Source organism: Erpetoichthys calabaricus, chromosome 3, assembly GCF_900747795.2.
Source record: "Erpetoichthys calabaricus chromosome 3, fErpCal1.3, whole genome shotgun sequence".
Lineage (NCBI taxonomy): Eukaryota > Metazoa > Chordata > Cladistia > Polypteriformes > Polypteridae > Erpetoichthys > Erpetoichthys calabaricus.
The window spans coordinates 230,066,365-230,624,160 of NC_041396.2; the positions used below are offsets into that span (position 1 = coordinate 230,066,365).

Sequence of the window (557,796 nt, forward strand, 5' to 3'; positions counted from 1 at the left end):
GTTATTGCTGCTGTTGAACACAGTATTTTATAGTATATGCGAGAGTGGTCCACTTTTGTGGCCTGAGAAATGTGCCACGTTGGGAAGGTAAATCCATAGCAATGGAAGACTTTACGCCCTGTCAAGAAGGACTGCAGTAGCTATAGGCTTTGAACCATTTCCTGCTTTAATTGAACTTTCTGGTATTTTCCCCAATGTGTACCTTTCATTATATCAGTCCAGAAGTTATCTTAAGGATTTTATTCATTTTTATACAAAAAACATGTGCAAGTTCTTCTGGTTTTGCTTCATTACATTTTTCTGTCAAACTCATCTGAATTACAGTATCTTGGTTATTTGAGGGTTTACTTGCTAATGAATACACAAGTAAAAGTGGCACACAAGTTGCTGCATCTCTTTAGCATTCTGTAATATGCACATCATATGGTCTTTGTTAATTGCCTCACTTTTAATAACATTTACAAAATAAACTCTAAAGGAGCAAAGTAAGTTTATAATAGTGGGCATAAATGCATGCCTGAAAAACCCTCACAAGGAATTCTCATAATTCTAAAAAGTAATCATTAAATTCAATGGGGGTTGGGGGGGGGGAAGTGCCATATACATTCCTGAACCCCAAATATGACATTTTCCCTAAAATTACATTAAATTTTATTAAAGTGAGCTAGGATGTTGTACCGTGTTAGCCATTATGAATGTAGAGAAAAGCCAAACAAAATGCCACCTTTTATTGGCTAACTAAAAAGATTACAATATGAAAGCTTTCGAGGCAACTCAGGCCCCTTCTTCAGGCAAGATGTAATCTTGTAGTAATATGACCAAATTAGAGCAATTAAGGATGTCCAGGCTAGAAAAGAATTCTGTCTTGAAATGTTTGCAAGATACAAATGCTTTCTAACACCAGTTTGATCTCTGAATACTTGAAATAGGTCAACTCACAGAGCATTAGGAGACCATCAGTCTAACATGAGGAAAACATTTTCAAACTTTAGGTTGAAACAAGTTTAGCACAACATTGTGAAAGCACCTCATGCTATATACAGCGCTTTGTTTCATGTCTATAAAATGTTTAAAAGAACATACATTGTTAAAATATGCACTGCCATTCTCATACCGTTGTCTTAGAAGTACCAGCTACAAGTTGAAGTACTGAAATATGTAAAATTCTCACCTTTTCTCTGGAGAGAGTTTTACTATCTGTAAACTGGATTGGATTACCCAATTAATACACTTGATGCTGTCCAAAGATTTTCTTCCACTGATGATAGTCTGTTTTCCTGACAATGCTCTCTCATATTTTCCTCCAATTCCTTAATTTGTTTAGTTCCCATGAGACTGTGCCCAATTATAACATTAATAAGAAGAAGTAATTTAAATCAGCATGAACCTACAAAAAAAAATTGTGGGAGTAACATTTACCATTTTTTCTTTTATAAAATAAATTGGTCCAAATCTGTCCTTTTTTGAATAGCCTTTGTCATCAGTCCTCTCTTGCTCCATTCATCCACCTGAACAGTTTATTTAAAAATCTGGCATATCTAAGTGTAGGACCCCAAGGTCTCCAAAAGGTTTCGCTCATCACTTTCTTTCCAATTTCAATTGGCTGCTAAAATAAATATTGCTATTTGCTTTAACTGTGTCAGCAGCATGTTCTTCTATACCTATTCTATCTAAGAAGTCATTTAACTTTATATTTTGTTTTCTGGTAACAGATTACATATAAGAAGTCGTATTTCTTTTAACTCGATATCATCCATGACTTGTGGCACCTTGGAGGCAGTTGTCAACTTATGTTGGCTGTAAACATTGACAAAAGTCACTTTAGCTCGACTCTTTGCTAGAAGGGAAGTTAGCTTAGTTGATTTGATCTCAATTCCCTGCAGTTCAGTGAGTAACGAACAGAAAACAGCTAAAAACTGCATCAATATCTGGCAAGAGAGTGAAGGGAATGTGCAAAGCAAAATACTCCATGGTCAGCATTAGGCATATTACAGCTGAATCGGACTCTGACTTGTCAGACTCCAATTTTGATGCAAGTGATCTGGAGATTGAAAAGGGAAGCAAGCTACTGGCATCAGCTAATAGGTACCCAGCTGTTCATGGTGCTAAACTCTTTCATGTAACCGATGTACCTACAGCCTAATTTACCTGAGAGGACTATCCAGACATTGATCTGTGGGAAGCACACTGGCTACCGGAGTTCACAAAACAATGTGGCTTTCAAGTGAACACTAAGGATTACCAGCCACTCGACTACTTCAAACTGTTCCATCTAGAAAGTGTCTTCAACTTATAACTGATGAGGCAAACAGGTATGCTAAACAATTTTTTGATTCCTCAACTGAGCTTACACCACATTTTCATTTCTCAAAAAAGAACCCCACAACCAAAGATGAAATGAAGGGCTCCATGGCATTGCAGATTGAGATGGGACTGGACTGGTGCTATATCTTTAGGGAGTACTGGTCTACACTTACTCTGTCTTCTGGTGGTGCTGGACAAGTTATGCCATGTGACAGGTATGAGTTTCTGCAAAGTTTCATTCACTTTAGCCACAATGAAAAGCACATCCCAAGGGGTGAACCAGGATATAACCCCTATATAAAATTCAACCTCTACTGGACCAACGTACAAACAAGTTTATCACAGGCCTTGATCTGTCTGTGGACAAGACAATGATCAAGTACAAGGGGTGTCTGTTTTTCCGACAGTATATGCCAGACGAACTGATAAAGTACAGAATAAAGGATATTATGTTTGCAGAAGCAAACACAAGTTACTGTCTAAAAATGATGTAACTGACAAAATACTCCTTTCCTTGAAGTTGATCTGGATTTACTTGATGGGTGTGTACAAACACATGGGTAATGTAGTGTACATGGATAACTTCTACTCATCTCCAGAATTATTCATTGCATTATAAAAAACAAGGGAATTAGGGTATGTAGCACAGTTTGGGTAAACAGGAGACATATGTTGCTGCAACTGAAGCCAGACAAACTGAAAATCAAACGTGGCGATGATCCAGTTTTTATGCAGGCAGAAAACTTGGTGGCAGTGGCATGGGACGACATGAAAGTTATCTGTCTGACAACAGTGCACACAAATAACACCAGTGAAAAAATAATTTGTGAAAGGGGAAAGCCAGAAGGCAGGAAGCAGATGAGACAAAGGAATGTAATTCCAAAATGTCAGTTGATTGAATGGATCAGATGCTGGGGTCATACACCTACGGTCACAAATCCACAAAATGGTACCACACTGTGCATCATTGTGAGCATGAGGTTGCACTGACAAACAGCTTCATACTGTACAAGCAGGCAAACAGTGATAGCTCAGTGAATGCTGCAGATTAACTCAAGAAGGTGGTCGATAGCAGTGTCCACCGTAAAACGGGGAAGGCCATCAAAAAGAACACTTCTAGACAGGCTAATCGAGCACCATGTTTCTGCACAAGAGGTACAAACTAGAATGCGTGTATGCAATAACAGATGCCTGAAACAGCAGCACCAGTGTAACACATACTGCAAGTAGTGTAACAGGACATACCATACCTTGCAGGACTATGCCATGTAATAGGTACGTGAAATCACATAGTGTAGAGGCTCATGAAAGATTAAGCACAGTGACATTTATCATAAATACATAATTTTGTTGATATATGTGTGAATTGCTTTGTGTACTTTTCAGAAAACTGAGTTTTTAGGAAACAATATACAGCGCTGGGCTAAAGCAAAAAAATAAATAAATAAATAATTATCCCTCAGAGTGATAATGATTAACTATTTTGGAACTTAACATAATACTTATCACATAGGTGTGTTTCTGGACCATACCATTTATCTGTATGCTGACTGGCGTGTTTGAAATGCCTTGCAGTCACTATATGAAAATTAACCTAGCTGATTAAACAATGGTTTCTGTAGATTTCTTTAGCCTGCCTTGCCGCATTACGAGCTGCATGTGGGACCATTTGGTGGCACAAGACTTTTACTTATTATTTTCTGCAAAAGTTGCATCTACTGTAAGAATTCCTTGGGTGTGGAAAATAGATGTATTGGGGTGATTAATAATCTTTCAGTTATTCTCCAATCAACTAGAAGGTTTATAAATGCTGGTAACATTCATTTAAAAATCATTTGTAAGGAAACTTTATAAATTCCATTTAATTCAGTTCAGTATAGGTTCAGTTCTTTAGGGTATAGGAGGGAAACTGGAGTACCCATAAAAAAAATAAAAAAAACACACCACAAAAACACACAGAGAATCTGCAGATTACATGCAGGCACTGTCCATACTAGAACTGAAGCCCAGGACTTTACAAATTAATAGGACACCTTTCTCTATTCATAAGTGTCATGCATTTTTCTATAAACATGACACTAAAACTGAAACTTCCTAAGCACTGAATAGTAAAAGTAGCAGATATCTTGTTTTGCAGTCTTCTTTATAAAAGGTCTTCAAAATCCATAAACAGCAAATACAATAAATACCATTGACCTAAGACTTCTGTTTATGTGAGCCCTTCTTCAACTTTTGCCCTCGCATGAGATTTAAATTAAATGCAATTTCTTGCCCTGTAGATACTGTGAAATTCAATTGACCTTGAATTACTGCTTAAGTGAGAACACTTGAAGATACATGCAGACCAGACTTCTCTCAGATTTCTGCCACACCGTTTAGGCTGTTTTTTGACACTAATATATTTGCTTTCCTGTTAATAAATTAAAATAAGAAAAAAAAAAAAAAAAAATTTATCAAGAGTATTTATTTAATCATGTAACAACAACACAGATAGTATACAATGACCAGTGATTGCTTATTTGTGTTAATATACCTTTTTTTTTTTAAAGAAATTAAAGTCTTGATTAAACCTCCATATATCCATACTTTAAACTAAGCAGCTCAAAGTAATAGTCATGCCATCCTGCACTCAGATACACTAAGTACATGAAAACATCATACATGAAAGAGATTAGTCCATCGGAGAGACTGCACCAGCTTATGAGGTAATGCTCAAGTCTCCAGTCAATATACTACAAAAGACAGCACTATTCTCACTAGGGTGGTACCGCACTTCACGCTTGTATCAGGGAATGCAAGAGCAGACTTCGCACAATGCTGTCAATCACAAGTCACATTATTTCTAACAATGCTACTTGCTGCCCACACAGGAGAAACTGGACTGGAAAATAAGTGTACTAATGATATTTACTCAAATTCATTTTCTGTTCTTGAGACAGTTGCTTTGCAAATACGAATCAGTGGCTTACAGTATATGATTAGTGCATAACAGGAGTAAAACTGTTTTATGTAATGAATGCAGTTTTTCTGGGTGAAAACTGTCTCCTTTGTGCAGTAAAAACAGGCTTTGCAGTAAGGTGTCATTCACTTTAATTGTAGTCCGAAACAGTCAGTCACTGGAGAAGAATGGCTGGATTCAGTCCAGATATGCAACTGATTTTTATTCAACTCTTTCATTTTCTGATGAAAACCAATGTATTCCAAAGACACTGTAGCAGAAGCTTAACACTTCTTCATGCAGCTTACTTTGTATCAAGGTAGACAAGTATTTAATTCGGAGAGATTGTTAGCTTGTGAATACTAGAATTCAGAGAGTGCATGTGCTTCTGTCCAAGACAAACAGGTATGGATAATAGTGACAGTGCATTAGACGCACCTTCAAAAGATTACAGTGCTAAATATCTGTATCTACTAACAAGAAGCATTTACTGGCATTCAAAAAATAAAAATGGGTTAAGAGTCAATAAGCAATGAATATTAATATGAACATAGTGTGCTGTAAAGAATCCAAATTAATATAAATTTGGATACATTGCAGCACAACACAAAGAAAGTAAGAGCAATAGGGATGAGTTTAGTTTTTAGAAATCAGATATTCGAAACTGTGGACAGACAAACAATTTATAAACTTAATGTTACTTCTTTCATATAATATTTATGACAGATCAGAACAGAGGATTCAAATTAACACTTTGCAATGAAAACGTGTTTCTTTCAAAACGCACAAATTGCATAAAATTGAAAAAGGAACATATTTAAGAGGATACAATATGCAGATACCTCTTGATCAGTCAAATCAGCTTAGTGGAAGTGTCCGGTCAACATCCATTATCCAACCCGCTATATCCTAACTACAGGGTCACGGGAGTCTGCTGGAGCCAATCCCAGCCAACACAGGGTACAAGGCAGGAAACAAACCCCGAGCAGGGCGCCAGCCCACCACAGGGCACGCACACAACACCCACACACCAAGCACACACTAGGGACAATTTAGAATCGCCAATGCACCTAACCTGCATGTCTTTGGACTGTGGGAGGAAACAGGAGCACCCGGAGGAAACCCATGCAGACACGGGAAGAACATGCAAACTCCACGCAGGGAGGACCTGGAAAGCGAACCCGGGTCTCCTAACTGCGAGGCAGCAGCGCCACCGTGCCGCCCCCTGGTCAACATTCTCCAGTGAAAAGGGGCTAAACAACAAGCACATACTGCATTGCCCGGACCTTTGAGAAGTGTGAAACTAACCACAAAAGCAATGTATTTGAAGAGATACTACAGGAGGCCAAATTTATTATGTTGGGATGAAGAATATGAAATACAATTGGAGCCCATCTAAAAAGAAGCAGGCACAAAGCAAAAACTGCACCACTGAAAGGCCACATTTGTGTACACACCTATCCATAATGACTCACTCATACCAAGACAATTTAAAGTTACCAAAGAAACTGGCCTTCATATGTTTTTGCAAAGAATCCTGGGAGTAAAATTCAAACAAACATAGGAAGAACACCAAGATTGAATTTGAAGTACTTCACCACTGTCATACTTAAGAATGTATTACATTTAATTTAAGCATTCAACAATAAAATATACAATTATGCAATTATAGCAATTTAAGTCTGAGATTTTTCAGATTAAGAAGACATGTGTTTCAAAATAAGGTACATCTACTTGTTACCATATGCAAGTAAAACTTTCACTCTACTCTGTACATGTAACAATAATAACCCAATAAACCCTTTAATGTACAGGTCAGCATCATATAGCATTTGAAGAAAGCCTCTATACAGAAGCAATGAGAATTTAAATTTAACCTTTCAGCATTTTTCTTTGTTCCAAGGGACTAAGGATATTCTATTAAGTGAAAAGGTAAGCACATTCCTAGTTTAATCATAATCTACAATAGTTTAATACTTGTACATAAACACAACATATCTTCATCTATCTGTTTTTCACAGTTTGTTCTGCCTTCCAACACAAAGAGTCAAGGAACTCCGAATTTCTTATCTCATGATTTCCAGGAGAGGACAGAACATCTTGAATGATGGTGAGCAAGGGATTCTGACACACCCAATAAGTGGGGAACTTTTTCTCCCATTCAAGTGACCACAGGTCCCTATTGAGTTGTTTTTTGTCCAGACAGGAGGAGTCCAATAAAGGAAGAACTCTGTTTCCGTAGCTGAAGGAGATAGGCCAACACAGGGTGCCCACACCCAGAAACTAGGGGAGAAACAAAATTATATTCATTGCTAAGGAGAACTGAACTGGGCATAATAATAACTCAGTAAAAGAACACATCGACTTTATATAAAAAAAAAAAAAAAAAAAAAAAAAAAAAGAAGGCATCTCCATCATTTGAGATCAGTCCTATATGGTCAAACCTACTAGGCAAACCTTTTCTGGGCCTTTAATAAAACAACCCCACAAACAATTGAAAAACCTGGGGCCAAGTGTATAATGCCATGCATAGAATTCACACTAAAACATGCCATATGGACAAAACTGGAAATGTGCAGACATACAAAAAAACCTACATGCATAAATCTGTACATACACCAAGTTCCGCGCACTTTCCCTTTATAAATCCCAAAAGAATGTGAAATTTAATGCATGTGCATGTGCCTACAGACCCACCACGAATCCTCCAAGAATTTCACATATTTTAAATTTGCAGATCAATATAAATATCATTTTCTGCTCTGTGTTTGGTGTAAAAAAAAAAAACAAAAAAAAACACACACAATGGAAAAGGCACATAGATAGTACAGCCCTTAAATTCCTTAGTTTATTGGCAACATCTTACAGCATCCACTGTTGCATTTTGTGACTCCTGAACAGTCAGCACACAGCCAGATGGCCTCCCAGTGGTTTCTGACACAGTGATGTGTGCGCAGTCAGCGCCTGAAGATGTCCTAGGTACAGCAGCATCATCACTGCCTAACCATTGCATGGGGGTCAGTTTATGTAATATTGTCGGTCTGCATTCACAGAAATTCATCTTTTTTTTGATATTGACCACAGTTTAAATGAATTGGTTAAAAAATAAATGCTGCATCCGATAACCTGCTTTTACATTCTTTTAATTACATTCAAACAAAGTTGTAATGCTGTCCAGTCTGGCTGATCATTTGGTGGGTCAGGGTCAGGTTCATCATAGCGCATCTGTTCAGGTACATGCTTGCACACTGCAACACTTTCTATGCACTATAGAGCAGCACATTAATAGAGTGGAAATGCTTTCTATTTACATAAGCAAATTCATTCTCTGAAGGTGCCATATAGTGCAGCGACGGCACCGGGCACCACAACGAACCAACTCTCTGCTCTTTACTTTGAGATGACTCGCTACCCTTAAAAGGACTACTTGCCTTTTGCCACACTAGTTGGAAAAAGCACCTGTGACTGTGCAGAGCTGCTGTTTTTATGAGTTTTCCAGCTATATATGAAATAATGTAAGCTCATTCTTTTGGCGATTCATCCCTGGCTGATGCAACTTATCTGGTGTTATTGCGATAGCAATGCGGGTGCAGTTGACCACTCCAAATTCATTTGGAAAACCGGAAGTTGCTGAGAATTGCACTTTTATGTTTGCCAGTTCAACCATAGTGTAAGGAAATCTTATATATCTGGATGACAAGTGGATAATACCATCCTATACAGCTGGCATGGTGAGACTCCATGATGATTGTGAAATACCAGATCGTTCAGCAAGTTAAAGTTGAAAAGCTCCCGTGGCGAAAAACCCGAGAGTGGACAGAATTTGCAAAGGAACAGGTAAATCACAACTCCTCAAAGTCTACCTTTGTAAAACCGGCATCAGTTCAGCACACAGCTCTAAGAGTACGGCTGTTGGAAATCAAAAATCTGACTTCGAAGCCAGCTGTCATCATCTGTAAATATGCACTCTCTTCTAATTCTTCCATTTGCGATGTCTTCTAACATTAAAGCAGCCATGGTAGCTGGAATAGTTTGGCCATTCCAGGTACCATTATATTGTTGCAGAATCATTACAATCAAGTAAATTAAATTTGTAAATGATACGCAATTCATTTCGATGTATTTGATAAAACCCACATCATAGATGTGAATCTAAAAAATGAGAAGCAGACTTCAGGAACAATAGCACTGCTTTGATGCAGTTTGCAAAACCAAGCAGAAAAGTGCGTACATAAGGGGGGACCTTGCCATGAAAATGTGAATGACTTTACGTTTAGTTTTTCTACATCTTGAAATGTGTGAAAATGGATGAATGCAACATTTTTGTGCATACGCACCATTTATACAGGAGGCCCCTGGTATCTTGGCATTTACAACATGTATGCAGTATATGTATACGGGCTGTCTTTATAAAAAAAAAAAAAAAAAAAAAAAGTAACCCAGTCTTACTGTCAATGTAATTAAGCAGTTTTATTGGCAATAGGAAAATATCGTATTAGAGTAACATTGTTATGTTATTATTATTATTGGAGAATCTTAGTAAAGAATCTCACTGAACATTTAAATGGTCGTGCTTCCAGCAGTGATGCAAAGTTCTGCTCATCTAACATGTTCATGCTGAAATAAACTTTGTGACACAGCTGTCTGTTGTGATAATTAATGCATCAACATAAGAGGGCTTCTTTGCACACAATATGCAATGCCAGCAGCAACCTCTGTGGTACAGACAGAACCGCTTTTACCAATTGCTGAATTGTGCATTTCACAGAAGCTCTCACAGCAGGATATTGTCCCATATATTCCTTAGATGTCAACTTCAGGGAACCTGCCTGAACATACAGCACCAAAATTGAAACACACAATTCCAGAGAATACAGAATGTCTTTTCTCCAAAAAACACGCAAATAACAGAACTAAAATGCCCTGAACAGAGACTTCCACTAGCTTCACCTCTTTAATGTGCGACTTTTATATGCATACATACACATAGAATGCCTAAACTAGAAAGTTCACATAATTGCATTCAAATTTCTATTAAAAATGACAGAAATGTGTATTATGGCAGGATACTGAATGCACCTACAGAAATACTGATCTTTTAAAATGTATGCTTTTGGCTTACTAATAAACTGAAGTAAACCAAATCAAATATAACCTTGCAAAGTCAAATTAAAGAATTTTTTTTCAGTACTGGCTACTTTTATGAGCCAACCATAAAATACAAGTAAAATTCCATTACAACGAACTGCCAGGAACCTAAAAAAATATTTAGTTGTAATGAAATTCTGTATTTGTCACTATATAGTGCTTTCTTTAACTTCCCTACAGGCGTTTGCAATCATTTTAATAGCTTCTTTCGCATTAATTTTAATCTTCTCCTGTCTACAAGTTATGCTGACGAGAATTTTTCTCAGCATTTCCTTACGGTAATACACTTTCAGGGTGCAAATGATTCCCAAATCCAAAGGCTGAAGCACTGATGTGCAATTGGGTGGGAGGAATTCAACGCGAACATTATCTAAATGTAGAAGCATGTTGTGGGCAGCAGAGTTACCAATCAGAAGCTGAATCATCCTTTTCTTCTTCATATTGTGAGGTTTCTGAACTCTTTTGGGATCCCCCCACCCAACGGGAACGTCACACTGAAGTGCGTCCCAAAGTGAGATTGCCGCGTCTGTTTGTCTGTTGCCGGGGTAGGGCAACCGCAGGCTCACAGCATTGCAGTGAGGTGCCACAGAAGTGAATCCTAAAAGATTAGGGTTGTGCTATAAGTCCCTGTCTTGCACCCCAAAACACAAAGGTTAGTCTCAGTAATTTAGCAAAACCAGCTTTATTCAGCTTGAAACAGGAACAGTGAGATTTATTGTAGCGTGATCTGCCACTCTCCTATAAAACAGACACAGCAGTCAGGCAGGGTCGTGGCCAGGTTATACTGTGCCCTGCATTTACAATGTTCCTTGCATCACCCATCAAGTTTGCTTTGGCGGAGAGATGCAGCAGAGCTGTGAGCCTGTTGTTGCCTCGGCAACAGATAAACAGTCTTCCACAGACGCGGTGGTTGCACTTCAGGACACTCTTCGGCGTGTTGTCCAGTTGGGGGAGGTTCCAAGAGAGAGTTTAGAAACCTCACATTTTCTTGAATGAGTGGTGCATTAATAGGAATGTTTCTCGAACGAGCATTACTTAACCACATAAAAACGGCTTTTTCAACGTCTTCAAATGCAGCAGTTCGCATACATTTGCAACCCAAGATTTTTCTTCTTTTTTTGCTAGGCCTTTCAAGAAAGTGAACAATGTCAATGGCGAAATTCCGAATCCACTGGTAACATCTTTTTTCTTTTTGCCACAATCGAGGGCTTTTTTTTTCTAATATGAACTGTTATTTTTTCATGTCTGCCGTTTCTATAGGAGGGTGACAAGGAGTTAAATTCCAATGGATGTTTTTCAAATGTTGACGAGCAATAAGCAAAAGGTAACACTGAAAACAAACATAGCAAAAAAAAAAAAAAAAAGCAGTAAGAGGAAAGTTCGAAGAAATTAAAAAAAAACAAAAAAAATTAACAATGCTTCTGTTTGTGGATCGTTGTGCACAACTGACCTGCGACCAAAGAAATAACTACTCTGTGGCTGATTCATTCAGGCATTTCAAGGTCTTTTGGGCACTTCGTTGTAATGAAAGTATCTGCTGAATGTATTTCGTAGTAACGAGATTTCTATAGACTCGTGTTACATGGGGAAACTGTCGGGACCATAAAAATACTTTGTTGTAATGAAAATTTTGCTGTAAAGATATTCATTGTAATGGAATTTTACCTGTAATTAAAAAAAAAAAAAGTAAATTGAGATCCTAAGGACGCAGATTTGTTTCATTTACAGCACTGCAACTACTAAAGCCAAAGGAGAAAAAAAAAAAAAGATTTCTGTAGAAAGAAATGTGATGAACTGCAGGAACATGACAGGAATAAATGCACAACCTTTAACAGAAAAAAATGAACTCAAGAAAGCACAGAGTACAAGCAAGCCTAATGAAGGGCAGTACACTGTTGACAAGTGAAGAAGAGGTGAAGAAGAGGATGAAGATAGGAATATAAAACCTTGGAAGCTGAATTACTAAGCATGGGGATTGTTTAAAGGAGATAAAAAGAAGAACAGATACAGTAAACCAAATGAGCACTTCTGGGACTCCAAAGTATTCCTGATAAGGAATTGAGCATTGACCTTAAGAATTGAGAACATACATCTTCCCATTGTTAGATTATGGTAGCGAACAGGGATTCTGTGCTCAAGTTTAGGTCCGATACCAATCACCTATTTCAGGGTTGCTCTAATATTGGTACACAGATCATTTCAGAGTTTGGGTGTTTTGTAGGTAAATGTTTTCTACAGAAGATTAATGAAACTGAAGCATGTTTCATTCCAAAACAGTCTGACCAGAAAGGTTAATAGTAAGGTGAAGGTTCTTAAGACCAAAATCAGAAAGAGTTGTCTGGAAATAGCCGAGGTCAAAACATACAAATACAAAAAGATCATCAACCACATCCAAAGGAATATACAGACTCCAAGTCAGAACAAATGTTGGTTAAAGAAAATAAAGGACAAACACCCAAAAAGCTTGAGAAATTAAATATTCTTTCACAGGAAAGGGGGTCTTTTCTTTATTGAAACAAAGTTCAGGCAACTATAGAGCATGCACCCTGGCATTTAATAAAATAGCAACCAAAACCACAATAACATCACACTTATACACACAGGACACATCACCAAAATAGCACAGTGACTGTGTATTACAGTGCAACAGCAAAAAAGTAAATTCAAAAGGAGCAAAACATCATGATCTCTGCTTAAATTTTGACAACCTCTGAATTTTAGGGAGGCCTGCAGTCCGAGATGGCAATGTATGTGCTGTAGCAGAGCCAATCATTTTTCTTATATATGGGTGAGCTAAGCCGTTTACAACCTTAGATGTAAGAACAATTATTTTAAGTCTGCTCTTAACATGCTCCTAAAAATTGGTGGGTTGAATGCCCAACCTCAACGATTCAGCCTGATTATTTTCTTTTGAGACTATGTGCAGTTTCCCTTTGCCCCGCAAATGACCTTTCCTTGGTGTATAATAATTTAACTACATTCCTTGTATAATATTTTAACTAGCATGGTATAAGTGAATGTGGCTCTGTAATGGAATGGCTTCCCATAAACAGATGTTATCTGCACAGCTGTAACAGAAAAAAGCAGATTCAAAAATTGGTAGACAAATTAGAGAAAAAAAACAAAAAAAAAAACACTACTTGTGGCTTTCACACATTTATAAGTATTTGATATTAATTGAAATAAACATATATAAAACTCTCAAACATTAAGACTTTAGTAGTTTATGCATTTTAATAATGTGGTTTTCCATTTCCTCTTCCTTATACCAATAATTAACACTCAGGAAACTGAAGCTTATGCATTCATTTTATGGGAACAGAACACTGTGTAATTTACTTGTTGTAGACTTACCCGTAACACATAGTACATTGAAAGCAATAATGCAGAGTTTAACAATAAAGAAAATAAATAACTGGCAATAAAAGAAAAACAAAGCACTTAAGCAAAGTTTAATTACAAGGGAAAATTAGAGAAATGTAGTTTGAAAAGCCTGAAATGGAAGAGAGGAAAAGGACTCTGATAGTTAGATGGATTGTAGTACTAGGGTGTTATACCGCGTTAGGCATTATGGATATAGTGAGACATCAAACAAAAATGACACCTTTTATTGGCCAATAAAAGGTGTAATTTTGCTTGACTTCGATAGACGGATAGACAGATACTTTATTAATCCCAAGGGGAAATTCTTAAATGGTAAAAACTAAGATTAACTTTTAAAGTTTTACTTTGAGGAAACTTCAATAACACAAGGGGAAATCAAAGATTAAGCTGAGAAAAGACAAATTCAGGACAGTAAAAACAGCTGGTAACTGTTTCAGGATCAGAGCAGCAAAAAATATATTTAATGAACAAAGCGGAATTCTAATTTAGGTTCATGCCATTTTTTCTGTCACAGTTTTTCTTTATGTTATGCATTCTTTATCTCTATTCATTATTCTGGTGGTTATTCTACAAACAACAAAGCAGAAAATCTCTCCATCTATGAACTTCCTGAGCCCATAATCCAGATTCATGGCCAATGAAAACTGGAGCCAATTCTCAGAACTTCAACCCTGTTGGCACAACCATATGAGAGTATGCCCAATACAGGGGCCAACACACACCCTAAATTTACTTGAAATACCTATTTGAGTTATGAATTAAATGAGAATATATGGAAAATTCCCAGTTGTAGAAATAAACACTATGTACTCTGCACAGACAGTGACCAAATGGAAACTGAGCACAACTGGTTGAGATCAAGTGTTATCTCTATCCATTCTGTAAATGACATGTTGTGCATTGCCTCCTCTTTAGTTCACAATTGTCTAATGCTGTATAGATATTAAAAAAAAAAAATCATAAACCCCACACTCTCACTTAGAGGATCTGTTCAAAACTTTTATAAAACCTGGCAGGATCTAATCAATAACATTTTAGAATAAGAATTTATATTGGGGAGAAAGACTCCTTTCTCTCTTTACTACTCTCAGAAGATTTACTCTGGCTGTTGGCCTTCCTCTTTTTCATAGGTGTGGGTTGAATTGAACTTAGTTTTGCTACGTTCTACAGAATGTTACATGCTATTAATAAATTCAATAAAAGATTAAAAAAAAAAAAAACTACTACAAAAACCAACATGAAGAAACAAATAGAAATTTCAGCCAGCTAACACTGATCTCACCACTGTTTGACAGAATGTACATGGAACTGATGCATTATAATTTTTGTAATAAATTACTTTTTTCAAAATATTTAAATGGTTAGGTTTTTACTGTTGGTTCTTATTTAACAATAAATACAAAGACAGAAAGCACAACAAAGCTTGTCTGATGGGATTCACTTTCACTTTTAATTGTGTAACTTCAATTTTTATCAAATATTCTTTTGTATAAAAATGTTCATTTTGAGATAAATATCACTATGGGGTGCTATTTGGGACAAATGCTGCATACAGACTTGTTTAAACATGGCTACACATTAACACATGGTTGCCTTCAAAGCATGATCCCTGGCTGGTTCTTCAGCCCCAATTGAACACCCTGCTGTTTTCTATCATGACACAGCAGTGCAGATAATAGTAGTCACTATGTATCAGTATTGAAGGCTACTACTGTACCTGTGTAACTACACTTGAGTCTACATGTTTATGCAACATTTTCTGGCTAACTTAAAACTTAACACACAAACTCCAGTAAACAGTATTAATTACACTAACTGACCATCCTACAGTGACTACTTGACAAAAATTTGAGTCTCAGCTTAGAAAGAGCGGACAATTCACAGGAAAGCTCATGGCTAGAAAACTGCAATCATAAAAAAACTTAAGGAAGTGTGTGACTGGAATTCTGAATAAACAGAATCTCAGAAAAGCCAATTATAAAAATATGACTATGATTTAAGAAAATCAAAGATGAAGTGTTATGGTGCCGTGAATAATGATTTCACTTCATTGTGACTACATTCCAATCCAGGATTTCTGGTGGAGTACATTCTTCTGTTAGCTGAACTGGTAGCTCCATGCTAGCCTAGTGTGGACGTGCCGATAACTGCAGAATAGTGTAAACAAGCGTATCACTATAGGAAAGGACATGGTCTGGGGGTAATAAACACTCTTTAACCTTGAGCAAAGAAGGCTTCAAGAGGACATAATCCATAATGTTTAAAACTCAAAGAAAACAGAAAAAACTGATCTACCAAAAGTGACTCAGTTAAACAGGGAGCCATGGATAAAAATGACACCAATGCAATTAAGAAGGGCACTTAAGACTGAGGCCAGGAGGAACTTATTAACACAATGTGTCAAAAAAATCTGACAAACCAGCAAATTACAAAAATATAGTGGAAACCTTGACAATTTTAAAAAAGTGTGAGCATGACATACAGGCACAACTTCAATTAAGACTTGGCTAACTCAGTGAATCTTAAAATCTCTGTCTAGGCAGGGGATCCCTTATAGCTACAGGTTTTAATTCCATCCAGTTTCACAATCAGTAAATCATTTTACATTGAACTCACTTAATTAGCTAGTCATCTTTTCTCTTGTTTAAATCTGTATTCAGAAAAGCACAGCAGTGTGACTTTCCTTTACAAGACTAGGGGGCTTCGCCCCTTGCTCGCTTTGCTTGCCAACCCCTGTGTTCGGTTAATCGGATATACAATTTAAAAATTTTTTTTTCTTTGGAATTGTTTCAATTTCATTATTTGCACTTTTACTTTAAAGCTTCATTAAAAACAATATTTTTTGGAGACATTGTGACAAAACAACATATACTGCCCGTGAGTGAATATTGTATCGGTTTCTCTAATAAGTAATCCAACTTTTTCTAATGTTTGTCCCTGTGATTTATTGATCGTTATAGCAAAAGCTATTCTCACGGTAAACTGTAAACATTTTAATACGAATGGCATATCACAATGTCCTTTGGTGTGTAATGTTATTTGCGGAATATATACATTACCTTTCTTTTTGCCTGTTAAAATTTGCATTGCTTCTCCATGATCATCAATATACACCTGACCAAATTGTGTATTCTTTGAAATTCAACTTGTCGTTGCTTTAACTGTTCTGGGACCACAGATTCTCATAGCGTATGGTCAATTATTGTGTAAATTCACGTTTTGTGCATTGAATGATGCAAATGTGAAAAGGCTTTGTTGTCTACTCTGTCTTTTACTTCTGACCTCGATTCGTCCTGCTATTTTTTCAATTACACCTGGTTCTGATGATTAATCACCTTTTGTTTGCGGTAATGCGATCTTTTCTATTTTCTTTGATACTGCAGCGACTGACATGATGAAGTGTCGCAAAAGTTTTACTTAAACAATCGCTGACTTCCTAACCCCAAACACAACTTTCTAGCAACCTCTCCAACCCCTCCTCCCCCGGGTCTCGCCCCCCCTTACCGCATCAATCAATCCCCCACTATCAGTCTTCTGTGCCGTGGTTCAGCCTCCCTCAATCGGACCGAACAGTCACTTAAAACCAAAATGGTCTCAACCTGGCTGGGACGCTACAATACTTTCGAATTTTACTGCTTTCATATTCTGTACCTTTCTCTGCATGTGTATCGTGCCATAGTTTGTTTGAGCCTTTCGAATTCCACTGCTTTCATAATCTCTTATCTGCCTTTTTTTTTTCTCTTCAACGCCTTTGGGTCTCTATTCTCCGTATTGTTCTTATACGCTTTATATGTGCTGAGAGCACAGGATGTGTGTACTACGTGCTTTTACACTACTGAGTGTTTTTTGATGGGTGTGCTCTTATATGATATCTTTGTAAGTAGGGCGTGTCTTGCAAGAATCTCATGTTCCACGTCCCCACGAGATGGCCTTGGGACAATCTCTTGGCACCAAGTCTCACATTTACGGTCCACGCGAGACGCTCCGCGGCAAGTCTCTTTTGTCTCACGGGTCTTTAAAATGTCTTCCGAGAAGATCACATATCGCTACTTTGATTTTGCTTTCCAGGATTTTTAGTTATTTATTTATTTTTTTTATATAATAGACAGATAGTTAGGCATATTTTTATTTTGCTATAGCTTTAAATTCTTAATGCTCTTATATTGTTTTTATAATAATTGCCTTATTTTTCTGTGTAGTTTGTTCTATTAAATGCATCCTAAAAACAACAACAAGCAGAGCAGAGAGCTGGGCAAACACCGAATACTGAAAGGCTCCAACTACTTCAATATTAGGCCCACCAAAATACTCAGCAGTAAATAATGAATTAAATAACCAGAACACCTGAAACAGCAGAATTAAAATCATAACAGTAAAAACCTTAAAAATCAAGTTTAAAAAAAAAAAAAACACAAAAATCATCCTAATGTAACATACATACTGTAAATGCTTAGTATAGTGTAATAATAAAATAAAAAAATTAACACTATCAAACTTAGTTCCCCTTAGTTTACAAAACTAACTAATAAAAAAACTACAGAAAAAGGATTGTTAATTTATTGGGAATTCCTATTTCAGAAAAAAAATAGGTGTCCCTTTTTGATAGCAAAAGAAAAAAAACATTCAATAACAAAAAATAATAAATGAGTATATAGTATATATTACAGTTGGGAGAGATCATGGAGTACAGACACTGTGGCTCTAGACTGAGAGAAGACACTTTAGCTAGTTGGTCAGTGCATGTGGTGACAATGTTGTTTAGGCCAGGCCAACCTGGTAGGAGACCACAGGGTAGATCCAGGGCATACTGGGGGTACTCATTTCACTCACTTTTATGAGAAAGCTGTGGGAACTTCCCAGGAGGAGCTGAAGGCTTTTGCTGTGGAAAAGGAAGTCTGGTTGTGCTCAGCCTATTACCACAATGACTGTCACCAGAACAAAGCATTACATAAATATAAGACAAGATGAAGGAGAAAAATAAAAAATCTACTACCCTTGAAAAGAAAGCTAAAATCTAATAATGCAAAAGTGTATGTTTTAATTTAAGCTGTAACAGTTTACTGGAAGAAGCAAAATGTTTTATTTGAGTGAGTGAGTGGTAGCAGCAGTTGCATGATGCTGATAGCACACAAACATAGAAAAGAATCTCTACACATGGAACTACTGCTAATCAAAATTATCCTCCAGCCATTAAGAAACTTTGACGCTCACAACATAAATGTGAACAAAGCAGTTAGTCACATGCTTGAGATCCCTCTCTCCACTGTAGGTTCCTGTGGGACTTCTCCTACCCCAAAGCCAATCTCATTGCACTGGTGCCCTTGGCAATCGCTTCTTAACCAGGCAACCTCTCACAATACATATGCTAACAAGATTCTGTATTTCTGTACCTGCACTGAGATATCACTCACTTAAGAGGACTAGAGAGAACTGTTATATAAAATGCAACTTATTTGTTTCATTTCAAAACAGGTTTTCCATTTTTAATATACACATCACACTGATGTCAGAATGAAGCATTCAGATTTTACAGCCATTGTCAGATCACCATGTCAGGTTACAAAAAGGTTAAAAATAAAACAAACTGCTTCAAGGTCACTTTAAAATTTGTTAAGTTGATTAACTGTTGAAATGAAAATAAAGCTCTGGTTATTCGTCGCAGAAAGTACTTGGCAACCATTATAGTGCACAGCATAATAAGGAGAAATTTCCCGTCTTGACTTGTAACTATTGTGTAAAGTATAACAAATTCTTGAATTCCAATTTAGGGTCAATTACAGCACAAGGACAAGGCTTTCATTTTCTTTATAAACTTTATTCCTTTACATAATTAATACCCAAAGCCTATCCTGGCAGCAAAAGATTTAATGTAGGAAGTAATGCTTAGTATATAGTCAATCCAGCCAAAAGAATAACCTATTTAGAAAGAAGCATTCAGGGTAGCACCAGGGTGAAGTTGTTTGGTTGCTGTCTAACAGATATACTGTAACATTATACTGGAAGTTCCAGTCCCATAGTCAGGTGCTCTTAATTTAGAGTTTGCATACAATCTGTAGATTTTCTTCCAGACACTCTGGTTTTCCTCTAACATGCCCAAGTATGTACAGGTTAACTGGTGATTAGAAGTTACCCATAGAGTTACCCATTCAGGGATAATTTCTGCCTTGTGTCTAAAGCAGACCCTGCTCATTCTGACCCTAATATGGACTAAAGGAATCTGGCAATGTTATAAAATGCATGTTTTCGGACTGAGGTCTAAAAATCAGACTTCACAGAGGAAATCCATATGAATAGGGAGAGCAAATCCACTTACCCAGTTCAGGATGTCATATGGTATCTTAAATAAATAATTCATTATCACTTGTTAGTATGGATATGAACTATGAATAAGTTTTAAGTGATAAAAAGGACAGCATCAAAATGGTAAAGATAATATATAGTGATACAATACAATAACCTCTATGTTTGGAGTAACAGAAGACTGGACTTTGAAGATATTGTAAAATTTAAGACAACATCCTCTAACGATAGAAATAATTACAGTTCAAATACATATACAGTGACAAGAAAAAGTACCTCCTTTTTCAATGTGTATGTTTTTAGACTTCAGGATGTAACTAACAATCATCATCATTATTATTAAGTGCTGAATGTTCCAGACCAAACTGCCAAATGTTCTACTTCTATATAGATGTGGTAGCATTTCTTGATGAATCAGGTGCACTTAATTAACAGTGCTCGACTCTCATCACATTCCTAACTGACATGAAGGACTATAGATTTTTCACATATGGATTATATGCTATGTGCACAAAAAAAAAAACACAACACTATTCTGAATTGTCCATCCATCCATCCATTATCCAACCCGCTAATTGTGTTTAATCCAATTCAGGGTGATTGGGAACTTAAGCCTATCCCAGCACCATCAGGTGTGAGGCAGGAACCAGTCCATCATAGATCCCATTCTTGCACACACCCACTCTCGGAGGCCCATTCACTCCTAGGCCCTTGACCAAAATTCTCCTAAACCACTTGTAAAGTTACTTGCTATTGCTTTCAATGTCACTATTTACACTTAAGCATTTTAGCAGCTAGCACTTCGCAAAGTCTTGCATGCAGCATTTTTCAAATGTTTTAGGGCAAACACTTGTTCTTTTGAAATCAATGGTAATGCCCCCAATACAATGGTAAAAGACATCAACCCCCCCCCCCCCCCTTACCCCTTTGTTCATTAAATTGATTTGATGGATGAACAAACCCAAATACTACAAATCTGTTACTAACAATTTTTAACCGTCCAGATTGTAAGTGAGAAAGATCTACCTGTTTTTTGAAAGTGAGCCTAGAAGGTGACGATGTCCTCTGTCCACTATATTAAAAGAAGGCCATCAGAAAATATTTTCACATGCTATGGGAATTTTCAGAGTTGCCACTTATAACAAACATCCCATCTTCCCACCTCTATCTTGTTACATGAATTTTGGCTCAATGGTTTGTGAAAATCTCAAGGTCACTACAGATTTGCTGGTCAATCCAGACAAAAAGATTAGCTTTAGTATAAAGCAAAGTAAATGTTTAATCTTGTATCATATCTCTCCAAACACAAAGTCACCTCATAATACTGCCATTTCTGATAAACATTTTTAAAATTTATGTATTGAAATGAAGGCAGTGTCCTAGTTCAAAACCCATGCCAAATTTTTGCTTGTGTAGAATAAGAAAGTTCACAATTTCTGGTTTACCTCCTTCATTCACTAAAAACATGCAAGTTTGGTTGATTATCAATTACAAATTAGTCCAGTTCAAGTGTGTGTGCGCATATGTTCCTGTGATGGGCTAGCACCCTGTCTTAGGCTATTTCCTGATATAGGCAAAGTGCTGCCAGGATAGGCTCCAGCCACCTATAACATTAATTTAGATTAAGCAGGTTTGAGAATGCAAGTAAGACCTACTATCACACAAAGTAAAACACTGCTAACTCATGCTTCAAGCTTTCTGTAATCAACTCCCATGCCTGGGAGTAATGTGCTTTGGATGATGAGCTATCCAGGAGTTGTGAGGCTCCAGGACTCTATGTAGGTTGAAGATGGAGGTCAGCAACATAAGAGTACCCCAGGGAACTATCCTCTTATTCTCTAAAACCTCTGCATCACCAATTCTAAGTAAAACATCAGTTTATGCCATCTATAGAATTCCTCTGAAGACAAAACTATTATAGGATACACTTACAAATGGGATGAGAAAAGATAAAGAAAGTTGCTGGAGGACATTGTCATGTGGTGGATGGGAAACTGGCTGCAACTAATATTAGGATAAGAAGGAGATTAGGATAGATTTGATCTCTGTGGTGTCAGGGAGCCCTTGATATCAGTTTCCAAAAAGCAGGGAGGAGGTCGAGGAGATACAGACTTATAAATACCTGGGTGGACAACACAAACATGCTGTACAAAAAAAATAAATAAATAAACAGAGCATGCTCTTCCTTCTGAGGAAACACAGTTTAATGTGTGTGACAGGCTGCTGGTGGTGTTCTGACAGTTTGTAATAGCCAGTGTAGTGTTCTATGTTCTGCATTACTGGAGGAGAAACACTTAAACACAAATGACTGAATAAACTGATCAGGAAGACAAAAAGCATTATGTGACTGTCACTGCAGCCATTGGTGGAAAAAAATAATCATGGTACAATTAAAGGCCATCATGGCTAATGCTACCCATCTTCTCCATGATGTACTAACATGGATCACATTAAGACACAAGTCCATTCCACCATGGTGTGCTAAGAGGCACAAGTACAACTTTTTTATACCTATAGTACAGCACCACCTTCCTTAGTGGCCTCGCCAGTAATATTAATAAATATACTGGAACAGGAACAATATTTATTTACATTATTTTATCATTACTCTTATATTGTGTGTATTTTTCTGCATCTTTTACCTACGTAATAACTTTTGCATGTGACACAAGTGAATTTCCCATGAGGGCCAATGAAGTACTATTAATCGTGAATATTACAAATTGAGAATCACATAAAGATGGAGCCTCAGAGAAAAGTCAGGACCCAAACCCAGACAAAGCACTAATCCATCACACAGCACACAAACATTGCCAATTCAGAATAACTGGTCAACCTAACCTGCTTGTCTTTGCAATGTCTGGGGAAAACCCACATGGATTCAGAGCAAACATGTAAATTCTACATTTAGGCAGGAATTAAAAGCTGTAGGAACTGCTGAACTACTATGCAACCCTCATTTTTTTTACCCCCCCCCCCAATTAGTGTGTGTCAAGTCATGTTTTGTGATGACTCATGAACACCATGCTATGGATAAACCACTGTGCCATCTGAAATGCTGAACTGTATTTTAAATGAAATTAAATTGTGCTTTATGTGACCTGAAAAATAAAAATTCGGACTCTTCAGCCATTCCAGCTTCCATTGATCAATACGCCTATTGATCACATTTGACAATTGTGCCTTTTGCCCAAATAACATTACCATATAAACACACTAATTTGTTTAGTTTTTCCTTTTTTTTACCCAGGAACATTATAGATTATAAAATATTTTAAAAAACACTGAACTGATTTGAGGAAAAAAAGAAAAAAAAAACTCTAATAACAGATGAGTACAAGTGATTATTTTATTTAGAAAAATCCATCTGTCCCTTAACTTGTGTGTGTCCTGGCCTGTACACAAGGTGTGGAGTATTTGTAGGGTTTTAGTACTCATACTACAAACTTCCAAAGTTTTAAACTAGATGAGGGAAAGTACAGTACTACTGAGCTCCACACTTAAATACCCCGAGTGTGAATGAATTTTCCTGGATTTTTTATTTATTTTTTTAATCTGGGGTCAAACATGAGGCGTTTTACGTAACAGATTGGATAAACAACTGATTTAAATGATTTATTCAACACCTGATTCAAGAGTTCTGAAGACTTGAATACTACTTCAGCTACAGCCCGAGATTAGACCAGTCCCGAATATTCCATGTTGTATAGATCTGACAGAAAAGGATAAACCGACATTTCAGTAATTTGTTTATTTAATCTAAACTCGCATTTCCGCAAAAATAAACACCACCAAATCACAGGGAAATAAAGAACTGACGTACCTGCGATGTCCCAGAGCTGCAGGCGCACCAGAGTTTTGCTGTCCCAGTGGATGACTTTGAGGGCGAAGTCAACCCCGATCGTCGCTCTGTAGTGCTGAGAGAAGAGCTGGTGGACATACCGCTTAATGAGGCTGGTTTTCCCCACTCCTAACTCGCCGATCACCAAAACTTTAAACAAGTACTCTCGACACTCCGCGCCCGACATGACTTTTAAACTTTTAATAAAAGTTTCTCCTTCAGAGGAGATCTGAACTGGAAACGTATGTAGATTTTGTGGAGATCTGTCCTCCTCCCCGTGCTCTTCACACCACAGTCGCTGGCTCACTCACTTTCTCCAGGGTTGTCAACTCGCGCTTCGCTTACTCGCAGACACAGCTCAAGCACAACACACGCTACCACCTGACAGATCACAGGACCCGGAAACTCCGTAGCCGGCCTCCCGCGTGCGGGCATTTCTCAAGTTTGCTTTTATGTTTTGCAGGCAGGATACTTGCGCTTTTAAGGGTGAGTAGGGCGGAAAGATATTCCACTGTGCAGGTCAAGAATTATCCCGTTAGATGAACAGCCTAACACCTTATTTTAGTGCTACGAAAGGAAGATAAATGGATTTGTTTATTTTAACCTTAAGGTGAAGAGCTTAGCGAGACTATCACTGATGCGTAACGCCTATTCATTAGCCTACAACCCAGCGTATAACTAAGTGCATAACGAGGTGTAATGGGCTCTTTCATGATTTAACAGCAGAGTGCATTTGTGCGCCCATCAAATCGAAGGCTATTCTCCAGCCCCTTAGACGCTCCAGTGACCAAGCAACAAGGTTGCCAGGTGTCTTGACGTTAAGATCTTTTATTCAGTCAAGTTTACGTCTGGAATTATTTCCTTAGTTGCATCCATATTGCCAACAAAAAAGCCCGAAGATTAAAAATTTCACGAAAGTTAGACACCTTTATTTAAAAATAAGCTGTTGATAGCACATTTGCTCCTGGAAATTCAGTAAAATACTAATTGTGTTGCCTGGCTTTACCCGGTTGACAAAATGGAAACGTAAAAAGTAATTACAAATTAAGTATAAGAAAAGTTTATTACCCTTAAGTGTTGAATTTGATGTATACTATTGTTAATATTTGAAAGACTCTTTGTATAGGATACTTTTTCTTAATTCAGGTGCAAAGAACCCATTTTTCAATAAGTAAGTTCAGAGACCAGTATTAGCAGGGACAGACTCCAATCCCGCGACCCTGGCCTACATTAAGCAGGATAGAAAATGACATGACAGTATGAATTCTCCTGTGGCTTCTTGTCTTGCAATGACTAAAATAATGATGAAATGCATGATTAAAGAATAAGTTAAATGCCATGGATGGGATTTAACCCCATATTTCTTGGTTGGAAGGAGAGGGTGCTAATCATTATCCTACCATCACAACCAATGGGGTGTGCTGAAAGATCACTCTGCACAATTTCTTGCCACTTACTTTAACACCAAGTCATCCCTGCCAGAGAGTGGCAGGGCTGTTTTAACACCATCACAGGTCTCCTGGCAAAGTAGTGCACTCAGGCCCCTGTTTGACAGCAAAACAGAAACATACATAGACATAAGAAACATCGTGGGCTCCAGTGCCCCTACGTTAAGACAGCCCTGAGTGGACAAGGCCAAAAGTTGTGTCGGAAGTATCTGATGGTAAGAAGTAGCAGTGTGCCTTTAAAGCCATGGCTATGCATGAACAGCAAAAAAACAGATTATGTTTTATAGATTATAGGGATTGGCACCCCTTTAGATACAGTAAATGGCAGATGAGCTCTGGTGGGAGGAATTTGTGTAAGGAATTCTAATTTTTTTTTTGTAAAGTGACGATATTAAGACCATAATTCTTGTGCGTGTTGGGGTGATGGACAGTGCAGTTGTTGTTTGTTAAAATATTTCTACTAGTATATTTCTTAAGATTCTGTGAAAGCTAAAATTCCCCTTAGGTGGTATGGTTGAGATGTGGATAGCGCCACTGCTTTATGGACCCAGCGTCCTGGATTCAAATTTCAGTCACTGGTTGGGTGGAGTTTGCATGTTTTCCATGTGTCTGCATGGGTTTACTCATTTTCCTCCCAAATATCAAACACGTGCAGATTTGATTGATTTATGATTGCATTTTTATCTCCAATTGTTGCCCTTATGATGGACTGGTGCCCCATCTACGGTTCTTTCCTGCCTTGCACTTGCTGCTGCTGGGACAGAGTCCTAACCGCTGCACCCCAAATTTAATTAAGATAGTTTGAAAATATGGAGCAGTACCAATTATATGGGGCTGCACAGTGGTCTGATGCTTAGGGCCACTGCTTCATACAGGTAGTTCCAGATGGCTGGGATGAAATTCTTTGCTGGTCCGTGGCCTTACTAAAATTGTACATTTTGCTCAAGTTTTCATTTGGATTTCTTCACATACAGTACCTTGACTTTCACACCTTAAAGGAGTGCTTCACCCAAAAAATTTCTTATATGTTACATAACCCATGTGGTTCATAATGATGGTACAGAAAAAATTGTTTTATGCAGGATAGAGGAAAAAAAAAAAAAAAGTTAATAGCAATAGTGCCTAATGCTGTACGATGGTATACAATATGAAGACATCCATAGAAAGAAAAAAAAACAATCTCACATTACTTGTGTTGCATAAGCCACATGTTCTTTATCCAGTCATATGCCCAAAATGCATGCTTTTTGCTAAAATATTGTTTAAAAAAAAATCAATATTTTGACAAAAATCAACACACATACTAAACAAGAAATTAAAGTCACATGGGATTAACTTTTTGAACTGAAGACAGGGCCCTTTACCAGCAAATGAGGGAGAGAGGCAGATCTTTTTATGTGCCACAACAGGGAGGCGTGTGTGGTAGTGCAGTGCAATGGGGAGGTGAGGGGAAGGTTTTATTGATTATTTGCTTCAGCACCAATACTGAGCTTCAAATGCTATTATTAATACAGTACTAAAGTTGAAATGATAGTACTGATACAACAATAGGGGAAAAATAACCATTAAAATATTTTTTAGTGGTGTATTCCTTTAAAGACATGAATGCTCATGACTATAATTGTGATCGAGTTGGATTGAAAGACTGTTAATGTTTAACATTAAGCAGAATAGTCATGGTTAAAGCAAGGGTCTATTGCACATATAGTAAGTTCAACAATTAGTACCAAAAATCATATTGTTGTGGTAGGAGTCCCTGACATGGAAAAAGGCTTGGGGCCTCTAAATGCTCCACAAAAGGCATACCCCAATAAGGCTTAATCCCAACTGCAATGACCTGCCTCAGGCTGTGCAGGCCCAAAAAGGGATTTTAGCCACAAGAATAAATTCATTTGTCTCAAAGTCTACAAAAAGCCCCACAAAAAAGGATGACAATTAACTCTCTGCTTGTACAAAAATAGAGCAACAGAATTTTTATAAAAACATTATTGAGAAAATAGAAAAATACAAGACAAATCCTCAAAAGACCAAAAATAGGCAAAAAGGAGTTACCTAAACGGCAGTCCTACAGCAAAGAAAATCCCAACACAAAATCTGTAAATCATAATCGTTTAACCAGTGCATATAAAGATTAAGAAAATCCACGAAATAAAGGTCAATACTTACAAAATGACTCCAATGACCACAATACTCAAATGCTTGCTCTCACTTCTTACAGGAATAAATAGCCAGGAGATGGAGGCTGCAACCGTGACATCATGGTAGCCCTGCCTCCTGGGGCTCCACCCATAAAACACAGGGAATTGAGACACATTTAAGGGGACAGAACACAAAGTATAAGTGAAACCAACAGAAATACCATAAAACATGAAAAATAACTGAAAATTATTGTTTATTAAAAATAACAATAATACATACAATTCATATACATTCAAACTGATACGTAACACACATGTCTCAACCAAACCAAAATTCTAAACCAGAATTGCTGCCTAAAGGAAATTAAGTTTTGTTTGAGCGCATGTCTTTAGCAAGTTTAAAGGGTCATTATTGTCATCTGTACAGAGTGCAGTAAAATTCCTATACTTGCATGTGCTAATTAAAACGCAACACTCTCCTGTGCCATAATGCGTGGGTCTTTCCAAAGTTAATAACAAAGTTCAGATGCTTCTTTAATGTGAATGTCCTTCTTCTATGTTTTGGCTGCCAAAATGGTGCCAGTCACCTGGCAAGTGCATCATAGTGTCTAGTGACAGACAAAACTGCTGTGGCCATATAATTTATGAACACAAATGTGAAAAAATATTAAACACCTCAAAAAAATATTGTTCAGATATTCCAGCAAAACCAGGTAAAAATGACTTTAACAAAGTCCTAAGAATTGTTTATTCCCACAGCGTGAGTGAGAGTAATTGTGCCCTGCAAATGACTTGCGCCACACCCAGGGCTGGTTCCTAACTGACAGAATAGGCACTGGTTCCCCATAGCTCTAAAACTGGATTAATGAGTTTAGTACATGAATGGATGCGTTCTTTTAGGAATGTAAAGTCAAAATTGAATATTTTCATACTGTATGTGAAGTACAGCAAGCACAATGAATTGTTACCATTACAATTTAGTTCTTCTTTTTCCCTAATGTGAATGGTAATTTCAGTGGTGGATCCAAAGTCAGCATTGGAGAAGGGAAGATTTTGTTGACATGCTTCTTACCTTCTAAAATGCAGTACAGTATTTTGAACAAAACACAGTCTCTGTGTAAGAGACCTCAAGTGAGTTTCCAAGGGATGCCACTTTCTCACTGTTGAAAGTCTACAAAGCCATTTGGGCTAATGGAGTTCTTCATTAATTTACCTGGTTGTGAGTTTTATTTTTTGCAGGTATGTGTGGAAAGCAAAACAACAAAAATAACTTGAGTTCATATGGTTGGGGGGTGGTGAACCTGAAACAGAGAAGTAGCAGTCCATCACAACTTAACAAAAACAACAATATTTATTTATATAGAACATTTTCATACAAATGATGTAGCTCAAAGTGCTTTACAGGATGAAGAAAGAGAAAAAAGACAAAATCTAAAAATAAAATTAGGGAACACTAATTAACATAGACTAAAAGTAAGGTCTGATGGCCATGGAGGACAGAAAAAACAAAAAGAAAACTGGAGAAAAAAAAATCTGCAGGGGTTCCAGGCCACGAGACCACCCAGCCCCCTCTAGGCATTCTACCTAACATAAATGACCTCAATCAGTCCTCATTGTATTCAGGGTTCTCATGGAAGAATTTGATGATGATGGTCACATGTACTTCTGGCCTTTAATCCATCAATGTAAGGACATCACGGTGCTTTGATTAGGTGGTGGTGGCGCAGATCGCCACCATAGAACACCAGAAAAAGAACAGAAGAGAAGGTAGGGGTTAGTACAGACCATAAATAATCATGATAGTTAATTGAATATACAGAGCATCAGGATTAAACTAAAATGAAGCTATGAGAAAGCCATGTTAAAGTATTGTGTTTTTAGCAGTGTTTTAAAGTGCTCCACTGTATTAGCCTGGTGAATTCCTACACCTACCATGTTGCCACTTTGGACCCCACAGCACCAAGTGCCCCGATGCAACTGCCCAACCTGCATTGGCTATGGCTAGACCAGTTGAACCACTCCTTTGAGCTGTTGTATCCATGTATCCAACTGGTTTTCAAGTACCTATTTAATAGAACAGGCTGCAGAAAGCTAATTTTGACATATTTCATTTTCCCAACCAGCCAGTCAATGTCAATCTCTTCCATTTTAAAATGATTCATATCTCAGTTTGAGTTCTAGATTAGGTGGCACACTTTAGTATTGTCAGGCATCACTAATTATTATTAATCGGCTTTCCATTATTCGACTCTTGAACTCCTTTTCAAGTATCAAAATTATTTTATCACATACAACATTAATTTGTATTTACTTCACACATATTATATGAATTTGGCCAGCCTGCATTTTACAGGAATCCAACTATTATTACTAATTTCACATCTTTAACCTTTTCAGTTGTGTTTCATTTACATTGTTGTCAATTCTCACTTCCTTTCTTGAATTTTCTTTATAGTTCTCAGATGTACTTTTTACAACTGAAGCAAATTATCACCAAGAGATTGATCATGAAAACTGCTTTCAGATGATGTCTAACATAAGATAAAGATTGCATGATATGAATTGTTAAGTAGTATCATTGGTGCCAACGTCAGGCAATAATGCCTGGCAATATTTGTTCTCATTGTTTTCATTATTTATCTATTATATATTCTTCTAGCAGTTTAAACATGTACAGTTAAAACAACTATTTGACAAAAAGATATATTCTATATTACATCATTATCATAGAACAAACATTTTACTATTACAACAATTTAAGAATATTTTTGGTGCAAGTATATCTGGTATATATCATCTATTGATTGGCTTACTACAATCCACTTTGCAAAAGTGCATTAAACTTAAGTATCACAACAAATTTTTCTACCAAATGAGTTCTAATTCATATTTGACCTCACCTCATGACTACTTTGGGATCTGTACAATATTATAGTTCTTTAAAACTGTCCTACATTCTAACAAAGCTGCTGATTTCAACATCCCAGATAACTTGTCACCATAGTATACCTGCCAGACAGCTGAGATCATGTAACACTGGCCATTCTAAAGAACTTTTATATGTATGTGTTTGGACAAATATTTATTTTACCCATTTACTTTCTCTTAATTTTTGTTCATGAAATTGAGTAAGTGGATATATTCAGATCACACTTTAAAGTCAAAGTTTTTAAGTCTTCTATTTTAATAAACTATACTTGTAACTATTGTATAATACCATGTAGATGATCCTTACCAATACTAGCTGTATTGATCATAATTGTACAATCTGCTCTGTTAACTCATCTTTATTTTATAGACTTATAATACATTTTCAAGTACTGTCTGGTTAATCACTGTAGTTTTTTTTTGTACTCATATTTTGTCTTTTCTCTCTATAGAAAAGTTGCAGAAGTTCATTATTCTTCTGGTTCATCAATGTTTAAGTATTCGCCTAAATAATCCAAGCATTGTCTCATCATTCAGTCACCAGTGAGTGCATTGGCATTGTAATTAACATAAGAGAACTTAAATAAAACAACTGAAATATTCTAATTATTCAATAAGGGAAATATGAACAATTATCTATTAACTCTTCAAAACTATATTTAATATGTGACGTTTACATGTATTAGTCTATAATTTTAAAGCATGGATTAAACATGACAATAGAAACATTCCTAATGGATTTTAGTCCATGCTGACTTGATAGTATCATGCAGTTGCTGTAGATTTTACGGCCATGTGCTGCAGACCTCTGTAGTACTCTGAAGGATTAAAATCTGGAGACTGTGCAGAACGTATTCATGAAATTAGTTTGAGATGATCTGTGCTTTGTGAAATGGTGCAATATTCTGCAGGAAGTATCCATCTGAATGCTTAAGTATGGCCTGGTATTCTGATAATGTTCAGTTGGCATTGAGAGGCCTAATGTATATCAAGAAAACATTCACCACAACTTAACAAAGCAGTAATTATGACATTAAAAGTCATTAACGAAATATTTAAAAACCAAAGTAAGTCCAATAAAGTTGTTAGCAGAATACAAAAACTAGGCTCTTATTATCAGTGCTCTGCCATCGTTCATACATCTTTTATAACAAGACAACACACATCACATACAGTTAATAATAATAATAATAATTCATTACATTTATATAGCGCTTTTCTCAGTACTCAAAGCGCAGTTGTTCATATGGACCTACACGTACCAACAACAACATATTTGCTGCCATGCAACATAATCCAAGGAAATAGTGGTGCTCTTTCAAAATATTTAAAATAAAATGGTGCTAAACTGATGTTACAAAACAATGTTATTATCATAAAAATCATTATTCAATAATATATTATGCTTTCAAAAAATTAAAAAACTAAATTTGCTGTTTTAAACTAATTATAAAAGCTACAGTATAGTACCACTATCCTGTGCAGTTGGCATAGGGCAGTATGTATTCATGGATTCATGCTTTAACTCACAATTCTGACATTACTATCTGCACATTGCAGCAGAAATCAAGACTTGTCAGACAAGGTGTCTTTTTCCATGTTCAGTTGTCCAGTTTTATGATCACATGCCCTCTGCAGCTTCATCCTCCTGTTCATAGCTGACCGAAGTGGAACAATAACATGAACAGTATGGCAAGGCCATTAAAATAGTAAGGTTAAGGGTAAGAGGAGAAAATAAAATGCACACAAGTTAACAGATTAAAATGTCACTGAAGTGGCTTCAGTAAATATAAAGGGGGAGAGAAGGAGAGCAGGCTATATCTAATCTATTCTTCTAATCCTTATAACTATAAATATCAACGCAACAATAGGCTATATGGCAATAACTCATGGGGAATTTTGAAATTAAGATTAAAACTGCCTCACTACCAGTTAAGACTATAAAATGACATTAAAATCTCAGAATCAATGTCTCCATGATGGGACAGTTAACTTTGTGAGCTGGAATGTTAAAGGCATGAGGATCCGTACAGAATTTTTTCAAAACCTGGCAAGATCTAATCAATAATATTTTAGAATAAGAGAAATAATTATTACCTCATTTATTTCCCTTCTCCATTTTTTTTATTTACCTATATATATTTCTTCCTTTCTTTTGTTTATTTTTGCCCTATTAAAAAGCCTTAAGCAATTCTCTTTTGTCTAAGCTCTCCTTCTCAAGGGTGGGGTCTGATTTGTCTTCAATTCTTTTTTGTTATAAATTAATCTATATGTATGGAATGATTACAATAAAATTAATAAATAAATAAAAATAATTGGCACTTTTTTGTTTTATACATTATCATGTATTTATTTAAATAAACAGTTCTGTAAAATGAAGATGCTTTCAAAAACTAATTCTAAATACTGTATCAAATAATTTACTATAAAGAGCAGTAAACAGTAAAAAAAAACTCAAATCAATATTTGGTGAGACTATCCTTTGCCTTTAAAAGTTCTCTTTGATCAACTTCTGTTCTCATGAATCAACTTATTGTGCATGTTTTTTTAAGAAAATCAGTTGGTACTTTGTTCCAACACATGGTTCATACACAAGCATCTTGAAGAACTTTCCACATTTCTTGTTCAGACTTTAATAGTGTCTCTTTTTTATGTCTCTACATGTAATCCTACACCTCCTTGAAGTTTTAAAGGTAAGAACTCTGTGGAGGCCTTATTATCTGCTGCAGTACTCGTCATTCCTCCTTATGCCATAAGACAGTTCTTTATGACACTGGCTGTGTATTTTGGAAGACAAAAAATAAACATCTAAGACAACATTTATATAAAAAGTCTAGGGTGCATAAGACTTTTGCATGGTGCTGTATGCACAGCTGTATTCAACATTTTCATATTATAAAGGATGGTGGCTTTCTGGTTATGTCAACTGATTTGTCTCTTCATTGACCTGGGTTTCATTCCTTGCCCAGCCAGGCAAATAACAGATGTTGTGCAAATAACAGATATGCTTCCCATGTCCACATGAGTTTTTCCTGATGTACTTTACTTTCATTTTTAAATTCCAAAGATATTCATTTCAGATTAATTGGACAACTCTGAACTGGCCCAGTAACTGTGGGAGTATGATTGTCAGTGGACTGAGAGTGTGTGATGGTCTGATAACCAGTCTGGGATTGTGTCAAACAATCTGTACTTTCATCAAGCTTTTTACACTTCAACCCTACACCAGCCCACCAAGCCCCACTCTTCAAAGTAATCCAATTATATGTACACTTTCAGACCTCCAAGAGGAATGCACCCTGTCCAAAACCATATTCTTCAGTGCACAGCAAGGAGTAGCAGCAGTTCTTTTCTTCCACTTCAACCACTGGTTTGAGCATATCAGCTGTCCAATGATAATATTTATTGCAGAAATAAGAGTTTAAATCTTTTGCATGTCATTGACACAATATATCTTTTCCAAGAACCCTAATTCCACATCAGTGTTAGGTTAGATTTAGTTTACAGTTGATTCATTGAAGAGTGATTCAAAGCTTGTTTGCATTCCATGTGAGGTTTTCATATTCTTGTTAGTTCTGCAAGGGTCTTCTTTGTGTTTCTCCTTTCAAAGTATCTTAGATTAAATGACTGAGTAATTTTCCTCTGATGATGATTCCTTGTGGGAATTGAAAGCCTAGGAATAAAAAAACTATTTTAAGATACACAATTCATTTGCATTCTTTGTGGATTTCCAGCTACAAATATATATATATATATATATATATATATATATATATATATATATATATATATATATATATATATATATATATATATATATATATATATATGCGCATGTACAAGTCTGGTCACAATATGATATTTGGGTGGTTACTACAAGGTAAGGCGCGTGGTTGGCCAGCCAGCCAGCAGACATCTGCCACGTCCTCTCAGTTGTGAGAAGCAGATCACAGGCATGTTATATATTAACAGCAGTATAGTATTTTATTGTTTGGCAGGTACTATATATATATATATATATATATATATATATTATTTATTGTGCTTTGAAATAAAAATTTTCAATTTGCCATATCACTTATTTCTACCCACAAGAAAAGTTAGAATGGAATAAATAAAGTAAATAATTCTGTATAGCAGCTACCAGTTGTGCTGTCAAATATGCCCAGCCATGACCTAATGTTGATCTTCATGTCTGTTTTGGATATTGACTTAACAGTTAAAGGTTGCTTGTGATGACAGTTATTTCTGTTGTTTACAAAAGTGATTTTAACAATCAACAGTTCAAGATTTACTTGCATTTGAAAAGTTGATTAAAATGAAGAGACTGAGTTGAAAATAGCCTTTAATTGTTTAGGAGTGAAAAATGCACCTGATGGAACAACTGTGAATGTTGAATACTCAATATTCTATATGAACACTCCTTTCTTTGTTTCTTCCTGATCATTAGGCAATAACAAAAAGCAATGTGGGAGTGATTACTAAAGAGGAAGTAAATGATGAACAGGATACAAAAGAAAATCGAGTGATAGGGTTACAGCAGTGGAAGATTTCCTATGTTCTCCATAAGGGGATTCCTGGGGGGGCTACAAACAAATAGGATTTGGATGCTAGAACGGACAGAAAAGTCAGCCTTATGCAGCCTTAGCTTATGTTAATTTTTGTCCACCTTGATTGGCTTTGCTTTCACCCTCCCCCCTCCTGCCCCCTGTATAAACTTTCTTTAATGGTGTTATACTGTATCTTTGGTAGAGTAACAGGTACTATTGTAATCTTTCGGGTTTTTTTTTTTATCAGCTTTTGTAAATTTTATGGCATATTTGCATGTGAATTTGAATAGAGGCTTCAATTTTTTTGAATAACATATAATTAGGTGTTATTTGTGGATTTTTATTAATGATTACATGGTGCTCGTTTCATTATTAGTTGTCAGTTATGTTTTTGCATGTCTCTTATGTAAAATTGGTTTCTTTTTATAATAAAATATATGCGTGTTCCTATATGTATTAACTGCAAAATTAGTGGAATTCTATACTTTTCTGTTAATAGATTGGTTTTCCTTCCTTATCTATCTATCTATCTATCTATCTATCTATCTATCTATCTATCTATCTATCTATCTATCTATCTATCTATCTATCTATCTATCTATCTATCTATCTATCTATCTATCTATCTATCTATCTATCTATCTATCTATCTATCTATCTAATAAAACACTATGTTCTATGTGTCCAGGAGTAAAAGCGCATGTGAGTGTTGCCTTCAAAGATGGAAAGTGGACCGAAAATGAGAAAGGCTGCTCAAAAATAATGACAGAGTCTGAGAGGGGAACATGCTCAAGAAAGGGAGCACTGATGAAGAGAGGTTCAGACACACGGGAATATAGAGGAAAGGCACAAAAAGTACATGTAGGGTAAGAGCAAATATTTTTAAATCATTCTAATACCTGTTACATTTTCTACTTTTTTGTGTGTTGATGTTCCATTTCATTCTGTATTATGGATTGGCTATTAGTAAGCAGGTTAATTTTTATATCTTGTGAATTTCATGGTAGTTTGTTCGTAATATTCTAAAATAACATATCCCATGCCCCAGGGTGAAGTGTCCCAATTTACTCATCACATCAATTGAGGTATAACTACTGTATATAGATGAATAAGGGCATTGGCACCAAATCCAACCAATAGACCCACAACTGTTGTAAACAATCAAAAAAACAATCATGTAAGAAAATGTCTACACCTGGGTGTCGGATCACACAAGGTCTCCTTTATGTCCAGTCCCAGGTTTCAGATGCCAGGGCACATACAGTGTGACTATTTGAAGGAGCAGATATTGCTGCTGCAGAAGTGTAAACTGCCAGATTCATATCAGAACCATCTTGTTCCCTTTCTCAAACATTTTTCAATCCAATTTGTGCAATGCAAAATGTTAACTGATAGAAAATGCTTTGCTATGTTTGGGGTTTTTCTGCATTACATTATGATGAAATATGGAATTAATTTATTAATTTTCTTTTATGAAATTTCTGGTGGTTTGAGCCTGTCCCAGCTGTTGTGTAATGAAGACTCATACGTAACAACATTGGTGTGAACCCTCCAAAATATAGCCACTAAACAGCCCAGGAGTTTCGCTGGCCAGCCCAGAAAAGCCTCACCCTTGAACAGCTTGCCCCACATTGCCAGCTTCAGCATAGCTAGGCCCAAAGTGGTGAAAACTGATTTAACAGCTCAAAAGATAAATAAAGTCAGACAAGGGGATGGGTGAACAAAAGGACAAACAAATAATGTTTATAAATAAAAAGCTTATTGAAAAAAATAGAAAATTAGGCAAAAATTTTCAAATGAACAAAAGAGGTAAAAATTAGCTGTCTAAATGACAATGCTACAGGAAGTAAATCCAAATTACATAATCCAAGAGCAAAAATCCAAAGCCAGAACAGAATCAGCTTTGGATGAGGTATGGCATTATGGTTAAGCTAATAGTATTGTTTCTATGACAGAGGCCTTTTTGTTTATTTTCATATGCAAATCATTACATATACCATATCTTCTGATTTACTTAATACAGTATTTCCTTAATGATCCTTTTTTCAGTGAATTGTCCAAACTACCACCTTATTTGTGGGTATATAGTTTGCTATATAATGGACCTACTCCTTTGACATTCACAGTCATGTCAGTTCAATTCATTATTAAATACCCTTTTATGTATCATGTGCTCTCTATTTCTGGAATCATCTGAGTGTCATTTTGCTTTGGCTTACCACAGCATAAATGGACTGTTTCAAGACTTTTTTTATAATATATTCCATAGTTTATCACATCCATCATGTATTTAATCAGGGAAGAATTGTAATGCACGTCATATGAATTTGAGCATAGAGTATGTATTTGTATTTTTTTAGTTATTCAGTTGTAACACACATTACAAATTTGACTTATTCAAATCAACAGTAGAAGAATTCACTTAGACCATAGCCTTGTGTATCGTCTGCATCCATATTTTCTCTTTATAAGTGTATTTTTTATAGTTTCAGTCTTTGTTTCTGTTCCATCACTGCATATGTAATGTGGCACTGACTACTTCCATGACTGGAAACTTCCACCAGCGTTCCAAAATGCCTACAAGGAGGAAACGTATCGCAATAAAACAGATTAATCAACCCAGGCTATCTTACTGGGCTTAACTACAGAGGATTTACACTACTTGTTGACAGGAAGGGGACTTTTGTACACTTACTTACATCAGTTTACACCTGTAATCCCCTGAATACACATCTTTTCTTCATGACCTCGGGCCTCTCTTCCTTCCAACAGCAGAATTATTGCCACCAACTATACGTCTTTTGTTTTCTTCTGCTAATGAAAATCAGTAGTTCAACAGAATTACACTTTAGAACATATTGGAACATTGAAGAGGTGAAAAGAAGGTGTTTCTTTTTTTTCTAAAATTAAAGTTTCTATTATGATTTTTGTTCTAAGCTGTTGTGGTGGACAGCTGGCGTTTCAGTCTGGCCGGGACATTCCTCAACCAAAAGAAAGAGCCTTTTTAGGGCAATACATCCCCCGGGATGCTAGATGGCAGCTCCCCTGGACGGAAATGGTTCCCCGGATTCCCACAGGGCAGCATGGGACATGGAGTCCGGTTCTTCGGCCCTGTTGGGTACCATGGGTGCCACCAGGGGAGCTCACCAAAATCCAGGGGACTATTAAGGTAACGTTAACCCAGAAGTACTTAAGAGTCATGAGGACGGAAACCTGCAGTACTTCCGGGATACCTGAAGAAGGTGTTTGACCCGGAGACGGAAAACTTCCGGGTCATGGACTATAAAAGGATTATGGGAAACCCCAGCAGATGGAGCCGGAGTTGGGAGGGAGTGTGACAGAGCAACTGGGTGGAGAGGAGAATTGTATTGGTGTTACTTGTGTTATTGATTATTTATTGTGTATAGTGGAGGTGGAGGTGCTTTGTGCACATTATTATATTAATAAATTCATTATTGGGACTTTTTACCTGGTGTTTTGGCGTATTTTCTGCAGGTTTGGAGGTGCAACAGCACCCCCTACTCTCACACTGTTTAACTGCTCAGATTTAAAGTGAAGAACACTGGTCAAAATATTCCCAGTGTTTACTATAATTCTTTATACAGTATTTCTATGTTTATCCCATCAAGCTCCAGTAGCTGCAGCTTAAAAGGGTAATTCATCTCACCCTACCCATAATGGCTAGTTCAGGTCAGCAGACATATCTTATAGCAGATACCCTTGAGGTATATTTGGGATCTTTGTAGTCATAGTGCCTATAATTGAAAGATGGGTAAGCAGAGAGCTATAGAGGAAGGGTAAGACTTTCTCATAGGATGACACCTAGCAAATACACAATATCAGATTTCATTTTCACAGAATTTTATTTGTTCTGCATGTATGTCATGGCTTCCCTTGTAATCAGCTATTAAGTACACTTACCAAAGTGTGTAGTTGGTGGTGGGGTGTGTTGTAATTTTAATGCTGATATAAATCCCATTCTAGCTACTCTGTTATAGGTTTCAATTACTTGTGGTCCATTCAGTAGAAGGAATGTGGTTTTAACCAAAACCAGACATCTAGAGCTATATTTTTACAGTTAAAAGTTAGACCTGCTGCTGGCTCCGGGCCTGGTCACTGTCTGCATGAATGGCTTCTATTCTGATTCCATAGTTTCTCTCCAACATCCCAACGATGCTTGTTAGGTTAAATAACTACTCTAAGTTGGTGAGCGGGTATGGATGTGTATGTATACAGTGTGCCCTGTCATGGACTTTTGTGCAGTGGTGGTTTGGTGGATTTTTTCATTACTCTAAAAACTGATGAAAGTGTTCTATTTATTTACAAGTTTTTGAATCTAAAGTTAAAAAATATTAACTTTCCACCTGTCAAAAACAAATATACTTAGAAGTTAAGGCCCAAAAACAAGCTGAATGAGAAAGCACATTTGACAAACTCACTGCTTCATTTGGGGAAGTGGAAAGTGGCATAGATTAAATAAGAAGGAAATGTTTATTCTTTAAAACCTCTTAGATTTGGTTTTCATCCTGGTGTGCTAGGTTTCAGTCCCCTCTTAACAAGTTTCATTCAAAACCTCGGGTCTGTTTCACTTCTCAACTCAAATCAATTATTTAACTTTGCTCAGGGCAGGGACAGCAAAGCTTCAGTATAATATGCGATGTGACCTTGAGCCAATAAATAAATAAAGACTTTGGAGGACTTTATAAACACCTTAGAAGATGTTTTCAAACTCATACAGTAATGAGAAGTGTCATTTGGCACTAGCTGTCCTGAACACCTGAGGTCCCCAGAGGTTTCATTGAAAATTTATTTGTATTGACACTTGGAAAAAAAACATTTCCATTGCAAGCATGGACTGTAAATTTGAATAAAATCTAAAATATTATTGTCTCAGATTTTTCAAATAGCCAACATTTTCATTCCTTTGTTGTTAGGTAATATTGGCAGGTTAACATAAACTTAATTTAAACAAAATATTCTTATTAAACCAGCTTGCAGCACTTAATATATTTAAAAATTTCAAACATTTATTTTCTCTGCTTATTTTAAGGATTTTGTGGCTCTAGGACAAACATATTTTTTCTGTAAACATATAGCAACAATTCATAAAGTAAATTGACATATATAAGAACTTCCTTTTAATATAAAAAAAGCGAAACACTACTCAATTTATTACTTTTATTCTAATAAATATAGTAAGTAATGTTTTAAAAATTATTATGCTGAACAGGCCTGTTTGTCTTTATTACAGTAATAGAGACTGTTCTATAGACAGGGATTTAGAAAAAAGGAGAACTCTCCAGCTAATCATATGAGATGTGTCAGTGGAGCTCAGACCATGTGATACTTGGTAAGAAGTTGCTCTAATTGAGTCACAATTACTTCAAAAACTAATGGACCTGCATGTTGCCATTGAGCTTTCTGCTACAAAGTCTAAAAATTATCGTCTAGAGAAAATTTAAATAAATGAAAAGAAAAAAGACTCATGAGTTGGTTAAAGGGCACAAGTCATTCCAAGTTGCTAAAATGCTTGGAATCTCTTTAATTCAAACATTAATACATATGACACAGAGTAGAAAAAAACAACTTTATATACAGAAAGGGGGAAAAAAATGAACAACAAGATATCCCTGTATCTCAGTGTTTCCCAAAAGCGGTCCTGGGGACCCCCTGTGGCTGCAGGTTTTTGTTCCAACTGGATTCCTAATCAGTGACAACACCTGATAGCACTGATTCTCATTTATTTAGCTGGTATTTTTTATTTTATTTTATTTAACATTCAGAAAAACATAGCAGCAGGATTTTTACATTTATAAGACATTTAGAAATATTTCTGCTTTTGCTATAGATTTAAATGCTTAACTCTCTTTTGTTGATTTCATTATACTTTGCCCTTTCTCTGTGCAGTTTTCCCCCCTTTATTGTATCTTAATAATGACAATTTAAAAAGAGCAGATCAGACACCCAGGCAAACAACACTGAATAATCAAAGGCTGCAACTACTTTAGAGTCAGACACACTAATTAGTAAATAATAGATTAATTAAACAATTAGAAGACCTAGAAAAGTAGAATGAAAATCAAGATGAAAATACTGTTACAAAGAAAAAAAATACATTATTCCTATATAACTGCTTGGTACATTTTAATAGTTTTCTTTTTAGTAAACTTAGTTTTCTAATTTCTATATTGTTCCCTAAACACAGAACTTGGGAAATATCAGTTCACTTAATTAGCCCAGGAGTTCAATTAAAAACAGAAGCTGGTTGGAAAAAAAACTGCAGCCACAGGGGTTCCCCAGGACTGAGTTTGGGAAACACTGCTCTCTATCTCATCCAGCTAACACTTGGCTTTTATAGATTTTTGCTGCTCTTATTTTACTTGAACAGAGTACAGTGGAATTTTGACTTGCATATGCTAACATGTAGCATGTTGTCTGACGTAACAGATCATAACTCTTCCTATACTTAAGGATTTGCCTCAAATTGCCCAGTGAGACTTAATTCACTATACACGGTTAACACTAGAATCCCTGAAGCCTACGAAAAAAGTCATAATGTTGGGCCACCTTAAATTCCTTCACACCTCTTCATCAGCATGTTTGTTTTGCAAATGTGTCAATCAGCACAAGCAGCAAGCAGCCTGCTATCCCAATCCCCCCACCGACGAAGCTGAAGTGAGATGCTAAATTCTCAGAGCTCAAGTCTGTTTATCTGGGTATGTGGTGCCTTGAATTGTATAGTGTAAGTAATATATCATTATTTGGAATACATACATTTCATGTGTGTTCCGTGTCTACAACGATCCATATAAATGTAGGATGACAGGAAATGCGAAGCAAGAAATGTTGAGCACATAACTAAAAGAGAAACTTTTTTCATGTTATAGCAATAATTGTCAAAATATTGACATGAAATGTATAATGTGTAAAGACTGAAGTCCAAATATCAAATGAATACTTTATTCAAGAATATAACCAAAGAAAAAGAAATTATTCAATTTACATGTTGCTTTCAGTGTATAAGGAGGTTGTTCTAACTCCCCTTAAGTGCTTTCTTACGTGATTGATTGGTCCTATAGGCTGCACGTGACTATGCTTATGGGCTGGAATGGCATCAAACTATATTGGTGCAATACCAATGTTGGACTCAGCACTGGGTTGTAAATTACCAAGGCACAGTAAGTGTACATTTCAGGACTGTTTAGCCATTTAATTGCTTGGTTTCCTTATTACATATTTGAGTTAGTTCAATCAGCAAATTGATTTCTAGACTTTTTTGCAAATGATTTGCCTATAAGTTACTCTCAGATTCTGTTTACTGCTGCTGGCCGGTTATCAAGCTCTGAAACTTGAGTATCTAAGAGATGATAAAATGAATACAGGGCCACTTTCAGTAAATTCAGAACCTTGGATCTCTTTAATTTTTAAGCAATTGTCCCAGCAAGATATCTTTTTATATAGCTTCAGAAACTTAGACCTTTTTTGCTTATGTATTTTTTTTAATTAAAACTTAAAAGCACAAGAAATATTCTGGCAAGAAAAGTGATTCAGCCCAACCTAGGTCATCAATCACTGATCATCCAATGCTTAAAGTAAATTTGGAATTCACAATCACAGCCCAAATTACTACCATCCACTACAATAATTGGTAACATTTATATTTTCTCTGTGTAAAGAAGTTCATTTTATTAATATCTGCATGAAATGTATCCTTGAACTTCTAAAATGTGTATCCACATGTTCTTGTTGTAGCTGCTCATCTATTATAATAATTCCCTTCAAAATTGTCAACACTTTTATCAAACCATCTCTTAATTTTTAATTTCTCATAATGAAAAGATTTTACTCCTTTAGTCTTTTCTCTTAGTTCTTTCCCTGTAGTCCCAAAATCTGTTTAGTATTTCTAGCACAAGTCTAGCACTGATATAGTATGTCTTTTTTCATAATGTAGAGACCAGCGTGACCTCTCTTCATTTCCTTCCACAGTATGCTATGGGACCCAGGATCCTCCTTGTCTTTTTTATTAGATCTATACACTGTCTGATTGTGGATAGTAACAAACCTTTTTCATATGGTGTACCTTTAAGTTTCAGTTCCTTCTATTCCAACCTCTCTATCTTAGATATTTCCAAAGGCATATTCAGGTCTCCACTGCTTTGTCTTCAAACCAACCATTAAAGAAGCTGTTGTGTTTTATGACTATTGCAAAACAGGCTGTTTCAGATAGGACCATACCTTCAGAGAATTACCCCTGTCCTGAATATTTATGATCTGAGTTTAGACCAAATACACATATGATCAGCTCCTTTTGTTTGTAAAGAAATCTGTGCAAGTATTTATCAAGTGCATCAGAACAGGAAAATGGTCTTAACTGACAGAAAAAATTCAGAGCTACACAAATTTGTTCCTACTTTTAGGAGTAGGAGTAAAAGAATTTTAACAATTTTACTAATTTAGTAAACTACACTTAACTTCAACCAGGATTTTGAGAGCTTGTGAGCTACCCTAACTCACCTGGAGCTGTTAGAAGGCATGCAGACAGTAATTGGCTGAAAGGTGGAATGTCTTGAAAACACTGAAAACCAATAAACTCATAAAAAGATATTGATTTGACATAGGTGGAATATTATTTGTAACAAATGTTGAACATTACATGAACAATCTACCTTCACAGAGAAACCATGTGCTGTTAGCTGAAAGGAAAGTGTTGGTAGCATTACTCGGCTTTTACATAAAGATCAGTGTCCCAAGTGTATACATTTGTGAGTGAAGCAATATTGCAGTATCAACACACAGGTGGTCATGGATGCAAACTGTATTGTAGCAGCTAGAGCAAGCAAATAACCCTGAGGATAAGCAGGGCTGGATTGGTGAGTGACTACGTAATATCATACTCTGAGCTTTTGCATTCCACAAACTCCTGGAACATTCACGTTACTCTTTACAAGCCCAGATAGGTTCAAGGAGGCAGATGAAGACTCCTGGTGTGCTAGATAAATAGAGCCTCACAGAAGATACAAGGTGATCATGAAGAGGAACATGACATGCGACTCAGGAAGATCACCAGAAACAATGGAAGAGTGAACACAATTTAAAGCCATGGCTAGTTTCAATAACTGTTACTTTATGAGTTGCTTCCCATGACCATAACAACAGATGGTGATTTTTATGATATTATCGCAGTGGATCAGTCATTGTTAAGTAAATGTACATATTATCGGGCTTAACTCTCTCTTGGTCTGTTTCTTGTTATTTCCATCTTGGTGCTCATTACAGTTGTCACACACGTGCGATTAGGAGGCAGCTAAAGGGCTTAAGTAACAGTAATACTATGCCGGACCAGGGGGTGGCGGAGTGTGCTGACTGCCTCACTCAGTCTCTTGCAGTCCATTCTTGGGAAATCCCACCAGTTTCCGGTGCCACAGATGACGTCACTTCTGGTTTTGGGGTCCACGGATGATGTTACTTCCGGTTCCGGTTTGGATGACCTCCTTTCCTCTCCCAACCCTTATAACCGCCATCTTACCTCCACTTAATCAGTTCTGTTTTGGACTTTGTTTTGTAAACATCTCAACCTTTTTCAAACCTTTTGCAGCAAGGAACATATTATACGGGTGGCTGCCCCAAACCTTTGTGACTGTCTGGAGTCAATTTTGTTACACAGTATTAAACTTAACCAGTAATGCACTTGATTTTTATTTTTCTTACTCTTTTTCTGTACGTTTAGCATTCGCTTGCTCAGAGGTTGATGCACTAGCTACTTTTTGAGCAGCTCTTGTTTTCTCCACTCTAGTGGCCCACTTCTTCTCTTCTTCTGTCAGCATCTTTTCACGTTAAAACTGATAAAGTCAGTGTTTGTGTTGCAATTACTTAGTACATTTTCCTTAATTTTTCACTTAAGCTGGCACCTAAGTGTTCAATCTGCCTCAACAAAGATTTAAAATATGAAGAGGCAGAGGAAGTGACAGCAAAGGTGGTAGGGATGAGAACAGCGCCCGTATATATGCACCACATGGCTGCCCTGCTGCCCGCTGCCAAGAGTTGATTCTACAATAAAATAAACTAAAAATAAAAAGAGTAATAAAAATCATCACCCTGAAAATGGACAGTAGAGGTCATGTAGTATATTTGTACCAAATTTCAGGTCAATAGGTCAAATAGTTTGCAAGCTACAGGTGATTTAAAATCCTGGACAGACAAACGGATAGCCACGGTATCTTATCTTATTATATATAAATATGTTGTTGTGATCAAGTGGCAGCAATTACGTTCAGCATAAAGCAATATCCTACCTTATTATGTTATTTGTCTTCTTATTCTCTTATTACTTTGAATATTATTACTATTATTATTTTTACTGTGAAGTCTTGCTATCAGAAAACTACAAAACGTCATCATGAGTGGCAATTTAGGGCAAGGGGTGCTATAGTATCATTGACGTCATTTATTCTCAGACATGATCTCGTACTTCTTGTTAGGACTAGGAGTAGGATGCTTCATAACTACTTTTCATGTTCTACTCTGAGGTAGGACAAATTCTTATTCTAGGCAGGCTTTTAGTGCAATTCCTAGGAGTAATCCAGATGTAATAAATTTCACATTTTTCATCATCCAAAAAATGTATTAAAGTAACTGTCTTAAAATAGCCACAAGGCCTCAACTTTTGGCTTTGTTTTGTTATCTTTTCATGTTTTATATACTTGAGAAGCTGCTTTACAATGAGGTTTTGTCCTATATTATAAGGATTACAAGTGACATCAAGGGCCTTTTGAACCAGAAGAAAATGGCTTTTAAAGGCGGTGATCAGCATGAGCTCAAGCACGTGCAGAAGGAACTTAGAGTCCAGCTCAGGGCAGTGAAGGAGCAGTACAGGAGAAAGCTGGAGCAGAAGTTGCAGAATAACAGCATGAAGGAAGTGTGGGATGGGATGAAGATCATCACTGGCTGCAGCTCGAAGTGGGGTGCCACCATCAAGAGAGTCGTGAAGAGAGCAAACCAAATGAACAAATTCTTTAACAGGTTTGACCACCCTAACCCACTCTGACTCTCACCTCGGAATACTGCACCCTCCACCCATCCTTCTGCTGATACCAGCATAGGAGAGACATCCCCACCCACAATTACAACAGCGCAGGTGAGCAGAGAGCTGAGGAGACTTTGTGCCAGCAAAGCAGCAGGTTCAGATGGAGTATCACCACGACTGCTGAAGGTCTGTGCATCGGAGCTGGGAGGTCCTCTACAGCGCATCTTCAACCTGAGCCTGGAACAGGGGAGAGTCCCGAGGCTTTGGAAAACATCTTGCATCACCCCAGTCCCAAAGGTATCACGTCCTAGTGAGCTGAATGACTTCCGGCCTGTTGCTCTGACATCACATGTGATGAAGACCATGGAGAGGCTGCTGCTTCACCACCTGAGGCCACAGGTCCACCACACCCTCGACCCTCTGCAGTTTGCATATCACGAGAAGGTGGGAGTGGAGGATGCCATCATCTATATGCTACACCAGTCCCTCTCCCACTAGACTTCTCTAGCACCTTCAACACAATCCAACCTCTGCTCCTTAGGGACCAGCTGACAGAGATGGGAGTAGATTCATACCTGGTGGCATGGATCGTGGACTATCTTAAAGACAGACCTCAGTATGTGCGTCTTGGGAACTGAAGGTCTGACATTGTGGTCAGCAACTCAGGAGCGCCACAGGGGACTGTACTTTCTCTGGTCCTGTTCAGCCTATATACATCGGACTTCCAATACAACTCGGAGTCCTGCCACGTGCAAAAGTTCGCTGACGACACTGCTATCATGGGCTGCATCAGGAGTGGGCAGGAGGAGGATTATAGGGACCTAATCAATGACTTTGTTAAATGATGTGACTCAAACCACCTACACCTGAACACCAGCAAAACCAAGGAGCTGGTGGTGGATTTTAGGAGACCCAGACCCCTCATGGACCCCGTGATCATCAGAGGTGACTGTGTGCAGAGGGTGCAGACCTATAAATACCTGGGAGTGCAGCTGGATGATAAACTGGACCGGACTGCCAATACTGATGCTCTGTGTAAGAAAGGACAGAGCCGGTTATACTTCCGTAGAAGGCTGGCGTCCTTCAACATCTGCAATAAGATGCTGCAGATGTTCTATCAGACAGTTGTGGCGAGCGCCCTCTTCTATGTGGTGGTGTGCTGGGGAGGCAGCATTAAGAAGAAGGATGCCTCACGACTGGACAAACTGGTGAGGAAGGCAGGTTCTATTGTAGGCATGGAGCTGGACAGTTTAACATCTGTGGCAGAGTGACGGGCACTAAGCAGGCTCCTATCAATTATGGAGAATCCACTGCATCCACTAAACAGTGTCATCTCCAGACAGAAGAGCAGCTTCAGCGACAGACTGCTGTCACTGTCCTGCTCCAGTGACAGACTGAGAAGATCATTCCTCCCCCAAACTATGCGACTCTTCAGTTCCACCCGGGGGGGTAAACATTAACATTATACATAGTTATTGTCTGTTTTTACCTGCATTTTTATTACTCTTTAATTTAATATTGTTTTTTGTATCAGTATGCTGCTGCTGAAGTATGTGAATTTCCCCTTGGGATTAATAAAGTATCTATCTATCTATCTATCTATCTATCTATCTATCTATCTATCTATCTATCTATCTATCTATCTATCTATCTATCTATCTATCTATCTATCTATCTATCTATCTATCTATCTATCTATCTATCTATCTATATTGCAGTGTAGGTGTGGGGTGTTTAGTAGTCAATGTGTTTTTACAGTATGTGATTTTTTTTGGAATGTTATTCATGTATTTTTTAATTGTAATTTTCCCTTGTTATAATATAATTTAAAATTTAAGGAATTTTAAAAAGTGACAGTCTCAGTTATGCAGCTCGCTAATTTGCATGGCCTGGAATCTTTGTGGTTGAGATCATGTGTTTCACTAACTTTACAGTGAACTCTCAAATGTCATGTAGCGTTTATTTGAAAGAATTTCAGCAGTCTTAGCACTGTCATAAACTTAGATCCAATTTTGTATATCTTATGGACTTCCCTCAGTCCTTCATATATTATTGATGTAAATTTATCTACTATTTGATGACCTTGTCATGCAAAAGGTTTTTATAATGAATAAGTCCAGTTTATATCTGGAAATGCTATTTTCTTTTATTGTTGCAACAAAAGTGAAACTGGCATACTTTGATATGATGATGCTCCTTCAAACTTTTACTGTTTTAATTTACAGTATTCAAATGATTAATATACAGTTCAAGGTATTTAAATGGAATTTTAATTTCAACTTTATCATCTATGCATGTTTAAGGATTACTAACACCTCTTTAAACTCTATCATAATAGTGCAAAGATTGTGAATTATTATTCTTTATCATCATTAGAAATGCAGAGGAATTTCAATGACAAGACTAGTCAGAGTTAGCAGTCCTGGCTCTAGGGCCCTCATGTTTTTAATTTGAAGCATCTAGGATGATAATTACTGCTTACTTAATTAGACTGTCTATTTCTGCACTCAGTCTCAGGATTTAAAAAGTCTCGATAGAGTGTGTGGTTTGTTTCAAATGGACCACATGATTCTGCATCCCAGCTGGCATGCTGAGTTGCTTCCTTTTTCCTTCCTGATAGAATAAAGAGTAACTTTTTAAATGGTTCCAAATTACACTGGTATGGAACTACTAAATATAATACATTCTTATTTGCAGTTCTGACTACAGAAAGAAATTTAATCAATTGTGGTAAAATATAATGCAGTATACACTGTAAAATAAACCAAGGGTGCCTAAAAGAATATAGAAGACATTTGCAAACACAACATTTTAACAATTCAGTCTTCATTAGATTGAGACTATAGTAGATTTCAGTAAGGGCAGTGATGGGGTAGAAGAATAGACTGAGTGTGAAAAGTGACCTTGTAAGGAGATGAAAAGGAAGTGTGGCCACCTGAGGTTGTCCCAGAGCCCTGAACAAAATAAAAAGTTGTTTAATATATAATTATTTCCTTACAGCATTGAATGAGTCCAGCACAATAATAAAGCACAATTGATCATGTTCTGTCTCCTTCCACCACTCCTTCACGAATATCATCCACCTCCTCCCGCTTCTGAATCTCTAGTGCAGATGAGGTGGTGTCTTTATGCAAACACCTGAGTAAAAGGGGGTCAAAGCATTGCAGTTTGGAAGCACTTCCAGGGCAGATGTAAGTCCCCCAAAGTAGGGGCATTGTTCTCCTACAGCTCCAGCTCCCCCTGGCAGCACTCTCAGCAGAGCTGCCTCTGAGGACTACAGCACCCAAAATTCCCTCGGGGTTACAAGTACGACTTCCAGCAGAGGGATGCTGCCACACTGTGTACAAAGGGAATATATGTCTCTGGGTAGCAGCCTCCCTCTGTCCTTGCATTATGGCTTCCTGACCAGGAAAGGTACCAGAAACCATCATCCACATCTTTCTTAATGGCTCCCCAGTAGGGTAGGGAATTAACTTTAATCCCTGTTGACATGCCAATCTATCCCATCTGACACATAGGGTTAGAAAAAGTGGTTCAAAGTGCTGTTAACTTGTTTTAGTTAGCAGCAGATTTCCAAGGCTTTGTTTTGTGAGTCAACAGGAGAACCGAAAATGTTGATTTAGTATAGTCAGCACACAGAAATTGTGAATAAGATTTCAGTGCATTATTAGGATTAAACCAGATTCAAAAAACACACAAGTCAAAAACAACAATGCTTTCCCCTGTTTATTTTTTGTTTCTTTGTTGTATTAGAGCTAGTTTCTCAGAAAAAGGCATTTATATTTTAATCAAAGTTTCAATGAATAGTTAGATGTCCCACCATCTTACATGCCATTGTGGCGGATGGCCGGATTCTATGCCAGGCCAGGACGCCCCTTCACTATATGCTCAGGGGGAGCAGCCATGGACTGTGCAATACCTCCCCCTGGACGCTAGATGGCAGCCCCCCTGGGTTGGAGCGGTGCCTCGGTTTCCCGCAGGGCTCCATGGGAATTGGAGTTGGGTGCAGCCCTGTTAGGTCTCTCAGGCACCGCCAGGGGGTGCTGCAGCTGGGACTCCTGAGCTCTTATGGGCAGTGTATTTGCCACATCCGGAAGTAAAGGCCGGAACTCGGCAGTCAACCACCTGGAGCACTTCTGGGTATACTATAAAAGGGGCCAGCAGCCACCACTCAATGGCCAGAGTCAGGAGGCAGGAAGAGAAGAAGAACAAAGCTTGTCGGAGGAGTGGTGGAGCAAAAGAGGACTGTGTATGTTGGTGTTTTTGTCTGCTTTGGGACTGTGTTGTGCCTGTGGGACATGGGGAAGACATGCCCCACAGGTGAAGAAAAATAAAAGTTTCTTGTTTTTTATACGTGCCTCCGGTGTGAGTCTGTGTCAGGTCAGGCGCCTATATAGCGCCTTTGTTACACCATACTAATGCTCTATGCATGTGTGCATCCTATTGCATGGTAGAATCACTAATTGTATTTGTGGAAAAAGTTAGTAGAAGTAAAAAAAATGGCACAAAATGACAATGTGATATCACAAGATTAATGAAAAAACATCCATCCATCCATTATCCAACCCGTTATATCCTAACTACAGGGTCACGGGGGTCTGCTGGAGCCAATCCCAGCCAACACAGGGCACAAGGCAGGAAACAAACCCCAGGCAGGGCACCAGCCCACCACAGAATGAAAAAATATTCAAAATAAAAATTAATAACATAATTAACAAAAATGTCAAACATTTAAAACTTAAAGCATTCCTAGCAGCTATGGCATCAAGAACTGTTACTGAAGTGGACTTGGAGAGGTCTTTGGTCCTGACTGCTCTGACATGGTCTTTGAAACAATTTACAAGCTGCCTGTCTGTTTTGCTTATGTAAATTGAAGGACACTCGTAACAAGATATGTAGTAAAATAAAGAGATGATAAGCAAGTGGTCCACTGATATTAAAATGTCTATGCAGATTTGATCTAGTAGTGTATACACTACCATGTGTGCAATGTGCTATTACAAAATGGCCATACATTTTGAGTTCTTTACAAAGACACATTGCATTAAAAGAATGAATACAAGAAATCAGGAAACAAAATTTAAATGCTGTTTGCTCAAGACGTACAACAGTAAAAATGAATTAATATACAAAATAGACATTCACTGTGAAACATGAGTAATTCCTAATCCACACTTTGGCTGATTCATTTTTTGGTTGAAAGTACTCCATGTCAGTGTATCAGAGAGTAAATGTGCAGTGTTGTTCATAATGACAGTTCATTCTTCATTCTTTCCTCTGCTACGACCTCCAGGGGGCCCAGAGTGCGTCCCATAACTGCACCTGCCTTTTTAGTTAGCTTGTTGAGTCGGTGGGCCTCTTTTGAAATGATTTGCTGGTGCAGCACACTATACCATAGAAAATCATTGGGATTTGTAACTGAAATTAAAAGTGGTTCATTCCTTCAGGTTAGAGTAATAGATTTAAAGATCAAGAAAGTCCTTTCATGAAACACATGTGTGTTAAATCAAGGCTTAATATGGCTTATTATGATTACTGTACCTCCTCAAAGGATGTGAGTTGTTGTTTAGAGTACTGGACATGCTCACCTCCCAATAGCCACTGGTCTCTGTGACAAGCATCAGGACAGACTGGCATGGCCATTCTGCAGTATGGACCAGTACAAGTTTGATTCTAACCTGATGTGGCTGGGATAAGTTCTGGCCTGTGCATTTCTATAATGGGATTAAAGGGTTGGTACTGAATACTAGGTGATTATGAAGAACACTTTTTAAAACACTATATTAGTGACACTTAGATGCTGGGTAATGCCCAAAATGTATATTCTGTATTACTGCACTTAAAAATGCACACTAAAATATAAGGGATGACTGTCATAAAACAGTTCTAAAAATAAATGTACTTAAAACCACTCCAATTTACTACTAATGTTAAAGAGTAACACTTTCATATTGTTATAGTGCAGGTTTGTGTGGTAATCATTAGCACATATCCATTAAATGGTTTTTGAACCCAAGGAGCTGGTGCCTGTTATAGCAGCATTAGACACAATACAGGAAACATCCCTGAACAGGACACTACTCCATCACAGAGTACACTAGCACACATACATATGTTTAAAGGGATAGTTTAGTGTCATCAAGTAGCGAAACATATACATCTTTGTGCATGTAGGGAGAACCCGCAGACACCATACAGACAATGTCAGTGCCAAGATTTCACAATAGCATTCTGGAGCCAAAAGCACTAACTACAGTGCCACCTTATCATTGTAAATGTTATGTTAATACAGAACAAATGAATGTATATAGCACTTTGCTACATTGAAAGTCTTTCACATATATTTTTAGAGACCTAGCAGAGACACATTAAGTGACCACCTCTGGGCCACCCAGTGTATAGGGGAGGGAGTGTGTCAGGGTCTTAGTGATTTAGATTCAGTGCCATACCCAGTAAATCATATTGCCTGTTAAGTTTTTGAAAATGCTAAGTATGTAAATTATGTCAAACAAATATACTATGAGCAGTCATTTTCTTTAGATTCAGTTTCACATTCTCATTTTTGTTAGGCGACAGACATCCTGTAAATGTATATTAAACAGAGAAACATTGTATAGAATTACAATAAGGCATCAGTGTCCATTAAAGAAAGAAGGTTATTTTTAAAGTACAAAGTGACATGTGACTGACGCAGATTGTATCGTCTTAACTTTCCTCATGCTATATATGTCAGTGAATGCTTCTAAAACCTTTTAGAAATACTTTGTGTTCTTAATGAATTTAAAAGAACACCTTGGAATATTGCAATTTTCTTTACATTTATCGTGTCATATGAGTTGTTTGATTGTTTAAGAGCCTTACAATTCCAACAGACCAAAGTCAAGTGTACTGTAGTAAATATTAATACTAATAATGGCAAGCCTGGAATTGTTTTATACACATAATGATGGAAGTAAGCATTTTCTTAACATTTAGTGAAATTTGCAGAATTCACATTTTATGTCTCTTTTTTTTCCCAGCTTTTATTTATTAACACTTCCAACAGATTGTTTTACTAGATCTGTCCCTTCTTTAAAATATATGATGTTGAATTTGTGTAAAAGTGTGTTGAGAAAGAAATCAGTTTTTAATTTGATTTATTTTTATTAAACACACTAACACGTATGAAGTGCTGTATACAATAATTACAAAAATAGTACAAAAAACTGTGGTGGGCTGGTGCCCTGCCCAGAGTTTATTTCCTGCCTTGCGCCCTGTGTTGGCTGGGATTGGCTCCAGCAGACCCCCGTGACCCTGTAGTTAGGATATAGTGGGTTGGACAATGGATGAATGGATGGATAGTACAAAAAAATGAAATTCAACATAAACCAAAATTTGCTGCACAATAAGCATCATGCAATATACAGTATTTATATATACGGAGAGAGAGTTTCCTTCTGAAAATGATAAATGCATTGACTAATGATGACAGTTTAATTCAGATATAAGATGTTTGAAAACAGATCCATCTTTTATGATGATGCTTCCACCCTATGGCAGACCAAGTGCCACTATAGTCACTGAGAAAGAAAGTGGAAGAGCCTTAGAATAATAAATCAAAAACAATTATTACAGTTAATTAAGAATCAATGTCATAGAGTGTAATATGACAGAGCCTCACCAGAAGCTCTAATGGGCATCCCTACTTGTTCCACATACGTTTTATACCTTATTTTACTTATTAAACGACTATTCACAGCCTGTGTTAATATGTGAGATGGGCAGCTGGCTCATGCAGATTCCTTCCAGCCTTGTGCCAGTAATGTTGAGTTAAGCTCTGGCCTCCATGATCTATATTATAATATTCATTAATTGCTCATCAAGCTTCAAAACTAAATTCCTTATACTTGCAGAACAAAGCCAAATGATTCCAAAATGATTGTTTATATAGGAAATTTAAATATAGAGAATCTTGCCAAAGAATAAAGCCGTTCCACAAAGTGATATAGTCAGCACTGAAAACGGTAAGGGATTGGTAAATTAATGTAGAAATTGAAAATTATTAACCATCAACATTACCTGTGAACAATGAAGACTTTCATTCAAAAAGGATCCAACATTCTGTTCATCATTTTTACAAACTGCACAAGGAAATAAATATTTTAAGTTGTACATCTCCTCTTGTAGATTTAACCATAAAATCATTAGACTGAAGTAGAAGCGATTTTACCAAATGAAACATTCTCTCTTCCCATTGTTCTCCTGATGAAAGAACATGTTTTAGGCTGAGATGAATCACATAAAAGGTGTCCACTGGTTTAGAATTTAACCCCAGGCAGCTCCTTCCAGGATATTTAAATTGTTCTCAGATTTCTCTTTGGATTTCCAGATTGAAAGGGTAAACTCTGAGACATCACTGTTGGTCGTCATGGCTCCAGAAGCTGAATCGCAAATGTAAATCTGGATTCAGCATAAAAGATCAAAGACGGTAACTTGCTGCCCTGTGGTTTTTCTGTGATCTGGTAGCAAAACACAGCTGAACTCATTTGTCTATTGACTTCATCTTGGTTTTGGGTAATCGTTTTTGTTAGAGACATACTTTACATCATTTATATCATTTGAATAGTGTTTATACAGTAAAGCCAAGCAAAATGACACCTTTTATTGGCTAACTAAAAAGATTACAATATGCAAGCTTTCGAGGCAACTCAGGCCCCTTCTTCAGGCAATGACCACAGATAAAGATGGAGATGAAGAATGACCAGTAAATCGAAATCTTCATTTAACAATTTGCAATGTCTGCAAAACTGCTTCTGCTGCACCAATTCATCGACCAGCCTTACAATTACCTCTTCCACAACTCATTAACAAGATCCTGAGTTACATGAACTACTCCACTTGGGGCAAATGCTCACCCATTACCTGCAGGGATGAAGCAACTGTTTTCCAGGAAAGGACCAATCTCAGAATTGGAGGTGCTTATTTTTAAATAGACTGCATCATACTCAGATATGAACCACTCCATGTAAGATAACCATCCGGGGTTTGTTTCTGCCTTGGAGCAAAAGAATTGTCTGCAACTTAACATCAGCAAAACCAAGGAACTGGTTATTGACTTTCACCACAAAAAAGAGTCTCTTCACCCCTCTTCACTATTCAAGGAATGGATGTGGAGGTGGTGCACTGTTTTAAGTACTTGGACGTCCACATCAATGACAAGTTGGACTGGTCTCGTAACAAAGAGGAGCTGTATAAGAAAGCGCAGAGCAGACTCTTTTATTTCTTAGAAGGCCGCACTGCTTTAACATGCATAGTGACACTCTTCATATGTTCTACAACTCTGTGATGGCCAGTGCGATTTATCTACACTGTGGTGTGCTGCACACTCTAGACCCTCTGGAGGTTGTAGTGGAGGACAGAATGAAGAAAAAATGGAGGGCCTTTATAAACAATACTGCACAACTTCTCTGTCACACACTAACACTGAGGACTTTTAGTAAACAAATTGTTCAACAGAAGTGTTTCAAGGAATGCAACTGTGGCTCCTTTATACCTACAATGCCTGCTCTCTTATCTTTCGCCAAGTCAGAAGTTTTTTCTTCTTTTTTATATAGTATTGCTTGTTCTTCTTTTTAGTAAAAGGCAAAACAAATTTGTCAAGATGGCAGGGTTACAAATATACCAACAGACTGTTTTAACGATTATTTTTAACAGAGGTTATCGAAACATTTTCTCTATTTTATGCATATTTATGCACACCTAACATTTTTATCACACTTGGCCTTTCCTTCCTTTCTGTTATTAAGAGTCTATTTTTCTATAATTCTGTCATATATGAATCCTAATATTTCATCCATCTTTTTTTGATTTATATGTATATATATCTTCTGAATTCACACTTAATTTCTACTCAACTCAGTTTAAAAGTTAAATAACTCCTTGATGTCTGGTGATTAAAAATTATATGTTCCTTCATTGCGTATGATCATTACCTTAGTATTTGTGCACATACAATCATAGAATATAATTTATTGGCATTTGAATACTTTGTCTTCTTGTTTCTGGACAGCTAGTTTGGTTCAGACATAAGAAAAAGGTGACACATTTTTAATTAAGTACAAAATATTTATTTTTGCAACATTAGTAAGATAATCTGGACAACAAGATTGAGGGTTTTTGATTCAGAACATGGAATATATTAAAACAATTGCATTTAAATATAAATTATTAATAACTTGATTGTGTAAGACACTATATAAGTCTATAAACTAAAATGAATAATGAATAAATTCATAACATTGATACCAAAGATCGATCATTATTATATATTATGCTTTAGACAATTGCATTCTAATGACTAAATTACTAAGTTCTGTATCAAGTAAATCCTAACACTTTTTATTATCGGATTACATTATTAAATCCAAGGATCTAATTGTTACACTTTTATCACCAGAAGCGACTACAAACTGATATACTTTAAACCTATAGCTTTTAATGAGTCAACCTGCTTGGATTCCATACTGACATCTAAATTTTCACAAAACATTTTAAACAAGTTCAAGAATATTAATATTTCACATTGTCAAATATGTAAGCTCTTACATTTTACAAATGCGGCATCTTTGTATGAAAAAAATACTAAATTTTTAAATAATACAAACTTTTTCAAAGTTCAAAATGATTTACTAGTACATAAAAATATCAGAAACAGTAAAGAATGAGTGACACCTCACACATATGCATGTTAATCAATTCATCACACCTGGCATTTCACAAAACATTTTTTTCCACTTCTTGAATTCAAGGCATTATGTAAAAGACTGTGTCAAAGTTGAAGAGTGGAGGAAAGATGTCAGGTAAAGAAAATCTTCATTAGACAGCAGGGTCTAATCTTTAGTAACATTTGGATTTTTTTCTGTAGTTTGCAAAGCTAGCTATTTAGCTGGACAATTAATGATAATAAAGTGAATAAACCACCTGCAAGGAGCTCAGTTAATAAATACAGCATATACAGTATATCCTTTATATAAAGTATGTATACAACGTAAGGTCACATTTATTGTTCCCCTGGATGTTTGGTTGCATTTCCTGACTTATGATAGCTGAGTGTTAAAAACACATGGAATTATGAAGCCACATTAAAAGTTCGGAAGATCTCCTGTAAAACTCCAAGATAATTAAAAGTCCTAGTCTTGACACCACTGTGTTTAGTAGATCCCCTAGCATGATGTTGTAACACGGGCCAGAATACGTTCATATTTATCCATATGGCAGCCTCAGCAAAGCGTGCTGTGCTGTTTACCTCTGAACACGTTACTGAAAAATTATTTTCACTTCACAACAGTAGTCTTTCCTTTATATGCATATTTTTTTTTGTTTTTAAATACTGAATAGAAAAAATAAAATACTGTACAAGCCTTTATAGTTTTCCTTGTGCTTTCTCAGTTGTCTGCTTGTTATACGAGTTTTCCATCAGTCTTTTTTTTGTTTTTTTTTTCTAAAAAAGTAAAAAGGCAGCATCTCCTGAAATCCTTAGTCATACTAAACATTCGAAATGTCTGCTTTTGATATTTACCCTTTTTTATTTGCATTGGCCAGCTTATCTCAGAAACCATGTTTCTGATGCGACCTGTGTTTTATTCAGCCCTCTTATAATTTTGCATATGCAGTGTTACAGAGTAGAAGAACTTTGTTTATAGTCCCTTAGAATGACTGAGGCATATGTCACATTGGGTGGTGTGCACAACACAGACTCTGACACCGGAGAGCTGGGAACAGAGCTGCCAGAGCATACTGAATCTCTGAAGGGGGAAGGTGGAGTTAAAGCTGGAGAGTCCTCCAGGGTCAATTTACTTTGAACCAGTTCCTCCTCTTCCTGGATGCCCGTGTTGTCATACATGTAGCTGTGTATGAGATGCAATCGCTCACTCTCCACCTCCACCGTTGGAGAAGCAGGATCTTCACTAAAGGTGCTCATCTGAAGAGGAAGACCCTGCTGTTGCATGAGATGGGGTTGGTAAATGGGGCTTATGCCATTGCCTGGGCTTGGGAGATTAATGATGGAGTTGATGTCAGGGATGCTTGTGCTAAACTTAGTGACAACACCCTGGAGTTGCTCCATAACCTGCTGGGGCAGAATACTTTTCTCTATAAGCTCTGGTGTATATAACCGATGATCTTCTACTTCCTTTGGTGACTCCATGTTGGGTAATAGCCTGTGCACCATCATGGATGGACTGTTAGGCCTGTTGTACCTCCCGTGGTCCGTCTCATCTTCTTCAGCTACGTTATACAAGGTTTTGGTGCTGATGTCTGAGAAGTTGAGGCTCTTGTTCTGGTAGGTTTTAGTGAGGGGTTTTATCACAGCTGTCTGATTCGTGCCCGCCTCTTGTCTTTTCACGTGGACTGACAGCCGGTGCCACATGTGTTGACCCTTCGGCGGCTGCCTTGCACCTGGTTCAGACCATGACACAGACTTTCCATTAGAACTATGAACAAAATAAAGATGACCGTTATTTCACAGGAACTACAGGTAAGGAGGCAGCACAGCAAGTCATTAAATATAAAAGTTTTATATGTGAGCTCTCGCACAGTATGTTGATGAAATGTAACACAGTTAAAAATAATTATCTAAAAGAATTATCTTATGAATGCATTGGTTTGTTATTGTTATCATATTGCTTTGATTTTTGCATTCATGTGTATTGCTTGAAATTTGAAAAAAAAATTGTTTGTGAACAACTGTGATAACAATAACTTTGATTCCAAAAATAAATGAAATGCTCATGGCCTCATGAAATGTTAACAAATATAACAAATTTCAGATTTGGCCCTAAGAAAGGTTTACTTTTTGTACAATTATTTTGTAAAGGATTGAGAAAAAAAGTTGGTGTATAGATCTGTGATGGGTAATCAGTGTTTTAGGGAAGGATGAAAGTGGGAACGAGAACAATGTACAGTAGCAATGTTACTTTCATTACCTTTTTTTTAACTTCTTGGTATAGTTTAAAGCATCTAGCAATTTTTAGGTTTGGCCTTATTGCTTCTGCTGTGACACTACTTACTTTGTAATAGTGCATACTCATATTTCCTGATCTACTCCTTAAACATTTGTAAGCTTCATACTTACATTAGGGATTCTTCCTTTTCTCCTTTCCTCATCCCCTGAAAAACGTCAGGAGGTCTTCTTCACAGGCTGAGAAATGCAAGGTTACCGGCTGACCTTAACCTTTATCAGACAGTGACAATACCTTCTGTTGTGAAACGTAATCTCAAAAGGTCTGCTTATCCTATCATGAGGCTCAACTACATTGTTCACTTCAAGTAATAATAGCCATTCAGACTTCACAAATCGGATATGTCTCTAGGCATTTCTGCACCCACTGTCTCAGGCAGAATGAGCATCTCTGCTTCTAATTACCACAATTCATTTCTTTTCCTTTCTTTGCTAGCAGTGAATGAACTCAGTTTAGTTATCATTTTGTGCTGTTTAAGTCATCGGCTCCCTATGAAGCAACATATACCTTGCAATTGACATTACTAAAGTTTTTACAAAATATTCTAAAAATATCATTGTATTCATTTTATGAATATAATTTGAATTATCCAATGTTTTTTTGCTAGTATCAGTTGTCTTCTGGATAGGTCAGGTCATGTTGAGTATCATGCACTGGTATAGCACATTGCCACACCCAGCACACGACAAAACAGCTCAGGATCCTGGTTGGCAACCCCCCAGGCAGACACGTGGTCCAATCCCACCCTTCGAAAATGACCATCTGTCTGCCAAAGCCAGGTGTAACATGGGCATCCCCTTGGTCTGGTTCAGCCGCTCGGGCCCTCAACAAAGAGGATCCTGTGAGCGGGATTATTCTCGGGGAATCGCGCCACACGTTTATTCTAAATTGGAAGTGAATGAGTGGACCCTGTGGTTCTTGCTGCCTCCCACCTAATGTTTGAGTATGTTATGCTATTGGAAATCAATAGAATATTAAAAATACATTATGCTTTAAATTTGCATTGTACAAATAAGCCATTATAACTGTCTGGGGATGCATATAGTATCCTTGGTTGTGGGGTGGATTAGGGACGCTGCTTGTAGATTGTATGCTGTCCCATCTTCCAATAGGGGATGAAAGATCTTCTATCGCTCTCCTCTATGTGAAGCTAATTTGTGTTCTTGTAATCCAAAGGCCACAGATTCATGGCTCAGGAGCAATGCTAAGCCATTGGGTCCACAGAGTGAATTCTTGTGCTGAGACAGCCACATGTAAACTTCAAGTAAATAAAATTAGTCAGACTGTGCTGTCACCTTCTCATAAGACTTACAATTCCTCCTTTACCAATATGTCTGTCTACAAAAGTAATGTTCAGAAATTATACTTTAAAAGAAAATTAATTAGGACATTATACAGAGGTATCTTTAGCCAAACAAAACTGAGTTAGCATTGTGAGGAATTTACTGGGATTTGCTCGTTAACTCATGCTGGGATAATCTGGTGACTACATCAATTTCATTCACACATAACATTTCCTGATAAATAGCAAGGATCCTTAAAGGTGCACAAATGATCTGCAAATAAAGGCATCACCATGTCTGAAAGAAAACAGGTTGATGAGTAGCCAATTCAAATAAAAGTTAGCTTTTTAAAATGTATTAATTGCTCAATATACAAAAATCCATAAGACATATTTGTTAAAGTAACAATATTATGGATGGGAAACTGAAAAACACCATAGCTAAAAGATCTGAAGATGTACAATTTTCTATTCTGTTTTTAAAGGTTTCACAAACATAATATTCCACCAAATGTGCTGTATATCATTAGCTTTACATTTTAGCTGCAGTTTATTGCTTACTGATCCAACTTCTCCTTTTTCTAGTGAGAAACTGTGTCTGTGAAGTGGATGGTACACAGTTGCATCTGGTAATAACCAAGCTCAGCAATTTCTGCCTTGGATTGGATGGATGCTACTTTCCTGATATCAGAATCCATTCAAGTTGTTCAAATACGTCACCTCATTAAGCAGACATCTGTAAACTATGATGCTAGTCCATTAAAAGTGGCACCCTAACTCAGATCTGTTCCTGCCTTGCAGCCACTGCTGACAAGATATCCTCTGACACCAACAACTCTTGGGTAGATAGGTAGACAACAGATAGATGGATCGTATCGCGAATGCGCATCTGTGGATCACCCACTGGGCTCATCTGAAGCAGTTCTACCACCCTGAGTTGAGGGAGGGTGCTTGAGCTGACCTTCTCCTTTTTTCTTTCTTCCACAGCACAGAGAAGACAGCCAGTGATGGCAATTGACTCCACCCTTTCCAATTGCCTGCCACTGCAAGAAGGAGGTGGTCACTTGTGAACAGACAGCATCATAGAGCTTCCTATCACTTGAACAGAACGACGATATTATAGCTAGAAGGCTTTTCTCATTTTGCTATTTGAAGTGGCATGCATAGCAGTCTTTTTTTGCTATTTTGTGACCGAATTAAATGGAGATGACCGGGTTGGTGCTCCAACATTTATCTGGTAAACATGAATCAATGTCAGCATGATTGCTGTGGCATTTTATGTGCTTGATCAGATGATTGTCTTGTTTTGCTCACACATAAGCAGTCTTGGCCCTGGACCTGAGAAATTAATGGGCAAACTTTCCTGAGATAGTTGTTTTACACAATATCAATAATTACCAGTAAATTCTTGATCTCAGCAGCATGTATGAAAGGTGGTTGGGTTTCTGTATAAATAACAAACATGAATCGATGCACATTTTTCTCCTTTAACAGCTATACAATTAAAAACTCTTAAATGTATCTTAGTAAAAACTTTGCATACTTGTTTCCAAGTTTGGTTAAATGATGCACAGTTGTTTTTCAAACTTTTCTACTGGTTATTTGTCTATAGATTGTTAGAAGGAAATTAACATTTATGTTGTGATTTACTTTAATCTATATACCAAATAAACAATTCCCTTGTGCTCTTAAACCATGGCAGAAGCCCATCCTTACATTCTTTCTAGCACTCTCCAAGAGTGTTGATCTGAATTTAAAAAAAAAAAAACCTCCAAGGGAGGTCTAGTCTGAATATTATGTTTGCTATTAATTTCATTTTGACAGCTGGATAATATATAAATAAATGCTTTTGAAAATGTATGCCTATATCTAATTTATGAATTTAAAATATATATAAAATAGCTTCAGATGGTGAATGTTAAATTGTGTTATGCTAATGAAATACTTTAACTAAATTTTAGTTTTTGGGATATCATCCGTCTCAGACAAGAAGAGAATCTATTAGTGTATGTTTTAGAATTTTTATGGATGTGTTTTTATTGTGTATCTGTAAGCAAAAGGCACTGTGATTATCTTTAATCGGTGCTACTTACAGGCCAACATTATTATGCTTTATTACATTCAGTCCTTACTAAACAAAATGATGATTGATTTATACCCACTTATTCGTTGTGTGTTTCCATAGTTTCAGATGAAAGACTGCAGCATTTCTGTCACTAGAATTGCAGAATCAGACTTCATGCTTGTGACTGATGTCTAAGAACACAAGTTATATTATCCTGTCAATATTAACTTTGTTAAAACACAAGAAAAAAACCTAAATGTAATTTGAGCAGGTTTATTACTCTCATTCGGGAACCTGCTAAATTATCCCTCACTTGAAAATAAACTTTACTTTGAAACTTTATTGATTTTCTTTGCACTTCAACATGAAAAATATGTGGGTGGTAGAAATGCAATTTTGTTTGCATTTTTCTTATATATACAGTATCTCACAAAAGTGTGTACACCCCTCACATTTTTGTAAATATTTTATTATATTTTTTCATGGGACAACACTGAAGATTTGACACTTTGATACAATTTAAAGTAGTCAGTGTACAGCTTGTATAACAGTGTAAATTTGCTGTCCCCTCAAAATAACTCAACACACAGCCATTAATGTCTTAACCGCTGGCAGCAAAAGTGAGTACACCCCTAAGTGAAAAGTGTCCATATTGTGCCCAAAGTGTCAATATTTTGTGTGGCCACCATTATTTCCCAGCACTGCCTTAACTCTCTTGGGCATGGAGTTCACTAGAGCTTCACAGGTTGCCACTGGAATCCTCTTCCCCTCCTCCATGACGACATCACGGAGTTGGTGGATATTAGAGACCTTGTGCTCCTCCACCTTCCGTTTGAGGATGCCCCACAGATGCTCAATAGGGTTTAGATCTGGAGACATGCTTGGCCAGTCCAGCACCTTTACCCTCAGATTCTTTAGCAAGGCAGTGGTCTTCTTGGAGGTGTGTTTGGGGTCGTTATCATGTTGGAATACTTGCCTGCTGCCCAGTTTCCGAAGGGAGGGGATCATGCTCTGCTTCAGTATGTCACAGTACATATTGGCATTCATGGTTCCCTCAATGAACTGTAGCTCCCCAGTGCCGGCAGCACTCATGCAGCCCCAAATCATGACACTTCCACCACCATGCTTGACTGTAGGCAAGACACACTTGTCTTTGTACTCCTGACCTGGTTGCCGCCACACACGCTTGACACCATCTGAACCAAATAAGTTTATCTTGATCTCATCAGACCACAGGACATGGTTCCAGTAATCCATGTCCTTACTCTGCTTGTCTTCAGCAAACTGTTTGCGGGCTTTCTTGTGCATCATCTTTAGAAGAGGCTTCCTTCTGGGATGTCAGCCATGCAGACCAATTTGATGCAGTGTGCGGTGTATGGTCTGAGCACTGACAGGCTGACCCCCCACCCATTTAACCTCTGCAGCAATGCTGGCAGCACTCATACATCTATTTTCAAAAGACAAGCTCTGGATGTGACGCTGAGCACTTGCACTCAACTTCTTTGGTCGACCATGGTGAGGCCTGTTCTGAGTGGAACCTGTCCTGTTAAACCACTGTATGGTATTGGCCACCGTGCTGCAGCTCAGTTTCAGGGTGTTGGCAATCTTCTTATAGCCTAGGTCATCTTTATGTAGAGCAACAATTCTTTTTTTCAGATCCTCAGAGAGTTCTTTGCCATGTGGTGCCATGTTGAACTTCCAGTGACCAGTATGAGAGAGTGAGAGAGTAATAACACTAAATTTAACACACCTGCTCCCCATTCACACCTGAGACCTTGTAACACTAACGAGTCACATGACACCGGGGAGGGAAAATGGCTAATTGGACACAATTTGGACATTTTCACTTAGGGGTGTACTCACTTTTGTTGCCAGCGGTTTTACACTGTTATACAAGCTGTACATTGACTACTTTACATTGTATCAAAGTGTCATATCTTCAGTGTTATCCCATGAAAGGATATAATAAAATATTTACAAAAATGTGCGGGATGTACTCACTTTTGTGACATGTTGTATATTATGAAGCCAATATTCTTGGATTTATAATAATGATTTGTTAAAGGATGAATGCATGACTGGGCAATAAAGAACCTAAAGTTCACAATGAAACATTTTGAAGTCTTCATTTTTTTATTAGCTCCTTACAAAAATGGTTGTCCTATTGTACTTGTTCTGAAGGGTAGCTTCAATTTTAAGAAAGATCTTACTGTACTTGAAAATAATTGGAATTGTCTAGAAACAGCTTCAGTGTAACATTTATACCATTACTGAAAATACATTAACCTTCAAAAATAGAAAATTAATAAAAGAACCAACTGCAGTCAGAAGGAAAATCTAGTATTTGGTATTCCGTGTTTGGTGCGACAGCAATAAATGATGAGCAGAGATATGTGGACTGCAAAAGAATACCTCTCTATCAGCTTATTCTGGAACATACAGAAATATTCTGTGACTGTCCTTGGAGCTATAAATCGTGAAATGTATGCTATGAACACTTTATATTGATACATTAATAATACAATTAATTGTTTCATTCAGATGCTTCTCCTTGTACTCTGTTTTTCCTACCAGAGACATGCTTTTAGATTAATTGGCACCTTTAAATTTGCCTGGGATAGCTGAATGTGTGTTGTTTAATTTATTTAGTTTAGTTTATATTTGTATAGCACCCTTCACTGTGTACAGGCACACAGCTCTGTAAAAAGTTCATAAGTAGATACTTTACAACATATTAATTACATAATGAGTACACATGAAGACACAGAATTGTTTAAACAGAGAAGAAAACAAAGTGGTTTGAAACTTATTGGCATAAATGGAGTACAGCAATAGCTGTCCTTTACTTAACTATTGAACTATAGATAGCTGATTAAGGAGGAGAGGAAAACAAAAGCCTCAGGTCAGCAGCATCTTTAGAGAAAGTAAACTTCTGAAGCATCCATGGTTAGTTATAACAAACAAAGACACAGTCACAGTCCTGGAGACCCATCTTGGAATAGATAGATAGATAGATAGATAGATAGATAGATAGATAGATAGATAGATAGATAGATAGATAGATAGATAGATAGATAGATAGATAGATAGATAGATAGATAGATAGATAGATAGATAGATAGATAGATAGATAGATAATGTGTGAGATAGTGTGTGTGAGTGTGCCATGTATTGCACCCATTGTTGCCTTGTATCTGTTGGTGCTCATGTACCCCTGCACTGAGAGAGCTGGGTGGGCAGATATAGGAAATGTACAGAGATCACCCTCACAGGTACATTCAGTTTCTCTGTCCTGACTCAGTGTATAATGGAGGAAAGAGTAGAGTCTCTGTGGCATGGCTGCAATGACTTTAATTCTGCATCTCAAAAGTTGGGTACACTTCCAGCACACACGCATGCTTCATGTTAAAATATTTCAGAAAAAAGTATCTTCTGTGGCATTTTCTTTCACCACCTTTAAAAACAATAAAATAAACAGCACTTTATTATTCTTCTACTATGTTGATCTGTTAAGAAAAAAATGATTTTAGGGTAAATAACGAACTGTTATTTGTTTTATTGCAATTTCGTTTGACTTGGGCTAAGCACAAACAGTAGTAACCTTATCAGTTTGGTTTATCCTGAGATCTGCTTTGCCTTTTGATAAATATTAGCCCTACTGCATATTCTACTGGAATTATATTTTAGTTATTTCAGAGATTGTGGTATTTGACTGCAATACAAGGTGTGATAAAAAAAATACGGTGAATGTTTAAATAATAAAAAAAATCATTACAGTAAAGGACACATTGCCATTTATCCCCCTCAAAATACTTCCCATCGATTCGAACAATCATATCCCGTTGTTCTTGCCACTTTCTGAAGCAGTTCTGGAAGTCTTTCTTCTGAGGTTTTGTTTTGCAGACGTGCTGGCCTCTCTTGTGTTATTAGCGGCTAAGCACATTTTCTGTTTCCTCGGAGGCGGAGCTCTTACCCTGACTCCACATCTCAGTTTCAGGCCAGACAGACAGACACACACACTTCCACGCGTAGACGTCTATATATAAGATGCTTATTTCTGAGAAGTGCTCTTATAGTTTCAACTAGTAACGTACCCACTTGCAGTTTCACATGGAATCTTGTATCATGTTGTGCTACTTGCAGTTTCAGGTGGGAAAGCACCCCTCACCCTCCACACTCTTCAATCGAATGTCACTGAATGACACCACGGTGACTTTCACAATGGACTGCTCTTCGATTGAATGTGTTTGTACCACTCAGAGCCACCACTACTTGCAGTTTCACATGTGGACCTCCAATCTTTCCCCACTGAAATGAATGTTACCGTTCCAATCCACTGTTTTGAGTTTGCTGGTTTTCAACTTGCATGCCAAAAATGTGCTGTTTAGGATGATTTAGACACTCTATATTGGCTCCATGTGAATGGTTTAGATGTATGTGTATGTATGAATAGCTCTGGAGGCCTCCGTCCAGGGCTGTTTCTTGCAGTGTGCCTAGAAGCTGCCAGGAAAAGCATCACTTTTACTTCGTGACCTAGAACTGGAAGAGAAGGGGGGGGATGTGTAACTTGCAGCACGAAAACCCCAATCTATTGTGCAAAATGTAAGGATTTTCTGTGTCTAGCGATAGAATTTGTTTCAAGGATTGGCCTAAAAAATAATTTTGAAAATATAGGTTTGGATGAGTACATAATTATACGTACATAGTTACAAATTGTTTACTCGTATACAATTTACATACAAAAGTGTAAAAGAATAAAAATGTAACTGCAATTGCAATACTTGTTGTGAGAGATCGTTTAGGTGCTAGAGACTAAATGTTTCCAAAAATGGGGACAACTTGTGTCAAAGGGTACAATTTTGCTTTGCTATGGGATATGACATCTAAACATGGTACAATGATAGTTGACAGATTAAGGCACAGAAGAAAATTGATTTCAGGCTTGTACATCATAAACCATGCTAGTTATATACTGTAAAATGCAGTTTTTGAAGAAAAACATCTAATTTCTTATGCTTTATTTAGTTGATATTGTGTGAAAGAAAGTTTTTTTTTTCAAATAAATATTTTGTGTTATACTCACTACTCTTCAGCCATTTGCAGCTCCTTTATTACATAAGCAGTAACAAGAAGTCAAGCAAAATGACAGCCTTTATTGGCTAACTAAAAAGATTTAAAAAATGCAAGCTTTCAAGGCAACTCAGGCCCCTTCAGGCAAGATGTAATCGAAAGCATGCATATTGTAATCTTTTTAGTTAGCCAATAAAAGGTGTCACTTTGCTTGACTTCTCATTTCATCTATAATGGCTAACAAGGGTACACCACCCTAGTACTATAAGCAGTAATGAGAACTCAAGCACAATGACACCAATTTATTGGCTAACTGAACAAATTTTAATATGCGAGCTTTCAAGGCAGCTTAGGCCCCATCTTCAGGCAACTTCCTTGACTTCTCATTGCATCGATTAAGGCTAACATGGTACAAGACCCTACTACTACTTATATAACCAGTATAATAGCCACTTATTTTGGGTATGTAATTTTGCTACATTAATGCCAAAAAACCCTTAAGACATCAGGGCTTAAAGTTCTGGGTATTAAGTAACTAATGGTCAGGGCTGAGGTATCAACATTTTTGAGACGAAGATGACTGATGAAATGTAAGGCATACACAATTGTGTCATATGATCCACAGGAACTCCCCCAAGCAACCTGCATTCTGAGGAATTGATCACATGTACTTCAGTCACACTCAATCCTTTCACGTCAAAGATTATTGATGTGTAGAATGGAAATCTCAGTATTTTATGAACAGTAAAATAATTATTTAATTTACACTAGGATAAAAAATCTTTTTTTTGGCTATGTCTAACATCCTTAGTTTGTAATGATGAGTATTTTCTGTATGATGGCTATAGCTTATGCAGGGTATTTTGCACTTTAGGTGGAAATTCTCCAAGCTGCGTTTTTCCATTACTTCTTTGCAGACAGCTAGAATCTGGCAGCATCAGTTGACAGCTCATTGTGGAGCACAATCACACACATAGCCACATTCACTCTTAGCAGACTAATATACAGTAGAGTCACAACTTCTCAAACATGCACTCTTTTAAGGTTTGTTGAAAGAATCTATTTATTTCCGAACCTATTTTTCCAGTACAGAGTTGCAGGGAGCCATAGTACACACTGAAATTATCAGTATTAAAGCAAAAGCTAAGACTAGAGAGGACGACAGTCCACAACAGTGCACACTTAATTTTTATAGTTATGAAGCAGCTCATCCTTGCAGCATTAAAATATACAGTTATTATGGATATAGTTGAAATGTATGTGCACGGAGACAAGCTGAGTTATGTTAATTGACTAGGAAAAGAGAACTGCTGTATGCTGTGGTTCTAAGGTTATAGAGGCTAGAAAATTCAGTTTTGGACTTATTTTTTGTTCATCTGTTTATTTTGACACTAGCTGTACTACTTGTCTAAGGCAGGTTGAACTGGCAGCAATCAACAAATTCAGCTTATTCAATGTTAGTGTTTGCAGTGTAGCATCTATTTAAATGTATTTGGTAAGTCATGTAGTAATAAAATGCATTACATTTTTTAATCCAATAGATGGCACATCACAAATATATGCACTTTCTTTCTGTTACACTGTGGGAATACTTGATAAACTGCATAAAACTGCTTAGTCCACAGAAGCTACTAAAATGTTTAATCAATTACTGTAACATAAAAGGGAAAAAATGTAACACCCTGGTACTGCTCTTCAGCTGCCCATTTCATTAAAGAACTACTTGATCCCACTCCTTCCAGTCAGGGAATGTGTGCCAGCTGCATGCCTCAGCTTTAAATAGATAACATGGGTTCTGCTTTCCCAGCGATGGAACCTGTGCTTAGCCAGTTAGACCCATGGCCCCTCTCTGCCTCACTCCTACTCTGTTACACCTGGACAATTTAATTTTAGAGGAACCCCATGTGACCCCACTGTGCTATTCTTTCACAATCAGTGTGGGTCTATCTTTGACAGAATTTCTGTGGGACTTTCTCCATCTTTTGCACTTTGGTCAGCGGCTGTTGTATGTAAAGTGCTTTATAAATAAAGTTGACTTGACTTGACTTGACTTTTGAACAATTCGGTAGTGCTTGTGATATTGACAACCTCCTGTCACCTGGATACCATTTCGTATCTACACACACAAACGCATGAACACACAAACTTAGATTTATTATATTTTTAGGAACTAACACTACATAAAGATACAGATTATGTATATATATGCAGTATATATATATATATATATATATATATATACAGAAATACACACACATAGAAACACTGGTGGTACAGTGGTGCAGTAGTTGGCAGCTCATAGATGCGCCATCCTGGGTTTGAACCCTACACTCAGATTTTGTCTGTGTGTGTGGGCTGTTAGCACAATTTTCCTGTCTCTGTGTGTGTTTCTTCTCTGGATACTCCAGTTTATCACTGTCCTGCAACTGAGTGGTCTCCTGTCCAGGGTTGTATGAAGCAGATACGAGAACAGCAAGTTATGTTACATATGCACATGATCTCATTTGATTTTTTGATTCCCTGAGAGGAAACTGCCTTTTCGCATGACCTTTGGTGGTCAGAGCGCAGGGTCTGCCATTATACAGAGTACCTGGAGCAATTTTCAGTTTAAGGGTCTTGCTCAAGGGCCCAATGGAGTAGGATCCCTTCTGGCAGTAATAGGATTTGAACCGGCAACCTTCCAGACACCAGTGCAAATCCTTAGCCTCAGAGCTACCACTCATCTCATAACCCTGTAATGAAAAAAAAAAATCAGAAAATGGGTGAATGGATGTTCATTTTATGTATGTCTGTATTTATTTATTTATTTGTTACTGGGTGCCAAGGCTCAAATTGGATTGAGCATCTTTGAAAACTGAATGTTGCGTGATGATTTATAAACTTGTTGACTTACTGATTAATTTATACATTTGGTTTATAAGTTTCCGCATAGTAATAATATATAAATGTAAATCTTCATTACATTTAAGGTATTATATTCAGATTTCATTGTAATTCAATGTGTTTTGCACAATTTCTTCAACAGGTCGGAGTAAACAGCAACATGCCCACTTCAGCAGACTCCCACTGGAGCTACTGCACTTTAATTTACTGCACATTTTTACTTTCAACTCCCCTTCTCCTCCCTAAGGCACAGTGAAGAATTATTTCATGTGAATGCCATATGTCCAGCATGTCTATAAGGATAAAATCACAGTGAAAACCCAAATCCTCTCCATTGTGTTCATATAGCAGATTCTGTCAGATATGCTCCTTGGGGACTGCCTTTGTTGCTTTCCCTTTTCAGACATACTAGCCTGCATCACTTTATTAACAGTATTTAATGCAGTCTACTTTTTGTTATGCCAAATTCTTGATTGTTTTGCAAAATTCATTAAATTATTGTGAAAAGCATAATATAAAATGAGTATTATATCACACCAGAAATAAAGAAATAAAATCTGTTTCTTTGTAGGGCGGGACGGTGGCACAGTGGTAGCGCTGCTGCCACGCAGTTAGGAGACCTGGGTTTGCTTCCCGGGTGCTCCCTGCATGGAGTTTGCATGTTCTCCCCGTGTCTGTGTGGGTTTCCTCCAGGCCCTCCGGTTTCCTCTCACAGTCCAAAGACATGCAGGTTAGGTGGATCGGCGATTCTAAATTGGCCCTAGTGTGTGCTTGGTGTGTGGGTGTGTTTGTGTGTGTCCTGCGGTGGGTTGGCACCCTGCCCGGGATTGGTTCCTGCCTTGTGCCCTGTGTTGGCTGGGCTTGGCTCCAGCAGACCCCCGTGACCCTGTGTTCGGATTCAGCGGGTTGGAAAATGGATGGATGGATGTTTCTCTGTATGTATTGCCATGTAGTCTCTTCTGACTCTTCTTCCAGTTGAGATTCTAATACATCCATCCATTTACAGTAATGCAGTTGTTAACGTCATGGAGAATAAGATGCTAATTAAAATTTAAATTTTTTTCTTTGTTCATTCAATACATTTGCTAGTTGGTTTGCTGTACTAACTAAATTTTCCACTTTGATTTATTCCCAATATGCTGGAACACTGTTCAAATTGTAAATTCCCAGTCCCAGGTTAATTTTATGAATATTAATCTCTAAATAGGAATCATTTTTATTTTAGATTCCTTTACTATTCAGACATGTGAATACACATGCTTGACTCCATTACAATTTAACAGTTAATTCCATTACAGCACAGCATACATTCTGTAGAGGTGTTTGCATTGAAGTTCCCTGCGCACAGGCACAATGATTTAAAACACAAATCCTTTCTAAAGCTTGTGCCAAAATGTCTCAGTTTCTAACTTTCATGTCATATGTGATAATGTTGCAATTGCGGTTCATGGGTGACATAATTGTAGTATTTCCTCTTATTTTGCATGAATCACTGCGTTGACATCTTCTCTACTAAATGTTGGCAGGTTAGCTTGCTGAATGAATAATTTCTGAGAGTGCTGCATTTTTGATACCGCTGTAGATGTCTGCTATAAAAGACTCTGAAAGCTTTTATTATAATGTGGCTTTATTCCTCACACTGTATTTACGCAGTTGAGGACATCCTCTGAATGAAAACAGTCTATTGCTCAGCAGTGAATGATTATAAACAAAAAGAAACAGTGAAATCAGCACTTTACGAACATCCAAAATAAAAAACATACAAATGCACTTTTTGTTTAAATAAGAATCTCAAAATGTACAGAGCTGCGCTTTCTATAAACAGTGTCAGTTGTTAAAAACAAAGACTGATTTGGTGAAAGTGAGAATTAATTATGTGAAGCCATCTGTTTAAGACCTGATCATGTAATGAATTAAATCCTTCCTGTATGCGCTGCCTTTTCCTTTTGTGGAATTATTTCAAACAAGCGCTTATTTACTTTGGTATTATTATCATCCAGCATTCCATAAATAAATATATTGTTCTATATTTGAAAGTGTTCTGAAGACATTTGACTTACTGACTTCAATACTAGGTGTATGAAATTAATTTATATTATCCTTCTCTTAAGGACATTTATACAGCAAAATGTGTTGCTTCTCCTTCCAGTTATTTCTTAACTGTAGGTTAACTCCCTGACTTAAATATGAATACATAAGAATGCATTAGAAATTTGACAAACAAGAGGAGACCATTCAGTCCATCAAGCCCATTTGTTTAGCTGATAGCTAAGCTGTCCCAATATCTCATCCTGATTCTTCTTAAAGGTTGCCAAGGTTTCTGCATCAACTACATGTCTCGATAGTTTGTTCCAGAGTCTCACAATCCTTTGTGCTTCCCAGCTTCAGCTTTAAATGCACTTCCCCTTAATTCCAATTGAAGTCCTCAAGTCTGTGATTCACCCTTAAACTGAGAGCTGAGAGAATGTTGCTAGACCTTCTTTATCAAACGTAGACTAAAGTAGACCACAACTAAAGGTTCTTTACTTTCTGCACTGCTCTTTTGACTTAATCAACCTATGTATCCATCAATGTAATGTCAAACTTGCTTGATTCAGGTTCAGAGCATATCCCAGCAGCCCTAAGCACTTAGTCAGGAACTAACCTTTAATGGTCCATACCAACTTATGAACCATTTCTGGGTTGGTATGGCCTTAAAAGCAAGCATTGCCATGCCTGTCATGTGCAATTGTGCTCTAGCTATTTTTATTGTAGCTTTTGTGTTGTTCCTGCACTTCCGTGATGATTATTGTTTCAGGATATTAACATTTTGTGTATTTTTGATTGGCTGTGTCCACGTCATTGTTGCTACTACGTGACACCCTAAAGTTTTGATGCATGACGTCATTACGCCAAGCCTATCTGAGCTGGCAGCACTCTTTACCAATCGTCCAAGTTTTTGAATTTGTGAAAGTCCTTACTGCGCATTAGCTAGTGATTCAACATCTTTTCAGAGTGTGAGGATTTTAGCATATGTTTCAGTTAATGGTTTGGATTTGTCACTTTGGAATCATTGAATTGTCTGGCTCTTGACATCTGCTATTCTCAAACTCACAAGTTTTTGAGTTTTCTACCATGGTAGTACAGTTGTCAGCTGAGCCCATTAAGCAGGCTCCTGACCTTGCCTTGCTGTCGCTCTTCCAACCATAGTGGTATTCTCTATACAGTCTAAGCTGTGAAGTATGAAGAGGAGATTGGTCTGTTTTTGGCGATGACAAGGCAGTGAGAAGTGGGCGTCTACACCAGAAGCAATGGGTGTACAGTATGTCAGGCACCACTCAAAGGCGTGAGACAAGTCCATCATGAGGCATACCCACATACTCATTCTTACTTTCTAACATTGAACCACTTTAGCTAATAGTACGTCTGTGAGGAATAAAGTTAATCGGTGTTTCCACTCCCCTCTAACGGGGCTTTCTTTCTGACAATGAACTCTGGGTCAGCTACTTCATCAACCATTCCTTCCAGTTTTTATGACATGAAAAGACCGCACAGACTTGTGCCAAGAAAGTGATGGGAATCATTTTCTATGAATGTAACAGTAAACAGTTGGATAATAAATAGGACAAAATATTAGAGAACAGCAAAAAGAATTAATAACAGCATCCCAAGAAAATCAAAGCTGCTTGGAAAATGATGGAAGGTTACTCTATGGAACATTCAAGGTGGATTAGCATTTAGCATGTTACAGGAGACTAAGAGTTGCAGCAGGCTAGAAGATTTTAGCAGGAAACTGAAGAAAAGGCTCAGGAGTGCAGTGGAGCCAGAGAAAAATTGTATTATTGATTGCTTGCTTGCTTTAAATTAAGTTTTGTGCCCTTTTTATACATATGACCTTTGAAATTCCCAGATTAACCATTCCAGGAATTTGCAGATATATCAGGGAAGCTGCCACCTTGGCTTACCTGGCTTTGTTCACTCAAACATATGACAAGGGACTTTACTAGTAAGTTCTAGCTACTGGTAAAAAGTGGTAATTTATGGGGCGTAAAGCACAATTTTTTAGACTGAGTATAAATACAGTTTGATTAATTAGTGGATGAATTGCAAAGTGACTGGTACTGATGCCTCTCTGTTCCAATGATCTGTTGAATGTTCTCCCTGTACTCACATACTGTTTCTTTTTTTTTTTATAGTATTCCTAAAATTAATAATGTAATTGGCAGACGTTATATTTGACCAGGCTGAGTTACTACACGAATAAGTGTTCTGTAATGGACTGACATGTCATTTATGTTGGTTGCTAGTTAGTCATATTTTGGATTCCTCAACCCTGTAAAGGATAAAGCAGATTAAGGAAATGTATCTGTGATTTTCTTTGGCAATATTGTTACTTGTTATTTTGAAGCATTTTATCAAATGAGATACATATATGTGAAATAACTGTTTCTGAAATGTAGAATGTCTGATCTCTATAAACATGAATGTGTCCGACAAGGAAAGTCTAAAAGATTCAAAAAATGTTGCACAATGACTAAAATGTATGAATCAAAACTTGCAGAGAAATGTGGCACCTGACATAGGGAGTACAGATTTTCTTCCTAAAGAGAACACGCTTGGACCATCTTGTCCATTTATTATTAATTGTTCTTCAGGGCTATTTTATTTACCATGCAAAGTGCATTCTGAAATGTTATGGATTACTGATTATTGTTAAGGTTAACAAGGAATTCAAATATGAATCTCATTACTACATCTATCCATCCACAGCATATCCAGAATCATTTGAGAATGGGTACGATGCAGGATCTGAACCTTTCATCCAAAATGAGATTAGAAAGACTCACGCCTGTCAGAATTTGTTTTGAAGGGTTGATGTTGTTACACGAAAATGGTAAAGGAACATATGTCAGAAAAATCGAGATGGAAAGAAGCGAAGTGAGAGTTGTAAAGATGCTGTTTTTCTAGAAGTCTGCCATTTGGCAGAATACTATTTGACAGATTGCCTTCTATTAATATAAATCACTCATTTTAGCAGCATTTGAGATACACAGAATTGCAGGGTTTCTCCTGCTGCCTTTATCTGCATCATGGATTCTCAACCTTGTGCTTGCCATTTTCCACCCAACTCAATCTTTTAATTATAGGTCACTGTTCAACTAATGGAGTCTGTTACTCAAGTCAGAAGGGCCCTTTTGTCTATGTATGGAGTTTGATGAGGAAAAAGCCTGCATTACTAGGGAGGAACCTAAGAAGGAAATATGGGACAGCAATATTAATATTAGCTAGCTTCGTAGATAAGAACTTATATGAGAAGTGTACTGTATTTCAGTACAATCAGAAGTGTATTTCAATACACTTTGAGAATACTTAATTTTTTAGAGAGATAAAATATCCACATATTCTCAAAGTTCAGCTGTTTTAGGGACATGAATTGTCCATAATCCATAAAAGAAAATACTTTAGACACCCCACCTATAATAAATCAACACATAACAGATAAATCATTTTAACTAGTTGACAAAAGTAAAGTTAGGAAAGTCAATTTATGGAATAAATTATTTCCTTCCATTCTGTTTACATTTCCCTGACAGCAATAATTGAATTTCCAGAGCAGCCGAATGCTTGGCAAACTCATTGCTCTGCTTCTTGCCCGCTTCTACTGGCACACATGAGTATATGAAAGACCTGTACAGAATACACTGCTTTTTAGTACACAACTTTCAGGATTACAGTACTATGAATGTTTCTGAATAAACAATGAGCTCATTACAGAATTGAAATGAATCTTTTTCATTGTTGTCACTACCCCAGATTTAAAGGATAAGTTTGATATTTTTCAAGCTGAAATTACTTAATCACTATCATGCTGTACATTATTTTTCCGCATGTTCCTGCAGTGTAAATGGAGTCTATGGGGCACCAGTATAAATATGGAAAAAAGCCTTAAAACTAACCAGGTATTTTGACTTAGAAGCACCAAACATTTTGTTTTCAGAAAAAATGTCTTGCATATTTTTGAGGTTCATGTTTGACATATTCTTGCCACTGTTTTTCCTGAGATAAGGATACATACCTGCTCACTTCTCTGTTCACTTTAATAGTCAGGTAGGGAGTTTTCACAGAAAAGAGAAAGTAAAATAGCATGAAACCTTGCATATGTCTGAATCTGTTTAGTGTGACATTACCTTTCTTACTAAAATCCTTCAAAAACGAGCTTGTCTTGAATGGGAAAATAATATTAAAAATCAGGTTTTTACTTTTCCTTCAACACCCTTATTGTAATCGCAATGCCTTCAGGATACAGCTTGTACCTCTTAGGCAAGCCATTAATGGCCTAATTCAAGACTGACAAAAAGATGATCTATGGGTTTGTAGAGATCACTTTTTTAAGGACAACTACATTCATCCTAACAGGAAAACAAAGTGTTCGTGATCGGCCATTTCTGAAGCCTACTGTAGTTCAAAAAAAGTTACGTACGAGAGTCCTTGCAGTAGCTGAAAGTGATAAAGGGTGAAAAATAGAGTCTTATAGTATTAGCAATGAAAATGATTTTTGCTAGCAAACTGAATACCATATAGATGACTAGCACTAATGTAGGATGACACAGTGGGAAGCGTTTAGCATTGTTTCTTTGTGGATATAATATCCTGAGTTTAAATTTTGTGTGTATGGATTGTGCACCTCCTACATTGTCCTCCTTCATCCCCAAACATAAGTCAGGCGAAATTGCACTAAATTGCAATTTAGTGGGAGTGTGGATAGGTGTGCCTGTGCAAGTGGTTATAAAAAAAGAGGCTCAGTGTTTAAATGGTGAAAGAAATGTTATTCAAACCAATCAAATCACTCTCAAAACAACAATGGCAATTACATCTTTCACAATATGTTATAGGCATCCACACCCCAGGGAAGTTAAAGTTTGCTGTAGAGGGAGACGGTCAAGGAGGTGAAGAGCAAGGCTAGATTTGACACAAAAATGACACGGATAACCAGTTTTACAATATGTGTGCAGTCTCAAGACTAGATCAATACTTTCATTATTATTTTGACAAATGTACACTTTGTAAGTTTTAAGGCTTTTGTTTTCATGTTTGGACTGGTGACCCACAGATATTTTAAACCTCAAGAGGAGGCACAATTTTCTTAAAATTCGCAAATTTATATATGTGATGAGTGTGGAAAACTAACTTTGAGCTGGAAAATACCAGGTTTACGCATTAAGGACTAACATTTCTAAATAGCACTGTTGCATGGGGAGCACAATTTTATGTGTAACACATTTTGAAACATATCGTACAGTAAATTAATAAATAAGATAATTACTGGTAATTTGGTGCTCAATATTGCAGATCTAGAATTCATTACCAAATTGTGTTGTATCTTATATGAAATACATCAAATCCATGAACCTTTTTTTTTTCTCATTCTCGTCCTTAATTATTCCTCGGTCGAATGATTACCTGCAGTGTTGTGCAAAGGGTGCCTGAATATTTGCTTTCACAAAGAACTGAGCTCCACATGTCCTCTGTGCATCAGCGACACTGTGTTCTGATTATTATTTTTAACTTCATGGGAATATACCAGCTGACAAAGTTGCTTCACATTTACATATTCAGTAAAACTAGCAGGGGTCATTTTAAGAGCCTGAAAAAACACTGCATGAAACTACAGGAATAAAAAGAACAACGATGCAAACTGAGTAACTAGAAATTGTCTTAACGACAGATGGGAACAAAATGCTTTGTACTCTTTGCTTTGTGTTTTTCTTCTAACCATTAAATGTAGTTCACTTAATGGAAAGAGAAAAAAAAAATCAGTATGCTGTGAAGTTAAAGGTAGCACACACGAAAGAGCTGCACAATTAGTTAGTGCTATATTGCAAATTTTAAGGTGTCGATAAATAATTTTACACTAGGCAGATGGGGTCATTTTAAACCTTATCATTACAAAATGGAGGAATCTTTACAAGTTAAACAAGAACTTCTTCAAAATGCAAGAAAAAGCCTCTGATCAGTTGGACTCCACTTCTAATCCTGGCTGATGCTCTTTCTATATGGAGCATACAGCTTTCTCAGTTTCTATGTACATTCAAGGTTTTCTTTCCAGACTCCAAAAGTGTGTTGTAAAGCCGATTGGCAACTCTAATTTTAGTGTGTACATATGCAAGCGTGTAATAGTGCCCTGCAGTGGACTGCCATCCCATTCCTCCAGTTTTCTTCCAGATTAGGCCAATAGGTGTCTCTAAATTGGACTGTATGAATGAGTTGTGCCCGTGTCCTGCAATGCTTTTACTCCCAGTGATGCTGATATTGGTAGTTACTCTTTCTGACCTTGAACTGGAAGGGAGTATTAAAAAATGTAGGAGTGGAAAAAACAAATGTTTGGTTTTGATTGTTATAAGGCAGGATATGCTACATCTCCGATAGAACAACAACAACAACATTTATTTATATAGCACATTTTCATACAAAAAGTAGCTCAAAGTGCTTTACATAATATAGATAGATAGATAGATAGATAGATAGATAGATAGATAGATAGATAGATAGATAGATAGATAGATAGATAGATAGATAGATAGATAGATAGATAGATAGATAGATAGATAGATAGCACACAAATACATGCTTTATTTTGTACCCAGGGATAAATTTGGCTTCTTATAGGTGTAACAAATCCCCTTTCTTGGACTAACTATAGGACGACCTACTAATATTAACAATTGTTTCTAAAATTCCTTTGCTTACATTTTCTTTATCTTGATAAGGTAAGTTAAAACCATGAAAAGGAACAAAACCTATGTCAATGGTGCAGGCTGGGGTGGTGATAGTGTATTGTGGTGGAGAATATTTTGTTCACATTAGGAGTGTAATGTTGTGGAGAATATTTTCTTCACATTAGGCCTTATAACACCATCTGAATGCTTGAATTCCATAATACCTGTTGTGATGAGGTATTGTGATATTTCTCTGAGCGTAATTTGCATATTCTTCCTAAACATATATTGCTCTTCCTCCAGTTGTTTTCATTCTATCTACCCAAGAATGTTATGCTTAGATTGAATGAATTGGCACTGTGAATGCATGCATGAGTGGGTCCTGCAATGGACTGGCATATTGTCCAAGGCTGTTTTCTACCATGTACCCAGTGCCACTCAGGTAGGCTTGGACTTTACCTACTATGAATTGGATTAAGCAGGTTTGAAAATAGTATCAGGTATGAAGAATAAATAGTGATGAAGATCCACAAGATCCACCTTTCACCCACATTCTTATGTAAATGGTTCAGTGTTTGAATCATGTTGTCTGCCATCTGTTTATTATCTACTATACCCAGCTTAAAAAGAAATGATTTATCTTGTGTTTAGAAAGTTGTTGTTGATGCTTAAACTATAACAGCTCAAATTCAACTCATTTAGTTGTCACCTTTTGTAATATGAATGCCATTGTAGACAGCACTGCCGTTTCTGCTTTATAGCAACCAAATTGTAAATTTCAGACCAAAAAGCTTATGCGGCATATTCTTTTTTGAGTGTCTTTTTCCCTCTAGCTATTCTCCTTTTTCCTCTGATACCCCTCAACCATAAAGAAGCTGGTGTGAGTGTGTGTGCATGAGTATGCCCCTACAACTGACTGATGCTCCATCCAAGATTGGCTGTCCTGAGCTCTGACAACTGCTCCATGGAATAAGCATGGGAAACAAATTAATTTTATTTGGAAATTAAGAATTAAATGAATGTTCAGTAAATACGTAAAAATGTATGTATGCATTTAATATGTTCATAAATCTATATTTATTGAACCCAGCTAATCCATTTTAAAAATGAATGCCATTGTAGATTGCACTGCTGTGCTGTACATTTCAACCCATAAATTAATTCATTTATGTTTTGGGTTATAGGGAGTTGAGCCCATTCCAATTAGGAACGATATATCCCTTGTAAGGGTGCTAGCCCATTGCAAATCACACTCAAACTCAGTCAGTGTGGCACAGTGGTTAAGACTTTGGACTTCAAACCCTGAGGTTGTGGCTTTAAATCCTGCCAGTGACCCTAAGCAAGTCACTTCAATTATCCGTGCTCCAACTGGAAAAAGAAAGAAATGTAACCAATTGTATCTCAAGTACAATGCTTTGGATAAAGGCATTGACCAAATAAATAAATGTAACTCAGTAACATTGGAATGTGGAATGAAATCGGAAATATCCATGGTAGAATCACACAGATATGAGGAGGACAAACTCTTCCAAGTCTGTCTAGGTTGGAAGCAGCAATGCAAATTACTGTGCCACTCTATGCATCTTCTTTATTAAGTAATGTGCCAATACTACAAGCACTAAATAGAAAAATGTGCTAGTGAATATATCTAACAGCTTAAATTGAAGGAAATTAAATTTTGAAAGAAAATTGTCTGTATATTGTCATTAGAAAGAGAAAACATCTCTCTATATATAAAATCCACAAGAGAATTACTTAATTGATTTAGATTGGGTTTTTTCTTATAATTCACTTGAACGTTCAGGTTGATTTTGCGACTTCTCTAATTGTGCTAGTTATCATAGTTTACTTGTGGTACCAATTTATTTGCGCGAATCTGAGAGACACGCAGAGGGCTGAGGGGAGTTAGGCAGGGCCCTCCTCACTCACGCACCAGCCTCGGGGCGTTCTGTACCTCCGCTTAGCTAGCAAACGAGAGAACTACTTAATGGATTTAGATCAGGTTTTTTTCTATAATTTGTTTGAACATTCTGCATGATTTTGTGACTTCTCTCATCGCGCTAAGAATCATAGTTCGCTTGCAAGAGCGATATGTTCATGCTAATCTGAGACAGAGGCTGCGGTCCGATGGGAGGGAGAAGCGTGACTTCAGGAGTATGGAGCCAGGCAGAGCCATCCTTGCTGTCCTGTTTCACTACTACGCGGGCAGAGCCGTGGGGGATGGCTAGTCATGTATAAGACAGAAACAAAAAGGACAAAAGAACTGTTCTCAGATGTTTTCTGAAGCTTAACACTCCTTGGAAGCTTCTGCTATGGCATCAACTACACATTAAGCGTTTACTTTCTTCAGGTGGCCAGTTTTTGGTTACTCAAATTAGCTTTTGGAAAGGGTCCTCCTTTCTTTCTTTAAAGTGTTCTATCAAAGATTGCTCTACCTCTTCAAATGCAGGAAAGAGGGAATTCACTTTTAAGGAATTTGAAAAATCTGAATGCCTCAGAGCTTATACTGCATGCCCCATGGAGAAACAAGGACATATCTATGAATGTTGTCAGGAAGACTTTGGAGGCCAAAAACAACTCTGGGGGTCCAAGTGAAATGCAAGGAATCTGTTCCTTTTGATCAAGTGACTCCAAGACTGAATCTAAAAGGAAGACAGGGGAAGATGTTAGGTAGTTCACTGTTGGTCACCAATAGTAGCAGAACTCAGTTCCTTTAATTAAATATATGGGTGGGTCTGTGGCTAAAAGATCTGGGCTAGTAACTGGAAGCTTGCTGGTCCTGGTCCTGGCAGTGACAGAAGGAACGCTACTCTGCTGGGCCCTTGAGCAAGGCCCCTAACCTGCAATTGGTCTAGGGGTGCTGTACAAACGGCTGACCCTGTGCTCTGACACTAAAAAACTCTCTGGAGAGTAAGTTGGGGTCTACAAAAACTGACAAATTCCTAATACAAGAAATATTATATTGAAGGATTTAAAAAAATCACTAAAGTCATAAGAGACTTTTTTGTTTTTGACAACTGCCAATTGATTTAATGCCTTTTTGTGAGACTAACAAACTTTATTTTCTCTTAAAAGACAGTATTTCAGTTTGAAACAAGTGTACCATATTATGAAAAATGGCAGGAATAAGGGAGAACATTTCTTTCTTAGAGTAAAAATATAAATACCAGCATTGATAGAATTGTGAATGCTGTGCCAGGTAACATGTCATGGCTGGTAGATAGACCTGTTACAGAATTCACAGGCCTACCTGGGCCTTGTTCCCAGCCAGCACCTGTTTATTTCTCAATCTTTTCTTGGAAACTCTTTCAGATGGTTAACTCTAATTTAACCAAATTTGATCTTCATAAATGAGATTGTTAAAAATTTATGAAAGAAATAGCTGTTACAAAAAATATTAGACACCCCAATCATTACTTGAATTCTCATTGCATTGTTACTAAAGCTTCATTACAAGGAAAAGCTTCGTGAATTTAGATGGAAATGACTCTCTAAAAATGACAAAACAATAGAAGGAAATGACTCTCTAAAAATGACGAAATAAGCCAAAAAAAAAAGGAACTAGGCATGATTATGAATCATGTTGTTTCATTTAGAAATAACATGTAAAAGGTACTTGTCCGGGAGCTGTGTTCAAGTTGGACATTTTAACAGAAAATTATTAGAAGAAATGCATATGATGTGCTTGATAAAGAGAAAATTAAATCCAACATCTATTTCTGTTTAGACATAAATAATGTGCAATTTTTCACACTTTGTTGTTGTTGCAACTACTGCAGGATTTATGATTTTTATTTCAGTATGAGAGGGCTATTTGGTAAATTTTAAAGTGCATTCCAAGGGGGCCATGTAATTTGTAAGGGAAGATTTGTTTTAATTCAGAATGCTTAGTAATGCATTCTGGAATAACAATGCAGGCTATGTTATTCCTGCGATATCTGTATCACAGTAATATTGAGTGATTACAATTTAAAAAATATTAAATTTAGATTTCTTAGTATCAGTAATCAATTGTTGAATTTACTGAGAAAGCAATAATGTTATGCACTAAGGTACAATATTTAAAATTTTCAGTTGCAAAACTGTGTCATCAATAAATGCAGCACTTTCATCAAATGGTGTATTCTACAATAACATTATGATCTATCAGTATGACACAAATTAAACACGGTGGACTGCTGTTCAAAATAAATCCAAATCTTATATTTTTCATTTTGGGTCTTTTTTTCTTGTGAGCTGTGTTGTAATATTAATGAAATATTCATGTTTTCTTAAACTGTGTGGCATTCAGTCAAAATTGCTTGCAAAATTGTGATTTGTTCTTGTATTTATTTTCTGTATTTAAAAATGTAACTCTATCACAGCAGCTTGAATAAACTGCATTGAAAGTGAGTAATTAATCAGAGCCAGTGTTACATTATAAAAATCCTGTCGATCAATGTTGAGTCCATATGATTGCTTTCTACTGTATTCCCTGGTAAATTTATCATATTTGTTCATGTAATTCATATAAGGTTTTCCTGTCAGTCATATGATTAATAAAATATTTATTTGCTATGATACCTTCTACTCCATATTAACCTTCTGGGAAATTATACCACTTCAAAGAAAAGAAAGAAAAATAAGAAAACAGAGACACTCACGAAATTCGTGTCTGTTTTTTTTTCATCTTGTGTTAAGAATGTGTAGTTATGGTCTCCTATTTGTTCAAAGCACATAACATGCAAGGTCATAGATACTAAAGGCAAGCAGATGCGCTGTAACAGATGCTAGGAGGTGAAGGTGCAGTAAATTTTTACTTATGTAAAGAATTAAACTGTAGTCTGTTTGTATGAAAGGTGCATACAGTATATGTTGCTTGGTATTTCCCTGGGTCAAAATGGGGCACACTTTAGCAGTATTGTTCAGATGATAAAATGTTGATTTCATGACACCACAAATGTGTGACTTAAAATTCATGGCATTGTCAATAATGACCCTTGCTACTAGACATGTGACGTCCATGCTGCAACAGCATATGCCTCCGCTTTCATGATTTAAATATGTTTATCTTTATTTAACTGAAGACAGTTTTTGACATCCACATATTAATAAGAAAATAAAATTTGTGAAGGACACTGGAGGTGCAGGACTTGAGAGTTCAAAGCCGTTTGTTTCGCGGGCGATCTGATGAAATATCTTGGAAACGTACATCTAGCCAGACATGCAGTGTAGACTGGATTAACTAAAAGGCACGGAGGAGGTTAGCAGCTATTAGGGTGTATATCACCCATTTTAAAAAAGCATGAATGTTGCCAAAAAATATTAAAATCTTCTTATATAATACGCTACCGTGGCTGTTCATTTGTCTGTCCAAGATTTTAAATCACCTGTAGCTCGCAAACCATTTGACCTATTGACCTGAAATTTGGTACATATATACTACGTGACGTCTACTATCTGCTTTCGGGGTGATGATTGACCTCCAAGGTTATTCCTCTTTTTTTTTATTTTATTTTATTGTAGAATCAACTCTCTGCAGTGGCCAGCAGGGTGCCATGCGACGCATGCATACGGGCGCTGTTCTCATCCCTACCACCTTCTCTGTCACTTTTCCCTTCCTCTTCATATCTTAAATCATTCTTGAGGCAGATTGAAAACTTAAGTGCCATCTTAAGTGAAAAATTAAGGAAGACATACTAAGTAATTGTAACACAAACATTGACTTAATGAGTTTTAACGCGAAAACATGGCAATGAAAGTAGAGAAGAAGTGTGCCGCTAGGGAGGAGAAAAGAAGAGCTGCTCAGGAAGCAGCAAGCGCATCAACCTCAGAGCAAAGAAATGCTAAACGTACAGAGAAAGAGGATGAAAACTATAAGTCAAGTGTATTCACTACATGTTATCGTGCAGTGCGCCGTTACTGGTTGTCAATAAAAGGCGTTACATTGGGTGAGATTTCCAAGTCTCTGATTGATGACAGGTTGTGTCATTTATACTAATATGGATATAGACAACAACTTTTTGGAAATAGGGTCACTATCCCAAAATCCGGGGGAGCATTACAGGGAATGGAGACTGGGGGGATTGATCCCTGGGAGGAGGCTACCCACTGTGCAAATGGCAGCAAGCCCAGCACCGAGTGCTAAAGTGTGAATCTTTGGAATTTTGAGCATTCTCCTAGGTACAGTCAGTGAAGGTGAAGACTGCAAAGGGTGACTATTTAACAGCTTGACTGGAAATACGCGACAGAATTCAATCATTGTTAGAATCTTTGATGTTGGTGATTCTGTTACCTCTTTTTAAAATAATTCCCAAAAAAAGATCTAACAGTGTGATGGTGCTTCTATATTTGTGTATTTTATATGAACTGTTTCCCTAGTATGGCAATGAAGGACAATTAAATAAAGCAGAACTAGCACCAGTTAAATTCCATTATAACATGCAAATAAAATTGTTTACTCCCCCTGTCTCATGCCAATCTAAAATATCACTTCATGGGGCACACATTAACAGGCAATTAAGCTGATTGGAAAATAAAATACATCAATTGGGATACATTGCAGCATTATTAGTCACTGATGGTGATTCAGCCACAATACACACAAATTTCATTTGCTCTGAGGCTAGGGATATGCACTGGCAATCAGAAGGTTGCCGGTTCAAATCCCATAAATGCCAAAAGGGACTCTGCTCTGTTAGGCACTTCAGCAAGGCTCTTAACCTGCAATTGCTGAGCGCTTTGAGTAGTGAGAAAAGCGCTATATAAATGCAAAGAATTATTATTATTACTTTAGCTATAAAATTTGTAATGAACCTACAGAGTTGGGAAATACAGTACTCATAATAAACTTCTTTTCTCACTTTGCATTACAATGTATTGTTTTCTTGATGCAATATCTACTTGGCTACAACCTTAAGTACATTTCTGCAGCAGCGTATAAAGTATGTACTGTACACTTTAGAGATTGGCTGCAAGAAGAGTGCATCATGGAGACCCGGAGATGCAGTTTCAGCTGGGACATACTCTGATTGTAGCCATTACCCAATTAAGTGCCCACCACAAGGTGCCTTTTAGCTGACTGAGAAACATCACACTCCAAGAATCTGCTGACACCTATGTCTGTCTTGTCACGTACAATTTTGAAGGGTTTTCAGAGGTGTTTATTTATAATTATTTATTAACAGATTATAATGACATATTCTGAAGACCCCACCTTGCAACATCCATCCATCGATTATCCAACCCGCTATATCCTAACTACAGGGTCACGGGGGTCTGCTGGAGCCAATCCCAGCCAACACAGGGCGCAAGGCAGGAAACAAACCCCAGGCAGGGCGCCAGCCCACCACAGGGCGTGCACACACACACCAAGCACACACTAGGGACAATTTAGAATCGGCAATGCACCTAACCTGCATATGTTTGAACTGTGGGAGGAAACCAGAGATACCCGGAGGAAACTCACGCAGACACGGGGAGAACATGCAAACTCCATGCAGGGTCTCCTAACTACGAGTCAGCAGAGCTACCCACTGTGCCATCATGCCGCTCACCTTGCAACATTCCTTCTTGAATCTCATGTTTTTTTACAATAATAAAAACTCATTTTATTGGGAAGGATTACTTGTAATTTAGCTAGGTGAAATTTGTTTTCCCTTCTGCTCTCCAAAAATATGGTGCCACAGAATGAATTAGTAGTTTTTTTGTAAATGTATAGAAGCTCTAACACTTACAATTTAATGCTTTAATTGAGTTTGCTTTTAAGTAACAAGTAATAAACCTTAATGTATTCTAACAAAAAGTGATCTCTGAATTTAATTAACTTTGCAATCTGTGAAAACCTGAGATGTGCAATACCAGTCAATTGAAAGCAGATTTATTGAGAGAAGTAACATTATGTAATTAATAAACTATATATTTAATGATTGCATACCTTATATTAAACTTAAAATAAAATAAAAATTCAGGCTTGTCTGTTTAAGTACAAAAAAAATTACCATGTAGTATATGCTTCATCTAACACCATATTCATCTGCCATGGGAAAAATAGCAAATGCAAATTTCAGAGGGCAAAAAGTTTTTGTTTTGATTGCCCTTTGAAGTTGTGTACTACCCAATGGGACATTTCAGAGGAGGTCAGCGTTACCTAAACACTGCAGGTAGCGTGGTGTAGTGGTTAAGGCTTTGGACTTCAAACCCTGAGGTTTTGGGTTCAAATCCTGCTACTGACATTGTGTGACCATGAGCAAGTCACTTCACCTGTCTGTGCTCCGCTTGAAAAAACAAAAGACATGTAACCAATTGTGTCTCAAATGTTGTAAGTCACTTTGGATAAATGTGTTAGCAAAATAAATAAATGTTAGTTATTCAAGTTGTGCCGTAAAGGTGACCTTTCACCTCTTTTAATAATATAATTCAAAATAGTAACGATAAGACAGCAATGACATTTTTGTGGTTGATTACAATTTGGAGTAATGCAATTATTGCAAATGTTTGTTCGTTTATTTTTTATTTTCACAAACTTCATTTCTTTGTGTGATTCATGTAGCAAATCAACAGTGACCACCCACGTCTCAATAAACATCAACCAGGTGTTCACGTAAATGCAAAGAATTGGGAAGGTGAGGTGTCACAACCGCTAACTCCAAACATTCTCTTTGCATATGAATTGAGCATACCCATCTGTCTCCTTTTTTTAAACTCTTTGTGTTTGCCTACAGTGCTGCACATTCAGGGTTGTGACTGAGACCAATTTTTAATGGGGGAACCACATTCCACCATATACTAGATGACTCAAAAACATACAGACAGGAAAAGGCCATTAACTCTCTTGGTTAATACCTCAGTTACCCCTCTTTCTTATTCAGGGACTTTTTAAAAACCTTTGGAGTTCCTGCTTCAACTACATGACTCTGTAATTTTTCAAAATTCCCATGACCCTTTGTGTTAAGAATAGATTTCTGGATTGTATTTTGAATGCATTTGTCCTTAACATCCTCTCATATCAATTTTGTGTTTCATCATTTATTTGAAATAATTTTTCTCGTCAACCTTATCAATGTTTTTTTACAAATGTGAAGGCCTCCATGCAGCCCTCTCTATTCAGGGGTAAAATGGTTGACTCCTGTTAGTCTGTTAATTGTGGCATTCGCTTGGTTCCTCTATTCTGCAAGTCTTCTAAAGTTGCTACGTCTATTTTGTAGCATGGTGAGCAGATATGGACACAGTAATTAAGAAGTTGCCTCAGCAGAACATTAGAAAGTGTGCATAGCTCTCCTGGATTTATTTTGAAAGGCTTTCATAATATAACCTAACATTTCATTTACTTTTCTAATTACTTCTTCACATTGCCCAGTCAATGAGAATGATGTAAACTTCTAATTTCTTATCAGAGGTTGCTCTAATTAGTATTCCTTTCATACATTTTGTAGGATTTTGAGATTCCCTCCATTAAAGTGCATTTTTTGCCCAGTTTTGAAAATTTCTTTTTTGAGTGACCTTTGCTACCATTTATCCCGGCCAATACCCCCAGGCCGCCAGGTGGAGCCTTCCCTGCAGCATGGAGGTGCCCCGAATGCCAGCAGGGAATTATGGAGATTGGAGTTTTCCTTTACAGCCCTGCTGGATACTACGGGGGCTGCTAGAAGGCGCTGCAGGGAGGAACATCGATTATTTGCCCTACGCCCCAGAAGTACGTCCGAGTCACATGGACAATAGGAATGACGTGCTTCCGGGGTGAAGAAAAAGGATTTTTATCTGATCATGGACTATAAAGGACTATGGGAAATCCCAGATGAACGAGCTGAATTGGGAGGCAGGGTGTCTGGGAGTGGAGGATTGATAGTTTATTTGTGATTATCGATTTATATTGGAGTATTGTGGAGTGGTGGTGCTTGGTGCACACTATTATTATAATAAATAATCATTATTTGGACTTTTATCTGGTGTCTGACATCTGGTCTGAGGGTTCAAGAGTGCCCTAAAACTGTCACAATGTATACATTTGTGATGTGCTAGGAAATTAGATTACCTATCAAAATCTCACATGGACATGAAAAGAATGTGCACAGTTCACACAGTCAGTTACCCAGCTGGCAATTTAAAAGTTAGGTCCAAGGCCCATGAATCACTGCTGTCAGCTGCACTCCCTAATCATTGTTATTGAAACCTCGTATACCGATTTGAAAAACAGAGATCTACAACTTCAGCAGGTATAATGTGGCAATCCAACATGAGACTTTGCTCTTCTCCCTTGAATTCACATTGCTGCAAGTGTAACTGTATTGGAGTGCTGGACTTGAGCCCTAGGCCTTTAAACCCAAATGTTAATGAATGAGGATACAAATCATATCCAAAACTGACCTCCAGATATGAAGCATTCCACTTTTTCCATCACGTACAGGGATGTGTGCACTTCTACCATATTCATCAAATCAAAGTTTATAGACATGTATAGACATTTGCCAGCAAGCCAATATTTCCATATGATTGTTACAATGAACTTTGAATGTTCTCACAGTCAAGAAATTGAAAAAAAAAGTAGTCTTTGTCAACAATCAATTCACAGAGCAGAGTGTGTGATAACACCTCTTTGTTTCTTATATTGTATGTGAAAACTGACTACAAAATAAAAAGTTTTTTTATCTCCTCTCTTATGGTGCCTTTTCCCCGTAATATGTAACTGTAAGCTACTTTATTGTATAGAATGCATTGTAAAGCCTCACTTCTACAATAATTGCAGTCCATTTATAATGTTTTATATACAATATTCAATATATGCATATGAGTGGGAGTCACTAAATGATGTGCATTTACATTTTTGCAATCTGTTTATACCTTTAATCTCACATTGCACATTGGACAAGATAAAGATGAATTTTGCTCCTGACAATCTGTCCAACTGTACACTGGGAAAACAGGTTATAATCGAGCACTGTAGGTAATAGGACTGTGTTTGAGTTCTGCTCAGTACAATCATCCAGAACATACAATTAGAAAAAGATTCACGCTTAAGGATATCATAATTTTAAGCTGATTTACTTTGACCAGCAGCAAAACCTCATAAAATCACAGGAACACCTAAATATCTGCAAATTATACAAATAGCTGTTTGAAATAAACACCCCGCACCATATGTTTGCTTTCAGAATTTTTTCACAGATAAAATTGCTGCTTAAGAAATGCAGTAAGTTGAAGAGATAGCATTCCATGGCACCATTCAGATGCTGACTGTTTGTCTGGAAGCACTTTGTCATCCCAGCTCTCTGTCAGTACTGCCAGACAATTTTACAAGGGTTGATATTATTGTATTTCCTCAAGACTAAGATCACCTAAAGACAATAGTAGTAAAATTGTAAATGCAGACATAAGGCTTTACACCACCTTTCTTGAAGCAACCTTCAACTTAAACCTGTCACTCAGTGAGCGTGTAGTGGTCAAACCAATGTTTTTTTGAAAACTGAACAGCACACCTGAAAAATGGGAGAATGCAGAAATAGACAGAGACAAATAAAAATGAAAGAGTGGTCAGTATATACATACATAAGTATACATATCCAGCATAATGAAACAAGAAAGCATCCACTTTTTGAAAACTTCTGACTCATTGGGCCTCATTTATCAATGGCTCATATGAATTTGCATATTTTAATCCTAAAAGTCCTACCACAAACAAGTGATGTCAAATTGACGCAAGCTACGTTTAAATGGAACTTAGTGCTACACTTCCATGTATGTTAATAAAAAAACAAATGCTGTTAATGAAGATTCTTGTGCACATATTTTACAATTAGCATGAAGCAACAACCCCTATGTGCTGTGAAGGACAGGATTCTCATTTGTCAAACTGCAGGAACACTGTAAACGAAAAAGAAAAAATATTTAAGGCATTAATGGAAACACTCATAACTGTAGTGACTGTTTATCAGCATTAGTTGAGGTGTATTACGTAACAATGGATTTTCCAATCAACACATTTCTGACCAATGGGATGAAGCAGGAATTAACAGAGGTATGAGCAAATCTTAAATATGCAGAAGGCATAATTATTTGTACCAAACTGTACCTCTTGAAACTCAAGTGACATGCTGATTTCTGGGTTGAAGGTCTCATTGGACATTTTTAATGTTATAAGCCTCCAATTTTCCTAATAGTTGCCTATCCAAACACAGAGCGGTGATATGTTGAATGTTGGCCAGCCATGCAAGTAAGAAAAAAATTCCCCACATTCTCAACACATGGCAATACATTGCCGCAAGTGTAACTGTATTGGAGTGGTGGACTTGAGCCCTAGGCCTTTAAACCCAAATGTTAGTGAATGAGGATATAAATCATATACAAAATTGACCTCCAGATATGAAGCATTCCACTTTTTCCATCATGCACAGGGATTTGTGCTCTTCTCCCATAATCTTTAAATCAATGTAAGTAAGTAAGTAAGTTTAAATAATGCAAGTAAGAAGGAATTTCCCTACATTCCCAACACATGGCAATACACTTGAAGAATCAAATAAAAGGATACATGCAATGAGACCACCACCTGCCCCAACAATGAATCATCATGTCACCCATGAAGTACCTGGATTTTAAAATAGATGTAAAGAAGACTGAGCCTTACAGTAAATGATAAGAGAGATAAGATATGAGATCAGCGTGTCTCACCCAGCTAGCAGCTGATAGATGGCATCAGAAGTAAGCTGTAAATTTAATATGTGAGCAGTGTCTTGAGTATTTTAAGGACATTCACATTTTAATGTGAATATTTATTTTTTGTAAACCACATTTGTTAACAGTACCATGTTATTAGCTGTATAAAGTTAAAAGAAGCTGCTGTTAATTGTGTATTCTGTTATGGATATCTGAGTGTGTGTAACAGCTGAATATCATCACAGTGTAGCCAAAAACATCACAATGGCCAGAACTTGTACTGGTTTTGAGATGGTATGATGGAGTGATTTCTAACTCCTGAGTTGATAAACATTTTCCATGTCTTTTTTGTGAGCTAGACAAACAAATGTAATATTAGAAAGTGTTTCAGAAGGCATGTATTACTTCAGTCTTTAGTACTGATTCAGAATGTGAAATGAGGGATGGAGCCTGTGTCAAAACAGCTTGGCAAGGGTGACTGTGTTTGGACTTACAGCTTATAAGTCATCCATCACAGGAAGGCCATAAAATGCCTAAACAAAGCAACTAGGAGATGAGTTGTACCTGAGTGCTTTCATCAGTAACTGGTTTGGAAGGGACAGAAGAACTAATACTATTGGTCTAAAGTATGGCTGCTTATGATTGTTTTAGAATCAGAGGCCATTCTGCACTAACGACGCCCCATTGGTTTCAATTTTCAGGTAAGAATGGTGTAAAGTTGGTCACCTTGCCTTTACCTCTATCTCTCACCATCTGGCCATGAAGCGATGACCTTGATGAAGACAACTCAATCTTGGCAGCCATAGTGAGACAGGCATTTGGCCTGTTTCAAAATTCCATTAAAAGGCCATGTGGTAGCAAAGCAAGCTAGACTGAAGATAAGCCGAGAGCCGCCAATGGACGCAAGAGGCACTATTACTTAGGCTGTAAGGGTATGGTTTGGCAGTATTCACAATGTATTCTGTTTCCTTAATTTATTTCATCATTTTATCAATAATACATAATTAAATGTGTAACCTAACTCCTGCCTTTTTCTTTACTCTGTCTAATTGCCTGAGGTTACTGATGAAGAAGGGAAAGGGGGACGGTGAATGCTAAATTACCTGGTCACAGAGTGGTGGGTGTACGGGATTTTAGATATTTTATTAAGTTCTACACAACAAAGAATATAAAAGGGGAAAATAGGGTCACCATAAGACGCTACACGATAAAACAGATTGCATGTGCTTTAGTTCATGAATCTTCCTTGGCAGCCGAATGACCTTTTATAAGCCACTTGACACAAATTACAAATAGTTTAATAAGATCCCCAGAATCACCTAGTATATACAAGAATTTCCATTGTTCTCAGTTATTTACTCTTTGCTCGTAATTGCTATCAACAAAAATAATCAAAACCTTAATTCACAAAGAATAAATTAAGAAAATGAATTATAAAGGAAGTACTGCAGTGTACAGTGCCGACACTTCACAGATATAACATACTGGGTTCAAATCATGCACCTGGTTGGTGTCCATGTGGACTGTGCACTCATTGTATCTCCAAGTGTTTTTTTTCCTTGTGTTCCAGGTTTCTTCCCAAAGATGTGCAGGTTAGATTTACTGCTAATTCTAAATTAACCCTGATGGACTGGCACCCTGTCCATGGCTGTTTCCAGACTTGTGATCCTGAAGTGGATTAAGCTGTTTTGAGGATGGTATGTTAATTACAGTGAAATATAGCCATACAATTGGGAAATCATTAATGATTTATTTCAATTAAAATGTAATTTTAATTTTATAGTCATTATTACTGTAAATGTAGGCTACAATTAGAATTTTGAAATAGATTTTCAGATTATTTTGCATCATTTTCCACAATGGTACAGTAAGAAAAAGTCTCCGCGATCTAAGAAGATATGACACTGAAGAAAATTATTACCAGCTTACATTGAATGCACTGTTTTGTAGTAATTATCTGTTGATGGAGGTATACTATTGCTGTTCCTAGTCTAATGGAGACGTGCAAGTAAGGATATAATTGTACTGGACATCTTGGTTTTGTTCTTTTTTTAAACTTTATGTGCACTTCCCCATGTTTACTTTTGCATGCTTTTGGATTAATTAGGGGTTTGTGTTATGCAAAAATCTGATTATATCATTTTTACTTTTAGTGTCATTTTGATTAAGTTGATATTTTTTCAAGTTAAATCATGAAACCATTTAGTTTTTTTATGGGCGATGTCATTCTGTGAACATTTTGTATGCAGTGGATACTGAGTTGCAATGTAAGACTGATTGTAAGTCTGCAATGCATGATGTAATTGACCTTGTACCTTCATGTCATCACAAATTGTGGATATTTTGACAAAATTTTAGGTGTGCTTTTAGTTACTGCTCTCTTGTTCAATTCTTCTAAGCTTCCATATTTTTGATTTTGATTCTTGTCTACAGTTTTGGGTTTGGTATTTTGACTGTTTGACTTTTAGCCCGACTTTTGACTTACATTTTATCTACTGGTCCCTTCTTTTCCTACCTTTGTGTGATACCAAAATGGTTCTCTGGCAGAACACTGTGCACAGTTGAAAATAATCCTGAGCTTTAACTAGATATATGTTTTCTAAAGTAGTAATATTATTTAAAATGTTACTAATAAAAATATTTGCTTGAAAATGTTACATACCAATTGGATTTGGGTAGGAATGACAAATGAGGCCCACTGAGACTGATTCATGTTTTTTTGAAGAAACTAAAGAAACTCGACAGTGGAAGTTATGAAGATGACATTCTTTGATGGTTAAAAAAGAGGGGGTTTGGGGACAGTGGTAGTCTTTCTGATTTTTTTTTTGTTTTGTTTTTTTTAAGTTTTAAGTTTATTCTATTACTTACTTGGTATTTCCAGCTGGATTTTTCTTCCTCCTGAACATATTTAGTAAACTGTTGGTCCGACAGGCCACTTTCCCATCACCTACATGCATGCGTACGACATCAGATGTGGTGAAAGCACTTCGCACGTTCCTTTCAGGCTTGGCAATGATAATATATATCTTGGGTGTGAACATGCATCCCAGAGCAACTGTCACACTTAGGCTCACGGAAAAGCAAGTGGTTATAATTTTATAGTTGCTTCCAAAGTATATTGGTATGAAGGCCAGCCATATAATGCACGTGGTGTACATAGTGAAGGCAATATACTTTGCTTCATTAAAGTTAGCTGGAACATTCCTCGTCTTAAAGGCATAGTAAGTGCAACTCATTATTAAAAGCCCATTGAATCCTAAGGGCGCCACTACCCCTAGGTTGCTTGTGTTGCAGATTAAGAAGACCTCTTTTATACTAGGATAAGCCAAGACAGTCATAGGAGGCTCCATAATGATAAGAGTTACTTCCAGAGTGAGCTGAAGGCTGACTAAGATTGAAGCAATGACAACTTGAGCCCAAGCACTCATAAATCGTGGCTTCCTTGTGCAGATCTTCTTCTTGCTGCCAGCAAGGATGCGAGCAATTCTGTTGGTCTTCGTCATCAAAGCTGAATAACACATGGATAATGAAAGTCCTACTAAAAGTCGCTGAAGGTAGCAGGATGCCACGGTGGGCTTAGCAATTAGTGTAAAGGGGCAGATGTAACCGAGGAATATCCCTGCCAAGATGATATAGCAGAGCTCACGGCTGGAAGACTTGACCACTGGGGTGTCTCTATAGAGTACAAAAATGAAGGTAACAAACATGGTGACTAAAATTCCCAAACACGAGAAAACCACTGCTACTATAGACTCTACATTGCTCCACTCAAGGTACTTCACTGGGATTCGGTCACAACCTACAAAAAAGGAAGAGAAATAAAAAAATAGTATTAGAAAAGATAAAAACATTTTTTTAATTGGGATGCCAGTTAATGGTGTTCTAGATCATCTCATCTCAGCAAAGTTAGAATTATTAATTGGACACAGAAACTGAGACAATTAATATGCTGACACAGAAAGGAGGAAATTCAGAGATCAACATAAAGTTCTCTACCAAAAATACATTGTAAAATTAACTTCCTTGGATCTGAAAACCCACAAAAAGATATATAAATGCATAAAGATCACAAAAATTAAATAAGCATGGCAATTATAAATAATTTTTATTAATAAATTTGTTTAGGTTTCTTAGAGGCATTTTTTTTTCTACATGGTTCCCTTCACTCCTTTTTGCATGTTTATAGCAAGATCATAAAACTGCTATTGACTCTCCTGCTGTGGCCCTTGGTGCCAATTCTACACCACACTGCCAAGCTATTTTTTCTGTCAATAAAATAGGACAGCAGAGTGACTCTTGTGCATGTAACTACTATACTGTAAAATTCTCCGCACCTGTTTTGGGAGACCTAGATCATCAAAACTATGATGTCATCTGTTGTAACTGACCATGAACCACCCACAGGTTTATTTTCTACAGAAATGTTGACTGGAGCTTTTGTTATCCTCTACTCCGTTGTCAGCTTGCTGTGTGTCAGTTATTACATATGTTAATGTGAGTCTATATTGTCACACTATGTTTAAGATAAGCATTGAGATTTATTTTATGTTATTCAATTTGATTCACTGATTTGATCAATATGGTGTTTATAGCTAAATGTATAAGATTACTGAAGAGCACAGTACACAAAAAGATTGAACTGAATCATTAGCCTTACCTATGCACGTTCTCTCCACATCCACAATAAGAAAAAGGCCTTCCCAATTAAAAACATACATAAAAATTTCTGGCCATGTAGGCATTTGTTCCTATTGTGCATATAAATTTATACAAAGTAAATCTGTGCAATGATAAATGAAAATTTCTTTGGTCACGCAAGTCCTCTTAATATTTAGTTTAAATTTTTGATAATACTACACACTGACACAAATTGCATAGTTTATTTAAATAAAGCAGTGACTTGAAACAGTCATATAAACCATACCCTAATTATGTCAAGAAGGATTGTGGAAAATAGATGGAAGGATGGGGTCAGAGACAAAATGAAAATTGTTGTGGCCTTGTGATGTAGAGGAGAGTGCTGGAGTACTAGCCCTTGCCAACAACAACATTAGTCACTCCATGGGCACCAAAAGGACACCTGTGAATGAAACATTAAAGTTCCATTAGGTATTAATTACATATGATATTTGGGACTGCGGTGCCAGTTGGCTTTACATGTCCTCCCACAGGTCATGAAATGAAGTGTGGCTGAATTGATGTCTTGAGTGTGTGTGAGACTCATCTTGAATAATGGCAACAGCCAGTCATTTTACTCTTCTACTTTTAGGGGCAAGGCTTTCTGCAAATAACAATGACCTATGTCTCAGGTTGAGACATAATTAAGGATATTCCTAGGGCTTAACTGGTAGTACGAGAAAATTAAAGCTGATTGATGTTCTGGGATGGACAAATCTGATAAACCATGTTAAACTTAAACTTAAATAGGTGGACATTGGTGTATAGGGAAGAAGTTTATCAATCAATGGCTGAATCAAGGTATCACCGTGGAGCACACTAAGAGGGCAAAAACACAAAATACAGGAGAGATAGAGAATAAGAATCAAGGATAACATGAGTTCAGATCTTTATTACCATTTTTAATACTGCCTTGATTACTAATAACCAGGAGGTGTAGAAGTGAAGGTAATAGACTGATATGGAACTATAAACAAAAGGCCTAGTTGTTAAACAGAGTAACCATTATTACTGTGAGAGCCACGACCTCTGCTCCTGTTGTTTATTTTTTTGGAAGTTGTTGGTAGAAAGAATGTCAAAACACAGAATAGGCAACTAGGAATGCCTCTCATAAAAAGGTATTATTTTTGTAAAGTTCAGGTAAACTTTGTTCAAGGGTTGATTATCCCCCGATACTGCTTATAGATCATCACTGGTTCTGAGATCCTGGAAGAGTTTAGCTGAAAAAATTCAATTTAGATCACAATATGCTTAATAATTATAGAACTCAAACTATTTTTTGTTTGTGAAGCACTTGTAACCTCTGTCTAATTTTAAATACTACGATCTATAGTCTGGCTATAGTACTACTCACAGTACGGAAACAGCCTTCTCTGGTATTGTTAATGACATTATGTATCTTCCAGTCCAGTTTTTAAGCAGTTATATTTCAGCCTTTATTTTGACATTATTGACCACACAATTCTATCTCATAGACTTGATTTACAGTAGAGTTGGTTGGACTATTAGGCATTAGTCATTCATAGTTAAAACTTAAGGCATTGAGTTTAATACCATTTTAGTAGGCACAGAAAAAATCAGAAGTTACATAAGGTGTCTCTCAGGCTGTTAGGGATATATTTAAAAAATCAGTGCTGTTTTATGTTGTTTAATTTATTGTGTTCATAAGATTTATTTATAAATGCTATGGAAACTCCAGACTCACCGGTACTAGAAAACCCCCATATAAGATATGCCGTTAAACACGTTTTGGTGTCTAATTATGTAAGACATCGAGCTACTTGGGGATGCACCCTAATTTTGGTCCTCTAGACCGAAAAAATACTTTTGGACCATTTTTTGATCAGGAAATTACACCTTTATGATAAAGAGTAAACTAACAGGTCCCTCAACAAAAATGATCAGAAGGGCCCGAAGCTGGGCATGCCACATCAAACCCAGGGGTCACCCCCTAATGGGATATGCGAGGTGAAAGCTACCCCTTTTTGCAAAATATCGGTTATATAGGCAAGTGAAGTGTTCTTCCATGCTATTTCAAAGTCATTGATTAAGAATATGATTTTTTTTCATGTTTGATCGTTTACTTGATATTTCGCCCTCTATGGACTTCTATTAGAGGGTGACAAAATGACATATTTCTATTACAAACGATAATATTTAGGCTTAAAACATTTACATTGAAGCATACATTTTACTATTTCAAATTTTTGCCACATCTATTCCTGTTAATTATTTACTTCCACCTAATGCAGTAAAACATTACATTTCTTTTGAAAACCCCAAATTAGGGAGGCTTATGCCAAGTCAGACATTTTATATACTATTAATTGTGTAAGCCTGTGCTGTAAGCCCGTGCCATAAAAAGGGTCCTAGAAACTATTGAAACCATCCATCCATCCATCCATTTTCCATCCTGCTGAATCCGAACACAGGGTCACGGGGGTCTGCTGGAGCCAATCCCAGCCAACACAGGGCACAAGGCAGGAACCAATCCCGGGCAGGGTGTGTGCTCATCTCACTTGTGTAATAGTGGCTAAGTGAGTTTCTTTCTTTTCTTGGCGGTTTCTCTTTGGCGACAGAGTCGCTTTCTTTGAGCGTCATGCTGTAGCCTCGAACTTCTGGGCCAGACAGACACACAAACTTCCATGTGTAGACGTTTATATATAAGATTGTTCATTTTCTGGCAAATATTATTGTTATTTTAGTGATGTCATTGCATTGTCAATTTGTATATTTATTTTTTTACATTTTGTCTCCTGATTTCATAGATGACTCAGAGTTTGGTGTCTGGTTGCTGCAGTGCAGAATTGCTGCACATGCCATGTGGGCCATAACATGTTTAAATCCATACTGTATATGATGGCCATTGTTACTGTGCTGATGCCCAAATATTACAATAAAAATTGGACTAAAAGAAAACATTGCTTGGAAAAGATCTGATGTCTGGTAAGTTTTTGTTTTGGTTCTTTGACTTAACATTTCTGCTTGCACTAATTCTTTTGTTAGTCCTAAAACCAAAACACTAATAAAAATCAATTCAAGCACATTAAGCCTCAGTCCTGGGACCATTTCTGTTTTCTTTCTGTTGCCAAACTTTAGCAGATATTACTTGAAAATGTAATTTTCAGTTGCAGTTATATGTGGCTAATGCTTAGTTGTATTTAACAAAGAATGTCTTAATGAGTCTGAATTTTTTATTTAATTATTTTAGTGATAACTACTTGTCTTTAAACACAGAAAAAGAAATTTAATTATTTGGTAGAGACACTTTAGACATGATACCTATCTTTGACATAAACTTACCATACCAGCGTTTTTTAAAAAAAGATACATAAAAGTTAATGCATTTATGTATTTATATTGAATTAACTACTGTAATGTTTTATTTATAGGCTGCTTGAATCTTGCTGTTTACAACATTAATTTATCACAAGCAACATTACTATACACGTGTCCTGTTTTTAAGTATTACATTGGCCTCCACATAAACTTTTTATAAAAAAAAATCTTAAAATGTTTTAGGCTCCACTTACTTAGCAGAACATATTAGTACATGCTTTCAAGGTACACGTTATCACAAGATACCAGTCTTTCACAAATTTCAAGGATACATAACATAATTCAGGCGGTCAAATCTTTATTTCATTATCCCAGAGGGGTCAAACAATCTGCTTCCTGTTAGTCTCAGATTTTAAATCATAGCTGAAGACTCACTTATTTGAAAGAGCCCACTCTTCTTATAGATTCTCATTAGGCTTTTCATATTGCAGCAACTTTTAAAATGTAGTTCTTTTGAGTGGAGGGCTAACATCCGGTCACTTCACTGTAGCAGACCTCTCAGTGCATCTCTCTGTGATCCTTGGAATCATTGCCATCTGTTTGCGACCTTCTCTTATTCTGGTTTTCCTACTCCACATCTTGCTGTGGCACTTAGTGCTGGGATTCTTCTTTAACCAAAATACTGACCATGGAATGTGATGCAAGAATGAGTTAGAACCTTAGAATTCAAATGTTTTTAAACATCCAAACTGAACTTTATATTGTACTACAGCTATGGATATCTGCATTTGGAGAATGATGTTGGAAAATGCCTGCTAATCATCCTGAGGTTCAGAAATGCTGTTAACTGTTTTGTCCCCTTTTCTGCATTGTCCACTGCTGATATCTTTTGTTAGTGGGATCTCTGTTAGCATTATGTTTCTACCCAACTTATTAATTTAGCTTAATATACTACATTTTAGCTTGGATACAACACTGTAAGTTAGTATTTTATGGTAATGCATTTTTTGCTGTATTGTAACGGCAGGGTTCATGACAATAGAGGCAGGAGCAGCGGCCGCAGTGATTGCATCTCAGCAGGTGTAAATGCAAAATGGTCTACACTGGTCAAACCGTTATGCAGATTTGCTGCCTGTTTCTGTTGCTGTCAGTGTATTTCACGATTAAGTTAGTGATCCTCAGTGTTTCACCATGTGGTCTTTTTTAACATAGTTAGCTAAAAATCCATAACAAATGAGCTTTCTTCCATCAGATTACCATCTGCTGGCACGGCACATCACTACATTATCTTTGTTGATTTGCATAAGCATTCAGAGCTTTCAAAGTCCTTGCATGTGTTTTTCTTATTATGTATTTTATCTTTATTATGATGGTGGTAACACTGCACCACTCTATTTATGACTCTGTGCATGGTCACGGCCACAACGTATTGATTCATCATTCATCACCTATTTAAGATGACAACACGCTACATTTGATATCTAAATGTTGAATCATCTTACAAATAGCTAACCACAAATGTTGGCAGTAGTTAAGGGAAACAAACACTAGTATGATGACATTTGTCATAAGTATTTTGACTAGGATTTTGGTTTACAGCTCCTGTTTTATGATACATAGTTTTCTTGGTTTGTTTCTGCTATCTTGACCACAATCTGAAGATGTTGTGCAAGTAAGTAATAAACCTTCCTCACTAATTTAACTAATTATTAAAATGTTCATAACAACCCTTAGCACGTCTTCTTAAACAATGTTTTTTTTTTCCAATTTCCTATTGTATCACTACAATATTGCTTCTTGTAGTGTGTAAAACTGTGTTCATGCCTGGTGCTGCCAGCCTGTTTCCAACTGAGGGGCTGCATCAATTGGCCTTGCAGTGTTTTCTATGGTTGGGTGTATGAACGTGTAACCTGAACTTTCCAATTTGAGTGATGGGCTTGAAGGTCATTGCCTATTTTAAAATTAGGCCCATCTATTATTGCTTATCATTTGCACTTCAGTTTGAGGTTTCCACTGTAGTAGTCATGCAGCAATGTAAAGAGATATGATAATTCTTATAATCTCTCTGATCTTACTTGGAATGGTGCATGGCTCAAAAAGGACTTAAGAGAAGAGCACCTGTCAGTTCTGCACCTCAACCTGGCACCTAACTCTTTGAAATTCAATTGCATAACTGACAGCCTGCTCTTAATTATGATATTTGTCCCAATGTGGTCAATGACATTGGAATCCACCCTACCTATGGCAAAGAACCTACCATTTTCCAGGGAGGTTTGTGAACCCGGAAGGTAACACACCGTAAAAGACTCTCTGTCTCTAGAGCAAACTTGTGTCAAAATCTCCTATAGATTGAATGCCCCCACTATTATTACTATTCTTTTTCTGGGGACATGTTTTGAGGTGACCCAGCAAGGCATCTGATATTATCACTTCAGAGTTATCAAAGTAACCATCCAGCTCAGCAAGGTCCTGAAAACTGTACAAAACCTCATATTCTGGGGTTTGGTGGCCCCGGACAGTGTGCATGTCATGCTCCGCTACATTGCACATATGTCTGACTGTGACCCACCAGTTCCTTCCTCCCTGATCTCAAGTCTCGTCACACATCATTTTGGAGGTACATACTATCACCCTAAAGGACACCTGGGCAAGTTATGACAGTTATTCACTGCCACACAGGCTAGTCACCTCCTCCTCCTCAAGTTCAGTGACCCTCAGCTTGATCTACTGGATCAGCTGACATCTGCATATGTAGAACTTGAATTGTATTGGCATCATAATTAAAATATGTTTGGGTGACAGTTAAGCTATGTAAAAATCAAACATAAATTAGTTATAAGTTTAACTAACTACACAGCACCTGTTTGATACCTAGTGGACTTCTCTAAGCCACTGTATGCACTGTTGAACATGCTCACACTACTGAACTCATTCTACCATCTGCTGCTGACACACTTGAAGCTGCCTGCTGAAGGTACTTTTATCTCCTAGTACACTTTCCCTTAAGCCTGTCTATTTCCCTAAAAAAACTGTCTCTTCACTGCACTCAACACAGCCATGCATTACATAACTGCTTAAATGCTCTTCTTTCAAAATGCCTTCTTCTCAGCGCCAGTGCTCATTGGCTTGCTGGTGTTGTACCTGGGTTAACTAGTACTCTTTTGCCACTTACTTATTTAGTACTAGCTGAAATACCCAGCGTTGCTCAGGGGGGAAAATAAAGTTTGTTTTTTTTAATTGCTTGAGAAAAATATAATTAAAATAAGCACAACTTTAAAAGTAAAAATAAATTAACAAACAATGAAGACTCATTAATGTGCTTGTCTTGCGGTCTTGTATGTATGTCATCATCCAGTTGATGCTCGTAACCGGCAAACTCTATTTAATTTCAAAAGCAAGAGGGGTGCAGTGGTGCTCAAACATAAAGAATGCTGGCAGTCACCTCCTTTTCGCCCTCTTGTGAGTGTCAACTGGATGATAACATGCATACAAGACCATAAGTAAGATCACCCCTGGCCCTACCCAGAAGGGCATGGGTTAGGGTTGATTTCACCCTACAGTATTTTTCGTCGACCAATGAGAAACGTGCACCAAGTTTCATGAAAATCGCTCCAGCCGTTCGGAAATGATGCTGGAACATACATACTGTGAAGGACAGCCGGGTCCCATGCCCGGCAGGGACGCCCCTGCTGCATCTGTTCCGGGGGAGCCACCATGGGCAGCTCAGTACCTCCCCCGGGACGCTTGGTGGCAGCCTCCCTTGTGGACGATGATTCCCCAACCTGGCGCAAGGCTCCATGGGAGATGGAGTCCTCCACAGCCTGGTTGGGGGCTTGGATGGCCGCCAGGGGGAGCTGCATGGACTTTCCAACCCAGCTGGTCGACTCGTCAGCCCCACCCGGAAGGTCAATTAGGGCCAGGTAATCAAGCACCTGGAACGCTTCCGGGTGGGGTATAAAAAAGGCCAGCCACCACCACTCGAGAGAGCCAGAGTCGGGAGGAGGAGGACTAAGCCTGAGGAGGAGTGGTGGTGCTGAGGTGGAGAGAAGAAGTGAGGGTTGTTGTGTTTGAAGTGCTTTGGGACTGTGTTGGGCCTGTGGGACACGGGGAAGGCGTGCCCCACGGCTGAAGAAGAAATAAAGTGCATTTTATTTAAGTACATGCCTCTGCCTGAGTCTGTGCCGGGTCGGGCGCTATATATCGCCTTTTACAATACATACACACATACATTGACTTTTATATACATATACATTAACACATACAAATACAAAACTGGCATATTATTGACTTATTAATTATTATCCTACTGCTGAGCTGTGCCTGCCACTAATGCCACTTTGTGGTTTGTCCTTTTTCACTTCAAAGCCATTTCATTGTAAACTTGAGGTGTTGATGATTTAATTCAGACAGCTAATAACCAAAAGATTTTTCTGAGCAGCTAGGAGGTTAGATAGATAGATAGATAGATGATAGATAGATACTTTATTAATCCCAGGGGGAAATTCACATGCTCCAGCAGCAAAAAATATTAAATTAAAGAGTAATAAAAAATGCAGGTAAAAAACAGACAATAACTTGAATAATGTTCAACGTTTACCCCCTCTGGTGGAATTGAAGAGTCGCATAGTTTGGGGGAGGAATGATCTTCTCAGTCTGTCAGTGGAGCAGGACAGTGACAGCAGTCTGTCGCTGAAACTGCTCCTCTGTCTGGAGATGACACTGTTTAATGGATGTAGTGGATTCTCCATAATTGATAGGAGCCTGCTGAGTGCCCGTTGCTCTGCTACGGATGTCAAACCGTCCAGCTCTATGCCAACAATAGAGCCTGCCTTCCTCACCAGTTTGTCCAGGCGTGAGGCATCCTTCTTCTTAATGCTGCCTCCCCAGCACACCACTGCGTAGAAGAGGGCACTCGCCACAACCATCTGATAGAACATCTGCAGCATCTTACTGCAGATGTTGAAGGATGCCAGTCTTCTAAGGAAGTACAGGCGGCTCTGTCCTTTCTTGCACAGAGAATCAGTATTGGCAGTCCAGTCCAATTTATCGTCCAGCTGCACTCCCAGGTATTTATAGGTCTGCACCCTCTGCACACAGTCACCTCTGATGATCACGGGGTCCATGAGGGACTTCATGGTTATGAATCTCTTACCCTTTTTTAATAACGTTTAAGTCTATACAGCTATATTTTGTTAGGTGATGATGAAGTCGGAGGTTATCACAATGACCTGATGGCAATCAAGTCAGACCAGGCACCAGCTTCCCATTGTTTAATTGATGTTTTTGCTACGGAGAAGTTCATGAACTTGCATGTTTTGCTAATTATTAGTAAAAAAGGGATGGACACTACTAGTTAGGTAAGTTCATGTAAACGTTAAGGAAGTTGGACAAGATATAGGAAAATTCTTTTCACGCCAAAAATGCCACTGGACCAGATAAAGGCGGAGTGGTGGCTCTGAGGTTAAGGACCTGCGCTGGTATCCCGAAGGTCGCCGATTTGAATCCCCGTCACTGCCAAAAGAGATCCTACTCTGCTGGGCCCTTGAGCAAGGCCCTTAAACTTCAATTGCTCAAGGGGCGCTGTACAATGGATGACCCTGCGCTCTGACCCTAAGGGGTATGCGAAAACTAACAAATTCCTAATATAAGAAATTGTATAAGGCGAAATAAAGAACAAAAAAAAAAAGGCACTATATAGGCTATATGAGAGCTGCTTGTTTCTCATCAGTGATCTAACCTGCTATTCTTTATGATTTTGTTTATTGTTATAATTTGCATATTTGAAAAGATTCTAATTTATTTATTTGAAAAAGTTGCTTACATAGACAATATAGTATCAATTGGTCAATAAAGAGTATTTTCCCTTAAGGTAATTTTTTTGTGAAACTTTTTTAGCTAAAAAATCCACCTTTTCTCTTTCTTTACTATTGTTCATTAACTTATCGATTCTTTTTTTTTTATCCTTTTAAGGATCATAAAGGGAACAGCCAAAATGAGCTCCACAAGCATTTGGACATTTACTTTATTTGTTAGACATTTGTCAACTCTATGTGTGAGCACACTGTAACTGGAGGAACTCCAGTAGCTGTGCTGCTTAGCTGAATGATAACAGAAGAATTGGCCTGATAACACTAGTAGATTTATTTGTACAAAGCTTAACTTTTGTTTCTAAGACTCAGAATGTTTATTCTGCTGATAAACTTGACTCTTTAAGATTCTTTCCTTCTATCATAACTCTGTGTTGTATAGGTATTACTAGGTCTACATTTTATCTTACTTAAAAAGAAATTTAAGTAGAGTTCAATTCATGAATAATTCATAATTACACCTCCAAGCTTATGGCTTTGAGTTGTTGAGACTCTGATTCAAGGTGCTGTCTATCGAAAGAGTTTCACAGTATTTTTTCATATTTAATAACTTCCTATCAACGTATGCGTTCATGAAAGGTGTTCATGTGTGTGTTTGTGCTGAAGTGCAACGCCATCATTGCACTGAGCTGTAAGAAATCCCAGCGTGACGCACATGACCACAAAATTATTGCACTAACAAAAGCATGTCTCAGTGCAACAGTACAATTAGAGACATACTCGGAGGGATCAAAGAGAAAAAATCGAAATACCAGGGTACAAAGAGTGAGGCTGCTTTTTACAAAAACGTGACTGACATGTGTAATGTACCTAACCCTTTTCCAAGAAGTCATTAATTAATAAATATCTCATTCATAATGTTTTAAGTCAGCAGGGATACAAGTAGAGAATGTAGTGGCTTGTAATGAGCCATATCCTTGTGTGGCCTTGGAACGTGAGATAAAGTGGAAAAGACACCAAAAGAAATTTCACGCCTCATCAGGAATCATCAACAGAAAAAAGCATAGTGCTCAAAAAGAAACAGTGAGCAAATCAACATGTCACACAATTTTGATATTCACTCATTTAGGAAGAACTATTTGGGTGTGTATCGAATATTATCAGTTACATATTGTCTGATAGGCTTGTAGTATCTGGAGGACAGAAACTGCAGTTCTGAGGAAGAAATGTGAACCTATTTAATTTCCATTTAACTAAATTCAATGTGTTGTAACACTGCTAATTATGATACAAATTCATTTACAAACCCCAGGAACTTTACAAACTTGCATATATAGTAGAGGTAAAAAAATGTACAAAAAATTCAGAGAAATACAAAACGCAACACTCAATAGCTAAACATTATGCATACAAGTCACATGCTAATACTGCGTCTAGGTTTTAGTGCCACATTTGTCACAATCTACTCTAGCAGGCTCAGGTCCAAGGTAGAAGCCAACCCCGAAAGGGATGGCATTTGATTGTAGATCACACTTGTGCACACCTGCAGACTTGCACATGGCCAATGCAGGGTCATTATTTAATCGGCAGGCCTTTCAGAGGTGGCAGGAAAAACCGGAGAACAACCCATGCAGTCATGAAGAGAATCACCAAAAGCAGGGATTCAAAACCAGTCTCCAGGAAAAGTGAGGCACAAGTGCTAATTACAAAGATAATCAGCAGGCATATTTATAAAATAAATACATATATCTTTATAGTAATACATATTTCAGGTCTTTCTTTTAAATCATTCACAGACATCCAAAGTACACAATAACTTTTTCAAAAGTCATTTTGTCAAACACAGGGACTTCTCACAGATGTGTCTTATCACTAATACTATAGGCACTATACACGTGTCCTGAGAGAGAACAATGACCACTGTTCCATTATCATGTATAATGATGAGACCATGCTGATAGGACACTTATCTGTGGAGCATAAAAGCCATAACTTAAATCAAGAAGACTGTTCATTAAATTGATGCAATAAGAACTACTGTATCTTACTCTAAATGTCAAAAACACTTGACTTTTAGACACAGAAATCTGCTTGTTGACCCATCATTGTTCTGGGGGGGACATAGAGATGACTGAATATAAAAACTTTGGAGCTCTCACAGGTAAATTATCTTAATAGAAAGATAAATACAAAAAACATTTACAGTAAATTAAATCAGTGCTTATTTCTCCTCCGTAAACTCAGACTATTTAAAGTGGATAAGGACCTCATGTTGTCCTTTTATCGCAGTGTTATCCAGTCTGTCATCACTTTCAGCTTCATTGCCTGGTTTAGTAGTCTGACAAACCAAAATGTAAAAAAAGTTCTAGGAGATTAGTCAACATGTAGCTAAATTATTGGGGATGATGTAAATTATTTAGTAAGTGTGTCTCTAAGGGCAATATCAAAAAATTGTAAATCATCACAATTACTGATTGATGCCCTTTACAAGCAGAACCCAACTGCTTGAAGTAATTAGCAAAGAATCTGTTCTTCAAATGATGCAAATATTTTAGAATTTCCGTGGTCTGGAACCTCTGCAGATTTTATTTTTTTCTCCAGCCGTCTGGACTTTTTTTTTTTTCTGTCCTCCCTGGCCATCGAACCTTACTCTTATTCTATGTTGACTAATGTTGTCTTATTTTAATTTCTTACTTTGTCTTTTATTTTTATTTTCTTCATTATGTAAAGCACTTTGAGCTACTTTTTTGTATGAAAATGTGCTATATAAATAAATGTTGTTGTTGAGTACACAGTCACAGGTTACATAGGAAGTTCTCTTATTTTTGATGTTTTGTTGCTTTTTGTATTGATTGTTAATGTTTAATAAAAGGTATATTTAAAACTCTAAACTCTTCTTTCTTTCTTTCTTTCTTTCTTTCTTTCTTTCTTTCTTTCTTTCTTTCTTTCTTTCTTTCTTTCTTTCTTTCTTTCTAAATTTCCCTCTTGGGACAAATAAAATGCTATCCAGCTTGTAAAACAGCAAATAGTTCTATTTTGGCCTATTTTATATAACATTATTTTCCATTATAAATTGCCTATTAGCTACTCTAGTGTTATCCAACAAACATGTAAACACCTCTTTAAGACCATGAAGCAATAATAAGTAATAAAGACAAAAACATAATCCATGACAGTTTTTACATTTTAAAAAGAAGAAGATTAAACAAAAGGAAAAAGAAACTGACAGTCACTATAGAACTGCTAATTAACCTAACAGTGAACTGATCTGAACATTTAGAGAAAACCTAGGTAAAAAGTGCAAAGTGAGAAGGAAATACACTTACCTGTCAGTTCTTCATTGGGCCAGTAGCCCAGTTCACAAGCCTTACAGGTGAATTCATCGTGGACAAATTCATTTTCTTTACATGGGGTGCAAATCCAGCAGCAACTCACTTCTCCTTTCCGGATAACCTAAACAAAAGTAAGCAGTTAACAGAAAATATGTGAAGAGGATCAAAAAGTCTCAGATTACATTATGAATGGATTATAGCATACAAAGATTCAATAAAGAAAGGACTTCCGACTTTTTCTATGATAACTACCAATAGAATTATGTAAAACATATGAAATGAGATGGTAAGGCAACAATGCAATAATATAATTTCAATATACTCTAACTTGAAACATCAACAAACTTTATTATCAGTTTTTCCAGAGCCTCGTTTAGTGCTACATATTCAATTAGCCCTTATGCTGGCACAGTAAATGGAAGAAAGGACTGGCTTTTTTATTTAGACATAGATCACAAAATGAAACTAACTCTTAAGCCAGAAATGAATGAGGGGCAAAATTGGAGGAGACTTTTGATAAAGCAAAAACTCCAAAACACAAAACAGTAACCAAAGTTGAAAGACAAGCACAAGTCAGCCAGAAGTCCTTTTGTGTCACCATTTTTTATACTGGAATTGGGTCGCAACTGATAATGGTGGAAACTCAAAATGTTGTTGCCCTTTGTGAAAGCAGTAAGTAAAATGAGGGCTTAGAAATATACACTATGCATGAAAAAAAAACAAAAAAAACAAAACAGAACACACTTGAAAGGATGGAAAAGGAAGGTAGAAGACTTCAACATACAGCATTAGTTCTTTGATGTTATGGAAGAATCATATGATACCATTAGCATGCTTAACACTGGGAAAGCCAACCCCAGGAGGAGTTAGCAATGATCACACTTTAACAACTGGTTTTCCTTATGTCTTCAGGCTTCAAGTTTTTGGTTCGATTTATTTATTTAATTTGTTTCAATCCTTATTGACAAATGGCAAACTGCGGTAACCATCTGTCTTGATATCTCTCTTTTTTTTAAGTGCTATCACATTATATTCTGTGCTCTATAATTCATGCTCATAACAAAACTAAGATTGAACTGAGTTTTTCTTGATAATACTGCTACGTTGTTATTAATAACACTAACCATATCTTTATATATAATACGCTACGGTGGCTTTTCGTTTGTCTGTCCAGGATTTTAAATCACCTGTAGCTCGCAAACCGTTTGACCTATTGACTTGAAATTTGGTACACATATACTACGTGACGTCTACTATCCGCTTTCAGGGTGATGAATGACCTCCAAGGTTTATTCCTTTTTTAATTTTTATTTTATTTTATTGTAGAATCAACTCTGTGCAGCGGTCAGCAGGGCGGCAGTGTAGCGCATGTGGACGGGCACTGTTCTCATCCCTACCACCTTTGCTGTCACTTTCCCACCTCTTCATATCTTAAATCATTCTTTGAAGCATATTGAAGACTTAAGTGCCAGCTTAAAACATACTAAGTAATTGCAACACAAACACTGACTTAATCACTTTTAATGTGAAAAGATGCCAATGAAAGAAGAGAAGAAGCGGGCTGCTAAGGTGGAGAAAAGAAGAGCTGCTCAGGAAGCAGCAAGCGCATCAACCTCTGAGGAAACGAATGCTAAATGTACAGAGAAAGAGCATGAAAACTATGAATGCTCAAGACAAGTTTATTCACTGCATGTTATGGTGCAGTGCACTGTTACTGGTTCAGAATAACATAAGCACTCAAATAAGAGTACTGGACACTCTTCTGGCTTCACAGAGAAACAGTTCTGGATGAGGACATCAGTCCCACGGCATTCAGACACATTTAAAATAGTCACTGTACAATCAGCAGTCAACCTGTAGATCTTTGCAATTTAAAAAAAAATGGAATACTCAGAGAAGATACCCTGAGAAGATCATCACAATTCTTATCTTTGCTGGTGTGAAGTTACTGTACTAAACAATCAAGAAACTGGTTATTGACTTCTCAAAACACTGCAGCAAAGAGCCTTTATGCCTGGTCACTGTTCAGGGAGTGGATATGGAGGTACTGCACTGCTGCAAGTATTTGGGGGTCCCATCAATGACACTGGTATCATAAAACAGAGGAAATATATAAACAAAGGCAAAGCTTGCTTAGGTGATTGCAGCTCTTTAATGTGGATAGTGACAATAAGCAGGCACGGCTAAGGGATGTGCTCTAAACCCACTGGAAGTCTTGGTGAAGGAGAAAATGAAATCAAAACTGATAGCCATTATGAACTACGCTGCACATTCTCTCTCTGATACACTAACAGTGAGGACTTTCAGCCAGCAAAGTATTCAGCAGAAGCGTGTCATAAATGCTACTGGGGCTCCTTTATGTCAATAGTGTTACACCTTTATAATGCTGCACTGTGCCTGTTTTTTTTATCTTTGGTCAAGTCAGTTTTTCCTTTCCTTTCTTCTTTTTAGTAATTCTGATGTGTTTTTCTTTTGTGAATTAATTATTATGAAACAATGGCAGAGTACACAGTCATAGGTTACATAGGATGTTCTCTTATATTTGATGTTTTGTTGTTTTTTGTTTTGAGTGTTAATGTTTAATAAAAGGTATATTTAAAAATCTAAACTCTTCTTTCTTTCTTTCTTTCTTTCTTTCTTTCTTTCTTTCTTTCTTTCTCTTCTGTAAAAATCAAAATTTCCCTCTTGGGATAAATAAAGTGCTATGTAGACTGTAAAACAGCAAATAGTTCGACTTTTGGCCTATTGTATATAACATTATTTTCCATTATAAATTGCCCATTAGCTACTCTAGTGTTGTACAAGAAAAGTGCAAACACCTCTTTAGGACTTCTGAGAGCAAACAGAAAACCACAGCAGTAGCACTAGGTACATTAGAGTATGTCTCTTTCATCAACAAGAATCCAGAAGGATTTGACTCTAGAAGTGTTTTCACATCTGTTTCATTTGTACCAGTTATTGGAACTCTCATAGTCTGGTTTGTTTAGATAGATGTGAACAAGCAAATCACACTCAGATATGGACCAAATGAACTGGACTGGGACCCTTTAGAAACGACAGACTCTGCATAGCACCAAGCTAAACCTGGAGCAGTTCATGTGAACTATGAATGTGATGTGACATGGGACTGATCAAACTACAGGAAAAAATGTGCAATATAGATAGTGGAAGTCATTTAACAAATCAAAGCAAAATTCAATTTGATTTGTTAAATTTGTCTTGACTGTATGGAATGTTATCTGTTTTTAATTAAAATCAATAAAAATAATATTAAAAAAAAGATAGTGGTAGCCATACTAAAGCATTGCTGTTAGTAATTAGGCATAATGAATTGAGGGTTAGCATGGAGCAGTGTTGAGTTATGATGCCTCCTTGATATTTGAGCTAACCATGATAGCATATACTACTCAAAAAAATAAATAAATCAAATTTTAGTAAAAAATACTGAAAAAAATTTAAAGATAACATGTCTATTGTCCAAAGGAAATTGAAGCACATCACTATATGCCCTCAGGAGATCTTAACATCTTTTGTCTCTGTCACAGGTGGCTGGGTGCGGTCAGCAATCAGCCGCCTATTTAAGGAGCCGCCTCCCTGCAATCAAGGCTAGAGTCGGGTGAGGAGGAAGACGAGGTCGGTGCAGAGGAGGTGAGGAGAGGCCTGACGTGAGAGAGAAGAGAGAGAGAGAGAGAGAGAGAGAGAGAGAAAGAGAAGAGGCTAGTGAGAGCCTGGACATTGGGAGACTGTGGTGTTTGGTGGCGGTGCACATTAGTGACTTTGTATATAGTAGTGTTGTGAATAAACGTGGTGATGAGTGAATCGGTGTCCGCCTGTGTGTGTCCGGGCCGTCATATTTCACATTCCCAAATGGAACATATCTTTTCTTTAGCATGCAAAGGTGCACATGATTTTCATGTACTCTTCTACTTAACAGATAACAAGCATTCTGCTCACAGAGGTGTACTTGGTAGACAAGCCGGCAGCAGTGCACAAATGCAGATGTTGCTGACCTTCCAAGATTATTTTTTTCCCAGGGGGAAAAAATATTTCTGATGACTGAAAGTATTTCATGACACACCTACAGGGTGTTTGTTGTGTTTAAGCTTGTTTGGAAGTTTCTTGTGTGCAACACAATTAACCTAACTGGAGACTGAAACAAAGTAAACCGATTTGGCACAAAACAAATGCATTATGAGCATGAAAACACCTTAAGACAGGAGTCCTCATGGGTTCTATTCAATAAGGGCGCACACAAAAAGGCGACCTTCAAAAGGGCGACCTCAATTGGGCGCGGAGAATAAAAGCGCACATAAATAAAAGCGATCTTCAAAAGGGCGACCTCAATTGAGCGCCGAATAAAGGCGTGCGCAAATAAAGGAGCGCTTCAAAAGGATGACCTTCGGAGCGAATTAAATTGTCCTTGATTATGCTAATAGACCGCATCTCGAATATCTACGTGGCATTGCACATAATCTACAGCTTCAAGTGTAACTTGCTTTCACCTTTTTATACATTCAGTCATTGCCTTAACCTAATTTTCTGTAATTTTGAAAACAACGAAATATAGAGAGCTTTAGAAATAGTTCGTTAGAAGTTCATGCATTAATTAATTGGATGTTTTAATATTCCTGCTTTCACCTTTTTATACGTTCAATCATTGCCTTTATCTAATAAATTTTCTGTAATAATTTTGTTGCGTTTGCCTTTATTTGCTGCACCCAATTGACGTCACCCTTTTGAAGCATTCCTTTATTTATGCGTGCAGTTATTCGGCGCTCAATTGAGGTCGTCCTTTTGAAGCTCGCCTTTATTTACGTGCGCCTTTATTCGGCGCTCAATTGAGATCGCCCTTTTGAAGATCGCTTTTATTTATGTGCGCTTTTATTCGCCACGCCCAATTGAGGTCGCCCTTTTGAAGGTCGCCTTTATGTGCGCGCCCTTATTGACGGATACCGTCCTCATGAGCCCTCCTGGATGGCCAGAGTGACTGAAGGTTTTTGTTCCAACTCAGATTGCTTAATAGAACCAAATTATTTCTATTGAACAATTTATTGACAAAGCTACTTTTTTGTGCTTTATTGTAGTTAAAACTATTGTGAACATTTATGAGATTTTTTTCGGAACATCTGTCTCCATTCTTTTTAACGTTTTCTTGTTTTCTTAACCAGCTGCCAATTAACCATGAGGTGCAAATATCAAAGGAGTAAGCGCCTCACCATCTAAGTTGACTCCACTGGCATGTGTGTGCGCACTATGCGGTATCTATTCTATCCATCCATCCATCCATTTTCCAACCCGCTGAATCCAAACACAGGGTCACGGGGGTCTGCTGGAGCCAATCCCAGCCAACACAGGGCACAAGGCAGGAACCAATCCTGGGCAGGGTGCCAACCCACTGCAGGACACACACAAACACACCCACACACCAAGCACACACTAGGGCCAATTTAGAATCACCAATCCACCTAACCTGCATGTCTTTGGACTGTGGGAGGAAACCGGAGCGCCCGGAGGAAACCCACACAGACATGGGGAGAACATGCAAACTCCACTCAGGGAGGACCCGGGAAGCGAACCCAGGTCTCCCAACTGTGAGGCAGCAGCGCTACCCACTGCACCACCGTGCCGCCCCGGTATCTATTCTAATAAAACATTTTGAAAGAAATAAATGAGAAAAAAGTGAAGAACTGAGTATCACTAATCTGCTCTGGGCCAAAAATAATTTGGATGATGTTCTCACAATAGAAATTTCTACAATATGTGTAGTGACCTGACAAGCCATTAAATTAAATACAATCTGTAACCAAAAATAATTAGCTTCTAATTGTAAAATTTCTCTGGAACAAAAACCTTCAGCCACTGCAATCCTCTGCAACTGAACTTGAGGGCCCCGCTAAAAGAAATGCCTCAGAGGACCCATCATATCTGTAGGGAGCATTTAACTGCTCTTAAGATTTTGCCTGAGAGACTTCTTGGGACACTGCAGGAGAAGAGTAAAGCACATAGTCAAGTCAAGAGCATGGATTTTATAAGAAGATCCTTATCTTTACAGAATAATATATTGTATTACATACCTAGGATGTAAACATCATACCCGGTGTCAAGTCTATTGGCTTACTGATATCCTTGTATCAGTCAGTATAGTGACGAGAATAACAGTAATATATTGAATAAGGTTGGGACATTTACAGTTTGTACATTACAGTGGGCATATTGCTGCATATCCCTAACAAATCAAAGCATTTTCAGTTTTCACTCCAAGCAGCATCATAGTATATTAGAACAAAATAAAAACACATCCTTAGCTAATGTGGATTTTCTAAGTACTGTATAACTTAACATGCTATGGGCACCTATCCCTTTGCTATTGAAACAAATTAATCTAAATAATGTAACAAATTAAAATATATTGTATGTGTCTCACTCCTCACAAGTAATACACTTGCTACATGATGACGTGATGAGGGTTCCTCCAAGTACAATGACGGCACAGCCCCATCAGATGCGTTGAGAAGCAGTTAATCAGCTATACCTTAAAGGCCTAATTTTGCCATAAGACTGGTGTCCTGTCCAGGGTATGTTCCTGCCTTGTGCCCTATGCTAGCTGGGATAACCTCCAGCCCCCCACGATCCTGGTCTGGATTAAGCATGTTAGCAAAAGACATAACATGACAGTCACACACATCTACAATTTAAACTGAAGCAGCAAAGAATTGCTTTAGCTTAACAAAAATAGAAAATTTACTTATAGTGGTTTATTGCATGCAGTCTTTAAATTGGCAAGGCTAAAAAAACCTGTCATTGCACATTAGGTGCAGTATAATAAAATTTGAAAACATGTTTGCATTTCACAAGGATATTAGAAGCCATGTAAAATCAAATTGAATGGTGAATGCTGTTACAGGAGGGGGTGTCCTCTGCACCCAGAATAACTCAAAGAGGTCAAATATATACGAGTTGTTGTACTGAAAATAAACTGGTGACATATGAAAGTGTCATTTCATTAGTGCTGGTTATAATTTACATGCGGTAGAGATTAAACTCCCTAGACTAGAAAAGGAAACCTAAAGATAAGCAGGAACTGATCAATCAGACACATGTTTCTACAGGGGCAAAACAACAAATGGTGTCACTAGTGCTTAATTTTACAACTTGAAACTTTTGACAGAAAAGCTTTCCTTTTTTCTAAATCATATCTTTCAAATAAAGGTCAGATGAAGCGGTTCTGCAACCGCTTTCCCTTAGAGAAGAGGGTGTATCACATATCATAAGCTGACACATGAACAGTGACAAAAAACGCAGACTGACATCATGTATAAAGTGACAAAAAATAAGTGTGCAATAAATACAATTACGTGTCAAGAAAAGAAAATGTAGGAAAAAAATTCCAAAATGATCCAAAAATGAATTTATCTCACAGGTGACAAAAAACAAACAAGGAGGGATACACAAAAAAGAGAGCACAAAGTTTAAAATAGGGAGACAAAGACGCAAAACCACGCTACACTCTGGACCTACCAGCATAGGTTTTGACTGTGTAGAAGATGCCCGGATCACAGACAGACATCTGGACATACAGACTCAGAAATCCCAAAAGCACACACGTTTATTATTCTCTTCTTTTAGCACACAGCACAATTTACCAGTCCACTGACTCAGTCCTTTTCCCTTTCCTCTCCTTTTCTTCTGCCGCCTCCACTCCTCTCTCGCAAGCTCTGTCCTCTTCCTCCCAACTACGGCTCCCCGAGTGGACTGAGGTGGCCTCCTTTATACTGCATCTGGAAGTACTCCATGTGCTCCCTGATCAACTTCCAGCAGTACTTCCAGGTGTGGTGGAAGTGCTGCGTGGGAATCCAGCTCCAATTCTGGCAGCACTTCCGGGTGTGGTGGAAGTGCTGCATGTCAAGGCTCCAGAGCTGTCCAGGCGCTCCCTGTCATTGGCCATGGGCCCCAGCAGGGTTGAGCTTCTAAGCACCAAGCCCGTGGCCCTGATGCAACCCAGGGGGGCTGCCCTCTCATGTCCCGGGGGGAGGTACTGCTGTTGACATGTCCTCTCCCCCAGTCCTCTCCTCAAAAGGGCGTCCTGACTGGGAAAGACCCTTGGCTGTCTGCTGTCCATCCACTGGGGTGGCCCACCTCAAAACACTACCAGGCTTTCCCTTCCCACCTCTCGTTCTTCTTTACCTGTCTGATTACTTTTTGCTTTAATTTGACCTCATTATGCTGCCCCTGCATATTTGCTCAAACTCTCCTCCTGACTCTGCACCCAGTCAGTAATAGCGGCCATCTCCAGATTACCCAGGGGCTATGCCACTTTTGCTACAGAGACACCATACTCAAACAGTCTCCTCCTTTTTGCTGTCTCAATCACTCCCTGGGCATTCATTAGTCAGAGAACCTCCATGTTGTCCACTTATAACAACATACAGTCACATATGTTTCACCCGCAAACCACCCAGAGATTGGAGTTTGCAACTTTTGCAGTCTAAGGAGGGAATTGGGGATATTCAGCTAGTGCTGTCAGCATTTAGGACATGTGCAGGGCCTGCCGCCCCTCCAAACTGCCCCTGCCTTCTCATAGTGGCATATACTATTTCCCTACTCATGTGGGTCTTTCTTTCTTTCTTTCTTTCTTTCTTTCTTTCTTTCTTTCTTTCTTTCTTTCTTTCTTTCTTTCTTTCTTTCTTTCTTCTGCTGAGGTCTTCTGCTTAGGTTTGCCTGCCGTGTGTCATCCTGGTGATTATATCATCACAAACAGCCTCTTGCCAGCTGACTACACCTTCCCAAATTCTTATATAAGTTTTTAGTTTCAGCCTTAACCTGCAATTGCTCCATCCTGGGTATGACGTTAATCTGCATCCAGCCCTGCATGTAGGCCCTCCAACTTGCAGGGAAAAACCTGGGGGTTGGTGGCAGAATTTGCACTTCAGCCACCATAAAAAAAACCACACACTGGTTCCATTCCATCTGAACTTGTGTGATGCTGAGGTGTCACCTGTTGCATGGCTGCACTCGGGTCCTAACCCGGGGTCCTGAGTTGGTTTGTGATGTGGTGGGTGCAGCAATGCACTGTATCAGCGTGTGCTCCTAACCTCCTCCTCCTCCTACTCCTCCTTGCTCAGGTATATGTTCAAAGTGTACATTCCAGCCTTGCCAAATAATCATTAAGAGCTGTCAACACAGACTTGAAGATACCTATTTACTATTCAGACAGCAAGTTAAAGACATCAATAACAAGATTACTCAAGTAGTAATGGTGTGCAGTTGGATAATTTACCTTTATCTGCCCTTTAGAGCAGGGATCGCTGCATACTGAACGGACAATCCCACTTCTGTTCATCTGAATCCTGTAGTCGTCAATATTCAAAATGCCTTCATGCCAGAATCCAACATTCACATAATCGTATCGCCCACTTTCCACACTCTGAAGATTCATGATGTCATATCTGCCACAACAAGGGAAGAGATTTCTGGATACTGTGAGTGTAAGGACACATTCACGTAAACAATGCAAATGTTCTATTTCAGATTTATGTTATCAAGATACCCACTTAATAGAGAAACCAACTCTGGCATCCAAGGCTACCAGATTGCCTAGGTGCAGACAAGCCCACAAAAAATCTGGTATAGTAACTGGTGCTGAACAAGTGGGAATAAAAACAAGAGGAAAGGTGTCATAGACACAGAGAAACCATCTGTTCAGCTGTGGCAACGTAAACTGCTCAAAAGAGGCAGCAAAAATAAAGTAAGCAAAGGTACACAAGACAGCCTACTGTTTTTTGACCTAAATACGGTTATGAGTTGATTTTTCAAAAAAGCCATAGAGAGCAGTGGGACAACAACTGCTGCTAAGATTTCATGTAGCAAATCTTTTTTTTTTATTAAAAAATCTTTAAGTGGGGTACATGATTGGTACTAACTTAGGTGGGGTAGAAAAAGCACTGGCCCAGGTGGTGATGCTTCTTAAGCATAGTTGTACCTGAATATTCACCTTAATTCTATTTATATTTTACTGCATGCAGAAAAAAAAGAGAAAACAAAGTCTTTTACCTGCCTGGGCTGTCTCCATTTTCATCAAACCAGATTTCCTCCCCAGAAATTCCGATAAATGAAGTCTTCAAAAGGAACTCCAGCAGTTTGCTGCCATCAATTGGAGTCATAGCTTCACACAGGCCTATGTGACCTGGACATAGGCTTCGGTGCATGTCATGCAGCCCGTGTGCCATGGCATATATGGCATTTATAACAAAACCCATTTTACTGTCTTGGACATAGTTTTCTTCCAAGGTTTCATTTCCTGGAACATACAAAAAAAATGAAAGCATGAAGAATGAGCTTCTTTCAAATTATTCCATAAATTAAATATATAAATTGCAAGCCAAAGCATATAGAAGGAAAACAAAAGTAAAATGTTGTAGCCACTATGGATTGTGAAAGGCACCATATAGCACCCAACCCGGCACAGACTGATGCAGAGGCGCATACTTAAATACACAGACTTTTATTTTTCTTCAGCCGTGGGGCATGACTTCCCCGTGTCCCACAGGCCCAACACAGTCCCAAAACACTCACAATAATCACAACAATCCTTCTGGCACCACCACTCCTCCTCAGGCTTAGTCCTCCTCCTCCCGACTCTGGCTCTCGAGTGGTGATGGCTGGCCCTTTTTATAACCCATCCGGAAGCATTCCACGGGCCTCATGTATAAACGGTGCGTACGCACAGAAATGTTGCGTACTCCCGTTTCCAAGCTCAAATCGCGATGTATAAAACCTAAACTTGGCGTAAAGCCACGCACATTTCCACGGTAACTCATACCTTGGCGTACGCAATTTTTCCACTCGGTTTTGCAGACTGGCGGCACCCAGCGTCAAAGCAGTGCTACTGTTCCTGTGTGGTCACCCTTTCTTTCTTAGATCCACATTCCTGACGCTGCTTTATAAATACACTGAAACTAACTGCATATTGTTTATTAGTGTAATGCATCTGATTGTAATTAACCTGCAACAATATAATGGTCCAGGGAATAGCCATAGTATTCCAAATACCATAACTGCTTTAGCGTTGTAATTCTCACTGCATCTTCTTCTTCTTTCAGCTGCTCCCGTTAAGGGTTGCCAAAGCAGATCATCTTTTTCCATATTACTCTCGCTGCACCACTCGGAGTATTTATATCACTGTATCTGAGTGGGGAATCACAGCAGCAGCTGATCGGAAAGAGAAATATCGGTATACAGCATGAAGCAGACGCTGCCTGAGCCACGGCAAAACACTTTATAGAGACTTCCCAGTACGGACTTCGCGGTTTAGAAAAGGTTTCATCCCAAGAACTATAAACGCACTCAATCAGTCCATCAAGTGCTCCTTGTAGAACTGTTTACTTATAAGTACAATTACCTCACTGTAAACTTGCACTACAGTTATAATATTGCACAACCTGCGCCACTTTATAAAGCGCATATTTACATATGATGACGGTATTCATTTTTAAGATGAAATGCAGCAAAATATGTTGATTTTATTATACAGATAAAACTTTAACTTCATTTAAATAATCTGTATTGTTAATAATTAAACATGTGAGGACATGGTGCCGCAGTGCTAGCTAGTTCAGGGATTGTTCCTGCATTGCATTGTATTCTTGCGCTGACGCGACACTGGAAAGATAGACGGATAGAATAATTAAACATGTACTACGAAGATATTTCGATGTTCCTTAAAAGTTTTGAAGAATCGGCGTTCTAAGCTTACAGATGGCTTAATGTCTATTACAGAGCTGATTGTGTGGCGATTATGCATTTGGAGAAAGAAAAGTAAGGACAGGAATTGGAGGTTAGTACATTTGAAAGAGACAGTACTTCTGTAATAAATTATTTCATCGAAGGTCGCACATGGCGCAGCAAGACTCTTGCGTGAGATATGAACAATCACTGCGCCACCGTGTTCCCATGTTTAATAACATGCTTTCATTCCTATCATCATGAAAATGATATCACGTATACATTTCAGTATTTTAATTATTCAGAGAGCTGTAATATCACGAATGTAATGGATTATGTGTCCTGTCGGAGAAAGAGAAAGAACGGAAGCACGTAGTAATTCACACACAGAGCACAAAGAAGATCAAATACAGAACAAAGCATTTAACGTGCTACTTGAGAAACTAGTAAAATAAACGATTTTAAGATGAAGTTTATGATGTTTTACTTTAATGGCAAAATAAACTACGTGATTAAAGTGGAAATTTTGAGATTAAAGTTGACATATCGTGCTTTTTTCCCACTGTGTGCCTATTTGTTTTGTTTGTACCCTAATAAGCTTTCATATGACACTCAGACGGTGAGCTACGACTCGCCTTTTCACGGCGACTTTGATATGTGATTTCTTTTTTATTTCGGGCACTGTGCGACTTTGTGAACTTGGATCTTTCGAGTTTCTCCGACACTCTGTCACTCGATCAACTTTCTTTTGTTGATTATACCACAGTTTAAACCAACAAATAGTACGTTTTTCCTTTGCCTCCACTTGGTATTCGCTGAAATTCTTAGATTTTCCCCTGTGCTTTTCCCATTGTCTTTTCATAGAAGGCTATTTATATTGATTTGCATATTCAAAGAGGCGTAATTCTGGGAGGAGTTGGGGCGGGACAGAAGGCGCGTGCACGCCTGATAAGCTGATCGGGATTTATGTAGTGGAAGAACGTGAAAGTTTGCGTGCGCACAGATTCCTGCATCTGGATTTTTCTGTGCGTACGCACAATCCCGCTTTTGTGCTTACGCCATGTTATAGTGTGAGTTCTATGCACGGCGTTATACATGAGGCCCCAGGTGCTTGACCACCTGGTCCTAATTGCACTTCCGGGTGGGGTTGTAGAATCGTCCAGCCGGGCTGTTGGAAGGAGACAGCCCCCCCTAGCGGCCACCCCAGGCCCCAACCAAGCTGTGGAGGACTCCATCTCCCATGGAGCCCTGCGGGAGGTTGGGGAATCAGCGTCGGCCAGGGAGGCTGCCACCAAGCACCCCGGGGGAGGTATTGAGCTGTCCATGGCTGCTCGATGGGAACGTACACAGCAGGGGCGTCCCGGCCGGGCATGGGACCCGGCCGTTTGTCACAGGATCCATTTTACTGCCTTGATCCCTGTATTCTCATGGTGGCTCATCCGCTTTCTCAGCTTTCTTCTCAGTCTCTCACACTATCATATGCTCTACCTCTCTTCATCCCACCATTCAAATGACTGTTCCTATCCCTCCATCCACCTATCCTTCAACAGATTGCCATAATTAAGTTCAGGCCCAAATCATTAGACACAAGGATGGATTGAGTTCTAGTTCATGAGAGGGCATCCTTGCACACCCAACCCACACTCACTTATAGAATGATATCTTAGACTGGCCAATTTACTTAACATGCACATCTTTTTAAAAGGGTCCTGAGTGTTTCAGTTTTCTTACACATCCATAGTTAGCACAGAAAATGAGGTCAATACATTTTCAGTTGATAGTAATTAGTATTAGATCATTAAAAACCAAGTAAAGCATAACTGTAGGTTAGCTTAAAAAACAATAAACATCATAAGGGCCCAAGGGACAAAATAGAATGAACTAAGAGAAAGTTAAGAATTCCTTTGCATGTCAAAGGATAAATTTGGTATTTTTTTAAGTCAATGTTACTTCTTCACAATCATGGTATATATTTATTTGCCACCTGAAATAGTTTTTTTAAAGTGAAGCATTTTATACCTTCTCTGTTTTTTTCACTTTAAAATAAAGTTGTAGATTACCAGGGTCCAAAGGTGAAAGAAAAAACCTTAAAACTTACAAAATATGCCCACTTTGAAGTTGCAAAGTCTGAAATTTAAAATGCTTCTGTATTTATGATAGCAGAAGAAAACTAGAAACAGTTATTTTAATCAGAGATTCTTGGACAAATTTTCTCAATGTAAGGATACGTTTTTTGCTCGAATGACTCCTTGTAGCAGAAGTCATGGGTGGAGTTATGACAACTGAATGCCAAACCAAGGGCCAGTGAAATTACATTACATTGTTGTTATTTAACTTAGCTAAAGCAGTGTACTGAATACATTATAAAAGTATCATTGGGATCTGTACCCATTACAATAATTTTGTTAGTGAACTGATTACACTGCATTTTACTTTTAATGAAAGCCTTAGATTTTTGAATGAGCCAATTCACCTTTTCAGAAAATGAAAAGGGCAGAGTGAGTGATAGAGCAGATTGAAGCACCATAAACAAATTATTTATTTTTTTTAGTGCATGAGGAGTCACTCTTGTTGACAATATGCTAACAAAAGAACTGACCACAATGTTTTTGAGCCAAGAAGTTCACTGATACTGATGTTAATCAATCTATAAATACATGGGGAGAACATGCAGACTCCACGTACAACCTGACAATGTTTTCCTGTCAATCCTGCCCACCGTGCCTATGTTAAAATATCTGATTTACTAATCTTTAACATATGCAATGTGAGGTGAATTGGCACTGCTAATGTAGCCCTAGTGTGTGTGTCTGTGTGTGCGAGTGTGTGTGAATGAGTGTGAGTGAGTTCATCCTCTGATGGGATAGCACCCTGTCCAGTGTTGTTCATGCCTTGTGCCCTAAGATTGCTGGGATAGGCCCCATATGCCCAACACTGTTCCCTGGATAAGAGCTTAAGAAAATGGAAAGATTATTTTAATTATTATTACTGTTATTGTGCTGATAGCAGAAAAATATCTGTATAAATTAATGGATGGACGATATTGAGGACAACAATTATGATGGTGATGTTATTATTATCAGAACAATAGAACCTTATTATTAAGCATTAGTTCTTCCTGCTTTGCACCCTATGCTTGCTGGGATAAGCTCCAACTGCCCCATGACCCTGTTCTGGATAACCAGGTTAGGAAGATGGATTATTATTATTATTATTATTATTGTTGTTGCTATTATTCATATAAATAATAATAATATTTTGCCTGTAGCAGAGAAAAATGCATGAATAGATTCATGAATAGAAGATATTAAGGTCAGTAATAATATCTATTATTATTATTATAGGTAGACACAGTGCACTGCTGTCTCACAGGAGAATGTGGGTTGTGTCCCCAGTGTTCCCTGTGTGGGATCTGCATGTTCTCCAAAGATGTTCTGGTTTCCATCCACAGTCCAAACACATGTATTTTAGGTGGACTGGCATTGCTAAAGTGGCCTGTGTGTGTGTTTACCTTGAGCACACGCGTGCTTCAACAATCCAGTGGCAGCATGCAGTGTCTTTGAGAAGTAAAGAAATAAGCTTCTGTATAGTGAAAGAATACAAGTGATGATGAGTGAAAAAAACAGTGTGACTATATTTATTCAATGATTATTGCCTCATTGTCCACAGAAATGAGACAGCAATTCACATTTGGGTATCAATATTCAATGTAAGTAACGGCGCTTGGTGATGTCTTTCCGAGGTGACTTTCAAGGGGCTGGAAATGCTGAAGAGATAGACAAACTAAGAAAAATTTGGCACACAGCCACATTTTTAAAATGATCAAATCTCACAACATTTTTTTTTCATCTTAAAATGACATGGATACGCCGTTTTGTATTATGTGTGTAATCTTAAGTCATGGATCAATACTCTCTAACATTTTTGGCTTGACAAATAGACATATTTGGAAAGTTTTAGGACTTTATATCACATTAGGACTCCATTACCCTTTACCTCCTTTATAAATTGAAAGACCAGTTATTTTTTTAAATTTATAAAATATGCTGCACTTTAGAATGCAATTTCTTGTGACAAATATACTGTATATCATGATTATGATGAAAAAACTTAAAAAAAAATACTGAACTTCTCCTTTAAATGTCATCCTGACCAGATAAAATCCATTAAAAGAATGGACTGAGTCAGCAAATTTAATTAATTTAGGAAAGCTGCTCCCAAAGTTTGGGTGCAGTACAGCTGAATACACCTGTGACCCACAGAGTGCAGGTTAGTTTGGGACAAGACTTGATTGTCTCTAACAGTGGGTTACCTGGACTGCTGTGCTGCAGGAGGTTAATACTGTGGTCTGGCACAAAGCCATACAAAGATTTATAGGTTAGAAACTAGATTTTGTAATCAGTCCTAAAAGAGACAGGGGGCCACCGAAGGCAAATTAGAACAGGTGTTCTGTACTCAGTGCTGCTGGTTTCAGTGAGGACTTTTGTAGCAGTTTTTGAATCAGCTGGAGTTGTGACAATTGCTTAGAAGGGGCATCTTCAAATACAGAGTTACATAAGTCAATCTGAGATGAGATGTTCTCAGCATCAGAAAAGTGGGGGAATAAGAGGACATGGCATATATTGCAGATGTGGAATATGAAACTTTCCTAATGAGATTTTGGAGAGTTGAATCTGAAACAAAAGAAAATAAAAATGACACCAAAATTCTATGCAGAGAACTAATGTAGGAGTATTACCTAAAGTGACTTTTATTTTGTTTCAGTTTATTTTAATGAGTTGTGTTCCATCCAATTTCCAGTATGAGCCAGGAGATCTCTGATAAACATCCACTAACAACACTAAAACAGATCTGAGTATTATTCTCATATAAATGGCATACCACCTCAAACTTAATGCCTATTTATACTTTGCGCGTCTGTGATACTACAGGGGCCTATGAGGGTCCATGTGACTTAAATTTCATCAGCAGTCATGTGATTTAAACGTGTGTATCTCCAATTATGTGTCTCCAGATTTCTATGTCCATTTGGTCCTTTGTACATCAACTGTGCATGTGCTAAACAGTGTAAGTGCCACAGAGGATAGACGAGCATCCTGACCAGGAGAGGGTATGGTTTCTTACCTGGACGGTGCCAGACCTGAAATGGATGTGAATGGATGTGGATGGACAGATATCCACATCAGGAAAGAAGATTCCTTACCCGGCCAGAAAGCCCCAGGCAGATTGACAGGCGTTCTGACCAGATATATTTGTAGTACCTTCCCTGATCAGGATGAATGAGTAGGACAGGGGAGGACTGTCTCTGGGGAATGTTTATTCCCCCCAGATGCTAGATGGAAGAAGTCCTGGATATTGGTGCCCAGTTAGAAACAAACAGGATATGCTAGGAATTGTAGTCCTGGGGTCCATAGGTGCCTCAAGAGGGCTCTGCATGGAGAGACACTCCCTGTTATTCAGGACTTCCGTATGACCTGGAAGTGCTTTCAATGGGCCAGAGTCCTAGCACCGGAAATACTCTTGGGTCCTTAATAAAAAGGACTGCACTGTCTTGTCCAGTCAAGTCGGAGCTTGGCCTTGTGTTTACAAGGTCTGTAATAAATACTCTTTATTTGAACCTGGGACTGTGCTGGTGTGTTTTGTGGTTTGCGGCTCTGTGGTTTTCTCTAGAGTTGACAACGGAAGAACATGGATATGTTCGAAGGAAATGCCAGTGCACAGGTGTGGAATTATTCTGCATAAGTGCAGCACTGTACACACACAACTGTTCTATAAACCGAAAAGGGTGGACACCCACTGACTGCGACCACAGCCGCAGCTGTCTGCATCCATTCAGTTTTGGGGCATAAACATTCCTTTATCTATACTAATTAATAAAAGGCAAAGCCCTCACTGACTGACTGACTGACTGACTGACTCATCACTAATTCTCCAACTTCCCGTGTAGGTGGAAGGCTGAAATTTGGCAGGCTCATTCCTTACAGCTTACTTACAAAAGTTAAGCAGGTTTCATTTCGAAATTCTACGTGTAATGGTCATAACTGGAACCTGTTTTTTGTCCATATACTCTAATGGAGGAGGTGGAGTCACGTATCGCGTCATCACACCTCCTACGTAATCACTTGAACTAAAAACAAGAAAGAGATTTACAGCACGAGTCAAACGCGGGAACGAAGGTAAATGACGTTAATTTTTGAGTGTCTTTTAATACTGTGTAAGCATACATATTAAAACGTGCAATTAAACGTGTGCATTTATGGGGTGATTTCTCAGGCATAAAAGCTCGCCTTTTATCAAACGCGAGAACAAAGGTAAATGACGTTAATTTTTGAGTGTCTTTTAAAACTGTGTAAGCATGCATATTAACACATGTGCAATTAAACGTGTGCATTTACGGGGTCATTTCTCAGGCTTAAAAGCTCGCCTTTTATTAAAAAGGTAAATGCTAACTGTTTTCATTCTGAAGGGCACAAACCACGTTGGATTTTGTAATGATAGTTGATTAGTAAGGTCTATTAAGGGATACGTACAGAATGATTAGTAATGCCTGTGAATGCCGATGCAAGTAGGAGAATGGGCGTGAACTAAAGAACGATTAGTAACTTGTACAGTAAATATCTCTAAAGTCTGTCTATTAAAAAGTTATTATATCTTTCAATCGTGTGTATTGATTAAACTACGAACCTAACAAGATCACTACATGGTGTCAAAAGTGGCGGATTGCAAGAGGAATGTGAAGAAGAGGTTCAGCTTTTGAACGAGTCGCGTGTCTGTTAGTAACCCGAAAACGTGATCAGAAAGCGCTAAGACGTTCTAGCAAAAGAGAAAAACAAATATGTTAGGATTACAGCCCCCACCAAATCTCCAGTTAAAGGGAAATGTAGCTGAAAATTGAAAAAGATTTAAACAGAGATTTGAGTTGTATCTTGCTGCGATTGAAGCAGATAGGAAAAGTGAAAAAATTAAAGCGTCTATGCTTCTACATGTAATTGGTGAAGAGGCGCTAGAGGTGTATAACAATTTTCAGTTTGAAGAAGATGGAGACAATATGACATTGAACAAAATAGTTGAAAAATTCGAAACGTATTGCAACCCAAAGCGCAATGTGACGTTTGAGCGGCACAAGTTTTTTTTACGTTTCCAGAAAAGCGGAGAGACAATAGACCAGTATGTGACGGAATTGCGTAAGGTAAATGCTAACTGTTTTCATTCTGAAGGGCACAAACCATGTTGGATTTTGTAATGATAGTTGATTAGTAAGGTCTATTAAGGGATACTTACAGAATGATTAGTAATGCATGTGAATGCCGATGCAAGTAGGAGAATGGGCGTGAACTAAAGAACGATTAGTAACTTGTACAGTAAATGTCTCTAAAGTCTGTCTATTAAAAAGTTATTATATCTTTCAATCCTGTGTATTGATTAAACTACGAACCTAACAAGATCACTACATGGTGTCAGAAGTGGCGGATTGCAAGAGGAATGTGAAGAAGAGGTTCAGCTTTTGAACGAGTCGCGTGTCTGTTAGTAACCCGAAAACGTGATCAGAAAGCGCTAAGACGTTCTAGCAAAAGAGAAAAACAAATATGTTAGGATTACAGCCCCCACCAAATCTCCAGTTAAAGGGAAATGTAGTTGAAAATTGGAAAAGATTTAAACAGAGATTCGAGTTGTATCTTGCTGCGATTGAAGCAGATAGGAAAAGTGAAAAAATGAAAGCGTCTATGCTTCTACATGTAATTGGTGAAGAGGCGCTAGAGGTGTATAACAATTTTCAGTTTGAAGAAGATGGAGACAATATGAAATTGAACAAAATAGTTGAAAAATTCGAAACGTATTGCAACCCAAAGCGCAATGTGACGTTTGAGCGGCACAAGTTTTTTTACATGTTTCCAGAAAATCGGAGAAACAATAGAGCAGTATGTGACGGAATTGCGTAATAGGAGCTGTTCTAAGAAGAAACCGTCAAGACATCAAAGGACCAATAACCTCTAATCAGAACACTAACACCAGAGAAACAAATATTAACGAGAAAACAAGTATAAATCAGGAAAGAACATCTCAACTGCAAACACAATTAACCAGAATATCAAAATGTCAAGTAAAACCACCAGAACGACTCATTGAGACATGTTGAGGATTAAAGGAACATTTTCAATTAAGAAATGCTGAATTCCTTTAACAGTTGTGCTTTTTATACATAGTTTGAATGCTGGATGTATGCCTGAAATGTTCTGGATAGTTCAGTAGTTTGAAGTGATCAAGAATTAAACGTGTGCATTTACAGAGTGATTTCTCAGGCTTAAAAGCTCGCTTTTTATTAAAAAGGTAAATGCTAACTGTTTTCATTCTGAAGGGCACAAACCACGTTAGATTTCAGCCGTTAAAACGCGCAAAAAATGTCGGTACACCAGATAAATAAGCGCAACATATTATCAGTTGTATTGTATGCTTACAATACATATAGAAATGTGTTAATCGTTAACTAATAGTTTCAGATGGTGTTTTTCGACTCGCACTTTGATTTAAACGATTGCATGTCTTGGTGGGTTTGCATAGCTTATTGTCAATATCTTTACACCTCTTTTTAAGACTTATTGACTGAAACGGGCTTTCATGAAAAAACTTAGGGCTTTGCTACAAGATACACCCTCCACAAGTTAAGGAAGTAAAAATAAAAGTAATATATTTCTGTTTTATTTAAACCTTTTAAGTTCGTATGCATAGCCCCATTTGGTTGTTTAAGTTTTTTTTTTTCTTCAGTAATATTTAATCTCCTTAAAGAAAAACAACATATGCATTTTACTTTTTTTGTATCTCTTTAGTAATATTTTAGTGTAAAAGGATAACGAGTATTTAAACCTTTTATGTTACTTTATAAAGTTATTTTACACAATGTTGAAAAATTAATAAGAAAGCTACATATTTTGGCAGCTGCTGCTTTAATTTTCAATGAAATGAAAAAAGCTCTCCAAGAGAAAACCTCAATGAAGAAGAAACAGTTTGCACTATCTAAAAAGGAGAAACCCTCATTTATAAAGGTTTGCTGCAGATGACTTGACTGAAAATAAATGAATAGTTCCTATGTGTATAATACATATTTATCTATTTGACTTATGCCTTTATTCCAGCAACTTGCAACATCTGAGGTACAATTTGTTACATTACTTTGATTTTTTGCAGCGCAGGCAGGTGAAGTGACTTCCTCAGGGTCACACAGTGGTGTCAGTACCAGGATTTGAACTGACAAGCTCCGGGTTTGCTGAAATATTACTGAAGAATGAAAAAAAACGAAAATGGGCAAATGGGGCTATGCATACAAATGTCCATCCATCCATTATCCAACCCGCTATATCCTAAATACATGAGCCAATCCCTGCCAACACAGGGCACAAGGCAGGAAACAAACCCCGGGCAAGGTGCCAGCCCACCACAGGGCACACACATCCACACACACCCACACACCAGAGACAATTTAGAATCGCCAATGCACCTAACCTGCATGTCTTTGGACTGTGGGAGGAAACCAAAGATATGTGTATATGTAGATATGTATATATATGTATATATGTATATGTTTACATAACCTCTTTAACATACTACTTCTCCGCTGCGAAGCGCGGGAATTTTGCTAGTAAATAATATGGCCAAAGGAAGAACGTAGTTGGACTGCTGCAATGACTCACTCCTCTTTCCTGTTTTCTTTTTGTTTTACATTTTTATTTATTTTTTTGTTGTTCTTTACTATTTCATGTTCCTTTCCTTAGTTATGTTTTGCATTTTTAATTTATCTGCAATCCCTGACCCTTTCATGTTTTGTGTTTGCTGGAGTGGGACTTAAAACTGAATTAATGTCCTCAGATGCTGTGGTCATTAAGGCTGCAGTTATTGTAGATAAGAATAATTTAAAGACACCTGTTGCCACCACCTCTTTGCTGTGACATTTGTTGTTAGCCACAAGTGCTCTTCACCTCCTCACTGTCCTTGTGTAAGGTTCTCATTTCTTTTTTGGATTATTTCCAATTTCATCTTCCAGGTCCAGTATCAAGATGTATTTAGGTGTGATCACATATAATATGAAATGCACCTACTGTGGTCATCATGTTTGTCTGTCTGCATGAAATAACTAGGCTCCCAGTACATACTGCTGCAGATGGAGATGGCAGGTGTTTAAATGGAAATACGTAGATTGGAAGATGAAATCTAGTCAATATAAACAGGCAAGAGTTGAAACCACAAAGTTAAAATGCACTATCATTAATGCCAAACAAAAAATATCATAAAGTCAAAAGACAAAGATTAAACTCTTCTACCAGGAAACATTAATCAAAAATAATCACACACTACGTTTTGAAGAAGTTTATGCGTAATATCAGATACCAGGAAATGAACTGCACCTTCCTTTAAACTTGCCTCAGAACTCCCAAGCAACAGGTCACTATTTTATGGCAATGAATTCACACAATGGCTGTATCCATGCAAAAACAAATTGAGATCAGAAAAAAAAAACACTAATAATTTAATTATTTTAATTTTCAATCAGAATTAGAATCTGGGAGTTTCAAAACCCTAAACGGTAAGAAAAGTAACCAGAAAAACAGCATAAAAGTCACAAAAAATATAAAGAAATCCACATTACAACACAATGGGCTGATTTTGTTGAAATTCTTCGAGGAACTTTGTCAAGAGAGTTTCATTTTCATGGACTTATCTTTGAAATTTCAAATTCTTCCATTGAAAAGCAGTGGCAAATTTTTCAACTCATTTTCGAACATTCTGTTCAACTTCAGTGGTTTAGTTTACCATTTCAAATATACTGTACCTTGGGAGAAGTTACTTCCACTTGTATATATTTTTATATTTTTCTCTTTTACTCTTTTGACAACCAGTCCTGATGGTGGCTTTTGTTTAATATGCTGTCTTCAGGCCAATAGCCAACAAGTTAACAATACCACATCAAGCAAGGCAAACATTTTCATAACTTGACTTGGAGTCTGCTGTTGATGAATGCTATTTCAGCCATCTCAAGCTTATTTGGGCTCTGATTTTAACTACATTATACAGTATTGTACAAAGTTATTAGGAAACTTTTTTATTTACTCTAATAGCTAATGTAATTATATTCTGCTATCACCGTTACAGAAATTTTAATACACAAAAAATTGTAATGACAAATTCTTTGATGAAGCAACTAGAAAATGTACAAATACTCCAACTTTCTAAACAGTCAACTAAGTCTCTGAAGGCATATGATGAGAGAGGTCTGTGGCGAAGCACAATATTAAATAAATTAACTAATATAGGCATGTTGGCTTTGGAGTGATGTGGTTTGTGTCGGGCAGTGTGTCTCAGCAGCTCCGGGATGTTAATTGGGGTGATCGACTGATCATACATTCATATGTAGACATGCACAGTTCAGTCGATTGCCTCATTAATTCCCTGGGGTCTGTCTTAAGCATACCTACATTCCTATCCATATATAAAATGGAGTTTGCGGAAAGAAAAGGGAAAGTGATCGAAAAGAAATGAATGGAGGTAAAAATGGAAGATACAGAGAGAGCGAGTGGCAGGATCGGGATAGCCAGTGCTACAAGGAATGGAGGCAGGTGGTCGAGAGTGAGCCCCAGAGAGGGATGCGTGTGGCATGCACTTGATGGGGCTGAAGTAGGGGCACTCCTATTGAGCAACACTGGACCATTAAGGCGGCCTGTTATGCTGTGTCTCCTGCAGATGCCAAAGGACTGGCAGCAGGAGACCCGAGCCAGGTATTAATGGTTGACTGCACATGTCAGTGGGTGTCTCCTCTTCCTGCAAGGCCTGGATGAGATTTAGATTCTAGAAGGAAACATTGGGGCTCATGTTTTTAAAGGAACTGTCTCTGGATTTTAACCTCTTTTTATTGAATCTGTTTATTAATGACTTTTTAACCTTCACATGCACATTGGTTTTATGGATTACTTATTCATTTATGGAAGTAGAACACTTTGATTTGGACATTTTGTTTTGTAAATAAAGTATTGAAGCATTTTTCACCACTGTATGACTGCATGTTTCCTCATTAACCCGGCTCATCCTCGGTTTTGTCATTGACAGATCCTGGTTGAAGCTGCCAGGGGCCTTGAAGCCAACCCAGTTCTGTTACAAGGCACCCAAAAGTTACACCAGACATACATTTCCTTACCTGTTTGTTTTAGTGATTTGTGGAATTTTGTCTTTTTTTGAAGTTAATTGATTTTTATTTAGAATTTTGAAATTTTGAATTCTGCATATTTTGAAATTCTTTACTAAATTAATACATTCATTTACATATTAAAGTTTTCGCTATAAATAGTAACAGACAAGAAATGATTCTTGAAGAACTCCTTGTACAACTACCACTAAACTGGAACCTAATACTGCCAAGAGTGACAAAGACTTGCCCGTCAGTTATGAAGGATTTAAGCCACTGGGGAACGGTGCCAGAGATGCTCAGCATGCTCTCCATTTAGGACAGCAGAATATTGTGATTGACTAATGTCAAACAGAATTAAAACACTGATTGATCCCAAGTTTGCTGCTCTGAGAAAATTGTTATTTACTCGGAGCAGAGTAGTTTCACAGTTATACTGTGCCCTGAAGCTGGACTGAAATCCATTGCGTCATTAGAAGGTATGTAAATACTGAGTTGGAATGACACAACACACTAAAGAACTTTAGATAGAAAAGGTAACTGAGAGATAGGGCAGAAATTCTTCAGAGTATCCGTCTTAAGACCAAAAGTTTTAAATGGTGGGATGAGAGAAGCAATTTCTACATCATTTGTTACAGAGCTGGTATCTATAGATGTATTTATTATTGTTATGATCACTAGAACTACTACTATATATAAAAGCTAAATCTGATCAGTGTCATTAGAATGGAAACCAGCACACACGGTAGGCTTAATTTTACAAAAAAGGCCATTGATGGAGCAAATCAGCAAAGATTTGGTAAAAGAACTTGGCAAAGAGGGAGGGCAGGGAGGAAAAAGAAAATGACGAACTAACATTAGCAGAATTATTTCGGTTTTTAATGTCACAGCTGCAATAGAACATAGGACAGAGAATAGTCATTGTTATCATGGTGATATTGCATGTTGTGACCAAAGCCATGCCTCTGTTGCATATTTTGAACAGACATAATTACAGTCTTCCAGCATAAATGCACTTTGCACAAAGCACAGAACAGACATAAGTAATCACATAGTGACAAACTGAGTCAAGGAAATTCTAAAGTGATTTTATCTTTGTACTCTGAAATAAAAATATATTCAGTATGACATTTAATCGCAAGAACCGCACAGTGGTGCAGTGGCTAGTACACTGCAGGAGACAGAGTTTGAATATTGGCTTGGTCAGTTTCTGCCTGGAGTTTTTAAGTTATCGCTGTGGCTATGTGGCTTTTTCCTGGGGGCTGCAGTTTCATTTCATGACCTAAAGATGAACTCAGGAATGTGGAGGTCTGCTTAAATGTCCATTTTGATAAACTGAAATAAAAAATAGATATAAATATAAGAGAAAACCTAAAATAAGTGCCTTGTACCATTACATTACTTGAACCAATGTATTTAACAATTACTCATGAATTTTAAGCTACAAATACAGAAGCACTGAACCGCAAGAGTAAAGAAAAATGCTTTGGCTTTTAATATCATACAGTGTGTGCAACATAATATCTCATATACAGTCTTAAAAATACTGGTTTTTGATAGCACTTTATGGTCCTTTACTAAGTTGTTTGGTTCCATGTAGAACTGCTGCTCAACAAAACACCATTTAATTATAACAAGGGTTAACAGCATATGAAGTTGGTTCTTGGTATTTGAAAAACTTCCTAATATGTACAAAAATTGGAAATCTTTATTGTATGGTAAGGGTCCTAGCAGGACAATGCAGTAAGTCACCTACATACGAACCTTCAAGTTATGAACTTTCAAAGATGCAAAGCATGTCCAATAAATAAAAAAACTTAAACAAGTGAAAAATAAAAAATTGTACCATAACTTGAAATTTCGTGGCAGCATGTTAGTTAGTTAGCATGTCTGCTACTAGACGGAGCGCAAAACCCACGCCATTATTGCTTACATTCTCAGTCACGTGCGTGCGACCTCTACAAGTGGTTGTGCTTTTGTCTGTATCTCTGTTTACGCTGAGTTAACACACTTTATTTCAAGTCCTAAGCGTCTGGAATTAAGTGTAAAAGCGGCAGTGATTTACAGCTAAGAAGCACCAGGCGATAACGATGGAAACAAAAGTGGAAATAATTGAGAGAGTAGAGAGAGATGAAAAGATGGTCGATGTCACTCGTTAATATAACATGAACCGTTCAACCATCGGCACGATTATAAAGAGCAATAACAAGCTCATGGAACATATTTTTTGCTATGTATGGCAGCTTGCTAGCTGTAAGCTAGTCTACCTGAGAACAGCTGACGGAAAACATGAAAAAAAAAGAATTTGTTTGTTGTTAAAATGCACTTGAAAAAAATACAAAAATACTGTGCAGAATTGCACAAGAAAGAAGGAGGTGAGCCCATATTTCTAAAAATTGATCAGTTTTATTGTCATTTCAAAGTAATCCAAATGGGAGGTCTCTCTTCAGCACTCTTAGAAACCCCAGCATGCAAGCAGTGACGCTGTCTTCACCTTGCAGTTGTTTCCTTCTCAGATTAAAAGAGTAGATAGACTTCATGTACAAGTAAGAAAAAGACGATTAAAAACACGGCCAAGTCAGCAGCCGGTTTTAAGTGTTCCTCACAATGTTCCTGCGTTACGTGGCGAGCCTGTGAACTTGCAGTTACACCTGTGGCAGACAAGCAATACCTGCCTGTGTTAACAGAGTTTCAGTGCACAGTGCAGTTGGGTGGTTGTCGTGGTCTGAAATATCTCACATTAAAAATATTAACTTTTACAATTTAAAAGCTATTTGTTACTGTACATACAACACAAGTAACATGTTTTTGAGGGAGAGGGGTATGCTGGGACTGCATATGTAGATAGATAGATAGATAGATAGATAGATAGATAGATAGATAGATAGATAGATAGATAGATAGATAGATAGATAGATAGATAGATACTTTATTAATCCCAATGGGAAATTCACATTTTCCAGCAGCACCATACTGATACAATAAATAATATTAAATTAACGAATGATAATAATGCAGGTGAAAAAAAGACAATAACTTTGTATAATGTTAAATGTTAACGTTTACCCCCCCGGGTGGAATTGAAGAGTCGCATAGTTTGGGGGAGGAACGATCTCCTCAATCTGTCAGTGGATCAGGACAGTGACAGCAGTCTGTCGCTGAAGCTGCTCTTCTGTCTGGAGATGATACTATTAAGTGGATGCAGTGGATTCTCCATAATTGATAGAGCCTGCAGAGCGCCCTTCGCTCTGCCACAGATGTTAAACTGTCCAGCTCCATGCCAACAATAGAGCCTGCCTTCCTCACCAGTTTGTCCAGGCGTGAGGCGTCTTTCCTCTTAATGCTGCCTCCCCAGCACACCACCGCGTAGAAGAGGGCACTCGCCACAACTGTCTGATAGATGTAGGCTCATTCGCTAGCGGTAAGCGAGTCTACTATACCGAGATATAAATAAAAAATAACTTTCAGTTGTTTGTTGTTAAAATACACTAGAAATCTATAACAAAAAATGCAAATATCAACTTTTAAAAGAACTTTCTTATGTACAAATAGCTGTACATGTACATGTTTTCTATAGGAGTTGAAGGTTGCATTGTTTTCACTGGGTGCCTAGGCTAACTTTTCTGGACTTACGAACAAATTGGATTTGCAAACTTGTTTGTATGTAGGGACCTTATTGTAACAAATTAAGAAAATCTGAACTTAGCATCTTTAATTGTATGCAGCAATGGGCCTTTGCCATTTCACAAAAGTGTTACCATCTATTCACGGTTATTTACTGTACAGAATCAGAATATCTTTATTGTCATTGTAACAAATACAACAAAATTAGGTGCAGTCCCTACAGTGTCAAAATATAAATAAAATATAATTTAAAAAGGATAAGAAAGGATAAGAAGAAATAAGGTAGAACACAAACATTCAATATAAGACCTTAATTGCACATGAACCCTATTGCACAAGATGGCATCTATTATACTGCTGCATTGGAGGTGATTAGGTGGCAATTCAGTGCCCTAATAGCAACAGGGTAGAAACTGTTATTCAGTCTATTAGTCTTTGTTTTGATGCTCCTATGTCTTTTGCCTGATGGCAACAGTTGGAACATGTCATGAGCGGGGTGTGAGGAGTCTTTTAAGATGTTTCTGCTTTCCTGAGGCAGCGAGAGCTGTGCAGTTCATCCAGAGAAGGTAAAGAGCAGCCGATGATCTACGCAGCTTGTTATGGATCTAAATAAATAAAGATTCTTTCAGAAACCTTTATGTGCAATGGGTCTAATGTGAATCAAAACCAGTATTGCTGTGGAGAACCACTATAGCACCTTTATTTTTAAGAATATATATGACATAATAATATGGGAAGTGCAGTTCAGAGTTAGTAGATCATGACTGTCCAAGGATTAGGATGCTTCATTTCTGTGTCACTTCCATCCTAAATGACACATTAGGGAAGTGTTAAAATGTATGGGTGTTCATAGGAGACCGAGCTGTTACATGCCCAGTGTGTTAAATGAGAGCTTCATGAGTCTCTCATTGTTTCAATGAAGCATTTTGTAGAGAGAACTTCTCCTGCAGAATTCCAAGATGTTCCCAGGCCAGGTTACATATATAATCCCTACACAGTGTCTTGGATCCACCTCTGATCATCACCAGAACAGGGAACGTGCCTAGTGGCAACCTTAACATCTTACCCAATCCGCCTACGCTGGCTCCTCCTGATCTGGAAAAACAGCAGTTCTACTCTGAAGTTCTCCCATATTACTGAATTTCTGAGTAAGATTGTAAGGGCATGAGGTAGAAATGAAGCTTCTGCACAGTGTTAGCACTGTCTTTGGTCTTTTTCTCATTTTCTTTTGAATGTTCAAATGTATTCAAAACAAATGCTTCCTTGAAAACAATAAATTTACGGCAAGAGTTAAAGATGTTTTCCTTGTATGGTTCTTTACAGATTGTAAAAATGAAAATGTTGATTATGAAATGTCATAGTTAATATTTCTGTATTTCTTATATTAAACACAGTAACTTGACTTAAAATGAAAATACTTGCAATATTCAGATTTGGGTAAAAATGTGCATGGATATTTATATAATAGAGGTGTACAGCAAATAGAATCCATGTTATCTTCCCTTTCAACTTCAAATAATAGAAATGTTCATTTATTTGTTGAAATACAATACACTTCCCCATGATATTGATTTTGACAGCATTCTTTCTGTTTTACCACACTTGAGAATGCTATGTTATGTTACTCACTCCTATGTTTTGTGCAAAAATTGGTATTGATCAGTTAACAGCTTCAATTATGTCTGCTTGTCCTGAAGAAAATGTGCAATTTTATGATGCCATACATTTTCAATGGCTAAACTATGAACTTTATGGATTATGCAAGGGCATGTTAATTTTAAAGGGAATGGTTGTTTTATGGTTCCATTGCTTTTCTTATTCATCTTTCTGCTGTTATATATGTGCTGTCTGGAGATGTGACAGAAAATTGTACTGCCATTAAGGGACATAAAATAAAAAGAACACAGCAAGAGGTGGGGTAAACAGCAGGATGTACGTATAAGACATCTGTCTATTTCTTCTACAGCCATCACGTCTCTGACTCAGAAAAAGAATTTTAATCCTGGCCAGGCACTGCCTACCTACTAAAAAGATCCCCAAATGTAATTCTTCAGTTTTAATATTCTTATTTTATGGTTCTTTTTATAATCCATTCTTATTCAGTTTACTCCATTTGCATATCGACATTCATCTTATTTAAAATTATTGCATTATAAAAATTGCATTGTCTCAGATTTATTGTATTTTTCATGAATTTTTTTTTTTTTAAACGAGGAGTCGCTGATAAGCCAACACCTGTGCTGTAAAATCTGCCATTGAAATGTTTAGTATTGCATTCTCTGTTCTTAAGATTGTGTGTCTACTCCATTCACACAGTCAGTGTAGCGCCTCTTGCAGGAACTCGTTTCATAGGAACACGGTGTTCCCTTACCCACTTCTTCCCCTTTTTTTTCATTACATTTTTTCCAACATCAAAATAAATGGGAATACCCCTAGAACCCCAGCCCTTTCTGATGGGTTCTTTTTTGCTTCTTTTACAATAATTATTATTGTATTGTATTGTATTATTACAAGGTGCAACTCAAACCACCTACACCTGAAAACCAGCAAAACCAAGGAGCTGGTGGTGGATTTTAGGAGGCCCAGACCCCTCATGGAACCCGTGATCATCAGAGGTAACTGTGTGCAGATGGTGCAGACCTATAAATATCTGGGAGTGCAGCTGGATGATAAATTGGACTGGACTGTCAATACTGATTCTCTGTGCAAGAGAGGACAGAGCCGACTATACTTCCTTAGAAGACTGGCGTCCTTCAACATCTGCAATAAGATGCTGCAGATGTTCTATCAGATGGTTGTGGCGAGTGCCCTCTTCTATGCAGTGGTGTGCTGGGGAGGCACCATAAAGAAGAAGGATGCCTCACGCCTGGACAAACTGGTGAGGAAGGCAGGCTCTATTGTAGGCATGGAGCTGGACAGTTTGACATCCGTGGCAGAGCGACGGGCGCTCAGCAGGCTCCTATCAATTATGGAGAATCCACTGCATCCACTAAACAGTGTCATCTCCAGACAGAGGAGCAGCTTCAGCGACAGACTGCTGTCACTGTCCTGCTCCACTGACAGACTGAGGAGATCGTTCCTCCCCCACACTATGCGACTCTTCAATTCCACCCGGGGGGGAAGGGGGGTAAACGTTAACATTATTCAAAGTTATTGTCTGTTTTTACCTACATTTTTATTACTCTTTAATTTAATCAAGTTACAGGTGGTGGTAAACAATGGAGGTTGATATATGTGGAATCTTGGCTATCTACAGTGATAAAAATGCAGGTATAACAGACAATAATTATACAAAGTTATTGTCTGTCTGTTATACCTGCATTTTGTATCACTGTTTAATTTAATATTGTTTTTTATCAATATGCTGCTGCTGGAGTATGTGAATTTCCCCTTGGAATTAATAAAGTATCTATCTATCTATCTATCTAATTATTTTATTCAATGGTTTAAACAATTATGTAGAACTTTTCCTATAGACAATACAATACGCACAGTTAAACCAGGAAGTGAACCTCAGGTGTCCTAACTGCGAGGCAGCAGCGCTACCCACTGTGCCACCGTGCCGCCCAGAGATGCAAACATGGTAAAATAAAATTAAACAACACAGAAACAAAGACTGCAAGTCTATGCTTTGAACACAATGTTAAAGGGTGATTTAAATCAAGGATAATCATCTCAAAACAAGATAGATAGATAGATAGATAGATAGATAGATAGATAGATAGATAGATAGATAGATAGATAGATAGATAGATACTTTATTAATCCCACAGGGAAATTCACATACTCCAGCAGCAGCATATTGATAAAAAACAATATTAAATTAAACAGTGATACAAAATGCAGGTATAACAGACAGACAACAACTTTGTATAATTATTGTCTGTTATACCTGCATTTTTATCACTGTAGATAGCCAAGATTCCACATATATCAACCTCCATTGTTTACCACGACCTGTAACTTGATTTATCAGACTCTAGATTTGCTTCTAGCACACTACAAATGATGTCTGTAGATGTTCTCTCACTTGAAAAACATTGTGCATTGATTGGATGGCGAAACTGCATATGTACAGTAGACAAGGAGACAGTGAACAGGAATTATGGGTAAATGATTAAACATAATAACTATACCTCAGCTCTGTTGAGTTTTGTGACCATATGTAGGCCAGTTAGTTTATTTCAGTGAATTACATTTATTGTATATGTTTATGGGGCTGCGGTGATAAAATTAGGATTATGCTGTTACCATCATCATAAGCTACCTGATAGACCAGGCATGTCAAACACGCGGCCCCCGGGCCGCATGCGGCCCACAACAGAAATCTGTGCGGCCCGCATGACAGATCCTAGTTAGCACTAAACTTGCACAAAATGATTACTATCGTTTGTGATTGAATCATTCTGCATCTTCGGCGTTACTTATTGACTTTTCTTACTTCTGCCTTCTGACAAAAGCGCGTTTCCCATGGCATTACGGTACCGGAAACGTCATCCGCTAGTATAGCCACAAGCCTTGTCCAACGTTAATGAGCCGCAATGTCGCAACTGAAGTGCCATACTGCTGCAGCCTGGCAGCAGGGGCGGCCTTAGGCATGTGCAAACTGAGTACATGCACAGGGCCGCCACGCCAATATATATTGAATATAAAACAGAAAGAGAAAATAACGACACAGCTGACGGCAATGTGGCCGAAAAATATTGTGTTTCTTGTTAATTAGTACACTGTATTTACTAATGTCGCTCGAGTCGGAGCAGTAAGCTGTATGTAGTATTATAACGTTCTGCCGTGATGAGAATATCATGGGCCGCCAATTAGTTTTCAAGTTACGGACACACGTATATAGAAGCGTGTCATGAGCACGAAGAGGCTATGCAGTGTCCGCAATGGACGTGGCCATCCGCCGTGCATAAGATACCATATTGGCATTGGCGGGCGAAGGGGCCATCAATTCTTTCTCTGCCCAGGGCCACCACGAGCCTAGAGCCGGCCCTGGCAGGCTACACTATTGGCTGGGCTGCTGAGACTGGCCACTGGGCAGAACTGACCATCACGAGTAGTAATAGCCTGCATATTTTCACGTTTTTTTGCTCTAGTTTTATGTAATTTTGTGCTAGTATTGTAACAAACAGTTAGTGCAGACTACAGCTGAAGATCAGAAGTGGACGCGAGAAGTTGGTGAGTTGTTTATTAACAAATGTTTGTGATTTTGAGTTTGTAAAATTAATGTAGGTCAGGGGACTTTTTGCATATCGGCTTATTTTACAATATAAACTTTGAAGTAAACTTAGTAAAAGTAAAATTTGATTTTTGGAGGATTTGTTTTCCAACTTGAATTACTGAGCAATGAATTCAGTGAGCGTTTTCGTGATTTCAGTTCACACAAACAGGGCATTGCGCTGTTCTCTTACAACGTTGAGAATGCACCTGAGAATATCCAAATGGAGTTGATTGAAGTGCAGTCAGATTCTAATCTGAAGGCAAAATACAATGAAGTTGGTGTTGCCAGGCTTATATGCTTACCTGCCACCCTCGTATGTGCAGATCCGTAAGTTGGCATCGAGAGTACTGTCTATGTTCTGAAGCACATACCTTTATGAGCAATTGTTTTCGTTAATGAAAGCTACCAAAACCCCACATCGCTCAAGACTTACCGTCAAGCACCTTTCATCCCTCATAAAAGTTGCAGCTGCACAAGATTTCAAGCCTGATATTGATGAACTGGTTACTAACAAGAGATGCCAAGTGTCGGGACAAAAGAAATAGATCTCACACTGTAAAACTCCTACAGTATATAAGCAATGAATATAATATAATGAATATAATATAATAATATAAGGACCTAGCTAAGAGGCTAAGACTCTAATTGTACGCAGTTGTACAGAGATTGTATGGAAATAAATTGCTTTTCTTTAAACTTTAAGTGTTACATTTTTTAAAGTTTTCAGTATGTTACAGTGCGGCCTGCTGATGCACGTATGGCAGTCGAAGCAGCCCACCAATGGTAGTGAGTTTGACATGCCTGCTATAAGTGATTCTGTAGCCAGAATGGAGCTGTCAAAAGATCTTGTTGGGTTAAACAGAGATCACTTAGTTAGTGGGGAATCTTACTTTGAACTACCCAATTATTTGATAAACAGGCATCTTAATAAATATGGACAGCTTTTAAAGAGTGGGGGACTTTAGTTTGTTATGGGTAGGTGCTGAGCTGAGATTGGTTTAGGCGGTGAACCTTATGACCCAAAAAGGTTAGGCTCAGCAAATAAATACATAAATAATAAAATAAATAAAAGAACTTTGAAGTGGTGCTCACATTAAACTATTTGGGTTATTTTTAAGATTTAGATTTTTTAAACCTAAAGAGCAAATACAGGCCTATCAAGAGCAATACCTAAGTGACTTGACCATATGATCAGAGATTCCTCAATTGGGTCCTGCGGTAGCAATGGTGATATCAAAAGAATGTCCTTAATAGACATGAGATTCAATGGAAATACAAAAAGAATATATCTTAAATGAGTAACAAACCAACGATATTTCTCACTATGATCAAATTCATTATGAAAAGTGGGTCATTAGGAGTAATGACATCAGCTACCAGAATGTCACAAGGGTTTAGGATTCAATTTATCACAAACACATCCATTTAAATTCTTGTTCCTAATGATCTAGTTTTGTAACATTATAGAATTACAGTTAATACAATATCGTAAAATATGCCTAAGGTTTATTTATTGAGAGAGGTCAGAAAAACAAGTGGTTTCAAATTCAGAAAAGCAAGAAAATGCAAAAAAGGCACAAATATGTGAAATAAAATTGTAAGGATGATTTTTTTTATAAATGTAATTGCAATTTCTAAACTTAGATGGAGGAACACAGAATGTACGAAAGACTGCACATTTGAAAATTTTCATTAACTCAGGTTATTTACTTTCAAATAGGACACCATCAACCCAAGATAGAGAAATGAAAAAAATGTAAGGCTTTCAAATATATTTTGATTAAAGATGTTTGAAAATGTTTATTTAATTTGAGGAAACACATGGATGATTTGATGGTTAAAGATCGGAATGATAGAAACAGACTGAAATTAACTTTGTGGAATTATAGAATTAATTCCATGATATGGAAGGTATTGGATTTCACAATTTAAATAATGCCAGGCAATTTTAAATATAGAGGGTCAGGCATGGAATTTTTTTGAGATAATAATATGAAAAAACATTGAATGTAATATTCTAGATAGTTTATTTATCACAAATTGGTCCATATCGCAGCACACTATATTATTCTGCATAACGATATGCTAGAGTACATTTTATAGACTATAACTTAATAGTAAAACGGTTGTACCATCAAAACTGATCATCATGCTCATACACATGGAATGCTGTGCCACCTTCTGAAACTGGATTTTAGACTTTCTAACTGTCAAACCCCAGCATATCTGAAATAGCTGCAACACATCCTCCACTCTCATCCTCAAAATGGGCATCCCACAAGGTACTGTGCTGAGCGCCTGCTGTATTTCTTGGTCACCCATGACTGCATGGCTAGCACAGCTCTAACACCAACATTACATTTACTGATGACAGCAACAACCACACTGGTGTAAACACAATCGATAATAACATGGCTTACTTATGTCAGAGGGGGACACTTTTACATTTTTTTTTTGTGCACTGGGTGGCTGCATTAGGCACCCACTGTTGGGACTGGGGAGTGAGAAGTTAAAAGGCTGTCTGTACTTATTAATGGTATTTGCTGTCCTGCAAGGGAATCACTGCTTTGAAGTCTGGCCTTGGTAGAATGTCTGTATTTACCTGGCTTGGAAATATTGGTTCCTAATCAGCATATCTGTACTTATTAATGTTTGGTAACCATACATTTTGTTAACTTGTGTTTTTATTAATTGTTAAACCCAGACAATTTAGATGTGCCATTGATTAAACTGTTTGTCCAGGACTGACAACAGAGGGGTGAAGTAAATATAAACTGCTGGCCAGCAGAAGGCAGGAGGGAGAGTCCACAGGAAACGCTGCCAAGACACTCGGACAGGGCACAGGGGCTCGCAGGCAGACAAGGGTACCTGGCTGGCACAACGTGAGGCACAAGGACGGCAACACTTCCAGGGAGGAAGAGACAGCTCCACAAAGAGACGCCGGATGTGGGTTCAGCGAGAGAGGGAATCTGCATGAAAGGACCCAGTAAAGCTGACAGACGAGAAATGAGGCGTGCCTAGGTCCCAGCAACACAAGGAGCCCAGAGTGGAAGAAAAAGGGACAACGAAGAGACGCTGACAAGGAGTCGACAATTTGACACAGCTTCTGCCAGGGAACAGAGGGCATCCATGAACAATTAAGTGTTGGGGTAACACAGTGCCCAAACTGGACTCTGCACCACTAAAGGTTGTATCCTACAATTCTTGTTTTTACGGACTTTTAGAGTGTGGACTTTGTATTTTCCTTTTTAAAAAAAGGAAATTAATTCCTGATATGTTTAGGTTCTGTTATGTTCGTTTATCTTTTTAATGTACCTTATATTGTCTTGTACAATAGAACTTACTGTTGCTTTTTTCTAAATTACTGTTGTGTCTTTCATTGTGTGTTTACTCACCGCCCAATTTAAAGAAACCTGTGTGCTGTTATTGGTAAATTTCAGGAGTTCCCAGTCTCTTAATAAAACTGGGTGGCGTAGTCGGATATTTTAATGGTGTCTAAGTTAGATTACCTATAAGTGTGACCAGACACCTGTGACACTTACAGTGAAGAGCTTTCCCTTCTGCCAAGTCAGCACAGTTTACCTTAATATCTGCAAAATCAAGAAGTTGATCATAGGTTCCTGGAAGCAGAAGGAAGACCACACTCTCATCTACTTTGAAGTAGATGAGAAGTAAAAATTAAAGTAGAAATTAATGATGTCCTAACACGGGCAGGAAACATCTGAATTACCTTAATGTTGCCTTATTAATGCCTTTACTAAGATGTCTGAAGGATGTCCAGATGTTTCCATCATCTATTGATGCACAGCAGACTCCATAATTACTGGCTACATAGCACCTGCTCAGGCACTGCAAACTACTACAGGGAATGGAGAAGTTAGAATATTACCGGAAACACAGTGACGTGCTATTCAAGATAAATATAATAGTATTATTAAAGATACCAGCCTTCCTACTCATCCTTGCCCATTCTTGCTGATGGTACAGGGCCATTATCAAATCAATGCCTCCCTAGATTCAGGTGCATTGTTTAAAGGTCATAATGACACTCAGTGGTCATTTTCTAACATACTGGTCACATTGACAACTGCATTTAACTGACCTTGCTGCTTGCTTTGCTCCCATTGCGCTCCGATGGTGGTTGTGCGCACCTGATGAATATTCCTTCTTGAATGTATTGTTTGCCACCGTGATTATTGTTTGATGTTGCATTTATTGTTTACTGTTGCTTATGGTGTGCTGTTAGATTGATATATTTTCTCACCTGACACACTACTTCAACTGCTAGTACTACAAGAGAAAATCAAAAGGCACTGAGTTCACATGACATTAAACTGGAATAGTGATCCAAAAAAAGCATCTAAGAAGTCAGATTATTAATCCATCCTAATACAAAATTTATGTTGCAATTATTAGTGGCTTGAAGGTCTTCACAAGTCTTGCGGCATGAAGTAGGGAACTGAAAAACAGGGTCAAAGGGAAGCTGAGGCCAGATCAATAACATCAGCATTTTTGTAAATTAGAAGAACCTGTAATAATTAAGGCAAATCCAAAAAATACCACAGAAATTGAAACACCAAGCATTAGGCTAGTACATTTAACAAAAGTAAGAATTAAAAAGATGCAAAATAAAAGAATCATGCTATTCTGAACCTGATCTATTCCAAAAAAAGGACAAATCTGCTTTACCTTGAAAAAGCTCAAAATGCCTGACTTAGACAGCCAGATGTCCTTCCCATCCAATAAGCCTAATTACAAGACCCACACTGGTAGGACAATGGAATGAAACAACAATATATACCATTGAAAAGAAAATGACTACAGTTAGGTGAAGAAGGTGGTCTTCTCTTCCGGTTTGATGAGTTTACATTTCCATTAAATTTTAACCATGACTATGTTGCAGCTTGGGTGGCACAGTGGCGCAGTGGGTAGCGCTGCTGCCTCGTAGTTGGGAGATCTGGGGACCTGGGTTCGCTTCCCGGGTCCTCCCTGCGTGGAGTTTGCATGTTCTCCCCGTGTCTGCGTGGGTTTCCTCCGGGAGCTCCGGTTTCCTCCCACAGTCCAAAGACATGCTGGTTAGGTGGATTGGCAATTCTAAATTGGCCCTAGAGGGTGTGTTTGTGTGTGTCCTGCGGTGGGTTGGCACCATGTCCGGGATTGGTTCTCGCCTTGTGCCCTGTGTTGGCTGGGATTGGCTCCAGCAGACCCCCGTGACCCTGTGTTCGGATTCAGCGGGTTGGAAAATGGATGGATGTTGCAGCTTCAATTCATTCTGAGGTAAACCTTTTTCTGTTTTACTTTGGAGTAAAACTAGTAGTAGCATTAATAGTTATAATATTGTCACATGTACAGAGTACAGTGAAATGTTTCCTCTCATGCCCAACTGACATACAACATTGTTGCTACTCTCCAATGCATTGATAAAAAGTAATGTATTAAAGCACAGAGGAGATTCCCAGGCCGGTTACACCGAAGGTGAATGGACTACAAACTGTGCAAAGCTTCTGATCATGGCAAAAGCTAGATATTGAAGTTAAAACAATCCTCAAGGGCAGAAACATAAGGCCACAGTTCAGTACATGGCTTCTCACACAAATAGGTGTTGGAAAATACGAAAATGGAGAAAAGAGAAAGCAAAGAAGTAAATGGCTGACTCAAGAGTAAAACTGACCACTGTAAAAGTTAGACGGGAACCTTGAATGTAAGGTAGGAGTATCCCAGAAAAGTATACCAAACTCTCTACAAAGACCAGATGTTAAGTTGACTTAAGGATAAAAATAAACAGGTCCAAGCATTGAAATGGTACCTTTCCACTAAACCCACAAACCATCTAAAATAATAAGCTGTCAGCTTGTTTCCTGGGGCCTCATGTATAAACAGTGCATAAGCACAAAATATTGCGTACTTCTGTTTCCATGCTCAAATCGCGATGTATAAAACCTAAACTTGGTGTAAAGCCACACACATTTTCACAGTAGCTCAAACCCTGGCGTATGCAAGTTCTCCACTCGGTTTTTGAAAACTGGCGGCACCCAGCGTCAAAGCAGTGCTTTTGTTCCAGTGTGGTTTCCCTTTCTTTTTTAGTTTCACATCCCTGACGCGGCTTTATCATATACACTGAAATTAACCGCATATTGTTTATTAGTTTAAGGCATCTGATTGTAATTAACCTGTAACAATATAATGGTTCACAGAATAGCCAATTTATTCCAAATACCATAGCTGCTTTAGCGTTGTTACTCTCACTGCACCTTCTTCTTCTTTCAGCTGCTCCTGTTAGGGGTTGCCACAGTGGATCATCTTTTTCCATATTAATCTCACTGCACCACTTGGAGTATTTATATCACTGTATCTGAGTGTGGAATCACAGCTCTACAGAAGCTGATCAGAAAGAGAATTATTGGTATACAGCATCTAGCACACGCTGCCTCAGCCATGTTGTCTATTTGAACTGCTAACATACAGCAAACGCTTCAGAGCCTTTCCTGTACGGACCTCATGGTTCAGAAACAGTTTCATCCCAAGAACTATAAACGCAATCAAGTGCTCCTTATAGAACTGTTTGTACAATTACCTCACTGTGAACTTGCGATACAGTTATAATATTGTACAACCTGAGCCACTTTATAAAGCGTGTATTTATATATTATGACAATATCATTTTTAAGATGAAATGCAGCAAAATGTTTATTATATTATACAGATAAAACTTTAACTTCATTTAAATGATCTATATTGTTATAATTAAACATGTGAGGACATGGTGTCGCAGCTCTAGCAAGGAGCTGGTGCTCCATTCTTGGATTGTTCCTGCCTTGCGCTGTATTCTTGCTGTGGCTGGCGCGACACTGGAAGGATAGATGGATAAAATAATTAAACATGTACTATGAAGATATTTCAATGTTCCTTAAAAGTTTTGAAGAATCGGCGTTCTAACCTTACAGACCTGGCTTGACATCTATTACAGAGCTGATTGCGTGGCGAATTGGGAAAAGGAAGGACATGAATTGAGGGTTAATACGTATGAAAGAGATAGTACTGCTGCAATAAATTATTTCATCAAAGGTCGCGCACAGGGTGGGGCAGGAACAATTGCTGGACAGGGCGACGGCTTGTTACTATCACTGCGCCGCCGTGTTCCCATTTTTAATACATGCTTTAATTCCTATCATCATGAAAATGATATCAAGTATACATCTCAGTATTTTAATTATTCAGAGCTGTAATATCACAAATGTAATGGATTCTGTGTCCAGTCAGAGGAAGAGAAAGCCCGTTTAAGAAGCACATAGTGATTCACATACATAGAGCACATAGAAGAACAAATACAAAACAAAGCATTTAACGTGCTACTTTAGTTACAATGAGATTTGAGAAACTAGTAAATTAAACGATTTTAAGATTAAGTTTATGATGTTCTACTTTAATGACAAAATAAACTATGTGATTAAAGTGGAAATTTCGAGATTAAAGTTGACATTTCAAGCTTTTTTCCCCACTGTGTCCCTATTTTTTTTTTCTTTTCTCTGTACCCTAATAAGCTTTCATATGACACTTAGATGGTGGGCTACGACTCGCCTTTTCACGGCGACTTTGATATCTGACTTCTTTTTTATTTTGGGCACTGTGCCACTTGTCACTTGATCAACTTTTGTTGTTTGTACCTTTTGTTGTTTATATCACTGTTTAAACCAACAAATGGTACATTTTTCCTTGCCTCCACTTGGTATTCGCTGAAATTCTTCTATTTCCCCCCGTGCTTTTGCCATTGCCTTTTCACAGAACGCTGAGCTTAAGAGCTATTTATACTCATTTGCATATTCAAAGAGGCATAATTCTGGGAGGAGTCGGGGAGTGGCAGCAAGCGTGTGCATGTGTGTTAGTTTTCACATTGACCAGGATTTATGGAGCGGGAGAACGTGGAAGTTGGTGAACACACAGATTTATGCATCTGGATTTTTTTTGTGCGTATGAACATTTCCGCTTTTGTCTGTATGCCATGTTTTAGTGTGAATTCTATGCACGGCGTTATGCATGAGGCCCCAGGTGTTTTTCATTACATGCAAGTATACTAAAGCAGACATTATTTGAACATTAATTACGTGATGTATACACACTGGATGTTTCACACCCACATGGAAGATGCATGAAACATATTTTAATTGCTACTTTTTAGTCTTTCATTATTATTATTGGGCGGCACGGTGGCGCAGTGGGTAGCGCTGCTGCCTCGCAGTTGGGAGATCTGGGGACCTGGGTTCGATTCCCGGATCCTCCCTGCGTGGAGTTTGCATGCTCTCCCCGTGTCTGCGTGGGTTTCCTCCGGGCGCTCCGGTTTCCTCCCACATTCCAAAGACATGTAGGTTAGGTGGATTGGCGATTCTAAATTGGCCCTAGTGTGTGCTTGGTGTGTGGGTGTGTTTGTGTGTGTCCTGCGGTGGGTTGGCACCCTGCCCAGGATTGTTTCCTGCCTTGTGCCCTGTGTTGGCTGGGATTGGCTCCAGCAGACCCCCGTGACCCTGTGTTCGGATTCAGCGGGTTGGAAAATGGATGGATGGATGGATTATTATTATTCCATCCATCCTTTAATTGTTCTTACCTGCTTATCAAAGGCAAGGTCAAGGTTACAGGGCAACTAGAGCTTATCCTAGCAATCATCTGACATAAGACAGGAACCTTCTCCGGACAGGGCACTTCACTATATTACACTGCACAGGAAATTATTTGTGTAATGAAAAGATTTAAAATCCAAAGAACCAGGTTTTAATTTTTAGGAACAGGGGAAATTCAATTGCAACATAAAGGGCAGTTCAACTGAATAGTCAAAGAGCAGAGCAGGTGAGTTTTCCACAAATGTAAACTCCTAGCAACTGTGATGGATGACGCGCCTGGGGAAATGTTCTGACCAGGATGGGACGAGGTTCAATCCTTAGAGACACAAGAAGAAAGGCAAAGGAACATTCAACCTCAGCCAGGAGGTAGAAAATAGATGCCTCTACAGAAGTGGATTTACTGGAGGTGGACTGAAGCTCTTTACCGAGTTGGGAGGCCAGTATAATGGAAAGAGAGGGGGAGGCAATCAACTCAGACTGTCTCCTCCCCCAGTAAGTTAGATTACAACATCCCTGGGCTTTAGTACCCAAATGTACACCCACAGGTGTATGCTGGGAACCATAGTGCCATGGAGCAGCTTGATTACAAGCGCAAGAAGGTGTGCGAATGAATATGAAAAATATGAATAATGTTGCATCAATGCCACAATGTTTTCCGAAATGTACGATACAGGTCATAAAATGAGTTATTCCAAATAGCATATACAGTATACCTATGTCTCTGTTTTTTTGTTAGTGAGGCTTTGACATCATGGACCGTAAGGTGCATACTAATTCAGCGTGAGCAGGAACACTCAATAAAACTGAATGAAAAAAATTCAAGTGACAGTGAGATACAAAGAAGGCAGATTCATCAGCGTTTGTGTGTCAGCTTTTATCCCTCCAGATCAGAGAATTTCCAGTTCCATTGTCTGAAAACACCACTCACATCTACAGTTATTCCCAGTTTCAGATAAAAAGTAACCGCGTCAGATCTGGGGCAGGGCGTGGGTGTTGTATCATGATCATGACTGAGAGAATAAAAGTGAAAAAAAAAAAACGCTAACTTTTACAAGTACTATAAATTTACACCGGCTGTTACAGGCACAAATCAAATGTATGTTTTATTGTATGATATTAACAATAAGAGCAGCTCACTACTCAAAACGGTAAATTTGCTGGGGAGCTGGTTTCGAACTCACGACCTCTGGATTATAAGTCGGCACTTCTAACGACACCACCATGGAAGCTGTTTTCTGAAAGTGTTTATTTGATATTTGGACATCAGCCTTCACATATGATACAGTTCATGTCTACATTTTGTCATTTATTACTAAAACATCCATCCATCCATTTTCCAACCCGCTGAATCCAAACACAGGGTCACGGGGGTCTGCTGGAGCCAATCCCAGCCAACACAGGGCACAAGGCAGGAAACAATCCCAGGCAGGGTGCCAACCCACCGCAGGACACACACAAACACACCCACACACCAAGCACACACTAGGGCCAATTTAGAATCGCCAATCCACCTAACCTGCATGTCTTTGGAATGTGGGAGGAAACCGGAGCGCCTGGAGGAAACCCACGCAGACACGGGGAGAACATGCAAACTCCACGCAGGGAGGACCCGGGAATCGAACCCAGGTCCCCAGATCTCCCAACTGCGAGGCAGCAGCGCTACCCACTGCGCCACCGTGCTGCCTATTACTAAAACATGAAAAATGTTTCTGTTTTAACAATTTTTTGCATAGATTGTTGTAGACACAAAACACACATCAAATTATTTCCCCTTACAATTCTGGGTAGTCACTCCCAGATAATCAATCAAGGCAGGAACTGGGAGAACTTCTTGCCCGTTCTGAGGTGGTGGGGGGATGGTATAGCATGCTGCTTGCTGCTTATCTGCACATTTAGAAGACAAAAGACCCTGAATGAGAGGTGCGAAGGGATTTAAAGTGGGATGGATTTACAAGTTTTTTTGTAGGCTCTGGTAATTCTAGTGTTATGGTAAAATGCGTAATAAACGGACTGTAATTGAACCTGTGACTGTGTCTGGGATTTGAGGGTTCGGTGGTGTCTCCTAGTTGTTACATAATCAAAGCCAAAATGCTAAATCTAAATTCAACATCACAGTACTTTTCCAAGGTCAAAACCAAACAAAATCCAACACTAGTTTGATTGTTCCCAAAATGTTTTTAAAAAGAAGGTTGCGGATCTCTACTTCTGTGTAGGAAAACGTCAGGCATAAGTGATTGTGTGCCACCATCTTTTATAGGAGAAGTGTGATGATCACAAACCATGTGATTAGCCATGAGATTATTGCAACAAATGTCTCCCGAGAGAAACAAAATGGGTTGAAAGAGGTCACTCAAAATTATTAAGCAGGGATTAATATTGACTGCTTTCTACAGTGATGAGCACACGCAAACCACCTTAGAAATATCCAGTCAGTTACAGATGAAAGAGAGTGGAAGGCAAATAAACTTAACATATGAAGTTGTGACAACTAATGAGTCATGAGAGAGTGACACAAGGTGGGATCATTCATTTAGTTATGGGTGAGTCAGCCCTGCACCAAGGACAATTTGACTATTAGATAAAAACTCATATAATCTTCAAAGATTAGTACTAAGAAAATAAGATTATTACAATGTATTATTGTATATACCAGGTATATTCAAGTTAAAAAGATAGATAAAGAGCTGGGTCATTTAAAATAACCAGAAGGCTATGGAGTGTCACTGCTTTGTACTAATAATTTTTTAAACATAATCATAGTATAATGTTATGTGTTTGCTTTTGGGAGAATTTTTCATTTAGTTCAGTTAACTTTCATGTACGTTACTGGCAGAATTAAATGTATTTTGGTACTGTTTTGGCAACCCAAGTACTTTTTCTAGTATTATCTTTTCATTCTAAATGACAGACCCTAGCCAGTTTAAATGGCAGTTGCACAAAAGCACTAAATACTACAGTGTAAGCAAAATAATAGTTCATAGAAAAATAGTCAAAAGGATTCCCATTAATGTGGTGTTTTGCAGTTATTTTCAGCCATACAACAACACAAGGCTAAAACTAAAAAAAAAAAAAAAAAAAAGGTTGTTTGCAATAGCTCCAAAGCTCAGTCATACTTGAAAAATAAATAAAAGAAGAATGGAAGCAGTATAAGATTATGAATAGTCAAACATTCTATAAATCAGTTATATTTAAACTGAGTAGATGCTAAAATAAGAGAACCAGCCTTTACAATCCATTGCTAGCTTGTTGAATGTGTGAGTAAGACAGGTCAGGAGAACATAAGGGCGCTGCATGAGATGCTCAACTCTGAGACTGTTACACTAGCTGCTTTTGATCAAGATCATTGTGGAAAAGCCAGATTCAGACAGGCAGATGACTGTGAACATTGTCAACAAAAAAAGAGCAAACCTGTGGTTCTTAAACTTCAAGCTCAATGTTTTCGAATCTCGTTTTTAAGATGTTGTGAGCCCTGGGTATGTGTCATGTCTAACTGAAATTTGGCCGAGTTAATTTCAGGCAGAAATTTTGAGTTCAACTGAAAATGGATCTTTGTCAAACAGAAGTAGCTTATTAGAATCTTGAAGTCTTCAAAATGTCCACATTTTCAGCCAATATTTCTCAAAAAATACACTTTTCTACAAAACGTGTCACAAAGTTTTTGAAAAGGCAGTTTTTGACTACATTTTAGTTGGGCAAAAACTAACGAAAAAGTTTGATTTTCACTTTCAGCATTGTGCTGTTTATTGCTAATTCTTACATGGAGCCATTGTTGCTTGTTTCCTACGCAGCATGGTAAATGTGTTTCTGTTAGATGTTGCTGCTATATTTCAGCTTTCATTCTTAATGTCTATGTCACCGGTAGTTATTAAATGTCCTATCACAGATTAAAATTTTTTTTTCTGTTTATTAAACGTCACAACAAATTATGGGAGTTAAACTTTACTCAAAGGATTGACTTGGTCAGTGGACTGCCTGTTGAGTATTGCTAATATAAAAACTTCAAATTCAAAGTGTTTATGGTGTTGAATATGTGCAATATACAGTATGTACATTTTTAGTGTATCAAAGGTAGAATATTTTTAGGCATCGTAAGGCATACATTTGTGAAACATAAAGTACATGGAACCTCCATTTCCATCCTAAAGCAAAGCCAGAGTGGAGCTATATTTAAAAAGGAGATTGATATGGAATAATCGTTAACTTCATAGCGGACTTTCAAATATATTGATTTTTGTTTTTTTACTATTATTTTAAATTAAGTACAAATTCATATACTTGGTTACTTGCCCTTGTTTATAATAATAAACATTTGCAGAATTATGGCATACAGTAATCCCTCACTTACCGCGGGAGATAGGTTCCAAGGCCGACCGCAATAACTTAATTTCCGCGAAGTAGGGACACCATATTTATTTAATTATTTAACGTGTATTTGGACGTTTTTAAACCCTCCCTGTATTGTTTACAACCCACCCTTTACTCTATTAATAACAGGGACAACTGCTATGCAATATGATATCGGTAGATAAGTTTACACTTACTGTATAGCGAAGTACACGTAGCTATATATGACGTGATGATGGTGATGAATATGCTGCGCAGTAAAAATGATGACGATGAAGGTGATAATCCCCTGAATGCAGTAGCAAGAGCACGTTAATGCTGAATGAGTGAGATGAGACTTCCTGGTTAATGCAGCACTCCGTCGCTGAGCCAATCAGCAGCACACAGGAACTTAACTGCGTGCTCTGATTGGGTAGCTTCTCAGCCATCCGCCAATAGCATCTCTTGTATGAAATCAACTGGGCAAACCAACTGAGGAAGCAAATACCAGAAGTAAAAAGACCCATTGTCCGCAGAAACCCGCGAAGCAGCGAAAAATCCACGTTATATATTTAGATATGCTTACATATAAAATCCGCGAAGTCGTGAATCCGCGAAAAGTGAACCGCGAAGTAGCGAGGGATTACTGTAATGCATTTCTTAAATGAATGAAATATTTTGATTTGCTGAATTGATTAAAGAGGTTCAAGAACGTTAAGGTATTGTTCCACAAGTAAGGGGGGTGATTATAAGATTGACCATCAAATTTATGCAGGCACAGCAGTTTTGCAGATGCCACAAAGGATAGTTGTGTTGAAGTTGGAGTTAAGTTTTTAAATGAAGCTTTCAATTTACCAGTCAGTCAAACTTCTCTTTCTCACCTATGTGTTTATGCTTTGTGCAGTTATTGAAGGAATTTTGAGTAGAAACAGCTAAATGGTGAATTCTGGGTAGGGTTGCTGAGCTCACTCTCCATGCAAAAGGACCTTAGAATAGTAAATATGGCTTCAAATCTTGTGAAGCCAGTGTGGGTGGTACAAGCTTGTAATTTGAACGCTCCCTTGGTGTCTCACACAGCATTTTTATATGGTATGATTTTTTTGGGAGAAGCATTGTGGCAGACTAGGATATGCTGCAGGGAATAACATGTCTAAGCTGAACTGGACATTCATGAATAAGTGTGGGTTGCCTGGTCACCCCAACTGAGTGTATTGCTACTACAAATCTCATCAGAATAAGCGAACTGAAAATTACGATTATGGCGATGATGTTGATAGTCAACCAAATCTTATTATGCTGTTAATTTGATTTTTCCCCCTAGGCCACACTTAACCTAAAATTATAGGCAGTCATCCATTCCAAGTTTTCATATTTTTTACCTATGCTTTGAGTTCATTGAGTTCTGTTTCTAGTTTTTTTTTTAAATATGAGAATCTACATACAAATTGGCTAATTTGTGGCATTGTTTTAACCTTCTATTTTTATCTAAACTTACCTTTTGACACAGTTATCTGTCACTCAGGATTTATCACTAAGCTTGTGTTACCATTTAGTAGTCTTACTCTCAGAAGTTAGCTAACTTTGAATAGAATATTTAACAACACAACAAGTGGAAAGGTGATTTTTAGCACTCTCAAACGGTTAACTGATGCACTTTGATGCCAATTATCACATAAGATGGGTTTAGATTCTTTGATGTTATTGTGGGATTCTTGAAGAACTGTTTAGTCATTTTTGATTAGCATGTAGGCAGAATTTAGTGAGATGGCCTACTCTTGGTAGATTGCCAATGAACTTCATTTTTTATGTTTGTAGATAATCTGTCATGATATTAAATAACTGACTATAACAACTGTTGAACAAGATAAATACAGTGCTTCACTTGCTTTTACACATGATCTAATCAGTATTTAGTGATCTATTTTTAGATTACATTAATTATTTCCTCTAAACAATATACAGATTTAAAGAAAGTACAGGGATGAATAAAAAAAAAGAAACTGAATGAGCAAGGCAACAAAAAACACTGATCCAAAACAAATAATTCATACAAACAAAAGGTATAGAAATTTGGTTCTCTATGATCCATAACATCACAATAGGAACTTCCATGAAAGTTTCTCCTGTCTTGTGTAGCAAAAATTGATTTTGTTTGTGCAGTCTGCAATAATACATTTAAATTAATGACTAAAAAGTAACTTCATCCAATAAAAGTGGGATGAAACTATTAACGTATGCCTGAGGCAATCCTCAGCTAAATTACAATACTTAATTACTGTACTTAGTTCATACTAAAAATATTTAACACATTTGATTATTATTGGGTAATCCATATAGTCACATTTTACTCATTAAACATCATTTACACCTATTTAACACTAAAATTATCAGAGCCTACGAGAAAACTCGTAAATCCGGCCCACCTTAAATCTGTTCGCACCTCTCCGTCAGTTTCTTTTGTCCTGTAAATGTGCCGATTAAGACAAGCAGCAAGCAGCCTGCTATTCCATCCCCCCACCGTCGCAGAATGTGCACAAAGTTCTCCCAGCTCATGCCTTGATTGATTATCTGGGAGTGAAGTGCTGGAGTTTTAGAGTTGTAAAAATAGATTGTTATTTGGAACACATGCATTTCATGTGTGTTCCGTTTCTACAGTAATCTGTGTTAACACATTGTTAAAACAGAAACTTTTTCATATTTTGTAATAAGTGTTACAAAATGCAGGCATAAAATATATAATGTGTGAAGCCTGAAGTCCAAAGATCAAATAAACACTTTCACAAAAGGTTCAAGGACAATACAACAGCTTTTGTGGCGTAGCGGTAAGATTTGTTGATTTGTAACCAAGAGTCCCTGGTTCGATCCCCACTGCCTCCTATATTTGCTGTTTTCAGTAGTGAGCTGCTCTGATTGTTAATATTATACAGTGCACACATTCATTTGGTTTGTGTCTGTAACAGCCGCTGTACATTTACATTTGTACCGTTTTTTTTCACTTTTATTCTCTCAGTCACGACCATGATGCACACTACCGCAACCCACTGACGCTGTTACTTTTTATCTGAAATTGGGAATAACCGTAGATGTGAGTGGTGTTTTGAGGCAGTGGAACATGTTGCTGTATGCTGCTGTTTCTTTTGTACTCCAGGTCATGCAGAGGAAAGAATAGTACAGAGGTCAGTTCAGCACTATATGCAATCATCAGATTCAAATGTTAACAGTTTACACACATGCAAGAACCGTCCTTCCTACAGTTACAACATGTGCTACCGGTTAGTGATTACTACCGCAAGATGTTATGCGAATGAATATGAATAATATGAATAATGTTGCGTCCATGCCACGATGTTTTCCGAAATGTTCTATACAGGTCATAAAATGAGTTATTCCAAATATCATATATACCTATGTCTTTTATCCACCACATCTACAGTTACTCCCAGTTTCAGATAAAAAGTAGCAGCGTCGGATCCCTGAGTTGGGTTTCTGGGGAGTGTGCGGTAGTGTGCATCATGGTCGTGACTGAGAGAACTTTTACAAGTCCTATAAATGTACAGCAGCTGTAACAGACACAAACCAAATGTATGTGTGTACTGTATAATATTAACAATAAGAGCAGCTCACTACTGAAAACGGCAAATATAGGAGGCAGTGGGGATCGAACCAAGGACTCTTGATTACAAGTCAGCAAATCTTACCGTTACGCCACAGAAGCTGTTGTATCATCCTTGAACCTTTTGTGAAAGTGTTTATTTGATCTTTGGACTTCAGGCTTCACACATATAGTTTATGCCTATATTTTGTAACATTTATTACTAAAATATGAAAACGTTTCTGTTTTAACAATGTGTTTACACAGATTACTGTAGAAACGGAACACACATGAAATGCATGTATTCCAAATAACGATCTATTATTTCCACTCTAAAACTCCAGCACTTCACTCCCAGATAATCAATCAAGGCATGACCTGGGAGAACTTTGTGCACATTCTGCGACAGTGGGAGGATGGAATAGCAGGCTGCTTGCTGCTTGTCTTAATCGGCACATTTACAGAACAAATGACACTGACGGAGAGGTGCGAACGGATTTAAGGTGGACCGGATTTACAAGTTTTCTCGTAGGCTCTGGTAATTCTAGTGTTAATCCCTTTTTTTTGTCCATTACACAGAAACAAGCAAAAACAAATATCCAGCTTTTTATTCACCATATGCATTTATTTCAATTCTCTTTAAGTCCTAGTGCTACCATCTGTTTTATATGGGAAATGAAACCAAACAACGTTTCAGGAAATGAATCCACTTCATTTGCATGCACTATATAAAAGGCTCTGGCATGAGGAATACTTGTCTTTTCTGACTACTAACATTTAATTATTTATTTATGGGTCTGATGTGTAATACCCAAGTACCATATGATTAAAAGCCCATTGAGGCTTTGTGTGATTTTGGGCTGTATAAAAAAAAAGTGTCTTTACTTTTGTTAGCCAAATTATATTAAATTAATAAATAAAATGCTACTGAATTTGACACAGTGTTAGTGCTATGGACCTTGATATATAAAATATCAGCTGCCTGCTGGTTCATGAAAATGCCCCATCGATGTTGACTGTTCTGACTGTACAAAGGTAGTAGCAGTATGGAAAAAGAAATTAAATCAGGAGATTGGCAATGTAAAAAAAAAATCTAAGGTTAAAACCAGCAAAGGAAGAATCAAGTGACAGAGCCCTTTATGTAAGTCAAAAATCATGGTCAAAGGCAGAGAAAAAAAAGTTTAGAATCATAATTCAAATAAAATAACGGTATGATTTTTAGGGTGTATCCACAAACCTGGACAAACTAGGAAGTGCCCAGTTACAACCTTTATGCCTAGGACCCTTTAATGTCACACATCAAACACTTCCTGTTGAGCTTGCTTAACAACTGCCTAGAACAAGGACAACAAAGAGTATAAAATGTTGGTACCATTGATAAAAATAAAATGGTGCAGCAGAAGAAAGTAATTCATTTTTAACATACAAAATGCATAATCCAAAAATAAGTATACTATTTCTTGACCTGTAAAACCCCAAAATGATATTTTAGAGGCCAAAGGCACATGTGCTTTTTAATGATAACAAAAAAGAGCCATGAAAGTCAAAATGATCTTTCAAACAAATCCTAAACACTGAACCAAAAATCAAACTCCTTGAGCAAAAGCGAAGTCTTTTACTACCAGAAATACACCAAAAGAAAAAATGCACTGAAATCTCCCAAATTCAGATCTCAGATAATTAAGGGAGTGACATTTAAATTGTTGCTTCTAATGCATTCTGGGTAAAATTAACATGAAAACTGCAACGCTGAATCCCACAAAATGACGGTGCCCAATAAGACTTCTCAAAATAATGATAAAAATTTTTGCTTTTACTAGGAGGACCTAAATGCAAAATTAACATCAGAAACTAATTCCCTGAAGAAAAAAGGAAGATGTATACTTTATTGTAACAAGAAGCAGAAAAAAACAAATTAAAAACAAAAGCCTGATCATGATATTAAATAAGTGACCATGTAAAGAAATAAAAATGAAACTACTAGCAATGAGTTAGAATTTCTTACCTGTACATATTTTACGATAGTTGTGATTTTCCTGGGGGTGTCCTGGAATACGACACTGAAACCGGTATTGCCAAAATTCAGAAAACCATGGATTACGTGTGTTAGTATCAAGCCGTAACTTTAGGAAGTAGTTATCAAAAGACATGACCTCCGCAGACTGCAGCTTCATGGTGATTCCTCCTAGTGCTTCCATCTCATATCCTTCTATGACTTCATCACGGTCAGCCCAGCCATCACTGCAAGAAAAAAATAAAGAGTTTTTGAAATAGCCAGCATGAATATTCAACATGCAAATTCAAATCACTCCACACAGTGTATGTTTGTCAGTTTTTGAGTATGAGCTATGATGATTTTTGAATAATTTGGTTGTGAGCTAAACTAGAAAATGTGGAAAAAACTGAATTAATTTTAATTGCATTTTTTGGTAGTAAATGTATTTTTTATGGTATTCTTTAATGGATTGCATTTTTCTGTTCATTAAAATAAACATTGTCAGTCGAAGAAAGCTGTACTAATCCCGGTTGAGAAGGGGGCGCTGTCGCTAACTGCCTCCTCTCCTGTTTCCACAGCCTAGAAAACATGCCCAGTGAGGGCAACAAAGTCCAGCAGTAACCTCTGAAAGCTGCTTCTAGTTCCAGGGACATAAAAAGCTGAACCCCAGAAAGGCATCATCATTCTGGAGACGACCACGGAAGAAATAATTGATTTACTTGATTTTGCTTTAAATTAATTGGTTTCCATTCTAGTTCTTTCAATCCTGAGTTGTTTTTGGGTTCAGAAATAAACAGTTTTACACTCTTTTGCCTGCCTCCGCGCTGCCAGTTACAGCATATACTGCAAAGTGATAAAATTAAAAAATGCCTTAATTTAAGTTTAAATTACCTAATACATACATAAATATATAAATTACCTATTTCATATTATTTACTCTGAAAGGGAAAGAAACAGTCTTTTACTGTTTATTTTGTTTTATTTTTTTTCAACTCACAAAAACGCCCTGTAATGGTTTGAATGGATAGACAAAAATGAACTGAACAGGTTTTTTGAATCTGTTTCTTATCATATTTATGTTAAAAATGCACTGGCGAGGGATTAGGTGTATGTTTTTTGCATTACAACAACAACATTTATTTATATAGCACATTTTCATACAAAAAAAGTAGCTCAAAGTGTTTTACATAATGAATAAAAGAAAAATAAAAGACAAAATAAGAAATTTAAAATAAGACAGCATTAGTTAACATAGAAAAAGAGTAAGGTCTGATAGCTGGGGGGGGACAGAAAAAACAAAACAAAAAAAAAAAAACTCCAGGTGGCTGGAGAAAAAAAATAAAATCTGCAGGGGTTCCAGGCCACAAGACCGCCCAGTCCCCTGTGGGCATTCTACCTAACATAAATGAAATAGTCCTCTTTGTAGTTAGGATTCTCATGGAAGGACTTGATGATGATTACTAATTATTTCAATCATTTTTTGAAACTGATGATCCCATTTTAGGGTAAAAAAGCAAGAACTTAAACCCAGTCCGTCATAGGGCATGCTTACAACATACTCACACAAACTAATGCTGGGAAAATTCAGAGTCACCAGTATATTTAAGTGATTGTATTTGGAAAGTAGAAAGAATAGTAGGTATAAAGTTCATGTCAACAAATGAGAAAGCATACATATGCTGATAACGGAACTCAAGAAACTAGAATTGTGATATCAACAGGACTAACAACAGCACCATTGTGCACTCCCTCCTTGATGATATAATTTTTCTTAAATTCTGATTCAAGGGGTGGACACATAATCAAGAAGTTTGTTGATTATTACTTACACATTTTACCACCCTGTGACAACTGTGTTGGAGAGGCTGTGAATGAAGCACACAGCCAAGGAACATGTAAACAAAGAAGAAAGGAATAGACTATTCATCACTGCTCAAACAGAAAGAATGTGGTGCTAATCTTTTAATTTCCCTGTTTCTTACTTTAACATATTATTGCTCCCCTGAGAAGAGAACTAAAATGTATAAACATACATATAGGAACATTAAAAAGCTGCAAGCCCAAATAACCTCTTCATGTAAGGCATGTATTTTCAAAGAATTATCAGCATCATGCACATATAATAAACAAAACAACAGTAGCACCAAAATAATGAAAATTAAGTCAATAAAAATACATATTTACAAACCCCTTCAATAATTATGTAAAAATAATGAATACTGTTTCATAATAAGTAAAATGTCCCTTTGAATTTTGTATCACCACTTATCACAAACTGGTTTTCATTTTCTACTACCTTCAGTTTCCAATCTGATTGCCAAGCCTGCTGTGGATGTAGCTTAGCTGATAATGTATTGTGTGTGGGGGGTTAAAATAAATGGTAAAGAGCAGGAATCACAGACATCAAGTAGACAGTAAATTCATCCATTTGGGACTTTAAGTAAAGCACATCTGCGAGGGAGAGCTCAGCTCCTGGACAGAGTGCCAACAAATACAGCTGGCAGGACGAACAATGCAAATTGGCTGGATTCCGCTGGGCAAGCAGATTCAGAAGATGACAGTGTATGGCTTATCGAGGAAGAGACAGCTGCAGTTACCACAGTGGTAGAGCTGTTAACATCTACAGAATACACCAAGCGAGTACTATAGCTGGCCACGGGGAAGAGTCTGCCTCCCTCAGCTATTATGTTCTTTTCTAGGTGGTGTTTTTCTTTTGTTTCCTGTTTATGACATTTGAGGGCCCAAAGAGCATAATTCTGTAGCTAAATGATCACTGAAAAAAACAAGGATAAAGGCTATGGACTCATTATAAAACATGGAAGACATCCACTGACTAGTCAAAGGCAGCAATACTGTTAGAGAAGGATTTCCAGTCTCATCCTCAACATAATTAGTCCTCCTGGTTCTGTTTTAGATGTTTTTTTTAGAATAGTTGTCAGTGCCATGGAGATTGGACTGGCATCCCATCTTGGATGGAAGGTGAGTCTTTACCCAGCCAGGAGGTCATAATGAAAGAACTGTATGATGGAAATAACAACCCAGTCAGGGTGGTTTACACTTCTTATCTCATTCAGGGTGAAAAGATAATGGATGGACTCCTGGAGACACTCTATGAAGAGCAAGTCATCCCTCAGCACGAGAGGTGGCAGTGTACTTCTGGATTGCTCCCAGTATGGATACCCGCAGGTAAACCTGGGCCTTGTAGTTCAGAACATGCAGCCCTTTTGGAGCCTAGAATGGACTTTCCTGTTTGGTGCAGCTTCCATTTGGCCTGGCAGTGCTTCTGTCATGGAAGCAGTTTTGGGTCCAGCATCAAATGAAGCCATCTCACCTCACTCGGTGAGTCAAACTCAGAAGGAAGAGGACAACACTCACTGTGGAGGAGTGGAGGGAAACTGAAACAACCTATTTGTTATAATTACACCTTGCTGGACTGATAAAAGCCTACTTTGGTATTGCTATCAAATAAAAATCACTTTATTTAAAAATGGAACTATGTTTGCTAGAGTTGGGCCTGGTGTTTGGGTCTCTGGGGCACCTCCTTGTGATCATATGTACTTCTTTTTAATGTTTATTGAGAATTTATTTTTAATAGTTTCAGTAAATTTTGTCCTTTTGATTTTCTGTCCTTTATGGTTAGCAATAAAGTCTCCTGTTTTGAGGATGTTATTGATCAAACTACAATATTCCAGGTCTTGTGTTAAATTAAGTTGGTGAAAGTGCAGAGAGGGTGGAATTATGGAGTACCTCATTGTAAGATATGCACCACTCTTTCTTGAACCTCTGTTTAACCCTTGGAACATAATAAAGAAAGGTAGCTAAGGTGAGAAGAACTGATGAGTATAGACACATCTGACCTGACTGGATACCTCAGCAATTCAGCAGGACATGCAGGGGTGCTGTGAAGAGGTTGAATGTACCAATATTTGGGAGACAAAAAATAAGTCAAGCAAAAATATATAAAGAGTCAATTGTACCTTATAGTAGTATAATGACTAGCGTACAGTGTCTAATGCTACATAAATGGTTGATGGCCTACAGCTCGATATTTATACTTGATGATCTCTAGAACTGAGGGCAGCCCCAGGACTGTAATGGACAGGTGGCCCTGCCTCTTGGGGAGACACCCACAAAACACACGGAACATGGAAGAACAAGCAGGGAACCCTAATTCTAATTATTTTAAAATCAATGAAACTACATCTAGTTCACATGCTTCAGTGTTAGCAAAGTGAAATAAGATCTGATTTCCACTTCTGGCCTGACTCATGTGCCTATAAAATGTTATTTTTACCGCCATTACAAGTAAAAATACCTTTGTCAATATTGGTGTTTAGAACTAAAGCACCAGATAGTAGATTAGTTTATAGTTTCTTAAACAATGAGTCATGGCACAAAAAGAGTCATTGGTTGCCTCCTTCTGGGCTATGCAGTGTCATAACTCACTGTTGTATTCAATGTGAGAGGGTAACATACGGTTTGCAAAGTGCCTCCTAATGGGTCGCTGTGGGCAGATTAAGCATTCGACAATCTGAAGCCCAGCAGCAATTCTCCAAGTCCCCAACCCCCCACTTCCAATCTGACGATCTGATGGTTGTCATGGACTAAGACACTAAGATGGGCAAGAGTGAGTTGCAAGAAAAGCTTTAAGAAACACTGCATTAGTCTATTTTTTGTAATTGCATTTTAGATTGCAGAGTAACTGCTTTTAAAAACAAATTAGTTTTAATTATTATAATAAAACTATTGATGATAAATAGTAGTAAAAATTTGGATTTGCTTCTAATACCCAGATCTTTACATACAGTGCATCCGGAAAGTATTCACAGCGCATCACTTTTTCCACATTTTGTTATGTTACAGCCTTATTCCAAAATGGATTAAATTCATTTTTTTCCTAAGAATTCTGCACACAACACCCCATAATGACAATGTGAGAAAAGTTTACTTGAGGTTTTTGCAAATTTATTAAACATAAAAAAACTGAGAAATCACATGTACATAAGTATTCACAGCCTTTGCTCAATACTTTGTCGATGCACCTTTGGCAGCAATTACAGTCTCAAGTCTTTTTGAATATGATGCCACAAGCTTGGCACACCTATCCTTGGCCAGTTTCGCCCATTCCTCTTTGCAGCACCTCTCAAGCTCCATCAGGTTGGATGGGAACCGTCGGTGCAAAGCCATTTTAAGATCTCTCCAGAGATGTTCAATTGGATTCAAGTCTGGGCTCTGACTGGGCCACTCAAGGACATTCACAGAGTTGTCCTGAAGCCACTCCTTTGATATCTTGGCTGTGTGCTTAGGGTCGTTGTCCTGCTGAAAGATGAACCGTCGCCCCAGTCTGAGGTCAAGAGCGCTCTGGAGCAGGTTTTCATCCAGGATGTCTCTGTACATTGCTGCAGTCATCTTTCCCTTTATCTAGTCTCCCAGTTCCTACTGCTGAAAAACATCCCCACAGCATGATGCTGCCACCACCATACTTCACTGTAGGGATGGTGCCAGGTTTCCTCCAAACGTGACGCCTGGCATTCACACCAAAGAGTTCAATCTTTGTCTCATCAGACCAGAGAATTTTCTCTTTCTCATGGTCTGAGAGTCCTTCAGGTGCCTTTTGGCAAACTCCAGGCGGGCTGCCATGTGCCTTTTACTAAGGAGTGGCTTCCGTCTGGCCACTCTACCATACAGGCCTGATTGGTGGATTGCTGCAGAGATGGTTGTCCTTCTGGAAGGTTCTCCACAGAGGACCTCTGGAGCTCTGACAGAGTGACCATCGGGTTCTCGGTCACCTCCCTGACTAAGGCCCTTCTCCCCCGATTGCTCAGTTTAGATGGCCGGCCAGCTCTAGGAAGAGTCCTGGTGGTTTCGAACTTCTTCCACTTATGGATGATGGAGGCCATTGTGCTCATTGGGACCTTCAAAGCAGAAATTTTTCTGTAACCTTCCCCAGATTTGTGCCTCAAGACAATCCTGTCTCGGAGGTCTACAGACAATTCCTTTGACTTCATGCTTGGTTTGTGCTCTGACATGAACTGTCAACTGTGGGACCTTATATAGACAGGTGTGTGCCTTTCTAAATCATGTCCAATCAACTGAATTTACCACAGGTGGACTCCAATTAAGCTGCAGAAACATCTCAAGGATGATCAGGGGAAACATGATGCACCTGAGCTCAATTTTGAGCTTCATGGCAAAGGCTGTGAATACTTATGTACATGTGCTTTCTCAATTTTGTAATTTTTAATAAAGTTGCAAAAATCTCAAGTAAACTTTTTTCACGTTGTCATTATGGGGTGTTGTGTGTAGAATTCTGAGGAAAAAAATGAATTTAATCCATTTTGGAATAAGGCTGTAACATAACAAAATGTGGAAAAAGTGATGCGCTGTGAATACTTTCCGGATGCACTGTATCTGCATACTTGACCCATATAAGGAATAAAATGATTGACAGATGTCTTTTAATTTAATTAAAAAACAGCAACTAAGTGAAGAACAATTGGAGATGTTTAAACAAAATAAAAGTTTGTTATAGTATTTGCTAATTAGTGATCATGCCAAATTCTTAAAACAAAACCTACAATTAAAGAATTCATACTGCTTAGTGACATGATTACATTTTGATAATAAAAAAACTATTGACAATGCTCATCAATTCCTCTTACTTAAAGTATATTTGTAGGTTTACTTTTATTCAGTTATAGTCTCATTTGTTTATTTGTCTGTCAGTTCTACAGTATTTGTTACTGGAATACTTGTACACACCACAGTATTAAGTTTTGTGTTATGCCATTTGTTGGAATACATTTTGTTAGTTATGTACCAATTAGAAAGCACTGCATTCTAACAGGACATGCTTCATAAATATTAGCACCACTTCAGAGGTTGCTAAAGAAAATCCAGATACTACTGTTTATTTGTTAGTTTATTAATATTGTAATTTTGCCATTAATAAGTTATAGTTGAGTTTTTTGTGTTTGTAACTTACTGTAATTGTACATGAAAGTGAAATAAATAGACAAACAAGGAACAACGAAAAATCCATGGTTGGATTTCAGGCAGGAGTGCTTTCTAGATTCTCAAATTTTAGTATAGTCCTTAACAAGGTGTTGTGTTAAGGTTCCGTATACAGTGTTCATCAGTTACATACAAACACTATGTCTTTTATAAATCCTACTACAACAAAGCTCAGAAATTGATGCAAACCTCCACAACAAACAAAAAAATAGACCTATACTCTGAAAAAACCTGGGGCCTCATGTATAAATGGTGCGCATGCACAAGAATGTTGCGATATCCGTTTTCACGCTCACATCACGATGTATAAAACCTAAACTTGGCATAAAGCCACACACATTTTCACGCCAGCTAAATGCTTGCTGTATGCAAGTTCTCCTTTTGGTTTTGCAAAGCGGCACCACAGTGTCAAAGTAGTGCTTTTCTTCCAGTGTGGTTTCCCTTTCTTTTTTAGATCCACATCCCTGATGTGGCTTTATCAAATACACTGAAATTAACCGCATATTGTTTATTAGTTTAAGGCATCTGATTGTAATTAACCTGTAACAATATAATGGTCCTCGGAATGGCCAAACTATTCCAAATACCATAGCTGCTTTAGTGTTGTTACTCTCAAGTATTTATCCCACTGTATCTGAGTGTGGAATCACAGCTCTACAGCAGCTGAATATTTTGCCTTTCAATTTATTATATAACTACTGTAGTATAATATTAGTATAACATTTTTGTTGTAATTTTGGACTTGCCTAGTCCATTACAATATAAACAAACACAAATGCTTAAAATAAGTAAACAAATAAACACTTGTTAAACCCTTAAAAACATAAATCACACAAGAAAAAGTGCAGAAACAATTAACAACAAAAACATGAAAAGTACAAAAAAGAAAAAAATAAAACAGTACAAAACCCAGGGACAAAGACACAGTTTAATTCTGAAATGCTCATTGAAAAATAAAGATACAAAATAGTGATGTGACCATGAAAAAAAAAATATCAAAAATAAAGATGACAATTAATAACTTTCAGGAAACTAAACAAAGTTAATCAAAATGATTCTAATGAATTTACAACAATCCTGAGGGTTTATCCTCAATACACTCTTAATCTTAAAGCACGTGGGTATGTTACTTATTATTTAATCATTGATAATCGAGCGCCAAAAACAAGTTGTTTGTCCAGGAGATACAGAGTGATCCATTCTGATGGGACTGATAAAAATTAATTATGTTCACCTTATCACTGATATCTAACAGATACCTATACAAATATTTTTACAAGACTGACTTCTTAAAATGTGAGGATGTCTTATGTGTGCTTTGAAGATCCAATGGGAAATGTGATAGTGAAGAGATAAATAGATTGATAGATAGATAGATCTTTATTTGTCCCTAAGGGGATCAAAAAAGAGCTGAGCTATTAAAGACTCTTTTATTTCATCTTACAGCTGTAACTCCTGAGGTCCGTACTCCTTTTATCTCCAATCTAAATTTAAAGTAGTTAACAATAATAGGTAAAGGAAACAAGGCCAGAACAAAAAGGTAAAGAACAATGGAGCTAGGGTTGAGGCTCCAATGACAACATAGTATCATGGGGCCAGATGTAATTCTTAAATGAGCATGCACATCTGGGGACAACTCTTTAAAATGTTTGCAATGAATATCAACAAAATCCACCATTGCAATGGCTCTGGGCTTCTTCCTAAAACACCCACTCACAATTTCTCACATCCGTGCACTTTAAACTGCTGGGGTATTAGTCAGAGAGAAAAAGAAACCGAACAGAAGACTTGATGCTGAGAGAAAATAGAAAGCTAGAATTGCTGTCACCCATTCTGGATCTCAGGGGCACAGATAACTGAAGCTTAATGATTAATTTGTACATTGTAATAATAAGCACAGTGACAGAAGAGACAGACAGACAGACACCCACACCCATAGAGACACTGCAGTTACATGGCTCCACACACTTGAGAAGTGCTTCTGGCTGCTACAATATCTTTCTGTCATTTTGGCTATTGTACTACTATAAGGCATAACAACATAGAATAGAGTTTAGATAAGCATTGTGTTCTGTGTATATACTACATGTTAAAATGCTGCAGCCACATTCCGGCATGGCATGTTTGCATTTCCAATTTAGACCGTAATACTACCTTACTTTACTAATTTGGTACATGTGCCATTAGAAGATTGATGCCAAGGAGCCTTGCCTGTGCTTCTGCTGTTGTAATTGGGATGATTTGTTGATTTGAGTGTTTTGAGCACTGAAATCTGCATCTCCTGTGGCTCTTAACAGTAGTTCTTTTTACGTCATTTGATGGAGTGTGACACACCATTTATTTCGAATGTATATTTTATAATTAATGTTTTCACGGATTAAGCTGCCATTTCTTTCAACTTTACATCAATACTACATCAACTTCAGCACTTTCATCGTAACAATAGAAAGCACATCCAGCACCTGTAACAAAGTATCATTCACTTTTACCACTAGTTCATTGATGTCTTTGAATGCCAAAGTATAATCTGATGTTACAAAAACGTTTTTCCTTTGCAACAGGTTATATTTATTTTTAACACATGTACTCTCTGTACACATAATGCACATTTATATGTTTAAAAAGGGACCTTTCGGGAGACTTTTTAATAATTGCGTAATTGCTCTCTGTCAGACAAGGTGAACCAAAGCACCATTCAGCTGTACTGAAATGGTGTGGTTATTTTAAAATAGCAAAAACAGCCCCAAATAACCTTGAAGAAATACCCACTAGAAGGGTAAAGCTGTCAAAACCCAGCTAGCAATAAGTGTCACACACGTGCACTTGGGAGGCAGCTAAAGGGCTTGAATGAGGGCAATTCCATGCCGGACCAGGGGAGGGCGGAGTGCATTAACCCTTTCCCTTTTTCTCCTGCAGATCCGTCACAGGAAATCCCGCCTGGCTCCGATGACGTCACTCCCAGTTCCGGCACAGACAACATCACTTCCGGCCCCAATGACATCACTTCCAGTTCCAGCCCCGATGACCTCATTTCCTCTGACTAACTATAAAACCACCATTTTGTCATCTATACCTCAGTTCCATCTTGAACTCAGTTAAAATTTGTTTTCTTTGCCTGAACAGGAGCAAACTAGAATATACAGGGTGGCTACCCCAAATCTTTTTTGGCTCTCTCGTCCCTTTTGTTCTGATAAGGGCAAGTTACAGAATCATTATGAATAAAATTTTTATTATCCAAAATTACTCAGTAACAAAAGGGCTGTGTGAAGCATAAAGACAAAAAGGAGTTGCGCACAAAGCAATCCAAGATAAACAAAGTCCCAGTATGATTTCAAAAGGGAGTGGTCAAAAAACAGAGTAAGAAGGTCAAAATCCAGCAAATCACAATAGTAAAAAAAGGAAAGAAAAGCAAAGGGAAACTCATTGGACCACTATTGCATGCGAATGAACCACATGGAACTGTGGGAAAACCTCACCTTTATAGGACTAAGGGCAGTTCCTGGTGGTGATGTGCAGGTGGTCCCACCTCTTGAGGAACCACCCACAAAAAACATGTAACAATACAAAAGGTACAAAGATACACATAAACTAAGTAAATAACAGAAACAAAAGAATCAAGATTGAACAAAACAGACAGTAAACTAGAATTTGAACCCCAGCCAGGGGAGGAACACTGGCTAATACTTAACACTTTGCAGTTCAAAAATCACCATCTCTAATTTAAGGGTCCCCTTCATGAGATGGTAGATTGGTTTAAAAATAAGACACTTGGTAAGCTGTCTACTTGTTCCCACACAGTTTTAAGCAAAATTCACTGATGGTTGGCTCAGCGAAACTAACGAGGACATAACACTTCTCTGCAAAGACACTAGTCAGACATACAAGATCAGCTAGAAGGTCACAGGATTATAATTTGCTTGATACTTTGTCGAGTGCTGCAGAAATGAATGAAAAAAATCCAGTGGTTCTCAAACTTTTTTTTCTTCTTGTGACCCAATAATGTCTTTTTTGTCACAACTCTTGGCAGCACAAAATGGTTTGCAACCCATACTTTAAGAACCTTTGCAGTATAGTATCAATTTCAAAAAACAAGAACACTTCAACAAAAGATCTCTCTCTACCAGTTTTATATATACCTGCAAATATTTTGATGCAACAGGCTTTGGTCTGTTATTTTGTTTTTTTTTGTGCTGCAGTACCATAATCTATGTGAAACTGTGGTCTCAAAGGGGTTCCCTGCTAAAAAAGTGTGCAACAGCAGGTGTTGAGAGTCCGCTACTCTCCTTACCAGAATTCGGCGTTGGTTCTTTTTGGCTTGCGGGCGACCTCGGTAGCATAGCAGACTGAGTCCTTGATGTGTGGAAAGGCACACAGAGATGGTCACCCCAGTTTGTGGATTATTTGCCAATTGTATTTTATTTCTTTTATAATACAACGGTGGAGATACAGCACTGAGCTACCCAAGAACACTTCTTTTTTTCTCTCTCTTTGTTTTCTACTCCACCCACCAAATTTCTCCGCCCTTAAATAATCCATCAATGAACTTTAATAAAACTTCTTGACATGAACTCCTGCTTACAAGTATTACATATAAAAAAAACACTACAATGCAGCAAAGTTTTATACTTCAAAATGTTTTATACTTTCCTGATGAAAATTAACACAAAACCTTATATGACGGTATATTATTTATTTATTTATTTTTATTTTTTTTTTTTAATTTTATTTATTGTAGTCATTCCATACATATAGATCAATTTTTACAAAAAATAAGATTGAAAGCAAATCAAATTCCACCCCTGATTATTTATTTTTAGTATATTGTATTTATGTTCTGTACCTCACTGAATCTAGCACGAGTCTCCCCTGAGAAGCTGTAGAATTAGATTACAAAAACAGCACAAATGAAGAAATAAACAGTATATTATTAAAAGTGCTGAGCACACCGATTGCAAATGAACATGGTGAATGCAAAATGTTAATTTTTAAAGTGTAATTCTGGATTTTCATTAGAATTAGTACATTCTGTTCAATTTTAGACAGTATTAACATAATTTCCAGTCTCCTTTTGATTGGAGAAGATGAACATGGGTCATCTCAGGCAATGGAGTATTTGTATATGTTGAGTGGAAATGACTGAAGTTACAGCTTCCTCCATACCTGATATAATGTAAAATGATTTTGCAGCAGGTAAAGTCTTGAGTGAGTGAGCATATGTTTGCTTCAAAAATACTTGATTCCAAAGAGAAACTAAAATGATTGTGCTATTCTCTGAGCTTGGTAAATTAGTGTTGAGTGGTTACAAATATCTGGCTCATATGTTTAAAGATCTTTTAAGTGAAATATGTAATGATTTCATATCATGAGCAGTAAATATCCTATACCTTTTACTTAACTAGATAATATATTTGCTGATAAAAAACAGAGGCTGGTAATTGTTTTTCTACTTTGTAGAGCTTTATTCATGTAATTTGAAAGCATGAGTATAGTAGTCGCTTTCTGAAGTGCGTTAAGTATGCTATAATGTACCATAATCGGTTCCTCAGTAACCATCCAAGAATAGTTTTGCTGAATTTACTTTATCCATTACATGACTAGAGACGTCAGAGGTGGTTACATATTGGAAACCACCCATGGACATCACCACATTGCGCGAAGAAACAGTCAAACACAGCAGCTGTATTTCATTGTAGGTTTTAAACCAGGGTTTTAAAGTCCAGTCCTGCATTTCTTGCGGCGTTAAGTTAGAAACCAATTTTTGCCGTTTATTACCGTCTTATCTTAATGTAAGTGGTGACATCTATCTTATGTAGTGAAAGAGACAAGTCGAAACAGTCAACAGGCTTGTCCTTATTGAGAAAGAACATTTAATGCATTCAGAGTTTTGTTTTCCTTGTGGCTAAATTACATTTTTTCCTCTTGAACAGCCCAATTGATGATAAACTCAGAGGTGTAAAGGACATGCGGATGGATAACATATTGTCATTTTTTACAAATTTATTCAAGTGTTCATTAATTGTCAATCTGTAAACAATCAATTTAGAAAACTGAAAAAGAAATTTGAAAGCAAGGAAAAAAAGTTAATTAGAATTGATGTCAACAATAACTAAATCTTATGCAAAGTAAAAATTAAATGTACTGAATTCACAACATGAGCTAAAAAAAAGGTTCAACTAATGAAGTATAAACTTGAGACAGTATTTGAAGAGTCTCAAACAAATCTTATGCTTCATATGCACCTATGGAAATAATAATAAATTATTACTATGTCATTAACATTTATGTATTTTGCAGGATGTTGCACCAAGATATTGTTCATAATATGTGACTGAGTAGAACGAATTTTAAACAATCATGGTTGAAATTCTTAATTCACCACAGGACTTAAATTTCCTTTTCTACCTTTAGACTACCAGTAGAAAATGCATTTGCTTCCTTATAGATGTATATACAACTTTCAGCAGCATGACAAAATAAGGCCACTTTTGAACCACTTTACATGCAAAACAATCCACAGGCCTTAGCATTATTATGTAAAGTTAATCTGCACAGCAGCAAAATCGCAGAATAAAACTGATGTCTTTGCTTGAAACAGCTTGTTAAATCTGGCAGTGTGGTTACTGATGTGCTAGAGTGAGAGTGACCAGGGCAGTCTCATATATCAGCCCAGGCATTAGGAATTGTGATTTATTCTTGAAACATCATTACAATGATTAGTTGGAATCAACTTCTGAATGCAATGACTTATGCAGCCATTGCATTGTTGTGCAGAGCTCCTTGATTTACTCACAAATCACATCAGTTATGGTTAAGACAGATGCAAGTTGTGACCAATTAGATCATATACCTGTGTCAGTGAGTGAGCTGGCCATATAGCTAACTTTAGCCATATATACACAAACTAAAATATCTCCAGATAAAGCCTTAGGAAAGAAGGAGCAGCCCAGTGTTTATAGCTATCAAGGAACATTTTAAATTTTGCTTTTATAAATAAATCTGCAGTGATGCTGTGAATAACCTTGCTGAGTATGTGGTTAATGGTTTGTGACCTGTGATGTGGTCTGCTTCCTATTTGTCACTGTTAGTTCTGAGGTGCATAATGTGCACAGTTTCCTAGCAGTGAAACCCATTGTTATTGGATAAAGGGATTTATCTCAAGCTCAAGCTTCATTTCTTTTTATTTAATATTTTTTGTCTTGTAAATATTATTTTGTATTTCTGTTTCTGTTTTTGTTTTAGTTTTTTCTTTAAGTTGAGTTTTATTGATTTATTGTGGCCATTATAATGGAATTTGTGTATTTCTAAGTTCTTTGTTATACAGTGATCCCTCGCTATATCGCGCTTCGCCTTTCGCGGCTTCACTCCATCGCGGATTTTATATGTAAGCATATTTAAATATATATCGCAGATTTTTTGCTGGTTCACGGATTTCTGCGGACAATGGGTCTTTTAATTTCTGGTACATGCTTCCTCAGTTGGTTTGCCCAGTTGATTTCATACAAGGGACGCTATTGGCAGATGGCTGAGAAGCTAGATTGCTTACTTTTCTCTCTCTCTTGCGCTGACTATCTGTGATCCTGACGTATGGGGATTGAGCAGGGGGGCTGTTCACACACCTAGACGATACGGATGCTCGTCTAAAAATGCTGAAAGATTATCTTCACGTTGCTATCTTTTGTGCAGCTGCTTCCTGAAACGACATGCTGCACGATGCTTCGCATACTTAAAAGCTCGAAGGGCACGTATTGATTTTTGACTGAAAAACAAACTCTGTCTCTCTCTATCTCTCTCTCTCTGCCCCTGACGGAGGGGGTGTGAGCTGCCGCCTTCAACAGCTTTGTGCCGCGGTGCTTCGCATACTTAAAAGCCAAACAGCCCTATTGATTTGTTTGCTAGAGATTGTAGAGTGATCCTTGCTGGTTCCTGCCTTTCTCCTAATGCTGCTTGCATCCCTAATATCATTCCCTGACAACTGTGCAATCATACCTGACAAACATTGCTGAAAACAGAAACCAGTATACAAAATATAATGAAAATAATCAATAGAATTAATTCTTCATTAAAAAAAACTAGAAGATAGAGTAATAAGCCTAGAAAGGTAATGCAAGGTGTATTTAGAAGATGGCAACAATCCTTAAAGTAAAACTCATTTTGGTGGACACCTTCTCAATATTGAGTAAGCCTGGCTGTTTAAACATTCATGGATTGACATGGGATGAGAGGAAGGCAGACCACTAATGAAAGGGCTTTCCTGGTTGACTTAGACATGGGATGAGAGGAAGGCAGACCACTAATGAAAGAGCATTCCAGGTTGACTTAACTAGGCAGATTTTAATGGAGTGGTTATGTCCTTCAGCTTGAATAACCCTTTACTTCAAACGGGAACACATATTACTTTCATTAAAGAAAAAGACTTCTCAACAGTGTCCATCAAGCTCTTAATTAGAATCCTTTGTTAATATGAAGGACATTAATATCAGTAAAATACTATATTTATGTCAAAGAGATTACTGACTAAATTGATATGTTAAGAAAGGCTTTGAAGGCTTCTCAAAGTATTTCATAACTGCCTTATTAAATCTTTCTTAGAGAAAGCAAAGACAATTATTTCTGCCTAATCTATTTATACTACTTCTTCTGTCCCAGTTTAAGTTGCTATTTTTAAATTTCACCTCCTAGTCTAAAAAGACAGAAGATCAGCCTGAAGCCTTTCTTGTTCTGAAAGTCTCAGTAGGTTTACCTTAGCTACTCTTCAATAAGTCAGTTGGCTTATGCTGTATTGTCAGTTTCTCTGCAGTATTCACTACGGTGTAATTTGTGAACGGATATAATTCCAGTGCTGTGCAAAGCTGAGATTGGTTCTGGCACTATACCGTAACTTTGCATGAATAAATCTTTAAACTATTAAGAGTGAGCCTAAATCCGTGAGATGCTATGCCAATAAAAGGACTTGCGACAGTTAAATTTTAATTTACAAAAAAGTAGTTTGGCAATGGTTGACATGAAATATTTAAGCCTTATTGATTAAGATTTTGTCGTCTGTGAACTCTGCCAGCATGCTGTTGAGCAAAACAAATGAAATGGGCAACTGCTTTTGCTTTGGGACCCCCAGGTGCAGATAGGAATACAAATGAAAAAATATGGAAATATCTGACATCTTCTAAAGTACAAGTCAGAAATAAAAGATAAAGAAGAGAAAATGTACTGTCACTGTCTTAAAAACTTGTAAGTTGGGCTTTCAGTAGATTAGATAGATTAGATGTTACTAAAGACAAAAGGCAACGCATAAAAGACCACAGTAGAATAATCTAAAAATATATTCAGTTGTGTCCAGTCTACTGTCAGGTTTAATAGCTGCTTGAACGTGTTTCCTTGTTTGTTTATATATTTTTCCATTTACTTTTTTTATCTTTCTTTTTCTCTAATTGAAATTATTTTATTGTCTCCTAGGACTTAAAAATGGCTGCAGTATCATGGTACCATTGTAACGGTTGTGATGCTTGCACAAATTAAGAGACAAGAGAAAAGATATACTGATGTCTGACATAACATTAGTCATTAAAGGGGCTTGGAAACAACACAAAATGGATGCTATCCAAGCAACCTTAAACTTCAAGTTCAGGTTTATTGACATGTGTGCTGGACTTTGTCACATGGTGTTTAATTTACAAGTTTTACACTGACAAACTAGATCAGATTTCACGGATGCTATGGGACAGCAGTCTTCCAGTTAGGATGTAACATATATAGGTAAATCAATAGCAAATGGGGAACCAAAATCTTTGTCTGAGAATGATGAGCACAGCAAGAGATATGGTTGCCACGCAGTGAGGCAGTAAACAGGACTCAAGCTGTGGTGTCACTCGCTGCTCACATGTTTTTTTAATACTCACCACCAGAAATTATGTAACAGAGATCCTTTACTTAACAAGGAGTGACACTAGAACACTAGGGGACAACACTTCAGAATACACTGTTCTTGTTTATTTCCACTCATAAATAGTTTATTTTTTTAACTATGGAGCACAGACTCATGTCTGATGATACAAAGCATTGTGTATTGTGATTTGTTTTAGATGCGGTGCATCTCTCCTGGGGAAGCGATTCGGTTTGTTCCTTATGCAAGTACATGGCAGCTGTCAGTACATTCGCTTGGAAGTATCAGATATTACTAATGTGTATGTTGTGGTGTAAATAAACTACAGTGTGCTACAACTATCTAAATAAAAGGCCATTCTTAGATTGCGTTATGGTTCAATATTAGTTCTCCGCTCTACACTTAGGCTCCTCTACAACACGAACACAGCTGTTTGCTAAACTAACTTCATGTCTCTGGAGAATATAAAAATGCGAAGTTCTGCTAAAACCCATTACAGAGCCATCTAAGCCGTTTCATTTATTCATTATGACCCACTTTTGTCATTTCTCAGAAGTAAATAAGGCCCATGCTGAAGGCCTACTTTCTCAGTTTCACTCAGTTTCTCACTGCTTAGACTGTACCTTCCTATTAAGGTTATGGCTCATGTCTTCAACTTACAAGCTTAGGAAGGGAATTTAGAATTAGTGGTAACAGTCATTTATCAAACTGAAGGAAGCTTCATTCAGGTACGTGTAAGGTGGACTCTAGATTGAGGTAAGGTCTAATACTGTATCAGAAATTCACTGAATTTTTCAGCTTTTATAAAGTGAACATTTTGGAAGTTTGCTAAAAAAACAAAACTGGTAAGGTATAAAAAGAACAATGAATGTAGTAGCATGACAGAAGAATTAAATATTTTATTAAAGCTCAGAATGTGCTTTATAGCTTTTAGTAAAGTTTACACTATTTGGAAGAAATCTAAAACAGCTTTAAATGAATATTTCACTCAGAAATGATATTTTTTAATTTGTTACCTGTCCCATGTGGGTTGTACTGATATCCAGAAAAAATCACGTTTTACTGGAGAACAAATATAACAAACCAAGTTTTCTGATAGAATGAGCATCTATGAAGACTAATTTTGGACCAAAGGAAACAATTTAAAAAGGTCCATGAAAACAATCTCACGTTACTCATGTCACATACTGTAATGTCAAGTCATTCAGTTGTATGCTCACAACATGCAAAATGCATGCATGTTTTTCCTTGAATATCACTAAATAAATACATCTGGAAAAATAAGATAGATGCACGCAGAAGAAACATGTTTACATTGGAACAAGCTTCTGCATTTATTTTAAAATATTTTACCATATGTTGCAGTCATGCTTGCCCCTTTTTCTGATAGCCAATAGCATGCTGCCTGACAAAACCTGTGTGGCACAAAGAGTTAACAGGTACGGTGAGTTCAGCTACAATCTCAGCCCTTTTTCTCTTTTTTTCATTCTGTCATGGTAAGTAAAACATGAGACTTCTCACAGGAGAGCTTCTCTTCTGTTCATGTAGTCCAAAACACCTATGTTCCATACTCCCCATCGCTGTATCTTCTTATATAATATGCTGCTGTGGCTGTCTGTTTGTCTGTACAGGATTTTAAATCACCTGTAACTCGCAAACTGTTTGACCTGAAATTTGGTACACATACTGTATATGACGTAGACATGACGTCTACTGTCTGCTTTTGGGGTGATGATTGACCATGAAGGTTATTCCTCTTTTCATTTTTATTTTATTGTAGAATCAACTCTCGCCAGCGGCCAGCAGGGCGGCTGTGCAGCGCATGTGTACGGGCGCCGTTCTCATTCCTTACCACCTTCACCATACCTCTTCATATCTTAAATCATTCTTGAGGCAGATTGAAGACTTAAGTGCCAGCTTAAGTGAAAAATTAAGGAAAATGTACTAAGTAATTGCAACACAAACACTGATTTAATCACTTTTAGTGTGAAAAGATGTCAACGAAAGAAGAGAAGAAGCAGGCCGCTATGGTGGAGAAAAGAAGAGCTGCTCAGGAAGCAGCAAGCACATCAACCTCTGAGCAAACAAATGCTAAACATACAGAGAAAGAGGATGAAAACTAGGAATGCTCAAATCAAGTGTATTCACTGCACGTTACTGTACAGTGCGCCATTACTGGTTTTAAATATTGTACTTACTGAAGAGCATTCATTGGTTGTCACATCTCATGCACACAAGCCCACTTGTAAGACTAAAGACAAAATTAAACCCATATGATTGTATTAGAGCGATTTGCAACTTGTTGGAGTGAGCTGCTGGGAATGTCAAATTATGCGATCAGCTTCATGGGAGTGCCACAGACTGCCAGCGACTTGCCGAGATTATGTAACAAAGGCTATGACTGAAAATTGCTATTTAATGTGGCATAGTCTTAAAGGATAAATTCAGTATTTTTCAAGTCAGTTATTTCCTCATAAACATGTCACACACGTGCACAAAGGGGACAGTTTAAGGGCTCTGGTGGCAGTAATCCATCCCAACTTCAACGGCTTGGTACTTTATGATAACCCATTCTCTTTCTCTTCCTCTGCAGACCAAAAAGATTTTCCACCACTGACGTCACGTCCGGTGTACATCCACCTGGACCTGCCTGTTCCTGATGGAACTAATCTTAACCGGAAGAGCCCCCATCTTTGGTAGTCCTGTCTAAAATGTTGCAACTTAATGCTTTATCCATGTTTTATTTCTCTTTTATTGAGACTTTAATTATACGGGGTTTGCCTATGGGTGCCTCCAAACTTCTCATTGTCTTTGTGCTGTTATTACACATGGTATATATGCGTTTGTGAAACTGTGTTCTAAAGTTAAGCATTTACTATAACTTTTAAAAAATGCAAAACCACTCATGTCATTTTGTAATGGAACCTAATGCGGTACAACGTGCCACCAGAAAAATAAACAGGTGTGAAGATGTTCTATTTGCCCATTGGTCTGAAGTATGGCTGTTTGGAACTAACTTGTATCAGAAGCCCTTAAGTACTATAACGCCCTATTGGCTCTAGGGGTTGGACAGAAAATCTATTAATTTGCTCACTCCCTCTCTCTCTCTTACCAAACTGATGCATGAACTGAAAAGGACAACAGAATGAAGAGGACAGCTTGGCAGCCATATTGAGACAGGCATGCGGCCTGTTCTGAAGAAAGCTGACCACAAAATGATGCCCTAACTAGAGACATTTTAAGTAACTAACAAGTCTGTGTGCCGCCTGAAACTACACATCACCATTTATCAGGTTGTATGGTTACCAATATTCAAATGTACTTTGCATATTGTTATTTTCTGTGGTAGGCTGGCACCCTGCCCGGGATTGGTTCCTGCCTTGTGCCCTGTGTTGGCTGGGATTGGCTCCAGCAGACCCCCGTGACCCTGTGTTCGGATTTAGTGGGTTGGAAAATGGATGGATGGATGGATATTGTTATTATTTATGAATATTACCAATGATACATTGTTTAAATTGTAACTTAACTCCTGCTTGTCTTTTACTACACCTAATTGCCTGAGGTTATAAATGTAGAAGGGAAAGTGGGGAGAAGTTATATACTATAATACCCTGTAAACAGTGGTAAGTCTGGGAGATTTGAGGTATTCTGACAAAGGCTACATATTAATAATAATGCAATAGGGGAAACTAGAGTAAAATATTACTCTACCAAGACAAAACATCTTTGAAGCAGCAAAAAATTCAGTAAAAGAAAATATGGCTTTCGTGTTTCCAGCGCATATCTGGAAATATTCATTTTATCACATACAGTATTTCTGGTACTATTTCACTCAGGGAAAGGATTCATTTACTATTCATTTGTGTCAAGGCAGTAGCCTTCATAGGAGCAGTTCTCACACAGATATGGACGTAAATTAACATGATACCAAGGATGTGGCATGAACAGTTTACTCTGATTTTCACCCAGAGGGGTGAAAGGTTGCTGTGGAAGAAGTCAAGCACTGAGCTAGCATCTACAGCTGGTCTTCTTTTAAAATGGCAGAATCTATTAATATTAGTGTTTTTTGTTTGAAAACTACACATATAAGCAATTTTACAATATGTGTGTAATCACAAAACATGAATCAAAGCTCACCAACTTTCTTGACTTGAAAAGGGAATGTATTCGTTAAGTTTTAAGGCTTTTGTTTTCCAACCATCCCATGCTCCATAAAGTTCTATTATAAAATGCCAGAACTGGCTATGTATATTTTAAAATTTATAGAAAGTGCTGAACTTTAGAACACAATTTTGTGGGGCAAATACATATATACTATGCTTGTGAGGAAATAAATTTAACTTGAAAAATGTCAAACCTATCCTTTAAGGGGGCTGCAGCTGGCCATTACCTACAGTATATATTACAACCATCTTGTATATTCCCCTCAATTGTCTGGTGTGGGGTGGCACGGTGGCGCAGTGGGTAGTGCTGCTGCCTCGCAGTTGGGAGACCTGGGGACCTGGGTTCGCTTCCCAGGTCCTCCCTGCGTGGAGTTTGCATGTTCTCCCCGTGTCTGCGTGGATTTCCTCTGGGCGCTCCGGTTTCCTCCCACAGTCCAAAGACATGCAGGTTAGGTGGATTGGTGATTCTAAATTGGCCCTAGTGTGTGCTTGGTGTGTGGGTGTGTTTGTGTGTGTCCTGCGGTGGGTTGGCACCCTGCCCGGGATTGGTTCCTGCCTTGTGCCCTGTGTTGGCTGGGATTGGCTCCAGCAGACCCCCGTGACCCTGTATTCGGATTCAGCGGGTTGGAAAATGGATGGATGGATGTCTGGTGTGGGATAGGGTTGCATCACATAAAGTCATGTCTCACAAAAAAAGCACCCAGTCTTGTGTAGATTTTTCAAGAATACTCATTCAATCACTCAAAACCATGTTGTACGATGTCTTAACATGTAATGAGATCAAGATTAAAATTTTAAATGCCAAATATATTGGTCTAAAGCCAACATAAGCTCACAACTCAAAGAACGCAGTACCTTCTGTCAAACATGGTGGGGGGCAGCACCATACTTCAGGGCTGACTCTTGCCAGTGAAGAGGAAGGCTCTGGACTGTATAAAGGGCATAAACAATGGCTAGAATTACCAAGATATTTTGGAGGAACAAAATGTCTGATGCCTATCAGACAGTTAAAATTAAAGAATAACTTCACATTTCAGCATAGTATTTATCTGAACCAACTCAAGCAAGACATGCCTTAATAACAGAAGATCAAATATCTTTTGTATAATCCCATCAAAATCTATGGACCTACTTTCTGTTGAGAAGAGATAACCTTCCATTTTCACTGAGTTTGGACTCCTAGAATCAAAGCAATGGTGGATGGAAGGACAGGGGGAGATAACTTATACAGAGCTTTATCACTCCCAGGATGCTAGATGGCAGCGAGCCAAGGCTCAGATTCCCACATGGGTGCCCGCAGAGCATGTAGGCTATTGTAGTCTCGAAGAACCCAATAGGGGAAGTAGCAGGATTGTGGAGTCCCTACCTCGTGGGATTTCTGCCTCACCTGTAAGTGTTTGCAGGTCACGTAGGCAGAAGAGCGGAAGCACTTCCACGGCGGCTAAAATAAAAAGAGCTGCCCACCTCACATCAGAGAGCCAGGGTTGGGAGGAGGTGGACAAAGCTTGTGAGGAGGTGTAGAGGAGACAGCGACCAAGAGACAACAAAGTGTTGCCTAATTGTGCGTGTGCATACTTGTGGATGTGGTTGGAAACACTTTGGGGAAGAGTTTCCTATAATAAAGACACATTGGCTTTTGCCTTGTGTCTTAAGCCTATTTGTGTTGGGTACTTGGGGATATGGAGCACCCCCTACTGTCCACACCATTTTGTTTTCTTTCAAATATTCTTTCCTACAGAGTTGCTTCCCACTTTGCATGCAGTGCTGCCGACCTGCTCCTCACAACCCCGAACTGGATGAGTGGACTAGAAGATGGATACATGGATGCACAAATTGCTGGATTCAAAATCTCATTAAGGTGAAAAAATGTCTGACATGATTTTTCTTCATTTCAACCCTTACAACAACAAAGATGAGTAGACTTTGGATATCTTGTTCCATTTATTCATGTATAGACCTTGTTCCATTTATTCATATATTTAAATGTAAAGCATGATGTAGCTTGGAAAGTAGGGCATGCATATCAATTACAGCTATTTAATGACCTTATTTGCTTTTGAAATCCCAGTATAACAGACCTGAATTATAGTAAAAAATATTTGGAGTAAGTTCACTGTAGTTTTTGCAAACACGTGAAATCTACAATAAACAGTCTAAGTAAGACTTTGGTTTACACGTTGAAGCACCAATATTGGCATCTACTATAACAATATTTATAAAATTCATGAGAAGCAAAAGAAAGTTTTTATCCTAAGTAAGAGATTATATTTCAGTTTTGTCTTTTTAATAATACTTTAGAAAACCTAAATAAATATTTAAACTAAACTAAAAGTTCATTTTCTATGTCTTGAATGATTCTTGAAATTAGCATTGCCTAATACAGAATGATGGTGGAAGGAATTCATATAAATCAATAGTAAGCTTATACTGTACATCATTGCAGTGTACATCATCAGTCGCCAAGACTATGACAGACATCTGGTTCTTTGCTTTGTCAGTGCTTTGACACTTTGAACTAACTGGAGGTTTGATGAGATCTGAATAATAATTTTGTGATGCCAATATATTACTAAGTTAATTCAAAATACTTCCAGTTAATTTCCAGTATGCACTATCAAGAACAAGCCACCTGTTACCTTTGCTTATTGCTTCTCTTCTCATACAGTAAGCGGAGGGCTGATAACAACATCAAGTGTGTTTGAATTGACATCTCAAGATGGATAGTTAGCCGACTTGTGCGACTTTGCTTTGCTTTTATTATAATGGACACCAATTTTTTAAAGTCACAGGATGTTCATGAGTGCGTCCTGCAATAGACTGATTCCACATCTTGGTCATGAAGCAAGAGGGTTCAAAAAGTTTTATTTGTGATCAAATCTTTATTGATAATCAACAATAAGAATTGAAAGGACATGAGTCAATCACAAAACAATAATTAGGTAGTAGCAAGAAGAAAGCAGAAAATAGAAAAATCTGTTTCAACAGTCATTAACAATAACAATAAATTAACCATCCCAGGGGTATTTTGAACCTAGAAATGTTCAAAATTTAAGGACTGAAAAAAAAATGTGTTTTTTTTGGAGTAAAACTGTTTTTTTAAAATGTACAGTTCATAGTTTTATGATTTCTACCATAATGATATAATTTTTTTTTTTTTTAAAGTACATGCTAAATGGTACATATTTTAGGTTTAGTTACATTAATATTAATTAGTTACATTTATATGGCACTCTTCTAAAGTGCTTTACACAGACAGTGGGGAGCCACTTCAGCCACCGCCAATGTGCAGCATCCACCTGGATGATACGATGGCAGCCATTCATGTGTCAGAACACTCAGCACACATTAGCTATTAGGTGGTGAAGGGGTGAGAGAAGATGGCCAATCAGAGAAAGGGGGTGATTAGGGGACCAGAATGACCAGGTCGTAATGGCCAATTTAACCAGGACATTGGGATACACCCTACTTTCCAATTAGTCCCAGGGATCTTTCATGACAGCAGAGAGTTAGGATCTCAGTTTTATATCACATCCAATTTTTACTGTTCAGTGACCCCATCACTGCACTGCAGCATTTGGATCCACATACAGACCACAAGGTAAGTGCCTCCTCATGGCATCACCAACCCTTCTTTCAGAAGCATCCCCAGCTTTCCTGTTTCGTGTCCCATCCAAGTGCTGGCCAGGCAGAAACAAGCCTAGTTTCAGGCAGATTACCAGTCCTGAATTGCAGGAGGTATGGCAGAATATGTGTTTTTATTAAATTTTCTTGATGTTGCTTCTCCCAAATGACTCTTATTTATGCATGTAATGGGTATTGCCAGAATAGGGAAGGAAAGATTCCACAGAAGAAAAAGGGACTGGGTTGCCCCTTTTAATCTGCTGCCAGTTCAAACAAAACAAGCACTCAATGGCAGGTCAAGAGAAGCAAAATAAACATAACAAGAGAGTAGCCTTCATGGCTTAATGTATACAATTGTTCTTCTTGAGCAGATCTAATACTGGAGGATCTCTGTCCAGCGGTTTGCTTGGTCTGAAAATGAGATGCTACCTTCTAAAGAGGCCCAAGCTTTATAGAGTTCAGACAGGAAGGAATGGGGCCATTTGACCTCACTGGGCTTCTTCTCAGCCCATTGGAGGGAAAAGTAGACCACGCAGTTACTGGGGCAGTACAACATACCTTAGATGAGCCAAGGTGATCCTCTGATGCGCATGTGTGACAGGGTTTTGTGGTAGAAAATCTTGGTGTTTGGTCATTTAAATGCTAAGGGTCTACATCTTTAAGTCTTAATCCCAGAGTGCTTTGGATTTGGGAAAAAAACAGTGCTGCTTTGAAACAGAGAAGGAAGCAGCATGTTTGGTTTTGGAATGCCGAGGAGTAAGGTGGAATTGGCCAGTGATGAGGAGATCTGATCTTAAATAGAAGTTCAAACGAAAAGAGGAAACATATTTTATATTTATATTTATATTTTTTCAGCAAAATATGTCCAAATTTGGAGATTTGGCATGCCACTCTGATTTATCGGTAGGATCAAACTGTTCACTTGTTCTCTGGAAAGTTATTCTCAGAATCACTTTATTCAAAACTTTTCTACCAACTTTAACAACTTTTTAACTGCATTTGATTACTGGAATACATAGTTATTTTTGTTTTTATTTTTTGTTAGTTGATTTTTATATACAGTACTAGCTGTGTAAGCCCATGCTGTAAAAAGCCCTGGGTCTTAGAAACTATTGAAATCGTCAGAAAAAAAACTGAAATGTAGAGATGTCAGGTACTTGAAAGGAACTACTCTGGGCATCTCTCCTAGGAGGATTAGTTTTGCTGACGTGCTCAGCTTTGCTTGTGCAGTAGCGGCGGGAGGAAAAGTAAAAGGGATACCGTTTTGTCGATGTTAGCGTCTAAGCGACTTTGTCTTTCTTCTGATGTTTCATTTTGCTGACATGCTGGCCTCGCTTGTGTTATTAATGGCTAAGCAAGTTTTCTGTTTCCTCTGAGGCAGAGCCCTTACCCCGACTCTACCTCTCACTTCTGGGCCGGACAGACACACACACTTCCACACGTAGACGTTTATATATAAGATATGCATGTGGGTGCGGGTAGATGGGAAAACAACAATGGAGAAACTGTATAGTGAGTGATGTTGAAATATGGGGGTGGTAGGTGGTTGTAAACACATACTGTATATGTTTGCATTGATTTCATTTTTTTCTTTTTTTTTTGTTCATTCTACAATATACGTTTATGATGTATGCTTTGTTTAATGTGACTAAGAGTGATTTTTGTGGGTTAGTGGAATTTGGAAGGTTTAAGACGGGCTTAACATTGACTTTCTGAACCTGATTCAAATAAAATTAATGGTAGCTTGCATTAATAAAGAAGGTTGCATGAATCTGGACTCCGCATTCCATGTTAGGGCTGCATACATAATCAGTTTATTTTAATACAGAGTAATGGGGTGCAACATTGAGCATAAGACAGAAGCCAACCCTTGTTGGGACGCCAGCCCGTTAGAGTGCACACTCACTAACACTACCTGGGCTGAGATTTGAACTCAGTCCAGTCAAGCTAATCACCACAGTTCTTCTACAATGTTATTTTTTATTATAATTTCTTCATAAAAAAGCAACAGCTTAATAATGACTGAAAATGTGTTGTTCATTCGTATTCCCTGTTTTAATTTTCTTGGATTTGTCCAATTATGAATAAATGAACACCTTTTTAACTTCTTCTTTTATACAACTTCATACTACAGTGCAATATGTGCACCATGGTAGGAAAGGTGTGTGTAAAATTTGGAAACTAATTCACCACAGTAAGACATTTTTAATTTGTTGTATTCTTAACCATATTTGCAATAACAGACATTTGAAATACAATTTACAACAATTTGATAAAGGCAGGAAGTAGTCATGGGTGGGCTGCCAGTTCATTGCAGGGCACAGTCACACACCCACCCACACTAACTCCTACCTGGGTAATTTAGAATTGGAATATAAAAGTCTGCTTATTATAAGGCATACCTGTTTGCTTTTAATTCTAATGACATTTTATGATATTTTATGAGTAGTAGGTACGGTTTTTTAGAACTGCAGTTTTTTTGTCTTGTGATTTCCAGAAGAATGCATATATGTGTCTGTTGCTGTTCTAATAGACAATAGCATCATTAAGAAATTGATCACTTAAAATAATCATAAATTGAATTGCTAGTTAAAATTTCATATAACATCAAAAATCCTTTGATTATGCAATTGAGTATCTCTCTATGAACTCTATTAATTCACGGTGACATTAAGATTACTTTACATTCGGAGAGGTGAGGTGAATCTTCCTTGAATGGTGCTGTAAGCCAAGACAATCATTTGAAAACAGAGCTTCAGTTTTCTTCACCATTATTTATTTACAAAGGTTTTTTTTAGTCCAAAGTCAACATTGGTTACACTGTAACAGGTAGAAGACAAGTTTATAATGAGCTGGGTTGCATATGTGGAAATTTATTATGATGATTTCATATTTCTACATATATGTGGTTAAACGCTAACCTGAAATAAAGACAATTCAGAAGTCAGCTCTGCCAGCCTCTGTAATTATTGCTATAGAAACCCTTTATTTTTTTCAGTATGCGATTTAGAGCTTTGTGCCTCTCACATTTTTTTTGTGATTAAATGCTAATTTGAAAATCATTTACCATTTAAAGAACCAGATGTACTTCTAACACAGCAATATAATAACTTTACAGCAGTCGAATAGTGAAATTTTACCATAGTCAAATATTTTCTAGGCAAAACCAGGCACACATTGTAGTTTCTATTAGGATTTAAGTACTATTAATTTTTGGTATGTGTTTATTTCTACCTTTTTTTATGTGACATCATCCACAGTTTATTAAATATAAATAACAACAATTAACAATAAAAAAAACAATAGTCACGATAGATAAAATAAGTCACAAGAAGACAATGATAATGACAAATATGACAATAAAAGTACCATCCCAATCACCCATAGGATTTTTTTTCCTGTAAAAAATTTAAAAAAAAGAAAAACATGGAAAAAAGCAAAACCTCGGAGGGGAGGTGCAGCCCGACGTCACACCCTGTTGAGTTAAATTTTAAGTATAATGAAGAAAAGAGAGACCACAGGCCATCTGCTTACACAGAATTTGCACCAGAGCATGCCATTCTGTAATATATGAAACAGATGATCCATTGATCACTGCCGCTATGACCTCCAGAAGAGGAAGATTAAAAAATGAAGCTTGCCAAGAAGTGAAAGAAATAGCGAGAGGCTAGAGATGCCTTTGCAGTTATTCTGCCCAGACAAAACAGCCGACACAGGATTGAGGAGAGGTGGAAAGACAAGAGGTCCACTACGTGAAAATCTGGGGAGTTAAAGGGATATTAATGTGAAAGATATTTGAGAGAAATTTAGCAATAGACAATTAGAAAACTGAGAATTGGAGGGCATTCTCAAAACATATGCAAAAAAGTACTTGGGGTGCTCACCTGGCAGATATAAAAACTATATAAAATAAGTGCAGTGAACTACCCTAAATCAAATGTTTTGAAGATTGAAGATGAATATAAAATACTAGCTGTGCAAGCCCGTGCTGTAAAAAGCCTGGGCTTCTAGAAACTTTTGAAATCGTCAGAAAAAAAACTGAAATGCCATTCAGCGGCTAAGCGAGTTTCTCTCTCCTCTGAGATTTCGTTTTGCCGATGTGCTTGCCTCGCTTGTGTATTAGTGGCTCAGCGAGTTTGTCTTTCGTCGGGGTTTCACTTTGGCAACAGAGTCGCTTTCTTTCAACTTCATGCTGTAGCCTCGTACTTCTTTCTTCTTACAGCTCTTTAACTTGGGGCCTCCTTGCCGGCTCTTTGAGCTTTATGCTGTAGACTCAAACTTCAGGGCCGGACAGACAGACACACACACTTCCTCACATTTACATACTGAATAAGATTACTAAAAACTGATTCAGAGAGAATGGGGATGTTGAGGGGAAGGTCCATATGCTAATAATATTACACTTTATTTATATAGCACCTTTCCCATGCTCAAAGCGCTTATGAAACTTTGCACATTCGAGCATATGGAGGGATGAGAGTGGATGGAAGGGAAAAGCTGAAGATGATGGGAAACAGAACAAGTTTTGAAAACAGACCTTAGTAGTAAGTAAAATGGAAAAGAGAGTGATGGAAATCCAAACTCCGACCTCAGGGATTGGAAAGTCCAGAGCCCTGTGCCATTAAAAATGTTCCCAATAGTTGAAATGACTAGGGAAGCCAAAGACATAAATTAAATGAGGGAAACATCTAACCATGAAGCACGGCTGTTGAAGTGTGCCAGCAATATAGTAGTTTTTCAACCATGCACCATAATGTCAACATAAAGGATATTAAAGATCCCAAATTGTTATCGTGTGATTTTTAGTTTAGGTGCTGTAAAGAGGAAGAGAGAGAAAGATCTAAGAGCAGCTATGCTATATTAAATGGCAAATCACTAAGGGGGATTAAAAGGAGGGTTCCAAACCAGGCACAGAACAATTCCACTCTACAATTTGTCACAAAGTAGAGTAGAAAAATTAACAGAGGGTCTGTTTACATTTCATAAGAATTTAGAGATCAAGGATCTCTAGGATGTGTGGCACCCGGCTGGGGTTCATTCCCGGCCAGGAGGCCCAGGAGGACCCGAGGAGGGCTTGTGCCTCCTCCAGAACACGAGGGGGCGTCCGCCCAGGTTGCTTTGGGGGCCACGGGTACAGAGCATGAAAGCTCTATCCTGTAGGGGCCCGTGGTCACCGCCAGGGGGCGTCCCGATGCCTTGGGAGCCATGGACCTCAGCACTTCCGCCAGACCCGGAAGTGCTGGGGGGAAGAGGATTGGGGACACCCGGAGGACTTCTGGATACACCGCCGGAGCTTCCGCCACACAGGGGTGTGGCTACAGAAGCTCCTCAGGATGCACCTGGAGTCCATCCGGGGGGTGTATAAAAGGGGGCCGCCTCCCTCCTGTCAATGGCAAGAGTCGGGAGGAGTAGGACGAAGCTCGGAGGAGAGGAGTGGAGGTGGACCTGAGAGACTGAAGGCATTGTGTTGTGTGGCCAAGGACTGAAGGGGAGATTGGTGCTGAGGCACTGGGTTGTGCTCAGGATAAGTGTAAATAAACGTGTGGTGGACTTTAAAATGCTCTCCGTCTGTCTGTGTCCGGGTCATATTCCACAATGGTGCCCAACGTGGGGCCCTTCGTCTGTTCCAAGACGGGGACCCCAAAACAAATATTTTGTGGACGGCCCGGAGCAGCAGCAGAACCCACACACGCGCTGCGGGAGCGGCGCATGCACAACTCCACGGGAGCGATTCTCCCCAGGGACCACCAGCGGTCCGCAGAAAGGCTCTGATCCCCAGATGCAGAGGAGCGATAGCGGGCGTTGCTGGAGTGCACTGAGCTCCGACCGACGCGCTGTCGGAAGCGGCGGCCAGGACGGCATCGCGGATAGGAAGGCCCCATTACAACAGTTATGGCTGACTGACGGGAGCCGGGAGGTAAGTGCCCTGCCTAACGGTGATCAGCCCTGCGGGGTCATACTCACCTCTTCTGTTGCAGGCAGGGACTGCCCAATTCCGTATCCGTGGCAGAGGCGTGCCGGTCAACGGGCTGTCGGCAGTGCGAAGGCGGCAGTCGGGAAGGCTGATGAGAAAATAGCACTGCAACTCCAAGAGCCAGAATGCTGACGCACCAGGCGGAGAAGAGCCAAAATGGCGGCGGATCAGAAGTCCCTCCCCGGGACGGGCTCGGGATTGGGCGGTGTGTCTTGCGTGTCCGCCGATGATTCCATGGAGGCAGGCCCAAGGAATGTCCATCCCGGGCCGAGGAAGGACCCGACGGGGCCTGTGGAAAGGTCCCTCAGAGAGCAGCCGGCGGATATGCCTGACGAAAAGGTAAGGCAACCGCCGACTGACGATCTGTGCTTGCTAGCAGCTCTGCGTGAGTTGGAGGAGTGCCTCCAGCCCGCTAAGTCGCTTTTCCAGGTGGTGCACGTCCTCCGTAGAGGATTGAAGGTGCTGGAGGCGAAGGCAGCCACATCCGTGATGACGCTGCGACAGTGGGCGGATCGGCGCGGCACTGGAGGCTTCAGCCAGAGGGACGCGGCGGGGAAGGTAGCTGAGACCGTCCCCGTAAAGAAAAAGGGAGATCCCACCGCAGGGGCCCGTGACATTTGTGATCGGAACCATGTCGGTGGGTCTCCAACAGCAGATGCAGCGGTGCAGGCTGTTCGCGAGGAGAGGGAAGCAACAGCGAGAGGGCAGACAGGACAGGGGCTGATGAGTGCCCTGGGTCCTAGAGCCCCAAGCCTGCGACAGTCTCCCGTCGGTCTTGGTGGACGCAGCCAGGAATGGGTCTGTGCATTTGCCATGTGCAGACTCAAACCACCATGGCATCCAAGAGTGAGAGAAGGAATCGAAGAGAGAATGCCGGTTCCTCAGATAGGAAGGGGCGTGCAGCTGGGTGCGCACGTCCAGAGAAGGGCCACTCCCCAAAGTCAGCAGAGATGGCAGGAATGCAGGCGGACCCGTCAGTGTCGTCACCTGGAGGGACATGGAACCCATGGAGGGGGTGCTGAATAGGCAAGTTCCGGGGTCCTCGTCAAAGGGGGGGGCGCTGCCAGTGCGTGGCACGAGGGACGCCAGGGAAGGGTGTCCAGGCAGCAGCTCTGCCCCCTTGTTTCTGTATGTTGCAGGACTGGACCCGGGGCGAGCAGTAGGACCTGCTTCGTGGGAAGCCATCCCTCATCGGACGGACCGCCTGGCAGGACGACACTTCGCTGGCGATGGTGCAGCCCCACAAACGGCGGAGGCTACGAAGGTGCGAGTGGCGCAGAACAGAGGGGCGCGAAGACCTCGGAGAGGGTGCCGAAGAAGAGGGTTCCAGGGTGCCGGATTGGACCCTGGACATATAGTAGGACCCACTTCGGGGTTGAACCACCCTAACGGGGTTTGTCGCTCGGACCAACGGGTCTTCGCTGGCGATGGGGCACTGTGGCACCCGGCTGGGGTTCATGCCCGGCCGGGAGGCCCAGGAGGACCGGAGGAGGGCTTGTACCTCCTCCAGAACACGAGGGGGCGTCCGCCCTGGTTGCTTTGAGGGCCACGGGTACAGAGCATGGAAGCCGTACCTTGTAGGGGCCCGTGGTTACCGCCAGGGAGCGTCCAGATGCCTTGGGAGCCCTGGACCTCAGCACTTCCGCCACACACAGAAGTGCTGGGGGGAAGAGGATTGGGGACACCCGGAGGACTTCCGGATACACCGCCAGAGCTTCCGCCACACAGGGGTGTGGCTACAGAAGCTCCTAAGGATGCACCTGGAGTCCATCCGAGGTATATAAAGGGGGCCGCCTCCCTCCAGTCAATGGCAAGAGTCAGGTGGAGTAGGACGAAGCTCGGAGGAGAGGAGTGGGGGTGGACCTGAGAGACTGAAGGCATTGTGTTGTGTGGCCAAGGACTGAAGGGGAGATTGGTGCCGAGGCACTGGGTTGTGCTCACAATAAGTGTAAATAGTAGTGTATAATAAACGTGTGGTGGACTTTAAAATGCTCTCTGTCTGTCTGTGTCCGGGTCATATTCCACAGATGCTTTAGCAATAAACAAAATAAAATAAAACAACAAAACAACTCCTTTAAAAGCTTTAAGTATGAGAATACACTTCTACAATAAAGGTGAATACTTCGCAACTTAACCAAAAATACTGCTAATTATAACCTTAATGTAACTGAACTCAAGGAAGTTCGGCTGAAAAATGAATCATGTAAATGGGTAATTGGGTTTAATACCAGAGAAAAAAAGTACAATCCAATCCATAAATAAGGGAATGAAGAGAAAAATATGAATAAATACAAAAGCATGAAGAAAAAAACTAAAGCCAAGGACAGACCCTCTGCTAAACTCTCGTGATGGACACTGTTACAGAAAGTACAAGAAGTTACAGAGCTAAGCATAGAGCTAAGCAAGTACTGAGTTAAGCATATGAATAGTTATATGAATTAAATATTTCAGTTTTTGTTTTTGAATACATTTGCAAAACTTTCTCAAAACATGTTTTCACTTTGTCCTTATGGGTTATTGAGTGTAGACTGATGGGCAGAAATAGCAAATTTGTTCATTTAAATTTAAATCTATAGCACAATAAATTTTGCCGAAAATGAAAAGGTCTGAATACTTTCTCAATCCCCTGTGTATCCAAAGTGGCAGAAAACGTCACAAAGCTAAAAAAACAATTCACTGGCATTTATGTAGCACAAATTTGGAGGAGTGTAAAGTTTGTTGTCAAGGAATGTTGGACACATCAACCAGTATGAGGCTCTCAGGCAGGATTCTGGAAGGGTTTTAAGTTAGCTTAGATGAGTTGGTGTCTGACAGGGGGTCAGTCTGATGAGGATTAGATTTCATAAGAAACAAGTGCTAGCCTTTGAAGTGTCAGATGGCTCCAGACTAAAACTGATCTTAAATTGGAAAAAAAAGTAGTCATGTTGTTATGGCTTCCTCTGGGAGGCATGACAAACCATGCAAAATTAAGTTAAAACGTCTGCACACATGGCTAATTATTCTGTTCAGAGGAGCACACTAAGATGACTTGCTCGTTCATGCCTTCTTTTACTTGAAAATGGTGGGATGAGTGAATGAACAAATACTGTGAAACATTTTATGCAATGAGATGTAGAAAACTACTGCCAGCGTTAGATCAGTTACATTTTTTCCAATCATATAAAAGAAATGTAACATTTTTAGCCAAATAATTTAATGATGCATAGTTTACTGTACAGATAAACATATAGATTCATAATGTACTATGATAAAATAAATACTGATTTAGCCATGCCATTAAATGCTCTGACTAAAAATGAGAGTTTAAGGAAGGGTTTGGAATTTCTTTTTATTCTGCTAATGAGCAGACCAACATGCTGCTCTTTGCTCGGTTAAAATTCTCTTGGATGTGATTATGCAACTGCAACAAACTGTACAAGAGGGCAAAATGTAACATTCTTGAGGCATTAGCAGAAGCTCTTTCATTGCTTCAGCCGCCTGACAGGGAAGAAGGCATTGTTGCCATAGCAGTGGCAGAAAGAGCAAAAAGAGTTTTGGACGTTATTTTTTTTTTATTTACTTTTTTAGATCAAAATATACCCCCTGTATATTTTAAACTTTTAATTTCAACTACAGCAGGCAATTCGCTTTTCTAACAGTCATTGACTGCCCATCCCTACCTTCCTTATGAACACATCTATCACAATGAGCACTGAGCTCCTGTCTGTCTCCTGGGGTGGCTCACCACTCATCCACCTGCATGTATCATGCCACAAACCCCTTCCATCTCTCCATCTACTGCCTCTCCATCCACCTCCATGCACAATTATTCCATGGGCCTGGGTTGACTTAAAACCTTAATTCTAAATTAATTTCAACCTTATTCCAGAGTAACATTTGGGTTTCTGTTATGGCTTTACAACTGCACACGGCACCCCAGTGTTGAGCTCCTTTTGTGCACCCCTGTCCCTTCCATTAACCAAGTCAGTGTCCAACTCAAACGTCTGTTGTCTGGGAAGTGCAACAAAGTCTCATGCATCTTGCTCTGTAGTGGACACCATTTCCTCCTCTGCCTCACTCTCTTAAAACTCCAGGGGATCAGCCATTTCATATGAATGATCTGGAAGAAACACTGAATTTTCTACTCGCAGCCACCTGATCTTTAATTTTTTAAGTAACTCTATCTGTTGCTCTCACAGTACCCTCCAGAAAATCCATCAAGACAGAAGTCAATTGGCTGCTGGGGTCCTTGCAATCACCAATATAATATTAGCTTAGAACAGCCAGACCATCATGATGGCAATCGTTCTATAATGGAAGGAGCACCATTGGTACTGCTGACCTGTCCTGAATGAAATGTACTGTCATCCCAGCTCTCACCAATTTTATGTTTATATGCGTTTTGTTATTAATTTTTCTTGGACTTTGAATATTTATATTAGAGTATTAGTATTTTTTACAATTTTCTGAATCATGTAGTTTTTAGTTTTACCTCATTTTATGATTTTTTTAAATTAAAAACTAGGGGGCTCCGTCCCGTGCTCGTTTCGCTCGGCCACGCCGGGTTTGGTTTAGCAGATATACAATTTAAAGAAATTGTTAGTTTCATGGTAATTGTTACATATACGCTATATAAATATAATGAATTATTATTATTATTATATACATTATTTTCACTTTTACTTTAAAACTTTTGTAAAAACAATACTTGTCCTTTTTTTCCGGCCCCGGGCATGGTTAAATCTCTTTCTCATAGGGCGTATAACGTTGCTCGCATTGTGAAGGGGGGGGGGGGGCAGCTGAACACATGCTAAGGAGATGCTGTCGGATCAGCTGCTGTCTTTGTGTTGCTGGCGAGCTGTGTGTTCTGTTTGTCGCACTGCGCGTCGATCATTTAAAAGTCTGTACAGCAGCTGTCCTTTTGCCACTTCGCATCTCTGCTGCTCGCATTGTGATATAGGGTGGCTGAACGCATGCAAGGAGAAGTGGTCGGATCATCTGCTGGGTTTCTGCTGCTGGCGAGCCGAGTGTTTTGCTTGTCGCTTGTCGTTGTTTTAAGAGGTGGGAGCAAGTTAAAGTGTCTCTCGTGGGACTTCGAATTGTCTTCTGAGAAGATCACATCTCATATCCCTAGTCTTCCTCCCAAAGATTTTTTTTTATAATAGATGATATTTTCTTGCCCCAGTTTTTCTATCGATTGTTAAGGTGTGTTTTCCAGTTGTCACCATGTCACCTGGGTTTCATAAAGTGTATGATGTCATCAGGCCTAATGGCATAAAATGGCAGTGGTCTGGCATGATATGATATATTAGTTAGCTAATGGTGGGGGCATACTAAATTACAATCACACTTCTAAAGGGTTACCAGATATTTTTGGTGAGTATTAATGCTGTCTTGTTCCCATAATATATCCCACTGATAGGATTAGAAATGAGTGCATTAGAGGGTCAGCTCAAGTTGGATGAGATTGCGTTGGTTTGGACATGTGCAGAGGAGAGATGCCGAGTATATTGGGAGAAGGATGCTAAGGATAGAGCAGCCAGGCAAGAGAAAAAGAGGAAGGCCTAAGAGAAGGTTTATGGATGTGAGAGGACATGCAGGTGATGGGTGTAACAGAACAAGATGCAGAGGACAGAAAGATATGGAAGAAGATGATCCGCTGTGGCGACCCCTAACGGGAGCAGCCAAAAGAAGAAGAAGAAGATTAATGGTGTCTTGTTGCACATTAAAAAAAATTTCTAACCAAAAAATGATTGCTTTTTTATTTGTTGCTTATTTGTTTCTTACTTACCCCTTTGTTTGAATTGATGGCTTAGAAAAACCCTTTTAATCTCATGCTTTCATTGTGAACGTAAATCACAAAATTATTGATAAAAAGGGGTTCAATGGCAATCCAGCTTGAACAACAGCAAACAATATCAAAATATTTATAACAGACATCTCATATTACTTGTATTACATAATCCAAATGTTAAGTATCCAGTGTAAAATGATTCAGCCAACACAGGAAAAGAGGTTTGGGGGCAGCCGCCCCTATTCTTGAAATTGGCTGGCAAATTGTTGCAAAAAGGTGGTTCATATTGAAACAGCTCAGTCCATAACAGGAGAAAAAGCCGTATAGAAAACATGGTGGTTATATATGTGGCAGACAGGAAATGATGTCATCAGGCAGGAACCGGAAGTGACATCCTCAGGGCCGGAACCAGAAGTGACGCCTTGATGCCGGACCCAAGTGGAATTTCCCGTGATCGGTCAGCCAATGGAAAAGAGCAAGGATTAATGCACTCTGCCATCCCCTGGTTTGGCGAGGAATTACTGTCTTTTGAGCCTTTTAGCTGTCTCCCATGCGTACGTTACACATTACTTTAACATGGCCTTCTCATAACTTCACTGTAATTTAATCCTGATACTCTGTATATCCAATTCATTATAATAACCATTCATGGTGGCTCTAAAATCTGTACTAACCCCTACTCTCTCTTCTGTTTCCTTTTCCGGTGTCCATCTACTCTAAGTACCATGATGTTCCAAAAATGATGGATGGATTAAAAGCCAGAAGTCTGTATGACCATCAGCATCAAGTGACTCTGTGAGAACCCTAACTACAAAGAGGACTATTTCATTTATGTTAGGTAGAATGCCCAGAGGGGACTGGGCAGTCTTGTGGCCTGGAACCCCTACAGATTTTATTTTTTTCTCCAGCTTTCTGGAGTTTTTTTTTTTTGTTTTTTCTGTCCACCCTGGCCATCGGACCTTACTCCTTTTCTATGTTAACTAATGCTGCCTTATTTTAATTTCTTATTTTGTCTTTTATTTTTCTTTTCTTCATTATGTAAAGCACTTTGAGCTACTTTTTGTATGAAAATGTGCTATGTAAATAAATGTTGTTGTTGTTGTACGTGTGAGACACCACTCATATGCTCACAAAGTCCCAAACACATGTATTTTAGCTAAAATATTGTTAAAATAAACAATATTCAGAAAATGCTCTCATTCCCAAGAGAGATGCACGTTCAAGCAGTATTTTGAATTGAAGACCCCCCCCTCTCGCCTTATCCATTGGTCAGGAGTTCTGCCCAGTACCAGTTCATGTATTGGCTATCAAGGCACTTCACATGATGTGAACATTACACCATCCAGACTGTGAGAGGATAACAGTCAGATATTACAAGTTAAAGAAAAGTGAGTGAAGACATTATCAGGTGGAAAGTATGCCTCATACTTACACATATTTGAGATGCTTCAACAAGCAGGAGGTGAGTTCACTGGTGGTACAGAATCACAACCTGCTGAAGAAAAGCTCACAAATGCGGCAATTTGTGGCTTGATGGCCAACAGATGAAGGGAGAAATAAAGGGCCTGCAGTTCAAAAGCTCAAGCCCATTTGCTCAGGCTTCTCACTCACGCATAAGAGGAATTTCATGGAGGGGGTTTATTTAACAATATTTGAGACAAAATACATGATGTAAGCTTATGACTTGATATAAAACATTTGGATTATGTGACATGAGTAATTTGAGATTTTTTTATGGATATTATTTGCAGTTAATAATTCTTTGCATTCATATAGTGCTTTTCTCACTACTCAAAGCGCTTAGCAATTGCAGGTTAAGGGCCTTGCTCAAGGGCCCATCAGAGCAGAGTCCCTTTTGGCATTTTTTGCCATTTTTGGTAGTTGTGTAAGCTGGGTCTCCATTGAAGTCCATTGTACTGGGAGTTTTGTTATCTCCGATCTCCATGAAACTGAGAGATTAAAAGTTTTTCTTGGTTGTCACTACAAACAATGTGGGGTAAGCAACAGATCAAATAATTAGAGTTTTGGTGGATTATTCCTTCATATCTTTTGAATCTTTTTGTCATGACTGTAGCCATTAAATTTTAAGATTATTTTATGCTTTTAGTGTTTTTACTCAATGAGGGTTTTTCATATCTACTGATTTACCAGAACAGTCAGAAAGACTGCAGTCATCTTTAATCAGACTCCATATTTTTTGATTTTGGGGCAATGACAGTATCTTGATCATGACATGTCATTTTTAACTTGAAGTATTTTTCCAAGAGGATTCAGAATTGGATGGATGGCTTGTGAGTGTGCAAGTGTGCATTTCATTTTTTTAATAGGTAATAGTAATATTAATCTCAATAACAGATAAAATAAAATAAATTCAGAAACAGCCTGAGGAGAATCTGAATGATCTGTTAGCAAGTGAGTCCAGCAAATGGCTCTTTTTCCTGCAGCAGCTTTGAAAACTGAAACTACCTCAGGATATTTGGTGCAATTATACACTGCCATCATCCAATCCATTTTATCTTCATCTATAACAGTGTGCTTTGGTGCAGCGTGATGGTGCGGCTTGGCTCCATGCTCCAACTCCTGTTTGGGAGTCTCTTGGACGCGCCATCGTTGATACCGTAACTGAGGACACAAATTCCAGACAAGGGGTAGCTGCAAAGGCATTAGTGCTTTTATTAAAAACAATCCAAAAACAAATCAAAGTGTTCAAATAATAAGTGCAGTGAAATCCTTTTCATAAAATAAATAATCCATAAAAATAGTGTAAAGGTGAAGGTTAAAACCTCAATAAATATATTCCATTAAAAACAATGAGGCTACAATCCAGAGACAGTCAACAAAAATAGGAGACCCAGTGCTGCCCTTTTAAACCTGGCGCCTCCTCCACTTATCCTGTTTAGACCTCACAGGTGGAGATGTCCACCCATACATGTAATCCACAATCACATCCTGGCTCGGGTCCCCATTGCTAGGCCTTTGTCAATCCTGGGGCACTGCACCAAGCCGCATATGTCTCCCAACGCCTGTCCCTCGGCGTCTGTGGGAGATACCGCTCTTACTCCCTGGCAGTCGGTCAGTAGGAGTGTCCTTTCTTCAGCCTCAGGCCCCTGGCAACTCTGAAGCTCACTCCTGACCACCTACCTCATGCTCCTTAGTGTACAGGCAGTCTCGCTCACTCGCTCGCTGTCTCTCTCCCATCTCTGTCTCTCTCTTCTTCTCTTCATTTAACCTCCATCTATCCATCGTCTTTTTGTTCCTCTTGCTGGCAAGTCTATTTTCTTTCCCCCCTCCTTCTGCACAGGCTCCTTTACAACTGTCCTCTCTAACTGGCTGCAAGTGTGACAAGCCACTTCCTCTGAGGCATAATATAGGTGCCCAACCGATCCTCCTGCGACACATACATGTCTAATAACCTAATTAGCCACAGAGGGAAGTGTGACTGTACACACCCGCACCTGATTGGAGCCCCACTCACGATTATTTATTTAAAACTCGTTACACCATGAACCACCTTTTGCCAAAATCAGGGAACATCTGCAGTGTATTGCCAGTGATCATTGGCTGCAAACTCCTGCCTAATTAGAACTTGTACCAGGCCAGACTAATTAGACGGGCACATAAGATCATAATGGGTCCCTCACACCCCGGCTGTAACCTCTTCTGTAGCATTCCTCATAATAGGGGTTTTCAAGTAATAAAAACTAGGATAACAAGGCACTAAAAGATGTTTTTTTCCTCCAAGAGTGGTAGTGGTAGTGGTCATTAATCAGTGCTCTCTATAAGCTACCTCACAACCGCAGTTTGGTTTTTTTTTTTGCCTTTCAATATTGTACTTTGGTAATTTTGTTGCTGGACTGGGTTTTGCACTGTACTGTTTTTGTACAGTTTTACACATTATTTATTGTTCTTATTATATTTAATTATGTTCTGTTTATGTCTGGGTGTTACAGTATTTTCACCAAGACGTACTTAGGATTTTTCTGGCATATTTGTGTTTGTTTGTCTTTATGTATGCACCTTACATACCGAGTAAAACTCCTTGTACATGTTTGTGCTTGGTGAATAAACTGATTCTGATTCTGAACTGCTATATGATGTATATGAGGCTGTCGATAGCTGCTTGTTATCTAAATGTTGACTAAGCAGAGCCTCAAAGCACATTTATTTAATCTATTCACTTTACACAGTCATTTCAATCAATAGAGCACTTTGTTTGCACACACCGAGGAAGTTTCAGAATTGTGGTCATCTTCACAGCATACTGCATGCCACCTGCCATAACTACAATAATAAATATCAATTTATTGAGAATGACCTACCATAGCACTTTAAATCCTTTCTCCATGCACAGTAATAAAAGCTTTTAAGCTTTTGATCTTGAAGAACTTTTTAAAATTGTATACCTCAATCTGCAAATTTACCCTGAAGATACAAAAGATTTTTAAAGAGAAATTAAAGTTTCCAAGAGACAGTTTTCATTGCCAAACATGTCTAGTCTGCCTATAGGTAAAGCCACTCTTACCTGTCACATCTCTGGTATTTCACCTGACCTTCATCCTTTACCTTGAAGGTGGTCCACATGTAGGCTCGATGCAATTTTTTTAAACTCCGCTTGACCAAGCTTTGTTGGTCAGTCAGCCACCAGGTACTCGCTGGAAACCCCTCTCCTAGTCTTGGCTCCAGGCATATATCCCGGTATTCCAATTCCAGGTGATGTTCTGTTTTAGTTAGTATGTAATTTGGACTTGGAAAAATCTAATGAGTTTGTTATCATGTAGACGGTGTTCCAAGTCTTTGGGGTGACTTTCATTCTAATTGTGGAGTGAGAGTTATTGTTGCCATACTTAGTATTAAATCAAGAACACTCAATGTTGGTGTTTATGTCAAGGGTGTGTCTTCTCTCCTATCCTCTTCATGATTTTTATGGACAGGATATCAAGGTGCAGACACAGTTTAGAAAGTGTTCAGTTTCAGAACCTAAAGGTTCCATTTCTGCTGTTAACTATTTTGGCTGTGTTCTTTGGTGTGAACTGTAGCAGTTTGCAGTTGTGGTAAAAACTGGCACCTTTTAATCTGACATCATGGTCTTCATATGGAATAGTGTGGCTTATTCATAGGTAAGGGTAAAATTACACATTTTATTGGCTAACTAAAAAGATTACAATATGCAAGCTTTCGAGGCAACTCAGGCCCCTCCTTCAGGCGAGATGTAATTACATCTTAATTACATGCAATTACATCTTGCCTGAAGAAGGGGCCCGGGTTGCCTCGAAGGCTTGCATATTGTAATCTTTTTAGTTAGCCAATAAAAGGTGTCATTTTGCTTGACTTCTCATTACGTCCATAATGGTTAACATGGTACAACACCCTAGTACTGAAGGTAAGGGTAAAGAATGAGTACCTGCCTAAAGTAAAGGAGTTCAGATACCTCCAGATCTTGTTCTCAAGAGATGCGGAAGTGATTGTGAGATTGTACAATGAACCAGTGCAGCACCAGTTGTGTGAATTGTGGTGAAGAAGCTATGTCTGTGGACAAAGCCACCAAATTTAACATTTCGTCTATATTCCAATCCTCACTTATGGTCATGAGCTGACTAATGGATAATGACTTGAAAGCATGAGATCATTAGTACAGATGAGATGCTAGGCTCACTCTCTGTGGCAGGTTGAGAAGCTTGACAATATGGGAGGACCTTGGAGTAGAACTGCAGCTTATCTGGATTAATAGAAGCCACGTAGAGTAATTTCTGAATGAACTGTAGTTCAGTTCCCTATAGACACCTCCCATGGGGAGAAGCTGAGAGGCAGGCCCAGGACATGTTGGTGGAGTTACTGTACATCTGGGGACTGTCCTGGAAGCAAATGGGTAATCCATAAGAACAAGAACTTCAGGGCTCATTTAATGGTAATTCCCCCCTGAGTCCATGGGTTGGCACTGTTGCATAATGCCTCTCCTTTCCTCACTTCTGCTGACCTGACAACCCGTGACAGGAAGACAAGTGACATCACTTCCGGGTTCCAGCACCCTGAGCTTGCCTCTTCAGCCTTGTATGCCTCTTCACCGGCTCCATCTCCATCTTTCTTTTAGTCTAATAAAAGACTTTCATCTGTCAAAACATTATTCGAAACACATCTTAAATCATGTTTGTTCTTTTCCTTTGTAATTATATGGGATTTGCATAAGGGTGCCTTAAACCTTTATCTGTGTTCTGTTCTTTATTTACAATAGACAGAACAATTCGATGTTAATTAACAAATGAATGAATGAAATACTTTACATTGATGCTAAAATGTCACTGTTGCATCCCCTCATGGACAGTTGTTTAATACTTGGCTAGCAAAGCAGGTGATGCTACAGCTTCACAGTGCTTGAGACACATTTTGAGTTGTCTTCTATGTGGAGTTTGGGTGTTCTCCTTAAGTCTGTGAAGGTGTCCTCCATGAAACACTTCACCATAAATGCTTTCAAGTGTTTCTGACTTTACATTTTCCTTCTGTTTGTGTGTGGCCATGGTACATTAAAGACTCATCTCTTGAAAGCTGTTGACTTGAGCCCGATAGTGCAGATTGACTCCGGCGCCCTGCAAATAAGGATCAAGCAGGATAGAATAAAGACTGATATTGCTTGAAATTTCTAAAAATGACAAAGCTCTCCTTTTCATTTTCTTTTCACTGTGATTGTTTTGAAAATAAAGCAGAGGATGATTTACATGAAGATTACATTTGCAACCCATGGCAGCATCAGTGACTAAACTTAAATAACAAGTTAAATACCAAAATGCTAAGAGTGGGAGGTGTCCAGTTGGTACATAATAACAGCTCTCTCCTCTCCTCCCCACAAAGTGACACAAAAGTGAGAACATGTATCACCTGAGCAGCTGTTCTTTCTAAAATCTAAAATGCCAGGGCAGTACAGCCTAAGAATTAACACATTTATGATTGTCAACAACAACCCAGAAATGGCTACACAATAGTATTTAGAACTGTGGTGAAAATCTCTTAAAGACAGATTCTAGAGATGAGACATGGCATATCACTAAGGCAATAATGACAGGTTGTGAAACGCAACACCAACAAAACTACCGACTCTTACATAACTTGTCAAAGGCCGATGTGTGGGAAGCACACTGCTGAAACACAGAAGCCAAATCTGCGTGAACTGCAAAACATATACATGTTATTTTAAATGTCCTTAGATTTTCAGAGAAAGAAACCAAAAAGAACAAAAATACAGTTCACAATAAACTGGAAAAGAAGTCCTGTTGATTATCAAAGCTGTTGTTTCAAAGGATGGTACCAAAAAATTTCTGTCAACTTCATAAAACAAATCATAATATAGAGTCTTGGGAGATGACCTAAAACTGTAAATGACCTTGTTCACAAAAAGCTTAAAGTGGATCTTGTTATTCAAAGAGGTATGACATGTTAATGGGCAACAGAATGGCAAATCAGTTAATGCAGCTGTCTTTACTGTCTGTTCTATTTCAGCTTGTCCATGCTGTCTTTACATACACATGGATTTAAACCTGTGGCAGATGGCCGGGGCCCTTGCCTGGCCGCAACGCCTCTTCAATATTTAGTATGGTCCGGGGGAACAAGCAGGGACTGAACAGTACCTCCCATGGGGGGCTGGATGGCAGTGGTGGGCCGTCAGGGCCTGCAAGGCCTTCTCTGCTGGCCTAAAAAAATATCTCAATCACAAACTGATGTTAATTATATTTTGTCCATGAATACTTATAAATAATTCCAAATAGTCTGTCCGCTTCCTTTCATTGCTTTTCCGATGGTTGTGCTGCTTCCAGACATGTATTTTCGTATTAAAGCATTTAACCAATCACATTTCAGCCATCATTTGTTGCCAGGCAGGGTCAAAGTCAATGAAGTCTGCCCGGAGGCCTTCACAATCCGTTCTGCAGGCCCTCTAACACAAAATAAATGTTGATTAAACTGTTGCTTCAACCAATCAGATTTTGAGTTGGTTTTCACTAGGGCCCTCTAGCAGGCGTACGGCAATGTCACCGTATTCAGACCCGTTGATTGGATAGGATGGTGTAAGTATGCCATGGATGATTTTGCAGGAAAATCTCCCACTGATCTCTTTGACTTCCTTCATGAGAAAAATCTGAATGAGAGCATGGGGCAGCTGTACACATTGGTATGTTTGGCGGTGACCATTCCTGTGTCCACTGCTTCTGTTGAGCGGACATTTTCAGCCCTAAAGTGAATTAAAACTTATGCCAGAAATACGACAGGGCAGGTTCGACTTTCAGCATTAGCTTCGATGGCGATAGAAAGGACTTCATGATGGAACTGAAGTGCACGGATAATCTGTACGACAGAGTAATTGAACTGTTTTTGAGGAAAGAGAGGAGGATGGATTTGTTTACAAATAATCCGAATTTTTGGTGAGTAAAAGGTTGCGATTTTCCTAAATAATATTGCAAGTTTATGAGTTATTATTGATGTTTATGTGTGTCGCAGCTGTAGCTGCAGTAGAAAGGAACTTGTTCACCCCTGGTTTGTCTATTCAATAAAGGCATTTATTGTGGCTACAGGAGTTATCTATCTGCGATGCAACGGCTCTTTATACTGTATTTCTGCATATTAAGATGGTTTTTATAACCATAAATTAGTTGATTCAGACGGCGCACTACTGAAGGCCTAGGTGTGAAATGCAAGGTCCGCCACTGCTGGATGGTAGCCCCCTGGGTGGCAGTGGTGCCTCGGATTCCTGCAGGGCTCAATGGGAGATGGAGTTCTCTACAACCCTGTTGGGCTCTGCGGGTGGCACCAGGGGGTGCTGCAGTGGTTCCTGAGCCCGTGTGGGCAGCTCTTCCACCACACCTGGAAATGCAACCGGAAATAGGTCGTCAAACACCTGGAGCACTTCCGGGTGGACTATAAGAGAAGACAGCAGCCACCACTCTGGGGAGCCAGAGTCAGGAGGAGGGAGACAAAGCTTGCCGGAGAGGAGTGGTGGAGAAAAAGAGAGAGAAGAATTGTGCGGTACTACGCTTGTGGCACTGCATTGTGCCTATGAGAAATGGGGAAGGCATTGCCCACAGGCGAAGAAAAAGAAAATAAAAACATTTATTTGTTTTACCAGTGTGCCTCCTGCATCTGTCTGTGTCATGTTGAGCATTGATATAGTGCCTTTTGTCACACACCGTTTGTTCTGATTTAAAAAATATATCTGTACTTATGACATTCTGTTAAAGGGTCTGCAAATCTAAACTGAATATAGCAAGTCTACTAAATAAATAAACAATTTATTAATATACAAATGTGTAACAAAATATAAGAAAACAGCAACATAACACATGTTTAGGAATCCTTCCATTTTCCTTCCATATTCTTACTATACTGTATTTATGTTCAGCCCCGCCTCTGTCTATGTGCTGTTTATAGGTTCTTCTCTTGTGCATGTGGGTATTTCTCCAGGCCCTCTGGTTTCCTCCCACATTTCAATCCTTTTCAAGTTAAATTAATGGGTTTGTCTAAATTGGTGCTATGTGACAACAGGTGTGGGTGTGTGTGAGTGTATCCGATGATAGACAGCCATCACATCCAGGTGATTGTCAGATAGGCTACCATGAACATGAATGTAGCCAGTTTAAAATGGATGGACGTAAAATATTTGCTGTCTGTATTACTCTACTATTAGTTATTAAAGACCAATCCGCCTGTGCATGTATGTTTTGCTGATGACATCGTGTTATGTAGCACCAGAAAACAGGAAGTGGAGAGTACATTGGAAAAATGTGGAAAATAGAGGATTTAAAACAAACAGGAAGAAGACAGAATATATGAGGTTTAATGATGATCAGAATTCAGAAGTTAAACTGCAGGGAGAGCTACTGAAAAGCGTGGAGAAATTGAAAAATCTAGGATCAGTGGTAACCTAAGTTGGAAAATTAGATGCAGAGAAAACCCATAGAATGCAATGTGGATGGAACAATTGAAAGAAGGTATCAGGAGTATTGTGTGATCAAAGAATTAAGGCACAGGGGAAAGGCAAGGTTTTTAAGGCAGTTGTAAGACAAGCAATTATGTATGGAGCTGAGACAAGGGCAGCAAAGGGAGCTCAGAAGATGAAGTTACATTACATGTGGCAGAAATGAGAATGTTGAGATGGATGAGTGGAGTTACAGGATGGCACAAGAAAATAGACAATCAGAGGTAGAACAAAAGTGGAAGAGATATCTGAGAAAGTACAAGAAGGTAGGTTGAAGTGGCATTGACATATGATGAGGAGAGACAATGAATATGTGAGCAAGTACAGGGGAAGAGAAAGCAAGGGAGGCCAAAGTGGAGGTGGATGGATAAAGTAAAAGAAGATCTGAAGGAAAAGGGTCTGACTGAGGACATGCAGGACAGAGCTGTTGGGAGAAGGTTGATCAAGCATGATGAAGAGGAAAAAGATTTGCCTGACAGCTTTACCCACGGCAACTTTCAACATCTGATATACAATTAGTTTCATTTTTTTTTCCAATTGAGTCACAGGCAGGTGTAATGAATTTGCTCATGGTCACAGAGAGTCAGTAGATGGATTTGAACCCATAGTCTCTGCGTTTGTGAGAGAGTGGCTGCCAGTTCCAGGATCCACTATGTTGGTGTCACATACGTGTGCATGGGAGACAACTTAAGGGCTCGCCTAAATGTAATTTCACCCCAGGTGGACGGTTGGCACTATCACATGATGCCTCTCCTGTTCTTTTTCCATCAGACCAGAAGATTGATTGACAATACAAGGAAGCCTGACTTCACTTCCAGTCCGTACACCATAAACCTGCTCTGACTGGAATGGCTTAAAACCACCACTATAGTTGACAGGAGTCACGTCTGAGAAGACACTCATTACTTTGACATTCTTGTTAAAGTCTTTTTTTATTCGGTTATAGGGGGTTCGCCTTTAGGTGGCCTAACACTTGTCTTGTGTGTTCTATTTAAACTGGGTTTGAATCCTAGTGCTGATCTCTGGCTTTGTGGAGTTGTGACATTCTTCTTGGCTTTTTTTCCAGTTTCTCCAGCATCCCAAAGACATATGTCTTGATAAGCTTCCTGGTGGCTCTGTGTGGGTGTGTGTGCTTGAGTGAGATCTGTGTTGGGATCATGCCACCCTGGGACCTGATGCTGCTCTGACAGGCTCCATCACTACACAGCAATGAAATTAATGCAATGTATTGTGTTGCAATTTTTGAAGTAAGTTAGTTATTTGAACTGAACATTTGCTATTCTACACAAAACAAACACTTTAGTACTGGCCATTGAATTTCTTAAGTTTTTCATTGTTATAGGTGTAAATGTATTCTGCTAAATGTATTACCAATGTTTTATTCTCTGTGCATATTTAAAACACTTTTGTGTGAAAAAAATAAAGCTAATTTAATTTAGCTTGTTAATTCAGTGGAAAGTGATATTAAAACCAAACTAGAATTTATGACTTTCCTTAAAACTTTACGCTGACTAGCAAATTCTGTTTTCAATCGATCAAGTTGTACATTATAAGTGCAAAAAAATGAAATAGTTTCTACCTATGTGACCTGAGCCCACATTAATGTTTTTCCACCTACAGTAGAAACAAATTGCTTGTGTGTGTGTATGTGTGTGTGTGTGTACCCATCATGCATCCCTGCACAGTGTCTGTGGTTGCTACGCTAGATTTCACTGCTTTCACAAACCCAATGTGCCAATTAAATAAATAAAGAGAAAAACAAGCACTTTCCTGCAGGAGTTAGCAGCACATAATGTGTCTGAACTGTGGGAGGAAATCGAAATCCCCGAGGGAATTCATACAAACACAAATAGAACATACAAACTCCACAGGGCTGAAGATTAAATTCTCTTCATTGAAGGAGAATCCAACTGGCAAAATGCACTATCAGGATGACATAGGATGGCTGAACATCTTGCAGGACACCTCCATGCATAAAAGAGGAATAAAGAGAAATTGAGACAAAGGGTTTCATAATGGCAGCAGCAGGAAGGCTGACATTATGGGACAGCATATAATGTGTCTGTAGTAGGGCAATAGGGAGAGGCACTGGCACAACTTATAAAAACATGACCTGGGTGGATGCACATCATGTTTCCTCAGGACATTTGAAGGAAAGTGACCTGCATTTAATAGGTAAGGGAACTCCTTCCTCTCACCAGAAAGACTGAGGCCAGGGAATTGAAAGCCAAAGATAGCAACATCTCCTAAAAGGAATGCGTGGGACAGAAAGAGAATGTACAGCCATTTCAAAAGCTTAGAGGTCAGGTGAGTTAAAGCCTGGTGTTCCTTGGCAGGAAGTGACTCAAGGATTAAGTAGGGTATGAAGCCAACACACAGCCATAGACTTACTATGTTTAGAGGTGAGCAGACATGAGCAATCAGCTGGCAAGAAGAGAGGCCAGTATTTGAAAAAAGAGAGACTGAAAGAAAGGGAAAGTAGGACGAATGGGAGATGAAATGAGTGTTTCAGTACTGGGAAGGTGGGCAAGTGGATAAGACACCCTACCAAAAACATAACTACATTCAGCTATACAAGAAGGACAACAGTAGGTGTTGGCTATTTATATTGAATTATTGTTTGCTCCCTGTGCTCATCCCTTCCTGTAGCATTTTTCTTACCTTTTTGACTCCTATTTCTGGAAGGCCATTTCAAACGCTTCGTCCAACCATATTATTGCAATGCCAAGTCTTAAAAAGTCAAACCAAGTGTCATGATCTGGCTTTTTTAAAATTTTTGGCAGCTATTTCTTGCTCTGTAAAAATTGTTTTGGAGGTTTTAGAGGCCTAAGAAATGCAGTGGTTTAGTTTGTTTTTTATTGTTAAAAACACTGTTCTCCTGTAGTGCCATTTTGTTTTTGTCATGCTCTCCACCATTTTGAGACCTTTCTTGATGACAGCCATTATACTGTTGCTAGGCAGGACAACTGAGAATGTGTGTGCGACTCATGACATTGTTATTACAACGGTTTAAAGGTCAACGTCATACACTTTCTGGTTTTCTAAGGTTAGTGTGTGATCAAACAAAACCCTAGTGTTATGTCTAAGTGTTACTAGTTGATCGCTGGTTTTAACTTCCATTCTGCTGTTTCTCTACGACTTACATTTCATTTTAGTTCTAACTTTATGAATTGTTTGGATGTTGACTTGCTTGCTATTCTTTTAAGCTAAGAATTTTGTTTCAAGTAATGGCTTTGCCTACTCTACCTTTGTCTTCCTATTATCAACACCTGCCTGACAATCTCACTTTGCCGGCTAATTCCATTTCTGTGCAACTGCTGCCACCCTGTACAGTCAATACATGAAGAAGACATTTTTTAAAGGGATGGACTGAGAAATGAAGAATGATGAGGGGAAAAAGAGAAGAGGCTGACAACAATACTGTCTGACCATTGAAAGCATCCCAAAATCGTCCTCAAAAAATTTAAAGCCAAAAGGGTCTTAGAACTAACTGAAGCAGAGACCATTTTCTATACTTAAAAAATCGGGATTGGTCTCCCCTAGCCTTTCTCATATCCTCAGATATGGGGATGGATATTTGAGGAGTAAACCACAAAACTATTTTTATATTATGTACATTAAAGAACTGTCAATAATAAGTCAAATCTAATTAATAATATATTGGACAATTATTATAAAAGTAAAGTTGAATAATCCTGACTCTGTAGCTGCATGAATAAAAGTTAAAGTATCACTTCCGGTTAGCGTAAATAGTCCAAAAGTTGAAAGAAATCTACGTTTTGTATCTAATACTTGTATGCAAAATTTGGTTGACCTAAGTGGAAGCATACTCAACTTATCGTGTTTACACACACACACAGACATAATTCCAAAAATGGTGTTTTCGGACTCAGGGTGGTCTAAAACGTCCAGATTCATCAAAATCTCGACATCATATTTTTGGATGATTACCATAGTTTCCCTATAATTTGTACACGAGAGAGTAAAAAAGTCTTGTTTGAATTTGTTTGAGTAAAATTTACTCAAAGTCGGATACCGAAAGTAGTGTGTCACCGTTTTAAATACCACCGACATGTGATCAATGGTGTCAATGCTTGCAGCAATATGTCAAAATGTACCCACAAGACAACAAAAATGGTGTCATCATAAGGTCAATAAAATAACAAAATGAATCATAAACATCAAATATGAACCCAAATGTTCATAAAATATGATTTTACCAGTTTTAAATCCATGATTATGACAGTTATAAACAACAGATTATATTGTCAAACAGTAATGTTGGCTAAGAGCCTAAACGTAAGACACAAGGTATTAAATGAACAAACAAGTTAAAGAATAAACTCAAGATGATCTGCTGGTCCCCACTCCTCATCTACATGTAGAGCAGGCCTGATTTTGTGCTTTCCCGGCCTCTGTCTATTAGCTGGATGGCTTTCTGTCTTTCTTACCTCCTCATAACACAAAACTGCACTCCTCATCTTTCTCTCTTTCTCTTCCTCTCTGCCCATGACCCTTCACCCTAAATTTATACTTACTTGGTCCTACATTTCAGATCTCACATTGATGCATAGCAGTCCCTAAAATAGCTATACACTTGATCCCTAGTGTTTTTTTTTTTGGCAGTAAGAGTCCATAATAACTATTAAGCTTCTCTATCTCTGCCCTATGTCAGATTCCTCTGAAGCCAGAGGAGGCGTTTGCTGGTTTCTTCACATTCCATCACGCCTTCTTGCTCTTCCTTCTTGATCATCATCTGCAGTGCCAGGGCAGAGTGCTTTTTTCTGACATCTTCAACCTATGTATATGGAAATGTGCTCATGAAATGAAAGTGTGGGCCCTATAGAGCCCTGGTTCTTCCCAAGCTCTTGAATTAATGAGTAGATAAATACTGTATGTTTAATTTATAAGGAAATACAAGCACAAAGTATTATTAAAAACTGAGCTAAATGGACTCGTCCCAAAGAGGAATTTGTCATTTTAATGCAAGCATGCTGTGCACAAAGTGCATGAAGAAATTCACTAACAAGTGTTCTTTGTGCCACCCACAGTGACAGGAAGTCAGCTTGGCAACGTCAGGCATCTCTAAATTGAGGACCCATTTACACACCATGGTGTCATTTTACAGTACAATGAAGATTACTAATGAAAAACTGACTTTAATTAATGTGTGCCCATATGCATACCAGATGTTATCCAGCATGATCAACTAACCTGAAGGATAGAAAACGCTCTTCAAGAACAGCCGTGATCACAAAGCGTGCATATTGGTGTGCATCAGGGGTCCTCGGATTGTGGCTGATGATTTTTGATTTAATCAGTTTTATCACTTGAACGGTAAGGGACTTATATTTTAAAACGATATGCTCATATTTCTTGTATTCCAGGTTTAGTGTTTTAAAGAGGAAAACGGCCAAACAATGTTGCTTTTCATTTTCTAAGATATGTGATAAAGATTTGTATGGTTTATTCAAACAAATGGATTGGCACTCCTAAAAAGCCACAATGTACAGACATGCTACTGCATCCCTTACAGAACACAATGCCCAGTCTGAGAAGCACTTCATAGAAAGTCATAAAACACAGGTAAGGGCAGAACCTAAGGTGAACAAGGTGAACTTGAGAGATATACAGTAGCTATTACTGTATAATTAGCTTTGCAGAAAATTGAGTAATAAAATGTGATATATAGGTGTACACTCTAGGTTTGGCTCACAGTGGCAGCACGAGATCCCAAAGGAGCTCTCCTGATGATTTGGAGGGGGGAGTGCATTCTGAGTGGTAACATTTAGGGATGTTTGGGCTGTTAAAACAGATATAGGGTCATGAGTGTGATGAAATTTGGGAGTGCTTACGGGTGCTGTACTAAGAATGCTTCAGATCTCTTGGGTATCTAATGACCCAACAATCTGAATGTTAGTCTTCCATTCAAATTTAATTGACCCTGCAGGGCAATCAGCAGGAGGATAAAGAGTGCAAGATCAGATTAAGACCCCCACAGGACCCTGGGTGTCTTAGTTCCATAATAGAGAGTTGATCATGCTTAACAATGCAGCACATGGACACCTGGTTGTTTAATGCAGCATGGCATTTCTCACTATTAATGTTGGCACATTCCCCCTCATGGATACTTGATGTTTTCATTGAGCAAGGAGGGAAGGGGGGTTTTGCTAAAAAGTTCCCTTGCTGTCATGAAATGTCCTGATGGCAGATCCACCAATGAATGAGATGTTTTTCACTAAGGCTTGGAGGAGATAACTGCCTAATTATTAATAGAGTTACATACAGTGTGCTGTTGTTGGCTGGCACCCTGCCCGGGGTTTGTTTCCTGCCTTGTGCCCTGTGTTGGCTGGGATTGACTCCAGCAGACTCCCGTGACCCTGCGTTAGGATATAGCAGGTTGGATAATGGATGGATGGACATACAGTGTGATGGGCAAGCAAAGTCATTTGACAGTCAGGGCACGATTCTGCTTGTAAAGTAAGTCTCATAAGTTGTCTATAAAGTCTTTAGTGCCTTTTTTCAACATAAAATAAAATAAGCATAGAAAGAGTGGATATCAGTACTGCTTAACAGATCCAGTATCAAAGGTTCAAGGTCCACTCCCCACTGCTCTCTAGGTAGAATTCACCCATTCTCTTTGTGTCTACAGGTTTTCCTTTGGGTTGTCCAGTTTTCCTCCCACATCCCAAAGACATGTGTTAGATTAAATTGAGATTGCATGTTGGCCCCTTGCATTTATGAGTGGGCTCTGTGATGGGCCAGTACACCATCTTGGGTTGGTGCCTGCAATGTATCTAAAGCGACCAGTTGGGAAATGGATGCATGATGTCCATCAGACATTAGAAATTTCAGTTAAAAGCTGTCCTGAATAATTAGTTTAGATGGTAGTAGAAATATGCAGTCAGAGCACCAGAGTGCAGAAGAAGGTTTGCAGCCCATGTGTTTTAAACACCAACAGACTGCATGTTATATAAAATAAAAGGCTGAAAGTGAATCTAGTCCAGACAGTGTTGACAGTATTTTAACAGACTCCCTCTGTGCTGTTGGTTAGCACTCTCAGAGACTCGATCCTCTGTGTCAATTCAGACTTCAGTTGATAGCAATTAAGGGACGCAATGGGTGAGAGACATATCCCAGGCCAGAACAGAAATGACTTAGGCACATAAGGCACATAAGGAGCCTTGCACAATTTAGAACCGCTAGTTACACAACTAGCATGTTTTGGGAATGAGAGGGAGAGAAAAAAGGCAAGGAAAAATGCTTATGAAGAAACAGGGAAGATGTGCAAACGTGAAGCAGGCAGCCACTGGAGTAATAAATTCATTGGTGTTAAAGTAGTACATTTTATGGTAAAGAACATATACCTCTGTTTTTCATTTTCTTAATCCAAAAACACTGCGCTCAAAAATACTATACACCAAATGCCAAACATATCATTTTCTGTTATGTTATATTTTCTAATATGACTGTAGTCCCTTGTAAAATGGTAACATCTAAAGAACTGCTGAAGTGACGAGCCTTGCAATACGAATATTACTCCAGCGGTTTCACAATGGATTTACAGTATGCTAATCTCATGTCTATTTTATACCACCCAGCCCTCTTTAACAGGCTCATGAGGACATGTGAAGAATGAAAAGAGCTTACAAGCCTCTCAGTAGTGACGTTGGCCTTTCATGTTAGAAGACACATCTCGTGATTTTAGGCTGAAGTCGAGACTGTGAAAACATTCATTTGTAATTTATAATGTAGTTCAAAAAAATAGATGCAAACACACATTGACGTGAATGTGTGTCTGACTTAGTGACTGTGTGTCTGTTCTTGCTGTTCCTGACTTCACCGTGATGCTTTATGATACAAATATATCCTAGTGTCTTCTGGCCTATACAGAATCAGTTGAAACCCCTACTTCATATATCAGATATAACCTACTGTATTCTAAACGTGTTCCATAATCCATCATTTATTTCATCTACCTTATTCCAATTCATGATCGTGGTGGGCCAAGTCTATCCAGGCATCACTGGGCGCAAGGCAGTAACCACCATGGTTTAGGCCCATTCACACATACACCCGCACATATGCTCACATACAATTGATGGCTAATTTACAGATGTCAATTAAAACTAAATTGTACATCTTTGGAGCTGTGGCAGGAGAACCAGAGTACCCAGATGAAAATTCACACAGACACAAGGAAAATGTACAAAATGCAGATGAGCAGTGACCAGGCACAAGATTCAAAACTAGGTTGGTGGTCCACAAAGTATCAGCACTGTGCCCCCTTAAACCTTTATGTGTTAAGTAAAATTACAATCTCATCACCCTCAGATTTATTGATCATGGTAACATCTTTACAAGAAAGTAGGCCATCCCCTGTCTTTTAATCTTCTAATGGCTCTTTAGTGTTCTCCAGACCTGAGAGAAGAGTTTCTTTAACAGCACAGACTTGGTGCCCAGTATGGATTTAATTTTTTTTTTTTTTTTCACTTTTTCAATCTTATAATTTGTATAGCCCTCTTCTCTGAGTGCAGGAACAAAGAGCTGTAAAAAAAATTCAAGTAAACTTTACAAATTACTAATTAACATACCTGTAGTGCATAAACATAAAGACACAGAATTGTTTAAACACAAAGTAAATCAAAAAGAAGGTCCAAGCTGATTAACATAAATGAACCTAATAATATCTGTTTACTAAAAAAGAGTCACTAGGCTGAATTAAAAGCAAGTATACTCTTTGACAGAACACATAACAGAAAACATTGCAAGCTCACTTCCCAAGCTGCAACCTTTTGTCATTTGTCCTGGTCACTCTTTGCCTTTCCCTTGACACACATAGAGGGCATACAATCAGCAGTTGGCTCAGCATTACTATATCAACATGTGGCTAATTCTCATTGTAGGGAAATATGTGTGATGTGAGAAAAAGAACTGATTAATGTTAATAAATCAGTTAATTAATGATTAGTTTTGGTATGTTATGTTAAAATATGAATTTAGAATATGTGTAATGTTTGGTATAATGAAAATGTCTCCACTTTTGCTTATAGAAATATTTACAAACGTGCAATACATCTTTCCTTCAGATCCTGATAAAGTCTTAGGGAAAAATGTTCTTTTAATAATAATAAAATACAACAGAGACAATTTCTTATAAATGGTATCGGTGTATGATGTCATATATATTATGATGTTTTTGAAAAGTGCAGAGCATGGATGTAAATGCGTTAAATAGTAAATGTTAAATAATAATAATAATGATAAAACTTGAGTGAGTATAAATGTGTTAAGGACCAATATAAGTATTAACTTTAAGTGTATTCTACAGTATGTGAAAGTTTAAAGTGAGTCTGAGGATATGTTTCGTTAAAGACAATGTGTTAAAATATGTGGTGCTGTTTGAAATGATGATGATAAATACTGTATGTATGTTTAGAATTGAAAGTAAAATGAATATAATTAGGCGGCACGGTGGCGCAGTGGGTAGCGCTGCTGCCTCGCAGTTAGGAGACCCGGGTTTCCTTTCCGTGTCCTCCCAGCATGGAGTTTGCATGTTCTTTGCCTTGTGCCCTGTGTTGGCTGGGATTGGCTCCAGCAGACCCCCGTGACCCTGTAGTTAGGATATAGCAGGTTGGATGATGGATGGATGGATGGATGGATGAATATAATTAGCTCCAACAAAAGGTCTCCAGATTTATTATAAATGCGTGGACCATATTCCTCTGAGTAGTGGCCAGACTCAAATGGAGGGAGGATCTTATAAATTTATAATGTCAATGTCAATGTCAATTTATTTATATAGCACATTTAAAACAACATAGGAATGCTGTGGCCAAGGTGCTTTACAATAAAAGAATAAAAAAACATACAATTAACATAAATAGAAATAAAATAAATTAACATAAATAAAATAAATAATAAATAGAAGTAAGATTACATAATCACAATGAGGAAACCATCAGTATTACTGAAGGTCACGGAAAGCAAATGAATTGAAATGAGTCTTTAATCTTGTTTTGAACAGTTCAGTTGTAGACGACTCCTTTATGTGATGAGGTAAAGAGTTCCACAGGCGAGGAGCAGCAGCTGCAAAAGCCCTGTCCCCCTTAGTTTTACACTTGGTATGAGGGACAACAAGAGACAACTGACAGAAGATCTAAGCACTCTAGATGGCTGGTGTAAAGCACACAATTCAGATAAATAGGCAGGAGCAAGCCCATGTAAAGATTTAAAAACTAGCAACAAGGTTTGCAAAAGACAGAGAAAGAGCTGAAAAGTCCAAGACCAATTTGGGCTTTAGCTGATAGACCCACTATAAGCACCTCTGTTTTGTTTTGATTCAGAGCAAGAAAATTATTAGCCATCCAGGATCTTAGTTCAAAAAGACAGTTGTACAGGTGATTCATTGCAGAGTTGCAGACGGGAATATAAACCTGTGTATCATCAGCATAGCAGTGAAAAGAAATGTTAAATTTCCTAAAAACAGCTCCAATAGGGTGAAGGTGTATAGAGAATATAATAGGACCCAAAATGGATCACTGAGGAACACCACATTTAAGAGGAGCAGTAGACGAAAAAGAGGAATTTAAAGTCATTGAAAGTGTCTACCAGTTAAATATGACCTGAACCAGTTAAGAGCAGCCTCTTTAAGCCCAACAAGATGTTCAAGCCGCAACAGCAATATCTCATGGTCAATAGTGTCAAAGGCAGTGGACAGGTCAAGGGGGACAAGGACTGCAGTGAGTCAGTAATAATAGAGATGTCATTGAATACTTTCAGGAGGGCCATCTCAACACTATAATAACGCCTAAAGCCAGATTGGTAGATCTCAAATAAATTATTGGAGTTAAGGTGATCAACCAATTGATTATAAATAATTCTTTCTAATATTTTAGCCAGAAATGGCAATTGGGAAATCGGGCAAAAATTGGCTAAAACTCCAGGATCTAATTCTGCCTTTTCTAGACAGGGATGCACCACAGCATGTTTAAAAAATGAGGGCACAACCCCCTCACTAATAGAACCATTGATAATGGCTAGTAAAGGTGGACCCAAAACATCAAAGGCTTCCACTAAGAGGCGTGGTGGTACAATATCAAGAGGACTGAGAGTAGGTTTAAGGGTGTCAATAATACTTTCTAACTGTGAAAGAGAGACAAGATCAAAAGATTCCAAGACAATGCCGTGATTAACAGTAGGAAGTTCATAGCCAGTTGGAACAATACCACAGCAGACTGTATCAATTTTACTAACAAAGAATGAAAGAAACTGCTCACATGAAAGAACAGTACTATTTAATCCCGTCACAGAATGAGGGTGAATGGCCGCATTAATTGAATTAAATAAGACCCTAGGATTCTTAGAATGACAGGATACTAAATCAGCGAAGAAATCATGTTTAGCTTTCTTAACTGCAACCTGGAAGTTGAATAGAGATGTCCTAAAAATCTGTTTAGAAACAATCAGTCTATCTTTTTTCAAATGCTGTTCCGCAGTTCAACAGGCGTGGCGTAGTGGTCACGTAGTTTCATTTAGTCCAGGGAGCAGGTCTTCCCTTATTACAGCATATCTTGAGCGGAGCAATTGAGTCTAAAACCATTTTACAAGAAGAATTAAATTTTAAAACAGAATCATCGATACCATCATATTGAACATGTACATCAAGACTAGACAATATGATTTTAAAATTGGATATAATAGAAGAATTTAAAAAGCGAGAACAGCGTGGAGCACAACTAGTAGTAGGAACATCAATAGTAATATTCAAATCCATCATTATAGAAAAGAGATCAGTAAAAGAAACATCGTACAAATCAATATTATTAACTGAAATATCACATGTAAGAACGAGATCAAGGGTGTGACCGATAGAGTGAGTTGGCGTATTAATATGCTGGATAAAATGAAATGAGTCCAATAGTGATAAAAAGTCATTAACCAAAGGTTTCGATTGACAACAAACGTGTATGTTAAAATCACCAACAATAAATACTTTGTCAAGGGAGAGGGTGATATCAGCCAGTAGATCAGAGTATTCAGAAATGAAGATATCATTAATTACAGGAGGTCTATAAACCACAGCAAACAACAAAGAAGGGTGATCTGCACACTTCTAAAAGTTGTAGTTCGAAGCTACTAAACAGACTCCTTGTAAGGCTCCGACACAAGTACATACTTTTAAAAACAGTGGCAATGCCCCCACCACGACAAGTCAGCCGAGGAGAGTTTAAAAATGAATAACCTGATGGTACCAAGTCAGTAAAACATGAAGTGTCATAATTATAAATTTAAAGTAAATTTAAAGTAAAAGGAGAAATAGTCTCTAAAACAATAAGAAGTTGATGAACGCTGGCTTCCAGTCCAGTTAGTGTTCCATACTAAGGTATGCTGTACAAAAGGGGGGTTTAACTAACAAAAAAAAAGTTATGGGTAAAAGAAATCAATTGTGGTGGGCGGCCGCAGCCATTACCTAACCAGGATGTCCGCCAGATGGATGAGCAAGGGAGTGGACCTCTATGGGACACCACCTTCCCCAGGACACTAGAGGGCAGCCCTGCAGGGAATGCCAGGAGTTGGAGTTTGGCACAGCCCTGTTGGGTTCCCTGGGGGCCACCAGGGGGAGCTGCAGAACCCTACCTTGGGCTTTCACCACACCTGGGAGTGAGTCCAGATCTGCCTAACGAGCCACCTGGAACACTCCCAGGAACAGCATAAAAGGAGCCGCCTCAATTCACTCCAGGAGCCAGAGTCAGGAGGAGGAAGATGAAGCTTGCTAGAGAGAGAGTGGAGGCAGAAGGACTGAGAGTGACCCAAGGGAGAAGGAAGGGACTGTGTCTCGTATACATTGGTGCTGTACTGTGCTGTGCTCAGAGGAGTGAGGAAAAAGCACTTCCCCAGCTCTGAATAAAAGGATGTTGTGTGCTGCACTTGTGTCTCTGCCTGTCTGTGTTGGGTTAGGGCAGCTGTATGCACCCTGGGCTATCACACAATGTTATTAAGATTACATAAAATTTTATCTTAGTCTAAACTACTGTCTCAGTATGCAATGGTATGATGCACTGACTACCCTGAAGGCATTTACATACAAATAGATTTTGAATTATAAGACATTGTATACAATGTGATATATTGATTTCTTTTCCCATACCCCTTTTGTGTTATAAGTAATTTACATATTTTAAATATGAAATAGAATGGTACGTTAATATTTGCTAACAGAGCTGATGGAAGATTTAGTTTTACTTTCTATAATTGATGTTCTTATGAAACATTAGCTTAAAGAAACATAGCTGGGATAGGTATAATGAAACAGTTTAGCTTTAAAATGAAATGTTGACAGATGTTAACAGGTGTATTTTAAGATGCATTCTGCTGATTTAAATCACCTTTGAAATAATTAAGGTACTTTACGTAGGAAAAAATAAAATAAGACATATAAATTTCTTTTGTGAACTAATAAAGGTAATGTTTATTGGATGAGAAGGAAATCAAATAGCTACTTTAACACAGGGAAATATGACACTAAGCAAATAGTTGGTTACAATGTTTAATCATTATACTTAGAAGTTATGAAGTTATGAGACACATATGAGATTTATAAATGAAAACATGTAATGCCAATATCACACACATGATTGAACATAGTTACAACAAATAAAAAACTAGATCAACCTTAGAGTTTTAATGGGACTTTAACAAGTCCCAAAGTGGGGGAGGTGGGGTCAGTTTATCTTGGAACATATACGCAATTTTACAATACCAAGTCTTTAAGGATGATGTTCAGTGTTGTGTGGAGTTGCATGTTGTTATTCTGGGTTCAAGTGGAGGACTCTTCTTGTAATGGAGTGCACTCTTTGCCTTTTCTTACATGGTCCTTTGTTTATTTTGTGCTGTGATGCTGCCTTTGTCAGCTCACTGTTAGGCTCTTTCTGCAGCTTCATAGGGAAATCATTACACTTGCTAGCATTAAAGTATAGATGCTGAAGTTCTCTTCTTGAAGTAATGCTGCTTTATAGTCTTAGACAGGGTTCAGATACTGGCACAGAGATTGGCTTGGCAGAGTGGATCTAAAAACTAGTTAAGGACATGCATCTCATGCTTCAGGCAGCATTCTTCTTCTGAATGGGGTTCAGAATAATGTTTTATGTCTCCTTATTCATTTTTGATTCTTTTTATGTTGATTATGTGCATCTTTTCTTATTTCTAATTTTGTCTTTGTATAATGGCTGCCTTTATTATGTTCCATGTGTTTTGCGCGTGGTCTTCTAAGAGGCAGGGCCACCTGCCAATAATCGCCAGGAATTTCCCTCTACCCTGTAAATCTTGAAATTGTAAATACACTAGGGATTTAGACAGTGTAATTGCGCCCGACCCGACACAGACTTGACACGGGAAGCACGTATAAAATAAAAGACCTTTATTTTTCTTCAGCTGGAGGGCATGTCTTCCCCATAATCCCTCCAGCCACAACACAGTCCCAAGCACAAATATACCTCAACAGCACTGTCCTCTCTTCCACCACCACTCCTCCACAAGCTTAGTCCTCCTCCTCCCGATTCTGACCGCTGAGTGGTGGTTGCTGGCCACCTTTTATCAGGCACCCGGAAGTGCTCCAGGTGGTTGATTGCTGATACCCGCCTGCACTTCCGGGTAAGGTGAAACCAGTGCCCAAAAGGGGCCAGCCGCTCCTGTTGCAGCACATAGAGCTGCACAGAACTCCAACCCCCATGGAGCCCTGGGGGAGTCCGAGGCACCGCTGCAACCTAGGGATGCTGCCATCTAGCATCCAGGGGGAGATACTGGGCTTCCCACCCTTGTCCCCCTGGCAGATATGGTGAAGGGGCGTCCTGGCCAGGCATGGACCCCGGCCATCTGTCACAACAGTTAGTTGTGTTTTGCCAAAGCCTTTTGTATCTTTTTGTAATTTTGTCCCTCTTGCTGTTTTTTTGACTGCTATAGAAGAAATCTTTTATTTTATAAAGATTAGACGCTTGCCTTTATTACTAGCTGAGGTTTGACAGTGATATTCCCTTCTACTTTACATAACTGGAAGAATTCAGAACTACATGCTTTGGAGCTTTTTAGTGCTTGGCACTCCTAGTTCACGACAGCTCAACTCCAAGGCTGTAGGAAGTGCAGCGACCAGGCCAAAGAAAGTTTGTGAGTGGATTACTTCACACCCCAAAGACAGCTTTCACCTCTCCAAAGTGAACAGATTGTCAGCTTTTAGCTCTACACAAAAAGACAGAAGAAATGAATGCAGCTAGTTTTGAAGGAAGGTGTAACCTCTGGTGATTGGATCAAAGTCACTCCCAGTTACTTATTCATGGCCTGCTTATAGGTGCCTTATTTTACTAGCCTTTTTTTTTATGAAGTAATCTCTGCAGAAGTGTCAGCTCCACTCTGATTTACACCTTTGTTATCAGATGAAGCACCGGGCCGACCAAAGTTTCAGTAGAGCTGCTGTTCAGCCACTCAGTTTAGTGTTCACATGGGAATTCCAGTTGAAGAGCTGAATATGTTGTCTTAACAGGGCTTGTGTGCCATTTAAAGTCCAGTGAAATGGGCAATACCTGCTTGGTCCTAAACCATCCACAGACATCTCCTATTGGTATTGTGGAAGTAACCCCCGAGGAAGACAGGAATAGTTCCATCAATCAGTCTTTATTCAGTCACAGATGAGTACATGGATTCCACATTGCAAGGCAAAAGAGCAAAGATTCCTCTGTTTCAGTCGGCTTTTAATATTCATTTTCCTCCCTCCACCTTACAGTATTTATGAAACAGCATCTAAGCATTTCATCCTATATTATGCAAATCGGCCGTTTCTTTTTTTGTGTACGTCTCAAGAGGGGCCCCAAAGAAGGAAAAGTCATCTTTCCTGTTTCTAATGGACGCATGCTAAATGAAAAAGTTTTCCTAGGTCAGCTTACTGCACCCTGTCTTATGACAGACGCCCGTATGAATAACCTGCTGTTAAAACAAAACAGCTTTTAACCCTTAGTAGCTTGCAAGCAGTTAAATTTTCTTTCACAGTATTCACTGTGAATACACACCTCACAATACCAAAAATGTCTGTTGTATTTAGATTTGTTTAAAAAGATTGCAAGGCTATGTAAATTGAAATATTATGGTAAGGTCCACTGGCCTCCAGAGTAGTTAGTGACTGGGCAAAACCATGAGCATCAGTGAGGACATTCACTCTGAAGACTAGCTACAGTTCACATGACCTGGAATGTTAGGAAGAAAACTGGGAAATGACATAGGAAAAAAAAGAGTGAAAGAAAGAGAGAGACTGAAGAAGAACCAAGAAGCCAGCGCACTTCACTGGATCTGCTGAATATCTTCCTTTAAGAGTATCATGGTCTCTCATACTACACTGTGAGCATTACTCTCATCTGTCGGCAAAATGAAGAGGGGACCAGTGGTTCCTCTGTACTTTGGTAGTCACCAGGGGCCTCATGTATAACACCATGCATAGAATTCACACTACGACAGCATACGGACAAAAACAGAAATGTGCCTACACACAAAAAATCCAGATTCATAAAGCAATGGTATATGCAAGAAAAGGAAGGTAATGCATGGAGCGATACAGCGTGGCGGAGACATTTAAAAGTTCAAGTTCAGAAAGTCACACAGTTCCCAAAATAAAAAGAAGCGGTCAGGTATCAAAGACAAAGTTAAAAGGCGAGCCGCAGTCCACAGTCCATTTATTCTGTTTCAGACAATATTAGAAATGCTGTCTCCCGATAGCGACACTCCATGCGGTGATTGTGCTGCTATGCCTAGAACATCTTCAGATGCTGGCTGCACACACACCTCTGCCTCAGAAACTGCTGGCCAACCATCTGGCTGTGTGCTGACGGACTGTTCTGGAATCACAAAATGCAATAGTGGATACTGTAAGAGATGTGGCCAATGAACTAAGGAATGTAAGGGCTGTACTATGTGATACTGAACACAATTTAAATTAATTGGTTAAAAAATAATGCTGCAACTGATTACCTGTTTTTACATTCTGCTAATGTAATTATAATTATAATTATAATTCAAACGAAGTTGTAACTCTGTCCGATTTGGCTGATCATTTGGTGGGTCAGGGTTAGGTACATCATACCACATTTCTTCAGGTACGGGCAAGCCCCGACACACTTTCTGTGGACTATAGAGCCACACATTAATAGAGTAGAAATGCATTCTATTTACATAAGCAAATTCATTCTCTGAAGACACCTTTATAGTGTGGCATCGGTGCTGAGTGACACAATGGACAGATTCCCTTCTCTTTACATGGCTATTTGAGGAGACTTGCTATCTTTAAAAGAGCTGCTTGCACTTTGCCCACACTAGTTGGAGAAAGCATCTGCGACTGTACAGAGCTGCCATTTTTATAGGTTCTCCAGCTATTTATGACATAATGCCAGCTCATTCTTTTGGTGATTCATCCCTGGCTGATGTAACTTGTCCAGCGTTGTTGCAATAACAATTTGTGTGTTTCTAATCGCTCTGATTACATTTGAAAAACCTGACATTGCTGCGAATTGTTCTTTGATATTTCTCAGTTCAACCACAGTGTAAGGATATCTTATATATATGAATGACAAGCGGATAATACCAACCTGTACAGATCGGCATGGCATGACTTGATGATGTTTGTGAAATACCCGATCGGTCAGCAAGTCCACGTTGAAAAGCTCCTGTGACTAAAAACCAGAGAGTGGACAGAACTTGCAAAGGAGCAGGTAGAGCACAATTCCTCAAAGTCTGCCTTTGTAAGGCCGGCGCCAGTTCAGCACACAGCTCCAAGAAGATAGCTGTTGGAAATTGAAATTGACTTAGAAGCCAGTCATCATCATCATCATCTATAAATACACACTCTCTTCTATTTCTTCCATTTGAGATGTCTTTTAGCAATGCTAAAGCAGGTAGAGGGCTACTGTGAAAATGTGAGTGGCTTTACGCAAAGTTTAGCTTTATTACATCTCAAAGTGTGTGAGGAAACGGGCGTACACAACACCATTTATACATGAGGCCCCAGATGTTTAACACTTCAGCTGGCATAGTTGGCACCCCTTTTTCAGTTACAGCCAAAATTCAAATATTTGAAGACAAGAGTAGTGAAAGTGGAACAACATTGCAAATTCCACCCAGGCAGGAGACCAAGTACTTGTTCTTGTACAAACCTCTCACTCCTGATTTTAAGCATATTGAACAGGTCTGTGTGAGAGCAAGGAGAGAACTGACTTGGTACATTATGTGGTATTATAACTGACCAAGAGAAGAAAACAGCAAACAAACCTTAAAGACCACTCAAAGACAGATGGGCAACACTCTTTACATTGATTTTCACCAACCCAATAATGGTCCCAGGATGTAAAACAAAAAAGTGGGACTAATAGTAGTGGTTTGGAATAACACAAACACTCATGTCTCTTCTGTTTTAAAGTGATAACAATTGGTTGTTAAGTTTTCAATTCCAAGCCACAAACAGAGGGATCAGATCTCAAAATCCCCAAAACTTAAATGAATCTGTTTCAGTCAGTGGAAACTTTTTTTTAACCCTTTTATCTCTTCATTTTCTGAAATGGCTTTTCTCCTTATAGGGTTTTTGAAAGTTAGAATTTATCCTGAAGGCATCAGGCAGTGGAACCAACCCAGAATAGAGCAAAGCTTCATGCAGGCACCCTCACTGACTCACAGCATGTCAGAGCAGAGTCACAGTTCAATCAAACCCTTCTGTGTTTTGGGATGTGGGAATAAACTGGATAGAAAGGAAACAAAACACAAGTGGGCTAGTATATGATTGTTGTCTCCAAGAAAAGCAGCTGATAACAGGCTATAAGTTGGCACATTGTGTTTTGCCTCATCAATGACATTAATTACACATTTTTCTTTCCTGAAATGCCAGCAATAAAGTGCTGGCTTTTCAACCTTCATTTAACTACTGACACTTACTGGGCATGTGTCACAGGAAAGAGCAGTCCATCTTATTATTTAGGTGCCATGGAAATGAACAACAAGAACAACACCATTTATTTATATACCACATTTTTATACATGAAAGGAGCTTAAGTGCTTTACAACAATTACAGCTAAGTCAAGAGAGTTACAACAAAGAAAGTGAAAAATTAAAGTACAATCATTTATAAAATGCATTCTGCCTGCACTCTGAGATTGCAGGGAAACAAGTGTGACTTTGAAATAAATGTACACTGTATATAATATGTTCAACTCTGAGCTTCAAAGGACAGAGGGAATGCTTTATAGAGTATAAAGATGGGTGGTCATTAAGGTGGAAAGCATGGCATTGGACAGGAACATGACACAGCAGAGAGAAACAGTGCAATTATTAGCTGGAGTGCCAATGTGAGAAAATGGACATTACCTGTTAAATTGAATGGGGCCACAGAATGGGCAACCGGATGGATCATCAGTGTAATGAAGAACTGAGACAGAGAGAGAGGTATGAGCTGAAAAAAAAACAGGTAATTTCCTCCCAGAATGCACATGCCAGACATGTTTGATCCTCTACGTACACTGCCTTTAAAAGTATTCAACTCCTTGGACATTTTTACATTTTATTGATATACAATATTGAATCACCATGGATTTAATTTGGTAACCCTGCTTTTGCAATGTCAATGTCAAGTCAGAACTTCCCTTGAGTACCTTCCAGCCTTGAACCTTTCACAACCCTTATTGAATCATGTGTCTTAGTTAGTTTCTGGACTTATATTTGTAAATCATTTAGAACACTTTGCAGAGATATGTTTTCATTCTGGTAATAGTGAATCTTTTTCTGTTGATCAACGTCAAAAAAGAAAAATTAAATCCACTGTTTTTTTAATGTTATATGATAATAAAAAGTGGAAACATCCAAGGGAGTCAATGTTTTTTACAGGCACTTTATTTTGGGATTGAGACCACAGAAGGCTGGCAAGTCGTCAGAATACCTATAACCAGTCTAAACCTTACAGGCTGTACAGCATATTGTCAAAATGGAGTGGGACTGTGTTAGTTTTTTAAAGGAGACAGCACTGAAGCTGCCTAAGAAACCTGACCCAGTAAAGTGCTGTGAAAGGCCAGAGGCTGCAAAGACACTAGCTTTTTACTTGGTAATGCCATTGCAAAACCAGGGCTGGCTCTGAGCCTGTGAAGTGATATTAAAGCATGACCAGATGGAATAACTGAGCTTAGTGTTGAAAATATAATTGGCTTCAAGGGCTCAATGGAGGTAGGAAGATGCTAGAGTCGAGAGAATTGAGAGACAGAGAGAGTGTTCTTTTTGGGAATTGGTGTAATGAACACCCAAGGAGAGCAGCTATACCAAATAATTTTATTTTATTAGCTGAAGAAAAGGATGCAGAGATGAATTAAGCAAAGGGTTCTCACATGTAGTAAAACCTAAATGTATTAAATCATAGCAGTCACCAATAAGGATTCAATACACTTGGTAGGAGACAACAGGACAAGCAATCCCTAAAAAAACGGTGAAAGTGTCAGGGTGAAGTTGAAGCTCCACTCAAAGCTACCTTTCAATTTTCTGCTTCCTTCATTAAACTTCTTTTATTTATTAATTGTTTTTTCCTTAAGGATTCATTCAGAGTTGAGCGTCCCTCATCTACAATCTTTTCCTCATGAGTTCCTACCATTTTATTTGGCTGTTGCTTTTGCTTCTGGGTTTTGTTTAGGATTGAAGTTTTGGATGCTGTAAGATTTTTATTCTTTCCATTATTGTGTTTATTATTATTTTTAGAGATTAGATTTTGGCAGACCTCTGGATTTAATATTTAGTCATTTAAAGTTTAGGTATTCATTTCTTTTAGTTTTTCTTTCTCATTTGTCTCAAATAATCTATTTTTTATTAAATGTTTACTTCTTTATTGTATATATTTTTTATTATTTATTTGCTGTGGCATCTTTGGCATGAAAATTCTTTAAGGGCCACAATGACCTTGCATAATGCTGACACAGAAGGCAGTTTTCTTTTTACTTTTAGAGGGGCCAGAAAATGAAACATAATCGTGAGTCAACCGTAATTCATATTTCAAAGAATTCATCTTATCTTTCTTCAAAACACAAATCAGAAGAATTTTTGTAAAAACTCTTTCAAAGGTTCAAACCATACTGAATTCATTACAAAGTATGCACCAAACAAACAAATCACGGATAACCCAAAGAAATCCTCAGGAATGACCTTTATGCTGTCAATGATGCAATGCATTGCTCATGCTAAGATAGTTTCAATAGCAAAAACTACAACAAATGGCGGCGGCCAGAAAACAGAGTCAAGAAAGATGTGAAAACATATTAATGTCTTGTAACACGAATCGAAAAAATATTTGCAGAGTAGGTATGAAGTCACATTGAAAACCCCAATATAAAGGTAAAAGAAACAGCTGACTGACTGTTACATCTGGGAGAGTGACTCTCTAAAGGTGCCTGTGGACTGTCACTAGGGATGGAGCTATTCTGAAAAGCTGACTATAAAAGAAGTATTTAAGTGTGTTTACATTTGTTTGTGTGTATGTGTGAGTGAGAGAGACAGATAATCAAGCATCAACAGCTCTTACAAGTCCTACTCCTCTGCTTAAATCCACTAGCCTGTAGATGTGGCTGCAGTCCGAGACTTGATAAAGATCCTGGCTTGGATCGGCTCACAGAGTTGAAGAAAGAGTGCAGATGGTGTTGCCTCTGATGCCAAGTGAGCAGCAGAGAAGCCAAATGGAAGGAGCCATGGAAAATCAGAATGGCAACAGCAGTGTTGGAGAGAAGCAGAGAAGGAGATGGCCACCCGTAAACCTCATGTAAGAGAGTGAGGGAAAGATACTGTATTTCACAATAAATAAGCGTGCTAGCAGTGATGAGAATAAGACCATAAAAAAAAAATCACACAAAATGAAAATTTGTCAAACAGTGTAATCAACAAAAGGATAGATGGAGATATCAACATCAAACACTCAACACCAAATGATTGTTCATGAAATTTCCAGTTTTTGTTCAAAGGGCAAAATACTAACTGTATTGTAGATACAATTGTAGTTGTGTTGCAAACCTAAACGGGGCTGATTTCAATGGAACTATATTGAAGTTACATTATGGATTGATTGTTTGTGCTGTTCTTATGCTGCAGGGAGGACATCAGCTCCACAGAATACCCCTCAGTCCGTCTCCCACCTGTTTGAAGCTTCATTCTTCCAATCTCCGGGGATTATAGCTCTAAAAATTTGGCAAAATGGCATTAGTGACTGAGGCACACCAGTGTAGCCAAGTCTATTTGTTATTTTGTTTCTAATTCCATTTTCATCCTGTCAATAAACATGGTAATATGTTTTAAGCCCCTAGCCCTTCTTCATTTCTGTTTTATTTTTACAGGTTATACTGTATGCTTTCTCTCTGACTTACTGACTAAAGGGATGTAGAGTTAAATATCTACTGTTGTGTCACTCCTCTTCCACAGATTATAGTCAATTTCCCAAAACTCTTATTACTCTGGTCCAGTGCTTCATCAAAACAAAATGTTGAAATTTGAATGAAATTTTCAGACGAGCACAAAAATTACATCAAGCCCTTCAAGACAGAAAAGGCATCCTTGTAGAGCTGAAGGCACTAAAGACTAGTCTCTTTCAACAATCAGTAAATTGCAGCCTGGAGAGCTCTCTTTTACACTTAAATAGGGACAATGTGAGTAAAATAAAAAATAAATAAAAAAAAAGGAATTCATAATGCTTTTAAAAAGGTTTGTCAAATCAAAATGCCAACAATTTAATTGTGGGCTCTTACAGTAATTGCAGTAGTCTGTTACATTGATAAATAGCCATGTTGCTCCTACAACAACAGAATAAACTTTAGTGATTCTATCGTTAAATTACACTTCATAAAAACATTTTACAGATGAACTGAAAGTGAACATGAATTTGAACTTGTATTTTTTCCCAGAAAATCAATGAATGACATACTGTATTTAGCTCCTTATGTAAGCTTTAGTAAATAATTTATAAAAGGCACAATCCAATACCAAAACCAAAGGTCAAATTCTGTTAGTTGGGATTTCACACGGTTTTATTCAGGCAGCCTGCACACTACCCAAAATACAATCAAACCCTGTACGTGCTATATTTAATTGTTCTTTCTTATTACATTTCACACTCCTTTCCTCCACATTCCATGTTTGTTTCCAAATCTCAGGTTGCTCATCTTGTTCCTTACCCCAGCTAATTCTTGCGCCTTTGTCATTCCTGTTGAGGTCAGGGTAGGAATAGGTTTGCTATTGGGTAAAATGAGTGATAGTACCTGCAATTTTCTTATTTGTTCCAGTAATAAGGGGACTGCTATAGGTTGCCAGAAATAACCCAACAAAAGTAATGAATGTGAAAAAGTGTGTATTTAGGTTTGTGAAACCAGTAAAAATCTCACAGTTACCTGCAATGCAAGGCCAACTCTTTTCAGGTTCAGTAAGGTCTGTTGAAAATTACATCCTGATCATTTGCCTGAGACATCTTGATCTTGCTCTGTTCTGTATGAATACATTCAGTTTAATTCTGTTTGCCATTCATAGAGACATTTCAAGAGAATCTCACCTATTTAAAGCTGACAAACTATTTAATGCATCTTTCCATCTGCTCCCAACTCTACTGAATTCAGAACCCCTTTTGAAATGGATGCCCAAGTAAAGCCAAAGGCCAAGTATCATTAAGCCAATGTAACACACAGAGAGCACCATGGCACATATCACTGCTGTGCACATTATACTTGTCATTTGACTGAAAACAGAAGCTAGCAAACTTGGTGGTGTGCATTTTGGCAGCCCTTTAGAAGGAACAAAGCCAGATTACTCTAAAACAAGAAAATGAAAAAGCTCACAGGTGCACTATTGTTGAGAAGACAGTTGGCACAGTGATAATAAAAATATTCAAGAAAGACACTTCATTGGGATTAGCAGCATTCGACACCATTTTGTGTTGTTTAGTGCTTCTGGAAAAATGCATACCATATGTGATTTTTTTTTCAGTATAAATAATTCATTGATAATTCAATTCTTTTTTGCCATTTTTCTTGTGAAAGAAAAACCATTCCATTATGAGGTGTTTTTTTAATAACTGTTCATCTGCTCTTCCAGAAGAGTCATGCTGTTTGCCAGGCTTAAAGGTTTTGCCATGTTAATAAAAAGCAATCATTTTCTTTACTTAGCTCAGCTGCTATATTTCTTCAAGCAGAGCTTTTCTCCTGATAAAGCCATCTATATGTGGTTCTATTTATAGGCATTCAAATACAGTAGCATCCCGTGGTGAGAAAAACATGGCTGTAAGAGTTTTCGATGTCCCTGTGTGGCAGGATGGTGAGGTATCTGTATCTAATTATGATGGGATTTTGGTAGATCTCTCAGTCTGATATTCATAAAAATACACATTTGACTACATAAAGATATCGGCTGTTTTTGTTAGATATAATTATTTTAGTCCATTGTAACTTCTGTGATTGTTATTCATTTGGTATTGTTCAAATAAATAAGCCATGTTAACTAGAATAATTAATGAAATTGTGATTTTGATCAATTTTCTCAACCAAACTGGTTGCACCTTTTAACAAAAATCTTTGTGTACTGTTTAGAACTGCAGCTAATTTAACAAATGGGAATTCAGATCTACAGTGCAAAATACCAACAGACATTAGCAGTACAGACTTTATAACCGTCTTTAATGAGAAAATAAAAAATATAAGATCCCAGATCTCAGCATCACAGGGCAAACCTCATAGTAGCCTGACAAACCTGTCTTGCCTTGCATTCTACAGTTTAGAAATTTTAACCCTGTAATAGAACAGGAAGTCTTAACTTTAATTTCTAAAATTAAGCCTACTTCTTGTTCACTAGATCCAGTGCTAGAAAAACTAGTAAAATGTGCAACGGATGTTCTTGCAGTGCCAATTCTTAACATTATTATTTGTTCATTATTGCATGGCACAGTACCTGATGCACAAAAAGTGTCAGTCATAAAACCATTACTTAAAAAGTCAGATGTAGACCCACACATACTTAATAATTATAGAAAAAGTAGTCGCCAATCAGCTCCAGTCACACCTTACGCATCACAATTTATTTGAGAAATTCTAGTCTGGCTTCTGCACTGGTCATAGCACAGAAATGGCACTAACGTGGGTTGTAAATGACATTCTGATATCCTCTGATGAAGGAAACTCCACTGTAATTATGTTGTTAGACTTAAGCGCAGCATTTGACGCCATTGACCATTCTATTTTACTGCACAGGCTAGAAAATGATGTTGGGTTCACAGATAATGTTCTTGCCTGGTTTAGTTCTTATTTATCAAATCGATTCCAGTACATGAAGAAATGTGCCGACAGTACTCAATCATTATACACAGAAGTGAGAAATGCTGTGCCGTGAGGTTCAGTACTGGGACCTTTACCGTTTTCACCTTACATGCTTCCACTGGGATCCATCATCAGAAAACATAATGTTAATTTTCACTTATACACATATGATACCCAGTTATAGCTTTCTTTTAGACTAAATAAAGTTTCTCCAATGTCTTTAATTAGTTGTGTTATTGAATTAAAGGAGTGGATGGATGAGAACTGCTTGTCTTTAAACACCATTAAAATAGAGATGATAATTATTGGAGGGAATGAGGCTGATCACAACAATATTTTGACATTATTTAACTCAGTTGGAATCACCATTAATTCTACTAAATCAGCCCGCAATCTAGGAGTTATCTTTGACTCTACTGTATCATTTAAAGCACACATTACAAAATTGTCCTGAATGTTTCTTCAATCTTAAAATTGTTGGGAAATTAAGGTATTTTCTAAATATGTGGGATACTGAGAAATTAATTCATGCATTTATTTCTAGTAGGATTGACTACTGCAATACGTTGTTCACTGGATGTTCAAACTGTTCTTTATACAGCTTCTAGTTAATCCAAAATGCTGCTGCAATGAATTATTACAAGAACAAGAAAATACGAACACATAACTCCAGTTCTTAAGTTCTTGGCTCCCAGTTAAGTTTAGGGCAGATTTCAAAATCTTACTTTTAACATATAAAGCCTTAAATGGTCGAGGTCCGGCTTACTTGTCTGAACTTAACATGACTTACAAACCAGAGCGCACATTAAGATCTCAAGAATTCGGTCTGCTTATGATTTCAAGGATTAATAAAATAACAGTGGGAGGTCGAGCTTTTAGTTACAGGGCCCCTAAACTGTGGAATGGTCTGCCTGCTACTATAAGAGATAACCCTTCGGTCTCAAATCCTGGCTGAAGACTCACTGCTTCAGTTTAGCATACCCAGACTAGAGCTGCTGATTAACTGTACAGACTGCATCTCTGTTGTTAGTCATTAGCACTAAAACATAAGTAATATGATAGTTATAATTTGCTATTAAACCTTACCTATTTTGTTTCTCTTCTCAGTAGTCAAATGTGGCACATTGGTGCCATTGCCCTACTGCCAAGTTGTTTGCCTGCCTTAGGAATGGAGGAGCACTGCAGTTGTCGGGTAGAAGGGTCCTTTTATCAGACTGGCTGGCCCAGCACTAACTCAGCTGTGGAATGGCTAATACGGGGTAGGCAGCTTGATGGCCAAGATCTCCAGGACTGTGAACAAATCGGAATCATATTATGTGGTATTATCTTATGTTATATTTTGCTCTGTACTTATAATATTACTATTGTACTATTGTACTGAGGATTACTTGTGTTCTGTGTATTGTATTGTATTTACCACCTTTTTTGACACCCACTGCATGCCCAACATACCTGGAAAAGGGTTTCTCTCTGAATTGCCTTTCCCAAGGTTTCTTCCATTTTTTCCCTACAAAGTTTTTTTTTTTTTGGGAGTTTTTTCTTGTCTTCTTAGAGAGTCAAGGCTGGGGTGCTGTCAAAAGGCAGGACCTGCTAAAGCCCATTGTGGCACTTCTTGTGTGATTTTGGGCTATACAAAAATAAATTGTATTGTATTGTATTGCAAATATATAAAAGTAAAATCTGCAAGATTCATATCACCATCATGCATTGTGGGCATGTTTTTCTTTCTAATGTGATTCTTTAACATTGTGAGATGATGCGTCTGATTTACTGGGCTTAAAGGTGTCCTCTGTTGGATTGTGGCCAAAGTAATTGAAGTGTGCCATATTGCGATTCATTGTTTCACTGAAAAAAAAATCTTTTCCTTTACATCACAGAAGAACATTTCAAAGCCTCTCCTTTACTCCACTATGAAACATCCACTGGTTGTGCTGACGGTCTTACTCTCGTCCCCATTATTTCTATCCTTGTACAACCTAAGTCACCTTTTGCTTAATCAATTATAAATTTATGGCTTTCTAAACAATTCTTCTTCTTTTAAATACAGTTGCTATTTACCTTTTGTTGTGCTTGCAACTATTCACTTAATTTCCTGTGGAGTGCTCTCAAAGTGATTTGCTAACAAGCATCTTATTTAAATGTTCATTGACGTATTCAGCAGAAGTAGAATGCAGCAGAGATGGAAGTCTTTCTTAAGGGATCAGCCATGTTGGATTTTGATGATTAATAATCAATAAGACACCCAACAAAGAGTATGCCATAATAATGTAGGATTTGAAAAATACATTTTTAACTTGGTTAATTAATTATCAGTTTAGCCTTCGGCAATATCGGTAATTAATCTAATAATTTGGTAAGGCTCTTACTTTATTTACCTTATCTTTTTCTGTTGTAGAAGGTGGGTCTCTGGATTTTAGTTTAATATCAAGGTAAGTAAAGATCACCCATTTCCAAAAACATAATAACAGAATTTATTAATAAACACAAGGATTATAAAAGTATGATAAATGCATATATATATATATATATATATATATATATATATATATATATATATATATACTAATAAAAGGCAAAGCCCTCACTGACTCACTGACTGACTGACTGACTGACTCATCACTAATTCTCCAACTTCCTGTGTAGGTGGAAGGCTGAAATTTGGCAGGCTCATTCCTTACAGCTTACTTACAAAAGTTAGGCATGTTTCATTTCGAAATTCTACGCGTAATGGTCATAACTGGAACCTGTTTGACTGACTCACTCATCACTAATTCTCCAACTTCCCGTGTAGGTAGAAGGCTGAAATTTGGCAGGCTCATTCCTTACAGCTTACTTACAAAAGTTAGGCATGTTTCATTTCGAAATTCTACGCGTAATGGTCATAACTGGAACCTGTTTTTTGTCCATATACTCTAATGGAGGAGGCAGAGTCACGTATTGCGTCATCACGTATTACGCCTCCTACGTAATCACGTGAACTGAAAACGAGGAAGAGATTTACAGCACAAATCAAACGCGGGAATGAAGGTAAATGACGTTAATTGTTGACTGTCTTTTAATACTGTGTAATTGTTGAGTGTCTTTTAATACTGTGTAAGCATACATATTAACACATGTGCAATTAAACGTGTGCATTTACGGGGTGATTTCTCAGGCTTAAAAGCTCGCCTTTTATTAAAAAGGTAAATGCAAACTCTTTTCATTCTGAAGGGCACAAACCACGTTAGATTTCAGCCGTTAAACGCGCAAAAATGTCAGTACACCAGATAAATAAGCGCAACATATTATCAGTTGTATTGTATGCTTACAATACATATAGAAATGTGTTAATCGTTAACTAATATTATGGGATGGTGTTTTTCGACTCGCGCCTTGATTTAAACGATTGCATGTCTTGGTGGGTTTGCGTAGCTTATTGTCAATATCTTTACACCTCTTTTTAAGACTTAATTTAAAAAGGTTTTCTTTTCTTCTTAATTAAAATTTAAAAGCAATACTTCACCACTGCGAAGCCCCTCTAGCGCTGACGTCCGAGGTTCGATTACCGTAAGCGAGTGCAGTGAGTGTGTACGCCTGATGAGCCAAGAATAAGGGGGAAAGACGTGTCACGTACTCTTTGCATTATTTGACAGTAAACTATTTTCATCCATTCTATGATCTGCTTCTCACAACTGAAGGCACCGTGTTTGATGTTACCTGACTTGCTGGCCAACCATATTTGTTACCTGGTAGGTAACCAGCCACTCACTTCACTCCCTTACGGGAATCGAACCTCGGACGTCAGCGCTAGAGGCGAAGCCCCTAAAATTGCGCCACGGCGTGTGGTTCGTTTATTTGACAGCATGTAGATCGGGGTAATTACATTCACGGCATTCGTAGTCTGGTTCACAATCTGATTGTATGGGTGGTTACCTACCAGGTAACGCTTATGGTTAGCCAGCAAGTCAGCTCGAAGTGATCACTCGAGTGAAGGCAGCTTCACAAAAAAACAGATCCTTAACAAACTGTTATTGGTATATTTTCCCTCAATTTTAAAAGGTTTTCTTTTCTTCTTAATAAAAATTTAAAAGCAGTACTTTGCCGGTGCGAAGCGCGGGGATTTGAGCGACTGACGCATACAGACATATTCATGAGTGCAGGTACTTCAGAAAGAAAGCACCGTGTAAACCTAAACTTTAAATTAAGTTCATAGACCTACAAAAGGTTGCCATTGATTTGAGGCAAGATTGCTTTTCTCATGTACAACTATACGTTGCATTCTTAACAGTAAGCTTGCACAGCTTGGTCATATTACAACCTGAGTGCTGAACTGACAACGTCGTATACAAACAGAACTATAACAATTGTAATAAACAAACAAAAAAAAAAAAAGCGAAGAACCCTTGGATTTAATAAAAAGGCTCCTTCCTTGGCGAAGCAAGGAAAAAGGAAGACCTTATATGGCGTTCGTTTATAAAACAGCGGAAAAGCTGTGTTAAGGCTGCTTCACAAAAAACAGATCCTTAACAAATTGCTATTGGGATATTTTCCCTCAATTTAAAAAGCTTTTCTTCTTAATAAAAATTTAAAAGCAGTACTTCGCGGGGATTTTATATATATATATATATATATATATATATATATATATATATATATATATATATATATATATATATATATTTATGTATATATGTATATATACATATAGATATAGATATATATATATATATATATATATATATATATATATAGATGTATATAGAGATATAAATATATATAGATATACATATATAGATATAGATATATATATATATATGTATGTATGTCTATATATATATATATATATATATATATGTAAGCTTATAAGTACTGCCTTACTTCTCTTTAAGAAAGGAAGATGTAATGATACTTGATTTAAACAATTCCATGTCTTGGTGGGTTTGCGTAGCTTATTGTCAATATCTTTACACCTGTTTTTAAGATTTATCTAAAAAGGAGAAACCCTCATTTATAGAGGTTTGCTGCAGATGACTTGACTGAAAATAAATTAATACTTCCTATGTGTATAATACATATTTATCTATTTTACTTATGCCTTTATTCCAGCAACTTGCAACATCTGAGGTACAATTTGTTACATTACTTTTGTTTTTTGCAGCACAGGCAGGTGAAGTGACTTCCTCAGGGTCACACAGTGGTGTCAGTACCAGGATTTGAACTAACAAGCTCCGGGTTTGCTGAAATATTACTGAAGAAAGAAAAAAAACGAAAACGGGCAAATGGGGCTATGCATACAAATGTCCATCCATCCATTATCCAACCCACTATATCCTAAATACAGGAGCCAATAAGTAGATATGTATATATACAGTATATATATATATATATATATATATATATATATATATATATATATGTGTGAATGTATGTATGTATGTATATATGTATGTCTATATTTATATGTATATATATATATGTAGATATGTAAATTTGTATATGTATATATATATATGTATATGTGGATGTGTATATGTATATACAGTAATCCCTCCTCCATCGCGGGGGTTGCGTTCCAGAGCCACCCGCGAAATAAGAAAATTCGCGAAGTAGAAGCCATATGTTTATATGGTTATTTTTATATTGTCATGCTTGGGTCACAGATTTGCGTAGAAACACAGGAGGTTGTAGAGAGACAGGAACGTTATTCAAACACTGCAAACAAACATTTGTCTCTTTTTCAAAAGTTTAAACTGTGCTCCATGACAAGACAGAGATGACAGTTCCGTCTCACAATAAAAAGAATGCAAACATATCTTCCGCTTCAAAGGAGTGCGCGTCAGGAGCAAAGCCTGTCAGAAAGAGATAGGAAAGCAAACAAATCAATAGGGCTATTTGGCTTTTAAGTATGTGAAGCACCGCGCCACAAAGCTCACAGCTCACACCCCCTCCGTCAGGAGCAGAGAAAGAAAGAGAGAGACAGAGAAAAACAAACAATCGAAAATCAATACGTGCCCTTCGTGCTTTTAAGTATGCGAAGCACCGTGCAGCATGTCACTTCAGGAAGCAGCTGCACAGAAGGTAGCAACGTGAAGATAATCTTTCAGCATTTTTAGACGAGCGTCCATATAGTCTAGGTGTGAGAACAGCCCCCCTGCTCAATCCCCCTTCGTCAGGATCAGATAAAGTCAGCGCAAGAGAGAGAGAGAGAGAGAAAAGTAAGTTGGGTAGCTTCTCAGCCATCTGCCAATAGCGTCCCTTGTATGAAATCAACTGGGCAAACCAACTGAGGAAGCATGTACCAGAAATTAAAAGACCCATTGTCCGCAGAAATCCGTGAACCAGCAAAAAATCCGCGATACATATTTAAATATGCTTACATATAAAATCCGCGATGGAGTGAAGCCGCGAAAGGCGAAGCGCGATATAGCAAGGGATTACTGTATATGTATATGTAGATATGTGTATATGTAGATATGTATATATATGTATATATGTTTATGTATATATATATGTTTACATAACCTCTTTAACACAATACTTCTCCGCTGCGAAGCGCGGGTATTTTGCTAGTATATATATATATATATATATATATGTTGACATATAAGACTGGATACAGAGAAACTACACAGACAAAACATAAAACATATAGATTGGCTGTTTATTTGTATTTAGAATTCTGCTTTACCTTGGCACAAATGAATAATTTAAGATACCAGCTCTTTATGGGTGTCTGATGTCATGTGGAGTTGTTGCTTTGTTGCTGCTCTGTGTTCAAGTGGAGGATTCTTCCTGCAATGGAGAGCACTCTTTCTCTTTGCTGCCTGATCCTTGTCAGAGTGGTGCTGCTGCTTCCTCGGCTTGCCTTCTACTGTCTTTTCCCATTTAATAAGGAAAAAAGTATTACTCATTCTGGCCCAAGAGTTTAGATCCTGACGTTCCCTTCTTGAAGTCATGGCTCCTCAGCCTTGTCAGCCTTGACTATTGGCAAACAGCCTTGGCTTGACAGGCTGGGTATCAACTTCAGGCCCACAAAGAGAAGGGAATTTCACCTTTAGAACTCTTCATGGAGAGGGAAGCTCATACCTTCTTAGTTTCAGAGACCAGGTTTCAGAAGGTTATTTTCATATTTCTCCCTGAGAGAATCCCCAGGGAGTTCAGTGAGTGTCCAGTGACTATCCCGGAGACAGAGCTTCTTCAAGATAATGCAGAGAGTTTTAAGGGAAAGTTGAACATTCCCTTCTGAATGGATTAAAGTCATTTCCAGTTATAAAATGAGTGTTTTCTAATAGGCCAGTTCTTCTTTAAATCTTAGTTGTCATTCCTTGAATTATTCCTCATTGTTCTTTTGTTCTTCTGGTTCAAGAGGTCTGCAGAGGGGTCTCTGGAGAGATGTCAGTGCAACTCTGATTTACAGCTTTGTTATTAGATAAAACCCAGGTAGATCCTGCCACAAGCTGGAGTTCATTCACTTAGTTGGAATGCAAGTGGAGGAAGGCACAGTTGGATGCTATCATTGCTGTTAAATCAGAATTTTTATCAGGCCTGGGGTGTCACTAAGGCCTTGCAGAACAGGCAGTGCCCACTTTGTCAGAAGAGTTGTTTATAGGATTTTTATTTTTCCTTAATCTTTCAACCCATTATAAGACACGGTTAAACCCATCAGTCATAAAATGAGGCAATATTTGATGTCATGTATCATTTTCTGCTACTTAGTTTCTTTAAGTTTTCCTTGTAGTTTCTTGCAGCCTGAGCACGATGTCTCTCTAATGAAGATCTTCCATTTGTTTTGTTGAAGTTCCGAAACTTCACTTTGCTTGCCCCAGAGGTCTTTTAGAATTGTGCTGACATCACATGCCACACCCGTGCACATTTCATTACCTTTCAACACACCAAGGCTATGGACACAAATTGGCAACAGCTATGATTTTGCTCATGGATAATGCCAGCACTTAAAACCTGAACACAGAATGGTGACCCGATCACAAAGAAAAGAGTGAAAAATCAAAATAAAAGGAAATTAAAATTAACTGCATTCAAAGGCATCAAAAATATATAGAGATTTAAATCTACATATTTTATGTTAATGGGTGGTACAGTGAGACAGTGATTACAACTGCTGTCTCACAAGTCCAGGTTTTAATTTTCAGACTGCTCACTTTTGAAGTTTGCACACTCTTCTCACATCAACATGAATGTCTTTTGAGGACTTCCGTTTTCGACCGTATCCTGAAGATATGCAGTCAACGTTAATAGGTGGCCAGCACAATCCTCATCCCAGGTTGTTTCCTGGGTTGTACCTGATGCTACTTTGACTGCATCCAACCTTCAAATGAATAAGGTGAGTTCATAAAACTGAAGGCTGAGTGAATTTATATTAGATATTAAATTCATTATTTCGAATGTATTATTCAAATTTTTGTATTTTAGGTACAACACACCACAGTATTTTCATTTTCCTATGTATTTAATCCCTTTATTTTCTGTGCTAGCTGTGAACAGGATAGCAATATGTCACTGAGCATCCCAAGCACAGGCTCAAGGACATTTAGCAATCTAGCAGCACATCTAAAGGACCAAGTATGGTGAACAGTTGTTCAGCTTGTAACTTAAGGTTGGGGTCTAAAGAAGATGTGAAACACTACCCACTACATCTCTGTTATCAATTGTTTCTTTTCTGACAGCATATAAAGGATATATACACTTATAAAAAGTGAAACTTTTCTGCAAACGAATCCTTAAAATCGTTTGTTTTACACTTCCACCAATACAACCCATTAAACTCATTTCATGTTCTCTAGGAGTGGAAGCTGAGCTCATGATAGGAGCTAAATAGTCCTGCTCAGAAACAGATAATGATATTTTCAGTGGCAGGAATCACAAAAGATGAAGTAATTAGATTTTCAGTGTTACTTTAAGAAGGAACGATATTTACATGTACTGAGTTGTGAAAAGCAGAATGGCCATAACGAGTATAATGAATAAAATGACAGCAATGTATACCTTTAGGATACTAATATAACATAACAGTCTCAAAAGGGCTTAATCCAATTTAGGGTCACAGGGGGCCAGAGCCTCTCCTGGCAGTACTTAGGCATACAGCAGGAAACAACCTTGGACAGGCCATCAGCCTATTGACAATTTCACTCGTGCTGACCCATTCTGGCACCGCCAATTAACCTAAATAGGACAAGTAGGAAGAAAACACACCCATATACAAGAAGAATGTGCTAACTCTACACGGGCAACATCCAGGCATGGGGCTGAAACCCAGAGCTGTGAATGCATAAAGCAGCAGTGCTAACCATTGCGCTACTGTGCAACATTAGGGAAGAAGTGGCGTCAAAGAAATGAACAATAATGGAAGGATATGTTGGCAGGAATTTTAATGGCCAAGTATTTCCCTCAGAAACAGAAAGAGATCTTTCTTAACCTGCCATGTAAAACATCAAGGATGAATGAAGTCCATTAAAATATTTATGGTGTATAATTCTGAGATGTTTATAAATGGCCATGGAGAAATATAGAATCCTCTGGAGTTACGTGTTAAGACAGAAAGGCACTATGACATAGCATCTTAGGTGCTTCACCTTAAACCTTCATTTCTATCTTGAATTTATTTTTATAATTGTATTTTTTTACTATTTGTACAACACTATCAGATACACTTTCTATGAAAATTTGATATGTAAATAAATGTTGTTTAGGTTAATTACAAGTTGCTGGTTTTATTCCCACCTCTGTGCACTTTATGAGTGCACGGAAGTCACCTAACCTGCACGGAAAACGCTGCAGCACAAAGTGTTAGGCTATAGCCATGGTTTGTTTTAGGTCTCTTTTCTTTATATGTAATTTCGGTCATCTTTTCAATATTAGATTGCAATAATAAAGGGCTCAACACACAAAATGCAAGTAACATAAGACACAGAAAAAGAAATGTATGAGAGAAGCAATGTGCATAATATTATTTAAAAAAACATATTCAAAAAAACAAAATTGCAAAATAATATTGAAAATAAGGTAATAGACAGCAAATTTTCCAATTAATTACTAACATTGACAAAAGTGAAATACAAAAATAAATTTACTGATGAAAATCAATTGAGTTTCTCAGCAGCACTCGCCTACAAAGTTGTATTATGGATTTGTAACTGTAAAGTGCCTTTGGGCCAACAGCACAGAACATTAAAACACCAGGAGACCCTGAGAGAAGGCCAGTCAGCACCAAACATTTGTCCATCCTATTCATTTACATTCTCCAAAATAACAAATTGAGATTTGATGGTCCATAAAAATTGCTAATGAAGCCAAAACAAACAGCAAACACTTTTGTGAGTACTACTCTAGTAAAAAGATAATTGAAGAGAATTTAAGGACCCTGCCTGACGAAGGGGAATGAGTTGCCTCAGAAGCTTGCATATTCTAATCAGTTCAGTTAGCCAATTAAAGGTGCCATTGTGCTTGACTTCGCATTGCATCAAGTATTTGTAAATTAAGAAATAAATGGAATGCCCCTTTCCAAAAGTAAACACAAGCTCTAAGTTCCCAGATTTTAAAATGGAAGAGTCAGCTGCGTTTCAAGCCTTCAAAATATTGAAGACTGATAAAACCCCAGGACTTTATTAGATTTTACCACTTGTATTGAAAGAAATAAAGGATGTCAACTATAAACACTTATTAGGCATAGTTCAGCAGTCACTTCAGAAAGGAGAAGTACCTGAGGACTGGAAAGTTGCAAATGTGACAGTCTTGAAGAAGTGAGACAAATCAGAGCCTGCTAATTACAGACTAATACACCTTATGTCTGTGCCATGAAATAAATTGGACAAGTATCTATATAGAAATTGCATACTAAATAACAGCCAGCAAGGGTTTATGAGAGGAAAATCTTGCCAAACTAATCTTTAAGATTGCAAAAACAAAGCATCCTCTTTAATAAAACCCCTGTGTGCGTCCAGTGTCCGTGTGTGTGTCTTCTGGTGAAGTACGCATGCGCGGGGCACGGTGCGGTGCTTCAAAGGTCACCTGACGCGTCACACAAGGCAGAGAGGGCGGGACCTATAAAATATCTCTTGGCGGATCCAATCGGATTTCGGTAAATGAGGTAAGACCTAAAACATAAAACACGAAAAAATCCAACCGGGTACTGAGACGCGGAGACCAGCTTCCCCAAAGAGGTGGGATTACTGTTTATTGTTGTGCAAGTGTTCACTCTGAGGATGTCAGATTTGTGATTAAGAAGCTTGGCCCAGTAAAGTGTAAAGTGTCAGTCGTTGAAGGGGTTTTTCTAAATATACGAATTTTCATGATATTACAATACGATGACTTTTAAAAGTAGATTTATTTTCGCGTACATTACATGAGTTGCTGGGGAGAATCTGCTGATTGCCCACTGTTGTGACAGAAAATTAAACGCATATTACGGACAGCAAAGACAGTATTACTGTCAGAGAAAATTACAGGCATTTTACGGAAAAAATTTAATGAGGTAAAAGGTCTTTTGACATTTAATATAGACTGTTCCTACTAATGTTTATGGACTACTGTTCTAGCGCCTGTTATTGTAATGGGCTTAATGTCTAGTTTGATATAATTATACTTTAAAAAAGCCTTTAGTACAGACCCACAATGATGATTAATTTTAAAACTAGACGCTGTAGTCATCAGAGGTAACCTCCAAAACTGGATCTCAAATTGAATAACAGACAGGAGAAAAAGATAAGAGGGGAATGAAGTTAGGTCATCAGTGGAGTCTGTCAGGGATCTGTGCTGAGATCCTTACTTTTTCTAATAGATTTCAGTATAGTTAGTAAACTTGTGAAATCTGAAGATGATACTAAAACTGAACTAATGGCAGACACTGAGGAGGCAACAAAAACAATTCAGAAAGAATTGGACAAGCTTCAGAACTGGGCAAACACTTGGAAAATGCAGTTTAATGTAGAGAAGTGCAAAGTACTACATGTGGGCTAAAGGAAGGTCAATTATAAACACAAGATGGAAGACACTGTCCTATAGGAAGCAATCTCTGAAAAGGTTTATGTTGACACAACATCTTCCTCGAATAAGCAATGTACAGAATCAATTAAAAAGGCAAATAAAGTGTTAGTTTATATTATAAATTAAACTGCTAAACTTAAGTCAAGGGACTTTATGCTCAAACTATATAATGCACTCATAAGACCGCTTCTGGAGTATTGTGTGTAGTTCTGGTCACCAGGCTACAAGAAAGACACAGCAACACTTGAAGCCATGCAGGGTTCAAGTTTAACTTAGCAGCGGTGGGCACAAAACAGGTCTAAATGTTAGACTCCATTGATTGGTCCCACATAAGCACATGAACACTAGAAGGTGTGCTGAGAACATTTAACTTTTAAACGTGTTTGAACTGAGCAGTGTCTCAGTTATGCCAACAGGATGGACTTTGAAAGAGTAGAATGCCCCAAAATCAGCTTCTGCTGGCTCTAAGAATTGGGAGTGAAGCAGTATCAGTTGAAACTGAGATTTGAAATCTATTTAATAGGTGAGCAGTGCTGACAATCCATGGGAGAATGCCTATGAGAAAACAGAGTACAGAAGCCAGAATTCAGATAAAACCAAAATTTATGATCAAAACAATAGTTGGTAAGTATAACAAAAATGTCAAAAAACACAGAAAGGCAGCAGAAGAAGCAAATGTATCCAAAAATAAAAAACTGAAGAAAAATATCCAAAAAATAAACACAAAACTACAAATGTCCAAAAACCAGAGAGCAGCTAACAAGAAACTGAACTTTAAAAGAAATACAAAGAATATTATGGCCTAAGACTGCAGCACATCTTAGAGCCAGTACTCTATTTTAATTTCCCTTCCCTCATCTATGTGACTGCTGCTTCATTTGATCTGGTTAATAACACCTTTACGTGGTCTTGATTAACAGCAGAAGGTGGTCAGAGGGGTCAGGAAAGAGCTATGGACAGAATATAATACTCTAGGGTAGTCTACTTGAATTGCTTGCATTTCAAGAGCTGCACACCCTAATGCCAGTCTTTCGGTTTTCTGTATTTGTTTGCTGAGGTGAAGTTGAGGGGAAAAAAAGTGTGTATTGTTAAATCTTGAACTCTACAGATGGGTGTCATGCTCTAAGGCATGGGTCTCAGACTCCAATTCTGGAGGGTCGCAGTGGCTTCAGATTTTCATTCTAACCCTTTTCTTAATTAGTGACCTGTTTTTGCTGCTAATTAACTTCTTTTGAATTCATTTTCATTGACTTGCTCTTGAAGACTCAGACCCTTTAATTGTTTCTTTTTCCTTATTTAGCAGCCAAACAATAATGAAATACAAAATGAGCCAAAACAACTGGTGTCCATCACACAATAGCTGAAAATAAAGAAAGATGAATGTCTCAGGAATGTTGATTTGCTCAGGACCCCAAAATATTTTAACAGTGCTCTTAGAAAAGAGAACATCGACAATTTCAGAGATGTATGCTATTGCACAATGAGAGCAGCAACAAGCCATGGAACTAAAGAGAAGGTTTAATTAACAACAAGAATCAGCGCCTCATTAAGCAACTGGTTGGAGTGAAATTGGTTGGAGTTTGAGGCCGTGGCTTAGTTGGGCTCCTGTTGGCTCACTCTCTTCACATTTCATTTGTGTTTGGGTGCCATTTAAGGAAAGAAATGAAGCAATACAGAGGAACAATGAAAAAATTCAGGGGAACAAATCTTAAAACACAAATCCATTAAAATGAAGGGGGGGGGGGGGGGTTAATTAGCAGCAAAAACTGGTCAACAATTAAGAAAAGGGTTAGAATGAAAACCTGCAGGCACTGCAGCCATCCAGGACTGAAATTTGAGACCACTGCTCTAAGGAATATTTAAACAAGTCAGAAGAAGACAAAAAAACCTGAATATCAAGAGACTCGTGTGATCATGGAGCACTAGCTTTGGCATTTGCTGTCAATTACATTTAATAGGAAAGTGCATATAAAAATGTATGACTAAAAGAGATTTGGAATAGTGATTATTACAGAAGAAACATGAAGATAGAGTTCAGGACTCAATTTCGGTTTTGGTCTCTGGAATGCACTAGATGCAATATGACCTATACACAGTGAAACAGCTATGATCTTGCCAAAAAGTTTGTAACATTAAAGTAAAAGTAGAGCTTACAAAGGACCAGGATCAAAATGACATATTCTATGCCTTTGAAATGGAGACTGTTAGCAGAAACTCAGCCAACATGGCACTTCATAACAAGATATTAGAACTCGGCAGCTCTGCAAATTTTTCAGCTTTCACTTGAACTGAAAAAGGTGAAATATCAATTTGTAAAACATATATCATGAACCAAACGGATTTCTACAGCATATGTTGAAATTATCTTTGGGCCAGAGATCATTCATAAAGGCTGATACATTATTTAAATAAAAGTAATACATAAAAAATCTCAAAGCATAAAATATTTACATTTTTAGGCTCCATGTCACGCTGTCGAGATAACCTATAACTTTGCAAGTCAGCTTTGCAGTACATTGTGTCCTCATAAGTCCTAGACCATCTTGTGTCAAATGCAAATGCATTCAAAAATATTATGGCATTCCAGCACATGTATACATAAATAAAGGTCTTAAACTATACTTGCTGCCATTAACTGATTTAGATCTCACCAACTAAAAATTACCAGTTCTATAAATTATTGATACATGTTCAACGCTATCTCTCATCAGAAAGACAGCTACGGTCTATTTTTGTATTCTTGCTACTGCAGTCTTTTTCTGGAAGCATAATTATGTTATGTATAACTAGGAAATGTTTTAAATTTATGGTACACAATCAAGTGCCATGGACAGGCTGGCTCCATCTGAGAAGTTTAAATACCAGGCACATTACATTGGCGCCCTTCAAAATGAGGAATTAAGTGTTGATTAATGAAGACACAGTATCGCTGATCTGAAATCTGCCAACAGCTTAGCATTCACCCTCCCAAAAAAAGTCCAGGGATAACAAAGGCAGGAAAAAATTCAGCCCATCATATTCGTCTGGTCAGCTGCTCATTGATCTTATTTAGCTATACCCTAAAAAATTAAAGGTGTCCAGCACATGACCTTTCTGCACATGCTGAGGTTTTAGCAGCAAAACATTGCAGGCTGATATTTTATATCCATCCATCCATCCATTTTCCAACCCGCTGAATCCGAACACAGGGTCACGGGGGTCTGCCGGAGCCAATCCCAGCCAACACAGGGCACAAGGCAGGAACCAATCCAGGGCAGGGTGCCAACCCACCACAGGACGCACACAAACACACCCACACACCAAGCACACACTAGGGCCAATTTAGAATTGCCAATCCACCTAACCAGCATGTCTTTGGACTGTGGGAGGAAACTGGAGCGCCCGGAGGAAACCCACGCAGACACGGGGAGAACATGCAAACTCCACGCAGGGAGGACCCGGGAAGCGAACCCAGGTCCCCAGATCTCCCAACTGCGAGGCAGCAGCGCTACCCACTGCGCCACCGTGCCGCCCCGATATTTTATATGTTGAATGAAATTAAAGAATCATATATTAATTAAAATGATATTGAGAATCATATATTAATTAAAATGATATTGCCCTACCCCTACAGAAGTGAGATACTGTTATATATTACAAAATTCCAGGATGGGACTGGGAAGCCATTATTCCTTGGTGAAAAAAGTCTTTGGACTTTTGTTCATCCATGGAACCCCAAAGGTTTATTTTCTTCAGGATCTGGCTTGAAGAAGTTTTTGTTTCCTCTCCTCTACTAACATCAGACTATGGATAATGTCCAGAGACTCCTGATTAGATAAGGCAGGTATTAAAATGTTATGTTATGTAAGTATTCAATATCTGTTAGAGAGTACAGTGAATCACAGAAACATTATAGCATATGATTGCTAAACATATCTATCTATTATATAATAAAACACCACTATCTGTATGTAGGGGTGTGTGTGTGTGTGTGTGCGTGCGCCCAGTCCCTCCAAGCAATCTGATTGGTCAATTCAGCTTTGGACTGATTGGTCAGTTTGGCTTTGGTGGCACATTGATAGAGATGATGGCAAAATATGTTAGGGATGTGAGGTACAATTCCTCATTATCACATTTTTTTTATTTTTAGAAAAAAGGAGTACAAATAGAACATTTTAATAACAACAAAGTGAACAAGAAACAGAGTGATGCTACATACAAATAATACTAATACTAATAATACTAATAAAGTGCAACTCAGATTGCCTTCAAAGACGGGTAGAATTTGAAAGAATACAAATGATGCTTTCACAGCGAGAAATGGGGGCCTGTCTACCACTGGTAATAGTCAAAAAGAGAGCAAAGCACCTTGAAATGACAAAGTCTGAGAAGCAGGCTTTATGGGAACACAATCAAGAGAGAAAGCACCAGGTAAGACAGGCTGAGACACCTGAGAATACCGGGGAGAGGCGTATGAGGACGGCTGAGGGTACACATAAGGCAAGGGATATCAACGGTTTTAAAAAGTATTATATTACCTGTCAGTAGATTATAATAATCCAATAAGCTATTCATTTTATGTGCTTCCCTTTCAGAATTTCAGGGAGGCAGAGCCTATCATAACATCACCACAGCATCACAGGATACCCTGATACACACACACACCCTCACTCATTCATAGAAGGTCACAATGGCCAAGCGGCTTAACATGCATCTCTTTTGAATGTAGACCAAAATCAGAGTATGTGAAGAAAACACACGTAGTTAGGCAAGGATCTGGACGCAGTACTCTGGAGCTGTGAGGGAGAGGTGCTAACCACTTGGCAGTAATGCCACCCCGGATTGTTGTCATATACTGTAACATAATATTCACTATCAATATTTTCCAGCTTTATTTTAAAATAAAGCACCTCTGTTACTGATGTGAGCAAACCTTTCCTTATTTCTCTTAGCCCCACAGGTAACTTATATTTATGCTATTAATAGTATGCACACAACAAAGACACCTTACAGCCACAAGAACCTCTTATTCAATTTCATTTGTTCATATTAGCAGGTTGCCGTGGTATATTTGTTTTAAGTTATTGTTTTTAAACTCAAGAGTTGTATTCTAGTAGTCTGTTTTTGTATTCAAGATAGCAGTAATTTTTTTCATCAAATAATATGCTCAGACATTTATAATACATCCACAATGGGCTCAATACTATAGGCAAAATGGCAAACATATAAGCTAAACTTGCATTATTCCTTAGAAGGTTATGTTATAAATGCAAGATTATTAAGTCCTTTGTTCTTTCCTTGACAGCAAATGCATTACTGGAAACCTCACACAGTTAGAAAAGGCAGACCTCTGGAAAATCACATACAGCAAATGCAGAATGCAGACTGCAAAAAAGCTTCTAAAGATTGAGTTTATTATCAGGCTCATTGTCTGTCATTTCTAAAAATATATTTATGTTCCACCATATTTTTCTAATACTGCCCATAGTATTTTATTTTTTTAGTAACATACTGTTTGTATTAAAGTAAACTGCAATAAATTGTTTAACTAAATAACTACAATTTGTGAGATACAGTTAGTTTCTGTGCTCTCATAAAAATTTCCACATACTTTTCTATTAAAATGTCCCTGAGAGAAAAACTAAGTAATTTCATAATGAATGAAACTACTGCTGAGCTGCTAGTAACTAGCTGGTCTCATCCAGAAAATCCAAACATCTTTAGAACTCTGGCTAGTAACTGAGCTGCTATTCAAAGCTCAGCGGAGACCGATCATGCGACTACCACTTGTACAGCAATGAAGCCATCTGGTAGAGGGCAGGGTGTGAAAGTCTTTTTTTTTATTTAATTTGTAGTGTAAGCCAATGTTTGCAAGATTGAAGAGTATTCTAGAAAAAGCATATACAGTATCTCACTGATAGATAGATAGATAGATAGATAGATAGATAGATAGATAGATAGATAGATAGATAGATAGATAGATAGATAGATAGATAGATAGATAGATAGACAACCCAGATGCAGAATAATTTGAGATCCCATAAGTTTTTATCTTTGCTGTATAATAAGATGTAGCCACATAATTAGCTGATTTAAGGAACAGGCATTTTGCATCAATAAGCAAGTGCAGCCACCAAAAGCTGTGTATATTGTTACACACGTTTGATCAAGAGTCACCATTAGGGCTCATCTAGTAGTTATTCAAGGGTTGATGCTAATGGCTCTCCTGACAACCAGCAACATCAAGACAAGTGACATAATTACCGGGCTCTGGTCCCTTGAGTCCGTCTCTTCTGCCATGCATGCATCTTAACTGCCATATTGCCTCCCTGCCTAATAATAGACTCATGTCAGTCAAGACGTTATTCATTTCCCATGTTAAATACTATTTATTATTTTGCTTTGTAATTATACAGATTTGCCAGAGGGTGCTCCAAATCTTTATCTATGTTCTGTTCTTCATTTACAATATGTGAATCTATTTCACATGTGGGGTGAATAAATTAAAGAAATGAAATACTATTTTAAAGAAAGAATTTTGACTACCTCGACTGTTCACTTTACCAGATTACCATCTTCAGATTTTTTGCCTATGGTTCTCCAATTTCCTTCTCTATCTCTCATGATCTCATTTACCCAGAATATACCAGCTTCCCTGACACTGTTACCTCACCAAGTTCAAAGTTTCTCAAAATTGGCCAATCATGTGATGTTGCTTATTGATGACACCAGTTACACTTTTAATATTTATTGAGCATCCACTGAATTCATTGCCAGATCATCATATTCAGGGTTGAATGCAGGCTCTAATTGTTGGTTACGCTGTTTTGAAAGTTTATTTTCTTGTAAGGGTGGGCTGGCATACCAGCTATCAGGAGGCCAAAACAGCAGGACAGTGATAAACTGCCTCCTGGGATGTATTTTTCCTCAGTATGCTGGCTGGGAGCATCTCTCTGGAAGTGTTCCTGTTTGAACATTCGCAAAGCTGATCTGGAGATGTAGTTTCATAGACAGGCCAGTTGTGGTCCTTCTGACTCAGAGTAGATGGTGTAATGGATAAAATCCAACTGGGTGAAGAGGAAGTAAAATAATATTTGGGCAATACTGTTGTAATGAGAAACATGGAATGTAGTTAAAACAAAAAAAGTCTGTTTCTACCAGAACCTTGTTTTTCATAGTGAAGTTCTGGGCTTGGTGTGTAAAATGCTCGCTAATGCTAATGTCACATTATGCAATTTCAAGGCGTTGGGATTTGCTGACTAAAGTTACTGATTTTGTTGCCAAACCATGACAATTTAAACACCTGAAAATCACAGGGCATGCCAAATTTAACGGCTGTGTGCCAACGTTCCAGAAGAGTTGTGCTTGTACCCCTTTTGTGACAGCCGTGCTGCCTGACAGAACATGTGCTGTTCCAAGAGTTAACAGATATGCTGAGTTCAGCCTCAAGCTTTGCCCTTTGCTCTTTTTTCTGTTTTGTCGTGGTATGTAAAATACGAGACATTAGACAGATGAGCTTCTCTTCTTTTTGCGAGGTCCAGAACACTCAAGTTCCTTATTCTTCATCGCTGTATTCTATGCATTGTACTTCCGGATGAGCATTTGTTGGTTGTCTGCACTCATGCACACTGAGCTCGCCACTATGACTAAAGAGAAAATCAACAATGTGCATGCTTTGAGGGTATAACTTTGAGGTTTCTTTATTGAAACAAAACACTTTTCTCAAACAAGTGAAATGAGTTACGAATGATTTTTGTTGGTCAATACAACCAGTGATCATTCTTAAAGGAATATTGCCCCCAAATATTATTTTTTATATGTTACTTACCCCATAAAGAGAAATCATTTGACCAATGAATAAGGGAAAGACATTGGTCTTCAGTTCAAAATATTGATCCTGTGTCAATGCATTTCCTCCACGTGTACTGTTCCGATTTACTAAAAGTATTTATGTAACAATATTTGACCATAAAATGCCTGAATTTATCCCATTGTGAGCTGTGGCACGCGGCTGGGGGTGGTACCCAGCCGGGATGCCCAGGGAGACAGGAGGAGGGCTCATGCCTCCTCCAGACCACGAGGGGGCAACCGTCCAGGTTGTACTGGGGGCCACGGGTACAGGGCTTAGAAGCTCAACCCTGTAGGGGCCCATGGTCACTGCCAGGGGCCATCCCCGTGCCTGATGGACCCTGGACCCCAGCACTTCCGCCACACCAGGAAGTGCTGGGGGAAAGAAGAGAGGGAACACCCGGAGTGCTTCCGGGGAGACAGCCGGCACTTCCGCCACACTGGTGCGTGTCGGTGGAAGATTGTCGGTGCACACCTGGAGCACATCCGGGTATGGATAAAAGGGGCCGCCTCCCTTCATTCGAGGCTGGAGTCGGGTGGAAGAGGACGAGGTCTTAGAGGAGAGACAGGAGGTGGCCTGAAGAGAGTGAGGCGTTGTGGTATTGGCCTGGACTTTGGGGAAGTCTGTGGGTTGTGTGGCATTTCTGTAAATAGTGATTGTATAATAAACGTGTGTTGGGTGACAAAATGATGTCTGCCTGTCTGTGTCTGGGCTGTTCCCCACAATGGCATCCCAGGCATTGTGGGGAACAGCCCGGACACAGACAGACAGACATCTTTTAAAAGTCCAACACATGTTTATTTACAGTTAATTAAGTGCACAAACCCAGTGCCGCAGCACCAATCACCCCAACAGTCCAGGCCAAAGCCACAGTATGCCTTCAGATCGCCTCCTTCTCTCTTCTCTCAGACGTTGTCCTCTTCCACCCGACTCCAGCCCCGAATGAAGGGAGGCGGCCCCTTTTATCTCCACCCGGATGTGCTCCAGGTGTGCACCGGCAATCTCCCACGGACACGCCCCAGTGTGGCGGAAGTGCCGGCTGTCTCCCCGGAAGCACTCCGGGTGTCCCCTCTCTTCTTCCCCCCAGCCCTTCCTGGTATGGCGGAAGTGCTGGGGTCCAGGGTCCTCCAGGCATGGGGATGCCCCCTGCCGGTGACCACAGGCCCCTATAGGATTGAGCTTCCAAGCCCTGTACCCGTGGCCCCCAATATAACCAGGGCGGTCGCCCCCTCGTGGTCTGGAGGAGGCATGAGCCCTCCTCCTGTCTTCCTGGGCGTCCCGGCTGGGTACCACCCCCAGCCGCGTGCCACAGAGCATACAACTGGATGACTTGATACGTGGATTATGAGAGTTTTTCATGACGACTTTTTCATTCTTTGCTGTAGTTCAGTGTTGGTCTTCATGGACACCCATTCTATCAGAAAGTCTCCATGAAAACATGAGATAAAAATTTTTCCCTGACATCACTACAAATAACATGGGGTAAGTAACTTATAAGAAAATGTCTTTTTTGAGTGGAGAATTCCTTTAAGGGTTGAAGTAAGGCAATATTTCAAGTTTTATAAAAGATGCATTGTGTCCATTACCTAAACTGCTCCCATGCATAAATTTAAACAATTGCAGAAAAACAAGTTAGGCAAGGTGTGTTAACGAAAAGAAAGCACAGGTTTACACAGAGTTTGTTCACTTTCAGCATGTCTAATCCAAGCTATTTATTGTTTGTTTATTCCTAGGTACTGTAGTAGTCTCATTCTGACAATCTCTTTCATTTTGTCATTTCATGTTTTAGACCTTTTGCCTGCCTTTTTGAAATTATGTTTTGTTTGCAAAATTTGTTGCAGACTGACTTGACATGGATAGTGACTCCTGTAAGTATTAACTTCGCTTGTGTTTTCTATGCTCTCTGCCCCCACATACTGAATCTCCCTAAACTATACTATAGCTGATTTCGTATTTTTGGCCTAATTAGACTATCACACACATGAATTACTACAGTCTCTATAAGTGCCTGGGCACCGTCAACTAAGAAAGTTTAAAGTTGGCAAGACGAACTACCGTATATACTTGTGGATAAGTTGTCCCCTGGATAAGTTGGGACTTGATTTTACTGTATAATTTCTGGTATTTTATAATGTAGGTCGTATAAGTCGAATGCGGAAAACTCACACTATTGGTCCAAAAGATTTTGATATGCTAACGCCCACCTGAGAGAGTAACCACAGAGAACACTGCCTTTTTTTTCTGTGTTGGCGCAGCAATGCACTGTATCAGCACATGCTCCTGACCTCTCTCTCTCTATTGTGCCTACATGACCACATGGTAATACAGTACCCGGACTATTCCGAAGAAATGTTTACACTGATTTGTGTTATTTGTATCTCACACCCTCATACACCTTTATCGTAAGAGCATCCTTTATCTATTATGGAGCGTTCAGTCAGAAGAAAATATGAAGCTGGTTTTAAATTAAACGTCTTTGAAGTAGCGAAAGAAATTGGTAAGTGCACTGCTGCAACAAATGTCGATGCATCTGAGAAACTGGTGCGAGATTGGAGGAGGCAAGAAGATGTAAAAAAAAAAAAAAATAAGTGTCGCATTTTTGAACAGGCGTATAAGTCAGGGTCTGATTTTATGAGCGATTTTTCGGGTTTCAAGAATCCAACCAATATGTGGTAATTATTACTTTAGGTATCTCATGTATTGTAGGTACTATATTTAAAGGATCTGACAGCTCTACGAAAGCCAGTACTGTATGGGACTTCTAGGTGATCTCCAGAATTACAAGATCAATGGATTGAAACTTTCTCAAATATAAGTAAAGAGAGATCAAGGAGGAGATATTACGTGCTTAAAGTTATGCAATACTTAAGATAATTGCCAGCTGCTACTTTATCATTCATTTTTCAGCAAAAACACTAGGCCACAGTTAGAGGACATGACTGAATAAATTTAAATCAAATATTAGAAAATGTCTCTTCACAGAAAGAACAGTAGATATTTGGAACAAGTTACATGCAGTGTACTTGAGAGTAGCACCTTGGGGACGTTTACCCCTTTACAAAATAAGAAGTTTTGTAAGACTAAGTGACCTGTTCACTTTAAAACTTTGCTGTTCCTTTTTATGCTCCATTTTAAATTTATGCTCCTTTCGAAAAAGCATGTTTCCTTTTAACAGCAGAAGATAGCACAATTCATGACCCTGCAATTAGATGCAATTTATGCATTAAATACCTCAGCACAGCAGTATAAACAGTGTCATGCACCACTGAATTTAAAGAGTACCTTGAAAGCTACAAATATCCAAAGGGCCATGATCATTTAATAAGGAATTATCATATGTTTTGCCATTCCTGGATAAGGAAAAGAACAGTGCCTACAATGAATTTCATGTTTTAGGAAATTTAACAATAAGACCCATCTTTAAACAAGGGTAACAAATTAGCAGTTTTTAAATATGAACAGAATAGGATGGCAATTCATTATGGAATGGAAAACAACAGTGAAATTTTTAAGGGTCGTCCAGCCCTAAAGTGAAGAGATATAGCATAATACAGAATAGACTTTGACCAAAAGCTGTCTCTTTGACAATGACAAGAAAGAAGGTGTCTTCATGATGACCCAAGGAGAGTATGAAGTGTATGGTACAGGGGTGATCCAAAAGTTTGAACAAACATTTGTGAGGTTCAACTTGGTTGGAGATAACAGTGAACCCTGTTATCTATGAGGAATTTATGACTCTGTGGATTTGCAAGGATGGTATTATCCACTACATCAGGTGTCCTAGACTTTGGAATAGAATAGCCCCTGGACCAGAAATGTTTCTTAGGATACCAGAAGAGCTTATCAACTGAAGCTTTATCTCTTTGAGGGCTAAATATTTTCTCCAAAAAACAGTTTCTAAAAAGCAATGGTTTCACACAGAAATCAACATAAAACGTCTGTTGCTGCATGCTGTGGCCGCCAGTTTGCCAAGAATATGCATCAGGCTTGCTGTCAGGCTGTCTTTGCGTGGCTGAGTCAAAGTCACAGTGCATTAAGATCTTGTTTCTACCTGTTAAGTGGCACTCCTCCCTGGTGAACATTGTTAGTACAACGATTGCTGGGGACCAATCAGCTGAAACTGGAACCTCACATTCGTTTTCAATCACTTGTATCAAAATCTGAGTCCGACAAGTCCAGTTCAAAGATAACAGGCAAAATGTCTTCCACGGAGTGTTTTGCTTTACGCATTCACTTTGATCTCTCGCCAAATGTAGTGCCATTTTTACCATTGTTTGCGCCTTGCTACTCACACGAGTGCAAGAAATCTCGGTTGAACCAATGAATGTAACTTTCCTTCTAGCAACGAGCGTCCAACTAAAACAGAATGGTTGGTTTTATCAAAGCTTACAGTTGATTACCATTTTCAACTCTTCCTTTTGACACAAGTCGACATCAGCCCTGAAAGAGTTAAATGAAATTCTGACCATAAGGCAGGTTACCTTAGAGTTGGATGGTGAGTGGAAGTAAGGTGTGGCTGATGGGAGGAAGGTGTCCATAGTTATAGGGAAAGAGAGGGTAGGAGTTGATAGTAAAGAAGGCTGGTTGTATTTTGTTAAAAATAGGTTTAAGACATCCTACTAGGTAGATAAGAGGCAATCCTTGTGATAGGCAGTCCTGTGTTGGGTGTGGTTCAGTAGCCATGGTTTTGTTTTATTTTCTTTGTGATGTTTTTCCCTACCATGTTATAAAACCTTTGATTCTAGAGTATGATTTTTATCCGTGGTGTCACTCTGAGTTTGAAACTGATTTATAAGTGTTATGATCCTGTTTTATTTTTTAATGTTTCTTTACTTGTATACATTATTTTTCTGTGTATTTTCAGTTTCTACCCATGCTGAAACTAATTATGTCAACAGTTTCTGTTTTGGAAATTTTTAATAAAAATATTTTGTACGGTTTCTACAACTTTTATTCTCATGGGTGCCACAATTTTAGAGCCTTTAGTGGTGATGTTGCCACAGTGATTTACTGGAGATGAGCAGTACATAGCGCCTGTTGTGCGACAGGACAAAAGGTTGACAATGACATCTCAATACTATCCGAGATTGTGGATAAACCCATTTAATTATTAGGTGTGTGTTTCTTGTTTAGTTCTCCTTGACTGTATATTTTAACTTTGAGTTTGGTTTTGGCTCTAGGCTTTGGTGAAATAGCATTCAGACTTCCAGGATATCGAACTTACAGATTTGTTTTTGAACTACATCTAATTTCCTGGGTTGTCCTCATCAAAACACTGTGCCTTTTCCAAGTCAGTGTAATGATCAGTCCAGTTGTCTACAAGTCAAACGTGGAAAGAGAAAGATGCCTGAACCTGATTATCAGGATGACTTTGAATTGAATAACTGAATGAATAATTGGCTGTCCTCTTCTTTAATAAGTAACAAATAAGAATTTTGAGTTTTGGTAGTGATGGTTAACTTCTACACATACTGCATAGTAGCATTTTAAAATAAATACATTTAATTAATATTTGTAATTTTTTCGTACTTTAGATAATCTGGTTACCTTATTCTAACATTTTCTTTTATTTATGTTATGAATTACACTGCAATACAAAAATAATCTTTTAGTGCTTGTTACAGCCATTGAAACACTCAGTATACATTCTGAGGAGGTTAAAATGATCTAAAAAATGTAATGTTCTCAGCACTTTGTTCCTTGGTGAAATTAAAGTGTCCCCTAGATTTGTTGATTACTAGTCATGGTATGTGTTGAAGACAAATAATAGAATAACTAAAAATATTTGCTGTCTCATGGTATGTGTATCATCAGTGCCTTTCCTCTGTATTTGCTCGTGTGAACATCTCTTAACCTGTGGCCCCTTTCTCGTGTTCCTGTAAAGCTTGCTTCTCAGACTCTGTCGTTATTTTTGAGGCACCTTTCTTACCTGCTGTCTGCTTTTGTACTTTCTGTCTTTGAAGACAACTCTGTGCACCTTTACTCCTCCTCATGCGTCTTACACTCGCACTTCCTCTGTTGTCCCATCACCAAAGCCAAACTGACCAATCACACCCAAGCCAAACTGACCAATCAGATTACTCAGAGGGATTGGACACACAGACCTTAGTGTTTATTATATAGTAGATTTCTTTTTGATATGCCAATATGTTTCTTGTAACTTGACAGCATGACAATGAAACATGCATTTGAAATCATCTGCTGGAAATGAACAGATCATGCATTTAAAATAGTGGTTGCTTAAATGGGAAATTGAAGACAATCAATCAATATTTATTTTATATACACCCCCTATTAAGTAAACATGAGTGTAATTCAAAGTATGGTGGGTAGAATATAAGGAAGTTTGTAATTAAGTCCCCAGGTAATTGCCAGTTTTGCTTAGATCTTGTGCCAGCTCAGAGCCCATTCATGTTATTAACTCATGAATCCTGAAATTTTTTAAATAACCTAATCAGATAAAAGAACAACTGAGCTATGAGTTAAATACTCATTATGATGAACTGCTAAGGACTTTTTTCATTGTCTATTTTTTATGCTATCTTCCTAAGTAATGGAGACAAGCATGGCAATATTGCTACACCGGCCAGGCTGCCAGTTTCCCAGGTTCAGCAACAATTTAATTTAATTTATTGTTAAGATCCATTAACCCAAGGGGGTTTATTTCCTTGTGAGCTGGAGTTTTTGTTTTCCTCACTCCAAAGCTCTGTTTAGTCTTACCTTTAGCTAATTGAATTTTTGCTATAATCTTAAAGTGTGTTTAATTTGCATGATGGATTTTTGCTTAATTCCTTTTTAGGGAACAGTCTCACAAAGTGTCTATTTAGTACTCTGTTAGTGTACTAGTGTACTAATTAGATATGTGTATGCTCATTTGTGCATGGTTATGTCCTTACCTTTAAATAAAAATGTTGTTGTTGTTAATATTTTAAAATCTGCTTGCTGGAGCCTTCCTGCAAAGTGCCATAAATCAAGCTAAATGAGATCAAATGTCTATTCAGCGTTTTGCTGCAAGGAGGTGACTTCACTTATACTCTCAAACACTTTGTAAAATGGTGTTAATATGTTACATACTGTGTATCCATGTTGTTATGTTTATTTCAAACAAGCACAGCAATGGTTTAAGCAACAGAGAGAAAGATACGTCAATGGAACTGATAATTACGGGATACACAAGATACACAAGAGCTTAATCAATCTTTTGCAAGTACTGAAACCTTAATCCTTAATTAATTAAAATGCTAATTATAGTTGTAACTTAAGTAGACATACCATTTTTTTTGGATACTTTAACTCTAAGTAATCAGAAGACTTTGCTTTGATGTTCCTAAAGTAAGGTCAGAGATCACTTTGCAAGTGCCTACATGTTTTATAATGGCGGCATGATGACATCCCATGTCATGTTGCTGTCAGTCCACGTGAGCACTGACAGGCAACACCAGTAAAAACAATCCATACAATAGCAACAAACATGAAAAAATGTTAATCAAAATGGAACCATGATGATGTCATGAAAATAACTATCAATAGCAACAAAAACGGCACCACTAATAATGCAAGAAAGTAAGCAAAATGAATTGGGAAATTCTAGAGAGATGCAGATACATGTGTTTTTCTCCTTCATTAAACTTTTTCTTTGATTGCATACTCCACATGTGTTTAAGTTCTTATTTTATTAACTACTCTTGTTTTCAAATCAGTATTGCTTCCTTATTTAAAACATTTGTTAGTAAAACTCCTTGTGAAAGCAACCACCAAACTGAGCAAAAACTTGCCTCCGACAGCAATTACAGATGCTTTTGTTTTGCTAAGTTTAAAAAAAAAACATTTAGTAATCATAATTAATACATTCATACAAGTTCTTGATGATCAATCCTCTCCAGTTCAACCAGGTTCCTAGTTATTCCATAAATGGCTGCTCTCTAAATCAACCTTTGCCTCCCACTCATGCCGTTTTTTCCCTTAATGTTAATTTGAACTCAAAGGGATGACTCAAATGAAAAGAGAGAAGTGGTTTGCTGAATGAAATTCGTTTAAGCAGTGATTCTCAGAAGCCTTTTTTTGTTCTATTCTAATTCCAATACTATTAGCTTTAGAGCAATGCCTTTGCTGTTAATCTTGAAAGATTCTTTTCTTTTTCCCAAATCATCAGATCATTTCTTCCTTACATTGTTTTATTGCTGTGTTTGTAAAGCCTATCCTCACAGGTGGCGCAGCGGTAGTGCTGCTGCTTTGCAGTAAGAAGATTGTGGGTTCGCTTCCTGGGTCCTCCCTGTGTAGAGAGCGCTTTGAGTAGTCAGAAAAGCGGTATATAAATGCAAAGAATTATTATTATTATTATTCAGTATGGACAGTCTTGACAGTTTTGCTTTTATTCAGTTTAAATCTTCATGCACTTTGAACAGATCTAGTGTGCTACTGGCACTGCTTTATTGTCAGATTTCCTTTTTAAAGTCTTGTCCTTGATTTGTCACATGTATCCCAGTACAATTCTATTATGAATGCCAGTTTAGAGGGACCAAATAAAATATCTACTTACAAACCTCTACAAAACAGAGTGCGGTATAAGAACACATAAAAACACATCTTCATTCCATTAATCTCAACGAGTGCCACTCGCAACCTTTTTATTCTCTTTTCATAATCAAGGGAAGGTCGTATTGCTCTGTCAACAGCAACATGTTTGCCTTTAGCATTTTCTTGTGTACCATAGATGATGGTACATAAAGTACAGATTCTTAACCCTTAAAAATATGCCTTTGTTCTCCTTTAGGGAATTAGTGAATCCTGCACTTTTTTGATACTGTATTTCTGAATTTACATTAGAGTAACTTTACTGTATGCCCTCAAGTGTTTGGCCATATAAATGTGTACAGAACAGAAAATGATGCCTATTATTGAATATAGAGCATGAACTATCTCCATTACAATATAGATAAGACTGTCAACACATCAGTTTCAGTGTGTAGTATAGAAAGCAATGAACTTCAGCTATGGCAGTGAGTAAGTTTTTATTTTAAATAGAAAAATGTAGGCTACACAATCTGGACTTTTATAAACTAAAATCTACCATCTCACAATTGCTAGACCTCTTGCAAAACAGAAAAATCAAGAGACTAAGCTTGCTTAGTAAAAACAAGGCTACTATTATTGTAATTCTTCATTGTGAGGATGATTACATCACTGCATCTTGTGACAGATAGGGGGGCGCTGTCATCCCCTTGAACCCTCAGACCAGATGCCAGACACCAGATAAAAGTCCAAATGTTATTTTTATTATAATAACAATGTGCACAAAGCACCCTCCACTCCACAATACTTCAATAATAAATCAATAATCAAATCACAATAACCATTCACAATCCTCCACACCTCCCAGCAGCTCAGTCACCCTTCCTCCCAACTCAGCTCAATCTGCTGGGGTTTCCCATTGTCCTTTTAAAGTCCTTGACCCGGAAGTGCTTCTGATCCATTAGTCCATGTGATTCTTAATACTTCCGGGTCAGGTGAAAACTCCTTTTCTTCATCCCGGAAGTACGTCATTTCTTCTGTCCCTGTGACTAGTACGTACTTCCAGGTTATAGTGCAAATAAAAATCCTTATGCCTCCCTGCAGCGTCCTCTGGCAGCCCCCATGGTATCCAGCAGGGCTGTGAAGGAAAACTCCAATGTCCATCATGCCCTGCTGGAATTTGGGGCACCTCCATGTTGCCGGGAGGGCTCCATCTGGCAGCATGGGGGTATTGGCTCTGATGAATGGCCGGCCATATCCCACAATCTCTTTTTAAAGATATCGCTCCATAATTCACCTTAACTCTGCTACATCTCCCTGTCTACTCTACAGACTTTCTCACACTCTCCTCTTCACTCTTCGGAATACAAAACAATGCCCTCATGCTTCTAACACCACCCGTGGAACAGAAATATTAGCAGCCAAAATGGAATTCTGTTCTTAAACATGAAAATGGTGAGATCACAGCTTTTCCTCACTTGATTAGTTAGCCACACTAAAATAGTTTGTACTTCTGTTACCACTGTTACCGAATCCCACGCAAACTGGTAAAATTTGTCCCCCAGCAGGCCTCAATCCTGTGACCTTGCATTACCGAGCTCTTTTGTAGAATGAAAAAATGAGCAATTAAGACAAATGAAGAGTCCTTAAACTCTGGGGAATACCATGGCTTCATCGTGAGGAAGTGGACATAAATGGAGTTAGTTGAAGTGATTTTCTCAGGTTCGTACGATGAGTTAGAATGTGATCCTTTCAACAATAAAAACAACAACAACATTTATTTATAAGGCACATTTTCATACAAATGATGTAGCTCAAAGTGCTTTACAAGATGAAGAAAAAAAATAAGATTAGGCAATACTAAATAACAAAGAATAAGGTAGGTCTGATGGCCAGGAAGACAGAAAAAAAAAAAAAAAACTCCAGAGGACTGGAGAAAAAAAAACAAAATCTGCAGGAGTGCCAGGCCACGAGACCTCCCAGTCCCCAGTGGGCATTCTACCTAACATAATAATCTAAATCAGTCCTAATGGTTTACAGGTTTCACATGGAAGAATTAGATGATGATGATCATGTGGACATCTGGCCTTCAATCCAACAAAGCATTCAATCCACTTTTTAAGCCACTATGTTAAATTCTGCATTATTATTTTGTGTACTGTTGAAAGTGATTATTCTTCTTTGTATTGATCTTGAGTGTGTGTTTATGCAATAACATTAGTTATCAAATGCTGTGTCTTTGTTTATCTGTTGGATTTCTGTAACAATGTCTTCTGTTTTTGTACTTTCCTGCTGCAAACAAACTCCCTCCTTGATAATAAAGTCTACTTAAGCCTAAACCTAAACCTACTAGTCTAACTGGACCTCAAATTCAATTAAGCAAGTGTCATTTAATGCTATATAACTTTCTCAAACCCCTTAACTCAGCTGTGCAGAGGCCTTAGCATATCAGTCAGTCATTAGGCAGAACAGAGGAATCGGTCCTGGACAAGGTGCCGATCCATTGCAGGGCCCACTCACAGACACAGAATCTCTCACTCAGGGGTCAATTAAAAGATGCCAGTTAACTGAAACTGTACATCTTAAGAATGTGAAATGGAAACTGGAGTACACAGAGGATAAAAACACAGAGAAAATGCAAACTCCACACTTATGGGAACCACATGTATGATTTAAACCAAGGCAGCAGGAATGCACACTGTATTAAAATCATTAACATGTACTGTAGGTCATGTGTCCTTGTACCTCATGTGGCCTGCTTCATAAGTTTAGTGGTTCATTATGTTCAGAGTATACTGAAATTGTTATTTGCATGTGCTAATCAACATCACCACTGATTAGTGGGTAGAACTATCTTACCTCAAAACTTCTGTCCTCCATACCCAAACAATCGCAATGCACTCATGGTATTGATGCCAAAATAAAAAGCATGAAACCTGCACAACTTGCGAAATGCTGTCAAATGTTTGATTGTACATTCATGAAACTATTATATCAACAACATTTTCAATTGCACGAGTTTCTTTCTTTTCTTTTTGATGTCATGTAAAATATCTCAAAGCATTTTTTTCATTTTATTAAAATCAAATAACATTCTTTACAAGCCAGTGTGAGGAACAACCCGGACACAGACAGGCGGACATCGATGGTTCAAGCACCAACACATGTTTATTGTACATATTTACAGTGAAGACAGCACACAACCCACTTTCACCCCCAAAGTCCAGGCCTCTCTCAATGTCTTTCTCTCTTCAGGTCCGCCTCCACTCCTCTCCTCCTGAGCTCTGTCTTTCTGCCTCCCGACTCCAGCCATTTAAACCCACCCGGATGTGTTCCAGGTGCCAATCAATGAGCGACTGCCGGCACTCTCTGGTGTGGCAGAAGTGCCGGCTGTGCACCCAGAAGCACTCCAGGTGTCCCCGGTCTTCTTCCCCCCAGCACTTCCGGGTGTGGCGGAAGTGCTGAGGGCCAGGGCTCCTCAGGCACCTGGGTGCCCCCTGGCGGTGACTTCAGACCCCTATAGGGTTGAACTTCTAAGCTCAGTTCCCGTGGTCTTCAAAGCCACCAGGGCAGTCGCCCCCTCGTGGTCTGGAGGAGGCATAATCCCTTCTCTGGTCCTTCTGGGCATCCCGGCTGGGTACCACCCCCAGCTGCTTGCCACACTAGTCAAGTTTAACAAAACTAGGTTAGAAACAAATCAACTCCCACCCATGAGAAACATAGGTAGGCCAGTAGAGTAAAACTTCAAACTAGTAAAAATAAGTAAACAGTGCTTATTGTAAAATGTTATTGATTAGATCCTGCCGGGTTTTGAAAAAGTTTTGTACAGATCCTCTAAGTGAGAATTTGATTTCTTCCAATTTCAGATAATATATAACATCAGTTACCCACTGACTTAAAAGAGGTGAGTTAGGATTCTTCTAGCCGAGCAAGATAAGTCTACGTGCCTGTAGTGTAGTAAAGGCAATTACAGTTTGTTTGTCCTTCTCCACTTAAAGCCCATCTGGAAGAACACCAAACACAGCTGTTAGTGGATTAGGAGGGATTGTGACACCAAGGCTGTCTGAAAGGCATTTAAAGATTTTGGTCCAGAATGATGTTAATTTGGTGCAGGCCCAAAACATGTGGTCTAGTGAGGCTGGAACTTGATTGCAACGTTCGCAGTTTGGATCTTGCCCTGGAAACATTTTGGATAATTTTAAACAAGAGAGATGCGCTCGATATGTAATTTTAAATTGAATAATTGTATGCTTTGCGCATATGGAGCTCGAGTGAATTCTGTGCATGGCTGCCATCCACTCCTTTTCTGAGATGTTGAGTGAGAGATCCTTTTTCCACTGTACTTTGGGATATTTGAAGGGGAGGGACTGTAAAATGTTTTTATATATTACAGAAATGCTGATTGAGTCTGACAAGACTGATCAATATTTTTTTTCTGCATAGAGGTAGGTGGAAGGTGAGGAAAATTGGGCAGGTTTTATTTGACAAAGTTTCTGATTTGAAGGTAGTGAAAGAAATGTGTTGCTGGAAAGTTAAATTTGGAGTGTAATTGTTCATAGGATGTGAAGATATTGTCTATGTACAGATCTCTAAGTGATTGAATCCCGAATGTTTTCCTGACATTAAAAACTGCGTGCATTTGAGAGGGTGGAAAAAGGTGGTTATCATGCAGAGGTGCTACAGATAAATGCTTCTCCATCTTAAAATACTTCCTACATTGGTTCCATATTCTGAGTGAGTGAAGCACAATTGGGTTTTTAGTATATTGGCAATGACTTGTACTTGTTGGGGTACAAACCAAGGAATATAAAGATGTACTGCATGATAACATTTCTAAAGCACAGTGACAATTATCCTATAATAAATACAATGTATTTTTATGTTTGAATGTTAAATTCAATTTAATAAGAAATATATGCAGGAATGTGTTTATAATCACTTAATATTCTGGTGTTTCCTGAACACAATGGCAATATTTTGTGTAGGTGCCTTTGTATTTTTAGCATTATTTTAATGACATAATTTTGTCACCACTTTGTGTTTCTAGATTTTATGGGTGTTGCCATTTTGTGTCTGGTCAGTATGATGCTGCATAGTTGCTATGTACATTCAGTGTCACCAGTGACACCATGACACTCTTGATGTTATATATGTAAGATGGCTGCTTGCATTAAGCAGTGTCTGAACTTCAAGCGGTTAAAGGAAGACCTGTGAAACTTAGCACAAGAGCAAACTACAAATAATTTAGGGACAAATTCTGGTTTTGACTTTAGTATTGATTTGGATTTTGTCCTTAAAACTTTTCCACATATTCTAATTAAGTTTGTGTATTTATTCTTTGCTAGTGACTTCAGCAATCCCTTTGTTTTTGCCTTAAAGAAAAGCATGTTTTGATCTCTGTCTGTCATTATCCAGGAACGATTTGCATTACATCCCATTTGAACGTGACAAGACTGACAGGGAGCTGGGCTTCATAGTTTATACCCTAATGTGGGATCTGTGCTCTCATATTACTAAAGATATCTGCTAAATAATAATAATAATAATAGATAATGAAGTCTCAGACAAATGGAAAACTCTAATTTAAATATTCATTCATTCTACAATCCATTGTAACATGTATTTTCCATTACATAGTCATGAGAACATGAAACTGTATTGTTGCACTAAAGGGCAGCAGTCTGAAATGAGAATGGGATAAGATACAAGAGTTGGTTTAATAAATTAGCCAAAGGCAAAATCGGGAGATTGAGAGTTGAGGAAAGAAACTCAGAACGGGAAACCAAAATTGAAGTTCAGTAGTGTAGCAAGAGAGATGAGAAATGGTATTTTGTGAACAGAGCCAAGTCAAACACTGAAAGACTTAGTCAAAATACAAAAAAACATTTGTAACAACAAATCAATATTAAACTTAAAGAAAATCAAGCAATGGTTTTTATATTGTATCCACAAACTTGGATGACCAGGAAGTGCACAATGCTGACATTTATAGCTTTACCCTGGTGATGTTTCACACTGTGCACAGTTGGTTGGCTTACCAACCAGAAAGATCTCAAAATGTTGATGTCCAAAAGAAGAACAGCCAATCTGACGCTTATCTGCCGATCAATTTATTTGTTTATTTTTTAATGAGCTTATGTAAAAAGCAAAATTACCCCCGATGACAACTAAAATCCTATCGCTCTATCAAAAGATACAAATCTTTTCACTGAACCAACCATTGCCGCAGGTCCATCTGTACAAATTCTCACACACAAAGGGGGAGCACTGACACATACAGAAGTGGGAAAGTGGCAGCACTTCAGCCTCGCAGACTGGCTATGGGCCCCATCCTGCTTGCAAGCTAGACTTCCGGACAGGAAGTAATACCTTTATTCCTTAGTCAACAGTGTAAATTTTGCAGAGTTTTTATGAAGTAAAACACAATGTTTTCCAAGGTAAAACCCAAATTAATACCTGCACCACAGCTTTAATAACATAAATATTCTGTTTAATCTTGTTTAACTCAAATTGATTTGTTTTGCTCTCTTGGAGCATGGGCCAAAACAAATTCTTGGGTACCAGCAGCATTCATATTTAAAACAATGGCTTAATTAATCAACAAGTGCTTGTGCAGCACCCTGGACTATTGTTGTGGTGCCCAAGGGGGCCACTGCTCTAGCCACTGTTGGATCCATCCATTTTCCAACCCGCTGAATCCGAACACAGGGTCACGGGGGTCTGCTGGAGCCAATCCCAGCCAACACAGGGCACAAGGCAGGAATCAATCCTGGGCAGGGTGCCAACCAACCGCAGGACACACACAAACCCCACCCACACACCAAGCACACACTAGGGCCAATTTAGAATCGCCAATCCACCTAACCAGCATGTCTTTGGACTGTGGGAGGAAACCGGAGCACCCGGAGGAAACCCACGCTGACACGGGGAGAACATGCAAACTCCACGCAGGGAGGACCCGGGAAGCGAACCCAGGTCCCCAGATCACCCAACTGCGAGGCAGCAGCGCTACCCACTGCGCCACCGTGCCACCCCACTGTTGGATTATATTTAAAATCCCCAAGAATGCCCAAGAAATATTTTGCACCAGTAGGGAGCTGGACTCATATGATAATGTTTACAAGTTTTACAGCAATCACAATTTTTCTTTCATTATTCTTTTTTGAAGCACAACTGAGTCAAAAAAGAGATTTCTGTCTACTTTTTAGGTTCATTTTTTAAAACAGTAAAAATTGTTGCTGAGAATCCCCGTCTAAACCACCAATCCCCAGCACTGATTTATGCACATTTTAATTAACCTTTTTATCAATAATGCAATACAGTTAAAGTGAACTGTCCATTTTTTCTTGTGTAAGTTATAAACAGTGACACCAGGTACCAATTACTGCACATTAAAAGCAGGAGCGAGGGCACCAGTACCTGTTAACATGAATCTGTTAATGTGCCAGGCCTGCGGGGTCCAGCCTCACTTTTGGAGCAATGCCAGCTGGGTGACTTGTGTTTCCAGTTTTTGTCGGGGCAGTGAGTGCAGGTATGTCACTCTAGGCAGGGTATGAAGTGTGACAGGTGCTAAAGGTGACCCTAATCTTAATTCAAACTGTAAAGATGAATTGTCACCCCAGTCTTTGCTCTCTTTTATAGTCTCTTAGATACAGTCTAATGTGCAGGATATGAAACTGTCTCCTGGAACACATAAACTAGAGCATGATAAACAATATGTATTACCCCTCATGCTATGCAATAACTTCAAAACGATATAATTTATTCCTCAATCCAGAATGTTACTTTCACTTAACACTGAAGAAATAAATCACGGGCTTATAAATATAAAGTAATGCAAATTATGCTCTAGTTTTTTTCTTCTTGTATTTCTTGTGCAAGTCAAATATATTCAGTGGCTCTAGAACTGCCATGAAGAATTTTCATTTTGCTCAGTTTTAATGCATCACAATAATCTCATTATTTTTATTCAATATCACTTTAGAGTGGTAATAGTAATGTGAAGAATCCATGCAACTGGCAAGCTGCTGATTAAATTAAAATACCTTGAAATATTGCTCTCTTTCAAACAGCATTCTAGGAGCGTGATGTGTACCTTGTGAAAGCCGCAAAAATCAATCATAAAAAATGAAAACTCAGAGCATTAAAAATGCACTTGATGCTCAAAAGTATTCTCGGCTGGCCTTTTGTTCTTGCAGTCTGTTCCTGAGTTTAGTGTCGTTCATCATTAATTAAGGAAGGTTAAAAAAAATAAAAAAAGACTGCAGTTTTCTATAACAGATTAAGAAGGAGATCTCATTCCTTATACAACTGAAGTCAGGAGTGATTATTATTATTTGAGGTTGCATGCAGCCTCCTCCACCGTTCAAATTCTGTTTTTAAATAACCTTTGATTGTGTGCTGCACTGCAAACAAGCTTAGCTAAAAAATAAGATATAAACACTGACTTTCAGGAGAAAATTACTTAATATTAGTGAAATTATCTGTCCATGCAGCAAGATGATTTTACTTGCCAAGACATCTTAAAATAAGTTAGTTCCAGTTGTGGCAAGCAGCTGGGGGTGGTACCCAGCCGGGACGCCTGAGAGGACCGGAGGAGGGCTTACACCTCCTCCAGACCACGAGGGGGTGACCGCCCTGCTTGCTTTGGGGACCACAGGAACTGAGCTTGGAAGCTCAACCCCTATAGGGGCCTGTGGTCACCGCCAGGAGGTGCCCCAATGCCTGAAGAGCCCTGACCCGCAGCACTTCCGCCACACCCGGAAGTGCTGGGGGGAAGAAGACCAGGGACACCCAGAGTGCTTCTGGGTGCACAGCTGGTACTTCCGCCACACTGGGGAGTGCCGGCAGAAGCTAATCGGGAGGCACCTGGAGCACATCCGGGTGCGCATAAAAGGAGCCGCCTCCCTCCATTCGATGGCTGGAGTCGAGAGGGCGAGAGACAAAGTCTTGGAGGAGAGGAGTGGAGGCGGACCGGATAGAGAGAGGCATTACTGTGAAGGCCTGGACTTTGGGGGAGTTTAGGGGTTGTGTGCACTTCTGTAAATAACATATAGTGTAAATAAACGTGTGTATGGTGTTTAAAACATGCTTAGCTGTCTGTGTCTGGGCTGCTTTCCACACTGTCTAGAAATAAGAAAGCTCTGATAGGCATTCAAAGGTTCGATATAAGTAGAAAATGCTGTTTTTTAGAACAAACTACTTGAGATTAGACTTTCTACAGTGGAAATATACTGAATATTAGAAAATAATTTTTAATTCTGTTGTTTTGCATTCTTAATATTAGCACACTGAAAAATGAAGGCCAAGGAACAAGAGAATAAATCACTAATATAAGTGGAAAATTGTTAATACCAGTGGAGAATGATTGTCCTGTTACTTGAAACAAGGTAGCTTATCTTGAAATAGGTAGTCCAATATTTAATCTCAGAGCATACATCTTTTTACAAAAATCACAGTACTGATGCATTGGTAAGAAAGATGATGTTGCATAAATTTGTAGACCAAATTTTTATGAAGTGATGAGTACCCTGTTTTTTTAGGCAGAATTCTTTCCCATTCTTGTTGGCGGTTTGAAAACGCTGTGTGTGACCCCTAAATTCATTAAGCAATTATGAAAAGGATAAAATGATCTGATACCTGGAGGATATTATGTTTCAGATGGTTTGTCTGTATACAGGTTATGTCAGGCACAAAGCCGTGCTGTACATCAATCAGGGTTTAGATATTCTCTGCTTAAAAGGTGCAACATAAAAAAAAAATATTTTCAGCTTATTAGAATGTATTGTCTTGATGCTCAGATTTCCACTTCTTAATTGTTTTTGGATTCTGTGAGATTTCAGAATTTTAAACAGATTTGTCCTTGATTAACCAGCGAGGGGATAAGAAATGTAATTTGGCTGTTGCCTTTCCTCAAATGAAATTTTAATGTACCTCCTACAGCAGTAAATGAAAACAAAACAACACCACACTTTATTGTGCATATTCGCTTATGCACACAGCATACTAATCGTGGAATTAAAGTGGGGGAAAAAGAATATCAAGCAATATCGGTTATAGCAATGAAAAGCGGCACAACATCCAAGAAAACAGCCAGAGTGGAATTTGAAGTATTGTAATGAGCTGCTGTGCAAAAGAGGAAGAACTGGAACACACAAATATGAAAGTTGGTTTATAGGCCTTGTGACCAGTAGGAAGCGTTGCAGAACCCCAAACCCCAAATAACCACAACTACACAAGTCCCAGGTTCAAACAAGCTTCTTCAGAAGGTTGCACAAGCAGAATTATCAGCCAAAGTCTTCTTCTCTGTCTCTTCCCTCTCCTTCACTCCTCCTTAGTGAGCTTCACCCTCCTCCACCAGATTCTGATTCAACTGAAGTGGGGAAGAGTGGCTTCCTTTATACCAGATGTGGGAGTAGTTCCAGTGCTACCTCATTGCATCCAGGAAGCACTTCCATGTCAGTAGGAACCTCCCTAAAAGGAGGAAACCTCCTCCCCATAGCTCCCTCTGGAGGCTCCCATGTGACCAGCAGGGTTGCCTATTGGAACTCCAATTCCCATGAAGCCCTGTGGGAGTATATATGGGAGGTTTACTAGAGAGCTGATGCCACCAGTCGGACTGGGAGGATCACATGGCTCTCGGAGGCCTTTCATATTTCCATTAAAAAAGGTAAGGAACCATCTGTCCTAGCTGGGATGTCAGCAAACCCCTATCTTCTATGACAGCCTGAACAGGGCTGTTAATTAGAATACACTTTCCTGACCTGAGTACCTATACTGCTTCTCAGGAGACATCCTAAGAAAACAAGGAAAACCCCAACAGGAAGAGAACGGACATGGCCAAACTATCTTTGTCATATTCCTCTTTTCATTATTTTCTTCAAAATCCTAAGAAAAGAGCAATGAGTACCCAGGTAGCCTTCTTTTATTCTGGTTTATCCACAGGTTCCTGCATCTTGCCTGACGGCTTGTGTCAGATCAATGCAGCACACACTGGGTCTTTTGCTTGCTAGGTGCTTGGCCTCCTAGGATGGAAGGCAAGTCTGCCAGACTTTATTGTATTCTGTATTCTTTCATCACAAGTTTTGTATTTGTAGTATCAGCCTGTAGAGCAACAACATTTGACCTATAATTTGCCTCAGAGAATCTGTCACATTCAACATTGTTCAGATTTTGTCATTTTTATTTTGAAATCTGTTTAGCTGTATTTATAATTTGATGGAAAATATTATCCAGTAGGTTAATGATTTCAACTTCAAACCTTAATGTTACAGTTTTACATCTCTCGGTGCACCAGTCCTCTGTTTGAAGATACCACTGAGACAAAATACCCATTAAAAAATATTTGTTATTCAGTGCCCAAGAAGAGTGCCCTAAAGATCTCTTTTTACTGGAAACACCTAGGGGGCATGTCAAGATGCTCAACACAATAAAAGAAAATGTGTCAACACTGTGATGTTAGCATAGACTTCCAAGCAGCACTACAACTTAGACCTGTAAAATGAGTTATTCTAGGAATTTTTCATCACTCATCACAAATATATTTTGTTGTTTGATGCCAAACGTTAGATATTAGGACAAACTGAATGTAGATATGCTAAGATATCTGAGACAAAGGCACACTGAGAACAGTACAGGTAACAATACTAAAAGCAATTGAAACTGAGAAGGGGACAATAAGTGTATAATGGATAACCCAAATGTTTTGTCACATTTTCTTGTGGTTACACAACTCACTTATGCTAACAAGCCATACAAGAGATACAGAAGCAATTTTGATTATTTTCCCATTCGACCACTGTATTCCAAGTGCAAAAAAAAAAACAACCTGACACAGAGTTCAGAAGTCCTAAAGTGCCAAAGCACGTCAGAAAAGAAAGTGGAATTCATCTTCTGTCCAACTGTAGTATTGCCTAAATATTTAATTTCCTTAAACCATTGGGAAAATGCTTGATGTAAAACATTCTTTAAAGAGATTCTTTCAGTATTTTAGTAGTAAAAGAACAGTCAAAGAGGAGGTGAACTGCATCAGAGTAGTAAAGGGAATTAAAAAATACAGACAGTGAAACAGCTCTAAACTCACATTTTACTGAGGTCTTCACATGTGAGGAATAAGATTACCTCCCAGCGGTTAAAAAGGGATTACTAAGGAGGTACTACCGTTTTAATTTGTGTACCATGCGCCCTCGTGTAAGACGCGCACCCTAATTCTTACAAAAATTCATCCATCCATCCATTTTCCAACCCGCTGAATCCGAACACAGGGTCACGGGGGTCTGCTGGAGCCAATCCCAGCCAACACAGGGCACAAGGCAGGAACCAATCCCGGGCAGGGTGCCAACCCACCGCAGGACACACACAAACCAAGCACACACCAAGCACACACTAGGGCCAATTTAGAATCGCCAATCCACCTAACCTGCATGTCTTTGGACTGTGGGAGGAAACCGGAGCGCCCGGAGGAAACCCACGCAAACACGGGGAGAACATGCAAACTCCACGCAGGGAGGACCCGGGAAGCGAACCCAGGTCCCCAGATCTCCCAACTGCGAGGCAGCAGTGCTACCCATTGCGCCACCGTGCCGCCCTCTTACAAAAATTAAAATTACAAAATTTTTACGCGTTGTGATTGTATAGGAGGCTTTTAGGGCACGTTTTCCGTGAAATGCCCTTCTGTTTTTGTTGCCTGATGAAAGTTTTTCTTTTTTCCGTTGTGCAAGAGCGAGAGCATGAGCGAGCGAGAGAGAGAGAGAGAGAGCAAGCGAGTGAGAGAGAGAGAGAGAGAGCGTGAGCGAGTGAGAGACAGCGAGCAAGTGAGAGAAAGAGAGAGAGAGCGAGCGAGAGCACGAGAGAGAGAGAGAGTGAGCGAGAGAGAAACAGCGATCGAGTGCGAGCGAGAGAGCCCAAGCAGAAGAAGTAAACATTACAGAAAAAAATTCCCTCGTGTATGATGCGCACCTGATTTTCTAATGGTAATTTTCGGGAAAAAATGTGCGTGTGGTACACACGTAAATACGGTAAGTGTTTTGGAAACTGTAGAGGGAGAAGTGCTGCTTAGATTAAACAGGCTGAAATCAAACAAATCACCTGGACCAGATAATATTTACCCTCAAGTTCTTAAGGAGGGTAGCGAGTACATAACATAGAAACCCTTAACATATTTTTAAGAAGTCACTGCGCACTGGGGAAATTCCATAGGACAGGATAATGGCAAATATTATCCTCTTATATAAAAAGGGTGACCAGGCAGATCCTAGCAACTTTTGGCCAGTAAGTTTAACATGCATCACAGGTAAATTATTGGAAAGAATTATTAAGGAAAAGATTAAGCAACACATGGCAAGAACTGTTTTGCTGAACATTCAGCATGGGTTCAGAGGAAGGAGGTTGTGCTTTACTAACATACTGGAATTCTATGAAGCAACTAAGAAGCAGCAAAGTGGAGTCTATGATATTATTTATCTTGATTTTCAGAAAGCATTTGATAAGGTGCCACATGAGAAGGCCATATGAAAAGAATTTAGGAATCATAGTGACGTGTGGGTGGCACAGTGGCGCAGTGTGTAGCGCTGCTGCCTCGCAGTTAGGAGACCTGGGTTCGCTTCCCAGGTCCTCCCTGCGTGGAGTTTGCATATTCTCCCCGTGTCTGCGTGGGTTTCCTCCGGGTGCTCTGGTTTCCTCTCACAGTCCAAAGACATGCAGGTTAGGTGGATTGGCGATTCTAAATTGGCCCTAGTGTGTGCTTGGTGTGTGGGTCTGTTTGTGTGTATCCTGCGGTGGGTTGGCACCCTGCCCAGGATTGGTTCCTGCCTTGTGCCCTGTGTTGGTTGGGATTGGCTCCAGCAGACCCCCATGACCCTGTGTTCGGATTCAGCGGGTTGGAAAATGGATGGATGGATGGATAGTGACGTGTCACAATCAACTGTGTTCAGAAGCCAATAAGATGGCAGAATGTTAGCACGGTGGATTTTATACTCAAGCTTTATAACGCACTGGTGAGGCCTCATGTGCAGTTCTGTGTACCATTTTGGTATCCAGGCTACAAAAAAGGACATAGCAGAGCTGGAAAAAGTCCAAAGAAGAGCGACTTGGCTGATTAAAAGAACTGAGACTTCTCAGTTTAAGCAAAAGAAGATTAAGAGGAGATATGATTGAAGTGTTTAAAATTATGAGGGGAATCAGTACAGTGGATCGAGACTGTTACTTTAAAACAAGTTCATCAAGAACACGGGGACACAGTTGGAAAATTTAACACAAACATTAGGAAGTTTTTCTTAACACAGAGAACCATTGACACATGGAATAAGCTAACAAGTAGTATGGTAGACAGTAAGACTTTTGGGACTTTCAAAGGTAGACTTGATGTTATTTTGGAAGAATTAAGTCGATAGGACTGGGGGGTATTTTTCGACGTGGATTACTCGTTTAGCCGGATGTAATTGTTGACGATTTGGCCTGATCCTGGATCTGTCGGTTTTTCAAAACTCTTGCTGGATGTGTAGTCATAGCAGAACATCCAAATCCTCAAACCTGCTCGGAGCAGGTTTGTTCGATGTAAACAAGGATTAGCTCACACACTTCAATCAGTGTCCGTGCATGGAATTCATTCAGTCATGGCTTCACCGTTCATGAATGAGCAACCAATTGATATCGGTGCGCAAATTATAAGAAGAGAATTTCATATAGAGAGGGTTTTGCGCGATCGGCAATATCCTTTATTGCTCCCGGAGGAAATTCTTTTCGAAAGATACTGCTTTAGCAGAGGGGGAATATTGTACCTCAAAGATTTATTAGAGCCTTATATTCGAAGTCAAACTCGGCGAAGTCGGGCTCTCACAACCACACAGACAGTATGCATTGCTTTGAGGTTTTTTGCAAGCGGCACTTTTTTTAACATACTGTAGGTGATGCGGAACATCTAACTAAAAGTGCAGTTTGCCAGGCAATTCGTAAAGTCTGTTTGGCTCTGAAATATTTCCTTCGGGTTTTCATAGTGTTTCCTGGACACCTGCGTGTGCAGACAATAAAAGAGGTGTTTCATGCCATTGCAGGTAGGTAATACACAGGCAAAAACACCCACAGTTCCATGAAGAATCTCACAATCAGCCTAACATTCTAATTACCCAGGATTTCCAAATGTGATTGGGGCACTGGACTGTACGCAGATCCGAATAATCAGACACAGTGTCTTCATCAAATATTTGACCTTCAATATCTCGTTGGTCAGACACAAGTTCTAGGGATATGACATTCCTTGCAACTGACCCAACAAAAAAGAGGGCTATATGGAACATACCTATGGCACACATCGATGACAAATATATGCCATGACCATCCTTTACCTGAAATGAAGTGACCACTGCATCCTGCCACTGGTTCTGAGGAGGAGCTTTGCCCTGGAATGCCCTCAGAAACAGGGCGATGGGCATTTTGCTGGAGAGAACTTTTCTGCAGGGGTTAGGTCTGGACTGCGTGGACCTCCACCTGTTTTTTGCTTGTCTGCCTTCTTATTAGCTTTAGAATTAATGTTTTTTATATTATATATGATTCTTTATGTCAACGATTCTTTAAATAATTATATACCAATATTTACCAGTTTGAAGTATATTCTTGTACTTCACTTTAACCTGTTCCCATGTTCTCCTTGTGCTCACGTTTGACCTGGAATTATGACATATTAAATAATAATTAATCTAAGAAATGAAACGCTGCATTCAGTAAGTGCAATGCACACTACTTAGCGTTTAATTTGTTGGCCACTTTTTGCCAGCCGTCTTTTCTGGTTTGGGCTGCTTTTGCAGTGTTACCCCTTGAGCATATTAAATCTTGAAATTCTTCATATCCTTCGAATAAAAGGTCTTGCTCCGCTTGTGTGAACAAAAAATGTGCCCGTTCTTTTGTCATTTTGTTACAGCCTATCAAAGACTTGCTGATCATGTTTTCTAGACTCAAAATATAAGGGCTTTTCAATCAGCGCGGGTATGCGCATTAATCTCAGATGATTAGATCCAGCTAGACTAATCTACTGCACTGCTGCGTTTGAAAAACCGACTTATCCCGGATGAGTTTCACCGGCATTAACTCATCCAAGATGAGGCATCTGATCTCGGATGATTTAAGCGACGTACGGAAAATACCCCCCTGGTGAGCTTTGTTGGGCTGAATGGCCAGTTATTGTCTAGAATGTTCTAATATTCTGAGTACTGTATTCTTTAAGAGAATTAATACAGACAACTCAGCTGTATTAAAATTACAGTTTTTCAGTTTTTAAATAAAGCTAAGTAAACAGTTTAAATGATATTATACTGTACTGTACCTACATATTTTTTAGTTCTGAGGAAAAAATGTATTTATTTCTTTGGAGCCATTTTTGTAAGATGGATTATCCCTCAGCCCTAATTTCAAATGTGTTAAATGGAAAGGAGAAAACAGTGCTCCTGGCCAGCAGAATCCTGGGAGATTAAAGTAAGCATGGCACACATTTAAGATGGCAACATCCCTAGTCTTGTGCCTTCAGCATTGTTGGTGTTTGCTTTCTTTTGGATGTTTTTGACTGCTTTTTAAATGACTAAAGTGTTTGTGATACTTAACTGTCTCAGGAGAAATAGCTATAATCACCTAGACTTGCTTATGTTTATGGAGGAAACAGGCTTCCATGTGCCTTGATCTAATAGGTTGACTATCCAAAACTCATGTCTAGCCTGCCCTGAGCATCATCCAGTAACAGGATCATGGGGAACATAAAGAGAGAACAAGATGAACAGAGCAGTATAGTCAGCGGTTTCTTTAGATTCCAGAGAGCTGTCATCCATCAGTATTAGAAAACATATGGCTGGCTCCAATATGCTGTGTTCATGTGCTGTGGGAATTTTTATTGTTATTACTGGTGATGCCGCTCCTTGCCACTTCATTCTATTAAGAGGAATTTCCAGTTGGTGATGTAAGAGAAACATTGCTTTTGATTGTTTACTTAAGCCGCACAAAAAAGCAAATGAAGATAAGGTATATTGTTTTTGTGAAAAGAAATATAAAAACTAAACACATGAAGTATTTATTGCATTACTACAAATACAATGCTGTAACAAAAATGCCATTCATGGCTGGCCTAATTGTTATTTTTGTTTTACTTCATATAGTATGAAATGAGGCGAGAGGTCACTGCTACGCCATACCCCAGCTAATTCAGGTAACACTGTCCCACTGGGAGCTATCATTTGGAAGAGAGTTCACATACAATATGTGATAGTTCCCACTGGGATGCTTGTATTTCCCGTTAGTTAAATAGAATATGAACACAGTAAAAGATTCACTACATTGGCTGAATTTATTTCTTCTTCCTCCCTTTACCTTAGGAGCAGAGATAACTGGTAATAGTTGTTAGAACTTTTCCAGGACAGTCTCCATGGGTTTATTTTCTTTTCCTTTTTCTTGTTTTATTCTGTTGTTTTTTAATTATTTTGTGATTTATGCTGCTGAGCATCTATCCATCTATCTGTTTTCTAAACATGCTTTGTTCTTAGCAGGATCACGGGGGAGCTGGAGCCTTTCCCAGCAAGCATCGAGCATAATGCGCCAGCCCATCACAGGGTGAACAGATACACACACTCGGGTATCGCTAGCATCGTCAGTTCATCTAACCTGCGTGTCTTTGGGCTGTGGGATGAAACTGGAGCACCTGGAGGAGATCCAGGTGGACATTGGCAGAACATGCAAACTGCATGCAGGGAGGACCCTAGTCTCCTTACTGAAAGGCAGCAGAACTACCACTGCACTGCCATGCCTAGTGCCTGTAACAAGCAGAGAAGGACCCAGTGGGGGGAGTGTGACAGTACCAGTGGATGACTTTATTTTTTAGTTATATTAATATCAAGCAAAGAACAACCCAGTGGGCTGTGTTTATTATTTCAGATTCAGATTGTTAACATACTCCCGTCAAAAAATGATCCAGTCGGCAGAGTACGAAGACAGTACCAGTAGATGACTGTTGATTATTCTGTGCTCTGATTGTAAATACAGTCCCCCGGAATACAACTTAAGAATAATGTTACTCTGCCACTCACTCACTTTTCATATCAATTGGATAAAGTATGTCCACAAAATGTGAGACAGCCATATTTAAATTGCATTTTCTCTATATGGTTCTCTGAGAGTAAAAGTTAAGTATGAATATGTTTTTGTTTTTTTTCTTGCTATGTGATGCTGTTTTTTATTTAGTATCTATTATCATTGATTCATAGCTTTGTTCTTTCCTTGTCTTTCCTTTATGTTAATTTAGCTTGTTACTTGTTATGCTTTTTATATATTGAGCCCAAGGACATGAGGCCTCCTGATGCTGCAGCTGCACTGACTCATTATGGTCCACATAAAGCCTGAGATGCCTCCAACAACTGCTGAGGTTTTAGCTCTCCTGTTTATGTCCCTTACTTCTTTTGATAAATCTCTCAGAATTTCTTAAGCCTTCTTTCTCACTTGACATTTTCAATTGGATATATTTAGACTTTTGGAATTTTTTGGCACAGTTTCATGATTTTTGATAACATATTCGAGTTTGCTCATGTTTGGTTTATTTTTTGTTGTATTATCATTTTATGGAAATATTGTACTTATGTTTTACTCTTTGCTCTTTGAACTTTGTTCTTTGAGTTTTTTTTTTTTTTAACTTTACATTTTTCTTATTAATATTAATATAATTCCTTGGCCAGGGGTCTAAATGGATCCTCTCCTCCCTAAGTGTAAGCCACTGGCCTAGTCTTATTTTCCTGTAAGGATTCAGGCCTTACTGATGATACATGACTTGACATCACAATAGGTAAATGATTCTAGACGTGCACCACTCATCTTCTTCATCACCATATCTGGCTTTTCTTCTTACATTGCCCCACCATTCCTATGACTTTGGGAACTGACTTAAAAACTAGTGGCCAATTTCTCTTAGTCCCTTGTGAATTACATGTCAGTTTGCATCTTCTGAATGCTTTGAAATCCATGGTTAGACCCGGTCTGAGGCTCACATTGCAAGTGTAACTTGAAGGCTTAAGTTCCGCTTCAGGACTCAAGATGACAAGAATGTCCAAGTCATTTATAAAGGACGGCTGAAAAATAAATATTCCGTTCATTACTGCTATGAGACATTTATATTGTATATTTGGTGTAAAATGTATTATTTTATTTACTAATGTTTATATTACAGATCAGTAGAAAAATCAGACAGAGTAATAAAAAACATGACTTCAGTAGTGAATACCAGAAAACACATCCTAACATCTTCATTTACCTTAAGTTCAGGAAATATAAATTGTGGATTAGTCATTCAGGAACATAAATAATTACATATGGTAACTTTAGTACTGTATTACTTGTTTGAAAAAGATATTTTTGAATGGAGCAGTTTGGTTTTAACACTTCAGTGTTAATAAACAACTTATATCTCAAGTAAAAAAGCAAAGTGATTGTACCATAGCTGTTTTCTTTAAATTGCTATGTTTTAATTGCTATCAGTATATGCACCCCTTCATTGTTTCCATTGCACTGGAAAGACTCAAAATGACTGAAGACAGCAGACAGCATTGTGGTGCAGTGCGGCGGCTTCACAGCTTCAGATTTTGAGGTACAAATCCCTGCCCTCATATGTATGTGGATTTTCATCAACTCAGTACTATGCTTCTAATTATTGTGCAGCGTACTGGGCTTGTACGCTCAGAGACGGTGCACTGAATAAACCGAGTTGAACTAACATGAGCAGGGTAAGCTGTCTTAGATTAGATAAACATAAAATGTACTTATTGACTCTTAGATACTAAATTTGTATCCCCATCCTTTTCACTGTCTGTGTGGGTATTTCTCTGCTTACTCATCTTTCTATTTACATCTGAAATATGTGTAGGTTAAGGTGACAGTGTGGATGGGCAAGCACACACTGACGAGCCGGAGTCCTGTTTGCAACTAGTTTCTTCAAAAGTTGATCGATCAAATGTTATTTGTTACTTTTATTTATGGCCAGCTTCTTTCTTTCTGTTCTTTTGTGGTGACTCTTGACTTTTGAAAAAGCAACAGGGTGCATAGCCAGCATCTTTAAGAATTTGTTAACTGCAAAGGTAAAGAATTTCCGAAGACACTATACGTGCAGCTGAGTTTTTCATTTTACTATTTGAAAGTGGATATCATTGTTTATTGATTTACCAAGAATTTAAACCAAGTCCTAGTTTCTGCCATCAGTAAAGTACTACTGAAATACCCCCCCCCCCCCCTTTATTAGCATAAACAGGCTTGGAAAATTAAATTGGCATTAGAATTGTAAATATGTGGAATCGCTTTGAGCATGAGCTCCAAGAAGAGAATAAATGGAATTGAATGAATTAAAGAAAATAAGAAATAAAATTCTCTACATGCAAGCTTACCAGTATAGAGCTCAAAAACCTTTATTTCAGGTTGTTTAGAATCGAATCATTGACTTAATTTGGAATCAAGGTGTTACTGAGCTCGGCACAGAACAGACCCGGTTTGACTGAAACTCAGGTGCACAAAAATCCATGTGTCTGTGTACCTCAACGAGCTTTATAAGAAAAGGGGCAAATTGCAGTAACTAATTGTTTACCATTATATCTGAGCAACTAATAAAATAAAACGAGTGACCAAACTTCAAGAATGTATACATTTTCCAGTTTAAAGAAAGTGTTTTGCATTCAGTGTGCAGTGCAAAACCCTTAAAATATGGTTAATCGCTTCTTGTTCTTCATAACATATTAAGCTTGACCTACAATGTGGCTGCACTTCTCAAGACATTCTTTCTGCTGTAGCCTGGCAACAAGTTTTTCCAGCGAACACCAACACCCCCACATACATTGACAAGACTGCAACTGATGAAACCTACCAAGTAAGAATTCAAACTTCAGTGAATAAAGCTGTGCAGTCAATATATTGAGATAGCCATTGTATTATACAGTAAGCTTCTATACTGTTGTTGTAACAGATTGACTTTAAAACACATCCAAATGCATTTTTTGAGAATCTTCTTGGTCTAAAGAAGAGGTCATCTCAATCTTATTTTTGTAATCCAGTTTCTATAAATGCGGTGAGATTGCTAAATGCAGCTCTAAGCCTGAGTATCACTATTTAGCTTGATCACAACTGATAGGTACAACCTCTGTTCAGACCTTTAAAGGGCCTCTGAATCCTCATTGCTGGGAGCTCAGACGCAAGTTGAGGAGAAAGGCAAGAGCTAAGCTGACATGGAGGAGGTGGAAGAGAAGGCCAGAGCTAACGGAAGGGTATTGTGAAGAGGCTCGAAGTTAGTGGTAAGGAATAGTCGTACTCAAGGTAGCAGAAAGGGAATCAATATGACTAAGTAGAGGCTTAGCATTTATTATTTTCTTGTATGTTAACCACCTTTTCTATTGTACATTCCTTCATATAAATTAATTTCCCAAATAAAGCCTCCTGTGTTGGTACCCTTGAAATTCCCCCATATTGCAGACTGTGTTGTGTCTTTCAATTTTCACATTTTTCAGCCTTTATTTAGGAATTTATACATGCAAATTTAGCTCACTTTTTGAAGTGCAGAATCCATGTAGTTTGGAACTTGTTGTGAAAGGGTTGAAAATATTTTACATTCTTTTCTGACACCATTATTTTCTCCCATCTGTGCCAATATTTTATAAAGTGAATGCCTATAAGCTGCTATGGACAATTATCTGAAGGTGTGTGGTGCACGTCTCAATGGTAAAGTGTTAGGCACTTTGAGGTTATCCTGCAAAATCTACAGATTTCGATGAAAGATTTCTTGCTTTGCTATTTTTGACTCTGGCTTATTGGGTTAGTATTTGTCTATTGGTTATGAAGTCTGCCCATTGATTTTACTACATCTTTTGCTTCTGGTCCCTTCCAAGTCATACCTGCTTGTCTATCAACCAAAGCTAAACAAACAGATTGTATTCTGGGTCTGAGACTTGCTTGAAAACTGTACCAGTTGGTCATAATGCACAGTATGTAGGGTATTGGAGCTGACTGCAAACCATGATACTGCCTTGGCATGGCTAATGTGATGCAGCTTAGAATATATCATTTTGAGCTTTTTTATCTTGTTCCATTTGGATGAAGCTAACTATTCCTAGGGTTTCCCTGTAGATCATACATGCCTAATGAAAGCCTAGTTTTAAAATCTCAGGGGAAAGTGAAAGTGTACAATTATGCTACCTATTCATCCATGGACTTCCTTCTATTACAGGGTTAGCAGCACTGAGAATATGGCAGATCTTTGATTTTATAAGAAAACCAGTAACGGCACACTGCACGATAACATGCAGTGAATACACTTGACTTGAGAATTCATAGTTTTCATACTCTTTCTGTGTACATTTAGCATTCGTTAGCTCAGTGGCTGATGCACTTGAGGCTTCATGAACAGCTCTTCTTTTCTCCATCCTAGTGGTCTACTTCATCTCTTCTTTTGTTGGCATCTTTTCGCATTAGAAACTGATTAAGTCAGTGTTTGTGTTGCAATTACGTGGTACGTTTTCTTTAATTTTTCACTTAAGCTGGCACTTAAGTCTTCAATCTGCCTCAAAAATGATTTAAGATATAAAGAGGTAGGGGAAGTGACACCAACGGCACCCATACGCATGTGCCGCACAGCTGCCCTGCTGGCCACTGCCAAGAGTTGATTCTACAATAAAATAAAAATAAAAAGAGGAATAGCCTTGGTGGTTAATCATCACCCCAAAAGCGGATAGTAGATGTCACTTAGTATATGTATACCAAATTTCAGGTCAATAGGTCAAACAGTTTGCAAGCTACAGGTGATTCAAAATCCTGGACAGACAAATGAACAGCCACCGTAGCGTATTATATAGGAAGATTTGTGCATAAATTGTGCATGTATTACTACCTTGAAAATATTTATGCTATGAACCACTTGAAAACTTTAAGGATCAATTGAGTTGACTAATAAGAAAAGCAGAAGCCCTGATTTATCACCTACACAAATGATTAATAAAGATGAATCCTGTGTGTTGTTATTAAAGAAAATGTTATCACACACCGCAAGGAAGGCTGACAGAGTTCATGGTACATTAATTAATGAGCATCCAGGCCACCATCTTGGCTGGAACCTGAAGCATTTATCCACCAAATCAACTGTACTTCTTGCCTAAGATATTAATGTCTGCAGCAGTCTGAACAAAGATAAAGAACACCTGGGTTGCTAAAGTACCTTTTTACCTTAAGTCCTTTTATTCCTTCAAGACTTGTTACAGCTAAGGGTTTTATTTTAATATTTAATACATCAACAGGCACTCGACTAACACTTCAAGGGATGAGGCATTAGCATCAGAATGACCAACACCTCTTTGATTTGTAAAAGAAAAAAGAACAAAAGATGCCTTCAGATTTACTGAAGCACTGACCAAAGGTAAGTAATGAGCTTGAGCTGTAAGTGATCATTCAAAAGAGGGCCATTTGGAAGGTGCTAAGCAAATAGAATAAAGGAACAGAATATCAAGGCCAGGTGAAAATGAGTGCATAATTTTTGGAAAAATATAATAAGGTATTTAGATTCATAAAAATAATTTAAAAATTTTATTTGATACAAAAATGAAAGTGCAAAGAAAGCTTTCACTTAAGTATTCTCCTTTATTTGTATGTATACAATGAGTCGACTTTGAAGTTTGTTATTCCGGTTGAGGAAGAGAACCCCAGGAGCTCAAGCACAGTGCCTTCTTTTTGCTTCAGGCACCAGCTAAGGCCTTGCCGCTTTATGGTTTTATAGTTTTTGTTTCTTTTTCTTTCTCCAGTAATTATTTTATCTCCTATTGCCCAAGTGTTTCTAGAAATTGTACATTTCATCTCAGTGCTCTTCAGCTATGTGACTGCTTGGCAACACAGCTTCAAAATGCAGTTCTCACCATGTCTGTTGAAATGTTTATGCTTTATTGTTCCCATTTATCTTCCTAGTAGTAAATCCGTTTGTACCACTGCCTTATTTCTTTTTGAACTGCCACTGCAGTCATCCCAAAGGCTCACAAGAGACTTTCTCTAACGGCCTTTTTTTGAACAGATTTATGTCTGGTGCCAACATCTGGAGAGATTATTACTTTAGAAATGGGTGGTTTTAATTGTATTTTTTTTTGTTGTTGTTGCACCACACAGACACAAAAGCTTATAACTCTGAAAGGAGAGATTGTTTCTAACTTTTTTTAACCGTAGATCGCCATGGTGTCATTTTTCACTATTGGTCAGTTTTACAATATATTCCATTATAAAGAATCTCCTGAGGGTATATACTTCATTCAGAATACTGAGTTCCTCATTATTTATGAAAAGCACTTGCACAATCAAACAAAAAATTATACCAGAATAAGAATCTAACAAATGCCTCCATCTGTTTTCTCAATTAGCTTTTTCCCTGCTCTTTAAAGCTGATACCACCCCTGGATGGGATACTGTTTTTTTGTGGGGGTGGTGAAAATGGACCCCACTTTACCTATAAAATCTCCAATTTAACCTCTACCCATTTATCTATTAGCCAGGTGTCAGGCTGTGTATATTCACTGACATCAACCATAGACAGAACAAACAAGGACTGAGTGCATGTGTCATTTATAATTACCTTACTAAAAGACAGTACAGTAAACACAGTGTACAGCAATCAAGCAAGAGAATGAGTACAAGTTTTATTTACTGTGGTCACCAGGGGGCACACCAGCTCCCCAACACACAACACAGACAGGCACAAGTCCAGCCCAACACACATTTATTTTCCAGGGGGAAACACTTTCCTTTCGTTCCCCCACCAATGCACAGTGCAATTAAGCACAGCACAATATACAGCACTAAAGCACACTTCTCTTCTTTCTCTTTGCCTCAGTCTTTCTACCTCAACAACAACAACAACATTTATTTATATAGCACATTTTCATACAAAACCTCCACTCCTCTTCCCACAAGCTTCATCTTTCTTCCTTCCGACTCTGTGAGGCAGCTGGCTCATTTTAAGCCATTCACGGAAGTATTCCAGGTGGCTCAATAGGGAGGTCTGGAATTACTCCCAGGTGTGGCGGAAACCCAAGGTAGGGATCTGCAGCTCCCCTAAGTGGCATCATGGAACCCAACAGGGCTGAGCTGACAAACAGCAATTCCCATACAGCCCTGTGGGATTCCGAGGTGCCATTGTAACCCAAGGGGATTGCCAAGTAGCAGCTCGGTAGAGGTAGTGCCTTTCAAAAGCCATTTCCCCCTGTCCTTCCTCTAAGAAGGCATCCTGGACATGGAAGGATGCTGGCTGTGCCTCACATTACTCATTATATGTCTTAAGCACAAATGTCCACAATTGCTAAAAAAGTATCAAAAGGTAAAGCAAAGTGTATGCATTTACCCCATATACAACCTACATGGACAGCTGCGCTTGTCATGTATCTAGTACTCAGGTGGAAGGTCTTGAATTGCATGGTGAGCTGCTCAGTCTTTCTGGCAGGGCCTCCAACTTCAATGGCTGGGCTGGAACATAGACTGTTGATTTGATCTTGTATTTATGTCTTTTTCACACTTCTCTGCTGCATTTTTGGGCCAATGGGGTGTAAATAAGTAGGGCTGATATCCTTACCAAGATGGGGCTTCAAGGTGCTACCTTTCTTCTCCATTCCTCCATTAGTCAATGTTTTAGCAATGGCAATAGCCTCACAGGACATACCTTATACTTTAACACCGTCAGTCTGCGCTGACCTCAAACACCCATCTTCACTGATTCTTGCCAGTCATGCAGCAAGCCGAGCACCTCAGCAAATCTTATAATAGAGTAATTGCTAGACAAAATACAATTAACCCTAACCTGTCCTATGTTTTCCTAATACATGCTTTTATCACTATTATATTATGCATCTAATTCATAAATGCATAAGATATAAGAAACACACAGCAGATCATTATTCACAGTCCATCCCCATATCTAGTAGCTGTTCATGTCAGGGCACACTCAAGCAATCTCACATCCAACAAGATGCAGTGTAAAATGTAACAATTTTGAACTATATGCTAATTATACATACACACATGCAGTAGCAGATCAATGTGAAGCACAACAGAAAGCTACGTGGAGGAATCTTGGAATTGTATCAGTAGACTTCACTCAGCAAGTGTCAGGATAAGTGATGTAAATCCAGGATAGCTATAGTGTAAAAATATAAAATGGAGTATATGGCAATAATGATGGACCATTTAGAATGAGCAGCTATACAGATTGATTACAGTTATAAAACAAACAAAAAACAGGCTATGTAGGGTACATTAGAAAAATTGAAAAATCCTGAATAGAACAATCATGTACAGTTTATGTTACACATTGATTTATTGATATTTGTCAAGAGTGTGACCAATCAGTTGTGTTTACAGGGACTCCGAATACGTAGAACACAAGAAGGAGCTTTTAGCTGGTGCCAGAGTTATGACATATTTGTTTCTTTCACAGTCAATGACCCATAAGAAGAACTAGGAATATGCCAGATTACATGGTCTGACAAACTATTAGACTCCACTTTCTTCATGCTACGATTTACTCCAAATAGAGAAAGCCAAAAACACCAAAACACCATGCCTAACACAATACTGTTGTATTAAAAATTAATTTAAATAAGGAATTTCTAAGCAAACGTCCAACATGCAAAATGTAAAAAAATGCAGAATTTCAAAAATCTAAAATCTCAAAATATAAAAACAAACAAAAGAACAAATGAGTTGAATATTAGTAAAAATAGCTAGAACAAAATTAACCACAATTGTGAAGGTATCTAATTGAACATCAAAATCCTGTCAACAAGCAAAAAGTTGAAAAGCCAGAGCCCTCCAAAATCTATTTAAAAAACCCATTTAAGAGGACAGAAGCAGGAAGCCACTACAGAACACTGCTACAAAAGCTAATGACACTGCAGAGTAGTTTCTTTGTCTTCTTCTTCTTCTTTTTTATTAGACTTCAGACTGGCTCTTGCTGTTGCCTCCTTTGCTTTCAAACATGTCCTACTACAATTCATTACTAACCTAAACCTTCTCTCTTCTTCTGCAAAGCACTTGTTACATCCCATTAATACATGCTCTACAGTTTTTGGTTCCCTGGCCTAAAATCCATATATATAGGCTATTGTTTAAAGATACCTGTATTCTCCCTCTTGTCTTTTGATCACAAATAATATGTCGCACCGACATACTATTAAAATGTTTTTTTTTTATCAGCTTCTGAAAACCTCTCTCAGAGTGTGTGTGCAATTATTTGCTTCAAATTATATTATATTTAGTAGAAACAGGATGTTACATTTCCTTTGTCAATAGTGTATAATTAATGACACAAACAAGACAAGAAAGCACTTAAAGATGACTAGAACTTGACAAAAAACTTGGAAAAATACCTTAAAATCACAGCAAAGCAAGTAAAGCCAGAATGACAAACATGTTCAAAGATTAAGAAGAAATGGGCTTATTAATGTTGTTTCTATTTCCCCAAGCCACCAGAGTGGGGTGTCCTGAAGCCTTGCATGGGTACTGTGGAGGACAGACAGTACTGTTCTCTCCTTTTAGAGATGGGAATAGGCAGAGACACCTGGTGCTACTCTGGGGAGCTATGTCTTTACAGCACCAGGACCTTAGCCGGTTGCCATGTACAGAAGATCTTGCCATGCTTACCTAGATGTAACTTTGGGCCCTGACTTGAAGCCCTTCCAACCACATGAGCTGTAAGCTTAGTGTTTGGAGGTAGCAGTTAGACAAGGGCTGAACTGCCAAGAGGAAGGAAGAAAGGAAGGAAGGCCAGAGATGAGAACCAGTCAGGTCTGCTGTTAAATGGCATCTAGTGATGCCACCTCCGCATGGTATCAAATCTCAGTCTGGACTCTTTTCATGTGTCGCTCGTGGTTGGTGGAATGAGCTGCCCACCTCCATTCAAAGTTCTGACTTCTTTACTGACTCCCTTAGTGTTTTTACGAAGATTTTGTTTGGTGAATTTCTGTCTAATTGATATTACTATTAGGTTTTGTAATCCAGGAATTGTAACTATTTCATATTTTGTTTGCCCTTCTGTTGTGATGATCAAATTCGTTCCCTTGTCCTCTTACATTTCTTTCCCAAACAGTCCCCAGACTGATGCTTACTCAGTTACGTTGACCTGCTTTATAAGTCACTTAGAATAAAAGCATCAGCTAAGCAAATACATGTAAATGTAAGTATGGGATTCAAGAAGAAGGTTGCAAAGTATCAGGTAGAAAAATGTACAGTAGGTGGTGAGTAGACCAGGGACCCCATAGGGGGGTCAGGGGCCTCTCTGGTTTAGTTAGGCCTTGAAGGCTTAGGTTGTGTTGTGTTACTTTCTCATTTCCATGTTGTAATTTTTACATTGTTTGCTAATAAATTTTGTTTTATGTTTTTACCTGAAGTTTTTTGGTTTTCATTTGGGTTCGGAGGTTGCTCTCTCATATCCTCTAACCTCCATAAATAGTAAACAGTAAAACATATACATAGTACAACTGTGCACTATTAAAGTGATTCAGTTACTAGCAGAAATAGCAGATTTTCCTTTTTAACAGTACCATGTACTGTATGTACTTTTTTTTTACATGGATAATACAGTGTTCATGCATCATTTCAAATGAATATAAGATTTGTTTTCAGATTTTTAAAAATGTATTTAAGATCTATTCTTTTACAGGTCTGTTGTAGCAATGAAAATTAATTAAGTTTATTTATTTTAATGGAACTCCTATCTGGTATTTTTGTGTTACAGCCAAGGTTTTTTTTTTCCCTGACTTGTATATATTTCTGTTTTTTGGTTATTTTGGGATTTGAATCCTGAAACTGGATCTATAAGGTAGCAGCAATGACAACTAAGTTACCATGTTCTCCATAAGCAAAAAAAAAAATGGTAGTTAATTATTTTTGTTAATTTTTTGGCATATTTACTACGTACATATTTACTAGGTGGTGCAGTGTTTTGTAACAAGGACCTGTTTTGATGTCTAGTCCAATCATTTCTCTTGCAGTGGAATAGTACAAATGACAGCTGGATGAATATATACTGTAAAATCTGCTCAGCCATAACTGTGTTTATGTACCTGAACAGTCCCAAGAGGCACACCTGTTCTTTAAGTGACCTGGAATCAGTTATTAAATTGTTGAATTGCAATACTGTTCAAGACTATCGAAATCTACGACACATTATCCACCTCACTGGCTTGTGATTATTTCTTCTTTTCAAGTGTGGTCACCGTTTCATGCGGAGCAGCTTTAATTCAAGCAACACTGTCACATCAAAATGCGTAGCTGTCATTCTCTCAAGCAGAACAGCTGTGTTTTCAAGAGAACTGGTCATGTCTCAAGTGGCATACCTGTCATCATGTCTAGTGGAACAGATGTTTCTAAAGAGATGTGGTGACATTTCACGAGGTATAGTTGTCATTGTCTCAAGTGGAACAGATGTGAAATCTTTCAAGTGGAGTGGTCAGTTTCTCAAGCACTGTAACTTTTTTATTTTAACTGCTACTATTATTCTCATGTTGGCACAGCTGATATGCATACTTAAAAATATTTTTTATATATTTAATTGTTTTATTGACTTCAAGGTTTCATTATAATGCATATACAGTATTATACAGTAGATCAGTAAGACATACAGTACTACATCTTATTCAGATCAGTATTTCCTATGCAAATGATTAACTGTTTCACACACATTAATTATCGATCTGAGTTATCAGGCTGTAGCATCAGGTCTTTCACTGATCGCAATTGGGCTGAGGTTTAAAGTTTGCCCAGTGGGGGCTGGGTGGTCTCGTGGTCTCTAAACCCCTGCAGATTTTTTTTCTCTCCAGCCCTCTGGAGTTTTTTAATTTGTTTTATTTTTTCTGTCCTCCTGGCCATTTGAACTTTCTTTATTCTTTGTTACTTAGTATTGCCTAATCTTATTTTTATATTTTTCTTTCTTTATTCTTCAACTTGTAAAGCACTTTGAGCTACATCATTTGTATGAAAATGTGCTATATAAATAAATGCTGTTTTTGTAAAGTACTAAATATACTAATATTCATTGTGTATAGTTCCATGAGATAGAAATAAAAATTGTAGAATAGCACATTAAAAGTGATGCACAGTGGCATCATTCATTGGAGGCTACAATTGTACATTTTCATAGATAGAAAATGATAACGGATAAAAAGCACAATCACTCCTAGTGCATTCCAAACTACTGGAAGAAAGAAAGAAAGAAAGAAAGAAAGAAAGAAAGAAAGAAAGAAAGAAAGAAAGAAAGAATCTATTGCTGCTAAGTCACTTCCAAGGCCAAGATATTGGAGCCAGAGTTAATGATGACTAAAAACAAAAAATTCTGACCAAAACAAGAGAAAGATTAAACAGAAATAAAGTATCTACCAGCAGATGCAGATAGAACAGTTTTGTTAGGCACCAATGTTAATTGTTGCATTGCTTTTTGAATTGCCTCAAAACAAATACTAAAAGAGTCAAACTGGCATAAAAGACTGCCAAAAAAAAGAGAAATTTTAATTGTTAAATTTATTAAATAAAAGAAAATACAAAAGCAATTTCAAAAGAAACAAAAAGGGTAAATCATCAAAAAACACCAAAAAGTACAAAGTTTTAAGAAACAAAATTACAAAATGTAAAATTAAATGCAAAATTCTTTATCACAGAAATACAAAAGAAATTCTAAATTAAGAAAAAAAAGAAAAACTTAAAAAGCATGAAAAACAATAATAATTAAATAAAGAGGAACAAAATCCAAATATCCAAATAACAAAAATCCAAAATCTAAGAACAAAGCAGAGAGGTACAAAGTCCATTAAATCTAAACTTAAAGGTCTAAGACTACAAAACACTTCAAAATCAAATCACAAAAGCATAGGAAAAACAGCTAGTGGGCAACTAACGCCTCTGCGAAACTACAGGGGCTGAAAAAACCTAAAATAGTATTTAGGTGGCACCGTAAGGACGCCAAAAAACAAAACCACGGAGTGAGACCTACAGAATCAGGCCATTCCATTGTTTTGTTGGCATGTCATATACTAATCCATTAGTGGCCAAAGACACCGAAATAATGATGCACTCTTGACACCTTTGGCATTTGTAATAAACAAAATTCTGAGCCTCCGTCACTTTAGATTAGTTTGATGCTGTTGCAGAGAGTTAGGGAAGCTTTGTGAAAACACCCCATTGGCTGTCAGTTTAATTTAATTCAAAACTATCAGGTCTACCCAAAATTAAACACATTGACAGATAAATATGAATATACATACTGTATGGATAACACACAAATGCTTTTCATCAACACCTTTTAACTGATGTTTATACTGTACATCTTGGATTTTAATAGGTAACCAAGGCCAAAAACACCAGCAAGATGTCCAGGTGTGGATTATTCGCTGAGTTACCACATTCAAATCTAACTTCAATAATACCATTTTTCTAGACCATTTAATGCTTGACCTTTTTCAGTTGTGACATTAAGTTTAGATATTTTACAGTATTATTATGCCCTTGACAACTCTTCATACATTTGGTACTGCTGTTCAACCTTTATTCAGTCATTTCTACATATGGAATTTTTGATACTTTCAGAGCTACACATTGATTTAAAAGGTGCTATATAGCAAAAGGACTGAGAACAGTTTCATTTTAGAAAAAAAAAAAAAAAATTTCCACAAGATTTGTTCTTTGCATTTTACTGTACCATACATGAAAAGAGTGTTGTAAACTTGGGGGTTCCTTAGCACAAAAGTCCCAATATATTTCAAAAATGATCACTGGAGGGTGGACTGTCAAACCCCTGCTAGTCACAAAAGTGCAGATGTAGAATCTTTATAAATAAAAATGCCCTGAAACCGTAAAGCCATGAAGAGTACAAAAGGCACAGCAGGGTACAGTATGTCTGAACAGACAAAAGCAATCCAAGGCAAACAGGTTCCAATGGACAAATCCAGAACACTGCACCAAAAAATTCAGCAATAAATCAAACACAAACCATAAGGTACTAGAACCCACCAACACCATGAGTGCAATTAATGAACTGCAGGGGACTGTGGGTTTTCCTTAGCCTTTATAGGGTGGAGGGCAGAGCCTTGACAGTGATAGACAGGTGACCCCGCCTCTTGGAGGAACAACAAAAACATTAGATCATAGAAAAATATATTTATACATTAACAAACTAAATGATCAACAATGTTAGCATAAAAATGAACAAAACAGACATAAAAAGAGAAATTTGAACACCCTGACCAAAATACAACAAACAGACTGAGGATCGCAGAGCATAGTGACTTCAGCCTTCTTGCTGAGAACACTCTTTTAAGACTTATTCTTTCTCTCTACTTATTATTACAGTATTGTTAATCCCATTTTTTCCTGTGTGGTCATGTATGTCTTTCCAACAGTACATAATTTAGTTTAGCAGTATGTCTCTAACTGGAAAGTTTCTACAGTACTTGGCATGAAAACGTTTGACCTTTCAGTTAGTACTTTGAATTTATATTGCATTCCTCTGGGATGGTACATTGGTATAGCAGTGCTGGGGGCTTGAGCTAAATGAAATGTTAGTTTTGACCCTGTCCCTAAATTTACTTTTACAAAGAAAGTCTTTTAATATCCTTTTTTATTTTATGTACCACAATGAAGAATATATTTCAAGTGCGTACTGGCTATGCTAGCATCTGATTACCTTCACAGTTATTTTAAATACACCTTGCTGTTTATGATTCAGACCTAGATGTTTGGAGTTGGACGGGATATCGGAGACACACAATCACAGTCTCCATAATTTAGCTAATGTGTCCTTGTGGCCACTGGTGTTGTGAATTGGAGACCTAAACATGGGAAAAAGGGGTTTGAGGTCTATACAAAACAGCTTAAAGCAGGCCAAGATCTTCACTAGCCAGCCAAGAACAGACTCAACCCAGAACAGCTTACCCCAGAAATTTACCTGCAGGCTTCACCTTTGCTAGGCTTAAAGTGTGGAAAACTGGCTTAATAGTTCAATAAAAATCTAAACACTCCCAAAATGCCTCACAAGGACAAGAAACCATAAAAATTATGGCTTGTGAGGAAAAGGCATAAAGGATTATTGGTCACAAAAGGTGCTTGAAAGAGGAATAATGAGTTTTCCAAAAAGCAATCCTCAAGCAAATAAGTCCCAAACGCTATCCAGAAAACAGAATCTAATAAAGAGAGAAAAATGTTTGAAAAAACAGCAAAATCCATATTCAAAAATAATAATACCTTAACTCCTTCCAGAAACTTCAAGGATCAGCTTCTGTTTCTTTGGCTTACATAGCCAGAGGGAGACTCAATAGTGGTGATATCAGGGTGGCCCCAATTCTTGGGGAACCACTAACAAAGAACATAGGCACATTTAAAAGGACAGTACATAATAATAGACGTAACAGGAAATACATAAAAATATGGTACATGATAATACAAAACAGCAATAAAATATACACATGTAGATTGATACATAACAAAATGCTTTTTTTCACTCAACTAGTCATGCGTGTTCCTCACAGGTCTCTCAAATAATTCTGACCATCATGGCCCCAAAAACACTTGTAAAATAGTTGGGAAAAGACAAGAAAGATTGAAAGAACAATCCTTTGAATGTAAAACTAAAAGTGATAAGGAATGGGTACACAGGTTTATTAAACATTTGTTTATTTATATAAATCAATAAGATGTCAATCCGTCTTGCGTCAGTGCCCTTGCCTGAGCGTAATGTCGTCCAGCATCCAGAAGAGAGTAGAAATGTCCGATGAACAAAGGCAAGTGGCCAGTGTAAGATACTAAAACGTGCGGTGTATGTCTGTGTGTCTGGGTATCATGTTGCCCAGTGTCCACAAGAGGGCAACAATTTCCAAAGAACAGAGTGAAAAGTCAAGCAAAATGACACCTTTTATTGGCTAACTAAAAAGATTACAATATGCAAGCTTTGAATGTAAGATCTTGCCTGAAGAAGGGGCCTGAGTTGCCTCGAAAGCTTGCATATTGTAATCTTTTTAGTTAGCCAATGAAAGGTGTCATTTTGCTTGGCTTTTCACTACATTCATAATGGCTAACACGGTACAACACCCTAGTACTACGAAGAAAAGAGGAAACAAGAAGCACAAAGAAAGAGGGATTTGAATGCTAGAAAGTCAGATGAAGAAAGACAACAAGACATACAAAGAAAGAGTGATTTAAGGAATTTCCTGTGAACAGAGGTTCATAAATGCACAACGTGATTTAAAAACAGACAGCCATTTGTAACATTAAGCCTTTTTTAATAAATTCTGGTTGTTTAATGAAGGGCAATGTCTTATTAGGATTTGTTTTGCTGACTGATGTTTACATGATTATTGGACCAATTCTGTCATTTTCATGTATTTCAGTATTATTTAAACAAAAATGAGGGTCATTTTTGAGGCCAGGGAACACTTAAAAATGTGTTTCTTTTAAATGAATCCTAATTAGGTGTTTGTGTTATGAAAGTTCACCTTACAAATGGGTTTTCGGGAACAGATTTACTTCATAAAACAGTGGAAGCTTCAGTTGTCATACTAGGATACAAAATGTGGCACTGGAAAATTTCTACAAATTATGAAAACGTATTCCTGCTACATACTGACATCTCTTTTTATATCCATATATACAGTACAAGGTATTTGTCACAACAATGAGAACATTTATAGAATGAAAGCAGATATCTAGCAGTCCTGTGAGTCACTTCATGTATCCTCAGAAGAACAGTGCTTTGGACATGACACTATGACTGACACCTACAGGTAATCAATACAAAGAACATGAAAAGGCTGTATTGATGAAAACTGTCTTACTTGGCATTATTCCAGGTAAGATTCAATTTTAACTAAGAGACATTATGTTGCAAAGCAAAGAGACTAATAATGGAAACTGTAAAGCTATACAAGCCACTCAGAAACAGCATGACCTATATTTAAACCTAATTTTCCAAGAAAGCCTAAGCTGCTAAAAATTACCATATTCATATTTTTAAAGTATACTAGCATATCAAAAGAAATAGTTGTGACTCATAGGTTGATTTTTTCACTCTTATTGGCTTGTAACAGATTACATTATACAATGTAGGATTTGCTATTCATTGTTTACTAGTGATTAACTGCTTTACACACATGCCTGATATTTCATCATATAGAAAAGATACAAAACAGCACTGGTAGCAAAAAAGGAGAATTAGTAGTAACCCTCTGAAAATGACCATTGCAGTGTTCCATAAGAAAGGCCTGCAGTATATCATACACCTTACCTGCAAGCCACCTCCGTAAAATACAATGAATCTTAACATGCATGCACCTTAAACCCTACAACTCCTAGTAAACCCACTCACCTCACATTTTTTTCACTTACCACAAAATAAGGCTGTCATACTTAATAATGACAGCCAAGAGTCGTGGCATGGTGCATGTTGTTTAGAATATGCAATGACATAATGAGCCTATAAATCCTATAACTCTGTAATAATAGGTTTACCAACATTAACTAAATTATAGTTAGGCCTTTAGCCTACTACCCTCCTGACTATAGGGACATTTAGCAAAGAGTATACAATAAACTTTTAAACTCAAAAATTCACTTACTTCTAAAATCTGCAACACTCATCACAAAATACTGTCAACTCTAAGTCATACTGTGATCAAATGTACTTATATTAGAAAATGGCACATACCCATGACACCTTGTAGGCATGCTAGTGAGACTCACCTGTGATGCAGCACTTCTCCCATTTGCTGGTTCATAGACACAAAGTTAAATCTCCACCAGTAGTCCTTGGCATTACATTACTTCTGGTCTAAACAGACCTACATGTTCATAATTTATGTGTGTTTATGTTTCAGGCCATCACAGGATATGATTGAACTTTTACTGAATTGTGGTAACCTCTGCTAACACCTGAGTTGTTAAAGTGCTTTGCATGGAAGTTGCACTTCACTGCCAGGACCTCACCAAAAGTGAATTCCATCTATTTGATTCTTTGAAAGATCACTTGGATGGTAACTGGCCTATAGTAATGTACAGGATGCTATAATATCCTAGCTGCAGTGCATAACCACCTATTAATCCTGCCTGGGGATGGATACCAACAGGGCAGGATGGAACAAAACATTAAGTTGGTCAAGTTTGAATATTACATGAAAAAGTAATATGTAAGTAAGTCTGTGACATGTTTATAACTCTACAAATATTTTAAAGTGTGAGTGTAAAAGGTTGTGTTTCATTTTGAAATTCTCATATATTTAAATGGTGGCAAACAGCCCTGTTCATATGTCCTGGTTTGTGGTGGAGGTCTCCAGTCACTTGTGTAGGCACTTTGTTTGCTGTATCCTTTGAGTTTTAACTTCATCTTCTTTATGCTGTTGTATTGTTTATTCTGTCTATGTCAAATAGGAACACTTTGAAAACACATCACATCTCAAAGGTAAATAAAATCATGCTGGATATCTGTACTGGGACTGGGTAACATGTTAGGTACGAAAGGATGCCACATCATTTGATGGAAATGACAATTATCAACCTACAGAGAGCTGAATTCAAAGACACCCCGAAAACCAAAGTGTAAAAATGATGCGGCAGGCTAGTCTATTTCACCGATATTTCATTGCAGCAACTCAAAATCGTACTCAGCAGTTTTTATGGAACCCCCACGTGCTTGTACGCATGTCTGACAATGTCGTTGGCATGCTCCTAATGAGACGACGGATGGTGTCCTGGGGGATCTCCTCCCAGATTTGGACCAGGGCATCACTGAGCTCCTGGACAGCCTGAGGTGCAACATGGCAGCGTCAGATGGACCGAAACATAATGTCGCAGAGGTGTTCTATTGGATTAAGGTCAGGTGAGTGTGGGGGCCAGTCAATGGTATCAATTCCTTCATCCTCCAGGAACTGCCTGCATACTCTTGCCACATGAGGCCTGGCATTGTCGTGCACCAGGAAGAACCCAGGACCCACTGCACCACCATAGGGTCTGACAATGGGTCCAAGGATTTCATCTCGATTCCTAATGGCATGTCAAGGTGCTGTTGTCTAGCCTACAGAGGTCTGTGCATCCCTCCATGGATATGCCTCCCTAGACTATCACTGACCCAACACCAAACCGGTCATGCTGAACGATGTTACAGGCAGCATTACATTCTCCACGGCTTCTCCAGACCCTTTCACATCTGTCACATGTGCTCATGGTGAACCTGCTGTCATCTGTGAAAAGCACAGGGCACCAGTGGTGGACCTGCCAATTCTGCTGTTCTATGGCAAATGCCAATCGAACTCCACAGTGCCGGGCAGTGAGCACAGGGCCCACTAGAGGATGTCAGGTCCTTGAGACTGTGCTGTGAGACACAGCAAACTTTCTGGCAATGGCACGTATTAATGTGCCATCCAGGAGAAGTTGGACTATCTGTACAACCTCTGTAGGGTCCAGGTATCGCCTTATGCTACCAGTAGTGACACTGACTGTAGCCAAATGCAAAACCAATGTAAAAACAGTCAGAACAACCAGCAACAAGCAGCTGAAACTGATGAACAACTCCCTCTGCTACTGACCAGATCAATATCCCAGAAGTTTCATTGAATTGATGCTATACTCTGATTAAAAAATGTTCCTTTAATTTTTTTGAGCAGTATATATTGTAACTGCTGCCGCAGGGGAAAGCAGTGGCCCTTCAGAAACCCCAACAGTTTTTCAATGGAAAAGAAATGGCGCACGGGGCTGCAGACAGATGGCTGTGGCCATCCTGAGGTCTATCACTCTCCTGTCTCTCTTCCCCCAGACTCCCTCTGCTCTGGCCGCTGCTAATGGCCTGCAGTTTCCCCTGGATGATGAAGACTTTGTGTTATTTTGAGCAGGAGATGGGGCTGATGCGTCACGTTTGACATCTGTTTCTTGTGAGGCCGGATCGCCTCTGCAAGAGACTTGTGTTTGTAACTGACAGAACAGCAATAAAGTTTCTACTGCTTGGAAAACTTGTGCCACTTTGTGACGCAAGCTTCACAATATATATACTCAGATGCTCTAGCAAAGTACAGTAAAGGATAAAACTTTATGAGAGCACCAAGCAGAGCAACAAATTTAGGTTAGAAAAACAGGAGAGTCAGTCATCTGATTGTATTATCATAGCACAGAGCTCAAAATTAGGCTGTCTGACCATAATCTGGCAAGGACCATTAGACCAAATTCTACATAACTAGGAGGATCAAGGATGTCCATACCAAAATCCCAAAGCCACCCAGTCAGAACACCCTTCAGTAACTCCTGCAGATATTCTCTCCCTGGGCCCACGTTCAATGTAATGAAATGTACAGTCAGCCAAGGTGAGTTCTGGGCAGCATGGCAGCCTGAAAGAAATCTGTTGCCTTCTACAAGAGTACAAAGTACAAACATGTTAGGTTTATCATATAATAAGAATATGAACTGAGAATGTCAACACATTAATGAAGTTTACATTCCTTTATTTTTTGTTTCTCTACAAAACTGTAATCCTGATTGAGGAATTGTACAATTTTAAAGAGTCCCTTTGCGGTAAATGCTTATGCACTATTTCTTGGACAGCTGGTTTTTTCATATTATCACACATTGATTTTTTGTTGGGGGTAGTTCTCATATAACCACTATGGGTCTAATGGGTGATGTTTGTGTTCATGTTTTAAAAGTGCTTTACCTCTTGGATGAAGTTGCCAACACTCACGCTAATGTCTCTGTTATATACATTGGAGTCATGCATGACCCTCCGCCACAGGGATTTCCTCTTTCATGAGAATTTAGAAACATCACATATTTAAAAAAAAAAACAGCATGTCCTCGTTGGCCATTTCCTAGCACTGAACTGTTAAAAAGAAAATGAGGCAGGTAAAATCTTTTTTCATTCAGGAGTGAGAAAACAGATTAAATGAATAGTTATGATACTGTGCATTTCATTATGGTCAGTCATTTCATGATAATTCCAGATTTTTCGTATGACCTTTATAGAGAGACTTTAAAGTTTGCATTGTGAAAAGGAACTGAAAATTGTCTCACACTAGAAATGTTTTCTGAATATGTGTGCCCACCTTTTCCTAGGACTACCCTTTTTCAGTATTTGCTTATAAATACATGTCTTCTCAAAGAAGCTTATTCTCCATCATCACTATCATTGCATTGTTATCCATATAGAAAAATGTCTCCTCAGTGGAACAGCTGTGATAATAAAATTAAATTATTCACAGTTGCTAAATTAAAACCCAATTTTTTGGCAATCATTTACTTCTCGATTACAGAAAACATTTACTATTGCTGTACAAAAGATCCATTTGTGTCACAACTCCTCAATTAGAGCACCTGATCTGTCTTGGTTCCTAATTGAAAGCTATCACCTCATTAAGCCAGATATTTATAGCAGACCTGCAGACAGACAGCCACTTAAGTGCAGTCGGGACTTGGAGGATAAATATCATTGTCTTTCTCGTGCTGCTGACAGAACAACACTGAGCTGCATCTTCTTTTTAAAAATGAGACTATGTGTGCTAGATCTCCAGGTATAAATCAACCCTTATTCAATGGTGAATTTATTTTATTAAAGCCAGGCAGATGGCCATGTCTTCAGTCTGGCTTCCTGCCTTCCAGTTACTCGTTTTAATTAATACCTCACACAGCTTTAATAATTAAAAAAAAAAAAGAAAAACACTGCTTTGATTTTCCCTAAAACTTAAACAATTCAAAACTCCCAGGCAGTTTATATGCACTTAAAATTATGTAAATTCTAAAATTCAAAATCATAAGCCTGGTGGGACACCTTATGAGAAGCAGTCATTGCTCAGTCAAGCTTGTGAAGAGCCTGTTGGTGGCTTGTTTTTGATAGAAGATTTGAAGTTTATCCAAATCAATTTAATAATTTGGCACCAAGTCAAGTGACGTAAGTCCCTGTCAAAAGACCTTAAAGTCATTGGGGAAGAGTACACAACATATTTGTAGGAGTGCCATTATTAAATCAAGAGCAGAGCAATAATCATGTGTTAATATATTTTTGCTTTCCTGTGGATAGAGCCCCTGATGCAGGTTGACTGCCAATCCAGTTTATTAACAAGGAGGGTAACATGATGGCCTAGTAGATAATGCCACTTCTTCATAGCTCCAGGAGGCTGTTTTGAATCCCAGCCTCTTAGGGTGCATGCATGTTCTCTCAGTTCCTCTGTGGGTACTCCAGTTTCCTCCCATTTCTCAAAGACATGTATATAAGATTGAATGGGGAATCATGAATGGACCTGCATGAGTGAGTTTGGGTGCAATTAATACATTAGGTTTGAAAGTATTCAGACCCACTCACTTTTTTCACATTTTGCTATGTTGCAATTCCCCAGAATGACAAATTGAAAGCAAGCTTTTACGTATGTTTAAAAATGTATTAAAAATAAAAAAGACAAAAGTATTACACGAACACAAGTAACTGAACCCTTTGCTACGACACTTGAAATTTGGCTCGGTGGCAACTCATTCTATTGTTCATCATTGAGATATTTCTACATCATGTTTGGAGTCCACCTGAGGTCAATTCAGTTGATTGGACACGATTAGGAAAGGCCAGAGCCTGTCTTTATAAGGTCCCACAGCTGACAATGTGTATCAGAGCAAAGACCAGAAGGCCATGGCAAGAGACCAGACCAAGAACCTGACAGACACCCTGGCTGAGCTCCAGAGAACTTGTATGAAGATGGGATTAACTTAAAGAATTACAAACATCACTGCGAAACTCCACTGATCTGGGCTTTATGACAGAGTGGCCAGATAAAAAACCCTCTTCAGTAAAAGACGCATGGAAGCCCAGTTGGAGTTTACAAAAAGGCACCTTAAAGGACCATCAGACTGTAAGAAACAAGGTTCTCTGGTCTGATGAAATCAATGTTAATGTCATGTCTGGAGTAAATAAGGCACTGCTTGTTATACCTGGAAATATCATTCTGTGGGATTGTTAATCAGGGCCAGGGCTTGGGAGATTAGACAGGGTTGATTGTAAGCTTAAACGACCAAAGTATAGAGATATCCTTAATGAAAACCTGCTCCAGAATGCTCTGAACCTCAGACCAAGCAGAAGGGTTTGTCTTCCAACAAGATAATGTCTCTGAGCCCAAATCAAAGATGGCACAGGACTGGCTTAGGGGCAACTTTGGAAATGTCCTTGAGTTGCACACTCAGTGCCCCTGACTTGAACTCAATGAAACAGCTCTTAAAAGACCTTGAAGATAGCTGTCCCCATCCAGCCTGACACAGCTTAAGAGGATCTGCAGAGAAGAATGGCAGAAAAATCCGAAATCCAGTTGTGCAAAGCTTGTTGTGTCATACCCAAGAAGACTCCAAGCTGTAATCACAGCCAAAGGTGCTTCAACTATGTACAGTACTGAGTGAAAGGCCCGAATACATGTGTCAATGTGATATTTCATGCTTTTTTAACTTTAATAAATATGCAAAAAATTCTAAAATTATGTTTTCGCTTTGTTATCCTGGGGTATTGAGTATTGCTTGATTTGGGGAAAAGTTAATTTAAACGATTTTAGCACAAGGCTGCAACATAGCGAAATGTGAAAAAAGTGAAAGGGTCTGAATGCTTTCTGAATCCACTGCATATTATTATTATTATTATTATTATTATTATTTTATCTTATTTAATACACAAATTAAAAAAAAAACCTTTTATAAGTTTATTTAAAATAGTGCCTTAATGATAGCAAAAATATTTCAACTTATTATAATACAGCTTTACTGTCTTCCTCAGCTGAGTACTTCTATCCGAGTAGTGGCATTCAGTACTACAAACTTCCTGGGCAGCAACCTTGTCTTTTGTTTCATTTTTATTACATTTTTATCCAGCTAATGGAATAAGCTATTTACTGACTAAATGATGAATATTCCTCTCATCTTATTAAATTACTTGCCTTTCTGAAATGCCTTTTCAGAACTTTACTTTATCATACAATGAATTAGAGAAATATGAAAAAAGAAATATTCTTTCGGTATTTAACACTCAATGGATTCCACTCCCAACTTTATGGCAGGCTTAAATAGCGTAGCCTAAGCCTATGCATTCCCATCTTTTCCCATTGCTGTATTCTTTACATCTGTGTAGTGTCAGGATTACCAAACTGAATAGAAGGATTTAACACTTTAGAATAAAGTGGCTTTACAGTGCACCTCTCAGTGACGTTAAGCCATGTAACATGGACAATGCCATTATCAAGCTGCTGTTACATACAGTAGTGTGAATTGGCTAACAAACACACCACAGGTAGCCCGTATTTTAAAGTTGGTGCTTTGCTAGTCTTAGTAAAGTCAAGCAGTACATTTGTTAAGCATCTTTTTATAGCAGTAGCTAATCGATAAACCTAAGTAAGCCCACATTCTCAGGTATTACCAGAAATTCTTGTATGGCTATACTCTGCCTATGTGGCCAAATAACGGACTATCTTAAACACTAAATTGCTGTCTCCCTTAATTCAAAGTACAGAATAAAGTTGCAGCATGAATTCATTTAATCTGAAACATATGTTTCCCAAGGATCTGACCATATTGGTACAGCAAAAAGAGACAAATAGCTTTTTACTTTCTCTAATTTAATTCCATACATAGTATTTATTTAAAAGTGTCGTAATTTAATAGGAAATTTCAAATTACATTTAAAACAAATATGTTGGCTTCTCTTTAAAATATACCTTTTGCATTAAAAACAGCTTCTGAGGGGGATTTTGGAGGTCTAGAAGTGTCAGACCAGAGATGCTTAATGATCTCCCTTTCTGGTCCAAATTGCAGAAGCACCACATACAAAAGGCAGCAAGATATTTTCTAATGGAGAAGGAAATGCTTAGCAACAGCGGCTGTCGTGAGGCAGACAGAGACCCAAGCAATTAAATAAAAGCATAAAAGACTGAACAAGATGTAACTGAACTGTACGGGCTGCCACTAGGGCAGACTGTTGTAGTGTTCTGTCATCTGTTGATGGACCTGCCTGCCCTGATTTAAGCTGCTCCGTTTGTATCAAACGTGATTACTTTTTCTTTTTACATAACAGTTTCTTATTGTGCCTTTAATAGTTCCCAAATAGCTTCTGAGTCTCATTATCATCTGCATTAGAAGTATACCATTCCACCACTGAGTGTAAAGCATGTGGGATGTGGGGCATTTTCGTCTAATGATGGAAGACATCGAACATTTCTCTATTATATAAAAAAATCCTGGACCTAGACAAGACTTTTTCAGAGAGATACTTTTACATTCCATGAGACCAGACTTTTTGCCAAGAGATTTAACCACGCCTGGGGCCGGAAATAAAAGACAAAGAGTAGATGACAAAGTAGAATGTCGTAAAGTGGTTCAAAAATGCTGGCGCGATACACTTGCAAAGCTGGTTTGAGATAATGAAAATACAAAAATTCTCAAAAAAATTATAATAAAGATCACATTAGCGCAAACAAACAGAAGTTATTACTCGGTGAAATAACAGAACAGGGAAAAGAGATCGAATATATGGACATACAGTAGGTAATATGGCAGAAGTATGTAGATATTGTTCGGATTTAAACTTTAAGTCAGAGACTTGCAAATTGTCTAATTCATGTTGCCATCAGGGAAAAGTGTTTCTTCCCAACGAAGAGGCGTATCCTCGAGAATTAAAAGATTTGTTGTTTGGTAAAAGTGAAATCCACACACGTGTGAGGCAGAGACGTGAAGTGGCTGGCGAGTAGCGCAGGCTGGGGGGGTTGGTGAGCGATGCAAGCAGGGGGCGAAGCCCCCTAGTATAGGTTTAAAAAAAACTTTCAGCACATGTAGACTAGTAACTGTCTTCAGTTAGGCAGTATATTTACGTTTTTAAGAACACAAATGCCATCTTGTCCAATATATCAAAACAAATATATTCAATAATGGATGGAAGGACAAATGAATAGAAACTGCGCTCCATCATCCTATCCCATGGGTTCTCTTATCAGTGCAATGCTGATGATACACAGCTGAACCCATCATCCCTTCCTGAGGACAACATATCAGATAGAGTCTCTGCATGTCTTATTGATATCTCAGTCTGGATGAAGGACAACCATCTACAGCGCAAAGTGGCAAAAGCTGAGCTTCATGTGATCCTGGTCAGTCAGTTTGTTCAATGTCCCTTCTCTTTACAGCTTGGCTCGCTGTTTGTAACACCTGCCAGGTCAGTACGCAACCTTGGGGTGGTTAATGATAAGCAGCTATCTTTTTTCTGACCACATTTCTTCTGTTTCTTGTTCATGTAGGTTCGCACTGTACAACATCTGCAAGACCAGACCATTGAACCAGCCGATGTCACTCCTCTCTTGAGGTTGATACATTGGCTCCCTGTAGCAGCAAAAATTAAGCTGAAATCCCTGGTGCTTGCCTATAGAGTAGTCAATGGGTTAGCTCCTGTGTATATGGAAGACACTGGTGAAGTGCTATGCTCCTTCTCGCCCTCTCAGGTCTGCCGGGGAACAGCATCTGATGTGGCCACCTCTGCGTGATATCATCTTAATCCAGACTCTTTTCTTGTGTAGTTCCTAGTTGGTGGAACAAGCTTCCCACCTCCATCCGAACTACTGACTCCTTCAATGTATTTAAGAAGCAATTGAAAACCCATCTGCTCTGTGAATATCTAACTGATTGAAGGAAAAAACCAAAAAACTTAGTCTGTGATCTTTCATACTGTTGGATGATTTGTTGATTGTTAGTGTTTGTTAATTTAGTAGTTTTTACATCTTTTCACTTGTGTCAATCAACTTTTGTTACCTGTCCTATTACACTTGCAAAACAAACAGGCCCTAGCCTAATGTTGCTCAATTATGTTTACCTCTTTTGTAAGTCGCTTTGGATAAAAGCATCTGCCTAGCAAATAAATTTAAATGTAAAGTTGCACATTGTGTGACCTGTTGTGCATTTTTTTCATTGCCATATTTGAGAAAGGACATAGTAGCCTATGAAATGTTTCAAAAAGATACTGTAGCTTGCAAGGCTAACATCATAGATAGATAGATAGATAGATAGATAGATAGATAGATAGATAGATAGATAGATAGATAGATAGATAGATAGATAGATACTTTATTAATCCCAAGGGAAAATTCACATTCATTATCATTATCATTATTATTTATATCATAATGAATTCATTATTCATTATCACATTCACTATCATTTATCATCTATGCGGCTTGGAAAGAAGATCCACACGGGGGACATAATGAAAATATGTGTGTTCATATTTTTCCCACAGAAATAAATTAGAAACCAAGAAACTGTCAGATCTAAGAAGCAAAATTACTAGCATAGATGAAGAACAAGCCAGGCGTCCAAGTGAGGCTCTTCATAGGAAAAGGCAGGCCCTGCATACAGAACTCAACATCTTGACAACTAAAGAAACTGAACAACTTATTTATAAGTCAAGACATCATTACTATGAACATGGAGAAAAAGCTAATAAGCTTTTAGCTCAACAAATTCACAAACAAGAAGTTCACAATGCAATACCAGTAATCACCAACAAGAATGGAGAAGAAATCACTGACCATAAAAATATAATGCACACATTTAGAGATTATTATAAATCCTTATTTTCTACTGAGTTCAAAGAAGACAACACACAATCTAATGCACTTCTGGATACATTACAGACATCACAAATAGATGCTTTAAGCGCTGAGGAACTGGATAAACCTCTGACGCTAACAGAATTACTAGATGCTATAAAATCACTTCAAAACGGGAAATCAGCAGGCCCTGATGGTTACCCTGTAGAATTTTATAAGAAATTCTCCACTCAGCTAGCTCCCCTCTTATTGGCAACATTTACAGAAGCTAGAGACAACCAAATACTACCTCAAACATTTTGTCAAGCATTAATCACCGTCTTTCCTAAACAAAATAAGGACTTGTTACAATGTGCATCATATAGACCCATTTCACTCCTGAATAATGATGTTAAGATACTCTCAAAAATTCTAGCTAGAAGGATGGAGAAAGTGCTGCCCTCGGTAATATCACAGGATCAAACTGGATTTATTAAAGGCCGACACCTATCTTCCAATCTCCGACGCCTGTTTAATGTAATATATTCACCAGCAAAATCAAACAGCTCAGAGATATTACTATCATTAGACGCAGAAAAAGCATTTGATTTTATTGAATGGAACTACCTTTTCACTGCATTGGAGAAATTTGGGTTTGGCCCGAATATTTGTGCGTGATCTACTGTATACCAATCCAGAAGCTTTAGTTTGTATTAACAACATTTGTTCAGACTACTTTAAGCTAGAATGTGGCACCAGACAAGGATGTCCCTTGTCACCACTGCTGTTTGCAATCGCCATTGAACCACTGGCGGTTCACTGTCGAAATTCTTATCAGATAAAGGGGATTATCAGACAAGGACTGGAACAGAAAATCTCTCTATATGCAGATGATATGGTTTTATATATATCAGACTCAGAAAACACTGTGCCTGCAGTTTTAACAGCACTCACAGAATTTCAAAAGATATCTGGTCTCAGAATTAATCTGAATAAAAGTATACTCTTTCCAGTGAATTCACAAGCATATAATATTAGATTGGACACCCTACCTTTTACCATAGCAGATCAGTTTAAATACCTAGGGGTAAATATCACAAGTAAACATAAAGCTCTTTATCAACAAAATTTTGCCGTCTGTATGGAAAAAATTAAGCAAGACTTGCATAGATGGTCAACCCTTCATCTCACTCTAGCCGGAAGAATTAACGTTGTTAAGATGAATATCCTACCTAAACTTCTTTTATTATTTCAAAACATTCCAATATATATCAATAATTCGTTTTTTAAACAATTAGATTCAACAATAACCTCATTCATTTGGAACTCAAAACACCAACGTATCCGAAGAGCGACCTTACAAAGACCTCAGGCAGCAGGTGGCATGGCTTTACCTAATTTTTAGTTTTATTACTGGGCAGCAAACATAAAAGCCATAAAAACCTGGACACAAAAAAATGAACATACACAGGCTTGGTCTGCACTCCAATAAATACAAGTTATCGCAAATATACTAATAACCCAATTGTGCTTAACTCACTCAGAATATGGAACCAACTTAGAAAGCATTTTAAGATGGAAAATCTTTTATCCGTGGCACCTCTGCAAGAGAACCATCTCTTTCAACCCTCACAAACATATCCAATTTTTAATACCTGGAAAATATTTGGGATTAAAATGCTCAGAGATCTTTATATAGACAACATATTTGCATCTTTTGAACAATTACGTTCCAAATTCAACCTCCCAGCTACACATTTCTTACACTATCTTCAAATTAGAAACTTTGTCAAACAGAAACTGTCCGATTTTCTTCACCTCGTACCCTCTGCCATGCTGGAAAAAATACTGCTTAATTTTGAGGAAATAAACACCATTTCCGCATTATATAAAATCTTATTAGAGTCCCCACCTTTCAAAGACCCAAGAGGACATTGGGAAAAAGATCTCTTAATCAATATATCAGAAAAGGAGTGGAAGGTAGCAATGCAGAGAATTCACTCGAGCTCCGTATGTGCAAAGCATAGAATTATTCAACTAAAAATTATATATCGAGCTCATCTGTCTCGCTTAAAACTGTCCAAAATGTTTCCAGGGCAGGATCCAACCTGTGAACACTGAAACCAAGCTCCTGCCTCACTGGGTCACATGTTTTGGGCCTGCACCAAACTAACATCATTTTGGACCAAAATTTTTAAGTGCCTTTCAGACAGCCTTGGGGTCACAATTCCTCCTAACCCATTAACAGCTCTGTTTGGGGTTCTTCCAGACGGACTTGAAACAGAGAAGGACAAGCAAACGGTGATTGCATTCACTACACTTTTGGCACGCAGACTTATTTTGTTAAATTGGAAGAATCCTAACTCTTCTCTGATAAGTCAGTGGGAAACTGAGGTTTTATATTATTTGAAATTGGAAAAAATCAGATTCTCAGTTAGAGGATCTGTACAGAATTTTTTCAAAACCTGGCAGGATCTAATCAATAATATTTTAGAATAAGAGAAATAATTATTACCGTTTTATTTCCCTTCCCCATTTTTTTTTATTTATTTACCTATATATATTTCTTCCTTTCTTTTGTTTATTTTTGCCCTATTAAAAAGCCCTAAGTAATTCTCCTTTAGCTAAGCTCTCCTTCTCAAGGGTGGGGTTTGATTTGTCTTTAATTCTTCCTTGTTATGAATTAATCTATATGTATGGAATGATTACAATAAAATTAATAAATAAATTTAAAAAAATATGTGTGTTCCTGTGTCAATCAAAATAGCCTTTTTGGTAACTGATGTGAGATGGAGAAACAGGTCCCTTCACACTGAAAGTCATCAGCCTGTGATGGAGTACATCGGAGGAGCAAAAATAATGGTAATAATGAGTTACAGTATGTCCAACCTTGATGAAGTGTATTTAATTGCTTATGGACTTCACAGTGGTTTAACTCTGAAGATTTGTAATTCTGTTCTTAGTTAATTTAGCTTTGTGGCTGCCATTTACAGTATCTCAGGCCTGTCCATGAAGCTCCATTAGTGTCCATGTTCAAATCACTGATTGCCTTAATTAGCCATACTTGTATTGTCATATTAGGATTTGCTGTAGAGGTTCTACTTATTTTGATTATACTGCATTGTCATCTTGTGTTATGGTTTTACATATTAGTTTGTTGTGTTTCCCCTTTATTAGTCACGACATATTTTTACAAATTGTATGGTTTGTATTTTATGTTGCAGTGTTAGGTTGTAGTTTTGTATGCTTTACTGAATGCCCTATGATGGAATACACTGTGGCAAGTGCTACATGAAATATTAAATACCTTAACTGGCTTTAGCATGGAAAATGTCTGGATGAAAACTGCAGGTGTAGTGTAATCTTTACTCTCATTAATTGAGTGAATAAACTAAAGTAAGACTGCATTGCAAGCTTCAGGTGTTTCATTAAATTCATGAGATCCTACTATCTGAATTGACACTTCAGTGTTAGAAGAGTCATTTTATGGGTCAAAATGTTGTTTTGGAGCCACTGTGTTATTACCTAGGAGTGGCAAAAATGAGGAAAAAAGTGGAGTAGACTGTGAGCCACAGATCGAGCATTAAGTCGTACAGAAGAAGGTGTCATCTTGAAGCGCCACTTGAATTATCTAATGGCCTCTTTGCTGTGGTCTAATGGACATTAAACTGGAAGGCTTCTGGTTCAGTCTTTGACTCAAAGTTACTTCACTTGTGTGAGCCTCAAGTTGAAAATTGTACATGTAAATAGAAAAAGAACAGCACTGTGCTTGTAAAGCACCTCCTATTGAGGTTCAAAATGTAAAAGGTGTATTAAAAGTTATTTTGAATGTTGATTTTAGACTAGCATTTGGTACACTAGTCCAGGGGTATCCAACTCCAGTCCTGGACAGCTACTGTAGCTACAGGTTTTCATTCTAACCCTTTTCTTAATTATTGACCAGATTTTGCTGCTGATTAACTCTTTGCCTTAATTTTAGTTGATGCACAACTTAAGACTCAGGCCCCTTAATTATTTATTTTTTAATTAATTAGCAACCAAACAATATTAAGACACAAAATGTACCAACACATAAGCTGCAACCTGCGTCCATCATGCAATAACTGAAAATAAAGAAGGTGAAGGCCTCAGTAATGTTGATCTGATCAGGTCCACAAAACATTTTGACATCACTCTTAAAAAAGAAAATCAACAGTTTTGGAAATGTCTGCCATGGCAGAATGAGCACCATGAAATTAAATAACGGGTTTAATTAGCAACAAGAATTGGCTTCAAGTTAAGTAACTGAATGAAGTGAAGCTGGTTGGAGTCTGAGGCCCCAACTTACTTGGTCATCTGTTGAATAACTTCACATCAAATTTATGTTTAGGTGCCGTTTAAGGAAAAAAGAATCAATTCAGTGGTTAGAGTCTCAAGAAAAGTCAATTAAAATAATGGGAAATAGTTAATTAGCAGCAAAAACTGGTCACTAATTAAGAAAAGAGTTAGAATGAAAACTTACAGCCACAGTAGCTCTCCAGTACTGGGGTTGGAGACCCCTGCACTAGACAGATCAGCACCTTGGTAACTGATGAGGGGGGAGACACAATGAGTGTTTTCCAGGTTAATATTAAAGTATTTTATTTCATCTATATACATAAAGGAGAGTTGGGATCCGAGAGACTGTGTTTGTGTGTTTGTGGAGGGATGGAGAGTTAAGGCGGGTGTTGGAGTCACATGATCATCTCCCCTCCCATTCACCTCATTTCATTCACTTCATTTCGCTCCGAGCTGAGCTCCTCAGCTGACGTGGTCTTGCCGTTCTTGATTTACTTTTCACATGGCCAACTATACGTTGCATGCTCAAGAGTAAGCTCAGCGCACAGCTTGGTCATATTACAACCAGAGGGGCGAACTGACAACATGGTATACAAAGAGATCCTTAACAAATAATTATTGGTATATTTTCCCTCAGTTTATTATTTAAAATTTTAAAGCAGTACTTCGCCGCTGCGAAGCACGGGTATTTTGCTAGTCTGATATATTTTCTATTTTTTATAACTTTTGGTGCACTGAGTATCTGATTAAATTAGTTTCTTGCCATGAGAAGCATGTATAAGAAATCATCATTATCTGCTCTTATGCTACTATTGTTAACACAGAGCAATTACTGTACATCAACATGCTTTTAATCAAACTAGTTCTCTGCTCTGCATGTAAATCAAGCAGCCACAGCAAACAGTCAGCAGCAATTAAATTTAATTGGTACAACATTTGCATAAGGAAAAAGGAAAGCTGTTATTAAGTTTGATGATACCAATACAAATGAAATGGTACATTTGGGATGAACAATGTATATGCAAACAAATATTTATGCCCACTATATGTGAAGCATCAGCAAGCAAGATGAAGCAAATTATTTCAGTGCTTGTGTTTATAACCTTTTTTTGTATGCACATTAGCAACCTTTATCGTTGGTCTAAATTGTCCAAATATACAAAGCCAGTCTTATCACACAGGCTTGAGAAGAATTCATCTTGAGCATGCTTTTTGCATTCAGAAATCATACATATAATCACTGTCAGTGTTGAAAAACCAATTGAAGAATGAAAATACTTTATACCAAATCACAAATCAGATAAATCTCTGTATAATAATATACTTCAGTGTAGCCTGCCAGCTATTCCATAGTATAACCATTGTCATCTCAGCTAGACTAGGATACTGGCACTTTTGACGACATTTAACATGTACTCTCTATTGATCTTCTAATACAGCAAGTCAAGAACAATTTTTTGATTTTGCCACCTCTCATTTTGAGCAATTTTCCCAACTTTCTGATTCCGACTGTTACTTTGATAGTTCACTGAAATTTAACAAGTACTGCCAAGTGGGAACACATTGTGGATTCCGAAAGTATTCTGACCCCTCCACATTTTCCACATTTTGTTATGCTGCAGCCTTGTGGTAAAACCATTTAAAAATGTTTTTTCACCCCACATCAAGCAATATTCAATACCCCAGAATGACAAAGCAAAAATAGGATTTTACAAATATTGAAAAAATGAAAAGCTGAAACATCCCATCGACACAAGAATTCAGATACTTTACTCAGTACTTAGTTGAAGCACCTTTGGCAGTGATTATAGCCTGGAGTCTTCTTGGGTATGATACAACAAGCTTCAGACACCTGGATTTTGGAAATATTCTGTCATTCTTCTCTGCAGATCCTCTCAGGTTCTGTCAGGATGGATGGAGACCATTGGTGGACAGCTGTTTTCAGGTATTTAGATGTTCAGTTGGGTTCAAGTCTGGGTTCTGGCTGGAAAAGTCAAAGACATTCCCAGGACTGTCCTTAAGCTACTCCTGTGTTGTCTTTACACTGTGCTTAGAATCATTGTCCTTTTTATAGGTGAACCTTCAGGTCCGTCTCAGGTCCAGAGTGCTTTGTAGCAAGTTTTGTTAAGAATATGTTTGGCTTTTTCTCAATTGTGTCTAGTCTCCCAGTCACTGCTGATGAAATACAACCCCACAACATGATGTTTTCAACACCATGCGTCACCATTGGAATGGTATTGGGCAGGTGATGAGTGGGGCCTGGTTTCCTCTAGACATGATGCTAATCTTGGTTTCATCGAACGAGAGAATCGTGTTTCTCACAGCTTGGAAGTCATTTAGGTGCCTTTTTGCAAACATCGACAGGGTTGTCTTGTGTATTTTACTAAGGATAGATTTCTATCTGATCAGAGTCATAAAGCCCAGATCAGTGGAGTGCTGTAGTGATGGTTGTCCTTCTTATCGGTTCTCCCTTCTCCATACAGCTTTTCTGAATGTCAGCCAGAGTGACTATTGGGTTCTCTCTTACAATGGCCCTGCAACCATGATTGCCGTGTTTGGCCAGGTGGCTAGCTCTAGGGAGAATTATGATTGTTCCAAACCTCTTCCATTTAAGAACTTTGAAGACAACTGTGCTCTTAGGAACCTTCAATGCTGCAGGAATCTTTTTTCAGGTTCCCCTAGATATGTTCCTCAACATAATCCTGTCTCTGAAGGCCATTCCTTCGACCTCATGGCTTGGTTTTTGCTCTGATACACATTGTCAGGTGTGGGACCTTATGTAGACAGGTGTGTGCCTTTCCTGGTCATTTCCAATCATTTGAATTTACCACAAGTGGACTCCAAACAAAGTGCAGACACATCTCAATGAGGATCCACAGAATAGGATGCACCTTAGCCAAATGGCCAACAACTTAAAACTAAAGGATATATATCTTAGTTATCTTGTCTTATATATCTTAATCTGGAGGTATGATTGTTTGATTTATCACAGGAGTCTATTGATGTAATAAGTTATTTCACTATGTCAACACGCTAACCCAGTAGTGCAGTGCCACTGCCTCACAAACTCCCAAGGTTTTCTAGATTTGAATTGGGTCCTGTCACAGTTTGAGTGGAATCTGAATGTTCTCTTTATGCTTATATGGATATTTTTCAGGTATTTCAGTTATTCTTTCATATCTCAAACTTGTGTTGGTCAGGGTGTGAATGAGCGTGCATGTGTATGTGTGTGTAAGTGTCCTGTGATGGACTGGTGCCCCATTAGGTTTGGAAGTGAATTAAGGAAATTTGATAATAGATAGATGGATCAGTAGAACCTCTTTAGCACTGCATGGGTCAAGACATTGTTAAACACACAATGCATGTGAAAATAGTAGTAAACAACAAAAATGAATACATAATTTTAAATATGCTTCACTAAGTAAAAACATAACTTTACTGGTGTTGTCATGGCACCCAAACAGTTTTTGAAGACTTCACATCCCAGCTTGGTATCTGTTTGTCTTGAATTTCTAAGCTTTCTGCTTGTATCTTTGGAAGATTATTTGTGCCAAAATTAAATGCAATCCAGCATGCTAAAATGCGATACATATGAAATTGGGCTATTTAATTTCGGCTCGGTTTTATCATATTATAATTAAAAACATTATTAAGCAGACGATTGATTGCTTTTTATTATGGGATGCAATTTTCTTGTCAGTTTCAATATGCAAAACAAAAGTGAATTGCATTTTAATTCTCGTTCATAGACTGCATGTATTTAAATGTGCCAAAGCTTAAAGTAATCAAATGATCAATCAGCGTCAAAAGGTGGGGCAAGGGGCCTCAATAAATGGAAAAACAAAGGTTAGGCTTTCAAAAAAGCAATCAATTGATTGGTTGATAATGTTTTAAATTATTTGATAAAACTAAATAGCCCACTTGCATATGTATTGCATTTCAATGGAGTTAACACATTGGACTGCATTTAATTTTGTCTTGAATATTTGTCCATATGTATCTACTTTAGAAGATCAGCCTGGCTACAGACAGACACTAAGACACAATGTCCAAAAACACATACATTTTATTTTCCTTGGCACAGCACAATACACACAGTGCACAAACTCCACAATAATGCTCACTCCTTTTCTCTCAGTCTCTCTTTCCTGCCACCTCCACTCCTCTCCTGCAAGCTCTGTCCTCTGCCTCCTGACTCCAACTCCAACTCCTCTTTTATACCGCACCCGGAAGTGCTCCAGGTGCTCCTAGATCAAGTTCCAGCAGCATTTCCAGTGCTGCATGGGAATCTGACTCCTCTTCTGGCAGCATGTCCGGGTGTGGCAGAAGTGCTGCAGACCATGACTCTGGAACTGTTTAGGCGCCCCCCTGGTGGTGGCCACGAGCCCACATAGTGTTGAGCTTCTAAGTTACAGTCCTGTGGCCCCAATGTAAACCAGGGGGGCTGTCCTCTCATGTCCCAGGGAATTTACTGCATGTGATATGTCCACTCCCCTGGTCCTCTCCTCAAAAGGGCGTCCCGAGCGGTCAAGGTCCCTGACCGTCTATCACACTACATTACTGTTTCTTTGGATAATCCAGTTTTCCACCAACTTTACAAAGACTTGTGTGTTAGATTGATAAGCAATTCTTCACTGACTGACTGGTATAAGTGAGTATAAGCATGTGTTACAGTGTACTTTGTGACAGGCTGGCACCCTACCCAGGCCTGGTCCCTGCTTTATGCTGTGGGGATATGGCTTCACCCTCACCCCCATGGCCCTATGTTTGAATTACCTGAGTGAATGGATGAATGTGCCTTCATCTGCCACTAACTAATTGTTGAGTCACACAAAATGTACAAGGCACAATGATTGTTTAATGTGCCTGTTGGTTTCTGCATTCAAAGACCATGCAGAGAAATGAGAAATTATTTAAAATTTTCAATATAATCATATGCTTACAAATATGACATGAACCTGCTCAATGATTACTGAAAACGACCATACATACATTTTTTGGAAAATGTCTAGCTTGAGACAGTCAAGCACAAGAAAACTTCCTGGATGAGCATTGCTAATCACTGGACTATTCTGATACCTCAGGTTCAAGCCAAACATGATAATTAGAAAAGCAAGTAAGGAAAATATAATCTCAAATTTTAGGCATTGTGCCAATTATGTAAAACTAAAGAAACACTCATATGTGTACACCCACATGATGAGCTTAATCACCAACAATTTCAGACATTTCTTTGAAATGAGTAAAATAAGGATTGGAGGTTATGGGAGAAGAGTTCAATTGGAATTAAACTTTTGCTCCCACCTGCAGAACTGTGGAGATGAGTGCAGAAATGTCCACTGAAATACATACTTAATCTTTAAATGCTTCAATTGACAGTTTTATACTGGAGAAGAATGGAGTAAGATTCTAAGTAGGAATCACATACATTCAATGTGGCAATCCTACAGATGCAGAAAACCTCCCATTATGAATCATCCTCTGTAGAAATATCATTTAGCATGCTCCAAACAGCGCAGATCATCTGACTACACCAGGATACATCAAGATGAGCAACGAGCAGAAAGAGAGAGTAAGGGCAACCACTGCTTTTATCATGAGGAGCCTACAGAAGTGCATGATATACAATAGGGAATGTGGAAGAAAATAAGCCACAATATTTTAATTTAACAAAAGGAGGTTTTTAATAGCATTAATTCTGATCCAGAGCTTTAAGTTCTGAATGCCATCATTAAAGCTTAAATATCTTCTTCCCACTCTTGCCATTCTATCAGTCAATGTCAACCTGCTCAATTCATAACAAGAGGTAGGTCAAGTCTGATAACCCTTAGTTAGCAAACATTTATCGGTTTTATTGCTTACAGAGGTCATTAATTGTCCTATCTGTAATTGATGTGGCGGACGGCCGGGTCCCATGACTGGCCGGGCCGCTCCTTCACTATATATTCAGGGGGAGCAGCCCTGGACAGTGCAATACCTCCCCCTGGACGCTGGATGGCCGCCCCCCTGGGTTGGAGCGGTGCCTCAGCCTCCCACAGGGCTCCATGGGGGATGGAGTTCTCCACAGCCCTGTTGGGTTCCGCAGGTGCCGCCAGGGGGTGCTGCAGCAGGAACTGCTGGACCCTTCTCGGCATTAGTTTCGCCACACCCGGAAGTGCAGCCAGATGTCGGCAATCAAACACCTGGAGCACTTCCGAGTGCCCAATAAAAGGGGCCAGCAGCCACCACTCAGTGGCCAGAATTGGGAGGAGAGGGAAACGGGTGCCAGGCAGGAGTGGTGGAGGAAGAGAAAGAGTGTTTTGCTTTGTGTTACTTTGTGTGCTGTGCTTGGGACTGTGTTGTGGCTGGGGGGATTACGGGGAAGACGTGCCCTCCAGCTGAAGAAAATAAATAGTTTATTTATTTTACAAGTGCCTATGTGTCCAGTCTGTGTAGGGTCGGGCACCTATATAGCACCAATCTTACACTGACTTGACTCTAAGTTATGCCTTTCACAAGAACAAAACATTGCCTTCACATAACACTGTCTGCCTGTGGACATACTGTATTTTAAAAGTACGGTATACTTAATAAGTACCTATAAAGATACTATTTGACCAACACTTAAAGGAAATAACTAGTATGAAACTATTTAACATACATAAAACCCAGTTCATTACTTATTGTTAAACAACTACATATACTGTATTTTCCTAGTGATAGGATTTAACAGAGCAGGATACAAACTGTGAAGAGACACATACAAATTTAGCATATATTCTCCCACAGGGAGATGAAATAAGGAATACTGCACATAGTTGTGAACAAATGTATAACTTAGTGAGAGATACTAAGAAGTGCATGTATGTTTAAAATTACCAGATGTTTAGACAATGTTGAGTATTAAGAGATAACAAAACCTAATTTTATATACACTGTAAATATATAGTAACAGCACCTGGCATTGCATGGGTAAGCCATTTTAAACTCTGGTCCCTTTGTCTGCTAGTCTGGTTTTGGTCTGTTCTGGGTCTGAACGTCCAGGTGGCCCTGTCCTTACATTCATTTTAGTACACGAGAAAAAAAAAAAAACCAAGCAGTGTCAAAATTTTGGGTCGGGACATAGTCTACGTTAAACTACATGCGGCCCTGCAAGTGCTTCTCTAACTTGCTGGGAAATCTTGGGGGTTGGTGGCAGGATTGGCACTCCAGACACCTTAAAAAAAAACTTCACACCGCCGTGAGATGACAGAAAGGACTCCTTTCTGCACTCTGCAGGTGTAGCTTTGCTCCAGCCACCCATAGGAAGGCTGCTCGCATTATTAAGGGGATGGGGGAAAGACCTCAGGAGTCCCATCCCCGGAAGAGTCAAAACGTTCAGAGAGCCAATGGGGCCAGCCCATTCGGGAATCAGAACTTGTACAGTAAGGGGTCCGGCTCTAGTTTTAGAAACAGCAAACACAATCAGGTGAAGCTAATGGGAATCTACATATACATTTTTTTTTAGTTTTGTTACTTCTCTTATTTGTGTATGTGCTATAGACAAGACATCCTGTACTCACTGAAACAGCGTATTCATAGAGTAAAATTATTTTCGCCTTCTGCAATTATACAGAATGTAAGCAGACTTCCATTCTTAAACATGGCGGGTTACAGTTGTAGGAAGATAAAGCTCTAGAGGCCAGCTATGAGGATCAGATACCGTATTCACCATATGACAAAATTCTTGTAACTCTGTAAATGATTTCCTTGAAAACTGCTGGTCATAATGAAAAGTTTGCAAGCTTTAATCCTCAGTACACACTTAAAGGTCACCCGAGAATAATTTCACTGTTTTCCTTTTATTCATTTTGTATGAATATAATTTTATATTTTATGTGCTTATCTTGTGTATGCATTGTATTGTACTATATAAAATAAATAATGATCCATTTCTGCACGTTTTAATACAAATATATTTTTACATTAGGCAATACTACATAAATATTCCATAGAAAGAAACTTAATCAAAAATATTTATATTTACAATATTATAAAACTTATTTTTAGCTTCGAAACTAGGAATATATCTATATGATTTGCTCTGCTCTTTAATTGCTTTTGAAGATAATTGTTACAACAATAGCTTAGTTTGCACTTTTAGCACACTTGGACATCCAAAATAAAATAAAATAATATAGGCCATACTAAATAAAAAATAAATTTAAAATTTAAAAATTGCATATTATTGGAAAGCTATGGATTTTTCCCTTCCTGATATCTCTGAATTAAAACATGGATTTTATTTATTTATTTATTTACAGTATTTATTTTTAGATATAAATATTTATACTTGGCTTCTTTCCATTTGGTCTGCTTAATTTATATGTCAGCTGGAAATTCACCATATGTTTATACTGTGATCACAAAAAGAAATTTATGCATTAATATTGCTAGCTTTGAATCATTATTTTCATGACAATTGCAGTTAAACCTTTTTCTCCCACCTGTCTTTGAGGGTACAGTGGTGGCTCTAAGGCTAGGGATTTGTGCTAGCAATTTGAAGGTTGCCGCTTCCAATCCCATAAATGCCAGAAGTGACTCTGCTCTGTTGGGCCCTTGAACAATTCCCTTAACCTGCAATTGCTTCTTCCTGGGTATGACGTTAATCTGCATCCAGCCCTCCAAGCAAGTCCTCTAACTTACAGGGAAATCTTGTGGGTTGGTGGCAGTATTGGCGCTCCAGCCACTGTTAAAAACCTCACACTGTTCCAGTGTGGTGCTGAGGTGTCACCTGCTGCACTCGGGTCTCAATCCAGGTAGTTTGTCATGTGATGGGTACAGCAACGTGCTATCAGTGCATCCTCCCAATCTCTCTCTCTCTCTCTCTCTCTCTCTATGATGGTTTAGAGAAAAGCCAAGCAAAATGACACCTTTTATTGGCTAACTAGAAAGATTACAATATGCAAGCTTTCGAGGCAACTCAGGCCCCTTCTTCAGGCAAGATGTAATCTGTTGATTACATCTTGCCTGAAGAAGGGGCCTGAGTTGCCTCGAAAGCTTGCATATTGTAATCTTTCTAGTTAGCCAATAAAAGGTGTCATTTTGCTTGGCTTTTCTCTACATTCATAATGGCTAACACGGTACAACACCCTAGTACTATGATGGTTTAGAAATCTGCAGATGCTGACAGTCAAATCACTCCTTCATATGCAGGAGGCAAAGTCCAATCCTGTGCAACATTTGTTCTTGAGGTTGTCCAAGTGAGCATGTTCCTCTTCCCATAAATTATCAAACCCACTTATTCCAGTTCACAGTCTGTGTTAGAACATCAGAGAATTTTCAATGAGGACGGGCCATTCAGCCCAACAAGATTCACCAATCCTATCTACCTAATTTCTTCAAAATGTTGTTTACCTTCCAAGAAAATAAATGTAAAAATTAAAATGTAAAATAGCATTAAGTTAGGTTTTGGAAACCCCTAAATTTCTACTCTCTACCACACTACTTGGTGACTTATTTAATGTGTCTATGGTTCCCAGTGTGAAGAAAAACTTATATCTAATATCTAATATCTGCCTGATTTGTAACATTTGCGTGACATTTACCCTTTACAGGTTTCCATCAGTGTTCCTGTGTTCTTGTTGAAGAACTTATTTTAAAATAACAGTCTTAATCCACTGTACTAATTCTTCTTAATCTTCTTTTCCTTACTACTTTAGCCTTTCCTCATAAATCATTGCCCGCAGTCCTCAACTTGTCATTCTTCTCTGGACTTTTCCTAAAGCTTCTATGTTATTTTTTGTAGCCTGGAAACCAAAAAAGCACACAGTACTCCAGGTGAGACCTGACCAGTGGGTTTTATAGCTTAAGCTCAACCTCCTTGACCTTGTACTCTACACATTGTGCTATACAACCAAAACTTCTGTTAGCCTTCTTAATGGTTTCTGTACTCTCTTTAGATATAGAAAGTAATGAGTCCACTATGACTGCCAGATCATTCTCATAAGGGATACTTCCAAGTTTCAGAACCCCCACTGTGCATTCAAATCTAACATTTCTACTACATATGTGTAATACTTTACATTTATTTATATCAAATTTCATCTGCCATAAATCCTGTATGTTGTCCAAGCCCAAATTGTGATGATTCAATGGATTTTAGCTCATCTGTCATGTGGGGCCTTGTCAAAAGTTTTTTTTTAAATCAAGATAAATGATATCATAGGTACCTCCCCAATCATCCTTTTGTTGCTTCTTTACAGAATTCTAGCATATTAGTAAAACACAACCTACTTGGCTGGCTGCTTACTAACACTCCTGTTCTAGATATGTGCTGCTCAATCTTTTTCTTAATATTTTCTCCCATTACTTTATTTATGATATCCATTAAGCTTACTTGTCTATTCATAATGTGACTAATCTTCTAGTCTTTAAGAATGTTCCAAGTGCAAAGTGACTTTTAAAAAATATATACTGTACATTATGAGTTTATACAGTATATGCACTTACTACCCGCCTCATATAATTGAGGATAAATGTTACATAGTTCTGGCAATTTTTTGACTTCAGCCTTTCTGATCCAAGCAGTATTTCTCCCTGTACAATTTCCAAATCGCTAAGAACATCCTTAGTTGTCCCTGGTACTGCTGAGAGTTTATCCACATCTTCACATGTGAAGACATCAAAAAAAATGCAAGTTTAGACCATTTACTATTTCATTGTCTGTATGTTTTCATTTGCCTTTAGTATTCTTGATAAACTTCACATCCTCCTTGACTATTGTTTTACTGCTATAATACTATAAGAATTTCTTTGGTCATCTATTGCCTTTTCTACAGTATTTCTCATTAACTGACTTGTAACATTCCTAGTATCCTTTTTAACTGCAGGTCTATTAACTGTTAACTGGGATGGTTTCCGGAACAGATGGGCATGTAACGTGGAGTTAGGGCGGAGTGGTGGCTCTGAGGCTAAGGATCTGCGCTGGTATCCTGAAGGTTGCCGGTTCGAGTCCCCGTCACTGCCAAAAGAGATCCTACTCTGCTGGGCCCTTGAGCAAGGCCCTTAACCTGTAATTGCTCCAGGGGTGCTGTACAATGGCTGACCCTGCGCTCTGACCCCAAGGACTTTTAGAAAACTAACAAATTCCTAATACAAGAAATTGTATAAGGCGGAATAAAGAACAAAAAAAAAAACAAAATGTCATAACAGAATGCTTTTAAAAGCAGAAAGTCACCGATGAATTGGGAAGATATATGACTGTGAGTCAAGGATTGTTTAAACCAGAAAATGGGGCAGGGGCAGGGATTTTAGAACAGTATAACTTTACATAAACAATTTTAAATTTTGATCAGGTTTCCTTCACTGGCTTATATTTAGGTAAGTTTTATTTGTCTTTTTTGTTCATTTTTCAGTTGGAATTATTTTGTTTGGTTATTTCTATTAACATTGTTCTGTTTATTTTATCATTTAGTCAATATGTTTACTGTATTATTGTTTTGGTATGTTTAAAAACACTTTATGTGGTGTTTCTTTAAATATCTTTATGTTTCCCGAGTTTTATGGGTGGTTCCCCAAGAGGCGGAGCCACCTGTTTGTTCTTCATAGATGAGGGACTGCTCCCCGCCCTGTTAAGGTTTATGGGATATGCAGTCCTTTGTTATCTATTGAATATGCTTGTGCAGGTGAGTTTTGTTAGCAGTGCTGCTTTCTTAGTCTTTGCTGGTTATTTTTAACTTTTTGCTTCTGTTTATTGGATAACATTGTTGGATTAAGATTTGGGATTTGTTTGCTATAGCATATCCTTTTTGCCACATTTTTTATTTTTTTAGGTATTTTTTTATTTTTGCCTTTTTGTTTGTAAATCCTCTTTTATAAAGATTCTGGTAGGATTGTCTGTACAAGCCAGAGTTGCACAATACATACTCTTGTGATTATACACATTTTGAGATATTTGTAACAGTTTATTGCATTTTGAATTTTAATAGCGGTTTCTCCATTGTGAGGCCTAAACAGACAGAGCCTCCAAATGTCCAAATGCCAGGGTTCCCTGGGGTGAGACCTGTTTTGGGGCAGGCCAGTTAGGATTTGTGTACTGCAGCAATCACAACAAACGAAAGGAAAGTTATACAGATCTAAAACATAAGTTTGAACTTGTTAGCCCACAGTTAAAATACCAAAGTAAAATCAGTACTAAACTAAAAATTGTGCACTTTATCAAGAATCATAATAAGTGAGTTGGAGTTATATGCAGGTGCATAGAATTATGTTATCATAGCAAAAACAGAAACCTGGCTATATCAGAAAGTTTGTGGAAGAGTATAAGATAAACAGGAACACGTGGGCTAGTAGGAATTTCTGTTAATGAGAAACTGAATGTGTGTCCAGGGGGACAGGAGTTTGTTGACCTAATCAATGATTGCTTTTTAGCACAGTATGTTCAAACACCAACAAGAAGGGAAGTCTGTCTAGATTTAGCATCTTGTAATAATCAGGATAGACTTATGTGGGCTGAGGTGATTCTACCATTAGGGTCTAATGACCATCATATAATACATTCAACAGTGTTTCCAGAACACTGTGGCCACCAGGGGGTGCACCAGACCTGATACAGACAGACACCAGGCACAAGTCATTGCAACACACACATCTTATTTAGCTGCCATCTATCCGAGAAATAATGCCCTGTGAATATTCTCTCCTTCCAGTGAAAATGCGTCACAGCTGGGCAAGTGCCATGAATGCCTGCCACAACCCATATTAAGAACGGAGACTGCTATGTTTAACTATAATACAGAAAATTCTAAAGAGATGCTGTAAAATCTGAAAAAGGTAAACTGTTGAATCAATTGAGAAGCAGTGGAGCAGGTGTAAAAGCATTTTAAATACAATCCAGGACAAGTTCATTCCAAAATTAAGAAGCACTAAAACATTAAACAGAAATCCACAGTGGGAAAATAAATAGCTAAAAGATTCTGCAAAGAAATAAACAACTAAATAAATAACTCTGCCGCTAACTGTTGCTCATGTTTTATGTCACAAAATAGCACCCGAAGAAAGCAGAAATATTAACACTCAACTTCTTGTCTAACCATTTCTAACCTTAAACCCATGTTTCCATTTGTATCGTGGGCATCCACAGCAATTAAAAATGCAATTTAAATAGTGCACTTGTTGCAAATATTGTGTTAATCAGAATTACTTATGAATGCTTTTGTTATAAGCTAGAGAGATCATAAGCGCAAAGTCCAAAACAATCCCAAAAATGCTCAGTAGAGGGCGGAAAACTGTCAAACCCCAGCAATTCATAAAGAGGGCAAGAATGAATCTTTGTAAATAAGCTTAATTTTTACAAAAGCTCTTTGAACAAAATTCAGCTCCCAGGAGCACAAATACATAGATAGAAATGCCATCAACAGACAATACCAATAGTGAACAAAGTTTAAATACAAAACCCAAAGAGTGGTCAAAAGACAAGGCAAAGATCATCGAAATCCAGTAAATAAGAATAGTCAAAAGAGTAAAAAACACAGGAGAACGCTTACACTAATTCACCTGAATGGCTTTGTTAAGTGTGGAAGGGCAATTTAAATGTAAGCATTATTGTCACAGTGGCTCCTGTATGAGATGATGAGAATCCTAAAAAATCATTAATATATGCACTTAATAGAAATAATGCAAACAAAAACAACAGTGCTATAAGTACTCTACTTGAATCTTATCAGTAGTTTAAGACATTTTGGAGATTTTGGTTAGGCCATCCTACACCCCCCAAATGCCTTTTCATGGACCACTACCAGATGACTGAGCTTCCTCCTGCACAGGGACCACCAAAGTTACCTCTCAAATGCTACTGTGAGAGCAATAACCATTTGAACGTCTTTCCAAGAATTGCTTCCAGACCAGTATTAGAGTCATGACAGACTCTCAAATTCTTACCTCCACTAAGCCACCCTGAGCACATCGCTGTACGTCACTGATCTATAAATGTTGTTAAAAAAGCAGTGGCCATTTAGTTCAGTGTGCCTCGGCTCACGGGGTCAGCTCTTACCTGGCTTGTAATTCACCTGATGCTCTTTATCTTTGGAAGTGACCGGAAAACACAGTGTTTAAGGACTTTAGTTCCAGGTGGAACAACCCATCACACTATTTGATATAAAAATATATTACTTTGTATTAGGAAAAAAGAAATCTATATACTGTAGAGAAAAAAGAAAATGATTATATAGCAGAAAGCAATGAACTGACAAGATGATAAAGCTAGCTCTTGCTGCAGCTCAAAACTTTTCCACCTTCAGTTTTATATTGTTTGGTGCTCAATTTTTCAAAATTATAGCATCAGAATAAACTCAAAATATTTATAAATTAATATGAGTGGATGTTTGGATGTGCAATAACCTGTTTCAGCAAATTCAGATACGAGTGTTATGTGAGCAGACCCCTAATTTTAATCAGTGGCATATCCAGTGATACCGCATGTCACTAACCTGAAAGAAGAAGCGTGCCAGAATAACCAATGCATCCATTAACAAATAAGCCGAATATGAAAAACCTATGCACTATAATGGGAAGCTTCATGCATAATTCAGGTAGATATTAATCATTAACTTCTAATTTCACGCAGCGCTCCTTCACTTATATACTATATTGGCTGGGCTGAATGCTTCACTGCAGCTGATGATTCTGACTTGGATATCAACAATGTGCTTTAAGTATTACCATGCATAATAAAAGGAGACCCTTTTGATGAAATGCATATTTTGAATAGAACATTCAAAAAGTTACTGGAGCTGCTTTTTTATAATAATCTATAAAAGTCTGCACAGAGTCAAAGATACTTACACTTGCTGTAAAACATAAAGGTGGGTGCGTATGAATATTTTCTGGCTTGAATGGTAGACTTATGTTCTCTTAATTCCTGTCTGATGATGGCATAAATGTTGATTTATGTCACTTTTTTAATTTTTGAAATTCTAAATATAACTTATATTTACTGAATATTAATACTCACTGTCTACCAACATTAGCTCTGATTGTAGCAGGTATTGCACCATGTCTGATACAGTTCTGGATAGGGCACTAATCCTAACCTATCCTAGGATTATAAATATGGGAACGATTCTTGAACGTAACTGTTCTGGGAATGATATAAAGAATGAAGGACAATGAGGAACAATCTCTAGAAGTGCTGAACTCCTTTAAGCTAATTAGTGGCAGCTGGAAGGTGTAATATCTTATATGCATGCCCCCTTTCTACACTCTAAAACAGGGGTAGTCAATTATGATTACGGAGGTCCGGATAGAGAAAATTTCCTCATGTACAGGTCCGCAGCATCATCATGTTTAAGTTGCATTATAATTTTTACATTACAATTAATTTATATATTTTGAAGTAGCATTACCATTGTATCAACATCTGCACTGTGTGAAGTCAATGACTTAGATCAAACGAAGAAAGTTCAATGCCATTTCAACAATATTTATTTTCAGTGCAACTCTGGACTCTGGAGGGCAATAAAATAAGGAAAAATAAATAACAGTAAAAGTAAGTAAAAGCAAGATAACTTTGACATTCAACTGAGAATTATAAATAATAAGTACTTTCATAATAATAATAATAATAACAAGTTTTAACATTTCAACAAAAAAAAGACTTGGCCTCATATAAAAATAAAAAATATAAGAGTTTTTAATATGTGCACAACTGAACAGGCATAACCAGTTTCACAGTAAATCGGAAACTTTTTAAATAACTGAACTTATTATTAATTAATTATTATTATTATTATTATTATTTATTAATTAATTAATTTATTATTATTATTATTATTATTATTATTAATTAATTAATTAATTAATTAATTTTTTTTTTTATTAAATTTATTATTATTATTACCCTCCTACTTTCCCTCATATTCCACTGCCTACTTTCTCTTGTTCAGTGAGAGAAATGAGCTCTTGCTTGGTCTGCCAGTATTTTAAATCTGGGCTGGAATGATGTCAGTGCCATCCTCATGCATGTGTGAAGACTGTCATCACTGAATGTTTTTTTTGTGACGTCCCAAAATCCATGCATCTCTGAGGGAAGACTCGTTAGCGAGTCGTTGGCCAGTAAATGAATGTGTTAAAATCCTCGTTGACCAATCGTTAGTTGGCTTAAAGATCTCTTGTTTTCTGTGGCCTAACTGGCAAATTTAGTGGGTAACTTTTCTCAAATGTAATTTTGTGCTTAGTTTCATAATGGTGTTTCACATTCCCGCTTTTAACCACTGCCACCGTCTCAGAGCAGATGAGACACAAAGGTTTCAAGCTTCCTACGGGAAGTATGAACATAAACACCTCAGTCCATTCCAGATTAAAAGCCCAGTTTTCAGTGTTTACCAAAAGCCATGGCACATTGACTGTTTCGTCACTTTTCTCTCTCGTCTTCTCACTCCTGTATATTTTTTTCTCCATGTCAATGCCGCTACCACAAGAGTGCCAGCTGTTTTTACTCAGAATGCAGGTTTTCTGCGCCTCTATTCATTGAAGGCCCGCCCTACTCTGCCTGTGATTGGCTGACATTCTTGCCTTCACTTTGACCAATATCAGTCTTCATGCTTAAACCCAACCAACTCGAACCCACGAAGGCAACAAGTATTAGCCAGTCAGAGACACATAGAAGGTCCCTTTAACTGAGTAGCGGTGTAGAAACACTGTCAGAACAGTCACCGGTAAAAATGTAATCTCCGCCAATACTAAATAAAACTCAATGATATGTCTGGGTCCGGACAGAACAGAGTCTGGGTACAGACCCGGACCGTGGTCTGCCTATTAGTGACCTGTGCTCTAAAGTGATTAAGCCTCTGCAAGGTGGTCGGGCCTTTACAATCTAGATCACAGGTGTTGAACTCTGGTCCTCGAGGGCCGCAGTGGCTGCATGTTTTCATTCTAACCATCTTCTTCATTAGTGAGCTGTTTTTACTGCTAATTAACTTCTTTTGCTTTAGTTTTAATTAACTTGACTCTGGCCCCTTAATTGTCTCTCTTTCCTTAATTAGTAGCCAAACAATAATGAGACATCAAACAAGCCACCATATGACCATCTCACCTGTGCCCATCACACAATATCTGAAAATAAATAAAGGTGAAGGTCTCAGTAAGGTTGATCTCTCAGGTCACCAAAACATTTTGAAAATGTTCTTAGAAAAAACAGAAAGATCAACAGATTTGGAAATGTCTGCTGTGGCAGAATGAGAGCAGCAACAATTAAATAACGAGTTTAATTAACAGCAAGAATCAGCTTCTCATTAAGAGAGTGTTTGGAATGAAATTGGTTGGGGTTTGAAATCCCAGTTTAGCTGGTCATCTGTCGGCTCGTTTCACGTCTCATTTCTGTTTGGCTGCCATTTAATGAAGAAAGGAATCAATTCAGAGGACTGACTCCTTAAAAACAGGGCTATTGAAATGAAGGGAAAAGGAGTTAATTAGCAGTGAAAATTGGTCACCGATTAGGAAAAGGGTTAGAATGAAAACCTGTAGCCACTGCGGCCCTCCTGGCCTGGAGTTTGACACCCCTGATCTAGACAGAGGTTCAGATTGCAGGGACACTAAGGGCCAATTAGGGAGCTCTTCATGAATGAATGTTATAACAGGTCAACAGCAAAGTGCAATTTTAATAAATAATTGGCAGTGCCAGAATGTGTAGGCTCTGAGCGGGATAAGGTGCATGTGTGAGCATATATGCACCGCTCTGAGACTGAGTTGTGTGACTGGCTGATTGCATAACCAAAAACAAATGCAAATGGGTCAGTCAAGGGCTTCATTCACACCTCAGGGCATTAGCACATGCACCCAATTGGTGTTATAAAGGGAGCCTGTATAGTACAAAATGGAGGAGAATGAAAGAAAAACAAAGGAATTGAGAGATGACGGAATGGAGGTTAAGGAACGAGAAAGAGGCAGGATTGAACAGGAGCCCGTGCAAGTGGGATGGAAGCAGGCCACTATAGTAGTGTATGGAGGCAGGTGTCACTCCTGCTGAACGATTTTGGGGAGAAGGGCTCCATGTAAGGCTGAGGAGTGGCAGCAAAAGTGGGGGGAGCAAGGCTCAGTGCAGCAACCTGTCAGGTACCTGGGACTGGTAATGGGACCCGGGCCTTGTTAAAGTTGACTGTGTCTGTTAGTGGACGTCTCCTCTGGCTCCTGAGATCCTGTCTTGGGTAAGAGAAGGAGATGACAGTTTTTAGGAAGGAGACACTTTGGCTCATGATTGGTTTTTAAAGAACAGATCTGCCCTGGATTTTAACCTTGCATTTTTTTGGATTATTTATTTATTGAAATTCTAGAGGACTGCACTGCTGAACACTTTGTTTGGTTGTCATTTTTAAATTAACACTCTTCACCAACCCACTGCAGACTGTTTGTGTCCTCATTTGTCCAGCTCATCCTTATTGGTAGTTCCAGGTTCATGTGACTCCTGGATGTAGCCATGGAGGTTGGAACCAACCTAGACCATCACAGTGACCCCAGGAGTTCTGAACACTCCTGATCATGGAAGTGATTCATGGCAGGGATCCAAAATTAGCCCCAATGGGAGGTGTATTTGCCCCAGAGGATGAATGGGTGTCTAGCCCAGGACGGCGATGTATCCCTTAGTCAACTGGGATGCCATTACGGAAGGAGGGACTAAGTGCGGGCAACACCCAGCCAGGACGCCTTATGATTCACATCATAAGTGGGATGCCCTAAGGCTACAGGAATCAGTAAGAGAGGACGACAGGGGCAGTTCATCTCCCACATTACTAGGTGGCAGTGTCCCTCATGTAGAGTCCTAGTTTGGAAACCTGGTAGTGCTGCATAGGAGTTGGAGTCTAGAAGTGCAATCCTGTAGGGATCGCTGGAGGATGATAGAGTGCGCGGCCAGAGGAGGACCTTCCTGGCTTTCTTATGACTTGGAAGTACTTCCATGTCACTGGAAGTGCTCCCAAGTCCAGCAACAAATGAACAAGTCAGAGTCAAGAGGCAGTGGGCAACACTCATTGGAGAAGAGAGAGAACTTAAAAGTCTGTATATTGGCTATAATTGTATTGTGCTGAGAGGATTAAAGGTCCTTTATTTTAGCACCAGAGTTATGTTGGGTCTTGTGTGTCTGGGGTTTCGGGGCTCAGTGGCACCCCCTACTGTTCACAGAGGTCTAAAAGTGCCTTCTGTGTTCCAGTATATATCTTAGGGTCTGGACCGGAGTCAGAGGTGAAGGCTTGTCTGGCAGATCTAAGACAGGCCAGTTTTATTTGAGACAGGAGAGAGAAGGAATATGTTGTGTGGTGCGTAGGTGTAAAAAGGTGGACAGTCACGGACCTTTACTTATTTTAATAAGAGAAACAGTGAAATTGATTCTTCTCATTATTGTGTATTTTGTTTCTCTTTTTGTTTTACTTGCTCTTGTCTGTTTATTATTTGTTAACAAATCACTGTATTTTCATTAATCTGGCTTTCCTGTCATTTGTTTTGAGTTAGCAGCTTTCTTACTTACTCTGGTTATAATTTATTCTCATGATTATCTTGTTATACATTTCTCCATCCATTTTCCGATGCAGCCTCCATGAGAATGTTCCATCATAAGTGACAAGCAAAACATGGTAGTTTTTAGTGTATAGTTTTTTTGCTGCAAAAACTCACTAAAAATGTTTTTTGTGGTTTTAAATTTTTTTGGAGTACAAAACAAAGAATATATTTAAATAAAATGTTCATGCTTCAGTGTTTACCTGCATTTCCTATAGCCGTGTAATTGAGGTCAATAACCTGCACAACAATAAATTTAATTCTACATTATGCCTCTCGTTCACATCACATATATATATTGTAGCAGTAGAGGTATCGATCCACATCTTGAACCCTCAGGTACCACTCCAAACACCAGGTAAAAGTACAAGACTCTGTTATTGTACAATGATCACGTGCACAAAGCATCCTCCACTCCACACTACTCATATACTCAATAAACTAATCACTAATCACAATACTCTCTCTCCTCCGCTCCCAGACACTTAGCCACCCTACCTCCCAGCTCAGCTCAGTGTACTGGGCTTTCCCAGAGTCCTTTATACTCCCTGACCCAGAGGTGTTCCTGTTCCATTACCCACAAGTCCTTATTCCTTCCGGGTCAGGGTAGAAGTCCTTTTCTTCAACCTGGAAGTACGTCATCTCTCCTGTTCACGTGACCAGGACGTACTTCCAGGTTATAGGGCACATATGAGTCCACGGGCCTCCCGACAGCGACTCCCAGTGGTCCCCAAGGTATCCAGCAGGGCTGTGCATAAAAACTGCATAGTCCATGAGGCCCTGCTGGAATTCGGGGCACGTCCATGCTGTCAGGAGAGCTCCTGTGGATTTCATCTTATTATGTTGCATTGATTTTGCAAAAATATAGTGCTTTCTAGAAAAGAACATTAACTATAAAAATGAAACAACAATAAGTTAACCTTTGACATAAGGTTCCAAACTGATGTTTCTTATTATTTATTTTCAGCTCAGTTAAAAAAATGCAAAGAAGAAGTTTAAGCTATGTAAACTAGCAAAAGGAAAATTCTGACATGATGCTATTAATCAAACTTCCCTGCCCATTGTTTAGAACTGTGATGGTGTGGGTCTTTCCAGTGAGCCTCTTGAACCCGCTACTGCCGATAATGTACTCAAGGAATGAGCCTAGCAAATGAGGACACTAACAGATAACAAGGGGTAGGCGCAAAGTGATAATTGCTTTTATTAAAACAAAGTCGATCAAAACCATCAGTGTTCAAAACTGCAGTGCTCTCTTCTTAAAATAAAAAATCCTTAAAATAGTGATGATTCATGAGTTTAAAATCATGATTAAAATGAAGTTAAAACCAAGACCCATCACATCTTTCATATTCTGCCAGACGTGCCCCACATCACTTTGTTTTCGTCTCCCCAGCTTGCCCATTGCTGCGGAGACAAAAGCGGCTGCAGTCCTCACCACCAGACCCCCATCTTAGCTGCTTCCAAGCAGCGCCAGACAGACTGCTTGCAGTAGGTTGTTCTCTCGTTTTCCTTCTTGGACCCCTGGCATACCTCAGATCCTTGGGGTAGGACACCACCTCAGTTGTTCCCACTCCTCAACAATTAATCAGTGGGGACGATCTGACCCTAGAGCTCTGATCCTTTGCTCCCTTACATGACTACAATCCTGCTGCCTCACTCCCAAACTACCTGGCTCATCCTGCCTCTCTCCACAATGCTGTTCTCACAGCTCTCTCTCTCTGTCTCGTTTTTTTTCCTCCCTCTCTGCCCATGTAGGCTCCTTTTAAACTGATCCTTCTAATGGGGCACAGGTGTGCACGTGCACTCCCTCTGAGGAAGTAAAGAGACACCTTCCTAAGCACGTGTCTTCACAAACAGGTTGGCCCCTTTCTCCCCCCTATTAATCCAAACTCACACTCGACTAGAGCCTGCACTTTTGCGGAGCGTGATTACAATTAGTACAGCACCACAGACCACTTATCACAAGAACCTGTCAGATACCTTTTACCAATAACTGTGTTAAAAGTCAAGGATAAAAGTGTAACTTGAGCACCTATTGTCCACGTGCCTTTGTTCTTAGTGACCCTGTCTGTATATAATCAGCTTAATGTCAAGCCATAGTATGCACTGTATCCCAGAGGACATTGGTTTCCTATGTCTTTATCACTTTGATTCCTGGTGTTTCTCCATGATTTATTTTGATGACACCTACCCCCCAGCATTACCTCAAACCACACTTTGCTGTTTCTTGATTACTGTAGATGAGGGTTCCCACATTTCATCTGCCATGAGTTCATTTCTGTCTTTGATACATCTTTAGGATTGTAGCTGCCATGATTGCCATCATAATTGGCAAAGTGATCATCTGATGGTACTAAAAATGTCTACATGTGACAGGAAATGAGCCTGTTGATTTTGGCACGGTCTTGTGCTTCCTCTTGGAGATTAATATAGTGTACCAAATCCCCCCCCCCCCCCCCCCCCAAAAAAAAAAATTCTGCTCAACTGAAAGAATTCAAATCTGCCAAACAGACTGGGAAAAAAATGCTCTATTTTTTAACATATTTTTCAATGAAACTATTCATATTTATAATTCATACCAGTGTCTGTGCCCTAGGGAACTTATTCTGTTATCCTATAGAAGTCACATATATACTGCTTTATATAAATCAAAGTATAGCTGTGTATGTGTTAAATTGTCTAATATTAAAGACACTGCTAATGGAAGGATTATAACGTTATATGAAGCTTTGATTTTTCATTCATTTATAAGTTTACATTATCTCAGTGAGATTTCCAAAGCAAATACAAACAAAGTAATCAGACGAGAGCTATTTGTAGACGTGTTGCTTCAATATCAAGAATGTCATTTTAGAGACCCCACTTGGCATATGACACTCCTGTTTGGGTTATTAAATGAAATCAATTAGAAAAGAAAACCTGTGTACACAGGGAGAATAAACCTGGGCCATCAAGGAGAACTGCACTGGCTTCTAATTTCTCACTTTCATGCAAATCCTTACTGTTAAAGGAACATTTCATATGGTTGAATGGTTCATCTCATCAGATTAACTAATAACAGTGTTCCCATCAAAATCCACAAAATTACAAATCAGTACCGTTACTTTTGCTGTTCAGGGGTTTAATCAGATTGTACATTTTTGCTTCACTTCAGTTGACTTGTTACTTATAAAATATATGTTCTTCTTTTCCCTTATCCAGAGAAATTGTACAATAACAAGCCAATCAAAAGCCAATCTATTGTACTGCCACTGGTGAAAAATGAAATTTCAGACATTGCAATGCCCAGGTGCCCACAGCTGTTATTACTTTGAATCCGGGCATCAATAGTTATAACCAGGACGGACCAGGTCAAGTGAGGCAGATATATAAGACTTTAAAATCATATTCATATCAGCTTATTAAACATACAGAATTTAAAAAGTATAATAGTTAATTAAACAGTACATTCAAATAAATAAACTGATCCAATAAAATTGTGCGATAAAACCACTATCCTTTGAGGTGCAACTAAATAATCCAAATAAATAAAGTTAAGATCCCAAATGTCATAAAAGTTAAAAATCATTATGTTTTATCTTTGCTTTCATCTTTGGTCCTACTCAGGACGATTGGAGACATTAAGGTTGCAGCCTGTCACACCCCGATCAAACAAGCGGATACGAGTTGTGGCCGCATGCAGCTACTTGGGTCTTTGCCAGTCTTCAAATGCTGCTATATCTGACTCCTTTCCTAGATGTATCCCTGATCCCGTACTCAGATCCGAGGTACCCCACCATGGCCAACTTGCTCATCTACCAGATGCGATCTTCCTTCAGCTCGTTCCAATGGTTTCTCCTCCTCTTGTACTCTCCACTTCTCAGCGGATAAGAGAGCTGTCACCAATCGGAAACTATACACAGCCTTCAACTCTGCTCATCATCTCACGAGTCAGCACAGATGATGCTGCCTTTCCTTCCCTCCCTTTTCTCTAAGACCAGTGATCACTCTTGTACAAAATCAAACATACCAAAGCAATCCTCTCACCTGCACTAACCCGTTCCCCTTTGTCTTCTTTTTCTAACACAATAGCTGGTGCCCCTGTTGACTACCTTATTAATCCAGCGGCACAGATTCACACAAGCACTGGGTTGTGCTAAAATCAGTGAATAATTAAACAATTAAAACACCTCTCCCACACCTTACCACAAACAGAAGAGCTAGCATGTCAACTGAGTCACAGCATAGGCAAAACCCACCTGCTTTTTTAAACTCAGACTTTCCTGCTACAAAAAGAGGCTAGCAAAAAGGGTTTAGGAGATGAATCCAAACCTTGAACATAGCAAAATTCAAAACCAGATGATCAAGGAAACTAGGCATCAAAACCAAAACTTGTAGTAAAAATACAAATTGCTTCTTAAAGTTAAAATCTCTACACAGACAAAAACATACTGGTAACTAACAACAATTTCAGCTATCAATGAGTGTGATGTCACATGAAGCAGCTTCGGGGACACACCCCCTAGCAACCACACATCACATCATGGCAAGGGTACCAAAAATTATCATTGCAGTATATGTAGTACTAGGGTGTTGTACCGTGTTAGCCATTATGAATGTAGAGAAAAGCCAAGCAAAATGACACCTTTTATTGGCTAACTAAAAAGATTACAATATGCAAGCTTTCGAGGCAACTCAGGCCCCTTCTTCAGGCAAGATCTTGCCCGAAGAAGGGGCCTGAGTTGCCTCGAAAGCTTGCATATTGTAATCTTTTTAGTTAGCCAATAAAAGGTGTCATTTTGCTTGGCTTTTCTCTACATTGCAGTATATTAAAAACATAACAAAAACAACATTTAACCTATATCTAATGAAACTAAATTATGAAAATAACTATACAGAGAGAATCCTTCCCTCTGATATGTCACATATTCCCAAATAAATGTAATTTTACTTCCATCGGAATCACGACACCTATGGTCTATATATTATGACATAGTCATTTTTCACTCCTCCTGTCATCAAGCTTCACTTGATATTGATCACTTCTTAATCTTCACTTCTTATTTGTTAATCATAATTCTTACCCATTACTCCTCACTCATCACTCATCTCTACTCCCTTGTGACTCAACACTTTCACCCATCTTCCTCTACTTGCCACTTTTTCATTCAATATGCATCAGCTGTCTGTCAACCATACTTTCTTATTGATCATCCTCGTCGCTTATAATTCATTGCTACTCACTTTTCACTCATCACTTTTCATTTATAATACAACAGTTATCAGTCATACTCACTTGTCACTCTTCCATAGTCATTTAACAACTGTCCATCATCACTGTTTATATTTAGCCTTAGTTTAAAATAGAAAACAATTACTAGATGTTATGGTGCAGGGGTGGAGTGTAGGTAAATGAGCTGTAAAGATTAGATTATTCAAATGTGACAAAACTACTAATATTTAAACAAATGTGATGCAATAGTTTAATTAATGGAAAGGATGCTGTGTAATGCACTAATTGAAAAACATATGAAGCAGTTATCTGTATGTGTAAACTATGTTCTCGTCAGTGTCAATGATACGCTATGAGAAGAGTCTAATAAAGTATCTATCTATCTATCTATCTATCTATCTATCTATCTATCTATCTATCTATCTATCTATCTATCTACTGTGGCTTTTGTGCCAGAATTTTTTAAATCGTCTAAATTTTAAACCATCGTACCTGCCAAAAACTCCCCACTGTTGTTACACCCACTACTTGACAGTGTAGCGTAATATACGAAGAATGACAAGTGAGAGTGATGCATGATGAGAGCAAAGTGATGAGCGATAAGTGAGTGGGAATGTTCAAGTCATGATTGAGAGATAATAGGAGAGAACTGATGAGTGTTGAGTAAAAAGTGCATAGTAGCTAGTGATTAGCGAATAACAAGTGATTAGTGAAGAGTCACAAGTATGAAATGGAGCAACGCTCATGTCTGATGACTGGAAAAGTGAAAAATAACAGTACCCTAAAGTTCACTACTCAACTAACGTGGTGTCCTTTGCCCCAATTGTGTATAACATTAAGCACCTGTTTACAAAACATATTAAGTATTGCTGCAGTCTGTTGTGTTTCCCTGTGACTATGACCTGAATACGTGGATCAGGAAATGAATGTAAGAATGGAAAAACAAAAGAATAATCCTGTGATCTGTTGTGTTGCCTTACAGCTTCATTAACCAGGGTTTGATTCCCAGCCTGGTCACTATCCATGCCAAGATTGCATGCCTTTTCTGTGCCTACATGGGGCTTTTCTCCAAGAACTCCAGCTTTTGGGACACATTCTAAAGGTGAACTTGATTGGTGATTAAATTTGGCCCCCGTATCGAGAAGTGTTGGCATGAATGCAGCTAGCAATAAACTGGAGTCTTATCTGCAGCTGCAGCTTTGTAGCCAATGGGTATTGATTGGCCACAAGGTTTCCTCAAAACTATAATGCACTAAGCAGGCTCAGAAAATACAAAAATACAGCACCAGCTTTACAAAAGGGTTCAGGGATATGCTGGATTAATCTTTAAAATCCTCAAGTTGTGATGTACTAATGCAGTAGCAGCTCAAAATATAACCTCAGCAGATAGTCTTCTGTTGACCATGTGAAATGCTCCATCGAAATGTGCTTCAAGTAGAGAAAGACAGAATTCCAATAAACAGACCGACAGAGTTGAAAATTATGTGAATTTTGTTAAACCAAAATTTGATGACTAAGCATATTACTTATGGAATACTAAATCATAATTAAGTGATAAAATAAAGTCAAAGCTGCAATGATAAGAAATTGCATTTCTGCTTAAAAAATTTAAATTTTCACAAGATAAGGCAGGCAGTACAATCTTTTGACTAAGCCTTTGTGAGCCTGAGAAAATCACATCACATACATGCACACAAAACCGCATAAATATTTAATTCAGTAAAACTGCAATGTGTGCATAATGTGCTTTCAAGAGGCGTTCACTATGTTACAGGTTTGATTCCAAATCTGTGATTGTGAGATACTGAGTCGAAATTCCCAAATACAACTTGAGAATTCTACATTATTCATTCCTTTTTGAATATTTTATTTAACTGAAACTGCTTTGGCTATCTTCCTCATATTCTAGTATTTATCTCGAAGTTCCCTGACACATTAAGGGTATTAAATAACACTGTAAGCTTAGTAATAAATTCAGCAAAGTCACTAAGGAAAGTTTAAGAAGGAGGCAGATGTCCAATAAAATTATGAATTGATAAGATAGTCTTGACCTCATTTCAAAAGAGTAACTACAGTATAAACTCATTATTTTTTTTAATTTTAAAGAGGGAGGGTTTATCCTTCTTCAAGAATTGTGATGTACACACTTGTAAATACACAAAAGCCTGTAATTATCAATCCATCAGTCAAGTTTCTCTTACCAAACTTCTTATCAGACAGAGACTGTCCCAGACGCATCAAATCACCAGTTCATCACAGTAATTCTAAACTCACAGTCAGAGCAGGAGGCTGAAATTAATTGTTATGATCCCATGTAAGTCGCTTGCATGTGGCCCACTTGTACTCCTACTGACAACTGCAGGGAAGTTTCTTGAATATATCATCCAATGTTAGATGCATTTAATGCAATCTGTTCATCATCCCTTGTTGGTACTGAATAACTTTCCGCTAGTCTGTTGGAGACTGTGGAGCTTGGCCCAGACACAGACAGGCAGATATCGTTGGTTCAAACCCACACACATTTATTTACAATATATTACTATTTACAAGGTGCACACAACCCCAAAACTTCGCCAAAAGTCCATGCCTTTCTCACACTGCCTTCTTCACCGCCTCCACTCCTCTTCACCAAGCTCTGTCCTTCTCTCCCGCCTCCAGCCAACGAATGGAGGGAGGTGGCCCCTTTTATAATCACCCGGACGTGCTCCAGGTGCCTTCCGATAATCTTCCACCGGCACTCCCCAGTGTGGTGAAAGTACCGGCTGCGCACCCGGAAGCACTCCGGGTGTCCCTGGTCGTCTTCCCCCCAGCACTTCCGGGTGTGGCGGAAGTGCTGATGACCAGGGCTCTCCAGGCATTGGGGCACCCCCTGGCAGTGACCATGGGTCCCTATAGGGTTGAGCTTCCAAGCTCAGTTCCCGTGGACCTCAAAGCCACCACGGTGGTCGCCCCCTTGTGGTCTGGAGGAGGCGTAAGCCCTCCTCTGATCCTCCTAGGCGTCCCAGCTGGGTACCACCCCCAGCCACACGCCACAAGATATACAAGTAAGAATTTTACTGTACTCTGTTCATGTGTCATGATATTTAACTTTGAATTTGTTAAGAATCCTAATGTTGCAAGCATCTAATTAATAATGGATAACAAACAGCACATTTCCCAAAAAACATACAGCTAACCTGATAAAGTATGGTACCTAAGTGTGTTCATCATAAAGCAGGTGTCATGTCATGTCATTTTATAGGCTGCTTAATCTAGTCCAAGGTGTCATGGGAGATTGGGGTGGTCTTAAAGATTGTAAATATTGTCAATAGAGGTTGATCTAGTCCACTAAGAATGTTGGTTACCTAGCACATTGGCAGGAATATCTGAAACAGAAGAAGTATAACAAAAAATTATAAAAATATTTGAATAAATTGCCCTTTTCTACTAACCATGGAAAATAGATTTTAATTAGGCCATTCACGGCCAGAACTTGACACTGTGTTTTTATTCAGTCATCAGGTTTTCAATGATATTTGCTACAGAGCAATTTTCATAATGGAGAAATTACTGACAATATACAGAACTATAATATAGCCCTTATTTTAGTAACTCACTTAACATTCACACAAATGTCCTAACAATGTCTTAACAGATCGAAAAACAGATAGATAGATAGATAGATAGATAGATAGATAGATAGATAGATAGATAGATAGATAGATAGATAGATAGATAGATAGATAGATAGATAGATAGATAGATAACTAAACTGAAACAGATGGGTGCTAGTTATAAATACATTTCACACTAATTAAAAAAAAATATTTTATTTAATAAAGAACAGTGGACATGTTTCTAACAGTAGGGAATAAATGAAGAACTTCACATTTCCAACAGATCTAGCTTTGGACAGTTGAGAAAAGGATTTGGAGAACTATGTTCAACTGGATGTCCTGTGCTTGTCAAAAAATTCTTAAGAAGATAACAAAATATTGTCTTACCATTTTCTTGAATATGCGTCCTGAGAGTGTGTTGTTATGTTACACTGTACTCCAAATCCCTGTCTAATTTCTAATTTCTATTTGACTTTTTTTCACTGTTGCTTTTTTGCGTTCATAAGCTGTATCATTGACACAGAAGTTATTTCTTTTCTTGATATTGAACAGTTGTGACCATGACAAAGGTTAAAGAAAGAATGCTTTATGGTAATTATTTTCTGTATTGTGTGAGTGGTAAGTTTAAACATGTAAACCAGAAATGAAAACCAAAATACTAGTGAGTTTGCTTTTCATGGTGAACTATATGCCCCTGGAGCTATTTATTTTGGACTACTAGAAATATATTATACATTATGGTAATTTAACTGCTGTAAATTATTATGGTAATTGCTGTAATATTTACCTACAGAAATACAATTAAATAATTCAAAATCGCAGAATACAATATTGAAGATGTAATACACACTTGTGTGATAAATGAGCCTTTAAATTTCAATTCTGCCTATTGTCTTTCACTAGGGAGTTTACTCAGACCTATGATTGTTTTTTATGGTTGGCCTTTGAGTAACTGTTCAGTTCCATAGATCTTCTGACAATTTAACAACTCATACATCGGTTAATTCATCTCTCTTAAACTGACATTTGAAAGAAACTGGGCATGTCTTGTTGCAGCAGTGAGAGTATGTGTTTTGTACTACGGTCAGTTCTACTGGCAGGTGTAAGATGTTTTTCTGCCAATATGTGAAATTACACAATAAACAAAGACTCTTTCTTGTGTGTAATATGTTGGAGATATGACTCCTAATGGCTACAATGGTGGACTTTGCAGTGCAGCGTTTATGTGTGTGACCTCAAGCAAATCATTTAACCTCAAATCGTGAAATCTACAGTAATGGCAAACATGAATCGTGAATACCTGCTAGAAAAGGACAGGTGACACCTAGAATGTCAATGAGTTTGCCACTCTGCACATTTTACTTGCATTTGTTTGTCACCACATGATTTTTCTTAGCATGCATTTGTTCTGGGCTGTTTAGTTGTGTTACCCTACTTAACAAAGACCAGGCTGTGGCACACAAGATCTATGCTTCATGGTACATTCCAATTTAGGATAGGTTTTCAGATTTATAATTGTAAAAACTGTGACTCCACATCCAAGAGTATATGAACATAAACAAACCAGAGCAATATGAGTCAATTAATGGTATAACTGATCTATGGTGAGTCAACAATGGAGAAGAGAAAAATAAAAGCTTCACTTCACAATACTCCTAGAAAAAGAAACCTCTGGACAGTTAATAATAACAGGCAAAGTCACAGATCTGATGACCTCAGCCAACTGGTCGTTCACCTCTTCTGGGAACTCTGTACTTTATGTGTGTGGTATAGCGGGTCCGAAACTAGGAAATTACTGGCCAGTTTTAAATAAATAATCTCTCCCCGTGAAGGTGCAGTCTACAATCGAGTACACTTCATGGTTGATTCAGGTAATGCCTGGCAGCACCGCATACACATACAGAGGTGAGCAGAACAGTCAGGCACCTCGATGATGCCGTGGAGGGCACAGTTCATCACACACAAACTCAACTAGGCAGCAGAGGATAAATGAGCCTTCATCGGGACACAAAGGGGAGAAAGAAAAATTAAAAAAAGACAAAAAGAGGAGTCGGAGGTTAATAGATGGGAGTGAAGGCAGGAATGTGGGAGAGCTGGTGCACAAGCGAGCAAGAGAGAGTGAGAGAGAGAAGACAGGTAGCTGGGAAGAAAGCCCCTTGAGAGGAGAGTGTGGCTGATGCTCAGGTGCTAGGGAAGGCTACTTCAGCTGAGTGACCAGGGAGCTGGATTAATCACCGGTTGTTGCTTCCACATACACTTAGGTCCATAAATATTTGGACAAAGACAACTTTTTTCTAATTTTGGTTCTGTACATTACCACAATGAATTTTAAATGAAACAACTCAGAAGCAGTTGAAGTGCAGGCTTTCAGCTTTAATTCAGCAGGGTGAACAAAACGATTGCATAAAAATGTGAGGCAACTAAAGCATTTTTGTAACACAATCCCTTCATTTCTGGGGCTCAAAAGTAATTGGACAAATTAAATAACTGGAAATAAAATGTTCATTTCTAATACTTGGTTGAAAACCCTTTGCTGGCAATAAAAGCCTGAAGTCTTGAACTCATGGACATCACCAGATGCTGGGTTTCCTCCTTTTTAATGCTCTGCCAGGCCTTTACTGCAGTGGCTTTCAGTTGCTGTTTGTTTGTGGGCCTTTCTGTCTGAAGTTTAGTCTTCAACAAGTGAAATGCCTGCTCAGTTGGGTTAAGATCAGGTGACTGACTTGGCCATTCAAGAATTTTCCACTTCTTTGCTTTAATAAACTCCAGGGTTGCTTTGGCTGTATGTTTTGGGTCATTGTCCATCTGTATCATGAAACGCTGCCCAATCAATTTGACTGCATTTAGCTGGATTTGAACAGACAGTATGTCTCTGAACACCTCAGAATTCATTCGGCTGCTTCTGTCCTGTGTCACATCATCAATAAACACTAGTGTCCTAGTGCCACTGGCAGCCATGCACGCCCAAGCCATCACACTGCCTCCACCATGTTTTACAGATGATGTGGTATGCTTTGGATAATGAGCTGTTCCACGCCTTCTCCATACTTTTTCTTGCCATCATTCTGGTAGAGGTCGATCTTGGTTTCATCTGTCCAAAGAATGTTTTTCCAGAACTGTGCTGGCTTTTTTAGATGTTCTTTAGAAAAGTCCAATCTAGCCTTTCTATTCTTGAGGCTTATGAGTGGCTTGCACCTTGCAGTGCACCCTCTGTATTTACTTTCATGCAGTCTTCTCTTTATGGTAGACTTGGATATCGATATGCCTGCCCCCTGGAGAGTGTTGTTCACTTGGTTGGCTGTTGTGAAGGGGTTTCTCTTCACCATGGAAATGATTCTGCGATCATCCACCACTGTTGTCTTCTGTGGACGTCCAGGTCTTTTTGCGTTGCTGTGTTCACCAGTGCTTGCTTTCTTTCTCAGGGTGTACCAAACTGTAGATTTTTCCACTCGTAATATTGTAGCAATTTCTCGGATGGGTTTTTTCTGTTTTCGCAGCTTAAGGATGGCTTCTTTCACCTGCATGGAGAACTCCTTTGACCGCATGTTGTCTGTTAACAGCAAAATCTTCCACATGCAAGCACCACACCTCAAATCAACTCCAGGCCTATTATCTGCTTAATTGATAATAATATAACGACGGACTTGCCCACACCTGCCCATGAAATAGCCTTTGAGTCGATTGTCCAATTACTTTTGAGTCCCTGAAATGAAGGGATTGTTTTAAAAAAATGCTTTAGTTGCCTCACATTTTTATGCAATCGTTTTGTTCACCCCACTGAATTAAAGCTGAAAGTCTGCACTTCAACTGCATCTGAGTTGTTTCATTTAAAATTCATTGTGGTAATGTACAGAACCAAAATTAGAAAAAAGTTGTCTCTGTCCAAATATTTATGGAGCTAACTGTAAGTCCGGGAAGGCAGCAGGAGTTGGGGAGGCTCAAAAGGGGAGCCCTGCTGGAGCCACGAATTGCCAAAGGGACTCAAGCCTTGGGGTGTGGTCTGAACTAGGAGCCCTGCAGAGTGCCATGGGCAGCAGGACCCGGGACCTGAGGAAGAAGGATGGCTGTGACTGTCAGTTGGGCATGTCCTTTGCTGCAAGGTCCCGTTTGGGGTTAGTAGAGGAGACATTGATTTTAAAGGATTGCACCGGGGAGGTTCCTGCAGTATTTTAACCTCCCTTTAATTTTTGTTGGTTTTAACCTCCAACAATCAAGTGTTTTTACGGATTATTTATTTATTTATGGAAGAATCACTGCACTATTTAATTTGAACACTGATTTGTTTTGGATTTTAATAAAAGTACTTTGGCACCTTAATGTACCTACCCCTTGCTATGTGCATGTGTCCTCATTTGCCTGGCTCATTCCTTGGTTAGGTTATTGGCTGTGGCAGGTTCAAGAGGCTCCTGGAAGGAGCTTTTTCCTTATATAGACATTATAAATGCATCACTTTCATGGTTATATTATATGTGATTTGATTGTACACATCGTCTTCTACTTATTTTCCTTTGTAATTAATTTCATCAACATTCCTTATAATTGCTTTACCAGGAGTATTTTTTGTATTTTGTGTTTCTAAAGATTTGTATTTTATTGAGTTTATTTTACACTTTGTTGTCTGAACACATGTATAGGTATTTTTTTTGTATTTCCTATTTTTATGTTTTTTTTCCTCTCAACAAACTGTGTCAGTTAGGCAAAAGTAGATAATTACAAGGTGCACATTTAAGAGAGCACATTGATGCTTAAGTTAGCACTGCTGCTTTGTGGCCCCATCATCTTGGGTTCATATTCCACTTCTGATAGCTATCTGTGCCACTGTCTTACATTAATTTTCACACAGAGAATAACAAATGAATTGCAGTTCAGAAAAAACATGATAGTGCTTTACAAAACATTCATGGCTGATTGGTGACTCGGTTTAAGTTTGTGCAAGTATGATGGATTAGTGAACTGTTAGGGGTCGTTTCAGACTTTACGCAGAATTCTGTCACGACCCTGCAAGTGAGTTAAATGGGTTCAGTACGTAATTGGTCAGAAACTTCTCTTGCTTTGGCTATTGTGGAATATGGCCGCCCGTTCATCCCGGCCAATACCCCCAAGCTGCCAGGTGGAGCCCTGCCTGCAACATAGAGGTGCCCCGAGTTCCAGCAGGGCATCATGAACAGTGGAGTTTTTCATCACAGCCCTGCTGGATACCATGGGAACCTCCAGGGGACACTGCAGGAAGGCCCAGAGACTTTTGTTTCACCTATAACCCAGAAGTGCGTCTTAGTCACGGCAACAGAGCGAATGACACACTTCCGGGTTGAAGAAAAGGAACTTTTATCTGACCCGGAAGTGTTCACGGTCACATGGACAGAGATAGGCGAAACACTTCCGGGTCAAGGACTATAAAAGGACTGTGGGAAATCCCAGACGCTGAGCTGAGCTGGGTGGAAGGGTGGCAACGTGTCTGGGAGTGGAGGATTAATTATTGATTGTATTATTGTATTGATTTATATGAGTATAGTGGAGTGTAGAGTGCTTGGTGCACATTATTATTATTATAAAATGAAGTCATATTGGACTTTTATCTGGTGTCTGACGTCTGATCTGAGGGTTCAAGGGGTCGACAGTGTCTCTATCTTTCACACTATATAAGCCAGATCACCAGGTATGAACTTCAAATAAAAGTAATGTATAACTTTTCTTGAAGTTCTGCTACTGAGCTTGCTTTGTGAAGTTACCTTGACACATTGTCAGATTACACACCTCTGTATCATAAAATGAATCCAAGATTGAATTTGGAGATTGCTTTAAGTGGCAATGACAAAATGTTTGTCGGTCTACAGTAAATTAAAGATTATATATTTAAAACAGAGGTTTGAACCTACTTTGAACCTACTGTAGCAAAGAAAAAATCTTTAGATCCTTTCAACTCAGATAAGTAACTCCATGACTGTGAACTATTTCAGTCACTGCTGAGCCTGCACCAATAAGAAAGACAGCTAAGCAAGATTTCCTTACAGTATTAGCTATTAATCTTACTGCTTAATTAGACTTATGACCTTATGAAAAGGTCTGATGCATAAAATTGTCCCTGATTTTCAGCAAAAGATTACCTGCACTATGTCATTCATTTGCCTATGGGATTGACAAAAATTAGAAACTGTCCTGGTTTTTGATTATGAATATAAAGAACATTGTCCCACCATGTACTGAAGTAAAATATGTTAGAGTGGGTACTGCCAAGATGGAATTTATGGTGTGAGGGTTGGCTGGCAGATATTTTGGGACACTGCCTCCCCCAAAACACTAGATGGCAGTTCCGCTGGAGTGTAGCAGTGCCCCGGATTCCCACAGGGCATCCTGGGACTTGGAGTTCAGATTTTCAGCCCTGTTGGGTGCTGTGGGTGCTGCCAGGGTGAGCTGTCAAAGGACCTGGGGACTCATCCTTTCCCTATAGCCCGGAAATATGAGGTATTCATGAGGACAGAAGCCCTGAGGTACTTCCAGCCTGAAGAAAAAAGCCGGTTCTTCATTAGCCCCAGTCACGTGGTCGGAAGGACAGAAGCACTTCCGGGTTGAAGACAATATAAAGGACCGATGGGAACCCAGCAAATGAGCCAGAATCAGGAGGTAGTAGACAATGCTTTCTGGGAGGTGTGGAGGAGATAGAAAGAGAGAGAATTGTCTTGTTTATTGTATTTAATTGCCTGTTTATTGTGGCTGTGGTGCTTTGGGCAGTGTTTTCAAGAAGAAAAAGTATTAAAATACTACTTTGTATTCTGGGGGTCTGTCTGTTGGGGTTAACGGGGCAACAGCAACCCATAGAGATCACAATGGCCATTTCATTATACTTTTATAATATCCATACTTACATTTTTTTTTTGTAAATGCATGAATTTAGAGAATTTAAGGTATTTAACAGCCAGTCCTAATCCACCCGAACCTCAGTGTATGGTTTTAAAAGAAGTTCTCTAATAAAACCTGGCATATGTCTCCAGTGCTAATGTTTTAAAGCATTGAAACAGGTGTTTGGGGTATAAAAACAGCTTTTTAAATAACATAACAGATTTAACAAATGAGAGGAAACCATTTAGTCCATGAGGGTGGATTAGATAATATCTAAGGTATCCTAATTTCTAATCCAGATGTTTTGTAATGGTTACCCCCAGAGGCTGTGGGTTCAAATCCCACTACGGACACTGTGTGATCATGAACAGTGCTCAAATTGGAAAAACAAAAGAAATGGAACCAACTGTATCTCAAAATGCTGGAAAACACCTTGGACCAAGGCATCAGCCAAACCAGATAATGATAATAATAATGTTTATTAAAAAAAAAACAATGCAATCTCTGCTTCAGCTTCAGGACTCAGCAATTTGTTCCAAAAGCTCTGTATGAAGAAGTGATTCCTAGTTTCCATCTTAATTTTAAAGTGCATGGAACATATAAAGCTATACTGTAAGACAATATAGGCAGTGCAATAATATAACTAAACAGTTTTTTTAACAGATGAAGAATATTCCTGTTTACAACACATACTTGCACATTGGAATGCTAAGTGGAATTGCGCTTAATAAAAATAAATGTAAATAATGTCATAGCATTGATGGACAGTACTGATTCAGGGTTTATCGACTAGGCCATGATCTGAAGTGATGATCTGGCATTAATAGCAGGAAGATTAATGAAAAATGTCTGCTTTAGGGTGATTAGAACTAAACTGAATAGTTGCATAACAAATGTCCATGCATAACAAATTTGTAAAAATGTGATTGTGTCTATGATGTTCCAAGTTGAGAATGAATTATAAATAACTTGCAGGAGTACCCAACACAACCCATGGCAGGTTCATGATGTTCACGGCAGGTCATTTTCATCAGAGAAAATTTTATGTGGGTTTTGTAATGGTTTTCATACTGATTTCAAGTCTGTGTTTAGCTGATTTATAGCATGTCTACTTTTTGTGATGAAGCTAATTATATATTGCATGATATTTGTTTTAATTAGCTTAAGCGATGGTTGTCTGTAATTTTACGTTACAGACAGCATTAACTGTAATGGATTTCAAATGTTATCATGCCTCGAATTTGTATTAATAATCCAAACAGTTTCTGTTATGTGTGTGGTTCATTCACAAAGAAAGCACAATGTTGCCCAATTACCACAGATTTTAAGAAGATATTCAAATTGTATGTCGGCTGTCTGCTTGGTGACCTGGATAAATCTTGGGCTACACATGTTATGTGTAGGAAGGGATGTTTATAGGTCCACAGATCAAGTCTGTTTTTCAGGATGATGGTTTTAAACAATCTCTCTCAGCAGACAAACTAGATGTTTAAGAGGAATTCAGGTGACTCTGTGACAACGTTCTGGGTGGCTATAAGTCTCCTGCATACAAGGAAGAAGTTCAGAATTTGCTTGATTCGTTAGAACATTAGAACATTAGAACAAGACAAAAAAGGCCATTCAGCTCAACAAAGTTCACAAGTCCTATCCCCTTAATTATTCTAAAAAAACATTGTCTAGTTTTGAAAGTCCCTAAAGTCCTACTGTCTACCACGCTACTTGGTAGTTTATTCCAAGTGTCTATGATTCTCTTTGTAAAGAAAAACTTCCTAATGTTTGTGAAAAATGTACCCATAACAAGTTTCCAACTGTGTCCCCCTGTTATTAATAAACTTATTTTAAAATAACAATCTCGATCCACTGTACTAATTCCCTTCATAATTATAAACACTTCAATCATGTCACCTCTTAATTTTTTTTAGCATAAACTGATAAGGCTCAGCTCTTTTAATCTCTCTTCATAATTCATCCACTGTAGCCCTGGAATCAGCCTACTCACTCTTTTCTGGACATTTTCTAACTCTACTGTAGTCCTTTTGTAGCTTGGAGACCAAAACTGCACACAGTACTCCAGATGAGGCCTCATCAGTGCATTATAAAGATTGAGCATAACTTCCTTGACTTGTACTCCACACATCGTGCTATATAATCTAACATTCTGTTAGACTTCTTAATGGCTTCTGAACACTGTCGGGAAGTCGATTGCTTAGAGTCCACTATGACTCCTAAATCCTTCTCATAAGGTGTATTCTCGATTTTTCGACCGCCCATTGTGTATTCAAACCTAACGTTTTTACTTCCTATGTGTAATACTTTATATTTACTGACATTAAATTTCATATTCCACAAATCTGCCCAAGCCTGTATGCTGTCCAAGTCCTTCTGTAATGATATAACGGATTCCAAATTACCTGCCAATCCACCTATCTTGGTATTATCAGCACACTTAGCCAGCTTTTTACTTATATTCCTATCTAAGTCATTTATATATATTAAAAATAGCAGCGGCCCTAGCACTGACCCCTGTGGAACACCACTCTTAACATCGGACAATTCTGATAAAGATCCTTGCACCATCACCCTCTGTTCCTGTGTCTGTGTCAATTCTGCACCCATCTGAAAACCCTAACCCTAACCCTGAACTCTCCCAGAAACTGGGCTGTCACATGTCATTAAAGATACACTTCTTGCACTCACATCTAGAGTTCTTTCCAGAAAGTCTTGGTATTGTGAGTGACGAGCAAGGAGAACATTTTCACCAGGATATTCAGGTAATTGAGTGTCGCTACCAAGGTTTCTGGAAATAAGACTGTGATGGCCAACTATTGTTGGATGCTGTACTATGACACTCCAGACACAGTGTACACAAGAAAATCCTTCTCTAAGCGTTTTTGAAGAAACAATGGTAGCGGACTGACACCATTCAGTTTATCTGTGCCATACTGTGTGCCTATTTGATTTTGTACCAAATATATTGTAGAGAAAAGCCAAGCAAAATGACACTTTTTATTGGCTAACTAAAAAGATTACAATATGTAAGCTTTCGAGGCAACTCAGGCCCCTTCTTCAGGCAAGATGTAATGATTCATCACATGTGATGAAGACCATGGAGAGGCTGCTGCTTCACCACCTGAGGCCACAGGTTCAACACGCCCTCGACCCTCTGCAGTTTGCATATCAGGGGAAGGCGGGAGCGGATGATGCCATCATCTATATGCTACACTGATCCCTCTCCCACTTGGACAGAGGCAGTGGTGCTGTAAGAATTATGTTTCTGGACTTCTCTAATGCCTTCAACACAATCCAACCTCTGCTCCTTAGGGACAAGCTGACAGAGATGGGAGTAGATTCATACCTGGTGGCATGGATCGTGGACTATCTTAAAGACAGACCTCAGTATGTGCTTCTTGAGAACTGCACGTCTGACATTGTGGTCAGCAACACAGGAGCGCCACAGGGGACTGTACTTTCTCTGGTCCTGTTCAGCCTATATACATCGGACTTCCAATACAACTCGGAGTCCTGCCACGTGCAAAAGTTCGCTGACGACACTGCTATGGACTGCATCAGGAGTGAGCAGGAGGAGGAGTATAGGGACCTAATCAATGACTTTGTTAAATGGTGTGACTCAAACCACCTACACCTGAACACCAGCAAAACCAAGGAGCTGGTGGTGGATTTTAGGAGGCCCAGACCCCTCATGGACCCTGTGATCATTAGAGGTGACTGTGTGCAGAGATGGTGCAGACCTATAAATACCTGGGAGTGCAGCTGGATGATAAATTAGACTGGACTGCCAATACTGATGCTCTGTGTAAGAAAAGACAGAGCCGGTTAAACTTCCTTAGAAGGCTGGCGTCCTTCAACATCTGCAATAAGATGCTGCAGATGTTCTATCAGACGGTTGTGGCGAGCGCCCTCTTCTACGCAGTGGTGTGCTGGGGAGGCAGCATTAAGAAGAAAGACGCCTCACGCCTGGACAAACTGGTGAGGAAGGCAGGCTCTACTGTCGGCATGGAGCTGGACAGTTTGACATCTGTGGCAGAGCGACGGACGTTAAGCAGGCTCCTATCAATTATGGAGAATCCACTGCATCCACTAAACAGTGTCATCTCCAGACAGAAGAGCAGCTTCAGCAACAGACTGCTGTCACTGTCCTGCTCCATTGACAGACTGAGAAGATCGTTCCTCCCCCAAACCATGCGACTCTTCAATTCCACCCGGGGGGGTAAACATTAACATTACACATAGTTATTGTCCGTTTTTACCTGCATTATTATCAATCTTTAATTTAATATTGTTTTTTGTATCAGTATGCTGGTGCTGGAGTATGTGAATTTCCCCTTGGGATTAATAAAGTATCTATCTATCTATCTATCTATCTATCTATCTATCTATCTATCTATCTATCTATCTATCTATCTATCTATCTATCTATCTATCTATCTATCTAGTAAAACTACATGCAAGTACACTGTAAACTAACATTACTACTAACTCAATAAGTTAACGTGACAGGAAAAGACTGAAAGCAGACCTGAAATCAGAAATTTAGATTATTGACAAAAACATTTTTTGTTGCCTTGTGATACTGTAACAAAACACAGCCAATGGTGTTCCTGCTTTATAAGTGGGAAATCTGTGCAAAGTTTGATGGAGATCGGAGGTTCAATGTTGTGGATTTACATACCAGACAAACACAAGCAGGGTACATGGCACAGCCTTGGGTGGGGGGCAAAGGCTAAATTTTGCAATGAAACATAGCCTGTGGTGTTAAAGCTATACAAATGGCAATATGTGCAAAAATAGGTTGAATGGTGTGGATTTGAATACCAGAAAACATACACTCACAAACATATATTCAGCTTTGTATATGAGATTGAAATAATTCAGGATAGGCCCTATGATCCTGAATTGGATTAACTAGCATCAGGAGCTTGACCATTTAGGTGTCTTTAAAGATATTAACAACGAGAAAAGGGATGCAGTTGTGGCTGAACCAGGGATGTGATGTATTTGTGTATTTTCTTCACACTCCAGATGTTGCATGAAGTGTGACCATGGCCTGATCTTTACCCATCTACATATAAATAACATAAATAATAATTATAAATAACATCCTTGAATCAACTGTATTTTGACCCAAAGGGAGATATTTCACTTTCCTTGATAATTCAGTGTGATAGCGGCTATGGGGATTGCACTTGCACACACCCAACAACCTGTCATCTATGCATCGATAAACAGGATTTTTCTTACATAGGACCTCAGCACTCATTCATCTGCTCTGTCTTATTTTTACACAAGGTTTGAACAAGTTATGTTATGTTGTGTTACATTATGTGTTGATTTATCAATCGCATTATTGGTTTTTAACTATATTCTGTAGAAGTCTATTCATCCATTTTTAAAACCCATTTAATAAAATTCACTTCAAGATCAAAGTATAAATATAAACTTAAAAAAAATTAATTCCACAAGAAGACAAAAGTCACACATACAGATAATCAGTCCCCTGCTATGTTTCTTATTTTCCTTTTGTGATTAAAAGTTGCCAAGCCTCTGACATCAGTCACTTGAATTTGCTGCTTGATTTTTCCAATTTACGGAAAGAAAAGGAAATCTAAAGAGCATCTAAAATCGACTCTAGCTCAAGCCATAAATAAGTAGCAAGTCACTAATCAGATCTTCACGCTCACTCTGTGTGACAAGCGTGTCACTGAAGAGTCATATTTGAAAATTGGCTAAAGCTAATTTTAGTGAAGGATTAGGAGTCCATCAAATAACAGTTGTTCTTGAAGAAAACGCAGTTCTCACATTGCTTCAAAGTAATTAACAACTTGCAGTATTTAAATGAATATTCATTCAGTCTTACATTTGCCACTATTCATGATGCAGTGTTGTCTCACATGATTGTTGTTTAGTGTGTGATAAAAAAGTAGAGTTGCTACTTTGCATTGTTTTAATTATAAATTGTAAAGCAAACATCTTTTACAGGCAACACTAATAACGTAAGTGACGAAACAAATGAACAGTTGTTTATATTCCACTCATCCATTCCTCCATCCATCCATCTTGGACAGAAACCAGAGCATCGTAAATCTGGGTGATATGGTGACCCTGTCATTAGTTCTGTATGTCACTGTTCCAGGAAGCAGCTGTAAGGGTTTACACATTCTCCTCATGTCTGTGGGTTTTCTCAGTTTCTTCAGTTTCCTCTCATTTTCCAAAAATATAGAGCATAAATTAGCTGGCTACTTTAAATTGGGTCATTGTGGCAGGCTGGCAATTTGTTGAGAGTTGGTTCCTATCTTGTGCCTGATAATCAGATGCCCTACAGCCCTATAATGGAAAGCAGGTTCAGAAAATGGTCAGATGGCTAAGTAAGGTGGCGTGTCCCTCCCTTTTGTCTTTGGCAGACTGTGTGGTGTACTTAAGACAAGAGTGTTTTCAGGCCTTGAATCTACACAAGTTCCTCCACTTTTCACAATCTATGTTTATACACTCTTTGACAATAATAAAGTGTCTGTGACAAGCTAAGGTGATGATATAAAATGCCCCCATTTGGTTACAGTTGGCCGTATCTTTTTTTGCATGTGAAAACATTTCATCATAACAGCTACACTTACAATGTTAAGTGGATAGATTAATATCATTACCGTCAAAACCTGTCATAATGATTCATTGTCTATCAACACTTAAACTAATTTTTGCCATTATTCAATCTATTCAATTAAATTCAATTTAGTTTGTATAGTACTTGTAACAAAGCAGCTTATGGAGTTTTCTGTGTCTGCATAGTAGCATTTAATTATGATATTTTTGTTAAATTATGAAGTACCTGTCACCCTGTCAAGGAAATAATGTAAGATTTTTAAATGGACGTCTAACTGTGAGGATTTCCCCAACTTTTTTTGCTCCTTTTTTCAGCACCTTTGCACGTGTGCATATCAGCCTGCTGCTAAGAGTCCAGTAGCTGCCAAATCCAGTAAACATGAGAGCTACATTCTACTAGACATGCCTCTAACGTACAGTATGTGCTATTGATTTGCTGTGGAATTCCAATTTGCTCTCGACTTGTTTTCATTTAACATTCATTAAAACTATTTGTACATAATATTTCTCGTTTACAGTATTTATGTTCACTGTTTAGTTGATTATTGTCTGTTAGTGCTCCAAGTGGTTTGAGTTTAATTAACGTGTAATTGTTTATATCTTTTTGATATTTGTGCATTATTGTTATTTATTTTTGCACCTTATATCTCTGTGATCGCTGTTACCAGGCTGGGAAACAAACAGAAGTAGGGTCTGATGTTAGTTTGTTTTTGACTCAAGCAGCTGTCTGGGTGGTTAGATATTGTCATGAATGTGCACCTGGGGACCAGGCTCTGGTCGGGTAAGCAGTTCCACACCAGGATGAGATGTGCACTGATGCTAACCTCATCTTCTCCTTTCTCCTACACAGCTAGGAAAAGACACCCTAAAAGTGATGCCTAACCCTACCCTGACCCCCAGAGAAGGCCCTGCCCATTCCAGTACCAGCCCTATAAAGCCAGTCCACTCCCAGAAGGTAGTGTCAGATATCAAACACTCGAAAAGGACAGAGCTCCAGATCATTTGTTGTCTCACTATTAAGCAATCTCCTCTTGTTTTTTTAATTATACTTTATTAATCCTAAAGGAAATTACTTGTTTTTTTTCGCATACCCTTTGGGGTCAGAGCACAGGGTCAGCCATTGTACAGCACCCCTGGAGCAATTGAAGGTTAAGGGCCTTGCTCAAGGGCCCAGCAGAGTAGCATCTCTTTTTTGGCAGTGACGGGGATTCGAATTCAAATAATCGATTCAAATAATAACAATAAATGTTTAATTACATTTTTGTTGAGATATGACAAATTGACAATGGAAGAGGCAGGAAAAAAAATCCAGTCAACAGAAATCTTAGTGAAAATAAAGTGTTGGCTGGAGGGGATCACAGTGAGTTACCAGGTTAACAGGCATCTCTATAAATATGAACCAGTCAGTCTAATGAAGATGTTAAATCCTTGCACACTTCAGTCCTAAGTCTTCCAATATTTCTGGAGAAGCAGCTTGGCAATATGGCAATGTCAAAAAGTGCCACAGCAGGATACTGAGAAGATAAACTGTATAGAGTAAAGGCCCAGTAACACTTTAAAATGTAAGAGGCGTAGTATAAAGAGCAAATCTGCAGCCCAAATCAGAGATCAGTAGACTAAAGTTTTCAGTATGGACTTAAATGCTCAGACTGAGGGGCCATCTCTTACAGAAGCAGGCATTCACCTCATAGCTTTCTGGCCCGTTAGCTAAAACTCAACCTCCCATGGTTGTTTTATTAATACTTAGAATTTTTAGTAGACTTTGAAATATACTGCAGTATGCATTTATGTATTGGCATTTTCAGATAAATAAGCAAAGGCTAGGCCATTTATAACTTTATAGGTAAAAAAGAAAGATTTTGAAATCAACTCTAAACCTAACTGGAAGCCAGTGGGACGACATAAGAACAGGGTTTATGTGGTCATACTTTCTTGTTCTAGGAGCAACATTTTGAATTAAATGAACAGCTTGTGAGTTATGCTTTACAATAGTCAATAATACTAGAAATAAATGCATGTACTAACTTCTTTGCATCATCCATATTTAGACAAGATCCAAATTTTCCTGTATTTTTAATTCTAAAAACATAGTTTTAGATAATCTTGCAATGTGTATGTCTCGGTTGTTGTTAACATTAACATTTGGGCTAATTGAGTTAAAAGTGACAGGATCTTCTTGCTGTGCATGTCATTCTTACAGATTAATAACATTTCTGTCATTTCTATTTTCAAATACATGGAGTTATTGTGCAATCTTAACTTATTTATCCAATTGTTATTAACTGAGAGTCCAAGAGCTAAAGAATTCCAAAGCACATAGTCCCAAACAATGTCCACAACAGGGGGAAACTATCAAACCAGGCTTGTAGCAGGGGCAGACACAGAATATTTATACATAAAAAAGATTTGTTCCTTACAAAAAAAAAATGCTCTGTAATCTTGTGAAGCTACAAAGAGCAAAAAAGGCATACAGTGCCTTTTGAGGGGAAATCCAAAAGCAAACAAAGTTCCAATATAACACCCAAAGGGTGAACAAAAGACAGAGCAATAAGGTTAAAAATTCCAATAAATCGCATAGCACAGGTGAAATCTCACCTGCTCCCTATCACATTTGAGTGAACCTCCAGGAATTGTGGGAAACCCTCCGGTTTTATATGATAGAGGGCATTTCCTCGTGGTTATTGGCATGTCGCCCCACCTCTTGGGGGACCACTCACATTACACCCTTTGAATATAGCACAGGCAAAAAAAATTAATAAAAGTAACATTAACATACGGTAAATAAATGGCTCACCAAATAACAAAGGACCTAAAACAAGGATTTAAACACCAGCCAGGGGAGGATCCCTGACTGAAATATAACACTGATTAACTAAAGACTCAATAGAGGAAATGTCATTTGGTCTGAAGGAAGGATGTAGATGAGTATCTGCATATGACTGAATATTATGCTTTTAATGTTTCTGTTCCCTAGGACAGTGTGTAAAGTGAAAACAGCCACAGTCTGACTTCTAAGGGACACATGGCCCGTTGCATTAAGAGCGTTTGGCACAAGAGAGCAGCCATAACTACCTGTCGGTGGAGTGTCATTTCATCCATTGCTAAACATTCATACTCTGCCAGTTTAGAGACACCAACCTACACACTTCTTTAGCAATACCTACTTTATAACATTGCTCCACTTTACACAGTATTAAGGTACTATTTTTGATTTAATGTGTATTATTCCTTTTGACCTAGTAAGACTGCAGAAAATAAAATTACAATTCATTTTAAGTAATCCTCTTGTCCTTTTAATTTCTTATTTTCTTTATGGCTTTCTTCAGTTCTTCTTTTCTCCTTTATATGGTTAAAATGCACTGGATTTTAGATACAAAGAGCTCCTTATTGCAGTGAGTCCTGTCTATTATAATCCCTTGCATGCACTCTAATGTGTGCTATATTTCTGGACACTGTATCTAAAGAGGACATGATGGCCTCCTTTTACTACCAAGTTTAATTCTTATGTGTGACTTCTTGCAACTTAAGGATGCCTTTCAGAAACTAGTAACAAAACTTTCCATCATTAATAACACACTGTGCATGCTGAGCCTTGCTTAAGCTTAGCAGTCACTGCCCCATGTACTTTACCAGCGGATCTGATTATATTGAGTTTCTGTTTTTTCTGGAAAAACATAATTTTTTTGGTTCTAGGATGTCAACCAATCAGCTTTAAAGTCTCTGACCTCAGAAAGGATGGAAAGCTCACAATTTTACATTTTTTAATAATAGCCAATAAAAGCTGATTCACTTAAAATTTTAAATAGATTTTTTATGTGCAAGCTCACTATATTGAAAAGGAAACTGAAATGGAAGATATTGCATGTTTTTGCTTTGTGCTTCCCCCACCATAACCTATCATCTATGGGGAAGGAGCGAAAGCTTTAGATTTGTCAAAAATTTCGATCTCTGGTTTTAGATGGATCTCGACGTTTTAGGTTCCCCTGTTACCAAAAACATTGATAACCTGATTTGTGTGTGTGTCTGTCTATGTGTGTGGGTCTGTGTGTCACAGTTTCTTGAGGACGGTCTAGATGGATGGAAAAATACCAAACTCGAAACTTAATCCTGTTATGAGATGACAATGTGCTAATTTGTTTTTGAGCCAAATCTTGCAAGACAAAGAGACACGGCCAAGGAACATTAAAATGATTTTTTGATAATGTCTCAACAATTATGGCAAATACCGTAATTCTGCAATTAATTATGAATTCATCTCGTCAATTGCTAATGACCTATTTCATGATCAGAAAGATTGGCATCAGAGCGGTAAATAATTTCTGAAATGTTATAGAATAGTTAAGGTAACTTGGTTCCTAGGGTGCATAGCCTACTGAACCTCACAGCCGAATTTTTTCCTGCACATCCAGATTTATTATGTCAGAGTTTAAGGCTGATTGTTTGAAGGAAAATTCAAAAAACTCTGAACTTCTTCCTTGTATGCAGGAGACTTATAGCCACCCAGAACGTTGTCACAGAGTCACCTGAATGCCTCTTAAACATCTAGCTTGTCTGCTGAGAGAGATTGTTTAAAACCATCATCCTGAAAAACAGACTTGATCTGTGGACCTATAAACATCCCTTCCTACACATAACATGTGGAGCCCAAGATTTATCCAGGTCACCAAGTGGACAGCCGACATACAATTTGAATATCTTCTTAAAATCTGTGGTAATTGGGCAACATTGTGCTTTCTTTGTGAATGAACCACATACATAACAGAAACTGTCTGGATTATTAATACAAATGATAACATTTGAAATCCATCACAGTTAAAAAGACAAAAGAAAAATTAGACTAGCTATAACTTAAGAGTTCGAGGTACATTGTGTGATGTTACTCTTCCTTGTCCATTCCTATTTTTGTCACACCACATGTTTCCAACCTTCTCATTTTGAAATATATCTACACATTGTTTCCTGTCAATGTCTCTGGCATGTTTTTTCCGGTTTTGATTTTCATATTTTTTATAAACATTAAGTTGGTAAAGTCCACATTTGGGTTGGAGGAGATCTTTATTCAGGTGCTTAACTAAATACTCTTTTCTCTTCTTAAACCTTTACATAAAGTGACTCTGGCTTTACTATCCCTTTTGCACTTTCCAAGAACTGAATTGAATCAACATCTGCAACAAAACTACTTCAGCTACACAAATTACTATCTGCCTGCTTTTGGTGTTTAAGTCAAATCTTAATAATAAAAAAAAAACCAACTGACAATGTAGCAGCAACACTAAATGTGCCATTATTCACACTTTATGCCTCCCTTAACAGATGTTTAATGCGAAAAAGCAAGGAAGAGAAGATCATCATTCAAAACATCAGTATATTTTAGTTTGATCATTAAATATAATGAAAGATAAAACTGACTAGTTGATGTTACTTAATTTGTCATTTAGCCCCCAACCTAATGGAAAATAAAGTAAAACTTGATAGCTCCATGTATTCATCTGCAAACATCACTGATTCATAACTGTTAGCTGTTCTATTAAACTAAGGATCTATTTACAGCACTGTAAAAACATTACTACCTAGATTTTCTGAAGTGAATTTTAGCAGACCTTTAACCATAACCTAGTATTATATAACCTGTGGAAAGCATACCCCCGGACACAGACAGACAGACACCAGAATGTCCAAAACACACTTGTTTTATTTTCTTTGCGCACCACAATGCCTTCCTCCAACACTCTTTCTTCTTTCTCTTTCTCTTTTCCTTTGACTCCCCTCCTCACAAGCTTCGTCTCCTTCCTCCCAACTCTGGCTCAGCTTCTGGAGGGAGGCGGTCCCTTATATACTGACCCGGATGAGCTCCAGGTGCTCCCCCTGACGACACTTCCTGGTGTGGCGGAAGTGTCAAGAGAGCCCCCGGAAGCACTCTGGGTGCCCCTGGGAATTCTTCCGGCAGCACTTCCTGGTGTGGTGGAAGTGCTGCCATCCAGGACCTCACAGCTGTCTGGGCGCCCCCTGGCAGTGGCCACGTCCTCCGGTAGGGATAAGCGTCCCAGCTCCAGTCCAGTGGCCCATAAGCAGACCAGGGCGACTGCTCCCTCGTGGCGCAGGGGAGGTATTGTCCATCACGGGGACCATCCAGGCGTCCCAGCTGGGTTGGGTTCCCATCCATCTGGGACAAACCTTAGTCAACATAAACACAGTAATTTATATACTGTACATAAAATTATGATGCAACACTAAGTTATGTATTAGTCTCCCAGAAAGCAATGAAGGAATGCTAGCTTACTGCTCCTTTCAGAATGGCTTCATTTTAGTGACATTTGTTAGTTGTCAAGAATAAACATCTCACTTCAGGCCTTGTCACAACATCTTAAAGGAGTGTATTATTTTTAGAACACAAGAAAGAATACAGAAGCTCGGTAAATGCCTTATATTAGGCTATTACAGTGTTCTTGAATAAAATACAATAATTATGAAGACTTTTTTAATTTAAATACACTTTATTGAGTTATACCCAGTAAACATGTATAACCATATATGCTAATATCCTCCCTGTCAAAAAAGAAATTAAATAGATGCAAGTATACATATAAATTACCACTCTATTTCCAACCATGTGACACAAATGGTGACTGTGGAACCAGTATGTAGGTAAACTAACCTATTATGCTGCCAGTCAAAATTCGCATGACATACTGCATGTCCAATGGAGAAAAATATAAAGTGGCCTCATGAAGTACAATGTTTTCCTAAAAGCGAAAGCAGAGCTTCACTCATGTCAGCGGGAGTGCAGCTTAAGCACAAGCAGGCAGACACGGACATGGCCTATTTGATTTTACGTTATTTTTTCTGAATACGAATAAACAACAAAAAATTCATACAAAATAAATATTTGTAAAAATCGACTATTTGTGCTTATCCGAATACCGCATTCCGATTTGGCTCCACCCCTACATTACAGGGTAAGGCAAAACGTTTAATCTGGACCTAAACCAGATCCAGAATGTCACATAAAACTGAACTAGCTCACGTTCAAGTTCATCACTTGCAAATACATTACGTTAAGTTCACTTTTCTTAGAAAAATGAGCTTGTTCAATGAACACGCTCTTTTAAACTAATTCATGCACAACACTGCCTACAGACCCCTTGAAGTGGCAGTCTATCATAAGCCTACTCCAAATCAAAAAACGCCACATCCAGGCCTTTCTGTTTTTCTGGATGCTTCTCTATGAAAGACTGCATCAGTTGTTTCTCTCCCTGGCATAAAACCAAACTGCTTCTTCACTATGGTGGTTTCTTCCCTAAGTCTTCTCTCTAAAACCCTTTCCAAAATTTCCATTGTGTGTGACATCAGTTTTATCCCTCTACTGTGAAAGAAAACTATGATAAATGAATCACAAAAATTCATTTCAATTTAGAATTTGACAGCCTTAGAAAAACTAATTTGAGTGTCTTGAGGTATCCAATATTATATTTCTGTTAAAGCAACATCTTCGGCACCATCAGAAATTAATAATTATTAAAGTACTTGATTGGTAATCCAGATCTGAGAAGGAATGATTTATTTTGTGACCAATGCTCCGGTCAGCATAGGTTCCTGCTCTTCACCCTGTACAGCTGGGATAGGCTTTGACTCTCCATAATGCTGCAGATTCAGGAAGTAGATGAGTAAATTAGCTAGTAGCACCTGTAATTGTGAGCTGAATTAAACAAGTTTATAAATGGAAGGATAAAGACCTTGCAGCATACAATTAATACTGTGGAACTGTGCTGTTTCATGGTTGTAATAAAGCATTAATCACACACTGCTCCAATTTCAATGCAGATCTCTTACACTAGTGGGTACACAGTTTCCTTTCCATGTGAAACTTCATTGCACTTTTAACAAGAAACTGAAAATGCTGTAGGACTCTGAGCTTTGGGGCATTCATTTACACCTAGTTTTGAGCACTGCTTACAAAGAAATATTAAAGTCACAAGAAATAGCACTGTATAAAAATTTGGAATTAATTGCATAGGTAATTTAAATTGTTTACATGACTTCATGGGTTGAATTCCCCAATAGTCTACTTAGTGGCAGGCAGCATTGCATTCCTGTAATTTTCTCTGCTCCTCAGTGACTTTAAATGTTAATGTAAAAATTAGGAATTAAAAAGCACAAATGCATCATCATTTCACCAACTGTAGTTGTACACTATAAAGGCTCTGGTTTTAAATCTCAGGAGACCATTATAAATAGTCAAGGAGGCTGGTGCATCAAAATGTGCTTTAGTTACTGAATGCAGCATTGTGGCCAAATGCAAGATCATCCTAGAAGAACACTTAAGGGGCACATTCTGCCTTTCTTTTTAGGAAAGAATTTAGTGTTTCATACTGAACAAAGCTAACATTGAAATGGCACTCAAAACGCTTGTCAGTGTTATGTAGGAATCACAAATAGTTTGAACAGTAAATGGAAATCTCCCCAAGAACACAGCAACTAGGAAAATGCAAAGTGTAAATCTCATGTGAGGAAACTGCCTCTTTATTGCACTTCTGTGAAGGGAAAGTAGGTCACAATTTGAGCTGAAAGGCACAGGTGCGCAATGCAGCCTTCTTATGCAGGCACTGGTCAACTTGTTATGCTGTATGTGTCTCATAAAATAAGAAAAAAAAGTAATTCTCAAAAGGTTAATGTTCCAGACAAAAATAGATTCTCACCCGGTTATGTGCATAACTGCATAATGTGAAAGGGAACAGTTAAAAATCCCAATAGGGTGCAGCACTCCTCTGGGAGGAACAGGAAGGAGCCAACCTCTGTGATCCAAGTTTCAGGATTATGCAATCTATCTGAAGCAAAATCACAGGCCATAAGTGATGGCTTTGTAAACCATTTATGTAACTCAATAGATCATTGGCAAACTGGTGGATTTTGGGTGCATTTAATACAAACTTTTTCCAGGAATCGTTAGCAAAGCACATACAGTATCTCTCAATAACCTTCTGTCTTGTCAACCCAGACCTGTTACTTCCATTTAAGCAGTACTTACAACATGACAAGATACATTGTATAAGCAATTTGCTTGGCAGTGTTGAAAAAATCAGTAGGGTGCTATATGTTCACAAGAAAGAATGATCTTTAAAATAAGAGCTTTAAGAATTAAAATATTAGATATGTTATTATTTGGGGAAAAAAAATCAAAGAAGCAATTCCAATTACACATTTAGACTTTTTTATGTTGTTAATGGATAGTACACTCCTAGCATCTCTGTACATTTAGAATACAGCCAAGCAAAATCAAAAGTGATCTAATATTTATTGTTGCTTAAATTTATAGATTTATTGACACTTTTTATTGTTCAGTGTCTGTCTATTGTATTATCCCAGAACAATCTAGATGAGAACACGCCATTCAACCCAACAAAGCTCGCCAGTCCAATTAATTCTTCTAAAATAACATCAAGTCTAGTTTTGAAAGTCCCTAAAGTTTTACTGTCTACCACACTACTTGGTAAATTATTCCATATGTCTACGGCTTTCTGTGTAAAGAAAAACTTCCATATATTTGTGTGAATTTTACCCTTGAGAAGTTTCCAATTATCATTTTAAAATAACAGTCTCAACCCACTGTACTAATTCCCTTCTTTATTGTAAACACTTTAATCATATCTGTTCTTAATCTTCTTATGCTTAAACTGAAAAGGCTCAGCTCTTTTCATCTTTCTTCATAATTCATCCCCTGTAGCCCTGGAATACTGCCTAGTCGCTCTTCTCTGGACTTTTTCAAGTGCTGCTATGTCCTTTTTGTAGCCTGGAAACCAAAACTGCACACATCACTCAAGATGAGGCCTCACCAGTGCGTTAAAAAGCTTGAGCATAACTTCCTTGGACTTGTACTGTGCACATTGTGCTACTTTATAAAACCTAACACTCTGTTAGCCTGCTTAATGGCTTCTGAACACTGTCTGGCAATTGATAGTGTCGAGACCACTACAATTCCTAAAATCTTCTTATAAGATGTACCCTCGATTTTCAGACCTCCCACTGCGCATTCAAACCTAACATTTTTACTTACAACATCCATCCATCCATCCATTTTCCAACCCGCTGAATCCGAACACAGGGTCACGGGGGTCTGCTGGAGCCAATCCCAGCCAACACAGGGCACAAGGCAGGAACCAATCCTGGGCAGGGTGCCAACCCACCGCAGGACACACACAAACACACCCACACACCAAGCACACACTAGGGCCAATTTAGAATTGCCAATCCACCTAACCTGCATGTCTTTGGACTGTGGGAGGAAACCGGAGCGCCCGGAGGAAACCCACGCAGACACGGGGAGAACATGCAAACTCCACGCAGGGAGGACCCGGGAAGCGAACCCAGGTCCTCAGGTCTCCCAACTGCAAGGCAGCAGCGCTACCCACTGCGCCACCGTGCCGCCCCTACTTACAACATGTAATACTTTATATTTACTTACATTAAATTTAATTTGCCACAAATCTGCCCAAATCTGTTTGCTGTCCAATCCCTCTGTAATCATTCAATCTTTTGTCTTCTTTCGGCTGCTCCCATTAGAAGTTGCCACAGCGTATCATCTTCTTCCATATCTTCCTGTCCTCTGCATCTTTTTCTGTTACAGCCATCACTTGCATGTCCTCTCTCACCACATCCATAAACCTTCGCTTAGGCCTTCCTCTTTTCCTCTTCCCTGACAGCTCTATCCTTAGCATCCGTCTCCCAATATACCCAGCATTTCTCTTCTGCACATGTCCAAACCAACGCAATCTCGCCTCTCTGACTTTGTCTCCCAACCGTCCAACTTGAGCTGACTCTCTAATGTACTCATTTCTAATCCTGTTCATCCTCGTCACACCCAGTGCAAATCTTAGCATCTTTAACTCTGCAACCTCCAGCTCTGTCTCCTGCTTTCTGGTCAGTGCCACCATCTCCAAACCATATAACAAAGGTGGTCTCACTACCATCCTGTAGACCTTTCCTTTCTCTCTTGCTGATACCCGTCTGTCACAAATTACTTCTGACACTCTTCTCCACCCATTCCACCCTGCCTGCACTCTCTTTTTCACCTCTCTTCCACAATCCCCATTACTCTGTACTGTTGATTCCAAGTTTTTAAACTCATCCACCTTCGCCAACTCTACTCCCTGCATCCTCACCATTCCACTGACCTCCCTCTCATTTACACACATGTATTCTGTCTTGTTCCTACTTGTTCCTCTTGTTCCTCTCCTCTCTAGAGCATATCTCCACCTCTCCAGGGTCTCCTCAACCTGCTCCCTACTATCGCTACAGATCACAATGTCATCAGCAAACATCATAGTCCACGGGGAGTCCTGTCTAATCTCGTCTGTTAACCTGTCCATCACCATTGCAAATAAGAAAGGGCTTAGAGCTGATCCCTGATGTAATCCCACCTCCATGTTGAATGCATCTGTCGCTCCTACTGCAGACCTCACCACTGTCACACTTCCCTCGTACATATCCTGTACAACTCTTACGTACTTCTCTGCCACTCCCGAGTTCCTCATACAATACCACAGCTCCTCTCGAGGCACCATGTCATATGCTTTCTCCAGGTCCACAAAGACGCAATGCAACTCCTCCTGGCCTTCTCTATACTTCTCCATCAACATCCTCAGAGCAAACATTGCATCTGTGGTGCTCTTTCTTGGCATGAAACCATACTGCTGCTCACTAATCATCACCTCACTTCTTAACCTAGCTTCCACTACTCTTTCCCATAACTTCATCCTGTGGCTCATCAATTTTATTCCCCTGTAGTTATTGCAGTCCTGCACACCCCCCTTATTCTTAAATATCGGCACCGGTACACTTCTTCTCCACTCCTCAGGCATCCTCTCACATTCCAAGATTCCATTAAACAATCTGCTTAAAAACTCCACTGCCATCTCTCCTAAACACCTCCATGCTTCCATAGGTATGTCATCTGGACCAACAGCCTTTCCATTTTTCACACTCTTCATAGCTGTCTTTACTTCCTCCTTGCTAATCCATTGCACTTCCTGATTCACTATCTCCACATCATCCAACCTCTTCCCTCTCTCGTTCTCTTCATTCATCAGCTTCTCAAAGTACTCTTTCCATCTGCTCAACACACTCTTATCGCTTGTGAGTATGTTTCCATCTTTATCCTGTGATGGACGGCAGGCGTTTCAGCCTGGCTAGGATGTCCCTCAACGGAGAAAAGGAAGAAAAGCAGCCTTTTCAGGGCACTAAATCCCCCGGGACGCTAGATGGCAGCTCCCCTGGACGGAAATGGTTCCCCGGATTAACACAGGGTAGCATGGGACATGGAGTCCATTTCTTCAGCACTGTTGAGTACCGTGGGTGCCGCCAGACAGAGCTCACCAACAACCCGGGGACTATTACTGTTATGCTAACCCGGAAGTACTTCAGGGTTACGAGTACGGAAGCAGTACTTCCGGGACACTTGAGGAAGGATGATGTGGCGTTTGACCCGGAGAAGAAATACTTCCGGGTCATGGACTATAAAAAGACTGTGGTAAACCCAGCAGATTGAGCGGGAGTTGGGTGGTAGAGTGACGGAGCTGCTGGGTGGAGAGGAGGATTATTGTTATTCATTATTGTTTATTGTATTATTGGAGAATTGTGGAGTTTGCGGTGCTTTGGGCACTTTATTGAAGAAAAATATTAAAGAATCTTCTTGGTGCTTTTAACATGTGTCCTGGACATCTGTCTGGTGGGTTCAACGGGGCAACAGTGACCCCTAGCGTCCAAAATCCTTTATCACCCTAACCTGCTGCACATCTTTCCCAGCTTGGTCCCTCTGTCTAGCCAATCGGTACAGGTCCTTTTCTCCCTCCTTAGTGTCCAACCTCTCATACAACTCATCATACGCCTTTTCTTTTGCCTTCACCACCTCTCTCTTCACCTTGCGCCTTATCTCCTTGTACTCTTGTCTGCTTTCTACATCTTACTTCTTCTTTGCCATCCTCTTCCTCTGTATACTCTCCTGTATTTTCTCATTCCACCACCAGGTTTCCTTTTCCTCCTTCCTCTTTCCAGATGTCACGCCAAGCACCCTTCTTTCATTCACCCTTACTACACGCCTGTCTCAAAACTGCCGTGCCTGTCTCTCCTCCTCCCTAAACTCAACCTTGCAGTCTTCCTTTTTCAACTTCCACCATTTGATCCTTGGCTCTGCTCTCACTCTCTTCCTCTTATTGATCTCCAACATCATCCTACAGACCACCATCCTATGCTGCTTAACTACACTTTCCCCTGCCGCCATTTTGCAGTCTTCAGTCTCCTTCAGATCAACTCTTCTGCATAGGATATACTGTAATCTACCTGTGTGCATCTTCCTCCACTCTTGTACGTCACCCAATGTTCCTCCCTCTTCCTAAAATACGTATTCACCACAGCCATTTCCATCCTTTTGGCAAAATCCACTATCCTCTGACCTTCTTCATTCCTCTCCTTGACACCATACCTACCCATCACCTCCTCGTCTCCACTGTTCCCTTCACCAAAATGCCCATTGAAATCCGCTCCAATCACCACTTTCTGTCCCTTGGGTACATTGTTCATCACTTCATCCAACTCCAAAAATCTTCTTTCTCACCCATTGCACACCCAACTTGTGGTGCATATGCAATAACAACATTCATCATCACACCTCCAACTTCCAGCTTCATAATCATTACTCTGCCTGATACTCTTTTCACCTCCAAAACACTCTTGACATACTGTTCCTTTAGAATAACTCCTACCCCATTTCTCCTCCCATCCACACCATGATAGAACAATTTGAATCCACCTTCAATCCACCTGGCCTTACTACCCTTCCATTTAGTCTCTTGCACGCACAATATATCAGCCTTCCTTCTCTCCATCGTATCTGCTAACTCTCTCCCCTTACCAGTCATACTGCCAACATTCAAAGTTCCTGCCCTCATTTCCACTCTCTTTACTTTCCTTCTCTCCTCCTGCCTCCGGACATGTCTCCCCCTATTCTTCTCCTTCTTCTTCTTCGGCCAACAGTAGCCCAATTTCCGCCAGCACCCTGTTGGCTAACAGTACTGGTGGTGGTCATTGTTAACCCGGGGTTCGACCGATCCGGTATGGAAATTTGTATTGTTGTCCACATATTGATTTGGCAAAATTTTACACCGGATGCCCTTCCTGACATAACCCTCTCCATTTATTCCGGGCTTGGGACCGACACGAAGAAACACACTGGTTTGTGCATCCCCTGTGGCTGGGTTCCTCTGTAATCATTCAATGATTTAAGATTATCTGCAAATCCACTTAGCTCGGTATTATCTGCATACTTATATTCTTATCCAAAATTATTTGCAGTATATATGTTAAAAATAGCAGAAACCCTAGTACTGACCCTTGTGGAACACCACTTTTAACATTAGCCAATTCTGATGAGGTTCCATGCACGATAACTCTCTACTTCCTGTGCCTGAGACAATTTTTCAGCCATCTACAAATAACACCCTGAACTGTAGTGTAGTTGGATCTAATAACAATAAACTACCCTTAACTGAACTACACTGAATTATGTTAAAAATAAAAAACACAAAGGAAGAAAACAGAATGGAGAACACAGAGTGACAAGGAAACACAATTGATTTCCAGTGCTGTGTATCTTAATTCTGCACACTCCTGTTTAACTCCCATTTTCTCTCACAACAGTGAGCCTTTGCCCCAATTGTCTTTTCAATTATAAACTTAATATATCAGAGACTTGTGGTTGCTCTTGTGAGAATCCAGGCCCGAACACCAGACACCGCTTCTTTATAAAAAGCACACGTTTAATATTGAAACACAGTTACGCACAGCACCCAGCACCAATCACTCCCAACACGGGACTGTCTCTCTCAGTCTGTGGGCCGCCTTTCCTCTCTTCACAGGAGCTTTGTCCTGCTCCCACTCCCGACTCTAGCTCCCTGACTGTAGGGAGGCTGCCCCTTTTATTCTCACCTGGATGTGCTCCAGGTGCCTGATGACACTCTTCTGGCAGCACTTCCTGGTGTGGTGGAAGTGCTGCCCTTGCACCCAGAAGCACTCCGGGCGTCCCTGGAAGGATTTTCCTCCATCTTCCCAAGTGTGGCCGAAGTGAATGTTTTCCGGGCTCCATGAGGCTTGGGGCGCCCCTTTGGCTGTGGCCACGGGCCCCAGTGGGCTTGAGCTTCCTTTCTCCTTTCCCGTGGTCCCCTTAGCATCCAGGGCGGTTGCCCTCTCATTGCCCGGGGGACGTACAGTATATGCCACCTCCCAGTCCTTCCAGGCATCCCGGCTGGGTCTGTCCCCCAGCCTCCTGTGACACTCTTTAGCCACATGCTTGGGTCACTTCTTCATGATGCCAAACTTCATAGAAGAGGATTTGGTGTCCTACAAACTCTGTAGGAAAACAGCTTCTGTGTCAGAATTTGGCTTGCCGCCTTTTTTCTAATGTTTACGCCTGGCTTCTTCTTTCAGTGTCTGCCAGTATGCTGTATTGATCCACATGCAGCAACACGATAGGAGGAGCAAAGGAAAATAAAACAAGGAGACTGACTATTGTATTGAAAAGACTAAAATCCTATTGATTAGATTGAAACCTAAGTGGCAGAGATTGATAATGAATGGTAATGGGGGAAATCCTAAAGAATGGTCTGCTGCAATGCAAGGAGTCAGTACAAGAGAAGTTGGATCAATCGTTGACATCTGAAGGACAATACAAAACTGAAGTGAGAACAAAGCCAAGCTCTAAACCAGAAAACATTTCCTAAAAAAACTTAATTGTTCATAACAAGTCATTTTTGAAGTCGTTCTTTTTTGTTTTTAATCTTAAGGTTAGGACACTATCTGTACCTGTGCAGACACTTTATATATCATGTCCAACATGATGTCACAGGTCATATGGTTCATACGGTACATCATGTGATGGATAACCATACAGCATTATGCAGTATTTCCATGGTTTTGTCAGTAAAGTAGTGGCATCGCTGAAAATAGTAATGAAATATGTAGACAATGTAAATGTATGCTTTTATGTATTCTGACTTTTGTCTAGATTTCAGGATATTTTTTTTTATTGTGCTGCCCGTCTTTCTTCTAGGTTACCCTATAATATTTCCACTCTAGTAACATATATATTTTTTGCCTTTCTTACCTGATTGTCATGGCTCCATCTTTGTTAGTTTGTCTAAGGTCTTCACGCTACCTAAGGTTTGTGCTGTAAGTCATGCTTAATAAGGTAGTGTGCTACGCCATATTGCCATTGTTTGACTTTTCTTCCACAGAAACTCATATTGGTCATTGGCAGTGCAAACATGTATTTGTTTAACCCTTGCTTTGTGTAAAGTACTATACCTGGAAAGTAATTCTTGGGTTTATTTTTCTTTGGTTTGTTTATTTGTTCTCTGTTTCATGTTATACCCTTTGTGCTTTTCTTTGTTGACTAATACATTATTTAAGAATAAAGTACTTTATTTTTTTTATTTTTTTACATTGAAATTTCAGTTTTTCTCATCTCCAGTTTTGTAACCTTAGTGTTGAACTATTATTAGCCTCAGCCCAATTTCTGGACCTGTGCAGTCTGAAGGCTACCTTTTTTAGTTTGGGGATAGACTACCCGGGGCTGAGGCCTATACAGGAGGCCTAGATCTGAATTAGGGTGGATCTGTCCATTTGTGTGGGGCTTTTGAGGCCTGTTCCCTGTTTTCTGCTTTATGGAGGCAGGATTCTCAACACCTACCAGATCTGCCTAGTCTCACACATGATTAATCAGGATTTTTCAGTCAGTGTTTCAAATAAAGAATGGAAGTCAGCTACCAATAAAAGACATTCCTCATAAATTTCTTGTAATAGCATATGTTTCTCTCAGATTATCCAAAATGTATCTGGCTCAAGGCTCTAATTGTGAATAATGTCATCAAGCATTTTCCTCACTGGGTCACACGTCTTATGCTTAAACATTATTTGAATAAATGTTTTGCTTATTTATTAGAAGGCTTGGACTTAAACTCTATCTCTATAACATCACTATTTAGAGTGACATTCAATGGGATTTCATTGCTTAATTAACACTTTGTTATGGTATCTGGCATTACATTGCTAGAACAATCATTTACTTTACTCAACTAGAAAAATCCTTACACATCAACCATAACACAGTGGAGTAAGAATGCTCTATTTATGTAAAATGAGAAAAAATGTAATTCACTTTATGAGGAACTCTTGGCAGACATTTCTTGATATTGTCCTTAATTAATTAGCAGACAACTGAAACAGGAAGGTGAACTTAGCCAAGGGAAAAAATGCCAAAGTGCCAAAGTGAGTGATAAGATGTATTACTGCCTTTTGTGACCTACCTTAGAATGTTTTCTGAAATCGAAATCTTTCCTGAATCAAAGGGTACATTTTTTAACTGCCAGAATGGGCAAGGAATTTTTTTGAAATTTCTAAAAATGCTTTATTTAAGAACATGTTTTCGCATGGATAATTGTTGAATTACCTTGATTGTAAAAAAAACCCCAAAACTTTTAATTGAAAAATATCAAGCTTAGTCTTTAATGTTGTCCACCATCTACAGTGATGCAACATTCTTTCTGGATTTCTAAATAAAGTTTACAATCGCTGGCTGGCAGCTCACAGAAATCATAATATAGGTGTTATCCCTCATGATGGCTAAGCATTAACTGTTATAAGAGAAAGCTGAGTGGCACTAGAAGGGATAAAAAGAAGGAGAATAAACCAAATAGAAGATGCAGAAGACAGGAAGTTATGGAAAAAGATGATTTGCTGTGGCAACCCCTAACAGGAGAAACCGAAAGAGGAAGAAGAAGGATAGAGAAATTATATTAGAACAATGGTGGAGTTCTTTCAAGTCAGCCTCTCAGCCTGATGGGTAGCATCATCCAAATTCTGCTAGATTAGTTGGTGTTATCTCCACTTTGTAGTTATATGAAGGGCTGCTAGAGAATGCACCAGTCAGCGAAGCCTCTTGTTTTGAATCTTGTTTTGTTAATGTTGTTTTACTATTGTTTCACTTTGTTGATATGTACTGTATTTGTAACATCTGCCATTTTGTGATAATTGTCTGCATAATTTCTTTAAAAGCAATGTTTGACCCGGTTGCTTAAAAGAAATATGTATCTTTCTGACAGTAAGCATGTTCAATAAGTGAAACGTTTTAAAGGACTCTGAGGCATTGGAAGTCTAGAATGTTTCCCTGATAAGAACTGCTGTTTTTTATAGTTTTATAAGACGCTTCACTATAACCACCTACCCCTTCTAAAAACTGCTTCACTATTCTCCCATAAGGGTGCAAAGTTGTGCAGATCTACTTCTGATGTACCACTTCTGAATGGGAAACAACACAAGCAGGTGGTGTTGCATTTGAATATGTTGATTCTGAACTGAAAGGTAACAAACAAGAATTGCTATCTGCTTTTGACTGGTTTTAGAATCACTGTTCCTGTAAGTCTGCTACCAGAAGTACTCCTGTGTCAGGTCTTAAAAGGAACTCCAGTTCTTGATGTAGGAAAGCTTGGAGTTGGAAAGAAGAAGAGAGAATGGCTTACTTGAGGATGAGGAAGAAAAAGACCAGGGATTTGGAAAAATGTTAGGATGAAGGAGTTTAGTTTGGGGTATTGGAGCACAAAAGGCTCTATCAGTAGTTTCAAAAATATTTGCATATTTACTATCAAAGGGTCTTTAATGTTTTGCATTGTTCCCATCCATTATGTAATCTTGTTTTACTCCACAGTGACCTCTGCTTTTCCAATAAACCTCACCATTGTGACTGCAACTTGTCTGGTGCCAGGCTCAAACAAAACTGCCATCCATAGACACTGCTTCATTTTCAGCCATATGTCATACTTTTCTTTTGTGGCTGAAGATGAGAATGGTGCAACCCACACAAAATCTCTCTCCTAGAATATCCAGTCAAGTCTGTCACTTACTAATGGCAGTTTGGCTTTGTAGCTGTGAATTAGAGAGATTCACCCATTTTACATTCTTTTGTGCTTGACAAGTCTGGGTGCCATTTTTACACCTTTATCATTTCTTGAAAATGCCTATGTGATGTCAGCAGTCTTTGACAGGACAATGATTTTCCACACCCATCTCCATGAGGTACATGTAGGACATTTTGCAGTACTAACTACTATTTGCTTGAGAATCCATGGAGAGCAGTTGAGCAAAGTGTGGCGGGCCGCAGGACACCATTCAATCCCTAAACTGTGGTGGCACAGCATGTAGCTGGTTCTATGCTCAGTTGTGATGGCTTTAATTACTCTTGGGTAGTCACAAAATTGACCAATATGATGCACACTTCTTCTTATTTTTGTAAAGGACTCTTACTTGCACATCATCTGTGCTGTATGATGACATTTATAGACTGATTGTGCAACTGTATTTTTGGCACTGAGTATATACAGGGGAAATATTCTTTAGGAATAATTGAATTAGACTGGCCATTAGAAAGTAAGAACTTGCTTTTATATCCATCCAGCCATCCATTTTCCAACCCACTGAATCCGAACACAGGGTCACGGGGGTCTGCTGGAGCCAATCCCAGCCAACACAGGGCACATGGCAGGAACCAATCCTGGGCAGGGTGCCGACCCACCATAGGACACACACAAACACACCCACACACCAAGCACACACTAGGGGCAATTTAGAATCGCCAATCCACCTAACCTGCATGTCTTTGGACTGTGGGAGGAAACCGGAGCGCCCGGAGGAAACCCATGCAGACATGGGGAGAACATGCAAACTCCACGCAGGGAGGACCCGAGAAGCGAACCCGGGTCTCCTAACTGCGAGGCAGCAGCACTACCACTGCGCCACCGTGCCGCCCTGCTTTTATATTTTTATTAAAAATATATTCTAAGAAACAGCATATACAGCATGCTGCATGTGGTGCTTGCTATTCATGCTCTTATTAGCCATTCATTCACATTGTTCATTGAACATTTACATTGTTCTTATTAAATCATAGCTCCTTTCTGATTCATATCTATTACTGGATGCTCATTCCTGCCCAAAGCAGGGCACCCATTCGCAAGTTAATACTGATTTGTACGTATGTGTTGTCACAATATAGTCTAAAGGGACCCTAATGATAAACAGAATTATTGGCAGAAGAAAGTGGAATAAGCAGGTGATACCATTAAAATATGTTCAGACCTAACAGATTGTTAGCATACAGGCCTACTGGTTAAGAAGCAACATGTAGAGCTAGTGGTGCCTACCTTGAAACACAAGGGACCCCACCTCTGACATCTCCTGCATGTATGCTTTAATAAAATTAACATAGAATAACATTCTTCACTTAATCCAATTCAGGTTTACGAGGGGACACAGTCTGTCCTAACAGGAACCCATGAAATATAATATACAGTACATATATTACAAAGATATATATATCTTTGCCTCTTTCATACTTTATTTTAGAAAGTATGATGACTAAGTAAAATGGAAATTAAATATCTAATACAATTACTAAGAACAATCACATCATTGCCAGCTCAAAATGAAGCATTCTTTAATGTACTGAATTGTTTTTAATTTTATGTCCTCATAGACACATCTTTCTATGTATCTTTAAGGAAAAGGAGCACAAACCTTGAAGGGTTACTCTTCTCTAGGGGAAATTGATTTTGTTACACTAACACCTTAATAGCTATACAGTTTAGAAAACAGCTGCTTGAGGTTATTTTCAGCTAGGCGGCCAGGAGATGACTCAGTTGAATCACTCTGAACGGCACTGAAGGAGTGAGAAAAAAGAACGCCAAAAAGGTTGAGTAAAGAGAAAGTGTGTGAAAAAAGGCTCCCTACTGGCAGAACAAAGTTCTAATTACAGTTTAAGCTTCAATTGTCTTTTGTAAATCGGCAATTTGGCTTGTTACTCAGTATCCTAAAAGGGCAAATAGAGGAGTGGGTGACAAATCTGTTTTACCAAGCTAGAAATGAAAAAAATAGAAAGCGAAACACACAATTTTTGAAAATAAGGATATCAAACAACTCACTGTTTCAAATATATGTTTTATTAACAAAAAATAGTTTAAAAAATGTTATGCAATTCACAACACTTCTTTGTTGTATTGTGTTCTTTGTTTTAGATAAAACCAGATGATACTATGCCAGCATGATGGTACCTCACAGCTCTGTTTGAAATCCCAGCCTATATGAACTCTGTATGGGTTTGCACCTTCCTCCTCTGTCTGTCAGTGTGTTTCTCCAGGTACTTCCACTCTCTTCCCACATCATAAGGACATGCAGGTTAGGCTGATTGGTGATTCTAAACTGGCTCGATGTGACTGAGTGTGGCTGTAAGCAAATGTGCCCTGCAATAGCCTGGCGCTTCATACAGGGTTGATTCCTGCCTTATGTTCTAAACTGCTGTTGTAAGGCCTGGTCTCTGCAACCTTGAACCGGATTAGACCTGATCAGTAATGGAAAAATAGACACATGTAGTATTGCATATTATCTGATAGGAATGATTTTCAATTAACAGATGCTACTGTTATCTTTATTAATATAAATCTACTGTATATATAACAGGACATGGATACAGACTGGTATGTATTGCAGTGCTATGCAGTTGACTGGTTTTGCTTTAGAGTTCATATTGATGCATATGTTGCTTACTGGTTTATACTTTCTAGCCACCAGCACACCCATCCTCCCAGTCGCCAACATGGGTCCAAGCACTGGGGGCTCCCTCCTTTGTCTAGCAGGAAAAATCCGGTATTCACTGTGAATTTACTGTGATAAACTGATGGGAAAGCCCATACACCCCTAATATGAAGTGGTGCTAAGAGCATTAGGACAATCCGCAAAACACCCCTCTTAATGAAGCAGTGTTCAGAGTAATGGGAGAATTGATAAGAGTCCGAAATTACTGGTGGCATTAGTTGATTGGAGGAGGTTATAAACTTCTGTATATTAAGAGTCGGATGATGTGGTGTATTAGATGAGGTATTGGTAATAGAAAAATACAAAATAATATGTATTATTTAATTAATTATTTACTGCATGTACTGAGACATTTGTGCATAACTCTGTGCAAATAAAGAAATGTTATGTATTCATCTGGGCTCTGTGACTGCATGCAGGCAGCAACATTTCTAACTACAAGTCAGAAGCATCAGAGTTTAAGTCTTTCCTGAATCCTCTTTTTTTGTCTTGATCTTATTTATGCTTAGTATAAAAATATAAGCAGAAGAATAATTAACTCTATATAAGAAAGAATATCAGAAATCAAACATTAATTTTATATTACTATTACTATAAACTTATCTTTTACCATAGAAAAAATATTGTTCAATGCTGTTTTAAAAAATGTAAGATATCCACACCACTCAGTCTTAACCTCTGTCTGATTTTTTATGTATAAATATGTATATTGTTATACCATATTATTATCTGGAAGCATAATAACAACTTTTTCTTTGAAATTTGTGTTATTTTCTGTATTCTTTAATTTAAACTGATTACATTACCAATGTTAAGAAATCAGAACCATCATCTTCGGCTTCTATCCTGCATTTTTTGTCATAAGTCTGACTTATCTCCTGTGCACTTATTTAGTTGGAAGCTACAAATTATCACTCCAGTTCATAAGTCTGTCAATAGCATTTAGTGAATTTCTCTGTTTGCAAGTGGACTATCATGGTCACTGTGTTATCCATTCCACAAGAAAATCAAAATGTCTTGCAGAACAAAAGACTTAATTGTTCACTAATAAATTAATATAGACTATTATGACTGTAATATATTAATTACATGTTAGAAAAATATATTTTAATTTATATGTTATATACTAAAATAAAAATAGAATATAAAAAAATATGTAAAGGTTATTTCTACAGCTAACAAATTATGTAAGAAAGTTAAAGACATTATTTTGACAGTATATTCCCCAGGTGCTATACAGCTAAAAATTCTATTTCAATTTTTCTTTTGCTCCTCATGGGAAGTGCCCTTTACAGATTTTATTTTTTGCAAATGCACACTGACACAGCTCTTCACTAACTCCGTAAAAAAAGTGTTTATATTGTGAGTAGGGGGGCTGATTGCACCCCTAGAGGATACGGATGCTCCTCTAAAAAACGCTGAAAGACTATCTTCACATTGCTCCCTTACTTGCTGGCTTACTTGCGGCTGCTCTGTCACACAATATGCTTCCCGCGCGGTACTTTGCATACTTAAAAGCCTGAACAGCACCTATCGGTCTTTGATTGATTGCTTTTCTCTCTCTCCCTCTCCCAGACATTCTCTGTTCCTGATGCGCACTCCTTTGAAGAGGAAGATATGTTTGCATACTTTTAATTGTGAGACGGAACTGTCATCTCTGTCTTGTCAAGGAGCACATTTAAACTTTTGAAAGAGACATACAGTGGGTACGGAAAGTATTCAGACCCCCCTCTTTGTCATATTGCAGCCATTTGCTAAAATCATTTAAGTTAATTTTTTCCCTCATTAATGTACACACAGCACCCTATATTGACAGACAAAAAAAAAGAATTTTTGAAATTGTTGCAGATTTATTAAAAAAAGAAAAACTGAAATATCACATGGTTCTAAGTATTCAGACCCTTTGCTCAGTATTTAGTAGAAGCACCCTTTTGAGCTAATACAGCCATGAGTCTTCTTGGGAAAGATGCAACAAGTTTTTCACACCTGAATTTGGGGATCCTCTGCCATTCCTCCTTGCAGATCCTCTCCATTTCTGTCAGGTTGGATGGTAAACGTTGGTGGACAGCCCGCATGGAGTTTGCTAAAAGACACCTGAAGGACTCTGAGATGGTGAGAAATAAGATTCTCTGGTCTGATGAGACCAAGATAGAACTTTTTGGCCTTAATTCTAAGCGGTATGTGTGGAGACAACCAGGCACTGCTCATCACTTGTCCAATACAGTCCCCACAGTGAAGCATGGCGGTGGCAGCATCATGCTGTGGGGGTGTTTTTCAGCTGCAGGGACAGGACGACTGGTTGCAATCAAGGGAAAGATGAATGTGGCCAAGTACAGGGATATCCTGGACAAAAACCTTCTCCAGAGTGCTAAGGACCTCATACTGGGCCGAAGGTTTACGTTCCAACAAGACAATGACCCTAAGCACACAGGTAAAATAACGAAGGAGTGGCTTCACAACAACTCTGTGACTGTTCTTGAATGGCCCAGCCAGATCCCTGACTTAAACCCAATTGAGCATCTCTGGAGAGACCTAAAAATGGCTGTCCACCAACGTTTACCATCCACCCTGACAGAACTGGAGAGGATCTGCAAGGAGGAATGGCAGAGGATCTCCAAATCCAGGTGTGAAAAACTTGTTGCATCGTTCCCAAGAAGACTCATGGCTGTATTAGCTCAAAAGGGTGCTTCTACTAAATACTGAGCAAAGGGTCTGAATACTTAGGACAATGTGATATTTCAGTTTTTCTTTTTTAATAAATCTGCAACAATTTCAAAAATTCTTTTTTTTTGTCTGTCAATATGGGGTGCCGTGTGTACATTAATGAGGGAAAAAATTAATTTAAATGATTTTAGCAAATGGCTGCAATATGACAAAGAGTGAAAAATTGAAGGGGGTCTGAATACTTTCCGTACCCACTGTATGTTTGTCTGCAGTGTTTGAATAAAGTTCCTGTCTCTACAATCTCATGTGTTTCTGTGCAAATCTGTGACCCAAACGTGACAAGTGGTACCAGGAATGGTTGCACAGATGAATGCCGAGGAATTGTTTCAAATCGCTCAAAATGTCCCGCTTCCTTCCGACCTGGAGGATGAACCGGTTCCTGCTCCTCCTGCTAATTCTAAGGATGTGCTGACGAAGATGGGCCCTTCGGATGACCCAGCTTTTAGCTTTTGAGCATGTGGCGACTTTGATGAGATGGAACAAATGAAACTGGGCTGTTATTGCCACCCCTTTTTTGTCTGGGGATGCCTTACTTGCCTTACGGCATGTGCCTCACGATAAACTCGCCGATTATGATTTCTTGAAGCAGCAGGTTATTTTACGTAAAACTATGAGCTTTTTGGCTAAAGTTTTTCACATCACGATTGGTGACTGAACATGGATGGTTCCATTCATGCGCAGATACAAGATTTGATTCCTAAAGTTCATTGCTGGTTTGAGGGAGCTGAGATGGAACGCGTTGTGGAAAAAGTTGTTATAAATATACTGCTGGCAGGGATACCTGCAGTTCTCCAAGATGAATGTCTTCGTCATGATGTTGAGTCATTGACGATCTTAGCCAAACATTTGGAGGGTTCTCAAACTGCTTGGAGAAAAGCCCAGGGAATGCTTGTCGCTTTGAACGGAGGTTAGAGCATCAATGAACTGTAAAACCTGAAAATCGGATTTCCTCAGGAAGACCTCCAGGGGATCCAGTTGTTGATGTAGCTCCCACATCTGGGGAGGCAGCACATTGCTCCCTTACTTGCTGGCTTACTTGCGGCTGCTCTGTCGCGTGATATGTTTCCCATGCGGTACTTCGCATACTTAAAAGCCTGAACATCACCTATCATTTTTTTGATTGTTTGCTTTTCTCTCCCTCTCCCAGACATTCTCTGCTCCTGACACACACTCCTTTGAAGAAGAAGATATGTTTGCATTCTTTTAATTATGAGACGGAACTGTCATGTCTGTGTTGTCAAGGAGCACGTTTAACTTTTGAAAGAGACATATGTTCGTTTGCAGTGTTTGAATAAAGTTCCTGTCTCTACAATCCCATGTATTTCTGTGCAAATCTGTGACCCAAGTGTGACAATATAATAACTATGTAGGCCTAATGCCTCTATTGGATTTTCTTTGACTTTCAATGACATCACTTGATAGTTAGTTGTAGATTCATTAGTATGGTCAAGATAATTACTAACAACCGACTCAAGGCTAACATTGGTTTGAACTGCATGGTGAACAGACTAACTAACAGTGACCAGACAATGTTTGCCATATTTTAGTCTCCATATTGAAAAACTACACAGAACTGATTTTCTGATCTTCTTTTAATGTGTTTTGAACATCCTGGGTTGGTTTCTGCCATGAAAGACAATCACACTTATTTGACTCTAGTTTTGAGCATACAATATTACTGCATTTGTGAAGATACTCTCTTTTAGTGCATGTTCAGATTTGTTAAACCAGGAACTTTGAGATCAGATCAACAGATACTCAGTTACAATTAGTATTCAATATAAGAGGTTCATTTTCTCTTTTGAAAGAAAGGTCAGTTATATTACAGCACTATGATTAAAACTTCAGAAAACTAAAAGAATGCAACTTAATAAATTCTAATGCAAGAAGACTTCAAGCTGTGTTAACTCTCAGTTATTGTCCCAGTTGTGTTGCTTTCTTGACATGAATGAACTTCAAACATAAATGCATAAACCTAGTGGCATATTAATAAAAAATGTATTTAGAAAATAGAGGCACACAAAACTTTTTGATGCAGATACACGGAAGGGTCTCAAAATGGCCTTGCTTACTTATGGTTTGAAACAGAAACAGTTGGAGATTTTAAAGTGCAAAAATGGAGATCCATGTGATTTCATCTCAGTGAACACCAATGAAAGCGGCTAATGCACAGTATGAAATGAATTAGCTATTTAGAGCAGTGTGCGCCCATGCTCTCGATGCGTACTCTACAGGTCATGCTTCTAATTAAATAGGTTTAAAAAAAGATGATGAAACACTTGAGTAAACTGCAAAGACATTTTTATTATTTTGCACAAGCTTCCTATAACTTCATATTTCTGTATTAGAGGAATAGATAGATAGATAGATAGATAGATAGATAGATAGATAGATAGATAGATAGATAGATAGATAGATAGATAGATAGATAGATAGATAGATAGATAGATTTTAAAATTTTAAAGTAACATTTAAAATTTTGTATGATTTAAGCTATATTTTCTTACATGGAAATTATTATTTTTTTCTGAAGTGTGAACAGAACATAAAACATCATTAGTTCCTCAGATTTCTTGAAATTCTATGATCTGATTTGTCATTTTATAATAAGCAAATTCCACTTCCACTTTCAGGTCTGTTATGAATTAGAACCTTAAGAATTAGCAAAGCATCAGTCATTGCAGGGTTCTCCATCATACTGCATCTAGTTTTCAAAATCAAATGCTTTGTTTCTTTAAGAAAAAGCCACCAAGTAGATATTTCTTTTTGTTTTTCCTTAGAGATGACTATCCTAAAGATAAAAGTAATTTCTGAAAACACAATTCCAAGTTTCCAAAACAACACAAAAAGAAAATTGAACAGTAGTATCAGTCTACTGCACTGTACAAAAGGATGAAAAACAATTTCTTTTTGATTACAGAAAGAACAGTTTTCAACAGTACTGGAATCAATAGCTTTTAAAAAACAGTTAATGGTAAGTGCAGCTTACAGAATCCTCCACTGTAAGTACCCATTTCTTTTTTTTGTGTAGTCACTGTTATAGAAAGTTCTGCACCCTGGAGTAGGCATATCATCTATGTTCAAAAGGTTCTCCTGCAGTGTGCATCTAGCATTTATTTCAAATGCATAAATAAGTCTTTTTTTACATAAGTAATACAAATTGTTCCCCTTAGTGAACTGAAAGAATTGAGTAATTTTTTAAAAATTACTTTCAGACCTTGTACCATCCCTAAAGTTTGGTCTAATTAGTATCTCACACACTGGAGGTTACAGTATTTCTCTTTTATTTGTTCTCAAAGTAATATGCTTTCACAATAGAATCGTGCACCCAAGTTTATCAAAATCATCATAACTTTTTAAAGAGTGACTCCATATAATGATTTAACACCTAACTAATGAGCAACAGCGGTGTCAGATTTCCATTTTTTGTTATCCTGATCCATAAAATCCATGACTGTTAAATCCTCTGTTGATTAATAATGTATTTACACTCTTTGACTCAAATTTAAAAACAAAATTCTAGAATATTGGTTCTTAAAGAAGCCAGAATACTGTGTAAATTAAAAGGACGGACGGACGGACGGACAGACAGACAGACAGACAGACAGACAGACAGACAGACAGACAGACAGACAGACAGACAGACAGACAGACAGACAGACAGACAGATAGATAGATAGATAGATAGATAGATAGATAGATAGATAGATAGATAGATAGATAGATAGATAGATCATTATTGACCTTGAAGGGGAATTTACTTGCACCAGTAGTAATACAGAAAATAAAGTAAACATAATATAAAACATTAAAACTAACTGTAGTCTTTTACATAACTGCAAGACCTAGAATCATAGTGATACTTATTCTAAAATAATAATGACATCTACTGGGCTGTTCATATTCACCCTGCAGACAACGTCGTAGTCCATTACATTGGCCTCTATGTAATGAAAGTTGGCTATGTGTGAGATAGGATGTGCAATTGGTTAGGACCTGTGTTGCTAACCACCATCTTCCCGGCTGAAGACTCAAAACTAAGATGGTGCTGACTGGTGTGGCTGACCGTCTGGTCGTCTCGCTAATCTATGTTTTAACTTCATTTTTATGTATTAGTTTATCTCAATGGCCACTGTCCTATGATCATGATTCTTTACTTAAGATATTTTCTTGCTTGCTTTCCTCTCAATTTTCATCTCCTGATGGTTCACCTGTATCAGTGAGCTGAATGCCTCTCGGAGATGCAAACGCAACTGCTGCCATTGTGGAAAAAGAGTAGGTATTGCTGTTGAACAATGCCGACTCAAGTCCCAGAGCTTGGATGCCCGATGCCTGCGAGTTATCTATCACCCATCTTCTCCTGCACAGGACTCCATCCCTGGTCCATGGGTGCTGGATACCGGATTTAATTTCTCCATCTCAAGGCAGCATCACTCTTCCTCGGTGTGCTCTCTGGGAGTAAACACTGCTAATCTTCACACGCTCACCCGTGCTCATCCTGCAGCAAGCTTTTCTACCTCTATCAAGGCTGTTCTCTTGAACGTGAGATCAGTGTCTAATAAAACTTTTATTCTGCAAGACTTTATTATCTCAAATAAACTGGATTTTCTTTTCATCACTGAGACCTGGATTGTAAATGGTGACTCTTCATGTTTTACTGACTTGTTACCATCAGGTTATTCATTTTTAAACTCTCCTCTGGCTGACTCGTCGTGGTGGGGGCATTACCACTGTTTTTTAAAGTATGTCCTTATGTCGGAGCCTTACAAAGGGTCTGTTTAGTAGCTTCGAACTGCAACTTTTTGAAGTGTGCAGCTCTCCTTCTCTGCTGTTTGCCGTGGTTTATAGACCTCCTGTAATTAATGATATCTTCATTTCTGAATTCTCTGATCTCCTGGCTGATATCACCCTCTCCCATGACAAAGTATTTATTGTTGGTGATTTTAACATTCACATTTGTTGTCAATTGAAACCTTTGGTTAATGACTTTTTATCACTATTGGACTCATTTGATTTTATCCAGCATATTAATATGCCAACTCACTCTCTCGGTCACACCCTTGATCTCGTTCTTACATGTGATATTTCAGTTAATAAAATTGATTTGTACAATGTTTCTTTTACTGATCACTTTTCTATAATGATGGATTTGAATATTACTGTTGATGTTCCTACTACTAGTTGTGCTCCACGCTGTTCTCGCTTTTTAAATTCTTCTATTATATCCATCCATCCATCCATCCATCCATTTTCCAACCCGCTGAATCCGAACACAGGGTCACAGGGGTCTGCTGGAGCCAATCCCAGCCAACACAGGGCACAAGGCAGGAACCAATCCCGGGCAAGTTGCAAAAACAGCTTAGTAAGATATTCATAAATGTCCAGAAATTCAACACTAATAAGACTAGGACCAGAACTAAGGAGACAGTACAGCCACCTCTCATGATGACTGGACATTGAAAGCAGTGTATTGTATAGAAATGTTGAGGCTGTTGGTTGCCAAAGCTCTTCAGTGAAAGAGCCAAAACACTTTAGTGAATATTTTGCGTAAACTTAAGATTTACTTAAATAAATCAACAACAATAGGAAAGCTACTTATTACCTAACTATGGTGGGAGCTCATGTTAAGGGGCAGTATCTTTAAGGCGTCTTGTATATGTGCTGTCAGACAAGTAAGCAAAGGGCTCATCTCAGAGGTAAGAGGCTGACTGATATAAAGGAGAAGGATTTGAATATAGCACAGACACTAACCCAGTTTCTGTTTGCTCAAGAATAGAGGAGAACTGTCCAGAGGACCAATAATGTCACTTGGAACACAAATTGCTCCTTCTCTTCCGCTAACGCTTATATCAGTTAAAATAATTGGTGACCCAACTCATAATCTTTATAAGGAGTATGAGGTAATGCCTAAAGGCAAGAGATACAGGTTACCAACCTGTAAGTGATCAAATGATCAAATAAATTATTAAATAATAAGAGATGAGGTTTTTTTGAAAGGCAAAGTGTAATATTTTAGGTGTAGGGTAATTGTGTAATATTCTGTGTAATGTATTTAGTAATGTAAGTGATATGTATGTCACTGGGATGAATGTGTTCTCTCAAATGTCCAGGACAAATTTCTCTTAAGAGAGACAATAAAGGCTAACCCTAACCTAACCTACCCATCTGACCTAGGAAGTTCTTGTGATTGTGAATCATTGACCCCTCAATGAGAATGGATGTGTTCAGAGCTCAAAACATCAAAATTCGTGTATCCTTTCTTCTTTTCTTTATTACAGCCACTAAAATGTGGACATTAAATGGGGTTACAGGCTGGTACCTCAACTTTTCTTTTTGTTCATCTTGTGTTTCTTTTTACAGTGTGATAATAGTCAATCAAATGTTAGGAAAATGAATATTAAGAGGTTCATTATATCAGACAGTGTATCTATTGAGACTAAAGTATTATCAAAAGTTGCATATTACAACCAACGAAAGTAAGAAGCTTTAAAAACTAGCAGACACCATCCCATTTATTAGGCTCAATTGGTCACTTAATAGCAAAGATGTCTCACAGTTTTTGTAATAAGTTTTTAGGTACTCTATTAACTACAAAACAATGTTTAACTTTTAAAACAAGTAAGTACATCAAAAAAAATCATAAAAAGTGTACAGCCTATAACGCCAGTGGATTATCAGAATTCAGGGATCCAACAATGAGCTAGCATAGCACTTAGTTGTGGGCCCAAATCCCACACAACAGGGCAGTTTAAACATGCCACGTTGTTAGAATGTTGCTCTTTTGGAATGTATGAAAAAACAAGAACACCCAATAGAAATCCAGAAAAACACAAAATGTTGTGATCAGCAGGGGGAGCCACTGAGGCCCTAAACTTCAACACCCAAAATCACTGCACCATTCTGGGTTTAAAAAGAGGATATTTTTCTTTCCACAACATTATAATATTCTCTTGTCTCCTTCCACACCTCCTTTGTAGTCTCATCCACTCTCCTCTGGACTCTCATGCAGGAAACTCGGCTTCTTTTATGTCTGACTTAGGAATACTTCCAGTGCCACAGCACTGCATACTGGAAGCACTCCTGGGTCAGGTGGAAGCTCTTGAAAAAGGGTATAATGATCCCCTGTAGCTCACCCTGGTGGCACCCAAGATCTCTGACAGAACTGTTCCATGGTACTGTAATTCCCAGCCTACCCTGTGGGTATCCATATGAGAATAACACCAGTGGGATGCTGCCATCTTGTGCAAGGGGGAAAGACATAATTGCTGTGAGCAGCCACATTCTGTCCTTTCAAACAAGCCTCCCATCCTGGTAAGGAAGTAGCACTCATCGTGGTTGGGATGCCGGACCATCCAACATAGCACTCCCAGTGTTTACTCAAAAACCAGCTATCATAACCCAAAACTTGACTTTTGTGAGGAAACAATATGACTGACTGCTTTAACCTGCTGCCAGATAAAATGCGGCACACAGAAAACAGAAATGACTGCTATAGAATTCAAATGAGCAGGCAGGGTCAAAAGCCTGGAGCTGAATATTTGGAAGGAAAGGACAACTACAGATAAGCATTTAGCTAATGCATATGTATTATTATAACATGTAGTTTTAAAGGCACATCACTGTGCAATCTTCACACAGAGTAATCAGGCCAGAATTCAAAGCCAGGCTTCTGGAGCTGTGAAGCAAAAACACTAACCACAGTGTTACTGCCAATACCTTTTGGCATTTACTGCACTCTAAATAGTTATAAACAGCAATTATATGAAAAACCAAGGATTACAAATGTAAGCAAAAACATGAAAATTTCTTTCTTAAGCAAAAAACTTCATATTGGCATACATGCTAAATTACAAAAACAAAAATAGGTCAAAAAGTCCAAACAAAAGTGAAGAAATTAGCAACAATTCTCCACAGAAGACTGGGAACAGCTGCCTATGTAGCCCCTAAGTTGCAAATGCCACTCATTGCTGTTTTAGATCACTTGAAGGCTTAGATTCCTACAATCCGTGTGTTTGAAGTCTTCTACAAGGAGATGATGGCATGTTCCTGCTATTTCATATTCCAGAACAAATCATTTGCTCAGATGCTTACGTTTATTCTTAAAGCATTAGTGCTTTCACTGCAGAGCAAACTGAATAGTTTCATACACTGACCAATCAATATTACTCCCACATGCACTGAACAGTTTATTTATTTATGCGTAATATATATATATATATATATATATATATATATATATATATATATATATATATATATATATGTATATATATATATATATATATATATATATATATCTTTGTCTGCAAACAATATCTGATTCCAATTCCATACAAATTTAAAAAAAATAAACTGCACTTGAAATGCACAGGAACCAGGAATAGCTGTAATCAACAGCAAACATCCTCATATCACATTATTTCAGCGTGTCACAAAAGTTGTACTTACTTAAAGAGATCAGGTGCCACTCTCTATTTTTCAAAAAATATCTTAAAAGCCACATGGATCTTTGCAAGTAATCCTGTTTAAAGTAAGATTTCCTCTGTTGCACCTGCTTTTATGCCCTAATGTAAGTGCAGCAAACTCATGACCAGTACATACTGTATGTCTGCCCTTTTAAAAATGAGGAATATTTGCTGATTGAATCATTTGAGTATTTGGAGAGTCTAAGGAAAAGGAAAACTCTGAGTCAAAACCCAAGTCAAGATAATTCAATCAGATGAAGTTTGGCGAAATTAAACTGAAAAACAGAAAATTATTACATTGTTCAAACAGCACCAAGTCAATTGTTTATTGATTTAAAGTTTAGATGAGAAGCAAAGGCACCTTAAATATATTCTGTGTCACATATTGGCACGTGTGCTAGGGCAGTGGTTCTCAAAGTGTGTGCCATGGGCCACAGGTGGTCCGTGGGCTGGCTCGAACTTTCTTACTGATAAGGCCACACAAAATGGCTCTTAGACACCGACCACAGGACGTCTTGTCTGACTTTCTTACAGACAATAATATATTTTCCTTCTACACTACTTCTTCCCGCTCTAGTCTTATACTCAGACCCAGCATGGTTGCTAACGGAATAGCCATACAAGAATTAGCCTTCAACATAGAAAGAGACTGAAGAACAGGGCAAGTTTGGCAGAGTCCTGTTCATTCATGGTTTTCTTTGTTGTCTCCCATAGGATATCTTCTATCACAGCAGGAGTAACACAGGGGCTTGAAATAAGGAGGTGCCGTCAGATAAACAGCCCCGTTCAGGGTTACTAACTCTACATGTGAGTATGAGCACCATCTCTTCTTCTTTAGACCTCAGGTTGCTACAGTACTTTTCATGAGTATGTGCAGAAAAAAAATGTGATACATGTAATACACAGAATTTATGGTAATCAGTGCCTATTGGCCATAGATGGTCCTCAGCATTTGACCATGACAAAGTGGTCATCCTTAACACTCTAAGAACCACTGCACTATGGTGTCTTTACCAAGTAGAATGAGTGACACCATTCCCACAGAAGAAGCTCAAATGACATATAAAAATCATATAATTTAGAAACAAGTCGACAAATTATCTTAAACACAAGCAGAACCCAACCACACAGAATATGTTAAAAGCATAATTTCTTTTCTGTTGATAGAGCCTGTGATTAATATAAAAGCATGAGTAAAGTAATTGATTCAGATTTTAGTCAATTACTAAATTGCATTTGTATTCCATAGTTAATATTAAAACCCTTTATTTTAATTTCATTGGGTTTAGAACTCATTTTAATAACATTCACACCTCTGTTGTGCATCATTACTCATAAAATAAACAGCCCAGGATTGAAAACTAGAAGCCACATTTAATAAAAAATACAAATCTTGCCGCGTCTCAGTAAATTTCTACCTTTTTTTCAAAGGTCTTTCATTCCTTCAGCAATTCCCTTTTTAAGGACATTCCACTAGAAGCTATATCGCCTTTAAGTCCTGTACATACATATACATTGTGTAATTTCCAACCATGATTTTACAAAAAAAAAAACACATATGTTTTTTCAAGCGCTTCTACATAGATGTATGGCTTTTGAAATGCTTGAGTTATTTCACATTTTATTTAACCTATAATCCACATGGCATATGTCTTACGTGGCTAGGATCTCATTCTGTTAATTTTTCTATCAAAGAATTTAATTAATTTAATTATTAATTAATCAAATAGCAAAGGCTTGCAATATATTACTTCTGGCCTAATTTTACAAAAATTAAAGTTACAATCAAGGATTTCATTTTCCCAGGCCACAATTCATAAATGTGAGCACGGTGGTACAGTACCTGCCAACCAGGAGGAACTCTCCAGCGACCCCAAGTCTTCTCATAGCCATAAGTAGCCCTCTTACTGTCATCCCTTCACAGAAACAGACGACAACTCTCGCCTTAGGCAGTCTCTCTCTGAGTTTGCGCAGAAGTCTGTCGAAGTGCTTCTCACCGGCGTTACTGTAGATTTTATCAGAATGGGCAATGCAGAGGCCCTCCTGAGCAGCCAGTTCTTTGAAGGCTTCCATTCCACTTTCTCCATAATTTCCTGGAAAAAAATGAGCAAATGATGACTTATTAAATCGATTCCAAAATAGCAAGGAAATAATCCTACTTAGAAAGGTTCTTATTTCTGGCTTGTATCCATCCTTTCCTCCATTTCTGGATCTGCTTGATTCAAATTAGGCTAAAATACTACTGGAGTCTATTTAAACAGCACCAGGTTCAAGGCAGGACCAACCTTGGCTTGTGAGCCAGTCCTTCAAGTTAAAGCTTATATTAAATATTTATTAGACACAGATAATTAAAAATACTGAAAACTGACATGAGAAAAATACAAATATTTATTTATGACAAATTCCAAACCACTGAAGAGCACCTTCTGAATGGCAGCACTAATGGACGTATAGAATACGTCTTACCTCTGAGTCACGTGACTCATCAGAACTGGGCAAAGTGTGAGATAAATGTGCAAAGGAAGAGCAGCTATGAGAAATAAAATCTTTTTTTGTGATTTTACATTTCCCCATTGTGATTTTTGCCACTTTTTCATTGTGTCTGACATGTCAAGCTCACCTTGCATAGGAAGTGTGTTAAGAAGCAAGCATCAAATTACAGAAAAAAGTTATTTTACAGAGACTTTCCACTGTATTCAGTTGGGTGTTCCAGACAGCTCTTACATTTTGCTCAGAGGGAAAGCAACATCTCACTGTCACACATCAGGCTTAATTCTTACCATTACGGTTAACAGAAATTATTGTTAAAGTTTTCTTTCATAGTCTTCTGGAATAACTCCTGGCTCAATTAGTAACTCACTCTGTGATCTTTATAAAGTCAGATGACTTCTTTTACTTTTAGGAAAATGTAAGAAAAGTCAGTCATTTTCCAACCCGCCATATCCTAACACAGGGTCACGAGGGTATGCTGGAGCCAATCCCAGGGCGCAAGGCAGGAACAAACCCTGGGCCCACACACGCACACACATACCAAGCACACACTAGGGTTAATTTAGGATCGCCAGTGCACCTAACCGGAGGAAACCGGAGCACCCGGAGGAAACCCATGCAGAGAACATGCAAACTCAACACAGGGACCCTGGAAGTGAACCCGGGTCTCTTAACTGCGAGGCAGCAGTGGTACCACTGCGCCACCGTGCCGCCCTTGTAAGGAAAGTATTAAACTAATACTAAGAGCAGTATTGATCGTAAAAATAAGCCAAAGTGTTTGAATATGCTGTGTCTGCTTGAGATCTTATTTGCTGAATATTTTCCTGCAAATTCGCTGTGCAGCCGGCTTAGACGAACACTATTTTTCCCCAGTGCCTTGTGAAATCACAGAGCTGCAGCAGAACCTTCATACGTGCTTACTATTAGATCTCGTGGGATCTGCTCTTCTCCTCTGTGATGTCACGACCTGATCAGTACTCTAGCCGGATTTCCATCCTGAATGAATTTGAGAGGTACATTAACTGACCATAACGGCTACTGCCATGACACAGATCCCTGTGAGTTGGTTCACAGGCTGCTGCACAGGACCACATGGCTAATTTGCATGCATAACTGGCTATGTGTCCAGCTACGATCTCAAAACAAGTCTTAAAGGAGTCCTCCCCCTTGCCCTGCCCGAATCAGAATGAAACCCTGTAAAACAAGAATAATATAAAAAAGATTTATTACTATTTACATGCTGTTTCTCTCTTGATGAAAGAAAAAAAGTGCAAAACCTTTGCACAGCTGCACCCGGAGCCATGGACTGCACACATTAGAACAAGCTAGACCCTTCAGAGCATGGTCAATGTGTGCAACGTGAGCATAATGATCTATATTTTATTTCCTTACAGCTGGTTTGTGCCCATTTGTTGTATTTTGTTTGTGGTATTCATTTTATTCTTATTTTTTTTTTGTTGCTTGATGCATTGTGGCGCAGTGGTTAGCACTGCTTCCTCACAGCTCAGATCACATTTTTGGTCACAATAACTTGATCTAGCTTAGTTGTCAGGCCCTCGGGGACACATACAAGACCACTGCACCATTATAATCCACTCAGACTAGTTCAACTCCTCCTTTCTGTTTGATTTACATGCATTTTGCAAGTTCAGTGAAGTTTCCAAACAGTTCTGTAATTTTGGCAAACTTGCAGTGAAATGAACTCTGTGGGATTCAGTCATGGCTAGAAAAGAAAAAAGGTGTGATGTATAAACATGAATTCACATTTCAAATAAAAGCATCATCTCGCTGCAGCTATAATCTTAATTAGCATGTTAGGAAAGGTACTGATATATAGATAGTTTTCCAAGTCTGCATTGTGAATGCTTGTGCTCCCCGTATCTGTGTGGGTGTTTTTCTCCAGGTACTTTGTTGTTTCTTCCTTTGCCTATATGATGTGTATGTTAGGTGCAGAATCCCTGTGTTAGTGTAATGTGTGCACAAATTCAACCTGATGCAGCGGAGATAGGCCCTGGCCCCATGTGACTTTGAATCACCTTAAGCAGGTTTGAGAATGCTGTGTTATTTTCAACCTCATTCCCTCGAACAATTTGTTTCATACTTTCAACACACATTGTCAGTATTTGATTAAGAATCTGTCTTAAATGAATACACAGCTGTAGATATGTAGCATTTCTAAAAATGCACTTAAAACACACACACACACATCCAGAATAGCGTAAATTTCCTTTGTGCTTTACTATATGGAATAGAACCCATTCAAAGAACTGCTTGATTGGCCATCTTTGTCAACTTTCCTGAGCACAAAGCTTCCAAACTCCCCTACACCAAAGCTGCATTTTTTTTCCGATAATTATTAGCTACTTTCAAAATATTCTTCAAGACTTTTGGACACCTTTATAGTGTTTCTGCTCCTTATCTTCTATTTATTTACCAACTCTGTTCCTAGACGTTCTATGCCAACTGGGCAATATGACACACAACCAACAAAATGAATAAGTTAACGTTCAGAAAAACTGGAGCTAATGTCAGCTGCAAAATATGTAAAATTGTCACACACGTGCATAAGGGAGGCAGCTAAAGGGCCTGATTAAGAGTAATTCCGAGCCAGATCGAGAGGTGGCGGAGTGTTCTGACTCTTTTTCTCACTTTGCAGACCAGTTATGAGCTCAGTTCCAAAATCAGCTAAGTACAAATGATACATTTTGGAGATAAATAGGAAAATCTGGGTCCGTAAGCAGATTTTGAAACTAAATCCCTAAAACTATAGCGCTACACTGTTGCAATTAGCAGGTTTTGAAGCTCAAACATATTTTCGGCGCATGACCAACTGCATGAAAAGTCACAATCACGTGTTCACTAAATTTTACCAAAAGGTGTAATTAGCAGATTTTGGAACTCACATCTTCAGTTCTGCTTGGCCCTGAAGACATCACTTCTGGTTCCAACCCTGATGACATCACTTCCAGTTCAGGCCACTTTGATGACCTCACTTCCGGCCCCGCCTCTAATGACGTCACTTCTTTAATCTGTCATTAAAACTGACCATTTTGTTAATTTCAAATCAGTTCTGTTTTTGGACTCCAAACGTATTACAACTCTTCATTGTTTTGCAGCCAGGAAACTAGTATATGGGTGGCTGTGCCAAACATTTTTTGTGGCTTCTTTTTTTGTCAGGTTTGTGACAAATAAATAAATAAAGACAGATTTGTTATATTTGTTATAGACCTTAATCTTGCTTGCTGCCCGTTGCCCTCCAGCTCCCAGCTTATCTTATGTTTACCATATCTTGTAACTCTTTTTGGAAGCATACAGTTGCCGTCTTCATTCAGGAAGTCCTCTGGAAGATCTTGTCCACACTTTTACGCAACTGGATGACTGCAACTGTTTTTTGCAAAGTGACAAAATGACAAAAGCAGATTCCTTCACCATTTACATAGAGGTCAAGCAGGGTTTTGTTTTTCACAATTTACTGTTTCTGATCTCTAACTGCTCTTCCTGTGGCTTGGAGATCAACTGCCAACTCTCTCTCTTATCGTCGAAAGAAAAGTGACATCTAACATTAAACCATGCAATCATAAAATAAATACATAAATCATGTAATCAGTCAAGTAAATACACACTGAATCACAAAAAAATCAACGTAGCGGAATTTTTAAAATAGTTTAAACAATGACCTGAAACCTGACCTTTTAACAAAATACTACTTGAGCAAGTACAACCTGAATTTGATTGTCTTTCTAAAAGGCAAGTTGAAAAGAAGGCAATAAGAAAACGAGGCCAATGTGCTAATTATCAAATTGGCATAAAATATGAAAGTTAAAGTAAAATGAAACAATCGAAACAACTACAGACTTTGAATGCATTGCTGAAGACTGATTTAATTGAAAGAATATGCATCTCTTTAATGGGCGTTCATAAAGTCCCTTGTCTGTGAATGCCACTCTCCAAGCTGCTTTTATTTTCTTTTTGTGGGCATCTCTGATAGTCCTGCCCTTTCGGACAATTTAGCTAGTGTATAGATTTAATGCTTTTGTGGTTGCCAAATCGTGGTGTGCCTTGGGATTTTTTTGAGTTACAAAAATTGTGCCACCACAGAAAAACAGTTGGAAAACACTGCTCTACCTACACCTTTGCTTCGGGCACACTAAAAAAGATCTCTGTAGCTGCTATCTCACTTAAAAACTGACACTGTGCATTACTTGGATGGTTATGTTGCGTTCTCTACATAAATTAGCGAAGACACTGCAAACTGGAATAATAGGTAGGGATAATCATTCACTTCTATTCGTATAATTTTGTCATTATATTAGGGTAGTCAGCACTGTAAGCTACCTAGCAGACTAGAAAGTTAATAACAGAAGTACTAGAGACTCAGTTTGGTTTTAGTCAGTCAGTCATTTTCCAACCCGCTATATCCTAACACAGGATCACGGGGTCTGCTGGAGCTAATCCCAGCCTGCACAGGGCGCAAGGCAGGAACAAACTCCGGGCAGGGCACACACACACACCAAGCACACACTACGGACAATTTAGGATCGCCAATGCCCCTAACCTGCATGTCTTTGGACTGTGGGAGGAAACCCACGCAGACACTGGGAGAACATGCAAACTCCACGCAGGGAGGACCCAGGAAGCAAACCCAGGTCTCCTTACTGCGAGGCAGCAGCGATACTACTGAGCCACTGTGCCGCCCACATTTCGGTTTTGGTGCCACTCAGAAAAACATATGTGATATGACATTGATTCGATCTTCTTCCAGAAACATGACATGAAAAAAGAAAAGAGAGATCATAATTTTTACCTTTGCTACTTTTCTTTAGCACTGCACCAGGACTACTGTAAACCTTCCTTCCTCCCACTCCCCTACACCTATGCCAGTATGTATCAATCAAGGAAATGAATTCCAATACTACGTACTGACATGTAGCAAGGTGTTGTAAAACATGCAATTTGAAACTTTTAAATAAAATTGTACTACCGTTTAAAATTTTTAAAGGTGTTACATGAATACAGTAATGGATGTGTATGCAATTCTTCAGGTTTACACATAACCTTTTTGTATTATTATTTCATAATGTAAAAAAATAAATAAATAAGATTACATAAAAATGCTGCCCTGACCAAAGCACTGCCTGAGGTGTTTGCCTTGTTGACAGCTCTGGATACGACAATAGTTTTTAGTGCGTTAAACAAGCCACATTAATAGCATAAATTAACTTTCCTAGGCCTAATTCATTTATACTTATAATTTATTAAATCTTTTTCTAAGCTAGCATAAGTAGAGAGGATCTATCAAGGTTCATAAGGCACAAACTTGAACAGGACGAATTGATTGAATTTAACAAAAACTTATATAGTGATCTGATAAATTCACCTATTCACGGTATTTGGAGACCCTGTCAGCAATAGTGGAAAGGCAAGAATCAACCCAGAATAAGGCAGCAGTCCATAACAGCGTCTGTATTCACACTGAAAATCACAAATTAACCAAACAGACGTGTCTTTGGGATGGAAACCCATGCAGACACAGAGAGAATGTGCATACTCCAGGCAGATGGGCATCTGTCTTATGATTTGAACTGAGGGCCCTGAAACCATGAAACAGTAGCGCTAAACTCTGCACCACTGTGATGCCCTCAGTAAACTCTTATATTAATATACAGTATTTATTAAAAATGATTTTAGTATTTCTCCAAGCTATTCATCAATATAGAATGAGGATTCATTTCTCCATTAATATATTTATTCGGCAATGACAGGGTTACAGCTGTATCAAGCTTAAGCCTATTTCTTATTTTGTATTTCATCAGCTGATTTCTACATGTTTTTCTGCTCACCCATTCCAGAAATTGTTACCAAAACATTCCATTTTTTTTGCTTACTGCTTAAAATCTATCAAGGCATTTTTTTTAACACTTGCCTACAACTAGATTGTTTCTGCCAGCATGCTAATGCTGTTATGGCTGGAATGAAAAATTCATTAAAATTCATGTAAAGAGCCAACCTCACCACAACATAGAGGGCATCCGTGGAAAGAAATGATGTTACTGATCTCAGTTGTCAGGAAACACACTTGCAAATAGTTCAGAACCAGATTGTCATGGAAACAAACAATTCTGATATATTAAAATCTACTTCTGATTTCAAAAAGCAGGGAGAATCGAGTATTCTGTTTGCATCAACAGCTTTCTGATTTTAATACTGTATTAAGGAGCGATGAGTGACAAATGCAGTAAGCCATTGGAAGTAAGAGTAAATACAGGGTGAATCAAAATTATGTTAACATTTGAATGGCGAAAACAATTTATTCACAAAGCATACTTCATATGTGCAAGATGATTTACAGGAATGTCTCAGCCTGTTCGCCATCATGTTCAACACATGTACCATATGTGGCACAAAAATTGTCCACACAAATTGTATATACAGTAAGTATATGCATAGCAGTACCATTAGTGTTAACATAATTTTGACTCACCCTGTATTTTAAAGGAATTTGTACACGTTTACCCTTTGAAGAATTCACATCACTTGCTTTAATAAAATTGTGAGCTTCAAAATTGTAGCTCATATCAAATATATGTCATCATATTCAGCTATATGAGTTGAGCAGCAAGGGAAGGCATTGGTGTTGTCACAGGAGGCTGGGGGTGGTACTCAGCCGGGACGCCCAGGAGGACCGGAGGAGGGCGTACGCCTCCCCCAGACCACGTGGGGGGCGACCACCATGGTGGCTTTGGGGACCACGGGAACAGAGCTTTGAAACTGAACCCTATAGGGGCCCATGGTCACTGCCAGGGGGCACGCCAATGCCTATGGAGCCCTGGCCGTCAGCACTTCCACCACACCCAGATGTGCTGGGGGGAAGAAGACCAGGACACTCGTAGTGCTTCCGGGTGTGCAGCCGGTACTTCCACCACACTGGGGAGTGCCGGTGGAGGCTAATCGGGAGGCAGCTGGAGCACATCCGGGTGTGTATAAAATCAATGGCTGGAGTCGGGTGCAAGAGGACAAAGCTCGGAGGAGAGGAGTGGAGGTGGACCAGAGAGAGAGAGAGAGAGAGAGAAGAGGCATTGTGAGGTCTGGACTTTGGGGTGATTGGTGCTGCGGCACTGGGTTGTGTGTGTGTTCCACTTGTAAATATTGTATAAATAAACGTGTGGTGGTGCTTAAATCACGTCTACCTGTCTGTGTCCGGGCTGTTCCCCACAGTGTGTTTGGTGTTTCATGCGGGTAGCAAGTTGATAAAGTCATCTCCACCAGAAAGAGTGACCCTTTTTCATTGTACAACAACAACAATTTATTTCTTGTAGAGCCCAAAATCACCCAAGGAATGTCTCAGTGGGCTTCAACAGGCCTCATCCTTAACTCCCTAAGACACGGGTGACGAACTCCGGTCCTGGAGGGACGCAGTGGCTGCCGGTTTTCATTCTAACCATATTCTAACCATATTCTTCATTAGTGACCAGTTTTTGCTGCTGATTAACTTGTTTTGCCTTAGTTTTGATTGACGTGACCCCTTAGTTGTCTCTTTTTTCCTTAATTAGCAGCCAAACAATAATGAGACACGAAACAAGCCACCACATGACCAGCTCACCTGTGCCCATCACACAATATCTGAAATTAAGAAATTGTGAAGGTCTCTGTAAGGTTGATTGCTCAGGTCACCAAAACATTTTGACGGTGTTCTTAGAAAAAACAGAAAAATCAACATTTTTGGAAATGTCTGTTGTGACAGAATGAGAGCAGCAACAAGCCATGGAATTAAATAACGGGTTTAATTAACAGCAAGAATCAGCTTCTAATTAAGAGATTGGCTGGAGTTTGAAATCCCAATTTAGCTAGTCAACTGTTGACTTGTTTCACATATAATTGCTGTTTGGCTGCCGTTTAATGAAGAAAGGAATAAATTCAGAGGACTGAATCCTTAAAAACAGGGCTATTAAAATGAGGGAAAAGAAGTTAATCAGTAGTGAAAACTGGTCACTGGTTAGGAAAGAGTAAGAATGAAAACCTACAGCCACTGTGGCCCTCCAGGCCCAGAGTTTGACATCCCTGCCCTAAGACAAGAAAAAACTCCCCCTGCCAAATAAAAAAACATACTGTAGCCTTTCAATGCTTCCACTCATCCATCCTGTATGGACCATAAGATATGACATGACAGTCATGCTTCAGTATGGCTAGAAAGTCTGTGTTCACCTGTCCAGTAGGAAATTCCATGTAGATGACCTTCCCGGTAGTCGTTCCCAGGGGAAAATTAGGAAAAATGAATGGTGCCAGAGTTGTGATGAAACCTTGATGTTTCATCTCATTTAACAATATAAAATTTCAAAGTAATAACTAAATCACCCAGACATGGTATTTTTGGAGTCAGAATGCATCTAAGGCAATACACTACAAACTTAACGTGTTTAGTTTTCTTTTAATTTTAAAACACAGACTGGAAATTCGCATGAACACAACAAAGTAGGAAGGTGAGATGTCACATGTGGGCACAGCAAAGATTTCTTCAGACATTTCCTAATATAAACTAACATTGCAGAAGTGTATATGTAGAGTATATTTGTTACCACCTTGGACAGACAATCTGTATCCTAAATGCGATGAATAAGATGCACGTTTGAGTGAAACTGAAAGATCTCAGTGACACTTATCAGCACAGATGGACTGTATCAATAGCAAGTTAGAATAACAAGTGTATAGCCAGTTACATAAGAGCAAAAACAACTTGCAACAAATCATATTTCTTGGTAAACAACTCTACCGCATCTTAATGGATGGCGATGTAGGAGACTTAAGCATACAATTCACCTGGCAGTGTTGAAGCCCACCTAAAGAGCACTCATATTCTGTTACATGTTGCCTAGGACTAGACCCACCATCTTCAGGAAGCTGGCAAAGGAGGGCATTAGAGGCCACCTAGCTAGGAACGTCACCACAGTTGAGGATACTTTGTAGTGCACCATGCCCAGTATCCTTTGGTGTTTTGTCCTTTCTTAATATCTATTGATGGTGGGCACCAAAAGAAGTTATCTGTAGAACACATATCGCTTCCTCTGAACACACTCACTCTGTTCTTACATCACAGGGAATCTGTAACTACTCAAAAGCATTAAGGTCAAAGCAAGAAGCAAACTTGGAAGGGACACCTGCCCATTGCACGGCATATTCACTTAAACGTGATGAAATTAGGGCTGTCAGTTTCCTAACCTGAATGTTTTTGGGAAGTGAGAGAAAAGAAAAGCCAATGCAAACAAGTTGTCATCATATAGGTTTACATGGTCATCATTGTCACATGCATAGAGCGCTACACTTTACAACACCATGATCAGTGAATATAACAACCTTACCTCACAATTTCTGTCTCTCTGACCTGAAAAATCTCAGAACATATTGTACAACACTATCTACCATTAGAACATTATGACAAAAATGGGTCAAAGGATGGATGCAGAATATTGATCGTGATGAGTGGCCTTTCCCTGGGGTCTGTTTGCACAAGATAGCAAAATCTGAAACTATCCTGAAAAAGCCAAAGATTGAATCAAAGATATACCTTAAAGAAAATGGAATCTTTTTACTTTGAAATTGAGGCTTTAACAGTATTATTGATTAAAAACAGAGTAGGGTATATTTTTTCAAATCTTACGATATAAAGGTCACACCAAAGTAGAAAACATATTAGAATTACCAAGAAATGCCAGGTATCGAATCTAATAATTTCATCTATCATATCACACCTTAATGAAAAATGACATTAATTGTCTCTGTCATGTGTTCATAGTTCTGTGCAAGCAAACAGCTGAAAATGATATTTCGTTTCGACAGCATGGGGTGATTGAATTATTTGTTAAATAAGAAATTCCTGCAGCATGCATCTGGAAACACCTGCCTGGTGGATGACAGGTAAAACACTTTTAAAGGAGGAAGCAGAGAAATTACCAGTCAGCCTAAGCTTCTCAATGCATTTTACACATGGCTGGAATGTACAGAACTTCTACCTCAAGAGGATCCTCAGAATGACAACAACATTCATTTGATCATAATGGGGATGTTGTAGAGAAGAAAAACAGACATGGAGATTTGATTGTCATGTAGTAATTTCCTATTCATATGTTGTTTTGATTCCTAAAATGCACAACTGATGTTACTATATAATACTTTATATTCAAACACTGATAGTGGGGCACGAAATTCATTAAGGGTCACAGTAGTGGGGTTGACCCTTCATGTCTCAAGCTAATAAACAACATTAGCTGTCACTCTAAAGACAAAGAAGTTGGGAATTTACAAAATGTTTTGATTGTGGGATGTTAAAATATTCATGCAGTAAACACTTTTTAAAACAGGCCTTTCATTATTTTGCTTAGCAACAGCATAACCTTGTCATCTAAAAAAGATACAAGGAATAATTGGGAACGGCAGAATTGACTTATGGTAATGTTATTGCCGAAATTTCTAAATGTATCTGAATCTAAAAACAGTACACATTTTCTGAGGCTTTGTCCTTCAAGTAACCATAATTGGTCTCAAAAACATGTTTTTAGGAAACATTGACACATTGATTAATTAGGAATTAATTAAATGTCTGTAAGAGATCATGACAATGCACTCTAAAGTGTTGAGCTGTGTACAAAATAAACTGTAGTATTGTCAAAGTATGTTGCTACAAAACATTCTTGCTTTACATTTTTTAAAACACCTAGAAAAAGGTACAAGCAGTATGAATATAGAACCATTCTTTGTTCCCTAACTTATGACCAGCCATGTGTTTGTTGGATGGTTTGCCTTGATGCCTTCTCATCTCACTTGCAATTTCACACATTAAGTGCTAATACAATCAACAGCTTTAATCACACAAAACCACAAAGCCGGCTTCATTTTTTAAAAGAAGAAATGGCATGAAATGCACAGGAAAAATTGCACTGCTTACATTTCTTTTCAGCTATTTCAAGAACTAAAATTAAATATTTATTTTTTTAGTGCAATTTCTTTTTTTTTTTTACATGTAAATATTTGATAGGGTGGCCCAGTAGCTCATAGGTTAGTGCTGTAACTTGGCACTGTTTGGGTCCCGAGTTTAAACCAATGGTGGCATCTCTTGTTTTTTGAATTTTCATAGTTTGATGTGTTTGTATGAACCTCTTCTCCTGTCATTAACTTTGCTCACCACGTATGCTTTTAGCTTAATTTGCCAGAGCAATTTTTTCTAGCATGCTTGAATGTGTAGTGAGTACCTCACACCTGACTGACAGCTCATTCAGTGGGAAATTCACCATTATACATGATGTTTGTTTTTTTTCTCTTTTTGACATCATTGGTCTAAATGAACATTTTAATTTGCCTTCTGTAAGGATTAAATGACACACAGCTAGACCATAACATCTCTTTAGTTCATTCTTTATAATTTACTGCTTTTTTGAGCATCTCCATGATTTCTATTTGTTCCATGTTCTGCCCCTTAATTTATTCTAAATCACTCTCACTTACCATCTGAGTCTCCCATCGATAACTGTAGTGGCAAAATGTTTTCAGGGCAGATCTGACTTTTCTGTCCCAAGGGAAGGACTCCAGCTTCCCATTCATCGATCAGTCTGTTCTGGGACTCCTACTGGTAAGTCATGTTCAGCACACTACACAGAGTGGCACTTAAATCACAAATTTGTCTGGTGTTATGTAAAGAGGAGTGAATCCAACAAGAAATCACATTTTGAGTGAGTCTGCCAAGTATGGTATTGGGAACATTTCCATGTGAAAGCATTCTCACTAGATAGACAGCCATCTCAACTAGATCTTCTTGATCTATAGAATTCAAGATCTTCCTAGATTAATAAGATCCTTGCCATGTAATAAAGAGTGAGCTCAGGATTCCTCTAAAGGATCTTCAATTTGGCCCACCTTTATTCGCTTGGTCACTACTCAATATCTTGAGAAAATAGGAAAATATGATCAATACTGAACATACTGTATGTCAAGATTTAAGGGTTTTGGAATGTTTTGATTTTGTGTTTTGAATTTTATTTTCCTGAACATTTTAAAGTACTTGGGAGGTCAATGGGGCATCATTTTATTTTGCATGTTGGGTCACAGTCACCTTTTTTGCATTTGCCTGGGTGATCAAGGACATTTTATAGTTAGCAGCAACATATAGTTACTAATGCATGGTTGCCGGATGTTTGACATATGACATCATCACCATGAATCTATGTAAGATAGCAATGCAGAACCAACCTTATCAAAGTTTGTGAGTAAAAATTGTAAAGGTGTTCTGCCAGTTTGAATTTTTGCAAGATCTTTTTGAGCTCATTTCTGGTTTATGTATTGGGGTTTGGCATATTGGTTTGTGACTCTGGTCTGCCCCTGCTTTATGATTCTGTATCTCCCGGGTCCCTTCCATTCCATTTTTGGCCAACCATTCAATGTTGGCACCACAGTATCAAAAAGAAATTACAATGCTTTTTCTAAAGTCTCACTTCTCACTTTATCAACACTGCCAGATTCAGTGATCTCCCTGGAAGATCCTGATATGTTTAAACTTGTCCACGAGAGGCAGCTACCCCCTAAGGAGACTTCGATGACCTTTGATATACTGTTTCTTCTCCCAAATGTGTCACATTCAGATGAGGACCATTCTGTTGCAAACATAGTTAAATGAAGCCAAGATATTATCACCAAAAGCAGAAAGGGCAATCAGGTCAGGTCAGGTTGGGGAGCATGAACTGATACAGCGCGTTGCTAGACCCATCACACGATGAAACAGCGTGGGATCCTGGTTGGCAAATCCCCAGGCAGACATGCGGTCCAGTCCCACCCTCCGGAAATGACCTTCTATCTGCCGCAGCCAAGTATTATATGGGCGTCCCCTTGGCCTGGTCCATCCACTCGGGTCCTCAACAATGGAGATCCTACAAGCCGGATCACCCTCGGGGGAATCGTGCCACTTGGCCGTAGTGCCATAACTGACGCCCCCTCATGATGCAGGTAATGTGCCTCATTTGGGACTCCATGAGCAAAAGCTATTTCAACACAAAGTCAAACCAGTGGTACCCAAGGATTCTGAAAGAGCAGTGGTATACAGTACATTAAGGTCCAAATTTGATCATCTTGAGACCTTTTGTGCACTTTGATAACCTGCCAATATAAAATGTCCTACAATAGAGAAGATAAGACCAGTTCTATTCCACTTTAAATGGTTTTCATGTAATTCCAAAACTGTAAACACAGCTCCTCAAAATTCAAATACTGAATGGCATGCATCCACCCAATACCTAGTGATAAGCCTTCTCCAAGTAGAGAAACCAGGGGGTACACTGCATTGGAAAACTGTGCAATCCTTGCAAAAGCTCTGTAACAGTACAGTGGTCATCCATTTTCCAAAACTCTGTCCTAACCCAAGGTTCTGTTTGACATAAGCTTTCATTAGGAGGCTAAAAAGTATGCATGGAGCAAGCCTGTTTGCCCACTATTGAAAATTGAAGGTCTTATTCTCAGTCTGCCACCCTTAAAATACTATGTGCACCTTCTAAACATTATTGAAGAAGGATATTATAGTTGTTCTCAATCACTTACACACTATTATCAACCATATTGACTAAAAATCCCAAACCATACTGCCATCTTCCAAAATACAAACTAATTTCCTGAAACTATAAAAACTATTCCCCTATTTTGTCTCACGATTTTGATTAGTTTCACTTTTTATGAAAAACTCTACACACAAATCTCTGCAATTATCATTGGCTTCACTATGTGCTCATTTTAGAAAGCACTGACATCATTATCATTACCTCAAGTCAGCACAGCAGGAACACATTTAGCACAAAATTCCCCAGGTGCAAACACTACAAGTCAAAATTGTTCACACACCATGCCTTAGGATAGATGGATAAAAGGGCCATGGGTTAGTTCACTTTTTTTGGAAAAGTGAATCAAATACCACAGAAAGAAAGAGGATAACACAGGAGGGGAGGTGGAAGAGAGTGAAGAAAAGCAAGAGCAAGGAGACAATTTTTTTCAAACAAGATTCATGCCACTCTTGTTGGCCGCATCCTTGTGCAAGGGATGTCGATGGCAGAAGCTGGTCAAAGAGTGCAACCAAACCAGAATAAGTCTTCACCATAGTTTCTATAATACGAACCTTCAGAGAGGAAAATAGGTAGGTCATTTAGTAGCACTCTGCTATAACTGTGCAGTAATGAAGTAAGTGAATTTCCCCTTGGGATTAATAAAGTATCTATCTATCTATCTATCTATCTATCTATCTATCTATCTATCTATCTATCTATCTATCTATCTATCTATCTATCTATCTATCTATCTATCTATCTATCTATCTATCTATCTATCTATCTATCTAATGTACACTGTTACATACAATACCTGCATGTACTGTGACTGTTTGCTCTGTTGGACTGCATGCTGTCTGGAATGCATTGAATTACTGCATCGTTTCACATTATTACTGAATATTCCTATTGTACAATGTATGGTTTTATAGTTAGTACTTACAGTATTTTGGTTTCAAGAACTGTGAGACGCTTACTGGTTGAAGGCAGAAGAACCCTAATTTCTGAGGAGCAAGAAAGGCAATAATCAATATGGTGGTAACCAACAACATGATTCGCTTGCGGGATAAACAACAGAGGGCTACTGAGGACAAAGAAATATTTCCAAGGGATTGATGCAGTCATCATTTCCACAATTGACCACATTCCAACAGGTTGACGATGAAACAAACCTATTGTGTTCCTTTCAAATGGAGCTCCAATGGAGTTAAAAACCAGTGACTGGAATACATGCAGGCATGATTTTTTCATACTGTGTGAAGTATCTGGTGTAGTTACAGAATATATTACAGTACTTTACAGCATTATATAGTGTAGTGCTCTTCTAAGGTATATAGTGGGGGCTGGGTGGTCTCGTGGCCTTGGAAGCCCTGCAGATTTTTTTTTTCTCCAGCCCTCTTGAGTTTTTGTTTTGTTTTTTTCTGTCTTCCTGGCCATCGGACCTTACTTTATTCTTTGTTACTTAGTATAACCTAATCTTATTTTTATTTTTTTCTTCATCTTGTAAAGCACTTTGAGCTACATAATTTGTATGAATACGTGCTATATAAATAAATGTTGTTAGTTGTTGTAGAACAAACTCTATTTATGGCCTTCTTTTTTGTGTACTCTTTTACTGTAGCGTGTGTCATCTTTTGTAGAGAATCTTTGAAATAGAAGCAAGACACACTTCTCATGAGTTCATCTTTGTTGATGAGGCTGGCCTCAACCTCAAGACAGATTTCCCCAATTGCTTAAAAACATTTCACGGAAGGTGCCTTCATTCCTTCAAAAGTTTAAACACAATATCATAACATCTCACTCGTCTGTGCAAATCCTAGACTTTCAGCCCAAAAGCAAATAGTCAGCTCAAAATCATTCACTCTGTCACTTAAAGGAAACATTTCACTCAGATGACACACACAAGCAAACAAAACCAATCACACACACAATGACTACAAGACACAACCAGGATCAGTTCAGAACACTCCTCTAAAAACTTGATACATTTGATATATTTCAAACTTATCAAGGTTTCCTTTGATAGTACTCAACATACAATAATGAAAGTGCACAGAGACACCATGTGCAGGACCAAGTTTTAGACTTTAATTTTTCTCAAAAGCACTGTGCCAAATGCAACAGCAAATACACCAATGTACAACAAAAGAAAAAAATCTATACATGATGTAAAACTAAAATAAAGGTTACAGTAAATAAAAGAGTCCATAAATGACCAAAAAAAACTAAGAAAATGTACATGAATAATGTCTGCCAAATACATTACATACATTCTTTATCAGCATCATGTCTCTGGGCTGTATCAGACCACAAAGTCTCATCCACGTCTCACAAGACATTTGCTCTTCTAAGGCAAAGATGGAAATATGCTCGGTTGGGACTCATCCAAGCTTGGATGGACTCTAAAGTGATATCCCCACAGGCTTCCTCCTTTGCCCTCAGAAGATTCCCTGCATCATAAGGGTTCTGGTTCATAAACCTTCCACCACCATGCCAAGAAGAATTCTTGTTTGGGGTTAAGAAATAGGGAATATGCTGGCAAGAAGAAACTGGAAAACCTGGGATGACCAGTGAACCAGTTATGTATGGCTGCAATTCAGTGAAAACTGACATTGTCCCATTGTCAAAATGTATTGTGACAACTCTACGCTTCCAGCCATATTTTGTTGTCATTGTACAACATTCTCAAAAAGGCAATCCAGGAAATTCAACAGATGTGCTGTGTTGTAAGGACCCCTGAATGGCATGTTTGGGGAAATCCCCACATTCACTTATGGGTGCACAAATGGTCGTACTGCCTCCCCGCTGCTCAGGGATTTCCACAATGACACACTGCCCAATATTTGTGTGTTGTGGCCCCTCCTCCTTCTTTTAGTGAGGCTAAATCCTGCCTCATCAACAAAGATATATTAGTGTGATGTGTCGCTAGGATCAAGCTCAAAAATTCTTTACAATGAAAGGACAGACATTAAGAGCAACGTACAGTAAAAAGTTTGAACTTTGTGTGTACACTAAATCAGTATTTTCCTTTTTACTATATACATGGTGGACATGGTACTACATAATGTATGAGGTTGCAGTGATCTCACCTATACATACTGCAGTCCTTGGGTCTTGATTCGGTCTGAATTCCTTTCAAAATGGACTTTGTATACTTGCTTCATGTTCAGGTTGTTACAAATTAGTATGTGGTCAATAGTAGAAATTCTGATTTAGTTTATACCCTGGAATGTTTGCTGTTCTTCTATGGATTTGCTCTGAATTTCCCACAAGTGAATAATATTGTTTGCCACAACTATATTCACTATTTCTTGTTCTTGTGTGTCTGACAAGAGTTGTCTGCCTCCAGTATGAGATCACACATGCACACACACACACACACAATGCATGTTTGGGAGCTGCAATCAATGTCCACTGTACAAAAAACACAGTGTAAGATCTAAGTACAGTGTAATATTTGTGTAGGATCAATGTATTACTGGCAATATGAACATTTTTCTATGGCTCAAGGGAAATTGTCAATGTAATTATACAATGTAAGTCTGCTAAATGCCATAAAGGTGAAGTACTTTACCTGTTCTCAGTTCTGAAGGTACGGACTATGGAAGCAACTGTGTAGCGACTGAGATTCAAATGCATTCATTGCCCAGCTTCTCTCATTGTTAAACCATGGACAAGCACATGCTCAATCACAGTAGCGCGAGTATCATCTGATATTACAGTGTTATAGTTCTTTGCTTTCCTTTTCCTCTTTCTCTTCCTTGTCTGGCTCCTTTTATATTATCCATTGTACATTCATCCAAAAATAAACCACAGTAAAATGCACATGGCTTTATTTATAAGCAGTCAATAGTTTAGCATCAAGTGTGAAGCAATTTGACACACAGTGTTTTCAGCTGGAGAGTTGAGTGCTAATTGAGCTTAAGTTTTGATACCTTGTGTTTGATTAGAGAAAAGAGTGCTTTCAGATTGCTTGTATTTTGATTAAGTGTGCTTTACCATTAGGATTTATGTTTGAAGATCTGCTTAAATGGTCCAACCAATCTGTGATAAGACACTAAAGACAGGTAAAACGTTTGCAATTCTAGGAATAGTGTGATCATTTTCAGGGCTGAATTAAAGCAAATGGTTATCTAGCTGACTGTTCAAGATATAGTGTTTAAGCAAATGGGAAAAACTTTTAAAGGATAAGATCAGGTCAGGTCAGGTTGGGGAGCATGCATGCACTGGTACAGTGCATTGCCAAACCCACCACATGATGAAACAGCTCGGGATCCCAGCTGGTAAAAAGGCAGACACATGGTCCAGTCCCACCCTCTGGAAATGACCATCTATCTGCTGCAGCCAGCTGTTACATGGGTGTCCCCTGGGCCTGGCCCAGCTGCTCGGGTCATCAGCTATGAGGATCCTGAAAGCTGGATCATTCCTAAGGAATCGCACCACATGGCCATAGTGCCATAACTAACTCTCCTTGACAATGCAGATAATGTGTCTCATTTGGGACTCCCTGAACAATCATTCATTCAAAAACAAAGTCATACCAATGACCCAAGGATTCTCCGAAGAGATACATCAGCGAAGAAGTACAGTCTTTGTCTCAGGTCCATATCTTGCAACCATATAGCAAAACAGGAAGCACCAGAAGTCTAAAGACTTGGATATTTATCCTTTTGCATAACCCCCATGTTCTCCCAGTCCATATACTGACTTCATTGGAAGAGTCACCAGAGTCATGAATGTTGCAAGTAAACCTCTCTACAAAGTTGACAGTCTCTCCTCAGGCAGACACACTGCTGATGGCATGCCCAAGAGGTCATTAAAAGCCCGGATCTTGGTTTTCATCCAGGACACTTGCAAGCCCAGGTACTAAGCCCTGATCACAGCCTCCATTGGCTCCACAAAATTCACAGCAACATCAAAGTCAAGATCAGTGAATCTTTCTTCACCAATAGATGCTCCACAGCTGCTGGATCCCATGACCCTGCCAAACACTCAGTGCATGCAAGCATTGAACAGAGTAGGAGCAAAAACACACCCCTGATGAATACTCGAATGACCTGGGAAAAATGCAGAGGCTCTGCCTCCACTCTGCACAGCACTCATAGTACCAGTGTACAGGCCGGCCATGATATCCAGCAACTTCGAGCAAATCCTACAGAGTTGGAGGAAGTCCCAGAAGGCAGCTCAATCAAATGAGTCAAACGCTTTATGAAAATTGACAAAGGCTGCAAAGAAACTCTGCTGATATTCGCGTTTCCTCTCAATGAGAGCCCTTAGTGCCAGGATGAGGTCAATGGTAGACTTCTTAGGCGTACGACCAGGCTGCTCTGGGCCTACTCCAGGCAATGGAGGAAGTTGTTTGGTCATCACAGTTCAGGCTTGCCAGGGATGAATAAAACATGCAAGGGTCTTTTCCCCTGCTGCCTGGTCAGGCCTCAAATTGCATTTAATGTTGATGAAATTCTCTGGCCTGACCTGATCAAAGAAGGGATGCTGCAGCTGAATAGGATTTTCTTTTTCATTTCAATTCTTTATCTACAGTATTGTGTTGTATATTAAAGGATACAAAATGAATACATTTTTATAGTGTTAAATATGTAAAGAGGTAGTTGGGGAGTGGGGGGGGGGGGGGGCATAAGTAACATTACTCATTGCTGTAACACGTTTTTACAGTAGTATTTTGAATTGATCTCAGCATGGTTTGAGGCTGTGTTGCAGTGCATGTGCTTTTGAGGGCTTTTGCGTAATGTCTGAAGGCAAAGTTTGGCTTTGATATAAGATTACATGGTTTTGAGTAAAGAGTTTGGTTTTGACCTGCAAGCTTGGAGTTTGGGGAGTTGAGTGTGCGGTTAAGAAATTGTTTTTAGAGTTTTAAGGAATGAGGCTTATTTTCAAGAAATGTGTCTAAGCAATTGAGAAAAACTGTAATCTGCAACATTTAGTGTTTTCAGCATTTTCACTTCAGAGATCTCAACCCTCTAGTCACCTTGGACAAAAAAATGGACCCAGATTTGTCAGTGATTTCAGGTATTAACTTTAAAGTGAAGTGCACATGTATTTGGTAAAAGACTTCCTCAAAGTACTCTTTCCATTCCTCATGGATAACCACTATTTTGGACAATAACCTCCCACATTTGTGACACCAGATCTAACTTACTGACTCATCAGGAAGATACAAGACAACTACTTTTTTTGTGACTCCAGAGCATACAGAATGAAACCAGATGATAAAACTACAAAATTGACAATTCAACTGTGGACCAGCTGCTCTGGCACCAGGTACACTTGTGATGAACCTTGTGTTCAAATATGGTGTGTTACACACTTGCGAGTAGAAGGAAGCTGTATGGACCAAGTGAAGGTAATTCCATGCCAGGGGGTGGCAGGGTGCACTAAACCCTCTTCTGTTGTCTCTACTGACCAAACACAAGAAAACCTGCCCGATTCAAACTTGAAGACATCAATTCCAGTTCCAGTGCCCAGAGCACGTCACCTCTAGTTCCGACATGTCACTTCTGGTCATGGCCTTTAAAGCCGCCATGTTTTTAAACTTTAGTCAGTCCAGTCTGGAACTCGAGGAGAACACATCGTGCTCCTATCAAATACCCTTTTGCAGCCAGGGACAATATACGGGTGGCTGCCCCAAACCTTTTTCCTGTGTTGAGACTGATTACTTCACTGGTGTTTCATAAGTATCATCAATAACTAGTATAGATCTGAAGCTAATAATAAGGAACACAAGGTCAGAGCATGGTTAGCCATTCTTCCAAATCACAGCCATGTTTGTCATTACCCATGTTTATTCTGAAATCTTCCAGTAGAACAGAAATAGTGGACGTTGGAAGAACTAAACTCACCATATTAAAGAACTGCAAAATCATTAAGTGTACATGTAGAAAGAAATTTGAGAGCATTCCTCTCTTAAGTCCTCCCTTCCACTCACTTAGTTCATCTGCAGCCTCTCCCAGAAAGACCTCTTTAGAAAAGGAAAGAAAAGAAACAAACCCTGGTCAAGACGTCTGGTTGTAGAGCCAATAAAAGGAACGTGTCTGTGTCTGACCAGCAGTTTTTGTCCTGTCACACAATGTACTGCTCATTCTCGCCCTCTGAAGAAAAGGTGTTTGTTCCATAAGCCTGTTTTGTATATGCCTATTGTAAACGACACTTGATATACCTTGTGAAGAGTAAGCCCTCATGGCTGCTATACATAACTATACATAACTATACATAACTTCCAGACCTGGCTTCAGGAGTTGTTCCTGACATTCCTTTCTTGGTTCTTTAATGGCATTTTATGGTTCTTTACTGGGTTGTGTGGTTCCTCATAGAACTATTGCTTGACAGAGTACCCTTTCATTCTGGGTTGAGCCGTCTGAATATGAAGTTGGTTCTTTGTGATTTGCTGAACATCCTAAAATGTAGAAAAACAAACTGAAATCTTTAATGTATGGTAGGCTACCTAGCAGGGCACTAAAAAAATGGACTTAGCCTGTGTTATTGTAGGCAGCGAGAGTCCTTTTATAATGATGAGCCATTGATAATTCACAAATCTGTTGACCATATATTCATGGTTATTTACTGGAAGGAGCCTGTTACAGATCTAAATAAATAAAGGTTCTTTCTGGAACCTTCATGTGGGTCTTTTGGGAACCAAGAATGGCTCCACTACGGCATCACACTGAAGAATCACTCTGGCACCTTTACTTTTAAGGGTGTATCATGGCAGTCTATGACGGATCATTCATTGTCTGGCCCCTTTCCTTAGATAAATTTCTCAAAGGTAAATTAATCAGGTCAGGATAGCAAATGCTGGGTTTATTGATAATTCAGCAGAAGAAAGGATAAATATGGAAGGATGCTAAATAAACAGATGAGAAAAGACCTGCTGCATTTTCTGTCTTGACTATATAGGTCTTGAAAGTTTGTCTGTCTGGTGGGGTGCTTTCCCACTTTTAAGCAAGGGTACCAATTTTAAGCCTCCCTTTCTCACCTCTTCTCTCTGTCCCTCTGTCTCTATCTCTCAGATTTAAATCCCATCTCATGGTCACTTAGAGCAAAGCCATGGAATTATTTTCACAGAGGCAATTGTACATTTGCTCCAGGGAAACCTTGGTAGAACTCCTTTTATCAGTCACCATTGTCCAGCAACTCTGCGCATTCTGCTGTTCTTAAACGCCTGCGATTCTGTTAGTATATACGCTCTCGTTGCCCGGAGGTGATGCCATCTGTGCTGTTTCCTTCAAGGTCTAACACTTTCTAGAAGGTGGCCTGGGATCCCTGCCTACCAATGTTGTACCTGTTTACTACAGTCCTGGAGAAATAGTGCATACCATATCCTTAGTGGTCCTTCTCCTCCGACACTGGCGTCAACATGGTCTCAAGTGCTGTTGCTAGTGTGGCTTTTGACTATGTTGGATGCTTCATGTATGTCTGAATCATGTTCAAAGCACAACTGTGAGGGATATGTTATTGGAATAAAGCAAAGTGGGCATCACGGTGGCACAGTGGGTAGCACTGCTGCCTCACAGTTAGGAGACCCGGGTTCGCTTCCCGGGTTCTCCCTGCATGGAGTTTACATGTTCGCCCCACGTATCTGCATTAGTTTCCTCCCACAGTCCCCCCACAGTAGGTGCATTGGCGATCCTAAATTGTCCCTAGTGTGTGCTTGGTGTGTGTGCCCTGCTGGGCTTTGTTTCCTGCCTTGCGCCCTGTGTTGGCTGGGATTGGCTCCAGCAGAACCCCCCCGTGACCCTGTAGTTAGGATATAGCTTGTTGGATAATGGAATTGATGGATAAAGCAAAGTGCTCCTGCAGTTTGCAAGTGATGGCACTATTTAATAATGTTCAAGGCATAACTGTGGTATTTGTGTTCTATAAAGTGCAAATAAGCAATCTGGACTATGTGTTCATTTTAGAGATTGACATCTCATTGCATAACCAACAGTTCCTAAAACTTTCCACGTGTATATTTTATACGTTGAATTATTGCCATAACAACAAATATATTGTTGTTGCCATACATTTAGTTTGTAGGTCAGATTAAACACTGATTGCTAGGCAAATGTCTTTTTTGCTGAAATCATGAAATTTCCACTCCAAACACACACTTTTTCAATTCCACAAGCAGTGTACGCATAAAGCAAGGAGGCCAATGGGCAGTTGCATCACTTTAATAGTATCTGTACTTTATAAAGTGAAAATAAGGAATTTGGAATAATTATTATTATATTTCTGCTTTTTCTTTCTTTCCAACTCTTATTGACTCATATTTTTTAACTAAATCCTCCATTTCTACATTATCTCTTTTGGCTTGTGTCCACTAATTAATGCATCACAAAATGTCCTGTTATTATAGCACATTTTTATTAAGCCTTCAATTACATTACATTTGCATCGTACAGATGACAGTACAAAGATTTACACATAAGTTTCTCATGCCTGGTTTTTACTCCTTCTTGTGAACTTACTCTTTTCTATCATCTGAACATTTGGGCTTAGAACATAAGAAATTTGACAAACAAGAGGAGACCATTTACTCCAACAAGCTTGTCTGTTTAGTTAATAGCTAAGCTATCCGAATATCTCATCCAGTTACTTCTTAAAGGTTCTCAAGGTTTCTGTTTTAACTGGATGTCTCAGTAGTTTGTTCTAGATTCCCACATCTCTTTGTAAAAAAGAGTCCTAAATGCCCTTCCCTTCACTTTCCACTGGTGTCTTTCACCTTTAATTTGAAAGAAGTCTGATGGATCTACTCTATCAATTTCTTGTCAAATTTGGAAGACTGAGATTCTGTCCCAACGCAGTCTTCTCTGCTCGAGACTAAACTGGTTTAATTCTCTGAATCTGTCAGAGGAGGACATGGCCTTAAGTCCTGGGATACATCTGGTTGCTCTCCTCTGCACAGCTTCAAGTGCTGCTGCGTTTTTCTTGTAGCGTGGTGACCAGAACTGCACACAATACTCCAGATGTGGTCTTGCTAGAGCATTATATAGTTTGAGCATAACATCCCCTGATTTATGAAAATAACGTAACATTTTATTTGCCATTTTAATCACTTCTGCACATTGCTAAGATGATAAAAATGTTCTCAACATAAACTCCTAAATCCTTCTATGTATCTGAGAGTCTCCAATCTTGTATTTATAATTGACTTACCTTTTGCCTATGTTTAGCACTTTGTGCTTTTCTACATTAAACTGCTTTTTTCGAAGCCCAGTTCTGAAGCCATTTCATTTCTTTTTGAACTGTTTTTTCTACCTCCTCAGTGTCTGCCATTCCTCCAGTTTTATTATAACTTGAGAATTTCACAAGTTTACACCAGAATCAAAGTCAGAAGAAGTAAAGGAGACAGGACAGACCTCTGAGGGACTCCACTGATCGCCTCACTCCACATGGAGCATTCACCTTTTATCTGTGAACTCTTTGTCTCCTGCTGGTTAACCCACTTTAAGTGACAGTGGGACCTCTGCATCACTGCAAGCAGATAGCAATCGTTAGTGACATTGTTTAGAACAGATTTTTAAAGGGTCTGAAAAATAGAATTCTGGCAGCAGGAGAACCAGTAAAGTGTTTTGGAACTATAAAGACCAGTATGTCCATTTTATACAAGTAAACTAAGGAGAAGATAAAGATGTCTACGGAAAGCAGGCAACACAAATAAAGTTCTATCTATCTATCTATCTATCTATCTATCTATCTATCTATCTATCTATCTATCTATCTATCTATCTATCTATCTATCTATCTATCTATCTATCTATCTATCTGTGTCTGTCTGTCTGTCTGTCTGTCTATCAAGTCATAGCAAAAATGAAACTAAACTAGCAAACACAAGATTAAAAAAAAATAATGTAAATGAACGGCATGAAGATATGCCAAAATCATCATGTAAGTAAGAAAGCATTCATTGCTCTGTAAACACTGTAAGATCTGTTTTTGTTTGTGTGTTCTTTTTGCTCGATTTCACTGAAATAAACAGTTTAGGCAACCTATTTATCTACTGAGTCCGGGTCCTTGTTCATACCTGGTAACACTATGCTCTTTTATTATGGTTTTCTCTCAAATGTCACCTCCTATACATCTCCCTCTATCTAACAGTGAGACATACTGTGTAGCAAGGCCCACTAAAAATTTGCAACAAACAGCTTTTGCTTTAAACATGTCATCTGCAGGATTAGACTGGATAAACTGCTCAGCAATCTTTGACTTCTCTATTGTATCATTAAAGAATCTTCTCTTCTAACAGGAAACACATTTGGCACCAATCTGTCAGGCAGTCATCCTCACACTTCCCTGTGAATATCTAATGGCTTGTAGCAGACAGCAATTGTATTACCCTTGAGTTTGTCCAATTTAAAATATGTCAGATGGGTGAGCATTCTAGCATTACAGAGAGCCCTGTAGGATATATTTGTAAATATTTAGGTGTATTGTTAAAGTCTAGCCCTTCTTAACACAAAATACAATGTTATTTAACCAGATCAAGTATACAGATTTCAATAAAAAAGATATTTTCAGAAGCATTTTTCTCAATGAGCTCAGAATCCTGCAATTAAAACCTAAAACCACTGGTTGTCAAGGACATTTATTATTATTTCCTTTCTCAGCTTATAATTAATATTTGTATATGTCAGTCTTACTTTTTATAAGTAATGAGCAGACTCATATTTACATTTATTACCTAAAGATAATTAGTATTTAAGCGCATACAAATGTTTATTTTTGTGCTCATTATTTCAGTGAGTTGGGGTGGCACATTGTGTAACATGAACTCATAATGAAATCTTTCAATGAATATTGTTGTCTTTTTGCAAACCATGGTGTTTTTTTCAAATCACACTCTAAGTTATGTTCTTTTTTTCTCAACAGTTTGCCAAATGTTACCAGTTACACTGTTTCTTTAATTGATTTCTGTTGTGATTCTAAGATTAGTCAATTTTGCGCACTGTAGGTAATTCAAGGACTAAAACTATTCAGGATTATGCATTCATTCAAATTCTTATTCAAGCTTTCTGTGCCAGCTTATAGAACCTGCACCGCCTTAAGTGAGACAACAGAAAAGTAATAGGAGGCATGGCCAGTTTGGGCTGGTGTGGAATTTCAGAAATAGAATCAGGGAAAAAAGAATAGTAAAGCTTCATCTATGATGCTGGTTTAAAAACTCTTGGTCATTACAGGTAAAAGTAGAAAAAAGTCAAAACACATGCAGTATGGGCAAGTGAACAGTGAGCTGGACAGGGTTGCTTCAATTGTGTTTGTTAGCACCATACTGTATAACCAACTGGAAAATGAGCAGAATAAACTGTGACTGACAAATAGGGCAAAAATGTCGTCATCACCTTCATCCTCATCAGCAGTGTGAATTTTATATGATCTGAAAAAATTAATATAAAATGTTCTGTTAATTGTTTACAATTATTTCTTCAATTTCAGTTCTAGCTACACTTCAAGCAACATACATCATAACTTCATCGGGTATCAAGTAATTATATAAATATATATATATATATATATATATATATATATATATATATATATATATATATATATATATATATATATATATATATATATATGGATGATACTGTTGGCAAACAAGTGTACAAGTCAATGCTACTGATTTGAAGCTAATAAGAATACTGTTTCCTTTAGCAATGTCAAATATGACAGATAGATAGATAGATAGATAGATAGATAGATAGATAGATAGATAGATAGATAGATAGATAGATAGATAGATAGATAGATAGATAGATAGATAGATAGATAGATAGATAGATAGATAGATAGATAGATAGATAGAAGCAGAATGATGCAACCAATCCAAGGCAGTAACTTGGACAACCCAAGTCATTTTTTAAAAAAAGCTTGGATTACACTTGTCTGCTTTAATTGTACTCGCACGTCCTTCATAATCATAATCATATCAGATGAAAACAGTCCTATAATAAGTGGTATCCGAAATACATTAATGCTGGTTTTTTACAATAAGCAAATGCTACAGTACCAGAAACAGTCTGTGACTCACCATAACACATCAAAGTTCATCCAGCTTATTTAAAAGCGATCGAACATTCCACATTCATGGAGACAGGTCAGTTCTGAGCAAGGCCATCTTAATAGCATTATAGGCCCCCAGGCAAAGCAGTGCACTTAGGCCCCTACCTACACAACCACTCTGCAAGTCACAACATAGATTAGCATGGTGCCCCTATGTTCGTGGGACCCCCTGGCAACTTCCCAGCATGCCCATGCGTTAAGGCAGCTCTGGTTCTGAGTCCTTTCTACCATACTTTTATCCTTGCTCCGTATTCTTTCCATCATTGGACAAGCTGTTTCTGCGATAAATTGCAACAGTCAGTGGTGATCGCAGAGCTAGAGCATTTAATATTTCCCTCTTTGCATGATTGGAGTCTCTTACATTCTCCGATGTTATAGACAAGTAGACACAAGATTCTTCTGAACCTCTTCGTTCATGCTGTGATAACTTTCAAGTTCCCAGCTTGTCCAAAAATCAGTTGATATGGGCTCACTGCTTGAGCCTGCGATGACAGCAGCATATCTTCCTTTTAAAAATTCATTTGAGATTAACAGTAACAAGCCAGAAGACACATCTCAACATTATCATTAATAATAGTTTAATAATGTTAAAAAAGAAAGAAATGTGTCCCAAAGAAAGAAGAGACAGGGAGAGCTCTTGTAAAAGGCTGTTGCTTGTATGGCTCCCAGAAAAAATGGATGTATCCATGTACACTCTCTTAAAACTTCTGGTTCTTTAAGGGCACTTTATGGTTCTTTATTGGGTTATGTGGTTCCTTGCATATTAATTTGGTTCTTTGTGCTTTGAAAGAAAAAAGAAATGTGTGGTAGGCTACCCAGCAGAATACTAACAGATTAAAAAAATCCAGACTTAGTCTGCGTTACTGTATGCAAGAAGAGTGCTTTTAAAATCATGAACCCATTGGTATTTTACAAATCGCTCACTGTCTATTCCTGGTTATTTATTGTATGGAGCCAGTTGTAGATCTAAACAAATAAAGGTTCTTTCTAGAACATTGATGTGGATTAGCCTTTTGGGAACCACAAATTGTTCACTTATAAGCAATGCTATGAAGAACAACTCTACTATTTTATTTTTAAGAGTTAAATCTGTACAAGCACACACATTACACATATGGGCATGCACCAAAGTGAATGTCAATGCAGAAAAATTCATTTGCATCAAGTCAACTTGGCTGCAACAACAGTCAGTTAGTAGTCAGTAGTAATCACACCACAACAATACATTCTGTAAGTAGCGATAGTTTATCCAAAATAACATTTCCATGATTTCTCATGCTGAAATAAGCATTTCATTGTGAATGATGGATTAATCGTTTCCAGTTCCAGTTCATTTTCTCCTTTTGTTTATTTATTGTGATGTATAGGTTATGGTGCATTCAGTTGCTTACTTTGTACACCAGTCATTTTCTATTTCTAAATTTCATAATTTCATTTACTATACTTAAGGTGTAATGCATAGCCTGAACATTTTTTAGGGGGATTTGCATAAAGAGTTATGAAGTTTTCATTCATTCAGATACTGGTGCAATGGAAATTAGTAGAAATCTCAGAATGTAGTTTATCAGGAAGAATCTAATCTCTAAACTAAAAGCCAGCAGTGCCTTAGATAAATGAACTGCCAATATCTTCCAAATAGGAGGTCCATGGGACGCACACAGAGCAAGGTCCATGTCCACTGCCCTAGAGAATTCTTTGCAATTAGCCGATGCTTCGACAATACAAAGCTCTAGGACCAACACAGCATGGTGCAGACTTAACTAGTATTAAGCACTGCAATATCCTTCTGTGCTAAATTGCACTTTATACTCTTTTTATTTCAGTGGTTTTAAAATTGAAATCATATTCCTGTAGGCAATATGTGAGTCTGCTGAACCTACACAGATGAAACCTTCGACTCAATCCACCCCATTTATTTTTTTTTTGTAGTGGAAATGATTATCATATTCTCCACAAAAAGACTGTCAGTATTCTTTTAGAGTACATATCACACACATAGTAGTCCACAATCTGGCATTAGCACTTGAGGATTTCTTTTGTGAGATGAGCACTTATGTTTGTAGGAGGGCTGTCAACCAATATTGTCATTTTGAATATTTCATGTTTAAATATAAGCAATTTGCATTTAAATTTCTTGAAGCTACATACATATATGTCACCATAAGGTACATGTAGACCATTAAAGTGCCAAAGATTGGTGCCATTATTAAACTTTTTTCACAAGCAACACAAGTTGAGCACTACTTACTTCTCAAATATTTTTAAAAATTATTTAATCATATGGAAAAATAATCCTTTGGTGAAGGAGCAAGCAAAGCATCTGCAAGAGCTCACATATAAAGAGTGATTTCAGAGGTTTCTTGCTTCTCTACTCTTTTGTTGATGGTTTCTGATTTTGTAAATTCAGTAAAAATCACCCTTCATTCCCTCCTGTCTACTAAAATTGGAGAGACAGTCCTAGTACGTAGCTTGCTGGACTTCATTCATTTTAATATGACACTTGCGAATTGCACATTTCATATTAAGCTTATTCTTCTCTGGAACATTATGAAAACCAAAAATTACCTGAATTGCAAAATATAGGCATGGACAGTGCATCTGTGTCTCTGCAGCAGTGCAAATTTTTACAATATACAATCTGATACTATTATTTTTAGACATGTTCCAACAAAATGCATTGCTTGTTTCATTCCAAAAGAAAAGGTGTGAAAAGCAATATGATTTTTTGTACAAAAATACATCCCGATACGTGGTGAAACATAAATGTTAGCACTCCTCACCGATTCTCATACCTACTCATAGTGCGATAAAGAAAAAAATATATAAATAACAATCTTTTAAGTACATGCAAGGTTCTTCTACAAAAAGTACAGAATATAAATAAATTTTAACATTGCATGCAATAATGAAGTTAAATGAATACAACATTACATAAGAGCAGTGAGGTTGTAGTCAAATTGGCCTTTGATAGGTTCTTAATTTATACCAACTGCAAAGTTCATAGCCCCTTGGCAATTATGTTGAGCAGGTATGATGTCTCTCATATTAATGTGGGCTAGTTTTATCTTTTTTTTAAATCTTTGAACTATTTTTACCTTCAGACTTAAACATATTGTAGAAAAGGTATCCAGATCATTCCAATTTTGAATGCATGCATAAAGGATGAAGAATCAGCTACACGGACATCTATCATACCTCAAAACATTTACAATATCTCACTCTTTGTTTTTAAGGCTTCCTTGATATCATCATTTAGGGTGGTGTATTGCATACTGCTGTTGACTCACAATTCAAGAGTCCTGGGTTCAAATATAAGCCCGGGTTGAACCGATGTCTACATGACTTATTCTCCGGATACTCTAAATCTTGAGTGTTCAGTTAATTGACCACTCTAAATTGGCCCTGAACGTATGAATATTGAAGTGAGCAAGATTAAGAGTTTATGCTTTGTCTTTTTATGTTTAACATACTCTGACTGAAAAGAATTAAGTTAATGTTGAAGTAGGTTTCATGTGTTCATATGTCCAGATTTTGATATGGGTCAGCTTCCATGAAAATTAAACTCAGTACCTAAACCTGCAAAAAACTTGGAGTCAATGAAGATGCTAAACTCATTCTCAAACATGGATGACAGATTGTTCCTTTACGGAATGATTGGCTACACTTTTAATATGTCCCTTCATCTCCTTTATTTGCTGCTTTTCAAACTATTTCTGGACTTCTGCTCTTTTCACCTCCCCCTTTTATTAATCATACACTTTATAAAGGCCACACAACACAGTGTCTCTACCATTCTTTTTTGTAAGTCTGTAAATAACTTTTACTTCTTGTCTCCACTTCTAGTTATAATTTATAAATAAAGGAAGATTATTAAATATAGTGACCTTTGAAAAAGTGACATAAAGTAACAGTGATGAAGAGCAGCTCTGAGTAACAGCTAAGTGCTCAGTGCAGTGTCAGTCATTCTAAAAGATTGGAGAAAAGGTCAGCTGCATAACAGGGCAGGAGGCAGCTTTAGCAAGGTTCATTTCTGAATGAAGGAAGGAAGTTTCAGGCAATCTTAAGTGGTGCTTGCAGCTAAAATCAGTACTCGTAAATTGAAGAAGATTCAATAATTCCAATAACGTCTTCCTGCTCATGTTTTAAGGCACTTAGAGCTGTGAAGAATGACGAAGATTTTAGGTGATACAGTAATTTCACTCTTACTGATGAACAAACGAACGTACTGGTACAATGATGTTAAAGAACAAATCTTTTCAAGGCATACACAGTGCGTGCTATGTTTTTTATTGTATTCCGTGACTGACCGGAGCTATCATCTTAACTTCACTTAAATAGCTGTTGTTTTCAGGAAATAGTCCATCAGTAAACTGTCTCAGGAAAATGGTCATGATGACAACTAGCCAATGACTGACTTGGTAGATGACACCAAGCACCTCACATTGATCGGTTCACTCTGACTGAGTGACTAAGACCGTCTCCAGTACACTAACTGATTGAATGAACCAGTATGCCCCTATTGGTCTGGAGAACCATTGCAAGTTCATTCACACACTGCAGACAAAAGATTTGGAGTACAGTACACTGAAGCTGTTCACCCAAAGAATCAGTTTGTGTACTGAACGGAGGGAACTAACTGCAGACAAGAGACTCACAGTACGTTAAATCTCACTTCATTTCACTGATGATATATGTATGGGAGATTGCATCAGAAAGGACGGGATATAAGGAATTGCGGGAGATTAATCCAAAACTGAAATCAGTTTTATTTAGTCATATTTCATTGTTATCATACTTTTATCATGATCTGTGCACTAATTAAGGTTCTATTTGTACAATTTTTTTTCTATTTACTGTTAAAATTTTATTTATTTTCAAAATTCAATAAAGATGATTATTATTATTAGTAGTATTAAATGTGAATAACTTTGTTACTTGCCCTTTATATTGTTTGCATTGTTTGGTGGTTGAAGTTGTTACACTGTCATGATACTATTCTAGACATTAAACTAGAATATAGCTTGTTGTTTTTGAAGTGAACGAATCAGTGATTCAAAGCTTCAAATCATTTTGGTGAACTGAATAAAATGAATCAAATCACTAAAAAGAATCATTTTGCACATCACTACAAACTACATACTGTTACACACGTGTGCATGGGAGGCAGTCTAAGTGCTTAACTGGGAGTAAGATGCAGAGCCAGGGGTTGATGAACAGTACTAATGCCTTTTCTCCCTCTTTCACAGAACACCAGATAGGAAAACCTATTTAAGACTCCGCCTACTTCTGCTGCTATGACACACCCTCCTGCAGACCTCACTTCCACCTGAGATCCCACCCCTTCCTGTCCTTCACCTATAAAACCAAAGCCTTCCCTCTCCTCATCAGTCTTGTATGACTACTTGTGCTGTTTTCCACAGTATATGGGGTGGACTCTATAAATCTTTATATTTGTTCTTTGTGCTTTCTTCACAATACTTATTAATTTTTCCATGTCCCATTTCATACTGTTAAACACAATAATCATGTCACCTCTTGATCTACACTTTATGGCTAAATGTTTATGGACATTTTGCCTTCACACCTATATACGTAAGCTTGTTGGACATCCCATTATCCAAAACCACGGCCATTAATGTAAAGTTGACCACTTCCCCATTCCACTCTTTGTGGTCATAGCAGCCTCCACTCTTCTAAAGAAGGCTTTCCATGAGATTTTGTCAATGTGTCTGTGGTAATTTGTGCCCTTTAATCCAAAAGAAATTTGTGAGGTTAGGTATTGATTCTGGACAAGAATATCTGGAGTCAGATAAATTTGCATACAGACAAAAAGAGGCTCAAAATGTGCATAGTCAGCTTTCCACACAAACAGAATTTATAAAATAAAACTTGACAAGATAAAGTGTATATATTTATGCAACTCTGACTCATCACTGCATACCATTTCAGAGAAATTGGGAAATGACAACACCCTTGATCAAGTAGGGAAATGCATCCAAACCTGCAAAATGATTACTTGTGCATAAAAAATCATATCATTGAGCCATTATTAGAATGTGCGCTGATGTGACAAATATATTACATGACAAAGTGATAGTTGTGGCATAAAAAATCTATTATAGTTACCTTTTAAGAGGGCCAATGCTGTGTATTTGCACTAAAGATTTTTTTAGTTTACCTAGTTTAAATAGGTTATCTGTTGCCACTTCTCAGGGAACTGGGGGACAGGTCAGGAATATCTCAGCCAAGCTTCAATCCATCATACCCAATGTGCTGGAAGCCATTAACCAACTGGCGAGGCATACATCCAGTTTATATTGTGCGGGTGTACATTTATAAAACATAACATGTTTTTGCCACCATTAAAAGACAATTTCCAGCCATGTACAGTCCTCCTAATGTAACTGAAGCACTAGACTACACTCATAGTACAGCAAAGGCAACTCGCAAAAATTGAGCTGCTTTTGTTAACCGTAGGTAGTTACATTCCATTAACGCAGAAGTCATCCATGATGTCAAGTTGAGGCTGAGAATCATTGCGTCTCCGTGGTCTGGTCACCCTGCGATTCATTTATTATGAGGCAAAGCAGCTTTGGCAGACATGATGGTGCTGTATGTGGTGGCTGGATTATTAGTAAGGTAACTGGCTGAACCCTCCGTTTATCAGCCTGTACTATTTATTGTAACAGCAATCACTATATTACATGTGCCAGGTGATAGTGACTACCTGTTCAGATGCTGGCGCTTTATGCCTTTTCTCAGCCCCCAGAATGCAGCAGAGAGGTGCTATAATGCTGCACTTAATGTTGCACGCTCAGTTGTGGAGTGTACCCAAGTACTCTTGAATGCAGGCAGCGGGTCTTGATGCGTCAGTAGGAAGACTGCTGTAGTGGCCAATGAAGTTCTGCAGCATTATAAATGAATATGTAGGTGGATGATTGTTTTATGTTGGCAACTAGATAGGATATGAGGCATGTTCACATATGCACTAGGAATGTGCAATATGCCAGGTTTTATAAATCAGATTTTTTTTTATTTTGGTGTACACATATTTTCACACTCAAATCCACAATTTTATAAATGAGATCCCTGGCTTGCAATCAGCATTTCACTTCATCCTAAAGGTGTTCAGTACAGTTGAGGTGAGGGCTCTGTGCAGGCCACTTAAGTTCCTCCATGTCTGTATGGACTGTGGACACTAGAGGATACAGTCGTTCCTCAAACCCAACATACAGACACTGAGGACACAAGTTAAAAGCACCAGGAGCTTGTTTATTTTTGTCAAACTCTTTACAAGGTTTCCACCACCACTGCCCCAAGTAAATAAACAATATAGCACACAGTTATTCTCTTTCTCTCTCTCTCTTTCTTCCTCCTCTGCTCCTCACAGCAAGGTTTGTCCACTATCCACCCAACTCTAGCTCGTCCCATGAGGTCAGTCTGATCCTTTTATATTGTCCAACTCGGAAGTGCTTCTGCTCTTCTGCCCACGTGATCTGCCAGCACTTCCGGGTCAGGCAAAAATCTTATGCCCTATGGTTTTTCCACAGCACCCCCTGATGGCACCCATGGTACCCAACAGAGCTGAGATACAGAACTCCAAGTCCCATGATGCCCTGTTGGAATCCAGGACACTGCAGGGAAGATGTCATCTAGCATTCTGGGGCAAGCAATGCTTTAAAGAGGCTGCTTTCTCCCATGCTTCCACTTTTTGGGCATCCTGGCCAGGCTGGGCTTCCGGCCGTCACTTACGTGCAGAAAAGCGCATACCCCAAATTATTGCCACAATGTTGGAAGCACAAAATTGTTTAAAATGTCTTTGTATGCTGTAGCATTAATAGTACCTTTCAGTGAGACCAAAGGATCTAGCTCATACACTGAAAAACAGCCCCAGACCATATTCTCTGTTTCACCAAACTTTACAGTAGGCACTATGCACACCAGAAGGTAGTTTTCTCCAGGCATCTGCCAAAGACAAATTGGTACATCAGACTGCCAAATAGTGAAGAGAGATAGATCAATCCTGAGAACACGTTTCTACTGCTCCCGAATTCAATGGCAGTGTGCTTTACACCACTCCAGCAGGCACTTGTCATTGTGCATAGTGATCTTAAGCTTGTTTGCATCTGCTTGTCCATGGGAACCCATTCATGAAGCTCATGAAGCACAGTTTTTGTGCTGATATTGCTTCCAGTCACAATGAGATTTTTACATGCTAGGTGCTTCTGCATTCAACAGCACCTCTCTGTGAGTGTGCGTAGTCTACCACTTCATAGCTGAGCTGTTGTTTCTCCTAGACATTTCCACTTCACAATAATAGCACTTAAGGTTGACCAGAGAAGATCTAGCAGAATAAAAATTTTACATACTGACTTGTGGCAAAGGTGGCATCCTATGACAGTGCCAAGTCACCAATTCCTTCAGGTTCATCTATTCTACTACCAATGTTTGTCAATAGAGATTGCATGGCTATGTGTTCAATTTTATATACCTGTTAAAAATAGGTGAAGCTGAAACACCTGGACTCAATAGTATGGAAGTGTGTCCATATACCTTTGGCCATATAATGTAGGTTTGCTTAAACGGAAAGGAGTCAACTCTCAGTTTTTCTTAAAATATAAACCTGTTTCATTAATTCAGCCCTGTCAGTCCTGGAATCAGTCTAGCCACTTTTCTTCTGGAGTTTCTTTGTGCTGTTATGTCTGTTTTCTTATAAGGAGACCAAACCTTTGCACAGCATTCCAGATGAGGCCTCACTAAAACAATAAATATGCAGTAGCTTAAGCATAATTTCCTTTGACTTGAACTTTACATATCGTGATATATAACCTAGCATCCTTTTAGCCTACTTAATGCCTTCTTCACACCATCTAAGTGTCGGTAGTGATGAGACCACTACAACTCCTAGATCCTTTGACTTGAACTTTTATCGTGATATAAATTGTTTAGACAATTCGGCTACATCTGATTCGGCTTCAGCCTCTCCTGGCCCCACTGTAGTCAGTGCACGGCCAAAGTCAGCAGCACCAATTCAGCCTCAGGGCGAGTGGGTAACAGTAAGACGGGGGTCTAAGAATCCAAAATGTAGTCCCCTGGCACCCAGGTCACCAATTCGGACCCAGAACAGATTCTCAGCACTCTGCAGCGCGCCTGTGGAAACTGAGAATAAGAAAGTGCTCATAATTGGCGATTCCATAGTGCGGAATGTTAGAATTCCAAACTATGTTAAACCAGCAGTTCATGTTAAGTGCCTCGCAGGGGCCAAGATTTCTGGCATAGAGGCCGCATTGGACCGTGTCGCCGATGATGAAGTATCTACCTTATTGCTGCATGTCGGCACTAATGATATTTATTCACAGCAATCTGAGGTATTAAAGAGGAACTTCATCTCTCTTTGCATCAAAGCTAAAAGAAAATGTCGGAATTTAGTTGTATCTGGCCCCTTACCAAGATTATATAGAGGGGATGTGATTTATAGCAGATTGCATTCCCTTCACTGCTGGCTAGAAACCTGGTGTGCAAACAAAAGCATAGCGTTTGTGAACAATTGGGATGATTTTTGGGAAAGGCCTGGATTTTTCAGAAGAGATGGTCTTCATCCTAACTGGAGGGGATCTTATGTATTATCCCAAAATATGGCAGCAAAACTGCCTGGTTGACTGATTAGAGCACCATCCAGGCCGCAGTCATGTGATCTTAAATCACAGGCTGTTGTTTATCCCACCTGTTACTTTCCTGAAGCTGTTACCCATAATCCTTGTCTTGGGGCATCCAGTAAATTTAGTCTTGATACAAACCTTAAATTAATTGATAACCAAAAAATAAGGTGTATAATTAGACCAAGGGATAAAACCAGACCCTCCACCAGGGGCATCTGTAATAGAAATTTACTACAAATTAAAACAAAAAGTATATCACCAATTCAGAAAGAAGCATACAGTTTTAAATGCTGCTTATTGAACATTCGCTCTCTTGGCACTAAAGCTGTTTTGGTAAATGATATTATATTAAGTACAAAATCTGATCTGTGTCTTCTCACCAAAACCTGGCTTAGTAAATGTGACACTGTCCCCCTAGCTGAGGCGTCACCAGATGGATACTCGTTCCTTCATAAGTCTAGAGATTCTGGTCGAGGAGGAGGCCTTGGAATAATTCATTGTAACAAAATGCAAATCACTTCTAAAAATTTAGGCAACTTTACATCCTTTGAAGCATTCATTTTAAATATTAAAACAGATTCCAACACAATTATAGTGCTAGTCTATAGACCACCAGGGCCGTATTCATTGTTCATGTCTGAATTTAGCAACCTTTTATCTGATTTGGCTATAAATTATGATCACGTAGTACTGATGGGAGATTATAATGTACACATTGATGTGGAAACTGACACTTTTAGCAAATGTTTTACTTATTTGTTAAATTCAGTAGGATTTTGTCAGAATGTCAAAGGTCCAACTCATAATCATAACCACACATTAGATTTAATTATAACTTACAAAGTTGAAATTCAAAATTTAATTATTACTCCATTAAATGAAGTTATTTCTGATCACTACTTAATTACATTTGATTTGGTCCTGCCCTTGCCAACACACTCCCAGATTAAAACAAAGACAGTGCGACATCTAGATTGTAATTCTGATTCAAAATTTATAGATACTTTGAGTAAGTTGAGTGTAATTGTGGAAAACCATTTAGATCAGTTAACATCAAATGTAAACACGGAAAACAATTTAGATGAGCTAACATCACATTATAATGTGACCTTGAGAGATGCTCTGGACACAGTGGCTCCCCTTAAAACAAAAGTGATCAAAGCACATAGAAACTCTCCCTGGTTTAATGAAAACACTCGAGCTCTTAAATTAGAGTGTCGAAAACTGGAACGCAGATGGAGAACATCAAAGCTACATGTCTTTCAAATTGCATGGACAGAGAGTGTTAATAAATATAAAAAAGCCCACTTTAAAGCTCGGTCAGAATATTATTCTACATTAATAGATAGCAATAATAAAAATCCTCGGCTACTGTTTAGAACAGTGGCTACATTAACAAATGGAAATTCAGATCAACAGTGCAAAATACCAACAGACATTAGCAGTACAGACTTTATTAACTTCTTCAATGAGAAAATTAAAAATATAAGATCCCAGATCTCTGCATCACAGTACAAACCAAATACTAGCTTAGCAGACCCTGTCTCACATTGCACTCAGCACTTTAGTAATTTTAATCCTGTAACTGAGCAGGAAGTCTTAAGTTTAATTTCTAAAATGAAGCCCACTACTTGTTCCCTAGATCCAGTGCCAACAAAACTAGTAAAAAGTGCAATGGATGTTCTTGCAGCGCCTATCCTAAACATTATCAATAGTTCATTATTGCATGGCACAGTACCTGATACACTAAAAGTGTCAGTCATTAAACCATTACTTAAAAAGTCAGACCTTGACCCACATATACTAAATAATTATAGGCCTATTTCAAATTTACCGTTTCTCTCTAAAATACTAGAAAAAGTAGTCGCCAGTCAGCTTCAGACACACCTTATGCATTACAATTTATTTGAGAAATTCCAGTCTGGTTTTCGCACTGGTCATAGTACAGAAACGGCACTAACACGGGTTGTAAATTACATTCTGATATCCTCTGATGAAGGAAACTCCACTGTAATTATGTTGTTGGACTTAAGTGCAGCATTTGACACCATCGACCATTATATTTTACTGCACAGGCTAGAAAATGATGTTGGGCTTACAGGCACCGTGCTCGCTTGGTTTAGTTCTTACTTATCAAATCAATTCCAATATGTACAGAAATGTGCTGACAGTACTCCATCATTATACACAGAAGTTCAATATGGTGTCCCGCAGGGCTCAGTACTGGGACCTTTACTGTTTTCACTGTACATGCTTCCACTGGGATCTCTCATTAGGAAACATAATGTTAATTTTCACTCATATGCAGATGACACCCAGTTATACCTTTCATTTAAATCAAATGAAGTTTCTCCAATGTTGTCTTTAATTAGTTGTGTTAGTGAATTAAAGGAGTGGATGAATAAGAACTACTTGTCTTTAAATACAGATAAAACAGAGATGTTAATTGTTGGAGGGAATGATGCTGATCACAACAATATTTTGTCATCATTTAACTCAGTGGGAATCCTAGTCAATTTTACTGAATCAGCCCGCAATCTAGGAGTTATCTTTGACTCTAGCATGTCATTTAAAGCGCATATTACAAAGTTGTCCAAAACATGTTTCTTCCATCTTAAAAATGTTAGGAAATTAAGGCGCTTTTTAAATAAACAGGATTCTGAGAAACTAATTCATGCATTTATCTCTAGTAGGATGACTACTGCAATGCGGTGTTCACTGGATGTTCAAACTGTTCTTTATACAGCCTCCAGTTAATCCAAAATGCGGCTGCGAGAATTATTACAAGAACAAGAAAATACGAACACATAACTCCAGTTCTTAAATCCTTACACTGGCTCCCGGTTAAGTTTAGGGCAGATTTCAAAATCCTTCTTTTAACATATAAAGCATTAAATGGTCGAGGTCCGGCTTACTTGTCTGAACTTATCATGACTTACAAACCAGAGCGCACATTAAGATCTCAAGATGCCGGTCTGCTTATGATTCCAAGGATTAATAAAATAACAGTGGGAGGTCGAGCTTTTAGTTACAGGGCCCCTAAACTGTGGAATGGTCTGCCTGCTACTATAAGAGATGCCCCTTCGGTCTCAGCTTTTAAATCCCGGCTGAAGACTCACTACTTCAGTTTAGCATATCCTGACTAGAGCTGCTGATTAACTGTACAGACTGCATCTCTGTTGTTAGACATTAGCACTTAAACATAAGTAACATGACAGTTATAATTATATACTAACCCTCACTTATTCTGTTTTTCTTCTCGGTACTCAAATGTGGCACTTGGTGCCATGGCCCACCTGCCAAGTTGTTTTGCCTGCCTAAGGAAAAGTCATTCCAGATGGAGGATTGCAGGAATTGTGGGAGAGAGGGGTCCTTTCATCGGATTGGCTGGCCCAGCACTGTTTCAGCTGTGGAATGGCCAAATGGGGGAGGCAGCTTGAAGGATGAGGTCTCCAGGACTCTATACAAATCCAAATCTTATTATGGGATATATCATCTACTGTTAAATTCTGCTCTGTACTTCTAAAATTTATATTTTTTATTTCTTACTATATTGAGAAATTGTTCTGTTCTGTGTACTGTACTGTATTGTATTGACCCCCTTCTTTTGACACCCACTGCACGCCCAATCTACCTGGAAAGGGGTCTCTCTTTGAACTTCCTTTCCCAAGGTTTCTTCCATTTTTCCCTACTAGGTTTTTTTGGGAGTTTTTCCTTGTCTTCTTAGAGAGTCAAGGCTGGGGGGCTGTCAAGAGGCAGGGCCTGTTAAAGCCCATTGCGGCACTTCCTGTGTGATTTTGGGCTATACAAAAATAAACTGTATTGTATTGTATATATAACCTAGCATCCTTTTAACCTTCTTAATGTCTTCTTCACACCATCTAAGTGTTGGTAGTGATGAGACCACTACAACTCCTAGATCCTACATCTCTTAGCTGTATTGTCACATTTAAGACCTCCAACTGTGAATTCAAATCTTACATTTTTACTTCCTACGTGTAATACCTCACACTTTCTTATATTAAATTGAATCTGCCACAAATCTGCCCACAAATACATTCCTTTCAGATCCCTGTGCAATGATTTTGCTGATTGTAGATTATCTGCCTTTCCACATAATTCGGTATCATCTGCAAACTTAACTGGCTTGTTGCTTATATTCTTATCCAGATCATTTATGTTCATTAAAAGGAGCAATGGACACTTTATTATCATTACCTAGTTCTTACAAAGTCTCCTTTACCATAGTCTCATAGATCCAGATATATAATAGATACATTTGGAGACAATAATGAGTGAATTTGACTTAAAGTGGGTGGGAAAAATTAAACATTTCACCAAGTTCGAAATTTATAAACGAATTCAATGCCTCATGTAGGTGGAGCTTAGATTTGGGGCATTGATTTAAACAGCAAAGAGTAATGGTGCACCTGCTAGCCTGGTTTAACAGATAGCAGGTCTTTGGTCATCACGAATAAACTTCTATGAATAAAAAGTCTCCTAAAAATATCTCTGGTAAACACATAAATGTGTTTTGTGTGTGCGGAGAACACTTCCCATGTGTTGAAACAACCATAACTTGTTGCAAAGGAATAACCTTTCTATAAAAACAAAATTATACTTTGGTATTCAAAGACATCGCTGAGCTATTGACAAAAGTGAACTGCTGCAGGATGTATGAGGTGTCTGTTGTTGTCAGTTACAACAATACTATGACAAAACTGCCACAGTCAATGTGAGGTTGAAAGAAATGGCAGCTGCATCCATGAAAAGATGAACTATATAATATGCATTCAAACTAAACTGTGAAAGGAGGTGGAGAGAACTTCAGTTATTAAAGATGAGCAACACTTCTTTTCAGTACTCAGTAGTAAATGTGCTAAATGACACTGATACCACTCCAGCAAATCATAAACGAAGGTGCACAGTACCTAACATCTAACTGCTTCTCTACACAAATAACTAAAGTAAATTTGCATTACTGCCTAATTGGAAAAGTCAAACATGCTATACCTGTCACAGCACATTAACATCTATATATATAAATTCCAACATCTGTCTGTCTGTCCACTTTCACGAGAGAACTACTTAACAGATTTAGATCGGGTTTTTTTCTATAATTTGCTTGCACATTCCAGTTGATTTTGCGACTTCTTTCATTGCATTATGTATCATAGTTCGCTTGCGGTACCAATTTATATGTGCGAATCTGAGAGACATGCAACGTGCTGAGGGGAGGGGGGCGGGACCCTCCTCACTCACATGCCAGCCTCGGGGCGTATCTCGCATCCACTTAGCTAGCAAATGAGAGAACTACTTAATGGATTTAGATCCGATTTTTTTCGATATTTTGTTTGAACATTCTGGTTGATTTTGCGACTTCTGTCATCGTGCTGAGAATCATAGTTCACTTGCAGCAGCGATATACTTGCACTAATCCAAGACAGAGGCTGTGGGCAGAGGGGAGGAGGAAACGTGACATCAGGAGTAGGGAGCCGAGCAGGGCCCTCCTCACTGTCCTGTTTCACTACTACGTGGGCGTAGCCACGGAGGACAGCTAGTATACTATGTATACACCAAGCAGCTACAGCAATAAAAAACACCTTCTTAATATTGGGTTAATCTCCCTCGTGCTGCCAAAACAGCTCTGATCCATCAAGGCATGGACTCCACAAGACCTCTAAAGGTGTCCTGTAGTGTCTGGCTCCAAGACATTAGCAGCAGATCGTTTATGTCCTGTAATTTGCAGGTGGGGGCTTCATAGATCAGACTTGTTTTTCCAGCACATCCCACAGATATTTGATTGGACTGAGATATATGGAAGTCAGCAACTTGAACTTTTTGTCATCTGCCTCAATCCATTCCAGTATACATTTCTGCAGGGTGGCACAAAACATTATCATGCTGAAAGGGGCCGCTGCCATTAGGAAATACTGTTGCCACGAACGAGTGTACGTGGTCTACAACAATCTTTAGGTAGGTGGTGTGGATGCTAGAGGGCACTGTTGCTCCTCAAACCCAACAGACATACACTGAGGATTTCTATTTTCTGTTTATTTCATTTGGGAAATTCACCAGTTATAGATTCCCGGGCAACACCGGGTACTAATGTAAACAATATAGTACATAGTTATTCTTTTTCTCTTTCTTCCTCCTCTGCTCCTTCCAGGAAGCTTTGTCCACTATCCACCCAACTCTGGCTCATCCCTGTGAGGTCATTCTGGTCCTTTATATATTGTCCATCCCAGAAGTGCTTCTGCTTTTCCATCCACATGACCTGTCAGCATGTCCGGGTCAAGTGGATGACATATTAGTCACCCCGGAAGTACCTCTGGGCTTCCGGTCACATGACCTGCCAGTACTTCTGGATTAGGTGAGAACCTTATCTCCCATTGTCCTACCACAGTGTCCCCTGGTGGCACCCACGGTACCCAACAGGGCTGAGATACAGAACTCCATGTCCCACGGTGCCCTTCGGGAATCTGGGGGACCGCTACACTCCAGGGAAGCTGCCATCTAACATCTTGGGGAAGGCAGTGCCTTAAAGAAGCTGCCTTCACCCATCCCTTCATATTTAGGGCATCCCAGCCGGGTTAGGCTGCCGGCCGTCCTTTACAGTGGTAATGCCAAAAATAACATCCACATGAATGCCAGGACCCAAGGTTTCCCAAAAGAACATTGCCCAGTGCATCACACTGCCTCTGCCAGCTTGCCTTCTTCCCATAATGAATTTGCTGCTATCTATTCCCTATGTAAATGATGCACACACACCTAGCCATTCACATGATCTAAAAGAAAATGTGATCTATCAGACCAGGCCACCTTTTTCCATTGCTCCACGGTCCAGGTCCTCATCTCACGTCCCTACTATAGGTGTTTTTGGCAGTGGACGTGGGTCAGCATGGGCACTCTAACTGGTCTTGTTGCTATGCAGCCCCACACGCAGCAAGCTGCAATGCACTGTGTAATCTGAAACCTTTCTCTCATGGCCAAGAGCAATTTGTGCTACAGTAGCTCTTCTGTGGGATCAGACCAGATGGGCTTTCCTTCACTCCCGACATGCATCAAAGAGCCTTGGGCACCCAGGTTTCTTTTGCTGTTTCACCAGTTGTTTTTCCTTGGATCACTTTTAGTACTATTAACTACTGCATATTGGGAAGATCCTACAAGAGATCATTTTGGAGATGCTGTGACCCATTTGTCTAACTCTCACAATTTGGCCCTCGTCAAAGTGACCATGCAGTGACACAAAATACAGTACAGAAATTAATCATTAAGCTTCAGGTAATGAGTTCTTGAATTGATAACAGCATTAATTTTACCTTTCTGTTTTCTCTCAAGGTCATGTGTTCTATTCAATTTCTTTTTCTCTCTCCCGATCTTTCCATACTTATTTTAAGTAGTTATCTAATAAATGAGGAGAAATAGGAAACTGCAACCCCAGATGTTTAAGGTGCATGGATAAGTGGAAACTGGAGGTGTATTTTTAGGAAGAAACCCTGTGGGCTAGGCCTTTTCAGTGGCCACTATCTACGACGCACTTTTTAAAGAGTTGTCCCAAGACATGTTTTCTCATTCGAGAATGACATCTGGCCAAAGGAGACGACTCTCACTATAACCCTCTGTTTCCCATCTTTAAAGACAATTTTGTTCCCATTTACACATATCACGTTGAATTCACCTCTTCTAGTTTAATGATTAATATATTTCTGGTATAATCATTTATATTATTGTAGCTTCATGATAAAGTTTTTGCCTAATAAAGTGTATATTAAATGGCATAATTCAGCCATCCGTCCACTTAATCCAGTAAGGGTCATATGCTAATTAAAGGCAGAAACCCTCCCTGGACAGTAAAAAGGCATGGCACTTTGTAATTAAATTTCAAAGTACAGTTGAAAAAAAAAACACCACAAACACATTTTGTTTAAAAATAAAATTCACCAACAGACAATCTTCAAAAAATGTTGAGATTTTTCTTGCTTCATATAAAAGAGAGGAGAGGAAAGAAGGAAGTGAAATAACTTTTCAAGGTCAAGGAGAAATTCAGTGGCTGAGCTTGAATTTCAATGAGGAGCCAATGAAAAGGCATGAGGCATTCTCCTTTAATTACAAACTTTAGTGCGTAGCCTTTGTTCTTACCGCTGAATAGATTGACTCTGAGAAAATAATAGTGACATAATGCGGCTCTCTCCTTACAATTTATTGTTTGAAATTTGCTACAGCGATGCGAGTGAGACAACACACAGTCTGGAAATATTTGTTTTTGACCCTGGCTATACCATGGTGTTTATTAGTGATATTGTATGAAATGAAATAATTGAAACAGAAGCAGGGAAATGGCATTGTTCATTTGTCAAAAATAGATAAAACACAAATAAAAACATCTTGGCGTGCCTGACAGTGTAATAAGGAAGATTTTAAGACATGTGGAGAGTAACACATTGTCTTCAGAGAGCTTTACTGCTGCACCAACCCAAAACAACTGCTAACTGACCTAGTTTAGAGACAAGGGTTTAAAAACAAGTGCCAGAAATGCTTATTCTATACAGTGAGGATGATAATAGTAAATAAGCAGAGATACTCATATAATCTCACACTCGTGCATGTGTTATATAAGGATTTAAAAAGAAAACATGACAAGTGAGTGGGTGTCCTTCAGTCCATAGAGATCATTAGATGAAAGTAAAGCTAAGTTGTCCCAATATCTCATATAGAGATTTTAAGGCGAAAAAGGGGAAAGTGCACTGAGCAGCTGCAGTGAATGGAGCACTCAATTCCCAATTCCCTGATCAAGGTTTAAGTACAAGTACACAACTAGCCATTTCTTGAACATTTTCTTTCCGAAGATTATGTGTTGCAACTGCAAATAACGGCCTCAAGTAGGAATACTTCTAGCTGTATTTCCCCACTTCATTTTAATTATATTGTTTTATCTCTCAGAACATTGTGACTTGTAAAGATGGCATGGTGTCACAGTAGTTAGCACTGTTACTTCATGGATCCAGGGTTTTAGTTTTTGTTTCCTTTCTAGTGCTGTCCTATGAAGAGTTTGACCATTTTCCCTATGTCTTCAGGGGTTCTTCTCCAGCTCTTGTCCCACATTTCTAAAAGATGTGTTGTCTGGTGATTCTAAATTGGCCTTCTGTGAGTGTGTACGTGAACGGGCACTGGGACCCAACTTAGGGTCAGTATCTAACATTGTCACAATAAGCACTGACCCCCATAGTTATAAACTGAAGAATGTTATGCTATGTTGTTATTAGTAAGTTGTGGCACATGAGTAGTCTGGATTGGTGAAATTCACCAGTGTTTATAGTAACCATGTTCATCTAATATGTTTCTGGAAAATCAACCCACAGTTGAACTTACAGAACATTTTTTCCCCACAGCATCCCATGATGCTTTGCAAGATGAGCATAACATCATAGAGCTGCAGCGACCATTTGCAGAACTTTCAGACCTGCCTACCATTAAGATATTTGCGGAGCTGCTTCAGGCATGCGTGATGTCACCATGTGATCAGAACTCCAGTCTTCCTCACTGCATGTTGTGGACCACAAGGGGGCACCAGAGAACCTCAAGTCCTAGACACAACCACACAGACACCCATTTAAAAAGATGATTTATTTTCACAACTGCCTTCTACAAAGGTTCCAGTAGTGCAATAAACATAAATCTGTTCACATTATCTCTTTTCTTTTCTCTTCCTTTGTCCACTTCCACCAGACTCTGTCTCACTTGGATGAGGTTGAACAGTTTATTATATCATGCACCTGGGAGCCATTCTGGTGCCAGGGCAAAGCCCAATGGAATTACTTCTGAGTTCTAACAGAAGTCCCATAAACTGGGCATGACAGATCCCTGTTGCACACCCTGGCAGCCCCCACTGAACCTAACTGCCTGCTCCAGAGGGTATGCCTTGTGGGTATCTGCACAGGTACAATTGCCCAGGGAAGCTGCCTGCTATTGTGTGGGGGAAACCTGTAGTCCTGCCATGTTGGCCTTCCATTATACTGTCCTCCAGCCGGGTATTGTTCCTGAGTCCAACCCAGCTAAGACACCAGTGTACTCATTCTTGTATTGGCTTCTTCTTCTGCCTGTCTTTTGGTCAAGATAGGATGATCTTTGCTCTGTTTCTTGTGGTAGCATAGGACTGGCCTCCCGTTTAATTAAGGGACCATGCACCACCCTGGCAGGGACGCCCACCCATGCATGTCATTCAATTTAAACAAAATAAACTTGCAGTAATTTTCATTTGAAGTGTACATTAGCTAACTATAATGAAAATATTAATAGTATTGCCACTGGGCATATAACTCTGAAATCAGTTGGTGCTGTGTTCTAATTTCATTTCTCTTCCTGCTCTCTGCAGACTGGATGATTGACAGCTGTAACATCTCTGATGTCACTTCTGGTGTTTGTTCTCCTGGACCCGCCTTTTCCTGCCAAAAGGACATATGACTGGAAGTTCGACCGTTCTGAAAACAGTTCACTGTGGAACTCTTGTCTGAAAAGACATTGGTGGTGCCTCAACTCTTTATCATGGTCTTTCTAATCTCTTACAATGTTTACAAGGCATTTCTGTCTTCTTCATCTGCACAAAGATCAGAAACCAAAAATATGTGCAGCTGCATCCAGTGCCACAAATTCAAACAATGAAACGAGCCAATCTAATGCCTCTGCTTTGTTGCACAGCTAATGTGTGCTCAAAGACTAGAACTCTGAGCGTAAAGATATATTTTTTTACTTGTGAGTTGTAAGCTTGTGGCCATTTATTTGTGGTTATCATTCCATTTGCTTTTTTGTTATTTGAGACACGGTGGTGTAGTGGTTAGCACTGCTACCTCACAGTTCAGATCACATTTTGTCCACAATAATCAGTCCAACATAGTTGGCAGACATTTTCCTTGTCCTTAAAAAATTGCACCATTATAGTTCAGTTTCTCCATCCCATTGACTTCAATGCATTTTGCAAAGTTCATGAAACATTTCCATAATTTCATCAAACTCACTGCACACTGAACTCTTCAGGGTTCACTCATCACTACTCATTAGTGTGTAAACATTTTCTTATTATCATATGTATAACAGATGGTCATTTTCCAAGAGGAATAATTCTAGACTGCAGCTCCTCTATTACTCTTAATAGTAAAAAAAAAAAATAACTACCAGAAGATCCACCCATCTTCGTCTTCTCTAAAGCACCTAATCCTGTTTCCGACTGTATCAGCTATAAAGCATGAACATAGACCATCACAGGGCACATTCACACACACCCTTACATCAAGCCAACTTAGAATCACGTTTAACTTAACACGTTGTTGGCATATGGAGTGAAAGATGGAGTACCCAGAGAATACCCATGGAAACATGGGGAGAACACGGATATTCTACTGGTATCAACCAGGCTGAAGCAGTAGTGTTATTCACTGTATCACTGTGCTATCTGTTATATTCTGGAAAAACAAGAGAGGGAATACAACTAAAAGAGTGAAACATTACTCATATTTACCACATAAAGAGTACAAATCTGACCATAATGCAAGGCATCATACATATGTTTATTATCAATAACCAAATACAGTTCTTATGAGTCAGTGAGTGTGGGTGTGTAGGCAAGTGTGCCCCATCCAGAGCTGCCAGACTCCCACCCTGTGGCTCTGGATAAGTGGGCTCAGAACATGAAAATATTTCATTTTCCTGCTGCGGGGTTTGTGTTTATATGATCCCTATGATGGACTAGTGTGACGTATATCAGCTCATTGCTTCCAGAAAAGGCCCTTATTTCTAGCAATTCAAGATTAAATTGTACATAATAAATCGCATAGTAGCATAGTGGTGGGGCTGCTGTTCCACAGACCAAGGATCCTGGATTGCACTTGGCTGTTGTCTGTGTGGAGTTTACACATTCTCTTCACATCTGCGTGGTTTTCTTCTGGTTCTCTACTTGCCTTCCCATATACGTAGGTCATAATCAGTGAATTTTACCAGTTCCAGTGGGTTGTGTAGGTGAGTGGGCTCTGCAATGTGTATTCTGCCTTGTATTCAGTACTGCTGGGACTGAATAAAGCAAATTTGAGAATAATAAATTTTGCTCTGTAAAGTACTGACACTCCGACAGTGTTTGTTCCTGCTTTATGCTGCTAGGATAGGCCTTGTCACCCTTCTACCCTGACTGGGATTAAGTAGATTAAAAATGAATGCTTGAATGTACACAATAAGCAAGCTATGCACACTTTAGTTCAAACTATTCTTTTATGTGTGTTATTACCTGACTTGCATTATTAAAGATTTTTGAATGATTTGTATTATTAATGATTTGGGAATTGGGGCCTATCTTGCAAGAATCGGGTATACGGCCTAGATTGGATTTCATTTAGTTCAAACTATTAGGACACCATTCAGTTCATGATTTTTATTTTGATTATAATTCAAGTGGTGAATTTGTTTTTAACTAATGAGTAATATGGAACCAGTTATTAAGTAAGGATAGTCTAGCGGTGCAGTGGGTAGTATGCACTGCTAAGGAAACTGCATTAAGATTGCAGCCCATTTTCTATCTGTGTCAAGTTTGCACAATCTCTATTTGTCTGTGTAGTTTAATGCTCCAGGTACTCAGTGGCTCACTACCCTTTCCAAAGAAGCATGTGTTATGCTTGACTGGTGATTCTAAATTGGTTGGCTGGCTCCTGTCTTGTGCCTAGTGCTGCCAGAATAGACTGAAAGAATATTCCTTTGACCCTGAACTAGATAAGATGATTTTCAAATATTATGCTATCATGTTATTTTATGTCAGTGGTGTGAGTTTAAAGACTTTACACCTGAGTAATAAAGCCATCCATCCATCCAGACCCAATCCATGCAATTCATGGTCACGGAGTATTGAATTGGTCTGTTTCAGGGGTTCCCAGTTCAGGTTGGCTGCAGGTTTTCATTCCAACTAGTTTCAAATTAATGATTCAGTCTTACTCCTAAATGATCTAATTGTTTAGTTAGTCTTTTTTTCCCTCTCATTTGCATTCAGAAATATGTACAAACAAAATTCAGAAATGTATGGGTTTTTTTTTTCGCCATTTCTCTAAATGTTAACTTTCTTTTATCACATTCTCTTTATTCACCTTTTCTTGTGGATTTGACTCCCTTAACTGTATAAATACTGACAATTAGTACTGAGCAGTACAGACAAGGGTGCAAATGACACTGAATACTAAAGAAAGCAACTACAGCAGTGTAAAATTCACTTGTGAAAAAAATCATTTAGAAAAGGCTTCCATGACCAGAACATAAAAAGAGCAAAAACTTAAAAAGCAAGAGAAAGATCAGTAATTAATGTCACACACACAAATGCTAGCCACATTCCCCTAAAAATTAATAAATCTATTTTGCAGTTTCTGGATTGACATACAAAAAAGTATAACCTAGGTAATAACAGCTTGTTTAATAATGGCAGGAGTCCAGTCAAAAACAGAATGTAGTTGGGTTGAACACCTCCGGTTAAGGTGGTCCACAAGACTGACCTTGAGTTAAGCTTTTTTTACTTATTAGCACACAAATGAAAATAACACTGAAACAGCATCGCTGCTTTAACATTCAGTGTCATTTGCACCAGGGTCCGCACTGCTCAGCACTAATTGTCAGTATCTGAATACAATTTAAGAAGCAAACTCCGCAGAAATAGGAAGAATTGATATAAAATTGGTAAAGGAAGGTTACGTTAAGTGTTGAAAACTTTGACAAAGACAACACGTTTCTGAATTTCTTCTAAATGCAAAAATCAAACTAGAGCACTTTTCTAATTTAGGATAAGGAATTAGAAAAACTGCCACCTAAATGATTAGACTGAGGAGACATGAGTGACCCACTGATTTGTGAAACTGGCTGGGATGAAAGCCTGTAGCCATACTTGTACACCAGAATGGAACTTGAAAACCCCTGGTCGATTTGTTCATTAAAGCTTGGGTTAAAAATCAGTAGTCAGAGTTCTTAATTGAATATGTTAGCAGACTCTCCTACCACAGACATAGAATAGAATAGTCTGCAATTATAATAGCATATTGATTAATATAAATAACACTAATCTAAAAAATACTTTAATCCAAAGTGAAAGATTTTCATAAAGCATAGCACACTTAACATAGGTGTTTAAAATAATTGTGTACATTATGCCACCATTTTTATACTAAGTATCTACTGTGATATGCCAAAACATACATAAAAGTTAGAAACATTTGTTAAGAACTCTCTGAAAAATCACCAAAAGCTGCCTAAATTACTAAATGTTTATATTAGGTTCTGTGTATAATTTCATTACTGTATTTCATTAAAATACATACAATATATATTTAAGCAATTCAAATGCAAATTTACAATTGATTTTAGTAACTTTTGCCATTTAGCAGCAAACAACTGTCTAAAGAAAGAAAGAAAGAAAGATGCACATTTTATGTCTTCCTATTTGAATTCCTTAAAGCTATCAGGGTCTTTTGATTTATATTCTCTTATTTCCAAAAGCAAAAACAATAATTTGAATTAAGCGTCTTTAGTACAAATCACTGATGGTGTATTCACATTTATAACTTAATGAAAAAAACTCCTTAGTGAAGAATGGAAACCTTTAAACTAAGATTTTGTGATTAAACTGTAGTCTTACCCTCAGTGTGTACTGCAGATACATAGGTCCAGTTGTATCTCTTGACAATATCCAGCATTGCCCGTGCCTGGAGTGTGTCAGAAGGTACCACCCTTAAAAAGTATTTAAAGAGGGTTTTGTCACTAAGATCAATGCTTGTAGCGGAATAAGCAATCTGAGGAATATTAAAAAGTTGGAGAAGATTTTGCACTTGTATGGCCACTGAACTTGATCCCGGCCCAATAACTCCTGCAATGGGTTTCCTTGTTCTTATAGGAATGTAGGAAGTCATCCCATCAAGGCACCATTTTGAACCATCCTTGTCATCTCTGATGGAAATTAATGAATCTCTTATGAACTCAATACTCTGTTCTAGGGCCACAGAAGAATGCCAACAAGAGTCCCTTATCTCACAACCCAGAGAAATGTTAGGAAGAAGGTTTTGGTCTGAATTGATCCTGTCCAATGTATGAAACATGGCCTCGACCCTCTGGATGCCATATTGCTCCCTGACCTCTCCACATTTTCTCTCTGGGACTTTGTCGGCAGGAGGCTGATGATGGACTGAGAAAAGAGCACCGATAATTATGTCTCCATCCATTCTGGCAACAGATCTCTGTGAAGAACCCATCGTCACCAGTGACCTTTCATTCAAGATACTATGGAGGACAACTGTTCGAAAGAATATGGTCAGGAAAATTGCAACCCAATTCATTTTGGAGTCAGGTACTATCCAGTGTGTCTCTGTGATCCCGCAAGAGTAATCATATTGTATGCTTCTTCTTATATGAAAGGACTGGAAAATAAAATAAAATTTCAGAAAGCAGACCTGTGAAATAACTCTTCAAGAGTTACATTTTCATTGCTCTTAACATACGTCCACGCATTTTCTAAGCTATCTGCTAAGGGAATGTAAAACATGTACTATGATTTTATCTTTCACTCTCCTTTTCTCTCTTTATATAGGTAAATTCAAATATTAGATATTTCTATCTATAGTAACGGTTTAAACCATTTATAGATAGATAGATAGATAGATAGATAGATAGATAGATAGATAGATAGATAGATAGATAGATAGATAGATAGATAGATAGATAGTGATTTATATGACAATACAATACAGAGGTACAGAGGCATTAATATTAAATACAGTATATATTTTATAAGGTGGATTTGTGAATTTTAACTACCTATAGTTGTTCTGCAAGAAAATATGGGCATTTTAGCTACGCCAATTATCTGTGAATTACGAAAGTACGAAGCGGAATTATAAATGTTAAAAACAAGGGACGCGTTTCTACATTGCTGTCCAGGGTACTGAAAACAAGACACGGCTTTATTGAACTTCACCTCTTTCATAAATGCATGAGACTGTAATAAAATTAAAGAAGCACAATTTAAGAGTAATCTTCATAGAGATTAGCAAAGAGTAAAGTTACATTGTACATTTGTACAGTGCATATTTCCCACATATCGTATGAAACATTTCTTAACATATATCGGTTTCTAAGCGCCTTAACTAAGGATAGAGCTTTATTGATAAACATTTCTTTGGAGCTAAAGGCTATGAATCATTGACGCACGCTCTCGGAATAAATTATTATTTTCCGTGTGCTGTATTATGACATATACAATATAAATTAAGGAACTGATTGAGCTCAGATCGCAGCAGCAGTTAACATTTTGCCTGTAACAGTAACTTGCTAGATTTCTAGTAAAAGTAACACCTTTCTCGTGCCGAAACGACGGTCACCTCTTCTAAGACCACAATGAAATAATGCGCTGTAATTTTACCTTCTAATAGTTAATGAAAGCATTTTATAGTGACAAGGGGACGCCCTTAGACCGATAACTTATGGGTTTTATTTACCTTCCTTTGAATGCAGATAAGTAAATGCAGTCTTGCGGTTAATGGTTTTCAAAAGCGCCTTCATTTAGTAACTCTGCGTGCGGGAACAGAGCATATCTTGTTAAACGCTCACCCTCAAAGACCGCGCAAAGGCAATATGTTTTACGAGACGAATCGCTTTCAAAGGCATGGCTTGGTAGCGGCGTGCGTGTGCAAGCATCTGTATGTGCACGTACAATGAATGAAATGAATGAAACAAAAGCATGACAAAAAGCTTGAAAATGAACGTGACAACAATCTGACATACCAGAAATCGGGAAAGAATGTGTTGCTCTTCTTCTTTTCTTCTCCCATCAAACAGTCTTTGGCACTTTGGCTAAGATATGTGCATCCTTGTTGCTCCACAGCACCACGAGTTTTTTTTTTCTTTTTTTTTCTGAACGCTAGTGCCCTCTCTCCTTCCTATTAATTTACTACAACACAAAAGCAGGTCACTGAAGCTGCGGTGTTCGGAAATCTCATAGGACAGTAACAGATATATTTGGAAATTGATTTCTTACTTTCTTACTTGCCTTTTATTCTTACTTACCGATAGATAGATAGATAGATAGATAGATAGATAGATAGATAGATAGATAGATAGATAGATAGATAGATAGATAGATAGATAGATAGATAGATAGATAGATAGATAGATAGATAGATAGATTCTTTCATTTACCCATAGTAAAATTATTTCTGTATTGAAAAGCAGGCAGCATTTATTAGCAAAATCTTTTCATTTTTCAAAGCAGGAAGACATGTACTGTAGACAATGGTGAAAAGAACAAAACTCCTGAAGCCACATTTGGGAATGGTAGGGGATCATTTACTTTTTGTGCTGAATGAAAACCCTAGAGGACGGGTTAAGAAACTTGTCCTATTGATACTAAGCAATGGGGTCACCTCCAATAAAGGATGTCAGTTGATACTGTGATAACGACACTTTTACTGTGCTAATCCTATTAAGGGTCACTATGACAGATAAGATGGACTGATCAGGTTACCCCATCTTTAGTATCTCTTCCATCTGATCCTGAGGAATTCCCTAATGATTCCAAAACATTTTAGAGATATACTCCTTCCATTATGTCTTGACTCTGCCCCATGGTCTTATTCCACTTGCCTATATACCTTACAAAACAACAATGGGAGGTGCCCCATGGGCTAGGGTATCTTAATTACATAATATCTGTACATATCTTAACTACATCCATAGGCATCTTAACTACCAACTTAAAACCAAAAGTCTGTTCTGGCAGCAATATCTGAAAAACATTCATCAGCCTCAGAAGTTATCAACTAAGAACTGTGTTAATCTATGAATGGTCTTTTTAAAGTAAGATGATATTCATTGGTACAAGGCTTGTAAAGTCCTGGAATGTTTTGAGGAACGTGACAGTAACCTCAGGATAATGGAGTCCAGTTACCAGGGGCCTCATGCATAACGGCGTGCGTAGAATTCACACTATAACATGACGTAAGCACAAAAGCAGAAATGTGCTTACACACAAAAAAATCCAGATGTATGAATCTGTGCTTTTGCCAACTTCCACATTCTTCCACTACATTAAGTCCTGGTCAGCGTGAAAAGTAACGCACAACGCACCGCGCCTTCTGCCCCGCCTCAACTCCACCCAGAATTACACCTCTTTGAATATGCAAATCAACATAAATAGCCCTTAAGCTCAGCCTTCTGTGAAAAGGCAATAGCAAAAGCAAGAGGGAAAATAGAAGAATTTCAGCGAATACCAAGTGGAGGCAAGGAAAAACGTACTATTTGTTGGTTTAAACAGTGATATAAACAACAAAAGGAAGTTGATCGAGTGACATAGTTTTTCGGAGAAACTAGAAAGCTCACATTCACAAAGTCGCACAGTGCCCAAAATAAAAAAAAGTTGTCACATATCAACTTCGCCGTGAAAAGGCAAGTCGTAGCCCACCGTCTGAGTGTCCTATGAAAGCTTATTAGGGTACAGAGAAAAAAAAAGGCACACAGTGTGAATAAAGCATGAAATGTCAACTGTAATCTCAAAATTTCCACTTTATTCACGTAGTACATTTTGTCATTAAAGTAGAACATCATTTACTTCATCTTAAAATCGTTTAATTTACTAGTTTCTCAATCCCATCGTAACTAAAGTAGCACATTAAATGCTTTGTTTTGAATTTGATCTTCTATGTGCTCTATGTGTGTGAATCACTACGTGCTTCCGGGCTTTCTCTTCCTCCGACAAGATACAGAATCCATTACATTCGTGATATTACAGCTCTCTGAATAATTAAAATACTGAGATGTATACATGATATCATTTTCATGATGATAGGAGTTAAAGCATGTTATTAAACATGGGAACACAGTGGCGCAGTGATTGTTCATGTCTCACACAAGATGCTTGTTGCGCCATGAACGACCTTCGATTAAATACTTTATTGCAGCAGTACTGTCTCTTTCAAACGTACTAACCTCCAATTCCTGTCCTTACTTTTCTTTCTCCAAATACCCAATTGCCACACAATCAGCTCTGTAATAGATGTTAAGCCAGAAGTTCCCAAACTGTGGGGAAGTAACAAAAAAGGGGGCATGAATGTTGCCATATGTGGCGTAATTTCGCTATTCGTAGGGAAATTTTAAACTTGTAGTGGTGCATCGGCAGAAAAAAATATAGGAATCAATTTTATTAGGGTTTCAAAAAAATGTTAGGGGGGTGCGATTAAAACTGTTATGTGAAAATTATTTTATAACAGTTTTACTATTGATTTGAAGAAAAAATAAATAAAAATGCATCAATGAAGATTTAAACTTTCATATATAAGATGAATAATTATGTTCCAAGAGCGGCAAAATTAGATATCTGAGTAGTATAAAATTGTGGCTTAGCTTTAGCATGAATTTATTTGCTGTAAGAAGTCTAAATTAGCACTTTAGTGGTTTAGATTTTAAATGACTTGCAGGGTTTTAAAAAGTTATCTGAAATACTGAAAATTAACTCTGCTCTTGCAAGTGGCTACAAAGACATGGTGTTTGAAACATAAATGATGGCAAATTAGTCAGCACTGCTACCTCATGGCTCCAGTGTCCTGCACTCGAATCACACATCTGATAGTCTGGTAGATACTGTACTATTTGATTCTGGGTAGTGCAGATTTTATTTCCCAAAATGTATGTTTCCAGTTAATTAGCAACTTTGGCCTGTGGGATCGTGCGCGACTGTGCCAGAGGAAAGATTGGTGTTCTTTCCAGGACTGGTTCCGGCCTAACACAGCTGGTATAGGCTTCTCACCACCATGTCCTTGAACTGGATTAAACAGGTTTGAGAATGTTATTGTCATTGTTCAGCCAGGGTTGTTGTGCTTTCTCAAGTTTATTCTTTGCTTGATTAATGGTTTTGTTGTTTATTAATTCTGTTTTAGGTTTTGTTTATCTTCAGAGAAGTATGGTGGCTTTTACAGTACTGTTTTCATTTATGACATCATCTGTGTTGTGATTAATATATGCATGCTCATCTGTGCTTGGAACAATGATCTTTATGTGCATGCTGATTTCCATGAATGCAGCTTTGCTGTAACATTACTTCATGTGAAGTAGTGAGCAAATATATTGATCTTTGTATTGTTTACCTGTGTTGTAAGGATGTTCAATGTTTGGTGCAAAATTTGAGAAATGGTTGGTTGTGACATACACAAATCATCACTATTACCAACCTGCATTTTCCCTGTTATCAAAAAGAATAATAGTATCAGCACTTTCATTCACATAATGTGTGGCATTTGTTAGAAATATTATTCCATATCTGTCAAATTGATATCTTTTATGAGCACATTGTTGTCCAGCATTCCTAAAACATTCCACCTTTCCTGGGATGTGTATGCCTGAACACCATTTTCTGGTAGATCCTACTGAGTTTGGACAGCTCACAAGCTTTTACTCCTACTCCTAATTATAGGCCCAAAATTTGCATCCCTCTGAATTTTTTCAGCCAGTTAGGATTATTTTCCTATTCTGAAACACTTGATAATACACATCTTTTTGAGTATTGTTTGGATTTTTCTGTTTTTTGTGAAATTTTTCTGTTTGTGGATTTATTTTCAAAATTTGGACTTGTTCGTTTGATTTTTTTTGTTTCTTTTTCATGACATGCCTGTGGTATGATTTTTTTCTTTTTGAATCCTATGATTAATATCTTTAATTGTTAAGACAATTTTTGTATGGTTCCCCACTCATCTTAAGAGCCCCTTTGATGTTTTTTTTGTTTGTTTTATTTTTTTAACTTTAAAAGTGTTTTTCTGGGCCTCTTCAGGCTAGGATCCTGTCTTTTAAGTTGGGTTAGGCTGCCTGGGGTGATATCAGACGAGCAGATCTGGTCTTTTTGGGTTATTTTTTTAGGCCTGCATGTTTTCCTGTTTACTTTCTGGCCAGAAATCATAACAATTAGACTTTGGCAGCAGCAGCATTTTCCTGTTGCCTGTTCAGCTGAGATCTTAGATTGTGTCATAAATGGAGTATTGAAGATATCCACTACTAAGAATGATAATGAGTTTGTAGAAGAATAATATTTCAGTTGAGATAGATAGATAGATAGATAGATAGATAGATAGATAGATAGATAGATAGATAGATAGATAGATAGATAGATAGATAGATAGATAGATAGATAGATAGATAGATAGATAGATAGATAGATAGATAGATAGATAGATGTGTTATGTTGGTCATCTCTTTTGATCTACATGACCATTTTTCCATTGTGAAGTATTTCCAGGCAAGTATATAGAAATTAAGTTTAAAATAATAATTTGCCAAATAATGTATCTTTTGGTCTATCATGTAACTGGGCTTAAAAAAACGCACAACTATGTAATTCTATGGGGTTCATATTCGATTTAAACTTGCTATTGCCATATTTAAAAAGTACATTGAAATTTGTACCACGATTATTTTCATTATTGCCAAATAATCATGAAGGGCAGGAAAAGGGTGCAATGTTAATCATTCAATGTAAAATATCAAAAGAAATATGAAAACAACAATGTGCAAAACTGTAAAAAGCACATTACTTGACAGTCCTCTTATTGATATTGACTGGGTGCATCATCATTTCAAGACATTTACCTCACGGTACTAAAAACAGTTTTGTAACATTATAATTATATTACTCTGAATACAGTTCAAAGACTAAAAAGAAACATATATACTTGTGGACATTTTACTTTATCCATGCATTTAAGAAGAGTTATTATTAATGTAGACTCACTTAACCACATTACAGTGTTATAACAACAATAACAACATTTATTAATATAACACATTTTCATATAGCAATAATATTCAAAGCATTTTACAAGATAACATAACAGAGTTACAGGAAAAGAAAACAATTAAGATTAGGCAATAATATTAAAAAATAAGTAAGAAGAAAACAAGGTAAGGTCTAAGTTTTTCTATATTCCTTAAGTGAAAGAATGCCACCTTAGTAATCTGGTTGATGTATGATTTAAAGTTTAGGTCAGAGTCGATGATTACCCCTAAATTCTTTACTTCTGCCTTACTTTTTAAACCTAAGGGATCAAGTTTATTTATACAATCCTCATGATATCCATGTTTGCCAATCACTAAGATTATTCTTATTTAGTTTGAGAAAGTTACTACTCATCTCTTCAAAAATACTGCTAAGATACTGGATCAGACAGTCAAGAGTGTCAGGGTCATCAGGCGCTAGCAATAAATAAAGCTGTGTGGGAAGCATGTAAATTGAAAAAAGCAGCTGACCCAGAATAGTTATTTGTGGTATACCATTTAAAATATCAGGGTTGTCCGAAGTACAATCACCATAACTAAGAAAGAATTTTCTACCTGTTAAGTGAGACTGACACCAATGTAAAACCCTGCCAGAGAGACCCACCCAATGTCTAAGATGATTTATAAGCATACTGTGGTCTATAGTTTCAAATGCTACACTCAAGTCTATCACTCCTATCACTTTCTTTTATGTGGATTCGTTCCCTGGACACTCTTACTTTTACAACGTGTACACGGATTTTTATATGCCGAGACTCGTCTATTCAAGTACTCAACTTCGAGCGCTTGGAACAAATGCCAATGTTTGTGTGGTTCCCTATTTACCCGATGAGGTAAGAAGGCGGTATCAAGGCAGCAGAGCCAGCACTAAGCTAAAAATGAAGCGGTTGTGAATTTCCCCTTGGGATTTGTGAATTTCCCCTTGGGATTAATAAAGTATCTATCTATTTATCTCTATCTATCTATCTATCTATCTATCTATCTATCTATCTATCTATCAGAACAAGAGCAGACATATGGTCTCTGTCCTCATTAACTAGCAAATCATTTACTACTTTGACCAGCACAGTTTCTGTACTATAGTTTGTTCTAAATCCTGCCTAAAATTTGTCAAGAATAGATTGCTTTGGAGATTTCCTACACATGAAAGGTCTTAAACTGCTTCAGTTCCAAAAGACATTTTTATAAGGATATATTGAACCACACTTCCCAATGACTAAATAAAAGGTTTTTTAATGGCTTTAAGTATCACTGTGGATTATAAAAATACTTCACCTTTGTATGAACCAAGCTCAGAAGGTGAATAAATGCTTGCCCAAGAGCATTTCTCTCACACACAGTGTTTTTCCGAATAATAGCCATGTGTTTTTTTTGAATATAATTGAATCCTTTCTCTCAGTAAGTAATACATTCAAACATGTTTAGCAATTAGGCCATTTATTAGTTACCGAGTCTGTTGTGGTTCACTGTTTGCTTTCTTAGCAGCCTGAAGTCATCTGGGCCTGAAATGAATATGAGGTACAGCACTTGGATGCTGGCCCATGCAATATAAAATGTGACAAGTAGTTGATCCAAGTTAGCTAGTGGTTTATCTGTAGTCTGAGTAGCTAGTCTGCTCTCATTCCACAGACGATCATCTGGATTGAGATCTATTCAAAGGGGATGCTACTCCATTAAACTTAATTCCAGGTTACTGGAACATTTCACAGCTTCTGAGACTTTATCTACATAGAATTATCCTGCTAAAAAGGCAGTTTGCCATTAGTCACACTACTGTCATGAAGAACTAAACCTTATTAGTAGTGATGTTTGGATGTTCTATACAATTTAAGTGTTTTTAGTTTTGTTATGTTTGACTTGATTGTATGGAATATTACATCTTTTAAATAAATTCAATAAATGTTTTAAAAAAGTAGTGTACTCATACTGTGTGCCATGAAAACACATCTCATATTGTTACTTTGCTGCTACTACCCTATCTACTGTTTGTTGATAACATTGGACAGAAAGGATCGTATGACATTCTGATGTGAGACAACAGTTACTGGGGTTGGCATTCAAGGTTTTTCTTTCTAAGGCCCCTTTTTATTATTTTTGATGACCACAGTTGTATGTGGTTGGGTTGACTGACTGTCATACCTGTTCATGACATTGCACCTTAAGTTGTGTATCTTAATAGGCCTCTGTCATCATACTTCTTGTGCTCATCTGTTAGTTTACTAACTGTAGCAGCCACCATCAACTATGTTCATTAAACCCTACCTTTCACTACAGGACCCATCATTATCTAAATACTTTTGGCTGATGGTCAATTCTCCACACCATACTAACAGCAAAACCACAACTAGGTTTGTTGTTCCTGATAAACTCTCACTACTACTTTGTGGCAACAAATTGCTTATTAAATTTAAAAGTTAGTAATAATTCTATAGGGGAACATATAATACAGGAGGAAACATAATGTTTCAGGCATTGTTTTTGGCCAGTCCTGATGTCTGCACTAGTTTTGATGACTAGTCTTGCCTTAAAATTAGGAAATCTGGAAGAAAGAAAGAAAAACAAAACTGTCAAAATATTTCAAAGAAAATCTCACAACGGAGCAAAATAAACTGAAACACTAATGCATATAAATTAACCTGAGATTTATTTAAGTGAGCAAAGGAAGTAAGTAAAAGGAGCACAGTGTTTGTATTGTATTGGTACTGGACATTTACAAGCTGCTGGTCTTTAAGTACAAGTTTAAACTTAATGCCTCACTAGTCAAGGGGGCACCACTGGTAAGTGAAGCATTGCAACTTCACAGTCTTTATCTTCCTGTCACCGTTTGAAAAGAAAATGAATTTTGACATGCATTTGTTGCTGTTGGTGGAGAAAGAAAATTGTATTGGTTGTAATGAAAAGACAAGAGAAAGAAAAAGGTTTGGGGATCCAGCCCATATATTGACAGGAAACAACAATATAATGCAACGAGTGATCACAAAAGACTGAATCCCAATTGACTAACTAAGGAACAAAGTGTGTGGGTTTTTAAAGTGGCCGTGCAAGGATGTCTGGGACGGTGGAACTGAGGTCAGTCGGAAGGCGTGGTCTGGATAGGAGGGCAGAAGTTGGTGGGTTTTCCTTCTGTTGATCTGTGTAACAAAAAAGGGGACGCGAATGTTGCCATATGTGGTGTAATTTCGCTACTTGTAGGGAAATTTTAAACTTGTAGCGGTGTATCGGCAGCAAAAAATATAGGAATAAATTTTATTAGGGTTTCAAAAAAACGTTAGGGGGTGCGCGATTAAAACTGTTATGAAAACTCAGGTCGCAAATACTTAAAGGTTGAGAAACGCTGCCCTATATTAAGCCCTTTGCATACGTGTGTGACATGGTTCAAATATGGTAGAAGGGTGTAGTATACCCACATCTTATCCCAAATAAAAAAGAGGAAATTAAAGTCTTGATGGATACACTATTGGTAAGTGTTATAAGTCTGAATTAGTGACATCGGAGATCCTATTTTGTAGAATTTCTTAAATTATATTATTTGTTTAGTTATTACATTTAAGAATATATTAGAGATGATACCTTGGATGACCTTTTTGCGAGGGCTGCTATTTTGCATTGTTTTTCCATGGTTTAAGCCATGTTATCGCTGCTCACGTGACATAGAGGTCATACAATATATCAAGTCATTTTCTCCTGTGTATAAAATATGGTAGTAACTACATCTAAATATTTTGGATTCAAAACAAAAGAAACAAACTTGTTTTTGTGCCAATATCAATCTTCTCATATTACTTTGATTTTGTTTTAGTAATTGCTACCATTATTTATCATAATGGTATCTTGTTTGCAAATTTCCATGACTATAACCATGTTGTTGTTTGTTGCAATGCCAGTTGCTAACATGAGGCCAAACGCTGGTGCCATATGCAATGTCAAACAACACAACTATTTAAGATGGAAGTGCCAATGCTTTATGAATCTACCTCTATATAAAATAAAACAGAAGAAGAAAAGTAGAAATCAATGAACATCCTAGACAGGAAAACTCCAAAAGCCCTTGTAGGATTATTCTGGTTTTTTGGCTGTAAATCGTTTTGGACTTTGAGTTTGACTTTGGGTTTCTCCCCAGATTACAATAAACATTACTGCTCTTCTGGGTTTCCTGTCCTTTTTTTGACTGCACCTCTGAAACAACCCTTCCGCCTGTAACTCATTTCACACAACCGTAGGCCACATTTAACCATTACGAGGCTTTGGTAATAAAAATGGACAATTAATTTGGTTTTGTGGTTTTGGGTTTGATTTGTTCTTTTAAGTCCTCCGACTTTTTGCCAGACCTCGGAAAATGATTTTTTCATGCTTACTTGTTTATCCATCCATCCATTATCCAACCCGCTATATCCTAACTACAGGGTCACGGGGGTCTGCTGGAGCCAATCCCAGTCCACACAGGGCACAAGGCAGGAAACAAACCCCGGGCAGGGCACCAGCCCACCGCAGTTAATTGTTTATTCATTTTACATTTTTCTTTCCCCCTTTTCTCATTCCTCTGGACATTTTACAGAGTTCTTATCAGCAAGGGACTTTTGATTGGAATACTTTACTCTTTACTATGACCACAGGAGTAGTATGTCATTCATCATCATTCATAGTTGTCGACTATCTATAATTTAAAAGGCATAACCTACATTTTGACTGGTCCAAGGGGAAATTAATTAATTGGATATGTAACTGTTTCAGTAATTGCACATCAAGAACATTAAAATCTCATTTAATTTACTGCTACACTGTTACATTTTATGAACTCATGATTTTTTGACAGAAATGTTCACCTGTTTGTCAGGTATTGTCATACTTACAATTATTCCTGATCCTTTAATAACACTGGTTGAAGTAATACTGGATGGGATGAGATTCTGTAGAAAAAAAAATTAATTCTGATTTCATACACAAAATTGAATGCCAACCTGTTTTGCATATTTGGAAGAATCCTATCTAAACTATCTGTCATAATTCAATAGGAACATAATACTTTATACTATCTAAATCTTAATAAGGATTTGGCAAGAATTTCTTGGTATTGTTATAAAATATGCCTCTGTCTCTGTTCTGTTTTCTTTCTGATGTTTTAATATTTGTGAGGGACCATTTTACAATGGGTTTTTTTGCTACACAGCTCTCTGCACAAGGTCAGGTGAAGCTTTAAGTGCTGATTACTGAATACATAATAAATCTTTTTCATACAAATAAATAAAGATAAAAAAACGATTATCTGCACATTTTACTTATGGAAATACTACATTGATCTACTTCCAGAGGAACCTCTTCCTAATGTAAGACAACATTCATTTTCTGTGGCAGAAAGCAATGCAATCGATAAATAGATTGGGTACACTGGATACATACTTGAAGACGAATTTGTAAATGCATTTGTCTAATATATGAGCAGTTAAATTGGCATCAAATTTGTCTTTGTAAAGAAAGGGATACATCATGTAGACCAAAGATCTCAAGCTTCAGTCCTGGGGCCTCATTTATAAAAGTTTATGTGGGTTCAAGGGTGAAAATATGCGCACTCCAAAAAAAATCAGATTTATAAAACCTGGCATACACATATTTCTATACAATTTCCATATTTTTTTAAAATCACAATCACCTTGTAAATATGCATTCAGGAACATGCGTTGAACGCTGCCCTGAACCACCCATATATGGAGCATGCTAATCAACCTCATACATATGCAATCACGATGCCGCAGAACTTCATTGGCTGGTAGAGCAACTCCCTTCTGATGTGTCGAGACCTGGTTACCTGCATTCAGGAGTGAAAGGCTACACTCTACAACTGAGTGTGCAAGATCATGAATGGCACTATGGCACCTCTCACCTGCATTCTGGAGTTCAGGGAAAGGCAGAAGGCATCAGCAACAGGTAGCGACTCTCACCTGGCACAAGTAATGATGTGATTGTTGTTACAATGACTAGTACAGGCTGGGAGAATACACTGATACAGGAGACATGAAAAACTGGGGGTTCAGCTAGTCACCTGACCAACAAGCCAGCCACCATGTACAATACCAAAATGTCTGCCAAAGCTACTTTACCTCAAAATAAATTAATGACAGGCTGAGTCAGGCCATGTAGACAAAATGTTTCTCAGCTACCTTATGGCATTACAGATAAGTTGTATATTATTGGAATGTCAGTTGTTATGATTAACAAAATCAGTTTCATTCTTGCTAGGTTCCCTTATTGCAATATTAGTGTAGTAATGTGCTCTGAATATGTTAGGAAAATGGGACACTGCTGCAAATTGCCTTTTTATATTGGCAAAAGAATATTATGTTTTGTGTATGTACGCCCACATTACAAACTGGACTAAGTGCCTTGCTAGATGGTTAATGGCTTCCAGTACAGCTGGCATGATGGAGTGAAGCTTGGCTGAGATATTTCTGACCTGTCGCCTAATTCACTGGGAATTGACAAGCAGCCTATGTAAACTGGAAAAAATTTAAAAAATTTAAAAAAAGTTCTTCAGTGCAAATATGTAACATTGGCCCTGTTTAAAAGGGAACTAGACTGTATGTCATATTCATCACACATGGTCAGAGTTGCTGTAAATATACACAAGTTCCCCCATCAACTTTTCTTTTATAAATTCCAATGTGTGCATACGCACATTTCAAGCCTCTTTTTGTAAAATGCAAACTTTATAAATGAGGCCCCGGGGGAAAATGCTAGCATTAAAAATAATTTGATTTATAAAATTTGACTAACACACATTTCTACGCAATTTACTCTTTATAAACCACAATCATCTTGTAAATGTGCATTTGTGAACACACCTCAAACACCTGTTCCACCCTGAAACAACATTATGTGAACCGTGCTAATCAGCTTCATACATATGCATTCACAATGCCACAGACCTTCATTGGCTGGTGGAGCAGCCACATGACGCACCCAGAAGTTCTTGTCTCTAAATTAGAGGCTACGCAAAGTACCTTTATTTGGTAGCCTACACATGGATATCAGCAACAAATGCAAATATGTTGAATAGCAACATGTTACTGCTGCTGTAAATGCCATGAGCTCCAACAACACCATGGCTGAAATAACAACAACAATAAAATTTATTTATATAGCACATTTTCATACAAATGGTGTAGCTCAAAGTGTTTTACAAGATGAAGAAAAAAAATGTATAAAGGATAAAAATAAGATTAGGCAATACTAAATAACAAAGAATAAAGTAAGGTCCGATGGCTGGGAGGACAGAAAAAAATGAAACCAAAAAAAAAACAACTCCAGAGTGCTGAAGAAAAAAAAAACAAAATCTGCAGGGGTTCCGAGGCCATGAGATCGCCGAGCCCCCACTGGGTATTTTACATAACATAAATGATCTAAATCAGTCCTCATGGTTTTCAGGCTTCATGTAAAAGAATTAGACGATGATGGTCATGTGGACATCTCTCCTTCAATCCATCAATGTAGGGACTGTATGGTGCCTTGATCAGGTGGTGGTGGCACAGATTGCCACCACAGAAAGACCGGAAAAAAGAACAGCAGAGAAAAGTAAGGATTAGTATGGATTGCTGAGCCATGATAAACATGATCATTCAATGCATATATAGTTTATCAGGGTTACACTAAAATGAAGCTATGAGAAAGCTATGTTAAAATAATGGGATTTTAGCAGTTTTTTTAAGGTGCTCCACTGCATTAGCCTGGCAAATTTCTATTGGTAAGCTATTCCAGATTTTAGGTGCATAACAGCAGAATGCTGCCTCACCACTTCTTTTAAATTTAGCTCTTGGAATTATAAGCAGACACTCATTTGAAGATCTAAGGTTACGATTTGGAGTGTAAGTTGAAAGGCATTGTGAATTATAGGACGGAGCGAGATTATTTAAGGCTTTGTAAAGCATAAGCTGTATTTTAAAGTCAATTCTAAATGGCACGGGTAACCAATGTAATGACATCAAAATTGGAGAGATGTGCTTGGATTTTCTCAGAAATAAAACAAAAGGCCCAGTCTCTGGCATTGAAGTGGATCAGTAGTTCAGTGCAAATACGTAGCAATGGTCCTCTTAAAAGGGAACTAAAATGCAGTCTGTGCATCATATTCATCACATCTGAGGTTTAATATGTTTGTCATGTCAATGCACATTATAATAACAGTTCGGTGAAATGAATTATGTGCCAGTTGTCATTTAACTCGTTTCTCTGCATTTCCTTGCTTGATCGATGGTGTCATCATTTCCCAGTTTATCCAAAAAGCTGTGAAAGCATCAGCAGAGTTACCATAAATATAAACAGGTTCTCCTGTCAAGTTTTCTATTATAAATCCTGGTTTTTGTGTGGAAAGTTGTGTATGCACATTTCAAGCCTTTTTCAGTGTGTACATGAAACCCCTGGAGCACTATTTACTTTTTTTGACTTAGAGAGAGTCAAATTACCCAGTAATTATTTCTTTTTTCTTGAATTGGTTGCCAAACAATAATAAAATACAAAATGAGCCAACATATGACCATCCCATGTCATCATACAATATCTGAAAATAAAGAAATGTGAAGGTCTCAGGAATGTTGATCAGTTCAGGTACAAAAAACATTTTGGCGGTTTTCTTAGGAAATGAAAATTAACAGTTTAGAAAATGTCGGCTATGGCAGAATGAGGACAACAACATGCTATGGAATTAAATAACAGGTTTAATTAACAACAAGAATTGCTTTCTAAGTAAGAAATTGGTTGGTGGAGTGAAATTCACATCTCATTTTTGTTTGTGTACCATTGAAAGAAAAAAATAATGTAATTCAGTGGACTGAATCTTAAAAAACCTTGTGAATTAAAATTAAGGGAAAAGAAGTTGTTTAGTAATAAAAACTGGTCTTTAATAAAGAAAAGGGTTAGAAAGAAAACCTGCAGCCACAGTAGCAATCCAGGACCGGAGTTAGAGACCCCTGATGTAGACCATACAGTATATAGACTACTGTGAACAGAATAAGATAATCTTAAAGAATAATTACAACCGTCCTCCATTCTCATCTTTACTTAATCAAACTTTATATACAACCTTATTCACAAAATTTCATTTAAGCAATGCATATAATGTTGTGGCGGCACGGTGGCGCAGTGGGTAGTGCTGCTGCCTTGCAGTTAGGAGACCTGGGTTCGCTTCCCGGGTCCTCCCTACGTGGAGTTTGCATGTTCTCCCTGTGTCTGCGTGGGTTTCCTCCAGAAGCTCCGGTTTCCTCCCACAGTCCAAAGACATGCCGGTTAGGTGCCTTGGCGATCCTAAATTGTCTCTAGTTTGTGCTTGGGATGTGTGTGTGTGTGCCCTGCCCGGGGTTTGTTTCCTGCCTTGCACCCTGTGTTGACTGGGATTGGCTCCAGCAGACCCCTGTGACCCTGTAGTTAGGATATAGCAGGATGGATGGATATAATGTTGTCAGGATTAGATTTTTTCTAAGTTGTTTAGGATAATCTTTTAGAAGTCACTTTGGATAAAAGCCTTGCTAAGCAAATAAATGTAAATATAAAAGTAAAGGAAAGGGAATAATTAGAAAAGAGATTTCAATACAGCTTCTGGTCATTATAAATATTTAATCATACTTGAAAGAAGTAATACAATAGCAGTATTTATTGTTATATGTAATGCCATAAGGTAGCAGAAAGATTGTGTAATACAATAGCAGTATTTATTGTTTTGTTTGTGATAAATTAAGCAATATTCTTGGTGTTTATGTTTTCTTATAATTTAACACTAGAATCCCTGAAGCCTATGAAAAAAGTTGTAATCCCAGCCCAGTTTAAATTCCTTCACACCTCGTCATCAGTGTCTTTGTTTTAGCAAGCAACCTGCTATCCCATCCCCCCCACCGACGCAGCTCAAGTCAAGACAAAAAGTTCTCCCAGCTCACCCCCACTCCATCTTATCTGTGGTTTTCACAGTAATTCGTCCAGATCTATCTGGATCAACTATATGTCTTACTACAGCCTTGTAACAGTACAAAATAACTTAGACACCTCTGACTGGAAAGAAATAGCTGTATTGACACCAAATTGGTTTACATAAAGAATGGCATAAAAAGGACTACAATTTATTGCTTGTTTGGAACTTCTGCAATTTTTTTGGGAAGTGAATTGTATTTCAAGGCGGTGTTGAAGATGTCAAACTGTCCTTGGCCTCATTCTTCATATTTCTGGAAATCAAACAGTTCTTTTTCACTGTCAACAGAACATAGTATTACAATATTAAATTTACAGAAGTACAATACATCTGAAAATTTAAATGTAATTGTTTAAATTCATTATTACCTCCAGTCATATTGTGGACCACACAGGGACAACTCCATTGCTTCTTCTGGACCTGTGCAAGACTGTGGATTGTTGCCTGAGGAGTTAAAAGTGATTTCAATAAAAGGTTAGTCAATTGCAACATTGGCATTCACACATTAACTCTTTGAGGCCTGAATATTTTTTCCAGTTCTCTGAAAAGCACACAAAGCAATGGGTTTCACACATAAATCAATATAAAACGTATTTTGCTGCATGCCATGGCTGCTGTCAGCACCTCTTCGGCGACTCTGGCAGCAGCGGCTGCACAAGGGCAGCTCAATGACCAGCAGGAATACGTGATGGCTCGGCTGCTCGGCTGTCTTTGCACAACAGTAGCAGTCGCAGTGTGACGCAATCTGGTCTGTACTTCTTGTCATTGTAAAAGGCAGTCCTCCCAGGTGAACATTGACGTAGGTGCATTAGCATTAGCATTCAGCACCACGATCAGCTGACGCTGGCCCCTCACTTTTGTTTTCAATTTTCAGATCACTTATGTCAAAATCTGAAAACTCAGAGTCTGACTCAGCAATATGATATGCAAACGTCGTCCACTGAGTATTTTGCTTTGCACATTCGCTTTCATCTTTTGCCAGATGTCAATGCCATTTGAAAGGTTGTTTTCTCTTTGCTACTCATGCATGTGCAGGAAATCTCAGTCAAATCAACAAAGCTAACTTTAAAGAGAGTTGAACTAAAACACATAGGTAAGTTTTGTCACAGTTTACAGCTGATTACTGAATTTCGACAAAAGTCGACATCCGCCCTGAAAGAGTTAATATAATGTAGTCCATCCTGTGCAGATAAAATGTACTGTTATTTAGAAGATTCTGGATGACTTAAACTTTAGACATGATGTAAGAAGTATGTTTAGGTTTATTGCCTGTACAGGGTATGACGATTTTCTGACTTGCATGTCTCATTAATTTCTCCTGTAAGTAAACAAGTTTAACATTTACCTCAGGCAGAGCACATCAAGAATAAAGGCAATCTCATCTGTTAGTTTTCTGGCTCCTCATATGGACTTCACAATGTCAGAAAAGAAGGAAAAAACTTCATGAAACTGCTCCTCATCTTCAAAATGAATTACAGTGTTTTCCTTTTTGTTTTCCCACATAGATTTTTAAATTGCCAGCAATTACTGCCTGCATATAAGTATTGTTGAATGGGAGAATGCTAAATATGATCTCACCTGTGGCAGTATTTAATTTTATTACCTTATAATGTAAAAAGGCAAAAACAAATGCCTTTTTTAAAATCTCCTTCAATATACTGTTTTCCTTCTATATATTTTATACTCACTTCAAGGTGTTCCTGCAGATCAGAGTCCTTGGTAATGAAAGCAACTAACCCAGAGTACCTTGTTCTAGAGCATCATGAGCTCTTTCCTATTATTAATTAATAGAGTGTTATTTAGATGTGCTGTTAATTAATAGATGTTACTTTATTTTGTCATTCTTTGAAAGTTACCAACCTGCAGCCTCTGAGTGGTCAGATCAGTGCTGAAAGTGGTTGTTATATCGCCCTATGATGTAATAGACAAGGTTGGCATTAGTTTGTGGAATTACCATAACTGCGTATTCTTTTATTCTATGTCTGTTGATGATAGGTAAGCACTGCACTGACTTTATGCATAAGGATTTTTAAATCCCTTGGGGCTTAATTTTTTTCTGGTATTTTGCATGTAATAGTTTGTAACCAACCAATGTTACATGACATGAAAGGTATCCAATTGGACTTGTACTGGCTGTTGATGGAAAGCTCTGTTAAAGTGTAGTGCACTAATTTTACCAACTCAATCTGATTCATCATGGCAGGGCACTGTAATGGCAATCTCCTTGATAGATTTCTTTCCCATTATCTATTTATTGTAACAAACATATTGATGTGAAAATAACAAAGACTGAATAAATATCTACATATAGTCCATTCCAAAGTGTTATTTTTATGTTATACTGTCCTGTACATTTACCTTGTATCTTTTAGCGCTCCTTCTCTTCCTCTCCCTCTGTCTTTTTTCCTCTGACTTTTCATTTATGGAAAACACGCATAAGAAAAAATCCTTTTGAATACCTGACACCAATTAAAATGTTATCACCTTATGTAGCATCTTGCACGTTAATGATAGTAGTCACGATATGTATGATTAAATAATGAGGTAGTTCATCAAAAGAAGTAAGCACCACTATCTTCTGAATTTTTGCATGTCCATATCTCTCTCTATATAAAATCCAACGTATGTCTGTCTGTCTGTCTGTCTGTATGTCTGTCCGCTTTTCATGAGAGAACTACTTAACGGATTTAGATCTGTTTTTTTTCTATAATTTGCTTGAAAATTCCAGTTGATTTTGTGACCTCTCTCATCGTGCTAAGTATCATAGTTCGCCACGAGCCAGCCTCGGGGTGTATCTTACATCCGCTTAGCTAGCGAATGAGAGAACTACTTAATGGATTTAGTTTGGACTTGAATGTTTTGGTTGATTTTGCGACCTCTCTCATCGTGCTAAGAATCATAGTTCACTTGCAGGAGTGATATATTTGTGCTAATTTGAGACAGAGGCTGAGGCCCGAGGGGAGGGGGAAGTGTGATGTCAGGAGTAGGGAGCCAGGCAGTGCCATCCTCGATGTCCTGTTTCACTTCTACGTGGGTGAAGCCGCAGGAGACAGCTAGTACAGTATATGTATAAAAATCACAATTTTGAGAAATGTTCATCACTGAGTTGAGTTTTTCACTTTTCCCAGAACCTACCTCACAGAAATCAAAAGGTGCTCCCATCACAAAATAGAGGGCATACTGTTATTGAGAAATGGCAACAAAAGAAATTCTGGATCACATTTGTATAAATCTAAGTCAGCATTTCAATATCCCACAAGTGAATCTGGTTTGTATTATATAGTGATGTATAAATGTGATATATTACCATCAAAACAAACACACTACAGTTACTGGAGAGGCCTTGTTTTGGTATGCCCAGTGGTGAGAAACACAAAGGAAACAAAAACTAAAACAGTGTGTTGCATAATAATGAAATTAATTCTTTTAAAAAAATGAAAAAAAAAAATGCTATCACCTGAATATCATTAACAATGAATTTTACCCATAGTCCTGGTGAAATGATCTGACAAAGATTCATGTGGAGGGATTATTAAAATGAATTCAAATCAATATTGAAAGTTATAACGTTATTGCACAAAAACAATACAAACACTGGAGCATTCTGAAACAAACTTTATAAAAGGAGAGAAAAACTGAGCAGAATGAGAATGAACCATGCCATGTGCCAAACTAGGCATTCTTAAACAAGTTTTCTGAAAAAATAAAAGTAAATTGAAACAAGTAACAATAATGATTTTATAAACCTATAAAAGTAACAGGATGACACAGAACAGCTCCATCCTTTAGTACATGGGTTCTTAACCTGTAGATGGGTTTCAAGGGTTCCATGAGGGTCAGATAAAAATGAACATTTATATTCACTTATATATTTATAAGACTGCTGGGCATCTCTTGACTTGCTATTGGCCCCTGTTTACCAAATAGACATGTGTCGTCATTCTCTGCATGACGACCATCTTGTACCACTCCATAACAGCAAGTGGTAATTTTCATATTCCACGGTTTATCACAGCTTGATTATCTTCTCATATACTGGTGAGGATTAATTGACTACAATTTCTTTCAAGTGTGACTGGCTGAAAAGTGATGTGTGTGCAATGTGCACGAGGGTTCAGTATGGGAAATGCACGTGTGTGTGTATGTGTGTTTATGTGAATATTTCTGGGGAAGGGGGTCCATAGCTTTCATCAGATTCTTAAAGGCATCCGTGATTCAAAAAAGGTTAAGAACTACTGCTTTAGTAGTTCAGCTCTGATCCTCACTATGGAATTCTCAAATACATTGTAAGTGTTGAAATGGACTGAGAAACTTGTAACCTTTAGAAGTATTTGCATATCCTTGTTAAAAAGATCAACTAAAATTAAACACCTGAAAAGGTATAGCGCTGAACCAATTGCCTGGAATACAGGCTTACAACTGAACAACCCATCCACCATGTATTGACCTTTCTCTCATAAGAACCTTAATGTTTTGGTGTGGCTTTCATTACTGAAGGCAGCACCACTGAGTGAGTCAAGGAAGAAAATCTCCCTCCCCATGTTGACGCTTCAGTATCTGTAACATGCAACTTGGTTCAACATAGCAGTAAAACAAAGCATCAAAAATAACCTCAGAAATCAAAAGTTGAAATGTTGTAACAAAGTGATAACGATTATCGAATGAATTATCAGTACATATACATATAGTCAAATGTCCAGAGTGCCATACAGGAAGCAGGATCCAATCAAGATTTGACTGCTGAAGCATTAAGAAATTGAATATTTAACAATTAATATACTAAACTAGAAGTGGAGTGTAATATATTGTGAAACTGCAAGATTTTTTGGAAACTTACCAGGAGATGAAGTGCTTAATTCTGAGAAAAAGGTGGATACAAAGTCTGAACGACAAGACTGTTCCCAGCAAATACCTTGCCACCCTGTAAGAAACAAATTAGTTTTACACAACAATGATCAAATTGCAGTGGTTCTGTAAATACTTTTGTTAAACTAATTAACTACCTTGTCATTAGACACCTTCTCCACAACTTTCAGGCTTCAGTTCAGGATCTTTATGTGCGTAGAAAATGAAAGTTGTCACAGCATAGAAGCAGACTAATTGTGTGGTGTTAAAACACGGTCTTCTAACTTACCATCCTATCAATGTCCTCCGGCAGTCCCAATGTACAGAATTTTTATCATGTGAGGACTTGGCTATTGACAAATGCAAAGTGTTCACCAGGATCTTTAGTTGTGTCTAAAACCTACGATAGCTAAAAAGAAGCATATCAGATGTGTGTTTCATAACAATGCTTTTATTATTCATTAGCCAAATACTTCTGTGGTGAATGTAGTTCTTTTTCCCAACATTATTTATTTGCCATTATGGTTTGAAGATTTAGGAAAAGGAACTCCACTGGTGGATCATCAGTTGTTTCCTGTTTTGTACATCTACAAAGTACTGCAGTGCACATAACACAATTGAATGAATACACTCGAGCTTATCCATGAAATGTTGAGTATGTAATTAACATTATCCATAATTATCCTGCCATTCATGTCTTCATGTAATACAGCATGTGCTCCATCCACTTTCTGATACTGCTCCGTGGATTTTGCATTCTTCCCCATATTTCTTTGTAGACAAAATGTGGAGAGTGTATGATCATGTTTAGGAAACTGTTGTTCCTTCTCATTCCAACGAATACCTGCTCTGCACACTGGTTGTTTACTTGTCCCGCTAGCTCAGGAACCAAGGCAATTCTTCTGAGGACATCCCTTTCATCCTTACTATTCTGCTGGTGGAAAACATTACTCAGGCAGCAGTGCTCATCAGTTGGTGGCAGTCTCCATCTTCTGTGTATTTTTTTGCTTTAGCCACGGTAAATTAACCCTGAACCTACCTACCTTCTGCAGCAAGTTTGAGGCTCTCTGGTGCGTGGTGGGGTAGCCTTCCCTTCTTGACAGGAATTGGTGGATTTTAAAGCATCTCTTGTTTAAATGACTGACTAGTCCTCTTAGGTAATCATATATCGCAATATGAGGAAAATATTTCCAGGACAGCAGCATATTTGGAAAGTTCCTGGGCCTCTCAGTCCAACCACCTGGAAAAGTCATATTAGTGACATTAAATATCCTGTAATTTTTGGTGCCTTTCGTCAGCAAAAGTCTAAGTGGATGAAAATAGTAAATCTCCCTCATTAACTTTACAGTTTAGAAAAATAGACATTGAATTGAAAAAAGGACTGTGAAAAGACATCAAACCCATAATAACATTAAACAAAGGGAGGGCTATTGTAAATAGAAGATTAATACAAAATATATCTCTGTTATGTTAAATTGTGTTCAGTCAGTATTATGCTTAAACAGGAATATTTGTGTCACTTACAAGAGGCTCCTGAAACTTTTTTAAAAACTTTGTTGTAAGTTATAGTGGGATGGAGTCTGTTGTTAGACTACGCCTTTGGCCTCCCACGTCCCTCTGAGCTCCATAAAAAAATAAAAAATAAAAAATTTGACATGCAAAAAAATTGACATACAAAAAAAAATTTGACATAAAAAACTAACTCTATATTCAATTAAATATACCTACATTTTATTAATTTTTTTTTTTCTTGATGTTTTTATATTTCTCTCTGTTAATATTATATGGGGAGGCCCCTGATGTACTAGCTATGCCAATGATGGACACACTCCCATTCTAGTAATCATAAAAACTGTCAACATAAAAAAAGGACAATCTATTTTTATGTTTTTTACCAATAATATTGCAGACTACGACATGGCTGAACTTGGGGGAAAAATATGTAGAAAAATATTCAGCTGTCAATGTTCGTGTATTTGCCAGCATACATTATCAATGAGAATCTAAACAGAAGACAAAGGAAAAAATCTTGCACTCTCTAGGATCCCATCTAAACCTAAACAAATTGTTTGCCTCTACACCTTTGGAGACCTGAACGTCTGTCCAGTACTAATTTTTTCCTGGATGACACTTAATAATAGACAATAATTTGCCTGTTTTTTCAGATGTTTTTGTTGTGGCCTTTTTAGTTTTCTTTCAGACTTCACTTACTATTCCAAAGGAAGATAACGTCCATAGTGGAAACATTTTGAAAGTGCGTCCACCACATTTTTCAAAGTAAATGAAGTAAGTAAAATGCACAGAATGTACCTAATCAGCATTGCATTTTGGAAACAAGGCCACACTCACACTTTATGATTTGCACAGTGCGTCTGGCAATAAGAATGGAAATGCTGAACTAGCAGAATGTTTCACTTACCTTGTTGGCAAAATGCTGAAATTGTAGGATGGCAGAAAGCTGCAACCTTTAATTTATCTCCAACAAATGTATTGGAGGCTCCCTCCCCTGACCACGGGAGTATTAATTGACTGTCCATTTTTAGAGCACACATAGCACCCCACTTTTCATACCAGTGGTGTCATTGCAATTCCTTTCCCTGACAGCTAATTACATTCAGAGTTATTCAGCAAGGAGTTACGGACAGTAGCACACTATCTGTTATCCTTTACATTTTCCTGGGAAGTGTAAATCAGAAAATACTAATAACAATAAACAAACTAAATCTTAGAAATAAACTGTTAAAGAAAAAAAGTCTGTAGACTGACAGCCTGCTTTCTATTAACTGTAAGCTCACAGCTTGTCCTTCACCTCAAACTGAAGTCACACTCACAGCTTGACCAAAATGACTTAGCTAACAAAGAAAATTTTTGTTTAGCCCTGGCAGCTAGCATCAGTGTTGTCAATGGTGGCAGTGCCAACACTGCTCGATAACAGCTTCATAAGCTGAACAATAATATACCAAGGCATTGCTGGCAGAAGTGAACTTGAAATTCTGTGGGAGTGGAAGCGTGGAATCAAAATATGGCAGTAGCGAGATGAAATCTTACAGGACTGTGCAGAAGCAAAACTTAAAAATGTAACCTTTGAAGGCTTTGTTCCAGAGTTACATAAGGAAATAGCCACTTTGGAACACAAGTTATTGTAAGCCAGCATTTTTCACTATTATGCTGCTTTTCTGCTAACATGAGAAAGCAGAATAGGACCAACATAAAGATTCCAGGTGTTTTCCTGTTACACAACAGACAGAGGTACTAGTTATCTTCTTTTTCTTTTGGCTGCACCTGTTAGGGGTTGTCATAGCAGATCATCTTGTTCCATATCTTCCTGTCCTTTACATCTTGCTCTGTCACACCCACCACCTACGTGTCTTCTCTCACCACATCCATAAAACTTCTCTTAGGCCTTCCTCTTTTCCTCTTACCTGACAGCTCCATTCTTAGCATCCTTTTCCCAATATACGTACCCAACATCTCTCCTCTACGCTGTGGTGCTAGTTGTATATTGGTCAAATCAAATAGATTTTTTCACATTTTGGATTAAGTTAAAAGTGTTGTCGTTGCAAATATTTTAATCGCTCCTTTGATTCTATTTTCTAACACACTTATTCAGTTTAGTGTAACAGGGACTTTCTTGGCAGTATTGAACAAAAATTAGGAAATATCTATAACCAAAACTTGACATTGACTTTTCAGGCCAAATTAGTAACATCAGTTGGCCTCACATATGGATGTGAGGTTCCAACTTTAGCAACCCAAAGAAATTCTTCCCATTCACAAGGAAAACATGAAAGCTTTATGTTTCAGAGTCAAACCCAGTTCTCTTAAGCTAAGAGGCATCAGCATGACTTCAAAGCCCAAAGACAATAAGGTAAGGTGGATGGTTGATATTAAACTGCCCCTAGTGTGTGAGAGTATGTGTGTGTGTGTGTTTTCACCTTGAGATGAACTGGTGTTCAGACCAGGAATTGTTCCTGTCTTGTACCCTATGCTTGCTGGGATAGGCTCCAGCTTCCCTGTGATCCTGCCCTGGATAAGCAGGTTGAAAATGAATAGATGAATGATATTTTTATTTTTTATTTTTTTCAATACTCATATTTTAGCTTCTCTGACATTCATTTATAAAAATTTCCATAATGTTTGAAAATTTGAAAGATACGCTTAGCTAAAAGTGTCATTACCACCACGCAGTAATTCCACTTCTTCTTCTGTCTAGGGTGCTTCTGATGCTGTTTTACCACAAAATAAAACCATTCCGGATAACCAGATTGATTAAAGATGTTTAAAATAGTAATCTATATTGCCTTGTCATCTGCATGCAATGGACTGAAGCCAGTCATGTTCTTTATGAAGACATTGTCACTGATAATGATTCAAGATATGAAGGGTGTGATCTTTCTAAAATGTTTGTGTCAATAAAACCTGGTGCTTTTGAAAAAGTGACATTACAGTGTATTTATTACAATAGCTTTCCAGAAAGTCATGGTTCACAGGTGAGCACAGCAAGACCCTTGCAGTCATGCTCTTTCTGAATTGGCGATGAGTGAACTCCATTGAATTTGTTTTGCCTTGAGTTTGGTTAAATCAAGAAATGTTTGAAAACTTCACAAAAACTCTACAAAATGCATTTAAGCCAATAGGGAAGGAAAAAACTGAACTAGGTCTGTGTGGATTATATTAATCCAGTTGTGTTTTAAGTGTCCCTGAGAAACAGGGAAAAGTCTACCAAACAATTGTAGACCGATTATTGTCGTCAAATGTGCGATCTGAGCCATCAGGAAGCAGTACTTACCATTGCACCACTGTGCCTCAAACAACAAAAGATGAAGAACAAATACCACAAATAAAATGTAAAAAACAGCCAAAATCTAACAATAAATAAATAAAAAATACATCATTGCACTGAAAGAGTGTTAATCTTTGGGTCCACATTAGCCATACCCTGAAGCAGAAGCATGGGACTGGTTCGTTTTATAGCTCCTGGAAAAGCAGGAATGTCTGTTTTGTTTCTCATGTATCTATGCAGATACTTTGTACTTTGTTCTTCCATTAAGAATAAAGAAACGCCCTGTAAATAGGAATAAATCTTTTTTTTTTTTGTACTATTTCACAGCATGTCCTGTGGAGGGGAAGGGCTCCTTTAAGGATTCTTTTAATATGTTGCTGAGCACATGGCTGATCCACATGTATAATTAGCCACGTGGTGCTTTGTTTGTAGCACACAGTGATCAGTGCTATATATATGTTGGTAGTACTAGTAATACTGCCAGTTTTTTGTTTATTTTTTTTAGCACATGCAGAATGGAAATCTAGCAGTGTTTCTTAATCTTTGTGACATCGGGACACATTTTTGCCTTTTTAAGTTGCCTGATAACACACACATAATCCAGGAGCCCGGGAGTTGAAAGCAGCATGAGTGGAAAAAAACAGTGAGACGGGAAAAACATTGTTCAACACTGTTCAGTGGACAGAGTAGGAAAGGCTGGTTCCAGCAAATCTCAGAAGCTGAAATGGCATTTTCTTTTTGTTTTCCACGTTTGCTTGTGACACAGCAATTGCCAAGCTGGCAAAGATCTTAGAGTTCTGTGTATGCTGGGTACAGCTCTGTGAATACACATTGGCTTTATAAAGTGTCATGGGGCATTAGGAAAAAAAATATTCACCTAAGTCAACCGCACAGCAAATTTCCAGGAAAATATTTATAGAGAACAAGGTCACTGGCAAACAGCATATATTCGGTGCAAAAAACGTATTGGTGAATTTCACCAATCAACAGTATTCTGGTCCGCCGATAAATTCAAACAGGCAGATCGCAGTCAGCCGAAGTTGGCACCGCGGACCTATGGAGAAAACCCCAAATCCCAGCCACCATTGCAAAGCCCAACAGAGCACGTGCCAGGAGCAGGCGTGCTCATTGGCTCACGGTCGGGAGGTAGGGATGATGATGGCTCGAGCCTACCTCCAGCTGATTCAATTAATAATATGGACGTGCAGGAGCTGGAAAAATTACTCCAGCCCGTGCATAGTTTTTTGCAGATCACGATGACAATTAAGAAGAAGATCGTGGAAGAGCTGGGAGCAGCGGCCGAAGTGCCTTTTAAAAGGCTAGATGAATACCTGCGGCGATTTGGTTGGGAGCCTCCCATAATGGTAGAGGTAAGAGTTACCGGTATATTAAATGAAAGAGGGACGCAGAGTGAAACGGGCCCACGATTAATCAATAGCGGGTGCCAAGTAACCTCAAGCCCTACAAAAGAGTTTGGAATGATGACTGAGTGTTCGGGGGAAGGATCGATCGATCCGGAGCAGCTGAATAGTGCTGCCTCCCAGAGAGATGTGATCCTAAAGACACTGACACCGGTCATCTGTAAATCAAAAGGGGTTCAAACAGCAAAGGGTCTCTCTCTTGCACATAGAGAGACTCAGACTGTGGACAAGCCCCAGATTAAAAAGGAGATCCCAAAAGAGAAACAGGGGTCTCCTGATAAAATAGAGCATGGAGCTGTGAGCTCATGTGCAGTGGTGGACCCATCCTTAGCGGATAAGGGGGCAGAGCAAGGGTTTCTGAAATGTTTTCAGGCTCGCAGTGTGAGATTATTGGGAGGTAGGCGACTGTGCTATGAATGCTGCCGGCCAGGCCAAATGTGGCGGAATTGTCCCAGGAGAACCAGGGAGGAAGGGAAGCATTTGTATAGAGTCTCCCCATGGTTCTCCCATTATTGTTTTACAGGACAGAGTCACAGACCGGCCACAGCAAATACTCCTGGAGGAAGACGACCCTTGCGGGGCTGGACACTACGCCCCACTATGCTTCGCTGAGGGGGGGGGGACTGTAAGGGATGGACGACAGTTGATCCCAGCCAACACCCCCAGGCCGCTAGAGGGAGTCCTCCCTGTAACATGGAGGTGCCCCGAATTCCCTCAGGGCATTATGCACAATGGAGTTCGGCTGCACAGCCCTGCTGGATACCGTGGGGACTGCCAGGAGACGCTGCAGGGAGGCACGAGTGTTTCTATTATAGCCCAGAAGTACTACCTCTTCACGGGGATGGGAGAAATGAAGTAGTTCCGGGCTGAAGAAAAAGAAGAGTTTTCATCTGACCCAGAAGTGCTATGGCATCACATGGACTGAAGGACAGAAGCACTTCCAGGTCAAGGACTATAAAAGGACTCTGTGAAACCCAGCAAGCGGAGCCGGAGTTGGGTGGAAGTGTGACGGAGCTGCTGAGTGGAGAGGAGGATTTATTGTTATTGTATTGCTTATTGATTTATTATGGAGTATTGTGGAGGTGTTTTATGCACATTATAAAGAAATTAAATTCATTTCTTATAATTTTACCTGGTGTTTGGATGTATTGTCTTTGGGTTTGGAGGTGTGATAGCGCCCCCTACTGTCACAAGGTATATAAAGATGTGCGAACATTAGAAACAATATTATGATCAATGTGGTGGCTCACTGGACAGTGCTGCTCCCGCAGAGATACAGTGTCTTGTGTTCAAACTCCACTCCTTGATATCTGAAGTACAGAAGAACACCAACTAGAGTTTTCTGTGCCTTCCTTCACATGCTGTTAGGACAGGCTCTGTTATGCTACATTATGCTAATGGTATCTACTGTATATCAAAAAGAAACCAGGAATAATCATGTATTTTCTTCATGTTTTGAGTAAGTTTATTTTTGATTTCCAGGATTTCATCTTAAAGATACTGTATACATATTAAGTTAAGTAGTGATTCTGAATTGGGCTGTGTGAATATAAAAATAACATTGTAATAGCCATGACCAATATTGGATTAAGCAAGTTTCAGAATGTTATAATGTCAAATTAAATGAAAATAATAAAATGTAATGCAAGCACAATGAAACTGTCAGTGACCCTATGTGCTTATAAGGTACATGAACAGTCTCTTCATTAATGGATGAAGGCCTAAAACATCACTGTCAGTTACCAAAATGCTTATTATTAGTGAAGGTACCTGTGTCCTTTAACCGTAAAAAAAGATATTCTCCCAAGTATATATTTATGAAAATTAAGCAGAGATTACTTTTATCTGACATGCTCATTAAATTAGATTAAGCTATTCTAGACCATCTTTCTCGTGTAATGGTCATAAATTAGTAGAAAGTTCCTATTTGAATAAATTAATTCAAATTTAATATCCCACCCTATTTCTTATATCTCACTATGGAAATAGCCTATAAATAGGTCAGTACAACATGCATATAGTATGGCCACAGCCCCATATTTGTTGAACTGGTAAGCTGTGAGAGAAGTTTAATTTATCTATTTATTTTTTCTAAATGGGCAGTTTGATTGAATAAAATAAACAGGATACAACTTACTACAATATAAACCATGACTGAGTGAAAACAATTGTTTCAGGACTTCAAGAGCAATCTTTTAAGGAATGGAAAAATATAAAAGACTCCAACGTGAATGATATTCTCAACCTTCTGATGTCACTATTTTAAATGGAATGAAGTTGTGTATTTTGTTGCATTTTCATTTGTCATAATGATTTGTTGTTCAGACATGCAAATAAGAATCACTGCCTATATGTGACACATGTGACAACACCTGTATTACTACTACTACTACCACTACTACTGCTGCTATATCTTTAAGCAACTATATTAAGCTCAGACATACATGTATATCACTAATGAAATTAATTATAATAATAATGCATTGACCAATTCAATTCAGGATCTTAGGTGATCAGAAAATCTCACTGATCCTTCCCATATAAACTAACTATGCTGGCTCAGTTTAGTTTACATCATGCCCGTGTAGAGCTACCAGTCAGCCAATACTACCTGTCCTTTGGATAGAGAACTAGTGTACCCAGAGAGAAAAACATACAGTTGTGGTGATACTATGGAAACCCCTGACAGACAGTGATAAAGCATGGACTCAAGCCCACACTGGTAGAGCTGAGGCAAGAGCATTAACTGCTGTATCAGCCATAATGATATTAAAAATAGCAATAAGTAGGTTTTGACAAAATGCTAAATGGAGCTGAAGATCTTTGAAACAGTGCCACGTACAGCATTATAGCTCAGTCCAGGGTTAACAAAACTAGAACTTCTCACCAGAAGCAGATGCACAGCTGTCTGGAAACAAAGCCTTCTTTGAATCTTCATTACACACCGAGTGTCAAGTTCTGCTCTGCTCCTCCTGTCTCCATAGATGGCCGATTGCTTGCTCTTCCATGTCCTTTGTCTATCTTTAATTAGTCATGCTCAAATCCCTCCCCACACTTTGAGCCCTCATTACCACACACCACTGCCCAAGGTGTAGAAGAGGGAAATCTGCTAGCATTTTTAGTGTCAGAGCACTCACTAAACGTTTCACCTTTGCTCTTTAATTTATCTGCAAGTCAGAAAGTGAAGATTATGCTTTGACTTTCTCAGACATTTGAATAACTACAAAACATAAACACAATCTTTGAGATAGCAATAATCAAAAATTTCAATTGTTTGAATTTCCCTGGACCTTTCATTTTAAAACATTAAGCTCATTTTCTACCTAAAATATAGGTGAAGTTACAGTGCCTAACAGTAATGTGTGGCATACACACTTAAGTTTTGCTTACATCCTGTGCAAATATCCAAATTCCACCACAAATCTTGAGACAGTCACTGAGAATGTTGTCCAATCCAAATACTAGTCTAGTTTCTGAAAATGATTACAAAAGCTGATGATATCACTATGTTATGGCCCATGCATACTGCATTTCATATTCATACACACCATGACAGCACAATATTGTGGGCATTCTGGATCCCAGAAGACAAGGGGTGATTGCAAAACTAGATTACACAGTATGAAAAGCAAAAAAATGAATTCTGAAAGAAACATAACACATTCAACTGGCAATATAACCTGACCGTTTCATGGTCACATACAGTATACCCAAAAAATGATTGTACTGTATGTATTTATAATGCCATAATATGTGACTTTCCTTACAAGAGTTTGTCATGGAAATGATCCATGACACAATGTCTCTCCTCACTGCTAGTACTAAAAGCGGTATAAACTTTCATTCTTTTTTGTATATGATTGTGCCCACATCAGCTGAACTTCATCGCCACAAGAACTATGCCTAGGTGTTTAATCTTAACAGAGGAATTGAAGGCATTGTCTCTTTAACATCAAGTAACTAAGCACTAGCAGCTCCCACATTGCTTCTCAATTTATATTTTTGCAAGAACAAAGGAAGTGATTAGATGTCGTTCTCTTCAGTTAAAGTGGTCTGGACATTGCAATATGTCACCTTTCTCTTGGCCATTTTTTGCAATAGAGACCTAGCAGGTTGCCTTCTTTGTTGCACTCTCGAAGCCATTACTGCTGTGTAAAGCTGAACTTAATTTGAAAAAGGCATTTAATTCCTTTCTTGCTTTAATCAATTTAAGAAGGTCTTTATCTAATGCTCATTAGTTTTCCCTCCCGTGTAGAGAAATTTGTCTTAACATTCCTCTCCCTAATTACAACTATCAGCAATTCAAAGCTGAAAGTGCGGCTGCTGATAATAGCCGTAGAAGCTGGGTGGGTGAGCTGAATGCATTATGTAGACAGAAGACCAAACTGTTTAAATCAGGTGACTGCGCAATAGTAAGATCTTGCTCTTTACCTTTATTGAAGACATAAATTTGGAAATCATTTTTCACAGTGTCCTATCATATGAGACAAATTTATGTGAAAAAAGTATCAGTTTGTTTACAGTTGAGAGATTCTCACTGGTCAGTTCAGGTGAAACACTCCTACATGCCTTAAATAAATTCCCACCTAGACAATTTTAATGCTGTGCTTTAAAAAATTTACTATGTAATTAATAAGTTATAGTATGTTTGCCAAACCTTGACACAGTTAACCAATAGCATTCTTCTACTCACAGAGGAAGCCCTTCATGCTGTTGGCTGCGCCTGCATCTTAGACAAGTTACGCCATTACAGTGAAAAATCACCTACAAACTATTTAAACAGCTTTTACAGCTACAGGTTCCAGACTGCAGAATTCACCAATGCTGTCTTCAGTTGCCACTTCCCTAATGCTGACACTTCCAAAATTATTTCTTCTTCATTTTTATTTCATTGGTGTATGATTGTTCTTGTGATATATTTTATGATGTCCCTTGCTGTGAAGAATTGGACTTTCAAAAGGTTGTCTTCTTTATCTATATGTTCTTTTTAATTATCGTCCATTATTATTATGGAGCAGTGTTACGACTTTACAGGAGCTAACCTCTCACCAGTCTTGGTGAAGACCTTTGCCAGTTTAGCCCTGGAACAAGTGGAGTGCATTCTTCTTGAACATCAAAGAAGGGAAAATAAAACATTTCAATCCAGGACGAATCATTCTATGTGTATATTATTTTTTGGCATTTATTAGTAATATTTAACTGCCTGAAAAATGTGAAAGTGCAATAATGTGATCTTGACAAACATTAAGACGTGATCAATAAATTATTATTATTCATGTTCTCTCTCATTCTGTTTTTCTATCTCATGTGGAATTTGTCCAAACTGCAACACAGGTCATCAGACTGTCGTCTTCCAATCTAGAGGAATTTTTTCCTAAAGTACATATAATGTCTGAGAAATGAGGTTTGGCAAAGTCATTCCAATGAAGAAAATGGATAAAACATATTACTTTTTTAATATTAGGCTCTGTGATACCTCGCTGAACGCAGTTATTGGCACCACACTCTGTTTGGATTTCATGAACCGAAATGGACTAGGGCAAGTGCGGTAACAACCACAAGGTAATAAAAGTACACATTTATTATACACAAGAAGCAAAAGTATCACCTTGCATTTATAAAGATTATTCAACAAATAAATACATCCATAAAAACAGTGCTCAAGGGTGTATCCGATGAATAATTAAACACACAAAGTTAAAATCCATCTAGCGAACCTTCTGTCTCTTCTATTCTCACTCAGTTATTCAGCAGAAACAAAGTTGGTTTCCTCTGCTCTCTCCCAACCATCTCCATCACACAAGCCTGGCTCTCTCTCCCTGCCACCTCCTTTGGTCAGTGCCATGAGTCCTGATGAGCCATCTCCTTTCCTCCATTCTGCTGCTCAGTTCAGCCCATTTCCCAGAATGGCACCTTATGTTCCCCCTTAGTGAACTTCATCTGACCAGTCCACACTTTATAGTGCACTCTTATACTTCTTGGTTTTCTCAGATGCTTTCTAACCTCCTTCTTTTCCTTTTTATTTTCCCAATTTTCCATTTACTCTGACCTTTTGTATGGTAGTGTAGGCACCGCACTAATCAACACCCACAGCTGCTAACAAGGAATGGTTATGCTGATCTTTCTATTAGATGGAACGTTAATTAGCCAACTCCCCCATTAATCGCTCCATGCCTGCTCATCCTCCAGCTCTTGCCTCACCTACTCTGCTGACCAAACTGTTTGAATTAAAATTCTACCTCATCATTTTACGATGGCACTGTGGCATGGAGTATAGCAAGCTCCACCTGTGTTCTCCAATTTCAGTTCCTCATAAATGCTGCACTGTAGTCTCACTCTTGACAACATTATAGCCACAAAACATCTCTCCCATTCAGCTTAAGATATTATTTTTTTACCCTTTCTATTTACTAAGAAAATGCACAGGGAATGACAGGTCCACATGAATCCACAGAATTGTATGCAGGTTATTAGGGATGGCTAGAGCATATCAAAGGGAAAAATGCAAGAATGAACCTACAAATGTATGTCAGACAGCACTAAATATTGCAAATGTGAATAGATCTGACTGCATAAAGGCATAATGAAGAAATATAATTCATACATTCATCTTTTTCATTAGGTGACAATAACCTGCTCTAGTGTAAGTGGACATTATCTTTCTAATGGAATTTAGGGCCACTTTCAATCAGCCTGAACAATGAGGGGTAGCTGCAAATGCACTAATGCCATTTAAATCAAGAAATAAATGTATTAGAGAGTACATGGTAACATTTAAAACTTTGGCAACTGACTGGAAATGGAATTAACAAGCTCTCATACCTGCATTTAGAAATCAGAAGATTTAAAAGATGAACTTGCTAGTCACCATTTGGGGAGTACCCTAGAAGTCATTAGTTTATCATTAAAACTAGGGTCCCATTTAACTCAAATGAAAACAAAAAGAACTTTGAGATCATATATTATGCCATCACCCAAAAGTTCCAAAGATTAGCGTGCCCTTATAAAGGTTGGCAAAACCAGTCTAACACAGCAAGTAAACACCATACTACTGGGCGAATAAGGTTTAATTGTGGTGAATCAAAACATGCAGTAACCAAATGGCCAAAATTACAGTGAAATCTAAGTGTGAATCACTTTTCAGGGTTTGTTGAGGTGGGCCATTGTTGTCATAGCCGGTTGTTTAATAGTCTTTTCCTCCCTGTTACGATCGTTAATTTGTATCACTTAGAGGTATTTGTGGATTATAGGGTCACAGGAAATTTTATTAGTTCTGAATTTTTACAACAATTACAGATCACTGTTTTTTCTCATTATCGTTCAAAGTAAGTACTCCATTGATGGAAGTCTTATTGGTCAAGGAGTAATAGACCTCATTACCCCACTTATCAGGTTCACTCTGAACAAACTTCTTTTTTGTTTTATTTTGTTCAGGTCCATAAATAGTATTGGGTTTCCCCATGTTACCCTATCATAATTGAATTATTGATTAAGAAACAAAGGAAGCAGTTTTCAGGGATGTAAGCAATTATAACCTGCAAAAATATTTAATCTGTCTCTACTCAATATCAAGATTTCGCCGATGTCTTAAAAAAAAATCAGACACACACAACCCCCTCATAATCAATATGAGCAGTTACTTCCTGGTGATCCTTTACCAAAAGGAAAAGTTTAGGCCCTTTAATATCCAGAAACAAAGGCCATGAAAGAATTTATTTTAAAAAAATGTAGAAAACTGCTTTATTAGACCTTTCACTAGTTCAGTATGTGTGTTTTTGTTGTTCTGTTATGATTCCCTTTTGCTCTGTAAAGCTTATCAGGATCTTATTAAGATCATAGTAAATTATTATTTGCCTTCTCATTACGTTATTTATCAATCAAGTGATAGGCTATGCTGTCTTCACAAAATCAGATTTATATAGTGACAAGTGACCAGTTCTACTGTCTTCACAAAATTAGATTTGAGAAGTGCCTACTATCTTTTCCAAATAACAGAGGAGAACATCCTTCAGTATGAGTGCTGGTCATGGTGAGAACCTAACAATGCCACATGGCCTTACTAATACTACAGATGTCTATCAGCCTTTAGTCATTGATATTTTGGGATATTCTGGTTGTGTATGATTTGGTTTACAGCAAGGATATTTCAATATTTTTCTTCTCTCAATTTGTCTTCACAAATCATGACACAATTATGAAAGAATAATGTATTTTTAACTTGAATTTCATAAAAAAAAACAATTTTATTCTTAGGTTATAATATTATAATAAAATTCCCCTCCTTTAACCGTCACCTTATCGTGGTGGAGGGGTTTGCGTGTCCCAATGATCCTAGGAGCTCTGTTGTCTGGGGCTTTATGCCCCTGGTAGGGCCACCCAAGGCAAACTGGTCCTAGGTGAGGGATGAGACAAAGAGCGGTTAAACAAACCTCCTATGAAGAAAAACAATTTTGGACGGCGTTTTCCCTTGCCCGGACGCGGGTCACCGGGGCCCCACTCTGGAGCCAGGCCTGGAGGTGGGGCTCGATGGCGAGCGCCTGGTGGCCGGGCCTGCACCCATGGGGCTCGGCCGGGCACAGCCCGAAGAGGCAACGTGGGTCCCCCTTCCCATGGGCTCATCACCTATGGGAGGGGCCAAGGAGGTCGGGTGCAGTGTGAGTTGGGTGGTGGCCGAAGGCGGGGACCTTGGCGGTCCGATCCTCGGCTACAGAAACTGGCTCTTGGGACGTGGAATGTCACCTCTCTGAAGGGGAAGGAGCCTGAGCTAGTGCGCGAAGTTGAGAGGTTCCGGCTAGATACAGTCGGACTCACCTCGACGCACAGCTTGGACTCTGGAACCAATCTCCTTGAGAGGGGCTGGACTCTGTACCACTCTGGAGTTGCCCCCGGTGAGAGGCGCCGAGCAGGTGTGGGTATACTTATTGCCCCCCAACTTGGAGCCTGTACATTGGGGTTTACCCCGGTGGACGAGAGGGTAGCCTCCCTTCGCCTTCGGGTGGGGGGACGGGTCCTAACTGTTGTTTGTGCGTATGCACCGAACAGCAGTTCGGAGTACCCACCCTTTTTGGAGTCCCTGGAGGGGGTGCTAGAGGGCATACCTTCTGGGGACTCCCTCGTTCTGCTGGGAGACTTCAATGCTCACGTGGGCAATGACAGTGAGACCTGGAAGGGTGTGATTGGGAGGAATGGCCCCCCTGATCTGAGCCCGAGCGGTGTTTTGTTATTGGACTTCTGTGCTCGTCACGGATTGTCCATAACGAACACCATGTTCAAGCATAGGGGTGTTCATATGTGCACTTGGCACCAGGACACCCTAGGCCTCAGTTCGATGATCGACTTTGTGGTCGTGTCGTCGGACTTGCGGCCACATGTCTTAGACACTCGGGTGAAGAGAGGGGCGGAGCTGTCAACTGATCACCACCTGGTGGTGAGTTGGCTTCGATGGTGGGGGAGGATGCCGGTCAGGCGTGGTAGGCCCAAACGTGTTGTGAGGGTCTGCTGGGAACGTCTGGCAGAGCCCCCTGTCAGAAGTAGCTTCAACTCCCACCTCCGGCAGAACTTCGACCACATCCCGAGGGAGGTGGGGGATATTGAGTCCGAATGGGCCATGTTCCGTGCCTCTATTGTTGAGGCAGCTGACCGGAGCTGTGGCCGTAAGGTGGTCGGTGCCTGTCGTGGCGGCAATCCCCGAACCCGTTGGTGGACACCGGCGGTGAAGGATGCCGTCAAGCTGAAGAAGGAGTCCTACAGGACCCTTTTGTCCTGTGGGACCCCGGAGGCAGCTGATAGGTACGGGACAGGCCAAGCGGAATGCGGCTTTGGTGGTTGCTGAGGCAAAAACTCGGGCGTGGGAGGAGTTTGGGGAGGCCATGGAGAACGACTTTCGGACGGCTTCGAGGAGATTCTGGTCCACCATCTGGCGTCTCAGGAAGGGGAAGCAGTGCAGTGTCAACACTGTATATGGTGGGGATGGTGCGCTGCTGACCTCGACTCGGGACGTTGTGGGTCAGTGGGGGGAATACTTCGAAGACCTCCTCAATCCCATTAACATGCCTTCCAATGAGGAAGCAGAGCCTGGGGACTCAGAGGTGGGCTCCCCCATCTCTGGGACTGAGGTCACCGAGGTGGTCAAAAAACTCCTTGGTGGCAGGGCCCCGGGGGTGGATGAGATACGCCCGGAGTTCCTCAAGGCTCTGGATGTTGTAGGACTGTCTTGGCTGACACGCCTCTGCAACATCGCATGGACATCAGGGACAGTGCCTCTGGATTGGCAGACCGGGGTGGTGGTCCCCCTCTTTAAGAAGGGGGATCGGAGGGTGTGTTCCAACTACAGAGGGATCACACTCCTCAGCCTCCCTGGAAAAGTCTATTCAGGGGTCCTGGAGAGGAGGGTCCGTCAGATAGTCGAGACTCGGATTCAGGAGGAACAGTGTGGTTTTCGTCCTGGTTGCGGAACAGTGGACCAGCTCTATACCCTTAGCAGGGTCCTGGAGGGTGCATGGGAGTTTGCCCAACCAGTCTACATGTGTTTTGTGGACTTGGAAAAGGCATTCGACCGTGTCCCTCGGGGAATCCTGTGGGGGGTACTCCGAGAGTATGGGGTACCGGCCCCCCTGATAAGGGCTGTTCAGTCCCTGTACGATCGGTGCCAGAGCTTGGTCCGCATTGCCGGCAGTAAGTCGAACCCGTTTCCAGTGAGAGTTGGACTCCGCCAGGGCTGCCCTTTGTCACCGATTCTGTTCATAACTTTTATGGACAGAATTTCTAGGCGCAGCCAGGGTATTGAGGGGGTCCGGTTTGGTGGGCTCAGGATTGGGTCACTGCTTTTTGCAGATGATGTTGTCCTGTTTGCTTCATCAGGCCGTGATCTTCAGCTCTCTCTGGATCGGTTCGCAGCCGAGTGTGAAGCGGCTGGGATGAGAATCAGCACCTCCAAATCCGAGACCATGGTCCTCAGCCGGAAAAGGGTGGAGTGCCCTCTCAGGGTTGGTAGCGAGACCCTGCCCCAAGTGGAGGAGTTCAAGTATCTCAGGGTCTTGTTCACGAGTGAGGGAAGAATGGAGCGTGAGATCGACAGGCGGATCGGTGCGGCATCCGCAGTAATGCGGGCGCTGCATCGGTCTGTCGTGGTAAAAAAGGAGCTGAGCCGCAAGGCGAAGCTCTCAATTTACCAGTCGATCTATGTTCCTACCCTCACCTATGGTCATGAGCTATGGGTAGTGACCGAAAGAACGAGATCGCGAATACAAGCGACTGAAATGAGTTTCCTCCGTAGGGTGTCTGGGCTTTCCCTTAAAGACAGGGTGAGAAGCTCAGTCATCCGGGAGGGGCTCAGAGTAGAGCCGCTGCTCCTCCGCATCGAGAGGAGTCAGATGAGGTGGCTCGGGCATCTGATCAGGATGCCTCCTGGACGCCTCCCTGGTGAGGTGTTCCGGGCACGTCTAACCGGGAGGAGGCCCCGGAGAAGACCCAGGACACGCTGGAGGGACTATGTCTCTCGACTGGCCTGGGAACGCCTTGGGATTCTCCCGGAAGAGCTAGAAGAAGTGGCCGGGGAGAGGGAAATCTGGGCATCTCTGCTCAAGCTGCTGCCGCCGCGACCCGACCTCGGATAAGCGGGAGACAATGGATGGATGGATGGATGGTTATAATATTACTTTCAAAGGCCTTAGTATGAGTCAGAGTAAAATAAATGCTATTCAGGAACAGAAGACCCCAAAATCTATTAAAGAGGCTCAGCACATTGTGGGTTTTATGAATGATTTATTGAAAATGTGTTATTTACCTCCATAATAACTCTTGCACGCAAATCTGCCCTGAAATTTCATTGGGATTCCTCGGCTGAGAAAGCTTTCTTTAGTCTTAGAAAGGCCTTTACCTCATCTTCTGGGTTAAGACAATTGGATATTTTATTGCAGTTTTAATTAAAACTTGAGGTAGGAGCCATATTATCTCAACATTTCCCTGACACTAACAATATTATCCTTGTGACTTCTTTAAAAAAATGCTTCTTCTCCCTTTTTGATCTCTGGTAATGGCTCCATTTTATTTTTTAGATTTTTTTTGCTGACATGTCTGTCTGACCTCCTGTTATTGACTTTGCTACACTATTTGACAATTCTCTGAGTTCATCAAATAGTAGACGTTTTAACTGTCTCTTCCAAAACAAATCTGCTTATTGTTTCATCTCCTTTGGCAGACATATCAGTTTTGCTTTTGAATAAAAAATCTCAGGAAATTCTTTGTACTTGACTGAGTTGAGTGCTGCCTGCTGACAGCTGGTGTGAAATTTAACAACAAAAGCACCTAAAAAAGAAAAGAAGCACCTGTATTTTGTAAGACACCTGCTTATAGCTGTCTTAAAAAAAGAATATGAAATGTTAGTAAGGAGAAAAAACTGCCAAGGAGACCGGCTGATCACTAGCATTCTGTAGTCAAAAGGTAGACTCCACTGAAACCTCAAAGATACTCACAGCATTTTGTGATGAGAAAAAAACATTGGCGTCTGAGCTAAAGAGCGGTAAGAGTGTACTAAAGGTCATGTAGTTCAGAGCTCCATTGAAACAGCAATCAAGTTCTCTCATATGATAAACTGCTTTCTCTCATTCTAAATTAAAACATGACAGTAAAATTTAATTCAGCCATCACTGTAAAGCACACAGGGAAAGTAGCATTTGAACAAAATATCATTTTTGGATGAAGTATTCAAAACTTTTTTGTTAGTTGAACTTATTTCATCTGCATGTAAAAATTCCATGTAAATGAACTGAGAAACTCCAGTAAGGGTCGACAATACAGTTCAAACTTTGATCAGTATAATCAGTTTTTCACTAGCCAAAGAAGCTCTCCAAACTGCATTATTTAAAAAACTTAGCAGTGGGTAGTGACATCTTCTATAACTCTGTGATTGCCAGTGTGATGTACTAGGCCTGTAATGTCATTTCAAGAGAAGCTGACTGAATCAACAACCTGACTTGGTAGCCAGACTCAGTTATGGGATATACAGTGGAACCTCGGTTTGTGAGCATAATGCGTTCCAGAAACGTGCTCGCAGTCCAAAGCACTCGTATATCAAAGTGAATTTCCCCATAAGAAATAATGGAAACTCAGATGATTCGTTCCACAACCCAAAACTAATCATATAAAAATGATTAATACAAAAAATAAAGTAAAAATACATAAAACAAATTAACCTGCACTTTACCTTTGAAAAGAATCATGGCTGGTGTGAGTGAGTTTCTAAACTCTTATGGGATTCCACCCAACGGGACGACACACGGAAGAGCATCCCAAAGCAATCGCAGACTCCCAGCACTGTAGCAGTTCGCCATAAAAGCAAATCCGAGAAGATCACGGACATGCTATAAGCGCCTGCCGTCGATGGGTGATACAAGGAACACACACAAACAGTCATAATGCTGTAGTAATTTCCCATTGGGATTAATAAAGTATCTATCTATCTATCTATCTAAACAATATACGCACGTATGGATGTTGACTATATGAGTGAGGCATGCCGACTCAGACGGAGAATAAGAGACGATTGCCCACAATCCCGCAGCGAGAGAGAGAGAGAAAAACCATCAGCTCACTTGTAATCACATGACACTCAGCAGACAAAGTATATACATACTACTCGTATTGCAAGACCTCGCTCGTTTATCAAGTCAAAATTTATTAAAAATTTTAGCTCATCTTGCAAAACACTCGTAAACCAAGTTACTCATAAACTGAGGTTCCACTGTACTCTGAACCCATTGGGGGTAGTAGAGGAAAAAAGAATGACGACAAAACCGATGGCTGTTATGAATACATCCCCTCAATGTCACACTAGCATTGAGTTGTTTCAGCCAGGAATTATTACACTATAAGTGTTGTAAAAGATAGCCCGGACACAAACAGACACGACACCAGATGTCCACAACACACATGGTTTATTTTTCTTTTCCTGCACACAACACAGCACAAACAGTCCTTATCTTTCCTTCTGCCGCCTCCACTCTTCTCTCGCAAGCTCCGTCCTCTTCCACCCAACTCTGGCTCCTTGAATGGAGTGAGGTGGCCGGATGCACCCGGATGTGCTCCCTGACAATCACCCTGCAGCACTTCCTGGTGTGGCAGAAGTGCTGCATTGGCACCTGGAAGCACTCCGGGTGTACCTGCTTCCTGGTTCGGTAGCACCTCCTGGTGTGGCAGAAGTGCTGCGGTCCAAGGCTCCTTAGTCTTTCGGGTGCCCCCTGGCGATGGCCACGGATCCCCACAGGGTTGATCCTTACAGCTTCATGGCCCCCACACAATCCAGGATGGCTGCCCTCTTGCGTCCTGGGGAAGGAATTGCCCCTCTCCCGGTCAATTGCTTCACCAGGCCTCCCAGTGGGGCAAGGTCCCCGACCATCCATCACAGTGTGTCAAGAAATGCTACTGGGGCTCCATTATACCAACAGCAATACGTCTGCATAATGTCTCACTGGGACTGGGACTGCTCTTTTAATCCTTAAAATAAAGTCAGATTTTCTTTTCTTTCTTCTCAGTAATTTTGGTATGTATTTATTATTAGTTATTTATTTATTGAGCTTCTTTAAAAGCTACATTTTATCTATCTGTCTTTTTTCAGTTACCCAGTCTCATATCAACTGATCACTCTGAACACATACAGTTTTATAAAACAAATGATTGCATGTTAAATGACCTCAAATCATACATTACCTGACAGTTCATTACTGGGCAAACACACACACACACACACACACACACGCACACACACACACACCCACACACCAAACACACACTACAGCCAATTTAGTGTCAACCATTCACCTAACTTGCATGTCTATGGATAATGGGAGGAAATCAGAGCACCCATGCAGACACGGGTAGAACATGCAAACTCCATGCAGGATGGACCCAGGATGCAAACACCTGGGGCCTCATGTATAAATGGTGCGTACGCACAGAAATGTTGCGTACAAACGTTTCCACGCTCAAATCGTGATGTATAAAACCTAAACCTGGCGTAAAGCCACGCACATTTGCACGGTACCTCATACCCTGGCGTACACAATTTTTCAGCTCAGTTTTGCAGACTGGTGGCACCCAGCGTCAAAGCAGTGCTACTGTTCCTGTGTGGTTACCCTTTCTTTCTTAGACCCACATTCCTGACGCGGCTTTATAAATACACTGAAATTAACTGCATATTGTTTATTAGTGTAATGCATCTGATTGAAATTAACCTGTAACAATATAATGGTCCAGGAATAGCCATAGTATTCCAAATACCATAACTGCTTTAGCATTGTTACTCTCACTGCATCTTCTTCTTCTTTCAGCTGCTCCCATTAAGGGTTGCCACAGCGGATCATCTTTTTCCATATTACTCTCACTGCACCACTCGGAGTATTTATATCACTGTATCTGAGTGGGGAATCACAGCACCAGCTGATTGGAAAGAGAATTATCAGTATACAGTTTCAAGCACACACTGCCTCAGCCACGGCAATACGCGTCAAAGCCTTTCCTGTACAGACCTCGTGTTTCAGGAACAGTTTCATCCCAAGAACTATAAACGCACCCAATCAAGTGCTCCTTGTAGAACTGTTTGTACTTATAAGTACAATTACCCCACTGTAAACTTGCACTACAGTTATAATATTGCACAACCTGTGCCACTTTATAAAGCGCATATGATGACGATATCATTTTTAAGATGAAATGCAGCAAAATATGTTGCTTATAGTATACAGATAAAACTTTAACTTCATTTAAATAATCTGTATTGTTAATAATTAAACATGTGAGGACACGGTGCCGCAGCGCTATCTAGTTCACGGATATCTCCTGCCTTGCGCTGTATTCTTGCTGGTGCTGACGCGACACTGGAAGGATAGACGAATAGAATAATTAAACATGTACCACGAAGATATTTCAGTGTTCCTTAAAAGTTTTGAAGAATCGGCTTTCTAAGCTTACAGATGGCTTAACGTCTATTACAGAGCTGATTGTGTGGCGATTGGGTATTTGGAGAAAGAAAAGGACTGGAATTGGAGGTTAGTACGTTTGAAAGAGACAGTATTTCTGTAATAAATTATTTCATCGAAGGTCGCACATGGCACAGCAAGCCTCTTGCGTGAGATATGAACAATATGAACTGCGCCACCGTGTTCCCATGTTTAATAACATGCTTTCATTCCTATCATCATGAAAAAGATATCACATATACATCTTAGTATTTTAATTATTCAGAGAGCTGTAATATCACAAATGTAATGGATTCTGTGTCCTGTCGGAAAAAGAGAAAGAACGGAAGCACGTAGTGATTCACACACATAGAGCAAATAAAAGATCAAACACAGAACAAAGCATTTAACGTGCTACTTTAGTTACGATGGGATTTGAGAAACTAGTAAAATAAACGATTTTAAGATGAAGTTTATGATGTTCTACTTTAATGACAAAATAAACTACGTGATTAAAGTGGAAATTTCGAGATTAAAGTTGACATTTCGTGCTTTTTTCCCACTGTGTGCCTATTTTTTTTCTCTGTACCCTAATAAGCTTTCATATGACACTCAGACGGTCTGCTACGAGTCGCCTTTTTACGCCGACTTTGATATGTGATTTCTTTTTTATTTCGGGCACTGTGCGACTTTGTGAACTTGAGCTTTCGAGTTTCTCCCACACTATGTCACTCGATCAACTTTCTTTTGTTGATTATACCACTGTTTAAACCAACAAATAGTACATTTTTCCTTTGCCTCCACTTGGTATTCGCTGAAATTCTTATATTTTCCCCCGTGCTTTTCCCATTGTCTTTTCACAGAAGGCTATTTATATTGATTTGCATATTCAAAGAGGCATAATTCTGAGAGGAGTGTTACTTTTCACGTTGATCGGGATTTATGTAGTGGAAGAACGTGAAAGTTTGCATACGCACAGATTTCTGCATCTGGATTTTTCTGTGCATATGACATTCCCGCTTTTGTGCTTACGCCATGTTATAGTGTGAGTTCTACGCATGCCATTATACATGAGGCCCCTGGTCTGCTTAATATGAGGCAGCAGCACTGCCATTGTGCCACTGTACTATTGTAATTATGTGTATGTATGACAGACTTCCCATATTATCAAAGACAAACTGACCCCCAGCCATTTCTATAACCATACTATAACCATATTGTGACACTCAATAAATTTATTTCCAGGCTATTACAAAAAGATATATACGTCTTCAAAATCATTTATTTGTAGTAAATTGAGCTTAAGCTAGCTGTGTTTTGGTAATTTACCTCAAGAACTGTTGTATTGAGTAGACCAGCGTTTGCATCCCAGGTTGACCCTGTGTGGAGTTTGCATGTTCTCCCCTTGTCTGCGTGGGTTTCCCGAGGTGCTCTGGTTTCCTCCCAAAGTCTAAGGACATGCAGGTTAGATGATTTGGCGATTCTAAATTGGCCTTAGTATGTGCTTGGTGTGTAGATCTGTGTGAGTGTGCCCTGCGATGGACTGACACACTGTGCAGGGTTTGTTCCTGCCTTGCACCTTCATGGTAGCTGGGATAAGCTCCAGCCACTGGCGTAGCTAGGGGTGTGTGAAGGGGGCAGCACTGTTTTAGCGGCGGCACTTTTAAATAAACGTTTTAGATGTTTTTGACAATTTTGTTTGGTAGGGCTTTGGCAAGCTAATGTGTGTTACCTATGTCATAATTACACAATTTTTAATGTTTAAAAACTGTTACAAATACATATGTTGCAAAGTTAGATTTTACAAAGGCGAATCTTGATCAGTTCACTGACTTACTCTGAACGAAGACTCTCTCCATGGACTTATTCCAACCAAAAGGAAAGAACCCTTCAATCTCATTATTAATATTTCTTTATTCTCTCAATCTCAAAATGAAGTGAACAAAACAGTGCTGCTTTTAGAGAAAAAAAAAGGCCAAGGACAAAGAATTAAAAAAGAATGAAGGAGCATTATTGAAATACTTCAATCGAAATTAGTTCAATTGTAATTAAATACGAAATTAAAATTTTCATTGTTTTCATTTTTTGAGTGATATTTATTATGTTTTATTTTGTAAGTGGTGGGATGGGCGGCAGACTCAAAGACTGCTCTGGGTGACAAAAACTGTAGCTACACCACTGGCTCCAGCAGAACCCTCCGACCCTATTGAGGACCAAGCAGGTTAGAGAATGACTGACTGACAACAGATAGCCATACGGTGGTCTCGAAGGAGATTCAAATGCAATCTTGATAGCCTGCAGAGTTCCTGTGAATGCTGTTAATGAGGCTGTGTAGTATTGAGATTGGGGGATTACTGTGATAATTATTTGGATTAAAGTTAAAATGTCTGTCAAATGTCAGTAGCAGAACATAATTAGAATTTTCATCACTTCAATATCTTATATATAAACATCTACATGTGGAAGTGTGTGTGTCTGTCTGTCCGGCCTGGAATTGTGAGGCTACTACAGCATGAAGTTCAGAGAGCCGGCAAGTTAAGTTAACGAGTTGGAAGAAGAAAGCGACTCTGTTGCCATAGTTAAACTTCCAAAAAATAGAGAGAAACTCTTACACAAGCGAGACGAGCACATTGGCAAAACAGTATCCCCTTTACTTTTCCTTCCTCCGCTAATACACAAGCGAGGCGAGCACGTCGGCAAAATGAAACCTAGGAGAGATGCCCAGAGTAGTTCCTTTCAAATTACCTGACCTCTCTACATTTCAATTTTTTTTCAGACGATTTCAATAGTTTTTAGGACCCCGGACATTTTACAGCACTGGCTTACACAGCTAGTTTATATATAATTGATGAATAGCTTAATATTAATTAAAACCCATGAGGAGTGATTTATTATTTCTAAACAATCTGTTTTGATGTGAAATGGATTGAATACTCATTCTTAAATATTGAGCTTATGAGAGAATCTACTTGGTTATATAAAGTACAATATTAATTCCTTAAATTGATCTGGTAAATTGTCTTTAGTATTTCTGGATTGACATAATGATCAAAATAAAATTTCAATCTGGTCATAGAACAGACAATATGTTTATAATGTGTTAAATGGTATTCTAATAATATTTGATGCAGTAAGTGCCACTATTATTATGCTTATAGATTTAACTACAGCTACTATATTAATCTTAACATTCTTAACGTATCTTAATTATCTTAACGTATAATTACTAAAACACCCTATTCTGATCACATTACACCCGTTATTCAGCAGCTTCATTGGCTGCCAATAAAGTTTAGGGTCAACTACAAAATTTTAGTCCTTACATATAAGGCCATTCATAATCTTGCCCCCACATATCTCTCACAGCTCCTACAAGTCATTAAACCCTCTCGTATGCTCAGATCCTCTTTTTCCATTAACTTAAATAATCCACCAGCACGTCTTGTTACGATGGGATATCGAGCATTTAGCAGATCAGCGCCTTCCTTATGGAACTCTTTACCTGCTTATCTTAGGAATATGACTACCCTTCACCAATTTCAGGCTAATCTTAAAACTTATCTGTTCAAAATTGCTTATTCATTGTAACTGTTATTGGTGTTTTATCTGATGTTTAATTTGGATTTTAAATTTTCTAGCTGTTGAATGTTTATTTATTTATTTTTTTTTATTTAACTTGATTGTACAGTGACCTTGAGTTTTTTGAAAGGCGCTTCAAATAAAATGTATTATTATTATTATTATTATTAACATTGAAACATGAAACTGGTTATTTTTCAGTTGATTTATTTTTATCATGATAAGATCATTTTGTCACTATTTTGTTTTCAGTTTTTTTGGACATTGGCTGTTATTTTGTGTCCCCTTCTGCATGGTCACCGCCATGTTGTTTATGGTTACTGTTGCTTTAGCCAGTCATGCAATGTAGGGGTCACATGACATTATGAATCATTATTATCTATAAGATAATAACATAACATACTTGGTGTTCTAGTTTTTGATTATTAAGCAAACAGCTTTCCACTTTCATCTTTTCTTGTTTTGAAAGGGAGATGCATTTCATTAGTTTGATAGTTTATTCATTTTGTTTGGCTCTTGACCTCCACCTTCCTATTTGACTAATGATTCTGTCAGGCATTTTTGCTGGTCAAAAATTTCTCTTGTTTAGAAATGTACTTCTTGCATTTTTTGGCTGAGTTTCCTTTCTCTGTTTAACCTTCCATCCCCTTGTCCCTTTTCTCTCAGTTTCCATTGTACATTCTCACGTATTCAGAGTGTATCACAATGTAAAGTCCTATTATCTACAGTATTTCCTTGATTTGATGATGTTGCACTGCAGAATAACCTATAGTAGGGCTAGGTAGGAAGTTAACCAAATTATTTGTAATTTATGCAATTTTGTTTTTACATTCTATGTAATTTGAATGTTTTATGAACCTAATTGTACTCAGAAAATATATTTTTGTATTTTTGGGTAATTTATTTCCTTAAAGAATAGTTTTATTAATGTCTTATATTCATATTATATTCATCAATATAATACCTGGATAGAGCAGAACTCTTTAAAATTAAATTGCAACAAATCTGAACTCCTGCAAATTGGGACTAAAGTGCAACTTAATAAAATGAGCTCCTTCCCAGTCAGTCTTGGCAGTGATCTCATCAGACCTGCCTCTACTGCGAAGAATCTTGGTGTCATTTTTGATTCCTCCCTTGCTTATTCCACCCACATAAATCACATTAAGAAACTTTCCTACTTTCACCTTCGTAACATATCCTGTGTTCGCTCCTTCCTCTACTTTTCTAATGCTGAGAAACTTGTCCATGCTTTTATCACATCATGCATCGATTATTGTAATTCCCTGCTGGCAGGTGCCCCTTCTAATCTTATATCACACCTCCAGGTTATTCAAAACTCGGCTGCAAGAGTCCTTACTCGGACCACCAGCAGCGAGCACATCACACCCATCCTGCTCCGTCTTCACTGGCTCCCTGTGTCTTATAGAATTGAATATAAAATCCTACTATTAACCTACAAAGCATTAAACGACCTTGCGCCAAAATACATCAGTGACCTTCTCCATCACTATGTGCCTGTCTGCCCACTAAGGTCCTCTGATTCTGGCAATCTTGTTGTACCCCACACTAATCTACACTCCATGGGTGACAGGACCTTCAGCTGTATAGCGCCCAGACTCTGGAATGACCTACCTAAATTAATCAGGTCAGCTGACTCCATGAATTCTTTTAAAAAACAATTCAAACCTCATCTGTTCAGGAAGGCTTTTAGCTCTACTTGACTTTATTACCCTTCTCTCAGTTTACCTCTCTGTCAAGATGCTCATGTAACCTATGTGTGTGTGTGCTATACAATCAATTATGTTGTCTGTTAGGCTTTTTCTCTGAATTTACTGTCTTAATCTTCTTTATTTATTTATCTGGTTTGTACAATCCTATATACTGTATACCCTGCCATTCTTTCTTAAATTCTGTTGAAGTGCCTTGCTCAAAACAAACATGCTTGCCACAAAGAAAAGACACTGTCACAGTTAAATTTGCCATGAACACTGATTGTGCCGTCCTGTGGCTTGACTGACTAAGGTGGTTACTTTTTTTACTCTGCATGTATCTTGAACCAAGTCCAAGATGCTAGCTGTGATGAAAGAGTCACCTAAGTGAAAAGAACCCAATTGATTGTCATATTTATAACATAAACTGACAAATAATTTTGAGAGACAATATGGAAAGGTTACATAAAATATGTCTGTTCTGTTCTGTAATCATTTCCATTTAGAATCACCATCAAAAATGCAATGAATAATTTGTGAAAGGCAGCTCATAAATTTATAATAATTGACCTTCTTTTTATTGATACTTGAGATCTATGAATGTAGCAGATCAGGCTGGATTCATCTTGATGCTGGCTCTGCAACCTGGCTATCTGGACTGTTTCTGAGAAACTGCGATACATGGTGTAGATGCAGTCATTGGAACACTCACACACTCAGAACACTCAGAGGTTAGCGTTTTTAGTATTCAGTGACCTTCACTCTGGAGTTGATATGTTCAGTATTTTTAAAGTTTAATGTGAAAATAAACACGTGTTGAATAACTAATTACTACTGTCATTCAAATAGAAGCAAGCTCTTGTATGGTGAAAATAGAACTCAGCGATTTCTATGGAGGTCTGCCTTAAGATACATTCCAGTGCTGCAGCAATAAAGAGCATTGGGATAAACACATATGGACCCGGTTTTCTTAGCAATCAAAGTAAACAAAAATTCCACCTGCTTCATTTAACATTTAATAATTCAAACTCCTGAATCCGCAATCTTCCTATTGCTAGTATTCTTGGCTACAACAGCAGATGAAATTGTTAGACGCATCTTAAGTTTTATTAACAAGACACACATTTCCTTTTAATATACTGTATCTCTATCAATTACAATAACAATAATAATAAGAGTGATAATAATGAATAAGAGGCAAAAGGTTAATGTTTATAAGGAGACACTGAGTACTGTGGTGAACGTGGTGTTATGATTCATATTACTAAATCTCTTATTTTGCAGCATTATGCATTCTACTAGTCAATATTTATAATATGTATAAGTTATAGTTTTATTTCTCGACACTAAGTAATCTTCAGCACAATAAAATGTACTAATGATCCACAAAGTTTAATTTTGTTTGACATTCTGTTGAGTTTTTTTAAACCTGGTAATGACATGCGCAGCTCAAACGAAACAAGAGGTTAGGCTAAGAAACTCAAGGGTGGAATGTGCAGATCAATGGAAGGTCCATGAATGTGGTTTGAAGCACTATGCTGACATGCGCAGTTCAAATTAAACACTGAGCACATTACAGAGCGCTATGCTGACATGTGCAGTTCAAATAAAGCTCTGTGAATGAGATTTTAATACACTGAGGTGACATGCACAGTGGGAACGCACCATGAAACAACATTTCAAAACTTGGGTTTGGAGGAGGTGTGTAACATGTTTTTTTAGTCATTCTAATGTGTATTTTGGAGAGTTTTTTTTGTTTGTTACATAATAATACTATTTATTTATTGGTTGATTGATTGAGCTACTGTTAAAAAACAAATTTTCCCTGTGGACCAATAAAGTGCTTTGTATCTATAAAATGGAATGGAGGCAGGGGCTCATAAAGTCTGTGCTTCAAAAGGTCGAGTTAGTATTGATAGACAGAACAAAAACTTTTATAAATCATGAACACATTCAAAGCCATTTTGCTGTAAATTGTTTCAAAGTTACCAAACATTTGACACCCATCCCTCAAGTGATATTTTTGTAATTTGTACTAACATTACACAATCGGTTGATATAGTTCAGTGACAGACTGAAACAAAATTCCAGACAATCTCTGAAGATTTGTGATTGTTTTTTGTGCCTGTGATGTGATTTCCTTTGCATGATACATAGTGTCAAAAAATATATTGATATACAGCAAAATGTACTAAACTTAGTATTCAAGTTTTTGGAGACATTGGCATACAGAGATCACTGATCGAATTATTCAGTGTCGTACTGAAATAAAATTTTAGAAAAACATAACATAAACTACTCAAGGCACCATGCAGCCACCTGTGATGATGGAAAGAAGGCAGGCATCCCAGCTGTCCACAAGACCAACTGCATCAAATCCTCTCATATGAAGTCTGGAAACAAATAGGAATGAATTAAGAACTTTTATGTTAGGCAGAATGCCTAGTTGGGGCTGTGTTGTCTTTTGGCCTTGGAACCCCTGCACATTTTTTTTTTTTCTCCAGACTAACTGGAGTTTTTTTGCTTTTTCTGTTCTCCTGGCCATCTGAGCTTGTTACCTTATTACATCATGGCATCGTATATAAGGATGCCACTCTTTTACTGGATATTTATCTGTTTTAAAGATCATTTAGATTCATTTTTTTTTTGTTCTTTGTTACTTTTTGTTTAATATTAACGCCTAATTTGTTTTCTTTTCTTTTAACTTTCTCTTTGACATCTTACAAAACACTTTGAGCTATACTGTTTGTGTGAAAATGTGCAATATAAATAAATGTTTTTGTTGCTGTTGTTGCTGTCCAGCATGTTTAAATTTTTTTTTTTGTTTCTAAGCGTCATGTGGTACTTCTCTTTTGGAAGAAATCACTATAAATAGCTTCAGCCACTTAGTGCCTTCCAAATATCCAGCATGACAGAGTGAACCTTCATTGTTTTCAGCATTTATATCAGTGCTTCATTTACTTTTATTGAGCTTTTAAACTGTTTACTGCTAAGTATTTGAGTTAACATTTATTATAACATAGGGGTTACTTCATTCTTTACCGAATATGGAAATGCACACGTATACCTTTTAAATTATATTCTAAAAAGCCTACATTTACAGTGTCTGTTTTAGGAAGTCATAATTTTTAACATTTCCTTTGATTATACAGTACATTATAATTCCTCACTGTTATGTATTTTTCAACAACTCTCATGAGCCAAGCTTCATTAAGACACTGTCTCATATACTGTGCTGTATGCAAAGACATTTTAAAGGGAACTTTTATTGAACTGACTATAAAAGACTTATTTTCTTAAAATGACTCACTTTCTATGACACTGACAATTAAATATAAGACCAAAACCTAGGAGATTGTGAATTTGTGTGGTCTGTACTGTAATTTATTTTTTGTGATATCATTTCAGTACAGAGTGCATAATATATTTAATACATTCTGTCCTAAATAATAGCTGGTGAGCTTTTTGATATTTCCTAAAAGAACATGATTCTCAGTCTGTATAGTAATATATTTGGACACAGTTGTATTTTAATTTAATATAAATTACTTTAAAGCATATTACCCATGGTCATTGTTCATGTAGATCTGTGACATTTGGTGAGAATAAACAAAAAAGTAATAAAAAGTATAGTAGTCATGATGCATTTTGTTGATAATCAACAAATATCATCATTTGTCAGAAATGTTATGCTTTGCCTGATTTATGTTTGGCAATGGAATATTTCAGTATACAGTAGACTTATCACACATATAAAAGTGTACATGGTCAGTATTGTAAATTGCATTTGGTCACAGTGTAGTATGTATCAGTGTGTCTATAAAAGACTAAGTTGACAAATGAGAGGAAAGTAATATGAGACAAGACACAGAAAATCTTACATGCTGTCCCTCAAAAGTACTTATACAGTAAATAAGTGTAACATAACACTGGGAATTGTAACTCATTTAATTTTTTTTTTTTTAACTTTTCAATTGTGGAAATAAATTTTGATCTTGCCTGAAGAAGGGGCCTGAGTTGTCTCAAAAGCTTGCATATTGTGATCTTTCTAGTTAACCAATAAAATGAGTCATTTTGCTTGACTTCTCACTACATCCATAATGGCTAACACAGTACAACACCCTAGTACCCTTATCCTGTAACACTTGTTCCAAAACAGCGCCCAGACTGATGTTACTCAATTATGTTAGCCTCTTTTGTAAATTGCTTTGGATAAAAACATCTGCTAAGCAAGTAAATGTAAATGCAGATGTCCTCATTGTGATACACAGGTTCTTTGAATAAATATTCCCATCTTGTGTTTTATCTCATTATTGCCACTATACTATTATTGTTAAATAACACATATGTAAATAAAATGTATGTCTTGTTTTATGTGTATGAGAGAAAGGGTGATAAAGTGCTGAATGAAAGTGACATTTGTGACAACCGATAGCAAGTGACAACTAGTGCCTGCTTTGGGGAAAATGATTGGTAACCTTAAATGTGTAAGTGACAGGGGCTGTGCTTGTGTGACTGGAAGATGGGTTAAGAAGCCAGAAAAGAAAACCAATTAGTCTTTCATTAATTCTATGTACACAAATGATTTATTCTGCTGTGCTGCATGACTTCTTATTTACTGGTTCCTCCCCAACCTTTGACAAGATGTATTCACAAGGAACAGATGTTGCTGGCAAAGTCAGATGTTTTTTTGAAAAATTGGGTTCATATGTGACTATCCGACTGCTCCTTCTTGCCAGTACATGAATAATCTTCACGTCCACCTCTGTAGGAATCCGCAAAGCATCTTTTACAGCTTTTTTGTCTCACTAACGCAGAAGTACCGAGGCTCCCACAAATTTCAGGAAGTGCTGTCAATGGCGCTGGTTCTGTGTCAAAGACAATTGTAATTAGTTATGCAGCACCTGCTTATATTTACATTACACTATGATACAGATATTGATACAGATTTGAAAATCACTGAATGCTAGCAACACTTATACTGTCATGACCACTTTAGCTTTGTGAATTCTAATGTGAAGCGTCTTTCAGCCTCTCTGAGATGATTGAGGTGGAGTAGAATAGAAGCTGGATTGTTAAAACACATGCTGACATATGCAAAATATGCTCATCAATCTGATGGAGAGTCTACAAGGACAAGATTCCACACTATGGAACAAGGTGTCTCACATGAATCTTTCATGATGTCTCTCAAAAGTATTTGTTAATTTATAAATAAGCATAACATAACTTATTTTTTAGCAACTTTCTTTTTGCCTACAGCAGTAGGAACAAATGATCTTCTAAAGCATTCTGTTCTACAGTGCAGTGAGAGAAGACGACTGCCACATTTACTTCTCTGACCTGCCAAAATGTTGTGAATGGATGACTGCTATTGTCAGGGATGGCCTGTAACTTCTTCACCATACACCTTTCCACCTCCATTCCCACAGTTCCACCTGGCACTGAGCCAGTCTTCTTCACCAATTTGTGCAGCCTCTTTGTGTTTTTATCTGTCAGACAGCCTCCCCAACATACAGCAGCAAAGAAGAGGACACTGGCAACAACTGTCTGATAGAAAAAAGACAACGTTTCACTACATATGCTGAATGATCTGGTCACTGACCAGACCAGTCTGTCATCAAGATGGAAACCTAGATATGTATAAGTCTGCACCACCTCAGTGTTCTCCCCTCGGATGTTAGCAGGCTAAAGGGGGAGCTTAGACCTGTGGAAATACACAATCATCCTCTTGGTGTTCGTTGTGTTCAGAACCAAGCAGTCACTAAAAGCTCCAATCAGATCCCTATATTCTCCTTCCTGCCCATTCCTTATGCACACTGCAATAGGGTACTTCTGAATGTGACTAAAGTTCGACTTATATTTAAAGTATAATTTGTAATATGTTAACGTGTAACAGCAACATGTAAACACCAAAATGTCAACATAAATACAGTGTGAAACATCTTTCTTGTCCTTTCACTTGATCGCAATTATTTTGCCTTTTTGCAATGTACCTACTTGCACAACAGGACCAATTTCACCAGACATATGACAGTGGTTTAGTTGTACAGTGTCATATGCATCAGTTTATCTATCCATGTCAATGGATATATGGAATGACCATATAGTCATTAATATTGCTTCAGTAAACTAAAGGCTCAGTTTCAGTTTGTTATAAAACTGGCTTTACAAATGTTTGTTTAAACACCATTGTGGTTGAAGGCTCAGCCCTATTCATGACTATTGATGAGCTATGTTAGAGTGTTAGAGCACATAGGTATAAGTTTTTTGCATTATGCTGTTATTTCATCTACAAGATGGCAGAAAAATACTGTCCCAGGCTTTATTTGATCTTAACATTCCACATCTCATCAAAACAGCTTAATCCAAGGAAAACTTGGGGAAAACCGCTTTTATATAGAATTCCCAGCCCAAGAGACACTTGGTGTTAACACCACAGGGGTTAAGGGTTCTTTCTTGTATTGGCTTATGGGGAAAGTGAGCAAGATGGTGTTGCCCTGCCATCATGTGCAGTGCAAGGCACATGCAGCAGTGTGAATGTGCAGGCTCTTAAAGAGGCAGATGACAGTGTGTGGAGCCATATGCAAAGAGCTGTGGGAGATTAGGACAGTGGCAGTGGTGTTGGAGGGCAGCCTTGGATGGTGACTACATCTTCATTGGCCATCCCACAACCAAGCCTGTAGCAATATGTATCTATATTTATGCTATGATACATCTGCCGTCAATAACAAAGATTCTTATAATTAACCAAATTTCTGGAATGCATCTACTTTGTAAACCGAGGCATTAATGTATTTTTGTTTTTAAAAATATGAATATAAAAAAGTAAAGATTAAATTCCCCTAAATAAATATTGACAAAACACTATGACAAACACTAATGCAGTTGAGCATTTAAAAGAATTACTGTAGGGGATAAAACAAGCCAATCAATATTTAAAAATGCAAATCCAATGAGATTATTAAAATTTTAAATTAAATTATATAAAAGAGTCACTGCAGAGATAAAATAAGACAGTGGCGGAGAATCTATATAAAATACAAATCCAATAATATTATTAATATTTGAAATTTAATTACGTAAAAGATTTATTGTAGATTTAAAACAAGCAGTGGTTGAATATCTGTATATAAAATCCAACTCCAATAAGATTATTAAAATTTGAAATTGAATTATTCTAATTGTCTTTTGTTTTAATTTGGACTGGTTGTATCAAGTTAAATATTAATTTCTCTGGGATATTTCCATTTCTTTTTTATTATATTCTACATCAATCCATGGACTGCAGTCTGTATGTTGGGTTTCTCCACATTATTTTTCTCTTTCTTAGCCCTCAGTGGTTAGCTGCAATGAAAAGCTCATTTAAAGCTTCTCTGCTGCCCTCTTGACTTCCTTTTCCCCCTGAGACCATTTGCCTATTCTCTTCATTATCATATTTCCACTATTTTAGTGGAAACTTCTATCATTTTCTTGGCTCATTAAAATTGCCCACCTTTCCATTTTCATTATCCATTTAATTCTGCATGAAGTCATGGAATGTCAGCAACAGGTCATATGATGGGATTTAATGCCAGCACCCTAGATGATACAATAGTTCATTGGGAATCTCAAATCTGAACACACACACAGAAATTGCAATAATTCCAATTTACATACTATAGCACTGGGTTATGCAAGGAAACTAGAAAAATACCAAATAAGGCAGACAAAATTGCAATTTAGAAGCTGCACACAAAATGCGATACAACATGTGTTCCAACTGCTGAAATCAAGTATAAGCTGTTTTCTACTTATACTGAATAGTGCTATGATAAAGCCTTCAAAGGCCATGATCATGGTGTGGTGGAAGAGACTGCATGCCAGAGTGATTCTCATAAATGCATTATTGGAGGTTTTATGCTTTTGTGAGGTTACCCTTGGCACAATTAAGGGGAAAAAATAAAAATTAGTCCAAAAATGGGTTTGTATAATGGCTGTTAAGTTTTTTGTGGTATTCATAATTTACTTTTGCTCCCCTGTCTGTTCACTTTTATGTTTTTTGTATTATTTGTAATTTTGCTTTAATTCCTTTCAACATATTTATTTTTTATAGCTTTCAGGTGTTACCTGGAAGTTATGTATAAGGCACCATAGTCTGAGTGCTGTGGCATTAGGTGTTCTTTGGGCCTTTTTTTGTCAAATTACTTATTGTAAGTCTGCTGGTCTTTTTGACTACTTTCATGTTTATCTTTTAGCCTTTAGATGTGGCACATTGTGCTGGAGAATATAGGTTAATTTTCTTATTAACCTCTTAACAATTAATCTCTTAACAATTGTCTTAAGTATCTAACTGTAGACTGCAAGAAAGCTAGACAAACCAGTTTCTTCTACCCCCAGAGTTTCATGGATAAGAAATGTACCATCTGGCCCAGTTTTTATAACTTAATTGTTCCCTTTCTTGTTTCTTCAAAAAATGCTAGACTGGGGAGGGACCGTTCCCGAGCTGTTTCATTGGTGAATGGCTCAATAAATGTTCATCAGGTGTAAATATGTACAGACGATAGTGCTTTGGAGAGGAATCTCATAAGATCACAGAAAAAGACTTTCAGAAACCCTTTTTTCCCTACTAATCAGCTTGAATTCATTGATACCCTGATTCACAATAGTGCTGGAAACATTCCTTAGGGATTTTGGACTCATCTGACTCAACAGTATTACACAGTCTTAGTACATTTTTGGTCACGTTAATGCTGAAAAATTCCTGTTCCACTTCCACTTTTGGATTAAGATCTGGGGACTGTGCAGATCATTGGATTAATGTTGAAAATGTGTTTTTGGAAACAATTTGTGATGATGCGTATTTTGTGTATTACCATGATCATAGTGTCTATTTGAAAATGGGTAAACTGTGGCCATACAGTGATGCACAGAGTTTTCAACAACGCCTAGGTATGCTGTGACATTCAAATGACACTCATTTGCTATAAGGAGTCACAATATCTACTAAGAAAACATCTCTGACTCCATTATACTATTACCTGCCACCGACTTCCTGTTGACACCAGGCAGGATATCTCCATAGATTCCTACTTTCTGCATATTGCAGCGGAAATTAAAATTCATCAGAGCAGATGGCATTTTTATTAATCCTTATTTTTCCAGTTTTGGTGAAGACATGCCAACTGAAGCTTATTCTTCCTGTTCTTAGCTAACTGTGCTGTATTAATGTGTTGTGCATTCAGGGATGACAATTAATAAAGTGCTATTATTTGAATATGTGCTGCCTTTCTGTTTGGTTGGTCTGTTTTCTTTTGTCTAATGATGACAAAAATATTTTATATAAATGTCAAGGCTGATGATTGACCAATAATAAGTAATTATAGTAAATAATTATTAAATGGAATCGATAAGGGGTCCTGTGTATATTATATTTTCCTTCTTAAGAAAGATTATTTTTCTCCATCCTGCCTTATGCTTAATACAACTGGGACAGGCTACAGCCTCCTGCAGGCCAGAATTGCAATAAACTCAGTTGGGACTATTATATTATACTAGTTGTGTAAGCCCATGCTGTAAAAAGCCCAGGCTCATAGAAACTACTGAAATCATCAGAAAAATAATTGAAATGCAGAGTCTGCAGTTTCATTTTGTGGATGTGCTTGCCCCCTTTGTCTATCAGCAGTTAAGCAAGTTTCTCTCTCCTTGGAGGTTTCATTTTGCCGATGTGCTCGCCTTGCTTGTGTATTAGCGGCTAAGTGAGTTTATCTTTCGTTGCCGGTTTCACTTTGGCAATGGAGTTGTTTTCTTTCAGCTTCATGCTGTAGCCTCGAACTTCTTTCTTCTTCCAACTCGTTAACTTGGGGCAGTCTTGCCAGCTCTTTGAGCTTCATGCTGTAGCCTCACACTTCTGGGCCAGACACACACACTTCCACGCGTAGATGTTTATATTTAAGACTAGCTGTGTGACCCGACTTTGCCCAAGACATTTCGTAAGACAATGGGACTCAGGCTTATCAGAAGTACTGTGTAAATAATTATACAATATTTGTAGTATTATTTTTTTTTTTACCAAGGGCCAATGTTATTAGCAAGTAGAGCATTATAGTGGTTAAAGACTTCGTAGGTTTAAATCCTGCTACTGACACTAGGTGACCATGCGCAGGTCACTTCAACTGTTTGTACTCCAATTGGAAAAAAAATGCACCAAAGAAATACACTCAACAGTATATTACATATCTCTAATTCCCTCTTTAAAACAGACCAAATTGTCCAGACCTTAACCATTTATGTGTCCTTTTACACCTTTATATTTTCTTTGTAATTTCACAGCACAGTGCAGCAAGAGTCAGTTAACATTAACATTTGGAGAAGCCTGTGGTCATCATGTTTCTTTGAATGGGTTAAAACTGTATGTCATGGTTGTGTACACGTAGAGTTTGAGCACCCACATCATGGCATATCAGTCACACTGAACGTGTTCATACAATCTGAGCATATACTGTATATGACTGGTGAGTCTATCACGCAGCGTGAGTTGTCACTTCATCATAAATTCTAAAAATCTCACAGTGTGTGACCAACATAAATCCACCATTTCTCCCTTGGAGTTTGCAGTACCACAATCAGAGAGCAGCGGGTTGCTTATCAGTGCTGCTATTGGGAGCTGGAGGATGATGGAGTGAAACAGATAACTAAAATGAGAACCAGTACACGTCTACAAGTGCTGGTAGTCAACTGCAAAAAACAAAGCTTGCTAACCATTGAGCTTTGAAAACTTTTTTACAATGTGATCACATCTGTTTTGTCCTGTCCAGGACACCTCCCACTGTCATTCATCCATCCACCCTATTAGTTACTGTTGCTATTCGTGTGACCCACCAATCACTTCTGCTGCATCCTTCATTTACATAAAGCATGGTCTCAGAGCATGTAAATTAGTATTATATTAATAAATACAAATAAAAAAAACACGTCTAATTTTCTGTTTTCTACAATATGTCAAACAAATCTGTCAAGGCATTCTTTAGATTTTGGGGTATTTTATTTTTCTATTTTTGGGGGGTTTACCCTTAAATATTGAAATATTAAAATGTCCTTTCTTAACTGGTGCCTACAGCCCTAGATATACCATTATGCAAAAATTCAGGTTTTACCTAAATAGGAAATATTTTTTTTGTTGGTAAGTGAGTGAATCAGTCATTCAACTTTGTGATATATATACAGGGTATAGATTATTTTGCTATAGCAGCATTACCCAGAGTTGCCCAGCACAGTTAAAATATAACATTTCTATTAATCATACATATGTATGTCTTAAGGTATGACAATGGTGTTCATGTCATTAAAAATAACAAAAAGGAACACTTTATTGATTTTTCTTTGTCAGTCTACAGGTTTTATACCAGTCATGTAAACTTTTTTCATTTGGTTAAAAAGGATATACAACTCTACATTTATAATAAATTTAATTTAAAGTTTTCTATTTAGTTTTAGATTGAAATATAATTTACCTACAAATTTTGCTGATTCCTTAACATTATAAAACTATAAGATCAAATGTTTGTAATTTTAAGTCAGACTGGTTAATAGTTTTGACCAGCTTTGGATGAATGAAATTCAGGTGACTGATGCAAAATCACCACCATTTTCATATGTATCAGTGGAAATTTACATCAAAGTTCAATTTCAATTTTTTGTATTTATTGTGATTGAGAGGCCATTTTCAAGAAACACCTGGAGGCGCAGACTGGCTGTAAACTGGGCCACACACTGAGGTGGCACAAAGTTCTTGAAATTGTATTCATTGTGCATGAGATTAAAGTACACAATTCAGATGAGGTACATACCTTTTTTATACAACATTCACATACTTACTCAAGTGGTTTCTATTAATGGATTTTTTTGTGTCTTAGTAAAGTACAGTATAAGGTTAAAAATGCAGTCAAAGTCATTGTCATGCTTAAACATGTCAAGTTGTAATTAAGGATTATTACTCCATTTATTTTTAGAAATACATTTCTATTTTAGTCTTGTTAGTTTATAGTTTGACCTGCTTTGTCTAGAATACAATATCTTTTGCATGTTTATTATAGTTGGTCTTTAAGGTTTATTTTTACCTTTTGTTTAGGCCAATTGAACAAACTTAAATAAACTACTTACAAAGGTAAACCAATTCCATGTTTAATTATTGTCTACACCTTTTTTTTTTTTACAAATGTAAATTTTTTACAATAGTGTACGTAATGTTTTCTGAATGATGCATGTTCATCTATCCATTTTTTCCATAGGAGTGGTGCACCAGCCCATCATAAGATAACCTCCCATTACACACCAGGCAAAATAAGAATTCACAAACAAATTATACTGCATGTCTTTGGGATGTACAAGGACACTGGAATACCTGTAAAAACACATGTGAATACAGAGGAAACATGCAACGCAGACTGTGATTTACACACCGGAACTCATTTACAGTGTCTTTAAAGCAGAGCTGTAAAATGATTAAAAATTTTAATCATGATCAATCACCCCAAATGTCACTTGATCAATCGCTATTAATCACATGTTTAACCAAGGTGGTTCATCAGTGTCCTGTAGTCCCCTGTGAATCAGACTGCTGTACAAATTATTAGCTGCTCAAACTACAAAGACTTGTGTCTTTCATATAAATCCTTCATATATGATACAGTTGTTCTATGTGAAGGTAAAGTGCAAGAAAATTAGACCTTGCTGAATCGTGTCTCTCAATCCTATATCTTCCAGTAAATTTAAGTCTGAAGTCTAATGTGCTCTGTTTTGCAATAGATAGATAGATAGATAGATAGATAGATAGTGATAGTTCATGCTTTAGAATTTGTTTGATTCATGGATGCAAGTTAAATTGTACATTCATTGATTGTAGTCTGCAACAACTTTTGCTGTAAAACATGTCACTGAAGTTGTGTGCCATCTTAGAACATATCCCATAGATAGATATAATAGATAGAATTCTTTATTGTCATTATGCATACACATAACAATTTTTTTTTTTGGTAGGACTTGGCTTCAAGGCAGAATACTTAATTCCCAAATTAGAAAAATGTGAGTTATGGAAAGATCATCTGTTGCTTTTGGGATACAGAATTACAAAGAAGGGGTTTAGAAATTCATTATATTAAATTAACAGTCATTCTAAATTAGAAAGTTCCAGGAAGCTGACAAAATAAGTTCAACAGTTTGTGGGTTTTGTAAACTATTATCATCAATTAATTAAAAGCTTAAGTTTTGTTAAAAAAAAAAAAAAAAAAGTGTGCCTGGACTCCTGAGGATCAAAGTAGTTTTGAAAAATTAAAATGACTATTCACTAGTGCACCTATTCTGAGTCATCCTGATCCAGCTCTTCAATTTAATGTAGAAGCAGATGCTACAAGTATTGGGGTCGGGGCGGTGTTTTCTCAAAAGTTTAATGACTCAAAGTTAGTTCACTCTTGTGCCTTTTTCTCTAAAAAAAATGTCTGCTGCACAGGCTAACAAATTAGACCTAGAGGAATAGTGTCATTGGCAGCAAGAGGGTAAATTCACTCTCATAATATATACAGATCATAAAAATCTTATCTACCTGCAATCTGCTAAACAGTTGGGAAAAATGTTTCAGTAAGTTAAATATTGATCTTGGGCTAAGAACGGAAAGATTTGACCTCCAAAAACAGGCTAAAGAGCAGACCTGAGGCTTCATGTATAAACAGTGCGTACGCACAAAAATGTTGCGTACTCCCATTTCCACGTTCACATCGCGATGCATAAAAACTAAACTTGGCATAAAGCCACACCCATTTTCACACCAACTAAATCCCTGGCATACGTAAGTGCTTTTGTCCCAGTGTGGTTACCCTTTCTCAAGCACACGCTGCCTCAGCCTTGCATTATTTAAACTGCTCTCATACGACAAACGCTTCAGAGCGTTTCCAGTACGGACCTCATGGTTCAGAAACAGTTTCATCCCAAGAACTCTAAACGCACTCAATCAGCTCATCAAGTGCTCCTTATAGATCTGTTTGTACTTATAAGTACAATTACCTCACTGTAAACTTGCGATAAGGGTTATAATACTGCACAACCTGAGACACTTTTTAAAGCGTGTATTTACATATGATGACAATATCATTTTAAGATGAAAGGTAGCAAAATACGTTTTTTACATTATACAGATAAAATTTTAACATAATTTAAATAATCTATATTGTTAATAATTAAACATGTGTGGACTTGGTGTCACAGTGCTAGCGATGAGCTGGTGCCCCGTTCAGGCATTGTTCCTGCCTCTCGCTGTATGCTTGCTAGGGCTGGCGTGACACTGGATGGATAGATAGAATAATTAAACATGTACTATGAAGATATTTCAATGTTCCTTAAAAGTTTTGAAGAATCAGCATTCTAAGCTTACAGATGGCTTGACATCTACAGAGCTGATTGTGTGGCAATTGGGTACTTGGAGAAAGAAAAGGAAGGACAGGAATAGGAGGTTAGTAGGTTAGTAGATAGTAGGTTTGAAAGAGACAGTATTGCTGAAATAAATTATTTCATCGAAGGTCGCGCACAGTGCAGTAAGCATCTTGTGTGAGGCAGGAACAATCACTGGACAGGACGGCAGTTCATCACTATCACTGCACCACCGTGTTCCCATGTTTAATAACATGCTTTAATTCCTATCATCATGAAAATGATATCAAGTATACGTCTCAGTATTTAATTTATTCAGAGAACTGTAATATCGTGATTGTAATGGATTCTGTGTCCTGTCGGAGGAAGAGAAAGGTTGTTTAAGAAGCACGTAGTGATTCACACAAATAGAGCACATAGAAGAATACATACAATACAAATCATTTAACGTGCTACTTTAGTTACTATGGTATTTGAGAAACTAGTAAATTAAATGATTTTAAGATGAAGTTTATGATGTTCTACTTTAATGACAAAATAAACTACTTGACTAAAGTGGAAATTTCAAGATTAAAGTTGACATTTCAAGGTTTTTTTGCCACTGTGTGCCTATTTTTTGTCTTTTTTCTGTACCCTAATAAGCTTCCATATGACTCTGAGATGGTGGACTACGACTTGCCTTTTCACAGTGACTTTGAAATCTGACAACTTTTTTTATTTTGGGCACTGTGCGACTTTGTGAACTTGAACTTTCGAGTTTCTCCAACACTCTATGTTACTCGATCAACTTTCTTTTGTTGTTTATACCACTGTTTAAACCAACAAATAGTACGTTTTTCCTTGCCTCCATTTGGTATTTGCTGAAATTCTTCTATTTTCCCCCATGAATTTGCCATTGTCTTTTTCACAGAATGTTGAGCTTAAGGCATATTTGCATATTCAAAAAGTCGTAATTCTGGAAGGATTTGGGAAGTAGCAGCAGGCGCATGCACGTGCGTTACTTTTCATGCTGACCGGGATTTATGTAGTGGAAGAACGTGGAAGTTGTTGCACACATAGATTCATGCATCTGGATTTTTTTGTGCATATGCACATTTTCGCTTTTGTCCGTTCGCCATGTTATAGTGTGAATTCTACACGCAGCGTTATGCATGAGGCCCCAGAACCTTACTTGGTCTGCCCAGCAGATGCAACATTAACTTCAGCCAGGCTCCTGCTGTCTTCAAAAAAGTGGGGAGCCAGCAAAATAACTATAAATATTACAAAAATAAAATGAAAGCTTGTGTACAAAATGGCAGCAAAGAATATATATAAATCAAAAATTAATAAAAAAGCAAAATATGAAGGAAAAACTCTAAAGAACAAAAAAGAGGCGCAATGGAAATGTCTAAAAACATTCCAAAGTCCCAAAACGCAGTCTTGTGATTTGAAACAAAGAAATAATCAAAACAACAGAAAATCCAATAATAAAATGCACTATTTCAGACGATGATCCCTAGTTCTGAGCTGCCTCCGTCAGTGTAAATAGCTTGAGCTAAAGCGACAGTACATAATAACAACATCACATAGGAAATCAACAGAAAAAACATTCAGACATAATTTTGAATTAACAAAGACAATAATAAAACGCAAAATATACATGATTTCAACCCAATACATAACAGTGCATAGTTTGTCTACAGGTGATCCTTCTACTATAATTTCTCACAGTGGCTCACATTTCGCATCTCGATTTTGGAGGTTATTTTGTAATCGTATAGTATATTCTGTTAATTTAGCATCCAAATTTCACCCAGAATCCAACAGCCAAAGTAAAACAGTTAAACCCAAATTTCAGATGCACTGTGGATGTGAGTCAAACGAATTGTTGTCATCTCTTGCCTATAGCAGAATTTGTTAGAAATGACTTCCATCATAAAGCACTGAGGATGTCACCATTTTGAATAGCTGTACAGTTTACAAGCAAATCTATTAGAGATTCCCTGTAAGTCTTCTCTATTACTAGTGCAACTGAATATTTAACAGAGTTATGGGTCAGGTTGCAGTCTGTTACAGAGAACCTAGCAGAGGTATATAGTTCTTCCTAGTTATTTGCTGATCCTAAATGAAAACCAGCACCTATACCTAAAGTTAGGCAATAAGAGTTCTGTCTTGCAAAGCAGCACCATGGTATATTGAGTCATAAGTTATACTGATGTGAGTGGGAAAATTTCTTACTGTTGTGGTCTGGAATCTCACACATTGCGAAAAGGGGCTTAGGCCTCCAAAATAGCCATAATGCAGGTCAGGACCTTCGCTTGTTAGCTCAGTAGAGACTCACCCAGAACAGCTTGCCTCAGAAATCTATAGTACCTGCAAGTTTCAACTTGGCTCTGCCCAAAGTTGGGAAAATTGGCTTAACAGTTGAAAATATGGAGAAATGACCCAAAATAGAACAAAAGCTCCACATGAAGAAGTGTACCAGTAAACCCTCATCTTGTGTACAAAAAGGCAAACAAAGAATCTTTATAAGAAAAAAATAGAAAAATACAAGCAAAGTGCTCAAAGGAGTAATAATATGCAACAAAGGATGTGCATAAAAGGTAATCCTAAGCAAACAAGTCCAAATCCACAATCTAGAAGAGAAACATAGGGACAAAAGCAAAATGAATCAAGAAAACTAGAAAGTACCAAAAAATAAATACCAATGCTTACAAACACCTTCAGAATCAATGTTCTCCTACTCCTGAATCTTTTCTGCTTTGGTTATTTATTGCAGATGGTGGGGGGTTGGATGGCCAGGGGGGCTCAGGAGTGGTGAGGTCAGGTTGCTGCAGTTCCTGGGGCTCCACACACAAAGTACAAGGAATATCACAATATTTAAATGATTACAAATGTCACCGAAAAACACATAATAGTAAGAGAAATAATTGCAAAACAACAAAAATAACAATAAAATATGAAATACACATACATAGAGATCTTTTCATAGCACTTACAGCTTGGCATTACCAGCTTGGTTCAAATGTTCATGTGTGAACTCTCATGTTTCAGTATTGAAACCTGCTGGCTTCAACCCTTATTATATACATCTGTGGATGGATGGAAGAATATGAAATTCACTTGATTCTTGATATGTGCCACTGAGGTTGAATATCTTGTTCAGAGGGCCATTCTTAAGTGTATTCAAGTGCTGTAAATGACCCCAGGTTGTTATCTCATTTTCATTTATGCATTCCTTTAAGGAGGAGGGTCCCATTATGATTAATTTTCTCTTTTATTTTTCCTGCAGCTTTTTGCAGTCTTTTTTCGGCCTCAATTTACGTTCTTACAGGGGTTTTCTACTCCAAGAAATTCTAATTTAACATCAATATAGTTTTTGCGGTTGTCATTTAAAGGTTTAGAATTTTTTCGCAATTTTGCTGTGGCAATATTCTATGATTAACCGGGGATGCTTGGCCACTAATGTCATCAGTGCAACAGTATTTAGGTCACTTCATAAAGTTCCTTTTCCTCTGATAGTGGACTTCTAATGGTATTGTGTACATTTCTTTTTGTTTGGTTATTTTCTGGATCCCGAAACTCTTTTTTGTTAATAAGAACTCTGATCCTCAGTAAGTGATTAGGATTTATAACAGATTTGTCAGACTTTTGGCTCTTGATATTTGCACATCATTTTGACCGCCTCTCTCTTCCAGTCCTTTCAAAATAATAATTTTCTGTCTCATTGAGAATATGACACATCTTTTGTAACAATAATTAGCAGTAATTAAATAAGCTAATATTAAAACATTTTGTTTTATTTCTAGACTGTTTTCTGGCCTTTGCATTTTGGATTTTGTTGACCATTAACCTTTCGCCTATCCCTGACCACTTCTTCCAGCCTTTTAGAAATCTCATTTGCTTACAGAAAGTTAAAAGGTAATTCCGGGAATATTGAGCATTGAGATTCTCTTACCTGCTTCTTTTGGCTTTAATTTTTTTGGTTCCTCCCTTTCTGCTTATATTATAAATGTTCCTGGATGTAGCTGAGTTTGCCCCTATTTGCTCCTATCAGGTAGCCTATTTCCTGGTCTTATTACTTCATTGTCTTATCATTCTGGCTCATTGGGTCCATTACAGTACCATCAAAAATTGAGCTTTTCAGCATGGAAATGCTTTCTCCATTTGGCAAGCTTTTAAAAACATCGTAATTACCGAGTGGCCTACAAGGTCCCATAACAGAATTCAAACACGCACAGTATGAAACATTGTTGTAAGATATCTGGATTGTACCCCTTTTGCTGCCAAATGTACAGTTTAGGTTTAGGAGGTCAAATATCTCTCAATTTTGAACTTTGCATATTAATGCTTTCCTGGAACTACTCTAGAGTCTTCTGTCCTTTTTATAATCTTTTAAACTTACACAGTTAAGTCAGGCAAAGCCACATATCCAACACACTATAATCTTTTTTTGCAAGTCGACCCCTTTGCAGTTTGATGAAACAAAGTAGACCAATAGAAGAAATAAATGTGCAGATGGGAAAACATTGCAGCATTTCTCTAAGACTCTGACTTTGAGGAGCTGCTAACAGGAGGCTTGAATTGATATCAAATCAGTGGGAAAAACTAAATAAATAGGAGGTCTAAAGTCTAATACTCAAGAATTTTAACTAAGTGTACTTAAACATTAAGAAGCATGAAAAAGTTCTGAAAGAGGCCAATGTGAAAAGGATGAGCAACAACAATGGCACCACTGACTTATACTCATTCAGTAAGAAGTATGATTTTACTTTAGGAGAAATAACTCCTTAGTCTTAAAACACTGGAAGCATTTTTGATCCAAACTTTTATCTTTCCTTCGGCTTTATGTTTATCAATGACTGGCACAAGCAAAATGAATTAGAGTTTGTCCAGCAGACTTCCCCCTTTGTTTTGCTTTCTGCTTGTACTGCAAATTTGTGAACATCCACATAATGAAAGTTTGCTCTCAGTAGTCCACCCAGGTTTCACCAAAGGAACCCAACAAGGCTACCCATTAGAGCTACAACTCAGATGGGGACAGAAAGGATGCCCAGAGGCAGAAGAAATCCCTAGAGAAAAATCTAAACCTGATATTATGAAAAGAGAATGACAAGAAAAATAAATGAAAAGGGGCTTTCCAAGTTGGACACACTGATTCTTAGATAGTCTAAAAAACAAGGCTTTTTATATATTTTAAAGTTAAGTAGGCTTGTCACTTCTGCAAAAATGTGTCCCATTTTATTCAGTAGACCTTGAAACCTGCACCTGGAAATAATAGGCTCAATTCTTTAAGATGACAGACAGCTCAAAGTTGATTAAATGCACAGGTGGTTGAGCTCACAGACTGGACACTTCTCTTGTTTGTCTGTTTCCCTTTGGTTTTCAGTGAGGGAGACAACCACATGAAAAACTCCACACTTGTCAAAATTCCTTATTTTAATACAAGCACAATAAAGATTTAAAATTCTTTCTCTTCATTCTGTGTTTCGTCTCATGTTGCTTCCATTATATTAGCACAAGACTGAAACCTAGCAAAATGTGAAAAAAATGAAGGGGTCTGAATACTTATAGAATCCATTGTATATTTGATTCAGCTTGTTAGTGCAAACACACACGTGCATACTTTTTAATGGTGTGCCTTATATATACAGTATAGTCAGCCACATGAGCATGGTGAGTGTCTCATAGCAGTCAATTTCAAGGCACCCTCAGGGGAAGGAAAGTTGGAGTAGTTGCTAACATATTCTCCGTTTCCCAGCAAAGAAGAACAACTGCTGTCACCACCTGGGGGAGTACAACTCCAACCTTTCCAGTCAGAATGCCATAAAAATTCTGCAACACTGGAAGTATTTGTCCATTTGACCATTGCTACCTGGAAGAGTATCACAGCCAAATTAAAGCCTGGATATTATAGCAATTAAATAGGAAGTCTAGGATGGAAACCCAATCTTATATATTGTACTAACTGTCCCCCACTGCTCCGCCCACGTAGTAGTGAAACAGGACAAACTTTAAACACCGGTAAACAAACAGGTAACACTAGCTAAGCGGAGGCAAGGTACATTCCAAAACGCAGAGGTACACTGACTGGAACGGAGGATGGCGCGTGAGTGAGGAGAGCCCCGTCAAAGCTCCCCACTCCTGACGTTATGCTTCCCTCTCCCCTCGGCCCACAGCCTCTGTCTCAGATTAGTGAGAATATATTGCTCCTGCAAGCGAACTATGATTCTTAGCGCAATGAGAGAAGTCGCAAAATCAACTGGAATGTTCAAGCAAATTATAAAAGAAAACCTGATCTAAATCCGTTAAGTAGTTCTCTTGTGAAATGCAGACAGACAGACAGACATTGGATTTTATAGACATTGGATTTTATATAGAGAGAGATATTTACACTGCACAAAAAAATAAGGGAACACTCAATCATCACAGTCTAACACCAAGTCAATTAAGCTTCGAGGATATCAATCTGTCCACTTAGGAAGCATAAGCCATTGTGAATTATCTTCACCTGCTTTGGTGCAAACGAAAGTGACAACAGGTGCATTAGAGAGGCAACAGCAAGACAACAACCAAAAAGGGAATGGTTTTGAAGGTGGTGGCTTTTTTCTTATTTTTCCTTACTGATTCTTCTCTAGTTTTGCTTTTTGCTAATGTCCTTGTGACTACTGGTAGCATGAGGCGGTACCTGTAGCCGATTCAGGTTGCAAAGGTAATCCAGAATAGCATATCCATATGTGCCATCACAAAAAGGTTTGCTGTGTCTTCCAGCACAGTCTAAAGAGCATGGAAGAGATACCAGGAAACAGGCCATTACTCAAGGAGAGCTGGACATGGCTATAGAAGTGCATCAACCCAGCAGCAGAACCGGTATATTTTCCTTTCGAGTGAGGAGAAACAGGAAGAGCACCACCAGAGCTCTGCAAAATGACCTTCAGCTGGCTACTGGTGTGCATGTTTCTGAACAAACTGTCAGAAACAGAATCCATGAGGGTGGCATGAGGGCCCAATATCCTCCATTGGGACCTGTGCTCACAGCCCATAACCATGCAGTTTGATAGGCATTCAACAGGGAATACCACAATTGGTAGTTCCACCATTGGCTCCCTGTTCTCTTCACAGTTGAGAGCAGGTTTGCACTGAGCACGTATGACAGACATGAAAGAGTCTGGAGATACCATGGTAAACACTATGCAGCCTGCAACATCATCCAGCATGACCATTTTGGCGGAGGGTCAATGATGGTCTGGGAAGATATATTCTTGGTGGGTCGCACATACCTCCATATACTAGGCAACAGTACCCTGACTGTTGTTAGGTACCAGGATGAAATCCTCAGATCCATTGTCAGACCTTACGCTGGTACAGTGGGCCCTGGGTTTTCCTGGTGCAGGATAATGCCCTGCCTCATGTGTCCAGCATATGTAGGCAGTTCCTGGATGACAAAGGCATTAATGCCATTGACTGGCCCACAATTTCCTCAGACCTGAATCCAACTGAGAACTTCTGGGATGTTACATATCGGTGCATTTGATGCCACCAAGTAGCACCATAGACTCTCTAGGAGCTCACTGATATCCTGATCCAGGTCTGAGAGGAGATCCCCCAGGACACCATTCACCGTTCCATCAGCAGCATTCCCAGACATTCTCGGAAGTGCAAACAGTCATGTGGGGGCCATATACACTACTAAATCACATTATGAGTTGCCTTGATGAAATTCACACAAGTTGGATCAGCCTGTAATTTCAGTTTTTCACTTTGATTTTCAATAATAATAATAATTCTTTATATTTATGTGTTGATGATTTTGGTTTCCATTGACTATTATTACATCATTTGGTTCTCAACGAATTATACAGTATTACTCAGTAAAGATTTTCCACTTGAATATTTTGAGATCCTATGTGTGATTTTTTATTGAGCAATGTATATTCAAATATGTAAGGGGTTGAAGGGGATGGAGGATGATTCCTTGCCCAGCCAGGATGCCACAATAAAGAAAAATGGATGAACAGGCTTTCCATCCAGGTAGGAACAGGAACCCTAACCCAGCCAGGAGGACAATATAATGGAAGGGGAGTGGGGGATACAACAATGTTTGGATCTTTTATCCCCCGATATGCTAGATGGCAGGTTCCCTGGGTTAGGATTCCCATGTGGACACCCACAGGGCATGCTTTGGGATAGCCCTGTTGGGTTCTGTAGGGACCGCCTCGGGCTGCTGCCAGGATTAGTATTCTCTATTTTCCAGGGACTTCCGTTTGACCCAGAAGTGCTGACAGCAGGCTACGATATAGCACCTGAAGTACTCCCAAGTTATAAATAAAAGAAGCCGCTTGACTTCATTCATGTGAGTCAGAGTTAGGAGGCAGAGAATAACACTTGCTTGGTGGAAGAGGAGTAGGATGGGGAAGGAGGAAAAGTCTTTATTGTTGTGAGGGTGTTATACATGTAAATGTACTGGTAAGAATAATATCATTGCATTAAACCTGTGACTGTGTTAGTTTTGTCTAGGGTTTGGAGCTCAGTGACACCCTATATCTTTCATAAAATATATATATTATTTATTATATTTATACTATATATCAACCATTCTATGATCTGCTCCTCACAAACTGAGGGCACCGTGGCGGATGTTAGCAGATTGCTTGCCAACCACAAGCGTTACCTGGTAGGTAACCACCCATACAATCAGATTGTGACACAGACTACGAATGCCGTGAATGTAATTACCCCAATCTACATGCTGTCAAATAAAAACGAACCACATGCCGTGGCGCAACGTTAGGGGCATCGCCTCTGGCGCTGACGTCCGAGGTTCGATTCCCGAGAGGGAGTGCAGTGGAGTGTGTACACCTGATGAGCCCAGAATGAGGGCGAAACACGTGTCGTGTACTCTTTGCATTTATTTGACAGTAAACTATTTCAACCATTCTATGATCTGCTCCTCACAAACTGAGGGCACCGTGGCGGATGTTAGCAGATTGCTGGCCAACCACAAGCGTTACCTGGTAGGTAACCACCCATACAATCAGATTGTGACACAGACTACGAATGCCGTGAATATATATATATATATATATATATATAGTGACAGATAGGGGGCGCTATCGCTCCCTTGAACCCTCCGATCAAACGCCAGACACCAGGTAAAAGTCCAAATATTGACTTTATTCGAACAATAACATGCACAAAGCACCCTCTTCTCCACAATACTCATACAATACAATAAACCAATAATCAAACAATCCTCCACTCTCCCAGACGCATTGCCACCCTTCCACCCAGCTCAGCTCAACGCTCTGGTGTTTTTCCCAGTCTTTTATAGTCCCTATCCCGGAAGTGTTTCCCATCCTTCAGTCCATGTGACTCCTTATCACTTCCGGGTCAGATAAAAAGTCCTCTTCTTCATCCCGGAAGCACGTCATTCCTCTTGTCCATGTGACTCTGACGTACTTCCGGGGCATAGGGCAAATAGTCGCTGCTCCTCCCTGCAGCGCCTTCTTGTGGCCCCCGTGGTATCCAGCAGGGCTGTAAAGGAAAACTCCAATGTCCATAATTCCCTGCTGGCATTCGGGTACCACCATGCTGCGGGGAGGGCTCCACCTGGCGGCCTGGGGGTATTGGCCGGGATGAACGGCTGGCCATATCTCACAATATATATATTGTAATAAAAGGACAAACGACTCAAAAGGCTTGGGATGGTAGTCCCATATAATGTCTTTCAGACACAAAACAAAATAATTAGACTTTCCGTCTAAGGATCAAAACATTTGACAAACAAAACTGGTTACATCGTGGGTATTTATAGGGGAAAAATGGTGGCTGGAAATGATTAGACCGGATACGACGTCATGGCAGAGGGACAGAAGTGATCCCATAAGGGTGAAACCGGAAGTGAAGTCATCGAAGGGAAACGGGAGCTGGCATCTTCGTAGTGGGACCGGAAGTGATTTCTTTGTTGGTGGAGTAGCCATTTTGGGAGCCTGGATACAAAGAAGGTAAGCGTGGTGTTTTATTATTTTTCTTCCTTGGCACTGAAGATAGAAAGAGAGACGCGTTAGTACCCGACACAAACTCCATGTCTCGCGGGATTTCACTCACCTCTGGGCTTGTTGACTGCCTCCTAAAAGCGAGTGTGTGACTATATATATATACATATATATATATACTGTATACATACTGTATAATATATAACTATAAGTTTTAGCTAGCCTCAGGTTTTTATATTTATTTGCATTGCAACATACCCCAACAATTCTATTTTAAACCCTCTGTAGCATGTAGTTTTTGCCTGGGTATATAGCTGCTGTTTTATTAAAAAAAGAAAAACACCACCCTCCATAAAACAGAACCAACAAGAATTTCTTAGGTGCACTGGGAAACATGAAGCATCGCTGATACAAGGTTGAATATATAGTGCATATATATACAGATATAAAACAGGAAGGTGAGTGGATGTGCATATGAAATAAAAAGGGGATTAGAATAAAGAACACCTGGGTCATGGAGAACATGGTCCTGAAAATGTAAGAGAGGAGAGCAGCTAAAGGATTTAACACAGTAGATGTCTGAAGCACAGCTATCTGAACAATTATTTGAGATAGATAACCGCAAAGGCATTTATCACTAAGAAAGCAAAATGCTTGAGACAATAATCTAAAAATGATTAACCTAAAGCAGAATCTCATACTAGGAATTTTACACATTTTCGTTGCTCAGATTACTTCAGAAGATCCCCAAACCCCTTGGATATTTAGGGATTAAAATAGATAGGAAATGTGTGCGAAAGAGGATACTGTAAGTGTGGGGCTGAGTTTACACTTATAGGAGGAAAATTGTGAGCAGTTTCAAGGCTGTCTGTCAGGCTTTAATGTTAATAGGAAGCTGGGAACTGAAAGAAACAGCTTCTTGCTTGATGCTGAAAGTCAAGCAAGATAGTAGAGAAGCTGGAGCAAATGGCAACAGCAAGTTACCATAGCAACCACTAAAGGAGGTCCTGATCAGCTTTCATGTGCTACTTTTGAATTCCTTAAAAAATAAAAGCTTTAATTGTTACAATACAGTACAGTTAAATATAGTATGAAATTAAATGGAAGGAACACTGGTCATTTAAATGGGATGAATATAAATTATTGAGTATATTTTTAAAATTCACATCAAGCTTTGCAAAATAAACTGAACAGTAGTACTGTGTGAAATGGTGTTTAACATTAAGTTTAACATTAAAGTGTTTCGTTGTTAAGGGTGTCACCAATGCTAGTAATTTTAGATGTATCTTGCTGAAAATATTAGCTATAACTGCTAGTAGATAAAACAAATTCAAAATTTATGAAATAAATGTTAACTACCACACATTAAAAATGAAGATCACACACTGCTCCCCAGACTGCCTCACTATCTCAGACGTAACATGCATAATTGTTCCTTAACAATACAACTTCTTTATCTGTCGTAAGCCAAAAGTCTTGACATCCATCCATCCATTCTCCAACCCGCTGAATCCGAACACAGGGTCACGGGGGTCTGCTGGAGCCAATTCCAGCCAACACAGGGCACAAGGCAGGAAACAATCCTGGGCAGGGTGCCAACCCACCGCAGGACACACACAAACACACCCACACACCAAGCACACACTAGGGCCAATTTAGAAACGCCAATCCACCTAACCTGCATGTCTTTGGACTGTGGGAGGAAACCCACGCAGACACGGGGAGAACATGCAAACTCCATGCAGGGAGGACCCGGGAAGCGAACCCAGGTCCCCAGATCACCCAACTGCGAGGCAGCAGCGCTACCCACTGCGCCACCGTGCCGCCCCAAGTCTTGACATAGCATTAGAAAAACAAATCATGCATTAAATATTTTCTTATGCGCATAGTTTCTCTTTTATTGTAACAGTCTGAAAAAAGAGGAATATTTTGTGACAGTTTGGTAACAACTTTTATCAAAGAAGTGTTACTAATGAGCATACAGTACATATTGTGTTGTGACCATGCAAAGAAAACATACAGAGCAAGGTGCTCAAGTAAAGAATGAACCTTGTTTTATTGCAGTGTTTAACAAAATATTTACTATACTCACCCCACACCTTTTTATATTCATTGTTTTACAGTGTGGATTCTTAATTTAAAACGTTGCATAATCTCAAATAAAAAAAGCTGTATATTTTTGTAATAGTCTGAAAATAACAGAAATGAAATGGTTCTAGTTTCCTCCCACAGTCCAAAGACATGCAGGATAGGTGCATTGGCGATCCTAAATTGTCCCTAGTGTGTGCTTGGTGTGTGGGTGTTTGTGTATGTGTGTGCCCTGCGGTGGGCTGGCGCCCTGCCCAGGGTTTGTTTCCTGCCTTGTGCCCTGTATTGGCTGAGATTGGCTCCAGCAGACCCCAGTGACCCTGTAGTTAGGATATAGCGGGTTGGATAATGGATGAATGGAAATGGTTCTATGGGTATTTTGTTAGTTGTTCCCAATCATGACTCGACCTTTTATAAAAGCACTTTTGCCAGTAACTGTAGCCACAGGTCTTTTAACATAAAGTACTTAGATATAAGTTTTGCACATCATGACACTTCATTTTTTGCCCAGTGTTTCTTGAAGAGCTGATCAGGTTGATCAGAGACTATTGCTCAGCAGAAGCTTCACCCACTGATTCCAGAAGTGACTTTTGATTCATTTTTTGCTTTCTGAATCAGCTCAAAACAGAACCCTCCATAAATCTCTGGTGTTTTTACTGATTGGATTTCTTCCAATATTTCTTCATATTTGATTAATTCTGCTTTCTATTTTCTTGTGTTTTCTGGATTCAGAAGAATAGTGCTGCCACCGACATTTTTATAGTTGTGGTGGTGTTGTCAGGATGCATAGTGTTACTCTTGTACCTAGTTATTTGGCAGGTACTATACAGTATATCTATAGATGTCTATGATCTCTGTCTCGCAACTGAGAGGGTGTGGCAGATGTGTGCCAACTTGCTGATCAGCCAGAAGCGTATCCTGTTAGGTGACCACCAAAATATCACATTGTGATCAGGCCTATATATACATATATATATATATTGTGAGGGGGCAGCATGGTGGCGCAGTGGTAGCGCTGCTGCCTCGCAGTTAGGAGACCCGGGTTCGCTTCCCAGGTCATCCCTGCATGGAGTTTGCATGTTCTCCCCATGTCTGCGTGGGTTTCCTCCAGGCGCTCTGGTTTTCTCCCACAGTCCAAAGACATGCAGGTTAGGTGGAATTGGCGATTCTAAATTGTGAGGTTTCTGAACTCTTTTAGGAAACAACGGGACAACATGGCGAAGCGCGACTGCCGGGTCTGCGGAGAACTGCTTATCCGTCGTCGAGGCAACTGTAGGTTTGCAGTGCAGCAACATAGCACTGTGGAAAAAACTATGAGCTGATCGAGATCGTGCTATACGCGCCTGTCGCCGATGGGTGATGCAAGGAACATTATAAATGTAGGGAACAGTATAACTTGGCCACTGACCTGGCCCCGACTATTGCTGTGTCTGTGTACAGGAGAGTGGTAGCTCCCACTGCAATAAATACAGTAACTGTGTTGTTCCTGTTTCAAGTTGAATAAAGCTGGTTTTGCTAAAGTACTGAGACTCATCCTCGTGTTTTGCGTGTAAGACAGTGACTAATGTCCCCATATACAGTGCATCCGGAAAGTATTCACAGCGCATCACTTTTTCCACATTTTGTTATGTTACAGCCTTATTCTAAAATGGATTAAATTAATTTTTTTCCTCAGAATTCTACACACAACACCCCATAATGACAATGTGAAAAAAGTTTACTTGAGATTTTTGCAAATTTATTAAAAATAAAAAAATTGAGAAATCACATGTACATAAGTATTCACAGCCTTTGCTCAATACTTTGTCGATGAAACTCAAAATTCAGCTCAGGTGCATCCTGTTTCCCCTGATCATCCTTGAGATGTTTCTGCAGCTTAATTGGAGTCCACCTGTGGTAAATTCAGTTGATTGGACATGATTTGGAAAGGCACACACCTGTCTATATAAGGTCCCACAGTTGACAGTTCATGTCAGAGCACAAACCAAGCATGAAGTCAAAGGAAATGCCTGTAGACCTCCGAGACAGGATTGTCTCGAGGAACAAATCTGGGGAAGGTTACAGAAAAATTTCTGCTGCTTTGAAGGTCCCAATGAGCACAGTGGCTCCATCATCCATAAGTGAAAAAAGTTCGAAACCACCAGGACTCTTCCTACAGCTGGCCGGCCATCTAAACTGAGCGATCGGGGGAGAAGGGCCTTAGTCAGGGAGGTGACCAAGAACCCGATGGTCACTCTGTCAGAGCTCCAGAGGTCCTCTGTGGAGAGAGGAGAACCTTCCAGAAGGACAACCATCTCTGCAGCAATCCACCAATCAGGCCTGTTTGGTAGAGTGGCCAGACGGAAGCCACTCCTTAGTAAAAGGCACATGGCAGCCCGCCTGGAGTTTGCCAAAAGGCACCTGAAGGACTCTCAGACCATGAGAAAGAAAATTCTCTGGTCTGATGAGACAAAGATTGAACTCTTTGGTGTGAATGCCAGGCGTCACATTTGGAGGAAACCAGGCACCGCTCATCACCAGGCCAATACCATCCCTACAGTGAAACATGGTGGTGGCAGCATCATGCTGTGGGGATGTTTTTCAGCGGCAGGAACTGGGAGACTAGTAAGGATAAAGGGAAAGACGACTGCAGCAATGTACAGAGACATCCTGGATGAAAACCTGCTCCAGAGCGCTCTTGACCTCAGACTGGGGCGACGGTGCATCTTTCAGCAGGACAACGACCCTAAGCACACAGCCAAGATATCAAAGGAGTGGCTTCAGGACAACTCTGTGAATGTCCTTGAGTGGCCCAGCCAGAGCCCAGACTTGAATCCGATTCAGCATCTCTGGAGAGATCTTAAAATGGCTGTGCACCGACGCTTCTCATCCAACCTGATGGAGCTTGAGAGGTGCTGCAAAGAGGAATGGGCGAAACTGGCCAAGGATAGGTGTGCCAAGCTTGTGGCATCATATTCAAAAAGACTTGAGGCTGTAATTGCTGCCAAAGGTGCATCGACAAAGTATTGAGCAAAGGCTGTGAATACTTATGTACATGTGATTTCTCAGTTTTTTTATTTTTAATAAATTTGCAAAAACCTCAAGTAAACTTTTTTCACGTTGTCATTATGGGGTTTTGTGTGTAGAATTCTGAGGAAAAAAATGAATTTAATCCATTTTGGAATAAGGCTGTAACATAACAAAATGTGGAAAAGGTGATGTGCTGTGAATACTTTCCGGATGCACTGTATATATACTGTATAATGTTTCTTAGAAAGCTACTGAATTTACTTTAGACTTTTTCTAACATTTAAAATACTTTTGCATTTTTTCATCAACACCATTTTGTTTAACATTGACACCACCATTTTGTGATATGCTCACTTGTTCGTTTTAATGTAAATCAGACTGGAAGTGTGTGGTAATGACATCAACATTATGATGGGGCAAAAAGTTAGCATTGTGCATTTTCTGGCATTTTCCATGATTGGATTATTGTTTTGAGATTCTGTGTGTGCTTTTGGATAAATGCTTTCTGGTGTAAATAAATGAGTTATTGGCATGAATTACACAACTATGACTTTACAATTTTTTTGTTTTGACAAATGATCGATTTGACAGTCTGGTAATAACTAGCATAGCTTTTAGACAAATGTTTTATCTTCTGGTCCTTAATAAAATCCTTTCTGCTCTGTCCAAGCAGATAACATGTTTTTATTATGCACTGGTATTAAAACACAACCTGAGAAACTTCCTGCCACTGGTACAAACCTGCATGTCTATTACCTTAATAATTGAGTATATAAAAATTTATCTGCTTCTACAAATGTACTCAACATATATCAGAGTCACCATTCATTTCCATGGGGTCATGAAACAGTTTGGTATCTCTTATCCTGGGAACCTCTCTATAACTCTATCACAAGTTATTCCAATTCTCTGTTGTAGTACAGACCAACTGCTTCTTTTCAATTTGGGCACTGACTTATCTGGCATCAAAATGGTATTTTTATCTGCATGCAAACACTAACAGGTACAGTTTTGCCTTTAATTTTTTAAGACTACAGATGCTCTTTCTTACTTTGCAGGTATATGTTCCTTTACAAATGGTGTAGGGAAGGTAGAAATCTTCAAACTCCTCAAGCCGCCTTGACAATATTTAACATTGTGTTACTATTCAGAATTATTTTTCTTAATTAGTATTTCTTTCTTTTATAGATTTAACTATTAACCATACCTGATTCCCATACGATTTACTTGCCTCATGCTTCGCTCACCTCTCTAAGACTTTCAGTGTGGACAGAAGATAACATTGCCTCATGTCCCCACCATTACCCAAGTTACTGCAAATTACATTTCTGTGATAGAAATACATGCTAAGATGGCCAAAGATGTGGTGAATCACCCATATCACTTTTTGATTGATAGATGGCAGAAGAAATGTAGTATATAAAGTGGCACTTCACCATCATATTACTCTAACAGACAGCTACTCTTCATACGAGGCAGATCCAGTAAACTGACTTGGTCTTTTCATTCTTCTTCTTATAACATTCCTGTAAAATATTTCCTTGCAAAAAAGCATGGTTGAAGATCCTTATGACACTTAGTGTTTATTTTTGATATAGTTTACTTTAATATTAGTGCTATGGATTTAAGCAAAGGTAAATTAATTAACTTACATTTTATTGTCACAATCACACTCACTGATTGGTTTCTATCAAGTTATAAACCAGGAAACAATTGAAAAACCTTTAAATATCACCACTCAGTCCCTTCACAGCAATGAAACCTAAAGCTTCCAGATAAAGGCTGTGATGAAATAATAGACTCCAAACTTCAAATAAGAAGTTGGGGAATTGCCCCGTATAATATCTGCATGTTTCCTGGTCAAAACGTATTGAAAAAACCAAACAGTTCACAGTTTACAGTAGTGGAATGATCGTTTAAATACAAAATGGCTACAGGATATGAGTTGGCAGGAAGTGAGGTAAATATGGAAGTGATGTTAACGGGCCCCGGAAGTGACGTCATCTTGAATTGCCGGAAGTGACATCATCAGCGAGGGACCGGAAAAGTGACGCCATCCAAATGTACCGGAAGTGACATCATCACAGAAGGAGTGGTTTGTATGGAGCCATTTTCGGTTAACGGAAGTGTTGTTGGTGAGTGGCCGTTGTTATTTTTCTTCTTTGGTTCTGTAGGTATAGAGAGAGATATCAGTACCCCAATTCAACTCCCTATCTGATATTATATTGCTCACCTCAGGGCTTGTTGACTGCCTCCTAAGCACACGTGTGTGACAAGGCTAAAGTTGAAATAAAAACTTGCACAGTAATGTCAAAGTATTCAGAAGCTAATTGCATGAAGCACACACCAACAACCACAATTCATGTCAGTACACTGGCACTACTCCTTTCAAGCAGTTCTACAAACTGAAAAACTGAGAAAAGTAATGTTACATCATACCAAGTGAATCTTGTAAGACTTGAGCCTCCAGTCTATATATTTGATGTCTGGTCTAAAAAAAGCAGCTTTGTCTTTGTGTTCTCAGAGGCCTTCATTTACCAAGTGATCATGCTCTCAAATGTATTTTTGATTGCTTTTTCTTCTTCACATTTATGTTTATGCTTCGAATTTTGGTACATTCCATACAATACTGTATAAATATATATATATTGTGGAGGATTGCCGGCTTCCCAGTCCGGCCCTCACCCCCAGGCCGCTAGGAGGAGCCCTCCGGACAGCATATTCGTGGCCCGAGTTCCAGTAGGGCATCATGGACTTTGTAGTGTTGTTACGCAGCCTTGCTGGATAACTTGGGGGCCGCCAGGAGTCGCTGTAGGGGGGCTAGTGGGCTCTTGCGTGCCCTATAACCCGGGAGTGCGTCACAGTCACGTGACCGGAAGAAACGTCATACTCCCGGGGTGAAGAAAAGAACTGTTTACCCTGACCCGGAAGGGATACGAACTTGTGGGTATTGGAACAGAGGCACCTCCGGGTCAAGGTGTATAAAAAGACTATGGGAAATCCCAGACGTCGAGCTGAGCTGGGTGGAAGGGTGGCAACGCGTCTGGGAGTGGAGGATTGTGTATTGATTTATTGATTATCGATTTATATATGAGTATAGTGGAGAGAAGGGTGCTTTGTGCACATTATTGTCTGAATAAAAGTAATATTTGGACTTTTATATGGTGTCTGACGTCTGATCAGAGGGTTGAAGGGGTCACGGAGACCTCTAATCTTTTACAATATATATAAATAAAATAAAGAGCATCAACCACCATTCACAACTCAGCCAAACACAATTTCAAGGGTAAAATAAAATAATTTTTATTTTCTAATTGTACCTTAACACAGTAAAAGGCAGTCCAACATAATATAATTGAAAGAACAAGCACCTCTGCCTCCTTCCACTACAACCTCTGTGAGACTCATCCACCTCTTCCTGATTCTGACCCTGAGGTAGCTGAGGTGCCCTTTTTTGTGCTGGACACTTCCAGGTCTCACAGAAGTTCTCCTTTGTGACACCCAGAGACCACAATAGAGTTGCCATTCCACACTACAAGTCCCAGGCAACCATGTGGATGTCCAAACTAGGCCCCTATCAGAGGAATATTGCCACCTTTTGTGCACAGGGATGAACTTTCCATAAACTCCCTTTATCCCTCGTCCATCCATAGAAATTGCTGATCATCCCAGCCATGTGGCACTCCATTGTTGTTGTCTTCTCATTAAGGTTTCCTGGCCAGGTACGGAGTTATAAACCCGGTTGGGATGCCAGTCTATCCGCTCCAACACTTTATATATATATACTAGACAAAGAGACCGTTTCGACAACGTAAGATGAAACGGGCACAAGTGGAATAGTAATAAGTATAAGCACCACAAACCTGATATAGGTGTATTGAATGAATGCGTAATTAGGCCTCGAGCTGTAGTTGAAATCGCCTTTCAGGCCTCTAGAGCTTTAATCAAAGTCGCCTTTCTCTTTGAATTTTCATGGCCGTAAATCCACCGCCTGCCGCGATGTCGGTCTCATAAGGTTTTTCGGGCAGCTGCGCAGAAGGCGACTGCGCATTTGGCTTCGGACGTGTGCAGAAGGCGACTGCACATCACGGGATGGAAGGACAATCCCGACCGCTTTTATATAGTGAGATATATATTGTCAGAACAAACGGGACGAGAGAGCCAGAAAAGGTTTGGGGTAGCCTTCCCCTATATCGTGGTTTGCTCCTGTTCAGGCAAAAAAACAAATTTTAACTGAGTTCAAGATGGGACTGAGGTATAGTTGACAAAATGGAGGTTTTATAGTTAGAGGAAATGAGGCCATCAGGGCTAGAAACAGAAATGATATTGTTGGGGCCAGAACCGGAAGTGATGTCGTTGCACCCAGGAAATGGAAGTTGCATCACCCATCGGGGTGGGGTTTTCCATGACTGATCTGCAGGAGAAAAAGAGAAAGGGTTAATCTATCTATCTATCTATCTATCTATCTATCTATCTATCTATCTATCTATCTATCTATCTATCTATCTATCTATCTATATATATATATATATATATATATATATATATATATATATAAAATTTCCCTTTTTTGCTATTTCTAATATATTGAACAAGAAACCCAAGTCACATGACTGTATTTCCTTTGTGAAATATTATTTTACTCACAGGCCAAGCCTGGGAGATGGAACTTTCCTTCCCAAAAATCATAAGTCATCAACTATGGTATTAAAATTGATGCAGTGTAGAAAATATGTAAATCATACCTGTAATAATCCATCCATCCATTTTCCAACCCGCTGAATCCGAACACAGGGTCACGGGGGTCTGCTGTAGCCAATCCCAGCGCACAAGGCAGGAACCAATCCCGGGCAGGGTGCCAACCCACCGCAGGGCACACACAAACACACACCAAGCACACACTAGGGCCAATTTAGAATTGCCAATCCACCTAACCTGCATGTCTTTGGACTGTGGGAGGAAACCGAAGCACCCAGAGGAAACCCACGCAGACACGGGGAGAACATGCAAACTCCACAAAGGGAGGACCCGGGAAGTGAACCCAGGTCCCCAGGTCTCCCAACTGCGAGGCAGCAGCGCCACCGTGCCGCCTACCTGTAATAATGACTAAGTTTAATATTTTATTATTAGCCATTTTTACCATGATGTATGCACAGACACATTTTTTTTTCTGTAACAAAATGATTGTTGTGTTTGCGTCATTGTGTTTTACCACAAACTGTTTAGAGTTCACAGGTCTGAGTGGTAGGAGTTATATATATATGATATATGCTTTGTTTACGTTTATTAAATAAATGTCTTTATAATAACTGTTCATGAAGTTTAATAAAGAAAAAAGTATAAAACTTTTTTATGGCATGTCTGATGTGATGAAAAAGAAGAAATAAAGACATTTTACACTTTAATCACTGAACAATATATCTGACTGTAATGTATTCAAATGTATGGTCTTCTGCTGCAGGCACAGTGCTTAACACTGCTGCCTTTCAGCTACAGAGGACAGAATTTATATTTCTCCTCTGTGTTTTTTTCTTTGTACCTCAGCATTGCTTCCACATCCTGAAAAGGTGCAGGTCATTTACATTAGTGACTGAACCGACTGCGTACGAGTGGGTATACAGTAGGTGTTTGTGTGAGTGTGTCTTAGGAGGGTGTGGTTCATTCTGTACAGTTGGAGCTACTAAGAAGGGGTCTGACCTCCTACCATCCCTGACTGGGTTTCCAAATGGATGGATTTTCTAATTTAAAAAGTTCCAAGAGGACAGCAGGAAGCAATAGACTTGATAGAAGTGTGAACATATACAGTACTGTTATTTGATGAAATCCTTTTTTAAAAGATTTTTATTTTCAGTTTAGTAAGGCTGTTATGGCTACTCATTGTCGTTTTCTTTTTATAAGTTTTAGTTTTCTGAAAATTCAGAGTTTCTTTTATGATAGAAATATTGCTAGGTACACAGTTGGGTGCCCCTTAATAGAACATGATATTTCATCTAAATTACAAAAATTTCAAATAATTTTTTAAACTTTCAAAAAATGTCTGTATGCAAGAGGAAAATACATATTTCTCTTGGTTAAATTGTTTTTCAATATTTTTAGACGGCATGACTCCATTATAATGAGTAAAATTAGTGCCACACTCTTATGCAGAAAATTGAGTGGTGAATTTTCCACACAAGCAATTTCAGAATCAATTCAGTAATAAAAATCCATGCAGTGTTTTACAGGTTAATAAATAACTGCTACTCTACTTTAGTTTCATTTCAACACTCATTTGAAATATATATTTTTTCTTCTAGGGAAAGCAATAGTTTATTGTGGATGTGGTTTCAATTTAATTTCATTTTTTTGTAGATACACTATTACTCCTTATAGCACACCTCTTCTCAAAACAGAAATGCATATACTGTATACATTACAGAAATAGTATGCCAGCTGCAAAGCACTTAGCAACTTGGATGTGCAGCACACACTTTCTTTTCTGTATGCAAAAAATATTTTACAAATAAAAATTATTCTTATAAAGAATAGTACAAGATAAATATTGTTTTCAACAACTTTTACTTTACATACTCATGGTGTGAGAATCAGAAAACATGCAGCACAATTACCATTGTACACATCACAGCAATGGTAATATCCTGGGGTGAAATTTCAGCAGACATGGGTATATGGGCTCCTGAGAGTGTGGTGTAAACTTAGTTTGTTCTACTTTAATCACCTCAATTAAATAGATATTGTATACCATCATGTTCAATATATTGTAAAGGATGTTACATTAATTACCATGAAATATATAACTGTGGTTCAAAGAGCATTTTATATCAGGTAAATTGACTGGAAATAGACTGCACTTTATTTCACAACTAACAGTGTTACCTGGCCAGGAAATTTGATATGACAGTGGGTGTAAGTTATAGTGCAATTGGTTCATCAGGTGTATCAGAAGTATTATGCAATTAAAGTGCTTTTCTGTATACAGTTCTATAGTTTTTTTTAACCAATGTCTAATATTAATGCAAGGAAGTATGTTGTAGTGGTTAAGGCTTTGGGCCTAAGACTACAAACCCTGAAGTTAAAGGTTCAAATCCTGCTACTGACACTGTGCGATCATGACCAAGTCACTTCACCTGCCTGTGCTGCAATTAGAAAAACAAAAGAAATGTAACCAATTGTATCTCACATGTTTTAAGTCACCTTGGATCAATGCATCAATCAAATAATAAGTAATAATAGCAACGTTATTAGGTTACAGGAGCTGCTTATTCTTAAACATTCTATACACAATTGTCCATGAGTCCTGAATTAAATCAGATTCTGCTTTTCCTAATAACTTGGCATTTGTTGTTGGCCATTGTAAAACGCAATTTTATAGGAAAGTGTATTCTTTTGAATTGAATCAGCTATGTTCCTTCTAAGCTGTGGCGCATCTTTTTTCCAGGAGCTTCAGAGTACTTTTGAACTGTTCCACACATGTGCGCATGGGAGGCAGGTAACAACAACAACAACAACATTTATTTATATAGCACATTTTCATACAAAAAGTAGCTCAAAGTGCTTTACATAATGAAGAAAAGAAGAATAAAAGACAAATAAGAAATTAAAATAAGACAACATTAGTTAACATAGAAAGGAGTAAGGTCCGATGGCCAGGGTGGACAGAAAAAACAAAAAAAAACTCCAGAAGGCTGGAGAAAAAAATAAAATCTGTAGGGGTTCCAGGCCACGAGACCGCCCAGTCCCCTTTGGGCATTCTACCTAACATAAATGAAATAGTCCTCTTTGTAGTTAGGGTTCTCACGGAGTCACTTGATGCTGATGGTTATACAGACTTCTGGCTTTTAATCCATCCATCATTGTTGGAACATCATGGTGCTTTGGGTAGATGGTGGTGGCACAAGCCACCACCAATAGGACACCGGAAAAGAAAACAGAAGAGAGAGTAGGGGTTAGTACAAATTTTGAATGAATAGTTATTATAATGAATTGGATATACAGAGTGTCAGGATTAAATTACAGTGAAGTTATGAGAAGGCCATGTTAAAGTAATGTGTTTTCAGTAGTTTTTTAAAGTGCTCCACTGTATTAGCCTGGCGAATTCCTACTGGCAGGCTATTCCAGATTTTAGGTAAAGGGCTCAAAAGAAGGTAGTTCCATGCCAAACCAGGGGATGGCAGAGTGCACTGATCCTTTCTCTTTTGTTCCTGCAGATCAAACACAAGAAATCCCACTCGTACTCGATAACATCACTCTCAGTTCCGGGCCCATTGACACCACTTCTGGTTCCTGTTCAGATGACGTAGTTTCCCCTGCCTGACTTTAAAAACTGCCATATTCCTTCTGCCAATCAGTTCTGTTTTGGACTCGTGTTCTCGCATTTATCTTTCCTGTGCGTATTTTGCAGTCATACTTCAAGTATATGGGAGGCTGCCCCAAATCTTTTTCTGTGTCAAGGCATATTCTTTCCACAACTGCCAAGCAGTTGTTATAACGCAGCTCACTCCCACTCCTGTGCAGCAGTTTGGAAGAACTGTGCAGCTATTATCACACCTTTCACCCTCTGGTAATGCAGAAGCAAGCTGCCAAAGCTCCATGGATCAACTCCCAAACCCTCACAATGTATGTGTTGGTGCTTCCCAGAGACAGATAATACCCCAGCTGTTCCATGTGAAAATGCTTTGCTGCATTCGACATTCTATGGAGGTCCGTTCGCTTGCCGTTCCAATAAGAGTGCTTTGTGGCGCTTGATACTTTGTGCCAGGAGATCAATGGAGTGAAATGGAATACACATTTAAGAGTGCAGATTTTCAATGGCAACAAAAAGTACTTGCAAACTGTTGCTATGTTGAACTATGCATCTTCAATAAACATCACCAAATATTCTCTGTCATTTCACAATGTGATCACGTCTGTCTTTTCCTGACCTGGACATGACCCCATCTTCAGTCATCTGTCCATCCTATTGGTTACTGGTGCTTGGTTGTGGATTTTCAATCACTTCTGCTGTGTCCTTCACTTGCATAAAACACTCTGTCAATGCCAAGCATGTAAGTTAGCATAAATTAAATTTATATGTTAACAAATAAAACAATTATCACTTAATAAAATGCCAAATTCCAATTAAACTTATGAAACAGTTTTAAAATTTTAGAGTATTTAGTTTTTCTGTTGTGAGGAGGATACCTTTAAATATTGATAGATCAAAATGTCATTTATTCTTCTTCATACCTACTGACCTAGATGAACCATCCTGCCAAATTTCAGCATTTTAACTTAACAGGAGATAAGAGTTTTTATTGATGAGCGTGTGAGTGAGTGATTGAGTGAATGAGTCAGTTAACTTTGTATTACATATATAGAGATTACATACCAATGGAATGAAAATTTTTTTTTTTCCAAAAGACACAGGGTTCTGCTTTCATAAAACAGCAAATACAAATGACAAAAATGATTTAATAAAAGAGATCCTAATTCTTACAGAACTCATCCAGCTTTCAGTCAACCTAAAATAATTGGTATTTCTCTTCTGTGGGCAGAGAAGGCAAAAACAACTTATCTTAAATAACAAAACACAAACCATTAAAAAAATGCTTCTCTCAGTCACACTCAGAATCAACTAGTACATAGAATGACTTAAAGAAAAAGAAACAAGGAGCCAACTTAACTAAAGTGAGCCATAAGAAAGAGAGAAACTTTTTATTTTTACATTAATGACACCAGTCAACATGTCAAGGCAGGATGAGCAATACAACCTGGGGTGGTCTGACACATCTGTTGAAAGACTGCCCCAGAACTATCTACTCTGTGGATACAAGACTGAAAGTATTGCCTGGGAGAAATGTATGAGAACAGGAAAAGTGTGTGCTCTAAAAGAGTATAGTGTTCACAATGCATGCAGCCAGCTTGGGAGGTTACCTAGACTGCCTGTCTCTTTCAGTTATATTTGGAGTTCAGAGATGTAAGATTATCCTTGAAGAGAAGGGGAAGAACTGGGAAGAATGTCCCTCTATTTCCAGGGGCTGTTTTTGACCCTCTGTGGTGGGTAGCTGCATTGGTCCCAGAGGTTACTTGAGCTTTCAGTTGGGCTGTGACTTGTTGAAAAGGCTAAGCTGGCAGGAGAAAGGAATGTCATAAGGAGGGAAAGAGATTGGCATAGATAGAAGAACTTCATATGTTACTTTAAAGAAGACAAATGATGGGTATACTGATCAGTCATGAGATAGAAATATAAAATGTTTAGGATTATGTCTGGCTTATCTTCTTTTCCTTGTACTATGGGTTTTCCTTGTTTTACCAACAATCACCTACTCTGATTTTCTTCTTGGTACTGACACTGCCACTGCTCTACTGCCAAGTTGTTTGCCTGCATATAGAAAAGTCATCTCTAATAAAGGAGGACTGGAATCATTGGGTAGAAGGGTCCTTTCATCAGATTGGCCATCTGCAGCACTGACTCTTCTGTGCGAAGGCCAGTGTGGGAGGCAGCTTGTTGGCCAAGGTCTCCAGGACTTTGAACAAATCTGAATCCTCATTTGTGATATAATCTACTCTCACATTTTGCTCTGTTACTTGTACTATTACTATTGTACTATCCATCCATCCATCCATTTTCCAACCCGCTGAATCTGAACACAGAGTCACGGGGGTCTGCTGGAGCCAGTCCCAGCCAACAAAGGGCACAAGGCAGGAACCAATCCCGGGCAGGGTGCCAACACTATTGTACTATTGTATTGTATTTACCCCATTTTTGACACCCTTTGCACACCCAATCTACCTGGAAAGGGGTCTCTCTGGGGGGAGGGCTGTCAAAAAACAGAGCCTGTTAAAGCCAATTGCATCACTACTTGTGTGATTTTGGGCTATACAAAAAATAAATTGTTGTTGTTATAGTAGTATCCATCATTAATGCATATTGTGATTTTAATAAATACTTTTTCTGCATATACTGTAAACTGACATATATGGCAATATTCAGGGTATGAAATCTCTCCTATAATCATAATATTATTCTGAGATTTTTAGGTAAGCAAGACAGAAGCTTTGAGGTTAGTATACTCACTAGTTATGGCACCAGAGAATGGTGTATTAGATATTGATTAGTACATGCAAGTAAGAATTTAATTTCACACATGACAATAATGACCCTAAAAGTGTATAAGAAGCTATGGCAGGACTACCTAGTGGTGATATTATCTAATCATATATTCTGAGCTCAAGAGTTTTCAATATATATTTGTAATTGAAAAATAAAATATGAAATGAAATATGAATAATTAACTAATCACTTACAAGGAGAGACATTTAGGGGCTGTATGCCGTAAACTGGCAATCAGCTCAGGAGAGTGAAATATTTAATACATAAACTATCAACCACCCAGGGGTGCTCATTCAGTGATTTTGCAACCCAATGAATTCATATGAAAAAGCAATACCTACTGAAAGAGTTTTTTCCTGAAACTATTCTTTGCTAAAACCCTTCCACACACTACAATATTTATATTTATTTGCTGTGTGAATGCTTTTATCCAAAGTGACTTGCAAAAGGGATCAACATAATCAAGTTAACAGCCTGGGGGGCTGTTTGGGAGTGTCACAGGATAATGTTACAAAATGGATCATCACAAATGAAGAGCTCAGAACAAAACGCAAGCTAGATACAATTTGTAGGTTATAAAATCTAGTAGCTAATGTCAATCAGACAGGAATTCACCAAACGAAAGTGTTTAAATATTTCTTAAACACATTAGGGAGTCAGAATTTCTAATGGCAGTGCTGCTCCTACCATGTTTCACATGCCAAGAACTACACAGGAAAAGATTTTGGATTGAGATTTAATGCCACACAGAAGACGCCATTCATCAGAAGATATGATGGTCGAGAAGGGGCATAGGACCTCATAAGTGTCTCCATATATATAGGCGCTGACCCATTGACTTCTCTGTTGAAAAGAATCAAAAATTTTAACTTATTATATGCCACTACAAAAAGCTAATACAGTAATCCGAAAAAAGTAGCAACATGTGCCCACCTCAGCTGATTGAACACCAAACATACTGCTGCATTTTGAATCATCTGCATTAGTTTGGTGACACATGCTGATACTCCTGATAGCAGTAGTCCAGTCATGACACAACCAAAGCCTGACAAGGAGTTGTGCTGCCTACTAAGTCAGATATGGTCTGATATTGCAGATGATCTATAAAGTTTATTTGTAGGTCTAAAAGACCATTGCAACATGGTTAGTGAAGGATAGCTGGTCATTGTACAGACTTGGTGGGTGTTAGCAATAATGAGCCAAGCTGAGCAGAGATGGGGTGATAAATAGATGGATGGGGTGAAATAATAAGGTTTGTCTTTAAGAGGACGAGCTGTAGGTATTGAGACATTTAGAGATTCTAGCTGACACAATGTGGTCCTCTGGAGGGGATGACATGTAAGGCTGTATAACATCAGCATGACACTGATATGAAAAATGATTGGACCAGATGATAGCACCAGATGAGCTGTAAAGAGAGAAGAAGAAACGGCCTAGTACTGATTCTTGTTGCATCCTCGTGCTTACCTGGTGCACTTTTGACATCTCTCCACACCAGGACACACGGTAGGATCTGAACAAGAGGTTGGACTCAGACCTGCTGAGGGTGGACTCAGTGATGGCAATGTTAGAGAGGGTGGCAAGGATGATCTGGTGATTGACTATGTCAAAGACGGAGGAAAGATCTAGCAGGATGAGGAGCTCTAAAATGCTGCAATGTCGTGACAACTGTAAGTAGAGCCATCTCAGTGGAATGGTCCTTCTTGAAGCCAGACTGATTAGGCTTCAGCAGTCTGTTTTACAGAAGAATGGAAGAGACTTGGCCAGAGACAGAATGCTCCAGTGTTTGAGATGGAAAGGAGAGGAGAGAGACTGGTCTGTAATTACCTACTTAAGATGGGGTCTCACTTTGAACCTCAAGTCTTTGTTGACTTATTTTTGCTTTCATTTTACAAACCCAGTGACAGAGGTGTGCAGTGACAATACCATACAATGACAATCTAAATTAAGCTAAAAATTCCTTTAAATATATAAGCATATCAAATAAACTAATAAATTCATAAATAAATCAGTGATACTGACATGCACCATTTATCAGACAGAACAAGTAAAAATTAGACAACACAACTAACTGATCAACAGCCAGTCAGTAAATGATTCTGTAGTGCAAATTGACCTTGTTGTACAGGTGTTTACAAAATGGACTCCCATTGATCCAGATGACTTTGAGCTTATTTAAATTAATATTTGGTTTGTATTCAATTAAGATTTTTACTTTTTTGGGTCATTTGACCCCTGCAGATTTAAATAACCCATTAGATGTAAGCTGCTTTCAATGTATTTTAGTGTTTATTTAGAGTAGTTTGTTGGGCATTAGGTATAGCTGTTAAGTGAGCCCAGACAGTGTGGCCATTTGGTTTTAAGCTAGTCAACAGTTTTGTTCCTACTAATGCACAGATGAGTTGGTTTCCCTGCAGGATTCCAGCAATGCTGGCATGTTTCTTTTTTGTTAAATGCCACCAAGCATTTGACATGTTCTATATATTTATAATATTTTGTTTATTTCCCCTTGGGTATTGGTTGATATTTTTGTCCCATGGTTTCTTTATTGCTCTAAACCATGTCAAACTTAGAAACTCTTTAAAAAACACAACTCTAGTTACAGCACAGTAGGTTTCTCTCTCCTCTAGCTTTTCATTTTCCACAATTGTTTAATTCTGAGAGCCTATTTTCTCTCCTGTAGTGTGAGATCAGAGGGCATCTTTTAACTTTTCTATTTTAATCTTGTAAATGTAATAAGATCATAATTACTTGAGGTATTTTTGTAGAGCATTTTGTGATTGTGCTCATGATGAAAGGTACTTTATGAAATAAAGATGAATGCTTCTAATGTCAAGAGGTAATTTAAAGGAAGATGGTCATGCTTCCAGGTGCTACAAAGAAAGTGTGAAAAATTATTGAGAATTATCGCCATGCATAAATAAAATTATAGTAGGTGATACGCATATATTTTGTGACTTGTTTGAATCTGAAGATGTGGGGATCATATATAATATTGAGTAACATTTTTAATTTAATTTTCAAATTGATAACGATGTTACAGGCAGCATAATGTTCTCCACTGTTTCTGCAGACCCTTTCACATCTATCACATGTGCTCAAGATGAACTTGCTCTCATCTGTGAGAAGCACAGGGTGCAAGTGGTGGACCTGCCAATTTTGGTATTCTTTGGCAAATGCCAATCGGGCTCCACAGAGCCAGCCAGTGAGCACAGGGCCCTCTAGAAGACGTTGGTCCCTCAGGCCGCCCTCATGAACTCTGTTTCTGATTGTTTGGTCAGAGACATTGACACCAGTGGCCTGCTGGAGGTCATTTTGTTGGGCTCTGGCAGTGCTCATCCTGTTCCTCCTTGCCCAAAGGAGCAGATACCGGTCTTGCTGATGGGTTAAGGACCTTCTACGGCCCTGTCCAGCACTCCTGCAGTAACTAACTGCCTCCTGGAATCTCCTCCATGCCCTTGAGACTGTGCTGGGAGACACTGCAAACCTTCTGGCAATGGCATGTATTGATGTGCCATCCTGTAGAAGTTGGACTACCTGTGCAACCTCTGTAGGGTCTAGGTATCGCCTTATGCTACCAGTAGTGACACTGACCGTAGCCAAATGCAAAACTAGTGAAAAAAACAGTCAGAAAAGATGAGGAGGGAAAAATGTCAGTCGCCTCCACCTGTTAAACCATTCCTGTTTTGGGGGTCGTGTAATTGTTGCCCCTCTAATTTCATTAACACCAAAGCAGCTGAAACTGATTAATAATCCCCTCTGCTACTTAACTGACCAGATAAATATCCCAGAAGTTTCACTGACTTGATACTATACTCTGATTAAAAAGTGTTCCTTTAATTTTTTTGTGCAGTTATGCAGACATTGTCACGCTTGGGTCATACAGTTGCACAGATTCATTCAGGGTTTTCAAGAAACATAAATTTTATTCGTAAACAGCATAATAAAGCATAAATAATAAAGTAGAGGATGTCAGGGGGAGAAGACAGACAAGGCAATGAGACAAAAGGACAGCTGCTGTACAGGCTTTTAAATGTTCAAAGCACCGCGTGAGAAGCAGATCGTGCAGCACAGCAGCAACAGCAGCTAATGGAGCAAAGAGGAGGTAAAAAACTGTATTTGTTTACCATTGTATCACCATTTAAGAGGGGGGTTTGGAGGAGCGACCGCATCTTCTAGGGGTGCATTCAGCCCACCTCTTCACAATATATATATTGTGGCAGATGGCCGAGGGTTGTGCCCGGCCGGGACGCCTGGAAGGACCAGGAGAGGGACTACACCTCCCCTGGACCACAAGAGGGCAGCTGCCCTGGTTTGTATGGGGGCCTCGGGAACCGAACATGGAAGCTCAACCCTATTTGGGCCCGTGGCCACCACAAGGAGGCGCCCAGACGATTGAGGAGCCCTGGATGTCAGCATTTATGCCACACCTGGAAGTGCTGCCGGAAGGAATACCAGGGACACCCGGAAGTGCTTCTGGGTGCTCATGCGGCACTTCCGCCACACTAGGAAGTGCTGTCGGAGGGCCGTCATGGAGCACCTGGAGCACATCTGGGTGATTATAAAAGAAGCCGCCTCCCTCGAGCAGGTGAGTCGAGTCAGGAGGAAGAAGGCAAAGCTCGGGAAGAGAGGTGGATAGGCGGAAGGAGAAGTCTGGAGAGGAGAGAAAGGACTGAACAAAAGGTGTTTGGTGCAAGAGCACTGTGTTGTGTACCGGACTGAATTAATTAAAATGTGTGTGTTGGAACATCCGGTGTCTGTCTGTCTGTGTCCGGGGCTGGTCTACCACAATATATATATATATAAAGAGAGAGAGATAGAAAAAGAGTTTTATTAAGTATGATAGCGAATTTTAAAATTCCTGATCAAATGACCTGATCAAATGACTGTGAATGAGTGACAAACAGAAAAAAAGAGACCTTTATTGGCCAAGAGGAACATAGTTTTATTAAAAAAAAAAGACATAGTGGTGTGACCATTCACTTGTACACTGATGTCAAAAATACAAATTGTAATGCTATTGCATACTCATTCAAGCATGCTGGTACCAAAAAGTTACAATTGATACTGGGAGTTTCAGAAGATGCATCCAGTAACTTAGAAAACAGAGACACCAGAAAAGACAAAAAATTAGTCACAATAAAAGATCAGAACTAAAATAAAATCCTTGCACAGGCAATTTAGTGAGAGGAACTGGCAAGCACCTTTTGTCAAGAACAAGATAATCTTTATCTGTGGATCTAACTGATTTGTCAGCAATTCAAACCCTTCAGTACAAAATAGATTCCTAACAGTTTATTTCAAGGACTCAGCAGGTACACAGTGATAATGTGTCATTTAAATTCTAATTTGATCTTTCTTTCTTTCTTTCTTTCTTTCTTTCTTTCTTTCTTTCTTTCTTTCTTTCTTTCTTTCTTTCTTTCTTTGTTCTTGTTGCATCTTTGTTCTTTGTTGCACCTGTTCTTTTTGTGATTTTTATAAGCCGAATAAGAAAAGAAGTAATAAAAAATTACACAAAGATTTCTGGCAGTACAGCTTGGCATGTATGTAGCAGTTTAGTATCAGGGCGCATGTATAGTTTGACTGACATCTTCTTCTAAGGCCATTATTTGGAAACAAAACTCCTTAAAACTTGTGTGTTACTATCCTACAGAGCATGTTATAAACTGTAAAGCTGCAATGCTAGTTATAATTTGTAGGGATCTGTTTCTACATTCTTTACCTGTGTGGATTTTTCCTAAAGTACTCAAGTTTTTCTTTATTAAAAAGATGTGAGTGTTAGGTCAATTGATACCTCTACATTAGGTGAATAAGGGTTTGTTCATGAGAATGCCTCTTGATGGATTGGCACCCTCTCCAAGTGTGGATCCTGCCTAATGCATAGTATGGCCATGAAGACTTCTGACTCCAGATGCCTTAAATGGATCGATTGTGTTCAATATTAATAAATGGATACATTACTCATATGCCCACAATTCTAATTCAATTTATGGTGCCATTTGACAAAGCATAAAATTAATTTTGTCTCTTAAAGCTTATTTTGTCAAATGTGTTATCCCTTGCACTGTCTTAGCTCATTAGGTAGCTGGCATCACTCTGTGTATGCTCAAGCGCATGCACTGTTTATGGAAAAGAGAAAAATGTCTAGTTAAGTGTGACAAAATATTGCCAGAAGTCTGAAAAAAAAACACTGCAAAGAAAGATTGTCCTTGTTAACTTGACTCTTGGCATGGTGGACAGAGGATTTCAGTGTTACTATAATGTAACAAGTGGCCTCAGGTGCACAATACATCCAAATTAGCATAGCTGAGGAAAAGCTGAAAATAGTTTAAAAATATAATAAGCAGAATGTTATAAGAACATGGTTACAGAAAACCATGTTATTTGTCGAATGGACTTCAGAATTTTAGCTAACTGCTTGTTAAAGGAAAGCTTCAAAGTGAAAAGTCTGACGTTGTTTGCTTTGATAGAATTTTGTTCTCGCTGTGTGAATCTGAAGTTTAGTTCACCTTGAAAACAAAGTCATTTTGTTCAAATATGATAAGATTCATTTTAGTGTTATCAAGGGACAGTGTCATGGGGTGCATGGGGGGGTTCGGCTTAAATAAAAGATACTAAGTAATATATTAAAAAGTTGCCATCTGCACATTTAAAAATAAGTGTTTTCACACATTTAAGGCACATTTACTTTTATTTAGCTTAAATATATTTCACTTTGAAATTAAAGTTTTGTCTTGAGTGTGTTTTTTGTCCTTTGCTGATTTCTCCCCTCAGTCCCCCTCACAAATACAGTATTTCTCTGACTATTCATTCACTTAAGGCTGATTAGTCCAATCATGGTGTCACTGAGGGCTGGAGGCTGATCTAGCAGGTACCAACCCCCCTAACTTGGATGCCACTCCATTGCAGGGCACACTCAATAGTATAGGAGGGACAAAAAACAGCAAATAAGGACGTTGTCAGAAGCATGCAAAAATGGAGCAGAAGGAAAGCAGGGGAAGGAGAGGAAACATGCCTTTGTGTTTAGATACTGTCAGTTATTCAGACATGCATAGATTAATGTCTATCCTGACTCTTGAAGAAATGACTGAATTTTTATACGTGCTGTGGAAATTTGTGTGAGTTAACAGTGTTTGGATCCATTTTGTGAAAATATCTGAAGTCCAGAATTACCTCCTACAAAAACTAGAATTATGAACGCACAAAGAGCCAATCCTCACCTAAACCTTCATAAACTAATGAGATGTAAAATTAAACTCATAAAAATGTTTTGATTGCTATTTTTTTGTATTAATGCAATAAAAATATATATTTAGACTATTACCATTATGTCACATTTAAGACAAAACTGAAAAGAAATGTAATTAAAATTTAACAAATTATACAATTTATTCATGTATACAATATTGTTCTAAATTAATATGAAAATATTTAGTCAATCTAGTATTTTTAAATTTTATATGTAAAAAAAAAACAACAAACATATTGACTTATACTAAAGGCGTTTGTAATTTCTTTGTTTTTTATGATCCAAAACAAGGTGGCCCTTTATTTGTATGCTTTTCCTGGTGCATCCCTAGGAATTATCTAGAAGTAGTCCACCACCATATAAACATACATTGCAATGTCCCTGGCATCTTCTTTTCATGTCCTTTATATCCCAATGAAATCTTTCACTCACTGCTACAAGACTTTCAGGGGAAATCCAAAAAGTGAATTTTGAGACTCGTGTTTCAACAAAAGTCCATAATATTAAGTAATACACTTTTCACAATTTCTTTATAATTTGCTATTGTTACCTAAAAACTTCTTTCAATGATACCCAAGCCGCCTCTCATTTCAGTTCATTCATCACGCCATAAAATTCCGCATCAGAAATCAGTTTTCTAATATGAGGTAGCCTTAAACAAAGCTGGAAACGTTTGGCACAAATACATAAAGCAGGCGCCATCTTTTGATAGGGCTTTGATACTCTGCATCATTAAAACCAGGCTTAAAACAAAGAGGTGGTAGTAGCACTTTATTTGAATCCATCAAGCTAGGTATGTTGGAGTTTTTGTTTACTTTTTTTTAGGAAAAATAACAAGATAATGTAAAAATAAATTTTCAGTAACTAAATCACAATCATAACCTATGCCAAGAGAAATAAATCCAATATTTAAAACCATTAACAAAACCAAGATACAAATCTAAAACATCCATATTTTGAGAAGAAACCTGAGTGTTAGGAGTAACAAGTGAAATAAGACTTAATAGGAGTTGTCAAGGTGGAACCACACACACACACACACACACACACACGCACACACACACACACACACAAACGTAGTGGCTCAGCACAGAGCTGAGGCTTGAAATGGCTCTGTAATGAGACCACAACTGACTGCTATAATCAACAGTAACACATAAGGAATTGGCAGCTATTGGATGCATGTCTCCACAGGCTTAATTCTAAACTGAAACAGGGGAAAGCAATTAGCAATTCAAGGAAATTTAAGGAAGGAAAAATAAAAAGGGTGGTGGCAGAGACGGGGCTCCAGGTCAGTTACAACATGTGCAAACTTACATATAAAAGTTACAGTAGGGAAGAGAAATTATTTCTATATTATACATATGTATTACCACATAACCTATGACAAAGTCAGTTTCAAATCAGTAATATATTTAGCATGTAGTACATAAAATTTAAAAATGTTTTAATTACCAGACTGATTTACTGCCGTATGGCTGGCTACTTAATATCAGATTCTTTTAGATTATTTGTTAATCTCATTATGAATTGGATTGTCATTGTTAAATTTACATATATAACATATAAAATGATATATCAGGAGAGCAACTAAAGATCACATTTTTTAATCTGTGCACAGCTACTAGCTTCAAGGGGATATTCTTCTGAGATTTATGAGTCTCTGGAACTCAGCATTTAAACAACGATAAACAAGTCTCATGCCTACCAGTAATGTACAAGTGTTGCACACTCTGTACTCTCAGTGATAGGCTTGGGATTTCTCAGCCCTTCATGAGTTATGTACTTCCACATATCCCAAATAACATTAAGCATTTAATGAAAGCTTGCACGGTGCACAATTATCTTACTAGGCATACCAAAAGGTAGAAATCATATAAGGCTCCTGTGACATTAATGAGCTAAATGAGGGCTCACAGAATCATGTCATTTTCCCTTTCAACATGCCCAGGATAACTTCAGTCCTCAAAAGTATAGTGTTGAATAACTAGTGAATGGAGAGTTTCATTAACCATAAATGTAACAAAGATCAAAAGAGAGCACCCAGCTTCCATCACATTTAAAACCAAATGTAGAGTCTTGACTGCCATTATGTTAAATAAGACTACATGAATGTGGTGTTGTCTAAAATGGATTGACATTTCATCTGGAGGATGCTGTTGGGTCTCTGTTTCCCTGGACTACATTAAGATTCTCAATTCAGAAAAGCCAGTCAAGAACTGTATACACAAAAGCAACCATTTCCACATCTTTTAAAAGTTGTTTTTAAAAAAATTGGTTGCCTTAATAACTTAAATGATAACAGGTTTTTCTTTGGGCTTGGAAAGTAACTCCTTCATGAAGAGTTTTTTTTTCCTTTAAGCAGTGGATTTTGTGTGCTTTTTTGTAAAGTTTCTGATATAATAATCTCAGAGGTTGAAGGTAAATGACTGTCCCAGACTGACAACTTTGATGTAGTTACAGAAACAACAGGCACCCACTACTCTCAGGTTCATTTATTCTGTCCTGGGACAGTTCCTGTTGTTGCATTCAGAACTAAAGCAAAATGTCTTAGGTCCCTGTGAGGCTTTACTTATGCCTCTATTTATCCATTATGAAGACTGACAAAAATGTATGCCTTTTAAAGAATAAATATTTAAAACAATGAACAAAAGGTACAATCTCTCCTTATATTTAAACATTAACAAATCTAAATTCACCCAGTAAAAATGAGTTTGGGTGTATAAGGAAAATGTTCTTTTCAGTTTAACCACAGCTTCACTTGCCCATTACATCCAGCAAATCTTCTATTGAAATAATGAGATCAAATAACTCATTACCTGTAATATTTATATAAGATGCTCCTAAGATGTTTTGCAAAGGACTTTGAATCTATTTAGATATGTTGGTGCCTTTCCATATATACAAAACATATACAAAACATAGAGGTTAAGATGGAAAATGTTATCTCTTGGTGTTTTAAGCCTTCGGTGCCTTCTGTGATCCTGGGAAATGTGAACTCAGTATCAAATAAGATCGATGAATTGGCTGCGCTGGTGAAAAATGTCAGAACCTACAGAGAATGCAGTTTGTTGTGCTTTTGCGAAACGTGGCTAACCACCACCATCCCAGATGCTAACGTGGAGCTACCCAGGTTTAGCACAGTTAGAGCAGACAGAGACGCAAGTACCTGTGGGAAGCACAAAGGAGGAGGTCTAGCTCTCTATGTCAATACAAAATGGTGTAACTCTGGACATGTAAACGTCAAAATCTCCACTTGCTGCAGGGACATCGAACTGTTGGCAGTAAGTTTGCGTCCCTATTACTTGCCCAGAGAGTTTGGATACGTCATTGTTATTATTGTTTACATCCCTCCTCGGGCGGACATGGAGATAGCAAGTGACATCATCCATTCTGCTGTTGCTAAATTACAAATGCAGCACCCTGAGGCGCTTGTGCTAATCGCTGGAGATTTTAACCATGTGACGCTGGACAAAACATTACCTGCCTTCTCCCAGTATGTGGACTGTAACACCCAGGGAAATAAGACTATTGACTTACTGTATGCAAACGTTAAAGACGCATACAGCGCCGCCCCGCTGCCTGCGCTTGGGAAAGCAGATCATAACCTGGTTCTGCTTCAGCCTCACTACAAACCAAGAGTGAGGGTCCTACCTACAACCACACGCTCCTTCAGGAAGTGGTCCCCTGAGGCAGAGCAGGCTCTGAGAGACTGCTTTGGAACTACGGACTGGGATATCCTGCAGGGATCACATAGTGAGAACATTGAGGAGGTTGTTGACTGCATTACTGACTACTTCAGCTTCTGTATGGACATTGTAGTTCCAGTAAGAACAGTATGCTGCTATGCTAACAACAAGCCATGGATTACAAGTTACATCAAGGGCCTTTTGAACTAGAAGAAAAGGGATTTTAAAGGCGGTGATCAACATGAGCTCAAGCGTGTGCAGAAGGAACTCCGAGTCCAGCTCATGGCGGCGAAGGAGGAGTACAGGAGAAAGCTGGAGCAGAAGTTGCAGAATAACAGCATGAAGGAAGTGTGGGATGGGATGAAGATCATCACTGGCTGCAGCTCGAAGAGAGCAAACCAAATGAACAACTTCTTTAACAGGTTTGACCACCGTAACCCACTCTCACCTCGGAGTACTGCACCCTCCACCCATCCTTCTGATGATACCAGCATAGGAGAGACTTCCCCACCCACAATTACAGCAGCGCAGGTGAGCAGAGACCTGAGGAGACTTCGTGCCAGCAAAGCAGTGGGTCCAGATGGAGTATCGCCACGACTGCTGAAGGTCTGTGCGTCGGAGCTGGGGAGTCCTCTACAGAACATCTTCAACCTGAGCCTGGAACAGGGGAGAGTCCCGAGGCTTTGGAAAACATCTTGTATCACCCCAGTCCCAAAGGTATCACGTCCTAGTGAGCTGAACGACTTCCGACCTGTCGCTCTGACGTCACATGTGATGAAGACCATGGAGAGGCTGCTGCTTCACCACCTGAGGCCACAGGTCCAACACGCCCTCGACCCTCTGCAGTTCGCATACCAGGAGAAGGTGGGAGCGGAGGATGCCATCATCTATGTGCTACACCGATCACTCTCCCACTTGGACAGAGGCAGTGGTGCTGTAAGAATTATGTTTCTAGACTTCTCTAGCGCCTTCAACACCATCCAACTTCTGCTCCTTAGGGACAAGCTGACAGAGATGGGAGTAGATTCATACCTAGTGGCATGGATCGTGGACTATCTTACAAACAGACCTCAGTATGTACGTCTCGGGAACTGCAGGTCTGACATTGTGGTCAGCAACACAGGAGCACGGCAGGGGACTGTACTTTCTCCGGTCCTGTTCAGCCTATATACATCGGACTTCCAATACAACTCAGAGTCCTGCCACGTTGAAAAGTTCGCTGACGACACTGCTATCGTGGGCTGCATCAGGAGTGGGCAGGAGGAGGAGTATAGGAACCTCATCAAGGACTTTGTTAAATGGTGCGACTCAAACCACCTACACCTGAACACCAGCAAAACCAAGGAGCTGGTGGTGGATTATAGGAGGCCCAGGCCCCTAATGGACCCCGTGATCGTCAGAGGTGACTGTGTGCAGAGGGTGCAGACCTATAAATACCTGGGAGTGAAGCTGGATGATAAATTGGACTGGACTGCCAATACTGATTCTCTGTGCAAGAGAGGACAGAGCCGGCTATACTTCCTTAGAAGACTAAAGTCCTTCAACATTTGCAATAAGACGCTGCAGATGTTCTATCAGATGGTTGTGGCGAGCATCCTCTTCTACGCGGTGGTGTGCTGGGGAGGAAGCATTAAGAAGGACGCCTCACGCCTGGACAAACTGGTTAGGAAAGCAGGCTCTATTGTAGGCATGGAGCTGGACAGTTTGACATCTGTGGCAGAGTGACGGGCGCTCAGCAGGCTCCTATCAATTATGGAGAATCCACTGCATCCACTAAACAGTGTCATCTCCAGACAGAGGAGCAGCTTCAGCAACAGACTGCTGTCACTGTCCTGCTCCACTGACAGACTGAGGAGATCGTTCCTCCCCCAAACTATGCGACTCTTCAATTTCACCCGGGGGGGGGGGGTAAATGCTAATATTATTTAAAGTTATTGTCTGTTTTTACCTGCATTTTTATTACTCTTTAATTTAATATTGTTTTTTGTATCAGTATGCTGCTGCTGGAGTATGTGAATTTCCCCTTGGGATTAATAAAGTATCTATCTATCTATCTATCTATCTATCTATCTATCTATCTATCTATCTATCTATCTATCTATCTATCTATCTATCTATCTATCTATCTATCTATCTATCTATCTATCTATCTATCTCTTAATTTTGATTGGTGTAAAATGTGTATTTTACAGATATGTTACGCAAAGTATCGCAGCCTTGATAAATACAGGCAACTCCATATTTGTTAGCATTTGCCATTGACAGCCCAGTCTATTAAAATGTCAGGCACTCCATTAGACTCTTTTCAGATCCATCCATACTCTTCTTCAAATATTGGACTAAGGCTCTTTATTAAATATTTCCATCTCCATTTAAAAGACAATTTCCATGAAAACCCCTGTTTCACGATCCGTAGTATTTGTTTAAACCATTGCAGTGGTGATCTCAGCTGTTATTTTTTTAAAAATTCCATTGTGAGTATACCCTGCAAAGTACTGGTATCTGACCAGGTTTGATTCACTTGTCCAATAAAGTGATTTTTAGGTGATCATGTGCATGTACTTCGCAATAGACTGTTGTTCCTTAAAGATGAAGTTCATTGCTTGTGACTGATGTAGCTCTCGTGACCTTGTTTCTGTAAAAATATTTTGAAAAAACTGTAACAATTCAGAGTTGGGGAAAAGAAATAAAAAATGGAACATAAAAGTTTTTATGAAATGCTAGTGTTCCGGTTGAGGGAATACACAAAATTGACATCCACTAACTTAAAAGGCAACATTTTAAATATTAAGCTTTATTAGTGTATGGGTTACATAATACAACACAGTTAATCTTGGCCTTGCTTACCTATTTGTACTTACCATCACATACAGACAGTAGTACATATTAAGATCTCAAGCTCTATTAAAGATTCCAAGGATTAATAAAACAACAGTGGGATATAAGCCTTTAACTATCCAAAAAATAAGCAAAAAATATATTGAATCTTTCTGACCTTCAACTAGAAGCTTCTGTTGTTGGTTGTCATTGTGTTTCATGGTGGGATTTTATAAATACTGCACTGAACTTATTATCCAAGCTCCAACTTTCTTTGCACTTGCATATTGCAATTTTTATTGTTTTTAGTGTTACAAAAAAGTTGGAATCTTCATCTTCTTCTTCTTTTTCTTTTAGCTGCTCCCGTTAGGGGTCACCACAGCAGATCATCTTTTTCCATGTCTTTCTGTCCTCTGTATCTTGTTCTGTCACACCCATCACCTGCATGTCCTCTCACATCCATAAACCTTCTCTTAGGCCTTCCTCTTTTTCTCTTGCCTGGCAGCTCTATCCTTAGCACCCTTCTCCCAATATACTCAGCATCTCTCCTCTGTACATATCCAAACCAACGCCATCTCGCCTCTCTGACTTTGTCTCCCAACTGTCCAACTTGAACTAATCCTCTAATGTATTCATTTCTGATCCTGTCCATCCTCATCACACCAAATGCAAATCTTAGCATCTTTAATTCTGCTACCTCCAGCTCTGTCTCCTGCTTTCTGGTCAGTGCCACCGCCTCCAACCCATATAACATAGCTGGTCTCACTACCACCCTGTAGACCTTGCATTTCACTCTTGCTGATATCTGTCTGTCACAAATCACTCCTGACACTCTTTTTCACCAATTCCACCCTGCCTGCACTCTCTTTTTCACCTCTCTTCCACAATCCCAATTACTCTGTACTGTTGATCCCAAGTATTTAAACTCACCAACCTTCACCAACTCTACTCCTTGCATCTTCACCATTCCACTGACCTCCCTCTCATTTACACACATGTATTCTATCTTGTTCCTACTGACCTTCATTCCTCTCCTCGCTAGAGCATATCTCCACCTCTCCAGGGTCTCCTCAACCTGCTCCCTGGTATCGCTACAGATCACAATGTCATCAGCAAACATCATAGTCCACGGGGACTCCTGTCTAATCTCGTCTGTCAACCTGTCCATCACCATTGCAAATAAGAAAGGGCTCAGAGCCGATCCCTGATGTAATCTCACCTTCACATTGAATACATCTGTCACTCCCACCACAGACCTCACCACGGTCACACTTCCCTCGTACATATCCTGTACAACTCTTACATACTTCCCTACCACTCCCAACTTCCTCATACAATACCACAACTCCTCTCGAGGCACCCTGTCATATGCTTTCTCCAGGTCCACAAAGACGCAATGCAACTTCTTCTGGCCTTCTCTATACATCTCCATCAACACCCTCAGAGCAAACATTGTATCTGTGGTGCTCTTTCTTGGCATGAAACTATACTGCTGCTCACTAATCATCACCTCACTTCTTAACTTAGCTTCCACTACTCTTTCCCATAACTTCATGCTGTGGCTCATCAATTTTATCCCCCTGTAGTTACTATAGTCCTGCACATCCCACTTAAACACCAGTATTTAAGTATACACCAGTACACTTCTTCTCCACTCCTCAGGCATCCACTCACTTTCCAAGATTCCATTAAACAATCTGGTTAAAAAATCCACTGCCATCTCTCCTAAACACCTCCATGCTTCCACAGGTATGTCATCTGGACCAACGGCTTTTCCATTCTTCGTCCTCTTTATAGCTGTCCTTACTTCCTCCTTGCTAATCCGTTGCACTTCCTGATTCACTATCTCCACATCATCCAACCTCTTCTCTCTCTCGTTCTCTTCATTCATCAGCCTCTCAAAGTACTCTTTCCATCTGCTCTCCTCACTTGTTAGTACGTTCCCATCTTTATCCTTTATCACCCTAACCTGCTGCACATCTTTCCAAGCTCTGTCCCTCTGTCTAGCCAATCGGTACAGGTCCTTTTCTCCCTCCTTAGTGTCCAACCTCTCATACAACTCATCATACGCCTTTTCTTTAGCCTTCGCCACCTCTCTATTCACCTTGTGCATTATCTCCTTGTACTCTTGCCTACTTTCTGCATCTCTCTGACTATCTCACTTCTTCTTTGCCATCCTCTTCCTCTGTATACTCTCCTGTACTTCCCCATTCCACTACCAGGTTTCCTTTTCCTCTGTCCAGATGTCACGCCAAGCACCCTTCTTGCTGTCACCCTTTCTACTTCTGCTGTAGTTTCCCAGCTGTCTGGTAATTCTTCACTACCACCCAGTGCCTGTCTCACCTTCTCCCTAAACTCAACCTTGCAGTCTTCCTTTTTCAACTTCCACCATTTGATCCTTGGCTCTGCCCTCACTCTCTTCCTCTTCTTGATCTCCAACGTCATCCTACAGACCACCATCCTATGCTGCTTAACAACACTTTCCCCTGCCACCACTTTGCAGTCTTCAATCTCCTTCAGATCAACTCTTCTGCATAGGATGTAATCTACCTGTGTGCATCTTCCTCCACTCTTGTACGTCACCCCATGTTCCTCCCTCTTCTTAAAATACATATTCACCACAGCCATGTCCATCCTTTTGGCAAAGTCCACTATCCTCTGACCTTCTTCATTCCTCTCCTTGACACCATACCTACCCATCACCTCCTCGTCTCCTCTGTTCCCTTCACCAACATGCCCATTGAAATCCACTCCAATCACCACTTTCTGTCCCTTGGGTACACTGTTCATCACTTCATCCAACTCACTCCAAAAATCTTCTTTCTCATTCATTGCACACCCAACTTGCAGGGCATATGCACTAACAACATTCATCATCACACCTCCAATTTCCAGCTTCATTCTCATTACTCTGCCTGACACTCTTTTCACCTCCAAAACACTCCTGACATACTGTTCCTTCAGAATAACTCCTACCCCATTTCTCTTCCCATCCACACCATGATAGAACAATTTGAATCCACCTCCAATCCACCTGGCCTTACTCCCTTTCCATTTAGTCTATTGCATGCACAATATATCAACCTTCCTTCTCTCCGTCATATCTGCTAACTCTCTCCCCTTACCAGTCATACTGCCAACATTCAAAGTTCATACCCTCAGTTCCATTCTCTTTACTTTCCTCCTCTCCACCTGCCTCCGGACACATCTCCCCCCTCTTCTTCTCCTTCTCCTTCTTCTTCTTCTTCGGCCAACAGTAGCCCAATTTCTGCCAGCACCCTGTTGACTAACAGTACTGGTGGCAGTCATTGTTAACCCGGAGCTCGACCGATCCGGTATGGAAATTTGTACTGTTGTCCAAATATTGATTTGGCAAAATTTTACACCGGATGCCATTCCTGACGTAACCCTTCCCATTTATCCGGGCTTGGGACCGGCACGAAGAAACACACTGGTTTGTGCATCCCCTGTGGCTGGGTTTTGCATCCCCTGTGGCTGGGTGCATAATTTCTATTATTTAAATTTTATGATTTACTTTGGCCCTTGCAAAGATGTTCTCACATATCTTTGTACAGACTCCTACTTGTTTTAGAACAAGCTTATTTTTTTCTATATTGCACTGATATGACATAGAATTCATCTTTCATTGTACCATGGTTCCCTTCAACTTTTTAACCCATGAAGTTAAGTTATTCAAATCACACAATACATGAGACTCAACTAATGCTATTCGCTGTTTGCTTTATGAAGAAACCAAATGTTATTAGACGTGAAATGCAGACTGACTGAAATGAAGCATTTGAGTCAGATATTTTGACAAATTGCTTGATTTTGCATGTATAAAACTCAGCAACAACACAATGAATTTTAAGGCTCTTTCATTTTTTCAAAAAGGATATTGGATCTCATCAAAGTCATTCCATCTATCATGTTTCTGTATTTCTGTACTCTTCTTTGCCTGGCAACAATCAACTAGTATATGATTGCCTGGCAGCTAAACACCTCTCCAAAGTGTGTCTTCACCCTTCTTTGTTCTTATTCACTAAAACCTTTGCTTTTTGTGCCCTTTTGATCCTACAATAGAGCTTGCTATATTATTCTACATGTACATATTTCAAAGATATAGAGTATGGCAAAATAAATTGCTAATGACTTGCATTTTACTCTGTGCTTGCTGACAAAGTGGCTCAGAAACCAAGTAGTGAAGGGGATATTTTTTATTAATAGAATTTTCATAATTAGTCATAGGCCTCTGCTAATATTTAAATCATTGCTGAACATGGATCATGTACATGAAAACTATCAGCAAAATTCATAGTATTGTTCAATGTTTTGATTATCATGCAGCTAGAGACAAAACTGAAGTGAAGCATTTGCAGACCCACTTCAAACCTATTAGCTTTAGCTAAAAATATATTTTTAAAGATTTAAATTATATGTACTTTTACCGTAGCCTTCAATTAGATGAAAAATACCACATCAACAAATGAACTTCAGGTAAAGGAAACACTTTTAAGTGTTCAAGAATCTTTTGGCCCACATTGTGAACCCTTTCTAAGCTAAGCATTATTGAAAGATCTGGTAAGAAGCACAATGCATTGACAATAAAAAAAATGATAAAATATAAAAGTCAAATATTATCTAGATCTGTAATTTAAGATTTGTTTCTGCAAAAAAAAGAAAGCTAATTCCCTTATGGAGGGATTCAGAGCATGCTAGCCAGCTTAAAAATTCAATAAAACCCAGAAGTGCAAATTGTGCATGCTAGAAGATGAGCAGATTTAAGCAAAAACAGAAGCTGATTCATTATTAAATTAACATTCATGGCACGACCCAGGAGACTGTATATTTGAAAAGCTAAACAAGAGAATGAAATAATGCTGGAATCTTACTCTAACTAGAAATATAGAAGAGAATAAAAGTCAAGGAGGATTTTTGATTATAATTGACAGAGACTTCACAGTTAAGGCCAAGAATCTGTCCCTAAAATGAGCTCAGTATGAAAACCTGATAGATGCAAGAAATGCCTGCTCGCCATGACCTTTAAGTATAGCAGGTGATACTGCCTTGAGCCAATACATGTTTGTAGCTAACACACAAACTTTACCTTTACGTGTCATTGAATAGCTCTGGTGTGCCTGCAGAGTCCAGTGGCAGTCAATGTCCTGATCTTTTAATAACTCAAGGTAAAGTTACAGCATATATGAAAATAAGTGTTAATATATTTTGAGCCTTAGTCAGTTAGCATAGTAATCCTATATTCAACATAAGGGTTTCTGATTTAATTATTTGAAACATAAATAATTGAAAATGCACAGTAATAGCCTGCAATCAATATTAAATATTCAAGTTTTGCTTTTGAGAATCACTAATTTTAGATTATCACTAAGAGTTTAAGGATGTTAAAGATTGCTCTTTGAGGCATACCGTCTTGAAACATTACGAGTTAGTATTAAATACGGTATGTACAATATTGTTTTGAGGTGTTTTCTTACGTTGTTACTGGCAAGAGGAAAGGTACAGAAGTTGGCGAAGATGACACCTTACTTCTGTGACTGCTTTCACTTCCTTCCTCTTTTTGTATGTTAGGCATTTTAATAAGTGTCTTCTATAGACTCTTTTGAGAATTATTTACTTTTAATATTTGCATTACTAGCTGTGCTATCTTTACAGAGAATTATCATTAAATTCAATAGGAGTTTAGAAGTGTTTAACTATAGTTTTGCAGTAAGTCAGAGCCTGTCCTTGGACGTCCATGTTGAATGTACTGTAAATACTAATCCTTGACAGGATGCCTGTTTAATAAAGGATACACTTATACATATCTCCACTCTTTTATATGTAGATAGATCAGTTACCATTCCATGCATCTCTTTTGGGTGGAAGGGTAAACTTGAAGAACATGAAAAAAACTCCTACAATTGGAAAGTAAATACTCTATTTTTCCATTTTTCAAGAGATAATTTAACCAAAGAATTTCACAATATAACAGAGTTTCTTTGTACTTGTGAATCATTCAGCTTGAAAATGATAACAGTATTGTCTAGAAAGGATTTTGATGGCTTGTTCTGTGTAGTCTGTGTGTATAATCAATTCATGCCTCTATGTATTGCATCTCCCTGTCATCTGTTCTTCTTCTGATACTAATAATAATTGTTAGCTTCTCTTTTGTAAATGAAGGCTCAATTAATCTTTTTCTTGCTTTTGTTTTCTTTGAGCATTCCTAATAGGAGCTGTATGCAAGTTACTGGGGCAAAAAGGTCTAAACTAAACATCCGCTTGTACTGGTGCAGGTTACTTCATCTTTAGCTCATTGGAAATATTTTTTGCCTCGCAGTTAGGAGACCCGGGTTTGCTTCCTGGGTCCTCCCTGCGTGGAGTTTGCATGTTCTCCCTGTGTCTGTGTGGGTTTCCTCCGGTCGCTGTGGTTTCCTCCCACAATCCAAAGACATGCAGGTTAGGTGGATTGGCGATTCTAAATTGGCCCTAGTGTGTGCTTGGTGTGTGTGTGTCCTGCGATGGGCTGGCGCCCTGCCCGGGATTGGTTCCTGTCTTGTGCCCTGTGTTGACTGGGATTGGCTCCAGCAGACCCCCGTGACCCTGTGTTCGGATTCAGCGGGTTGGAAAATGGATGGATGGATGGAAATATTTCTTATCAGCATTTGAGATCATAACCTGAATTGACAAAACTATCTGATGACATTCAGTTTGGTTTAAATTACAAATCTGTAAAGCTTGTTTAATTCAAGATTTTTCCTGGGAATGAGTTTGTTAAATTCACAGTCAAGATGAAGGAGTTATAATTCTATAACAAAAGTTTTGAATAGCTGCCAAGCACAATTATACTGTAATAGTATATGCCATTGTTTAAAGATCTTGACCTTGTGCAATTTTTGGTATGGCCTGACTGCCAACATGGAATTACAATGCATACTAATCTTTCATATTTTTGATGTTGTAAGTACAGACAAAAATAGAGAAAACAATGCCTACTTTATTACATGTAGTGGCTCTACATTGGCAATAGTGCCTAAGTATAGAAAATGGCTGTGTTATTTTGGCTTTTCAGGGATTTACTTGTGAAATGCAACATACTGAAACAACAAATCACAATGTGCAAAAAACGGAAAGATACAAAAGCAAATACAAAAAGAAATCAAGAAAATTATGTAAACTTGAACCTGATAAACTGTTGTAAATTTTGAAAAGACAAGCAGTGTTCTGTACTGCTTGATTAACTTTAATTTCCTGCACAATAATCTTAAGTGCATTATGGCATGAATGACAATTTTTTATTGAAAGATATAATCAATAATTTATCTTGCCAAAGACAGGAAAAAAGATTACAATAATTTGCTCAGGCTTTCTTTCATCCTGCAAGTGAAAAAAGACATACATATTTAGTGCTTTCCAAAACCAGATTAGAAAAAGCAAGTAAACCAAAAGGAGGAATTGGTATGTAACTAAAGCAGCAAAGGCTCCTTTGAAATTATACCACGGTTTAATGTTTCAGTTTGGTTAAATATTTAAAGCAGTAAATGGAAAATCAAACATTACTCTACTTTTATTTATTGTGGTATTCTGACAACACTGTCATTGTCCAGGTAGAGTTTGCATGTTCTCCTTGAGCCTGCATTGGTTTTCTTCAGGGATCTCCAATTTTATCTTACTCATCCCTAATGATGCACATGTAAGGATGACTGTTGATTCCAAACTAATACTCTGTAAGTGCAATGGACTGGCACTTTGCCTTGTCCAGTGCTGCCAAGATAAGCTCTGGCCCCCATGACACAAAGTTTGACATAGCGGGTTTGAGAATGTTATATTATCTTTTCTTGAATAATTCATCCATCGAGCCATTTCCTAAACCTGCTTAAACCAATGTATTCTTGCAGGAACCTGAAGTTTATCTTGGCAGCATGGCAACCAGTTCTGGAGGGATGCCAGTTCTTTGCAATCACACACACACACACACACACACACACACACACACACACCCACACACACACACACACACACACACACACACACACACGCACACATGCACACCCACACACGCACACACACACACACACACATTCACCTGTACTCACAGTAGACTATCTCAGAGAGGCTTATTAGCATAAAATGCACATCTTTGAGATCTTGAAACAAAACCAGAATAACTGGGGAAACTCTCTCACAGACTTGGAATAAACAGACATTCACTACACAAGACAGGGATCAGGCAAGGATTCAGGTGCAGCTCACCTGCAATATTAAACACTATCATTACGTTATTTATCTAAGCTGTAAAAGAATCAATCAATAATGATATGAGGGAGTCTTAAGAAGCTTATTTGTGTGATTCTGAATACTGCTGAATAAGGCTGAATAAGCCATATAAAAATAATGTGCATATACAATAAGAGTAAAAGTGACTACATTAAAAGCTGGTAAACAGTATATTGTACACATTTAGTAGAGGACAACATGATGGTATAGTGGCTAGCACTGCTGCCTCATAGATCCAGCATCCAGGGCAAATTACATGACTGAGTGTTCTCTGAGTGGATTTTACTTGTTATTTTCCTGTCTCTGTAGGGTTTTGCATGGGTGCTCTGCTTTTCCTAGCATATCCCAAAATGAGTCATATTAGTTTAATTAGCAACTATAAAATTGCCCCCTTGTACATAATTTGGGACTGCAATATATTAAGGCTCTATGGAATGATGTTTCCTGCCTTGTACTCAATGCTTTCAAAATAGTCTCTGCCTCTCTGTAACCCTGAATTGGAATGAGTGGATTTAAGAATGGTTATGTTATTTGATTGGTCAATAACTGAGAAAAGATGGATATTAAAAATAATGGGCCTTACAAACAGATACTGTATAAAGAAATAATGCTACAAATCTAACTTGGGATCTAATGGCAGGCACTGAAAGGCTACATATCCAGCTTTGAAAGACCTCGTATGCTGTTGCAATTCATATTAGATTCACAAGTACTGAAAATTCATTGTTTGAGAGCTTCAAATAACACAAACAAAAGTTAAATGTTGCAGGTTAAAATGATGCCAAATGTAGATATCAACAAACGTATGCTGTAGTGTGTTACATCAATGGATTTAGGTAGTGTTGAGCTAAACGAAACTGAGGATATATTCACACAAGTGACCCAAGTGTTTTTTTTATACCTTGCAATGTATGTTAGACTAGCATGATGAGGCTGTTACTTTGTAGCTTACTCCAAGTGTCTATGGTTCTCTGTGTAAGGAAATACTTCCAGTGTTTGTGCAAAATGTACCCTTAAGAAGTTTCCAGATGTGTCTCCGTGTTCTTGATGAACTCATTTTAAAATAACAGTCTCAATCCACTGTACTAATTCCCTTCTTAATTTTAAATACTTCAGCCATGTTACCCCTTAATCTTATTTTGCTTAAACTGAAAATGCTCAGCTTTTTAAATCTTTTTTCATAATTTATCCCCTGTAGCCCTGGAATGAGCCTAGGCACTCTTCTCTGGACCTTTTCTAGTTCTGTTATGTCCTTTTTGTAGCCTGGAGATCAAAACTGCTCACAGTACACCAGATGAGGCTTCACCAGTGCATTATAATGCTTGAGCAAAACCTCCTTGGACTTGTACTCCACATACTGTGCTATATAACCTAACGGTTAACTTAATTATGAATGGTGAAATAACAAACCAAAGTAAATGTTTTTGGATTCAGTTTGGAATATTCTTGGATATGATTTGTGCCTCATTTGATGGCTCTACGGCTGTTGCTGCATAATTGTGGCCATTGCATATCATTTTGACTTCAGTAGCCTGAATTTGACATACACTTAAAGAGACATGAAAGTGGAGAAGATATTATTAAACAGTATCTTTTATTTCTCATGTGTTTTTACCTTCAGTATCATTAGTTCCTAAGTCTGGCGAGGGGATTATAAAGTAAACCTTTGCACATTGTTATTTCCTGGCCAGGACCAGTGAACAGTAGGTGGGATTGCATTGGTTGTTAGTCCAGGGGTGGGATCAAGCTCTTTTTAAAAGGACAGTTCGCTGTTTAGTTTCTACCATTTAGACAGGGAAGGTGTCAATTGGGGTTCTTATTACTTATTTTTTTTGGCATACTATTATGGACATGTCCTCCCTGCGTGGAGTTTGCATGTTCTCCCCGTGTCTGCGTGGGTTTCCTCCGGGCGCTCCGGTTTCCTCCCACAGTCCAAAGGCATGCAGGTTAGGTGGATTGGCGATTCTAAATTGGCCCTAGTGTGTGCTTGGTGTGTGGGTGTGTTTGTGTGTGTCCTGTGGTGGGTTGGCACCCTGCCCGGGATTGGTTCCTGCCTTGTGCCCTGTGTTGGCTGGGATTGGCTCCAGCAGACCCCCGTGACCCTGTGTTCGGATTCAGTGGGTTGGATAATGGATGGATGGATATTATGGACATGTTGAGTTCACAGAATCTGAAGCTAGGTGGGTCACAATATTGCTCTCTGTTTATATTTTAAAATAATTAGGCATGTTGATTAACTTCGGCAGAATATTGCATTTATTATTGCCTTTATATTTGACTGAATAAAAGGTGCATATAGGCCAAAATGTTTAAATTTATTATACATATCAAAAAATCTTGTATCATTTATTCTCACTTCAATTTAAATTAAAGAATATTTAATTTTCAGCGCATAACAAAGACATTGGTATGTTGTCCAGATTTAGCAGTTTATTCGATTTTCAGTCAACAATTGAGGTTAGGATGTTTCATATTTCAGATATTGCTTACAGATACAGTAGATCAATATCTATTTGAAATTCTAGGGACTACATAGGAATTATATATAAACTCTTAACATACTGTTTCCACAATGAATGATTAAACCAGCATATACAAGGAAATTGTGTTCAACACTAATGATTTCTGAAACACTTGGTGTGAATTAACCTTGGTAAAGAAAAAATCTTATGATGTATTTTTCCTTTTTTAAGCCTGTTTTTATTTACCCATTAATATTCATTGCAGTTAAGTACAGACTTACACTTCATGTGGAGATAAACTTTAACCAATTAAGACAGTAGCAAAAAAATGTCAAAAGGAACTGCTAAAAACACCAGCTGAATGTTGAGGAGAGGTTTCAGCTGTGGTTTCTTATTTCATTATTGATCACATCGGTTTGTGAATTATAAATTTATTGTTAATAAACCTTCAAAGTTTGAGAAAGTCCTAGTTTGTAGTGTACCATAGTACATGATATTGAAAAGAAAATGCTTGCACATTGGACATTTCATTTTAAGTTGTACTGTTTCGAAAACCAAACCAAAACTAACCCAGACGTTTGACTTTAATCAGAACACAGCATTCTCTATAGGGAATTTCTACAGCAATGTTAACATTTTCATCTGTGGGAACATAAAAGATATGCAGATTATATACAAGTATCAATAAAATGTTTTACTTATGCATTCCCAAAGTGGTATACTGTAAACATTAATATTGTTACAAAGATTCCTATGCAGATACATGGTGCAAAAACATGTAATAAAATGTAGATACTAGACTTCAGTGTATTAAGGATATACTGCAACAAAAAACAGGGTAGTGCTGAACTATATTGATTAGATCACCAATCTCAATTTATAACCCTCAGCTTTTTCACAAAGTTTTTGGCTTTTGGCCTGTACTGCACTGCACTGGCTGTAATGCACTAATTTGAAGACCCTCTTGAGAAGAATGATTTTTGTCAGAATGGAATCAAAGTAAAATATACTGATAGGTGGGTAGAGCAATCCAAAGAAGTGTAAGCCGCCTGTGCACTTACAATGATAAATCTCACATGGCAGAAATCTCTTACCCAGGAAATATGTCAAAAGAGAACTTAGAACATAATAATCCTAATGTGTCATAAATCAGTGTCTCCTTTCTATTTTTTGAGAAAGAGCAAGGACTAGCATTATGGAAGGTAAGAGGCATTAAATTGTTATTTGCCTGTTACAAGCAGAACTAAACAAAGCTGAAAATATAATTTGGTAACTATATGCATCTGTTACTATCTGCCAAACTAAAACCTTTATATACCCTCGTATTCCAGATATCTAGGCTCTTCATTGCAATTTCCAACTATCTATCACTTGTTTCTGAAATCAGTTTGAGGACTTGAGATCATTATAAAGGAAATGTTAATAACATGCCATTCATAGTCTATCTTGCAGAACTAATAATCCTTCCTCTTCATTTTACTGTTTCACGGTGTAGCAATCACATGATAATCAGTGCCTTGTGACAGGTCAGGGTGTAATTGGATCCAAGATGATCATCCAAATATTTTACCAACCCCTTCCCTTCATATAGAAAAATACAGCTGCTCCTAATCATAACAATCTGCTGGGGTGACTAGGCTATTTATGGAATAATTGACTTAATTAAAATCAAAAACTTGTCATTAATCACTGTATAGAAAACATTACTTAAACACCCATTGCTTGGCAAAATGTATACCAGTGTTCTTGAGCCAATGACATACAGAAAAGCTCACTTTGTAGCAGGACTCTAAAGCCCTCTTTGACCATGAAATGACATCTCTTGATCTGAAAATCTGTCAGTCATGATAAAGACAGAAAAAGAGGTACTTGTCTGAGAAATTGCAGCAGTTTAATTAATTCCCATAGACACATGACTGTGGAATATACTATAGATGATAAACAAAAAATAATTAACATTATGCCTTCCTTTATAAATGGGGGCATAGAGGTAACCTAAATTAAACTATATCATGATATCTTAAAGAATGAATGAGTACTCTGTTTATGTACATTTGATATTCTTATGCTTTTTGAGTCTTAGAAGATCGTTTAACTTTCATAACATCTTTTACATCACTAGAAAACACAAAGTACATGTGAGAATCACATTATCTTCAAATTATAACTTATAGTTAAAATTTATAAATTAATAATATTGTCAGTACTCAAACATTCTACAGAACAATAACACTATTTCTCAAAAAATCCCTCTGATAGACAGACAAGAATGGTTACCTAACCCCATCACATTCTAATGCTGTGCTTTTGGGATCTATCATGCTGTCACCAAGTACACATGGAAGTCACAAGGTGTTATTCTAATAAATCACTTGGCTAGACATAATAGACATGCAATCTGTTGAAACTGCAAGATTATAAATTGCAGGATTTTCCATCTGCACTCTCAAGGTAGTATGCACTTTTCTGACCTTGGAGATGACAACATGTATGTGATTCAAAAGTCAATAACTAATTGACAGACTTCTAATTCTCCTAGCTGATTATTTAAATGCAAAAAACAGAGCAGTGGTTATTAATCAAAAGACTTTGTAATACTTTCATTTTTAAAATATATAATTGTACAGAAATATTTTAATTGTACCACTACATCCTGGCGAGAATCCACCCAAACATGACACAGTGGTGTCAGGACCACAATGCTACCCTTAGTGTCAGCAAAGCCAAGGAGCTACTCAAAGACTACTGGAAGCAGAAAGCAAGCCACACTGTCATCTATATCTGAGGGGGTGCTGTTTTGAGGGTCAGCAGATTTTAAATTTCTTGGAGTGACTATCACTGATGAACTGAAGTGGTACAATAAATTTAAGCTCTTGTCAAGAAGGCTCACTAACAGGTCTAAATTCTCAGACTTTGAGGAGAACACAGATTTCTTGTTCTTTTCTCACTAATTTCTACATGTGCAGAGTAGAATCTATCCTCACTGACTGCATCACATCCTGGAACAACACCCGCTTGGCACAAGAACATTAAGCACCACAGAGGGTGGTGAAGGGCTGTTCAGAAGTTACACACCACTCGCTGTCCTAGGAAGACACATAGGATTATTAAAGACCTCAACCATCCTGAACTGGTACTTTTCTTACTCCTGTTAGCAAAAGTTACAGAAACGATCGCAGTCACACAGTTTTATCCACAGGTTGTAATAACAACCACTCATAATAACAAACACTATACACGTTCTTGCATCTATAGTATATATGTTGTCTTCTTCTGTATGCATTCTGTTGCATTCATTGTTTTACTGTGTCTTTTGTTGGTATTGTTTTACTGTCACTATTCTGAGGAGACATACAAGTAAGAGGTTCATTGTCATGTGTACATACGACAAACCCCTTGATCTTGATACAATCTTCAATATAACATAAAATACACTCATCCCATATCTGAGTGCATAAGAATGCAGTTAGCTTTCATAAATTATAGTTTTACTCTTTTAAAGTCTTTATAAAATTGAATCTGGTATGTTTTCAAACTTTTGATGTAAACTTTATGGAACATATTTGTTGGTATTCCTGTGCAATGTGTATGCGTTATCTTGCACTCAAAAACACAAGCTGTTTTTCTGCTGATCGTTCAATAATGTATTCAGTGAATGCTACCAGCATACGTTGTACTAAATGAAACATGCTCAGTATAGAGTCGGCTAACAAAAATAGATAAACATCTGCTTGTTTGACAACCAACAACAGACATGTAGGTAATCGAGGCTTCCAAGTATGTTTTTTTCTCTGAGGAGGTGTACTGGTAAGAAACAGATCTCCATTGCTTATACTAAGTTTCTTAACCAGGAATTGTATAGGAAGCTGAAACATAGTTGTTGAGATTGAGTAGTTCCAGTGGACCTTAAGAATTCTTCTCAAATCAGCTTAAAAATTGACACTTTTAATAAGGAAAAGTTTTTATAATGTCTTACTCATAGAGGAGACTATCCTCTTTTCCTTATTAACATTATAGTATCTGCTGGTGTAGTGCTCATGACAGGCTAATCATCCTGTTGTGGGTTCCATCGCGGCTAGTAGTCAAATCCAGGTTAAATCATTACACTTAAGGTTCAATTCCTTCTATGGTCGCTTTGAAATGCTTCTAGCTTGAAGTGCACGCAAGATCAAGGTTATCATTATGTTATATAGACCGGGAGGCATTCAAAAAAGACCATGCCAAAATAAAAACCTTTATGTTTATGTTTTCTGTAAATTTTAAATTTATAAAAATATAAGTGGAGTGATTTAATTTATTTGGCATTACATTTGATCAGTACAGAATGGTCACAGCAGAAGAAGTGAACATAACTTTAATGCCAACCCAAATATGAATACCCACTCATCCTTATTCAGAGTAGTGATGTACAGTAAGCCAGATGTATAGAATAAACTGCTCTATTCAGCTTCAGTTGGGCCCTAACATTAGAGAAGCACATAGTGAATGTAATAGGTTGCTGCTGGGAGTAACTGCTTAAAAAATACAAGACATGTTATAAGGTACAGTATATTAGAAACACCATAATGGCATCTTCTCTCCTCCCAGGTTATTATTATGCTCATGGAACAAAATGGCCTCAGTGAGAGCTTCTTAGAACTTCAATATTCTGCTGCAAACTTCTGCAACAATTTGTGCTATTTATTATAAGAATAATTTTCTACAGAGAATCCATAATTGTATCAGATGTAGTGCACTGGGTTTTGGAGTAATGTTCATATCTCTTTAGCTTATTTTTATCTGTGCCAGTAACTCTGTTTCCATTGCTGCATTACATTATTAAACCTTCCCATCCATTTTTGATCACCATTAACCCAGTTCAGTGTCAGGAGGAAAAGGTTTGTCTTGGGAACATTAAGGCAAAAACCAACCCTGCAGAGGGTACCAGTCATTCTTAGAGAACAAAGACAATCACTCATCCAGGTCCAGTTTAGAGTTACCGGTAAATTCATGGTGCTAGAGAATAGTGACATGTTGCGTGTTGATTAGCACATACCAGTGATAATTTCACTATACTCTGTACATGTGACGCTAATGACCCTATAAACCTAACCTGTACATCTTTGACAAATGAATGGAAAATTGAATATCCCCAGAAATACCCATGAACACAAAGGGAGAACATGCAAATTCACCACACATTTAGCATGACTTTGAACCCAGAGCTCTGGTGTGGTTTAATTTTCAGCTGGTGCATTAATAAAGAATATTATAATGAATGTCACCTGTAGATTCAACTATACAAACATAGTCTAATTATGGGATATGATGGCTGGAGTGTGGGAGCTTTGGGGACAAAGCTGTTGGATGGATGTGTGTGAGGGAAAAAAGCTGCTTT

The 557,796-nt window shown here is 38.4% G+C and overlaps 2 protein-coding genes across 6 annotated transcripts in view; both read right to left on the minus strand.

Annotated features, from left to right (window-relative positions):
* The window catches only part of LOC114648703 (ras-related protein Rab-32-like), a 162,768-nt gene extending 138,175 nt beyond the window's left edge, over nucleotides 1–24,593 (minus strand). Inside the window, exon 1 of the mRNA XM_028797883.2 lies at nucleotides 23,898–24,593. Coding sequence (XP_028653716.1) covers nucleotides 23,898–24,102 — 205 coding nt within the window. The 5' untranslated portion in view covers nucleotides 24,103–24,593. The remainder of the gene's footprint in view (nucleotides 1–23,897) is intronic.
* A 31,526-nt stretch (nucleotides 24,594–56,119) lies between these two features.
* On the minus strand, nucleotides 56,120–440,217 carry LOC114648704 (metabotropic glutamate receptor 1-like). Of its 5 annotated transcripts, none has more exons than XM_028797884.2 (9): nucleotides 440,102–440,217; nucleotides 437,964–438,738; nucleotides 386,378–386,627; nucleotides 159,989–160,224; nucleotides 118,769–119,015; nucleotides 117,996–118,164; nucleotides 108,713–108,839; nucleotides 94,492–95,422; nucleotides 56,120–58,472 (listed from the first exon to the last, which is right to left on the minus strand). In XM_028797884.2, exons 2-9 carry the CDS (start codon nucleotides 438,655–438,657, stop codon nucleotides 57,656–57,658), a joined length of 3,471 nt encoding a protein of 1,156 aa, XP_028653717.1. In that variant the 5' UTR covers nucleotides 438,658–438,738; nucleotides 440,102–440,217; the 3' UTR covers nucleotides 56,120–57,655. The 5 variants fall into 5 exon arrangements, with proteins under 5 accessions (XP_028653717.1, XP_051781248.1, XP_028653718.1 ...); XM_051925288.1 differs by having other exon boundaries at nucleotides 437,964–438,782; XM_028797885.2 differs by lacking the exon at nucleotides 440,102–440,217 and adding an exon at nucleotides 439,816–439,957.
* Nucleotides 440,218–557,796: the final 117,579 nt, after the last annotated feature.

Bases quoted from the DNA above. Each gene is read 5' to 3' on its own strand.
- LOC114648704 (XM_051925287.1), bottom strand. From the start codon at position 439,879: ATGAAGGCGCTTTTGAAAACCATTAACCGCAAGACTGCATTTACTTAT. The intron at 438,783-439,815 runs GTAAATAAAACC...ACTCTTGAAGAG, and splicing joins TTATCTGCATTCAAAGGAAG to TTATTTCACAGGTCTGCTTT. The intron at 119,016-159,988 runs GTAAGAAATTCT...TGTATGTTCCAG, and splicing joins CTATCGTAAAATATGTACAG to GAAATGAAACCTTGGAAGAA.